We start from the raw sequence: 576,716 nt of genomic DNA, 5'->3' as shown, positions 1-576,716 counted from the left end.
AGCGTAACGCGACATCTACCTGTAGTTCGAGAAAGGTCAAAATCGAAGACGAATTTGATCTTCCACCGATCATAGGACGACTTCCTTCCGCTATTTATGGTTTATTCCTGTCAGTTTGATATTTTTTTTTCTTTAACTCTTTCCGCCGTGTGGGCACTAAGAGGGCCTCTTTTAGTAGGCCCATTATGGGTTCGGCCAGGCCCGCGACCGGGTGGTGAGGGACGGGGCCCGACATATCCGAACGGACCATTCCCCGAAAAATTCTTGGGGATTATTCGACCCGTTCGGATTCGATCCCGGGTCCCCCAGAGCGGTAGGCTGCCACCTTTACCGCTCGGCCATCCGGCCGTCTGTCAGTTTGATATAAACAATGGGTATCCGACTATATGGGATACCCAATATAATGGGAAATGTGATCCGGACAGGTGTTCGAACCTGTCCGGTACATCACATTTCAATAAAAATTTTAAACAAATACTGAAAATGACAAAAATAAACAATTTATGTATTTTAGTTCTAAAATATAAATAATACATACATAATACAAATTGATATGATACAAACAATGATAGAAAAAACTTGTTTTTTTAATTTTTTATAAACTAATTCTGTTCGGCGATTTTTTCCGCAAAGTCGTTAATTACTTCATCATAAAAGTCGCTGGTCGTCGACTCCATCAACGTATTTAAAAGCTCTTTTTCTATCGAAAGCAACGCTAGCGACAACAATTTTTCCTCCGACCGAGTGTTCCTGGACCAATGTATGAATTCGCTCCGTGGTCAAAAAACTGCACTCAACAGACCCACTGGTAGATTGTACCGTAAAAATTAATGATATTAAATCATATAATTCTTTTAGTACGTCTTTGTTCGGATCGACATTAATTATAATGTTTTATGTTTAAGAGTTTCTTGTCAATTTAGTCCGGACACGAATATAAATATTGCGATTCGCTACGTAATTTAGATAAATCAAAACATTTCCCATAAAATTTACTTAATTTAAAGAATTAAAACACGCTTGTAAAATTTGTTAATAATTTTAATATTATGAGAAACATCTAAAAGTGATAAAAATTCTAAAAATTTTGTCTGAAAAATCTGTCAATATAATTATAATTAAATATAACTTTGTTAAGAAACGTACATAAAAATAACAAATGAATTGTTTTAAGATTTAAAAAGTAAAAAATTACTTTTTAAATCTTAAAACAATTCATTTAGTCAATATTTATGTCACTCATTGGTAAAAGAACAATAATTATAGCATGTCAAACATATCATTTACTTTCAATGTGAATTCAGCAATTGCATCAATATTATTTAAGCCTTTTCATTTGACACGTATAGTTAATACGAATTATAAAAAATTGTTTCAACAATGGTTTACAAGAAGTGAGTAACGAGAATCTTCACTAAACTCAGTTGCAGTGAAAAGATGCTCACTCTTACGAAAGATGACAATAGTTGAAATTAAATCCATTGTATCATATTGTAACTTCATAATTCAATGTTTTTTGGTTTTATTCCTACAGGAAAGGTTCTTCTGAGAACTTTTTTAGCAACAAAACAATTTTATGACATTATCTGAGTGAATATATAGACCTCCTTCATCTTTTATAAATATTGCATTAAACTATCCTTTGTTAAATTTGTTTTATTTTCAAACAAAAGTTTCATGCAGGAAAAACATTTAGCAGTTTTACAATATTTCCAGCAATAAATTCTATTACTTTTTCAGAGTAGTCTGTTAGTGGTTTATATTGTGGAATATAAGAATGATCAAATTTTCAAATATTTTGCAGATTATTTATTGTATCTTTATTATTATATAAATCTTGCTTTTCTATATATATTTTTTTTTATTAGAAATGCTAAATGGGAGGATATCTGTACAGTTCAATTGACTATTAGCTTTTGGAGATGGAGGAACTCTAGCTAACACTTCCTATATGCTGATCTAAACTGCAATGTTGTAGGATTGTTGTTGTTACCACCTCTATTTCCAATTGCAGGAAAAAATAACTCAATGTGATCTTGGCTGAGTTTTTTCGTGAGAAGATAATTTAATAATGGCTTTTTACTCCAAACATATTGATTTTCTATTTGTTCTATATTTTTTAAAATCAATTATTAAAATCTTCCGTCTCCTTTAATAAGTGGACACTTTTTACAACCATTCAGTTTACTGAAATAATTCCTTTAATAATTTTCAAACATTGGTTTTTGTTTCTGTTTGTGACTGGACTCTTTGTCCACTTCCCCATTGGGTGACAAAAATTAAGCAGGTCAAACATATCATTTACTTTCAATGTGAATTCAGCAATTGCATCAATATTATTTAAGCCTTCTATGCAATTTTCTTTACAAAATATAAAAGCATTACAGATCTTTTTTTTTTAACTCTTTCCGCCCTGTGGGCACTAAGAGGGCCTCTTTTAGTAGGCCCATTATGGGTTCGGCCAGGCCCACAATGGGGCGACCGGGTGGTGAGGGACGGGGCCCGACATATCCGAACGGACCACCCCCCGAAAAATTCCTGGGGATTTTTCGACCCGTTCGGATTCGATCCCGGGTCCCCCAGAGCGGTAGGCTACCACCTTGACCGCTCGGCCATCCGGCCGCATTACAGATCTATTTAATGTTTGTGCTATATTTCCTTTCATTTTGGTTTCTAACTATAAAACTTATACTTAATATGTAATGTCAATATTTGTATATTAAAATTAATTTTACTATTTAATAAAATTATTATAATTTTTCAAAAAATCCAGAAAATTTTGCTAAAAAATTGTAATTTTATGAACTAATATAATAGAATTATGATCACTTTTACACAATATATTTTGAAACATTGTATATATAGAAAAACAACTTCATTAATTTATCTCAATTTCAAAATATCTTCAGTTATCATTAACTTAAATTTAATCAACAGATAGTCCACCAAAACTGTCTTGGCTGCCGCACTTCAATTCGCCTCAGCTGTAGTAACCCGTTTAGCACACTTATTATTCTGTCTCGATATATAGTCACATACACGGTTCTTAATATTAAATTTATTTTTTCGTAAAAAAATTCTAATCAAATAAAACATTTTATCGTTATACAATATATATATACAATTTTGCTTAGCATTCCTGTTCAGATATTATTGATCCTGATTTGCTTTTGACCGACCGAAAAAATAAAGAAAACAAAGATGTGATGATAATTTTTGAAGCGAAGCCAAAAAGTTTTACAATTTTAAGATTAAAAACTGGAGTTGTTGGACTCCTGGTGACCAAAATAAGTCAAAAAATCATGCGATCATAGAATTGCTAGCGGAATATTCAGAAGGCAAGCGTGTGTCACGGACACATCTGAACATCGATGTTTGGCTGGGTATATTCGGCGCTTTCTCCTGGGGTGACTGCGCTAAACAGCAAATGTACTCACCGAAATCTCGCTTCCATTACTCTCCACTTGGGTGACATTTAATATCTCGCTACAACGCAATGACAGTAAATAATCGCCAGCGAAAGTCCTCGAAACAATAGCATTGCTAGCGGGATATTCAGAAGGCAAGCGTGTGTCACGGACACATCTGAACATCGATGTTTGGCTGGGTATATTCGGCACTTTCTCCTGAGGTGACTGCGCTAAACAGCAAACATCCCGCTAGCAAACGCACCGAAATCTCACCTCGATTAGCTTTCGACTTTTGAATCGTATGATTTCAACAATGGAATTCGAACAATAAAATTCAACAATACTATTCATTGTTGCGTTTTATTAAAATCTGAAAAATTTCTAAAACTTTTCGAAATTTTTTTTCAAATAAAAATATTTGTCGATTAATTACATTAAATTGTGTTTAAGAGGACTATAATCATGCTCAACATAATTCGGCCGAACCCACAATTGAACCAGTCATATGGTAAGGGTACCCCTTACCGTATGACTGGTTCAATTGTGAAACCATATATCAATATATGCAGGTAAATTTATCCATGAGGATTTGACTCGTCTAGGTCTCGAATTTAGGTCTTCCGGGGTTATAACAGGGTCCGTCCGAAGAGACAGGTTGTTCTTCCACCTCGGCTATCCGGCTAATTAGACCGGCATATCGCTTAAACACTTGTGCTTTTCTTTTAAACAATTCAATCAATCGTTTAGTGTTAGCCTAATTACAAAGGCGGTAAAGGTGTCATCCTACTTCTATGGAGGCGAAAACGTCAGAATTTTTCTGTGGGTGGTCTGTCCCGGATGTGAAGTTTCTCCCTCATAATTTCGATGATTAAATTTTAATTCTTAGACTAATATTTTAATTATACTTTGGAAGACTTGAAGGTAAAAAGTTATAAGCATAAAAGCTATACTGAATGATTTTTGAGTACAATAAATAAAAAATAACAAAATTAGGAAATAGAGTGCGATGAAAAAATATTGTAGGGTCTAGTGAAAAATAAAATCTTTTTTATGTCCCAATTCGTTCTTACCAATGGTACGGCCGAATCTGCAGATATGTTGCGATAGACTAAATTTATTCTACTTTGAATCGGATGCTGTTGTGAATTCTATTCAAAGTGGAATTCGGATACTACAGAGTCAAGATGACATTTTGATTGATTAATTAACTTGAGACACTGATTTCACCAGTTGATCAGTTAGCCGCGGCGGCTTAAACAAAAAGTTAACGTCATAAAAGATTGTATAGAGATGTATCAGATTGTCAATAGTCCTATTTACGATACATTAAAAATTCTGAAAACAGTATAATATACAATTTAGCAAATGTAATATTTAAAAGAATTTGAAACTTGTAGAATGACTATTCGAATTTACTCGCATTTGACGTCATTGAATAGAACAGTTCAAATAAATACAATGTAACATGCCAGTTTTTGTATATCGTGCTGTAAATCAGACTGGATGGCCGAGTGGTTAATTAAGGTCTCAACCTCTCGCTTTGGAGGATCCGGAAACGAATCCAGACGGATTAGAAATCCTCAGTATTTTTTTGTGCATGATCAGTTTCGGATATATCGTTTTCTAACCTTCATCACCAGACCGCTCTGGTTAAGGTGGCAGCCTACCACTCTAGGAGACCCGGGATTGAATCCGGAAACTCCAGGAATTTTTCGAGGGATAATTCTGACACGGACATATTGAGCTCCGTCCCTCACCATCTGGCCGCCCCATTGTGGGCATGACCTCATCATATTGGATCTGAAAAAAGCTTTCTTATTACTTACAGGACGGAAAGAATTTTTTTAAAAAAGTCTAGTCTTTAACTTTAAAAACAAATAAAATTACAACTCTGGCAGTTACAATCACTGAGCAAATAAACTTAATAAAGCATAATTCGTTGTTATTTCAAATAAATATTTAAACAGCGATCTTTTTCAAGGAAGGCAATTCTTTAAGCTTTATAAGATTTCAAACAATGAGTTTGTGGGTCGCCTTCAAGTAATTTTCCTGCCTTATTTCGATTGCCATTTTGCCCCGCATACAGCTTAAATATTCTATGACTATTCCAAATGTACGAAATAATTAAACAAATCCGAATTAACTAAAAATCGTTCAACTGTAAGTTTTGATCAGTTGAAATCACACAGTCGCTTCTACTGTTAAAAATTAAATAAGCCGTAATAAAAATTTGCAATAAAATTTTGTCTTATTAGCATTTGTATTTATAATACAATATTATTTATTAATAATATTTCTTTTTTAATTACTTATAAAAATAATAATAATAATTAAAAATAAAAAAAGTAAGCAAAGTAGCGATTAGAGCGTCATTAAACGTCCGAATCAGTCTTCAGATTCTCTACTTCTCAGATAGGTATCAGTAGTATTGATTCGGACATCGAAAAGAGGAGTGTTACGCGGAGAAAAATACAATTCAGTAGCAATTTAGTATAGTGAAGAGCAATGTTAAAATCTAAACCATCTGTAAATATAGTATAGATTTTACTGACGCACCGATGAAAACCGACGATCGACATCGTTGGAATAGGCTTAATTGTTTTGAATGTGAATTACTTCGTTTTGCATTTTAATTTCAACTCATCACATTTTTTTTTTCTTATAAAATTATGGATGTAGTCTTGTTGTTGGATTTTTATAGTATCAGATGATAATATATTGGTGTGATAAATATTCAAGATCGATTTCTTCAGCTTATATCTTATCTTAAAAATTTTTGCTAATTATTTTTTAATAATTGTCGAACGAAACGATGTCGTCGCATTCTGTTTCTTCGACAACATTTGTCGATAAAATAGATCCATTCAAGAAAGGATCACTAAAAAGAAAGCAAAAAAAGTCTCAGGGATCGTCCCGATACAGATCAACCAATGATGTAGAGTTGCAAGCTCTCCCACTACTCAAAGGTAAATGTTGATAATTATCTACATTCATTTCTATTTACTAGTTATAAAAATTTTATACTACATATATTAGTTGAATAAATGATTATAGTTAATAAATTAAGGTAGTTACAATATTCTTTTATTGTTTTTAATATTGTAAAACCTACACTGAATTAAATACAACTGATCTTTGCCTTTTCATCCAATTTGTAGGTATATGGTTAAAATATGTTCGTTGTAACGTGAATCGGCATAAAATTTGAATAAAGTTATTCCATATAAATAGCGACGAATGATGCAAGTTTTTAAATTTTATTTCTGTATATGATAAAATTTTAAGGTTTTGATTATTCTAATAATTGATTATAGAAGGAAAAGAAATCTATTGCATAATTGTGTGAAACTAAAAATATTTTAGTCTGTTTTGTAAAATAAACATCTGAATTTTCTTAAAAATAGAAATGGTAAAATGATGACAAGATTATATGGGATGTTCTGCTTAAACATCCCTAGTAATATTCTGTAAAATCCATTTGTTCGGATATGTGAATAAAATTTGTTAGAGAATGTTGGTATATACTCCAAGTTTCGTGTGCATATGCTTGAAAGGGTCGCTGCTGATGCATGATGGCATTCTGGACCTTGACTGGGACTGCGTGATCTAGAGTGTGGAGGCCCCATTTCTTGGTCCACCTAATCACCTGACATCATCTCTGAACCTTTTCTTTGTGTGTGTGTCAAGGATTGTGTATATTATAAAAGTGCCAGATGTGAGAGCCCCCGTGTACAAGAATTATGGATGCGATTAACAACAACACTTCTAACGTGCTATGTTAGGATGCATTTTCCATTGTAATGTACAGTATTTACCACTTCTGGAGGAAATGTGGAAATGTAATGATTTAATTTAATACCGAACAGTTTTTAGATGCACTTTCTATTACCATTGTTTACAATATACTCACATTTCTTCCAAAATTAATCCACAAAATTAGGGATGGTTGAGGAGACATCCTGTATTTTCTGTTGATGTTGTTAAAAATGAAAATGAAGCATTAATATAACAGTATAATTTTTATTATTAAATATATGTACAGCTATACCTTGAGTTACGTCATTCCCGATTATACGTCGTTTGTCAGAAAAATATATGGAAAAATAAAAATCAAGTTTAAGTCAGTTTATTCGACTTTAAATCCGTTTACACAAACATTGAAGTCGTAATATCAATATATCCTCTTCATACACACCAGGGTGTATATTAGATAAATACAACACTTACTTGAGCCTGTGACTGGTGTGAAAATAAACAAAATCAAATCAACAAACGTTTTCCGAACACCTTCCATGTCCTTCCTCCAAAAAAGAATCCAGCCGTTTTAACCTGAGGAAGGACACTGAAGGTGTTCAGAAAACATTTGTTGATTTGATTTTGTTTATTTTCACACCAGTCACAGGCTCAAGTAAGTGTTGTATTTGTCATAATATCACTAGAAAAGGTTGAAAGCACATAAAATCATATTAAAATATGTACATTTACAGTAAATGTTAATATAATCATCATAAATTGTAGAGAACAAAACATGAAAACATCTGTGTTGTTGTCTTATTTAGCGGTCTTAAGTGCTCATTATTGGCGTTTCCTCCATTATTGGTGTTTAGTTACGACGTAAGTTGTAGTTTCAACTTATGTCGTAACTACACAAGTAAATTCGACTTGTGTTGTTTTTTGACTTACGTCACCTCTCCTGGAACCAATTACCGATGTAAGATGAGGTTTACCTGTATAAGGGCTTATTTTTGTGTAGACTATTATTTAAATATTAGGGCATGATGCCTTTTTTTGTAATTGTATAAACTTATGAATCCACTTGAAATCAATTATTTAAACATATTAGCAATTTTTTAAGCAAGCATCATGTTTTATAATTTAAATGGATAAAATTCAAGCTCTTAATGAGGTGTTTTGCATCTCTGAGAAATGTAGGTCCCTATACAAACAACAAAGTCAAAGGAACCATATCTGTACAGTACATGCAACCCTTTGCAAGATATTCACCTCCAAAGGTCAGTTTTTAACATGTATCAGTATACTGTCTATTCTCCATGCTCCACATTGTCAAGGTTCTCTATTGCTTGCCTTGATCGATGCTCCACATGTAGTCATGCTTTTCAGTTCTTGCCATCCCTTCATCGAAACACCCAGGTGGGGACAAGCCCCTACACCCCCTAAAACTATATAACATCAAGACTCCATGAACTGTCAAGTGGGCTACTTGAAGCCAGTATAGTTGTGGGCTAAACAGTTAAACATGATAGTCTTAGTGGAGCGACACAACTTGTAATCTTGCATGAACTGATTTTGGGGGGCTGTATCTCATGAAGGGTTGTTTGTAGAGATATGGTTTCTTTGACTTTTTTGCTCCTATGGATATGCTCTACTAAGCTCCTAACCATCTCATTCAGAGTTTGAATTGAGCCTTTAAATGAATAAAATAGTATTTAAAAAAATAAACTTACTGTTAATTAATTTTAAATATTTAAAACATCATTTTTTTAAGTTGGCATTAGTTCCTGACATTAATTTATCAAAACCACCACTAAACCAACACTGGAGTGAAGTTACTTTTCATACCTCCAAGCCTGTTACTGGTGTGAACTCCAAAAATTTATCTTTTATTTTTTCGGTTATTACATATCATTACTAGTTTATTTTGAATTATAACATGAAATCTATCTCAATTTCATATTTCAATATAATATTGATTATATTAATTAACTAGAAAATTGTCATGTTGGAAAGATCTGATTTGTGAATTTCTGCTTGCTGATCTTCATATCCGCAAGTTTCCAGAGAAGGTTTATGTACTTTTCCATATTGTAGTACCTCTGTCGCACTACCATTAAGATACTGCAAAAACTATGGAACTGCGAAACTAGAATTGAGAATATAATTGATTTTGAAATTACTAATAGAAATTCATTCATAATATCCACTTTGTTAGTAATTGTAAGGGTTTTTACATTTTAAATTATAAAGAAAATATTCTAGAAAATAATTGGCAAAATTGGCTTCTGTAATTTTACTAATATTCCACTGTTATAAATATTTCCAAATAGATAATATCATTGTTTAATTCATAAAGTAGTAAAACAAACAACTTACTGGAATATAAATACTTAAAATAACCAACACCTTAGAATTTCATAAAGTGGTCCAAAATATTTACAGAATATTATGAAAGAAGTCTAATGCAAAATTTTTGGAGTTTTGTATAGTTTCTTCTACAAACTTGTATGTTCTCATTTATTTTCATCAATTAGTACGATAAAATTGTGGAATAATGACATGAGAGAATGCCACCTTTGGAATATCCAGCTATATTTGAATATCTTATTAAAAGTAAAGCCTATGATTACCAAGAAATGCTTAATTATAGGAGTATTGATTCTTATAATTATATTTCAAGAGGTAACAATTTTAATTAATTAATAAATTGTCACAAAACACTTGTGTCCTTAAGACAAATGTAGAGCCATCATAAAACCCTATCTGCAAGTAATCATTCTGTATGGACTTGTGTCTTATGATGGCAAAGTTACTTATCTAGCTGGATGTACTGTACATGCATGGCATTAACCATTTTTTTCTTAAATTTTCATATGAAAATGAATGTAACTGGAATGGTTGAATACATGGATAATTTTGATGCATCATGTTTTTGTGTACATCACATACAGCTTCAAACCATTTATAAAGAACATTGGCCATTATGGCAGCCAACCACTGTACAATATTTATCTGAATTTGTTTTATAAGGCAAGTCACCAATAAAAAACTAAAAATTGCAGACCTACACTAACAACAAGCAGTATTTTAATGACTGCCAAGACATATGCCCTTGTGTGGCAGAATTCAAAAACACATTCTGGAAACTTGTGGGTATAGTTACCAAACTATTAGAGAGGTTGTGGCTGAAGTTTTCATTGCAAAAATGTAAACGTTGAGCACCACCATCCTGTAATGGTGTTTGGAATGTCAAGCATGATTCCATTGACGTTCCAAACACCATTCTCAAACTTCTAGGCTTACAGGATGGTGGTGCTCAGCATTCAACATTCACATTTTTGTGATGAAAACTTTGGCCGCAATCTCTCTATTAATACTATTTATAGTGAATCAAATTATCTTAATTTTTAGAAAGTGAAGTAAACAAGTGATATTAAAGATGAGTTTGTAATTAAATTCTTTGAAATATTTTGAGTATTTATCTGTGTTAATAAGTTATTAAAAGTGTTTTGTCACAATTCTAATTAATAATTTTTTCTGTAAGCAGAACATCATTAATTTTAATATTCTAGTTTAGAATGATTGTGATGTATGTTTTAAGTCAAAATAAATCGTTCACTATTTCAAAGATTCCAAATTTGTTAAGTTTAATAGAAACACCAAAAAACAATGTGATTAATATAAATAAGCACAAAAGCCAGTAATCTAGTATGAAATAAACTCTATTGGTTACTTCTTGTTTTTGTTTTTATATTAAGTTGAATTTTTGTCACTCTTCTATGCATGCAATCTTCTTCACAGAATTAATGAGTTCCAATGTATTTAAAATTTGTATCTTGAGTTCTGTTCTATCTGTAATTCTAATAAACCTGAAGATGACCTTAGAGAAGATTGAAAACATTTTTTTTAGTAATAAATGATTCATTTCATACTGGATTAGTCAATTTTATTAAGTTTTGCTTGAAAAGACATGGAGCTCATCTCCAACAGATTTGACTGCAACAATGTTGCTTTTCTTCTATTGTAGTTTGTGATTTTAAAGACTATCAGGTATTCGATTCAAGGTATAAATAAATATCACTTTTAGAATTAATATTTTATGAAGTTATTAATTATTAAAGTGAAAGTAGATAATTTGTAAATAAATTATTCCTCAGACAACATTGAAAGATCACATTGAAGACTTAGAATTTTTATTGTAATTTTGATTTTTGTTTGTATACATTTTGAATGTAGACTGTTACATCTTTTCAGTTGTCAATTAAAATGCTTTATATATACTATACAACAAATAAATACATTTTTAAAATAGAAAATAAGAATAAAAAAGTATATCTAAATTTATATATGACTATATATACTGGTATAAATCATCTTATTTTAAACAAATAACATTCTGTATTAAAGGTTTGTAACATTAAAAGATAATGAAAATAAATTAGTAGTAATAAGGGGACCAGAGATAGATAGCCCTTTCCAATTTGACAAAGTTTGATTGATATATATCATAGTACTACCCTTCTAGAAATTTATAATAAAGCTACTTGATGCAACTCACAAGCACTTATGAGAAAAATTAGTTTAAAATTTTCCATCTACCAGTATTTTATGCACTGTGTTATATGGATAATATGTTAAAAGTAGCATAGCTAAGTGGATAAGGTGTTCAACTACCATCCTATACATTGCTTGTTCAAGCTTATTTTTAAAGTTTTTTAATGTGTATTAGATTATTGTGTAAAGTATTTTTCAAATTTAATAAAGAAAATTAGTATTTTGTTAAAACATTTATTTGCCATACACTTTAAACATTTTATTAATTGTTATTCAACATTTGAAACACTAATTTCCAGGTTGATGTACAGCAAGATTACATAATAAGAAAAATCCTCTTTTCAAGCATCGAATTATTGGTATAGCTACATGAGCAAGTTAAGGGAGTTTAAAATTGTACAAACTTTTTGGGCTGCAATTTGAAAAAATTGTAGACCTATAAATTCCCACTGTCTTTCCTTCCTTAATCTCAAGAACAAAGTTAGATGAAAGACGAGACCAGATATGGAAAGCTTAGTGGCAGGAGAGGCCCATATATGAACTTCCAGTCCAAACTGGAAGTCACATTATTTCCAATTCAAACATTTTCCCCTGAAAAAAGTTAGATAGATGACTGGCACAACTCTATTGTTAGCAAGAAAGTGTGATGTACAAGGGCAAGACACTACTAATTTGTTCTTATTGTAATCAATCATCAAATGAGTTCATATCTTGCAATTACCCTCAACTTGTTCATGTTGTTACATCAACAATTCAAGACTAGACAAGAAAGGAACTTTATACTTGACATCTATTGCTGATATAATACAAGTTGTAGAAATAAAAATTGTGAATAAATGGAAAATAATTTGCACTAAAAATCAGTTTCAATGCACATTAGCAAAAAACTTGAAAAACTTAGGATTCTAACCTACAATATACAGTATAGTAGTCAAACAGTATAGTACAGTATAGTATTAAACCCACTACTATATACTAAAAGCAACACAATCATTTGGCTATGTTGCTTTTAATATACAGTGGGTGATCGGTTAACGAACATAATTCATTTACCATCTGAATTGTTTGTTAACCAATTATCAATTTACCATAGATTTTTATGGGAATTTGATTAATTCATTCTGGAAACCCCAAAAAATAAATAAATAAATTATATACTTTCTTACTATGTTTGTTTATATGTAATAATAAAAATACATATATACACAGTCTTGCATTTTTATCAGTCATGTTGTTTTTCCATTTGTGGGATGTTAAAGAATCTGCCCAATGTCAATTGCTTTTCACTCTTCAGAATTTTTCAAAAGTAATTAATAGCATTTTTGTCATAGAGATCCCAAACCTATTAACCTCAGCCTGGTTTGGATGCCATTCTAAGACCATTGTTCTGACATCCTCCCACTTCTTCAAAAGATCTTTAATAGCAGATGTCAGCATTGATCCTCTTTCATCTTCCTCTTTTTCAAAAGAAAACACATCTCACTGAGTTTCTTGGTGTTCTTCATTCAAGAGTTCTGGAGTTCTGTTGTCATTCAAGAGTCTTGGAGTTCTGTTGTCAGATCAGTTTTAGATTCCATTATGAGCTCTTCAATGTCATCTTTATTCACCTCCAATTCCAGATCTCTAGCAGTTGTCACAATTTCATCCATAATTTCAGGGACATCATCTGTGTCTCCCTGAATGCAGGCTGGACACAGCTTTTGCCAAGCAGAATTTCAACTGTCGTTGAGTAACTTATGACCATGCCCTTTGAATAAGCCATAAAGCTTAAAGAATATCAAATTTTTCTTTCCAAAACATTTTTAATGTCATTGTTGAGGAGAACTGGCATGCTTCAAAATACCGACGAAACAGTACTTGAATGTACAATTTCTTGAAACCTGCAATAACCTTTTCTTGATCCATTGGTTGAATCAACAAAGTTGTATTCTGAGGCAGAAACTGAACTATCAGCCAGGGAAAGTCTTCCAGCAAATTATCTTCAAGGTCTTTTGGGTGTCCTGGTGCATTGTCCACTAGCAACAGTGCTTTTAATGGCAATTCATTGGTCTGAAGGTAATCTTTGATGCTTGGAATACAAACTTCAAACAGCCATTCTTTGAAAAGAGCCTGCGTGACCCCTTGATTTGATCTCCACATCACTGACAGTCTTTCTTTAATTATAGAATTTTTTTTTGGATGCTCTAGAGTTTTCAGAGTGAGAGACAAGAAGTAGGATAAGCTTCATATCACCACTAACATTAGCTTCCAAAAGTAACGTCAATCGGTTTTTCGTGGGTTTATGCCCAGGAATATTTTTCTCATCTTTCATGATGTAGGTACAGTTTGGCATTTGCTTCCAAAATAAACCAGTTTCATCACAATTGAAAATTTGTTGTGGACAATATCCTTCTTTTTTTAATGAATTCTTCAAATTTGACACAGACCTTCTCAGCTTCTTTATTTGCACTAGCAGACTCACTGCGAATTACCACATGTTTAATGCCGGATCTCCTTCTAAACTTTGCAAACCATCCAGTGGTAGCCTTGAATTCTATCTCCCATGTGACAAATGTGGAGTTTTTCTTCAGTTCTTCAAAAATTTCTCTAGCTTTCTCTTGAATGATAGTCATACTAGTTACATCGTTTTTCATTTCTTTTTCTTTTATCCAAATTAAAAGCGATCTCTCCATTTTTTCATGGATGGCACATCTTTGTTTCTCAAATGTGATTTTCATTACTCCTTTGGATTCTTGAGTCTTCTTGATTATATCTTTCTTAGCTAAGATTGTGCCTACTGTAGACCTGTTCAAGCCGTACTGCCTAGCAACATCAGACATCTGCCCACTCTCTACCTTGGTGTGCTTTACATGAGAGATGTGTTATTAAAAGGCTTTTATATCAAAATTTGACTGTAATATTAGACCTAATATGTATTTTTCACTATTTTGAAATTTGAAACAAAGTGTTTTGTTATTTTCAAATTTGTGTTAATAAAATATTCTTTTAATCTTTAATCTCAAAAGACACTGTGGCCATTTGGCACTTGAAAAAGGCTATTATCTCCTGCTTGGTTTCTATGGTAAGCACGGTTCTTGACACTCCATTCTTTTTAGGTTCCATAATATTATCAATTTCTTTTTGAAATAAAAAGTTCAGAAAAGCACTCACAAAACTTCAGAGAACAGAAATCAACTAGTGCACGAAAGAATTATGTAAATGTGAGGTCAAATGAAATTTGAAATTTTGGTGTTAAAATGTGAACAAATATCCGATAGGACAGTTAAACTCTCACCTTTAATAAATAAAAACCTATGCAAAGTTTAACGAGTGCCTAACAGAATTGCGAAGATTATAAAAAACTATTTGTCAGAAAAGTGAACAAAAAGCTGTAATTACGAGAGCAGTTACTTTTTCAAGCTCCAATGGTCCATAAAACAAAGATAAGTGTAAATAACAAAATGAATTTATTACAAAAAGTTAGGTACAAACATGGTTACTTTTTGACATAATTACCATGAAGATTGAGGCATTTGTTTTATCTGTGGACGAGTTTTTTCATCCCCTTGTCATAGAATGTTGCCGCCAGTGAATTGAGAAGACCTTAACGTCATTTTGAAGATCGTCATTAGTCTCAAACATCTTCCCTGCTAGTCACATTTTCAGTTCAGGAAAGAGGTGGAAGACTTCACATATTAAAAAGTTCTAAGCTGGGTGGTAGAAGTCTGAAAGGTGGAAGTCTTCACCACCTTTAAACACCCAACGTATAGTCCCGATTTAGTGCCGAGAGACTTCCACTTCTTTCCTGAACAGAAAAAGTGGCTAGGAGGGCATAGGTTTGAGAATAATGACAATCTTCAAATCAACATTAGCCCATCTCAAATCATTGGCAGCAACATCCTATGGAAAAGCACATCCACAATATGAAAATTGCCTCAATCTTCACGGTGATTATGTCAAAAAGTAACCATGTTTGTACCTAACTTTTGGTAATAAATTTATTTTGTTATTTACACTTGTCTTTTTACTCATGGATCATCAGAGCTTGAAAACAAACAGCCTACGTACATACAATAGAGAGTTTCAAAGTTTGGGAAAATACTATTCAATAGGTATCGGGTTGAGCGTCAATGTTGATGTCTCCTGCTCTCTGAAAGGTTTCAAAATGTTACCTGAAGACAAGGAAAAATCAATCAGTATTCGTTATTTTCCATTACTTCTTTTTATGTTTGTTCTGTGAAGTGTTTGTTGTCTGAACATAAAAGTCTTTTGTGAAAGTGTTTATCTGATTTGTTCGCTATCTGAACTGTTCGTTAACCGATCACCCACTGTATTATCATATAATACATCATGTAAAGAACACAGATAATTTTATTATTATTTTTTAAATCACAGAAATAATTGAAGAAACAGAGTTTTCACTCATTGTCCATATTGTACCTCAGGAACAGTCTTATGGGAGAGTCAACCTTTCACTTTAGGTTCTTATCCAAGAGAATTTTTAACTCATTTTTTTCTTGAATGCTTGAGAGTTTCATCAAGGACAGTACTGAAAGAGTAGTATTATGATATATTGCATACCAAACCTGGCCAAACCAGAGAAGGCCAACTCTGGTAATCTTGTAAGATTTTTGTTCAGATGATTTAAAATCAACATATGCTTTAAATCATCTGAATGGCAATGACTGGAACTACATTATCCTTATTTTACTTAGCATCTCTTATTTTTCATAATATAGTAACATGTTAAATATGATTTATATTTAGATTCAAATGTAGCAACATTATAACTTAGTTATTTTAAAAACAGTTTTTGGTTTTGAGTTATCATTAAGTGTTAAATCAAATCTAATCTAGAAATATTTTTTTATTATCTTCAACATTTGTTAGATTGTTTATTTGTAAAACATATTATAACTTATCTCACTTGATCAAAGTATAGTTAAAAAATCATTTTATTATTTCAATTTATAAAGTTGGACATCATTTATGTACCAAATTGTAAATTCTCAGAAGAAAAAAAAATAAAAACAAAGTTTAAAATTTGTTACAGTGAAGCAAAGTTTCCTTAAAAAATCTTTCTATAGTAAATAAATAAAGAAATCTCTATTTTATCTAATAAATGTAGTATATAAATTTATTAGATAAAATAGAGATTTTTTTTTCTTATAAGTAGTTGATATGTGAATTGTCATTTTGAAATTAATTTGTAAAATACTTTTACTATTGTAATGTAAAAATGATGAAAACAGAATGCCTGTAACAATTTTTCTTAAATAATTCATTTTAGCCAATTGCATTATTACAATTGATATAAATAAGTCTTTTTAATAACAGTACTTAACAGAGTAAACCATACAATATAATCTAATATACACCGAAGAGCCATTACATCATGACCACCTATAGTAGATCACCCAGAGACAAAACAACGGCACTTGTGCGGCTCATACGGCACTTGTGCGGCTCATACTGCCATATATAAACAGCCAATTTGTTGGCTGTTTATATATGGCAGTATTTCTGAATGTGTTTCTGAATGTAGAGTTTTCGGCTGCGTCATGGGAAAAGCAGCAGATTTATCAGACTTTGATAAAGGACAAATCATTATGCCTGGGAACATCAGTCTGAGAAACGGCATAATTGTTGGGCTGTTCACATGCAATTGTTGTTAGTACTTATCAACGAAAGTGGTGTATGGATGGAGAAATGAGAAGTTGACGGCCAGCTGTATACTGTCTACGGCGCATTGATTCCAGAGGGGAATGGAGACTATTACCTATTGTTCGCCATGACCAAAAAGCTACAGCGGCCCAAACCACCAGCAGCTACAACAGTGGTGACCAAGACAATGTGTCTCAGCATACCCTTCTGCATATGGGCTTGCATAGCTACTGGCCCAGCCGAGTCCCAGCACTTACAGCACGTCATCAACAACAGCACCTCAAATGGGCCAGGGAGCATTGCAATTGGACCTTAGAGGAATGGAAGAAAGTCATCTGGACAGATGAACCACATTGAGAGTTGAGTGGGATATGCTGATTTCCAAAGAAGAACATAGCAGCCAGATGCACAGTTGGACAGATACAAGCTGGTGGAGGTGGTATTATGGTATGGGCGATGTTTTCCTGGGACACATTAGGACCCATCATCCCCATAAAACAATCCCCCCTGATGGCTGTGCACTATGTGAACATCATTGCAGAACAGGTTTACCCTTCATGGCAACAATGTTTCCAGTGGGTGATGGCCTGTACCAACAGGACAATGCACCATGTCATAAGGCCCAAATTGTCATGGACTGGTTCGAGGAATGTTCCAGTGAATTTTAAGTCATGTGGCCTCTGAATTCATCTGATATCAATCCAATTGAACATTTATGGTCCCACCTGGAAAACCGAATTCGTCCTGCAACATGACTACCTCACAATGTTTGGGAACTGGAGGACCAGCTGGTGAGTGCTGGGTACGAGATAACCAAGACTACCTACTAGCACCTTATCGAGTCAATGCCTCACAGTGTGTTGGTGGTTTTCTGGGCGAAAGGTGATCGTACGTTGTATTAAACAGGTGGCCATAATGTAATGGCTCTTTGGTGTATATTTACTCCATTCTAATATTTTTTATTTCAAATTATTTTATAGTTTTGTCAAATTTCAGATATCAAAATAGAGAATAAGATAAAATTGAAGATGAGAGAGAAAAATACTTGATAAATTCCATGTAAGGAATTCAGTTTGAAATTACTTAATTTTTAAGAATCTCGAAATGAAATTCAACTGTCCATAAAAAACTGTAAAATTAAAAATAATTTAACTAATGAATACAACAAAATCTACTAATATGATTCACTTAGAATTATGGTTGTCACCAGGTTAATTTTCACTGACCAGTTTAGATTTACTAATTTATTTTACATAACATAAACAAGTTTACTTTTTCCACTTGGAGTTATTATTTTTACAACCCATTTTCCATGCCACATATACTATGTTTAGACTTACAAAATTGATCCTGATCAAGTCCTTGAACCCAATAAAATCAATTTGACTACCTAACCACAAAACTTCTAACTGCAGAATTTTATGTTCAAATAAAAGCAAATATTTGATAAATAGCACAAGAGACTGATTGTGATGTCACAGAAACAGTAGATAAATGATGAGTGAAACTGTTAAGAAGTAATGAATGCCCTCGCTTAATGAATGATGCTGGATTTTCTGTTTGTATCAAGAAATTGTTCAATATTATGACTTTATAAATTGTAATAAATATTTGTAATAGTAGCCATATATTTTGTTAATGAAAACTGTAATAGAGCATTGTTTTTAGAGTATTCACTGAAATAATAACTTATTTAAAGATTATCTTCTTACTTAAAACAGTCTTCATAAAGATTAGATTTATAATTATTATTAATAATAATAATAATAACATAATTATATTATTTTGAAATTTGAATTAAATTAGTAATTTTTTAAATCATTATTATTTAAGTGAATATTTTCAGTTTCATATAGATGAATATTTATCATAAGCAAAACTAAAAATGGATACTAATTATCATTATAATTAAATAGAATTGATTATGAAATCCTTTTAAAGTTGTAATCTAGCTAATATGCAAAAACCATATATACTTTTCTAGCAGGACAAAGTTCTTTTTAATTTAAATTACAGAAAACTTTTCAGGCTTGCATTAAAAAAACCAGCATGTAAGCTGAGAATTTTAATTTCTAATTTAAATTAGAATTCTCAGCTTACATGTTGGTTTCTTCTATGTAAGCTTGATGAAGGCCCCTGAAAGTGGCTGAAAACATTTACAGTTGTGTAAATTAAAAATTTTGTACTGCTGGAAAAGTGTATGTGGTTTTTGCATATTTATTGATTTTATGATATTCAATATAAATGTAAAATTGTAAATATAGCTTTTTAATAAATAATTCTAGTAAATTTATATATACAGTGGAACCTTGCTTAACGAGCACCTCTCATAACAAGCAAAATAAATGGTAAAAATTTGACTTGTTTAACAAATGAAATTTTGCATAACGAGTGAAGAGGAGAAGGGAAGTCCTGGATTGTGCGCATGCTCCATCAGTCTGTTTTCTTATTACTTGTTCTGCTAGCATCTTACTGTCGCTTGTGATCACATATTTTTCCAAACTTATGTTCACACATATGTGAGGACACCACTTTGGGTTTTGGGTCTGACACTACTCGACTTTGGGTCAACCTTAAGTGAAAAGGTTATGATCTTTGCCTTACTCGCGATCTGTCAGGATAATGCGAGAAAGCCTTTTAATGTATGGGGGTAGTGGTTTGCTAGATGCATAGAGATCCACACAGAGACTGTATCGATAAATTTTACTGTGTTTATTTAGACAGAGACATGCTTACAGATAAGACCAATGTAAGGTAAAAGATGTACAGCAGTTACTGTAGTTTCTGCAGAGGAAAGTTCATTTCCGCCCATAATGCTGGTCTGCAGAGTGGTTTGCTGAGGTTGTCTTCTGTCCCTCGCTGGTGGTGGTTGAGAGAACCAGAAACGGGAGGTCTCACTGGACTCAAGGCAGGTGGAGTCGTCTCCGTAAGGGATGAGGAGTCTGGGAGTTTGGGTGATGGCTTGGTCAGAATTTCTCTCTGGAAAATCAGGGTCTTCTCTTCTTTTGGAGAGGGTCTGTGTCTTGATTTAGTCCGAAGTGACCACAACACAATCCCAGATTGTCCTGTCCAATCTCACACTCAATACCTCAATCTCCCCCGTGTTCTTGGGATTTCGGGCTTTTATAGTATTTTTACCCAAAATCCCAAGGTTTTGGTTGGTCCAAATGGTGGTCCCCTATAACACTATTGGTTCCTGGTCTGTTGCCAGGGATGCAGGGTCGTCGAACTCCCCTGTCTGGGCCATTCCCCTCCGGAGTTGGGTCAAGCCCTTCCCCAGATGGTGGACCCGTAAATTTTACTCTAACGTGTATTTTTCTGTCCTGGAGGAGATGCAACTGTCCAGGAGTCCCCCCACAAGAGTCTCAGCAGGTCCCACCTTGAACTCTCTGTAAGGTGATCGTCCAAAGTTACCCCAGCAGACGATCCCTCAGTTGTTCTCATGATGTACGATCAGGGATTTGTCAATTAGGTCAGAAATGTGACAATTAAATCGTCTCACACCCCATTCCTCGGCCACACCAGTCCTGTTTACGAAATAAGTCACTGATTTAATGACTCTAACTCAACCTCCAGTTCCCTGTCGGGGGGGTTGAAGTCCCGGCCTCACATATTATGTATAAATATCAGTAACCATAGTTCATTATATAATAAACACATCAAATGATATGCCAAATTCTTGGGCTATGTAAAGGCTATAATTAAATAGTAGAAATTAATTAATTTGACTAGAGGTAAGCAGTTGTGCTGCCATCTCGTAATAAATTTAATGACCAATTCCAAATTAAATTTTAGAAATGTCTAAATTAAAAATTAATTATTTATAATTATTAAATTTAATAATTATTCACTTACACACACACACACACACACACACACAGACCATCTGTTTGTGTGTGTGTAAGTGAATTCTCTATAACTCTTACTATTTTTGTCCACTCCAGTTGAAATTATTGTGTTTTGTTGCTCTTTGATAATATAAACTGCTTAATTTGCAGAAGTATTAGCAACTCTTCTTGAATTTCTTGAAATCTATCCTTTCAATTCTTCAATTTCTATTTTGTCATAAAAAGTATTCTGTTATGCTTGACAGGGAAATTTTTAGTAATACTGTAAAAAAGAAAAATGAGAATTGCACTGTAATAAAAATTTAAATATCAGTACACCAAACAATAAGTCCAACGAAAAAATTAGTTATTTTATTGAACTTACTAGTTGGTTACTAGCAAGGTTGTAGCCAATGTTTTTATCACTGAAACGTGAACGTCAGACTTTCAGTGCTGCCATCCTGTAAGCCTAGAAGTTTGACAATAGTGTTTGTAACATCGAGCATGATTTCACTGACGTTCCAAATGCCATTGTCAAACTTTTAGGAAGGATGGCTGCGCTGATCATCCGACGTTCACGTTTTAGTGATGAAAGCATCAGCTGCAGTCTACTACTGTTTTACAAGTTTTTAGACTAAGTTAATTATATTAATCCAAATAATTTGCTTTTTCTTATCTAGTAATGATCATCCATTTTTAATTTGGAATTGTTTGGAGATGGATGTAATTTTGAGTGACAAAAGCTCTCAATTTTCAGAAGAGACAAATAGATATGGAAATATCATTAGATATAAATTAAAATATTTAATAGGTGAAGAAGTTGAAAGTAAATAAACTGGAAAAACCTTCATTTAATGAAAAAATGGATATAATGGTATATTGAAAATATTTATGATTATAAGGACACTGTGGAAATGGATTTAATTATTGTATTATGTTTGTCAATGTATTGTATACAAATGCAAATATAAATGTTGATATTATCAAAATAGTAATATCAACATTGTAATATTTTGGCAATATATTTCTAGAAGATATATGTAATAACTGAAGGATTGACATCATCCATCTTTAAGGATTTGAAAGAACATCTCATAGATTTTGTGCATGCTAATGCATCTACTTATATAAGCCATTGATGCCACTGTATATCTGTCACATAATGCCTAGAATGCACACTAGGGAGCTAGCGATGATTTTCAGCTATCATTTAAATTAATAGTATAATTTATTTATTAACAGTATATATTATTATTTTTATTTGTAATAGGAATTTATTATTTATACCATGGAATGACACCACTGCTGCTAGAACGGCCACTAAGGGGCGTCCCCGGCTACTAGTCTGATATAAATAACTGCAAATTGCTTGTGAGTGGCAAAAATAAAAATTCTGAAGGGAATGAAAGTTATCCTGTTCATTATAGAATAATAATAAAAGTCTAATTAGATCTGTTCAATAATTTTATATCAGAATCTCATGCTGTCAGAACATAATAAATAATTATAAAATAGACTCCCAGTACTATATAATTATTTGCATATTTAGCTACAGAATTTCTACAGAAAGGTTATATAGTTCTCTTCAAATTTTATATCAGCCATTCAATTTCATCAAAGCATTCTTTGCTCCTTCAAATGTAGATATTAGCATGAACTTTTACATTTGCTGATTATATTCAACAAAAACATAGAGTTTTAACTTTCCAGATAGACACCAAAGATGCACATTTTGAAGGAATTTACCCTAAATTTTACAAAGTGAATGGCATAAGCTCTGAACTTCTACATCCTTTTCTAGAAAGCAAAGATAGTGAAATCCTAATTTTCCTAGAGGTTTTTCAGCTAAACAGAGAACAAATTATGAATGATATGCTGAAGAGTAAATATATGAAGGCTATTTTTTAAATAAGGTCTGTTTTTTAATAAAAAGAAAAATACTGTAAATATCATTAAAATATATTTTTTTCTGTATTCTACATACTTTTATCTACTTTTCTACATAATTTCCATTTTTGTTTAAACATTTGTCATACCGCTCAACAATTTTTGAATTCTGACGTCAAAGAAATCTGCCACCTGTGAAGAAGCCCAATCCACGACTGCAGTTTTCACTTCTTCATCGTAGTTGAACCGTTGACCACCAAGGGACTCCTTTAAGTATCGAAACAAGTGAAAATCACTCAGTGCAAGGTCCGGACTGTGTGGATGATTGTATCGAGTCAAAAACGATAAAACACTGTCCAATGTTTTTGTTTTGTGATCGTCAGAAAGCAGTCTTGGAACCCACCGAGAACACAATTTTCGATAATTCAGTTTCTCCGAAACAATGGTATACAAAACTGATCTTGAAATCTGTGGAAATTCAATTGATAACATTGAAATTGTAAATCGTCGGCCTCTCGAATTTTGTTATCCACATCATGAACCAAATCTTCAGAAATCAGAGAAGGTGGGCCAGGGCATGGCTCATCGTGCACATTAACTCACCCGTCCTTGAACATTCTTACCCATTTTCAAACTTTATTGTCACTCATAGCATTATCACCGTAAACTTCACAAATCTGACGGTGAATTTCTGCTGCTGCCAAGTTTCTTGAACTCAAGAATCAAATAACAGATCGTATCTCACAGTCGGCGGGAGACTCAATTTTCTTAAACATTTTAAACTTCTACAGCTCGGCATACGGACAGACAATATGACTGCAAATGGCGTCAAAATGCGCGCCAAGCTTGCTCGGAGCAGAAGCACATGCGTACTGCCGTGATTGCTCATTATTCTCACTCTCATTTACAAACGGACCTTATTTAAAAAATAGCCCTCGTATTTAGGAACAAAAAACAGAAAACTGAATTTGGTATAAAATGAGTATAGGCAGATAGATACCTTGTTACACTTCATCTTACAGATAGTAAAATAGTTAAAATCATTACATTTTAAGAAAAGACAAAGTTGCTGATTGTGATATACATCAGTGGTTCTCAACCTTTTTGGATTTATGGCACTCTTTTACAATCAAGTGAAGATTGCTGCATATTTTGTTAAATTTACAGGATCACCCAATAGGTTGATTGTAATCACCAGTTGAATGACAGAGTTGCTTTATTTGAAGTCAAAATATAAAAAATTTCTTTATGTAACCATTGATGGTAACTACCTGTTAGTTGAAGAAATCACTAGCTGAGATCATCAGCTAGTGATTTCTCAGACTCATATACCGTATTTTACGGACTATGAGACACTACAAACTATAAGACGCACCTGAATTTTAGAGGCAATTTTTCGAAGAAAAAAGTGCGTCTTATAGTCCGTAAAATACGGTACTAGTTTTCTGTTGACCTTTTTCCATACACAACACCATGTTTTTGTTCTAGAACAATAACACAAATAGTGAAATTTGTAGTCTTTAGCAAACTACATCTGTTATGCATATCTTAATATGGTTTACCACATAATCAGTAACACACCAAGAGGATCATTGTCCTTGGTGCAAAAGCTATGACCCATGAATAGTATAGCATGGCACTACCTACATATAATAGATCTGTCATTGCATCTCTGATACTTGGCTTTTACAGACTTCTGAAATGCAGATATTGTATAAAATTACATTTTGTTATTTTTGTTTTATATACAACATGTCCTTATATACAGTAAGTTCTTGACTTACATTTTGAGTTGTCCATATCTACAGATATGTAGTTGTGATATGAAGTATCACAATCTTCATCTCACAATCATTAACATCTGTTAACATGTTGACTGTCAAATATGAGTTAAATCATAGTGATTGTTACTGGAGATCACTTATGAATTGTCATAAAATATGGTTTTGTCTTTTTATAGAAAAATAATATAAAATATAATGGATCATCATTTGTCTTTCAAAGATCATACTAAAAACATAATCAAACCTTAAGTCAAGATAAATAAAAGATACATGAATAGTTTTTATAACAAGTGCATACTATTATAGCTTTTAATGTTTTGTTAAAACTTTTTATTTTTTCATTATTAAAAACAGTAACATATTATTATACACCTTGTTTTGAGATCATAGCGGTCAGTGATAGAGTAGGCATAATTCACATATCTGATTAATCACAATTCTAAAATGATTTTTTCAAGAATCAAATGCCATTGCCAGGCATAAAGATAGGAAGGAGGCTTGTGGGGCTAAAGCCCCCTCTAAATTTTGGTAGAATCTTTATGCCAGTTGCAAAATGTTGGCCGAAAGTAGTTAAGGTATTAAATTTCTGAAATGAGCCAGAAAGAAAATTTTATTTACTTATTTATTCATTTTAGAATTAGGAGTTCAGTGATAGAGTTGTTAAAAAGAGTGAGTAGAATTGTTGAAATAATTCACAAAATAAACTTACTTTGTTTATGAACATTTTTGCTGTTATAAGGACTTTACAAATGTGTGGTTTCTAACAGAAGTGATTGTTGGCTATTGGGCATGAAGTGTAATGTATTGCAAATCCTCCTGAGAGAAATACACCTGGTGAATTTAATCAGGGATGCACAACCTTTTCTGAAGAAGAGCCAGGTTAGGATTAAGTTTACTGACCAGGGAGGCTGGACCATTTTACAACCCTCTTTGTTGATGCAAGGAGTCTAATTACTTTAGTCACTGACAGTGTTGATAATCACAGAAAGTTTACGACTCAACAGGGTTTGAAATAATTATTAAATCCAAAACTTTTTAGTGCAATTGGCTTCCTTTTAGTCATATGACTATTCCAGCTATTAATTTTCTTGGTCCAATGTAATAATTAAAAATTTTTTCTATTGTTAATCTATGGAGAGACTTTGTTGTAAATAATTGGTTGTTATAGCTTTTGTACATTCCTTTTTCAACTCTGATTGGTATTTTCTAGTTTGAATGACATTAGGTTGACAAATAAGCATCTTTTCAGAAAAGATTGATTCAAATTTGACTATACCGATCAGTATCTACAATGTAAACAAATGCTAAAAAATCGTTATTTTCATGGTTTTTGATGCTATTTTCACTTATTTTTATGTTATTTGACGTTATTTAGACGAATAAACAAGTTTTCCGAAGCATAAAATTGAAAATTTCCTGCCAAAATAGAAACTTCCCGATAGCATCGGAAATGACATTCTAACATCATTTTATTCTATTTGATTCTTCTAAAAATCATTATACTACTATGTATTAGACTTAAAATATTTGAAATCTAAACCAGAAAGTGTGTTAGCTAGAAATAGAACTTCAACCCTCCATTTCTCACCTCAGGGAAAGTCATAAAACAGTTGGGTGCTAATAACTTTGTGAAAGGGAAGAAGTTCTATACTCAGAAACTTTGAAAGAAGGGATTTGGCCTGTACTGTCTGCGGGCTCATAAACATTGAAAGGGGGGTATATGTGGCCCCAGGCCACAGGTTGTGCATCCCTGATTTAATTTTATTCTATTTAATTCGGGAAATGTAAAAAGAGGACTATAAGAATGGAACAGTGAATATGTTTTAGAAATTCTAAATATGTTTTCTAAAAGATTATTGTGATATCTGATAACTTTATTAGAAAGAAAATTACTTATAAATGAACGATAATGTCCACGAAAAACCAAAAACGGTGCGTTATCTCATATAAATAAAATTGTCACAAACATTTTCGAACATAAAAGTTCTTCATCAGGTGGAAAACGGTTTCACCTGATGAAGAACTTTTATGTTCGAAAATGTTTGTGACAATTTTATTTATATGAGATAACGCACCGTTTTTGGTTTTTCGTGGACATTATCGTTTATTTATCGCGGTGTGTGGTTGATGTTTTACTTATAAATGAAACCCATAATAAATTCAAATATGTAAATGAAATATTTTACTATTGAAATCAATAGAACCAATGTAAAATTACATATAAGTGATAGATATTTATATGTGAAATATATAATCAGTGCTCTTCTGTAATTGAAACAGTGCCATTAAAACTTGTGAAAATAATGTGCCATTAGTGATATTTTGTTGAAACATTTTTCCACACAAAGTGGCTTCAACTAATTTTACTGCATGATTTAAACTCTTTTGGCAGTGAGCACAAATGGGTGTCTAAATTATGCATAACCATGCAATTTAGATGCTTGAGCTGGATGTATTTTTTTTCATTGCATAGATCAGGCATAGCCGATCACCAAGTAAATGTCATCAAATGGTTTAATGTCATTTTCTATATAGTGGCTTAATGGATGAATGCAGTAACTGAGAAATTATAGTAGTAGTTTGAAATTTTCCTGAAAGTTTTGATGAAAGGATGAAAACTATAAAGATGAAAAATGATAATTTATTATTCATTATTTTTTTTGTTTTTTTCGTTTTTGTTTTCTGTTGTTTTTATTTTCCATAACAGGTAAGTCACTAAGCTGATCAATTAGTTTATACAAAGGTCATTCTAAAAGTAAAGAATGTTTGTTTGATATTTTTATTTAAGCTAATGAAACAAAACTTATTTTACAACACATATGATAACTTAGTTATTTTTCTATACATTCCTCATACAAATTTAAACATTTGTCTTAGCGAATCACCAGCTTTTCTATGCCTTCTACACACTCAGTTACCGCCAAGTTCTTGAACCAGTCATTAACAGCCTCTTTCAGTTCGTTGTCACTTCCATAGTGATTCCTGACAAAAAATCCTTCAATTTCGGGAAAAGATGGTAATCACACAGAGCCAAGTCTGGGCTATAAGGAGGATGTTAAAAAACTTCCCACTTAAACTGCTGAAGAAAGTTTTTTGTCAACACAGCATCATGTGGACGTGCATTATCCTGAAGAAGCACAATGCCTCTGGACAACAATCCCAGCTGTTTGTTTTGAATGGCGCGAGCGTAGTCAGTGAAAATTTATGGACAGATAAACCTCGGTTATCTGTCTGTAAATTTTGATAGGGCAGACTTTTTTTGCATTCAAAAAGCATATTACACTACGAACCTCACACTTGGTGGAATCTTTAATTTTGTCACACATTTCAAAGTCACACTATAAACAGTAAATGATCATTGTGGCTCACTGTTAGCATCAGACTGGTGCAAAAAAATGAGAAGGTCCATGACACAGCAGGCTGGGATGGGGGAGAACTGTGCGGCTTGTCAGGTCAAAATATTCTTTTCTTTTAAAATGGCTCTTGTAATAAATTAAAAATATCCAAACTGGAACAAATATCAACACACTAATAACAATATCTGAACTCACTATTCCAGCAGTGTTTTGCTTACTTCATAAGCCAGCTTCAGGTCTGTCTTTAGTTAAAGATGAATGTGAGGCAGGTAATCATGAAATCCAATGTGTAATTGCTCTGAAGGATTGTGAAGATTGCAATTGTGCAAAATGGCTGAGAGGCCATTTCAATGGACATCATCAAATGGAGCAGACATAAGGGTCATCTTCATTGCATTGGAACAGTGAATAATTTGTTGAAAATGAGGCCAGTGGTTAAGATTTTGTAACAGAATTTGGGATGAAATGGCAGTAGTACAAACAGAGTTGTAAGGAGTTATAAATCTGCCAAAGATTTAAGAATTGTAGGAACTTGATAACAGCATGGAAATGTTTAGGGTTCATGTGGAACCACTGACTGCCATATTCACTATCCAGGATCAAGAGTTAGAATTAGAATTTACTAAATGCACTTCTCAGGTAGCAACATTTTTACTAAAAGTAAAGCAAATGGCACTTGGTTAAATTTGAACTCTAACTCTTTATCTTTGGTTTTGAACAGAACTTTGAGAGAGTTATTCTGTCCTGTCAATTAGCATTAGAGTTTATTTCCTACAGAATATTTTAGGCTTAATTCAATTCCAGTGGAAGCATCAAGTCTAAGCTAAACAGAGGTAATACTTGTGTGCTAGTCATAGCAGAGTTTGTTCATAATTGGGCCAAATACCAGCAGTGTCCATTAAGTGTCCTAAAATGTGTAGGCAATGGTCCCAAAATAGCATTTCTATGGTTAATTTAGAATATCGCTTTTGTAGACACTTCAGGATGATGGCTAAACAACAAAGATTAGTGTCATGTAGGTAACACATGTAGATATGTCATTTGAATCCTTACAACATGCTATTTTTCATTTATTCAAATATGGCTGGAACATTATACAATCCAAATGGTGTTACGTAAACTCATAAAGTCCATTTCATATCACAAAAGCAGTTTTCTCTCTGTTTCAGCCATCAATCTTATCTACCAAAAAGTAGAGAGTAATTCCATTGATGAAAAACTTGCATTATGTAGGCAGTCCAAAGCATCATCAATTTGTAATGGGTATATGTTCTTAGTAATCCAATGTAACTTTCAGTAGTCTGCAAAGAAATGTCAATTGGTGTCCTTTCATACTAGCATTACTGGGGAAGACCAGGACTTTAGAGCAGAGATGGGCAACCTTTTTCTGTGTAAGGGCCACATACAAGAAAAAAGAGAAAAAAGTATCAGTAAATCAATTATTTATTCATAGATAATTATAAATTAGCATAGGTATAGCATATTAATTTAGCTTCTGGAACTGATGTAAATGTAATATATTGGAAATATTTGTTAAATATTAGTCATTGCTAGTTTTAAATTAGTTTTGATGTGTTAGCCGGTTTCTTATTTTAATTTTTACTAAATTCACATACATAAGTTGTAGAAAATAACATTTGAATTTTTGCTGCATACTTCCTTAAGCTGGGAAATTGATATATTTATTCATATTTTATGCGACATGGGCTACAAAAAATATTAATGCGAGCCGCAGGTTGCCCATCCCTGCATTAGAGGATTGCACAATCCCTTGTTGCAGCCTCTTATTGAGCTTTTAGGAGATGATGCAACATTGACAGCCAATAGGACTTATACTTGGTAGGGAGATGCTTCCCAGTATGAATTTGGTATCTAACATTAATAGCAGTAGCCAGCTTGTGTTCATCTAGTGTGAAAGAAGTAAGGAAACAGTAAGGTCTATATTTTTTATTGTAAATTTTTGTCTTCTTTTTTCTAACAAATTTCTGTATAGCACTGTTATTTGCCATTTCACATTGCAAAAATACTACTTTGGTACATAATGCAACTGTACATAATGTACTTTGGTACCTGTGTTGTTACTGCATATAAAGCAATTACTATATATTGTTTAGTGATGAGAAAGTGATATTTTAAGAATTTTATATCCATGTACTTGTATATAGGTAGTTTACTTTTTTAGATAGTTTTATCATTAATATGACTATATCATAATACACTATATTTAATATGAAGCATAATATGTATTATACTTCATGTAATAATGTGATCTATTTGTATATGATGAGTATGTATACATGACCATCAAATTTATCAATGATATATGTGGTAAAACAACTTCTCATACAATCCCTGGGAAGGATAAATCAACACACTAAAAACCTTTTTTATATCCTAGTACAAACAGCTTTAGATAAAAACTAACATTTTCAACCAAAAACTTGGTCTTTGTCAAGCTATTGACCAGTATAAAATTCAAAACTGGAATTCGGACATGTTTAAAATTATTTAAAAATTGGAAACTAATTTTCACCGTACATGGTACTGAAGTGATAAAAATATTGTTACATCCCTACAAATAAATAATACAATGCATTTGCTGGTGTAGAAACATTAGCAATGCATGAGCCTGGAGATTTTAAAGGGGATTTTAAAATTGATGTTAATCGAAATTAAAATTAATGTTAATCGTTTTTTTCAAAATATAACTATCCCCAATAGAAAAAATGGAGAATCAGATTGGAGGTCACAGGTAATAACAAGTCAGTGGGGAAGTTGACACTTAGCTGTCAAAAATACTTTGTCATCGTCAACATTTGAGATCGTGTGATCCCCTTCCCGTGACAATACTATAAAAGTGAGCGGTACTGGAAGCTCGGGAGTTTGCACTTGGAAGTTGTTTTTGGTATTTGTGTCCATCTTGGTCTCCCGTCCCAATCCTGAGCGAGAAGACATTGAGGATGCCCAATGCTTCCATATAGGACTGTTATCGTTGCATATAGCTCTCCTTCAACATTAGAGGTAATTAAATCAATGGACAGCAAACTCTCTCAGTCTCTTCTCTCACAAAATAGGCCTAGCTGGTAGATAGTACTCTTGTAAAATATTAGACTATATAATTGCATTTAGCTGCATATAATCTGTCTATGTATCAAACTTTGTATAGCATCCTGTATCTTATAGTTAGTAATATAATAAATGCTTGTTTTATTTGTTAAACCTGTCTCTTGTCTATCCAAGTACACCCGCCGACTTGCTCACCTCCCTCACCACTCGATAAAAACCCATCCAAAGGACAAGTGGGCAAGTTTTACCAACTCAATGTGTAAGTGGCAATTAGGGTACTGACCCTGTGCCCTCATAGTCTCGCAAACGTGCTAGTGTTTTTCACGCTTTTTTCTCATAGCATCACCTCCATGCATACAAAATATTGGCGGCATCTTTTGCATTAATACAGTTGCGTCAGGCCGGCTTTGTATATTTCCAACACTTTCAGGTTGCAAAGGTGTTGAACCTGATCTGACATTTTTACCAATTTGGCCCTATGGAGGTCGGCTTGTATTTCAAGGTCTGTGGCATAGGCAGCTAGGATGGTGGTATGCCTTTGGTTGGCGATATCATACCTGCTTTTCTTAGTGAGCACGTCATGGATCTGATGTATACTAGAACTTGCTGGAATCTGTGTTCATACTGGGATATAAAAAAGGTTTTTAGTGTATTGATATATGTGGTAAATGAGAAGTTTCTTGTATCCAACACTACAATCCAATTCAAGTGCATCTACAGCATTAATCATATTAAAATATTTTGTTACTAAGGAGAAATCTCATTGTTAAAGCAGATATTTATATCGGATCCACCAAACGCGACATATCACCTATAATCCGGCACTGAAGGCCATATACTACCAAATAGCGAAGAAAAAGGATATCCGCTTAGCTTTCAGGAGATGCCCAACGATTTTCGAGTGGCTTAGGAACGGAAAAAACAGATATTTATATTTTTATTATCTGCAATATGCTAATATGATTAATACTAAACTTGTACTTGAATTGGATAAAATTTGGCTATACTGTTAGATACAAGAAACTTCTCTGTTTGTATATTTTATAATTATGTAGTTATAATTTTGAAAATTTAAAAAGTTAGATTTTGTTTGTTTGTTTGTTTGTTTTAAACAATCAGTTTTAATTTTTGATATTTATCTTACAGATGTTTCAGCATCTGAACAGGAGGAATTATTTATCCGTAAACTTCGGCAATGTTCAGTTGTATTTGATTTTATGGATCCTGTTTCAGATTTGAAAGGAAAGGAAATTAAAAGAGCAACTTTAAATGAATTAGTTGATTATATAACTGCAGGGAGAGGTGTGTTAACAGAAGCTGTTTATCCTGAAGTGATTCGGATGGTAAGAATTATTTAAGCAAGCTATACTAATCATAAATAGATCTTTATGAATTTCAAATTTCATAATAAGTTCTTCTATATTATTTGTTAAAGTTTTTAGAATTGTTTTAAGTATCTTGTGGATGAAACTTTTATGAAACAAAACCTTTATATATGATTTTAATTGATTTTATGTACTGAAATTATAACTTTGTTTTGTAGATAAAATAACAATTGAAAATATGAAATTCTTTTTTGTTTCTGATATTCACAGAATATTATGTTTTTTTAATGATGATATATCTATTTTGTTGTGTTTAGTATGTGAAAATACAGTATGTAGTGAAATAATACAAGGTGTCCCAAAAGTGTTTTTGAAAATAAAAAATCAATATTAAAATAATGTATTAGTTTAATAAAAAAAAAGAAATTTTGTAATAAAGTACAGTCCCTGGGAATTTATTTCTTAAAGATAATATCATCTAAACGTGTTCCGTTATTTCGCTGGCACACTTCTACACAAGAGGCAAAATTTCTGAGAACTGCTCAGCACATGTTCTCTGTGATCGCTGCCATTTCTTCTCGGATATATTGTTTCAATTGATCCAGAGAGGTAGGATTGTTGCTGTATACCTTTGATTTAAGGCCATTAATATGAAAATGTGTCTCATCCGAGAATAAAATGATGTTGAAAAATGTAAATTGATCAACCATTTGGTTAGCGAAGTTAAGCCTCTTAGGACTGTCAGTCGGCTTTAATTCTTGAACCAACTGTATCTTGTAGGGGTGGCAACACAAGTCTATGCATTATGTGATGTAGGGAACTTTCAGGAAGATTTAAGACATTTGCCCTTTTGCGAACAGAGAGTGGGAATCGCTCTAACTGACTGGCTTACACTCTCCACATTTTTCTTGCTTGTTGATGACTTTGGTCGCCTCATCCGAGGTTTGCCCATTGTCAAACCAGTCTCTTCAAATTTCTGTACCCATGTTTTGATGAGTTGAGTACTCTGTCTTTTATTTATGTGACACAATCGATGAAGATTACAAAATTTTTGCTGCATTATAATGGCAGAACTATTGTTTTTGTAAAACTCGTGCACGCAGCACGCACTCTCCGCTCCTGTGAAATGCTCCATAGCAACTAAATTCCCAAGGACAAGGCTAGTGATTGACATAACTCCCATGCCCCTATCGTCAGTTGCATTTGCACAGTGGGTAAAACAAATTGAAAAAGACTTTTGGGACACCCTGTATATATTGTGGTATCTGTGATAATGGAAATAAAACTCAGTACAAAAAGAAACTTTAATAGTATTTAACATTTTAGTTGGTTATTTAACATTATTAACATGTACTAAGCTTTTATGATGGAATTTTGGCAGGAAATTTAGATATTGTAGGGTTGGAGTTGGCAGTTGTGTGTATTGAATTTAAAATCATGGTCACATGTAGGGATTATAAGTTTAAAGTAAATCTGTTAGAATTGTTTTTATATTTTAATAAGATTACAGGTCAAATTGAAAAATTATAGAACAATAACATGAGAAAACTACTGCTAATTCTTATTTATTGGAACATGAACCATCTTTTAGTTAGTATTAATGTATTAGAGATGGATCACCTTCAGATTTAACACATGGTATAATTTATATAAATTCTAATTGGGCTGCAATTTTCAAAATGCAGACATATACATTCCTACTGTTGTCCATCCTATTGTTTATCGCTTTTTGTTAATCTCGAGAATGGAGTTAGATGGAAATCTTAGGGACTGGAGACTCAATTAACCATATATGAACTTCTAATCTGTTACAGTGACCCTCATTTTCATAAAAATAGACTGATAATGCAGTTAGAGGAAATGGTGCATCATACTGTCATTTTTACACTCTCATAGGATATTTCATCAATTCACTTGGGTTGTGTGGACCCAAAACAAGTTCTGTTTATTTACATAGCCAGACAAAAGGAAATGCATTTCCTTTCTCAGAATCAGTAACCTGTTCAGAAGATCTTCAACATATAGAAGCTCTAAGATCTTGTTGCAAAATTGAAGTTGCTTTATCTTATCTTGCTCCTGTTAAGTAAGCTTCTGGATAGTTTGGATTTTGTAAGGATTTTGGTCCGTCAGAAAGAACACCTTACAACTCATTTAACTCAGATCGAGTCCATTTATTTTACAAGGGATGATCAAAAAGTAAGGTTACAAAGCCTGCAATGAAAAGTGTACATTTTATTTCATACAACCAATACAGTCAACTGATAGTACATACATTAGGTTATTTTTTTGACATAATCTCCATATCGGTTTAGGCACTTGTCACTTTGTGTGATGAGTTTGAAAATTTCCTCCTGGTAAAAATCCTGTCCTTGCATGTTCAGCCAAGTTGTCGTGAAGTGTTTCACTTCCTCGTCTGAAGCGAATCATCATCCTGCTAGGTTCTCCTTCAAGAGAGGAAACAGGTGAAAGTTGCTTGGAGTGAGGTGCGGGCTGTAGGGAGGGTGGTCGATGATCCTCATCAGTGATGTTTTCTCTACTGGCTGCAAACTTCCGACACCATTCTGCGACATGCTGACGAGATATTACAGTCTCCCCGTAAACCTCTAGCAGCTGCCAGTGAATTTCAGCCACAGTTACATGTTTCGCCCATAGAAATCGAATAACTGAGTGGATTTCTTTGCAAGGCCAGTTTTCCAAATCAGTTGCCATTTGTGTTTACCTACAACTAGCACTGTAGGTGACGGGTGGCTGAAACTCTGCACTGCCAACCACATGTATTAGAATTACCACACACTTATCATTTCTCTATAACAAACAAAACTCCAGGAATATCGGCCTTGTAACTTTACTTTTTGATCAACCCTCATACAACTATTTACAGTATATACAGCAATACTTCTCGATTGCTACCAACAATGTAGTCTAAAACCTTGCTTTTTCTGTTTCATTCACTCAGTCAAGTTGCCTTTTATCCAATTTTGAGATCCAAGGCTGTCCAATCCAGGGTCAGGTCAGTAGCTTTCCTTTGGGTCCACCTCGGTTGGCATACCTGTCTCATCTTGTTCAGGATGACTCATGCTAACTCATCCCCTCCGGAAAACAGGTTCTGACAAATGGAAACCTGAATTACTTTGTCTCTAGTTAGGCTGCCTTGACAAAACTTTATTAATTTGTCTATACTCTAAAAATATTCAGGGTCATTATAGTTATTGAGGTATGAGAGCCATTATGTGCCAAGTATTATTAACAATAGAAAATATGAATTATCATAATTGAATCTTTTGTACTTTTTGTTAAAAAAACTTTCTTAGTATTAAGTTTTTAGTTGTTTATTTTTAAAAAGAATAAAGAATTTGAAAAGTGTAGAAGATGAATTATAAAGATTTAAACAATTTCATAAAATATAGATTTATAGATCCAAACTTGAATAATTATCTTTACATGACATTCTTCATTTGTAATGTCATTTTATATATATGTATAACCACTTAGTAATTTTTTAATTTTTATCTGATTTTTCTAAAATTCTTAAGTATAGTGCAGGTTGTAATTCAAACCTGGAATAATTCGTATTCTACATAATCCAAACCAGTTTTGTTCATTTTTTCACTAAACAGTTCAGTCAAAAATGAAATGAAACCATTGTTGTATTTTTTAAAAAATAGTCTAATTTATAAAATTTATATATACTACATATTTTAACATAAATATATTAAATTAATATAAATTGTTTTTAATATTTGTATTTGTATGTAGTTATTTTTGACTTCATATATAACTCTGCTAATTAAAGTTTTTCACTAATTTGTTAAACCTCATACAGTAATTAGTTCATATTAATAAGGATGCACAGTCTATCAAAATTTTATTAATTCAATTGATACTTTTACCATAAACTGTATTTCATTTGGATTTTCTCTCTCTCTATTCAATATTTATTCTTCTAGAGTATTATTATTAATAAATTATATTTAAACATTATTGTTATATTTAATAATTTAAAAAATCTTAAATTAAAAACAGAATATTAATATGTTTTTAAAATGAGAAAAAATATTGTGATTAATTAACATGTTCAAGAATGATGACACACAAAATTACATCATTGATATATATATATGTATATTCATTTGGATATTTTACTTCCAGTATACAGTATTAACAAAATCCCTTAGATCATGATTACAGTTGCATAATAATTTCAATTTAAAGAGTAGTTTTATTTAATCACTCTAAAATTAGAATATATTATATAACATTTACTTTTGCCAATAGCTGTTTTTAGTGACAACTAATTGGACTCTTGAATGTTACATATCTTGGCTTTGACCTATAAAGCATTATGTATAATTTTCAATAAAAACAAAAATAGGAAAATGTTTGTTTAGTATATTCACTGAAACACTACATTTCAAGAGATTAAAGAATTTCTCCTTTTCTATTGTTATAATAATGCATTTAATTTAAAAATTATTATTAAACAAATTTTCAATAATACAATAAAGATGAAATAAATAAAGGAAATAATTCAATTATCTATTATTTATATGTAATAATTTATTTATTTAATTTATGATTAATAATAATTTTTATAATAAATAAATAAGATATTTCATAGACTGACATAAAATGAGTAATATATGGATTATAATAATATTCGTATAATATATATTTATATATAATATAAAATAAAATATATGAATAATAATAATAATAATAATTTGTAAAGTTTATTATTTTAGTGGGAATAAAAAAAAATTAATTAGTATATGAAATTTATTTGCATAATGTAATTTTTATTACTCTATAGATTTTAATTTGAATTTATGATACAGATAATATAATATGAAATTAAGATATTTATTTTTAAGTATTTTTTATTAAGAATAAATAAGAAAATAAATAAAATAAATATATATCTTTAGGTTATTTTCCTTCTTTTAGAATCTTCCTTTTAAATATATAGAATTTTTATATATATTAATACACTGCAATGTTTTATTTAATATTTTGTTATAGCTTTTTTTTTTAATAAGAAAATTGTTTTTTATTATCTGTTAAGTCTAAAAACATGAAATATTGAAAAATTATTATTTTTGTTTATATATAAGTTTAGTCTTTTTAGGTTCTGTCAGAATTATATCATGTAAGCATTTCATCAATTGAATTTTTATAATGCATACAGTATCTGCTAAAGAAAGAGATAGAATTAGCATAGTTATTTTTCAAATTTTGCAAATTATCTTTTATACTAAACAGACAATACAGGATCTCAGTCAGTTGCTTTTTGAGAGAAATGATTGACCAGTTTCTAAAGTTAGAACATTTTTAAAAACTATGAATGTGAAAGCACTAGGATAATAAAGATATAAACTCTGGAAAAGCTGCTTTGAGTAAATAGGTTGATGGGAGTTTTTTTTTATATAAGTGTGTTCAAAAAGTTACTGTGCATTGAGAAATTTGTAGTGACGTTAAAGTTATATGTACAGTACAGCATTGTATACGAGACTTGTAAGTTGTATATCAAGCATTTCCATTTTGGCATTATTTCTTGTTCACAAATGTTCTGGTTTTAGGACTACAGTTTTTGTGAAACTTCTTTGCTGATAGCAGACCAATTCCTTCAGAGATTATGCAGTCTCTGGACTTCACATACCCTGATTGTTAGGCCTCTGGGGACATTTCCAGCATTTGCTCTAAGAAAAACTGTAATATCTGTTGTAAAACAATTTTTCACTGCACAATAACTTTTTAGCACCCTGTATATTAAGTATCATTCAAAAGTTTAATACTTTGAAATTTTATTCAAATTAAATATTATGATTTCAGATAAATCCTGTTATATCTAATAACTTCTTAAAAATTTTAGCTTTACCTTTACTTAAATGTCATGTGTATTTGTATGTTTTTGAAACTGTGTTAGTTTGTTCACTATTTCAAAAACTTTATTTATTATAATCTATATTTTTGAGTTATGAACTATAGATTACAAATGTAAATAAAGCAGTTTAATTTTTAAGTAAATTAAACAAAATCTACATTTACTTTTGAAATATTACAAATTCTGATTTTGAAAGATCTTTCATAATTACAAATATTCAATAGATGGAAATTCGGGGGCATATCCCAACCGTCAGAGCTGTTGGTGACCTCCTTCAAGCACTTCATTTGTGACATTAAACTTTAAAAATTAACTATTGATTTAATGGTTTTTTTTAAATATTCAATAGATGAATAATGAATAAAACCTGAAGTATTAAAAGCAATCATAATAATAAAGCCTGAAGTGCACAAAATATTTTAACATTAACATTTCAAACTTTTGATTACATAGACGAATACTTTGTAATTACGTAACATTTGCGATTAACAAATGTAAATAAATAAATCTTTAAAATTTTATAATTCAAGTTTTATATTTTTTAATAATAATTCTATCATTTTCTAATTTGATTGCTTATTTATAATAATAATTTAATATATAATAACATTAGTATTTTAATAATGTCAGCTGTTTAATTTCATAATTACTAAAACATAAAAGAATACAGCAAAATCTCTAATTTGGAAAAAGTTCTATTTGATTGCATTCTTTTCTAAAATACGATGCAAAAGAATAGTTATATTTCATTCTTTTGTGTTGTGTTTGAGAATTGTATAACAAAATAATAGTTTTATTGTATTCTTTTCTGTTTTAATTGGAGAAAATCTTCTGATGCTGGAATTTATGTTGTGAATATGTTTGATATTAGAAATTGAACTATTTTTCCTTCTTAAGTTTGTAATTTATTAAATTTTCACTCAGCATTTCAAATTAATTTTGGCAAACTATTACTGATGTGATTTAACAGAACTCTTTGTAATTAATTTATTTTATAAATCATTTTAATATTATTATTATAATTATTATTATTTTAAATATTTATTAAGTGAATTTTTGGAATTTCAGATATCTTGTAATCTTTTTCGTACCTTGCCACCAAGTGAAAATCCAGATTTTGATCCTGAAGAGGATGATCCCACATTAGAAGCATCTTGGCCGCATTTACAAGTAATATATAGTTTTTTGTTAATGATTTAATTTCATGCATCAGTATTATAAATGAGCAAATTTTCATTTTTATCTAGACTTACATGCTAGCTTTTTTCTAAAAAAATTATGAAGAAAGTTTGAAAATATAAATAAACATTAATTATTTGCCAAATTATAGTAGATTACTGATAAAATGTAAACATTCAATGAATGAAAGATTATGGTGCATAATATTTAATAAGCTGTATTAATTTAAGTAATTTTTAATTTATATTTTAATTTGTATAGAATTTTACAATTTTAGATGTTAAAGTACTAATATTTTTGGTACTACATAATGTTAGTTTATTAATTTAGTGAAACCATTTGGTATTATTTACTTATGAATGTATTTATATTGAATATATAATTATAGTCAAACTTCCATATTACAAACTTCTATGTAGTGAATTTCTCCATATAACAAATTTTTGCATTGTACCTGCTCTTTCAGCCAAAAATATATGTTAAGTTGTTTCTAAATAACAAAGTTAAATTTCTATATAACAAATTTTTTTAATTTGCAAGAACCGTCCATCATTAAAAGTTGATTACTCCATCTGGGCCAAGTTTGAATTTAGGTTCAATTTCAGGTATCAATCTGTAAACTGTTTGTAAAACCCTAGTGCTTAGTGTTTCTATTAAAATGTTGACTAGTTAGACTACATTTTAATTGTTTAAAGAGCCAAAATGCCTTGTGATACAATGTGAAAAATACAATTTGGTTTTCAAATAAAAAAAGTTGGACTACTTCATTTAGATGCTTCTTTTTTGGAATTAATAGGCCTTGTATTAAGGAAGTTTGAAATAAAACCAAAAAGATAAAGTTATTTTTAAAATTTCTATAAATGCATTTGTAATGAATTAATGATTACAACTTAATTGTTAAAAATTTGTTATATCATTTTTATTATATTTAAAGTTATTAAGTTATTTCAACTGTAAGTTAATATTTGCATGGAGCATACCTTGGATTATATCTAAATAATTGGGATTTTTTAAAATTAATAAAATGATGGATATTGAAGTTACACAAAATTTATTAAAACTTAAGTACAAGATGAATTTATTAATTAAAGGAAATATCCTGGTTTAAAAATGTTAGAAAAAAATTATATTTTTTTTTGGCAGAATCTAAAGTAGATATTTTTTAGTCTTAGGTTCTTTTCAAAACAGCTTTCTTTTAACAATATTGTACTCCCAAGTGTATTTCTTAGCTTACCTGGAAAATTAATATTAATAATAATACTTATATAGTAAATAATAGTTAAATCAGAGTTTTGTATGTAGTTACATCAATATTAAAATATCCAAATTTTCAGAAGTTTTAAATTAATTAAAATTGATTAATATAGTGGAATCCCATTTATCTGGCTCAAATAGGACTGGGTCGATCTGGATAACCCAAAAAATTCATTAACAACATAACACTGTTTATATACATTTTATTTTATTTTTTAATTTCTTTTTCATCATAATAACCACTTTCTTTCTTTCTTTTAGATGTCATTTTTACTGTGTTTACTTTGCAAAAGGTTGAAGGTGACTAAAACTCAATGAGACAATAGTAGCTGTAGGTGTTGATTGAATAATAACTCATGAGGTTACAAATGATAAATATATTAACACATCGACTGCCATGAGAAGCACAACATTTTTATTCAACAGGAAAGTAACAATTTTTTTATAATTGAAAATCTTAAAAGATTAGAAAACATTCAATCAGATTATTAAGTAAACTCAATGAACACTTCTATGAAGGCATAATAATGAACATCATATGACAATTCGTGGAAATCAAGTCTATTCTTGTGTGAGATAAGCAGAGGGTCAGGGGTTTATCCTCGCTGACCACTTACACTGCACGGGTTGGCAAAACCCGATCTCGTTGTCTTTCCGATGGCTAGGAGGGCGAAAAGTGAGTGGGGAGGTGCGTTGGTAAGTCGACAGGCGTCTTGGATTGACAGGAGACAGGTTAACAAATAAAACATTTATTGAATAACTAGAATAACATACAATGCGATTACAAACTATTCTACGGTACTATGAGGTTATATGCAAGTAGATAGATTCTAACTAAGATGGCTATGCGTTAAGCCTATTGTCATTGCTGGAGAGAGAGAGTTTACAAAGGTCCTAACAAAATACCTCTTGGTGTGAGATTGGACGGTATAGTCGCCGATGATATGGCTGGAGTGTGGCGGTCGCCGATGATATGGAAGAGTCGCTGAAGGTCTTCTCCGACGGGATTCCATTCCTGGGCATGGAGACGGACACAAGTATAGAAACAACTTCCTATGCGAGCGCGCTAAGTTTCCGGTGGCGCGAGCTTTTAAAGTGTTAGTGTGGGAAGCGGTCGGTTGTTGTCGACTTGCAAATTCTTGACAGCTAAGTGTCAACTTTCCCACCTAACTGTTGATAGTTACTGGAGACCTCTGCTCCGTTTCTCGGCGAGGAGTTTTTTTTCTATCAGTGATCGTTTACAAAATTCTTGAACAAAAAAAATGAAAGTTTTCTTTCATTTACACAAATTTTCCCGCTAAAATCTGCAGTCTCACACTTGCAAGCTGCAACATATATTCAAGCAAGAATGTATTTAGAAGGTCTTTGATTTTTCCACGTTTATAGCTTTTCTTTATCTCTAACTTTCATACTTCTGAGTTAGGGATTGTGTTTTGTAATCTGAATAAACTGGAAATCCAGAATAATGAGATCTGGATAAATGGGATTCCAATATATTTGTATAACAATTTTTACTTATATTAGTTATCTCCAAATTTTAAATAATTATGAACTAATAATTTCTTTTTTCTTATAGCTAGTGTATGAATATTTTCTTAGATTTCTTGAGTCTCCAGATTTTCAACCCACTATTGGGAAAAAAGTGATTGACCAGAAATTTGTTTTACAGGTTTATAACTAAATTTTATTACATTATTTTGAAAAGTATTTATGATGATAAAAGAATATTTTTTTATAACTATAATTTGTTTAAATATGATTACAGTTATTAGATTTATTTGATAGTGAAGACCCAAGAGAAAGAGATTTTTTAAAAACTGTTTTACATAGGATTTATGGCAAGTTTCTTGGTTTAAGAGCATTTATTAGAAAACAAATCAATAATATATTTCTAAGGTAAGCTATAGAAGTTATAGTTTAATGGAATTGTAAATTCTTTATTAGTATGATTCAGATATATAGAGTAAATTATTTAATTATATTTATTCTATCAATAAGAGAAGAGAAGAAGAATTTTTAATAAATAGTACTCTCGCATGCAAAAACATTATAATGAAATAATGTTTCCTGTGTGGCACTAATTGGAATATGTGTATATGAAATGTGTCCAAAAAAGTTTATAAACTTTTAAACTAGCATGTCAATGTGAAAGCACAAGAAATCTACTAGATGACATTGTGCCATACCACTGATCTTCACAATTCAACTGATACTACTTTTGCTGTTTTGTTTAGACTTTGTGCTATATAGACCAGAATGAAGTTGTGTGTGGTTCCAGATATTTTACTGCTTTTACGGTGTCTAATTTTTATGAGTTGTATTTGTGTGTCTGTGAAGGTTCGTTTAAATTAGGTGAAAACTTCATTATACAGAATTATTTGAAATGTTGATGTAAATCCATGAGCTGAACTCAAATATATGAGTGGCACAAGTATTTTAATGGGGAACAAATAAATGTTTTCAAGATGACTCATGTTCTGAATAACCCTTGACATCAATTGATGATCAAGACATCTGGAAAATTTGTGAAATTATCTGCTTAAATTGATGTTTGACACTGCAAGAAATAGCTGTGAGAGCTGGCATATTGAAAAGTGCACGTGACATGAGAATTTTGGAAACTTTGAAGTTGTATCAGGCTGCATCCAAAGGCCATAGCAGGATAATGGTGAATCAGTCCCAGTGAGATAATGAGATAAAAATTGACCCAAAAGAAGTTATCAGTGAATGATTAATTATTGCCCAATATTAGACCAAATTTTTCATGAGATTTGAAGTTATTCATGAAAATATCATTTTGTTTAATTTTTTAAAAAAGTATCACTGTTTCTTTGCATCAAATTGCAAAGTAAAAAATATGTTGTTATTGGGAAAAATGAGCTGCATGATATGTATATTAAAAAACTGTATATTAAAAAATTTTTGGTATGAAATTCAAATGAAAAACATTTTTTTAAAGTTTTCAAAAAGTGATTTCACTAGTTTAGAACAAGGCTACAATTTCAAAACATTTTTATGAATTTTTATATTACTCTACAATATACTATAAAAAAAATGCTGACATAATTTGCCAAATGTAACAAAGTCAAAAAAAATAGTCTGAAAACAATTGTTAAAAAATTACAATCAGGTGATAACATCTAGCCAATACAAGAACTATCCTCAGAAAAGGAAAAAACTATCTTAAAAAAAGGTAAAAATATTCATTTTTACCTTTTTTTAGGATAGTTTTTTCCTTTGTTTAATAGTAGTGTGAGGTTATCAGTGCAGAAAAAGCATTAACTTTATTAATTATTATATTTATATCATAATATACCAGATAATTTAAATAAAAAATATTTTCTACACTTGTGATTCACTTTTGTTAATGTTTAGGCAATTCATTTTCTTTAGCTGTATTGCATAGGTGAATCAAATTGGTAAGTTTTTTGGTATGTAGGAGTTTAATACAAAGATTTCCAAAAATAATAGAATTTCTTTCCTCGTATTAATGCATTTGAATTAAATGTCAAAAATTAATATGACAGTGTAATCATCATTTTGTTTATATTATAATGTACTGTACAAGATAATTGTTTGAAAATGTTGCCATTTAGAGCTGTTTTTATTGATGTCTGCGAGATTTTTTTTTTCTCTTTAAGGAGATTGCACTAAAAGAATACAGTAGACCCCCCCTCTATAACACGGTAGATACATTCCATATTATATGAATTCCATGTTGTACGAGTCACTTAGATTTTACAAATACATCAGCTGTTCACAGCCCGGCACTTGTGCAGTTTAAGGGGTACGGCTGTTTGAAAGGTTTTCTTCCATAAAATTAATCGATTCTAGACTAATTTGACTCTAACATTTCCAAATTGCATATAATTTTTTGGGAATAATCCATATAGGGTGAATGTACCAGTTTTTGCCAGTGTAGTACCAGTTCTGGCCAGAAAACAAATTTAACTTAAAAATATAATGAAACAATCTTTTATTGTTAACTGTGTGAACAGTTAACAATAAAAGTTTGTTTCATTGGACAGATTTGAATATGTGATGATTATATTTTTAAGTTAAATTTGTTTTCTGGCCAAAACTGGTACATCTACCCTAAACTATGCTATAAACAAAAAATTGTAGGAATACTTACCGAGTGCGCACCGTTCAAAGATGCCATTGCTTAAGCTTGTTTTCATTGCAGAGCAGCTCATCAAAAGGTGGATGCATTTCCTGATCAGCGAATTTTTTGCTGAAAGAATAACTTAAGTTTGGAGACATCCTTAATAGAAAAATAATTTTTATGGCTGTTGAATAATAAATGTTTTTTAGTAGGTCTGCTGCTCATTTAAACCCAACAGTTTGTGCAATGTCTACTATTGGTCCAGATTCAACCAATCCTGTCAAGACATGAGTCTTCCATGACAATCTGTCTCATTCTTTTACTGTGTTATACGAGCGATTGTGTTTGTATAACACACTAAAAGTTATACAAACACGATCGCAATTTTTCTGCCGTGTTATACAAATCCATCTTATATGAACCTGTGTTATAGGGGGGTTTACTGTAGTTATTTTTTTGTAGCATGTGATATAAACATATTTAAAAGTTTAGAAGTTGCACTTTTGCTTTAATTTACTCAAATAATTTAAAACAATGTTTTAAAAATCATTTTCAAAGTTGAAGTTTGCACAAAAATTAATTAAAAAATAAATTCAGTAGTACTGGTTTTATTTGAATAACAGCTACAGCTACTATTTTAAACTGCATAATTTCTCTGTGGTTACTATTTGAGGATGGTCATTATTTCTTTTGCACAAACCAGTTGATGTGTGCTATTAATTAATATAGTATTTACATATTTATTTTATATGAGTTTAATTTTTAAAACAAATTATACTTTGAGTGGCAACTGATTTCTTTATAGTGAGAGTTACTTTATATGTACAAATAAAATTATTAAAAAATACTCCTATTTTTACATATTTCATTTCCTATTAAAGTTTGTTTATAAAATAAATAAATGTACGTAACTACTAGATTTTATAGTATTTATTAATTTTACAGTACTTCTGTAAGTTTTTAGAAATTCTCAAATAGTAGATCTGAGTGCTATTTGAGGGCAGTTATTATTTGAATAAAAGCTGTATTTATATCACAATGTGTTAGATAACTAAGGAAAATTGTTTTTGTAATTTTTGTATATGATTTAACTGCAAATATTATCATTTAGGATCATTTTTATTGATTTTTCAGATTTTAATTTTTTTTTAACCATGTTGCATTTGGCAAATAAAGTTGGCAATTTTCTATAGTATAATATGGAGTGATATAAAGATCCCTAAAAATTCATGAAATAGTAGCCCTGTTTTAACCCAATGAATTTCATATCAAAAAGTTTTCTAATACACAGCATTTTGTGTGCCTTATTTTTACTTTGCAATTTGATACAAAGAAATAGTGATATTTTGAAAAATTCAAAAATTATATTTTCCAATGTAACCTCAAAATTCATGAAAGATTTGGTTTAGTATTGGGTAGTAATTAATCATTCACTGACCTTTGGACTAATTTTTGTCTCATTATCTTAATAGATCTGATTCACCATGTTTGCTGACTAAAGAGAGAAACGAATAATAGGTTGAAATTATCAAGAACTATGCTGAGCAAACAGCATTGCTAAGTTTTGAAAGAATGAAATCATTGAAGACAAGATGTGAGCTTATGGGTATGATGTTGAATCAAAAAGTTCATTCTTCACAATGGACTTTACCACCACCACCACCACAACAACAACACAGTCTCAAAACAAAAAAAAAAGACCATATCAAGTACAATCAGTAGTGAAGGTGATATTGTTTTCATGATTTTGCAGATCTTATGCATCATAAATTTTTTATCTCTTGGTCAGACTGTCAGTAAGTAGTAATATCTGATGACAAAAAAACATAAGAGGCAATGAGATAGAAAAAGGAGGACTGATTTGTGAAGGAAGAAGAAATTGATATTTTTACCACAAGAACACATCAGCACACATTTGTCATTATTGATTCATGAGTTTTTTGCAAATGAAATAACATATTCTGTAATATGTGTACTCACCTTATCTCATGTTAGCAGATTTGTTTTTGTTCCCAAAGCTGAAAACCCTACTATAATAATAACATTTTGAGTTCATTGAAGATGTCGAAATAAATTTATTGGCATAATTACACATTATTCCAGAAGAATTTCAGGAATGCTTTCAAAAGTGGAAGAACTGCTGGGTATGTTGTATAAGTGGAAGGGACTGTTTTGAAGGCATCAAGGTCTTGTGAAAGTTTATGAAACTTTGCATAAAACAGTTTGGAAACTTTTTGGATACACCTCACATATAAAAATGCTTTGACATTTAACAAACAGAAAACAATTCTACATAATTCATAATGAATGTTAAGTTTCATTCAAAAAATGAATAAATAAAAGTGCTTTTGTTTATTTACAAGTAAAGCTTTTTCAATTGATAGTGTTTAAAAGACATACAAATTTGAGCATTTATGTTTGGATGATTTAAATTACTTATGACTTAAATAAAAAAATTTTTATATATTTTCAGGTTTATATATGAAACTGAACATTTAAATGGAGTTGGAGAATTACTTGAAATTTTAGGAAGGTAACAATAATTGTATATTTCTTAAAAAGAATTAAAAAAATTAAATTAATAATGATCAGTTAACTTTTTGTTTTTATAAAATAACTCATGATTATTTTTGTAACTAAAATGACAGTTACTGAAATAGCTAAAATTTTAACATGTAAACAGAAAGCATAAATTGCACTGACTTTCTGGTCAACCCAATGTATATACACAATTTTTAATGGATTTATTTTGAATCTTTAAACAAAATCACATACATCATAGACATAGCTGTACCAACCACCCACAACATACACTGAAAGAAATTATTAAATACTCAGAATTATCTACAAAATAAAGTTCTTGTGATGAATAGATCAAGTATGTATTGTGATTATAATTTTTTCCACAGGTGTCATACCACATACATTACTACAGAAAATACTAATAGCATATACATCATAATACAGACTACACCAATACTAAACACATCAAATAGTCAGGAAACTTTTAAATACAGACATATACATCAATAATACATAAATAAAATAATATCGCTAAGCATTGGTATCAGCTGCGTATAGAACACAGTCTATCAACATATTGATAAATTTATTACTATTATTTAAAAAATAAAATAAGCTTGAACAGTTAAATAGAAAAAGTTTTGTTATTGATAATATGTGACATGAGTTCAGAGTGGATATCTTACTTTTTACAGCAAGTAAGAACTATAAGTTAGTTTTTTGCTGTAAAGAATTAACATACAGTAAAATTGAGAATTGGCTTATAAATTGTTTTCTGAGAGTCATTATATAGAGATGGAGATTTGTCAGTTTTTCAGTTTTTAAGATAAAAGTTCAAGTAAGCGTGTTCAATATTGTCAGGATTGCATAGACTGATACACAGAAAATGACGAGAACTAAGGGTGACATATATATCTTTTGGTAGTTTTAGGAAAAATTGCACCTGCTGGAGAATATGCTTGAGGTACACAAGAATATTTCACATATTTAAAAATGCCTTTGGTAAGTTTAAACAAAAGGAAAACTGTTAGATGAGTTCATAATTGTGAGTCAAAATTGGCAGATATACCTTGGATCTTCATACCTGCACCTGCTTTTAAATAGACTTTTAAACATAGATAACTTGTGGGTGATATACAGAGGTATTTTTTTTAATTTAAATTTATTGTAAGGAGTCAGAAGGAATATATATGAATTACTATTCAGGTAATTAGATTAAATTAATAATGAAAGAAATTAAATCTTTTTGAAATTCTGGAATTTGAAATGGAATTGAAACTTTCTTTAATTGAATAAGATTTCAGAACTATTATTTCTTTACAAAATTATTCACTTAATTTTATACTGTATATAAAAATTATAAATATTTCAAAATGCATTTTATAGTATCATCAATGGTTTTGCATTGCCATTAAAGTCAGAACACAAGCAGTTTCTTGTGAAAGTACTTATACCTCTACATAAACCAAAGTGTTTAGGGCTTTATCATGCACAGGTAAGAATATGCAATAATAATTAAGAACAACATTAATAATATATAATTGCAATGTATAAAAACTGAAATCATGATATTAAGATATTAAAATGTTGTTATGAATTAAAAAATAAAAATAAATTATTTTTTACAGTTGGCTTATTGTGTAGTTCAGTTTTTAGAAAAGGATGCAACTCTCACAGAACAAGTACGTTCATTACTATTTTTAAAATTTTGCTAAAACATTTTTTTCTTTATTAATAGTAATGTCAAGTAATTGTTTGATATTTTATATTTAAGAAATTATACAAAAGTTATTTGATGTAAATTCATTGGAAAAGGATATATATTAAAATTACATTATATTTATATATTAGGATAATTAGATTTCTTGGTTTTGTAGATTTTCATCTGTTTTTAGATAAACTTCTTTCACTTCTAAGGAAATTATTTTAAAGGATATAATCACAGGTGTTTCATAAAGATAAGCTATTGCATCTGATTATAGATTTGATTAAGCTTTTAGCATCAAATATTTTAAAAAAAAAATGCATACTATTACAATAGATGCCGCTTAGCACTTGTTACAGGACAGGTACTTGCCAAAATTCATTACTTGATTGTTATTCATTGTGCAGAACCTATTGAATATATGTGAATAGATCAGCAGATAAATAGGATGAAATTGCAGAAGCTGTGTGTGGGCCTCAATCATGGAAGTGTCTATATGATGATGTTTGAGCTTCTTTGTTGGAAAGTTTCTGATCAATGGGTACAAAAGTAATTCAATGAGTAACAATGGCAAAAATCATTGCATGTGAAATATATATTACATAATTTTGAGTTAAAGGTTACAAATAGCAAATCTGGTATCATTTTTCATTATAGAATTAGCAAGTAAGCCTACATCTTTTCTATTGAAGAAATTTAAATTCTATGCAATGGCTGAAAAAGTTTTGCATAAACTTTTCTTAATTACCATAGTCTTTAACTTATGTATGTAGCCAAGACAGATGATAGGGTACTGTTTAACATGAATAATTTTGACATATTTCCACAGTCAAAAACAAATGTCCTAATCTTCTATTAAAACAGAATCCACTTTTCTGTCATATTTTGTTTTATGGCAATATTTGATCCAAATATAATGGTTACATCTATATTTTGAATAAGTTTCATTGGAGTTATCTGATCATCTGGCATTGAGTATAGTCTAGTCTATGAATATTACTGTCTGATTTATGGTAAATTGAAAAAGCAAATCAAAGAATTGAGATTTTCATTGGATCCATAACGAAGCAAGACTATTGACAATTGGTTCCAGTCCAATTAAAGAATTTTTATAACAACCATGTATTATTTGGTACCATAGTGAGAAAGGTGTTTATCACTAGTGACTATTAGGAAAATCATTTCCATTCAATTCTATTTAGTTCAGCTGGCTTTCATTTAAATGATTAAAAGTAATTGTAAATTTATTAAAATAAAAAATACTTTTGTTGATTTAAGTATGTCAGCTTTTGTAAATATTATTAAAAAATTTTTCTTTACAGGTAATAAAGGGTTTATTGAAATTTTGGCCAAAAACTTGTAGTCAAAAAGAGGTAATATTTTTTAAATTTTAATTTGTATAATTTAATAATAATAAATAATTTCACACAAAAAATAAGAAATGGCAAGATTACATAAAGCTATAACTCTAACAGTGTGTTGTTTCTGTCAGCCAAACTTATACTCTGATCACTGGGATATAGCTCAACACATAAATAACATAGACACCATTAAGCAGTCATGACCCCAAAAGGCACTTCATGACAGGCATGACAGGCTACCTGAAGACTATATTGACAAAGCTGTGTCAAACTACTGGTTGGCTTGAGGTTGCCTGTTGAAGAGAAAAGGGTTTATGGTTGCCATTCATAATTAGGTCATAAACACTAAAGAAAACATATTCTGAAGGATACATCACTTGTAAATGACTTGAAGAAATGCCAAATTTTGCCAGAAGCAATACAATATATAATCTCTGGTTGCATGCCCTTAGCACAGACTATTTACATAGATGTAATCATTTAGCAAATATATAATACACAGTTACGAGCTAAGAGCTTGCGGAGAAACACTGATTATTAGACACCCAAGTACAAATACACTCCACAGACAATATAATTTGTGTGTCATTTGCTAATACTATGATAGAGCCATAATCACATAAAAAGCAATTCATCACAATAGACTTGACATATCTTTCATTGACAAATGCAGTAGGATCACTTATATAATAGCCATCTCTATTCCAAATACTCATAACATGAAAAATGCATACACTAAAAAAAATCAACACATACAGTCCATTTGCCCAAGAAATAAGGTAACTATGGAGGATGGATAGGGTGCTTATTGTGCCTATTGACTCCCCTTCCATGGTATCACACCACGTACACTACAAAAAAGTCTAGAAGTGTTAAACTTTAATAAAAACATATGCATATATAAAGTTGTAATATTGAACACACGTTACATTGTTAGGAAGTTTGTAAGTAGGAACATGAACATGTGTGTTCATATAATAAATAAATATTAAAAACAATGGGATTGGTTATTATTATAATGTTAAAAAACAATAATTCTAAAAAATTATAAAAATTTTTAAAAAAATAAATGAGTTAAAATCACTCTTCTTTATCCGATTTCAAATGAATTAAACCAAAGATGGACACCTATTTAGAAAATTACCAAAATACTTCTTACTTTATTAACCATATTATCCAAATGCATTTCACATGTTGTGCCTCCTCAGTGAATATCATGCTACACACGACCAGTACATTTATACTCTATCAAGCTATCCCAGCATTCATCGACACATACGCCGGTATTTAAATTAATAGCATTTACATAACTCGATACAATAATGCTCGACAATGCGTCTCATTACAAGATTCTCTATTTTGTACAGTATTTTAACCTTGTTTCTATCTATAATACAATGTTCTACACTGCAATGTTGATGCCATGGAGATTCAGTTCTATTTAGCCGGATTGCCGCCGGATTGCCGGATTCAGCTGCTTCTCAAGTTGTCTTCCTGTTTCACCAATATAATATTTACTTGCTGCACATGTGCACATCAATCTGCCACCTCCAAAGGATTTGTCAGATGTTTAACATTTCCTTTATTCACCAAATAAATACTTTCACTCAATCTATTTCTTTGTTCACCTACTAAGTTGACAAAATAAGTTTTAAATTTATTTTTATATTTTTCATAAAATTTCCTAATATATGGAATTTTAATATATAAATTAATAACTTTTTTTTTACATTATACGTATTAATGGTATAACAATTATACCACCTATGTATTAGTTGTTGTGGGTAATCATTAAATAAATATTTTTTAAAAAGGCTTGCAGTTTCCATTTCTATATGTTTCTGTAATGTTGTTCTACTAAAGATCTTTCTTAATTCCATTAAACAAACATTCCTCTTTATGTCTATTGGACAGTACAATTTATAATTAATCATCTTATTATTATTGCAATTTTTCTCGTACTTACGAAATAATAATGTTTCTTCCTGTCTTGTGATTGTAACGTCTAAGTAATTAATTTCATTCTTCTTCATAGGTGAATCAAATATTTTTGTTTAAAAACTATTAGGATAAATCTCAATGTCTTTAGCCGTAGTGATATTTGAATCGTACAAAATCAATATATCATCTACGTACCTAGCATAAAAAGAAATGCCCTGGGACTGGAAAATCTTTTGATCTAATGATGTCATACAAATACAGTAGAGGATTAATTATCCGACCCCCGATTAACCGACTTACAGGTTAACCGACCGCGTTCTAGTCGGCAAATTCAAATGTCCGCTAGTGATGTGGCGCTACAATATTTGGTTATGTCTTGGCTACTTTAATATTATTTTTGTTAAATTTTTGCATGTTTTAGCTGGCAGCACTGGCTCGACCATGAAAGGGAGGCTAGTATTTAAACCAGGCCTAATACACTATACTAATAATGTATTTTTTCATACTTTTCGGTTATCCGACTTTTCAGTTATCCGACCAACCCCAGTCCTCAATTAAGTCGGATAAACGATGCTCTACTGTATCTGCAATCTTCGGGCCTATTACGGACCCTATTGCTATCCCATCTTTTTGTCGGTAAAAACTGACAAAAACACTGAAAAATAATAATTATTTTTCAGTCTCTACAGAGATGATAATTAAAAATAATTATTATTAATATTATATCAGTAAAACAGGAAGACAACTTGAGAAGCGGCTGAAAGAACATGAGGCAGCAATCCAGCTAAATAGAACTGAATCTCCATGGCATCAACATTGCAGTGTAGAACATTGTATTATAGATAGAAACAAGGTTAAAATACTGTACAAAATAGAGAATCTTGTAATGAGACGCATTGTCGAGCATTATTGTATCGAGTTATGTAAATGTTATTAATTTAAATACTGGCGTATGTGTCGATGAATGCTGGGATAGCTTGATAGAGTATAAATGTACTGGTCGTGTGTAGCATGATATCCACTGAGGAGGCACAACATGTGAAATGCATTTGGATAATATGGTTAATAAAGTAAGAAGTATTTTGGTAATTTTCTAAATAGGTGTCCATCTTTGGTTTAATTCATTTGAAATCGGATAAAGAAGAGTGATTTTAACTCGTTTATTTTTTAACAATTTTTATAATTTTTTAGAATTATTGTTTTTTAACAATGTGTTCATGTCTAGAAACTTCCAATAATAAACTACCAATAACATGGAAGCTTAATGTTACACTTTTTTGGGTAGCTATGCCTTGATTTTAGTCATGCATAACACATGGCACCAGTATCAGCTGAGTAAGACATTTGCAACATAATAATAAATATTGCTATTCCAGTACTAACAATGTACAAAATACATATACTGAAAAAATTAGTAAAGACTCAGAATTTTCCCATGAAATAAAGCAATACTTCAAATTTTATTTAAAAATGGCAATGCTTTTTATTTAAAAAAGAAAATAATACTTAAAATTTACATATAAATTTTTTTTGAAAATTCTTTACAGAAAAGATTTATCATCAGAATGTATTTTTATATTATAAAATCTTTTTCCAGCAATTAATAATTTCAATACTAACAGTGTTGTTAAAGATTTCTCCTTTTTAAAATATTTATACAATGATATTCATCTTGTTAATATTCTAAAACCTTTACATTATTTTTATTAGTATTACAAATAATTAGTATCACAATTTTTCAACAAAAAATTGTGATGCTAATTATGAATTCTTTATATAATATTTTTAAATAGCTACTAATTTGCTACTATTCCAAAGGACTTAGTCAACTTTCAAATTAAAGAATTATAGTTTGACAAGTCCCTTGGGAATACAGTAGAGCGTCATTTATCCGAAAGCCGATCAACCAAAACAGCGTTCCAGCTGAGCAAATTTAAATTTCTGCTAGTGCTGTGGTGTTGCAATCTTTGGCTATGTCTTGGGCCACTCCAATATTTTTTTTTGTTGGTGTGTGTGTTTTAGCTGGCAGCATGGTACTTTTGTGAGGACTGTATGTTGGGACATGTGTCATGCTGAGTCAAAATCCATTTCCATTGGGGACATTAATTTTGGATCTGTGAATTTTATGCTTGTAACAGATCGTGCTGTAGTTGTTGTACTGTTCGCAATGGCAACTAAATGTAAATGCTGTTGTTCACAGTGTTTCCAATAAACTTAAAATAATAGATCAGTTGAAGTGTGGTGCTAGTGGATCAAGCTTAGCTCGGAACTATGGAGTTGGAATTGCCACAATATTGGACATTAAAAAGAACAGTGATGTCATTAAAAAATTTGCGATTAGATTAACTTCTAAAGTATAAATTTTTTTTGTTTTTATATTTTTCAATATATTTATTTTGTTTGTACAAACTAAAGAAATAATTTATAACGATACAATAGTCATGATTATTATTTTAAAAAATTTACATTAGACTTAACATCGACGAAAATTCAACACGAAGTGACACACAACGGAGAAAAATTTCAACATGGGATAAGTTAATATATTTTTCGTACATAATTGGTTATCCGAAAAATAAGTTATCTGAACAACCCCAGTTCCCAATTACTTCGGATAAATGACGCTCTATTGTAGTAACAAATAGTAGCTATTAAAAATATGTAATAAAACAGGACAGAAAACAATTTTTTTTTTAAATTTTAGGTAATGTTTCTTGGGGAAATAGAGGAGATTTTGGATGTAATAGAACCAAGTCAGTTTGCCAAGATTCAAGAACCCTTATTTCGACAAATTGCTAAATGTGTATCTAGCCCACATTTTCAAGTAAGTGATATCAAATTATCATCATTCTAATAATTATTTCTTCAGTTTATTAAAATAAAATTTGGCAGAGTTTATGGTTTAATTTAATCATTGTGTTATAGATTTGTTTATGGACTGATCATAATTAAAATTAAATGCTATCTTTTTATTTTGTTTATTATTACATAGGAATGAGAAATTAAGTTAATCCAATGACAATAATTAATATGATGGAATTAGTAGCTATGATAATAATTAAAATATCATATTAATTATTAAATGATTTTCATAATTACTAATCCACTTTTTATATCTACTGTAATTTCCTATTTATAACCTGCTTAAAATTGTGAAAACAAAAAAAAATATTGCAAACCTCATGTCACTTTATTCCTAATACCGCTGAAGTTTCCGTTGAAAACATATCACTTAAGCTGCAGGCAAGATAAAATGTATTTTTTCAAACATTCCATTTTTCCCTGTTTTATTTTATTTTTGTTAGTAACTCACTGTAGATGTAGTTATAAAATCAGTAAAACGGAAAAAACTATGAGACTGTATTGTTAAATTCCAATGTGCAGACTTCCCAACCAGTCCCAATATACACACAACCTCAAACCATATTCTTGAAACTTTGCTAGATAATAATTATTTTCTGTTTTTTTTTTCTGATTCCTCAAACAATTATTTTTTTTCAATATACAGAGGATTATATTGTAATAAATAAGATTTTTTTTTACATGTACAACAAGCTGATTTAAGCAAGCAATTACTTCAATGAATTTAGATGGTTAAAGTATAGATTACCATAAAAAGTAAACATGTGACAAAAGCTAATGCTACACAAAATCCATGTGTGATTGAAGTTGGATGCCAATGAAGCTTGAAATAAAAAAAAGCATTGCAAAGTGATAAACTATGCTAAAGATATAATATTGAAAGTGAAAACACTACTCATTACTGATTTAATTGTTCAGATAACTAACTTCTAAATTCTAAATTTAACATTATGATGATATCGTAAGAGAACATCATTCATTTTTGTGGGATATTGCAAGAATAAAGAAAAATGTCCTATCACTGGAAATGTGGACAAAATTGGGTGTAAAAATTACTGTCTGCACACACTTGCAAATCCCTAATTGAAGATGTCCTTGTAAGTGAGGACATATGCTAACCCTAGAAGAAACAAAATATTTAAGACAAAATCTACTTAACTGCATTAAGTATCAAAAGTATTAATAATAATTACTTTATATTTGTTTAACAAAAAATAAGCTTTTTTTTATATAGTAAATGACTGATGATTATGAGTGTTATGTCATTCAGTAGGATGCAGAAATTCTTTTTTTTTAAATCCAATTACTACTTGGAAAATGTTGTACAGTCATTTAATTATTGTCTTCTAACTTAAAACTTATTTACTGATAATTTAAATTATATAAATGTTATTGTAATTAATATTAAGCAGATTTCTACACTGTACAGTTTAAAAAAAGGAAGCAAATAAATCAATAAGTGGTACTAATGTAATTTTTAGTTTTGATTTTGTTAGCATATTAATGAAAGTACAAAATAACAATTACAAACAACTGTTGTACAAAAGAAAAGGAAACATTACAGTTATGATACTGTTTTAAAAGTATATAATTATTTTAGTTGACAAAATATACTGTACACAATGAAAAGAGCATGGTACTAGCATTATAATTATCAAGTGCATGTTTTAATTATTAACATTCATCAAAAATGAGTTTGAAAGGTTTATCTTTAATTGGACTGACTATAAATTTTATAATAATAATAATAAACACTAAAATTAACTCAGAAAAATTAATTATCGAAAGAATTTTAATGTGGATAACATCTATAGTAGGTGTCAGATATTTTTGCAACTGCATACAGTGTATAATTGGACTTCTTCAAAAAAATTAAATAAATAAATAAAAATTTTTCAATAATAATAATAAATGTATTTTATTATATTTATATTATCATATATTTTTAGGTTGCAGAGAGAGCTTTATACTTTTGGAACAACGAATACATTTTAAGTCTTATAGATGAAAATAACCAGAGTATAATGCCGATTATGTACCCAGCTTTATTTCGTATATCCAGAGAACATTGGAATCAAACTATTATTGCACTAGTCTATAATGTTTTGAAAACCTTTATGGAAATGAATTCAAAACTGTTTGATGAATTAACAAGTTCATACAAGTCAGAAAGACAAAAGTAAGTTTTTGATGAAAGATTTAATAAAATTAATAAAACATATAATTAAATTCAGTTTTATATTATCAAGTTTTTCAATAATTGTAAATCAGCTAATTATTAAAAAAATCTTTAAATAATTGTTATAAATATTTTTCTAGAAATGTTTTTTAAACTTTTTCTAATTTGTCGTTATTTGTATCAAATTTTATGGATGGTACATAAGAAACATAAAATATAATATAATGTTTTGATATAATAAGTTGCTTATTATAAACAGTAAATTAAGTTAAAATAGTAATGTGGAATAATTGTTTTATATATACAGCGGGTGATTAGTTAACGAACATAATCCATTCCAAGACTTTGTTCACTATCCCGATTATTGATTTACCATAGGTTTTTATGGGAATTTGATTAATTCATTCTGGAGATCCCAAAAAATAAAAAAAATATACTTTATTATATATAAATAAACATAGTAAGAGTAAAAATACATATATACACAGTCTTGCATTTTTATTAGTCATGTTTTTTCCATTTGTGGGAGTTAAAGAATCTGTCTAGTGTCGATTGCTTTTTCTCTCCAGGATTTTTCAGAATTAATTAATAGCATTGTAATTGTAGAGATCCATGAAGCCTATTAACCTCAACCTGGTTTGGACACCTTTCTAAGACGTTGTTCTGACATCTTCCCATGTCTTTAAAAGATGTTTAATAGCAGATATTGGCATTAATCCTCTTCAGAAGAAGAAAACATATCTTGCCAAGTTTCTTGGTGTTCTTCATTCAAGAGTTCTTGGCATTCTTCTGTTGTCAAATCAGTTTCAGGTTCCATTATGAGCTCTTCAATGTTCTTTATTTCTCAGATGTGATTTTTGTTACTCCTTTAGCTGCTTGAATCATCTTCATTACACTGTATCTTTCTTAGATAAGATTGAACTGCAGTCTACTGTAAACCTGTTCAAGCCATACTGCCCAGTAACATCAGACATCTTCTGCACACTCTATATCTTTGCTATTATACTCACCTTTCAGAAATAAAAACCCATGCAATACTTAACAAGTGCCTGCCTGGCAGTCTTGCGAATACTATAAAAGAATTGTTTCTGTCAAAAAAATAAAAGGCTGGAATTACAAAGGAGAGTTTCAAAGTTCGGAAGAATACTATCCGATCAGTATATACCAGGTTGGACGTCAACGTCTCCCGTGTTCCGAAAAGTTTCAAATTGTTGCTTCTTTATGTGTTTGTTCTGTGGGGTGTTCATTATCCAAACATGTATTCGTTGTCCGATCACCCACTGTAAATACTTAGATTTTTTCCTCAACTGATATTATGTTGTTCTAAAAGAAAAATCATTTATTTCATTCTGAAAATTTCAAGATATTCTATTCAAATTTTTGAAATGTTTGTTATTAAAGCTGTTATCTAAATTTTTCTCTTGGAAGATATTAATAAAAATAATCATAAATTATGTAATCTAATAAATAATAATTATTAATCATATGTTAAGATTTGTGCAAAAGTTTGTTAATTTTTTCCCATATTAGCTATATCTTATTCTATTAAAGCTTTAATGTAATTATTAAAGCTTTAATGTAATTACAAATTAAAGTGAATTAAATATGTTCTGTTGCATATTTTTTTACTTTACATTCAATAAGTAAGAAAAATTATTATTTTAAATGGTTAAATCATACACCTGTCCAAAACTTAAGGTCAGACATTTGTACATGAATAGATAGAACTATAGATGAATGTAGACAAATATAGCAAGAACTATATTACTCAATATATATAAAACAGATAATCAAAACCAATAAATAAGTCTTTGGTGAAAAAGATGTTTAGAGCAGTTGGAAATAGGTGGAGAGTGGATGGAAAGTGCTTACCAATATTCAAGAAGAGAGACCTGTTGGTATGGAATATGTCCACCTTGAATATGATGCAGCACTCAATGTTGTGGCAAGCTTGTCACCAAGTGATTCAGGTGTTCTTGGGGTAGATTGGTCCACTCCTCCCTTAGAGCAATTTGTGTTTCTCCTTCAATTTTGTATACATATCTATAACATGACATAATACGTAATGTAATAAATATGTTAAATATTACTCTTGCATTATAATTATAATGCTAGAGTAATATAAAATGCAAATTCACGGATAGAAAAGGAAAAATAGAAAGAAATGATGTACCAATATGAACAGATATAGATCTTACATATTGTAATATGTTAGATGTTACATTTATAAAATAGCATCAAAATACATATAATTGTTAATTTGCAGATGAATTGTGTTTAAATGCCAAACATTTAAAACTGAATACATTTTTAAATAATTGGCATTTTACTCATTGATTGCTCACTTCCAATAAAATTAATACAGTAGATCCTGATTAGTGTCAACCATTGCTTAGCATCATCAATCATAACTGAAAGCTCAGTTAATGTCAAGCATTTTATTAATCTAAAGTATAATTTACATTGTTTAGTTCATTATGTATATGGTGAACATTCTCTTTCCACCTTTCTGCTAGAATTAATATTATTGCTTTGATAAAGGTTCAACAAAATATAAACAAATTTTGCATATTTTAGCCAAAAATCTTGAAAGTTTGAATACAATCTCTTCAGGAAGTTTAAAAAGTTTTATCTGGTAACATATGCATTGCATGAAAGTATTTTATGCACACTTTATAATTCTTTTACTCTAAATTGTTTTATGTATTTGGCATTTTTCTGTTATTCTTTGAATAGAAAGTATCTGAAGCCAAATTTGCATACTTATTAAGCTTGCCTACTGGTTAATTTCAATCTTTAAACAGATTGTCTCATGGGTATTAACCCATGATGCTAATTGTAATAGTAATATAGTAGATTCTTGTTTTAATACCTTTAGCTGTTACTTTATATAGTTTCAAATAAATATTTCAGAAGTAAACTTTTAGTTTCTGAAGTAGCTGATGCTCAATAATTATAATGAAAATTAAACAACTACAAAGTAAATTTTCTATAGTTAACTTTATACAAATAAAGATTTAAGAAATTTTATCAGTATTATAGCTTATATTGAAAATTTATTTTACTTTATTATACTGATTATTATTAATAAAAATTTTCATTATTCTTAATGCAATAAAAATTCAATGTTATAATTTTTTTTAGAGAGAAAAGGAAAGAGAAAGAACGAGATGAATTATGGAGAAAATTGTCTCAGCTTGAAATTAATAATGAAATTAAAATAAATAATCAAAAAAGTCCAGATGCCATATCTCCTTCAAATCCTGGTCCAAAGAATTTAAGAAATCTGAGCCCAAAGACCAATTGAATAACAAGAATAACTATTTGGGCCAATAACTAATTAATTCGTACAGTTAAACTGTGCCACAACACAACCGGAGATTGAGTCTCTGAGTCCGATGCATACTATGGTGCTCGATGCACTGGTACAGGAGTTATTAACCAAAATAGACAACAGAGGCTATGCTTGTTGCCAACCAGAATTTGCCTGTAATCCAGTCAGCTTCCCTACAGATTTAATAGTCATCCATCCAAAATTTAGTAGGGAGATTATACTTGATTGATTGATTGCAAACTGTTTAGATAAATTTGTAGAAATGTTTAGAAATCTTTTTAGATGTGAAATAAATTATGTTAGTAGTTAATAATAACAATAATAATAATGATAATAATAATTTGTAAAACATTACAAATTAGTACTGTGTATTTTTAGATTGATTTCTGCGGGATGAAATGGGGCCTGATTTTTTTAATTTCACTGTGAACAATGATTTAATAGCATTCTATGTAAGCATTACTTAATCATAATTGATCATTTGCTCCCCATAAAATTATAAACAAATTTACAAAATGGGAAGCATATGTATTAATTTTTAACAATCCATCTTCTGGCAATTTTCTCTTCTTACTGCACAGAGCAGTGACTAGTATTGCTATGATTTATAAACTTGATAATCCTAAAAGTCTAATGTTTGTGTAATTTGTTTCTTAAGGAAAATAGTTATTGTTTAATCCTAAGGATTTGCATAATTATAACTCCAAGACTGTATTCGCTATATCCACGTCTCTTTCTCATTCAGTCTCCGAGAAGTTTTAGATTTTGCACTCAGACTTTTGTGTGAATTGCTTTGATAACAAACTTGTCCATGTACAATTTATTGTTGTGGCCATATTTGTAGTGTAAATAAAAAGAATGAATTCCTTATCTTGTATTTATAAAAAGCTGAATTTTTGATTGTAATAACAAATTATTACATATAAAGATAATTTTAAATTATAAAATATCATCTTTGTTTTTTTCACTCAATTATGCATAAACTAAGAAAAATTAATATTTAAAAATAGTTTGATTGATAATTTTGTAAATTAAAAAATAACTTAAATTGAATCTTTTGAATAAAATAAAATATTATTCTAAAATACAAATTAATGAAAATTTTGTAAAATATAATGTAATTCTCTAAAATTTAAACTAGTTTATACATTAGTTATAATTAAAAATAAAAATTTATTTCTCTAGTAATTTTAATTATTATCCTATTAAATTTAGAAAAAATGTTAACCAAATTTCAGTTTTTGTCTTCCATAACTCAGCAGATCAAAGACAACCCATAAGTAAGAAGACGCCTTTATTTTCAGACAGTGTCTTTTATTTAATAGTATTCAAATGATACATATTCATGTTAAAACCTAGTTGTCCCTCTACTTGCTTTCATCAGTCTTATCAATGAGTTCTGCTATCTTGGCTTGTGGAATGTTGGCCCACTCGGCATGCAAACAGTCTAAAAGTTCTCCACAGAGAGCTGGTTTTTAGCACGCTTCATGGTAGTGGAGAAGTGCTTATGTTAGGACTTTTGTCTGTCTGTCAGAATTCCATACACATGCACAATGACTTTAATTTCTTTACCTAAGTGTTATGTTCCATTCCATCCATTCGATTCAAACGGAAATTTCTTGCTGATCAAGTTTAGGCTTATGAGTTACGTAAGTGTTATGTTCCGTTCAATCCACCATTGCACATGTCCACACACGTGCAAAAGGGAACTGAACATTTTCATTTACAATCACTGTAAGCTACAGTAAATTGTACCGGTTAGTATATTGTATTAAATTAAATTTTATAATAGCATGCTCCACAAAAGCAAATCCTATCAGATAGGCTTGACCAGTCTTGTAAATGTGGATGCACTGCACAATTCAGCAGATTCCATACATGTTCAATGTAATTCATGTCAAGTGACTGACTAGCCCATAAAAACTTGTGGATGTTTTGTCCATCAGCCTGTAACGTCTTACCTATCTTATCAAAAGCCCGGATAATATTCTAACAGTGCAATACATAAATGAAGAGTTCAAAAGTGCCAGACTTGGACTTTGCACAGGCAATAAAATAAAGGAAAATTGTTATTAATGTCAAAACCCAAAATAACTGCTACATGTAATGCAAAAATATCTATTAGTAAAAGTAAGCAATTAGTATGTACTGTACAATCATGAAATAACATTAGAGAATAACTTGCAAATAAAGATAATTTATCAAGAAACCAAAACAAATATATACAAAACTTTCCTAACAATTGGTGACTTACAAATTAAGCTACAACTAACTTAAAACTATCTCCACAAAAACTGACAAGCATCATATGTAAAAAAATAATAATTGAAAAAAGCGCAATAAATCTTACTGATTTGTCTAACCATCACCAAGAAACTTTGTCACCACTGGAACTGGAAAGCCTGTTGTCAATCTCACTCAATTCCTAGCACCACATATTTCGATTCTTCAATTCATCTCCTCATAGTGCAGTTGGGATGACATTACAAGTATACACCCACTCGACCCTATTTACATACTCATTAATGCTTCATTCATTCCAGTAATCTGTCATGTTAATTCATGTCATCTCCCTTACAAGTAGTTTTATAATTTTTTATTGTGTTTCCGACAATTTTGGGTGGGAGATCATTCTTTTAACTTCCTGTAGGTCTCCAGGTGTTATTTCTGGGTTGATAATGTCATAAGTTGCTGCCAGCAGTCATCGTAGTAAGGTGAGTTAATTTTGAATTTTGCCTGGGTGAGGTGTGGTAGTCTATCCTTAACGAAATAAAATGCCCCAAAATAAATAGAATAACAAACCAAAAATTATCCCCAAACAAAAATAGAATGGGTCGGAATCGACTCCTTACAAGCCCACTGGAGAATATTGGAAGAAGACACTTCTCCAATATGACAATGTATAGTAGTCATTTACATGAACTTTGTGCATTTGCTGACATTTCAATTCTATTTACTTACAGGTTGTCTCTGTATACTGCATAATTGAATAAAGTATTTCAAATAAATACAGTAAAACTTCTCTAACTCAAACATCTTTAACTCAAAGAAAATGAACCACTCGGTCTCAATGAAATAGCATAGGGATTTAACATCTCCAACTTGAATTTTCTCCAAGTCAGTTTTTCATGGTCCCCGACACTGATTTATATTACTTTCAACTTTGGATTTCTATGAAATTTTCAGACAATTAGTTGCACTCTCCAATACCCATTTGCAGACAATGTTCCAGTCCAAAGCGAGAGGTCTTCTCACTTTATTTCAGCAAGACTGCAAAACTGTCCAATTCCAATTAGCTATATTGAACATTTTTCCGAAAGGCATTACACGAGCCACTTAAAACGAAAAACTATCAAAGATTCTTTATATATTGCAACAGAGGTAAAAATATGAATTACTCGGAATTAGTATTTTTTACTCTATTGTTCTCTAACTTGAATCGTCCATACCTCGAAATTTTTTCCTGCCCCTTGGAGCTTCGAGTTAGAGAAGTTTCACTGTATATTGTCCTATTTTTTAACTGAATTGGAAAATAGTTATTACAAAAAATGTTTTCCTTGAATTTTTAAGCTAATTTTTTTTTTTTTTTTTTTTCAATTATCAAATTCAGTATTTTGGAATATTTATTGTAGATTTATTTGACTTGTAGGATTAAAATCTTATTTTTATACAAATATCTGACAATACATTTTACTGTTGTGTATTTTCAAATATATTAAAAGCTTTTAAATATTGTAAAATTCATCATATTTCAAAATATATTTAATATGATCAATTTGTTTTATTGCAATTTTACTAGCCTAGCTACTTTTTCAAACTTCAAGATTTGGATAGTCTAGTAAAAATTTTGATATACTTGTAGTAAAATATTTCTGATGCTAAAAAAGCATTCTTACATCACAGTTATTGTAAAATAATTTCTATTAATCAACAGACAATGCATTAAAATGATTACAGTTAAATACTCTTGTATAAGGTAATTAATTTCCATTTCTAATCTGAAAATTTTCAGCAAAATTAATTCTTAAAATTGGTCATTTTATATTTAACATCACAACTTGACTATTTTAATCTAAACAGCTATTTTAGAAGATACAAATGTTTACTAGCATTATAATAATGCTAAGTAATTGTGATAAAGCATTATATAATAATGCATGTATTGAAAATATTTTGTTCCTATTATCAATTTTTCAAATTTCTTTAGAAAATGACATTTTTAATAATATAGGCTTTGTTACTGTTTCAAGCAAAAGAACGAATATTAGAAACTAATACAGGGTATTGGTCTTTCTGAGTTTTGCAAACATCTCTACTTTTGCTGTTATTAATTCATTTTGATCTCTACTCTTCACTTATTAGGATTTATCAGAAAAAATAAACTTTATGGTTAACAAATGTTTTTGTCTATTGTGATCCAGGATGAATTAGATCAGTAATATTAACAGGAATACAATTTAGATTTACATTAGTAGAGAAGCAAAAACTTTTAAGGTAGTGGTTGTTACAGCTAAACATATTCCATATGAGCTGTGATATGTATATCTCTTCAACATATTAACTATTACAGAGGAGGAGAATGCTAATAACAGCATTCAAAAACTATATCAATATTACTAATTTTGTGTGTGTGTTTGTGTGTATCCTCAGTAGTGTGGCTCATAATATGAGGTACTGTTGCAAGAGGGCACATGGCATGCAACACTAATAGAATTGTTTTAATTTTGTATAATGTTTCGATTGGTGCTAATTTTGACAAAAACATTAATTTAAAATTAATCAAAACCAGTGTTGACCAAAACATTACATGAAATAAAAACTGTTCTGTAGTGATGCATGTCGTGCATCCTGTTACAACAGTACAAAGTGATGGTTATATCATTTAATTGTCTGGAAGAGGAGATCGGACCGGAGGCTCGGATAGTGTAACTGGCAACGCATCCATAAGTGAGAGTTGCAGGTTCGACTCCCGTTTCGGGCCTTTCTTCCAGAATATTCTAAATTATTTAATAAAATGTTAAATTTAATAATAATAATTAAATTAATAAGAGATGGCATTTAACTCTCCCTCCAGTGACAAATTATTTAGTAATTAATTAAATTTAATCATGGAAAAGTATCCCGATGTAATCCGGTGGGTTTTTTTCTGTACAAAAAGAACTTACCATTTGATATTCAAGTAGGACTTTGCTTTTTATAATCTTTCACAAAATAGCTTAAAAACAAAAGATTTACTCAATTGAGTGAACTAAATTTTGAAGCTTTATTTCATTTGCTGTGAATATTGTTGACTATGCTAATCAGACCTTGTCGTAAAATTATTTATACAACATGACTATTAATAATAATTATTTCTTTTATATATAAATTTAATAAATAAAAGCCTTGAAATATATGGAATCAATCTGTCATTTATAAGGGAAACAGAGGAATAGATTTCATTTCCTGTTAATAAAATAAAATTTTTATAGAAACACTTTACACTTAGGTGAAAATTTTGCATCATCTTCAAGCATCGTTTTTCCTAATTTGTTAACTGATGGTGGATCCCTTGAGCAAGTAGATGCAAGAATGCAGATTGAGGTGGTTTGGCCACATAGAGCGAAGCAGTGAAGATTATGTTGGAAAGAGGGTCGGAAAACTGGTAGTGAAGTGGAGAAAGACCAAGGCTGCATTGGAAAGATAAGGTGGAGGAAGACTTGAATCAGAGGGGGCTTAAGACAGAAGACACTCTTGATAGGAAGAAATGGAAGAAACATATTAGAGAAGGAAATGCCAACCCATGTAAACATGGGAAAAGGCGAAGATGAAGAAGTTTACTGATAGTGGTCTTATCTCAATAAAATTATCATCAAATCTTTTTTTTATATTTAATTCTTTATAAATTTCCTTATTTGGAGCTAAGTTTAAACACTTCTCAGTCACTGTCTCATCTCATAAGTTTACATACAGTGAGTGCTTTTTTTTTTTTTTTGCTTTGACATATTCCATATGTTCATTGTGAAATATGCTCTACAGCTCTGTTAAGGTCCCAAACATATCATTTGGAACTTGAATTGAGCCCAATAGATGACATTATGTTACAGAAATTATTTTTCTGTTTTTGGCAAAAAAATTTAGTTTCATTTCAGAATCTGAAAACACGTATGTAAATTATTATTAATAGTTTTTCTTTCAGACAAATAGGTAAAATTATTTAATTATAAATAATTTATTTAATTATTTTAAGTAGTAATTATTAATATTAAGTAAGTAAATAAAATTATAAAATAGCTTTATTTATATTTTTTGAAAAAAAATACACACAGGAGCTAATTTTTTAATAAAAATTAATTATATATCAAATTGACACTTTTTGGATGGTCAACCAGAAAAAATTTAGACTAAGAAAGGGGTTAATGTATTTGATGTGAAATTGAGACATATTCCAAAATATTAATGTGTTGAATATGTAAGTTGAAAATACTAGTGATGCAATTGCAACATCATGATAATCAGCATAGACCTAAACTTTCACAAAATTAATGTAAATATATAATTTTAAAATAAAATACTGAAGAATATTTTAAACTTCAGTGTATGAACTAAAACTCCACTGTATGTCATTTTTCCAATTATTGTAAGCCAAAATCATGCATTTCAAATACCATGTAAATCATAGGTTAGATGTATACTAATTATTATTCATTTTTGAATTATTAAATTAATTATATTCCATGTTAGTACAAGATACTATCAAAGTTTTCATTCTCTGAGATTTTTTTTCCATTAGTTTTGATCTTATCTTGATTATGCCAAGGTGAAGAATGAATTCTGAGGATTCCCTGATGATCTTTAAGGTGACAGAAAGAAAATTATGATGAGACATAAATTTCAAAAATATGAAAATTAAATATTAATGGGTGATGATATTAAAAATTTTCAAAATATAATTCATATTTGTCACTTTTATTTGCCTAAGCTAGTGGTTCTCAATCCATGGTCTGCAGAATGCAGATGCTTCATAAAGCCACTTCAAGTGTTCCGCGAAAAAACAAATATACAATTAAAAATTGTTGCAAAAGAAAAATCAATACAATGTAAAATAATTTTTGTATGGGAATGTAATTAGCAAATGCCAATGCCATCATCTACTACACCGAGTGTGCTTGATTTCAAAAAGGTTTGCCATCTCTGCTTTAAAGCTGACGTATTGTAACTGCTCCATGGAAAAAAATGTCAAAGTTTGGTGTTCCCCGACTTCAAAAAGATTGAGAATCACTGACCTAAGCATTTGTCATTTATAGTATTACAAATTACATTGTGTCATAGCAATACATAACAGTCAAGGCCAAAACTTTTTGCATTGACATAAAATTGAATTAAAAAGGTAAATTCTCTCTGATGGTTTATTATATTGTCTAATACAATCAAACCTATTCATCTATGATATATCAAGTGTCGCTGTTGTACTCATTTTGCTACACACTATATTATGATTATTACACAGGATCCAATAGAAACAATGAATGATTTTCTCAAATAATTTTTTCTTTGATTTTTTTCATGCATGTGGTAGGATGATCTTGGAGTTATATATCTGTATAGTGCTAATTATCATAAAATTTAATTATTTATTATTATAATTAATTATTATAAAATGCTAGGATTCAAAGGAATGCACAGATGAACTATTTATCTTAACAAGGTCTGTAAACACTCAAGTATTTCAGAGAGACCTTAATTGACACTACTGTCCTTACTGTCTTGCTATTAATCACTAAATAAAACAAATTAGCAACATCAGAATATTCTTCTTGCCAAATTGCAAGAGGAATGGCCAGGATTGTGGAGAGTGATCAATGGTTCTCTATCCCTTCTGATACAATATTACATTTCTTTTTTACTCTTTCTACGCTTAAAATTATGTAAATTAACTTTCTAGACTTAATAAATTAAAATTATTATAGATTCTGGTCTGAGTCTCTATACAGGGTGTCTGCTTAAACATTTATCTGGGAACAAAAGAGATCTTTCCAGCATTATACAAGTATATGCGTGTATGCCTGTTTATTCCTGTGCTAAAATAATCAAAGGAGATTAATTTAAGGTTTTTAGCATAACATACAAATAATCTGATTATAAAGAATAAAGATAACATTGCAGAAAGTGATTAAAAAAGTGAGCTTTATTTTGATGTAGAATGTATTTGAAATAACTGCACCTCAATGACAATACAAAGATGTAGATGGTTGAATGTGATATTATGGATGGCACACAGCATTCCTGGCATTCACTGTTTTACAGGCTGTAAGATGTATCTTTTTAGTTTGCCAACATCACATGGCACTGCTGGGTATGCATCACACATTGATACTTTAATGTGATCACAGAAAAAAATCCAGAGAGATGAAGACTGGGAAACATGGTGGTCATGGAATAGGGCAATGTTGTCCTATAAAGCAGTTGCCAAACCAGTCTGTGAACCACTGAATCATATCTCTCTGGAAATGAGATGGCATATCATCACGCTAAACCAAATGTGCTATAATTATGCCAATGCCATTTGTCCAGTTTTGTGTTTATGGTGTTTAGATAACAGTTACTATTCTGGTTACTGTCAATGAGTATGGCATCAAGAAGCTGCTCACCCAAATTCTACACCAAATATTTGAGACAAAATTCACTTGGTGTCACAGATTTGGTGCATCATGGAGCATGTTCTGCACAATGGTGCACATTTTGATGGTTATACACTATTCTGGAAAAATATGTCTTGCTGTTCATAAAATGTGCTGAAGGAGTTGTGGTTTATCACTTTCTAAGTTTAATGTCATATTGTGCCATTCAAATTGTGCAGCATCCTCTGCATGTTATGCTGGTTACAAATAACAGGAGAATGTGTATATATTATAATGACATAATATCTGATGTATTTGCATCCACTACAATTCACAACCTAATCTAACTTACCGAATGCTGGAAAGAAATATCTATCTAGAGGCAAAAGAAATAAGTTGACACAGTGTAAGTCCAGACCACATGATTACATCCCTGGTATCCCCTCACTCTTGTCATCATTTCATATGCACAAAGCATTATGAGTATTAGCAAACTTCTTTGCTGATCTGCATAGACTATCATATTACAGTTGTATACAGATGTATACAGAAAATTTTGCATAAAGATTTAAAAGCTGTTCTTAGCAGACAGAGATATTGTAAATCTGGAATGCTGGAATAAATGATGAGAAGTGTGTTGTGTTGTATGTATGAGTTCATTTAAAGCAGCAGTACTCATTTAAAAGACCTCCATTTCTGAAAATTTTCTAAAAATGATTTTACCATCAAAGAGGTGTATGCCAATGAATGATTCTTTAAACTATATATATACGTGGTACGATCCAAAAGTTCGGGGACTGCAGTAATCTATGACAACAAAAGCATGTATTTGAAGTTACAGCATATGAAACTGATTCTACCAACCCACCTCTACGTGTTCAGATTAATTTCACCCATGTCATGTGATTAAACCGTGAGCACTGCTGTTTTTATCCAGAGATAGTTACCTTTGTTCTGCGACGTAATAAAAGTGGAGTTTCAAGAATAACCTCCAACATTTCGACTTCGCCATGGTAGAATCACCGTACACCTTTCTTAGCAATTTTAAAGTCTCAGTAGGTGTTTTACCTAAACGCTGACAAAATTTAATGTTAGAGGTTGTTCTTTGAAACTCCACTTTTATTATGTCGCAGAACAAAGGTAACTATCTCCGGAAAAAAACAGCAGCACTCGTGGTTTAATCACATGACATGGGTGAAATTAACCTGAACACATAGAGGTGGTTTGATAGAATCCATTTCATACGCTGTAACTTCAAAGTACATGCTTTTGTTGTCATAGATTACTGAAGTCCCCGAACTTTTGGATCGTATCACGTATTTCTGCCAGACAATTTTGAAATACTGTACAGGTAACCCCTGTATAACACGGCACTTCTATAGCATGGATTCACTCTAACATGGTTCGAGAATTGGGAACATCCCCTGTATAACATGGGATTCACTCTAACGTGGTTCAGGAATTAGGTAAAACACTCGTACAGTACAGCATGAAATGTAATAAAAACTGTTACCAGTTGATGATGCTCATGCTGAGATCATCATATATGATAAATAAATCTTCTGGTAAAATATTTACTTAAATAAGTATTTTACCCATGAAAAAATATACTATATAAAGCTGAAAAACCTGATTTTTATCACTGTATCCCAAAAATGGCCACTAGGGGTGCCCCTGGCTACTATTTAAATTAACAATATAAATTATTTTATATTTATTTTATATTTTTACATTATAATATTCAGTATATTATTATTTTTATTTGTAATTTTGTATGCCCTGATGCTTGCCTGCATCCGGTATTTCAACTTGTGAATAATAAATCCGATTTAAAGAAGGATTTAACAGCATGTTTTTTAATTTTTGGAACCTAACCCCCCTTTATGCACTAGTTCTTTGTTTCGTATAACACGGATTTGCATAACATGGTAATTTTTTGGAACCTAACTCTTGTGTTATACGGGGGGGTTACCTGTACTTTTTCTAAGTTAGAGCTAAAAGCAATATTTATAAATATGAAATAATCTTAACATCGTAATAAAGGATACAAAAAAATAATAAATAATTTAATTTTTATTTGTGTGAAGATTCAATATTACATATTTTTTCAATTGTAAATAGTAAGCTTTATGTATAAATACCATTAGTTGTCATTCATAATATATATTTCATACTTGATAATATTTTAAATTATTGCAATAATTTATTATTAAACAAGTGATAAACACTGCTTTCCAACAATATCCATTGCTAATTCATTGATAGAAAATGGCTTATGAGATATATTTTGTGATGTAGCTAAACCAAGTGGACCCTTTGTCTGTCTAATTAACAATAGTTTTTCAATTTCTTTACAATGTGCCTGCAAAATAAATAAATAAATAATAATTTTTAAGTTTAAATAGAAACTAAAGCATAAATGAATTCAAGAACAGTAATACTAAACTTGTTGTCCAGAAAAATCATCAAATCTGAATGGTGGTAATATATTACAATTCAAAAGAAAATAAGTTGTTTCTTTATATACTCGATGAAATACCTTTTTCAGTCTGTCAATATTCTTTAAAAGTTAAATAATTTAATATGAAATCATTTTTATTAAAAACCAAGTTTCATATAATTAAATATTGAAATTTTACCTTAGTCAATTTTTTTTCTGCTCTTATTTGTTCTAACATTTCTTGCTGGAAAAAAAAAATTATACACTGAAAAAGTTAATATACAAAATATTCTTTTTGAAATTAATGTTTTAAAATGTAAAGAATTTAAGAATCAGAATCTGAATGTGTTTATCTAATAAATCATTGATCACAGCTAGTTTTGGATTAATTAGCAAGCAAAACAATAATTTTTCAACGTTATTAAATAAAACCTTAATAAATGATTAATGCTTCTGTTTTAAAGGAGAAAATATTTAACAAAATCTCCTTAGAATTTTGTACTTCTCCATCTAATCTGAAATTCAATAATGGATGGAGAAAAGATGCAAGTGGTTTTGAAGTTTAATATTGGATTAGAGTTTCTATTAACTAATAGAGATGATAATTTTCTATGAGGTAAAAATGCTTAGAAATAAGTCAAATTACATAGCAGACAGAACTTTTTGTATATGCAAGAGAACAATCAATAGCATCCTATTTGTAGCTAAAAATTTTATGATCTGGTGTTGAAATTTAGTACAAAATTATTAAAAATATCCAAATCTGAGTGCTAATACTGCAATGATTGAAAATCAAGCCAGTGTCCTAATTAAAGTCTATAACTAAGAAAATCTTGATTAAGGAAGGAATTGATATTATTTTTTTAATTTTAAAACTTCCTTACTTCAAACTGGTTTATTGGAGAGCATTATCATTATAACTAACAAGAACATGCTAAGTTTGTAATTTTAGTGCAGTATTGGTATACTTTAAGCTTTCTTATTTCAATAAATTTTATTGCTTTTTTAAATTTTTTTAAATCTTTCTAATTAATACATCAATTAAAACAATATTAATAAAATAATGTCCAAAACAGCTTGTAAAGCGTATAGATATTATTGGCCAAACAAAAGATATTATTTTGATTTTAAATGTCCTATTAGATATATTAAGATTTAAAATTTTAACTGTTTTCATTGATTTCAGTCAAATAATTTTAACAAAAAGTTTAAATTACTAGGCATATTGTTTAATCAAAATATTAGGTTGTCGCAAATGAAATGGCAAATTTTTTATTTCTAACTTTGAACGTTTATTAATTTAATTTAATTTAAAACTTACATATTCAATAAAAATTGTCTTCAGCAACATTAACACACTTTTTCCAATGCAACAGAACTGCATTAATGCCAATTTCATAGAAATCATAAGAATGAGAAGCTAAAAAGTCATTAAAGGTACTTTTTATTGCATCCTCTTCCTTGAAGACTTTCCTTGCTAAAAATCTGTCCAATGTATAAAAAAAGTGATAGTCTGTTGGCAAAAAATCTGGAGATAAGGTGGATGGGAAATAATTTCATTTGAATACGTTTATTTTTGTGATACATAATTAAAGAACTGCAGACCTCCAAATGATGCTTCTTATCTCTCTCACTGAGTTCATGTGGTACCATTTGATCAAGCTTCTTTACTTTCCCTAACATATTTAGATGTCAAGAAATGGTTGGATAATGTCTAGTATGTTCAACCTTTCCTTGATTTCCTGGACAGTCAGATGTCCTGATTTGATGATGTTTTTCAATTCTGATTTTTGAAATTTGTATTCCCAGAATGAAACTATTTGAACCAATGTCTGGAGGCCTGCTCACTCACAGAATCTTCACCAAAAGTTTTATTGGTATTTCAGGTTGCTTTGGCTGAATTATGCCCCTGCTTATATTCAAAAGAATATTCTTAAACATGTGGAACTCACAATATAAATGAGATTACAATTTTAAATTCACATATATGTGTGCTCTTCCAATTACAAACACAGCACTGTTCACATGGATAAAAGTTGAACTACAAGGCCAGAAAGTTTAAATTTAAAAAAATAGGCATTTCATTTGCAATGACCCAATAATAAGTGGAATGATCATTCACATTAAAACTGTTATGTATTTTCTATTCTAATTCTAAAATACAGATGGATACATTTGAATAACTGATTATTGTATAGTATTAAATTTTTTAATAATTCAATAATATATATTGGACAAAAAATACATCCTCTTATCAGAATTATCACTTTTTAATTGGTTTATTATCTCAGATTATCAAACTATTAATTAAAATAAAATAGCTCTCATTATGTCACAGATGTATATATCAACCTGTTTTGTTTATTTTTGACCTCCATGCCAAACTGCTTTCTCTTGGGTCAAAATTCATGCAATGTAAGTTTCAAGGTCAGTAGCCATTAAATGCCAGTAGAAATTCAATGGCAACCAATTTTTTAAAAAAAATATTGCTACTTTTATATCTGGAAGACAAAATAAGCCACAGTAAATCCAAATCAGTGATATGACGAGGGGCTATTGTAGCAATTTAATGATCATTTCAATATACTTAATTGAAAGATATCAAATAGAGGAAATTAAATTTGAATAAGACTTGATTTAATAGACTGATAAGGATTTTGAAATCTAAGCTATTTAAACAAGAAATAGAAGAGATAAAACAAAAATAAATGGTATTTACCCTTAGAATATTCAATATATATGGCTGTTGAAATAATTTTGGGAATGTTGATTCTACTGGACAGTGCTGTAATTCTATAAGAGCATAAAAAGTTTGAAAGTAAATAAATACATTTTGCTTAATTGTAAAATGTTATATAATTAAAATAAAAATTTAATATTGCAGCCATTAAAGAATAGCAGTCTAAAACTTTTACATTTCATTTTAAAAGTGTTTATTATAAGTAAATTATTGGCATAAAATAATTTACCATACAGTCAACTCCCAATTTTGTAGGGGCAGATTTACTGTGGTCAGTGATGACAGGAATGCATGTGCAAGAGAGTTTTATTGCTCTTGAAAGGATATTTCTAGTTGTTAAATTTAAGTGTTCATTTTTTTATGTTAATGAAGTTTGCATAATTTTCATAGTTATATAACGTAATTAATGCATGATTAATTACTGTAATCATAGTTTTTAAATGAATAAAGTCTTTGTGATTGGTAATGAGCTATTTTTTCATATTGTACTGCATATATTACTTTGTTTGGTTCTCTTATGCCAGAGGTGGGCAAGCAAGAGTTCAGTGGGAGCCAAAATGTAGGTTTTGCAAAATGCATGAGAGCCGCAGTTCTGTACTGTCGTGGTGGATAGTATGCTAAGGCAGGGAAGGATAGGGTGTCCCCATCCGGGTCAAGAACTTGTTTTAAAAGAATAGATTTGAAATGTCAATTTAATTTATTGCACCAACTTGGAAATATATTACCAAATATTACATATATATATTTTCACAAAACTGTGGAAATAAAATTGTAAAAATAATAATAAAAAGCAGAAATTAACACTTTCAGCAAGAGCCACATTTGCCCATGTCTGTCTGTATGACATAATTGAAAACATTGTGCCTATTATTGTGCACATAGTTGTTTTCAAGTAATTTGCAGATTCACCATGAAATTCAAAATACTGTGGTCTATGAACACTCCATTACCCTATTAAATCAGAAGTTGACTGTATAACATTTTTTAAGTATTTCTAAAAGTTAAAAATTAAATAGCACTTTACATGAAATCAAAATGACTGTTTGAGGTAAAACTTGATGTGTTTTTGCTAAAACAATGCCTCAACTGATTCTGTGAGTTTACTAATTACAACTTTAAAAGCATATAAAATTTTAAAGATTTTTGAATTGTCCTCCTCTCTATTATTTAACATACATGATTTGTTTGATTGTTATTGTAGCATGTACTGTACTGTACATGCATGTTCCTTTCTTCCATTTAATAATATAATTTTGAAGAATATTGCCATGTTTTCAACTTGTTTTATCATAATAAATGACTTTTTTTCTATAATATATTAAATTTAATTACTGTACAAGAACAAACATATAATTTCAGTTCATCTATAAATCATATTTATACATAAAAACAAATAAACATTTTTTGTTAAATAAACTACAGCAATGAATACCAAATAAAAAAATTGGAGCCATCAGTCCACAGCTAATGATGAATATTGTTACTGTGCATTCAATTGTTTAAAATGTAGTTATTTCTTTGATTTATGTAATTATTATTAAGCTAAACAATAGATTTCAGAATGGAAACCTTTAAGTAACAATTTTACCTTATGTGGAAGTTGTTACATTAATAAATTAATACATATTTATTGTTATTGTTAAAAATATTTAAATTTTTAGAATTTTAAGATTAGTTCATAAATTTTGAATAAGCAATCAAGTAACTTATTTCAAAAACTGGTTATTTATTTTATATTTAATAGCTGTTATAATATATAAATAACATCGCTACACCCGATATACTATATGCTAGACTCCAACCAAATGCCGAATTCTATCAGGCTAGATATGGCTAAATACTAAATAAATTAAGCAACCAATTTGGCACTAGAGGGAAGCGTTAGGCACCATCAGTTGTTATAATAATTATTAAAAATTTCATTTCTCAGTAGGAAGATAAGATAACATATAAATAATGAATTTATTTAATTAAAACATTCAAAAAGAATCTTACTTGTATTAATATTGGTATCTGTTTGTTGCAATAAACAATCTGCCAAACAATGTCTATACAGGAATATCAAGAATATCAAACTACATGGTCCAATTAATACATTTGGAAGAAAACTGTAAAAAGTTTAAAAAAAGAAATAATAATGTTATAACAACAATTATATAAAAAGTTTCCATTAAATAAAATATTGAATGGTATGCTTCAATTGTTAGACTAAATTATAAATTTTAAAATTAATCATTTATATTTTATAACAGAGAATTCAGTAACAGATAAAATTATTTTTAGAGAGATTTAGCAGTCTAATTACTTCTTATATATAATAAAATTCAAACTACTTTCATATTATTATTATTTAGAATATAAAATCTGTTTGTTTAATTATTATTAAAATCAAAATTTAAATTGAATAAATTCAAAATTACTTATATATGATAGTATATCAAATTCTGTTAAATATATAACCTACTCTAATTGATGTTTCATGTCTTTATCAGGAGAATTCAACCGGAGAATTAACTGTGGTTGTTTACTTTTTGAGATAAATGTTTTCAGCACATTTTTTTCTATGTAAAAACTTTGTGATTAGAATTAAATTATAAAATTTAGTTTAAATGATTAAATATTTCATATTACCAATTAATGATAGTGAATTAACATCTTTATCAAATGGATTTCCTTCATGGATATGTAGCACTTTGGATCTAAATTTGAAACAACATACAAATTTTAATATACACATATATTATTATTTAATCTAAGAACATTTATTTGTTTAGTTAAATACAATTAAAGTGCATTTTCCAAAAAAATGTTTGTTCATGTATTTTGATTTAGATTGTATACTTGTTTATTACAGTCTCAGAATTTCAGTATGTAAGCAATAATACATATAGAAAACTTTTCTGTGAAATTAAATTTCTCCTGCATACTTAATTTTAATTACCTAAAAATATCAATCTAAGTAAAAACAGAAAAACTAACTAATTTGTCAATTTTTTAACATGCACATTCGGAAAACCTGTTTTATTATATAACAGACTTTCAGCTTTAATGGACACACCTTGCTCAAATTAGACCATTAAATTGAGGTTTTACTGTATTTTAAAGATTTTCCACAGTATTTACTTAGTAATATATTTTAAGAGAAAAAAAAACAAACTCTGATTAATTAATATATAAACATTTTAGTTTTTGAAATAAAAAATGAAAATATTTGTGTTAAATGATGATAAAAATTTAATATCGAACTGAATTAAACAAAAACATAATCATTTATGACATTATACTGAAACTAATAAAATAAATCTATTCCATCCTTGTAAAAGAAAATAACTATATTTTAAGTAAAAATAATAAAAAACATGGCAGACATTGTATTTTTTTTTACTATTTTTACTTAAAATGTATTATTATGATAATGGCAATAGCACCAGAGGATGTTTTTTACCATATTTGCATTTTAAGGTTGCTTTCATACTTGTGAATTTTATGGGATGTCGCTGAAGCGAATGACAGAAGAGTAACAGAAGCAAAATATTTACTTTTGTTAAACATTGTATTTTAGTTATTTTCATTGTAGAAATAAATATATGTTTAACATAATATTGATCTATGAACAGTAATGCCAGAAATATTAGAAAAAAATATTCATTTATTGATTGAGATTTGTAAGTGTAATGTATAACTTGATACATTACATCAGTTAAATATAATTAAACTGATGTAATGTATTAAGTTAAGTTATACTAAAAATAATATCAAACCACATGGTCTGATATATTTAATCTACAACAAGAAATTATAGATTAATTGTACAGTACATTATAGTGCTAAATTATTTAATAAGTAAACTGAATTAAAAATAAGATGTAACATCCTCAAAACTAATCAAAACTAAGTAAAAAAATAAGGTGGTGTTACTTAAAATTAGGGTTCTATCAAGTAGTAGGCCTGGACTTGGGTCATGGTGAGTAATTCCTGTGACTTAACAGAAGAGAAAGAATTACAACAAAAATCAAAAAATGGCACATATGTAAGCAAAAATCCACAACTATATATATTAGGTTTAACTATAATATATATAAACAACAAGAATAATTATAAACAAGAAATTAGTAATAAATATATATTTCAAATGTTCAAACAAGTCAAAATTAGTTATGTACAAGCAAAAAAAAAAAAAAAATCAATAAAAAGAAATTCTTTTTCCTAACTCAGGACATACAATTAATTAAATCTCCATCAGTATCAACTAAATTCAAAAACAAAGTATACACCTCTTACGAGTTAAGTGCTTCACCAAAAATAATGCCAGACATTCAGACCAGATAGCCATCACACTCAAGGTTACCTTCAGGAGCTACACACCTCTCCATTGAATGGGTGTGTTGCCTTTTATCTGGTTTACAAGTGTAATTCTGCACTATCCTATTTACCCATTTGAGCATTACAGAAGCAGTCACATATGCAAGTGAATGTTTTAATTTTGAATTTAGTGTATTGTTGTGGTTTTGGGAGTTTTCCCTCCTTAAAAATGTAACAAAATGTCCACAAAAACAAAATAATAATAATTAAATATAACATCCAAAACATAAAATAACAATCAGACTTCAACTCCTTACAATGTATCACTTTCTCGTAATAAATTTAATGTTTAGAATGAAATTATTATATTGATAATATAACTGTAATCAGTTTTATTGTAGCTGTAGTCCATACAAGATAAGATAAACTTTTCTGTCATTTTTGATGATCTGTTGATAACCATCTTAACTGTCAACAAGATTGACTATGTCATGTGTCATGTTATTAACATTATTATAAAGTTAATTTTGATAAATAAAATAATTTTTGTATATTTAAAACAATTGTCTAGCTTAACTGTGCAATGTTTTGCTTTATTTACACCCAATGGCATTACTTTTGCCATTTTGATAAGAGAATAGAAACTAAAAATGACACCACTACTATTTTGATTTATTTGCTTCATTTTTAAAAATTAAAATAAATAATCTGTTCTATTTTAATTAAAGTAATGTTTGTATAAATTTAAATTATTATTAAATAACTTTCAAGTTAGAAAAAAGTACTAAAATAAGTCTTTGTAAAATGTTTTCTAAATAGCAATTGAGTGAACAAAACAGAATTTCAGCATCCTATTGGATAGTTGACCATTGTAATCCATATACAATACAAGGAAGCTCACCTTTTTTTAAACACTATATAAATTACAGATATATCTGAACCCTTGACAAATGACCTTGACATTGATTACTGTTTATAGTCATATTAGCACAAATATTTCTCATGGTATGATACTTTTGTAGTGATCACATGAACTCTCTTATTATTTAGAATTGTGTTTTCATTTGCATATATACTATGTTGGATTTCAGACCAAATGAATTTATAACCAGGCTGTTGGAATGGAGGTTTACCATAAATTGAGATATATAGCTCTGTACAGGCACATCTGGAAGCAAAAATCATAATTAATCTGGGTGGCATAACTGATAATGTATTTGACTAGTTTACAGGCATTGTGGATTAAAGTTTTGTTCAGGGTTGACATTTTCATCACAAGGGGTGTGTCTCGACCAGCGAAGGTGTTGGCCCATTTATTGCAAGAGATTTTTGATACTGCTTTGTCTGATAGTGGTTTGTTCGTAGGTGAATATGCAACCTCAATCAAAATGGATCTACAAAAACAGACTATTCCTGATAGTGATATTATATTTATTTGTTATTTCAGGAATAGAATCTAATCCAGGTCCATTGTCTAGATCACCCCAATATGGTGGCCATACAGATATGTAAAAGAAGGGGCGGGGAGGCCTCACAATGTTAATCCTAAAGTACCAGAAAAAACGAATATAGCTGAAATTGTGCTCGGTCAGGAAATTCATCCAGAAGAACAAGATTATGATAGAGATGAACTAATCGACGTGAGATCTCCTAAAATACAAGATTATTTTCACACCATCCAAGGAATAGACACTTCAATAGCAGAAGAACAAAGATACTCGTTGAAATCCATTTATGGGTTAATTCAAGAAAAAATCACTCGACTAAATACCGAATTACAAAATATTAAAACAGAAGTCAATATACTGAAAGAAGAAAATAGAGCTTATCAACTGGAATCCAAAAAAAAAAAGTGGCACAGAAACTGGAAGAAATTGACTCACTAACTAAGGATAATTCTCACACTAAAGGTATGTCAAAGTTTGAAATAGATCAATTATTAAACGAAAAAATGAACAAAAACATAGTTATAATAAATTTTCCCTTTTAAAAGTACTGATTACCTAAATGAAATAGAGCAATTTGTTAGAATAGAACTAGGAATAACAAATAGTTCTATAGATAGTTTAATTAAATTAACAAATAATGAATATAAGCCCATGGTGAAAATTGTATTATCCTCAACTTATGACAGAAATTTAATACTTAAAGAATTTTGGTCTAAGATACCTAAGACTAATTTACAAGAACGGAAAAAAATAATATTCAAAACAGATCTTTGCAGAAGATCGAGACTAAGGAGAAAAAAGTTGATTCCAATAGCTCAACAAGAAAAAGCTAAAGGTATCAAAATAATAATTAGAGATGACTACTATATAAATAAAGAGACTATTTACTCATATGATCTTAATCTAGAAAATGTAATACAATGTGAAGTTTAGGGCGACAAGTACAAGGTCCAGCGAGCGGGATAGTACAAATAAATAACTAGATTTTATTCTCGTAACAAAGTAATTTATTTTCGCTCTAAACAGGTTCTTTGGATCCCAACAACTACAAGTGATTTCTATACACACACACGTTACAATGTATTCTAACAAACAAAAGATCAACGAGTGCAACAACTATACGCGGGCCAAAACTTACAAACTAATTCTTATGCTAATTATAACTAAAGAAAGAAGAGAAGATGGAAAATAGAAGAAGAAAAAAGGTAAAAATACCCAGGACTTTCCTGTTTTTTCAAAGACTTGGGTGAGATACTAGTTTGATGCTTTTCTTGGGACATCGCTCCCTGTGTTATCTGTCAGCACTCCTTTCAATTTCTTTCACTAGCTTCCTTGGTGAACTAGTGAAAGAAATTTGCATTGAGCAGCTTGGCCCTTCTTACCAGTGTCGTGTCAGGGGATGGCTTGTGTTGTAAGCAAGTGGGAGGGTTAGCAATAAGGTGTCGGCCGTACTCAAGAATGACACATATATAAACGTAAGAATAACATTTTTAATAAGCAAGGAAAAAGTTATACAAACGACTACAAAAGTGGAAGGTACGATACAGACTCAAGAATTATCCTGTATTAACGTGACATTTAATAACGTGACACCATCCGTAGTGCCATCGCATTGGTTGTTGTCTGTTCTATGCTTAGCAAAGTTAATATTACTATATGTAACTTTGAACTAGTCAAACCGAGAGAGAGTTTCCATCTACTCTAAGTAAATACCTCTTAGCCTACAGTGATCAAGTCCCAAGTGGTCCTGTGGTAGGGTAGCTGGGTAGAGGTATTTACTCAGTCTCCCACCTAGATGTTTCCTTTCAACGATCGCCCCAATGGTCGGGTGTGACTCCTTTTTATACTTGTCTCACAGGGAAACTATCAGGGGGAGTTCTGATGCAATATGGTCTAAGTTTGATCTGGGTCTGGGTGTTGTTTATGCTAACTGTCAGAAATCAAATGCTTCGACAAATTTATTGCTTCTTTCTATCCAGTATTGTTACTCATTTTACCTCATAAAATTGATAATGGCTGTCAAACAAATGAAATTAATTGCAGGTAGTGACTAAGGTCATGGTTTATTTTGCAACCTCAGAAATAATTGTTAACTTGGATGGTCATTTGATCGAGTTTTATCTGTTACAAAATTGAATGAAATAGGATGTGTGAGGGTAGGTCCGGGTTGGTCTCCTCTTTTCTGTGACCTTCTCATTACCCACTGTCGTGTAACAAAATGATGACATTTTGGTAATTAGCTAGCTGTTTGTAGTTCGGAACGAAGGTGGAAATGACTAGGCGGTGTACGACCGCAGGGGAAGCAAAGGTGTGAAAGGTCACTTCTTGATCTCCCACTGTGGGGAAAATTAGAGAAAGAAGAGAAATTTCTTCAAAGCTTTAAAATCCACAAAAGAGCTCAAAATCTCACATTTCCAATAGCAAAGGAATTTTAAAAATTGATTCAGTAGATTCTGAGATTACATCCAGCAAACAGATATTCTCACTTTATATATTAGTACAGATTAATAATAGAAAAAGCATTAATTTAGCATGATAGTCAGTTTAAATATATATTCTAAAACAAGTAATATAATAACTTACTTATGTACAGGAATTCCAGAGTCATCCAATAATCTCATAAATGACCAGCCACAACTTAACTCTTTCTTTTCAGCATTTTTCTATTAAACATAATAAAATTTAACTCAAAGTTACCATATTGTATATATATATAACATATACATATACAGGGTGTTTCAAAATTATTGTTACCAACTTACAAAACAGATTCATTAAGAAAAATTAAGATAAAATATTCAGTAAAATTTTTTGAATAAAGCTTTTATTAAGGACTTATAGCTGTTTAAAGTTCAATGACATCCCTTCTAGAATTTGATTCATCCAAAAAGATTAAAAATGTATATTTTTTATCATAATCTTTTATTTTAATTAAAATAAATACGTTTTAAGTGAATACAGTTAATTTTTACTTCCATTTGACTTTTTCTTTTTGGGCTACATGAAGAGTCTTATTTATGAAACCCTTGTAGAGTCGAAGAAAGATATGTTTGCCTGAATTATGGTTTCGGCACAAGAAATTCAACACACATTAGGCATTTTTAAGCATGTATGCTTTGCAGATACAATGTTTGCATAGATGTTGGATGTTGCCATATCAAGCAACTCTTGTAATGGATAAGGATGCAAAGCCAAACAAACGCTTAAGAAATATCACACATTTCTGTAAAAAGAACATTGCTTTCAAATACATAAAAATAAAGTACAAAATTTTAAGATGAATCTATTTATTTTTTTCTTAAAAACGTTTCAATTTAAATAAGAGTAAAACATAAATTTGTCCTCATTTGTACAAAAATCTGGAAGTGATGTCATTGAATTTTAAATGTCTATAACTCCTTAATAAAGGCTTTACTCAAAAAATGTTACTGACCATTTTTATCCTAGTTTTTCTTAAGGAATCTATCCTTTAAGTTTGTAACAAGAATTTCAAAACACCCTGTATACATTGTGTATATATATATTATTAAGCAATAATTTCAAATCAATTTCACATAATTCATAATTTATAAAAAAAGTATTTTATAATTGAATCTTTTAATATTAAATCATGTGTGCAAGTATATTTTTATGAATTTAATAGCTATATAAATTACAAAAACATTAATTAACTCTAAAACTAATAAAAACTTCATCTGAATGAATAATCCTAATTAAGTCAGTTCTAATCAAGTTGTTAACAACAAATCACAGGCAAGACATTTTTATAGAACAGAAAGGTAATTAAAATGGATATTCTTGCTAAAATGTTATAAGACATATATTGATTTAAAAAGAAAAAAGTTATAGTTATGTATTGTTATAAATCCAACCATATTTACAGCAGTTGTTAAATTGAATTTAAAAACTTTTAATTTAATTAAAATATAGTATACATACACCTTTTATATTTTATTTATGTAATATCATATTTAATGAAAATATCACTTTAAATATTGGCATATTTAAATTATTTAAATCTAGAAAAATTTAATAAATTTGAAACAGAGAAAAAGTGATAATTGCAAATGACATTGCATTAAGCTATTTCAATTTCATAATATAACATATTAGTTTTTTCAATATTAAAGTATCATAATAAAAATTTTTAGTTTTACTTCATATGCATATTGTGTTTGAAAATATCAAATTGTGTATTTTTTAAATTCAAATTTTTTCTCTATTACTCAAAAAATAAAAAAATTTTACCAATTTTAAAGTTCAAATTAAGAATTATAAATTTTATTAAATAATGTATATAAAAAATAAAATACTTACTTGATCTTTGTAAATGATACAAAGTTGAAATAACATACCTTGAAATAAAAGATATATCAATAAATATCAATTTATCATTTGAAATAAATCATAATAAATATTTTAAAATCATAAAAAAATGTTGGCTCAACTTTAATCTCTATCTATCTCATTAATAAACACAATATAAATTGTGAATAACATATATCATAGCTCCTTTCTCACTGCAAACTACAATAATTCACCTAATATTAATAAATAAATAAATAAAAATATGGGATTAAACTTGATAAACTCCAAAGCCATCCTAAATCTCCTTTTTTGTAACACTTTAAATCTATCCTATCCTAACACGGTTTAACATTTCTACACATTTCCATAATTTAATGCATATAATTCTCATCAACCCCATTTCTTCCTGATTCAGAGTTCTTGGGAATACCGTAGGCATCCCATATTAAAAATGTATATACACGCTTAACTATAAATTTTTTGACTATCTTTTCTTACCCTTAACGAAAACTCCCAAAAATATTTAAAAATTAACACAAATTGAAAGCAAAAAACAAGTTAATCAATTTAAAGTCTAAAATCGTGAGAGTGACAGTTAACAGAGATATAAATATTAATGACATTTACGAATAAATAATGATCAAAATTAAATTAAAATAGTATTTATCAGCAGTCCTTTAAAAAAGACAAAAGCAATATCTGAGTTAAAAACGAGAAAATTTTATATATTAAAACAATTTTGAATGTTTACAGCTAACTCTCTCTATGCTCAAGCCAAACTTACACTGCAAAGTGATTGCAATGCTCAAAATAGCAGAAATATTTATTATACCACTTCTGTAGCATTAGAGCTATTGGTATCTCAAGGACCAGTATATCCATTGACTCTGACCATAGGAACAACAACCAGCTGTAAAACCTGAATCAATAAAATCCATAATGACTAAGCTGATAAAATAAAGCACAAGCAACAAAGCTAAATAGGACAGAAACGAAGATATGCAGAGTCTCTCTAAAGAACAGACTGTCAAATGATAAACTTAGAAAAAGACTTGTTACTAAAGCTATAAGTGATTTACTGAGAATCAGTAGGTTAAGGTAGTTTAGACATGTGGAAAGAAAAAAAAGAAGAGAAATTAATAAGTGTTTTCTAAAGAATTTTAAAGGATAACAACTAATGGACAGGACTAGAAAAACTTGGTATAAGGAATTTACAGCTGATTGAACCTCTGGTTAAGCATGCAATCTCCAACAGATGACATTAGAAATTTAATGCTTTTTTTATGAAAAAATTCTCTTCCAAAAGTTCTTGAATATAGAAGCAGATCAAACCAAACAATTTTTTTCATTAGAATCCACCTTAATTCTTCCATTAATGTAAAGTTCGGAAATTTGATTTTCAAATTCATAATTTTGTACAATTTTTAAAGTTGTAGAAAATTAGTTAATTTAATTTTCAAAATTCTGGCTGTATGTTAATAGAAGAATCAGTGTCAAAATCACCAACATAAAAATAACAATGAATGAAAGAAAACTTCTCTTCTAAAGTTGGATATCCAATGCAGTTAAGATTTTGTTCTACTTCACTGGGAAACTTGGAATAGAATCCAGGTGATCAATTTCAGGAATTTTTCATGGATGGTCTGCCTCATCTGTCACCACTTTGTCACCCTCTAGTGAGCCTTGCTGATCTCACAATGGGTATAATTAAAGCAGGTCTTTTTAGTGCCCATAAAGCAGAGAGAGACAAAAAATGAAAAAAAATTAATCTAACAGACATGAAAGTAATTCAGATTAACTTACAATTAGGGTGGTGACTTCTCACGAAGAAAAAGGAATGAGCTAAAACAAAAAAACACAACTCATTCATTTTTCAGGACATATCTGAACAATTTTTAAAAAGTAAGTAAAATTTTATAGTTTGTAAATTTCTGAACAGTTGGCACATCAGCTAGAGATTGTCTGCATAATCAAAAAGGTTACAATCAGCCTTAAAGGTTTTCAGTCTGTCTTGAAATTGTCCGTAACAAGAAAGAGTGGGAGGAGGAGAATTCAAGTTCCTTGATTGATGTACATAATTCTAGAAAAGAATCTTAAAATGATTATTGTTGTTGTATGATGACGAGAAAGTAAATTTATAAATTCTGTTATTGAAGATACTGAACTTGCTGAAATTTTAAAATATTGATGTATACAATATTGAAAAATGCAAGATTGTAATTATGTGATCATGCAATTCAAGATTTTATTATTATAATCATACATACATACAGTCTAACATAGCAAATCTGAAAAATTTCTTTGACATGGAAATATAAAGAAGTGAAATGATTTCTGTAAACAAAAAAAATGCCAGCATAAAAAATTTAAAAGATGACAATATCAATTTTGAGATTATAAATATCAATGTATGTGTTACCGGCAAAACCTGATTTTACTCCAAACTAGTTTAGAATTATGATTCAAGTATATTAATGGTCAAGTATATTAATGGTTAAATATATTAATGGTTCAAATAAAATTAAAAGACAATCAATTAGATGAACAATATTTATTCAAACATAGTCTACTTAATTATAATAAACGGGGTTAATGTAACCCTATGTATCAAAGGTGGCGGCTCATCTCCGAGTCCAGCAATCAGAAGACAGGGAACAGTGGGGACGGTCATTCTAACCTAACCTAACCTATTCTTCTCAATGTCAGATGTGGTAACTGTATATACATAATGTGAATGTATGTCTCTTTAATCTGAATAAATCAATCCAGTAGATTTCCTCACAGCAATAGCTACTGGATTTATTTATTCGGATTACAGAGATATACATTCACACTAACCTATTCTAATAAATTACCATAATTATTAAGTAGACTATGTTTGAATAAATATTGTTCATCTAATTGATTGCCATTTAATTTTACTTGAACCATTAATATATTTAACCATTAATATACTTGAATAATAATTCTAAACTAGTTTGGCCTGACCTGCTTACGCAAACTAGTTTTGCCGGTAACATATGAAATAAATTTTGTTTAGATATAAAAACATACTAATTTCGTAAATTTAAAATTTTAAAGATTTGTTATGAATCTTATTCATTCAATTTAGATCTAAATTGAATGAATATGTTAAGTCTATGTTTAATGTTACTTTATTTACAAGCATTTGCTTTAATTTAAAATAACTATCAAACTACTTTTAAACTAATTTCTTATTAATTTATTATTATTATTACTATTACTAGTGAATACTTTCTTATTAAAGAATAATGATTATTTACCAAGGGTTGCTACAGCAGTATTAGTCCTTACAAAGATTTTGCTATCTTCTAAATAAGAACTTGTCTGTGAAATCTGTTTAAAAAAATAATTTTTATGTTTATAAGAAATAGTACTTATATAGATGCACAAATATTACATAGAAAATAACACATACACATAAACAATAGAATAACAATAATTTAACTTAATTCTTTTGTATTTTTAATAAACCATACTCCAGAATTTAATTCAGACACTTCTGTATATTTATTTTTTATAAATGTATTATTAGAAAAATAATGTAATAATTAAGTATATATAAGTGGTTTTATTAAATGAGAAACTTTATAATTATAAATGTTAACTCCAAAAAACCATAAAATCCAGTAAAAAGAAATGTTTATAAATTTAATGATCATATTTAATGGCATCTCAGGTTTTAGAATGGAACATAATAAATCAAACAGAAAGAAAACTTGAAGTAGTTTAAATGTTTGATCATACAAATTTATGTACACAATTTGCATCACATGTACACAATTTACATAGTTGTTTTATTCTTTTCTTTTGTAAAACTGATTTAAATCAATTTTATATTTACATATATAGAAACAAACAAAAATTTAAAAAGAGTATTAAAGACTTTTATATACTAATACCCATTTTCAGGTTAAATTTATTTTCACTAAATTTTAACCTATTCTAATATGATTCAAATTCTGATAAACTTCATTACTTGTGATTTCTGATATAATTCACAATTAATTTACGACTTAGAATTTGATATTTAATATTTTCTTTGCTGATTTTATAATAAAACAGTATAGTTATGATACAAATGAAGCTATTATGTCTGTATGTAAACAAGTAATTTTTAAAAAATGATGGGCACACCAAAAATTAAAATGATAACAGTGTCTGATTACAATATGCAAATTCTATGGTAGTTTAATTCCAAATCTTGAATATTTTAGTGAGATATCTTGTTGAAAAATTATAAACTTCTAAATTTTCATAAGTTTTGGAACTGGAGTCTCCTTAAAAAAAAGAAAAATTAAAGCTTGTATTTATTACATTACTGATGTTTTCATATACAGTCAAACCTGTTTTTATGCGGTCTTTTTTTGCGAGATTTTTTATTTGTGCGATTTTTTGTCATTATGTGCGGTATAGTTGGCGACTAGTCTCGTGCGATTCGTCATGTCTCACGTTGACTTATTATAGCTAAATAAACTTATTATAGCATAAATGAACTTATTATAGTAATATTATTGCATGAATATGCAAAAAATAAAATAATTTATTTTTTAAGTCAAAAAAACACCACCTGGACAAAAATATGTAAAACAGACGATAGACGAGAGGATGCAGTCAAGTGCTGACATCTGTTGTCAATAAATTCTATTTCGTATGGTTTTGAGTTATTTTCTATGTGAGACTTTTTTATGCGGTCCCTATTGACCGCATAAAAAAAATATTTTTTTAATTGTGTTGCGAAAACTATTTTTTATAGCCACTCGTAAAGTTTCGTGCAATTTTTTTTTATGCGTTTTTTTTATGCAGTCCCTATCCACCGCATAAAAACAGGTTTGACTGTAATGTATTTTGTAATGTTTCAATTTAACTTTGTGTTTCTGCTTTTGTTTCTACCTTTAATGATAAGAATTCATTTTTTGAAAATGTTTAAATAATAAAATTTTTTTCTCACTTTTAAAAGAAAACTTTATTATTTAATATAATATGGTATCAACTGTATACTTAGTAATAGTATTCTTAATCTTAAATTCTGAACAAAATGATTTTTACTGTGGAAAAAAGTCATTAAAAATCACAAGCTATTACACTGAGCCTTGACCAGCATACTATTTTTATTAGTTCTAACATTTTTGACCATTGGACAATGGACAAAAATGTCATTTAAGATCTATTACCATATATAATATATTAAAAATTAATAATAAATACACTCACTGAAGATATAAATGACCATTTCTGTGGATCTTTTGATTCCCATTTTGCTGAAACAGTGTGCACATTGCTTAATATCTAGAAATTGATAAAATTATAAAAATGATTTCTATTATTATTTATTATATATTTTTTAAAAGTAAATTTATTACCTTACTACCATCATGTAAGCACATTCTAATATGGCAACTTAAAATATTCATATCTAAAATCAAAACCAATTGTTTTAATATTATTTCTATGTAATATATTTTCATAGATAGATCATCATATAATCTAAAGTTATATAATCATACTAATTTTAAAACTGTTTGATACAAAAGCTAAAAATTACATAAAAATCCAATTACATTAACAATTATATTAATGTTTATAATGTATAATTTCAAACTAATATTGTACAATTTTTGGCAAAGTATAATCAAATAACAATTAATAAATAAATTAATCTACATAAAATTATTCATAAAATTCTATTATAATTTAATTAAAGCTGTTCATTAATTACATGTACAGTTTTTGAGCCAGTTTTGATTCCTTCTCTCCCTTAAACTGTACAGTACATGTAAATTAATGGTCAGCCTCTTATTAACTAAGATATTTTGATCACAATTAATTTATTTATAATACAATATAAATATTAAAAGAAAGAATAATAGAATATCAATAGTAAGAGAAAAAAAATATATATATATACTTTTATTTATTGAATAATACATCATTAGAAATTCATTTTAAATTTTAGTAAAAATTATATACCTGGTTTAACTGTTGGAACATACCGACATTCAATAAGAGTAATAATTTGTTGACATTTCACAAGTCTTGGTTTTAACTAAAAATAATAATAATTATAATAATAGTGTAAGATTAATTTTGCAACATATAACTATCCAATTAACTTTAAATAATAATTTGAAAGAAACAATGACACAAAACAATTTATAACACATCAATTTATACAATTTCTATCAATCAGCACAAACATTACAGGAAAAGATATCAAAAGTCAATATTGAGCACATTCTTCATTTAATATTTATATTTTAATCTCTAATTTATATAGTCAGAAATTACTGTATAAATGATTTTAATATCTTAAAACATTTTAAATAAAATTATTACAAACATTTAATAAATAGATCACTTCTTGTAACCTATGTGTTTGCACCTAGTAATAAGAAATGATTATTTGTTGTCCCATCAGTACTTATTCCCAGGATGAAAAATGGGAAAAAGATCCTTAATGTCCATTGCTGTTCTCTCAAATAAATGTGTTACATGGCCGTACACCATTGTATAAATTGATTTAATCATAATTTAAGTATCTTTCCCTTTGTTCTTTGTTCCTTCTCACTTCTAGAACCTTCTATTCTTACTCTTTTCCCTTGGGTGGTGAAGGCCGATTTGTGGAACTACAGGAAACAAAAAGAGAAAAAGGACCTGATGGCATGAGTGAGAAGGAGTGGGACATTCTTTCGACTGGACCTCGAAGTGGAAGGACATAGAAGATGGTGCTCCATGTCTTTGAAAGCAGCTAGATTGGAGAAGCAGAACTAGCTTGATAAGGATCAGTGAACTTATCGTAGTAATGATACAACAAGTTTCGAGCAGATAGAGGGATAAAAGGGAAGATGATGATGAGCCATCAGTCCGAGTGAGTTCCGTGTGGCCTTCCACCAAAAGTGTGCAAAGTTCCATACATCCTGGGTATTTCCTCCTTTCCTATAACCTATCTTACTACTTATCACTTTCCTTTTTTTGACTTCCCTCTTTTCTTAGTTTAAGTTAGTTTGTAAATATTAGTTATAGACATTATCAGTCTCCTGGTATATGTTGCAATATGTGCGTATTCTTGTCATTTGTTCATCAATAATTTTGTTACCACTGTATTACCATCCTTTGCCATTGAGTTGGAATCCAAAAGAATCTGTATCTATTCCACAAAAATAAATACTTTGTTTAACTACATACTGTGTGTGAGGTTCCAGAATGGGTCAAAACTAAAATTTAATTTCAAGTTAATTAAAAGCATTAAAAGCAAAGGTTGTTAGTTATTTAAGAGAGAGAGGAGAGAAAAAAAAACTGTAGTTGTCAAAACAAACGCGACGCAAAGATGCATGACTTAATGGATCAGATGAGAATGGAAAGGTATAACTCTGACACAAGCACTCACAAACAATTGATCTAGGTTAAAAATTCAGAAAAGGGGAAAGATTTGATGGCTAGAAAAACATCGCTTATGATTGTCAAAGTTCCAAAATGACAGAAAACAGAAACGATGGACTAAATTATGAGCGCAAGGTTTATAGTTCTATCAACAGTCTCCAATCAGAGTCGACAAAAAGATGTCGGATAGACACCTCAAATCAGACCTTTCTCATGACCCAATCAGGTCTTGGTTTTCACCTAGAGACAAAGAAGAGACCAATCAGGAAGTAAGGAATGGGACAAGGACCAATCAGAAAAACTATAAAAATTGTTAATTTGAGATCAAACAGAAAGTCATCCTTTGGATTACAATCACTTAATTTGTGTACCGTCAAAATCGTGCCATGTGTGCACCTTCTATAGGACCAAACATCACACCTCTGTCAGCCGCTCGTCAATGCCAAAGCTGAAGACTGATGAACTCTTCTCACCTGCCCTGGGGCCACACACATCCTACAAGCACAACATCCAACCAGCAATACCTCAAAATACTGAGACCTTTGTACTCGTCATATATGTAAGCATCCTTCAGTCTCAATAAATAGTTTTCTTTGTAAAACACTTGTCATCACTGTCTCCACCACCACCACCCACATGCGGACAGCCCTAGTCTTCCTGATGTGGGATTAACTGATTTCCCCCTAAAAGTCGACAAACTTACATGTGCATAGTTATTTGTTCGGTACATTCATTCTCCATTGTTGGTTAACAATTATTTCGATGCAACTTCACAGTTAATCTTGGAAATAGCAGTAGTTCTACTTGACTTTACTTACCTTTTCGTTTTTGAACTGTAAGATTCTATAACAGTGTTTCCTTCTGACATCAAGTAAGTTACACCTACTAGTCAAGTTTTTGAGCATTTTTCTGGATCAATAGTAAATGTTTATTTCTATTTTCGTTTTAATTACTTTATTTATCAATTTATCTAATAATTTTTATGGTAATCATTAAACATAAATATTTTTACTATTTGTTGTATTTCTACAAGCCAACCAATATCAGGTTGGCATTAGGGATTGCAATCCAGCAGTGTTTTTAATCCAGCTGGATCCAGCGAGAATCCAGCGCAGATGTATTTTTGGTGCAATAAAATGTTATATATCTATCTATCTATCTATCCAGCAATTTATGGTTTTTTTAAAGAAATAAAACATTTTTTAAAATACTTAAGCAACTTTTATTATTTAGACTGGTCACTATAAATCAGTGAAACTACTTACACATTTAGGTACTAAACTTAACTTTGGTTCGGTTTAACACTTCAGATAGAAATAATTAACTTTAAATGTTTAGTTAGATTATAATTATAATGCAATCTTTAAGTTAAATAATAACATAGGTAATTCTAATTAATTTATGTTAATATATTATAATAATGTAAGGGCAGATAATCAGTGGCTAAGTGGCTAAGTCTTACCAATTTTCTTATATAGGCTCTACATATCAGTCTGTAGTTATTTATAACTAATTTAATTATTCGTGTTAGTAAAATAGTGATTAAGTAATTAGAAGTAATCTAGTAGTTAGTTATTATTATCACAATCATGAATCACATATATTCATATCATATCTAAGATACTAATAATCATTAATTTATTTAACTAACTAAGTAGTCTGTTTCTCACTAATTTTCACAATAAAATTACCTTGCCTAGCCCACTAACCGCTTATTGAATAAAAGTTAAAAACTCTAACTTAATAGAATTAGAGTAGAAGTTATAAAATATTAGTCTTGACCGACCGTAAATTAGAATTATGCACCAGGACTAGGAGAGGAACTACTTATTTTATTTAGCGTGGAGACACTTTATTTAGTGAGAGCGGAAAGTCAACTGGCAATTAGATCAGGCAGAGGCAAAAGGGCGGGCGGTGTGGTGTCGAGAGGGGGTGTAGCCAGGGCCGTCTTTAGGGGAGGGCCTATGGGCCCGGGCCCCGTAGGCCTCCCTAAAGACGCACTGGCTACGGCACTGGCCTGGTTACATTATCTGAAAGTAATAAAGTTACAAAGAAAACAAATAGGTTACTTGAAATGAAGAACTATTAATAATACGATTGAAATTACTCCTCCAACACGTAGTGTGAAGTGTTGAGTACAGGGTGAAAAATTTCACTGGCTAAAAAAAACAATAAAAAATAAGGTCAACAGATTTTCTGGGATATGTTAAAAGGATATGTTAAAGGATAGCACGATATCCGTAAGCGGTCTCGCCCGTGCTAGCTACACCAGCGACCCCTAGGTCTATAATCTAGTATTGATTCTGTTTCTTCATGGGGGCTCCCAACATTCTTCTGGCCCAGGGCTCCTTACGGACCACTGGGCCAGAAGAACGGACGTCAACTCTCGCCGTCGAGCGTTAGTGCACGTAGCAAAGCAGCAACACTGACAACGTAGACTTTTGCGCCATTATTTAGAAAGTTAATTGAGTATTTGCGAATCCGCAGCGCTGGATCAGCACCTGGTGCTGGATCCAGCAGGCAGAAAAATGCGCTGGATCCAGCTGGATTGCTGGATGAGGGATCCAGCAATTGCAATCCCTAGTTGGCATGTTGTTGTTTGTTGTGTTTCTTTTTCCTGGTTTTATATTTTACTAATTCTACTTTTAATTTTATCTATATACATTTTAAATATATTATACTTCATATTTATTGTAATACAGTATATTTTTGCATTCATTTTTGTTTTGTTTCTGTGCACACCATAATCAGTTCTGAGTACATGATTATCTATATCCTGTGTGGTGAGTGATTGTTCATATTTATTGGTACATTTGATTTATAGTTGATTACTTTAGATACTTGCATAGGTTTAACATATTTTTTTATACTCTAGTCTAACTTCTTTTCTTTGTGTTGTAACATCTAAACAATTTATACTATTTTGTTTTTCTATTTCAAACTGTAAATTTTCCATAATTTGGTCTGCTTATATGATTATTAATTCTTCATTTGTTTTCTTTTTGTCAAAAATAAAGTAATTAAAAACGAAAATAGAAATAAACATTTTGATAATGATAAAAAAATGTGTGAAATTAAATTATATTCCTAAATTATTTGAAAGATTAAAGAAACTATTAAATAATAAAGTAAATTTAATACCCGAGAAAAATGATTTATTTAAAAAAATTTATATTATAGAAATAATGAAAAAACTAAAGTAATAGAAAAAAGTAGTAGATATATTCTTTTCAACGTATTTGTGAACTAGATAAAACATACATAGGTGAAACAAAAAGAAAACTTAAAATACGTTTAAATGAACATATCAGATCAATTGAAAAAAATTATGCAAATTCAGCAGTAGCCAAGTATTGTAACAGAGTAGAATGTGAAATTAATTTAAATATGATAAAAATAAAGAAAAAAGAAAGAAATGGATTTAAAAGACAACTATTTGAACATATTTATATAAAAAAACAAAGTAATAGAATTAATGATAATATAAATTATAAAAATCCATAAAGAAAAGTGGATAGATGCAAAAGAAAAACGGTTTATATTGGATCCATCAAAGAGCACAAGGCCTAATTTAAAAGTTAGATTCAAGACTTATAAACCTAATTTAGGAAGAGAAATTCACCAATCATGGAAAAGTTTCATTTATAGAGGGCATAATGGGTAGAAAAACATTTAAAACAAAAGTAACAGTGGAAAAGATAAAAGAAAGAAGAAATAAGAATATGAAAAGATGTCAAACCATCAGTGAGTAAAAAATTTTTTAACATTTTATACAAAACTTAAATTTTTAATAGTTTTAATATTTTATATGGGCATAAATTTAGCTCAAACTCTTCAAGCTTGGAATATATTATACAAAATAGCAACAAATTGAAAATTGAACCTTTGAAGAAATTCCAGGATAATTAACAGTAGAGCGTCGTTTATCTGAAAGCTGGTCAACCAAAACATCAGTTAACCGAAAGCTTTCCAGTCAGACTGTGTCATGCTGAATCGAATGTTTTTGATACTAGATTAACTTCTAAAGTATAATTTTTTGTTTTTATATTTTTCAATATATTTATTTTGTTTGTACAAAATAAGAAATAATTTTTAACAATACAATAGCCTCGATTATTATTATAAAAATTTTCGATTAGGTTAAAATCAGATGAAAATTCTACACAAAGCAACACACAATGGAGAAAAATTCAACACAAAGTGACACGCAACTGGAGAAAAATTTCAACATCAAATATGTTAATATATTTTTTCGTACATAATCGGTTATCCGAACAACCCCAATCCCCAATTGATTCAGATAAATGACGCTCTACTGCAATTGCAAATTTGATAATCAATTGCAATCTCTAATGTCTTCAATCTACTTAGGATCTTCCTCAGGATTCATTAAATTATCCTGGAATTTCTTTAAAGATTGCAATCGTTGCTATTTTGGGCATAAATTTAAAAAAGTTACGATAAGTATGTGACACACTGTTTTTTGGATGTTTTATGTCGGTATCAGTGTTGTATTAATATTGGACAGTAAAGAAAATGTAAGTAATTTTATCTTATGTGAAATATTGTCAGGTGTAATATCATTGTTTAAAAATTTTTTATACAATTGTTATAGAATATTGTAAACCTGCTAAAGAGTGGCCTACAGGCAGTGGCGTAGCGTAGTGGGGGCGGCAGGGGCGGCCTGCCCTGGGCGGCAAAATTTCACAATAAATAATAATATCTTGTAAAAATACCTAAATAAGGAAGCGGCGAAATTTTCCTCCGCCCGGGTGGCTGACACCCATGCTACGCCACTGCCTACAGGTCTGAAACACACAAAAGAGCATGCAGGTGAAAATAAATATATTCTGTTTTGACTAAGAATTCTGCTAATCAGAAACTACACCAGTACAATAAGTCCTATCTGTAAACAAGGTCCAAGTAGACAATATAGAAACAAAACAATAAAACAAGTAAAAAGAATTAATTTGTTAAATTATCTTTAATATTACAAAAATAGTTTTTTTTATTAAATTTTCAATTGCAAATATACTTACAGTTTTATTTGTATCATCCCATTCCAGATCAAGAAAAAATAATCCTGAAGAACTAAGTTTAGGATATAAAAATGCAGCTATACTATAAGCATCATCTATGAAATATAAATTCAAAACATGTGTAATTGAAAATTTGTAAATATACATTTAAAAAATTCCTAACATTACACAATTTATCATAATAATAATAAACTTTATTGCTTGAATTATAGAATTTTACAATTGGTGGTTATATATATATATGTAATAATTAATTTTAACATTAACTTGTGAGTGCTATGTTGGCCTTTCTTCATTACTAGACTTATTACACCATCACTCAACCTTGTTGAGTGACGTGTAATAAGTCTAGTAATGAAGAAAGGCCAACATAGACTCACAAGTTTATACCGAGACTAGACAAGAAGCATATAATAGTAATTAATTAACATGTTCATTATCAAGTTGAATCATTGAATATAAGTTGATAGATATCAAAAATACTCATATTAAATAAGTTTTACTTTAATACAAAATATAACTTTAAAGCTAAATTTTCTAAGAATAAAATTCTTAGAATAAAAAAAATTAGTATAAAAAATTATTTCTATTAAAATACCTTCATATTTCCTTAACAACATTGGTGAAGAATGATTTGCATTACTTATTTCTTCCTAAAAAAATAATTATTAATAAAAATTTTTATATCTCAACAAAAGCAAAATATTGTAAAAGATAAGTAATTCCTTTTTCCTGAAATTATAAATAAAACTAATTTGTTACAAGTAACAATTGTTACTCTTGAGAAGAAATTAGTTTTTTGTAAGCTCTCTGAGGGATGTCCAGAAAATAAAGAATGTTTGCATATAATATTCTGTACAGGTAAATTACTGCCATTGATTCAAGGTCAATTTGTTCTCTGTGTTAACTTAGCACATGTAAAGTTTCAATAATGGAAAGCTTCTTGTTACTGTTTTGTGAAGGGCTACAAATGTGTACAAAAATTGAAAATCCCACCAAATGCAAAGAGCGAAGTATTATTTGTTTTATAAATGCAAAGAAAGTTCATCCTACATAAAATTCATCAACAAATCATGGATATGTATGGAGATCACATTATGAACAAAGTAAGTGTGAGAAAATGGTGTTTAATGTTGAATCAAGAACGATAATGTGTGACCACACTCTACCACAGCCACTCAAGCTGTGCTCAAGCTGGGATGTTTTCAACCACCCACCATACAGTACTGACCTAGTCCCCAGTGATTTTCACCTCTTTTCCAAAAGAGTTTTTGGGTGGATTTGGAACATTTTAGAACAGATGAGAAATAAAAGAAGTTGTCACTAACCAACTGAAAGAACTAGCAGTGGAAGTTTATGACAAAGGAGTCCAAAAACTAGTGATACTATGACAAGTGCTTTAATCATAATGGTGATTATGTAGTAAAGTAACTGATCTTATACTAATTACTCAATAAAAATTTTTCCTATCATTATGTTTTCTTCCTTTTTTATAGCCAAATGTTGTTTATTTTCTGAATCCCTTTATAATCTGTCAACCATATCTATCTATATAGGAAGAAACTAGATCAGACATGGCTAAAGTACGGCCCACGAGAAGCTTTTTATGCAGCTTATATACATGTACAATCATTTAATAGTACTGTAATAATAATAATAATAAACTGAATCCAAATTCTTTAATCAAAATGCAATTTTCAATTTTTAATCCCTACTAAAGACATCATGTTGTAAGTCTTTAAAACATAAATTATGTTTAAAATATTAAATCATGCTCTTTATAAAATTTTGTATTTATTGAATGATAAATGAGAAAATTTTAAAGAAAAATATTTTAATAAATATTCATTATTAATCATATTAAATTATATTTATGTATCACTTTTAATTAATAAGAATAAATTAGTTCATAAAAATTGTATAAATATTTACCTGTAGATTATCTTTATCACATTTTAAAATATCCCTATTAAAGTATAAAAATTTCATATTTAAATATATAAACCATATTTAGATTAGCAATTAATTACACTTAAACTTTATTTTTATATCATTTTATAATATTTAATTTAGCATTTTGTTTAGTTTTGTTATAATGGATTTTATATCCTTTAATTTTAACTGTTATTCTTTTATCAGTTAATATATTTGGCAAAGTTGCTCTCTTAATTCTAAGAAGAAAAACTTTTCTGAAAAATTGAAGATGAGGATATAAAAAGGTTAAGGCCGTGACTCCACTAGCGCGTAAAAGGGCCGTAAAACCCCTCACTGTAAAAGCTTTTAATCACGTGACCATGATATTTTACGCCTGAGCAATTCGTAAAACCAACGTAAAAGCGAGTTGAGCAGTGTTCAACTCGCTTTTACGTTGGTTTTACGAATTGCTCAGGCGTAAAATATCATGGTCACGTGATTAAAAGCTTTTACGAGTGAGGGGTTTTACGGCCCTTTTACGGCTAGTGGAGTCGCGGCCTAAAAGGTGATCTATGGAACCACTCTGTCTTGATCTCTGAGAATGCTGTACTTGCAATATCACTGAAGCTGGGTACCAATTTAACATGATTTGAACACAGATTGATTATAAATTTGAAATGAGCATGTGCAAATTGAGGCACTTCCTTTTCTCTAAAGTACAGCATGACTATTGTGAAGTGAACATATAGAAGTTAGTTAAACTATTCTGCTATGATTTGAAAGAGGTTTCCAAAAATGCTAGTAATTTCTAGTTGTTTTCCATACATCAAAGGAGATAGTCTCAAGAAATGATTACATATTTAATTTTATTAAACTTAAACAGGGTGTTTAGAAAGTCACCATGCACTTTTCTAATAATATTTTTGTAATACATTCATATAATACATATTTAATCATAATCCACCAGATTTTTATCTATGGGGAGCAGCAAAATCTGCAGTGTATCGAGATTGTCCACACACACTGAATGACCCAAAAGCAGAGATAACAGCATTCATTCAGTCTTCAAGTGAGCATAGCAGTGTTTAGAAACAAAATAAGAAGGATCCAAGCCTGTAGTCTCTTTCAACATTGTATATAATTGTCATTCATATTTACCTCCCATATTCTATATTGAAACATGTCTGTTAATAAATATATAAGTGCACAGTGACTTTCCAAACACCCTGTAAAAATCAAGTTGCTTTGTTTATTGGTTGACATCCACTTCTAGCACAATAAGTAACAATAATTTTGGAGTATCCACAGTCATTTATTTAAGAGTGAGATTTACCCACCAATCTGTTATTTGGTTATATTTCTTCTTTTTCTCAAGTTCACTAGTACATTGCCTTATGACAAAATTTATCATCATAAGACAACAACTACACTGCTAAAGCTTTCCACTTTCACTCTGCTCATCAAACAGTCCTTGTTTTACTTTCTCATGAAAAAATAGAAATATTGACCAGAGAAATATCCTGTTAGGTAGGTAAATAATGTGTATTTAACTACTAAATAAATGTTAGTACTAAGTAATACATGATTTTCATGTAATACTTAGTAAGTTCTCCTTGTAAGTTAAACCAAAGCTTCAGAGCTAATTCAATTTCTCTCACAAATCATGTTCTCATTGTTTTTTCCTGCATTTATTATTTCAGTATAAATATATTTGTTATAGAAATGAAAAAAGAAGTAACACTAATAGCAATTCAAACCAAAAAAATTATTGTTATCTAAATTTTTCAGAATTTATTCATTTTGTTCTTTAATTTTTGGAAATCAATGAGGTATGTTCATTCAGTAATCTAAGCGATAACTAAGCAAAAATACATAAACTAATTATAAAAAAATGAAAAACCTTAATTATATAAAATTCATTGAGAAAACTTAACTACATATAATATTTTTAATGAACTAATAAAATTAAATAGTTATATCTTAAAAAATTTAAAATTTTATGCATACCTTGGACTATCAGCATCTAATAAAACAATAAGAAAAGATTCAGTTTTAAATTAAAAACTTATTAAATGCTAAATTAATACAAAATACCATCTATATTGAACAAGTACAGTCAATTCAGAAGTATAACATAAGAAAATATCAAAATCTAAAACGTTTTTTTAAATCCTTTATCCAAAACATAAGAACATTCAAAAATTATTATTTTTTGTGTAGTATTATTAAGTTATTTAGAATTATATATTTTTTCTACTGCACATTACATTTTTAATTTGTTACAATATAACAAGATAGCATACTTAAAAACATTTTAATACAAATACATTAAAATTTTATTAAATTAAAATGTAAATTAAAACTTACCTTCTCTTGATGATTTTGTGTGTAACTAAAAAAAAAATAATCATTTTAATAGCATATAACATAATTTACATATAATGCAAAATTCCTCATTTTAACTCCTTTCTCTCCCTTTAACAATAGTTTCAATTCACATTCCTGTCACTATACAGTAGAGTCCCGTACAACGTGGGGGATTCGTTACACATTATAGGAAATCGTGTTATCGAAACCTGCATTATCACACAATTTATGAAAGTTTAAACCTTGGCCTATAAGTTGAAAAAAGTATACCTCTGATCGACAAAATTTGAGAGTTGTTGCTTGCATTATTTGCACGTTGTATGGTACTCTACTGCATATAAAATTATCATTCTAATTAACATTCTTCTTTTGTAAATACTTCAAATCACAGTATTTGAGTTATAAGATTATTCTGCAACTGTTATAAGTAATAAAATTAATCAATATATTAAAAATATTGATAATATTTTTAATATATATTAAAAATAACACATATTACTGAAATTAAATAATATCTGAAATATTATAACCAACCCTTGGATTTATATATGAACTAGACCACCCAGGACTCATTGGATCACACACTAAAATTTATAAAAAATAGAAAATACTGTAATAGTAGTGTTTTATGGATGAGTAATGCCTCTGCATATCTTCTTGTTTTATAGATTTTCCCTTGAAATAAACCGTGTTCATCTCAGACTTAAGCCTTGGTCCACAAGACAAAGTGAGAGTCAATGCCATAACATGGCTTGAAGAGCTTTTTGAAATGTATGCAAGTGACACTATATGAACTCATAGCCTGAGCATTAGAGATAATGCTCATATTCAGCTATTAAATATTTGTTCTTATATTTTTATTATTTTTTTTATTTATGTTTTACACATATATCTTTATATTTTCATTTATTCATAACTTCAAATGTCTGGCTATCGACATTTGAAATATTTATTCCAGAATGCTTTAAAAATTTTTGTTCTATACAAATGCAACCAACATTCAATTTGTATTTTTTCCTGAAGAAAGTCAGAACAATATGAGTGCATATTGGTTAAAGAATTTAAAAGTGTACAGGTAATAAACAGACAGCCATCCTATTTTATATATATGTTAGTCAAAACCCGTTTTTAGTTAGAATGTGTTTCAACTAGTTGAAACTAGTTTATACTGGATGTCTTTGTTAAAACCCGTTTTGTCTAGTTAAAACTAGTTTTAACTCAAATTCATTTTTGACTAGCAGTAAATTCTAGTTATAACAAAGACATCCAGTATAAACTAGTTTCAACTAGTTAAAACGCATTCTAACTAAAAACTGATTTTGACTGCAACATATAGAGTGATTCGGGGTAAGATGATAAGCGGGGGAAAGATGCCTACTTTTTGATATTTTCAAACGGCTGACGTCAGATATTGTCATGTGTTTGTATGATGAATCGATTGGGCCAATATTGAATGCGGAAACCTGTAGTTGACTACCGTTACCTCATTTTCTACATCTGAGAAGAATAAAAGCAAGATAAGAACAAAGTTTTTGTTGTGAAATGTTTCTAGAATCATTTTAAAACTAAAAGTTAAAATAGAATTTATTAAAAATTGCGAAAAACAATTAATGTGTGATGTAGTTAAGGTTCTAAAGTTTCCATTGTGAGCTACCGCCGATCCTGATCGGACACGCTGGAACACGTGACTCCGCTAGGCACCTTACCCTGACAAATGGGAAAGATGCCACATTTTTCTTGGATAACATGCCTATTTTTAATAAATTTTTGTTTTTTCGTTTTATTGCAGGATATGCATAGAAATTATATAAGGATTTCTCGAAAAGGTTTTTGGACTGAAAAGAGCTTTCAGCTAGCTATAGAGCACATTAGAACGGGCAGAAACTTAACAATACTTATACTGTGCTGTTATACTTACTATGAAGTACTTTGTACTACATATGCAATAAATTAAATTTGGTTAAGATATTCAAAAATTAATTTTATGCAATTATATTTGTTGTCTTACCCTAATGGCATTTGGCATCTCACCCGGATACTTGGGGTGAGATGCCTAAAATGCCAGACAGTAAAAAAGTCGTCATTGCAAACACAATATACAATTATTTTTCATATACTCCAAAGTTTTATTTGAAAAACATGCTCACGAATATGATATTTTCGTTAGAGGCCTCCAAAACCCAAATTATCATTATAATTTCTTTCATAAGCAAAATATTAGGCATCTTTCCCCGAATCACTATACATAACTTTATTTATTTCCCCCAAACATATTTATGTAGCTAAAATTAATTTTAACTAATGTTAAAAGTTAAAACTAGTTTTATCTAAAATCAAAACATGTACAGCAGTAAATTAACTAGGCAAAACGGGTTTTAACAAAGACATCCAGTATAAACTGGTTTCAACTAGTTAAAACGCGTTCTAACTAAAACGGGTTTTGACTGTAACATATATATATATATATATATATTATATATAATAATAAATTTTAAATAATATTTTAGAACTCATATTATCTAATAGTATAATAGAACAGCTGTTAATAAGCAAATTCAGGGTATATGTTATGGAGCATCAGAATGAGAAGCAAAATAAGGTCTGTATAACAATCTTATTCCAAAAATAAAAATAACTGGCATTTTTTTAATTTGTAGTAGGCATTCTCTTTCTGAAATATATACAGTAAAACTTCTCTAACTCAAATGTCTGTAACTCGAATATTTCTTTAACTCGAAGAAAACAAATCACTCAGTAGGTCTCAATAGAATAGCATAGGGATTTAATGCCTCTAACTTGAATTTCTTAAGTCAAATTTTCTCCAAGTTGAAGTTTTTCATAGTCCCTGACACTGATTTATGTTACTTTCAACTTCCCTGACTGAAATTTTAATATTTATTCTATTCAAAATGATCCTAATTATCCACGAAATTTTCAGACAGTTAGTTGTATCTACTCTCCAACATCAATTTTCAGACAACATTCCAGTCCAATGCAAGAGGTCCTCTCACTTTATCTGAATAAGATGTACCTGCAAAACTGTTCAATTCCATTAATTACATTGAACATTTTGCTGAAAAGCATTACACAAGTTGTTTAAAACCAAAAGAAAAATATCAAAGATTCTTTATATAATGCAAGAGAGGTAAAAATACAAATCTATTCAGAATCAGCATTTTTATTCTTTTTCTCTAACTTGAATTGTCTGTAACTTGAAGTTTCTCCTATCCCTTGGAGCTTCAAGTTAGAGAAGTTTTACTGTATCATGCATTTTTTCTACATATTTACACATACTGTACATATACATTACAAAATCCCATGTTTAAAAAATTTTAGCAATGAGTTGCATAACTTTCCCAACAAAAAAACATTTAAAATTGCACATGGTGCCATCCATTACAAGATTTTATTAAAAAACTTTTTATATTATTAATGAGAAAATCTTCATTAAGTATTAAGTCTAACCTTACTTGAGCTATGACACATGACCTCCTATCTATCTCATCATCCACATCTATCTATCTATCTGATCATATATACATATGATCAACAAAATTATTTAGTAAAATTAATACACAAAAACAATCTCAATAGCAATTTTATGCTTGGTTCCAAGGAACATACAATAGACAAAAATTAACATTTAAATATATTTTTAGCAAACTGAAAATGCTAGTGATAATTTTAAATGTGACAAGATTTTATTCAACTTAATGTTTTCAGGACAGTCTGCCTGTCTTCAGGTTTTGTGGCCCATGTTTAAACCAATGTGATTTGTTCATAAAGTAAAGTAAAAAAATCCATAACAAACATGCTATTTACTAAAATAAAAAATGTACATAATTCATTAGTTAATTAAAATTATATACTTAATTGAAGCAGAATGTTAGTGAAGCATCTTCTATGTGGCTTATAATATTGCATTTCATCTAAAAATTTGATTGATTGATTGATTTTGATAAAACTTTGCCATTTTCCATTTATTGTTATGAGAATTCCAAAAATGTAATGAAAAATGGAAGTACTGTACATGACTTAATTTTCAAGATAAAAGGTTGTAGCATGAGTATGTGTGACAAAGCAATATTGCAAAAATCACATGAATTTGACAGGTGATGTCCTTATAGAATTGAGTTTGTTCTCAATATTTAATGGGCTGATTTTGATGAAACTTTGTTATTTTCCATTAGGAATCCAACATTGCATTGAGGCATCCAAAAATGTAATGAAGGTCCATTTATATGTAAAAAATATGGGTCCTTGACTTTATTTTTGATACACAGTGTAGTCAAAGTGACAATGTCTGTGCTTTCTGGCACAATTGAGTATGCCTAATGGAATTTAGGAAAGAAAAATAAAAAACAGCATTGCATACACTTAATAGAAAATAAGTGCAAAAAATGAAAAAAACACAAGAATTGAATTGCCTCTTCATGTCAAGCAGAGTCATGGAAAAGCAGGGGCAGCAGGGGTATGTGCCCAAGACGTCATGATGATGAGGTACCAAAATTTCAAAATTGTTACTTGGGCAAACTAATAAATTCATAGAAAACTGTCACACAGGAGTATGAAAAATTATATTACAAAATATAATATGCATTATATTAATAAAATATGATTTTCAATTTTTAAATTTGTAACAGACTAATGAAAGGCTTATCCAAAAGGCACCATATTCAAGTTTGCCAAATGCTCTAACCACATATATAGGTACAAGGACAACCTATTTTGTGGAGGTAAGTGCAGAGTTTGCCTGTCCACAACTGTCATGTACAAGGATCACCTCTTCTGTCCCCAATTGTAAGGATCATTTCTTTCTTTTTGGCTCTGCTCAATTCTATCATGTTACAACAAAGCAGTATTTGGTTAAATCACACAATTTATAAAGAAATTTAAAAACGATTATCAAGGAATACTGATATCAAGAGTACAAAACCGGGGTTTGGGAATGAATAAAAAACACGTGAAAAACAAAAGGTTTTTCATGCATTTTTTTATTCATGCAAAATCATGCAAAAATAGAGTGAATATTTGAAAAAATATGGTACAGTAGAGAGTCATAAATCGGCACCCTGGTAATCGGAACCGCCGGTAATCGGCACGATTTTCAGTCGGACTGTGTCGTGCTGAATCGAACGTTTTTGATACTAAATTTACTTCTAAAGTATAATTTTCATGTTTTTATATTCTTCAATATATTTATTTTGTTTGTACAAAATAAAGAAATAATTTTTAACGATACGATAGCCTCGATTATTATCATAAGAATTTTCGTTAGGCTTAAAATCGACGAAAATTCAACACGAAGCGACACGCAACGGAGAAAAATTCAACACAAAGCGACACGCAACAAAGAAAAATTTGAACATCGAACAGGTTAATATATTTTTTCGTACATAGACCATAATCGGAACAAATCCCTAATCTGAACAACCCCAGTCCCCAATTGATTCCGATTTTCGGTTCTCTACTGTACTCTAAATGATAATTACAGGTATCCCTCGTATAACACAGTAGTTACATTTCGAAAAAGTGCAGTGTTATGGGAATCTGTATTGTACCAAACAAAGGATGGACTACATTAAAACATAGGGTTACGTTCCAGAAGTTAACAAAAGTATACTATCGTTTTTTGTTACTAATAGAAATTTGTTTATTAAAGCAATCAATAATTAATTGACAATCACAATTAAAAGTACTGTATTATGTGTTAACATTAATTTTAGTTAAGTGAGGGGGTTTTCTTTCTATAAAGTATTGTCATCTGAGCTTTTCTGTTGATCTTGATGAGAAATATCAGCAATCAGTGGTGATATTCAGGGGTTCGCACAGGTTCGGCTGAACCCGTTGTTAAAATTTTCAGTTTTTCCGAATGGGTTCGCCCAAACCCGTTGGTAAAATTTTCAGTTTTCCGAACCTTGTTAAACACACACAACATTTCTCGGTGGTTTTGTTTTTTTTAAAAAATATATTAAAATATACATATTATACTCTGTAATAATACTAAACTAGAGCCTTATACCCCGTTCGCACCGAGCATTTCAATCTAGATTGTGAGCAAGGTCGGGGACTATGTCTTGGTGCGATCTCTCTCGACCATTTCAATCTCGACTGAAACAAGGTTTAATCACGATCAATTGAAGAGAGTTCTTGAAACTAGATCCAGTCATAAGAGAGATCCCACAATCTCACGCACGCAAGATAATACAAGATGGCTGTGGAACACGTGTCGGGCTATGGACAGCGAAATAAAAAGGATATTGTATTTCGAGAGATGATGACATCTGTCTATTATCAGCAGTGCCATTCGGGGTAAAAAATTTTTCTGCCTAAAAAAAGGTCTACAGCACTAATATACTATTGTTACCTGGTCTTCACCCAGGGCTCATTACATTCCAAATACGCCACTGATTATTATATATATCACAAGGAAAAGTATTGTATTTATTTCTAGCCAAAACTTCCATTTCGTTTGTCAGTGATTGTCAGGGAAAAATTTTCTGCTAGCGAACCCTTTGTTAACTATTTCGAATATCACCACTGTCAGCAATGTCATCATTTTTTTTATTTTTAGCATAAAAATTTTTTATGTATGATAAAATAAGAAGTAACGATATGTTATTAATCAAAAATTTGTTCTAGCAGTTCACATTTGTTCAATCAAGGACCAACCAATTTATTTTCCAGAATTTGTGTTTGAATACTGAATTGTTCGAGTACTGAGATACTGCTGAATTTTGTTAATCATTTTTAGAAATACAGGTAGGCCTCCTACAAGGTACCTTTACAATGCGGTACTTTTACATCGCAGTTTAAGGTATTTAGAAATGAATTATCTTTCACATAACAGAAAAATCGCAACGGATCACATAAATGCAGTGGCCAAAACTTGATGAAACAAGCTCAGATCTTGAAATAAGGCCAGTCAAACATTCTCGAACAACTATAATTAGTGACGATGAGGACTGAATTTGTGAGCATAACATTATGTTTCTTTTTAATTTTGACTTGAAATCATAATCTTTTTAGTTTTTATATGATGTTGAATTTTATTTAAGCTTTTTATGTATGTAAATTTAAAAAATGATGAAAATGTTACACCATAAAAGGCAGTTTTTCTCTTTTTAGAACTGAATCCCAGTTTTTGTATTAAGTTGGTGTCTCCTATAATGCGATTTCCCACAACGCGGTATTTTCAAGGAACGTATCTACCACGTTGTAGGAAGCCGACCTGTAATTATTTACCTAGAGTTAAAAAAAAGTTTAATAACCACTTAGCTAAACATGTTTAAATAAAGTTTACTAAATACAAAAATTAATGTATAAAACTAAGCACAGTGACAGTCTTAAGGGCTAAAGTCTGAAAGCAATGACATGCCACTTGGATGATAGGAAAGCTAGGACAAGGAAGAAACAATTGCCCTGTCAGTTTTCATAAAAGTAAACCTAGCATGAGGCACAAAACCAATTGAAAATTTCAATATTCTAAAACCCATGGGCAAATTTTAGACAGAATGCATGCTTACTTGAATTTTAAAAAATATTGAATAACGGAGTTTGCACTTAAAAGTCGTGAAATTTTGAATGAAGAATTTCTCAAATTCTCAAACCATGTTGTAGAAGTAGCCTTGTACACAGGATACCTCTATGTCAGAAAAAAAATATATATGACTAACATAAGTGACTTTTGTTTAACATAAGCTAATTTTATAAAAATGGAAAACTTATTTTTCAATCAATTCTTGTAATTTCATCCAATATTAATACATATGTTTTCTAAAAATAATATACTTCAGTACTTTTTCCAGAAATACCACTACTATGAACTGTCACAAACAAAACCTTTTTTACCAGTATTGAACTAAACAAATCTTCCAAGCATTTTCGGCCTTCACCAAGGCCTGCTTCAGGTGCTGAACTAAACTGGCTTCCTACTTGGACCGTTAGAATGATGCTGTTAGATTTTAAACGTTGTATATATCACATTTCACCCCTCTGCCTGGCTCCGTTCGAATTCCTCGAACAGGTATCTCCACACATGCGCGATAGTCTCACCTTCATTTCTTAGATGTCAACATGCATCTCGTTGGGGCAAAATAGAAATGAACATTTATTACAAACCTGGCCACATTTTACTATTTATCCCTGCAAACTTGTCTAGCCCCTTTTCGTATAAAATCGCAGCCTTCTGGGCCCTAACCAGACAAGCCTTTATTCATCACACCAACAGGCACGACACCCTACTAGAGCTTCAACGTAAAGAAAATATAGGCTGTTGAACATGGCTTCAAAAGAGATATGGTTCACAATTTGGCCCGTGCCTACACCAACCAACTTCCCCTATGCAGCGTTTCTAACACCTGGTCTACGTCTAACAGTAGCCAGCAGCCAATTACAGGTTATAGGCACACAGTCGTCCAGTTCAATCAACATTTGAACTCCTTATACAGGGAGACTGCAAACCAGAATGGCACAGAGATCACGTACAGGAGATCTGGCACAATATACAAGCTGTTATGCAATGCAAAAGATAAAATAGATCTTAGCAGAGCCCCAGGGGTTTACTCCATTCCCCTCAGGGATGATAGGTTCCAAAGGAACTTAATTTATATTGGCTCAACCATACATTCAACTCAAAAAAGGATACGTGAACATCAATCCAACGTTACAAACAACAGGCACGCCAGCACCTTGTCAGCATACGCCACTGACCCGGAAGTTTGGGCGGACTTCCAGTACACCAGATTAATTAGACAGGCTTTTCAAATCGATCATATTTGTCACCTGGAGGCCTTGGAGATTTATAAAGTCAACTTAAGAGGCAACTGTATTAACTTTAAAGATGGTGAGACTATCGTGCATGCGTGGAGATACCTGTTTGAGGAATTCAAACTGAGCCAGGCAGAGGGGTGAAATGTGATATTGTGGTGTGACGGGTTAAAGAAAACCACATTATATGAATAATATTACGGATACACGCGTATTACAAATAAGTGATAGTAATAACAATTTTATTCGTTTGTCGACGTAAATTACAAAAGCTAAGCTGATTATTATTTTCTTTTGTCCACAATGCGTGTAGTACGGATTGAACATTCAAACCCCAAAAGCGGTTGGTTCACAATCGGTTTTAATCGCGTTACAGTACTAATTAAACCTACTTAAATTAGACTATGACTAATGTTAGTTAGATTTAAAAAAAAAAGGAAGTATAGGATAGTTGTGTTATAAGAAAACCCCTCTTCTTTGTTTGGCGAGTTAAGAAGTCTATTACGATTAACAAAGGACATAAACTGACCACGTGGAACTCCTTCGGTGGGACGAAACATCCAAATAAAAAAAAAAAAAACTACTTTATCTCTTGAATACTCCAGTCCTCGAACACAACTCTGGATCTCCCTCTCTTGTTCTTTTCTTTTTCGGTGGCTTTCTCCCTCTATGCACATGTTCCTCCTCTCGTAGTCCTCCCTCAAATGCCGAAAATCCTCTTTCTCACCTTTGACACGAGGTGGGTGACCTCGCACTCGCCCAAAACTCACCACGAGAAAAATATTTTAGAAAATGAGTAAAAAATTATAAACGATAGGATTAGTGGAAACAATGCTAACCGTTAACTTATAAAATATGATAATATATACATAATTACATGGGGGCTTTACCCACCACAATATATACAACGTTTAAAATCTAACAGCATCATTCTAACGGTCCAAGTAGGAAGCCAGTTTAGTTCTGCATCTGAAGCAGGCCTTGGTAAAGGCCAAAAACATTTGGAAGATTTGTTTAGTTCAATACTGGTAAAAAAGGTTTTGTTTGTGATAGTTCATTTCTCACTCCAGTATTTCTGATTAGATGACTGTATTACTACTATATTATCAATATTATAAAATTTATAAAAATTTTTATAAATTTATTATAATATTTATTATTATATTTTAATATTATTTATAAAATTAAAAATATTTTTCAGAAATATTTAGTTTTGTAAAGTTTATTACTTTCAAAATGTTTTTTTCATAACTATACTTTTTGTAGTATACCTTAAGGTAAGTTGAAGGCACTAAACCAGTTTCTCCTTCCTCATTTTCAGCTATCCACCATCCATCTTTTCTGAAATGCAAATACAGTTTTTAATAAGTATATTTTCTTTTAAACATATATCATCATTTTAAGTATTAGTTAAAACTTCTGACTTAGATTAAACAAAATTATTGTTGTTAATTTATTTTATATTGTTATCACTTGAACCACTCAATTTTCATTAAAAATAAGTAAATTTTAAAATTATATCTTTGTCAACTATTAGTTCATTAATTCAATAATTGAAAAGCTTATTTCCAAATAGACATAAGTACTAAATTCATGATATTTGAACTGACTCTATAATATTAATCATTGCACGTTCTACTGTTTGTGTAATAAGTTCAAATGTCAAATAAGTCCATATACAATAAGAAAAATAGCCTCTAATTAACATTTTCTTTACAGACATATATTCCTTTTACTGTAGTTCCAAATGAATGTACAAAACTGTGCATTCCAATTTAGAATGTTGCTGACCTGAAGCAAATCTTGTGTAAAATCTTGTGTAACATTTGTAGAATTTACATTGTTATTTTTTGGAATAATCTAGAATTTTATTGGTGTCCTCTTAGTTATATAGTTATATACAACTAAATAAAATAAAATAAAAATTGAAAATTTTCAATTTTTATTTAATTTTATTTATGTTGCTCTTATATGATATATTTGAATTTTATAAAATAAATAATTACCTTTTTGTAATAATAGATAAAATATCTCCAACTTTTAGATTTAAATCACCTGGTTCCTGAGCAGCAAATTCTCCAACTGCCTCATAAATTGATGACTAAAATTGTTTTCAAAATAAAATAATAAAGTATATGTTTATAATAGCAAGTTAAAATCAAGAATCCATAAGAATAAATCATGCCTCCTCATCATCATCATCATCGTCGTCGTCGTCGTCGTCGTCGTCGTCATCATCTGTATATTCCTCATCACTTTCTGATCTACAAAAAACAAAAATAATTAATAAATATTTATATACCATAATAATTACAAAATATGATTAAAACTTCATTTGTTTAGTCTAATACATATATGTATATAGTGACTCAAAAAAGTCTGCATATAGCAGTTAATAATTTTTAAAATGTTCCAGAAGACCTTGATGTTATTCATTACTCCATTTTTTGTGTTTAATAAATTGCTTAATTTATTGTTTATGAATATACAAACTTTTTAAAATAATGAGCATTGTATATAAACATGTCAAACATAAAACAAATCTGCTTATAAAATGAGTGCCAAAAAAGTCTGTGTACAAGTAGATCCTTTTTCAAACTTGCATCATAAAATACCTCATAAAATACCATAAGAAGTTTCAAATTTATCGATTACTAGCCATTATGCATTATAAATTTTATAAATTAGGTCAATTATGTAAGTATTTTTTGTTCTTGTTAAAATTACAATGTCACATAAACAAAATATTGATACTTTGAAATCTGGATGTGAATTATCACTAAATATGTGTCAATTAATGGTAAAACTTCATAATGAAAGAAAGACGCTTCATGAGATAGGAAATGTTATTGCAAAAGCCCATTCCAACATTCAAAGTGTAACTGATAACTTTAAAGCAACAGGTAATCTACTCAAAATGTAGATCTGGAAGACCAAAAATATTCACACCTTGAGAAAACTGAAAAATTATAAAGAAAGTAAAAATAAATCCACATATAAATGCAACAAAAATTGCAGCAGAAATTGCTACCTCTGAAATAAATAAAAAATTTAGTACAGAAACAATATGTAATATTTTAATAAGGTTGATTATCATGGATGTACGTACTGCCAGATGGAAGCCATTGATTTGTACAGTCAACAGAAAGAAGCACTTAGAATTTGTATGTGAATATGTAGGCAAATTAGAAGAATTTTTGAAGTGCATGTTATTCAGTGACAAAAGTAAATTTAATATATTTGGCTCTGATGAAAGAGAATATGTGGCAAAAACAACACAGAATTTCAAGCAAAGAATACAAGTGCCGCTGTTAAATATGGGGGTAGTAATATGATGATGTGGAGATGTATGACAACTGGTGGAGTTGAAACATTAAAATTAATCAACAGTAGAATGAATAGATATGATTATTTAAATAAAAGCAGTCACAGAAACTGGGATTAGAGAATAACTTATATTCCAACAGAACAATGATCCCAAGCATTCTTCACTATATAGTTCAAAGACAACAGTGTACATCTCCACAATCGTAACCCCCGTAGAACATTTGCAGAATTTATTAGAACGATGAATACGCAACCATAATATTATATCTAAAGGTTGCTTTGCAAGAAAAATGTAGTATAAAAGAAAGTAAAAATAAACCCAAATGTAATTGCAACAAAAATAGCAGCAGAAATTGCTAAATCTGAAAATAAATAGTACAGAAAAAATATGCAATATTTTAAAAAGGGCTAGTTTATTCAAAATTCTATTAAGAGAAGACAATACTTCAAAATTAGTTTCATCAATGAGACAGAAGTTATTAGGCAAAAAGGATTTGCTACAGAATAATAGCATGAATTTGGTCTAAAGTTTGTATTTTATGTAGACTTTTTTGTTTTAAATTTGTGTAACTTATTGTTATTCATCATCTTATGTATAGTATTACTTTCTTCTTTAATTTATTTCTATATAATGCACACCTAGACGGTGTTCTAAAATATGTTTTGCGTCTCAAAGGACAATTGTAACACAGCCTACGTGATTGTAAGCACGCGTTTTCGAGTCACGTGTTTGAAATCGAAAACCATTTTTTTAAATAAAAGCATTTGTAATATATATACAATATTTTTAATTTGTTATTTGTAATATATTACACGAATTAATTTATTATGCATTATATTATATAAAATGATTAATATATATATATATATAAAACTAACAAATGTTCCACTTCCTTCGGTTCATCATTCACAGGTGCCGCCATGACGTAAACAGCGCTGCCTAGCCGTCACTACCATTAATTCTAAATTATGCCGCTGCAGAAAACAGCGCCAATAGCCGGAACACGTTTTGTGATATTTTCTGGTCATAATTACAAATTATGTATGTTTTTTTTTCGTAATTAGTATTGGTTAAAAATGAAAATAAGTTAAATTTTTATATAGACACCTTACTTATAAATGAATAATTTCTCCATTAAAAAAAAATCGATGATGTTAAGAACTGAATGCTCTAAATCATAAGATTATAAGGTGGAATTTTGAATAAAATAAAATATGAGGGACTTAAAAGCTGCTATTTTCTCACTCTAAAAGTCTTACAGAAAATTTTTTCTGGCTACGAACTTCTATAATTCCGAAGTTATGTCAGATCTGTAAACGAGAAATCATAATACAGTGAAACTTCCATTAACGGACACTCCCGAATACAGAAAATTCTACTTAAGGGATTTAAAATAATATGGCAAACACATCTGGCAAAAATGCTAAGATGAACTTAGAACACTGGTTCTTGGAAGCGATATTATAGCGAGATTTCTGTGATATGACTTAACAACTAAATACTGTGTGAAATAATTTTACTGGATAATAATTCCACTGCTGTTGCTATTTTCTTAAAGCAGGCTCTTAATTTAATGTACAGTACTAATAATTATTATTATTATTTGATTAATGTTTTAAGCACAGTATAGCCTTGCTCTTTTTAGTTAAAATAAAAAAGCTGCTATGAACTTTAACGTTTTAACTCATTTTGGCTGTTTTAATTATTATTTTTGAGCTGAATTTTTCAAATTACGGACCTATAAATTCCCGCTGGTGTACGTCTGTCTGTTCTTCCTTAATCCCGAAACGGAGTTAGATAGATGAAAGTCGAGACCAGATATGGAGAGCTTAGGGACACGACGCTCCGATTAACAATATACAAACTTCGACCTGGACCAAAAGTCACGTGATTTTAATTCAAAAATTTTCTCTAGAAGGGAAGTAGATAGATGATCAATATGACTCTGTTGCTATCAGGAAAAGTTTGAAGTGCAGGGACAAGGCACTACTAAACTTGAGAAATACTTTAAATTTAATTAAAAATGTGAATAAAATTTTAGCCCAGCATTGTGTCATTGTATCATAATAACTTTTGCTCGTTTATTTGTATTTTTGTATGAAAGTTTAAAATGTCTTTTAATCATTATTATCTCTATCATTATTAAACATCTTTTAATTATTATATATTCATTAAAGGCGTATTTGCGTGGAAAAAATAACATTAAACTCTACGTCTAAAGCAATTTTCCTTCATAGTCGTTACTTTATATTTGTGTGCAAAGCACACAAATATAAAGTGACGACTATGAATAAAATTTGTGTCGCGTATTTGTGACATAAAATTTTAAAGATATTTGTGTCACTGTGACACAAATAAAGATTACACTTTTCAAATACATGAAACATTAAAAGACGTCAATAAAGAACGTTAAGAGAAGTGTTGGATTAATGACATTTCGGAAGTTATTAAGAGTAAAAAATTGTTATCTGTGAAATTTGAAACCATGTTTGATATTTATCGGAAAGTGACTTAGAATTGGAATCAGAATTAAATGTGTATAATTCATTTGTATCACGGGAATGAAAGCAAATTGACGATAACGACGCTGAAAAATTACCTGTAAAAGTTTCTCCACTAATTCAACAAGTCGGATTCATTTCTATGACTTATTACAAATTGTCAGGATTATTTTTACTAATGGTTTTCTTACAAAAAAAAAAATGAATAATTAGAAATTTGCCAAAATTATGTGAAAACATATACAATATACACCAATGTTATAAACCGAAGAAGTGTCGGTTATTTAAACTGTAGTGTTTTTCCTTTCGTGTGATTTTTCAATTATAAAGGAAAGGTCAAAATACATTATCCTAATTTGTATGTATGAAGAGTTTTCTTGAAAATTGGTTTTACAAGGTCTAGTTATGAAACCTCTGTAGAATTAAAAAAGATGCTACTTTAAAAGCTACTAATAAGATGACATCGTTCAAAATACTGTAAACAGAATACAGTATCGATTATCCGACTTAATTGGGGACTGGGGTTGGTCGGATAACTGAAAAGTCGGATAACCGAAAAGTATGAAAAATACATTATTAGTATAGTGTATTAGACCTGGTTTAAATACTAGCCTCCCTTTCATGGTCGAGCCAGTGCTGCCAGCTAAAACATGCAAAAATTTAACAAAAATAATATTAAAGTAGCCAAGACATAACCAAATATTGTAGCGCCACATCACTAGCGGACATTTGAATTTGCCGACTAGAACGCGGTCGGTTAACCGATAAGTCGGTTAATCGGGGGTCGGATAATCGATGCTCTACTGTATTAACATGTTTATAAAAGAATATTGGAATGGAATGTTTGATATTCCTGTGTATTAATATTTACAACGTTCAGTTATTGTGATTCAAAATGAAATCTGTGAAATTGTTCTTAAGTGTTAGACACTTGACGAAAACTGGAAAATATGCGACTATATCTTTTCCAGGACTATTCTGAATATGTGTACAAGGTTGTTTACAAATCAGTTCAACCATTCTCACGTGACATCAACGAAAAAACAAAATCAGACAGACGCGAATTCAATTTTATATACCGTATATAAATATATATATATATATATATATACTAGCAGATGAGCCCGGCGTTGCTCAGGCAAAAAATAACAACTTATACTAGCAGATGAGCCCGGCGTTGCTCAGGCAAAAAATAACAACAGCAAAGATTATGATTATTAGATTATTTCATACTTCTAACCCTTCTATTGTATTATATTATTTGATTATACCTCGTATAACTACAAAGGTTATCTTACGTAAGAGTTTATCACATCGAATGACCAATCTAACACATAAACTGCACTGTACACGATTTAAAAAAAATTTTATATCGTGTACAGTAGAGGAATAAAAAATTTTTAAAATGTGTTAGATTGGTCATTCGGTACGATAAACTCTTACGTAAGATAACCTTTGTAGTTATATAGCCGATCTTATCCGTTTTCATCAGATGCAAGAATTAGGTTCCCCTCTGTCGTGGCTATAATTTGGCTATAGGAGGGCGGCGGGCACATCTCTGCGCTGAGAGGGCGCTTTTGTACCATTGACCCACGAGGTGTGCTTGTTACCTTTCATGTAGAGCTGGTGAATTCTTTATAGTTGACAATAAAGTTGTTATGTTGTTAAACGACTAGATTAATTGAGAATATAGATATCCTAGCATGCGACATTAACGTAACAAAGGGTTATGGGCCCAGGAAGAAAATTCCAGCGTTGATGCAACTGGATTGAACGACCAGCCACGGTAAGCCTAAATTTGCTATCTTAGAAACCGAACCTTTATAACGAATAGAATGGCCGAAATAGGACATGGTCAGTTACCGAAGTTTACGGGTAACAATTTCACAAGCTGGAAGTACCGTATAATGGCCATCCTAGAAAGTAGAGATCTGGGAAATCTGTTAATAGACGACCCACCTACGGATCCCGCCGAAGAGGCGAAATGGAAAAAAACGGACTCACAGGCCAGAGGCATTTTAACATGCGCGATGGATGACACACAAGTGGCCCTTATCTTAACGTGTAGAACGGCAAAACAAATTTGGACCCACTTAAGAGAAAGATATGAAGGGGACCTAAGGAAACAAGCGATAGAGGCCAGAAACAATGTGGCGAGATTAGTAATGAATCGTGACGAGACATGGAGAGATTATCTATTAAGAGGAGAAAAACTTCTAGAGAGTGCTAGGATAATGGGAGCTCAAATAGAAGACGACGAATTTATCACCGCACTATTGAAAGGTTTACCGCAAAAGTACAACCTAATAGCCATGCAATTCGACAACTTAAAGGACCCCAAGATCTCTGATGTGAGAAAAACCTTTGAAAGATATGAAGAAAGAAATGGGCCCGAACAGAGGGAAAACCTCGCAGCCTACAGAGCATATCACCCACCGAATTATAAAACCCCAAAAGACAATGCACAAAGAAAATCTCGAACAAGGGAAGTGCTATGCTACATCTGCCGTAAACCAAATCACAAGGCAATTGAATGTTGGTTGAACCCGATTAACAAAGCAAGGAATAGAGACAAACGAGATAACTACTTCGATCTCGATAACCGAAGATCAAATTTCAAAACTTCTAAAATAGCTTGGGAAAACTCAGCTAGAGAGGACGATAACCGACAGAGAAAGGGAAAATCAGCTAACGAGGATAACAACCCACAGAGATTAATGACTTTAAACACAAACGGTGAGCCAGATACATGCTGGATCATAGACAGTGGGGCGACCAGTCACATGACCCCAAATCGCCAATGGTTAGAGAACATGAGTGAAGACAGAAAAACAATCACCATGGCCGATAATAAAGTCATATACTCAGAAGGCATAGGAGTCGCAGAAATAAGAGACGAAAACTCTAATAGATTACTTCTTGAAGACGTACTATACACCCCAGATCTGAGCAACAATTTAATTTCTGTAAACAAACTGGCAAAGGAAGGAATCAAGATAATCTTCGACGCCGAGAATTGTAAAATACTTGACGAAAGAGGAAATGTCATCATGTTGGGCAAGAAGTGGAAAGACCTATACACTGTTAGACTCAGGACCCCCAGCCATGAATACAGTATGAAATCCCACCATAATGACTGGGAGACCTGGCATAAGCGTCTCTGCCATATCAACGGAAATTACATGAACATTTTAGCCAAGAACGAGATGGTACACAAATTCCCACTCGTACCACAATCCAACACACCTGTATGCCAAGCGGTAAAGGTGGCAGCCTACCGCTCTGGGGGACCCGGGATCGAATCCGAACGGGTCGAATAATCCCCAGGAATTTTTCGGGGGGTGGTCCGTTCGGATATGTCGGGCCCCGTCCCTCACCACCCGGTCGCCCCATTGTGGGCCTGGCCGAACCCATAATGGGCCTACTAAAAGAGGCCCTCTTGGTGCCCACAGGGCGGAAGATTACATGAAATTACAAAAAATACACAAACATACCACAATACAAAACACCTGTATGCGATACCTGCATTCGAGCGAAGTTCACCAGGAAGCCCTTTAAGCCAGTGATCACAAAACAATCAAAAAATCCTCTCGATCTCCTACATCTTGACTTAGTCGGACCCTTTAGAGATGAATCAATGGGAGGAGCAAAGTACGTACTCACCATTGTAGACGATTACTCAAGAAAACTTTTCACCAAATTCTTAAGAGCCAAATCCGAAACGACGGAAGAAATCATAGACTTCATAAAAAACGTCGAAAACGCAACTTCGAGAAAGGTCAAACAAATCAGATCTGATAACGGGGGAGAATTCCTTAACGAAAACCTAAGGACATTTTTAAAGGATAAGGGTATTAACCACCAACTGACTAATTACTACTCCCCTGCTCAAAACGGCGTGGCAGAAAAGGCCAACAGAACTCTTATCGAGGGTACCACAGCGCTACTAATAGAAGCGGAACTGCCAAAAAACTTCTGGGCTGAGGCAATGAATTGCTTCACTTATGTACGCAACCGGACACCCACCCAGAACGACATGAAGAGGACCCCCGAGGAATTGTTCTCTGGAAGAAAACCCACTGTAGGACACTTGAAAGTATTCGGCTGTAAAGCATATTATTGGATTCCCAAGATGAAGAGAAGTAAACTTGACTCAAAGGCGGAACTAGGAATCTTTGTGGGATACTCATCCTGTAGGAAAGCCTACCGAATATTCGACCCTACCACTACGACCGTAATCGAGTCACGTGATGTAAAATTTCTAGAAAACCAAAAGGGCAAAGACCTCCAAAAACAAGCGAATCCAACGCAGGACTATACCCTAGTCGATATAGAGAGACAGGGCACCGATTCAACTTCTACAGCTCAGGACATAGAGGATACAGAAGTCACAAATCCTGATAACGAAATCGAGACAGATTACGACCAAAATGAACTTATAGAGGAAACCCACTCTCCAATTGAAGGGAAAAGACCTAGACCACCTCTAAATTTTTACTATGAACCACCTCTAAGTGACTCCGATGTCGAAGAAGACATACCAGAGGACACAAACGATCCAACATATCGACCCAACAACAGAGTCCTGTTATCAGAAAGCAAAGTCATAATCCCGAACAGTTACGAGGAAGCAATGAACCTACCGAGCAAGGACAAATGGATTGAAGCCATGCAAAAAGAGATGCAATCATTAAAGGCTCACAATGTATGGGAAACTGTAACCCTACCAGAGGGAATAAAACCGTTAAAATGCAAATGGGTATACAACATCAAGCTCGACCCCTTGACCTCATGCACAAAATACAAGGCCAGACTAGTAGCCACGGGATGCTCCCAAAAGTACGGAATTGACTTCCACGAGACGTTCTCACCCGTTATGAAAGCGGATAGTCTTAGAGGACTTTTGATATACGCTGCTATGCACAACTATGACGTCAACCACCTAGACATAGAAACGGCATATCTGTACGGAAGGTTAGACGAAACAATATATATGGAACAACCCAAGGGATACGTAGAAAATACGAAAATCCAAAGGCAAGTATGCAAATTGAATCAAGCCATATATGGATTAAAGCAGAGTGGCCGAATCTGGTATCAAACACTCAACAAATATCTAATAGAGATCGGCGCAAAGAACTTTCAAACTGACAAGTGTGTGTACATCTATAAACTAGGCACTAGAAAAGTTATCCTGGGAATACATGTAGATGATATAATAACTATATCTACTGACAGGAAGATCTTACAGGAACTACTAGAAAAACTACGAAGAAAATTCAAGGTCAAAGAAAGTCCAGACACGAAGAATATTCTAGGCATGGAAATAATAAAAGGAAAAGGAGAGGTAGTAATCAAACAACAAAATTACGTAAAGTGCATACTAGAGAAATACTCAATGCAAGACTGCAAGCCAAGAAGTACCCCACTTGATCCAGACGTTAAACTGGAAAAATATAACGACTCAAAACCGTGCGATCAGAAGTTATATCAAGAAATGCTAGGCTCGTTGATGTTCCTGGCAACGCGCACGAGACCCGATATAGCGTGTGCAGTAACCCTGCTCTCAAAATATACCAAAGATCCAAGAAACATTCACCTGACTGCATTAAAGGGCGTACTCAGATATCTGAACGGAACACAATCGACGGGACTGCGCTTCACACCAGACAGACTAGATGTCAAGGGCCTCTCTGACGCCAGCTGGAGAACCCCCCCAGAAAAGAGTATAACGGGATACGTATACTCGATAGGAAAGAACATATTAAGTTGGACTTCGAAGCAGCAACCCGTTACCCCTCTTTCGACTTGCGACGCCGAACTATACGCTTTAGGAAGCTGCGCCAAAAAAGGGATTTGGATTAAATTCTTTCTGGAAGAACTGTTTGGGAAATTGGGAATAATCCAATTGCTATGTGACAACCAATCTGCGATCTCCATAGCAAAGTCAGGCTACACGAGTAACAACTCAAACCATTTAATTAGACTGGCATCATATCTAAGTCAACAGATAGAAGGAGGAACATTTCAACTTAAACATATAAAGACCGAAGAAAACGTAGCCGACGCCTTCACAAAACCGTTAAGCCGACCGAAGTTAAATCTGTTCGTCAAAGACAATTTTTTGTATATGTGAACGCCGCACCCAACCTATAGCCAAATTAGGCAGGGAATCTGTCGTGGCTATAATTTGGCTATAGGAGGGCGGCGGGCACATCTCTGCGCTGAGAGGGCGCTTTTGTACCATTGAACCACGAGGTGTGCTTGTTACCTTTCATGTAGAGCTGGTGAAACCTTTATAGTTGACAATAAAGTTGTTATGTTGTTAAACGACTAGATTAATTGAGAATATAGATATCCTAGCATGCGACATTAACGTAACAAAGGGTTATGGGCCCAGGAAGAAAATTCCAGCGTTGATGCAACTGGATTGAACGACCAGCCACGGTAAGCCTAAATTTGCTATCTTAGAAACCGAACCCTTATAACGAATAGAATGGCCGAAATAGGACATGGTCAGTTACCGAAGTTTACGGGTAACAATTTCACAAGCTGGAAGTACCGTATAATGGCCATCCTAGAAAGTAGAGATCTGGGAAATCTGTTAATAGACGACCCACCTACGGATCCCGCCGAAGAGGCGAAATGGAAAAAAACGGACTCACAGGCCAGAGGCATTTTAACATGCGCGATGGATGACACACAAGTGGCCCTTATCTTAACGTGTAGAACGGCAAAACAAATTTGGACCCACTTAAGAGAAAGATATGAAGGGGACCTAAGGAAACAAGCGATAGAGGCCAGAAACAATGTGGCGAGATTAGTAATGAATCGTGACGAGACATGGAGAGATTATCTATTAAGAGGAGAAAAACTTCTAGAGAGTGCTAGGATAATGGGAGCTCAAATAGAAGACGACGAATTTATCACCGCACTATTGAAAGGTTTACCGCAAAAGTACAACCTAATAGCCATGCAATTCGACAACTTAAAGGACCCCAAGATCTCCGATGTGAGAAAAACCTTTGAAAGATATGAAGAAAGAAATGGGCCCGAACAGAGGGAAAACCTCGCAGCCTACAGAGCATATCACCCACCGAATTACAAAACCCCAAAAGACAATGCACAAAGAAAATCTCGAACAAGGGAAATGCTATGCTACATCTGCCGTAAACCAAATCACAAGGCAATAGAATGTTGGTTGAACCCGATTAACAAAGCAAGGAATAGAGACAAACGAGATAACTACTTCGATCTCGATAACCGAAGATCAAATTTCAAAACTTCTAAAATAGCTTGGGAAAACTCAGCTAGAGAGGACGATAACCGACAGAGAAAGGGAAAATCAGCTAACGAGGATAACAACCCACAGAGATTAATGACTTTAAACACAAACGGTGAGCCAGATACATGCTGGATCATAGACAGTGGGGCGACCAGTCACATGACCCCAAATCGCCAATGGTTAGAGAACATGAGTGAAGACAGAAAAACAATCACCATGGCCGATAATAATGTCATATACTCAGAAGGCATAGGAGTCGCAGAAATAAGAGACGAAAACTCTAATAGATTACTTCTTGAAGACGTACTATACACCCCAGATCTGAGCAACAATTTAATTTCTGTAAACAAACTGGCAAAGGAAGGAATCAAGATAATCTTCGACGCCGAGAATTGTAAAATACTCGACGAAAGAGGAAATGTCATCATGTTGGGCAAGAAGTGGAAAGACCTATACACTGTTAGACTCAGGACCCCCAGCCACGAATACAGTATGAAATCCCACCATAATGACTGGGAGACCTGGCATAAGCGTCTCTGCCATATCAACGGAAATTACATGAACATTTTAGCCAAGAACGAGATGGTACACAAATTCCCACTCGTACCACAATCCAACACACCTGTATGCGATACCTGCATTCGAGCGAAGTTCACCAGGAAGCCCTTTAAGCCAGTGATCACAAAACAATCAAAAAATCCTCTCGATCTCCTACATCTTGACTTAGTCGGACCCTTTAGAGATGAATCAATGGGAGGAGCAAAGTACGTACTCACCATTGTGGACGATTACTCAAGAAAACTTTTCACCAAATTCTTAAGAGCCAAATCCGAAACGACGGAAGAAATCATAGACTTCATAAAAAACGTCGAAAACGCAACTTCGAGAAAGGTCAAACAAATCAGATCTGATAACGGGGGAGAATTCCTTAACGAAAACCTAAGGACATTTTTAAAGGATAAGGGTATTAACCACCAACTGACTAATTACTACTCCCCTGCTCAAAACGGCGTGGCAGAAAAGGCCAACAGAACTCTTATCGAGGGTACCACAGCGCTACTAATAGAAGCGGAACTGCCAAAAAACTTCTGGGCTGAGGCAATGAATTGCTTCACTTATGTACGCAACCGGACACCCACCCAGAACGACATGAAGAGGACCCCCGAGGAATTGTTCTCTGGTAGAAAACCCACTGTAGGACACTTGAAAGTATTCGGCTGTAAAGCATATTATTGGATTCCCAAGATGAAGAGAAGTAAACTTGACTCAAAGGCGGAACTAGGAATCTTTGTGGGATACTCATCCTGTAGGAAAGCCTACCGAATATTCGACCCTACCACTACGACCGTAATCGAGTCACGTGATGTAAAATTTCTAGAAAACCAAAAGGGCAAAGACCTCCAAAAACAAGCGAATCCAACGCAGGACTATACCCTAGTCGATATAGAGAGACAGGGCACCGATTCAACTTCTACAGCTCAGGACATAGAGGATACAGAAGTCACAAATCCTGATAACGAAATCGAGACAGATTACGACCAAAATGAACTTATAGAGGAAACCCACTCTCCAATTGAAGGGAAAAGACCTAGACCACCTCTAAATTTTTACTATGAACCACCTCTAAGTGACTCCGATGTCGAAGAAGACATACCAGAGGACACAAACGATCCAACATATCAACCCAACAACAGAGTCCTGTTATCAGAAAGCGAAGTCATAATCCCGAACAGTTACGAGGAAGCAATGAACCTACCGAGCAAGGACAAATGGATTGAAGCCATGCAAAAAGAGATGCAATCATTAAAGGCTCACAATGTATGGGAAACTGTAACCCTACCAGAGGGAATAAAACCGTTAAAATGCAAATGGGTATACAACATCAAGCTCGACCCCTTGACCTCATGCACAAAATACAAGGCCAGACTAGTAGCCACGGGATGCTCCCAAAAGTACGGAATTGACTTCCACGAGACGTTCTCACCCGTTATGAAAGCGGATAGTCTTAGAGGACTTTTGATATACGCTGCTATGCACAACTATGACGTCAACCACCTAGACATAGAAACGGCATATCTGTACGGAAGGTTAGACGAAACAATATATATGGAACAACCCAAGGGATACGTAGAAAATACGAAAATCCAAAGGCAAGTATGCAAATTGAATCAAGCCATATATGGATTAAAGCAGAGTGGCCGAATCTGGTATCAAACACTCAACAAATATCTAATAGAGATCGGCGCAAAGAACTTTCAAACTGACAAGTGTGTGTACATCTATAAACTAGGCACTAGAAAAGTTATCCTGGGAATACATGTAGATGATATAATAACTATATCTACTGACAGGAAGATCTTACAAGAACTACTAGAAAAACTACGAAGAAAATTCAAGGTCAAAGAAAGTCCAGACACGAAGAATATTCTAGGCATGGAAATAATAAAAGGAAAAGGAGAGGTAGTAATCAAACAACAAAATTACGTAAAGTGCATACTAGAGAAATACTCAATGCAAGACTGCAAGCCAAGAAGTACCCCACTTGATCCAGACGTTAAACTGGAAAAATATAACGACTCAAAACCGTGCGATCAGAAGTTATATCAAGAAATGCTAGGCTCGTTGATGTTCCTGGCAACGCGCACGAGACCCGATATAGCGTGTGCAGTAACCCTGCTCTCAAAATATACCAAAGATCCAAGAAACATTCACCTGACTGCATTAAAGGGCGTACTCAGATATCTAAACGGAACACAATCGACGGGACTGCGCTTCACACCAGACAGACTAGATGTCAAGGGCCTCTCTGACGCCAGCTGGAGAACCCCCCCAGAAAAGAGTATAACGGGATACGTATACTCGATAGGAAAGAACATATTAAGTTGGACTTCGAAGCAGCAACCCGTTACCCCTCTTTCGACTTGCGACGCCGAACTATACGCTTTAGGAAGCTGCGCCAAAAAAGGGATTTGGATTAAATTCTTTCTGGAAGAACTGTTTGGGAAATTGGGAATAATCCAATTGCTATGTGACAACCAATCTGCGATCTCCATAGCAAAGTCAGGCTACACGAGTAACAACTCAAACCATTTAATTAGACTGGCATCATATCTAAGTCAACAGATAGAAGGAGGAACATTTCAACTTAAACATATAAAGACCGAAGAAAACGTAGCCGACGCCTTCACAAAACCGTTAAGCCGACCGAAGTTAAATCTGTTCGTCAAAGACAATTTTTTGTATATGTGAACGCCGCACCCAATCCATGGCCAAATTAGGCAGGGAATCTGTCGTGGCTATAATTTGGCTATAGGAGGGCGGCGGGCACATCTCTGCGCTGAGAGGGCGCTTTTGTACCATTGAACCACGAGGTGTGCTTGTTACCTTTCATGTCGAGCTGGCGAAACCTTTATAGTTGACAATAAAGTTGTTATGTTGATAAACGACTAGATTAATTGAGAATATAGATATCCTAGCATGCGACATTAACGTAACACCCTCTTCCAAGGCTAATTAGAAAATTTTTAGATGGGTCAAAAAATATGTTCGATTTCCCACAAAAAACCGCATCTAAAATAGTATGACAAAAGCCGAGTTCTTCAGGGTAATCCTTAATCCTCTCCCTCTCCCCCTCGGGAAGGAATTTCGAAAATTCTTTTCTTAGTGTACAGTACATTCTCATCACATACCGTAACTGTATACCAAATTTCAACTCCTAGCCGTTTTGGCTCTGCGCTTATTATATTATTATCAACCCATCTTGATTACATTATAAGATTTATTTAACTCTCCGCCTGTAAGCAGGGTTCAGCCAGGTCCACAATGGGACTGCCGGGTGAGATACAGGGCCCGACATATCCGGACGGACCATCACTTGAAAATTTTCTGAAGCTTCTTGTCCCGTCAGGATTCGATTCCGGGTCCTACAGAGTGGGTAGGCTGGAAATTTGACCGCTCGGCCATAGATTACGAGAAGATAATAAAATCTGTACAGTACATCCAAATTTTTTTTCTAATGTTGATTCTAACGTACTATTCAGAGTTGAATGATAACCGGCCAACCAATCAAAATTCGCGAAAAATGGTTCAAAATTTTAAACTTTGAATCATCGAAAACCCTAAAAACGTTTTGCGCTCGCTGATAATTTTATGTTAAGTAATTTTCCTATTTGAATGTCACTATCTCGCCGATTAGATAGAAAGAGGGGCTTGTTGAGGGCGTGTGATTGAAGTTAATTCGACCAAAAGTAGACTTTGAATGCAATGAAACTTTTCAGGAACCACCCTCTCATCCAAAAGTGATCTTTTGGATGAGAGGGTGGTTCCTGAAAAGTTTCATTGCATTTGCCCAAACCGTTTCGAAATGTAGGTTCGTAAAGAACAAACAAACAACTTTCTTCTTTAGGTACTAAAATCCAAAAACATCCGAGTTGTTAAAAAACTGCGCCAAGTAAAAAATTATGTCAATTTAGATGATAGTCAAATTTTTTCTTAGGAATGTTTCTTTGGTAAAGGTAAGCTGGGCGTTTCGAAGTGGTAACCACGATTTTTATTATTGTTTCCTAAATTTTGTTTTGAAGTGCCAAGCTTATCTTTACCAAAGAAAAACTCCAAAAAAAAGTTTTGACTGTCATCTAAATTGTCATAATTTTTTACATCTCAGATGTTTTTGTTTGGATATCAATTTTTTTTAAGTTAATGATTGTGTTATTACATCCAAATCCGGCGCTAGAGTTTATGTCACCCGGGCAAGATATGAATTTGACTCCCTTATCTCCCTACATAAAATGAAAACATTTTTTGAAAGGCCAAACCAATTAGAATTGCCATAATTTGCTCCGTCAATCAATATTCGACTCACACCTTGTAATGTAAATAAAAATTAAAAAAACATTAAAAATAATTTTAATATATATGTTACAGTCAAAACCCAGTTACAGTTTATAGTGCAATGCAAAATATATTACACAAACTGTATATCATATTTAAAAAACAATAATGTATATCACTGTCCTTTAAATATAATCATTTCTGTAAACATTTGTCTTACTTGTGCACTTGTAATCTTAATACTTTCCATTTGACACGTATATTTAATACGAATTATAAAAAAACTGTCTCAATAATGAATTTGGTTGTAAATATCTTCTACCATTATTAGAACTTTATTATAATATTTTATATTTATTATATTTTGAAGAAGCATGCTGAAGCACACCTCTTCAAAATGAGATGAACAAATTCCACTATTATTGTTTTGTTTCCAACAATCGCGTTAGTGTAAGCCATTTCTTAAGAAGGGATTCGTCAGTAAGTGGAAATCTGACAAAGAAAAATTTTTATTTTGAAGTTCAATATCACAAAAATGGAATCTGATATCACTGATATTGACCGCTCTAAAATTCATAATTTGATATTTATAAGGCTTTTATCCAAAACATTTCTAACTATTTAAATTTTTATAAATTAGACAGCGTTTCGAAGTAAGTTCGATACTTTTCATTTACTTTTATTAAATTAATCTTTAAACATTTTATTAGACGTAGAAAAGTACAGTTTGAGCAAAATTTCATTTCACAATTAAGTAATAATTGTGAAATGAAATTCCTGACCCTTTCTTGTAACTGTCGGTACAATCGACAGCAGCACAAAACGTGGCATAATTATTTCTTACGGTATGCTTTGCTTTCTACCCTGAAGCTCGTGGCTTCCTTCTCTTCAATGAGCTTCTAAAAGTGGTGTTGTAAACACTGTTACTGGAACTCTATTGTATCTCGTGGTTAACATCGTTATAAAAAGTTTTAGTTCGCATAAATTTGAGCCTTTGTTATTCTGGATAACATCTCGAATAAAATTCATTTGTTTCGATGCAATTTTATTCGAAGCAATTTGGATGAAGAAAAAGAAAATGCAGCTTTTTTTGGCGATTTTTGCATTTTTCGATTGCTTATATTTCGACAACGCCTTCGTAGAAAAGTCTGAAATTAAGCTCAAATTAATATCTTAAAATTAGGCTTTACGCCGTTTTATAATAATTAATAATATAAAAAGTTTTTTTTAATAAAAATATCTCGTAACAGATGGTGTTAACACTATTTTATTATATTTAATATTATAACAGTTATTTTTTAAATAAAATCTCATAACAGTCGGAAAAGTTACGCAACTTGTTGCTAGATTTTTTCACATGGCGCAGTGCCAAGTGCAAAATACGTCAATATGATTAATTATTATGCCTTTGTGTCCTTTTTAACTCTATTTAAAATTTATTTTGTATACTAGTACTTTCTATATATTAACAGGACTTATTATACTGGAAAATATCTGCATCCATATTTTCCAGTATAATAAGTCCTGTTAATATATAGAAAGTACAAAATAAATTTTAAATAACGTCAATATGATTGTTTTGATAATTGTTAACGTTTAAGTGAAATAAAACGAATTTTTTATCGTTTATGTATGGCTTCTGTTATTTAAATAATGTTATTTATTTAAAATAATATACTTAACCGAAGTAAGTCTCATTCAGTTTGTAGCCTACTACAGACATTATAATGTCGCTACTTTAAATTTAGGTTACTAACGCCATACTGTTGTGGATTTAAAAAATTATTTTATTGTAAATTAAACACATCATTTGCGAAGAATTATCGAAAAACCTAAAGTTAACAATGTTAAAACTCGGAGAGATTTGGGGTTTAACCTTCTTCCCTTTACAGGAAGATTTAAAAATTAAATAAAAACCAACTTATGTTGATTTTATATGCGTTTAGTTTCTCTTTATTCTACTGCATTGTGTTACTGTGTATACCCCTATTGTAAAAATGAATAAATTTATGAAGAAAAAATATTTTTTTCTTAATTAAACTTCACTCTTAATAATCCTAGAAAGGGGGACTTTTTCGCTACTTTGCCATTGATCTTCCATATACAGTAGTTACCGCTTATTATAATCACTTTGGGACTAGTTAACACTATTATAACATTATTACTCGGTTACAGAAAGTAATTACGCCACAATTAGTGGAAATTCGAGGTTTATCGAATCAGATAATTTTAAAAATATTTAAAAATTTAATAATTCACTTAAAATTTTATGAGTTACAATAATAATTACGTGAGGATATATATTATTCATTATTGTTACTTCACGTAAAAATTTTATTACATAATCATGTATCTCGAAAGTCTATCTTTTATGATAGATACATCTAAAGGATAGATGGATAGATGTAATCCTGGAAGCAAAAATATCTTTAAAGATATTCGTGATATTCGTATTACAATTATAATTTATATAGGCCTATACAGTATGTAATTATATATATATATATATATATATATATATATAATTATATAATTGACCACTCGTTACTAAGTGTAATGAAATGTCAGCTTAGAGGTCAAATTCGATGTTTAATTCGATCCCCAACCAGAGATGATCGATCTTAGGACTCATATTCTTTAATAAAAATATTGCCAAGGGGCTATTTTGGCGCTATGAAGCGCGAACACGGTACATTTCATTTAGTTTTGTAAGTTTTACCTTAATATTTATTTTTTATTTTGTGTTCTTTTATGTTCTTTTTAGAATATTGAAAAAGATCTATCAATAATAATTTTTTTTGTAATTAAAAAAGTAGTTTCATATGTTTATGAGCTAAGATCAAGAAAACATCGTTACGTATGCCGAAAGGATCCGAATAAAACTATCAAAAACTTTGTAGAATCTGTTTTAAATAGGCTTGCTCTAAGTTATGTGAACATGTTTTTCAAATCTATAAGCAACAGGCATCTTAACAAACTAGCGATAAAGAACAGGATTTAAAAAAAAATTTAAAAACAAGGTTTTTGAAAATTTACTACATTAGGTTTAGTTTTCGAACGTATTTTTTCCGCTGTAAAAAATTAAAATATTTTCCTGAAAAGAAACACAAGAACTTTATCTATCTGCATTTTACAAAACAAAAATTTATAAAATACAAAATAATATGTAATCCATGCGATTATTGAAATATTAAATTAGATCACTTTCAAATGATCTAATTTAATATTATTTAAGTGAAAAATTAAAGTGTGAGAATGTTTTGATGAATTGAATGGATTAACGCTTAATTTATCGAAAAGTTTGCATAATTAAATAAAAAAGAGGTTATGTCCGCAATAACTTTCTTTGATATCTTGTGTTCCAAATTCATAGAGCAAAATCCTATGCATGTTTTTCTTTTAGATCGTAGAGATATTATTTTTCCTTTCTTTGTCAGAGATATCACAAATGAAAGTATTAAATATAAATTACTTTTATATATGATATATTAATGATTAGATGGAAGTTCTTTCGATAATATAGTTCACAAAGAAATTTTTTTTACGTAAATTTACATAACTTTCAGGAAATTTCTTGGATTTTAATATCATATTACTTCTCAACAAATAAAACATTATCTCATAATCCGATTATTTTATCTTAAAGTTATAAACTAAATTTAAATCGTTTTAATTAACACATTTATTGATACTTTCTACAATATTTCAAACTATTTGAATAAGAAAAATAATAAAATTATTATTATTATTATTATTAAAAATGAAGTTAAATCCGAATAAATCAAAATTTTTATTGCCAAAATGATTTAATAAAATTTAATTTAAAAGTTAAGAACAATTAGTCTAACCGAATTAAAGAATTCTTGACTTTACACATTGAGATAAAGTACATTCATATGAAAACAATTCTTTTAAAGTTTTACATTCGTCAAGATAAATTTTAATACGTTAAAAATATAGAATTTCTTACTGTTTTCATTAAAAACAAGTAGACAATTCGTAGATATATTAAGCACTTAAAATAATCTTTTATAATGAAAACAAATGCTTAAATGTATTATAGATACTAACAACTGTAATTCAATAAATTCAAAAACAAAATTCCTAACATTTTATTTTTCTAATTTACAGGTAAATGAATTTCAGTGATTCAAAATAATTTATATTTTAATGCAAAAAATCAAGTGTTTGTATTGGAAGAACAGAAATCGAAGAAGAAAATTATTAATTTTATACCAGGATAGGAGGAATAATTAACTCTCATTAATGAAATTATTAGAATATTTAATATTTAGATAGAGAGAGATTATATAACTTTTTTAGATAAATATCAATATCTAAACTCTTAATATGTTAGATTGTCATATTATGTCATTTATACATCTGTTGTTTTGTGTGTAGGCTTATATATATATATATATATATATATAATATATATATATAATATATATATATATTAAATCTACTATAAATGTTCTTTATGAATAAATAAGAATATCATACAGTGTTTATTATACAAAATAATGAGAATATTCTAAATTTCGTTTTGATGCAGAAGTGATAGATAGAAGCTTTTCTAAAAAATGTATTATCTAGTATAGGGATTCAACCTTTCTGAGGCCGCGGAACATCATTTAAGCTGCGTACTTTTTATTACGAGGAGCATTAACATCAATAGGGGTATATTTAAAAATCGATAAGCAATTTCGTGTTTGTTATTCTCGCGAAACAATGAAGCAATGAATTAATGAACTTTATTGTATTGAATACAATAGTAAACATGAGAATGTCTACGAATAAAGTAATATGATGTATTGATAGTATATTGGATAAAATTTGCAATAAAAACTTTAAAATTATGTTTGTTTGTGGAACGCTTGGGTGGAAGTTGCGAAACACCTCTGTTCCACGAACACGGGTTGAGAGCCACTGATTTAGCATAAACTTAGTGAAATGTAGGTCTTTAATTGTTAAATGTTATGATGAAATGGTTGTTTCTATATATTTATTTTTAGCATTTTCCGTAAATTTTCATAGGTACAGTACATTAACATTAAAGAAAATAAAATCGATTTATATGACAATTGATTAAGAGCTGTACTCTTTCAAAAGAATGAAGATACACATCTTTCCTTTCATAAGAGTTTAATGTACGGAAAGGTTAAGGTCAAAAATTTAAAATTCTGCATTTTTTTAGTGTAACCCATCCACACTTGATAGTAGAAATAACAAGGTTTGAACTATAACAGGAAAACGTCCTTCAAAAAGGCAATGCAAATAAATATATAATGACCTGATTTATATCGTTTACATCCGTAGGTTAACGACTTCGTAAAGAAAACGAGTGTCCCCCTTTATGGACTCTGACGTAATTAGTACTCATATTCGAGATTTATTCTTACTCTCGTCCGATCACATGGTTTACCTTGTTTCATTCCTGAAAAATGTGGAAAGTTGCGACTCCCATCGGTTCCTTTACCTTGAGAAGAAAAACATGAAATAGGTTAGGAAAATAATTTTCTTAAAATTTAGAAAGTTTACTTACTTTTTATGCTAAAAGTAAAATAAAAACTGAAGTGCAAATAATTTCAATTTGACGCTCGATACATTAAACAGTAAGTAAATTTTATAAATTTTGTAAGTTTTAAGTAACTTTATTATTCATAATGGAGAAAATATGTGATACATATCTTTAATTAGAAATTATATTAAAATAAGGTAATTTTATAAGTTCTTTCTTATCATTAATAATAGAAATTTAAAGCAAATAAGCATAATTATTGCATCCAAAAATGAAATTTTTCTATTATAAATGAATTTATATAAACTAATATTTCTAAGCTCTATGAATTTAACAAAAATATTTTCAATGATGTAAATTAAAACAGGATTAGAAATTAATCGTATCATCTCAAATTGAAAAAGTATTTCAAATTTTAGATTTTTTTTCAACGGATTTTATAGTTGTATCTACAAGGGCGTAGGCAGAATTATTTTCGAGGAGACTAAAGTCAACGGAGAAAGAAAAAAATGTCACTTGTGCATGCCCATATTGGCATCAACATTTTTCGAATATTAACTTAAATTAGTTTCAAGAATTCGTGTAACGTACTTGAATTTAAAGGTATCATGTAGAGCAAAATGTTAAACATGCTTAGCCCCTTATCTACATCCTTGAAGAATAATACGTGTATTCGATTAAAAATGTCAAATCTAATAATTTTCTACTACAACACTGTATTTATATTTAGCTTCTCTATTATAATTTTGAATGAATTATAAAAGAAAATTAAGAAAATCCAATTATAGTATTAAGAGTTTTCATTGATTATTAATATAACTTTTTAATAATCGAAATTTGGATTTAGCATTAAATCATTTTAATAGCAATAATATGTCTTTTTTAAAGTTCACTTACTAAATAATCGTTAAAAATTTCGTAACTGACCTATTTCGGTAATTTCGCTGTCCCCTTTAAAATTTAAAACAGTATTTACATTATCCATGCGCATAAATAAAACACAGGAAGATGTTTTGGGAAATCTAATTTATTTGGATAAATTACATAAATGAGAACGGCTCCTTTTTAAGATAATAAGATCTGTTAATATCTTCAATAGAAGTAACTTATTGACATAAATAAGAACGAAATTGTTGCATAATCTGTAATAACACAAAGCTTGAAAAAGGACAACTGCTTTGTTTCAAAATAACTTATTTTGAAATAAAGCAATTGTCCTTCTTTAAGCTTAACGTATTACAAATCAATAAAAATTCGTAATTCCTATTTTTCTGGACAATTTGAAGATGTATATTGATTTTCGTCGTGCTTTTTAATATGTATTTTTGCGAATTTTTAGATTAGTAACAATATTTCTATACATTATTATTTTTTAATTTTAAAATGCTCACTAAGTTGCTATTATAAATTACTGAAGTTTTAATTTGTATATTTGTGATATATTTGTTAATTAAAGATAAAAAATAAAACATTTTTATTTGAGAATATGAAATAAAGAATTACACGTGATTTTTTTCTGAAATATTTCAATTAAACTGTAAGATGATCTTACAGTTTTAATCAGAAAGTTTAAAATCGAATGACTTAAGTTTAATAGAAAAAGGTATTTTTCTTTTTCCTCTTTACGCCCCTGTGGATACTAAGATCTTTTATCAAGTCTGTTGTGAGTTCGGCCAAGCCCACTATGGGCTTGCCAATGAGTCGGCCGGTGGTGAAAGGACGGAGCCTGATATATCTGGGACGAACTTCTCTCGATCCTTAGATGTTTCGACCGCCCGGATTCGCTTCCAGGTTACCCAAAGCAGTAGGCTGACACCCTAACCATTCGATCCCTTGCTTAGGTCGACTGTAATAGCAAGAGTAGAAAGTACAAAGTAATTTCACCTTTAGAACTTGTTTTCCCATTGATAATAAGGTCACTAATCACTGAAGATCAAAGGTGTTTCTTAAAATAAAGGAGGAAAAACTTAACGCCTCAAGAAATACTTAGAAATTACATCGTAAAAATGGAGGACAAATTATAATGCGCACTTCAGATTGAGTACATTTCTAATCCATTTCTATATAGTCAGAAACATAATCTATGTAACATGATTACAATAAGTAGGTCATGGACCTAGGTCCTATAGTCTAGGACCTAGACCATGTGAATTTAAGAGGAACCATGATCGATTACTCTTAAAAACTCTGAGATCATCATTATTAAGTATACGTTATAAATTTATAAATATGATTCTTTTATGATAAATAAGGATTAAGTCAATTAATGAAACTTTCAGAGAAATTCAAAAGATTATTATACAGTAAGATTATTTATTTAGGAAATAATAAAAGAATAAAATACTGGAATGACTATTTAATAATGGTTTTAAGATAAAAAGTTTATTTATTTTAAATTTGTCACTTCGCGTAATTCTTCATTTTACTATTAAAAACGCTATAGTAATACTATTGACCTTCAATATAACGAACTACTAGGGAGACGGACGGTCCGATAATGCTGATTATATATGAATCCTAACATAGGGATAAACTAACAGATGAACCCGGCGTTGACCGGGCAAAACAGCAACAACAATGATAAGATTATTAGGTTATTTCGTACTTCTAACTCTTCTATTATATTATATTATATTGGATACAGTAGAGGAATAAAGAATGTTTAAAATGTGTTAGATTGTTCACTTTTGTGATAAACCCTTACGTAAGATAACCTTTATACTTATATAAATCAAATACTATAATATAACAAACATTAAAACGAAAACCATACAAAGAGTTTGGTTATTTCAGCCTACCATTGTCACGTTTATCGCCACACTTGGATGGTACGAAATGGCACAATTTCATTAGTCAAGTAAACAGCAATTGAAAATATGATATCTTAAAAAACTTTTCTAATGTTAGCTCTAACAAACTGTATCATTCACAGCCGAATATCAAATGGTAATCTGCCAACGAATCAAATCTCTCAAAAAGCGGACCAAATATTTAAATTCGGCACACTTGAAAACTATTTAAACCCTATTTTGTGCAGTCTGGTAACCTTGTATTATGTAATTTTCCTATTCGAATATCGCCATACTCGTATGTGATCGAAGTTGCTATCCATAACGTTTGAAAGACTTCACATGACTTGTTTGAATAAAAGTATTTGCAAAAGTTACAATACAAAAGTATTGTAAAATACGAGAATAATTGCTTTTATGTGAAAATGAAATGTTTATAAATTTATAGCAGATTGTATAAACTATGTGGGAAGTATGTTCTCGTTTATAGAAAAATTATTGGGCTGCAATTTGAAAAATTCCAACTGTTGTCCACCTACTTGTCTGTTGTATGCCTGTCCTTCCTTAATCTCGAGAAAGGGTTAGATGAAAATCGAGATTAAATATGGAAAGCTTAGGGGCAAAAGGCCCATATTATCTATACATGAACTTTCAGTTTTGACCGGAAGTCACATTACTTGAATTCAAAACTTTTCCTTGAACGGAGTTAGATAGATAATCGGTACTACTCTATTGCTAACAGGAAAAGTATGAGGTACAGAGCAAGATACCACTGAAAGAATTGAAAACATTGTGATAAAAAACTGCAGCTTAGTATTGTCATGATGTCACAATAAATAATCGCTCGTTAGAATTAGTTTGATTTATTTGGTTTCTGCAATGTGGCACGTGAGCAATCTGCCAAGGGAGATGCATCCCAGGAAGACTTTTATGGGAGGCTGGACCCTATTTACTTGTTTATTATTAACTAGCGGGTGGGCCCGGCGTTGCTCGGGCAAAATTAACGATAGTCAAGATTAAGATTATTACGTTATAGTCAACCTTACCCGTTTTCACAGAATGCAAGAATTGGGTTCCCCTGTTTCCAGACTAATTAGAGAATTTTTAGATGAGTCTAAAAACTATGTTCGATTTCCCACAAAAACGAAAAAACCTGCATCTGCGGCTTGCACGTCGCTTTCTCTTAACAATTCCATTGTTACGTAACACTTGCATTGTTGATGAAAGTGTTAAGCCTTATTCCTGTCCCTCTCCCCCGTGGGGAGGAATTTCGAAAAATCCCATCTTAGTGTGCGTTCTCGTGACGTACCCTAACTGTGTACCAAATTTCAACTTTCAACTCCTAACCGTTTGGGCTCTGCGCTGATTATTATTATTATTATTATTATTATTATCAACTCGTCTCGATATACAGTATATACAGTGGTGATATTCAGCGGGTTCGCACAGGTTCGGCCGAACCCGTTGTTAAAATTTTCAGTTTTCCGAACCTTGTTAAACACATGGAACATTTTTCAGTGGTTTTGTTTTTATTTAAAAATATACGTATTATACTCTGTAATACTACTAAAATAGAGCCTTATACCCCGTTCGCACCGACCATTTCAATCTAGATTGTGAGCAAGGTCGGGGACTATGTCTTGGTGCGATCTCTCTCGACCGAAACGAGGTTTAATCGCGATCGATTCAAGAGAGTTCTTGAAACTAGATCCAGTCATAAGAGAGATCCCACACTCTCACGCGCACGAGATAATACAAGATGGCTGTGGAACACGTGTCGGGCTATGGACAGCGAAATAAAAAGGATATTGTATTTTGAGAGATGATGACATCTGTCTATTATCAGCAGTGCCATTCGGGGTGAAAAATTTCTCTGCCTAAAAAAAAAAGGTCGACAGCAATAATATACTATTGTTACCTGGTCTTCGCCCAGGGCCCCTTACGTTCCAAATACGCCACTGATTATTAGATATATCGCAAGAAAAGGTATTGTATTTATTTCTAACCAAAACTTCCATTTTGTTTGTCAGTGATTGTCAGGGAAAAATTTTCTGCTAGCGAACCCTTTATTAACTATTTCGATTATCACCACTGAGTATATAGATATGAAGAAAATCCAGAAAACTCCACGTGGCCAGCCAGTTGACCATGCCCGAACCCACGACTAACTACCAGTGTTCGACGGTTTCATTCACTCGGCTACCGGAGGGTACTTATTAGAATTAATTAAGAAAGTACTATTCAGAAATGAAGAAATCCGAGTTGTTAGATATGGAAAATTAAATACTTATACACTTTTCACAGGGTAACACTTTTGATCCCACACAGGCAAGTGCTATATGCTATCTGTCGCAGTAATTGTATAACATGGAATAGACGCGCTATATCATTGTCGCAGTAATTAAGTTAATGTGATACATATTTTTAAAATTACAACGTTTTTTTGTAAGAATTATATTTAATTTATTATTTTCTTTAATTTTTGCCGATAGATGGCGCTATGTGTAAAGATTGCAAATGTGAATGTGGATAGAAATTAATTAACACTAAATTTAGCGAAATATGTGCATCTTGCAGCAGACGTGCAACACCAGTGTATTAGAGGATTGGGAAGTTTTTGAAATAATGAAATGACCAAGTTATTACAGCATATGTAAAATAATTGCAAAATCTTTGGCTATGGCAAGAAAAACTAGAAAACGGTGGATTAAAAATTAATGGAAATTATGATAAACACAAGAAAATAACAGGGTCATCTATGGCAGAAACGATAAGGACCTAAACAAGTACAATAGCTCGAACATGTGAGTGAAATTATCAGTACAATAGAAGAATATGAAGAAGAAAATAATTAAATTAAGATGAAAGAAATCAAGAAAAATGACAAGGGTTGTATTTGATAAAAGAATGTCAATAAAATTAAAGACAAAAATCTAGGATCAAAGACAAAAATCTAGAAGACCTGTAATAAGACTTGTACTATTAATGGAGCAAAAGTGTGGGCTCTAAAAAAAAAGAAAAGAAGAAACAAAAAGAAAGAAATAAAAATATAGGATAAATGAGGATATCATTAAGAGAAAAACTGAAATGTGTGAAAATGAAGTAAAGAAACTGAATAATTAACATCACAGAGAAATAATAGAATCAAGTCCCAGTGGGCACAAATATATAAATAATTATATGACAAAAATTATTTTGCAAGTTTATTATCATATACTTTGAATGTAAATGCATCAGATACATAAAAAAAGATAAAACGCGTAAAAACAACAAATAATTTAATATTTTATGAAAAATACTTACTGGAAAACGAAAGTATATTGTGACTAGTCATAAGTAGGTAATTCTATCTCTTATTAAAACACTAGTAAATAACATACCAGCTGTAAATGATGATGTAGACGATCTCCACCATCTCAGTCATCATGTTCATCTGACAAATTTTTTGTTCTTCTGAATGTTTTCATACTCACTTCAGGTATTGAGATCAGTAGTAATTAACAAATGATTTAACACACCCTGAGTCCAAAAATGTAAAAATCATTTTTTGGCCGATCGCCGATTTCCATCTCAACGGAACCGAGAAAGTAAAAATTATTATTTTACTAAGGGGAAAATATAGGCAAAAATATTAAATTATATAAGAAACTAGACCCCCAGGTAGTAATCCAGTGTAAAATTAATGACAGGATATTGTAGAATACCTAACTAAAAAGCTACCTCAAATTTATTAGTTTGATAAATCGTTATGATTAATAATAAATAACTTACATGTAAATATTAAACAAAAAAGAAGTATTCACTATAAGCACCCCTGAATACGCCATCATGGATGTATCCAGGGGATGCTTATAGTGTTATAGCATCCCATTGATACCAAAGCAATCAGTTTTGTTACCTTAAAATGGAAATAAATATAATAATGCATGTCGCATGACTTCAAGTAGGTATAATTAGGTAACTGAAGTAATTCTAAGATAATTAAGAAACATTCTTCGAAAAACAACAGGAGTGCCTGTTTTGAATTTTCCTTAAGCAGCATCATATTCTCAAAATTCTAAATAGGCCATTGTTCACTATATTGTACAGAAAACTTCAACTTGTACAGTACTTGCCAGTCCTTAGAAATAAATGGAAGTGTGAATAATATTTCGTAAAGTATCATTATTTAGGGTAAATAGCTAAAATTGAATTTACTTGTTCTTATCATATAATGTGAATTATAGCCCACTGTACAAGATTGAATATGTGATAACATGATGCATAGAGAAAATAGAGAATCAATAAATAAAATTTATTATTAGCTATTAGTGAAGAGATCATGGAAAATTCAAAGATTGAAATAACGAAATAAAATGAGAAGTAACATAATTTTAAAAAAAGATTGACAGATAAAGATATAAGAGAAAGAGATGGCGTCAACTCATCAAAGTAGCTGATATCTAATCTTTGAAATGAAATTGAGAAGAAAAAGTAAACTGTTACCGGTACATGTATTTGCTTTCTGTTTACACGTGTCATGGAGGTAGTTTTTAAGGGTTAAGTAAGGAGCGCACAAAACATATATCAGTCTAGTCTACTTGTAGGTCGTTAGCCAGGTCCACTTTGTCATTTTCTGTTTCGTTATTCAAGAGGTAAATGTAACACTAACTAGAGCACCTATAATAAATTATTCTCATCCTTGTCGCAGTTTTGGGCTTTTGCGACACGGAATCATCAGTTCTAAGACATAACTTAGTTCAAATCTTTTGAAGAAAATCACATTTTTTTTAAAAATTTGTAGAAGCATAGTATCTCAAAAGCCTGCATTAAGTTACTCATTAAACTAACAGTGTATCAATAACTTTTTCCATGAAAACAGTTATTCTACAAATACAGTAAGATTTAATATTTTGTTTTATTATTATTGAAGTATTAATTAAGTTTATAAAGTAATACTGATAAAATTTTTAGTTTTTATATACACACGAGTAAAATTTAAAATGTAGATTAAATATAACATACCTTGTACAACTTTATATTGTATAACAACATATACACATATGTTGTTATAGAATATGAGTTACACAAAGTATGTTATATTTAAACTATATTCTATAATAAAGTCATTTTTGGAATAGATTTTAAAGAGAGAATTGAAAATATTAATTGAAAGCGATAAATCGAAATAAATACGAGAGAGGAAACACGGAAAAGAATTATTTGTTTATAGAAAGTAATAAATAAAAAATATATTGTAACTGCATTAATTATCAATATCTAAGGACATCTAATTAAATGTTTACTTTCTATCAAGGATATTTCTGTTTTTTTTTTTTTTTTTTTTCCTTCTTCATTTATCGAAAAGATTTTAATACACTTTCAGTTAGGTTTTCGAATCAAATATTTGCTTGTCAGTTATCATTATGAAATCTGAAAAATTATCTAATATAATTATTCAAATTTATCGAGATTTATATCACTTATGATCACATATAAAACACTCCTAGATAAAAAGAAAACTTAGCGATATGGCTGCATACTCTGTTACCCTCTAATGCTGTGGATTAGTTTATCCGACCAAATACATTTCAACACAGAATTTTTGAAATTCGAATTTTTTTAACGTAAGTCCTATATAAATTTTAATTATTGTATTTCGTTTTTTAATAAAAAACAAACAATTATATAGTGGAATTGGAGAAAATGAATGTTGATCACTTACCTAACGTAATCTGAAAAAAAAGCGACTCGATATAACTTAATTATATTCTCGGTTCATCAGCTTAAAAATATGTTATATTCAAAGAACGAAAACGTAGACCGAGAAGTAGGGCGACCAGAACGCGTTATGACTTTCAAAAACAGCCACAACAAGAAATTTGGTATCATGCTGCTTATAAAGAGCCACGACGCGTTCCGACATTTTAAACAATACCGTAATGCGAAATTAGTATCAGGACTGTTTAAAAAAATGACAATATGCGTTGTTGCAAATAACATTTTTATCGGGCACGCATACATGAATTGCCATTTTAGCCTCTTTGAGGAAGATGATCGGAGCCCAATCGTCAGTTTTGATCTAACGTCATATCAGCGAACTTACACGAGATTTATCAGTAGTGCAACAAAGAAGGCCTATGTGAGTGGTTCTATGATAACAATTGCTGACAACAACTTCGTCGACGTACATGATGTGTTCACTGCCTCTTCGATCAGCCTCAAATATAACATCTAGAAGTAAACAGGGTTTTGTAAGCTACAATAAATTGTGAAAGGTACTGTATTGACAATATATATATAAAGTATACTAAAGTTATATACAATTTAAAGTATATGCTTTATATACTACTCGTATATACTTATTTTTATTTAAAAATTGTAAAATTACACTCATTTTCGTCAATAGTCATAGATTTAGAAAACCTGTAATCTTAAACGAACAATAACTGATACGTATGTGAATATGTAAACAAATCCTTCTAATTTGAACTTAACGATATTTATTAATTTAACCAGTATTGCATTATATTATTAAACTAGCAGGTAGGCCCGGCGTTGCTCGGGCAAAAGTAACGATAGCAAAGATTAAGATTATTACGTTATAGTCAACCTTACCCGTTTTCACAGAATGCAAGAATTGGGTTCTCCTGTTTCCAGACTAATTAGAGAATTTTTAGATGGATTTAAAAATATGTTCGATTTCCCGCAAAAACGAAAAAAACTGCATCTGCGTCTTGCAGGTCGCTTTCTCTTAATAATTCCGTTGTTGATGGAAGTGTTAAGCCTTAATCCTGTCCCTCTCCCCCATGGGGAGAAACTTCGAAAAATCCCTTCTTAGTGTGCGTTCTCTTGACGTACCCTAACTGTGTACCAAATTTCAACTTTCAGCTCCTAACCGTTTGGGTTCTGCGCAGATTATTATTATTATTATTATCATCATATATATAATTTATTATCATATATTATTATTGTTATTATATGTTATTATTATTATCATATATGTGGGAGGCGGGGCGCCATCGGACGGCGAGGGACGAAGGCGAGAGCGGGACGGGGCGAGACTTGGGTGTAGCCAGACGACGTTTGAGAGGAAAGGCGGGAAGAAGACGGAAGACGAGTCCAGACGGGACTTCATGTTTCTTTTCCACTAAGACGAGACGATTCAAATTTAATGTTCAATGTTTATGTCGTTAATTGTAATGTCTAGTGTCACAATTAAATGTTAGTTTAGTAAGCAATTAAGTGTCTTTACTGGACTAAACACAAGCGAAGTTACAAAAGTAGGAGACAAGACGAAAAGAAAGTCCTACATATATATAGATAACAAATCTTATTAAATAATATAATTGAGATTAAATTGATTAGCCTAATATATACAGCTATAATAAATTGAAGGGCTTATCACGTCGGGGAATGTACTGTTATATGCCCTTCAATTTATTATAGCTGTATCTATTAGGCTAATCAATTTGATCTCAATTATATTATATGTAAGAAAAGTTCAAATAAAAATTAAAGGTTTTTTTAAGCATTACGTTTTGTATATTTCTATATTTTTGATACATTATTTTTATTTATTGTTATATTTTTTAAAAAAATTAGCTTATTATTGACTTTATATTTTTGAACTTGTCGACTTCATTTATAGTAAATAAAATCGATGAAAATATAGAATTCCAATTTTACATTTACATCAATTCTATTTACTATTTATTTACTAATAATTACATCTTTATCGTAAATTATTAAAAAGTTATCTAAATATTTATTGCATATTATTTTTACTTTCTAGTCTTTTATTTTATTTTTCATACAGTTTCCTTAAGATCATTTTAACTTATATCTCTTCACACTGTGTAAGTTAAAACATATTCCTCCGCGATAGCATATTTCTCTTTGATTTTTCAAACTTATGCAGAATATTCTTATACATAAAATTTTAAAAAACTAAAATAAATATACTTTATTTACAGATTTATAATTAAGCATCATGACTACATTAAGTACATTAAAAGAAGGTACGGTAATTAAAGGAGATCATGGTTTTCCTAGTAATGAAATCCCACACTGGTTAGATAAGAAGAAATTTTATGAAGCAAGAAAAATATTTAAAAAATATTTCTTCAGGTAAATATAAAAATTAAGTAAATACATAAAAATTTCTAAACATTATTCATATATTTAAAATTATTATTATTTTTTTTACCAGTATATTTTTTGCTCATTTGACTGGATTGATATTTACCGTCCATGTGCCATCTATAATAACAACATTACTAGCGACAAAAAAATCGTCGACTGTTCTAGATATTTTTCGACGTTATTTAAGTACACTCGTTCACATTAAGATGTGGTATGAAGGTGATATATGGAATCCAGAAGATCCTGCCTACAAATCAATAATTTTTGTCAGAAAAACACATAACGAAGTGGCTAAAAAGTTAAACGCAGTTAAGAAACAAAATCAACTTTCTTTATCTCAATACGAAATGGCGCTTACTCAATATTCTTTTATTGGATTTATAATATTATACCCAAAACAAATAGGAATGTCTTGCAACGAAGAAGATCTCGAATGTCTAGTACATTTTTGGAGAGGAATAGGTTATCAATTAGGCATATATGATAAATATAATATATGTACAAACGGTTTAGGTGAATGTAGGAAAATCTGTAGAGAGATAGTGGATGAAATATTTAAACCAAATATCGTACGACAAAGGGAAGAATGTTCTACAATGAGTCAAAATATTATAAGGGCAATGACAATTTTTGTTCCTTGTCTTAGCTGGGAGGCGATGATGAAATTTTGGTTCGAAATTATTCATATTCCTATTCATTTTAAAGCAAAGAAACAGCAAATATTTGAATATTGGTTAATGAGAGTTACATTTAAATTAATTTTCTTTAATACTTTAATTCGCTTATTTTTCAATAATATTCTCAGAATGACTATAAAGCAAACAGTTGCTGGAAAGAAGCAATTGGAACAACAAATTGCTCAATCCATAGATCAAGTTTGAATTAAGTAACATTAACATATTCAAGTAGAAAATTATCATTAAAATAAATTATACAAAAATATTAGTTAATTAAAAAAATTATGTATTTATAATATATTACTCATAAAAATTACATATTAAATTATATTAAATAAATGCAAAAGTTTTATTTTCATAATCATTCCTTAAATATTAAATTACAGAAGGCAAAAATAATATTTTATTCTATAATAATCACTTTCAAATTAAGGTTTATATCATGTAGATGGAAAATGTTTACCTGGTGTGGTCCAAAAATGTCCAAGCGCCAATGTTAATCTTTAGTTAAGTGAATAAATAGTCTTTGATATCGAAAAATTCATTTTGAGATTCTCTTCATTCTCTTTATCATGAAAAATAACGTAAACATTTATATTTAAAATAAACACCATATTAAATTTTATATATTTAAATACAAAATTTTAACATAGAACACGAAAAATATTGAGTTTTGTTTGAATATTGATATTGAGAAAGTTGAGAAATGTTTGATTATTTATAGTGTACATAGATAAACCTTTTTTCTTTTAAATTATTGTGTGATTTATATGATTCATTTTTGTATTTTTATTGCAATTAAATAAATTCTCATGTGTAAATAAATTTTCGGATCAATAGAAAATTATAATATGCATATTGTACATACACATATATTTTATTCTGTTACCAAACGTATATTGTAAATTATAAATTAAAGCAATACATTTAAATTATATTTTTAAAATACTATTTTATTGAGACAAACTATGAATTATTGTAATGTTATTTATAAAATATAATTTTCTAAATAAATTTTATACTAATTGAAACTTGTAGCATTTTACTGTATTATAAATAAGTTAATTTTTTGAATTTCACAAACAATTTTAAGAAGAAATATTCATACATATTTCTAACATTTATTTTACTATACTTTTAAACCTAATTTTTTTGATGTTCTTAAAATCAATACATTTATTGGATACCAACCCAATAGTTATTTCAGAAATGAGGGAACGTTTCCATGATTTATTTAACTTTTTCTTTCTGTGAGCACTAATCGGGCTTTTTTTAGAAAGCCCGTTATGAGTTCGGTCAGGCCCACAATGGGGTGGCTGGGTGGTGAGAGACAGGACCCAACATATCCGGATGGACCACCTTCCGAAAAATTCCTGGGGTTTTTCGACTTGTTTGATTGCATTCCGGATCCTTAAGAACGTAGGCTGCCATCTTATCCGCTTTGCCATCCGGCCCCGTTTCGATGATTACGTTTATATAGAAATTTTGATATATACAGTACTTGCCAATCTTTAAAATGGGGAGTATCTGGGACATTGGTAGTAAAACGCTGACAGCATAAAAAGCGAAAAAAACAAAGCTTTATAATAGCGGTTGTCAACCTTTCTGATCTTAGGGATCACTAAACTCACAGTTTTGATGAATTTTTTTAAAACGATACAAACATCTATAAAATAATGATCATAAAAGTGAAATTCACTTGTTTAATTATGACAAATTAGTGTGAAGTTTGTTGCTGATGTTTGAAGTAAGTTTATGGGTTTTTGACTCTTTATTCCACGAAGACTGACAATCGCACTCACAATGCTATTTATTGATTTATTGACATGATTATTTATTGATAACAGTCATTTCGTGTTTGGTCTTAGATTCGAATAAAAAATCCCAAATGAGTGAGTAAAAGCAACCAAGCATTTTGCATTTCTTTCGTAATATTTCGCGTAACATTGAGTTGATCAATGTTACGCGAAGTATGAATGATCAAAGTTTGAATGATCAAAGTTTTCCACAGACCACCAAAATTTTTTCGCGGACCATCAGTGGTCCACGGACAGCCGGTTGGTGACCGCTGCTTTTTAACATCACAATTTAAAAAAAGGTCAAATATTTTACGGGACATATCTAGGTGTAAATTTATGATATATCCATCTTGATATTACTTAATGAGTGTCTTCTGTTATACGCCTTTGTGCGATGTTTTGCTTTGTTAATAATAGAGTACCTAGATATCAGAGTAGCGACATACGAGTCATCGCCGCCATGTTCTGTCAACTGACCATCACGTGGTCTATGGGTTTACATTAAGAAATGACGATTTTTCTTAGTTTAATAAAGCATTTTATTCGTGATGACAGTTGACAGAACATGGCGGCAATGACTCGTATGTCGCTACTCTAATATCTAGGTACTCTAGTTAATAATTTATTTCGTTACAGTACAACCTACTCATGACAATTGCTATCAGTCAGTTTGTCGACTTTCACTGCAATTATTAAGGACAATAATTTTTCTCGTTATTTATTTCCTATCTCTGTCTTTTTCTTACCATACTGAATATGTTTTCCTTTTCCCACACAGCATTGCAGGATCTCCCCTGCATTATAAAACAATCATCAGCCTTACTATTTTACAAAGATTACAAATCTTTGTAAAATAGTAAAGCTGATGATGGTTCTTTGAAATTTTTAGGACTTTAGAAAGATTATAAATCTTTGTAAAATTCCACAGATCGCAAAGAACAATCTAGAGTCTTTTCTTGAGAAAGTTCCTACCATACGGTTTGTATATTCTAATGCAGGAGTCACCAAAATTTTCACAGTGGGCCAGATAACTGAGAAAATGACGACCACGGGCCGCGTAACCATTTTGTTCTTTTTTTTATAACTCTTTCCGCCCTGTGGACACTAAGAGGGCCTCTTTAAGCAAGCCCATTATGGGTTTGGCCAGGCTTACAATGGAGCGACCGGGTGGTGAGGGTCAGGGCCCGACATATCCGGACGGACCACCCCCCGAAAAATTCCTGGGATTTATCGACCCAGGGGACCTATTCTGAGTAGTATCGTTAAGCTAACGAATACGATAAAAACCAGTTTCTATCGGAACCACGTGATTCGCGTTTAATCAATCGTGAAAATGCTATTCCGAGCCGTACGTTTCGTTTTCGGTGCCGATAGCCACTTGCGATAACTAAGCTTTTGTTATCGGTCACTCTGGAGCTGCCGTTAGGAACGTAACGAAAGTGAAAACAACATGGCGTCTTTTGGTGTAAGAATGATTTACTTCACGAGCAATTGGAGAGAGAGTTAATAAACTATGTTGTTGTATTGCTTAAAAATAATTACCTTAACTGTTTAAGAATATTGTATGAATAATGTAATTGCTTTCTTGTTAAAATTTAAAGTAAGTAGCTATAGCGTGAACATTATTTCTGAAATAGGTTTTATTCGCATATGTATAAATTAAAATGATAGCTTTGAATATAAATATATAAATATACGACTATCAGTTACTTTTCGCCATCTTTCTGGATGTTTTTGTGAGCCGACTCCATCGGAATTCAGACGGTCGGCTATTTCTTGCCACAATTTCTGGCGATCTTTTACGGTGAAGGAAGCATCTAACTTCTCTGACATTAATTTCGGGTTGTCTTCCATAAAATTAACGAGCATCTCGGACTGGCGACTCGTAGTTCGCTGGCTTCGTTGTCCTTTCTTCGACATTTTCAAACAAAACTATTTCACTAGCGCTGATACACGACAATGCTAAAACCACGTGCTTCGCTTAGAAAATGGCGGGTTGCAGTCACGTGACAAAAATACAATGTTAACTAAACTGTGATTGGTTAAAGCGTAATAGCTATCGATAGCATGGAACCCAGACGCATCTCGACCGACTACCCGTAGCGAAACCCACTTAACGTGGAGCACAGAATAGCGATTTGTCTAAGGTTCGTTAACTGCCTTTCGCTAAGAGGACTTATCGAATATCCCGTGTATCGCTCTCGTTGAGTTATCGGAAGAGCTCAGAATAGGGTCTCCCAGTTCGGATTCGAACCCATGTCCCTCAGAACAGTAGGCTGCCACCTTGAATGCTCGGCCATAAGACAAACGATTTTCTTCAATACAATATACTGAATACACAAAAAATAAAGAAAGCCAACATATTTATTTACCAATACACAAACACGATGGCTGCAGCAAGCTCGTAATCGCTTTTGTTAGAAACTTCATTGCAGGAAACTCACACAAAAAGTGCATTCAGAACTCACACAAAAAGTGCTCTGATATCCAAAGTCACAAAAAGTCGCCGAATTTTTCATTTCACTGATTTTCCTAAAAATTATATTACGTATAACTGTAAAAGTAGTTCGTTTCCATAATTGATTTAACCGCCAACATGACTGCACTAAAGTTGACAGACTAGAAGATGCAATTTATCGTATCTTCCATTTAAAATTATCACATTTGAGCTTAAATTCTCATACATATATAAAAATATTAATCTTAGTTCTTTCCCAATTGAAGGAATCTGAGAACGTCGTTCTGGCTCGCTTCAATCGTTCGTAATAAAATACATACAATTCTTCGGCGTATGACAATATATTTGTGTTAGACTCGTTAAATGACGTGTTTATGTGATGTATTCAAATTCTTTAAAAACGCTGACAATTGGTAACTATACTGATATTTTTACGAGTTTTCAAAATCGGTTTGATAACTTGACTCATAGAAACGGGCGGACTGGCCACGTGGAAAATGTGGAAAATTCCACACAGGCAGTATACAATTTGGTCCGTTTTTCTAAATATGTACAGTACATAATATACCGTTTTGTTCAATTTTATGTTTAAAAAATTTCATTTATTTATTTATTTTTTCGTCGAGTAAGATAAATTTCAAATTTTAGGTGTAATATAGATATATGTGTAAGCCTTTATCGTTTTACCCGGCCCTACCCGAGTCCGAAGTTAAATTAGTCCGCCGACCCGAGTCCAACACTACATTGGCCCGACTCGGCCCAAACACAAAGCATCCTAAGAGAAAAACAAGTAATATTAAAAAAAAAAAAAAAAAAAAAATTAAAGTTGAATTCCTACTTCGGTCAACAAAGAAAAATTTTATTTAGTTACTTTTTATTAAATAACTAGCAGGTAGGCCGGCGTTGCTCGGGCAAAAGTAACGGTAGCGAAGATTAAGATTATTACGTTATAGTTAACCTTACCAGTTTTCACAGAATGCAAGAATTGGGTCCCCCTGTTTCTAGACTAATTAGAGAATTGTTAGATGGGTCTAAAAATATGTTCGATTTCCCGCAAAAACGAAAAAAACTGCATCTGCGTCTTGCACGTCGCTCTCTCTTAACAATTCCATTGTTACTTGACACTTCCATTGTTGATGGAAGTGTTAAGACTTAATCCTGTCCCTGTCCCCCGTGGGGAGGAATTTCGAAAAATCCCTTTTTAGTGTGCGTCCTCGTGACGTACCATAACTGTGTACCAAATTTCAACTTTCAACTCCTTACCGTTTGGGCTCTGCACTGATTATTATTATTATTATTATTATTATTATTATTATTATTATCAACTCGTCTCGATTATATATATAGATTACAATTAATATAAATATGTATATACATAAATATCTTATATAAAAGAAATTTTTTTTTTTTTATTACTTGTTACTTTTACTTTTTCCTGTGATTTATGCATCTCCTTCGTTTCTCAAGGAAAAAAAAAACCAAAAGTAATAATGGATCCGAAGTGTTGTAGTATTAAATCTTATGGAGTAGTTATGATTTGGGTGCTGGATCCCTCAGAGCTTTTAGGAATACAATTAAACAAAAAGTTTTATAAATAAATAAAGGGTTCTTCACAAGTATATACAGTAATATACAATACAATATGTTTACTACCCGACATCGATCGAAGGTCGGAGATTGCTTGTGCTGACCACTTGTTCTAACGTCCGAAAAGTGAATGAGTAGTTCAAAGTTCGCTTTTTTCTCCTCGCGCCCTCTATCGGTCGAAATCGGCATATTGCTGACGGGCGCCACAGTTTAAATTTAATTAATTAATGAATTAATATCTGAAAAAACTGTATTAACATCAAGTGTCATCCACTACAAGTTTAAAAAATGTATTTAAACTTGAGTGGATGAATAAAAAGTATTTTATTAACGATTGAAAATTTGAACAAGATATATAAAATAGGGAGAGTGTGAACTAATAGTAGGAATTGAAAAAGAAAACGTGATTTGGAGTTAGTAGCTGAACAGTGCTACAGGTATACAACAAATGTTTAACAAAACTTTAAATGCCAGTCTGAAATATGTCTAACAACGACGATGCGAATCAGTGGGGAAATATAAATAAAGATATTAGTATTCAAGAAAGTGAAAATAACACATCTGCAACTTCAACCGACGTAGCTAATGTCGATAATGCTCAAACTGATCAAAACAAATTTGAGAAAGAGAAAAATAAAGAAATTTTGCAAGCAATGCAAGTCAGTATTCCAATTCTAGAGGGCAACGAGTCTAATACATTTTTCATAAAGCCGCATTACAGTAATATAGATGATTTCTTCCAGTAAATTAATAATTGTATAAATTTTTTAGATGTAACCATTATTAGAACTGATAACAACTTAGAATATAAAAAATATGTAAAACCTATGCAAATACCAAAGGTACTGTACTTAATTATAAATCCGGGGTTCCACAAGCTATGAAATTTAATATTTTTAAAATGTACATAGATAAAATTAAAAATAGAACGAGTCAATTACCAAATCGAGAAATAGAAATAGAACAAGTGATAAAAATGTTTTTACTTAATAGTTATCCTAAAAAAAATATTAGAAAAATGGTTAAATTGGATTAATGGTAATGTTAATAAAAATAGAAAGTTTGAAAAAAATAAAAAATGTGTAAATTTAATATATATATACCTAAAATATTTGAAAGAGTTAAAAATATATTAAAAGGAAAAATGAATCCAATACCCAAAAAAAATAATTTATTTAAAAGACATTTATTAATATAGCACAAATACAAATATTTACTGTCTATGTCTGTAACACAAGTGTCCTATGAACGGAGCTTTTCTACGTTAAAATTCATTAAGATCAAGTATCTCGCAAGAAAATCTAGAAGCCTTGTGTTAATGTCAGTGGAGAAGGCTATTTTAAATGAAATAGATTCTGATGATGTCATTAATATTATTGTTCAACAAAGCAAACTTCTAAATAAAATTTAATGTTCTAGACTTGTGCTTATTGCAATTTTTGTCAATGTTGTATTTTGAATATATTTAAATATAAATAGAAAAAAAGACATTTTTTTTATTTATGGGCTGGGTCGATAATAATTTTTTCCACTCAAAAATTTTAAGGCCAGTCCGCCCCTGCATAGAAATGATATCATCATAATAAAAGTTCCCGCTTTACAGATTTCCGTAAATTCTTTATTACACGGTAACATTCAATTTCAGCCGAGAAATTACTGAATAGATTCAAAGCATTATATATAATAGTTTAGGCCTATTCCATTACAATGTAGTAATAATTTATAATTAAATAATAGTATTAATTGTAAATAATTCGCTTTGCAAAAATATTTTATTTTAAATTTATAATGAAAAATTAAATTTCTATTTAAAAATTTGTGAAATAGAAAAAAAATTACTTATTAGATATTTTCCTTGTTTATTATTTGGCAATGTTGGAAGTAAATTAATTAAATACTAAATATAAGATTTATTTTCATAATCGTTCATTTGGGCATTAAATTTTATAAACGCGGTTTACTGTGCGGTGTGAACTCATTTTTTTCAGGAGGAGGGGAGTCAACTTATCAGACGTCTAAACGAGTGTGGGACAGCAAAAGTACATCGATTTATCCAGTGATGATGAGTTAAATGGTGTCGAGTAAATCAGAGTTTTTTTAACATTAATGCCTATGTAAGTCGGCACAGAAAACTGTCTACTTAACCAACAGTGTCAAGTTATACCTATGATGACTTATGCAGACTCGACTGTATATATATATTATTTTGTAAAATTACACATATAATACATTTGATGTACAGTACAATTAAAAAAATGCTTAATTTGTTAGCTCATTATGCAGAATCTGCATGAAACAAAATTTTGTTTTATGCATACTATCTCTAGAAACAATGACTTCATATGAATTGGTGAGATTATACAACCATTCATCAGATGTAAGGACCAGAAATGAAAATGGAAATTGTGCATACTGATGAAAAAAAATTACTGTAGAATTAAGACTCTTCCACATTTATCTAGAAATTTGAATTTAACTGTATGAGACAATAATATTTTTTTAATATTTAATTTTTATTTATGTAAATTTCGAATTAATACATTCAAAATACCAATGACAGTTTTTACACAAATTGATATTAAAATTTTGAATTTTTCATTAATAAAAGAAAATTTTAATATATAAGTTAACAATAATTTTATACAACACTAACAAATATTAGTGTTGTATTTATAAAATTAAAAGAGTGAACTACTTCAAAATTAATATAATGATTCTTCAATATTGATGAGAAGCATTTACTTATATACATAATAATATGTATTTTATATAATGTATGCATTAAGCTAAGTTTTAAATTTTAATAAAGTAATTTTAAAACACAATTTGAACATATGAACAAAATTATTTACAAATACCTCTCTGAAGTATATTAAATATACTTTTTCTCATATCTTTTTGCGATCAGATATGGTATATTTTTCATAATTTCTTGTGGGATCATAAGGTTCCCATCTAGAAGCAGGAAATATATGCTTATTGCGTTCATACCAACTTCGTAAAAGAACTTTTCCAGCATGAGACTCATCCTTCTCAACAGTGGCATCTCCCACCAAACGAATGTCATCATGAACATCAAAACTAAATAGGGGTCCACTTTTACCTCTTGCTTTTGTCACAATAAAATCATAAAATGTGTAGTGATGAGGTATAATTAGATCTTCTTTCACGTACATTAACTGATCACCAGTAACAGCTCTCAATTCATGGAATTCCTTTCTCAGGATTTCCAAACATTTCTGTTAAATAAGAAAATGTTTTGTTAATTAAAACTTTATAATTGACAACAAAAAAAACTTTCATTAGGTGGATGCACTGATCTCCATGTGTTTGATGGAGGTATCATTACTTCACACAGACATTGAGATGAGATACTGAACCACTATGCTGGTGCAATAAGGAAAAGTATTAATAAGGTTTAATAAGGAAAGTATTTTAATTGAAAAGAATACTTTTGAACTAATCAGTCCAAACTATTAAACTATCCAAATTAATTTTAGGATAATTTTCAAGCTTTTATTTTGTCAAAATTGGTTATTAATTTATTAGTAAATACTCTTTCTAATGTAAACTGTTTATACTGAACATTATGATGCCAATTATAGCAAATGTTAATCATATTTTGGAATATCATGGATTCAAATTATGTCTAATCACAAATGAAATTTGGAAGAAATTAAAACAATCCCAGGAAATTTGCAATAAAAAAATAATTTTATATCATCATCCAGAAAAACATTACAATAAAATAGAGTAGCTTCTCAAACCTGCAATTATAATTAGAAAAATTGCCAAAATACAAGGAAACAATGTGTATGTAAAACTGCAGTAAAAGAAATGCAAGTAAAAGTGAAATTGAAACATCGTTTACTTTGTTTCTGATCAGTTCAGTCACTTGTTACATGGTTATGTCACTTATGTGCTTGCAGTATTGACAAATTAGTTTCAATTTTTACATCAAAACAGAGTTATAAAAAGAAACAAAAATCCATTTTCATTTCAAAACTCTTTTTGACTTTATTTAATAGGTGAAATTTCATATCAGCTCAAATTAAAATGAAACATTCACTCATCCTCAGTAAAAGCTTTTAAAACACAATTTATTGATTTGCACATTAATAAATTATAAAAGCTTTTTTTGAAATGTCTTGATTAAATAGCAAAATAGATGGTTTTCTCATCATTTTATAAACATTACTTTCCTTTATTTTTTAATATTTTTTTGTATATATATTTCAACATTAATATTTTTTTATTTTATAATAAACTTTAAAACATCATGAAATTGTAATCACATTTTCAAAATAATAATCATTGCTAGAATTATTAACTGGATATAGGCTAATCTAGATAACCTAAATCATAGAACAAGAAAACTCAAGACAATTCACTAGACCTGAGCATCCAAAATGTCAACAAAACAACCATTGCATCAGAGTTCATAAAAAATATATATATATAAAAAACTTTATTAGGAAACACAGATGTAAGAAGTTGAAGTCCAATCATTATTTTATGTTTTGGGCATTATTTTTAGTTATCAATATTTTTCTTTTTTTGAGGACATTTTATTGTTTTAAGGATGGAAACTACCAAAACCCCAAAAACTAAATTCAAAATTTAATGAACATTCACTAATGTATGTGATTGATCCCATAACACTCAAAAATATGTAAATAGAATTATGCAGCATCACTTTTTGTATCATCATCAACTGCCAGATAAAAGATTTATAACAACATTTATAACAATAATATACTTATTAGTACTATGTACAAACTTACAATTATTCAAAATCTCAAACAGTTAACCTGATTATGGAAAAGAACTAGCAGAAGAAAAAGCCTCAATTGGCACCAATTCAATCTCACTTACAATTATCAATAGCTTACAATTCCACAGCCAGTGGGAGTAAAGCAGGTAGTCTAGCTTGCTACATAATGCTCCTAGCCAAAAGAAACAATAGGATATCTATATCATCTCTGTATGCTAGCCTTATGTCATCCACAGGAAGACAGGTATCTGTCTCAATTGTTACCAGAAGGCTTCACAAGACTGGACTCTGTGCCTGTCAACTGGCAATATATGTACCATTAACCTCCAGACACAGACAGGCCCACCTGAAGTGGTGTCAGGAGCATGTAGGCTTCAAGAACAAAGAGATCATGTTTACAGATAAGTTCTTTCATTATAACAGGCTTATATTAATCTGGAGTAAGGTTGGAACCTGTTTCAAACCACAGAACATAACAGAAAAATATACTGTTAGTGGTGGTGGAAAGACTGTCTGGGCTGAACTTTCATTAGGTGGATGCACTGATCTCCATGTGTTTGATGGAGGTATCATTACTTCACACAGACATTGAGATGAGATACTGAACCACTATGCTGGTGCAATCGAAAAAGATTTCATTTTAATGGACAATAATGCTTGTCCACATCGAACAAGACTGGTTGGCCAATACCTTTATAATAAGGGAATAGAATAAATGGATTGGCATGCATATACTCTCCAGATCTCAATCCCATAGAACATCTACTCTAGAGAGACATGTTTCATGACCCCTCCACAAACCCTCAGTGACTGCCAAACCACTCTTCTGCTTGAATGACAATCGCTGCCTTCTCACTTTTTGCAATTTCTTATTGAAGGTATGAGTCAATACTGTCAAGCTTTCATTAATGCTAAGTCATACTGATGTCAACCTTTATTGTTATTTGCATTCATCTTTATTTTTCTGTTAACGTTTACTTGTTTTTTCCCAAATATATGCAGTGTATATGTTATAGACAAAGTGATTATACAGGCATTATGAATAATGTCCAACAAAATCGAGCATTGTAATAAATTTCAATAATTTATTAAATAGACCGATCATTATGAATACTGCTACCACCTAGTCGGACAAAGTGATAATAATACATTGAGGAGTGACCATCCGACATACGCTAGTCAATCAGAACTTACATCTTAGTTGCACATGCGTATTGCATTTAGTACTGAATTTTAAATTTTTGTGACCAGTAGTTAATCTTTCTTCTTTGACAAAAGTAATGATTGTGGAGGAATCATTAAGTGATATGAATAATCACTTCAACAACTGATTAAACAAGTTAATAACAGAAAAAGGTGAGAACAATCAAATTTTTACAAAATCAGCGTCAATGATACAAAAAGTGAAAGTCAAAAATGAAAGTTACTTCTAAGTTACCAGAAGAATATCAGTTAATAGTACTTTGAAATAATTCACAAAAAATAAATATTTTTAGATGAAATAAGTGGTGTTTTAAAATCAAATTTAAAATTCGGCACTAAAAATGATATGCACCTGTAACTCAGAGTACCAATTAGCTAGCATACGTCAGCTGATCACTCCTAAACTTATTATCATCACTTTGCCCGACTTGATGATAGCAGTATTCATAATGACCGGTCAATTTGATAAATTAATCAATATTTATCAGACTGCACACCCCTTTTTGGTCATTATTCATAATGCCCGATTAATCATTTTGTCCATAACACATACATAACCCTATACATTTGTTTAAGTGGTTTTGAAAATATTGTCATTTTTGTGAGCTGTGATTAACTTTTGACTATATATATATATATTATATATTATTGTTTCTTGTGTATTCTTTTCATTTTTTATTTCTACAATATATCTAATATATAAAAGAAACAATGATATAAAAAAATTAATAAAATTATATAAGAAAACTATTGTGGTAAATGGTTTCAAAAAGCTGTCACTATAAACTTATTATTTAATAAAAATTATTTAAAATAATAACTTCACTATTATACAAATAGTTGAAAATTAATGATTAGACATTAAAACTGACCTGTAAAAATTGATAAATGCTATTTCCTTTTCTCATCTTTACACTTCTGCGATGACCAGATCCATCCCAATAACTAAATGTAATTATTATTTCCTCATTTTTCAATTTTTCTTGCTTTTGAACCCATTCCTATAATCAAAAAAAGCAAGCACTTCAATATAATGATATCTATAATATTATGTTTACAGCTTATGAACAACAATTTTATTAGGTGAAAAATCAAACTATACTAATCTTTCATTTTATTAATGTAAAAAATAGTAATATAATTTTTCTGGTTAGTTTATAATGTTATACCAAAAATAAATTTCTTACTGGTGATTGATTATATACAGCAAAGTTTATCAATCTGACTTATGGAACCAAAATAGTACTGGATTATCAAAAATACTGATTACCAGACATTCAATAAGTTCTGAGACCTGAATATTTCAGACATTGATGTGATTTGTACTGGTGCATGCTTCCAATTTGTTTATGCACACTCTTTGATCAGTCTGAAGATGATACAGTTCAAGACTACTTGTGATCACATGTAGCAAGAATGATTTTAGTTTTTTGCAGACATTTTTCAACAGCTTAATCAGCTGTGCTTCTATGATATCATGCTACATGCCATCTATCTATGTAAAAATTTTTGGTTTTTTTTCTTCATATCACAGGCCTTCAAAAAATTGCTGCAGAAAATTTCCACATTATGCATGCAATCACATAGCTTTTCCTTATTGTCACATAATCACATTCATAAGGCAATCTTTCACTATGTCATCAAAAATTATTCCATGGAGAGCTCTCACAATTCCACAAGAGATAGTCATGATATAATGGATGTTTCCCAGCCATGCATGATTTAATGACATGGTGGTCAGCAACTTTGTGACCTTGAACATTTGTCTCTGTAAGCCGCAGCTTTATTTCATGCCCAAAAAATCATTCTCTGATCCTTTTGAGAAATACCACAGCCCTCCTGTCATTTATTTCCAGCTGAATTCATCTCACATTAGCCCATGCTATCAGAAAGTTTGATGGGCTAACTATGGGAGCCTGGTCAACAAAATAATAACTCATAAACTAATCAATGTATTGAAATTTTGCATGTGCAGATAAGACACATTATAGGATTTTTCAGAATTTTAAATTCAAGGAACAGCAATTACATGCAGTATACTTATGTGTAAAAAATCAATAGAAAATCACTATGTTGTGCATGTTTGCTTGTTTAAAAAAATTGCATGTAATCACAGATTAAAACTGATTGAAAATCCTGCACAAACCTTGTGTGTTATTGCTCAAAATCAACATTCACAATGATTCATGTACTGCACCACCTACTGTGATATTATATTTTGTGAATTGTGTACTATAAATGTACAATTCACAAAAGCTACTACATATGTTCTGATCACAAGGAACCTGTTTTTTAAGAAAGAAAGAAAACACAGTGAAAACTTGATTAATTAAAATGGTTAAGAAAAACGCAAAACATGCAGGGTTGTACTGAACAAATCACAGAAGTATTATACACAGACAAAACACTCAATGTAACTGGAAATCACTATATTGTATGTTGATTGTATTACCATGAAACTTGGTCATATAAATCAGTGTTTTTCGACTTCTGATCTGCAAAACATTTCAAAAAGTCTGCAGAAAAATATTTGATCATACTGACACTGGTGGAGTTGATTAAGAGTGACATTTAAATAGTAAACTAGAGTAACTATATACTTTGTTACATATAGTAACTTTAGATAAGCATATATAAGCATAATAAATAAGCATTAATTCATAGTCACATATAACTGCTCGTTCACCTAAAATTATCCATAATTTAATCAGTCCATGATGAGAAAAAGGTTGAAAAAAAACACTGATATAAGTAATATTACATTAGAATTTCAGTAAATTAATTTATTTTTAAATACAGTAATTGCATTACAGTATGTACTGTTTATGAAACTTTAAATGTAATGTACCGTGCTTGATGCAAATGAAACACAAAAAGAAATGAGTTTCTGGGTTATCTGAAAGACCCCTGGTCCCATCAAGATCAGATAATCAACTGTCCACTGTGCATACATCAGGCACACATCATTACTGAACACAAGATGTGTATTAGCTCTAATAAAGTAATATTTGATTAACACAATACAATTTAGAAAAAAAAAATATATATATAATATACGACTTTTTCACACAGGTGAACACTTTGCTTTAGTCCTTTTTTGCTGTTACACCATCAGCAATCCCTAAAACTCACAAAGTTATAGACACAACCTTCCTTTTTAGGCTACTGCCTCCGCAAAAAAATGTAAAAATATAAAAACAGGTAGAGCATCCTCTAATGTTCAATGCAAAATTCAATGCAGTGCAATAAACTATATATATATGTTACAGTCAAAACCTGTTTTTAGTTAGAACACATTTTAACTAGTTGAAACTAGTTTATACTGGATGTCGTTGTTAAAACCCGTTTTGTCTCAAAAATGAATTTGAGTTAAAACTAGTTTTAACTCAAATTCATTTTTGACTAGCAGTAAATTCTAGTTTTAACTAGACAAAACGGGTTTTAACAAAGACATCCAGTATAAACTAGTTTCAAATAGTTAAAATGCATCCTAACTAAAAACTGGTTTTGACTGCAACATATAGAGTGATTCGAGGTAAGATGGTAAGCGAGGGAAAGATGCCTACTTTTTGATATTTTCAAACGGCAACGTCAGATATTGTTGTGTGTTTGTATGATGAATCGTTGGGCCAATATTGAGTGCGGAAACCTGTAGTTGGCTACCGTTACCTCATTTTCTACATCTGAGAAGAATAAAAGCAAGATAAGAACAAAGTTTTTGTAAAATGTTTCTAGAATCATTTTCAAACTAAAAGTTAAAATAGAATTTATTAAAAATTGCAAAAAACAATTAATGTGTGATGTAGTTAAGGTTCTAAAGTTTCCATCGTGAGCTACTGCCAATCCCGATCAGACATGCTAGAACACGTGACTCCACTAGGCATCTTACCCTGACAAATGAGAAAGATGCCACATTTTTCTTGGGTAATATTGCCTATTTTTTGTTAATTGAATTCCAATATGCCTATTTTTAATAAATTTTTGTTTTTTCGTTTTATTGCAGGATATGCATAGAAATTATATAAGGACTTTTCAAAAAGGTTTTTGGACTGAAAAAAGCTTTCAGCTAGCTATAGAGCATGTTAGAACGGGCGGAAACTTAACAATACTTATGCTGTGCTGTTATACTTACTATGAAGTACTTTGTACTACATATGCAATAAATTAAATTTGGTTAAGATATTCAAAAATTAATTTTATGCAATTATATTTGTTGTCTTACCCTAATGGCATTTGGCATCTCACCCGGATACTTAGGGTGAGGTGCCTAAAATGCCAGACAGTAAAAAAGTCGTCATTGCAAACACAATATACAATTATTTTTCATATACTCCAAAGTTTTATTTCAAAAACATGCTCAAGAATATGATATTTTCGTTAGAGGCCTCCAAAACCCAAATTATTTGTTATAATTTCCTTCATAAGCAAAATATTAGGCATCTTCCCCAAATCACTATACATAACTTTATTTATTTTCCCCAAACATATTTATGTAGCTAAAATTAATTTTAACTAATGTTAAAAGTTAACACTAGTTTTATCTAAAATCAAAACATATACAGCAGTAAATTAACTAGACAAAACCCGTTTTGTCTAGTTAAAATTAGAATTTACTGCTAGTCAATAATGAATTTGAGTTAAAACTAGTTTTAACTCAAATTCATTATTGACTAGCAGTAAATTCTAGTTTCAGTAAATTCTCAAATTCGCTGAGTTAAAACTAGACAAAACTAGTTTTAACAAAGACATCCAGTATAAACTAGTTTCAACTAGTTAAAATGCATTCTAACTAAAAACGGGTTTTGACTGTAACATATATATATATATATTTTATTGCACTGCATTGAATTTTGAGGTCCTCCAAACTATTTTTGAGAAAATTTATGAAACTGTTTTCATCTATCAGGATCAATGTCTTCTGATTCTACAAAATGGTGTCCTGACAAAGTTTGCTTTTGGACCCTTTCAAACATGTTTGTTAAGTTTAATTGCTTGTAATGCTGTACTTTCCTTACATAATGAGTCTTTAGCACTCTACAAGTCTGAAAAAATTCTGATTCACAAAAACCAAGCAAGACTTCAGATTTCTCTGTTAATTATCAACAGACAATTCCAGATTTTTGACCACTCTTCAGAGAAGAATCCAAATTACTGGGTGCTGGATTAACTAACTTCTACTATATGATTCATTAATGAAAAAATAAATACCCAAAATTACTATTGTAATTCTGTCCAATACCATAAACTACTAAGTGCAACTGTGGTATTTTGCATTGCATTGCAATGCTCTCTACATCTATGTTATGTACTAGTTTTATAAATTTTGATTAAAAAACTATAAATATAAAAAAATTAACAAATAATCAGTAGTAAGATAAAAGAAAATATTATAATTTAAAATAATGACAAGAAAATTAATACTGGTAATTTTTAAAAATAAGCAGATGGCTTAAAATTGATCAATTGTTTGGACACTGTGGCATTCTACAATGCATTGAATATTAAACTTTGATAATTCATACTCTAAATTATTTGAATTTTTCTAAGACTTCAGACTTCTCTGTTAAAACACTTGTTGCCATCTTTCAATTATTTTGGAGTTGGGGTCTAATGGACCTTGGGGTCCTCAGACACTTCCAGAAGTTCTGCGAAACATTCAGAAGACATTTAGTGTTTATTTTCCTGTAAACATACTGATAGAATCACAAATTAAATTTGTGATTCTAACTGTTTATGAATAAAAATCATTACAGTAAAACTTCTCTAACTCAAAGTTCCAAGAGGCAGGAAAAACTTCTAGTTACAGACAAATCAAGTTAGAGAACAAAAGTGAATAAAGCCAATTCTGAATAGATTTGTACTTACACCTCTCTTGCATTATATAAAGAATCTTTAATAGTTTTTTTTTTGTTTTAAATAGCCCATTCTATTAGTTACATTGAACAGTTTTGCAGGTACCTCTTGTTGAGATAAAGTGAGAGGACCTCTTGCTTTGGACTGGAACACTGTCTGAAAATTAATGTTGGAGAGTAGATACAACTAACTGTCTGATAATTTCATGGAAATCCAATAATCAGGATCACTTTGGATAGAATAAATATTAAAATTTAAGTCAGAGAAGTTAAAAGTAATATAAATACGTGTCAGGAAATCATAAAAAACTTCAACTTGGAAAAAATTTGAGTTAAGAAATTTAAGTTGGAGACATTAGATCCCTATGCCATTCCATTGAGTCCTACAGAGTGCTTTGTTTTCTTTGAGTTAAAGAAATATTCAAGTTACAGATGTTTGAGTTAGAGAAGTTTTACTATAGTAGTATAAACCAATGTCATTGAAAATTTCATATCACATGTATTTATGATAAATGCATAAAATATAAATTTTACTGATGAAACACTGAAATAAATTTAAAATCTTTTACTTGTCTTAATTCTTCTCTAAGTCTTCTTTCTTCTTCTTCACGATCCCTGTCAGGTAGAAAGCTTGTGTCAACATCTGGATTTTTGCGAATTTTCTTTTTTGGTATTGCCTCTGAAGAATCTGAATCATCTGCGCTTTTAATTTTTGATTCATTTTTTACATTTTTATCATCATCATCATCATCATCATCACCATCATCACTACCAACACCACCATCTTCTTCTTCTTCTTCATCATCATCCATTCTGAATGATAAAGCTGCAATCTATCACATATAATTACATTAAATCTTTTTTTTTAGAAAGATTTATTTTTTTACAAATATTTTAAAGACAAATAGTGAATATAATGATTATAATCACATAAATAAAAAAAATGAATAAACATTAATGTTGCAACGAATAGTATATTTGGCCTCAGGCCGCCGAATACCGAATATTTGGCCAGGAGGTGGCCGAATAGCCAAATATTCAGTCAAAACTATTCAGCATGATTAACACACATACTACATAATAAGAAGGTAGTTTTAATTTGATTTGTTACCTTTTTTTGATCTTTTAAAAAAATAACTTAGTTATATTACTTTTCCTTTCATCTTTCAGATAAACAAGCAAAAAATTGCACTTATTCAAACTTGAAATGTATGTTCAGGATTAATAAAAGTTACCAAAATGATTAATTTACTGTATTTTTGTAATTTTTAGGTATTCGGTATTTGGCTGAATAGTGATTAAATACTCAGTATTCGGCCAAATAGCAAAAAATAGGCTGAATACCGAATAGTAACCAAATATTCATTGCATAACTAATAAACATATAAACATTAAATGTCATTACAAAACATTAATTATAAAGACATTATGTAATTTAGACTAAAGGACTATTTAGACTAGGCAGTTAAGCTGCCATCTTGTATTAAATTTAATAATTAAAAATAAGTTAATTAATTTACAATATTTTGGAGAAAAGATTGATCCAGAGCAGGACTCATGCCTGCAACTTCTGCTTACTGTACAGATGTGCTGCCAATAATTACATTATCTGAATCTTCATCTGATCTTCACTTCCAGACTAATTAATTTTAAACATATAACCATAATTTATTCATTCAAAATTGTTGAATTTAATATAAGATAGAACCCTAACCTTTAGTTCAAATTATGTGATATTTTTACATTTATTAGCAATGTTATAGCCCTATAAAATACAGCAGTATCATTTGTTTATTAGATAAAGTAAAAAATTTTATTTAATTTTTGAAATTTCCTCATATTTTTTGTTGTTGCAATTTTAAAGAACATTATAATTTCCATATCACTTATGATATATAATAAGAATTGAAGGAATAGGTGAAAGAAGGTCCATTTTCAGTGATTTTTAGACTTACACAACATCTTACAGGAAAAAAAAATTACCTTATAACTTGGTGCAAGAATGACATTACTTCATTGATGTAATATGGAATGAGACACAGTAAACAGTTCCATCACTCATACACACACAGTATGTCACACGAGATATGTTTTCAATTTTCTACAATACTTTCAAAGATTTTACAGTGTAACTGCCAAAGGAAATAAATTCATGATTTCAAAATATTTACTCCTTAAAAAAATATTACCCATCCATTTGAAGTGGGTTGCTTTAAACATGCTATTGGTGTTCATTTTACCAACTTAATGCTCTACAAAACTGGCATTGTGGCTGTAATGATTTAACAAAACATTTGTAACATTAAAAATCAAGAGAAAAAATTTGTTTTTCTTCATACTGATTGAATTAAATTTAGTACAATAATCAGTTAAGTCCATTCCACATGAGCTTAAAATGAATATTTTTTCTGATACAGAGGTATTAGTTAACTATCAATTATATCTAGTAATATTTGTAACTATAATTAATAATGATTCCAGAATTTTCTATTCATATTTTTATTCCTTCTGAAAAAGCTTGAACTTGCATAGTTCTTGTAGTTATCTCTTCAATTCTTATCAAGGCATAATGCTAAAAATACTTTAAAAATATAATATTTCTGATAAAAAGCTGAAAAATTGTTATTTAAACCAAAACCAATAAGAGCATGCTAGTGGAAATGCAAATCTGAATGAAACTTTTGCAGTTTGTAGGTGAGGGCCTCCTGAGTACACAAGTAAAATATTAGGTATAAACATCAAACCATTCAATAATAATTAACAAAATAATTTGTGGTTATTGTGATAAGGATGACATTTCAACATCCTGTGTGATGAAGTGCTAAGACCTCTGCCTACTATGATACTATCCCAACTTCAAATCTCAATGTTTCTGCAAATTTTTAAAAATTTTATATTAAAATAATATTTAAATTAATTTAATCAGAATAATTATGTATTTAATCTGTTAGATAGAATTTCTTGATTAGTACACCTGACATTGATCTAGTTACTTGAAACTGACGAATTTTATTGTTTTATTGCCTTGTTACTGACAAACTGGTTATTCATATTGGTTGTGTGCTATCAAAGAGAGCAGATCAAAATTTTTGTCACTGTCAGTAAAATGGAACCAGTGCCATCAACATCTGAAGTTTCATTTCCTTATAATTCTCATGAAGTCTATTATACAGCAATTAGAAATTCAAGGATTATTTCAAATAACTTTTAAAAGATATGCTTGTTTATCGAGAAGAATAATTGTAAATCACCTTAGTGTAGCAAACAATCCATCAGCAAAAATTTGGAAATGGTAAAAATTGTGGGCAACAAAATGGCAAAATTGTTTTGTTTATGTAATTTAAATATTATTTATAAACATACTATTTTAACAAAAGTTTCAAAAAAATTCCAAAAACATTGGAATTCAAAGTTGGGACATCATAGTAGGCATCATCTTAGTCACTACTCTACTTGTTAGAATGTCATCCTTATTGTGCACTTTATAACAGACACTAAAATATTTTTTTTGTTAATTATTATTGAACAGCTGGCCATCTACACTTTATATTTTACATGTGAACTCAGGTCTCCACCTTACAAACTGAAAAATTTCATTCAGATTTGTGTTTCCTGTAATGTGCACTCTTTCTTGTAAGAATAATTATTTTAAATAAAAATTTTTTAAAATTTATTTTGTTTTTTAATTCTAAGACACATGCGTTCCATATTAGAATTGATATATTTAAAAGAAATTTATATAAAATTTGAAATGTACGCACATTTAAAATGCATACATTTTATCTTTTAACATGTAAATACTTACTTGTCTCTTTTGCCTTTCTTTTGCTTCTCTCTTCTCTTCTATTTCTCGCTGTCTTTCTAATTCTTTCTCATGTTGTTTCTGAGCAAGTTGTCTTTCTCTTTCTTTCACAACATCTTCTTGTTTAGCCTGTAAATGATTACTAAATATTTGAATTATTAATGTTTCTTTATAAATCTAATTTCAAGAACTTCTGATACTTTAACAGGGATCCTACCTTAATTTGCATTATTGTGACATCAGATATATACATATTTTCATTAATATTAATTATATTATGGTATATTTTAAATATTACTATTTTTAATATTAAAGAAAATGCAAATATCATTTTTATAAATGTAGTCTGTGAATGCATATAAATAAATGGTAGAATTCCTGCTTGATTCAAAATTTCTTAACTTAATAGTATATTTCCATACCTTCATTTCAGTCAAAGTGACTAATCCAATGGTACTAGATTTTAATTGTTGTTCAACAGCATCATAATGTGTAGCAAATTTATTTTCAATATTTGAAAGTTTCATTTCTTCTTCAATTTTTCTTTTACGATGTTCTAATTCTTCTAAAGCTTTCTCACGTTTCTTTTTTAATTGCAAGGCTCTGCCTGCTTCACTAGCTGCTCCTTTATAAAGTGCCATTTTTTTTCTAAAACTGTAAAAATGTAGCTATAATAAATTATGTAATTTATTGATATAAAAAAAAAAGCTGATTTATTTCTATTTTTAAACATATATTTGATCTTTTGCATTTTACCAGATTTCATATTTGAAAATTAAATAAATGAATCATTTTGAAAAGAATCTAAATAAATTTAACAGAGCTATGTTATGGATTAATCTAGGTTCATATTGGCATATTAATTGCTAGGAACAAACAAATGCTAACCAAAATGAAACTGAAATGAAAAGGAATGATGTTTCGACTGTACTACACGACACAGTACTTTCTGGTTAGCAGGATGCCAGTCAATAGATGCAATCAAAACTGCAAATTCGTAGGAAATTTTCTAAGTTACAACAGATTAGTTGTTTTAAGTGAAAACAGAAGCAAACTTACTATTTCTGTTAATAGAGTTTAAAAATTTATGAAAGATGATTGTGAATTTAACAAGCGTGCTATCTTTACACTAAGTTCAACAAAACGAGCATAAATTGTCACTCAAAAACCAACATAAGCATATTTATTTGCTTATGTTGGTTTTTGAGTGACAATTCATTTTATTATACTTGTAAATATTTATAAATGTGAAATACATGATTAATATTGATATTGTAATATATTTTATGGGTTTTTTTAATTTTTTTACAAATATGACAATGAGATGTCATCAATTTTACATCATTACTTTCACGCAATTATGCAAAGTGGTTTTGCGCATTGGCAAGAAGTGTGGTAATTTAGCCTATTTTCATTGTGAATACTGTTTGTGGAGCAAGTTTGTGTCTTTTCTAGTTGCTTTCTTAAAAATTATTGAAAATGGAATATACATTATGGGATATTCCTCACAATGAAGCAGGTGCTATTACTTTATTTCAAAAACAAGAAATATTACATACTGAAAGACTGTGCACAAATAAACACCAAATGTCTTTGTATTTTTGTTCATCAGAAAGTCCAAAATAGAGATGTCACATAAGAATGTGTCATGAAAAGAAGGGAATTAGAATAGACAACTGGTTTGTTGGATATCACTTTTAAATGCTAGGCATTTTATCTATTTATAGTCAATGGAATTATCATCCTGTAAATTTTGCCAAATGCAACTAGGCCTAAATCAAAATACTACTGTGAACTGGAACAGTTATATGCAAGAAATTTGTGCTCATTCCCTAATAAATCGTTCTAATTTAAAGATTGGCAATGTGAATAAAATTGTTGAAATTGACAAAACAATGTACATGCACAGGAAGCAAAACGTCAGCCACGTCCTTCTGCAACAGTGTGTTTGGTGGTTATGTAGGGAGTAGAAAGAATGTTTTCTCGTTCTGGTTCCAGACCATTCAGCAAAAACCTTAATGAAGGAAGTAAAAAGTCATGCTTGAAGGAACTACTATATATTCAGACAGTTGGAAAGCATACAGTACTAAAGAATTAGAAGAAACTGGATACTATCATTTTCAGGTCAATCATAAATTCAATTTTGTGGATCCCAAAAGGGGTGTCATACACAAAACATTGAGAGATTATGGGGAATATCTAAATGGAGAAATAAAGTACAATGTGGTACTTCTTGTCATCACTTACAGTCTTATCTTATCAAATTTATGTGAAGAAGAAAACATTAGAACATGATTGGTTGAAAAGGTTTCAGGTGTACTATAGATTACCACCTATGGAATTTCGGGACTCTGAGTATATATTTGAGCTCAGGGGACAGAGACGAGTTCAACGATACCCTACTTTTGGGCCGGAGGCAAAAAATAAGAAAGTTGTTATACTTCTTTCGGTGATCACGCAATGATCAGTAGTCGCATCGCTCTCTCCACTAAGCCTATCGTGTGTTTAACAGGCAGTCCGGCAAGTCGGCCATATATACCTTCAACAGAGGCAGATGTTGATCCACAAGCACACTGATCGTCTGCAGTTTGAGTTAAGTCTTTTTCACACACCCTCGCACTCGTCGATCTTGGGGGCTATGGCCCCTCAGTCTTGCTATCACTCGCGGTCAGCTAGTACTACAAACCGACTGCGCTATTGCGATCGGGAGTTGCGATGCTTGAACAAAAGGAAAATCAGGAACTTGCGTTCGACTGTTCGTGCTTCTGACAAACTCCCTTCGGGAGGGGAGTCGCCGATTGTTTAACGTCTTTAGTTATTGATTCACGGTAGTTCTTGAACAAAAGGAAAAAAAGGAAGTGGCATTCATGCAATTTCTTGCTTTTCAGAGTGCTTTTTTTTAAAAATTTGTTTGCAGACTTTACCGCGAGGTGGTAGCACTAGCAACTACAGTGCCATCTGCATGAAAGCATTAAAAAAGCATAACAACTTAAAAACTATGATAACTTCCTTATTTTTTGTCTCCAGTCCAAAAGTAGAGTATCGTTGAACTCGTCTCCGTCCTCTCAGTTCAGGTATATACTCAAAGTCTCGAAATTCCATAGGTGGTAATCTATAGTATCCTTAAGGTTTCATTTACAATCCCTAATTTAAAAGAATTTTCTTCAAATCTAACAGTACTTTTAAATGACTGAGGAAATTTTACTTGTCATTACTAAACAATTGATATTTCTTATAGATTAATCTATACTTCATATAATCAGTTTAGAAACATTTTTTCTGATTAATATTATATATATATATATATATATTTATATATTAATGTTAATTTAGGATTACATTACTTCAATAACTAAATTTGATTATATCTATATTTTTTATGTTACTCCCAAAATATCTTATTTTATCAACAGAATAGGAAATTTCCTAATGTGTAATTTGTTTAATTCACCTACCTGCTATAGTTAATAACTATAAATAAGAAATTTTATTTGTAAACAGAGTAATTGTACAACAGGACACTACCAGAAAATTCTTGACGACAACGACGCCACCTACTCCACTAAAATAAAAAATATGATAAACCCAATTCTAAAATTTATCATTCTATCTTTACTATAAATTGAAAATAAAATTTGTTGTAACACTATAATTATCATAAAATAAGTAATTTAAAAATACCTGATTGCATTTTTTAATTGTACCATTGTACAATTACAAGGTCTGGCCGAGCGGTCGAGATGGGAGCCTACTGCTCTGAAAGACCCGGGATCGAATCCAGACGAGTCGAATAATTCCCAGGAATTTTTCAAGGAGTGGTCAGTCCAGATATGTCGTGTCCCGTCCCTCGCCACCCGGCCTCCCCATTGTGGTTCTGGCTGAATCCTTAATGGAATTGGAAAAAAAAAAACGCTCTCTTAGTGTACACAGGGCGGAAAGAGTTTAATATTAAAAATACCGAAAAACCTTATCTCTACATATAGAAACTTATATATGTAAAACTACTTACATAAGTTCTCAGTGATTTGGCACGAGTGTACAATTATTATTATTTTTTTCTTTTAAATCAAATTCAACATATAGGTTTATAAATGTAAAGCTTAATTATTCGAATATTCGACTTGAAACAGAAGAATACATTTCTATTTACACTAAAACAAAATTCAAAATTTTTTTACTACTGTATTCAATAGCCCGTCCCTCGCCACCCGAAAAACTCCTGGAAATCTTTCGACGCGTCCGGACTAGATACCGGGTTCCGCACAGCGTAGACTGCCACCTCGACCGCTCGGTCATCCGACCGTCGAACTGTTCGGCATTTGTCCGTGAGACAAATGTCCGCATCAACCGTTCCGTGGGACCTGGTTTGGATTAGAGTACCAAGATATGAGAGTAGCGACATACCAGTCATCGTCGCCATGTTCTGTCGACTGTCATCACGTGGTCTATGGGTTTACGTCGAAAAATGGCGATTGTTTTAGTTTAATAAAACATTTTATTCGTCAAAATACAAATATTTGATTTATATTTATTTTAATTCTGTTCAAATCACGCGGATAATACGAGACTTTGCTTAAAGTTATATTTAATGCGCAGCCATGAAATACAAGTTACAAATTAAAATGAAATTTGTCTTATTTAATATACAAATATAATACATACGTATGTGTATATAATAATTTATTTAAATATGAATAGTTAAATTAATAACGTTAGTGCGCATCTCTTTGTTTATTTAGATTAAGCTGTAATTTAGAAAATTGTAAACCTAAAATTTCGTACTATCGTCCATCCGTTAGTCTGTTCTTCTATAAAACGATTATTGATGCTAATGTGTGAAATTCTGTTTAATCCGTGCAAGATGTGTAATTACCAGAGCCCCTTCGGCCGCCAATTTAAAGTCTCTTAATCTTTAAAATTGGCGTTTCCACTTCCCGGGACGAGGACCCAGGGGTTGGATTTGTGGGAAGCGAGTGTTCGGGTTGTTTCATTGTGTGGAATTACACAGAACGAGGCGCTTGGCGTATAAGTGCGTGAGTGCGAGAATTCGAGTAAAGGTTAAACGGTGTATATCTTCGTGTACAGTGATGTTATGTCCGTGCGTGTGTGTGTGTGTGTGTGTGTGTAATCGAAGAACATCTTCGGCATGTCTATAAACAAAGAAACAGTAAATTACAATACGAAAATAAGATGTGTTAAAAAATGAAACGAAAGAGTTCTTACGATCGGAGATTTCGGAAAATATTCACGTGTCCACTTGGTCCTCTTGGTGGTAAAGTTGGGGAGGGAGATTCTTCTCCCTCCCAAATGTTCCTAGAAAACACAAAGGCAGTGAGAAAACGAGAAGGTTCATTCATTTATTACCTAAAATTAATATTATTACCTTTATCAGACAGTCTTTCTTCCCGAACAGTGTTATGAGAAGAGCGACAAACCCGACCTGGCCTAGCCTAGCCTAATCTAACCTACCCTAACCGGAAGCTCAATCCTCATAACAGCTGTTTGGGAAGAAAGGTCGGCCGAATGTCGAATCCGGTGAGTAGAAGTGTCAGGTCCGGGTGGTCACAATCGGGAGTCATATCCGTTGTTGTCGGACTTGTCTCCCGAGTGTCACGTTCGGGAGACAAGTCCGTGGGTCACGACCGAGTAAGAAAAGTCACGTCCGGGAAAAGGTGTCGAGTCCGGGTGAAAAGTGTCGAATCCGGTAAGAAAGTCGCATCCGGGTGAAGAAGAGGAAATCGAAGAAGATCACCGCCTAGGCCAAGGGAACCGCAGCCGTCCGCAGCAACGAAACCACGGACAGCACGGTCCCTCAACTTCGGCGGCTCTCTCCTCCGATTCCTCCCCGTTCTGGCTTCGGCAAGGCGGTGGCGTCGCCGTCGCGGACGAACGGGCAGAACGCGACAAACCAGAAAATGTCAACTCGGACGAGCTGTCATTCTCTACATCCACCACAGCAAGGTCTGTGGCCGGATGACCCCCGAAGACCTTCGCCAAGTGCACTGGACCCAGGGTGTAGCGTCGCATCATCCCGACTCCGGGAGGATGCCACGCCACGCGCACTTGGGGAAGGCCTTCTTCACCCGTTGCCTCTCGCTCGTCGAGCCCCCGCTCCTCCAACGGCACGGAACGACAGACTCGTTCCGCGTCGTCCGAGGAACCCCCTCCCTCCGGTGCCACCGTCTGCCTCCGCCGGAACCTCCTCCAAAGCCGCACCAACGACGCCATTCTGTAAAAAAAAAAAAAAAATTGCAATTAGTCCGGTGAAAACAAAAGCTTAAATTAATGCTTAAATTCTTCCGAGAAGAACAAAATGCCTTTTCAAATCTAAAAGATTCGAATCCGAAGCGCAAACGGCCGACCATCGAACGATGTGCCGAGATGTCTTCTGGAACCGATCCTTCAAGTAATATTAAATAAATTCTTATGTCTAAAGTCAATATGGACTAAGACTTACCTGAAAAATCTTTAATCTTCTCTGTAAAAGTCTTTAAACCGCAAAAAACAGCACGCAATCGAAGAGCACAACAAAAGCACGTCCGACCACAACAAGAAACACAATCGAACTGCGAATCGTCATGCGTGACGAATTTCGAACAAACGTTAAAAGACGCGTCAACAATGTTCGAATTACGTAGAAATTCGAATTAAAATATCAATTTTATTTTTTTTTAAATTAATTTATAATTTTTTTTTAAATTTTGCTTCAATCATTTTATTGTGTTTGGAATTTGATAAATAAATTATCTTCTGCATTTACATGGTGCAGAATGGCCACCGTGGAGAGGTAAAAGACGATCATTTGAAATTTTAGTCTCGAAGCTTGACAATCTCCGAAAATTGCCCGAAATACGTTTGAATACGCTGATAAATATCTTTATCGTCCGTTTTCGGCCGAAAAAGATATTAATCGCATGAAATCAATCAAATTCTTAGGATTTCCATTTATTTCGCCCAATATTATTTCGCCTTACGGAAAGATTCATCGGTCGCCGTCGGGGTTGCGAGTTTCGCGTATTAATGCAACGTCAAACTAAATATAGTTAAAAAAAATGAATCAATACACTCATTAACGAAAAGTCACTCACCGAGAAGGAGACTTTGGAATTGATTGAAACTTCGTAATGCAAACGTGATGACAATGGTAATAAGTAATTACAACATCGTTACAAAGACACGGTTTCCTGTGAAAAGACTGTACAACTTAAAGAAAGCTTTAGTATCTTTTTTTTTACTGAATACTTTTGGGTAGACGGCCGGATGGCCGAGCGGTCAAGGTGGCAGCCTATCGCTCTGGGGACTCGGGATCGAATGAGGACGGGTCGAATAATCCCCAGGAATTTTTCGGGGGTGGTCCGTCCAGATATGTCGGGCCCCGTCTCTCACCACCCGGCTGCCCCATTGTGGGCTTAGCCGAACTCATAATGGGCTTGCAAAAAGAGGCTCTCTTAGTGCCCACAGGGGGAAAGAGTTAAAAAAAGACAGGTTTGATTATGTAATCAAACGGGATATGAACTAACACAATAATTCGTTGTTAAGAGACGAAATAAAAATAATTTCGGTCAAACTATTAGCTCAATATACATTACAACTAAAAAAAAAAACAAATGAGTTTTTCTGTTACAAGAAATTAATTTAGATAATCGCATATTTTGATCCTACAGTAATATTTGATTTACCACAATACGTATTTTCTACAAAAAAGTTTAAATTAAAATTTATTATAATTATTTTCATAAACATGTTTGAATTAATTATAAATTATGAGATAAATTATTTAATTTAAACTTTGAAATTTAAAGTTTGAATTACTAGAATATTATAAAATAAAAATTTAGTTTTTAATAAATTGTTTTAACCGCTAGATGGCCTACGCAAAATTTGGCGGCAAATTTTGTTAAAAGCACGTTTTTTAATTTGATGTTTATTGTCTGCTTTTATTTTTATGTGAATTTTTAATATTTGCAAAATGGTTGAAGTGGAAGAAATAAGTATTGTAGAGGAATTAGATCAATTCGGAGTTCAGGCAAATGATGAAGTTGTATCTAGAAGTATGTATTATAACAGTATATATTTAAATATATATAAGCACGATAATAGTTTTTAACTTACGTTACTAAGCGGTTCTAGCATAATTTTAAGGACGAACAAGGGCATGCCGAGCAAGATTAAGAAAAATACGTGTAATGTAGGAATTCTAGACTTTTACCTAACCACTTCTTTCGTGCATGTGTGCATGTTGTTTGGTCCCAACCACAATGGCTGTTTATTCCCAATGATCCCATTTCTGATGAAAATGTGCAAATGTTTGATGGCCATGCTTCTGTTTGGAATTGTTCGTGTTACAATCGTACTGCAACTCGCCTGTTTCTATTCGTTCGCTGTCCAATAAGCTAACTGCATATCTGTCATCCTAGTATTACTGTAATGATGCATCCTATTCCTACAACATTAATGGCGCAACTCTATATCTGGCAAACAATATCCTCTAGAACAGTGTTCTGCAACTGGTGTGACGTGAACTTTTACATATTCTATTAATTTCAAGTTTTATTTATATATTTTTATTACAGTTGCTGTGTTTCTTATGCTGCATTTCATTCTCTGCTGCAGCACTGAAGAAATAAGATGATGTTTATTTATTCTTTATTACAAGCCACACATTTTTATGTATTCTAAGAAATTAAATGTAAAATAAATTTGCTCACACGGGTTGATGTCTGTTTATTAATATTAACAATAATAATAATAATAGTTTAGTGGCATTACATAATTCTATTAACAGGATCACATCATATGTTTTTGAGGAGAATAACATTTTGGTGTGCCGTGTTGATCATGCTGAGTCATGGGTGTGCCGCAAGTAGAAAAAGGTTGCGGAACACTGCTCTAGAACACTCAGGTGGCATTTGTGGCTATATATTCTTAGAATTTTCAATGTTGACTCAAGATATTATTTCTTCATATTATGAAGTTTAGAATATTTACAAAAAATTTTTTTTTACATTTTTGAGTCTATCTTTTAATCCTTTACACTAATCCAGAAGTAACAGTTACTATGGTTATTTTGAAGAATAAACTTCTTTTACAAAGGTAAAATAGGTAAAAAATTCACAAAGTTAAAAGAATTCTTTGTGTTTTTAATGTAAAAGTGTCAGAACCTTTAATAAAAGGCTGATACTGGATCATTTTTAACTTTGTGAATTTTTTACCTATTTTGCCTTTGTAAAAGAAGTTTATTCTTCAAAATAACCATAGTAACTGTTACTTCTGGAGTAGTGTAAAGGATTAAAAGATAGACTCAAAAATGTAAACATTTTTTGTAAATAGTCTAAACTTCATAATATGTATATATTCTTAGGTAAAATTGGTTTGTTTTTTGTATTCCTGACCTACTTTTAAAGTTTGTCTAAGACCTTTTGAATCACCCAGTATACAAATTAAGATATATATAATAATTATATAACTATGTAATTCAATTTATTTTAATTCATTTTGATGCCATGTTTGAGAAAGGAGGCTTTATTGCCAGTATTTCTGCATATCTAGTCACATAACTGACATTTCATTTTTATTTTTTACTGCAATTGTCAGTGATTATTTTTAACATACATTCTCTTAATGTAAGCAAGCAGAAATATTAACATCAGTGCACATTGAAATAATTTGTGTTTCCCATTTTAAATAAGGTTTCAAAATGATGGTAATGCATGCGTAAAACATATACATCTTTAGTTATAAAAAAAAATATATAATTTTTGAATTATAATTATTATAATCTGTACGTTTTAATTAGAGCATTACATAAGTACTATGTTATTTATGTAATGCTCTGTAATATAGAGTTTGAAATATAAGATATATAAATATATATCTTGATCATCCTTAAAACTGCATTAGGACCTTGACAGTGCTTGGTTTTTTAATATTTTGTTGTAATTTGAAAAATGTTAATAAATTTTTATTAAATTCCATATTATTTTTCTAGTGAAAGAACTTTGCATTGTTTATCACCAGAATGCTGAAGAAATAGTTTCACAATGGATAGCATTTAGTAGTACTAAAGGATTTGAATTTGAACCATCAATAAGCTTACTTGATCAATTCGAACAAGATGTAAGTTACAAACCAAATTTATAATTATATTGTTTTTAGCTTATAATCTTAGGTAATTAAATATTCAAGAAAATGAAGAAAATGTTTTTTTTTTTTTTTTTTTCATAAAAATTGTAAATAATTTATTCATTCTTAAATGCACTTAGAATTTTTGTTTCTACTGTCAAAATTATATACAAATACATAAAAGACATTAAACACATGCAAAGATGGATGGACAGAGAGTTTCAAATTAGAAACTACTTACAGCAAAGTAAAGTTAAAAATTCAAGAAAATGAAAACGTTCTCTAAAGATTATGAATATCCTGTTAGTATTTGTTTTGTATATTGAAAAACCATTGAAGATTAAAAATAATATACATTTCTTAAAAATTTTTATATGATTTTCTATTAAGTTACTTATTTACTTTATTTAGCTTATTCAAAATTGGGAATCCACATGTTTGCTTTTTGTTTTTCTTGTTTATGAAATAATAGAGTATGTCCTATGTGGCAGCATCCAGTAACCATGAGCAGAAAGAATTTTTGTACATGCTTCTAGCTTGTGAGTGACCTGTCCAGAATGGACTCATGTTACTTACAAAATGGCAGTGAGATGACTTCATTGAATGCTTGCCATAGAAAACATGAGAAAGCATTATAAAGGTAAATTTGAAAGGCATTAAAATAATGACGTGATACTCAGCAAAGATACAAACTTGATACAAAGAATCTTCATAGAATAAGTTAAAAAAAAATTTTATTTTCAAAATGTTGCATTTACAAAATTGGAAGTTATTAAATTACTTAAAAATTTTTAATTAAAGTATATACAACATATTTACACAATTTATTTGGTATTTTGTTTTCATTCATCCACGAAGTCAGCCATTTCTTCTTTGGAAGCACATGCAGTAGAAGCAGCAATCAAAACTTGGTAGCTGCTTCCTGCACATGCATGTAGAAGCATCATCTGGTGATCGTTGCACACTAAACATGGTTACTCTGAACATGTACATTTGCACGTATTAGTTTGTTTGCTCTGTATGGTAGTTGTTCATGCCCATGGTCACTGGACACTGCCACATAAGACATACTTTTACTCATTGAAATTTTTGGAGTTATCACTTCAAATTTATGAAGAAATATTTTTTAACAGATGGTCAAGACAGGTATCAGTTCTGTTTTTATAAACAATAGAATTTACTTATTTTAATCAGAGATATCAGTTGTTTAATGTTATCAGAATTATCATGAACCAAAACAATGAGTGTAAGTACACTTATGAAATTTTGATTACTGTAATCAAGTTTTGGCTATACAATAGTTATCATTATCTTAAATAATGTAAAATAACAGCATCTAAAATTAATAGAATCATAATACAAATCCCATTAAAACGTATTTCTTAAAACTTCTTATAGGGCCATGAAAAATTAAATATTTATAAAAAATTTCTAAGTAAATATTTAATTTTTTAATCAATGTTAAAGTTATCTATAATGTTAGTTTTTTTTTTTTATCAATTAATAGGTTTAGAGTTTAGAAGTTATTTATTATCTGAAAATATTAAATTTTAATAAATTTTACAGTATTGTTGATAAGGAACACTTAAATTATATAAAATTACTAGCTGACCCGGCCATGCGCTGTTGTGGCTCAAAATGTATCTATTATAAATGTATAACACTTCCCCCGTGGGGAGAATTTCAAAAAATCCCTTCTTAGTGTACATTCTCTTGACGTACCCTATTAAAACGCAATCAAAAACGCATCTAAAATAGTATAATAAAAGCCGAGTTCTTCACAGAAAGCCTTAATCCCGTCATTTTTCCCGCTGGGGAATATTGAAAAATCCCTTTTTAGTGTATATTCTGTTGACGTAACCTATTAAAACGCAATTAAAAACGCAAAAAACCGCATGTAAATTAGTATAATAGAAGCCGAGTTCTTCACGGTAAGCCTTAATCCCGTCCATCTTCCCCCACTGGGGGGAATTTCGACATGTATATTATATAAAAACGCGTGCGTATTCGAATGCAACGTTGTGTCAAAATTTCAAAGGAATCGGTAGGAACAAACGAACGTTATATTTTATTTATATAGATAGAAGATAGAAAATGATCTGCTTCAGTCCATTCTCACAGAAAAGCATAATGCCTCACAGAAAAGCAAACTTAGGTCGTCGGAAGTTAGCGCCATCTGTTGGACATAAAAGCCTTAATCCATATATAAATATATTTTTGAAAGGGGGAAATGGTGTAGGGGTACGAAAAATAGATAGTAGCCGATTCTCAGACCTACTGAATATGCATATAAAATTTGGTGAAAATCGGTAAAGCCGTTTCGGAGGAGTAAGGTAACTAACATTGTGACACGAGAATTTTATATATAAGATAATCTACGATCATTAAGTAAAAATTTCAAAATGTATATTGAATACCTTTTGTTGAAATATTAAAAAAGAAATTAATGTCAGTGATATTGACATAAAATATATGTATTATTTTAAGAAAATATAATTTATTTTGTATAATTTTATTTATTTTAGGAATTAAATAAAATTAAAACACCATCCTCATCACAGAAAAGCAATAAAAAGGCAAGGACTCCAGTAACACCATTAAGAAAAACGTATCCTTTTTAATTATTTAGAATTACATACTAAATATAAGTAAATAAAGCCAGTCTATTATTTAATTTTAAATATTTATTGAAATTTTAATAAAATAAAATTGCAATATGATTTATAAAAGATGTAAAATATTTCATTTATTACTTACAATTTATTCCACAGATTTCAAATTGTTTTAAATTTAAACATGCTGAGATACAAAGTAGTATTGTAAGTGAAATTCCAGATTTATTATTTTTCTTGACAACAATAAAAAGTCATATGATAGTGAACATAATCTTTTTTTAAGTGTTTTTCATGAGCCATTTACACTTGTTTTTTCCTCACGACTAGGTGTATTAATGGACACAAGGCATTCTTACATCATCTTTATTTCCGAATCTTCTATACAGTGCCGTAACTAGGATTTTGGACGCCTATGGCCAAGAATAAAAATGGTGCCTTTTTAATTTTTGTTATTAAATAAAAATAAAAATGGTGGTTTATTTTTGAAATATATATTTGCAGAAATTACAGATCATAAATACTACATAAATATAAATATAAAAGTTCTTTTGTGTTATTAATTTCGAATACATATTCCGAAACCTTCTCGACACCTATGGCGGGGGCCACGTTGGCCATACTCTAGTTACGGCTCTGCTTCTATATGCTGATATGTGTTTCAGGCAAAGGCCCCTCTTCTGTCGGCATGACATCCGGGAATTTCTTTGTGTTGTGTTGATACATACCGTATTTTACGGACTATAAGACGCACCTTAATTTTTAAGCAATTTTTTTAAAAGAAATACCTATAAGACACACCTGAATTTTGGAGGCAATTTTTCGAAGAAAAAAAGTGTGTCTTATAGTCCGTAAAATACGGTATACATTTCATTTAAAGTTATGTATTTACAGTTAAAAATTGTTAAAATATCGTTGCAGTTTTTAAAATATATTTATGATTTAAATTACTATTATGATGAAGGTTTCATGGTTTGACATCTAACTTCCTCCAGCATATACCCTTGACACCACAACACAACAAAACACAAAGAAATTCCCAGATGTCATGCCGACGGATGAGGGGCCTTTGCCTGAAACGCATATCAGCATATAGAAGATTCAGAAATAAAGATGATGTAAGAATGCCTTGTGTCCATTAATACACCTAGTCATGAGGAAAAAACAAATAAAAGAAGACACGGTCTCGGAACATATAAGCCATTTACACATTAAAAAAGTTATTATACAAGTAAACCTTCCTGTAAAGCACTTTGCTATTACAGCACATGTTGATTAGATTCATGTTTATTGTTTTTGAGCTTGCACTACTCTTAAGAATTTTTTTGGATTCTTTATTTATTACTTTTTCTTTTGAATCATTTTTTCAAGGCCCATTGCTATTGAGCCCTTAAAAAAGTATAGTGAAATATGTCTTTAGGCTTTTATATGCACTGGAAAGTGAAAAAAAGTGCTGTGCTTTGCTTTATAGCAGTTATCTGGAATCTAATCTGCCATATTAGTGTGGTATGCTTGTATAAAGACATTATTTTATTGTTTGTTTTATTAATTTCATCAATTTGAAATTAGTTTTTTCTGTTTTTTAATTAAAAAATAATAATAATTCATTTTGAATTTTATTGGATGAATGTTACCATAGAATTCTGAAACTGAAATTTAAATTTAAATTACTAAATATATATTGAAATTTTGACATTTGTTTGATTAAATAGTAGATTTATTATTTTGTTAATTTAAATTAAGTAATTTCTATAATGCCAGGTTTGATCAGTAAATTATTTTACTTTATTAAAAATGCTTGTTAATTTTTTGATATAAAATTTTTTATATTTAAAAAGTATGTTTAAAAAATAAATTAGTATTTTCAGGAATACATCATAATATCAATATAATTATTCTAAAAGAAAAAATTTGTATTAAATTTCTTACTAATATTATTTTAATAATATTATAAAAATATTACTGATTGGTTAGATTTATTTGGTTTTTTTTTAATAACTGAAATTTGAAAATGATTATTCATTAATCAATAAATGAAAATAATTAAATGATTGATTCCTTATATTATCAGTAAAAATTCAGATTATGATGATTTTATTGAAAATTATGCTACTCCAGTTTTAGTAGTAAGTATTTGAAATTATTTATCTTAAAGCATTCACCTTAATGAATTAGAAATATTAAAAATACACTGTAAAAAATATAAATACTGAATGTTGTTATCATATCCACTTAGTATTAAAAATAATATTAGAAGTTTGTTTATTTGTATATATATATATTTATGCATACTGATACGATACATCAATACATGATGCAGAGAGAATATAAAACACTTAATTACATTGAACATGAAATTACAAAAACAAAAATACACAATCAAATTAAATTACATTAAAATTAACTTAAATTTAAATTTGGGAGCATCTATCATTAAACAATAAAATAATTATAATAATATTATTTAAATTATTAATAAAAATACCAAAACTTCTTACCTACAAAAAAGAGGATATTAGTATTGAGGACAAGAAAAACTGACTGATGCTCCCAAACTACACCAGTATTGAAATCATATTTAAAGTAGAGGAATCACATCCCCTAAAACAAAAAATCAACAGACTTTTTAAGAAAATAAAATACCTTAAATTGAAAACAATGTTTGGATAAAATTTTAAGAATAAAAGACCTGGAAAGAACAGTGTAACCTAAAATTTTTTTCCGTAACACTTTAAGATGCCCACAATTAGCCAAAATATGCCATGTATCCACAGTCTCTTCTTCCATACAAAAATAACACAGTTCTCTATAAAAAAGGATATTTATCTGATAATTTAAATTTTTCCTATTTTCCAGATTTTTGGGTATATAGGATGTTACAAATAAATTGAACCAGTTCTATAACCTGGGAGTGACTAAAAGGTAGAACCATCAGACTAATTATGACCATACAAGTGCATAATACATGTCCAAAAGTTGGTGAATGTAGACCTGTATGTTATTATGCCACACTGCTACTGCGGATTGTTTTTATCTTCTTAGTGTGTAGACTGAGGAATGATGCAGTTAGCCAGTAAAACATATTTTTGGTTGCATTCAGTAATAATAATGTATTTGTAATTGGCAATACTAGTGCTTCTCTAAAGTGTCTCTGGTGTCTAGCAACATATGGAAAAGTTTATTAAACTAAAATATTTTATTTGTTTTCTATTCAATAAAACTATTAATTGAAATTAAAGACCATTATGTTTCAGTTAAATCAAAGAATAGCTTTGTTTGCAAATATTTTGAAAAATTACATTACTTTTCAAAATGTATTATTGATGAAGGTTTCATATATTGCAATTCATGCTTGATTTCATGCAGCAGCCATTGGTAGAGGGAATAAGACTTTTGATCAGGTACAGGTGCAAAGGTTAGCAAAGGTATCTTGTTTTGCATTTATGAGATGTTTGTAACATGATGAACATCTTTTCAAAAAGAAAAGGGAAATGCTAATTGATATATTTACAGTTTAGTCTCAGGTGCTAAAAACAAAAACTGAAAACTGTTTTAGTACAATCTTGTTTTGTATGAATTTGATTTCATTTAATGAAATAGGAAACAAAGAGACCCAAGACTTTGCAGCGACGTACAGAATTGTCTCATGCAAGGAGGCCACCATACAGAAGTTTTATCTGCAAAAATCTTACATACCTAACTGATAGATATGCATATTTCCTAAAAACTTGCAAGTTAGGTCAATATGAGAATTACAGATGTCTAGGACATGTCCTGAATAACCTTGTTATTAGAAATGGCATTGGCAAAGTTCAGTCAGTATTTATACTAGTAAAGAAATGGCAAAAATTAGTACAAGATGAGATGTATAAAACAGGAATTACAGTTGGAAATATAAATAGAATATCAGGAGGCGTTGGAAGAAGTAGAAACTGTTGTGTGCACTGTAAATGAAGACTGCATGAATCCTGTACTGTATTGTGATGAAGATCCACAGTATTGTTACAATCTAAACAGTGAATTAGATGTTTTAGAAGTATGTACTAAAATAGCAATACATAATTCTACATTTCTAGTGCTATGCAAGGATTCAACTCCATATAATTCCAAAAATTGTCAATACCCAAGTGTTAAAGGAGACATAACTATCAAATGGCATAGTTGCTTAACTGTGTGAGAGTCTTCTAAGCAACAAAAAAGCTATTGAATGTGTCTTGGGAAAAATGAATAAACAGGATCCGAAACTTACTTTAAATGACTGAATACTTTTTCAGGAGTTAAAGAATTTTTTTACAACATTCAAATAGATGTGAAAAACTTTTTCTCATTACAGTGACCCAGAACTTGATAAAGCTGTTTTATTTATTTTTTTTTAGAAATAGTAATGTTTAAAGAAAATTCCTGAGGATAATATCAAGCTATACATGCTAAAGAAATTGTATTCACTTTATTTGTAACACCCTTTATATATAAAGCTCATTTCCAAATGGCCTAATTCCAAAATTTTGAAAAGTACAGCACATCAAGTAATGTATTACTTAATAACTTATGACTAGGTTTACTTTCTGGCAAAAAAGGCCTTAAGTGTAATGTAAAGAAGTATTTTGTATTGCAGTTTTGTACAAAATGACTAAAGTCAAGTTCCAGTTTCTTTCAAAATGGCTTAAGTCTATTTTGAACTTAAGTCCTTTTGGAAAGGAGCTTCTTTATATATAATGATATAAAATTTAATAAAATAAGCATTAAAATACCTAAAATCTACAAATTAGAAATTTAAATTATTAGAAAAATTCTAGAAAATTATTTAAGAATTGCAAAGAAAATCCTACAACTAGTAAAAAAAAATTAAAGGACTATCTGGATAGAAAATCAAAAATGCTAAAGACAGTTGTTGAATGAAAGTTGAAATTATTGATTTGGGAAATATTCAATAGTTTGTCAACTGAGTTGAAAGCATTTACAAATAGTAGTTGAATTTTTGAATATCAAATCAAGTATTGGGTTGTTCGGAAAGTTCGTAGCGATTTTTGATAGCCGACAGTTGAGACACCGATTGACGCGAAAATGATTAGAATTGTACAAACCAATGAATATTACGATAAATGACCTTGAGACGCGTCCGTTACAAAAAAACCGTTAAGATTATTCAAATAGCGTTTAATTTGGCTCATTGCAAAAATGGATGCGAACAACGTGCATTATCGACACTTGTTTCTTTTCTTTTTTCGTAAACGCAAAAATGCTGTACAAACAGCAAAAAAGATATGTGATGTTTATGGTGAGAGTGCTGTATCAGAATCAACTGTTCGAAAGTGGTTTGCAAAATTTAAAACGGGTAATTTCAGCCTTGAAGATGCTCCTCGCTCAGGAAGACCTCCTGTTATTGAAGAGGACCAAATCAAAGCATTATTGGATGAAAACCCTCATTACACAACTCGAGAGATTGCAGACATAGTGAAGTCATCAAACAGTACTGTATTTCAACATCTAAAGAAGCTCGGATACGTGAATCGTTATGACATTTGGATACCTCACGACTTAACGGAAAAAAACTTACTGGATCGCATCTCCATTTGTGATTCTCTTGAAAAACGAAATAAAAATGACCCTTTTTTGAAGCGTTTAGTGACAGGTGATGAAAAGTGGATCATTTATAACAACATCAGCCGAAAACGATCGTGGGGTAAGAAAAATGAATCACCATTAAAAACTCCAAAGGCCGGTCTTCATCCAAAGAAGGTCATGCTCACTGTCTGGTGGGATTGGAAAGGAATCCTGTACTATGAGCTGCTTCCACAGAATCAAACAATTGATTCTGATAAGTATTGTTCCCAATTGGATAAGCTGAACATGGCAATTAAAGAAAAACGTCCGGAACTGGCCAATAGAAAAGGCATTGTGTTTCACCAAGATAATGCCAGACCTCACACGTCTTTACGAACACGCCAAAAATTATTGGAACTAGGCTGGGATGTTTTACCCCACCCCCTTACTCACCCGACCTTGCCCCGTCGGACTACCATTTGTTCCGTTCTCTACAAAATTCCCTTCATGATAAAAACTTTGATAGTTTAGAAGCTTGCAAAAACCACGTGGATCAGTTTTTCGCGGAAAAAACTGGAAAGTTCTACGAAGAGGGTATCATGAAGCTGCCCCATAGATGGCAACACGTCATTAAAAACAATGGCGCATACATAGTGGAATAAAAGTATATTTTTAGTATTAAAACAATTTCTTTTATTTCTCTTAAAAATCGCTACGAACTTTCCGAACAACCCAATAGTTATTTGGACACTTATTTGGTGTATTTATATTTAAATTTAACAAAGTATTTTTGTAATGTTTAATTTAGTATGAATTGAAAATTTAAACTTTTAAAAATATATGGTTAAATGTGTTTGAATATATAATTTGTGAAATAAGAATTATTAATCTACATTCTGTTATTAAAGTTACATTATAAAATCCAAAAACAAGCACGTGAAAGATTACTGAAACCAATAGTATATGCACATAAAATGTACTATTAGAACTTTTATCTACTTTTTTGTTACTTCAGTTTTTGCTTTACTTATTTTTGTTTTAATAGTTTTGTATTAAATACTATGTACAGTACTTGTTGTTACCTTTTCAAAAATTAAAAGTAATGAAAAACCTTTATTAGAAATATGAAATTCTGATCAATAAATTTAAACTCCACATGAAAAATTTATGTTTATAAGATAAATACAGTATATAATTACTTACTTTTATGTGCATTTTATTTCAGATATTATTTGTTAAAATTTTCTTTTAATTAATAGGAAAAAATTAAAAGGAAAGCTATTACTCCTGACAGTGCAAAATCTATAACATCCCTTCAAATTTCACCATTATCTTCAAAAAAGTTAGTTTTGTTTTTTTTTTTTGGAATACTATTAAATTTATTTATGAATTCAACTTGACAATTTTATATTTTTAGTTTTACTCCACCAAGCAAGTACTGCTCACGCTCTATGTCTAGAGATGTTATAATATCATACAGGTCAGATGAAAATATTACTTGGAAAACAAATGATGATCACATTTATAATGTTAATTACTATGATACTGAGTCAGTACTAACAACAAAATATCCTTTTATGTTTGAAAAATTAAGAGACTGTGCATATTTTTTAAATGAAAGAATACAAAATTTGGCTTGTTTTTATCAGAATCGTCATAAAATAGAAGAATGGTCTTCAATGCAATCTTTAGTTCAGGTAATTTCCTTCAATAGTATATATTTATGATTTTTAAAAGTAACTGATCTGTTAGAACAACTAAAACTGATATTTTTCTCTATGGATTAGTATTCTGTTAGGATCATTCTAAAAAAACTTCAGCATATAAACTGATATTCTTATATAAGAATATCAGTTTCAGTTATTTTTAAAGTTTTAAGTTTTATATTTTGCTGATATTTTTATTTTTCTTATTTTAAAAGGAAACTTGTTACTACAGTAAGACCCCACTTAATGCATGGAATACGTTCCTAGACGACAAAGCGCTAAACGAAACAACATTAAATAAGGTCATTTTAACACAGAGTAAATAGGGAAAGGGGAATACATGACCAAAAATAAACAGATTTTACTTTAATTTTAAGTTATTTTTATATTAATTTGCATAATAATATATGTTAAATAGCATATAAACATATGCACACAGAAATGTAAAGTTCATTTTTTGTGATGAAGGACCTGGCTCTTCTGAAATTCTTTTTTTTTTTGTTTTTTGTGATAAAGTCATGTAGTTTATTTGTTTTTTTTTTTTGTTTTTTTCTTCTTTCCTTAAGCAAATGTTGGTAGCAAGAGATCACATCCAAAATGCTTCGTCTTGCTTTTGCATTTTTTTCAAAATCTGGATCATTCACTACAATTTGATCAACGATTTCAGTTATCATTACCAAACTTGTACTAAGGAAATTCATAGAGAAATTCTTTGGGTTCTTCGTTTTCAGAATCACTATTTTCCAGTTCTACATGAATTTCTTGTTCTACCAGTTCTTGAAGGTCATTGGTAAGGCTCTCACTAGAAACCTGCAGTAACTCCTCAATATACTGCTTGTCTACATCTCCTAGTCCTGCTGTATCGATTAGGTTGACAATTTGATCAACCTAATGATACAGCATTAGGCTCTTCTCGTTGAAAATTCTTGGATACCTTCAGCCATAACTTCTTCCACACTTCGTTTATGCATTTATCAGTTAATTCTTGCCAAGTGAAGTTGATATTTGATATTGCCTATGGCATCCATGATGATATATTTTTCCAAAATTGCTCCAAACAAACAGATTTAAAGAAATTACAGCGCTACGACGAATTGTCACCTTTTGCTGATTGGTTCGTGTTTGGGAATAATCGTATTACATACAAATTAATGAAATGCCGGGATAATTTGAATCAACGTAAATTATGAGTTTTTTTTTTTTTTAGACTTTGAGTAGACTGCGTTATATCAAATCAGTGTTAATCGAGGCAGCATTAAGCAGGGTCTTACTGTATTTACTAAATTAACTAAGTATTTCAATTTTTTTGATATTTATTTCATGATTTTAATGAAATTTTTTAATATATTTTTTATAGGAAGAAGTAGATATAGTAGGAAGTATTTATTGTGATGGAGAAGGCAAATTAAATTCTAGTTCTCTTCTCTTACAAGGATCTTGGGAATTAACTTCTGGTCTGCCTGTGCAGTTGGATGTATCATGTCTCTCTCAGTTTTCATTTTTTCCTGGTCAAGTAATTATATATATATATATATTTTTTTGAAGTATTGATCTGCAAAAAAATTTCATCAGTCTACAGAAAAGTATTTGATCTTAATAACACTGGCACAGTTGATTATAGGTGACATTTAAATAGTAATCTTGCTGAATGATCTTTGTTATGTACATTAACTGTAGATAAGCATATACAGTAGAATCTTTTCTTAACGGATTGCTCAGGCTACCGAAAATCATTCCTTCTTCCAAGAATCTGTTATATTGTGAACAACAGACATCCTCACACCTCAGAAAATATCTGTTATTTAACCTCTTACATAAAAGAAATACCTGTACTTGAAATTATTCAGTCTCTTGAGATCTCTGATCTATAGAAATACATATGTTACTTGATCATATATTATGCTGTATGTGTATATGACAAAGCTGGCAGAAACTGTAAGAACAAAAAGAAGCAAATTACATATGCTCATTAGCACCTGACTTCATGATTTGTTTAAAAAAACTTGTCCATCTTAGTTTGTTTGATATCGCTTTTCTGCCTATTAAATACAACCACCTCTCAATATTAGCAATGTCATATACAGCCTGTTCATTTATGCTGAAACTCATCAGGTAGGTCTTCACAACTTGGAAAGACTCGATGGCCTTGCTAAATTTCTACACTACACTTGAACCAGTGTCACTAGGTGGCTCCTCTCAATCATATCAGCCTGTCAACACTTCATACAATTCTTCAATTGTACATATCTCACATATAACAAGTGCAATATCAAACTCTATAAATTCCTAGAAACACCCAAATATTAACTAAACATTGAAAAATGTAAAGTTTACAATAGATTGGGCTAGAAAACATCTGTTATTCCTAGTTATGGATCTGCTAAGAGGAGGTAAAATTACATTGATTTGGTGGGACCTAGGGAAAAAATCCATTGTTCCTAGTGTTGCCGCCTGTCTGGTTTTTAATTCATTGTCCGGGTTAACTATTAATTTTGTCTGGGATTTCGTAGAAATTGTGAAATTATGATGAAACAAAGTACTAGCAAATATTTTTATAAATTTTAAATTTACTTTATTTTAACAGCGAAAGACTTTATTCTCACTGAGACTTAATTTACCATCTTACGCCTACATATGTCGCACCTGTCAACTTTTTTTTTTTACTTCTCAGCTCTTTTAAGCTAAGTTATTTCATTTCTTAATTTAGATTGCTCGTACACAAGTACCTAACTGGTTTAGAACTGGCATGCTGGCATGCACATTATTCTTCATATGGTAAAATAACATTGCACATGTGTCAGGGACTTCTGTTTGAACAAACTTGACCTGCCGTCTGGGTCAGCAATTTTGAAAAGGTAGCAACACTAGTTGTTCCACAATACATTAAAACAAGATTCTGCTGTATAAGCATTATAAATAAGCATAATTTGTAGTTGCATATATTAATTCTTAAGCTTTTGTGTCCTTATTATACAATTTTAAAGATTTTTACTTTTTTCTGGATATGTTTCCTCATTTTGCAGGACTTGGACATCGGTATAATAAGTCCTAATAATATGATCTATCCTAGTAGACATTTAAATAATAAAATTGTAGTTGCATATAATTACTGGTCCATGTAATATTCATAATTTTACTGATTCACAATGAAATAAAGGTTGAAAAACTATATATTTTATTACAGCCATATCCCAATAATTCAATAATCTCAAGCACTTGTCATAACATATTTATATTAAAATATATTTGGTTTAATTTTAAAGGTTTTGTTTGTGTTATTTAATAATTCAATACTTATATTATTATTTATAATTAGCACATTTTATTAATATTTATAATATTTTATTTTTTTCATTTATTTTAAAATTATTTTATTTGTATTTACTTAAATTTTCAATTTATGAACCATTTATAAATTAAAATTTTTAACTAGACATTATACATTTTTATTGTAATTGCACATAATAATAATATACCAATTTTAAAAATTTTTATTAAAAATATAAAATATTATTTTTTAAAATTGTAAATCAAACTACAGTCAAATCTCAATATAGTGAATTATTAAATGTAAAATTTTGCTTTACAAACAACTAAATCACTTGAATTTTAAATTCTCAAATTCAAATCTTATGTGTTAACTTCAGTATATATAAATCTTATTGTTATTTCAGTTTAAGACCACAATTGATTTAGCACCAATTTCAGAGTGAATGTTTTTCAAAAGTATATATAGCAAGTCTGCTTGTTGTGTACTGATGATGACTTTGCAGAAAAGCCAGAAGTTTAAATTATTCATACCAAATGTGCTAATACTAATTTATTTACATTATATTCACACAATATATACATACATTAAACTTTATTGTAACAAGCATATTTTTAATAGGTTCAGGGTTATTGTGAGCAAATTTTTATTTTGTTTTTAGTTAAGACATGTTTTCATATAAAGATTGATGGTTATAATGAGTTTACTACACGGGTAAAATTAGAAAATTTTGTATAGTGAGTGGAAAAAACCATTATCATCTGAGAGAACCATTATTAAAACTATATTAAAGCATCAAACACAAGACCGTGTTATTTATTAAACACTTGGCACTTTTCCACTTCTATTAGTTGATTCCCTTAGATGTGTTTTTAAGTAGTTTATATCGATAATTATTTTATTAATCTCACCTTGCGTCCTGTCGATGTGCGTAGTATCCATTTTGTTAAGCTGTACGTGTGAATTTTCTCTTTCTCGATGGAATTTGCCGTTTCTATGACAAAAATTTTTATAATTTAGGTATTCTTGAAACCGTGTTTTCTTATATGTTGAGCATCAAACACAAGACCGTGTTATTTATTAAACACTTGGCACTTTTCCACTTCTATTAGTTGATTCCCTTAGATGTGTTTTTAAGTAGTTTATATCGTACAGCTTAACAAAATGGATACTACGCACATCGACAGGACGCAAGGTGAGATTAATAAAATAATTATCGATATAAACTACTTAAAAACACATCTAAGGGAATCAACTAATAGAAGTGGAAAAGTGCCAAGTGTTTAATAAATAACACGGTCTTGTGTTTGATGCTCAACATATAAGAAAACACGGTTTCAAGAATACCTAAATTATAAAAATTTTTGTCATAGAAACGGCAAATTCCATCGAGAAAGAGAAAATTCACACGTACAGCTTAACAAAATGGATACTACGCACATCGACAGGACGCAAGGTGAGATTAATAAAATAATTATCGATATAAACTACTTAAAAACACATCTAAGGGAATCAACTAATAGAAGTGGAAAAGTGCCAAGTGTTTAATAAATAACACGGTCTTGTGTTTGATGCTCAACATATAAGAAAACACGGTTTCAAGAATACCTAAATTATACTATATTAAAGGTTGACTGAGTTTTACATTTATTCTTCAGTTTTTAATCTTCTTTTATGGTAAATATATCTAACAAAAGAAAGAATGTCTTAATTTGTGAAAAAAAAAAAAGGGTAAGTACTGAGTTGGATGCAAAACATAGAGATACCAGTGAATCCATTCTCTTATTTACTTGGAAAGATTCATGATAATAATCCATTTGTCACCCTTCAATAAATCCTTATAAGCTACTCTTTCTTTTACATCTTTAGACATAGCTTAATTTAAATGAATAAAAAACTCAGAAATGATTAATGCATAATAAGTTATTATTAATAAAATTGAAAAAGCCATAAAATGAAAATAAATTATGTCCAATTACAATATTAATGATTTTATTAATTCCTAAACTTTTGTTATGTTATTTATACATAAACTTTTAAATACAATTTTTTTTTTTTTTTAATTTTATGAGAGTAACTTAACTAATTTACTTGAATAAAATTTAAAAAAATAGAATTTGTATGTTTGAAATAAGTAAACAATATCATATTGTACAGTATTATTTAATTTTTCATATAGGATTGATTAAAAGTATAAATATATATATATTTATTTATTTTAATAGATTATTGCTGCCAAAGGAATTAATGTACAAGGATATAAAGAAAAAAAATGTATAGTTAAACATCTTTATGAAGTAAGCTATAAGTTTATCTAATCACTAACAAAAAATAATATAACAGTTTCATTTTTAATAGATTTATTTTTAAAATTTGTTTCTTGATTTTTTTATTAAATATTTTATATCCCTTGGTTTATTAAAATAAAAATGAATATCATTTAGAATATCTTAAATGGAGTTAAGGTATTTTAAAGATAATATGAAATATATAAAGAAATTATATTTTTAAATTATTCATTATTGACCAAATTTGATCCAAAATTCATTCAAAAAATACTATTGGTAATCTCTAAAGGATATGTTTAAAATCTAGATTTATACTCAGATCTCTATAATGATCTAATATAAAATTTCATTAGTTTTTAATTGTTAAAATAATTGGTGTATATTTTTCAAAGATTATTTTTAGATGCCTATTTTCTGTATTTAGTTATAATTAATTTTTGATTCAAAAACATCTCCATGTCTGGATCTAATTACTACAAAATTTATTAAATTATTACCGCCGGCAAGCAAACAAATGATCCTAGAGTTATTTAATTTTTTTTATAACAACTCAATATACCCAACATCCTGGAACGTAGCCAAAATCCTCATGTTTTACAAAAAAGGTAACCGAAATGAACCTGAAAATTATTGACCAATTGCACTATTATCGACTATCAGGAAATGCTTTACCTCCATTTTAGCCTTGCGATTTCAAATTTGGATAACTAATCAGAAACTGAACTCACAATAAAATAATCATTTTTAGAAATAATATCAAAATAGCTAAAATTGAGAAATCCTTTTACTTAAACGATTCACCACTGGATGTAGTCAATAACATAAAATATCTAGGGATCGTTTTTAACTGGAATGGCAGCTTTAAATTACATTTTGACTATTTAAACACCAAGGTCAACCAGCTTATTAATAATGCTATTTACTTATGCTCTAACTTGAAAATTTCTGATTTAAGGCTGCATATGAAAATATTCCACACGATTATATTACCTGTAATCTTTTATGCAAGTCCGATATGGGCACTTGATTTATTTCACGATCTAGAAAAATTTCATATTATTTTTCTACGTAAACTACTTAAGTTGGAACTGTACGTTCCAACTTAAGTATCCTCAAACACAAATCATGCTACTATTTAAACACTTGGTGTTTTTCCATCTTTATTTAGTTGATTAAAAAATGAAAAAATAATTAAATTCTAATGAAATTTATAGTTTAAGTGAACACTAAAGAGTTAACTTTTAAATGCAAGTTATAGCTTGATTCAGTAAGAAAATTTCTAAGAATGATATTAAACATATAGGGTGTCCCAAATTAAACTTGACATTTCACAGCTGGCTAAGCAAAAACTATTCATCAGAAAGTCATGAAAGTTTGGAAATGCCTTAATGAGATGATGGAAATTTTTTCTAGAGCAAAAAAAGTTAGTTTCGAAAACCACCAACCACTAGAAAGTGCTTTTCAAGCTGAAGTAGTGGTATATTGGCCTGCAAAATCCCCAGACTTGAATCTATTATCAATTTTTGGGTCTGGGGCTATCTCAAATACTTGGTCTACTGTGGTCCCATAACATCATTGTCATACTTTAAAGACAGCATAGCACACCATATGCATAACATTCCAAGGTATACACTGCATACAACTGTTAAACATGCTGTTTTATGCTGTCAAATGGTAGCAGACAATGGTAGCTATATGTTTTGAACATCTTTTGTTCACATTAGACAGATAACTTATGTAGCTGATTGTTATGTTCTGTATAAAGCTATAATACATTCTGTAGTGGTGGTTTTTAGAACTAATTTTATTTGCTCTAGAAAAAATTTGTATTATCTCATTAATGCATTTCTAAACTTTAATGACTTTCTGATGAATAGTTTTTGCTGTAGCCATATAAAAAATGTCATGTTTAATTTGGAAGACCCTGTACATTAGAATTTAAAAATTAATTCAATATTATAATACTTTATTTATAGATTTTCACTTTTTGAGTCTCATGTAATTTTTTGTTGCTGTAATCTCCTAAAAAAAGAATGTTTCAAATGTGTGTTTGCATATTGTAGGCAATGAACTAGCAGGACATTTGAATATTGTTGAAACAATCTAAATATTAGAATTATAAATTAACATTAGCATTATTGAAAATAAAATGTGTTACATATAAACAAATTTTTCAAATATCTAATACAGGGGTTCTCAATCTTTTTTATACTGCGACTCCCTTTACAGGCTGTAATTTTTTTGCGATGCCCTTCTAAAAGAAGATACTTACGTGTAGCTCTAGCAGACATTAAAATTACTTTATTATTCAAAGAAAACTCCAAAGAATATAGAATTTTAATAATTATTATTTATTAGAAAACATAACAGTACAATTAATGAGAAGGATGAGCTTGCTTTTCTGAGCATAACTTCTTAAATTGGGGCTGAAGTTTTGAAATGGCTACTCTTCTTTGTACTCTTTCTAGAGTCTTTGACACGTTTTCTATTTATTTGAATAAAGTTATCCATTTTACGATGCATAAATTAAATACAACACACTTGAAATCAAAACACTGATTTATCAATGCTTATAATTGATGAAAACAAAAGACTGAATGAAAGAACAAGAAAATGGAAGAGCGGGGTGATGAGACGCATGTGCCGCGCACTCACTCGTTACGTCGCGTGCAAGCAACCTGTGGGTATCGTCTCGCGACTCTCCTAAGATAGCGCCGCGATGCCCCAGGGCATTGCGACGCACAGTTTGGGAAGCCCTGATCTAATATGTATATATACATATTTAACATTATAACATTAGTTACTCTAATGACAATCATATATTCAAAATTTATTATTATTATTTATTATTAAAAAAAATATATATATATATATATATATATTTAAAAATAATAGAAACTTCTTAGATTGTTTTTATTTAAGATTATTAAAAAAAAACTAAATTATTTGTATGTTGGATATATAAGAATTTGGCAAACAAATTTCAATATTACTTTATTATCCATAGAATTATAGCTGTTACATTATATATTTTATTTTCCATTTCTGCTAGTATTTCACTATATGTTCTAAAGAGTAATTTGTTTCACATACTCTATACTAAGTTATATTCTTCAAACATAAGATCATTAATAAATTTTTCTTTAGAAATCATTATTCCTTTTAATTTAATATTATACATGAAGACCCACAAATTTGTCATTTATATTATTTTCACTCGGAGTGCAAACATACTCTAAAATATATGTCTGAGTAAAAGCTATTAACATTAACAGTGACCTAAATATTAATACAACCATTATGTTGATTGTATTTACCCACCAACATATAATGGTGACATCATATAGATAAAGATCTATTATGTAATTATAAATAATAATTTTAAAATTTAATAAAGAATAATCAAAAGTAAGACAAAAGAAAATCATAAAATGTTGCAAAACTTGGCATCATTAAAATAATAATGATGATGATGATACAAATAAATTGCTAAAGTTGAGGTTAAGTATCTAATTAGAAACATTTTTGACTTAATATAGGTTATCTTCAGCTAACAGAATAGCATTGTTTTGCATTTAAAAATGACAAATTTAGTAAAAAAAATGGAAATGAAAAAATCAGGATATTATGTAAAATCTTGGATTTTACATAATATTACTGTCAGTTAGTCAGTGAGACAATGTAGCATTATTATATAAAATTCTGAAAGTTGTAAAAATGATTTATTTTTTAATGATACATTAATTTAAATTAATTATTTTTTTATTAACAATAAAATAATATTAATTAAATTTTTTACATTAACTAATATTTATACTTATATTTGTAAAACAGGAAGAACCATTGCCATTTTCTTCTAGTCCTCCATCTATTTTAATAGCCAAAAGTAAGATTTTTTAAAAATAATTTAATAAATAATAGTTAAGAATTTTAGAATTATTTATTTAACAAAACATGTTTTAAAATTTCTTATTGTTTCGGTAATAAAAAATAACTTTTGTTTAAATATATGTAAATTTTTATTTTAAAAATTTATATTATTTACTATTTATCATTTGATATCACAATTTATTCTAATAAATTTTCTTAAATTTCTATGAAAGTATTTTATAGAGTTCTTGTAAAAACTATTTTTGTTTTGTGATGTTTTTTAAATTTGATGTTAATTTATATATACTAACTACAGCATGGTAAATCCAAGATATGCATTTTCAGAATTTTCAAAATTATCATGTAGGCCTACAATATATATTATCTCACTCATTTATTTGTTTTACTATAAATGTTTACAAACAACTAATTATTAATTTTGATAATCCATTATTGTAATGTAAGCAGTTCAATAGTTACACTTGTATATTCAAAAATAGTACAGAAAAAAGTTAAGTCAAAAGAATAAATGGCATATAAAAATTCAAAAAGTATGTCTGATAAGGTTTCAATTTACATAAATTTTATTTTTATTTATTATTTTCCCAGATTAATTCTAATAGTTTCATTCACTTTTTAAAACATTTCTTTTAGGTTCTGCTAAATGTTGGTCATATATTAATTTTTAAAAATAGGTCACTTTTGGCAAGTATTTTTAAAGAGTTTACTTTTGCTGCTATAAGATATATCCAGACTTTATGGTTTTCCTTGGAATTGCATGTTTTTCTGACATATTAAAAATCCTGATACATATCTTTATACATTTCCTTAGTCAATACAACTTTAAAATATTATCACAAAAAGTAATTTAGGAGTACAGTAGAGAGTCGTAAATCAGCACCCTGGTAATCGGAATCGCCGGTAATCGGCACGATTTTCAGTCGGACTGTGTTGTGCTGAATCGAACGTTTTTGATACTAAATTTACTTCTAAAGTATAATTTTCATGTTTTTATATTCTTCAATATATTTATTTTGTTTGTACAAAATAAAGAAATAATTTTTAACGATACAATAGCCTCGATTAATATTATAAAAATTTTTGTTAGGCTTAAAATCGATGAAAATTCAACACGAAGCAACACGCAACGGAGAAAAATTTGAACATCAGACAGGTTAATATATTTTTTCGTACATAGACCGTAATCGGAACAAATCCCTAATCTGAACAACCCCAGTCCCCAATTGATTCCGATTTTCGGTTCTCTACTGTATATTCATATTTGTTACTAAATAATATATGTATAAGTAATAAATAATTCAGTGAACTATTAGAATATATATACTTCATATAATTTACTGTTTTATTTTAATAGTTATAAGTAATATATAAAAATAAACAATGCATAGATGTGTAATAACAATAAGTGTTAGTGATAGAAATATAATATTTTCAAAAAAAGTACATAAAAGAAATTAAATTGTTTCATGTTGCTTATCATACTATAATGGAATTCAAATCTTAATCCTAAAGATACAATTCAATGAAGTTAATGGAAACACTTTGTTATTAATCAAATTTTGTTTTGTTTCAATGTGTAAATGCTTGAAGACAGTTCAAGTCAATGCTTCAAATCTTAATCTTAAGTTCAACTTTATTTGAAATATACATTTTTTATTAGTACTGTTGTTTTATTCTTTTTAATAATTTCATTCATTCAGTTGTCTATTTTTAGAAAAAGTACATTTTCTATGCAACGTTTTGAAATTGAATGAAAGAATTTTAAAATTGAAAAATTACTTTAAATTTGAAATGTTGTAAAAACTGTAAACATTCTTCATTATAAAAATTTATAAAAAATGTTGGTATTATAATATTTTTTAATATGATTATATAATTTACTGTTAAATTGTATGTTTTATTAAATTTTTATCTTAAAGAATATTATTATTATTGTTTTTTTCAAAGTTTTTTGGATAGTATTATTTGTACTGTTTAAAATGTAAATATTTGTGAGGATTAGACTTCTCAGTTTATTTCTCTAGACTTAAGTCAAGAAAATGTTTTATGAAATAATGAAAATATAGATAGTAAAAGATGATAAGTAATAATTAGAATACTAATAATTTCTTATAATTAATAAAAATTTATTAAAATTATTAATATAGTTGTCATTCAGTTATTATTATTTCATTACATTGCTTCAATGAACATGGATAGAAATTTAATATTTTCACAGCTGGTACTATACATGTGTGCGTGATTATGAGTTATATCTTTTGTTATATTTAATCTACGTTTTAAATTAATACATTGCAACTGAATTTATTTAATTACTTATTATATTACTTTATGATTATAAGATTATAATTTTTATATTTCAACAGTAATTCAGTAAACAGGAATTTTATAATTCAAAGTTATAACTTTGAATTGATAAACAGATTTTATTTTTTATAAACAAAATTATATTAATTTTTATAACAAATGTATAAAGTTCAATATAACTCAGTTTGTGTCCTTTTAATCACAGTTTGTATGTGATTCAGGAGAACACATCAACTTGTATTTAACTTTATGAGTATGATGAACATTTGTTTTGCATATAAAAATTGTATGAAAATTTTCAATTACTGCTTTTGTATCGATATCTAAAATTTTAAAGACAATTTATGGATACTATTTTAAAATTTTAATAACATATTTCAGGATCTTTACAAATTGTAGTTGCAGCTGGTCCATTTACTGCAACTACTAATGAAGGTGCACTCTCTTATCAACCTCTTTCTGATGTGTTGAATTATGTAAAAGAGTATAAACCACATATTTGCATATTGGTATGTTTATTATTTAATATAAATTATAATGTAAAAATGAGTTATAATACTAGAAATAAAGCAAACTCGTATTTCTAGTATTATAACATCTTTACAAGCTATTTTTAATATTTACATTGTACAAAAATTAATATTTTCAGTTTGAATGCTTATTTTAAAAGTCTTTAATATATTATCTATTATCAAAGTAAAGAAATAATAGTTTTCGTGACACAATTAAAAAATATTCTTTTTATGCGGTCAACAGGGACCGCATAAAAAAAGTCTCACATAGAAAATAACTCAAAACCGTACGAAATAGAATTTAGTGACAACAGATGTCAGCACTTGACTGCATCGTCTGGTCTATCGTCTGTTTTACATATTTTTGTCCAGGTGGTGTTTTGTTGACTTAAAAAGTAAATTATTTCATTTTTCGCATATTCATGCAATAATATTACTATAATAAGTGCATTTATGCTATAATAAGTTTATTTAGCTATAATAAGTCAACGTAAGACATGACGAATCGCACGAGACTAGTCGCCAACTATACCGCACAAATTAAAAATTCGCATTAAAAAAATCGCACAAATAAAAATCGCACATAAAAAGAGCGCATAAAAACAGGTTTGACTGTATTATAACATCTTTACAAGCTATTTTTAATATTTACATTGTACAAAAATTAATATTTTCAGTTTGAATGCTTATTTTAAAAGTCTTTAATATATTATCTATTATGAAAGTAAAGAAATATTTTTTATATTTTAACTTTGAAATGACCACTAGCTAAGATATTAGTTATTGTTTTAGATTACTGTTTGTCAAAACAACAAATTCATTTTTATAATACATTATTTGTATTTTAATTTGTATTCTTTATTTTCTTAATGAACTGTAATAAATTTAGTTTGATATTAAAAGTAATTACAAGTAAAACAGCAAAGCCATTTTTGGGATGAGACTATGTCTCGGAGAGCGTGAGCAACGCATGCACAAATCTCGCACTCATGCCTGTTTCTAGAAACAGTCTCAGCATTTCCTATTTTCTTTTGACCCAGTTTTTGGTCCTCTGACTACCTACAAGTCTGGTTTATTTTATGCACACATGATTTGGGTACCAAATACTCTGTGTCAAATTGCAACTCCTGACATGTACTTCTTCATACCTCTAAGGTGTACAGCAGTGCAATTTTAGAGATGAGACATAGTCTCGTCTAAAATTAATAATTAGCTGAAATTTTTTATATATTTATACCATGTTGAGATTAAACCATAAGTCAGCTGTGCCCATGGATGAAGATCAGATTGAAGTCTTGGTAGCATAATACAACTGCACTGCAAGCAAGAGTTGTGGGTCTCGGCCAATTATTTTTTCCAGACTATTCTAAATTAAAAATGTATTTATTTATAATTTAAAAACACAACTGTACACCAAGCTAGTTATTAAACACAAAAATATTTAATGTAACAAAATTCTCATCCATATCAATCAGACATCCTCAGGTTATATAATCTTATTAAGGAACAGAACACCAAATTGAATACAGAATTGAAATAAAACTTTAAAACTGCTAAGGGTCAGGCATGTTCCCTGCATGATGAATGTTTATATAAAAAAATAATTGAATGAACTTTACATAATTAATAAAATAAAAATATTTCCATTAATAAACTTGATAGGGCCATGAAAAATCAGACTGCCATCAACCTCATGGAATCTGATAATTTTTCAGTAGTGTAGAGGGCATTGTTTAAACTATTGTAGGATACTTTGTGTATGCTCTCAAGTTTGTTAATGGAAATATTTTTATTTTATTAATTATGTAAAATTTATTTGATCATTTTTCTATTTGTATACATTCATCATGCATGGTGCTAGCCTTTATAACTGCCAAAGTTCAGTAGTTTTAAAGTTGAATTTAATGTTTTCTTTCTTTATGTAATCTGAGGATGATATGGACAAAAACGTTTATTATATTAAATATTTTTGTGTTTTGGTGATTTGGTGTACTGATTTGGTGTACTGGTATGTTTTTAGATAATATATACCAGTTCTTTAGGTGTTTAATTTATTTATAATTATTAAATTTATTAAGAGATAGCAGCCTAACTGCCTATTGCTAGCCAAATTACTCTGCTTCAGATCATTAATTAGCATGAATACAGACCAATAAAAAATTTGACAAATTGTTTGGCAAACTTACTTTCAGATGAACATAATTTAATTTAATAAGAAAATCTTATTAAAAAAATAAGTTGAATTGTTATAAAAATGAACCGTAAGTTAAAGTATCCCTCTTGAAATAAAACTGCAGTTAGTCCCAGAAAGTAGAAAAAAATGCAGTAAGCAACTTATTTTGTTATGTTTATAGTGTTGTTATAAATTTCAAACATCAAGTATATATATAATAGAAATATGTAAGCCTATAAATAATATGTCATAAAATAATGTAATTTTAGAAAAATTATTATAATTTTAAATTATCATTTGTGTAGGGTTTTCAGATAAAAAATATAAATAAAGTTTATTTTTTTGTTTTATCATAAAATTCTTTGGATTAATTATTCTATACTGAAGTTACCACAGGACAATTTCATTTCATATTTAAAAAATACAAAATTTTATTTTGTGGAAATGGCTGTATAGAATAATTTATCTAAAAAATTTTGTAATAAAATAAAGCATGAGATAATATGTTTCTTCTTTGGATTTATTGTGTAAATTATGAAATATCAATAATTGAAATTAATGTCAAATTATTAAAAAATAATTATTATTTCATATCAGATAATTATTTTCTGCTTGTTGTAAACATGCTATATAAGAAAGAAAGCAGCTTCAGGAAACAAATAATTGAAAATTGTACTCTTGAACTGTTTTTATGAAAGATCAAATTAGCTATGTAAATGTAATAAATATATTTAACCCAATAGTTATTTCAAGTACTAAATGAACAGCCAGATTCTTTATCAGGCTATTAGACTAATTACTAAGCCTTACTCATGTCAAATTGCTTAGTAATTATTTAGTCTTATAGCCTGATAAAGAAGCTTGCCATTCATTAGGTATTTCAAATTAGCTACATTTGATAAGATGAATTACCATAGTTTTTTAAGAGAAAGGTCAACATTGATTGGTAAGAAAGTATTGACCTGTATTTGTTATAATCACAATTTATTTAGCACTTTCTCTAAAGTTAACAATAGTTGTTTTCCATTTTTTTCTTATTTTTTTCAAATTGTTCAGATTTATATTATGATTACAAAATAAATATTTAATATTTTTAATATTAAATTATTTTGTTGAATCAATAACTATAATTTAACAGCTTTTGTGATTTTTTTTTTTTTTTTGTTTATACATTCATTTTGAAATATATTTCTGTCTTATATAAGTTAAATAATATATTTATTTGAATTTTATATTCAAATGATAATCTTTAGTGTATTATTTTTTATTGACTTTATATTTTTCTAAATGTTTAAACTGATTTATTATATCTTAAGATTTTTAATAGGTTGGACCATTTGTAGATAGTAAACATGAAATAATTGAGGTATGTTTTTACTTATTGTTTTATATTTAAAATTATAATAAATAATAATAATAATAATGGTAATATACAGTATAAATATATTTACATTCAAAATGCTTCAGAAGATGACAGAAGTACAGTTTTTATGTTAAACTTATAATATAACATCTTTGAATGAATGTTTTAACTTTTATTTTTTTATTATTATTAAAAGTAGTAACATTTTATTGCTGCATATCTCTTTTGAAATTACACTGGTCAGTAGTTGAGTAAAACATAATTTATGTATTAACAGCAAAAAACTCCAATTTGAAACAATAAATCTTAAAACAATTTTTGTCTGTTTAAGACTCAAATGTTGCTGCTAACAAGTGGCAGCTCAGTAACCAAGACAAGGTCACACTTCTTTGATTTGTAAATTCTTTTCACTTTTTTCCTTGATTTTAATGTATTTAACATAAATTTCCAACTAATGACAAACATTGGCTCACTGAAACAACTTCTGATCTGAGTAGTTCATTGTTTTGAATTCTTTTACTCAATAGAATTGTTTGCATTATCCACAGAAGTTTTTCTAGTATAATTAAATGTGAACTCTTATATTGTGATTGCTTTATCCTCATTAGCCAATAATCTATTGTTAACTATTCTTTCTGAGACAGTACATTTGATGGGGTCAATTTTGCAACATTTAATTCTGAGAATGTGTGATGGAATAGAATAAAAAATATGTTCTAGATAATTGAGTATAGACTTGTAAATTCCAACCTAATAGATTGGTTGTGGAGTTGCTTATCATTTCATAGTATTTTGAATACTTTTGGATTCTGTTTGTGAGGCCTAAATTTTTTGCATCCTGCCACTTCTTTATATATCAATTTTTCTAATTTGTTCAAAAATATCCTGTTACAGTTAGTGATGGAAAAAGTCATCCAATATAAGAAGAGTGGCTTAGCACATTTGATTCTATTGACACATCTGCAGGCTGTAATCCAACTTTAATTCTTACTGATTCAGAATATTTTGAAGTCCATTGGCTGATGGTGTCCATTGGCTGATGGTGATGCTGTTGGCTGAGTGGTCCCTGAAGTCTTTGACTCTTGATCTGGGCACGATCAATGTAAATTTCATTCTTGGTATTCTTTCAACTTACAAAACACAGAGTTTTTTTTTCCATTATAATTTTCTTTCTGAAATGATATCAATCCTACTGCAAATTAGATTAAACAAATTGAATATATGTTATGAAGGTAAAATAATATTGCTTTATTTTGATATTTGTTTTCTCTGTAAAAAAGATAGTTTATTTTTTCACATAGTATTGAAATGTGAAGAAATTCAAGAACTCAGGAAAAGATATTTTGAATCCCTAATTCTACCTGATAATCACTGTTATAAAAAACCTGAATAAAAAAATTTATAATTAGCTGTATAAATTTTGTTAAAGTGATTTCCAACAGGATAAATTGACATATACTGGCAGTTTACAGCATTAATTCCTTCATTTATTCACTTATTATATTAATTTATTACTCATATTGTACTTTAAGACTTCAAAAACAGTTCATATTAATTTGAAATGTTCTATACTATGTTTTTTGATTTGATTATGTTTTTGTTTTTCTGTATGTATTTATGTATATACACAGTAGAATCTTGTTTCAATGGATTGCTTGGATCACCAAAAATATCCATTGTTCTGAAAATTTGCTATTTTGCAAATAATGGATTTCTCACACATCTAAGAAAATATCCATTATTCAAAAAAAAATTGTTTTTTAAATTGAAATTATTCAGTCTCTTGATTTTTTAAAATTTTATTTATTCTATAGAAACACGTATGTTAGAAAATTGTATATTATGCCATTTGTGTTTACGACAAAGCTGACAGAAATTGTATACACCGTAAGCATAAAAAGAGGCAAATTGCATATGCTCATTAGCACTTAACTTCACAATTTGTTAAAATCTTGTCCATCTTGGTTTGTTTTGATGCCACTTTTCTGCCTGTTGAATACAACCATCATTTGATACAGCAATATTATGTATAGCTTGTTTGTTTATGCTGAAAACTCATTAAGAAGGTCTTCATGATTTGGAAAGACTTGATGTCCTTGCTAAATTTTGGCACTACACTTGGGCCAGCATCAGAATGTTCACCAGGTGGCTTCTCCTCAATTGTATTAACCTGCTGACTCTTTTCATACAATTCTTTAATTGTACATATTCCAGATGTATCAAGTTCATCATTGAACTCTACAAATTCCGGGAAACATCCAATTATTAACTAAATGTTGAAAAAACACGAAGTTTACAATAGATGGGACTGAAAAAAATCTGTTATTCTGAGTTATGGATCTGCTAAAAACAGGTAAAATTGTATTGATTTAATGGGAGCTGGAAAAAATCCATTATTTCAAATATACATTGTTTTGTGATCCATTAAAATGAGATTCTACTGTAATTGTTAAAATGCTTTATATATCCTACATAAGGGAATTATCCTAAGTCAATAAATATGAGACCCACCAGTAGCCAAGCAGTTTCGTTCCCTGAACACTGGAAGTTCGGTCATGGGTGTGCACCTCAACAGGACAGACTGGCTACATGGAATTTTCTGAGTTTTCTCCACATCTGTAATGCCTGAATAGGGGCCAGTTACCCTTAAAAAGGCTTCCCGGAAGGCTTTCCCGTATGCAGATTGCCCAAATGTTGTGTTGCCATAACTTAATAAATAAACAATAAGTTTGATTAATTGACTTCTTTGTTTATCTTGTAAGTGGAAGGGAAAAATTTTTAATGATTCTTTTATCTATTATACTTTTTTGTGATCATTTTTTGATGCTTTGAAGGAATTGATGAGATGCTCTTCAATTGATGCACTGAATTTTAGTGTCAGCTTAAATTTGTATGACATGTACTGTACAGTACCATAGAGAATTAGTGGGATCAAGTCAAAGAAATTTTTAATCAAACTCAAATATAAGTGTGACTGGAATGTAGATCAAGAGTGAGTTTTTATCATTTTAAAACTGGAAAAAACATTAACTAATATTCAGGCCATTACAATAAAATACTTAGCTTAAAATCATCTTGACACTTTTTTATGTTTAAGAAAAAATTGAAATGAAACACTGGGGAAGCAATAGGTGAACTATTATGAAATTTTTATGAATAGTCTATAATGTGAATAAAGAGGCAAAGCTAATGGAATGAGCAAGTGAAGCAAGCAGGAGGTTGGATCGCTTATAGTGGCCAGGTGAAAAAATAGAAATGACAGCATCAGGAATTGATAAATAATCATAAAAAATTATTCAAAAGTTATGAATAACATTTATAAAAATTTTTTGCCTTGTGTTTTTTCCCTCTTATATTATTATGGCTTTTCATTTCATAAGTTCATCTGTATCTTGTTTTATTCAATGTTTTATAATCCAAACTTGCTGCATAAATATATAGTTCTATTTTGTACAAGTTTATTGAATCTTCCTCTTTATATATTATTTATTGGATTTTATTCCATTGTATAATTGAATCTCCATCATTTTTAACCTTCTTTTGCATATATTCTTCCAATATCCTTCAATTCTACATTTTAAATTCTTTTACTTTAGCTTTTTGTTCTCTGATAGCATTTTTTACAGCATTTGATTCAATAATTTTATTATTCCAAAATTTGTCTTTATTTGCATGACCATTTGTATTAAAATTAATATTTTTGATTTTTCAATAATGAATATTTGTCAGGAGAGATGCTAAACTTTGATCTTGCTGTTAGCTTTGCAGAAATTTCATTTTTAACAAGTTTAAAGTTTTGTACATAACATTCACTATATTATTAGAGTTTGTAGGGAGCTAATATTCTTTACCATATGTTTCTATTTTACAAAATTATTTATTATAATTGCATTGACAATTATAAAAGAAAAGAAGTATTCTAGAAAGAACAAAAAGTTCTTTCTAGAATACTTCTTTTGTTGAATTACATATTCATAAAGAAATGTTAAAACAGAATCTATCAACAGCAAAAAGTTTAATAATTTCTTCTAAGATATCTTTTTCCTTTTTGGCAAAATACATTAATAATGTTTGCATTTGTTTATCAATAAGAAACTTCATTATCTTTAATTACTCTACACATACAGATTCCTTTATCAATCGAGTCAGTCACTTTATTTATAGAATGTATCTTTTGTAAATGCAAATTAACTCACTTATGACCAGTCTTGGCACAGTAATTTGGGGCTACACTTTTTATATTTTTTGCATGCACTTTATTGGAGTTAATAAAATTTTGCTTAACAATAATTTTAGATTAGACGTTGAGGATTGACATCTGAAAATTAAAATTAGGCAGCAAGCATAATCCACACTATGGATAATACATGACGATTGTGTGACCGGAGGGTCGGAGTCTCTTTGACCCCTCGTCAGGATGTGACACCACCGAGTCGATCGAGACTCGGAAATCGCGACGCAGAGTTCTTCCGTCGCGTGAGCGGTCGCGAGTGAGCGGGTACGTTTGCGGTGGAGATGGAGGTAGGAGAACCGAGGAAGTGAGTCACTCAAGACACCAGCTAAATAACAAGGCTAATTTTAATAAGGGAGTATAACAAAAGTACAATAAGACGCATCGCTAATATGGATGTATTTCTAGATACGCGGAGAGAGAGAGAGTTTACAAATGCTTCACGAGTTGATAAATACCTTAGAGTCTTGGAGCCGGCGTCGGGTATCCTTGCGATGATACGATCCACAGAGAATCGCAATTTGAAGGAACAGTTCACAAGATAATCCGCACTATGGTCTTGGTATAAATCCACAAGGGTCTTGGTTCGGAAGATGGCGGGAAGAGTCCGGATTATTGTCCCGATAACTAATCGACGACTGCCGGATTCGTCATCGTTCGTTCGTTTTAATTTTTCACTCGGGTTTTTTCCATGAGGGTCGGGTGTCCAATACGTAAATTTCTTCGAAAAGTTCCTGGTGGCATACGTTCCGAGGATGGGTCATCCTCAACGAGGAAGCAAGTTCGTGGGAAAAAATTTTTTTTATGGGTTTCGAATCTGATCTTGTGATAAAAATGGTGGAGGAAAAAAAAATTCGAAGTTTTGATTGAACACCTTCGTCCTTTTGCCCGTCACAATTGGGTCTGTGACTTCAAAGTGTAAATATCATACTATAAGAGTAAATATTGTCATTCTGTATTCAAAAATATACTCAAGAATAAGAATGATTTAATATGATGATTTAGTGATTAAGATCATTATAATTTTTTATTTTTGATGCAGTAAGAATTAAAATTCTAGGATAATATTAATTAATTCCTTGGATTTTCAAAGCTTATAAAAGCTTTTGGCATTTCAAAAGATTCCAAGATCCTAGTTCTCTTGGAAAGAAATTTTAATGTTAATTAAATATTGTAGTATGTGCCAGATGTCAGGATGAGCAAGAATGATCAGTTTTCAGTTGGAATTTGTAATGTTTCATTTATAAAAATGCTTTTTGTAGGCAATATAAAATAGCTCCAGTCAGGAATATAATCATTGGTTATAGTCAAATTATAAGATCTGGTACTAAGATATAAATTGTATATTAATTTGTTTTAAATATGGCTGAAAATGTTAGAGATTAAGTGATTAATGCAATTTTTAAGATATTTTTGGAGTGTTTTACTATTCAGCATTGCATTTCTCAGCAGTTGTTATATTTATAGATTTATTTTTGACAAATATTAATCTAGTGTAAATAAACATTTAAATTAGAAATGAAATTAGAACTTTATATAAGTTATTTTATTAATTTATTTACATTTATTTTATATTTTATAAGAGAGGAAATTTTTCTATAACTTTTGAAGAAATTTTTAATCAACAAATAGAAATTATGTTAGAGTCAATCAAAGGGTAATTATTTTAATTTTTTTGTAAATATTTGTTTTATTATAATGAAATATAGTATTGATATATTAAAAAACTAAATTAATATTATTTAAATCAAGTAATAATTACATAAACTTTCTGCAGCATAATAATAGTATAATTTGAAAATGTTTAGAAAGTAATAATAAATTCTTCTCTTATTTTAAATAACTTTTTTGGAAATTTTATAGTTATTAGTATTTATCTAAATGATTGTTTAGTTAGTAAATAAATGTAATAATAATAATAATAAAAGAGTAAAAATAAATGTGGCATAAAGCAATGCTAGTTGTTTCTACTGAACATTATGTAAGACAGACCAGATAAATATATATTATCAATTTATTTATTTTTATAGAATAAATACCAAAATAGTATTGATCCCATCTTTAAGAGATATTCATCATTATGCTGTATATCCTACTCCTCCATTTAATATAAAATACAAGGTATGCAAACTTTAAAATTAATAAAAATGATATTCGAAATGCAAACATTTTATCATCTCTGTTTCAGTTGATAAGCAAAAAATCTAACTTAATTTCAATTGATAAATTTTTTCAGTCTGAACAGTTAATATGTATGCCTGATCCTTGTGTAATGAATATTGATGGAATTGTTATTGGTATTACATCTACAGATGTTTTATTTCATATAGGAAGAGAAGAAGTCACTTTGTAAGTAATGAAAATAACATTTTAATTTTGTTTTTTTATATTAAAATTTTAGATTTAAGCATTTTGAATACTAAAAATAACTAATACTAAATATAAATGTATTTTTATCTTCTTTAATGTTTTTCTTCCACAAAAATTCAAAATGTTGTAATTGGTATCATTAAAATTATCAATAATTATACTATTAATAAATCATACCACTGACACTAATAATCAGCAAAATGAACAATTTTTACTGTAATTAACATTTTCTTCCATATATAATAGACATTGTCAGGTTTACCTGATAGAAGATAAACGGAAGAACAAAAAAAATTAATATAATTTTTCTGTACTTGATTACATGTTTTTGTTACCGGACGGTCAGTCAGCACCTTCTTAGTGCCTCATCAGGACTGACACCACCATGTCCCGATTGACACAGAAGCTGAGACAGCATGTTGATTCGGTCGCATGAGCGGCCGCATGCACAGGCAATCAGATCCAGGATGGAGATGGGTTGAGAGACATCATACTGAAAGAGAATCACTCGGATACCAGTTTAACAACTAATAATGATTTAATTTCAAAGAAAACATGATAAAATTTACAATTTTGTTAGACATTAGCTTTAAGAGGCCTACAGACAAAAAGGTTGCGCGAGAGAGAGAGTTTACATGGCGATAAATACCTGTAGTTGAAGGATCTGGTTGTAGTCTTGAAGCAGTAGAGGATGGAAGCAGTAGAGGATGAAAGCAGTTCTGGACAATGTATATCTGACTAGTCAGCGAGGTAAATGTCCCTTTCCAGGGGGAGATTTGGTGTTGATGGAATCTCGAATTATTTGAGGTTTTGACGATGAAGTTATTCCAATTCAGAGGCAATTCTGAGTCGATAGTATAATTTGTTTTGGAGGCACAGAGTATTAGTTGAGAAACTGGCGACGATTATCCTTAGGGTGGCAACTTCTTGACTCCAGGAAAACTAAAACGGCGACTGACTCTTTGGCCATTAATTATGCTATTAGCATGATATCACCCAGCTAAGAGGTCAGCAGGTTACAAGAATGCATCATTTTTGCCATTGAGAAAGTGTAAGTGGAGATTCTCTCAGGTAGTAGATGACAACAATTATTGAATAAGTATGATGACATCGACAACCAGTTTTTGTTAAAAGTTGGATTCTCATTTTTTTTTTTCACTATGATTGAATGCATATGAAAAGCAGTGTCTTTGAAATCAAGCCTGTATTATCTTGACAACATGTAATCTTGTGTAGTCTTCTTGAAAAGTGCAGGATTTTCTGGGGAACAAAACCATCCTAGATGACCTAAAACAGATTCCAAGGATGTCTTTCAAGTATTCTGTGTTGATGCTATTATAAGAGCAGTTTCCGAAGGCTTTTTGCTGACATGCATCTTTTTGCACAACTCATGCAAAACAGTCTGTGTTGTTGGCCTTATTTTCCATTTGAATAATCTTATGCATATTATTTTCATAGACAATTCAGAAATATGATTTGTCTAGTCATAAAATTTGCTTACATTTCTTTGCAAACTGATTTTGCTGAGTGCTTTGTGATATTAAGGCTCAATATTTGTTTACCAAGTATGAAATGGTTTTACTTTATCCCATTCTTTTGATGTATCTTTTCATCATGAATACATGTATTGTTTTTTTTAACTCTGTCACAGTCCACTTCACCAAATCTAACAAAGTCACATTCTATTTTATATAAATATACCAACACAATATCATTCAGTCTGTAGAATTTAGAATCTGTTTCTAGCTTATATACATTGTTTTGTATGTAGATTTCCGGTACATTTAGCATGGTGTACAATAGACTGAACTGTAGGCATAAGACATTTTAATTCTTTGAAGATAACCTTGGTCCTCTTCATGCTTAAATAAAATTATTAAGATTGTCAGAAAGTGCCTTTCCTTGGACATCTTATCAAATTATGAACATTTATGTTATGTTTATCAGCTTGCAAATAACTCTGCTACAGATTCTCAGTAACCTTCCTTAAATATATACTGCCCAGTAGAGTCCTGTACAACATTAGCAAGCTGGTATGAATTATTATGCATGCTGTAGACCAATGATGGGCAACCTCCGGCCCGCGGGCCAGCTACGGTCCGCAAAAAGTTTCTATCTGGCCCGCAAGATCTTTAGAAGAATTATAAATAAATATTTTTTGATGTAATTTGTCTAGTTAAATTGAATATCAATCTCTTAAGCATTGTTCCCGAATATTTTTGTGTCTGCATTGGAATGTTTTTGATACTAGATGTCGCTATTCGTCATAATTTTTATATTAAAATGAACTTTTAAAATATAACTTTTTTTGTTTTTATATTTTTCAATATATTTATTTTGTTTGTGCAACATAAAAAAATAATTTTTAACGACACAGTAAACACGATTATTATTTATTAAAAAAAAATCGTTAGGCTTAACCTCGACGAAAAATTCAACAAGGCATTGCAGGTAAGGCCCTTACCTGTGACACCTTATTGAATCTACCCTCTCTTTGAGATCTATTTGTGCAGACTAAAAAATTACAGGTCACAAGAAGGCGTCAATTAACTACTATGGCCCGCGGAAAAAACGTAAAATTTATTCTGGCCCATATTATAAAAAAGGTTGACCACCCTTGCTGTAGACTGTGTCACCTTGAATTATTTGAGTTTTCTTAGTAATTCCTGATTATTTTCTCATAACAGCTAAGTGCTTATTCCTTCAAGCCCTGGGGAATCCTAACCATAAATGTTTAGTAACCCTTACCTTACAGGATTTGAATCTATAGCAATTTGGAATCAGGACATGAACTTCTTTGCATTTGACTTTGAATGACTTTGTGTTGTAGTTATTGTCTGTTTATTGCCATGTCTGTTTTGAGTTTGTGATGATGTAGCAAATATAAATGATTTAATTCATTTTGTAAGTCTTCTTCATATGCTGGCATAATATTCTAACCTGCCCTTCAGTGGCTGGATTGTCACAGAAGTGATTTGGCTGAGTTGTTATGTTGTTCATTTTTATGATTATGACTGAGATTATGATGGAGTAGCCATATTTGGAGCACTGCTGCATTCATTAATTGTGACCAAGAGAGACTAGCAGAATTTTCACACATGAATTGCGTAACCCTTGAACATGAACTTTGCTTAGTTGAGTGGTGATGAACCCAATATCATACTGAGAATGTGCTACACAACCATTTCAATTTTTTTCACAGAAGTGAGTGTGCTTATACACCTGAAGCCAGGTTTTTGTAAATCAGTTGTTCTTAACAGAAAGAACAGACACTGATTATAAGTCCCTCTTTGCTTCATTTTTCCTATAGACCTTACTGGCGTGGTGACTGGGAGGTTGTAGTCTTACTGACATTGTTTTATAATTTATTGAAATTTGTAATCTATGATATAAATTTTGTACAATGTATTCAGCTTTTACTTTTAGAACATAGTTCTGCATTATTATTATTTTTGTAAATGTCATGCTCAAACGATACTGGTTCCAAGTGCTAAGCCAGACTAAAGTCAAGGCATAGCTACCCAAACAATAAAAAACCTCATTCAGTGTAGAGCTTTTTTTGTTTCCAGTAATGTCTAATGATAAACCAATGTTTAAAGACAAATGTTTTCGATCTAGGCAAGATGTTCCTCAGGTCTACATAAATAGAATGCATTTTGGAATGTTAACAAATTTAAAAAAAAAACTTTTGAATACATAAAATACAAAAAATTGTGTAGTATCAATGTAACTACAGGAAAAGGGAACAATGATGATGCAAACACAAAGGAATCGCATCATTGTGATAATATACTGGATACATCAATTTTTTAATATTTTTAATGTTTATTTTTATACTTCTTCCTGTACTTTTTCTATAGTTACAATTAATACTGTGCAGTTTTTTGTATTTTATGTATTCAAAAATTTCGTCTTTCCCAAAATTCATTAACATTCCAAAACACATTCCATTTTATGTAGACCTGAGGAAGATCTTGCCTAGATTGAAAATGTTTGTCTTTAAACATTGTTTTATCATTAAACAGTACTGGAAACAAAAAATATTCTAAGTTGAATGAGGTTTTTTTTTATTAGTATTACTTTCTAGTCTCATTTGGTATGAAGTTATTTCTTCATGTACCCAAACAATGCTACATTAAGCTTGTGTGCTTTTGGTATGCATGTCGACATCTGGAAATTTCCTAACAATGTGACACGTGTTCAGTATTGCAGATTTCTGTAGTGCCATATTTATGTTTTTATTAAGATTTAATGTTCCTAGACATTTGTGTAGTGTATGTGTTATAACACCAGTACAAAAGAGGACTACAGGTACAATAAATACCTTATCCATTCTCCACATCTGTCTTATTTCTTGAGCAAGTGGAGTGTAATTGTTAATTTTTTCAGTGTGAGCACTTTTTATGTTATGAATGTTTGGAACAGAGATGAGATGTCTATTATATAAGTGATCTTACTGCATTTGTCAATGAAAGTGATGTCAGGTTTATTGTGATGAATTGTTTTATCTGTGATTATGGCTCTATATACAAATATAAACAAATCATTTAACTAAATTATAATTATTACATTTAATATGAGATGGCACTTAATGCCTTCCTTTAGTGTCAAATTTATTTGTAATTTATGATTATGGCTCTATTATAGTATATTTTGTGTGGTATTGTTATTATTATTATTATTATTACTCAAAATTTATTTTTAATATTTACAATATATGTATAAGTATATTCAAAACTTTTATTCCAATTTTTGTTCAAGTTATTTTCGAATTAATTCAGTTATGTCTTTCAATGTTTATATATATGCAGCATAAATCATTAAAATTTAATGGATTGTTCTAAGATAAATTTGAATTTAAATGTAGTTGCAGTAAAAACAAAAAATCACGTCATTTCTGTTTTGTCGTTGTAATCAGCAAAATCAATACTTTTATTACAAAAACTTAATGATTGGCATAAATGATTATTTTCTTATAATTTAATAAATCTTAAATACAATGTTTTGCATTCTGCAATGTACAGTACTTTAGTTAATTTTAAGATAGGCCATAGCATCTGAGGTAAATTGATTTTCTCAAATGTGTAAGTAAATCAAAATTCTAAAACTTATAAAATTACTTTTTGAATGTGGTATTGACAAAATTCACTGGATAATGTTATCCATGGTGGATGACATTTTCCATCACAAGTTAAATATACCAATTTACTGGATGGTGCAGTGGCGTAGCGAGGCAGATGCAAGGGGGTGTATCATGCACCGGGTGCCACTTGCAGAGGGGTGCCCAAATGGTCTCCAAGACAAACTATGTGTTTCTGGAGAGGGGAGAGGGGTTCCAATAAAGTGTCGGGCGCCAGTTATGTTCGCTACGCTACTGAGATGGTGTAGAGCAAAATTCAAAGTTTGACAAATATTTGGTAAGTTAGGATTATGTTGCTGCAACAGTGAGAATTTAAAAACTTCTATTTTGAATTTAGGATAATGAAAAAATTATTAGATTAATTTATCTAATAATTTAGATGAAGATTCAGTCTTTATGAAAAATGTTGTAAAAAAAGAAATTTTATAATTCAATAAAGCTTAAATAGTTTTAAGTAAAGATCAATTTTTTCACATTTTCTTCCATTATTTTTGATTAGTTATGGCTAGTATTTTTATATTCTATTAATTATTGTATTATGAATTAACATAATTAATATTATTATATATTTTAATTAATTAAATATATAATGAAATTTTATTTCGTTTTAATAGCCCATCGACCATGAGTGATCGACTTGGTCGTCTTTGTCGCCATATACTTAATCAACAAAGGTTTGAAGTTTTAATTACAATAATATTTGAAAATTAAATTTCAGTTTATATTTAAAATTTCAAATGATTAAAGTTGAAATAAATTATATTCTATGGACATATGTAATACATTTTTATTCAAGTTATTTAAGTATAATTACTTCATTCAGCTTATTTGGTGTAATACTTAAGATGAAAAATGTTAGTTTTGTTTATAAGCATTACAGCAGATGGAAGCAATCTTAGTGATGCAGAGGATACTGCTTAATATCTCAATTCTTAAGGTGTAAAACTTGACGCAATGAACAATGTGTTCATTGCCAATTGTAATTGATTCCTTGTGTTGCTTCTCACATGCAGTGTGATACTGTCTTTCAAGACATCGAATTTACATGTTCTTAATAAACCACACTTTTTAAATGTCCTGTCAACCAAAAATTTACATGGATTTAGATCAAAATATTTTTTTATAGAAATGTCTTCTGCATGTCCTGAAATGTCATCATGTCAAATTTAGTTACATTTAGATTTCTAAACACCTTTTTGTGTATTCAAACACAATTATCAAGTAATAAAATAAATTTAACAAATAAATAAAATTTCTTTATGATGCAAATTTTATTTGCTTTTACATAATTTTCTTTTATAATTTTTATTTTTTTAAATATAATACTATGCTGACATGCAAGGCTTGAAGAATTTGTTTGATTAAAAAGCAATCTTATATTTTATGAAGAATTTTTTTAAATTTTTTCAGTTGTTTAAGTTTCTAAAATATTAGTTGGCAAAGGCCACATTTTGTAAGGTTTATTTGAATTCTTGAGATTTTTACTATTTCCAAAATTTTTCTGTGATTCACAAAGGATTACGATATATAGATTGCATGCTATAAGTTTAACATAAATAGAAATTTCTGTTAAAATTTTGAAGATTACTTTAAACTGACTTATTTATTTATTTTAGAATTAGTGTATATTACTTGATTTAAATCTAAATTTTAAATTCTTATCATACTTCAAATAATATATTGAGTGTAAATTTTCTAAAGAATAAATAATTTTTCTTACAGTTTTTATCCACTTTATCCCTCAAATGAAGTCAATATAAGTTATGAACACTTGGAATTATACGCAAAATTAACAGTTTCGCCCCATATTTTAATTTTGCCTTCAGATCTAAGACATTTTATTAAGGTAAGTTACAAATTATATTGTTTATCAAATTAGAAATTATATAAATAAAATGCATAGTTATAAATTATTGATTTGTTTATTATGAATATTATGTCTTATAAATTGATTATTTAATTAACAATCTTTTGCTACATTACATTGATTTTGCTTATACAGTGTTTAATTATTTAGAGATTTGTCTAATGTACTCTGCTTGTTTGGTTTTGTTATGTGAGGAAAAAATTTTAAGATCCTCACAAGCAAAATCATAGATCTATAAATACTGTACTAAAACTTGATAAAAATTTAACAGTATTATTCATGTAGTGATAACACTTGTCAAAACTTACTGTTTGCTACAAGCATGGCTACCAGGTAATCATGTAAAAAAACTGTAAAATTTATGTTTAAAGTTACCTAATGTCATGTGCATAATGATACATAAAATTTTGTACATTCTTTTTCAATATGCAATTAAATGTACAGAATTTTCAATAGAATACACTTGAAAAACTTCTTAAGTGAATTCATTTTCTGTTCTAGAGAATAATTTCAGTTTACTAGTAGGAAATTTTCTTAAATGGGAACATTTTATGTGGGAAAAATTTGGAATTTTTAAAATTAAACTTTTTACATAGGGATACTTCTAATGCAGGAATTTCTTAATTGAGTTTTACTATTACTGAAAATAAATAGGCCTGGTTTCAAGAATATGATGAGTTTTAGAAATAAAATTATTTTCAAAACCTATAAACTAATTTTTTTAATGAAATTTGTATACATGTATTGACAGATATTGCTCTAGATATCATAGAATGTTTATCATAAACTTGACATTTATCTTGTGAAAAAAATTCTTCAAAATATAGTAGTGCCTTATAACTTCATGGGGCCCAGGCAAATTTGAATTAAGGGCTCCTGTTTATGGTGTTGACTTCAGACATTTTTATCCAGGGGAAATGCTTTCTTGTAAGAAATTGGTTATACACATAAAGCAATAATTAAATTATATCTTCACAAGATTTGATGAGATGTTGATTATACATGTGTAATGTGTATATATGATGTAAATATAAAACAGAAAAATAAAGTGTGATTTTGAAATTTGGAATTGGAATGATTGTGATTGAAAACTACAATTTTAAACTTTAAAATGTAAATTTAAAAATAAAAATAACATACAATTAATTATAAATTAGAAAGTTATCATTTAAGAATGTTAGTTTGCAGAGAAACTAAAAGATATGGTCCCAAACTGCTTTTACTGCAAAATTTTTTAAGTTTATATTTTATTGTATATGTAGTCAAACACTGCCAAATTTTATGAATTTATCACATGTGCAATTTTTCCATTAGACAAGGCTACAGTATTTAGTTGATTATCATCAGCAACAAGTAGCAATTAACTAAGTCTGCTAAATAAGGTTGGGTGATGTAAGTATACCCTCAATTACAGAATTTGAGTTTCAGACAGTGAGGCAAAGTAAAGATTACCTGATTTTAAAAACCAATTGTTGGAATAACTTACCTGGTTCCATAGCAACAGGTTGTGAATAGAATTTGTTGAGCTGAATTATGTTTCTTAAAAATAATTCCTTCTGTTGTAATAGCTAGGATAAAATCAAATGTTGGGGTAAAGTGTCAAAGCTGTGACAGTAATCTTTCATTTGTATACACACTTTAGTATGCTCCACTGCAAGTATGGCTGTAGCAAATGAAGTAATTATGATACATTAGAAAGCAACAGTAAAATCAGTTTTATTTATTGCAAATTAATGGTGTTTTTCAGGGTCACACAAATGGTTGAAGAAAAATTTGCCTTGTCAGTATGTCATTCTATGCAATGTACTGTACCAACAAGGCAATCATTAATACCAGATCTTTAATGTTATCCACTCTACAGACAGGATGTCGTTGTTAAATAGCCTGGAAGCATTGATGGAGTTCTGCAAGTTGGTATGAGGATTTTGGGGTGTGTGCCAAAGGAATTTTTTGTCCATCATTTTTCATCCATTTTTCTGGTTTTTCATCTATAGTATTCTTTGTTAATGTCACCCATACAATCTTCTGTCAAGTTTTCAACATCAGTGATGACCTGTTCAGGTTTGTGGAATAGTGGAGGAAAAGCATACTTGGAGCTATATTTTGTGGTCTCTATAGGTTGTTTGAGAGGTAAAATTCCATTCCAACAAATAATATTATTTTGGAGCCTGGATTGCTTGCCTGGAGACTGCTTTTGTGAGAGCCACGATATCTTATTTTCATGTTTTCTACATAGTCTTAGCAATAATGATTCTGTGAGATTTATAACTCCAGTGTTTTTTGGTATAGAGCAAAGCCAGATCTTGAGAATGGATATCATTTTCCAAATAGATTAAATCATTTAAAAGGAATACATTCTTCTCGTAAAACAAATGACTTTTCTAAAACACATCATTCTTACTGTTGATAATAATGACATGCACTGGATGGGGAGGTGGATATTAAAAACAAAAGCAGGGAATATATCTTCAGAATGTCAACATATAAAAAAGTCCAGTTTGGCCAATATTGTGCAAATTCAAACTACAATTTTCCTGTATTTCTTGGCTGGCATAGCCATTATCAGCATGTAAACAAAGAAGAAATTAGATAATAAAAATATTAAAGAAATGAAAAAACCAACTAGAACACAATCATCTCTCACACAGCTGGAAAAGCTGGAGATAAATAGGGTTTGTAAGAAAATAAGGCCATAAATTTCAAAGATAGCAACACCCTTCCAGCATGGAGATCTCTTTTTGAAGTCCAGAAATAAATACTACACAAAACATCAACATAAAATAACATCATTTGATATTGATGTTATGTGTAATATTTATTTCTGGACTTACCAACCAATCAGATGATGACTCTGTTTAAATTATGACATTTGATTCATCTGGGTTGTTTGTCATTAAATATTTTTTCATCTTTTGCTGGAGATTTTGGTTTTTTTTAGTTTTTAATTTCTTTGATAGAATTTCATCATAGTAATTTCATTTTGTTTTAATGAGCTAACATCTATAAACAAACCAGTATTTATACAAATACAATTAATACAAAAGATATAAAATAATAATAATCAATGTAGATTAAAATAAAGATTGTAGTAAAGCACTATATAGAACTTACAGATTTATCTATGATTGTGAATATATGGACCTGGACGCTTCTATCATGTAAAATTTGTAACATTTATTTAAAAGTCTTTCAAAAAATTGATAATACCAATTAAAAAAAGATTTTTAATGGAATGGATATAAAAATTTAAGTTAAAGTTCAGTTATAAAACATAAGACTAGTGAAAAACCTCACCTTTTTTTCCAATACCCACATTAAATTAGAGCCAAGACTACTTAACCTCACAACACACCAGAATGAATATAAACAATGCAACTCGCATTAACCAGTTGACTGGTGTGCATATGATTAAAACTTGCATTTTCATAGCCCCTTCTGGGCTCTTCTTCAGGCTTATTTTTTATTCAATGAAAACATTCACAAGTTTTAATCATATGCAACTGGTCACTGGTTAATGTGAGTCGTACTGTTTACAGAGCCAAGACTTTAAAATACACAGCTATTTTATTTTTTTGTTTTTATAAGCAATGCATTTCGGATTAAATATTCTTAATCTCTGTTCAGGCTTCTGATATAATAGTCATTTAACTTGTTTTACTGCTGTGTTTTTTGAAGTCTTGATCTCTGATTTAATACAGATATTGGAAGAAAAAAGACACGAGGTTGTCACTAGTCTTATGTTTTATAACTGAATTTTAACTTAAAATTTGTAATTTCACATTGTATAAGTGTCCAAATTTTCAGATTAAATGAACATCTTTTTGCTATTTACTGACCAATGATTCTCTTGACATTGCTGTCACAGGCTCTTCAGCCATCTTAAGATGAATGTTACTATGAAAATGGACGTTTTCTCCATTTTTAATGTCTGTCTAACTTTTGAAAGGGCCATAGTTATAAGCCAACAACTACTGGATTATATCAGGCTATTATATCACAATTATTTTAAATTAATTACTAAATAATTTGTCACTGGAGGGAGGTGTTAGGTATCATCTCTTATTAGATTTAATAATTATTTAGTAATTAATTTAAAATGATTGTGATATAATAGCCAGATATAAGCCAGTGGTTGTTGGTTTATTACATATATACATCAGGTTTGTAGATGTTGGTTTATGGGCCATAGTTATTTACACTTAAAACTTTTGCCTTATGCCTTTGAAATCTGGCTTCTAGAGGTCTATGGGTCCTACTTATGTAGAACTCGAACATATACTTATAGTCTACAGATATCATATAAACTTCTAAAGTTTGTATTTTGGAACTGCTCTAATTTCAACCAATTGATATATTGTAGAATTTCTTGACACAACTATTATTATAATTTTTTAGGAATGTATTTTTTGAGCAGTTCTGTGATCCTTAGTTTTATTACTCTCACATATGAAGATTTGTTAGTTGCATTTATTACTTCTAGAGTTTAAATGAATTATCTTTAAGCAATTGAAGTATCTCCTTTTCAATTTAAGGATGTATCTTAGTGTTTCATTTATACAGTTTAAGGAGACAAAAGTATCAAATATATTGAATTATTTTATATTTTTTTATATCTTTCATATTTGTTTTATATTACTGAAATTTTATTTGTGTATCTTTAATATTAAATTGTTGAATTGAGTCAACTTACTTAATAGTATAAAAATATTTAATCGAATTTAAGTAAGATTGTTTAATTAAATTTGGAAATTTAATTAATACAATCACTTAATAGACTGAACAATTTTGTGTTATTGAGGAATTCTATTCAAAAGTATTAATCAAATTATATCAAAAATTTTTTCTGATCATGAGAATTTTATAAAACTCTGAAAATATTTTAAGAATAAATTCAATTTTAATAAATTAAGTCTGTTGTATAATTTTCTAAATATGTTTTTTTTTATTTAAATTTTCCTATAAGAAGAGATGATGATTTATTTTCATTTATAGTTCAAAATGATAAATCTATGACTTCATTCATTATAAAATTTTCCCTCAGTTTATACTATCATATTAATTTTTATTATTGTTGAAGTTATTGTTATTTTCTCAAATATTCATAAGCATATGCTTTTAAATAACTCAAGTGATTGATTACTAAAAACACAGTGTCATCTTTGATTTTGAAAAGATGCAAACTTCTTAAATATGATATGACTTAGTGAGTCATTGTATAAAAAATATTATTAAAAAAATCCTTACTGAATAATGTTTATAGATATTTAATGCTTAGATCAAGAAACATTATTACATGCTAAATTTTATTGTTGTATTGTTTTATTTACTTTATGTTCTATTTATTTATTTTATTTACAATTAAGAAATCTCATGTGACAACAGATTTCCTCATTACATCAACATAAAACCTTGAACAGATAAAATACAAAAGGGGAGGGAAATACTAAAAGCAAACAACAGCAGCATCAACAATTAAAAAAAAGCATGCAGATACAAAAAAATTTTAAAATTATAAAGTATATGCTTATAAGACTTAATATTGCAAATTAATTATGATATGTTTTTCTATATAATATTTTACAATAAGAATGATTTTTTCTTTTTATTTACAAACATTGCATTTAATTTTTTAATAAGGAATTGCATCTCTTGTTGAAAAATAAGCTATAGTTCATTTTTATAAGGTACTCTGTGCAATTTTTCATTCTCTTGCTAAAATCAGGAATTTTATTGATCTGGAATATGATTACAGTATGCTCATCTATAAGTGTTGATATTATTTTTTTAATGGCTTGCAGGAATTTATGCTGTGGAATTATAAAAGAACATTGACAAATGAAAATGAAGTGAATTATTTGATTAAATCAAAATTCTTAAATATCAAATATAACTAGTTTTGAAACTTTAAATATATTAAAAACTGAAAGATGTTGATATTTTAATTGTGTTTTAATTCTTTATTAATCAAGCAAAAGAATTATATATACATACATAACCAATTATAAATTTTTAGTTTCAGCATTCAAAATTTTAAAATTTTATTTACATCTTTAAATTATAACAATTTAATTTTCTATTTATATCTGGAAATAACAGATGGAGCCACATTCTTAAATTTGGTAGTTAGAGAAATTTTATATTTCTAGAAATAGGTTTGGTAAAAATTTTATTTGTTATATCATTTAACTAATATATTTTTATTATAAAATGTAATAATTTTAAATGTACACTTAAAAACTTTACATTACATGTAATTATTTTGAATATTCATTAAATCTGCATTGAATGTTAATTATGTTGAAATTCAATTTTCACTTTTAAAGAATTACTCTAAAAGTTATGAAGCTTGTATTATTAAAAAAAAATTATTTTTCTGCAATATTAATTCTGTTTATAATTAATATGATGTAAGGTTAACATGATAGATGAATGTCAATCAATAATCAATAGTGAATGTTAGCAATTGCTATCAACTGATGAATATTAGTCATATGTGTCCATTGATTTACATTAATAGGATGGTTCATCTATTAATAGGTGTAGCTACATTAATAAAATGTATTTTATGATAAATATTTAATCAAATATGTCCTTATATTTATGGAAGTGTATGCATGTTTGACTTCCTTTAACATAATATGATTATATAAAATGAATTAAAATGTATAATTATGTAAATTAATATGTAATAACAGTTTAAAATGATGATAATTCATTTTAAAGCTTTTCAATAGCTTTTCATGTTATGCAGTAAAAATTTAAATTAATGTAAAATAATATTCAAAGTTAAATTTATATTCAACATTTATTTAATAACTTATCATTTTACATTGAAATGCATCTTTAAAAAGACATTTTGTTTTTAACTTTTATTATTTTTGAAAAGCATTTAAATAGAGTTTATGATAGGCAAAATAAAAATGTCAACTTCATTTATAAATCTAGAGGTGCAAAGAGTAGTTAAAATATGCAAAAAGAAAATGAGAAGTTTTATGCTCATGTATAAATTATAAAAAGTTCATTTGCATTTACTAGTACTTTTAAGGATGAATAATTTGGAAATAAATTTGATCTGTATGAAATTTATAAGTATCTATTTTATTTATAAATAAATTTTATATAATTTTAAATAGGATGTTAACGGATGCTGCTGCATCAATCCAGAAAGATTAACAAAAGGATTGGTAGCTGGAACTTTTGCACGTATCCAAGTGAATCCAATTGGTGAAGAAGAATATGAATCTACAAATGGATCATTAGTATCAAAAATAATTGCTGAAATAGTGAAAATTTAATTTTATACTTTTTGAAACTTTTAGAAAAAAAATAAATTAAATGACATATTTAAGTAAAATTTTTGAATTATTTTATTTATGTATAAATACATGATTTTGTTTTCAATTAAATTCTTCTTTAGAATAGAAAATGTTGACTAGCATGTTTTCAATAATTACAATTTTCTTTTTGTGATTTGTGTTTGTATTTGTATATCAAAATATAATTTTTAATAGATGTTAAATTATCTTAAAATTAAAAATAAAATTGCCTTGATATTTTATCATAACAATATTTATTAAATATGTTTAAAAACTGTTTTAGTTAAACTTTAAGCTTAAAACTAAAGCTTAAATTTAAACTAAAGCTTTAAGTTAAAGCTTTAGTTTAAATTTTTAAACTAAACTTTATTAGCAGGATATTTATGGAATATACTTAACAATCATCTTTATATTCCATTTAAGCTACAAAAATATTTTGAATATGCACAATATTTATAAATAAGTATAATTTTGAAATAATGAATTTTTACTTTAAATAAATTCTCAAATTTAAAATGTATTTCTTAGAAATTTTATTTCTATTTAATAAATATTTCTAGACTTATAACCAATGTTTAATCAATAAATAATTTAACTGTGATAAACTGAAAAAATAATGATAAATTTATATTTAAATCAAAATTTATTCAAGAATATCTGTATAAATGTTTTACAAATAACTTATATATTGTATAAAAACTATATCAAGAACTTTTATTTTTATATTATAATATTTTCTAACAAGAACATTTATCTTGATTGATGTGTACAAATAATCCATAGTTATTTGCACACATCAATCAAAATATTGATATGTTTTTGAAAGTAAAATATTAAAGGATTTATTTATTTAAATATATATCAAGAAATATGAAATATATATAATATAAATATACAAAATATTACTATTTATACTATTGGAATTTAAAATCCAATATGTATGCTTCATCAATTAAAATTTTATTTGAATTTTAATGTAATTGAAGATGTTTTCTAAAATACATAATACTTATACAAACATTTTAGAAAATGCATTTATTTGAAGTCAACAAATTAGCAGTTTTTCAAGCACACTATAACATATTCAGAGTTTGCAATACTTACTCTCGCATGTGAGTATTGTTTACTTATCTGAATTCTAGGAAACTAAATAAATCATGTGTAAATAACAGTATATAAATATTTTAATGTTAATAGTAATAGGCAGACTAGTAAACTTTGAAATATTTATAACAATATTAGTTGGTTCATGCTATTAAATATTAGTAATCAATTTATAAATAAATAAATTATAATTATTATAAGATTAATGAGTATTTTGAAAGGAATAGAAGTCTTACATAAACTAAACTTACACTATGCAAATAACCATTATTTTAGAGATAATGTTTATGTTATGTTATGTTAAAGTTTATGTTATAGTATCAATAACAAATCAAATAAAGAATTAATTAATATGATCATTTTTTTAATGATTGTTTTGTTATAAATTCATAATAGGTTCATTATATTTAAAGATTATGTCTTGAGACAATAAAAAAATATCAAAATGTATTCAAAATATATTCAAATATAATCTTGGAATGTAAAATTTTATGATTTTTAGATTTTTTAAGATAAGATATGCGTAAATAAATTTATACATTTTGAATCAAAAGGTTTGCATTACAGACAGATTATAACTACAAAAATATCAAAATTTAAAATTAAAATTAATATAAAAGCAGAATTTTTTTGTTTGTTAGAATTATTAAAAGATTAAATGCTTCTGTATTCAGATTAAACATATGGTTCTGGTATAGAAAAGTGTGAGGATATTTCAAAATTATATTTACTGCAAATGCTGGTCATTTACTTAATTAATTACAGTATTATTTTTTATTGCTTAATCGCAGTCATCAAACAGACTTTATAGTTGTTTGATGATGATTAAACATTCACAAAAAGCTGTTAATTTATCCAGTGTTTTAATTATTGGCATTTATTTTTTAAACACATTTTGAATTTAAATCCTATTGTATATGCACTATTCAGAAAAGCATAGACCTGGTGTGTCAAACTCATTTAAACAACACGCCATTAATGCAACTGGTAAGATTCACATGGGCCACATCACATTTACAAATTTTCTTAAAATTATAATTTGAAGTGAGAATGCAGGAATACTCATAGATAGGGCAATTAAAACACATTATGTACAGGGTGGGCCAAAAGTCACTTTAAAAGTAAAAAAGTTATTTCATTTTTAAATGGTAATTATTTTATAAGTTTCTTTTTAACATTATAATGTACACATCTTGGAGATTTTTTGGCCTAAACATAAAATATAACATCTTTTAAATGACCCCCATTTTCCTCTTCACAAAGGCGAGCTCTTTCTATGGTAAAGTGACTTTGGCCCACCCTGTAGTTCAGTGAATTCAATTCAACAATATATAATTGCTATAGTTTTGCTTTTATTTAAACATTTATTTTATTTTATATACATATTTATAAAACTAAAATTAATTGTTTTTATCAAAAACTTGCCAGCGCTTTCTTCCTCCTACTAGTTTTCCAATATCTGGATTCGAAGACTGAGAACAAACGATCATCATTATGGCAGATAGATGATTATCAGTTAATCTTGATCTGTAAGCTGTTTTATTTAATTTTATACATGAAAATAATTGTTCACATAAGTATGTACTTCGAAAAAAGCATAAAATTTGTGCAGCAAACTGTTTAATTTCCGGGTATTTTTCACTTAAATAGGAATATATTTCGGGAGTTTCTACTTCTCAATATTTGTCTTCTAAAACCGAATCATTCTGGAAATCAATTAATTCCAGTTGTATTGAAGTCGGTGCTTTTTTAACTTCAAAAAAGAAAGGTCCAATGAAAAAAGAAAAAACATTTACATGCTTTTCTTTGTAACATAATGTTCTGTATTTCACTTTATTCCAGATTATCTTAGCTGCAGGCCACGAAAAATCACATCAGGGGCTGCATGTGGCCCGCGGCCACCAGTTTGACACCCCTGGCCTAAACGATATAATAGGAATTAATGTTGGAAGACAGAATGTAAACAATATCAAATATGCAGACAATATGATGATGATAACCAGAAAAAAATTGAAATTAAGAAAAGCTCTGAAAAATAGAAATAGAATATCCCATAAAAATAAATATTAAGAAAACAAAGTAATGATTTATAATAAAAAAGAGAGAGACTATCACTTTGATGTAGGAGAAAGAATATCAGTGATTGATTTCTTCAACTACCAGAAGCATGGTCATCAATGAGGAGGAAACCGCCTTGCTGAGGTCAAGAGAAGAATTACACTTGTGGAGAGACTTTCTGGAAATGCAAAGAATTTCTCCCAATACAGCAGTTAAAATACAGAATTCCAAAATGTATGGACAGTCATACTATATGCACGACAGACTTGGACATGGAATAAAGAAATTCAGAGGAGAATAAATGCATTGGACAGCTGATGTTTTAGACACTGACTAAAGATTAAATGGCCGACAGAGTTATCAATAAAGAAATCTAGAGAAGAGCTAGAGAAAGAACAAAGAAATGGAGATATGCCGGACATTTGAGAGACTCATCAGGGGATTATTTGATTTTACTCCTGCTTGGATACTTCAGAACATACAAGAAAATGGATAGATCTAGAAGAATGTGGACAGAAGACCTCAAGAACTGGAGTGGCACAATCATATGACTAACAAGGAAGCCCAAGATCATAGTGGATGGAGTTCATGATTATTAACTTTTGTCTCGGAGATGGCACTTATCGATTGATTGCTCCATTTCTTGATTGATTTCTCCATTCTCACTAGCATAGATCAGATTGTCATTATGTAAAGGGCGTCAAGAGGAGATTATTTCTGGGTTCAGAGAAAACCTGGGGGCATAGTGATTCCTATTCTTATAAAATTAATGCTATTTTTACTAATAAAAAGTAAAATCTTTAAGATTGCTATTTATTAATAATTTTATTTGTTTAAAAAAATACGGAAAAAAATGGCTAAAAGGGCCAGTTTTACTTTAAGGTTCCATATAAGCTCTGGATAGTCCTGATTATATATAATTTATTTGATTAGCTTACATTAGAATTATTTAAACTTTTATTACAAATTAGCTTTTACTTTAAGATATACTTATAAATGTAAGATAATACTTTTAAGAAAAATATTGATGATCAATATTTCTGCTAAAAATACATTTGTGTATCTATTATAGCAGTAATAAAATATTTTAAGGGTAATTATTATTTTGAGAAAGTAATTTTTTAATTATTATAAATTCTGTTCTTTGACAGACAGTGTCCAGACTATTGTTGTTATATTAGACATAGTTACCAAATATTTTAATTTTCGAATGAAACTTTGGGCTCTATAGGCCTATTTAATTAATAATTAACTAATTATTTTATATTAATTATACATATGTATATATTTCTGCAGTATATAAAATTGGAACGAAATACATTAAGTTGTTAATTGGAACTTAATTATATATTACAGGAAATGGATGTAGAATATTAATTATAACGAAATTGCTTTCAAAGCTTCGGAAATAAATTACGTTTATAAAAGCTATTTCTTATAAATAAAATATTTTTATATAATTAATCTTCAATGTTATTTTTAGATTAATGGAAACATACTGTCATGAAAGTAAAAAAAAACTAACGTGTTTTAAGATAATTTTGGCAATAAATTCAAACATTAAAAGCTCCATTTTCAAGCTGTTGTTGGAGTCCGCAGCATATGAGATTCTCCTGTTTTTATGAAGAATTCAGGTTCGAATTAGATCCGGATTTTAGGAATTTTTTTGTTGATAGTGGCTTCATTTCCTATTTTTTATCCACGATACAAAATGATGAAAAGATTGGTATATAATCGTTGTGCATTAATGTCTCGTGTAACAAATCAAGTCTATTTTCAAGACGAGTCTTGTATTCATTTGTAATTTATTCCGTTTAAAAGTAAGCCATTTGGCAGCTGAAATATGAATCCAGAATCCGCTCTCATTAGTAGTAGTATATTCTTTTTAATTAAATATTTCAGTTTTTAGATTTCTTAAAATTAAACTTTAATCTTTTGATATTTTCTTGTTGAATCGAGAATGAGTTTTGAACTAATTAAATATGACGTAAATGAACGTTTAAATCCTGATAAGCACTAGAGAATGCAGATGATACAATGTTCATTAGTAATAAAAATCAAAGTAACTTTTACATATCTAAAGAAATGCGATGAAAATAATAATGAGATCGTTCGCTTCACACAACTGATGTCTTGTCTTAGAATTCTGTGGAAGGTATTGAATGGAGCAAATTGCAGAAAGTATCTAGAAACAGATCGTAAAATAATAATTAGCAAATGTGGCGGTGTTTTAATTCAAAATGCAATTAAATTAATAAAGGAGAAAGCATACGTAGTTAAATTTAGCAACTTTCAGATTTTTCGACTCTATTAAATTGAATAAAAAATGTAATTGTGAAGACAAATCACTTACAGAGTAATTGGGAAAAAGTTATAATATTTTAATATACTGTATATATACGCAAAATATTGAAAAATCATATGTAATATGTATAGTAAATTAACCTTGCTATGGTCCGTTGAGAATTCAATTCTCCATATTGAATCACCGGAGAGTGAATTTAGGCGAATTGAATTTATAATAATCCTTACACTAAAAAGGATTTTTAGTTTAAGGATATAAGTTTTATCGTTTTAAAAAAAATGCATTAAATTTTGAACGTAAATAATATATATTTAAATAAATAAATACTTGATTTGTTGGTGGAGGCATCAGCACAGTTTTATCAATTGAAGACTGGTCATTGAAACACATTTTGTGAGTTATTAATTTAAAAATTAATGAACCTTTAAGAGCCCTTGACAAGATTCAAATAGATGAAATATATTGAAAATGGTACTGATGATATCTGCGAGATTATATTGTATAGTAGAAAATATAGTAGACTATAAATGTATTTGAATATGAAAGATTAGAAGTGTGCAGATATGTTGACGTGTTCGTGTAAAATCCAATATTTTTGTCTTTTGTATATAAATATACTGTACACAGGTTTATATTATTATGCCATTTATTTCAAATTGTATCGATTTGAACAAAATATAATTTTTCTTTTAAAATTGCATATTTTTATGTTAAAAATTGGCACGCTATTTCATTCTAGAGTATCAATATTTTAAGATTTTGCATTCAACTGTATAACATTTATTCTTTGTTCTATGTTTTTTAAGTTTCATGAAGCAAAGTAATTACTGTTTTATTAAATCATTTTCTAAAATAAGTATAATTCATTGTTATATAAAATAGGAAATTTGATGTATTCTAGAGAAGTTTTTCAACCGCTGGTCCGCAGAAAAATATTAGTATTTGATCATACTAAAGCTGGCGCAGTCGATTACGGATGACATTTAAATATTAATCTAGACTTATTATACGTGCATAACTATAAATAAGCATAATTCATAGTCGCATATAATTACTTGGTATATGTAAAATTATCCGTAATTTTACTGGTCCGCGATGAGAAAAAGTTTGAAAAACTTGTTCTAAAAAGTAGAAATTAATTTGTGACTAATTAAATCAAATTATCAAAAGTCCTTCATTGGTATTCTTTAATCAAGGACATATGTGCATGGGGTGCTTATTGCGGTGCAGTTCCCTTCATACCAAAGCAATCGGTTTTCTTACTTTAAAATGAAAATAAATAACGCATTTCGCATGACTTTAATTAGGCGAGATTAGATAACTAAGATAATTTTAAGGTAATTGAGTAACATTCTCTGAAAAACGACAGGATCCCGGAATCTGCTTTGAGCAGCATTCATATTCTCAAAATCCTGGACACGTTACTGATTTTAATAAAATGTTAACAACACAAATTACAATTACTAGAATTTCATTATTATCCATTGACATAAAATTCCAGATAGGATTAATTTAAGCTTATAGACATAAAGTACAATATTTTTATGTTGTAGATTACTTATCACTTCTCGATGAGTTATTCTACATTTGATTTTGGGCAATCAGTGTAAATAGACTAAATAACTGGTCTTTTTGTATGAATAAAAAGACCAGACCTGTTATGAAATCAAATAGTATAAACAATGATGATAACTATTGCTTTATGTAGTTGTAAAGTAGAAATCATCTTGTGGAAAAACAATATAATATGAAATATTTATGAGTTGTGATATCTCTATGCATAAACACAGAGAGCATACAATACATTTTGAAAGGAATTCTATGGAAAGATTCGTAATGATTTTAACGAAGATTATATTGACAAAGGATATAGAACAGTGATTGATAATCCTGAATAGCAACAATAAAATTTCAATTTTTCGAAGATTACTTTGGAAAAAAGAATTGAAATTTCATTGTAGCTATTCAGATTAGGTAATAAATATTTTAAAATTTTTTAATAGAAACTATATATTAAAATATAACGCATTAAGGGAAGGGATGCTTGCAGGAAGTAACGTATTTCATTGTCTCCGTCATTTTATGAAAAAATAAAAACGTTTCTATATTTGAAAAGAAATAACTAATTTACACTATGATAGAGAAAAACTTGAAAATTTTTAACAAAGATGCGTGTTTTATTGTATTTTTTAAATATATTCAAGAATATGTTTTTTGCGACGTTATCAGAAAATACATTTCTTCTGTGAAATACACTCGTCAGAACAGAAAAACTTCTTTACATTTGATTTTACTTTACTTTTGTAGCTTGGATAAAACTGCGTATACATTTTATTCGTATTTTAAAGTATAAATAATCTTATCATTTGTTACATTATCGAATACACAAAAATATAATTTGAAATATTTTAAGTAAAATATAAAGAATTCACTAGTGTATTAGCAGATTACTATTTAAATATAAGTTAAAACTTTGGTTTTTTTTTTTTTTTTTGAATGATTAAATAATAATGAAATCACTTGCGCTGTATTTATGATAATTCATAATTAACTTTCGCATTAAATTAAACATTTAATTGTAATCTTTGAATTTACGAATCGAGAATAATTCGAAAGTGAATATTTAAAATATCTCTTGTGGTTCAAAAATTACAATGATATAATGTATTATGTTTGAATAATAATATTTTAACGACAAAATAATTTGGCAAAATGTTTTCTATTTATCAAACAATTTACAAAAGAGTTGAATAAGTGAATGCTCGGAATAGATTATAGAAACAAGATGTAGAAAAGACCTTTAGACATGGGCCAGTCATTGTTAACTATTGTTAGACACGTTAAAGTCACGGTTTGAATCTATGCAGAATGGACTAAACGGTTTTTAAAGAATAAATCTCTTTTTTACAATTGATTCTTAACAGCTTCAAAGAAAGTTTTTTAAAAAATATTTTTAACAAATAGGAAGCATCTCTACTACAATTTTAAAAATGTTACCTTCTGATATCATAATTACAGAACTGAAGACATCTTTACTACTAAAACCATCACCGAATAGAGATATTTTTATTATAATTGTTTTGCAATGATCGATAACAATTTGACATTGAATAAACTTATGTTCAGATATCTTCATATATTAACTAAAGGAAGAATAATTAACTATCATTAAAGTTTGAATGATTGAAAAGGTGTTAGAATAAGATTATTTATTTGAATATAAAATATATTAGATATGCCAATATATACAGAAAATATCCTAAATGAATTTGTAAGTCCTTTCAATGCTTATTTAAATTTACAGCATTCAAAATTACTTTTACAGATTTAGAATAATTTTAAAATCTAGCAACGAGTTGCGTAACTTTCCTGACGAGATTTTATTTTAAAATAATATTTGTATTACTAATCAAAATAAATAACAAAATTAAATGTGGCGCCATCTCTTAAGAGATTTTGTTATAAACGTTTCAAATTTAGATGAAATTTTCATACACGCGTGTACAACATGATTTTTATTTAATTATTTTAGGTTTTTATATTTGAATTTGTTATAAATTTAACAATAAGCTGTGAAATAGTTTAATCTACTATAAAGTCATCTTTTGTTCTTTATGAGTTTTTTTAAATTAATAAATAAATTTAATTAAATACATTCCACTGATTTTATATTATCTTTATTATTGAGATCTTAAATATTAATTTAATTTATTATTCGTGTTTAAAATGATTTAATTTATATAAAATAATGATTTCGATGTAAATCTAACCTTTGATACTTGACTGAATTATTATTTTTTGTTAAGAACATATCACGTAAAAATTAACGATTTTTCTTTACAGATTTTTCCCCTCTCTCTGGAATCCCCAACAGTTTTTAGTGCTTTAATTTTTGTTGCATATTTAAGTAAGCTTCTTTTTCATTTTAGCTCAACGATAGTTGCATATGTTGCTGATATAAAACTGATCAATAATGGTTACAGTGTAATTTGAAGCCATCTATTTGGAATCACATTCTGTAGAGTGTCGCTCTGTTTTCCTACGTGTGTTTTTTTTCCTACAGAATGTAGCTATGTAGTAGCTGTGCTTTCCATTATCCCAGAACACTCCCAAACCGACTTTCTTTATTGATGATTTTCCTATTTCATTTGTCGAATCTGGGAATAATGTTCAACTCAAGTTTCTTATTAAAAAATTATGAAGGTTCTTTTAATCCAATGTGGAATATTGTGGCGATTTTATAAGTAGATTTCGTATAAACCTGTTTTTCGTTCTCACAAACTTTCAATCATTCATACAATATTGTTTACCCCTCTTCTCTGCTTAATCAGATAGTAAAGGAAGTTGATAAGGTTTATTTATTGTTAAACAGATTTGTTAAATGACATTTTATAAACTCGTAAAAGTGCACCTTTTAAGCGTTTTATTTATATTGATAGATTATTGTTTATTTAATAGTTTTTAGTTACCTTTTACCGCCAAATGCAATGGGCCTTCTAGTCCCAGCCCGCAATACTCCAATATTATGTTTACATATTCAAAGATGTCTCTCAATGTTTTTTTTTTTTTTTTTTATTTGAGTCATGTCATCAATGAACGAACTGGAGGGATTACTACATTCCACTTTGTCTTATTTTAAACAAATGTGTAAAAAAATTCTGTATAATTATTAATTGTGTTTGTATTTTATTCTTTGTTGTTTTTCTAATATTTTTATCTTGGATTTAATGTATAATGGTTTAAGTCTAGCTTTGGTTAAAAATTAATCTTACATATTATTAATTGTTATTATAAAAAATATATAATAAGGATTAAAATAATGATTTTAGAATACAGTATTTTATTCTTAAATTGTTAAATAATTAAGTTTATATGTAGTTAAGCATAAATATATTTTCACTTAAAAACAAACATCAATTTTTATAATAATCAATATATATCGTATTTTAAAAGAATGTGAAAAAAATAAAATTAATATTAATGATTTTAACAGAAGGGAAATTCTATTTTATAAATCACTGTAATGTGCTTGTTAAATTAATTCATTAATTTTAAAGAGCCATAATGAATATTAAAAATTATAATTAATAACTTAAAAGGTAAGCTTGATGTAAACGCACAAATTATAAACAAAATGTATCATTTAGTGTAAAATAAATTAATTTAAATTTAGAAATTTTATACGGTCGTTCGTTACGAAAATAAAAATACCTGACCGTTTTTAAAACATGATATTATTTTAAAAAGTTTTCAAATATAAATTTAAAAAGAGCTATTTTTCTTAAATTTGTAACGAAAAAAATTACTTCGTTATGAATTTAAAAATAAACTTGTTTTTTTGTGATTTGAATTGACTTGTCAATTCTTTCAAACAGATTTTAAAAGGCATATTATTAAGAAAAGATAGAAAAAAAAAGGCCGCTAAACAACACAAAATTACATAGGAATACTCAAATCTGAAATAAAAATTATTTTTTAGAATTATTTATTCGGTACACCGATATAAAATATGTATTGTAGCCATGTAACAACCTATATTATATCATAGTGAAGAATAAAATATTGCCATGTTTTTTGAATGAACCATTAAAAATTTTATACCAAAAATATTCTCTGCAGATATTTTGTTATAATGTAATTAAAGTATCATATATTTTTTAAAACTAATAAAATTATTATATAGATATTATTATTATTATTAATATCTTAACTTGCAATTACACGTTGTGCAGTCGAAAATCAATATCGGAAAATTGAATAAATGAATATTTATAATAGACATTCCGTATTCTTAGATATGGATCTACAAGTCAGTCTGGTTAAGTCGATAAAATATGATATACAGTAGTAATAATGAGGAATATCTAAGATGCCTCGTGATCTTTGAATATATAATTGGCGTGAATATATTTGACTTTTGAACCTATCTACTGTAATGATCAATATATTTGTTTTAATCAGTAAGTTTCAATTACAAGAATTTAATTCCTTTAAAAGAAAACAAATCCTTTTTATTGAATTATTTAAAACTTTATTAGATTTATCGATTTCATATACAAAAAATCATCAAAACATTAAAATAATAGTTAAATATATTATGGTATGTGTCAGATAACGTTAGACTGTGGGTCAATAACGTCAGGCATACTCTAACGTAGCGTTACACGTAGAACGACATGTAAGAACGACCAAAAATCAAACAACAGACCGAGAATATATATTCACATTCTTTATACGACAGAATAGCTCATTGTATATTCGGAAAAATTGCCAATAAAATACGAAATAATACTTCTACAGCTATTTTTAATATCCCTGTCAGTACATGATCCTTTCCGCTCTAACATTTTTTCATCTTCAATGTTGGATTCAACTACTGTACATCTAAAATAGAATGTGTACATAATATAATTCAAATCAAATATAAAAAATTATTATATAATTAACTTATAAATAGATATTAAATATTATAATTTATAATGGCGTTACAGAAAAAAATAAGTAAATCGAAGAAAATAAGCAATTAAAGAATTTTCTGAAAAGATAATAAGTTTAAAAATTTAATAAAAATATATGAATTTATCCATCTAATATAATAACGTTTTATATTATCGTTAATTAATGTAAATAAAATTAATTATACAAAATATGCGATTTAAACTTTTTAGGTACGATAAGATCATTTAAGGTATAAAAGCACAGAAATTTTGAATTATATATGTACTTAATATAACAATAACAGATAAATAAGTAAATTATAATATATAGGAATATATTATAATTTACTAATATATATGTTACAGTCAAAACCCGTTTTCAATTAGAACGCGTTTTAACTAGTTGAAACTAGTTTATACTGGATGTCTGTTAAAACCCGTTTTGTCTAGTTAAAACTAGTTTTAACTCAAATTCATTTTTGACTAGCAGTAAATTCTAGTTTAGTTTAGATAGTTTCTTAGTCTAGTTTTAGGTACTACTGCTGTACAGTACCTGTTTTGATTTTAGATAAAAGTAGTTTTAACTTTTAACATTAGTTAAAACTAATTTTAGCTACATAAATATGTTTGGGGAAAATAAATAAAGTTATGTATAGTGATTCGGGGGAAGATGCCTAACATTTTGCTTATGAAGGAAATTATAGCGATATTTTGGGTTTTGGAGGCCTCTAACGAAAATATCATATTCTCGAGCATGTTTTTCAAATAAAACTTTGGAGTATATGAAAAATAACTGTATATTGTGTTTGCAATGACGACTTTTTTACTGTCTGGCATTTTAGGCATCTCACCCCAAGTATCCGGGTGAGATGCCAAATGCCATTAGGATAAGATAAAAAATATAATTACATAAAATTATTTTTCGAATATCTTAACCAAATTTAATTTATTGCATATGTAGTACAAAGTACTTCGTAGTAAGTATAACAGCACAGTATAAGTATTGTTAAGTTTCCGCCCGTTGTAACGTGCTCTTTAAGAAAGCTTTTTTCAGTCCAAAAACCATTTTGAGAAGTCTTTATATAATTTCTATGCATATCCTGCAATAAAACGAGAAAACAAAAATTTATTAAAAATAGGCATATTGGAATTCAATTAACAAAAAATAGGCATGTTACCCCATGAAAAATGTGGCATCTTTCCCAATTGTCAGGGTAAGATGCCTAGTGGAGTCGCGTGTTCTAGCATGTCCGATCGGGATCGGCGGTAGCTCACAATGGAAACTTTAGAACCTTAACTACATCACACATGAATTGTTGTTCGCAATTTTTCATAAATTCTATTTTAACTTTTAGTTTTAAAATGATTCTATAAACATTTCAGAACAAAAACTTCGTTATCATCTTGCTTTTATTCTTCTCAGATGTAGAAAATGAGGTAACGGTAGCCAACTACAGGTTTCCGCACTCAGTATTGGCCCAACGATTTCATCATACAAATACATGACAATATCTGACGTCACCGTTTGAATATATCAAAAAGTAGGCATCTTTTCCCGCTTATCATCTTACCTCGAATCACTCTATATGTTGCAGTCAAAACCAGTTTTTAGTTAGGATGCGTTTTAACTAGTTGAAACTAGTTTATACTGGACGTCTTTGTTAAAACCCGTTTTGTCTAGTTAAAACGCGTTCTAACTAAAAACGGGTTTTGACTGTAACATATATATATATATATATGTATTAGTAAATTAATAAGTTAATATATATATTATAATTTATAAATATATAAGCAGGAACATTATTAAAATACAGGGACATATATAGCCTAGTATATATAGTGATAAAAAATACTTGCAAGTCTAACTTTTTACTTTATAGTTTTGAGAGCGTTTAATTATCTTTTGGGAAAGGTCAAAAATACAAAAAATACCCGATAACAGGAATGTACGATTCTTTATATATTGAACCAATACAAGATAATAAGACTACAACAAAAAGGTATTATATGTTGAATGAAAAAAAGAACGTACTGCTAATAATCTTCAATATTTTTAGGAAATATTTCATTAAGAACTCTGCCATTCTTACAGAAGTTTCATAATTTTTTAAAAATTATTAATTAACTGTAAAATGACCTACGAGAAATAATCTTATGAATCTTTGAGACGAGAGCCTAGAAATTCCTGTTTTTATTACGTTAATAAATTTTTGTCCAGGTTATGTATGAATATTTTGCAAAACATAAATTATACCAGCATTTTATTATTTTAAATTTATAGTTGTTATTTACATACTAATTAAAACTGTAATTTGTCTTATTCTAGTTAAAATATAATTCCCAAAGTTTAGCAACGATTTATTTTATTTTTATTTAAGCTTATACCTAATTAATCTGATACAGTTCATAATTATATTTGATTATATTTAATTGTTCACTTCGAATATATTATTTGTTTCACTTGACTCAATATGAGTTTTATATTTCGTTTGAATATTTCGATGATGGATGCGTTATAAGCGCGTAAACTTTGACAAATAAAGTTCTTTTTGTGGTCTTCTTTACCTTTTTTGCAACAAAATATATGGAAAGAATTCTGAATATTCTTGAATTTGAGAATTTTAAAAAATTCCACTCATTTTTAATTCTACGAGAACATATCCATGCTCGTAAATGTTCAAAATTGCAATAATTCTGAAAAATTTTGATGTTTTTTATTCTGAGCATTCATTTTTTATTCTCAACGTTACTAGCACTAGAAACTTCAATATAGTTTTTTCCAGATCCGAATGATCAGATTTATTTTAAGGTTATGATTCTATTCTTCTTTTCCTTTTTTTTTAAGACAAAATTTGGAAATTTTATGTAGCCATTTAAAGTCTAGTTGACTTTCTCTAATCCGAGTCAGAAAAATACTTTCTTAACATATCGTATTTTACTCTATTTTATAATATTTATAAATGTTTTCTAATTTCAATTTAGTCTACGATCTTTTCTATACTGTGCGTGAATAATTGTATAATGTGGAAATGTATAGTAATGTAAAAGGAATTACGTTTTGTCTTCAATTATATAGAATATGTTTTGAACGAAAGCTCTGAATATTTAATTGAATAAAAATTTAGAATTCTAACTTTGTCAAATAAATACTTTATTATTATTATATATTTTCAGGAAAAATTGATAAGATAGGATTCTTATTAAATAGAAATTTTTCATTTTTCTAATGTAGCCTGTAATAATGTTACGTCTACAGATTTTATTTTTATTATTATTTTAGTGGCTTTAATAAAGTAGAAGGAGGATGTTATTTTGAAGAAACTTATACTTTATAACATATATTTGTTATCTTATCTATTAGATTATTCACCGTTGACAAGCATTCATTCTTGTTTACTATTAATATAAATGATATCTTATAGATTTAATATATAAATTTTAAGAATTTGCAGTAGTCACATTTACTTTCCTTGAATTAACAATTTTTATTTTGTAAAAGTAAAAGGAATTTAAAAGAAAAAAATGGAATTTTTGAAACCATTAAAAACTCCCTTTTTTTAAAAAAAAGTCGAATAAACTGTAACAAAGTCACGTTTTCTGTTTGCGGAAAAAAATTAACATTAAGTATGATTATAATACAAAGGTTAAGAACACTTTATATAGGATAAAAAGGTCTTGACTACAATACATTAAATCTTTTAAGAATAGTTTTACACGTCGTATTATTCTGAGGAAACTTTATTATTATTTTGTAAATATTAGTTTTATACGATTAAATTATGACGTGGACTAATTTTATTTATTCCATGTTAAAATATACATTTATATTCATTGTACGATTTGAAAAATTTCTAGTGTGGATGATTACTCGGATTTATGTACGGCAGGTTTACAATAGTATTCTATTTTAATCATTCATTTTGTTTAACTACACTAAGCTATACAACATTTTGATCAAAAAGAAGTACAATTAAATTTTGTAAGAGGGTAAAGAAGTTATCACCGGTTGAAATACTTCTATTAGTGCAGTGCCGGAATATGAAAGGTAGAAGGAAAAAGATCTTCTTGATCACTTCAAATAGTGCCCTGCCTATACTAAAGATCATTCGGGAGATGGGAAATTATATCTATTCAGATAAAGGAATAACTAATGACACTGTTCCATAAACAGTTAAACTGTAAACTGCTATAAAACATGAATATTTTTTTTTTAAATTTTTTTTACATTTTGTATTATTCTGTCAGTGTTTCCCAGGGGAATAAAATGCCTAGTGACCCGAGTGGTTAAGCATGTATACAGAATACTATCAGAAAAACGATGATGACTGGGATATGGCAAAGATCTTGATAACTGAAGTTGGGCTCAAGCCAAATAACATTCCGTTGATAGAATCCCGTAGAATCCCTTCGATATAACGTAGAGTAGTTTATTTTGTGAACGTCTAAGTGCTTTTTCTACATATTTTATAAGCGATATCTTTCTATTCCATTCTGATAAATATACTTATTTACTATTTTCACAAGTATTTCCACGCCTGTTCTGGACTGCTCTCAGCTTTTTTCAACATTCATGCCTTAAATAATAATACTTCAACCCTTTTTTAGTGCTTAACCTTTTTCAAATATTTTCAATCCATTTTCTTCCTTTATTCTCTAGCCATTTATTTCCCTTCAAGCTTTCAGATTTGATAATCCTGAGAACGGATCAATCCACTGCGTGCTCCTCAATATCCAATCGCATCAATGACAGTACAAAGCAGCAATTCTCAATAAGTTACGAATAAAGCTGACAATTTCTACGATTATTAAATATTCATAATAAACATTATTCTTCGCTATTTTTATATCTTATTAACAAAATTTGACTAAATATATATAATGTATACTTCTGGTGAGCGTAAAAACGTCAGAGAAATTTTTATATTGCTTTCAGTTTTGAATTTATTTTTAGTAATGTTTATTTCTTTTAATTCTAGTATATATTTTCTTATTGCAAATTTTGGAAAAGAGAAGAGAAATATATATCATTTTTAGTGTTGTATGTTAAACTTACGCTGAATAAATTAAAGAATTTCAACAATAAATATTTATAGATGAAAAAAAGCGAGCATTTTAGTAATTTATAACAATATTAGATTGAATTATTATTATTAATGTAAACATAATAATTTTTTAAGTTTAGTGTACAAAATTTTATTTTAATTTAAAATTTATAATTATTTTTTAAATTCTTTCCGCAGGATAAGAGGGCCTTTTTTCTATGCCAGTCCCATAATTAGGGCAATCAGGTCGTCTCGACATATTCGGGACAGACCGCTCCCCTGAAAAATTTCTGAATTTATTCGACCTGTTTGAATTCGATCCTTGTCCTCCATAGCAGCAGGTTGATACCCTAACCGCCTCGATCATCCGGTCTCTATCTACGTGTTTGATGCGTGAGCAAAATCCTGAATATGAATGCCTCACGTTTTCAGAGTGTTGGTCAACTAGCCGGATGATCAAGCTGTTAAGGATCCTGCTGGGATCCTGGTTCGATTCCAGGAGGTCATGAAAACTTCAAATTTTTTAGTGGTTGTCTCGGATATTTGTGCCTTGTTCTTCACTACCCAGATGCTTCATTATGGGCCTGATCGAGCCTATGATGAGCTAGAAAAAGACTCTCTTAATGCTCTTGCCAGCAGAACGAGACAAAAATAGAAGAGCTTGTTGGTCAGGAGCGAACCCGCGACCTGGTAATTTTCAATGGCTCTGTTCAATGGTTCTATCCACTCAGTCATTGGCGAGCTGATATGGAATATGATTAAATAGGAAAATTATCAAATAATAAAATTTTAATCAAAACCTATTTTAAAAAAGTAGTCATTATGGAGTTTAAATAAATGACATGAATGACTACAGAAATGTATTTTGTAAAATATCAATAGACTCAAACTTTAAAGATAACAATATAATAAGACTAGAACAAAAATCAAAGATAATACATTAATTATAAAGAAGTAGGCGGATAGCTTGCAGTAAGACATTTTTGTACCGCTATAAGAATTCAATTTGGAAACAGATCCGAACCCTCTTTTTGGTGTTTTGAATTTTTGGCAGTTTTGATAGGTGAGTCAGCAATGACTACCCTACCAGAACTATCAAAAATATGCTAGCCGATTCTATTGACAAAATTCATGCTTGCTGATTCTATTGTAAAAACTTGGTCTTATTTACAGAAAAATACTAAAAATAGTAACACGAAAATATAAAATAGAAAAATTCCATAGAGCAGAAAGATTTCAGAAAATCGAGTTAAAAAATTCTTAACTTTTCTTTTGTACAGGCTGCGTTTCAAAGTTGAACTCAAAAATCAGTGATGGGAAAATTATTTTAATAAAATTTTCCTAATCTCATCACATCAACCAATGATGAGCTCAACACACTCATCAAAACTGAAAGTTGAATGTGTTTAACTTCATGGTGGACGAATTTTATTTCGTTATCAATGCTAGTATATACTGATTAAAGACAATCATAATTATATTGTTAACACACAGTATCTGAGAAATTAAAAAATAGTGAATCATTATAAAATTCAATAGGACGGGCAAATGATGAAATAATTTAATTAATCAAATTCATAAAATAAATCGTTTATCCATTTCTTATACGTTTGAAATTTGTAAGAAAAGGTAATAATTATTGTCAAAGTTATTTACAAAAACAATTATTTCCTAATAATATGACGCGACGCACTTTGAGGGTGTTACAGCTGAAGAGTTGGTCAAAATTAAAACTCTAGCCATGATACCGATACTTGAAGTTGATAACCTATATCCCTGCGTACGTACGTGGGTAGCCCGATATTAAAGGTACAGGCCAAAATTACACTAAACTTTATAATTAAAAAAATATTTAATACATTCCATAAAAACTACATACTTTTGTTTATTTCTCGACATTATCGCCGTAAACGTTGAGAGATTTATCCCAGCGTGACACTATTTTAAACATCCCTTCATGATACTGTTGCTTGAAGTAGTCCAGAACGGTATCTTCCAATTTCTCCTGATCTGCAAAGTGTTTTCCCGCCAAAAATTTCTTTAAAAGTCCGAATAAATGAAAATCCAAGGGGATCTGGACCATTCTCCACGCGTCAAATCAAACCGAACTGTGGTTGGCACAGCGGAATTGGGAGGTCCTGCAACATCCTCCGTATACTCAAAATTTAACTCCCCCTCGGATTTTCATTTATTCGGTTATTTAAAGAAATTTTTGGCGGGGAAATGCTTTGCAGGTCAGGAGGAATTGGAAGATGCCGTTCTGGACTACTTCAAGCAACAGTATCATGAAGAGATGTTTAAAGTAGTGTCACGCTGGGATAAATCCTCTCAACGTTTACGGCGATAATGTCGAGAAATAAACAAAAGTATGTAGTTGTTGTGGAATGTATTAAATATTTTTTTAACTATAAATTTTAGTGTAATTTTGGCCTGTACCTTTAATATCGGACTCCCCTCGTATTTCAGATAGAATGGACTCGCCCGGGTCTCCGCATGCCACGTTAAAACTTGTCTCTAGAACTCGTTGCAACGATTTAAACATAGTGAATTACGTGTGACTCTTGTATGGGTTAAATTTCTTCTGAATTCCTTTGTATGTATGTATATATATATATATATTTAAAATTTAATTATTTAATTGCTACTGTTTAGTTATAAGAAATAAATACGATTCAATGATCATAGTTCTGTGTAAGCGAGAGTATCATGGCACTCTCCTAAGGACATTCCAGGTGACGATTAAATCTTTCCTTTTATAAGACCCTGTTTTATGTAGACACACGTGCTTGTGTACTGTACATTAAACTGTTCCAACTAAGCGGTCCTTTCTTTACCTCGCTACCGCACTCTGCACCAGACAGAACATTTTGTTAAATGAAACATGTTCCGTGACATTTAGTAAAGTTCTCACCTGAATTAACAATTAGTTTTTACCAGAATATTGCTTACATATTGTTCAGTCATGTTTAAAACAAAAAACTTGCGATTTTTTTACGATTTTTTCTGGAATAAATTTATTTTCGTAAAATCAGCAATAGAATTCTGTGTCCGTTAAACATACTTAGCTTATTCCATTAATTTTTTTTTTTTTTTTTTTTTTTTTTTTTTTTTTTTTTTTTGATGGCAGCTTGTGGGAGGTGACCAGATCCCATTTAATGAATAGTTTATATATAGGCCTATATGTAACACACTATTGTATGTATGTGTAAAAATCTAGATGACTGGTTCATGTACTTGCAAAAATTTGCTCAAAAGGATATGCAATGCCGGAGTCGCAGTTCGATAAACAGAAAGAAATTGAATCTTTTCACATCACGATATAAAAGAAAATGGTGCAAAGCAAATAAAAATAATATTTACTTTACCTTGATGAACAAAAGACCTTGAAAGAACAGAAATTTAAAATTACGGGAATGTTCGAACCACCATGCCTAGACTCCCTTAAACAAATTTTGGAACTTGTTTATGCTTGGCATCCAATGGCTCCTACAATTCACAATAGTTTATTAATCATTCAACAAGAACGATTAATGAACTATTGTGAATTATTGTTGAATGAGCGTTAGTTTCTATTGAACACTTGAACGAAAAAGCCTAAGAATGCTAGCAACAAAGATTTTAGAGGATATAGAAGACATCCAAGAATAAATATGTGCAAAAACTTGTTAAGTTGTTTATTAATATCTTCTGATACGTACAGTACAACTATTTTTGGCAATTACCACAAAAGAAACTGGTTACGCTCTCCAAAGAAGTTTTAGACATTAATTGTTGATGACTTTAATATTAAAGTGTAAACAACAATTCAGTTGTTAAGAGTGATCTTTGTCGATTGATGGTGAATATCATAGTGATTGATTTAATAATAGGCCTAAGTGATTTAAAAATAATGATTAACATTAAACAAAATCTTTTGAAAAGTAATTTTTTTAAATAGATATAATGTACTGTACTACAAAAGTTACTGATTTTATGATGCATTTTTTATTTTGCTTATTTTTCAAAGTAGATTTTTTGATTAAACATATTACTGACTGAAAAACTAATAATGTTATTAGTAGAGTAAATTTTGTATATGTTTCTATCTATTCGACAACGTGAGCATAAACATTGCAATATTTTTGACTAGCTTTCTGGTTACAACTATTGATATGTGCGATGATAGAAATCATGAACTTTGTAGGCCGGATAGCCGAATAGTTAAGATGGCAGCCTGTCGCTTGAGGGACTCGGGATCGAATTTGGACAAGTCGAAAAGTCCCAGAAATTTTTCGGGAATGGTCCGTCCGAATGTATTGGGTCCCATCCCTCAGTAACTGGCCGAACCCATAACAGGCTTGCTAAAAAAGATCTAGAGCCTATAGGTCGAAAGGAGTTTTATAAAAAGCTAATAGAACGGACGGTCAGCAGAGGTGGTTAATTAAGACATCAGCTATCACTCTGGGAAACCCTGGAGCAAATTCGGGAAAACTAGTTTTTACTACAAATCCAAAAATTTTTAAAGGACGGAATTGTTGGTCCTTGTCCTCACATCCTAGCCACAGAAGTGTGATTTTGGGCCTGGCGGAACCCATCATGGACAGAAAAATGAGCCTCTTACTCTCAGGGCGAAAAGAGTAAATTAAAAAAAAAAAAAAAAAAAAGCAATAGAAAGTGAGGACAATGGTGACTTCGATAGAGCAATACGGCAGACAAAACACACCACGCAAATCCGTTACAACGAAACGTAAATATATTAGGAAATATTTAGATATCCATTGATATAGACGTTCGCAGAGAGACAAATGGGCCACTTGCTCCTTCCTAGATTCGGGTAAAAAATTCCACAAATTATAATTGTAACATCACCAAAAGTTATGAATACAATAATTGAACTAAAAAGAAAAGTGACCACAAGAGCAGATGAATTTTATGTCCGTTCCACACACGTCCAGGATGAAAGGTGAGAACCTTTCTCTCCTCTATCCCCAGACCAAGCTATTCCTTCCTCTTGGTGCCTCCTGAGTTCTCCGAATTCCTGACGAGCTCAGATGTGGAGTTAATGGGGAGGGGTTCTTATAAGTAGCAGTTTTTAAACTCTATTTACAATAATCATAAAAAGTGATTGAGATATGTCACCTTATTCCTTCGTCCATGGGACTTTTTTCTGTCTTAAAAAAATTTTATTAACGATTGGGTGGTTTCGTCCCTCGGCACCTAAAAAATTAAATAATTTATTGATTGAACTTTCCCCTAGAAAATTTTCTGCTGACGTCCAATGTCCATTGATATTTAACTTTCGAAAATAATGCATTTAAAGGTCGAAATTGAGTATGAGATATATGACCAGCAAATAGCTTCGTATTCACTTTTATTTAATTGCTGATTATGAAATTTCGGCGCCAATTCATATGGCACTAATAGTACACGTTATTAAAATTTCTGTTTATTACAAAACGGACATTTTGTAATAAACATTTTACATTTTACATTTTACAAAAACGGAATCGACGTTCATACAAAAATTTATATGTATTTTTTGCTTTCTTTTAAATCAAAATTTCATCTGAATGGAATTTTAGTTTACTTCAAACCGGCCGTAATAGGGAAAGTTGAGATCTATTCGTGTTGTCACTCGAAAATATTTTAATCCAATCCAAAATTCCTCAAAAAGTCTTTTACAATTTATCAAGTTTAATGTACCTTTATTACAAAGATCAAAGACGATAACAGTGTCCAATATTTTATAATAATAATTATTATTACAATAAATAATAATAGTCCAGTTTCTATTCGCGCGTGACTAACTCGTAAGCAAATCATTTATAGGCTTGGACAAATAACAAAAATCGATATTGTTTATGAAACTCTGGAAAAAAGTCGAAGGGGAATTAGAATTTTATTTTTTTATTTAGACATTCATCATCGGAGTAATGTTTATTCAAATATGTTTTCATCTGAAGTATTTATTGGTATACTGATGTTCGATCTTTCTGAAGAACTTAAGGTTTATCTTCAAGTATAAAGTATCATACACTTATTAACGGTCATAATACAAAAACGTGGTTCACTTTGAGATGGTCTTATGGATTCAATAATAGTATGAGATTGTTTAATTATTTATAAGCAAGTATTACGGGTTTTAATCTTTCCAGAAAGTCAGTTGCGTATTTGGCATGATACACTCAATTCGTGACTAGCTTATAGTATCGACTTTACCGAATTTATTTAAAAAATTTGTGGAAAATTTTGGATTTTCTGTTTGCCAAACTTTTTTTTAAGTATGAAATCTATCCCAATAAATTTCTGATTTCAAAATGGTTCAAAATTTCAAATTTCTGATTACCAAATGGAACTCGAACTTTGAGGGTCCTTTTTAAATTTTCAATTTGAATTAGCTTTTAGTATTTTTTTAGAAATTTCATTGAGTCATTATTAAATCTGAATTGTATATTTAGTAAAAAAAAAAAAAAAAAACATATATATACGCATGCAATAAATATAACTCTGAATTACTGTTTACTGTAATTCAGAGTTATATTTATTGCATGCGTATTTGATTTGATTTATTATTTCATAGGAACAAACTTGTAAACTCATATAATTTACAATTGCCTTATGTTAATATGTTGTAATTTATATCATTAAAAAGTTCAGATATAATTTATTTATACAGTAAATATTGTTTATATAATACTAAATACTGAACGTTTATACAGTAAATAAGATAAGTCACAATATCTAATTAACGTTTTATTAGTAATTAGATTATTATTTAAATACAAAAGCAATTAGGAAATTTTTAGTCTTCCTCTTCAAATATTTTAATTAAAATCTCGTTTAAAAGCGCTTGTCTATGCAAATACTAATATTGTTTTGAGGAAGTTTTACATTTATTTATTATATTCTATATGATTTAAATATAATTAAATATTTTAATTTTAATTTTTTTTTTTACATTATAAATGAAAGAAATTTCTTTAAAGGTTGTAATAAGAATTCTGTTTATAACTTTGAACACTGTATTGTTTTCAATATACATTTAATTTATTTATAGCCCTTTTAATTACAGAAACTTTTACAGATGAAGATATATTTTTAATTTTTGAGTTATTTTCTTTGATCCTATTATTGCTTTGTTTACTCCAATCAACTTAATGCTTTATTTCTTGTTATTACTTTTTGTCGTCTTCATTATTGTTGTTTTTGTTTCCTTTCCAATATATCTAAACGTTTGTTTCCAAGTTTTAAGTGCTGCTTATTGCTTACTGTTACTGGTAGAAATTTAATTTATTACCTAATTTTACAAATTTAAATATATATATTTATTTAATGTAATAGGTAAGAAACTACATATATAGAGCTACTACTAAATTTGTAAAATAAATATAAATATATGTTTTGGTATGTCATTGGTATGTCATTTTTAGAATTATGTTTACTTTTAACCGAAAATAAATGAATGATTATTAGGATATATTATAAATTTTTAAATTACTTAAAAGTTTCTACTGTATTAATTCAATTAAATTTGTATGCGCAGATGTTTTCAAGTATAATATAAAATTACATCTAGAATTCTTTTTAAAATTGGAATATTTATGTAGGTTATATCTAGTTACATTATATTTGTGAATATAATGGCTATTGAAATGGCATCGATGGCCAAAATTGTCGTAATTGACAATTTATTCTCTTGTACTTGAACGTCGGAAGATATGAAACAAGAAAATGGAAGCCAGTAAACGAAAAAATGAGTTCTAAAAATAGCAATAGAAGGGTCTGGAAAACTTTTTACATTTGAAAATACGCGTGAATTAATGAGGATAACCATTTTGCAGAATATAAAAATGCAAATTAGTAGAAAATAAATATTCTCAAATTGGATTAAACTCTAATTAAGAAATAGAAAGTTTTTCTTGAAATTCATAAAAGAGTGATGGAAAAACAAAATAAAATTGTGGCTAAACATCACAAATTAAAAGAAAGCATTGACCGGTTGTAAGGCGAATCAATCATAAAAACTGTATTTTCCACGAAAGTGTTTCTAGTAAAAATATAAATTTGAATGACAGTTTTAAGCAAAATTTAGTTTTATTGATTAGATTCAAGTATTCGAAAACAAAAGAATAAAATCAACTCCATATAAAAACATAAACTTGTTTTCTAATGCTTTTAAAAATTGTTTTAATGTATTTACGTTTGTTTTAGTAAAAGTTTTAGTGGTTTTTTTTCTAAACATATTATACGATTTCGCTTCTTTTTATGGAATAATTTAGGAATATTTCTTTTAGCTTGGGTTTTTTTCCCCCTATAGATTTAATTTTAATCAGTTTAACAGGCCTCTTATCATATTTTCCGTGATTTCTAAAGTAATGTTTAATTCTGTTTACATAATTATAATGTATTTAAAAGAAAAAAAATTGCAACATTTTATAATTTATTTTAGACGAAATATAAAATAATTTTAATAACTTCATTCAGCTTAAAAATGTTTTAAGAAATTATCTATACTAAGTATCTCTAGATGATATTTGAAAAGAAAGCAATGAAAATGAAACAAATTTTAGAAAAAGTATATATTTATATCAATGAAAAAAAGTATTTATGAACAGGATAAATTGTTATTGAACATAATTTTCAAAATTAAGGAGAATTTTTTTATGAACATAGGAAGATCTAAAATGTTGAGAAAAATGCCCAAAAATGTATTAAAATAAAGGAAGACATGGTTAATTTATGTTTCCAATCAATCTTCATTAAAATCTTATAACATCTTAACATTTTTGTTTTTATAAATTTGGCAAAAGATAACTCACATTAAGAAGTTTTTCTCGGTCGTATTCTATTCTATCATTTCTCAATTTTATTTTACTTGACAATTATTCATTTTGTTTAGTTTGTAGTTTTATAGATCGACAATTTTTGAATTATTTATTTATTTATTTATTTTTCTTAACTTTCTTTTATCTCACTATCTAAACATTATTTTGATCAAATTTAATATAATGAAAGGTTCGTCACAACATAAATCAACACTTTACTCGTAATATGTTATAGTAACTCAAAGTTCAAATAATATTTTAGAGATTAAGTATTGATTTATGTTGAAATGATTATAATAACTCCTGGAAAAGTCTTGCTCTTCTGAGAAAATTTTAATATTCTTATATGAGCTTGTATATTCAAGAAGTCAAACTTATAAATAAGCTATAGTTAGTTACCGTATATTAATTCTGAATTGTCGATATTTCTATAATATTTTAAATTTATTTTAAATGAATATTCAAACTTTCATTAAATTATTTTATTTTTAATTTTAAAACACAGTACGGGTAATTTAGCTTATATCACTTACATTAGGGGTTCCTAAACTCTTTTGCTTGTCGATCTCTTTCCATACTGATACAAAATAAGACCCCACCAATGGCCGAGTGGATAAAACCACTTAACACGAGGTCGTGGGTTTACGTCTCGCCAACGGACTGGTCACTTACAGTTTTTCGGATTTTCTTCACGTTTTTAACATCTAAATAGAAACCAGCTTCCCGTACAAAGTCCTCCTGGGATGCATTCCTCCACTGCAGATCGCCCACATATCGCGTTGCCATATACAAACAAACAAATAGAAAATAAGATTAAATTACAAATAGCAATATATAATATTAATTTATTATTTTACTTTACTAAAATGTAAATATATATCAATTGTTATTAAACATATACATATAAAAAATTTTAATTTGTTTGTTGATTCCGAAATGACTTATACCGAATCATCTATTTCCAGATAAATCGATAGCTAGCAACCAGTTTAGAAGCATCTGATTTAAATTGTAGTAAATAAATGAAATTTTATAATAATGAACTAATTCCTTAGAACTACTGCCAAAATTTAATAAATAAATAAATAAATATATATATATATATATATATATATATAAAAGAAGACGTAACCTTTATAGAAATGTTAACTTCATTCTTGCTTTTTTATATTTGACGTTCAGTTCTATGATAAATTAAATTCTTTTTCAAAAGCTACAAGAATACAAAAAAGCATAATTGAAATTATAGATCAACATTTTGAATCCTTTTCAATTTTCTCTTAGATTAAATACTAGTTTCAATAATCTAAATCTTTATTACTCGGATATAGAAAAATGTAGGCCCTATATATTGTTTCTTTTGTATGTTTTGATCTAAATTTTAATACGCAAAAATAATAATTAAAAACATTCAATTAGTAAGAAAGAAAAGAAAAACTGTCAGGTCTTACAGACACAAGAAAAGGAAATCTTGAAACAAGAGTCTAAAAGGAAAAACAAATGCATGTTATTCTTTTCAGGTTCTCGTTTCAAAAAAAGAAAGAAACTGAATTTTTTACAAAAAAAACAACAAAAAATAAATCTAATTTTCGCTCTAAAAGTATTAAAGTAAAAAAAGAAAGAAATTAAAACAGTCAGAATATAGAAATTGTACTATGATTATGAAAATAATCAGCATTGTGTAAACTGTACAAATATTATTGAAAAATCGCAAGTGGGCTTACGATGACATTTATAGATATTTTAATGAGATTATCTCTCAATTCTATATAAGAATCTCAGGGAAGAGCTGTTTGGTAATAGAGACATAAATTCATTTTTAAAATGTTAATTATAATTTAAATGAGACAATTAGTGATCTCACTCTATCATTATAATATTTAAAATTTTTTAAAGTATATAATTGTTTTGTATAGATTATATCATTTTTAATTTTAACAATAAAAACTTTTTAAATTAGTTTTTATCTTTATTTTATACTAAATTGATAAACTAATATTAAGGCTCATTATGTATTATTATTTTTTTTTCAAATTTTTCATTTACGTAAATTTGATGGAAATATAACTGGGAGAGTTTAATAATTACATTAACTTTAAGCTAATCAAGTTATTTTTATCCACTTCTTACGAAGAAACATACTGAATCATCCTGTATCGCGTGTATTCTACATATTTTCCAATGAATCATCACACTCTCATTGGGTTTAAAGCACGTATGAGGATTGTTGTAACATTTATTCTGAAAGTAGAAACATACATTCAGCTTCAATAATGTTTATTACATCTGAAAGAACAAACACACACACACACACACACACCAAAAAAATATATATATTTTGCAAGCGTCACGAGATATATTAGAGTTAACATTCAATTTTTATTTATTCATTTTGATATGGCATAACAAATTATATTAATGTAAACCTGTTATTTAAATTTAATTTTCCATACAATTTCCAAAATTATAGAAGATCTTTCACTTTATTAATTGATTTTACCAACAAGTAAATTTGATTTTTATAACATTAAAAGAAGAAATTATTTTATTTTAAGTAAATTTTAATTTGTATTTAAACTTTTGTTTAACTTTTTTTTTTAAAGAAAAGAAATATTTAGAGGTGATAAATCAACAAATCAATTTAATGGTTAGGAATGAGCAGTTAAAATTCAAATCGGTATTATGTAATAAATCAAAATTTGTCGGTTTAAATGAGAATTGACATAATGTCGAAATTTGAATTTTTTTGTCGGAAAATTTGAATTTCAAAATCGCTTAAGCGTCGACTACATGCATATACCAATGATTTTTTTTAAATATATTTTATTTTATTTTTTATTTCTTCGATTTATCTGATAGCAATGTGATATGAAAACACGTTAAAAACTTACTTGAATATAAATCGATGTTTTCTTTTCGATTGACAAAGGATAAACACCGAAACGTTTGGAATAATGGATTTAGTTCATGTTTAATAGAAACTCGATCTATAAATTCCCTGAGATCATTTTCAAGAATTTTAGAAAACATTTTCAGAAATTCACATAAAAGAAGCAATTCCAAATTTTATAAGTAATTGAATCGACGATTTGAGAATGGGGATGAATTACAATTTAGAAATACCTCTTCAAGGTCACGTTAATGTTTTTTATTTTTATTTTTTAAATTGCTTTAAGACTTTAAAATAAACTAGAGTATTTTATTCGAAAAAAATATTTTAAAGATTTTAGCATAAAATCAATTTGATTTTATTTTAAATGTCAACTTATAATATTTGAAAATTGTGATTCGTGCCTTTCTTTAAATCATCAATTCAATTAATGGGAAAAAATAATAATAATAATAATGATTTTTCAACCATAAACTACGACAAAAATTTAAATTTTTCATTCTTCTCATTTTATTGGCTAGTTTAAATTGGATTTTTAGCTAATCAATAGCAGTTATTGGAGTAATATCGATCGTATAAGCGTGATAATATTTAATTATTTTTACATATTTTTATTATTTGTAGAATTTGCTATAAAATAATAAAAACTTTAATTTTGCAAAATTAATAATTAATTAATTCTTTATTTTAAATTAAGTTAGATGCTGTTTATATACAAAGTTGACTTTGTATTTCTTTTAAGCACATGAGAAAATATAAAATGTAAAGTGAAACCTGAATCAATGTTTTTTCATTAATATTAATTATTCATTTATTAATTATTACAAAGTTTATAAATGAATAATGAAGAATTTAAAGATTTCTGAGAAATAATTTCGATTTCAGTAGATGTATTGAATATTTTAAATTTGGAAAATGCCAACGAGTCAAGTATTTGTTCTATTTGCGTCACTCAAACCTACACTCCTTAGCAAACGCATCAAATTAATGAAATGTCTGAAGAACTTTAAATTTGAAAAGTTGATAAATAATTTATAGATGTAACGTAGATCTGAAGATTTTTTTTCGTGAAGCAGTTGATAAAAAAACTGTTCAAATCATAAAAACGTGGTTTTTCTAAGCAAGAAGAGTAATAAACACAATGTTTTTTTACTCATCCCAGTGTCAGATTCAACTTAGATTTTGATCTTAAGGTAAATTCCAGTATATACCTTTATCTTATTTATTTTTATATCTATTTAACAAATAAAGCATATAAATTGTTATTCTTGATTAAATTATCATATAATTATAACAGATTTATTAATTATTAGATTAATTTTATTATATATAATTATGTTATAAAGTATATTCGAACTTTGTTTAAAGAAAAAAACGTTTTAAACTTTGAAATTTAAAAATATATATATATATATATATTTAGAAAAAACAAAGCTACTACCCAATGCAAATGTATACAAACTTTTTTAGTCTGTTTTTTTTTATTTTTACTTTATTTGTTATATAGAAATGGAAGAATTAAAAGAAAAGAAAGCATTTATTTCATATTTGGCGGAGTCTATGCGTATGAAATGTAAATCGACATTGGAAAAGTTTTACTTTTTTTAAAAAGAGTTTCAGTTCATAAGCGAATACGGTATATAAGAATATAAATTCCTGGCATGTTTTATAGATTGGATGCATTTCATATCGAAAATATTTATGCTAATTCTTACTGGATGGTGAATTACCTTGTTGGTTTTAAGAGGCACCATTCTGTAAATATTTTCTCCCCCTCTTCCTAAAGATCATAGATCTCGCTCGAGCAATTTAAATACTTAAAAATTTTATTCACTGTTTGCATTTTAAATAAACAAATTATTTTTTTAAGTTTTGCTTTACATATCGAAAGTAATAAATATGTTTTTTTTTTCTAATGAAAAATTTCCAAAGTATATTCTACAGATTAGTATTTTATTTAAAAATGCATGCAAAAGTGGCAGGTTTGTTTTTCACTTTTAGAAAATTTCACTTCATAAATGTTATGAACAGGCTTTAGTTTTTTAATATTATTTTTATTTTTTTCAATTTTCTTTTAGAAGTAATTGGGTAAAGAAGTTAAATCGTTAAAATTAAATTTAAAAAAACCTCGAATGATTGGCATATTTTATTTAATTAAGAATTATTTATATTTTAAAAGTAATTGTGATTTTAGATACAGAATATGCTTTAAAAAATGTTATGAGGAGGTTGTTGATTTGGATAAGAAGATTTTTACGGACATTTTCATCTGTATCTGAAAGAATTCTTATGATAGAAATGATATAGGAGATACGTTATCTTCTGGTTGACATCCTCGGAAGAAAAAGAATACATATAAGATTTTTTTCGTGTCATCTTCTCTTAATGCGCCATGAATGAAGAACGATAGATTTTTTTTTTCAAAATTGGCTTATTTAAATTCTTCTCACTTAATCTGGGATAATTATTGTGTTTCGACTCCAATAATTTGTCTAAATTATCAAATTGGAATTTAGTTTTGAATATTTTAAATAAAGATATGTATGAGAATTTTTCTGCACATTTAAAGCAGAATAATGAATTGAAAATAAATAATTAGCATTACACTTTCGTGTTTATATAAATAAATAAAAAATTTCGGATTTTTTAAAGATTTATTTTATTATTAATAATATAACACATTAAATTATGATCTGGTTTTTAGACATTTATAACACTTGGAAATGATTTATTCTTTTAAATGAATGTATAATTGACTCTAGAAATGGTTATTTTCAAATAGTTAATTAGCTAATCGGTCTGACGTTACGAATTTATAAAGCTGTAATATTATAACCTTGCTTTTGATTAAAGGATTTACTGTACCTTGTATTTTTGAATACATCATAAAGAAAATGCCCAAACGTATTTTGAATACCAATTTGAATTTTATGAAACTGTAAAGTTTTTCAATGATCTTTTCTTTTCGTGTTTTATGTAAAATGTAACATAGTAAAGCTTATTCGACAAGCAGTGTCGTGTTCTATGTAATGGAACACAGAACATATCACATTCACATTCGTTATACCGTCTGCAAGATGTTAGGAAGTCGTAGTTCGTGAGGATCTATTTTAAAGATAGAAAGTTACGCCTCGTCTCTTGCTTAATACATCTCTGTTTTCTTTCTGCACATCCTAAATTATGAATTACTGAAGCATTTTGCATTTACAGAGGATCCCTTGTGCCAGATAATAGACTCAATGACATATAATAATAGAAGTTCGGTATTCTGTAGTCACGCAGCGATTCTCTGATCCTATTCGGTGATGCTAGAAATACATATTAGTTAAGATTCGAGATACTCTTGGGAATGTCGACCTCGTTCTACTATGATTCGTGACTCCATCAAAGTTTCGTCTGTAATATCATTTAACGTTATTTTATTCAGAAATCTGACAGTTTAATCGTTTGAATTATCATCAATTTAATCTCGAGAAAGTGGCATTAACGACCGACTTAAGAGTCCTATTCGTGTATTACGTATTTGTCACATACCAAAGTTTGTTTATAATTATTTTATCTTTCTTTTGCTTTGGATACAATTTTGTTATACTTGTATTCAGTTATGTAAACTTTCTTTCTAATCAAATATTCAGTCTTTCTCTCATGTCGGTTATAAAAATAATTAAGTAAATAAAGTACACTTTTATGTAAATATGTTTTATGTATATAAGTAAAAATTAATTTTCTGTTTTCCTACCGAAAAAAATAAATATATTATCGGATTTTTTGAAGTATATTAAAAAGAATTAAGTTTGAAAAAAAGCAATTTACACGAAAGAATAAAAAAGCTGTATCTTTTTAGTCTCACAATCAATGTTTTGAGTTGGAATAGCAAACAATTCGGGAAGTGGCCTGAATAATACATGAATTTGATCGGAAAACGGATGTCGAAGAAAGTCAATGAAGGGTGGTCACGTGACGGGAAGAATAGGAGGAGGAGCCGGCAGTAGTGGAAATGTTCGCCAGCTAAACGAAGTGTGAAAAAGCTGGCTTCTCGGTATATTTAATTCTTCATTTAATACTTGTGTTTCAAGTATAATCGTCTTCTCTTCTTCTTTTAAATAAATAAGTACACGTGGATGTGGTTAAAGAACAATTAACTTAATCCTACTACAAATGTTAATACTATAAACATTTGTTGATAGCAATCACTGACCTGATCTTATCCTCCACGTTTGTGTTTTCTGTTTAAGCCCTTCGCTAAAGACAGATAATTAAATAATATAATTAATTTGTGATATTTTTAAAGTATAAAAATATAAATGATGGATGTATCGATTCGTTTTACTTTTGTTACGTCTCCTGTTCAATTATTAATGAAATTGCATTTTTTAATTGAAACTTTTAAACTTAAACTAAATTTTTAAAACGAGAAATATCAATATTTTTCACTTCTCGAATGAAATATAAATAATCAATATATTTTTGTCTATTAATAATTTATGGACATTGTATGAATTTAAAAATAAATAATTCTATGATGAGAAATATTTAAAGATAGCTATGACTCTAGTGTGAGTTTGTGAGTACAAGCTTCATTATAGGATTTTTTTTTTTGTTTTGATCAGAGGTAACTTTTGTAGAGGTGTCAATAATCTTTTAACAAATCATCGTTTGTAACAATATCTTTTTTCTCCCCTTTTCTTCGGTGGAGAGCTTATCTATTTTTCTTTTTTCTAGTCATAAAACCTAGCATCGTTGGCCGATTCTTTTGTCAAATGTGAACTGAAGTCATAACTTTAGAGAAACAGGAGAAGCGCAAGATCCGATAAGTAACGATCGAGATGAAATTGAAGATAATATTTTCTGGAGTTTGATCAAAACTATCTGCACTGGTAGTTACTTGACTTATATTTTAATTGTATTTCGTTGCTCGTATGACGTTCGATTCTGACTAACATCGAACAATTAAAGGTTAATAAGTTTTTAATTGCTGTTTTGAAGCGATTATGGTTTGTGGTTATCATAAATTGCCTGTAATTTCGTTTACGCCTAATAACATCTTGCTAATTATTGTATATTTTTCCTTGTAAGAACCAGTTCTACGTAACTAAGATTAAACGTTGTAGATATGACGGAAATGTAATGCATAAACTTAGCTTCCTTTTTACAAATTTACGCTTCTCAGAGAAGATTTCGAAAAGTGTATTACGACATTTATTTGTATAGGGAAGGCGAGAATAAACTGTGTCCATTTGTAGGAGCAAATTGCCAAATATGTTGTAAAATCTAGAATGATAGGAACAATACTATAGAGAATGTTACACAAGAAATTTTTATTTTCAAAAGTTTTATTTTTATACGGGTAATAGCTATTTTGTGATGTTCCGTCGTAAACTATACACACAGTGAATCATGTTTAAAAAGTTATTCTTTTATAGTCTTACATAAAAATAGTTATGTACAGAAAGAGACGTTTAAAGCAGAAGTTGAAATCGAAAAAATTACAAATTGCTTTTCAAGCACTTCCTCTGGAATGGATCCAATTGAACATCTGCAGAAAGCTCTCATAAAATGCTAGCGAAATATTCTCAGGTATTAATTTGCATAGAAACCTAACCTGTTTATGTAGTTTTTTCTTTTCTTTTCTTTAGAAAAGTACTTAATCTGTTCTGAAATTAATCGATCTGTACACACGCCGTATGGAAATTTTAAAGGAAATGTACCCATTTAAAACACTTGCTATATAACTTTGCGAATAAATAGACACGAAGATATTTAGTCATCTTTACAAACTCAATTAAGAGTACCTTAATGGAAATTCCTGTCTTCTATCTCAGTTCATAGATTCCACCAAATTTAATTCGAAGAATTGTTTAAATTGGACCCCAAAGAATTTATATTCAATAGGATTTAAGGAATTAATAAAGGGACTAGCTACAGCTTTACTTCCAGAATTCCATTATCTTTTTGGACCATAGAGATTTTCTTTCGAAGAAGATCAGAAAGATAAAAAAAAGAGTGAAAAAACTAACATTAAGAGACTGTGACTTACGAAAACTGTGCTACATATCGATACTAGTCTTCTGACTTGTCAAATCATATTAAGGTGTTGACATGAAAGTTTAATCAAGTTGAACGTTTGATGCTAATAAAAAAGAAGACGAAAAAATAATAATTCGTTTGACCGTCTTGACTTTATAGTTAATGGGCAGGGAATGCTTTTGGTCTGACACAAATCGATGATCGGAAATGTCTGAGGTAACAATGGAAGGAATGACGTGGCTGTCATAAACTGTCCTTGTTTAAATCGATGAGAATGTGCACAATACAAATCTATATCATCAAATTTATAGGGAGAAATAATAAATTTATGGTTATCTTACTTCAATTTCCATTAATTTAATTATTAAAATTTTTATCCAGTGCTTTGTCATGTTTAAAATTCTTAAACAATAAAAGCTTATATAATCATACATACAATTGCAACCTACACGACTATACGTTAAATTAAAACGAAAATCTCACTTTAATCTTCCTAAAATTATTATTTTTTAAATATTTTACAGCCTGTGTGATATTATATATTATAAAAAATAAAATTAATATTAATATAAATTAATAAGTTTATTCGAATTTATAGCGGTACTCCTGGTTTTATTCATTTAACTAACTTGTCTTTTAAGATTAAAAATTAAATTTCTTATGTAAATATTGTTCTCAAATCTTCTTAAAGATGCAAATTAAAGTTTTAAAAATCGAGAAAAAGTACGGTAGTTGATTAAGAAACTGAATTAAACAATTTTTTTTTTCCTAAAAATTTAAACGCGTTCACGTATATACGAATTTTTATAACATTATGCAAATATTTTCCAAATAAAATGATTTTAACTGGTTAAAAATAAAAAGGGTACGACTTTAGTTTGTTTTCGTTTTAATTAGAGAAATCTCCGTCTGTTTTGAAGAGATACAAGCCTTTCTTTCTTAATTTTCGAACAACAAATAGAGTTGAGACCATAAAGTTAGATCCTTTCTAAGATTCAAGAGTTTCCATGATTGAAAAAAAAAAAAAAGTATTTTTCGCCAAAGTGGAAAAATCAACTTTATGGCTTTCTAAAACATTCTACAAAGTTTGCTTCGGGCTAAATTTCTCCAGGCTGTTAAGAACATAATAGCAATTTATATTAAACTTTCGAGTATAAGCCTATTCATTATTTTGAATGGATTTCTTTTTTGTTTGTTTGTTTTTAGATAGACGCATTTCTAACAGGAAATTTTTATTGTTTTTAGAATATATTATATTCTACAGATATGTTTAAACTTTACATTTTAAAACCGTAATTATGTTAATATTTTTCGTCTTTTCTTTTGTTTTTTAACATTAGCGCAACATGTGTTAAATAAACTGAACACGTGCAAAAATTTAAAAGAAAACTCGTTATTGAAAATTAGAAAAAGATTATTTTTATTTTATTAAGTAACACCAGCATTTTTGATTATATTAATATCTTTTTTTTAATGTAAGTTAACTTAGTTGAATGTATAAAGTAGCTTCAATTTTTTGAATGGTAATTATTAAAGTTTTAAGCTCTTAAAAATCAAAAACATAATTTAGTTAGTAGAAAAATATTTTAAAATTTATCATATTTTGAATTTAGTTAAGTTGCCAGCTTTAATGATCGATCGATAATCTAAAAAGATGTAATATGATCCAATAAGTTGAGTAAGAGTTCATTAATAGCGGCCATGTTGAATTGTTGCTGAAAATATTCGATGGAATAAATTGTGTTAGACTGAAGAAAAGTTTTGGTATTGAAAAAATAGAGTACAATGTTTTTTATTTCTTGGAGTTAGACCTGTTACTCTGAAGTAGCTAAGAGGCCACGACAATCAAAGTGGGGCATATCTGAACGAAAGTCGACTTATTGTCTTTGAGAAAACATTCCTTCTCCAAAATACATACAGATAGAAAAGACAGCAGAGCTCACGACAAAAGATCCATCGGGGACTTCGGGACACAGAAAGGGTGAGCTTTACGTATATACATCATCATCATTCTTCCGGCTGTCATCCACGTCCATTCTCTCAGCTGATATACGGCACAAAGGGAAAAGGGGGGGAACAAACTTACTGATTCCTATGGAAGCACCTGCTCTTTGAAGACGACAAAAGATAAAAATACATTGATTGCATATGGAAGTTTCTTATGGAATTTCGATATACCTCAAACAATATTTGAATTTAAAATTATTGAACGCATTTTCTCACATTGTATAGTTTTATGATGTAGCAGCTATTTTCATAAATAGTGAAGTTATAATTTGTTTCGGGCAGTAATAAAAAAGTATAGTTTTTTTTATAGTGAAAATTTTTATAAATTCTCATGTAAACATTTCACTATGTGTCGAATTAACATAATGATTAAGGAAATTTTCGTGTTTGCCATGCAAGAAAGAATGCAATTTTTTTCCTTACAAAAAGTGCATTGAACCTAATTGGATTTTTTAAATAAATTTTTTCTTTGTAAGAACTGATTACGTTTTACATAAAAGCTTATCTAAAGAAAAGGATTGTGAAAGATCTACTAATGAGAGACGGAGATATCTTCTCTTTTCTAGCATAATTACTAGCGTTTTCTTTTGCCTTTGCTTTAACGATTTGCTATTGATCACTTGTTCAGTGCTCAACAGCTAGAGAACAACTTAAAATTGATTTTAACTCACATATGTTTAATTAGACAAATATTGTTTCACTCAAAGAAAGTACCATTGCCAAAAACTTAATTTAAACGTTTCCACTTCATTTGTACAAATAATTATATCTACAAAAAAGAAAGAATAATTTAAAATCTTAATTGACTTATTCTCAGTTGATTTGAAAGCATTTCGGAGAATTAATTCCCATAATTGACAGGCATTTTGTTTAATTTGTCATCTCGATTCTCAAGAGGCTCGTTTTATAAATATATATATAAAAAAACTGCATAATTGTAAAACAGATGACGCATCATTGTTTTCATTGTAGGACAGATCTTGCATTAAAATTAGCTGAACTAATCTAGTTAACCAATTCACCAAACGTGATTTGCATGAGTTGAAACGGGCAACACACCCAGAGAATCCTGCTCAAATCCTGATCATGCATAGTGTTTATCATCCCAAAAGCAACTTGATTAATTGATTGCTGCTACCATTGAATCGAACCGAACAATCTGAAGAACGAGAATAATACATCAAGCTTATTCTTTCTATGTCTTTCAAAAGCATTTTAAACCCTGTCTTCATTAAAATAAACAGATTTATATTTTATATGATGTGGAAGATCAATCTTGATCGAAATTCGAACCGGTCACTTTGGGGCTTGTCCGGTTTAGTGTGATTGGCGGGGATTTGTCCGTAAGTCCAAGACAAATCAGAGCTTGAGGAACTTTCTTGGAAGAGGGTTTCGGCTTACTTAAGTTAATTTTGGCAAGTAATCCTGACGTATTGTTAGTAAAAAAAAACGAAATTCTCTTCTATTCGTCGATATAACAAAGTTTCTATTTGATAAAAGTACGACTGTTAGGCCTACAGTGCGGAAATATTTAGTTCTGAAATGGAAAAACATCATTCAAGTGTTGAATTTTTCTTATGTAATTTGATTTAAAACATAAGGGATAATGGAAAAAGAAAGTAATGGTAGATAGTGGATAGTGCAGTAAATTACTCCAAAAATAGATAAATTGTATTTTTTTTCCCTTTATAAGGATGAATTTTTAAGCACTTTTTAGTATTCCTGTGCCATAATTTTTAGAAAAAAAAATGATAACTTATTTGAAAGAATTTTTTGGATAAAAATTAAAATCAGTTATGTAAATATTTGCATAGAATAAATCTGTAATTAATAAAAATTTACAATTAATTAGCTAAATTAAATTCTCCGCAGATTATTATTCTTATTGTTTTTTTCGAAATTTCTTTAATAAGATACACTAAATCAGTTTCGTTTTATTACATTACTAAATCTTTCTTATTTATTTTCCTTTAATTAATTAATTTGAAATGATTTTACTTCAGAAATGGAAAACATATCAGAGAAATCTTATTAATTCAGACCTGATTTTAATGAAAAATCATCCAAGTATTATTCAGTGTGCAACTATCCATCGGAGAATTGATCAGTATCGAAGTTATTTTGTAGGTCTATCCTTTGAAAGTCTTCTCATTACTTCTGGACAAAAATAGTATATAAGTAATGGTGTCCGTGGTATCATTCATTTATCATTCGAACAAACAATTGGTTGTATGAAATGAAGAATCGAGGAAGTGTTGTCTAGTGGATCCTTTATGTCTACACAATCTTTTGCTTCTAGTAGGAACATTAATTTTGTTTCTTGAAGATAGAATAAATTATGTCTGAATTACAAAAGTACAGCTGTGATTCTTCTTAATATTGCATTATACCTATAAAAATTGTTATAGAAACTTTCTTTTGTTATGTCAGAAGTTTAACTAAGTCTTTTGAACAATGCCGTTAACAATCGTCTTATAGTTATTATTTCTCAGCAGATTTATAATATAAGATTTTGTAAAGAATATAATAAATTTTATCTTTATTTCATTATAAAAAATTTTAAATGAATTTTAAAATATTTAAATATATTTTTGGCAAAGTTAAATTTTTCTAATGTTCAAAATAAGTTATAAATATCAGCCCGTAAATGTCAAATTGGGCCATTTTATGATCGTTCTAGTTTCTGTAGGAAATGACCGAATGAGTTATTACCTTATATGGCTTTACAATCACGTAAAAGATTACAGAAAAGTAATGTTTTAATCCCGAAAATAATAACTTTGTTTGCGTGATTTAAAAATTATGTTTTGAAGAGTTAAAAATTATTTAAACTTTCTCGTAAAGTCAATTTTTGGATTATAGTTACAAAACAGCATAAACATTCTAAGAACCCTTTTGGGATTATTGTAAGTAATTTTTGAATGAATTATTACTCTATACAATTTTACAATCACGTAAAAAACATTAATAAATGTTTATATATTGAAAACAAGTAACATAGCATGCTTTAAAAATTATATTAAATATAACTAAGAATTATTTAAATTTGTAAATTCTTTTCTAATTTGTAATTAATAAATTATAAATGTTTTTTTAGTTTAAAAAAAAAACATTTTATAGTGGAAAACAATTTGAATTGTTTTGGGATCGATTAAAGTTTCCGTAGGAAATTACTGAATAAATTATCACTGCATGAAGTGGGACAATCGTGTAAAAAACGTTAAGAGATTTTTTTAATCTCAGAAATTAGTTCAATTGCGTGATCTTTAAAAATCACTACACCATCAACAATTGCTTTAAATTTTCTTCGGTGAAGTCATGCGTTAATTATGACCACAGAACAATAGTTTAAAAATGGAGTCGTATACGCCCGACAGCTCTTTTGCAATCATTCAAGCTTCTACGGGGAATGAAAAGAATGAATTATCATTAAATATATTTTTACAATCACGTAAAAAACATTAGTAGATTTTCGAATTCAGACAAACAGAGAGTCCAATTGCGTGAAATGTCCAAATTAATCGTACAAGCCTTAATTCTATTTAATGCGTTTAATTATTCACCCGCGCCCGGATCTTCGATTATGTCAAATAACGTAGCATAACTATCAATCTTTAATGATCGAAAACTTTACTTGCATTACAATTTATCCTAAACAAAATACACGCAAACATTAAATAAATGACATATTAAAGGGATGTAATTCTTCCGATAGGCATAAACCTGATGATGGGGCATTTACGATAATGATATTAGAAACTATTAATATTAGAAAAAACGGAGAAAGCAAAAAAAAAAAAATATATCTCGATAACTTAAAAATAGCCACCAATTTTTAAAATCTGTGGCGAAAGAAAGCAAAATCACCTTTTGGTCTTGGTACTAGAGGTTCATTGTACTCAGTTGGCAATACCAGGCAAAGACCCAAGCAATTCATGGATAGAAGAAAAAGAATAGGATCGATTTCGTTGGCAAATGTGTTCTGTTGTTTCAGTGATGAGAATAGAAGACGAGATATGCAGGCCGGTGAATAAAAAGGTAATTTTTCAAACAGTTTACCTTGGGATCGATTTTGATCATATTTAGCTCCTCGTTATAACGATTCATTCTTATCTGATCGACATGGATAAGACTGTCTTTCTTTGATTTTAATAACTGACGAATAATTATATGAAAACAGAAATGGCATTCTTCTAAAAGTTGATAAGGACGATTGTTTGTTATTTGGCAGCCTCGACCGTTTTCCATTTATTGCGGCGAATATTAATTTCAGAAATGATCAATCTAACAAAATCTCTCGGGATATCTCCTGTTACGTATATCCGAAATTCATTAAGTTTATCATCTTGACATCGTTATTATCAAAAACACAATTATCCATTTTGGTGTTTTTTAAAAATATTTTTAATAAAACAGAAGATTAAAAAAAAGAATTATTGGATTGAAATTTATTATTTGTTTCTCTTAATAGTCGTTTATCTATTTGGTATTCATTTAAGTGTGTCAACGATATTTTTAACTTTAGCATTTTTAATAATAAGCGTAAGTTAACCCACGTATTTTTATGGCACGATATTTCAGATTTTAATTAGAGTGTTCTTGCTAACAGATTGTAAGTCCATTATTAGAGTGGGAGCACAATGTTGGAGAAGTTGCGTGTGCAGACATCGAGGCAGGTGGATTTCGACTGATGACAAGACAGTCACCAATCAAATTGCACTTACAACGGTTGGTCTTGCTTCGACCGTCACGAAACTCTCTCCAAAATGACGCGAAACATGAAACAAGAGAACAATGAACTTACAACGAATCTCGTTATGTGTATAAAAAACAGCAGAAGCCATCGTTATTTCGTAGTAAAGCGAAATTAACTGCCCGTATAACGTTTTTCTTTATTATTTCTACGAGAGAATTCTTAAAAATCTTACTTTAATTGTAGAAGGTTCCATGGATTTCTTAATTAATACAAGGTATTCTACATCTCGGCAATTTTCATGAAAATCAAATTAGTTCGGAAGGAAATCGGGAAGAGGTTAGTAATTACTGTTGTCGGCATCAATTTATCACCGTCTTTGGTTATGTAAAGGAAGACGATGACTGTGCACCGACAAGATGTCAGTTTGTTCATTATAACGCGCTGCGGTTCACATTACAGATTTTCGAATTCATTCATATTCCATTGTATAGAGAGATTCCAGCTCCTCCCGTCCGTTATTGGTCCACTTGATCAAATGGCTTTGCTGCATTCTTTTGTAGTGGATGTCTCTTGATATTAATTCCCATTTTTTTCTCGTGTCATTAATGAAAAATATCAAATTACATCCCGTCTCTTCTGAAACATAATTTGTGCATCGTAGCAATTTTTTTCCTGTTTCTTTTTTCTATAGCAGGCAGGGAAACGTCTGTGTTCAATATTAATGCTGTAACTTTTGATAAGAGTGTAACAATACTGATCTTAAAATATCGGATAAATTAGTTTATCTACAAAACATACATAAAAAAAACTGAGCTAATAAAATAACGAAATAAAATTCTAAAGGATAGAGTTTTACCAGATTTTTTTTTTTACGTTTCAAATACGTCTTGCGGTCTTTTAAATTTAAGAAAAACGACGGCGAAGAAGGCCTAAAACTGTAATTTGCATTTTTTATTTCCTCAATTTTGGCTTGTAGCACATAAAAAGTCCAAATTCGAAGCTGTTAGCCGAACAAATTTAATTTTACTGCCTGTATAAGGTTAGAAAATTTTTATTTTTATTCGTTGCGAGATATTTAACGATACCGTTATCTAATTTTATTAAGAGTAACATAATTAATAAAACAGTGCTGGCTATGTCAATATAACGTCTCATTAACTCGAACAATGAACAATATGCAAATGAAGTTCAGTATATGAAGATCCGTCTCTGGCATTAAACCTATTTATTTTCTAAGAGACAGAGATTATTCTTAATGCTACACACTTAATCGAAAAGAAGTACTTTTAGGTACCGAAGATGGATTCTAAAACTATTAATATTTCTGTGACAGGATATTATTATAGAACGAATTTTCTCCAACATAATTATCCTGCAGGAGATGGCAATCATTTCTTTTGAACAAAAGTGAAAAGTTTTAAAATTTTCGTTTATTATTAGATGAGATGAGATGATTTTGAATTGTTTTTCGCTATACAATTCCGTTAAGTTTTTCCAAAATTAATCATTATTAATGCAATCAAATTGCAGTCTATGTTCATATATATATAGTCTGTAATTTAATTACAGACTATATATAAGAAATAATTGTCTCATAGAAAAACAAATTCAAGCATTTATATGATAATTTATCTATGAAAATGTTTAACAACGTTTTGCATATATACAGAAGCTATCTCAATTGCATTTAATAAAGGTATCCAGATGTTAGTAAGTATCGGAACTAATGGATCGAAGCCGGTCGTGTTTGCACTATTATCAACCTTTTTTTACACTTTAATAAGTATTTTTCGCCCTGGTGCTTTACAATAAGTATTATAAGGCCAAAAAAAAGTGGAAACGCCAGAAAATTTCCACTCACTTTCTTCCAAAGATTTTTATGAACTGTCAGGAATTCCTTTACTTTCCTCTAGGGTACGTTTTATGACTTGTTGTTTACAATCCGTACAGCCACTTGGGGAACCTTAGATGACAAAACGACATTTTGCCCTTATACTACGAAACATGACATTTTTAGATGCGGCAGGAAATTTATTGAACCACAGTTTTGTTTCAAATAAAACAGAAAACAAACATTCGGTATTCTCCCACCATCTCGTTATCATTTTGTTTATTTTTAACATAGTAAAATTCAAGACAATCTGCAGAATATGAATAACTTAAACAAGAGTAATAGTGCAGACATTTTTGTTGGTAATCTCCGTATAATTTGGTAAAAGAGATACTTTTATATAATCAAGATTTACGTAAAAATAGAATTATTACATCCATATAAAGAATTATTTTATTTCTAAAATTGAGTTATCAAGAGTTATTCAACATTCGATGAGAATTTTTTCCCCTAAAATAAGAGTAACAATATATATATATATATATATATAAAAGCAGTAAATAATTTTAAAGTGTTTAAAATGTTTCGCGTGATATTTTCATTTCTATGAAAAAAAGAAATCGAGAAAAATAATGGAACTGAAAAAATGCAATTTTTTTCTCTTTTTTCTTTTCTGAAAATCTTGTTTGAAGTATACACAAGTAAGTAATTCTCTTTCTGCTTCCATTTGTAGTAAAACAGATCAAATCTTTCCCATTTACAAAGATACAAAAAAACGAGAAATGGAATGTTTTAACAAATATCGCAGCATCTTCCCAAAAATTGTCATCGTCCTGAGGGAAATTGTTCTGTTTAACAGACATTCATTAACAAACAGCATTAGATTTCAAAGCGGTGTGCTTATATGTTTATTACTGGATCTCCGTTTCTGTAAAAGATAAAACAATCAATCTCCAAAAAATTTGTTACCAAACTAATTCATTCAAGTAATTGAATACACTCTAGCAGGATTTTTCCAAATGTTTATGAATACCACAAGTAACCACTTAACGTACGTCATTAACAAAATTATCCGCAAACCGAAAGAAAAAGATAGGGAAAAAAAAGCTACTCTTAAGTGGATTGAATCATAAATAAACTGAAATTATTAACCATGTAAAAATAGAAAAGACTGATTTTTTTTTTACTTAAGTATTTCCAGTTTTATAAAGAAGAGAGATGCAAAGTTACCGTTTTAGGTGCTTGAATCACTTGTCCAATTAAAGGTTTCTCAAAGGAACTTCTCCTTTTTTCATCGAACTCTCTTCTGCTGATAGGTATGACTGTATGATTACTGAAATCTAATTCAGCATACTGAGTACAGTGAACATTGTTACTCTTGGGAGGAGGAAAATGTTCCTGGCATGGGAGTGACAATTCAGCATAAGTAACTCCATCTTCCTTCTGAAAATCGATATTATTCGATGTGATACTCTGCATAGTTTGTGTACACTAAATATGAACAAGCCAACTAGAACATAAAAGTATTCCGTGCTAGAGATTTAATTTACTTAATAACCCTTGGTAATTCAGTAATGAATGCTTTTTACGCAAAATTACTATACAATAAAAATAATTAAGTAATTTTACTATCCTATAATGAGCTTCTTCCGTATCTTTTTTTAATGAGTACAAATACTTTTTACTTTGTTTTTCTAATGAGAAAAGTTACCAAAAATAAACTAAAATTAAATTTGAATAGTATTACCGCATTAAAATTATTCATTATAAAGAATTTAACTGTGTAAATACACGCATAATAATTTACGCTTGATTAACATTATACTTTCGACAAGATTCTGGAATTTGGTAAGAGATTAAGAGATTAAGAATTATTTGATGAGAAATTTGATCGGGATCTTTAAGCAATGTGTACTACTGACAATGAAAACAAATTATGGTGTTCAGTTGATTTGGCAAGCTGCTCTAAGTATCAATAAGCACGAAAGGTTCCATTTCCCTAATCCTTTTAATACTGATTCTATACCAATTGAAATGGAAACAGCGAATCCATATTAGTAATTCAGATACGGACTTGCATCTACCAAAAGTAAATACTTACTAAGATAAAACTATATTTTTAATTAAATTTTTCCTCTTTTCCTTCGAATTTTATTCCCAAAATGTAAAATTTAATAAAATTTTCTCTTATTTGTCAAAAAAAAAGATTCACAAACTATTTTAAGTATTTGTAATTCATTAAATATTTGTTTTTAAATTGAATATATGCAACATAGTTTCTATAATGATTTTTCCCAAAAGAAAAATATGTTAAGAGCGCGCGAAAAATATAATTTAACGTTTAAAAATAATTGATTAAACTTTTAAAATTTCGAATTATTTATTTAAAAAAATTTAAATAAAATTAAATTATACCATTATTATTATTATTATTATATCTTAATAGGCAAATTATAAAATTACTAGTTAATTCATAATGATATGTAGTTTATTAAGCAATTAAATCAAGTTTATTACACAACAAACTTATAAATTTAGAATTTACCTAAATTTATTAATGTGATAATGAATTTAGAATTTAAAATTAAATTTTACCTTTTTGGTTCTATAATTTTTTCTATTAACTGCTTTCAATGTTTGATCACCGGCTGTAATAATAGTGGTTTTTTTAATGTGCCCATCCATCGTATCTAAAAAGAAAATTAATTATTTCACGTGTGGTTGAGTTATACAGACAGAAATATATAAAATTCTTTTATAAAAGATGACCATTTCTTACCGAGGAAGTCGTTTTTCGGGGGTATTATATCAGGATCCTTAGTTGTTTCTTGATTGTCATCTGTGTCCTGCTTTAGTGGCGTTGTTCTCCTGACAAGACAGAAAGATCCTAATCGTAATCTTGTAATGGTTTTTTATCTAGGAGGATGCTTAACAGAATTGCTGAAACGCCATCACATCAAAGTACACTTCAGGCAATAACAAGAATAGCCGAGAAGGTACTATATTCTTTAAGGTTAAAACAGGGTTAACCACCCTAACGATTAAACCCAGACTAGGATATTGCCATTTTAAGAGCTATTTTTATGGGTTATAATGAAATTTTACTATATATAATTATTGAAAAAAATAAATATAAAAATGTACTTACTTTTCGGAATTTTTCTTTGAGCTTCCTGAAAGCAAAAGCACTTGTACATTAATTAAAACATTTATAAAGACGTGATTAATGATATAAATAAAGTTAATAGTAATTCATATTTATTAAAATACATACAAAGGAAAATATAATTAATATATATGTAACATAATGGCGAAACAGTTACGATCAGTTAGAATAACTATATCATTAGCGATACGTTGAAGCATACACTTAGATAAGAGTCCTGCAAAATTAGAGCATTAGAGGAGACTTAATGGACCTTTGTGGAACGTAATCTAAATATATTAACGCAGAGAAGTTTCAAATTGAAAATTTATAAATGAAAAGTCTCTTTCGAGTTTAATTTTAATTATTGTTCATTTGTTAATTATGTTTATCAATATTTATGTTCTGTAGATAATAAAGAGTAACAGAGACAAAATCTATTGAATATTGTTATTATATATTGTGTCTAGTTTAATAAGTCAACTCGATAGTTGTGCTATCAATCGATAAATCAAATTTTCTATTGATTGCATCTCTAGAAAATTTGTTTACGTATAGAATTTTAAAAATATTTTTCATAAATTTTATAAAACTTGTTAAATATTAAAATGTAAAATTTACAAAGAATTTTTACAACTTTTCTTATTTTTATACGTATGAAATATTTATAACTTTATTCTTTAGGGGAATTTTGAAAACTTAAAAATAATTTGAGAATGATCTATACGCTGTTCAGCAATTGATTTATCTCGGTCTCATTTATTATTTTCCAGGTTGAAAAATATTAAAATTTATATTTAATAACAGAGATTTATTCTTTGTTTACTGTAAAACGATAAATTACTCTTAGGTTATTATATTGTATATTTAAAAAATAAATCAAAAATAATAGCCATGTAAATGCTAAGTTTTCAGGCTTGTGAATCCTACTTCAAAGTATAATCGATGTTAAGAATATAAAATTTTATTAATAAAAACTGTAATTATTTCATATTTATTTAGGCCTGAGGCTTGATATTCATTCTAATCCTTATCTTTTACAAATTCGAATTCATTATTTATTATTCTCCGATATATTTTTCATTGTATTTTGTTGTTGATTCATTTAACTTAACTTTAAAATATTTAGGTATTAAATTTTAATCAATAAATTTAAAAGTATAATTAAACAAATAATGGGATAAAAAGTGATTTTTTTAAAGTTTTGGATAATATCGATAAATTTTTGAATTTTTTAGCATTTAATAAAAATTTAAAAAATATTCAGAGTAATAAATTAAATATAAAACCTCGATTTATTAGAATCCCGATTTATTAAGATGAATATTTTTCAGAAAATTTTATATTATTTTTATTGATTTAAATCGTCGTCTCATCACTTTAATGGCTAACATTAAAAATTAAATTGATTTTAATGTATATTAAAATTCATGATTAATTCATTATTTCGCCTTTCTCGCTAATGTATCCTCGGATACGTTATCAGCGTCGTATTTAATTGACTTGGAATAAATTGAAGAAGAAAAGTAATCCAATTCAGAATTATTTTGTAGCTTAAAATCTTGATATCCATATTTGCAAAATCAAACGTTATAGTAAATCAAGTTGACACCATTACCTTTATCAGAATCGTTGCTCTGGAGTTTCATGACGACGATAACAACGACAGCTATGATCACCAAGGCTCCAACAACACCAATAAGAACTCCTAGAATTGGAGTGACTCCACTCGCTTCGGAGCTAGCTGAAAGGAAGTAAAGAATGGCAGATGCTGTCATACTTTTGTCATAAAATAATTCGATCGGACAACTATTCTTTACTTAGCATCTGCTATTCTTTGCTATATCGACCAGACTTTATTTCTTGCAGATAAAAATGATTTACCCGTAAATTTAAGAAGTTACTCTCTTCTCACGTTAATTACATAAAAGATTCTTTTTATTTATTGCCAATATGTTTCGAGAATTTTAATAAAAAATTCTCCCTTCTCTACTATTATTATTCCTTTAAAAAGTTTTTACTCTTGACATATTTCTTAGATCATCAGTTTTTTGATTAACAATTTTACTTTGATGAAATGTTATTTCGACAAGAAATTATCTAGAAATTTCTTCTTTTGCTATTTTCCAAATTGCATATAGTGATGAGATGGATACTGATGCGAGTGTGGATGCACTCAAGTCTAAATCCCTCCGGCAGATTCTCCATTTATCGTATTGACTCGACTTAATGGAACAGTTTCTCTCGGTCTGATCATTATAGCGACAATTTACCGAAATGAAACAAATTGGAAACATTGTAGTTAACAAGAAAGGTAGTTTTTACTTACAAGTATTTTAATTTAAACGTAGATAAATATCGATAATACAGATTGAATAAATATCATTTTAAATGCAACTTACCTGACCTCCTCGCTGCGGGAGATAAAGTGGTAGCCGTTAGAGTTACAAAATTGCTTTGTCCTTTGGCATTCTTAGCGTAAAGCAAGAGAACGAAAGTCGTTCCTCTTGGTAGGTCCTGGACAGTGAATATTGGCACATCTGTTGCTGTCAGATTGGCTTGAAGATACTTGATTGCCGAATTGTACACATCTAAATGAAATTGCTGTTTAAGTCCACCGTCATATCCGGCTTGACATTCCACTTTCACAGAGTCAAATGTTTGATTTGTTACAACACAATCTCTTAAAGATTCCGGTGGACCTTAGAGATAAACAATTACTCAGCTTTGTGAAGATACTTTACATACATTTAATTATAAACTATTTTAACGAATCTTTCATTTTTTCAATATTATTTTAATTAATATATTAAAGTGGTGTTTTAATTATAAAATTTTTAATAATCAAACTTTGAAACTTTAATCATTAGACTTTATCTTAATTTTAATTTAAAATACTGTCGAATATACCCATTATGTTATCATAAGATGCTAGATCGGATTACATTATGGATATTTTTCAAAAAATATTTGTCAACAAATTAAAGCATAATGTGATAAAGTACGTGCTCAGAGATCAAGCACGCTATTATACATTCTGGACGGAAATTGGTCTATTGTATTTATCCTTTGAGACGTGTCAGGTCACTGCACCGCAGTCCATTGTCCACGCAATGAAACACAAACACCATTTTCAGCCGCAAGCTAACAATGTTTCGACACTAATTTTAATTAAAACCACACCTACCAGCGGGGATAATCCGGATGATGCAGGGTGTTTTTTGCGTTCCTATGCTGTTACTAGCCCAACACTGCAGCGCTCCATATCCCAACATCTTTCTCGGTGTATATCTAAGAATGCTGATCGTGCCATTGGAAGTGAAATTATTTATCTTGATATTTTCGATAGTGTTGTTGAGTGCCCAGTGGAACGTCACGTCTTCTGGATCCGCTTCTACCTCGCACGTTATGTTCATCAATTCGTCTCTAGCTATTCCGTAGAGAATTTTCTGTCCCGGTTTACATACCGGAGCAACTGTAAATTGATTTTGTGTTAAGAGAATTTTTTTAATTTCGGCCTTAAAATCTAATTTAAAACGTCTTACATTTTCAACTAAAATGCAATAATTTTATATTAAAAATCTATGAACTAATCCTGACGTAGAAGATTAAATTTCTCTAAAATATCTTTAATTTAAGAAATTCCGTAATAATAATTTATTTGTAAAAAAAAAGAGGCGAATTAGGTATTTAATGAAAGAACGTTACTTCTACATTAACGCCATTAACACCAATACAGTTTGTCACGTTTTAGCAATTTAACTTGTTATTATTCCACGTCTTACACTATTCAGATAATCGGTTTTCCCTTATCATCTTCGAGAAAACGATTATGCTTTATTGGATTTTAAACTAGATTTAACTGCTATACAAATATACTTTAACCGCGCGAAACGATTAAACAAAATGTTACCAAAGTTTCACTACTTATTATTTACAAAATTACTCCGAAAATTGATTAATTATTCAACAGAATTTATGAAAAATTAATAATTTTGTATAAACATTTACCTTTTAATATTTTATGCAAATTTAATTTGATTAAAAATTCTTTTATTATTAATTTAACATTTCTAGAATATTTTAATTGATAAAAGATAAAAATGTTGAATAAAATAAATATTGTTTTTTATCTGGTTTCCGTTTAGAGTTTATACTGAAGATAGAAATAATCGATAGTTGCTATTCCATCTAAACGCTCCAAATCAAAAGCGTACTTACACTGCACTTGTAATGAAAGCTCGTCGCTAATACCTTCTCCTTCTGAATTAGTTGCAGTGCATCTATAGCTTCCACGATTTTCTCGTCTTATTTTCTGTAACACCAAAGACTGATTGCTTACAATAATACCAGCTGTCGTGTTACTAAACAGAGGTTGTCCTTTAAACGTCCAGCCGACTTCAGTAACCCAGGGATTGGCTTTAATATTGCATTCAAAGTATACGTCGCTCCCTTCTCGTATGGTTCTTTTTTGTATCTTAGCACCGAACACTAGATGAAGAATAGGAGCATCTATACAAAGAAAAAAATGTTTAGCTTTTTAATATATCTGGAAATTTTGTAAAAACTTTTTTGTTCTCTCGACCGAATGTTGCAGGTTTCCAAATCGATATTTTTAAAAATATCATTAATATAATGGCGATGGATAAGACTAAACATTGATCTTATTCGTTTTTAATGAAAAAAAATTAGTTAAAGAATTTTTATTTCATTAATTTAATTAAAAAGTGCTGTTTGGAGTATTGATATAAAAATACTTCTACACTTAAGTAATTATTTAAATTTAAAATTAATTATTAACCGAAATTGCCTTATTGTCTGGCTTACACCGACACATACTGTATCTATAGCTGCATTAACACGCGAATGATATATGTAATATAAACTAAACAGTAACATGGCGCAATGAAAGAGTATCGCATCACAAAGTATCGATGCAATAACGTTAAAAGGAAATATATGTATATCTAGTGCAACATAAAAATACATCTTCGACATTCCTTTTAAAGAGAACTAATGTACTGGAAATTTTCAACAGAATTTCTTTTTATTACTGGTATAAATTCTCATCCTTAATACGTTTCAAATGAGTAGAATAGATTTAAATTTCATTATTTTGTATTTATCGAAGTTGTTTCCCTAATTAATTAATCAATAAATATTCTAATCAGCCACTAATTTTGTATAATGATTAATAGATAGACGTGTAAGCCGGATTAAAGACTTATTGAAAACGCTTTTAAAGTCGGACCTGTTTAACTGTTAAAGTTGTTTGTGGCAATTTTTCTAACCTACTATATTTCAAATAAGTAGTAGTTGTGTGCGGGTAATTTTTCCAAAAAAAATAATAAATATTTATTCTCCCAACAGTAAGTTATTGTTACATTTTTCGTACTTTGATAATTTTCTTTCATCGTTATATTAAAATACACCCGGAGGTAATTAATCTTGAAAAATAATACGATAAAAATAGCGAAACTTTGAAAAGTAATTATATTCGAGTATTATCAATTTTAAACGTAATACGAAAATTAAGTTTTAAAAAATATAAAATTATCTTAATTATAATTATTTGATATTTAAATCGAATTTATTGATTGAACTCTCAATAGTTTAGTTAGAATTTAACATAGACTAAATTGTAACATAGACTAAATTGTATATATATATATAGGCCTATTTTTTTTACTTGTCAGCTTTTTATTGATTAAAGAAATTAATTTAATTATACAAGTTAAAAAGAGCAACTTTTAAATACGTTAAATCTGAAGACTATTTTAAAATAAATTTTCAAAACATTTTATTTAACGACCGACTAATTACATAATTGGTTTTAATGTGCATTTAATTAATTAATTACTGTTAACCTAATATACGTTTAACCGCTGATCGAACAGTTTTAAAGCTCAGTAAGATCATTTATAACAATGAAATTTATGTATATATTAGTATATGTGCGAGAAAATATTTGATTTTTTTTCAATATTTCGAAACTCATTAAAAATTGCTGATGAAAATGAAAAGTTTGTCCTTCCGTTCTCAAAAAAGTTTTCGTATAATTTGATTACAAGATAGAAAGTTCTTATAGTGGATATTTCTATTCAATTACAAAAATGAGCTTTATAAAACACTCACTTACAGTAAATATTTAATGTCCATCTGTCTTCAATGGCGCTATTTCTTAATTTAGGATTTTCTGCACGGCAGGAAACATATTTGCCATTATCGCTAATACTCGGTTGGAAGGTGAGGGTACTTGTGGTGATGTTATTATCTCCAGAAACAGTGTTTCTTCCACTCTGCAGTTTCTTGTATTCTATCCACCAGGTCAGATGAGCAGGTGGTCTGGATCCGCTGGATTCGCATACCAGGGTCAATTTCTTTCCATAAGAGACAGGCCGGTAGGAAGTAGTAATTCGTACGTTCAAGGGCCTCACTGGGTAGAAATACAGTTCTGAAAATATTTTGATCTTGAAAGATAAACAGGTTTTATTGGATTATTTCAATAAAAACATCACCTAAAATTTATACTTTTTTGTCGATAGATATTATTTAAAAATCGAATGTCCCATTTCAATATCATATCTCTTCGTAAGAAAATTGGATTTATATATATATATATATATATATATATATTTATTTATTTATATATCAATTTTTCTATTTTTGCAGCTACGAAGAATTCAAGAAATTTTAAAATAAATTGCATTTTTTTATGATATCTATTCATATTAGCATATTAGGCTTTTATTTTGAAAAGAAAAAATCATTAAATTACGTATTGATATTTTATATATAATTTAATAAAGATTAAATAAATTTTTGCAAAATTTAATTTGTGTTAAGTAGTGCTTTTAATATCCTACATTCTTTTAGTCTTTTTAGATACATAAAAAAATTGTTATGTTCGCTTCCTTTCAAATATTTTCTCCAAAAAAAAGTATTAAAAAATATCTTCTTTTGTTATAAACATTAATGAAATCAGAATAGTCTTGCAAAAGATTATTTTTCTATTTTCTTAAAAATATCTGTAAGATTAGATACAAAATTTAGATTTAATTTGATTGAGAACATTTTTTTTTAAATAAGAATTAATAAAGAATTTTAAGCATTCGCTTAAAATATTATGACTTGTCTAAATATCTATTTATGAACTTCTAATCTTATGGAGTAGCAAACGTAACATGGAGTCCAGCATAATGATGCCAGTGTCAGATATTAGCAACGAATACATTTAATTTCAAATTTAATGATTTAGATAACACCTAAATATGTTGGAATGACTACAACAAATACTATATTCCTGTTTATCTCTTAATATTCCCATAATACCGCACAAGCAAACATCATTTCTCTAACTAATGCTATCTATTATAATTAAAAGATTTTTTTAAAATGTATTAATGTAATAACGTGTTTATGAAGTCGAAATGTTATATTAAAAGAGATTTTCGTTCCTTGTTTTAATTTTTAAATAATTATAAGTTAATTTCTTAACTCAGAAAAGAATTTTAAAAACGAGAATCAAAAGCAGCGATCGCTGCTTTTGATTCTCGTCTTTAGGATAAGGAAATGGCAAAATCCTATCTATAAAATGCATATAAAAGATACGAATTCATGAAGATCGTATATCAACTTTATATTTGACTAGTTAAACAGTTTTAAGTTACGGTTCTAAGATTTTAACGGCGTTAAAAGCGAGAACTATATCCTGACAGATTTATTAGTATGTAAGGAGGTGATTTCTAATTTTACAAGATAACGACCAAAACGAACAAATAAATGAGAAAGACCGCTAACACTTACAGTTTAAATCCATTTTTACCGAAGCAGTAGAAGCCGACGTTAAATTGGTGTTCGATGCTTGACAAGTAATGACAGCCATTAAATCGAAACGATGCAATCTTGGTAATAATAGTTCATTTCTTACAGCACCGTCAGATGTATTAAAATAGCTGTCATCTAAAAGTGAAGAACCTCTCCACCAAGTTACAGAAGGCGAAGGAATACCTGAAAAATAGCATATCACAAGAACAAACTTTCTTGCAATTTTTACTCCATCTAAATTACAAATTATAAATCAGTGACAGTTATAAGAAGATGAAAATTTGACATTCGTCTCGGCCCTTAAAATCCTAGCGAAATGCTTGATTAGTAGCGTTTATCTCAATGGTTTCTTTCAAAAATTTTCTTTTTTTTTCAACTTTTAATAGCTAATTAAATTTAATTATCTTTTATTTACCTCCTGTTGACTCGCATATCAATGTAAGAAACGTTCCTTCGTCGTATGGTCCAATAACATCTCTTAGACGTTCTCCATTCTCGTCAGAAATTATAATTTCTTTTGGAGGCACTAACAATATATCGTCACATTCAAATACATAACCATACTTAATGTATAGAAAAGTTTGACTTACCTATTACTTTTAATCGCACATTATAATTAACAGTTCTCGATCTTCTATAATCAATTCTGCACTTATAATCTCCTTCGTCTTCCACTTGAACTGGATTTATATTTAAGTTAGGTATTTTGGAAGAAGTGTCAAAATAAGCTCTTGCACCAAGATCAGAACTTGGAAAATGTCTCGCTTCTTTCAAAGGACCTCTTCTCAAATCGAAAGTATAGATGGGTACCCCGGTATCGCCCCTATACCACAGAATGAGCGATACCGAGCCTTCTTCCGAAGAGAAGGATACGTTACAAGGCAACGATATTTTCCCTCCAGCAACGGCGTAATATTGAGAATAACCTGTTAAAAGTAATTTATTGAATCTGATTCTTATATGTAAATTTCAGTAAGTCAATAATTTCTTAATTTAATATTTATTCTAACAGAATATCTTAAAAATTTAAGAGTTTTTTCTGTATATTTACGACAATTGCTCGAGGTAACAAATAGAAAAAAATTTGGTAAGAAGGAAGAAGAAGAGAAGGGGGATAAAAACTAAAAGTTCTTTGCCCCGAAGCTACAACAATCACAAGAACGATTAAAGTGGAGTTGCCCAACTTTCAACAAGCAGTTTCAACTTTTGGAATTTTTCAACTGAGTATTCACATCATTTTTTCTTCTAGAATGTTTTTTCTTTCTTAGGCTTATATCAGTAGTTTGTAACGCGCGAAAGAGTTAATTGATAATTTTAGTACCAAGAATCATGTAAGGAATGAATAAAATGCAGTTCAATCAAACGATTCGCACAATTTATCAAAGCGAATTAATGGAAAGAAAATGCAAGATGGATATTTATTTAGTCTAAAATTACTATTTATTGAACTGTAAAATTATGTCATAATATTTAAACTTGGATCGGTAAGAGCTTGTGAATATTCTATTTACTTATTTTGTTAAATATTTATTTAAAATTAAATTTATGCTTTATAAATACTTTCGAATAAACCACTGGAGAGTTTGATTTTTAAGGAATTAAAAATTTGATATATCGTTGAAAAATCCAAACAATTATTTTATAAGTTTGAATAAATATACTTAATATATTAATTAAAAGAGTTATTGTTATTACAAATATTTAAAATTTTATTTAAATATTTTACGTAATTATAAAAGAAGGAAATTTTGTTTTCTAAGTTTGCTTGTGATATATTATCATTGATGTATCTGTGAAATATAGTTTGTGGATTTTGCTTTTTCATTGTTTGTCATATATATTTGATACTTACGGCGGCGTGTTCAGATTATGTTGTCGAGATAATTTTTGATATATTATATTGGCAATTTGATAAGATCTACAAAGGTTGCTTGTATAGACCTTCATATAATAAACTATTGCCGTTTGGAAGAAATAATCTCTCCCTTGCCTTCTGTTTATTTTCTTCTATTTTTATGTACTGAATAAATAATAAACTGTCGTGAATTTTGTCTTTTATATATTTTTATATTTTTATAGCCTTTATTATTGCTCTATTTATTACAAGTTTATATCGCTTGTTGAACTCATCAGAAAAATTTCAGCTAGGAACAGTGGAAAGGAAAAATAGATCAGTAGTATTAAGCTACGCTGCACTTTGTCAATACCGTATTCTTTAATCTTAGTTTTTCTTCTATACTAAATAATATCTCTTAATAAGTCCGTAGGGATTGATTCTTATAAAAAAATACTATTAAGCTGGATTAGGGGGAAAAATAACTGTTCATCAATTGTGGATTATTCTGAATTATTCAATCATGCATATTCGAAACTTGTTTGAAGTATTGTTCGTTGGAATAAAAGTTTTTTTTTGGAAAATTTAAATCCGATTGAAAAAAAGGAAGAGGAAAGACGTTGGATTCAATTCCTCTAACAACAAACATTCTCTGAAAGAGAAATTGAATGCCTTCTGTCAATAAACTCTCCAAGGAAATCAAAATATTCCTAGCGCATAACTTGGATGATAAGATCATACGAACCGTGAGATTACGAGCGGCTTGGAGTCATCATATTCCTACAGGAATTGGCCTTCGAACACTACCAAATACACTATAAAGTCATTGCTCTCACTATAACCATAAGTGCATGAAAGAGCTGTCAATGAAACGGAATTCATTGATAGTCCATAACAGAAAAATTCACCAAAAACTTAAAAAAATGTTCAAACTTTTTATAACTGGAATGTCATGCCAATACTAAACTCTCAAGTGGTCGAATTTATACGGTTTATAAGTATTTCTAAGATATCAATAATGTAACGCATTTAAAATTTAAAGATTAAATCCCCCGCAGTTATATACGGTCAAAAAGTCATTTTTCCTAAATGTACCCATATATAAAAGTTTAAGACTCAACTAACTTATCGTAAATTTAATAGTCAATGAACTGATGAAATTTGATATAGAACTTTAGAGACATTATTAAATTGAAGTGTATAAAAAATGAAGTTAGAAATAAAACTGCAAACATGTACTTATGAATCGATAAACTTTTGGTTTTTGGATGTTAATAGACAGTTTTGAGATTATTCTGCTATTGATTTAAAGTCATATTGATCTTTCTGTAAATCATACACTGTGGGTAGCTTATCTAAATGAACTCTAAAGAGATTTACTTTCTTTTTCTTTAAACACGTTTTGGATAAATTAAAGGCGCGGTATGCAGATAAACATTAAAAAACACAACTAAAAACAGATTTAATGCCACAAATGTATTTTAATAATCGATTTATAATCTCTAACTACTTTTATTAGATCCACTTTGGAATAAGTTTTTGAAATTCAGAATGAAGTTCGACTCCTTTGGGTCACATAGAATGCTGAAAAGCTATCATAAAATGAACCACATTAAGTAGGATACTTCATTTTTATCACCATTACTAGCATTCTTAGGGCACTTCTTATATCTTTTTATGCTTAGAAAACCTGAGAATTTATTGAAGCAAAATTTATTGCTAATAAATTAATACATCGCTATGAGCTTTTTAAGAGAAAATTAATGAAAATCATCACTTATCTTATAAATTAAATTCTTATCACATTTAATTTTATAAGATAAGAAAAGATTAAATTAATTATGAGTCTATCATTAAGTAAATCATTTTATAAGCTGATTATTCATCATAATCATAATTTAAATTAATTAAAGATATCGGTGTTTCCCATTAATCTATTAATTAAGTTAATATAAATTCATTGATTTTGTTTAATATATTTTCGAAAGAATTAAAAACGTAAACACAATGTTTTTAATCTAAAATTAAGCTTCGGACTCGATTAAATTATGAAAAGAAGAAAGAAAAACTCATTTTTCTTTTATGAAATTTTCTGTACAATCCCATTTATTCAGTTAAATATTTTTGATAAAATATTAATAATTTCTAAATCAATCAAAGTTAAAAGAGAAAGCACAAAATTTAACGAACATAAATATTATAAAAAATGCATAAGATTATATAAACCTTAAATAGATATTTTAAGTATCAAACAAATACATTTTTCATATCTATAAATTTTAAATAAGTATATAAATATAAAATATATTATTTTTCTTTTCGTTTTAAATTATAAAAGACTTTTCTGTAAAGCAAATATGAAAAAAGTTTTATTATTATTTTATTTTATTGCTGAACTCAATTAAATTGATATGTCCTCAGCCCACGTCTGTAGCCATAACTACGGATTATGTTTGATTTTAGTCTCAAATAGTTTTAGATCTATATTCTATATAAAATATAGGTTTATTTCAAAAATAGACAGAAGTACTTATATTTAAGCAATACGAATTACTTAGTAAATTGGGCATTAGATACACGTTAGAAATTTCGTTGGAATTTTCAGAAGATTATCCACGACGTCATGAATTTAAGGAGTATATTATGCAAGTAAGCTTTAAATTCTTTGGGTTTCAAAAATAATCCCTTTTTTAGATATAATTTTTTTATAGAATGAATAAAAATTATTCATCCATAAACATATTTATACACGTTAATAGAATATTTCAAGGGACATTAATTTGATATTAAGTAAATTTTTATATTTATTATTTTCGATTTACTATTTAAATCGATTTTAACATTTGTATTGATTTGTTATTTATTTTATATTTATGACTTTTTCTACTTATTTATTTTCTTTTAATGCGCTGAAAGACTGTGATATTATTAAGTAACACGACTGGTAAATCGTTTTACTAAGGCATATCGCAATTTCCTTTAATTCCTTTAGGGATCGCGCGCGACCTATAGGTCAGGAAATCCAATAATTTGCAAAATTTCTAATTAATTATTACATTTTTATTAGTTTTCGAGATTATTATTTAGGAAACTATTATTTATTGCGTCGACATTTTCAGTTTTTGTCCTGTTTTTTATAGCAGTAGCTGCAAAAAAAGCATGTCTTGCATTCCTGCTGTTGTGGATGTGTTTTGTAGTGTTATTAAAGATAAAAGAGGAAAAATTAAATTTGAAATTTTATACTTTTTAAATTTAAATGGACTGACCTTTTTGAACATTTAAATAAATTTTAATGAACTCTATTATTAAATGAAATTTGATAATAAACGATTTCATTTTCGCATTCTTAGAAAATACTTGTAGAAAATTATTAAAACGAATACTGGAATGAAACTTCCGAAGAATAATTAAAAGGTCAAAGTGTTGTTAGGCGACTATTAAAAGTGAATTTAAACCCAGAAAGGCGAATGATTACAAAATGAAATTTAAGAGATTCGCGAAACTTTTAAACTGTATCAAACCAATTATAATGGACGAACTATACTAATTGCAGGCAAAACAGTGGAAAAGCATTTAAGTTACCCTCAATTAACTAAGTCTAAATTATAATAAACTTTTCTTATAAAAGAAAACTTTAATAAAAATTTATTTTAATACGCTTCGAGTGATCTATAAATAAATAATATTAATTTTACGTTCCATAACATTACTACAATAATTTTTTCCTAATCTGTAATGTATTAAACCTATTTAATGCATAAAGCTAATCACTATTTTTATTTTTTAATATATTAAATATAACTTGAATCAGATTAATTCTCTTCTTTTGATTACTATTATTTTTAATTATAATATGTTTACAATTTTAAAAGATATTTATATATATAAATTAACTCTGTAATAAATTATTTTATGATAAAGGAACATATTAATTTTTATAAAATATTTCTACATTTTAAAAGGAAGCGATGATGCTAGACATCAATAACTTTCTTTTATAATATTTATTGTAATTATTTTAAATTACTTTCACAATTAAATGTAGTTATATTTAGATATTTCTAATGTATAGATCTTGATGTAGTAGTAGAATTATTAGAAATAGCAGTGACAACAAACAACAATAATTAATTTACCCTTTGCCATTGATCTCTGACTTCTATGTATACATTCCTTTCTATAACAATTTCTTAATGTAAGTGTACTGTACCTGCATTAGACACAAATATATCTATAAATATATTGTTTTGTGTTCTTTGTCAATGTGAAATATGATCTCCTACGATAAATTGCGTGATATCTAATCTTTTTGTAATATATATAAGATATAATATTTAAGATATAAGATATTTTGTAATATATTTTAATATAGATATATATAATATAAACTTAAATAATATAATCTTAAGTATACGTATGTGTGAAAGTATACTTAAATATAGATGCAAGGGCGTAGCTACACCGACCTATAGTAAGGGTGATTCTAGCAAATTGTGGGGATGACCTTATCGGGGGGTCTGGATGTTACGGAGTATTCAAGGGAAAGCGGATCAGAAGACCGCCCAGGAAAATTTTTGAAATATAATATATAATACTATTAAACAATGTTGGTACAAAACGATATAAAAATAGGAATTTAAACGTTAAAAATTTATTATTTATATTTTTTAGATATATATATAAACAGAACGAGCAATTATTTATTGTGACGTCGTCACAATACGGGACTGCAATTTTTAATCATATTTTTAATTTTTTTAATTTAAAATATATTAAATAAAAATGCTCTCCGCTTCAAATTAGTAGTGGTTTGTCCCTGTACATCATACTTTTCCTTTAACAATAGAGTCGTGCCAGTCATTTAACGCCTTTCAAGGGAAAATGCTTGAATTGAAATAACGTTACTTCCGGTAAAAACCGGAAGTTCATATATAGTTAATCGGGACCTCCTGCCCCTAAGGTTTCCATATCTTGTCTCGTCTTTCATATATCTAACTCGAAATTCAGGAAGGACAGACAACAGATGGCAGTGGGAATTTATAGGTCTATAATTTTTTTTTCAAATTGCAGCCCAATTATGTCATTTGGAATGAAGGACTGAGATGTTTCAAAATTCTGTATTCTTTAGGGGTTGCTGAGCAATCCCTGGTTCCCTCTAACAACGGACCTATATAGATGTATATACTATATATATAACATTAATATAATTAGTCTGAAATAAAATGTACTTTTTCGGTTTTTTCAGTAACGTGGTTAGATCTATTATAATAAGTGTGCATTCTAACATTCTATAATAAACGTGTATTTATATTATATTTATCACATTATAACTTATATATATATAAGCCTGTAGTCATAAAAATAATTAAAGAACGAAAATTATACATTATACATTTACTTACAGTCTAATTTTAACCTTTTGCAATCCACTTCGAATTTTAATGTTTAGTTTATCTCTGCTACATAATCCACATGACATATATTCAATAACATTATTCAAATTAATGTTAAATAAATTATATCTATAATTACTGTATAATACTCTTCGCCAGTTAAGATTTTTAAAGTAAAAAAAGAAAAAAACTCTATTAATAAATCTACGAGGATTATACTGTTTCTCCTCAGAAAAATAAATTCTTAAATAAATTATTTGTATTTATTTGAAATACCCGCATTAAGTTTATACCGAGAGTAATTTTGAGAAGTTCGTGAGTTGGTTCAAAATAACTTATGCTATTTTTCATCAAGATGGAAGTTCCATTTAAAACTAAAATTTGTATGCTTTAACATGATTTTTACTTTTCATATACAGTATTAGAGCTAAGAATAAATAAATATTTAATAATAAAAGTTAACGTTTTATTTACAATTTTCCTGATAAATTTTATAAATCGTTCATAATTTTTTTCTATTTTCGAAATTAGATTAAAACTTAAAGCATTGTATTTATTTTAAACCCGGAGCTTTAGAAATTTAAGGAAATTAATTATTAGCCGCTGTGGACATTCTAATTTCCAAACTGAAAAATTGCATTACATTAAAGTGAAAATTTAATTACTGATCTCAATAAAATAAAACATTTGTACGACAATGTGGAGTTCCTGCATTGAAACCCGAGAGAGTGAGAATCAGTCTATCTACAATGACATTAATATCAGTAGAAGCTTTGTGAAGTGTTACAAGTTGCAATTGCAAGTGATAAAATGAAATTTGGAAAATCTCATGAAAAACACATCTCCGGTATCAATTGAAACATAAAAACAAACTGTAAAAGTCAAGTAAAAATTAAGATTTCGATGAAGAGGAATTAATTATTAATAGAAAGAAATAAGGGAATTAATTTTTATACTCTTTTCCATTACGCAGTACTTCAACTTTTATGGAAGTCAGATCAACAACTACTTTTGAATAATTCAATAAAATCTCGAAATTCACCTGGTAGACGTGTTAAAAATACTATATAAGATGGTAATTATTTAACTACTTTCGATTGCCGTAACGTCTGTGTGCTATAAATCTTGAAAGTACTTAAAATGAAGTGATACGACTTATTTAAATTTAATTATTATTTGTATTTTCTGTAATTATAGTAACAGAAAATTGTATTACGAATTCTATGCAATAAATCTTATTTTATCTGATCATTTCATTTCTGGTCAGCAATTGCTTTATCGCTCATCAGTTTCGACAAGTGATCCTGTCTTCTGCATCAACATGGATGCTATCATTCATTCCCTAAACTGTTTTCTGACAAATACCGAAATAACATAAGCTCTATCAATTTTTCTATTAGACATTTTTTGAATAACTATTATGTTGATGATAAAAAATCCTTACCAAGTAGTACGAAGATATACGCATCAATATCGACATATTCTTCGCGAAATGAAAGCAGTAACTCGAGAATATCAATGCTTGTAAGCGTTCTTTAGTTAAAAATTACACTTTAAATAACATTTCAATTAATAAAAATTCGGAATGCAAAAATACATAAAATAATACTTTAAAATTATATAAAAATTCAATAGGAATTTTCAGTGGCTCTTTTAAGACTTTCAGAAAAACCAAAAACAATGTTTAAAAGTATTTTAATTAATGAACAATTGAATTGAAATGATTAAATTCTATTCATAAAGAAATGGTTTATTTATAGAATAATGAATTTTTAGTTTTAACAAATGTTCATATTTTGATAATTAATTCAGATCTTTTCACATCATCTTCAAATCATTATTAATTCGTTTATCATGGTTTAAATTCCTAGTGGACTTAGAAAATTTGAAAGAAATTAATAAACTGACACAATGTTTGAAGCAAGTTATTATGATAGATAATAAAGAAGAAGAAAAACTAAATACAGAAGAATGACTTTTCATTTTCATATCTACTCTTCTAAACAGTGAATTATTTAATGGAAATTTGGCCTTAAGCCAAATGAATAAAAAAGATTTATATATTTTAACACTTTCAATGCTGCACTGCAGTTCTTATTCACATTGCAATTTTTAGCTGTCAGGAAAACATCGAATTTCACAAAAGTTTTGGTTCAAACGCGTATTATCATAACGAAATATGGCACTAAAAGTAGGAGTGGAGAAAATAAAATCTTTTATTTTTCTTCAAGATTAAAAAATATTTAATCTTATTATTCAAAAAATTTAATATTTATATTATTCGAATTGTATTAATTCTAAACGTAATTAGATCTTTAGGCTTAATTTCGAGATTAGAATTTATTTTTATGATTGATGATGTGTCAATTAGTGCACTTGTTCTATGATTTACGTGGGGATTTGTGGATGCAAATCACAACAGCGATATAAGTTTAATGAAGATCCCAAACATGAATTTATGCTGATGAAATTTTGAATGATTTAAGGAAACTATCTAAATATTTACAGTTACTTATTTATGGTTAAGAAAATTCTGACTTAAATATACAACAATATACTTTTTTCGCGTATAAGAAGTTTCTTTGTAAATCATTTAAGAGAGAAATTCAAACTGACAAAAAATAATGTTTTTACATCTTTTCAGCTGGTCGAGCTGACAGGAAGTTATAAAAATGTCAAAATATTCGAAGTTAAAACTAAAGAATATTACTTTCGCAAAATCGCTGTGAGACGTTACTCTGCTAAACTAAACAGGAAAGTTCTAGGAAAAATATGAAGAGAGGGGAGAAGTGGTAGGTGGAATAAAAGCAATGATAAAATATTCTATTTTTCTTATTCAAACTCGATAAATTAGCCAAGTATGAATGAATTAAAGCTTCAAGCATGACTGTATTCAATACATTATAGTAGAAGCCCCCATTAATCATCTCATTGATAATGTTTGCAGAAAGAATTTATGCTGTTAATTCGTTTTATAATCTGATTATTTTTTGGATAAATTTGGTCAATTTGAATAATTAAATCACAGTTATAGTAGATCTTATCAAGACAACGACATAATATTTCAATGAGAATAACGTTATCATCTACATAAAACAAAAATGGAACAAGTGAATTAATTCATTAGCTTAACCCGAAATTAAATGTTATTCTACTATTTCTTTCCTTCGATAATGTAAAATGACAAACTAATTTGAATTTAACATGAATTTAATTCTTTTTTTTTTTAGTTATTTTTTTCTACCGGGAGAGCAATAAACTGGACGAGTAACAATTATAAACCTTTCCATCGGATATTATAGCTTATAAATATTTACGCGTTCGTTTCTACTCTTCGCAGATGAACAAATATGAATATTTAAAAGATATTATTTTCCACTATTTCAATTACTATAATTAAATGACAAAGTTATAGGATTTTTTAAAATAAAACAGATAAAAATCCCATTTTTCCGTGGTTTATATTTATTTACGAGTATATTTTTAAAAATTTTAAATGCAATCGTTTAAATTTTATGAGAAGAAATAGTCCATCAAGTTATAATTGAACAGGAAAAACAATTTTAAGCTCCAACGAACTTATTAATAGAGTTTTATCTGCAATAATAATTATACTGGCTTCACTAAATGAAAATTTTTGAAAAGAAATAATTTGTTTAATCGTTTTTAAAAATCTATTCTTTTTTTATTTACTATTATGTATTTTTTTATTTAGAACATAAAATGTTTTAAATTTTGGATGAGGATATTGAATGGAGTTTAGCTTTGTGGGTTATAAACAGAACCACACCTAATTTAAATCCGCTTTGGCTGTATCGTCGCCCCCCTTTTTTATTATTAAAGTACTCGCTATCGCTATTCGCAATCATTTCTCGGAACGAAAGTACTTTAGAATAAAAATGCCGTAATCTGCTTACAATTACACGGAAATGGTTCATTGTGGAAAGAAGATAATTCAAGTATGCAAGCTATCGATTTAAAAATAACCGCGTTAAAACTTATTAGTAGAACCTTTCCAGTAGATATCTGTCATTAAAATATGTTGTTAAATATTTTGGGGGAAAAAAGAAAAAGATATAGCCTATCTTATAGAAAGAATTTGGGATTTTTTTTAGCTTGGAAAATTGACATGTCCGGCAGTAAAAACATAAAAGAAACGGTTTATATATTGTTGAAACAGATAATTTAATTTTTGTTAGTTTCTATTTCGTTTCGAGAAAATACTCAAATATAGGAGAAGCAATTTTGTTTCGGTTCTATTTCAAAAAAACTGATGGAAAAAACGATTGAAAACGAAATCTTTACTCGATGACAACGACTATAGTTAGAGCGATCCCATCCAAACAACTATCACCAAAATTGAAGAATATCGACACTTGCCATAAAAAGAGAAAAATTGGAAAGCGTTAAAAAGTGGTCTTTCTTTCGATCTCTTCGCAAATCCTGAGAAAGTAAGCAAAAAATTGAAAGTGTATAATAGAAGTCATGGTAATATCGAGGCGGTGAAAGGCAGTTTATTCCATTTTTCTCCACAAACAACCATTATCATTGATTGTTTATTATTAACTAATTACATTATCAATATTTTCAATCGGTTGATTTGTGACAGTCACGCTATTTTTCGTTCTCGCTTCGGTAATTATCGAAAACTTAATTCTAAATAAACGATTAGCAAAAGGATATGATAATTGTTTGGCCTGTGTTTATAGTCAACGGGATGGGAATATTTATTGAGTTTCATGAACAATCGTATGCCGAACTAACAGTTAATGAAGTTTTAGTAAGAAAAGAAAGACAACAATGAAGAAAGTAGCGAAAGAACAGCTCGATTGATTGCTTTGACCGGTATCGAATCGAACCGAATTCCTTTCTGAAGGAACATATGTGAATAAATTACATTCCCCTTTAAACAATATGTCTGCTTGAGTGATGAGCCGAACAAAACATTCTACGATTATGTTGGAAAGAAGAGCTGTCTACAAAGAAAATTAAATATTTTATTTTAAGAATATTTAAAATTAATATAAAAATATCTATTTGTAAATGCCGAACATCTTGTTTTCTCACTTTAAAAAATTTCAACTGATGATTGTTTTTTAAAGATTCTAAAATAACGCCATTTTAGAAACGAAGAAAAGTTTAAAAATAATAAAAGTTTAATTGTTTTTTTAATTTAAATCTCTAAGCTAATAAATTTAGTAAATCGTCAAGAGATAAATACTTAAAATTATTATAAAATATTCATTAAATCGAACTTTTCAACAGAATATTTTCTTAGAAGAGTTGTAATGTTTTTCTGATAAATTATTTCCCTTTTAGTAAGACTTGATTGGAAATTTATTTTTGTTATTAGATTGAAAACTGATATAAGTAATATGGAAAGACTCACCTTGCGCCGGTAAGAAATTGAAATTGGACCATAATTCAACAAATAACACAAATATATATCCGTAACACATAGTTAAATCCTTAATAGTTTTTTTCTAGTGATCCGCGTAGGGAATTCTCATTGACTCAGTTATCAATGTATTAGTGGCCAGATACCCATGTCACGACTATTGGTGTACACACCAAAGCTTTACAGGTTGGTGGCAACTCCAGGCTGCAAGTGCGTGAATCCAGCTGTGAGCGGTGAAAGATCGAAGGCTCGCTGGGCTGATCCACTAGTATCGGAGGGTGCGGCTGCTTCTTCACCAATATGTATCAATACCAACCCGTGGTTATCATCGAAATTTAAAGCTTTTAATTTATAACACTGTTACACTGCTCTTAAGAAAGGGGAGGAGATAAGAAAAGGGATAGTTTTCTCGATAACGATGAAAAACGATAACACAATTCAGTTTTCTGTTATAAAAAAATTTATCTTTCTTATCGATAATAACAGTTCGAAAAGTATATTTTTTCTAATTGAAAAATAAAACTTATAACCATAAACAAATAATTGACGACTTAAATATTTTATTATTAGTCTATTTTACATTATAAAATAGACGTTACTTTTTATTCTTATTTTATCGAGTAATTATTTATAAAGATAATACGAGTGAAAAGAAAAATTTTCTACTAAACTTTACAATAAAAATAACAGAAAACAGACTACATTTCCAAAACAAAATTAAATAAAGTATGAGTATCTCATCGTTCTTTTATTACATATTTTAAAACGAAATAAGAATCAAAGCAGAAAAGCTTTATCCTACTCTAATAATGATATAAGAAGTTACTTTCTGTTACCAAGAAACGGGAATTTCTAGGAGAATTTTTGTTTATTGGAGTATCTGATGCAGCAGAAAATTTCCTACTGGAAATGTACATGATTCTTGAAAGGTAGAAGACAATACTTATCTTTACTGTTGTTTCTTTTATTTTTATATATATAGATACATACATACATACATATATATAATAAAATAAAATTTGCAGAAACTTTTATATTTCTTGAAATTCTTTTACTAGTCTACTTATATTTAATAATTGCGTTAAAGAAACGTAAGGATAAACTGCCGGTTGCACTAACGATGAGAAAACAAGCATCTTTCGTTGAAAAGAGATAAGAAATAAGAATAACTGAAGCGGATATTCTTGCACAACTAACATCTTCTCGAAAAGTAATATAATTAAAGCGATGATAACGCTATAAATGCTTAAATTATTACAAGTTTTAGCCATATTATTTCTTTAATATGACTAAAATTTTTTTGGGATAAGTTATCATTAAAATGTGTTTCAATGTAAAAATAAAATATAAATTATTTAATGCCATACTATGAAATATAATTAATGGATATAGTTTCCTAAAATTTTAATGTTATTTAATATAAAAAATCTTAAAAAAAGCCTTACTTGATGCGTTAATATATCCAATTATTGTAGTCAAAATATACGCTGCGATAATAAAATAAAATAAGAAATGCTTTCTTTCATAAATTTTCATCAGATTTCTAATAAATAATTTCATAATTCTGTAAAAAAAAGATTATAATATTTTACACAACAACATAAAAAAAATTCGTAATAACTAAATAAATAATGCATAAATTTAATTTAAAAATTCGAAATTAAAATTCTGTAGTTGATTAAAATATAAATAAAAATTTAATTTTTATTTTAAATCTGTAAGTAAAATATGTTTTTATTTTCGTATTTTAAATAACGAAAAGAATAGTTTAAAAATTTCAAAAATATTTTAATAATAAAATTATATATATATATGAAATAAACTTATATAATATATTTAAGTTAAATGTGATTTTTCTTTTATAAATTTCATATAAACTTACAATCTAATTTAGTTATAAGTAGGATTTATGATTTTTCAAAATATCTCGAGTTATTTTATGCAGAATGCATTATAAAATTTTTATTACTTTTATTTTCTTTTTATAAATAAAGGAAATTATACCTGTATATTTCGTGGTGAAAGAAAAATTTAGTTGGGTGACGATTCTATATGTAGTGTCATTTCATTTTATATTGTATTATACATTATGCAGATATAATAAAAATAAAAGAACATTTTTATAAGAGGTTGACAAAAATCCTATAAAAATCTCTTTTATTCTTAACCAGAACTCTGACAAGAATCATGTCAAAAGAGAATAAGAACATCTTTCGGGAACATTCCACACATATTCGATCTGATTTAGTACGGCAAGTTTAGTCTACAATTCCTTAAAACGCTTTACTTTCTTCAAGAAGTATTCGCAGTTGGAAAATGTGAATAGTAACACATAGTAAATGTCAAGGAAACTATTCAAGCACTAACACGAAAGAGCCAAGAATTTTGAACTCTCTTTTTTTCCCTCCCTTTCAAAAGTCTCTCGGAACAAACATGCTTCCATTTTATGATGATATATTCTAAAAATCTACGCTTTTGTAGTCAAAATAACATTTCCTTTACAAAGATAGGAAGATTGAAATAAATATTCATCTAAGTCGAAACTCCAACACACAGTAGATGTGGGGATCGATATTTTAGCATTATCTATCAACAATTTTCTTGAATATGCAGATTGATAGACGTAAGCACTGTAAGATATTTGTTTAGGTTATAAAATGACATTACTTTCACTCTATACATCTGTTAGCTAATGACTTAGTTCTATCGCATTTACTGCCAGAAGAAAACATCTGTGAAAGTCACGAGTTGAGGTCATACGGAATGATATGGATAAATGGATGGATGACATCTGTCGTTGACGATTTACCTTTGTTTTTTTTATCTATATATAGAAAAATCTTGTCTTATTTTAAATTATTTACTTGGAATTTAATTTATTATTTAATATATTTCTGTTTCTAGTTCTATTATAATAAGTATATTATATTGAAAAAAAAAAATATATATATATAAATCTAATTGATTTTTTTCTTTTAAAGATAATCGAAGTGTTCGAAACAAACTCGGTATCATAGGAAGAAAATAAAAGTTCCAATTATATAATAGAACCGCAAGAGAAATTACTTTATCTATCATGAAGTACAAAAATCCAATCGAATGTATTATCTACATTTTCTCTGATATTTTCTAAATTTTTCGATTTTTTTTTTTTTTGGTAAATCGTTATAAGAGGTATCGATACTTTATCTCAAGATTTAAAAAAAATCCATAAACAATCTAGTTTTTGATGAAGCGATTTAAAAATTAAAACATAAAAGGATTAGATATTCTTCTTGTTAAAACTCACTGAAAAATAAGAAGTCATAAAATTCTTTAAACTTACTTTAAAAAATATAAATTGAAAAAGATTTCTTTAATATTTTTTAATAAAATATTTTTTTATTTTATTTTTTAGATAATGATGAAGCAAACTAAAAAAATATATATTCAGATAAGTTTCGAGAGTTAATTCATAAAAAGTCATTAGGCCAACATTATTTTTAAAAAATCAAATAATTTATTTATTCATTTTATTCAAATTTTATTTTATACGAGTTAATAAAGTTATTTTTCAATTAAATTTCTTTAAAAAAATTTTTTTTCTTGCTAATTTAAACTAATTTATACAATTTAGAAATTATATTTGTAAGAATAACGTCTTTAAAAATATCTCTCGATATAAACTAGATTTAAAATTTTTATCACATTTAAATAATGAAATATTTTATAAACTCTACTTTTTAAAAATTTATAAGCCTGCGTGTATAATTCAGATTTTAGGCAGATAAAGTTTAAATATAATATTAACTTTCGAATAAAATTTTAAATGCATTCAAAATTCTTATTTTAGTTTTAAAATTTATCGCATGAAACATTTTTTTAAGTTTATGATAAAAAAATTCATTATTTAATGAAATAAACATAAACAAATTCTTTAAAAAATTATAATTTAGTTATTTAAATAATTTAAAAATATTTTAATGATTCTTTCTATTTATATATCTACCTGATATATATAAATGACAATATTTATTTAAATAGATTGCTAGATTTTGATATATCATAGCCAGTTTAAAAAGAGTTGTCTTTTTTTGGTGAGTTAAGTGTTGCGTAAAAAGAATTCTCTCCCAGGAGACAACTGAATATATGAAGTCTCAGATATCTTAGGAAGTAGAGTTTTGATGTCTAGTTTTTGAGGTATCTTCTCCAGTTCCACGAGTTGGAAGTCAAGAACAGAAGTTTGATAAGATGATCTCTTGGGCTCTGTGTATCCTAGCCATCTATTTTCACGTGAAAAATCTCTTTAAGAAAAGCCATGACGGTTTGACATTAAGATTCTGTAAGGAAAGCTATCTCTACAATGATTGCTGATGTAATATCTCTTTGAAGAGGAGCAGATTCAATAGTAAGTGACCGCTGCGGTTGGTCGATGGCATAGTCTGTAGGATCGACTTTGATAACCATGTTGTCAACAGTCAACTTAGATTTAAGCAAATAGTTAATTTACTCTTCTACATAAATTTTGAAATAATGTTATACAAAGCAAATTATAATTAATTTACTGTAAAGCGATTAATATATATTAATTACTTACGATAAAATATATATATATTTTATTTTTATTTATATACTGTTTAAGCCTGAAGAACGTGACTCGATAAGACGGAGAGGAGAGTAAATTTATTTTAAGGATAAATAATTTTATAAATTGAATATAAAAAAAACTAAATTCTTTAAAAAATCCTACACTTTTTTTCTTTTGAAAAGTTTTTCTATTGTAGAAAAATATATAATCTTATGAACAAAAATGTAATCTTGGGATGATCCCAAAGGATTCAATCTTGTTGATACTTTGCTCTTGCCACCTGCTGATATAAAAAGAAGTCATAGAATCCTTTATGTCATCGTGAGAATGTGAGATATTTTTTGATCGGTCATTTTAAAGATTGTTGGATAATATTGTTATATTTATAGAAGTCAATATTGCACAATAAAGTTAATCTCGAATTTTATTGGGGGGTTCTTTTTCTAACGAGAGGAGTGAAAAACACGCTCCTTTAAACTATTTTTGAACATATCCAATGCTTAGGCAATCTAAACCTTAAATAAAATTCTTAACGCAAAAAAATATTCTAAAAGGGTATTCTGAAAATGACAAAACAATCAATTTTTATAAAAGAGAAAATTATTCATACCAAAAATCGTAATAATTCTGCACAACGTTATTGTATAAATAAAAATAAATATTTAGATATATTCTTTTTAAAATTGAATTACTTTTTTAGATCTACATATTATTATTTATATCTTCAGATAGAATTAATTAAATCAAATGTTTTTTTAAATATCAAATAAAATATCGTATTATTTGTGCAAAGGTTTTGTGTTTGTAAAAAATAAAAAACAGTAAATAAAATCGTGGGACAGTCGTTAAAAACAGTCCTAGAAACGGAACCAATTGTGTATTGTTACGCTTTGCAATAAGATCTATCTTTCTGAACGCTATTCAATAGTTTATCCATTGACAAAATAGAATAGGTATTCATATTTTCAGAAAATAAGAAACTGAAGAACTCAGAATTCTTTTGATCAATTCTCAAATAAATTATACAAAATTTTTATTCTATTTTATTCTACAAAAACATCTTTCGAAAGTAAGAAATAATCTTTGTATGAAGTAATGGATTTTTTTTCTATAAAATCATACTTAATGTGATTTTTAAAAATTATTTTATCTTTATGTGTATTAATTATAATAGATATATCATGGCAATGGTATATTTCCATCTAATTAAAATTATTCTGTTTGAATTTGAATTCATTTTATACATTTTAGAAAAGATTTTGTTTCATTTTTTACTTATTTATTAATTGCTTGTCTTCGATCTCACATTTCCAGGAAGAATTTTACGAGTTAATATAATAATCTGTAAATGAGAATCAAACAATTACTAAAATAGCTAATTTTGATATGTTAAAACGATAAAATTTTATAAATTTGAATGATCTTTTCATATAAAAATGTTTTCCTTGAAGATTTACAAAATGTTTTTTATGTTTTCACAAGAAAATAATAGGGTCTATTTAAATTCGTAATCGATCTTGAATTCTCTTTCTTCCGTAAATTTAGAAAACATCATTCAAAAATTGATATAAATGAAGATTTATTAATAGCTAATGAATTTGTGATGGAGCAGAACATTTTGAATATTCAGTAGGTGGAATATAGTCTATACATCATTTAAATTTACTTGTACAATATTTAAATCTTATTCAAATTCAAATTTTGATTTTACATTAAAGTATCCTTTATCAAACGTTTTCAAATTATTTCTTGATTCATTGAATTTACGGCGGCAACACGTTCCAAACCATTTATTTTCTCTTATTAATAGCTGGGTAAACGTCAAGAGAATAAAATGCGACTGCATGGATATGATTTACATTGACATTTTGTGCACGACGAGAAAAACAAAATGGCGTCGAGTGTTTGTATACGATAAGCGAAAGAGAATTGTCGAAGGCCGGATGCTATTTGAGAAAGAACCTTTGCTTTAGAATTTGCAACAGTGTTTCTGTCACGGCCAATACATCAATGCTCTTTTTAAAAGAGGAATTCCCTTCACAAAGAAGCACAGCCGCAGAGTGGGATCGTCTGTCATCTTCCGGACACATGTTGTCATGAAAAATCTCTCGTAAAAACAACCTATTCAGAAAAGCTAATGTTTGTTTCCTAATATCATATTAGGAAATAGCTCTATCGATTACTATCTAAAGATTGAGTTTAAAGATATCATTCAAAATTTTTAAAAAATTGAACAAATTTCCATACTTAAGTACACGAAATGATAAAAAATCCTTACTGCATAAGTCGTTATCTCAATAATTTGCTTACAGTGAAATAGGAGAATGTAAAATTTTTGCCCGCTTTGACGTAGTTTATTAATAGAATTTTAGGGAATTTATCGTTGTTAGATACGGTTATTAACTTTAGAGAAAACAATATCTTATCTGTCTGATGCCATGTCTAAAATGATGAAGAGACTGTTATAAAAATATAGATGCATCTATAAGCTTATTATGTGAGAGAATATTAAATTCTGAAATGTTTTTCCTCCTATATAATGTCAGAGTTATGCATTTCTTATATTACTATTTTATTCATTTTTCTTAGGAGCATTATCCTTTCTATGCATTTGTAAATTTTATATTTATCGTACAACCCATGTTACATTTTTTAATACATTGGGGAGATGAGTTCTATAACTTCCTTGTATAAAACATTATGATAGGCATACAGTTTACTATAGATTTAAAATAAAAAGTAAAATAAATTCTTTTATTGTATATCTTTTACCATAATCGATAGAGAAGAAATGACATTAATCTTTGATCGTCTTTAACTTCGAGACAAGACTTATTGAGAGGAAATATCTTGTTGACACAAGAACGTCATTGATTTTCAACATCTATACTATATAAATCGACATCAGTTTTATTTTTAGTGTTTTAAAACAATAAAGTCGTCGAATGGAAGAGCTAACAGTCCGGAACGATGTAAAGTCCAGATATGTGTCGTACGTTTAGAAATCGAAGACAGATAAATAAATTGAAAACAAATTGTAGAAACAATTTGGCTCATCAGGATTTAAAACCTTTTTAAAAATATTTATAAATTATTTTAATTGTAAACTTGTTTATATCATAATGCACGCCGTAAAATAACTTTTAACAAGAGATAGAGCGTATCCTCTTTCAATTGCTAACAAAAACGTGGCCATAAAAGATAATGCCCAGCACGACGTGTCAAAGTTTCTTTAAACTATGCCCTAACGTGATTTCATGATAGTGAATACAATATACTAAGGAGCACCTCAAGGGTCTTGTTTAGTTTCCAAATCAAAGCTTTTATCCTCATTAATTTTTATATTTTTCTTATTTTTTTAATATTTATAATAGGAAATTAAAAGAAAAATGATAAATTATTATAAACATAAATATGTGTGACGAGATTCAAAAAATATACAAATAATTATTGTAAATGGAAGCAATTATCATTGGAATAAAATAAACTCAAAAGAAATTGACTTATTTATGTAATTTTCACAGGGGGAAAAGCTCGTCTCGCTCCGTTTCATTAAAAATAGTAAATGAAGGCAATACATTTAACATTAAAAAAAAATTTAATTGCTTCAATCATTACGAAAGAATAAATTGAGAATCTGCTTCGTGAAATTTATTACAAAATAAATATTTGATTTAGTTATAAATGAAGTCTTATTTTGCAATTTTTTAAAAAATATTGAAATTTTTAATCACGCTTAGCCAGTTTTAAAGCAGTTTAGAGAACAACGTAATTAATTTTAAAATTATTAAGACGGTAAAGAAAAGTACAAAATATACGTTTTATAATATTTCATAGTAGGAAAAAAGATTAACCGGTTTACATAATCAATTTTGAAAATTATTAACCACTCAGTTTTAAGCATAAAATTTTATGTATAAGTTTAATTGGTTATTTTGATGTTAGAATCTCCATCTTAGAGAGAATCTCTTGTTCATTAATCACCTTAACCCCTTCATAGCGGCAATTCGTCGCGGTATTTTGACGTCAAAACCAATCAATAAGTGTTTTCTGTTATCTTGAGGTAGAATGAGAGAAAGCAACTGTGCAACTCCTTGTAATCCACTTAAATCAATCTTTATGCTGTTGCTACAATTACCCACGGGTAAAATTAACAAAAAAGAATTCATCCAATTGTTCATCCTACTAGAAATAAAAAATAATAAAAATTGGATTTTATTTTTATAGCGAACCATTGAGAAACTTCATGAATTACAAGTTAAAAATCTAATATTCTTTATTTACTGCATCTACGAATTTTAACTGAGTCAAAATTTAATATGGAAGTAGAATATTTCTTAAAGTAAAAAACATTTCTTCTTTCTATAAATATTTATTCATTTATTAACAATATTAAAAAATAAAATTTTTAACTTAGCTAAATGCATTCAAAATTTATTTATTTTTATAGCGCATTTATTAAAAAATGCATTTTATTTAAAGAAATTAAGTTTTAAAATCGATATATTACTTTTTTATAAATCAAACTAATATTTTTTTTAAAGATAAGCAACATAAAAGTTATTAAAATAAGTCCAGAATAAATTAGATTTGAAAATAATTAATGTAACCTATAGTCTCTAGGGATATTTAAGTTTTAAATATTTACTTATTTAAAATTATAAATGTAATAAAATAAATTTAATTATATAAAATAAGTCGGAAAGGGTTACCGATTATTTTTTATTATGAAGCAATTTTGTATTAAATATGCATAAATATTATTCTTTGTTTATCCTTTTAAGCCATTCAAATATTTATAATAAAAATTATTTTTACTTTAAAAAATGATTTATAAAAAGTACAAAAAATATATGAAATCATTTTTATATAATTTAAACAGAAATTTTAGTAATAAAGTTTTTTATTAATATTTTTAAGTTTCAGAATGCATTTTATGATTTTCTAAGAGACGGAAGGAAAAAATATTTACTATAATTTCGAAAGTTTTGTGATGTAATTCGATAATTTCTATCGATAAGTAGTTTTTAATACATAAAATAAAAAGAACGAATAGTTTACTCATTTTAATTTGTCAACAACGTATTTATGACTCGAAAAAAGTAGAAGGAAAGTGAACGACTTGCTTTTTTATAAACTTAAATATTCTTTACTTTTCATAATGCATCTCATAGCTCATTAGCAGTTCGTCAGAGAAAATAGGAAAAAAATGACTCTACACTTTTCTCCATTAGCTGTTATCGAAATTCTTCCCCCGACTTCTATTACCATATTATCAATTAGTGGAAGTAAGTTTGAAATGGCGATAAGCAGTTGGCTATAAAGTTTCAAAAAGTTAAACTTTTCTATGACGTCATTATTGTCCTTTTAAAGTTTAAAATTTTAAAGATATAAATTACGTTACCTACTCGAAGACTGTACAATCATCTGTAGAAAACTTTTCTCGGAGAAAGTGTTTCCTTGGTCTTCCTGATGCTAAAAATATTGAACTCGACACATACTCTTAAATAGAAATTAATTTATTGTCACACAACGTGATTGTCAGAAAAACAAAATCTTTATTTTTCTGAATAAGATCTCCTCTATTTGCAAAAACTGAAACACCAATAGAATAAGTCCTATTAATATACTAAGTCCAACATAGACAATGATATAACAAAAAAATTAAAAGAAGTGGGTAATTGGATTATAATCTTGCAAGACGATATGTTATCTGATAGAAATGATATCATCTGCATCTTAGGAGAATAATTACAATTATATTTCCCTATACAGAAGCTTTCAGTATCGTATTATCACAAATGTAATTATGAAGAACTTTGCTACATGTTTATGGAAGTTATATATATATATTTGAGAACGTTTCTCCAAGTTGGTCGAAAGATGTTTAACCATCGAAATAATAGTTCCCTCATCAGTCACCCGTGTTCTCTCGAGTGTTCCTTCTTCCTGTACCTCTTTTAATTACTTGATAAAATCTGTGACGCTAATTTACCTCAGGTTAGAACTTAGGTCGAAATTAATTAAGTGAGGCTAAAGACAAGAACAGCTTATCATTTCTGACTCGAAACAGCTAACCTTGGTTACAAACTACATTGACATAAAGGAGAAAGCAAACGAGAACAGACGATCCGTAGACTACATACTTCTTTTAAAGCTTAAAATTTCGAACAAAAATCTTATTAGAAACGTTCATAATTCATTTGTTTCATTCTCTACCAACATATATTTAATTTCAAGTTTATTAAAATTACTAAATATATCACTTTTACTTGTTAAAATTAAAAATTTCTGTCTTAAAACCGATCTTTTTAAAACTACAATTTATTAAAATTATAGTAAAATAAATAATTAAATATCTCGATAACTCAATAAAATTTCTACTATTTTCTATAATATTTTTAATGTAGAAATAAACTATAATGGAAGTTATTATTCTCAAATTCCATATACTGTACTTTCCGATAAGGAAAAAAACAAATTAGGACGGTTTCGGGGCATAATGACGACTTCTTTTATTTTTTTAAAGCACTCATGATAGATTAATGCTGTTTAAATCACCAAACAATAAAAAAAGTCAATATAACAGTTCAACTAAATTTCTTTTATTGTAACTTATCAACTGTAAAGTCAATCATAAAAGTAATTGTCGCGACAATATTGAAATTTGGTTCTTTCAAGGAATAAATAATTTTTTCTCAGAATAGAAAATGGTTTCCTAGAATGGGAAATTTGTAATAGCCCGAATGATCCATCCAATAGATTAAAATTAAAATTATTATTACTATTCATTATCTAGCAAATTTGAATTTTTATTTTCTGGATATTCAGCTAAACGTTGGAGAAAAAATAAAATTCTTTTATAGCTAATGGCTAAAACACGTTTGTAGTTCAAGTGATGAAAAAAAAAAACTTTATTTTCTTTATATATATACATATTTATATACCATTTAAATTTTTATAAAGTGAAAGAGCAAAAAATAAAATTTGTTATTTATAAAATTTGAAAATTTCTCTGTATAAAAGATTAAAATATGCGTATATATTTTTATTACTATTATTTTAGGATTACTTAAATATACTTAGTAAATGAAAAATAAATGACTTTAACTAATGTATAGTTTTTGCTATATTAAATTGTAATGATGCATGGGCATTGTTTTTAGTGATTTAAATGTATAATTTTAATAATTACTTTCAAGCAACAACATAAAATAATTTATTTAAGCTAATTTTTTATTGTTATTTGCATATTAAAATAATAAAGTGTTGTAAATTGCCTATAAAAATTTACTTTAATTAATAATAATAATATTTAGTTGAAATATAGCACGTTATTTATTTAAAAATTTATTTTTTGGTGTTATAAAATTTTCCAAAATAAGTATAAAGTCGTAATATCAATACTTTAGAATTAAAAAAAAACAATTAAAAATGATAGAATAAGAATTGATAATACCTCAGAAATTGAGAAAATTTCCATAATCCTTATCTTGGGAATTATTGGATTTCGTGGATTTTCTCAATTTCAGTAAAGTGAAACGACTCTCTCGAGAAAAGAATAATTAGCAGTTGATAGCCGAGATTTTAACTCATTTTTCTAGTGGATAATACGAATTATTCAGATAAAATCTTATAAATAGTTGGATTACTATTTAATAAATTGATTTTCTGGATAAAATTCCACGGAAATTGTTTAAAATTAATAATCTAGAAGCTGTTATTAATGTTACTATTTTTAGTAATTTCTTTTATATAAAGAGAAAAGCAACAAATAAAACATTCAAAAGAAAAATATATACAGCACTTAGCATTGCGATAATAAGATTATAATGTATTAATCCTATTAAGAAATTATATCATTAATGTTATATTATTTCACGCACTTTGCATATATTAAAGTTTAAAAGTGCTAAGCAATTATTTAATTAAGTTAGATTAAACAATTATTTATAATTAAATAATTCAATTAAATTATGTATAAAATAAATGTCTAAATAAATGTATAAATTCTTATCTGTAGAGAAATAAAAGGAATGAAAATCTTCATTTCAACGTTTATAATGTATAAGTACTCACATAGTAATTATTTATCAGTTTACTCCTTCCTTACTCTGTTGGCTTTCTCGAAAGTAATTTTTCTACAATTGCGTAATATTTTGATAGAGAATATCTAACACTACTGTTTAAATTATTATTATTATTGTTTTAAAGTTCTGCTTCAGTTCTTTATTTTCTTATTTTACAATGTATATTTAGTTTTCTTCTGCTTGTATCTCTCTAGATTCATGCTGAGTTTGTTCTATGTTTTCCTTAGGGCTGTCATCCTTTTATTTTATTTCTATTGATTTTACTTTGTTTAAACAATTGTTTAGATTTAATTCCGCTTTATACAATATAATGCATTTTCAAAATAAATTTTCTATTAATTTATTTCTAATTAATTTATAAATACCACGAGAATCATTTATTTTCTCATAAATTTCTACAAATTTATTATTATATTTAGAGTTTATCACCTATTTTTATCGTTAGTTATATGACATTCGAGCGACGTTTTGGCAATCAAATCATTTATTTTTATCAAATATATCGATAAAAATAAATGATTTGATGAAAATTGATTGCTTAGATGCATCGAAAAGATGGAGTTTTTCCCTATTTTTATTCAATAGATTTTCGTTTAGAATTGATTTTAGATTCGATTTCCTTTGAATCTTATTGTTATATGAAAAGATCCATCCGAGAAGACTGAATAAGCTCAGATTGATTGAAAAGAAACATTTATATTGGAAATTATAGGCCATTTTTAGTTACACATATTCTACTAAGTTCGCTCTCGAAAAATATATGTCAAATGGAATTATTTTCTGTCAGACAACGACAACAAACAACATACTTGCAATTGGAATCTACAATCAATAGATTGACTAGAATATAAAACATAAGCTACTGACTAGATATCAGCTTTATCACTCAATAGGCTTATACATATAAATATGAGTTCTATGGAAATAAGTGCAATAACGGTTAACGTTATATAAACTATTATATACATATATTACGTATGTATTATATATTAACGTTACATAAACTGATTTCTTTCGATTTTATCAAAAAATAATGAATTAAAATAAGAGAAAAAATCTTTATACATTAATATTTATGTGAAGATATAAATTAATTTTTTCAGTAATGATTCAAATTTATAGGTTAAGATATATTATAATATTCATAATTAATCAAATTTTAACGTAAAGTAAGAAAAGAATTTAAAAAAAAAATCTCGACTGTAAAATATAATTTGTGTAAATAACTTTAAATACATAAAGCTTCAAAATTAATAATTAAAATATTCTATCGAAAACTAATTAGAAAAGCTTTGTAATAAATTTAATTTTAGTGAATTCTCAATAAAATTCTTTGAAAGTAAGAATATAAAACAAAATTCTTTATTCTTGTAAACAAAAATAAGTCATGTAAGTTTCGCGTAAAATTAATTAGCTTTTAAACTATAGAAAAAAATATGAAAATATTAGTTTAGTTTTGTATGAAAGTTTGCTGATATTCTATTCAATGTTTATCTAGATGAGACTCGGAAAGTACAGTACATTAAATTTAAATTTGAATAATTTATCATGTTTATACAAACATTGTTTACGTATGCAATAAATATTATATATATTGTGAATAAATAATTCTTACTTTTGATACTTAACTATTTAGTCTTGTAATATATTTCAAGTCAAATAAATGAAAAAAATAAAATTCGTTAACTCGGTTAATCTATGTTTGAAGTTCTTATTTTATTATTGATTAGTATTAACCGTGAGAAATTTATCTTTCTTTCACACTCCATATTTTAGATAATATTTCTTAAATAAATTTCAGATTAAAATGTGTAATCAGAAACTATTATTATTCATCATTTTATCCGAAAGTAGAGTTTGCCAGCCACTAGTCGAGAAATACTCTCTCAAAACCAAAGATTTCGCTCATATTTATAATAATTTTACTCGAAAATATGATGAAAAAATTATATTAATATTAATTTTTGTAGATAATCATCGTTATTCTAAAACAGTAATAAAATCATTTATTTTAAATTTGAATTCTGTTTGATATACAATTTAGGACTAAAATAATAACATATATCATTAAAATCAATTAAAATAAATATAGAATAATAGTTGCTATAAAAATACCAATATATAAAATGAATGTCTATATCTATATATAAAATCTATATATAAAATGAATAGAATTTACTAAAAGACTATTATAGTTATTATAAAGGTAAAGAAATACCTAGAAAAACAGATTTTTCTGTCATAAAAATAAGTGGGTTTTTGTGGTTATTTTACAATCAAAACTAACAACCAGTAAAAGAAATTACTTTTATTTATGTCTATAACCATATAAATTTTATCAATTGGGCACCCATCTTTAACAGGAAACTTGTAAAAATATTTTTTAAAAGCAAGAATAAGTGAAAATTGTAGAATGGAAGTCAAGAGTAGAATTCATGGCGGTAATTCATCTGCCCTCATAAAAAAGACGAAATGAGGTGACAAACTATATAACAGAACCTTGAAAACCATAAAGAATCTTTCTATTCCATCACTGCTTAATCTACAAACACAACATAAAAAGTTGTTTGCCTCATAGATTTCAAACACAAACAGCAAGAAATAAATTATAGCAGCATGAGAAATATCGAATTGATCGAAAAATGTTAGATGGTTTCTATTATTGATACAGGAAAAAAGGTTTGTATCCCTTGATAGAAAATTTCAACTTGTGGGCTATAAATCCTGAATGCTTTCATTGTCGAGAAGAAAAATGTAATGATTAATAACAGAAGGATATTGAACTTTGTGTTCTTAATTATGAGTATCCAGAGCAAGCAAATAAAGTGATCTTTTATCTAACGGTTTTTTCGTAATTTTTATCGATGCTACTGGGGTCATAAAGTCTTTCTCGCATCAAAAAATTTTTCTACTGAAACACTACAAATTAACAGAATGGGATTTATGAGATATAAGGAATTTTCCCTAGTCTCATTTAGCTATCCATCTTTCACTAAAGAAAATTAAGAAAGAAAAGATAAATTATGGACACAATATCTTAACATTTTTGCTATTTACTTATTACAAAAAAAGGTATAATTTTTTCCAAAACTTTTAAATCATTTGTTCAGTTCTTAAATAACCAAAATCTTAAATTTCGTTTATTTAACTAAATTTAATAAATAAATAACAAATAAAAATAAATTTAAATTATTAATTAAGTTTTATAACATTTAAATGTGACCTCATGTTTATTCTCTTTAATTAGAATGATATTTAGACAATGTTTGTTTGTGTTTACAAAATTGTCAGATTTTTCCCATACACATATGACTTTAATATGAATTTTTAAATATTGTCTTGGATAAATATTTTACATTTGAAAACTAAACATGAATTTTAATACTTTGCAAATGAAAGACTAATGGCACCTAGACTGGAAGATAAACTTGATATTTGCTACGGAAGTTTGAGTGTGAGGTAAACGTAACCTTATCTATAGTTTATTTTTTTTTACTTAATTAAAAACTCATTTATGTACTAATTTGCTTATCGTAAATAATAACAAGCGAAAAATCCGAGTTAGCTGCGTAAATATCCATTATTAATTGTATACACGACCACCGATAGCCACAAATCATTCTGAAGTTCAAATTGAGTTATATTTGTATACAGTAGTAATTACTTTTTGTCTCTGAGTAACCAGTGAATCGTTAAAACGGATTTTAGTAGACGGTATTCTTGCAATTATATTAGGAAATTGTACAGAAATTTGAAATTCGAAATTCCACCTCCCATTAAACTTTTAATAAAAATATTTTATCTTTTTCTTTAACAAATGTCTGCTTTAAAAAAAAACAAAAATACATTTTTTAAGATGTAAAAACAACAAATTATATTTACTATAAAATTAGACAATTTCCTGTACTCATTTTTGTTCATATAAATAATATATTATTAGAATTTCATTCGGATTGTTGCTTAAACTTATGTTTACCAACTCTTTTTCCTTAAAATAAACCGGATTATTAAAGAAATAAAAAATGATTAAATTAAATATTCTTTGGATATTTATAATTACAAAATAAAAATATGTATACCAAACAATTACAGATGTTAATAAAAATTTCGAAAGTCTCTAATTAGGTAAATATATATATTTTTAATATATTCTTTATTTCTATAAATATTTGCCTCTATTTTGTCAATTTCCTTTCAGGCTATAAAAGTTAAAGCAATCTGTATTAATTAATTTATACCATAATATTGTCGTTTTTGTGTAGTATTCAGTCACAGTATCTCTCAATAACAGTAAGCTGATCAAGTTCGGAGCAAGCCATTTTCGTAAAATCGATCTCTAGACGAATCTGTTTGGAGAATAAACACATCTTTTGTTATTCGAAACTATAAGAAAAATAAATCTTTTTCAACCAACAAATAGTAGAAAAAATCTCTGTAATTTATTGAGTTTTTATTTTCTCTAATCCGAGTTAATGAAAACATCGAATGCAGAATAATAAATTATTCGGTCTTTGTCTGGTTCTATTAAATAGAAAATACATTAATACAAATACTTCAATGTATTGTCAAACAACTTTTTTACTGATTTATAAATGTTTTTCTTCTAATTTTTATAAAAATAATCAGATAAACGCGCAAGGAAAATAATTCAAGATGTATTTTGATAAATATGGGATGAAATTTCGGTCACAATCCAAATTTTAAATTCGTTTTGACTGCTTTTTTAAGTCATATAGGACCGTAAATGCAATGTTAAAATATCGTCAACTGCTCAAATTCCTTTCCATTCGCGGTAGAAGATAACAAATAGCACGAATTCGTAAAAGTCTAGGTCGATAGCGCCTGACTTCCGAAAGGCAAAATATAGAATACACTAGTAAAATGATGTCAACACTATTCTTGCTATCCACTACCTATTACTGATACATTTCATTTCGAAAAGTGAAACCATCATTGCTGAAAGAGAATCAAAGACCGGTGATATGACATAAAACGCTATCAAAGGGAAAATAAAAGAAAGCAAAAGGTTATGAAGCTATCGTCAACTGCCAGGCATCTTCACAGAGACTTAGGAATCTAATAAATCTAAAATGTTATGTCTGAATTTTAAAGAACCTATTTCAATAAAATATTTAGATAAAATTTTAAAAATATGTCTGTAAATAAATATTTCATATATAAATAAGTTACTTTGATTTTAAAATATGGCATTTATCATCGCAATTTATTGGAAATTTTATAATTTAGTAGGAATTAAAGTTGAGTTGTATGTTTTAAATATTTATAGAATGATGTTTAGAATATATTGTTTAGATATATATATTTTAGAATGAAATCTGGGATAATTAACATAAAATTTAATTTGTTTTATAGTGGATAATTTTGTCTTCTAAAATATCATAACACTAATGATATATTGTGCAATTTTATACATCGAAAATTCTTCATATGGCAACAAATTTTATTTATAAGAGCTTTAAACAGAACTTTATAGTAAAATTAAAACATAATTTTAGTTGTAAATACTTTTAAAATATATTATTTATTGAGTTGTAATATATTTTAAAATATATACCTGTGCATTATATATCAATTAATAAACTAATGAGTTACAAATATATTTTACTTTCATCCACGTAATGTGTTAATAAAGAAAAAAGAAAAATATTTTTCCATTTATTTATAATGTGAATACGTAGGATTGAAAGGATGAATGAAGGAAAATTAAAGCTTTCACTATTATTACAGAAGCATTAAATGTTAGAAATGAAAAATAAATCAATATCTTTTCAATTCGGAAAATAATCTTTTATTCAGGATTCGAACATTCGTGTAACATGCTATTTTATATAAATCAATAGGTTATCTTGTCTTGCCAATTAAACTAAAAGGTTGGCTACAAAATAATATTATTTCATTGTGTATAATAGAAAATTTTTGTAATTTTATAATGAAATGAATAATTGAGAAATAAATTAATTTTATTATTTCTAACTTTATCTGAAAATAATTCCCAGAGTAACTAAAAATAAAAATTTCATTTGTTGTCATGTATAACTTCTAACGCACTGAATAAACAGAATTATACAATTTACATCTTCAAATAAAAATCAAAAAAATCTAAACACTTTATTTACTTTTCATTAATTAACTTAAACAGCAATAAAAAAATATATATATATATATATTTTATTATTAAATACGGTGGAATTGTATTCTGTTTTGAATTTTCGCATGAAATATAACGTGACGTTCGATTTTCTTTCAAGTTATGGTATAAAAACTTTTGCTGTTATATAAACATATTCTGCAGATCTAAAACAACAAAAAAATGTTTTGTTTTTCTCTTCTATTTTTTTTTTGTTTCGTCATTGATAATTCATTAAAAAATAATATTCAAGAATAATAAATTTTTAACCAATGCATTTTTTATATTTAGAATTAAATCAATTAAAATTAAATTATATTCAGAAGTGTGTAAAAAATACAAATATTAGTTTTAAATTAGTCCTAAATTATATATATTTTATATAAAATAGTTGGACTTGTTGGATTTTAGTTGGATTTTATCAATCAGTTTTAATATTTGCGATAATACTTACAATATAGAACTATAAATTTGTTCTTATAACAAGACAATTTTTTATTATTTATTAATTTTTATATTTGTTTTTTTCATATTTAACTTAGCAACTAATGCATTATCACATTAGCTGCTGATTTAAATATCTGATCTTTTATCTTTCTCGTCTCATCTGTAACAAAAATCAATATTATTAAGTCCTTTTAGAATTCAAACTACATTAATTCTTTTATATTAAATTTCTTTCATTACAAGTGATTTCAAAGTAAACAAAATAAATTAATATAAAATGAAAACACAGAGAAATGTCCTCATTATTTTACATTCAAAATTATCTCATTTTTTAAATTTTTTTAAAGAAAATTTAATAGTTTGCGTAGTAAAAACAACCTTTATCAATATTTTAATCGAATAATTAATGCTTTAATGGAAAGTCATAAAATATTATAAAGGACTAAAACAGACATTAATAGAAAAATAACCACATGTAATACATTAACAATCTATTAATTTATCAAAGATAATATACGTTCTTATGAAGAGATTTATAATAATTTAATGCTTATACAACTTATACAGAATAAACCATTAATTTTAATTCATATTAAGCTAATTAATATTAGTGAATTTTCCAGTTTCGAATTATTTTTTTCATTCTTTATAAATAATTAAAACAAGAATGTATTAAGAATGTTAAAACTAAAAAAAGATAGAAAATAATTCTGTATGTTTAAAAGTTTTAAAAAACGTAATTTTTTTAAATGTATTTTACTAGCTGCTAAATTAAATTAAAGATTTTCATGTATAAAAATTTTAAAAAACAATTGAAAATGAAAGCGATGAAATTAGCTTACACGCTAAGGACATTTTTTACTCTTCCCTCCTTGTCGGCACTAAAAGGGCCATTGTGGGCCCGGCCGAAACCCACGATTGTGGGAACCAGGTAGTGAGGGACGTAATCCGATATATCCAGAATAGCCCACCCCAAAAATTTCTTAAGTTTTTCGACTGCCGCGTTCGATCTTGGATTCCCCAAAGCGGTAGACTAAAGCTTTAACATATAGGTTCTAGGCCCTTGGCCAGGGATGGCGAACCTTTTTGAGTCCACGTGCTTCTTTAAAAATATTTATGCATGCTAAAGTTTGGACTTCGAATAAAGAAAATAATATGAAAATGCTTTAACTGGAATAAATGTAAAGAAGCTGATCGACAAAGGATGATCAAATGACAAACCGAAAAAATTATTGAAAAAGACGGGTTATAAACCAAAATCGCATGACAGTTCACCGCCCTTGCCCTAGGCTATCCGACGGTCAGGAAGAACGCATCTCATTCTTGTTAAGGAAGTTTTAATGAAATCTTATTAAGTGACTTAAAATTTATTTTTTAAAGATTATAATGTAATAACATTATATGATTATTGTAATCTTTATAGCTGTACTTTATTTATATTTATAATTTCATATTTAAATCATTAAAAAGTTATTAAAGCGATAGTTTTAATTGCCACGAATAAAAAATAAAATATACTTCATTTGTAATAAACTCTATTGTTATTACTTTTCAGATCATTCTATTTAGTTTTAAAATATATTTCTTTTATAGATTAGTATTGGCAACCGATAAAATATTTTGCTTGACTTCTGTATTATTTTAATGAGGAACTAAATCCTTTATAGAATTATATTTTTCTAATTTAAATATATTATATCTATCCTCTGTTTATCATATTTTATTTTATTTTTATATAAATTATAAGTAGATTAGTCTACTCGAAATAAGAATGAAACTAAATAAGTATTTTTATTTAATTAAGCTGAAATTAATTAACATTTATTTAATTTATATTAAATGTTTATTTTAAGAAGTATTTAGAGTAAGAATACGATTAAGACGGGAACTTTTGACCCATGAAAATCTTCACAATACAATAAATAGATTTTCAATTTGATAATTTTCGAATCTATATTCTGACAGGAAATTCCTTCTTTCCGTATCTGATAACGATCGGCACAATAATAATAATTCAGGAAATCTAGATATTCACAGTTACTATAATTTTATCATAAACGATCAAAGTTTCACATGTTACGGGCGATCAATACAATAATTGCATGTTACGTTTAATACAGACATCTTAGAGTCTTATTGTTAGAATTGAGATTCATAGTTATTACAACATGTAGACAGTCTTTGAACTGTCAAACTATAAGTTTAAAATGATGGAATTTAGTTGCACGCTACATAATACAGACCTAAAGGATAATTTTTACCAGTCACGACATAACACAGAAAAATCTATAACGTAAATTCTTTGATTGTAAATAGGGAATGGAGTGACGAAAACGGAATAGCGTAATAAACATAATGTACAGTACAGTACACGTCAAACGTGATAATTTAATTGCCACGTCGTTTCATAAGCTAGTTTAAATATCTATCGGTCATGTTACTATTTAAACAAATTTAATAAGATAAACTCAATTAAATATTTGACACGAAAGTTTAAAAATTCACGCCGGTACTAGCCTATACAAACACCACAGATTTAATGAATTAAATAAATTCATTCAGGTATAAAAATTACGTTTTCAGAAATTAGCAGTTTTTTTTAATTCGTCTCCAACAGTTTTTAAATCTGTTTTTTGTCAATCGAATTGATTACACGAGAAAACAGTATCGTATAATTTTAATAATATAGTACAATAACTCTTCTATTATAAGAACTGTATTCTTCGAATTAATTTAATTTTTTATCTTCATGTTTTTGAAGATTAAATTAATATAACTAATTCGGTTAACTAAAGAAGAATGAAAGCGTCAACTTTTATGTAAATTCGTTTAAATTTGATATTAATTTTCTAGTATTGATTTCATAGATTCGATTAAACAATAATGTGTAAGAATCAGTCAATAGTTGAATTAAGTCGATTAAAATCTTGCCTATATTTAAAGGAATTGTCCTTCAGAATTTCAGCAAAATGAACAAACTTGATATAAAATTATTACTTGATTGCATTACCTCTAATTTTATGACTTAGAGTCAAATTTCTCAATTATGCTTGTCTAAGTACTCTTATCTGGGACAATCTATCCAAATCAATCAACTACGAGCACTTTTATGAATTATTCATGATCCATATCATCATGTTATTCCTCAGTGGATAAGTTTTCGTTTCACCAGCCGCAATTCTATCACGCAGATTTATCATCATATATATAATCATCGGTAGTTGATTGTATTTCATAAACATTTCTTTTTTATGATAAAGAGCACGCTAAATCGCTATAAAATTCATTATTAAATATTTTAAATATATTAAATTAACAATTAGCTTACAGAAAGAATATCTTTTATATTAACGTTTTTTAAACAAATTTTTATGTCTATCTTTTCAGCAATCATTCCCGCAAAACTTTTATGCAGCTTTTAATAATATTTTTAAATTATAATAACTCAGGTATAAGAAAATTTAATTAATTTTACAAGAAGCTATTTAAAAATTGTTTTTAATTGAAATTTAAACGTATATCTTGTTTTTAATAGTAGAGAAAAGAAATTTTTTCGTATTTTTTAAATCTTTTTTCCTCTTTTTTCGAATAGAAACATTCCTAAATGGAGGATTTTTTTATTTTTTATTTTTGCTAAAAGCAAATTCTTTTGAAGTAATATCGTATTTCAGAGTATTATATATTATTTTATTTGGCTTTTTTGCTACAAAAATGCACTCGGAGTTTTTGTTTGAGAGATCCAAATAGTAGTAAAATCAATCATCCATGCATTGCCCGTTAAATACGCAATATAATCCTACAGAAAGTATAGGGCTATTCAGATTATTTTTTCTCTATATTGTTTTATAATGTCGAAAAAAGGAATATTATAATGAAAACATTCAAATATATTTGAAAAATGTATCTATAAAAATCTCTATATTAGTATATTAGTATTAGTCGGCGTGATAAGTGTAACGCTAGAAATTGTGGAGAAAAAGTGACATGTTTATGGTTTGGAAATTGTTTAACGAGCAAATGGCACTCTAAATCATTTAAATTATATTAAAATTAATTAAGTAAAAGTTTTGGCTATAAAATAGTTTAAAATAAATCTACACTTTAATATTATTTTGTTCGGAATTCATAAAATGAGTTTTAAGAAATATTGCATACAATTATGGGAATTATTTTTAGAACAGATGCGAATTTCTCTTTCTTTTGATATATTGTAGAATATCCAGGTGAGAGATAATCAGGAAAATAACCATTATCTCTAAATTACTATTATTAATAGTGAAGAAAGAATCAATAAAATTGCTTCAAAATTATTAATTATTTTCATTTCTGAACAGTTACCATCTTCTTTCAAAAGATTATATGGAATTAATAAGTAAATTATCGATTTTTAATTAGGAATTATTTAAAAAATTATCAGAAAACACTTTAGTGCACGCTTATTATTATTATTGTTGCAAATTTCAACTTTGTTAAAAAAAAAAAAAAAATATATATATATTTTTAGATGTAAATTTTCAGAGATTTCTACTGGAACTAAATCATATTCGGTCATTTAGTTTGGGATAAAAATCACATTATTATAAATAAATTGAAGAAAACAGAAATGAAAAAATAATTTTTGACATTTTTTTAGTAAATTTGAAATTCCAATGTTTGACTTTATATATAGAAAAATTCAAATTTTTCAGTAAAAATTTCTCAACTTATATAAATTTTGCAGACTGAGATGGAGAGGAAAAAAAGAAGAAAGAAGAAGAAAAGGGGGTTTTATCAATCGCTCACATAGAAGCAATATCGAAATACTGATATTTCCTTTTTTGGTTCTTGTATTTGCATACTTAGTCTTTCGCTATTTTCAGACTGGCATTGCGAAAGAAAGGATCGTCTCCAGCTTATTTGAATAAAGTCATCTGTGACCTTATTGTAGAAACTTTTTCCAATGATTCACTTTTTATCAAGAAAGAATCTTATTAAAAGGAACATTTGAAATATCACATTTGTTAGATGGATACTTTCAGGATTTGTCGACCGATAAAAACTCATATAGTATATAATCGCCTTAGTTAGGAACAGCAATTTGTAATTACGGATATCAGATTTATATCTTTGTGAAGGCATCAAATGTAAGACGGAAGTTTTTATTCTGTTGAGAATGGTACTTCGTTTACTCTCTGATTTACAAAGTTTCCTTCCTCTTCCCTTTCTATTGATAAAAAATCAGAAAGATGTTTTCTTTTATCTGAGCGTTGTCATTGTTGCTGTTTTTGGTCTTGGTCTGATTCAATCAAGTTGTGATGCCGTACAGTTTCTAACAAAAAGAAAATATATATATATATATATTATCGATACTTTCAGTCATTCAATAGTGTATAAGCAGTTTCCAAAACAGTTAAGAAATTCGATTTTTATGGTTTCATTTCAATTTTTTACTTTGTCAAAGCCGAATTTGACAATAGTTTTTCGTCTTGGTATTATTTTTCTTGCAAAAATACTTGAAATTTATAAAATTTACAATATACTCTACTACTTAATTAAAGCAATTACTTAACTACATTATGACTAAAATTGTTTCTATGTTTTAGATGTCGAACTCAGATAGCTGGATAATAAAGTTGCTAATATATAAATTATTTTTATAATTTTGAATTAAGGTACTTAGCTATATTACTTTGATTGGAATAAAAGATGTAAACTTATTTCCCTTAAGAATTGCCGACTCTCCAATTTATTGTATTTGAGACAATTACAACAAGTAACGACAAAAACCTTGTTATTTCGGTTGATCTGTTGATCTCTTGTTTTACTTTCTTTTCTTAACGCTATCTTAACTTCAAACAGTTTCAGTCTGATTGCTAAGGCGGTCAGTCTTTTACTCTGGTGGCTTGTTTCGTTCCCATGTGGTGGCATGACGAAAGCTTTCGTCTCAAGTGTATGTACCAAGATCTAACGAATACCGAAGTAAAATGCAAGTGACATGCTGTTGTAACGTGTTTGTTTGATTATTCTGTGACAAAAGTAACATATCTTATAAAATATTACATTTAATACATAAGTTTCTTTTATTAACATTGTTATATTTTAAATATTTTAAATTTTTGTTGTTAAATAAACTCAATGCATGTTTTCGGCTTTTGTTATGAGAAAATCCACAGTCTATTTTATGATTATAATCTATTTTCTTTGTCATTCATTATAGTTTAAAGATAATCAAGCAACTGACTTGATTACTAATCCCTTTCCTCTTATCAAATAGTTGCATGCAGAAGCAAAATCTCATCTAAGAAACGAGGCAAGCGAAATAATCCTGATAAGGTTAGCTTGTGTTCAAAATAAGTAGAAAGCTTCATATCAGGAAAAAAAAAGATTTGTGAGATTTATGACATAAATTGTACTATTTCACAGCAATTTTCCCATTATCGCGTATACTTCTTTTATCTGTAAAAATTTACATAAAATTTGAATAATTTTTCTCCAAAAATTTCTCTCAAAATATTTCCGAGATATGTAAATTTTTACTTAAAATATTGAATTTTTTCCGTTTTATATACATTTTATCTTTAAAATTTTATTTTATTTTTATATGAATCGTATTTTTTCTGATTTTGATTGAGAAAGATAAATTTCTAAGCTATCCAACAAAGAAAAGAATAAATCGATGGATATTATAGACGCAAAGTACTGTATATTTGTAATATTTCATGCCTAATTCCTCAGAGAGAATCCGTAGTTTTGCTCTTAGTAAGCACACAAAGAAGTCCAATAGAAAAACTAACAAGCTGGTTCATCGTTTCTATTCTCAAGAGCACGGTATGTTCTTCTATCTAACAAAACAAGTTTGAAAGCCCTTCCTGAAACGTCCCCGATCAGTTCTTAGACGATTTGTTGGAAACCTCAGAGGCAGTTGATTTGACGATTGCAAAAATGATGGAAAATGCGATTTCTCAAAGACTGTCCCATGATATAACAATAATCCGAAAGAAGGGTTGCAGGTATTATGCAAAGCTTTGTTATATAATACGATTTGTTATTTTCTTTATTTTTTCTCTGTTACTGTTTTTCAAAAGTTTATTTTAACCACAGGATCTTTTATTTATATAAAAGACTACTTTAAACATTTATCAAGAACTCGGTTATAAATATCGCTTCAAATTATCTAAATATTGCTACAAATATTTATTTTTTAAGTTATAAAATAAACTAGGATAAAAAATTTAGTTATCTTTTTCTTCAATGACATTTTTTGAAATATACTCTGCTACGTACAGTACAAAATAGTTTATTTCCAGAGGATAAGATCTTTCCTGTAGGAAAAATTTATAATGATTTTATAGACTTACAAATGCCAATGCTGGTTTTATTTTCATTCCTTAAAATGTTTCTTATCTTTCTTAATCTTAAAACGACACCGTTTCCCTTGAGTGCCATCATCTTAAAAGGCAAAGAAAACAACAAACACGATTTGAGGATTTATTTGATGCTGAAAGATTTAATTCTTTCCATTAATCATTGTAGTGAAAAGGAAATTTTAGAATTCTAAAGTTTAAAGAGGTTAGTTTTAAAATAACAAATTCTCTTAAATTGGGTAAAAAGCTTTCTCGAATAAATATAATCTTTACTAATTTATTATTGAAGAATCATTTTTCATTGTAAAAAATGTATCATCGACTTTATAGGAATTCTTGAAGAAAAATTAATTCAAGATTTTATAAAAACATCAAAACAAATAGATGACAAAATAAACAAACTATATTTGTTTTTATGACGAAAAATTCATCATTTATTTTTGGATTTGTATTTGCTGTAGTGCCAGTTCTTAAATCATTCTGTTAAAAGTTCTAGAGTTTCTGGAGATAAAAAATTTATACAGATTTAAAGAATTTCGAATTCGAGAACTCTTAATTTAATAAATGCTTAAGTTTTCCACATTAATATATAAATATATATTTGTTAAAAAAATTCTTAGTTTTAGTTAATGCATGTTATCAATTAGAGAAAAAAGTTTAGTAACAAAGTTTCGGCCACTTTTAAAAGATAGGAAGATAGTTTTTGATGACAAAGACTCGCTATTTAATTTGTCGCAGGTATTACATCTTTGCTACCAGTTTTTTAGGAAGAAGGAAAGCAGAATCGTATAACATGTTATAAAATATTCATATGAAAACTACTCGTCGTCTAAAAAGGATTTTTTTTTATTGAACGACTTATTCAAATCAAAAATATATATCTAACATTTTTACTACACGAAACATATTAAAATATGAACTTTTCCAATGCATTTTAGATTCTAAAAATTGTAAAAATCAATGTAAATTACCATTAAATATTTGAAAAATAAATCAAAAATATAAATTAAAGCGTGTTCTTTCATTAAATTTATTTTTAATTTGATTTCATAACGCCATAATCAATAAAACGGATTACTTTTCGATATTTAATCAGATTAACTAAAATTGCAATTATTTTTAAAAATCTTGCTCGAGTATCCACTTCATTCCATTTATACTGATAAATATTTCAATGCCTTAACTCTGTTGCATCCTTTATTTTAATACTACTTAATTACGTAAATTTATATTTAAAAAAATATTAAAAAAGAGAGACAAAACCGATACAGCTTTAGATATAACTATAGAATAAAACTTTATAAACAGATTAAATTTTAAAAATTTAATAACGAATTTATATGCATGTATAATGTATCAAATGTTTTATTTACGATAAATTTTCTTCAGTTAAATCTTCTATCTATAAGATATTATTGCGTGTATTTTTTGATGAAAAATTGGTTAAGAGGATAGCACAACTCTTCGGGGAAAATTTCAAGCAGTTGAATGTTTTCCTTATTCATTAAAAAGAGCCAAAATGGTTTCTCTAGGAGATCATAAAATGATGAGTTAAGAATAGTTGAATGCATCTCAGTTGGCTATCCAATTCTCAAAATAAATGAAGTTTTTCACAAATAATCTCCCTGGAGATTATAAAAAAGAAGCGAAAGATTAAGGACATGCCTTTGATTTTAGAAAGATTAAAATAATGTAAAGGGGTTTTTTTACTTCTATTTTTTAAATTGACCGAAACACGCTTAGAGTTATAAAATTACTTTTTACAATCACTTATTTCGGTCTATAAAATGAATTTTTACAATAACGAAACCTAACGACATTAATGCGCGTATAAGAAAAAACTCTCAACGATTGCTCGAAAATATAATAAAACTAGAAATAGATAGGGATAAAAATAAAAATATTACGTTTTATTTTTTTCTTTCTTTTTAATCATTTCCGAACATTTAACGGATTAAGAATATGATGTCAAAGTTTATCAATATTCTTCAAGCAGAAGTTAAAGAGACTAGAGTTGCTCATTATCTTTCATAATAAATATAAAAATAAAAAGTAAATGACCAAAACAATAAGTAGAACAGTTTAAGGTGGAATCTAAATTCAAACTTTCGAAATTAATTTTTTTTCCTAGTATTTTCTTTCTTTCGTTTTTTCCTTTTTTTCAATTTGCTGTTTGAAGCAGAAAAAGAGAGTTCTAGTCGAAAGAATGATGATGAAACATAACGTGCTCAAATTACACATTAGTTCAAATCGAAGTTAGAAGAGGGAACAGGAAAAAAGTCCTCGAAGAATAAAGATTTACTCTTTATTGCTATAATATTTGCACGTAATTCGATATTGCTTAACGATAACACAATTTTAATAAAATTATTTTCAATTTAATTTGATAATTAAACTTTGTTATAATTTGCATTAAATTAAATTAACTTGCAGTTGTTAACAAGCTAAACCGGTTAAGATTGAATGAGGAAATGTCATTATAAAAATTTATTAACAATAATCTTCAGAGTGAATAAAAATCATCTTCATTGAATTGCTTATTTAATTTATCATATAAAATGATTTTCTTTTAAAATCTCATTAAACTAATTTATTTCTTAAACTAGAGATAAAGTAAATTATATTCGTTTTTTAGACTTAATACAGATTTATAAAAAAGTACGTAAAATGTATTTTTTAAAAATGAATTTTATCTATACTTCCACATTTTTGGAATAAGTTAATGGGGCAAGAACACAATGTGCTAGGAGGAAGAACGAATGTGATTGATGAGCCAATTACTGGATAGTGTTTAAAAACAAGACTTGGACTTCTCGATTACTTGGATGGTTACTGGACACCATCTTTCACTGTAAAAGATGTCACATAGTTGCCATCAGCATTGTCTCCCTATTTGGAGAAATGTGAAGTCGGTTAAAATTGCTACCCACCTATCTCGTGGTGTAGTAAAGTGAAAAATTGTGTAAAATACATCGGCTAATAAAATAATAATAAATTAAATCAAAACCTGTTTGGCATCATCAAAACCTTTTGTGATAAATGATGATAAAAATATTACCTAAGAAAAAAGTTATTTTATTAAGACGTCAAAATTTCTTTTATGTGACACGAATCAAAGGTCAATAAAAACCTGTTGAATTTTTGACGTTATTCATATGAAAAATTATATACCAAGTGAATATGTGCATAACTTATTGATATTATGCACACAGACAACGAAATGTACGGCTGAAAGTATTTTCAATAAGAAATTATTTATTTATTTATAAATGATAAAAAGTAGTAGAAATTTACGTTAAAAATTAAAAAATAAATTAGGTAAATTATTTTTTAAAATTTATTAAATTATCTTATTAAATTAAAAGTACAGTATAGTTTACAGTTGTATTAATTATTTTTAAAATTTCACAAACTTTTGAAAAAAATAATTAATATGATTTACTTATAATAATAAATTATATTATGTAGTCTTCCATAAGGTATTTTAATACTTTCTAATATTCGGGTGAGAGTATTAAGCAGTTAAAATTGTTTTTATTATTGTATTATAATTAATATTTATATTTTAATTAATTTTATAGATTTATCAATATAATCCCATTATTATATTTAATATATGATAAAATGAATAAAGAAACGAAAAACATTATACAGTAAAGACTATTAAATTAGTTTTAATTAATATGCAACGATTTTTATATGTTTTTCTTGCATTTTTTGCTTCTTTTAACAAGTAAATATTTACTCAATTTATTTTTATTAAATTCGTAGCAAACTAATAATCATAATACAATAAATCTTTTTTTAATTTTAAGGTTAAAAAACTAACTTAGCTATAATTTCAATTACATTAAAAAGAAAACAAATAAAATAAATAAATAAAAAGACGATAAAAATGAGAATTTAATTATATTTGAATTTTTCAAAAAATGTTTACTTGAGAATTAACTATATTAATTCTTATTTTTAAATTTTTTTAGAGTAGTGTATACATATAAATGTCAAGTAATAATTAATAAAATACACGAATATATGGACTTTTTATAAAAACTTTTCTAAAAAAAAACATAAGTTTATAATAAAAAAAAGTTAGCAGTGTAATTTTTAGTTGAAGTTAAAAAAAGCATTTATCAAAAAACTGAAACTGTATAATTTATTGTTCGTATTATTTTTAAAGATAGAAGTTAAAAAATACCAAAGGGCATATCCACTTCCAAAAAAGTTCTTTTTTTTAATGAAGTCAAATCGGAAATGATCCTTTCCACACAAAACTAGATCATGGAAACGTCATTATTGCAAGTCACATGCTGCAGGGAATGATTTCTAGCAAAAAAATGACTTGCAAAAACTGTCACTTTTTGAATTAGAACCATATCCATTACTTTATGCTACGTCTTAGTAATAGATGCATTACAATACCTTTTTCAAAGCTGTCTTGTTTTTTTTTTCGTATGTTTAACCGATATTTTTCTTCGCTTATTAAATTTTTAAAATTATTATGCTATAATTTACAGAATATTAAACTATATTAATATAATGTATAAGAAATCTTCATAATGTGAATTTATATTAGAATAAAACAAAAAATGCTCAGTGCAAATAAAGGTCTGTAAGCAAAGATATACTGTAGATTGTGATTTGGCACAGGAACCATCATTAATCTCTGTTATCTACACTGGACATAGTGTCCAATTTGGAAAGTAGGATGATCAAGTTACCAGTTATAGTTTAAGTGAGTGTCGTTTCTATCTAATTTAATATAGTATATCTTGTCTTTCTTGCCCGTTATAATCCTCACTATCGTGTTGCCTATTGATTAATATCTACTAATAATTTATAGTATATATATATATGAAATTGTATACCTTATTATTAAATATATTTTGAGCGAAATTATAAGAGTAGTAGTAAAGGAATTCACTGATTTAATGAAATAGCAAATGAATTGGAAACTACATAACATACAACATGAAACTTGTAACATGAATATGCACATACTTTAAATTTTCCTTAATCGGATAAATTTAATATATTGGATTGTAATATTGCGGATGTCAATTTGTACTATTATATATTAAATTAATCCAGGAAATTAGTTAATATATCGAAGAGAAATTTACGTTTTACGTATTAATATTTATACGATTTTCATATATAATTTTTCATTATAATATTAAAAATGACTTGTTTGTAATAATAAAATGCTTTAAAGAATTCAAAAAATCAATAGATTTTTAAGAGTGAAAGTTTAAAAATTATTAACATTATTTTTTTTATAGTGTTTACGAAATGGAAACTTTAAAAGATATTTAAGATAGTAACCCTCATCCCGATTTTCCAAGAGATTTATTCTTTTGCATCAAACTGTAATCTGAAACAAGCTGACACATTTTTTATAGAAAATATTAGAAGCGCTTGCATGTATTTTGTCGACAGTGAAATCAACTGAAAGCCATCAATCATCTACTTTAATTGTTTCGCCTAACATTCAATTGAATAGGAGCAGCTTTGCCTAAAGCGATCGTTATCCAATTGATCCATCAACGATGGGCGATGGTAAAGATCAGTTGCAACTAAGTGCACTTCTAAAGATAGTTAGAGGTCAACTGTGCCTCCATTAAACTCAGTTCTTGATATTGACTTAAGAAAGGCAGTAAAATTTCTATTCTAGAATTTCCGAAGAATAGCAATTTAGAATCATTAAGCTCTTTAAGAGAATAAATATTTATTCCATGAATAAACCCAGATTTTACATACTCTATCACAATTGCTAACGGTACATTAGCGAACGAGGTGTAAGCATATTCGGTTAATAAAAACAGCCTTTATCGCATTCTTATCGCAAGAGACACGATGTCTAAGGCGCAGATGTCTCTTCTACTTTACATCACACTTATCTAGAAACAGGGAAATAGCTTCGTTTATTGCGGTCGTGTTGGTAAAATAACAACCATAAAAGTCGAGAAGATAAGATTTTTTGACAGCTTGGACACTGACGTACAGACAACCTGATGAGAATGAACAACAGCGCTAAGTCAGAGACAGGTGTCCAAGCTTCATGCACTTCATCAAAATGTCTCCTGTAATTACCAGCAACTTATCTCTCCGCAGTCACGATTATCAATGCACAATTCTTTTCGGGTCACTACCAAAACGTGCTTGTTAAGCGAAAAACAACCTACACACCTGTTTAGTTTCCTTCATCCTTACCGAATGTAATATGTTAATGGCCAAATATCCCAGGTCGAAGGTCATAAACAGGTTAGAGGTCCAAGACGCGACCTTTTGCAGGAAGAGAAAAATCTGATAACATCATGAAGGAATTCGTGGTTCAAATTTAACTGAAATTCTCTATAATGTTTATTATTATCACAATTGTTATTGTTTTATTCTAATGCTATATTTCAAAACAAATCTTTTGGCACAAGTCCATTTAATGAAGAAATTGTAATAAAAGAATCTACAATAATTATTTTTATAAAAACAATAAATAATTTTACATTTGCTTCTAAATAAAAATGTCTACAAATTTTCAAAGAATTCCAATTACTTTTAAGACATTTTTAAACGACTTAATTAAAAATATTTTGCCATCACAAGTTTTTTTTTTAATTTAACGCCGTAAATTCATTTATTCAAATAAATACTCAAAAAACAAAAAAAAATTTAAAAATTAAAATTATTCGACAAGAAAAATGTGCTAGACTTTCATAATGCGTTTCTGCAACCCTAGCAAATAATGACAAGGGGAGAATTTATAGAAAGAGTTAATACATTATATACTGATGGGAAGTAGATCTGTGCAGTTTTTCTTTATAAAGAAACAAAAATTAATTGTTATCACTTTTAAGTTTGGTCCTGAGCAATTTTTTACGTAATATATCTTTTACAGTTAGTCACTTCATTTTTCTTTCATGGAAAAATAAATTGCTTTTTTAAATGATATAACGATTTGCAATTATTTTTTTTAAATAAATAAATCATGTTATTAAATATATTATATTATCTTATTTTAATAAATTTAACACATCATTTTGTATGATACTATTAGAATTTTCAAATCCTTATGCATATATTTATTTTCAAATTACAACTTTATTGTTATATTATTTTCAATTTTTTTTCCTTAAAAACTAAATTATAAAAGAGGATATTTTTCCTGGAAGTGCACTTAGTAAAATTGAAATTTTGGCCAAATGAAAAGACAAAGAAAGCGGAAATGCACTAGTCTCGTTGTTCTGTTAACAAACATAAAGCATTTTTTTTTTTTTTTTTTTTAAATTTCAGAATAATATTAAAACAATAACAATAAAAATTGTTATAAACACACGCTATTATTATTATTCTCCCAACAAATAAATTATATTTGAAATTCCTAAAAAATATATTTTTTAAGTTATAAAATTTTAAAAGTGACATGTTGGATATTTTATGTGTTTTTGTTATATAGCTGTGAGGGAAATCCATTCATAAATATAACTTTTTACTAAATTATAATTGTCAAAAATATCTTTGACATCATTACAAACTTATTTTGTCATCTTTTATGCAAATTCCATAGAGAAATCTAGAAATTTAATAAGAGAAACGAATTTTAATAAAGAAAATTAAAATACTAGGTACAGTTTTAATTAATATATTTTTAGAAACATCTTTTAATATGATAAATTTTATGCAGTTAATCAAGGAAAATACACATTGAAAATGGAATAATTACGAAATATTTCATTAAAGTTAATTTTCTGACAAATCGATCTAATGAGAACTACGGCGACTTCAATAGTAAATTGTCTGTCACTTTGTAATTTAGTTTCTTGATAGAATAGAATGAACAACACTTTCTTAGCGAGGAATGCCTTTGTCAATTCAATCTAATTTTCTAGATTATAACAACGTATAAGACTTCATCATAAGAAAAATCCAACAGAGAAATCAGAATAGCGTATAAAATAAATAATATTTTTATACCGGAAAAAATCTTGTAGAAAAACATAATAATCTATCAAAACAAACACGAATTTCTATTATTTATTCAAACCTGTGATGATGTGCACTTTCACCGCAGTGACAATCAATTTTCTTTTTTCAATTTAAACATTATATTAATCTTATATTGTTCATTAAGGCAAGTAAAGATGTTTTTTTCTTATACTTGAGAAGTTTTACTAATACATTAATTTAAGTATTTCTTACGATAAAAAATTATGTTATATTTTTGAAATTTTAAACATTTTTGACGAAATCAGAGTAGGAAACAAGATAATTGAATATAATAAGAAAATGCTATGAGATAGAATTTTGTTTATCTCTTAGCCCAGTTACAATATGGATGTTCTTTTCATCATGACTTCCCATCCTATTTTTCCTTCATGTATAATTCAGCAGCCGTCCTCTTTTTATCTCTGTCTTGTGCCTTCTAGATATTGATTCTGCTCGCAAATTTATCATCTCTCTCGTTTTTCTTACTCTTTTCATTTGATTCTTACCTTAAAGACTTCGTATCTCCAGGTCATTTTAACTCTTTGAAAAATATTCTTTAATTAAAAACAATGTACAAAATATGTGCAGAGGAGATTAAATATTCTCATATAATAAGTGCGTACGCATGCAGTTTTTTTTCTTTTAATTTTTTTTTCAACTTTTACAAATATTAAATTTTCCTACGAAAATAAATCAATAAAGCTTCTTATTTTTTTGCAAATAATTAATCAAAATTGCAAATTTTAAAATATTTTAATTAAGTTTTATAACATTTTTAATCGTGTGTATAAATTATAGAACTAAAATATTGATTTTAATTATATTAATTTAAATTTTCAATAAAATTAAGTACTAACGATAATATTAATTTCTATAAAAGGTATAAAAGGTGTCCCATCAAAAATTAAATTGGTTAACTGGTGATGTTGATAAAAAAATAAAATACAATTTCGAAATGCCACACTGCCCAGTCTTGTATATAAAAAGATTTACATTTAAATAACATAATTATACCTTATCTGTTCCTTATGGTGTGGAATTCATTAAAATAAAATAGATCATTGAATAATTTATTAGGAATTTTATTCTGAAGTTATTCTATTTAAATAAAGAAACTTAAGATAGTGCAAATAAATAGGATTAAAACAAATACTTTCAGAACTCTGAAAAGATAAAGTTATCTCTTATTATTTTCTAAATCGTCTAATAAGTAAATTCCTGATCTGTTTCTCAAATATCTTTAGTTAAATAAATATATATATATTTTTTTCTTAATTTTTAAGTCATTTTTGTTAAATTAAACATGCCTAAGGTCATATAGATAATTTGCTTATAAAGTAATTAAAAAGAATTGAATTTATCTCAACTTTATCAGAAAAACAATGTTTGCAAAATTAAGTTTAAATTTAGAAAAGGGGGAAAAAACTTTTAGAGAATAAAAGAAGGATAATCTCGAAAAAAAGGATTGAAATTTCTAGGTATTTTTTTTTATCAGCTAATCAAAACAACCAGAAAGTGATCGAAGATGCATCGATGTGAACACGAATAAACGACACATTGATTAATGAGAAATCGAATAATCGGCACATTTATTATATTAAATATATTTAAATATATTGATATTTTAGCGTATTCTATTCAAAAGTCTTTTAAATACAATTTTATTTTATTTTTTTAATGTAATTTGATAACTACAAAACGTTAATACTCAGCTAATTTAACTAAAAAGGTTAACTTTCTTATTATTTTTTAATAAAATGAATTTCTTATATCTTTAGTTAAATAAATTGTTTTCTTAATTTTTAGAAGATTTTAAGTTAGAGTTCCAGTGCCTAATAAGCTTTAACATAAGAAATTGGAAGAAGAAGAAGAAGAGAATTAAACTTTATTATGTTTTTAGTAAATTGTAAGTATTAGGAAAGTATTTTAAATTATTTTTACGAGAAAAATTCGATTTTTTTTTCTGATTTATTCACATCATTTTCAGTAAATCAGAAGATTTAAAGAATGGAGTTGATGGGTAAAATTTTACATCTTTAGAGGATGCAGAGTATTGCAATCCAAGTCACGTCAATCAGCGGTCAACTATCCTTCCCATCTAGCCTTGCTTGACTCAATCCAAGTCCGGATCTAGTTGAAAATTGGAGGTGACAATCTCCTGCACTCGGCAGAAGTTAGAGAAGTGTAAAGATCAACAAGATGAGTAAATTTAATTCTCTTCCAAGTATTTAAAATTAGAAGGGACAGCTTCATTTCACTATAAAGTAAAAACGAATTTCTGATACCAAATAACATTTGAATGATTTTGAGGTAAATATTTATCGAGTGATATAGTTTTTTTTTCATAAATTAAATTATATAAAAGAATTTAATCAGCAGGATCGTGTGATAAAATTGGATAAAAAATAATAAAATTATTAACTTTTATTCGTTATTTTTATATCTATTGAATTAAAAATGATTATAGTAAAGTTTGACCGGGTTAATTAACATAAATAAAAGGATATGCTCATATTCATTAATCATAAAAAAAATTTTGTAAATTACGTAAAGGTCATTCTTACCTGCTCACATAGATTTATTAATAATAGAAAAATATTCCAAAATAAAATTTATCATAAAAGGCAACTGTTCCTGACATTGTAATAAACCGACTGCGAAATGATCATTTGACATTGTAGACTTAGTAACGGGTGGGGAATTTCCTCCTAAAGGAGAACTAACCAATCATATACTTTATAAACTGTACTACTCCTGACCTGTTATAGTGTCGAGACCTGAGGCGGAAACATTGGTAAATACAGCACACGTCACTTTAAAAGAAATTATAGTCCCCCCAAAATAATAATATTCTAATGAAAGGGGGATTTACAAAGGTCACACGATGGCTTCACGCTTTGTTAGTAAAGATGTAATTATCTCACGATTTAGTATTCTGTTTGGTAAGATAAATAACTCAATACCGCGATTGGTAAGATATATTCGCAGAAATAGCTTTATTACAATAATTCATAAATTTTAATAGAGTTTGGAAACATTTTGAATGATATTTTTCTCAATTGATCCTACGTGTAGCCCCGTATCAGAAACGTCGAATCCGATGAAGAGAATAAAACTTCGAAAATCATCTTGGCGACGAATTCGATTTATAAAATAGACTATAAGGAAAGCGAGCAACAATTAATTAGTAAATAGTATTAAATTAATAAGTTTTACTTTTCGTATTCACGTAGAGTATGCTCTTAATTATTCCACGAAATTTCCATGCGTGTAACCATTAAAATTAATTGTGATACAGGTATAAAAGTGATTACCTGGCATAGATGTGCCAATTTAATTTGCCTCTTATAATTTGTGACATGATGAAGGGAAATTTATCATCAGTGACAAATCTGTGCAGGTGATATTTAATGCGAACCTGTACGAAAGTAGTCGCAGTTCATCATGTTCGACGAGTAAATAATTTCGTCTACACATGGCGTGATACATGGCAATTATCGTTGTTCTTTGTATCATTTGTAAAATATATTCGTAATCGTCGATTCCATTAGTACAGCAATGAGCTCTGTGATTAAGAGAATTATATTATCCAATAGAAGTTGTAATTACATCTTGTGTCAAGTCAACATCACGACTTAGTTTTAAATGGACGAAATGTCAAAAGACTCATTTTTCTCGAGAATGAGTTATAAAAAGTATTTAAATATTTTATTCTCGACAAAGATAATATGAAATATCTATGATTTATTCAAATAATTCGCTTAAAAAATGAATAAAAAATTAAAGAGCGAAACAAAAATGTCGATTTTTAAAGGAAGCAGATGATGCAGTCCGGACGGATTTGAGAAATTCCCTTTGTTTGACAAATAGCTGTTAGTAAGGTATAAATTTACAAATATAATTTCGAATAAAATTCTCGGCAAAAGCTTTCTTATTATCATATCCGTTATGACACAGACTTTTTGATCAATTTATTCAACAAATATGTATTCATCTTTGAAGAAAGAATATGTTGATTTATTACATTGATTTGACGTAGGATGCTTCTCATCAATCATGTATACACTACATTAATAGCTAAAATGTTTTTATGTTTATACAAATATATGTTTTAAAATAAATAGGGATAAAAAATTGTAATACGTAGAAATGTCATAGCGGGAGATTATACGCCGAAAATCTAATATAAATACTATTGAACTATTAAAAGAAACAAAAATTGAACGGGAAATGTTGCAGTTTGCAAAAAATAAAAATGTCTTTAAGGTTTCTATTTTTATTAAAATAATTAATTTAATTATTTTTTATTTTATCTATTATTCAGATAATTATCAAAATTAGTTCAATAATTTAAGATTTATTAAAATTAAAATCACTCAGGTTACATGAAAGAAATTTTTCAACAATGGTTCATTATTTTGCCAATAAGTTCTATAACTTCATTATTTCCTGTAGTCGTGCATAAAAAATTCACTTGAAACGTTACAAGAGTAGCATTGAATAGAAGAAAAACACGCTATGAAATTACTTTTTAGTTATTTTCATATCACAAAAGAAATTCATTCAAGCCAGATGAGAAGTCAACATCAAATGTAATTTGGTTTCCTTGTCGTCTTGATGTTCCTTTCCTTTCTTTACACTGGAAAATTGTAAAATATTCACACATCACTTAACATTAAGTAAGTAACTTCAGGTTGGAAATGACTTTAGTATAAAAGTGAGACAATTTTTATGTATAAGGTATAAACCTCCCCGCTTTCAGAACACGTAATGCAACAACAAACGTCATCCTGATAATATACCTTTATCGGTTATAAGAAAGCATGCATATTTAAATAGCTTGTGCAACTTTTCACTAAATAATAAAACTTAAAATGGCACATCGAGGAAACAAGTTAGTCCGACACAAGTAGAATGCAAACTTCTACGCCACGCATATCGGCTAATTTAAAAAAACTGAATCAACTTTTCAATATTTGTCTCTAGTAAGCCTTAGAGACTAATAAACTATATTTATCATATGAAAAATTCTTTCATGGAAGATTATATAGTGTCAAATCGTTAAAATTATGATAATTTAAACATATATATTACCTTGACAGATTATCACAGAGATTTTTGATGGAACAGATAAGTTTACTGATCCGCTCCACTCTTCAATTTATTTATAACCATAATATTATGCTGTCTTGTGCACATTTTTCCATAAGAATATTTTCGATAATTTATTATTTAAACATAAACGATAGGAAGAAAAAATTGTAAATATTATTTAAAGAGATTTCTTTCTTTACGAATTTCTCGTAAGGTATTTTAATGTAATCACAAATACTAATATTTCTTATGAAATCAATTTTAATGGCACTATAAATTTATAAGTAAAGTTTTTATTTGAAGCAATTTTTTAAAGAATTGTGCTGATATCTAACTGGAATGTTGTCTTAATAGCTCTCATTTATCAGAAATGAAGAGTGTTTCCTATTTCTAAAGCTTCTTTAGGAATATAAATAGTTTGATGTTTGCTTCTTGAAAAATTAATATTTGACTTCATATTACCAAGCAGATCATTAATTTAAAACAAAGAAAAAACACTAAAAGCTTACAAGAAAGCTTATCTGTATCTGCATTTTGTATTTTAAATGTAAAAATGAGAAATTAAAAAATTTCATTTTCTATTTTTATTAATAACAGTATTATAAATTACCTAATAATGGATAATTTATGACTTTTTTAAAAAGAATATGAGTTCAAATACGATACAAGATATTTTTAAAATTAATTTTATATTAGAAAAATATTAATATATATTATTAGTTTGATAAAACATATAATTTTCTTGTCGTAATTTATATCAGAATTAATTATTTAAATTTTGATTATTGCAGATTTTTTATTTGTCTTATATTTAAAAATAAATATTTGAATACGCTTTTCAAACACACGCACACATATATGTAAGTGTAGGAAATTAAATTTTTAAATATTTAAAAGGGATAAATATAACACACCAACATAGAATTTTAAACGATTTTATAAATAAACAAATCTAATAATGAGATTGAGATAAAAATTTTAGGTTAATAATCTATTCTATCACATATTTATCGCACGTATAATGGACTTGGAAAAAATCATTTTTAACATTAATAAAGTATTTTGTTAAGATGGTTAAGCTAATTTACGAAAAGTATGTTTATTTTCTACTATAAAAATATATTTTGTTTCCAGGTTTCGTTTCTTCCGGCGATATTATTGATTCATTATCCACAATTATCTTAATTTGAGAGTTTGTAATCGTGCTGTAACAGCATGATATTATTACAAGAGAAACGAATCGATAACAGAGAAATTTATCGAAATTTGACTACGTTAACATTGAATTTTCTTTCGAAATATAAAAAATGTATATATGTAAAAATCTCTATTTAATAATAAATAAATAAAAAAAATTGAAAAAGCATTATTTAATTTTTTTTTCCTATTCATTTTTCCTTCTTTTATCTGGAGGGTTTCTCTTCACTTTATTATCTTTTAAAACCGTTTTATTTCTGTTTAGCAAAACGATCAACGATTTTTAGTTTGCGTGACATACATTACAAAACACAATATCAGTTGGAAGACGCACTTTTGGTGTGAGACCACAACTTGCTGCTTTCCCATCTAACTGGCCGATTGGAATGCTGGGTGGAACATTGCTGGGTCAGCTATTAATCATAGTCGAAAGAATCTGTCACATTCACTGATTAAATTGTAATCCTTTGCAGCGTAACGTGGACCTACTATGTAATTTAATTTCTATTTTTCAATACGACAAATTCCGGTCGTAGTTTAGAAGAAGTTTCTTTTTATACGCCTATAACTGAGGTGTGTTTCTGACACCCTCCACCCTCTTCAAATTCATTTACTGTTTTCCACTATCGAACATATACAATCGAAGATATAATGATAGTTTCACTTCAGCATAGTTCGATATTACCACTGAGATCCTTTATTTCTACGTTCTAGCGATATGAATAGAGAATCCTGTGTTCATTTTAGATGGCATCGTGTAACATGTACTCTACTGTACTGTACAGGATGCCTTTGATATAAGGTAAACATACAATGTTAATATGCTAGTGTACGAACGAATTGTCTCTTTGTTTCTGCATTTATATATAAAACTGTTTAGCACGTTTGAGGTATTAACTATTCCTATGGTTTGAACAGATCGATTTGGGAGTAAAACGTATTTAGGTGTGGTTGATGATAGGACCATTATGAATTCTAAACATGGAACTTGTTTGCTGAACTCAGACGTGAAATCGGTATATATAGAGTCATTTATGTTGTTGCAATATATATAAATATATCCTAAGATAATCCTCACATAATATTTGATTATGAGATTATAAATTATATTGTTTTTTATTAATTAGTTTTAGTTTTTGTGATATAAAATTGTAACAAAATTATTTTAAATTTAGTTAAAAGCGAAAGAACAGATAAATGCCAGAAAACATTATCATTTATTGCAAGCAAATTTATGAGTCTAGTGGAAATTGCACTTGCTAATAATTTCTGTGTCTAGTTGTATTAATCCATGCATATGTTACTTAACGAATGAGCAATAACGATTACGTATAGCGGTTGACACGTCATTGATGCAATTGACTGAATCTTAAACTCCATTACTTATGAGAAATTCATAATCAACAGTAAATACATTACAGAATAAATGCTTTATTCCATTAAACAAGTTTCTATATCAATAAAAAAGAAATATTTTCTTCTTCTCTTATCGATAACAAGAATTATTGTTTTCTATCTCCAGACACTTTAATGATAATAATTCGTAAGGAAAGATAATTCCTAACTTCGTGAGCCAGAGATTTAGTATTATCTGAACTTAATCAAATTATAGTTGTCATAACATTTCGTGGCAGATAAGGAAAGAAACTATAGGACTAAAATTCTTTTTATATTAAAATAATGCACAGAAACACGTCGAATAATGTATTTATTTAAAAACATTACTGTTTAATTCATCGAATGAGCAATAAATTAGATAAATTACTTCATTGTGTTTTGCTTACTTGATCAATATTAATAGTTAAAAAGAAATTAAATGGCTTGATTTAACTTTAATAAAATTAAATTGTTTTTAATGATATTGGCTTGCATAGTAATTTTATGCTATTTTAATATGAAAAAAAATAAATTTTAATTAATTTAAATTAGGTTTTTAGATTTGTAACGTAAAAAATACTGGACAGTGCTAGTAATAGAACTAGAAAAACGTTTCTATCGAAAAGTCGATACGTTGTTGAAAATGTTAAATCAAATAAAAATAAAAACAGATTGCTAACCATAAGATGTTCCTTGGGAAATGAAAAAAATATATATTTTTTCAAAATATTTTGGAGAGGCATTATTTTTATTACTTCAGTGTTGTATAATTTTTTTTTTTAAATAACACACAATAGATATTTTAAAACAAACAAATATAAATTATTTATATGTGATGATAAAAATGTTCCCATTTATATCTCTGAAACTACTCTTAATGACCAACAGACATACAGGTGCCAAGCTACACAAGCCAACTGTTATTTCCTCAATAGTCGTAATGATTCCCCATGGAGGTTACTCTGACAAAGACATTGGTCATTGCTGACTAACTTGCCATGACAAATGGTTATTTTATAGCTTTGTGTAAAAAGCGATGAATTCTTCTATTCCTTGCAGCAGGATGAGAAACGTGAAGGATATCCTCTAGTCGCTTGAATGAAACTTCTTGTTCTTGTCAAAAGGAAATTACCTACTTTGGATAAACAATTTCCTAGTAAAATGATGTGAATTTATAGTCTGTAGGTTGGCTGACTGCCAGATTGTTGCTCGCAGATGGGAACTCCTTTTAGAAATGAAGTCACGTAATTATGAAAGTTTATATCGTAAAGTTATCGGATTTTAAAAGTATTTGTTAGATGTATAAAGATAATCTGCCTCTTTTAGCTTCACCTTGTACATTAAATACGGCTTTTATCGACAATTATGTGTAGATGCCTTAAAGTTTCAAGAACACACGCTCAAGTTTTATGTTTTAGCATTTACTGCAATTTTATAGAAATGGATAAGGTTAAATTCCTTTCTTTCTGTTCGTTATATTAACTGTGTTGCGAATCATAGCGATTTATGCTTATACTGTATTTGATATACAGTATTAAAGAAAAAAATTCCACTAAAATATCTTACAACAAAGAAAAAAACTTATGTAAATTTTGCAGTTTTGAAGTTAAAAGTGTTATAAAATTAATCATTATTGCAACTATAAATCCCTATTTACAAGTAACATATGAGGTGAATGTGTAAGAGAAAGTAAATCACATTGCAAACATTCGATATCTTTTGATTCATAATTCATTGAGACAAGTTGGATGGAGAGAGCCTGTTAATTACCATTCTAAGAAAGATAAATGACATCGGTCAACGAAGTCTCTTAAAACAACTGCAATCCTAGAATAAGAAATTCGATCGTATAGCTGAAATCGCAAGTGAAAGCCTGAAGTTGAAATATGTTCTGGTACAGAAGAGTCATTAAGGAGTATAGAGCGACAAGATTTTTTTCTTCACTTTCCCTATTTTGAAGGTGATGAAAAAGAAGAGATTATTAGAAAAGGAAGAAAAGGAAGCACTTTATCTTCATGTTAAAGAGAAGTAGATTTAAAGGAGACTTAAACGCATTGAAATTTTTATTGTAATTTATATTATTAAGACAGTTAGTAGATTACTTGGAACAAATTTAACTCGATAATTACGCATTTGCAATTTTAAGAAATTAAATAGGTATTTTTTGAAACGTTGAAGGAATGCAAGAAATGACATTTCAATTTCTACCGATATTTCGTGCAGGGAAATCTGTACAGTTTGATATTATTAAATTGAAAATAAAATTCTATAATAAGATCATTAAATAAAAGATACTTTCTAGAATCTTGATCAATGACTTAATCATAGAGGCAATTCTATATGTCTGTCAGATAACAATTATGAAGTTCTCCCGTTAAGAGAACCCTTGTTAATAATGTTAATGAGCTGCATCTCTTCTCGCCTTTAATTAATTATACGAAAAACCTTTTAATGGAAATAAAGCTATCTATACATTTGGGAATTATTTAATTTTAATGTATTAAATTAAAATTTATTAAGAAAAGTGATAACATCTATTCAATTCAATTAAGAAATTCGAAGAAATTTATTAAATAGAATTAAGTAACTCATTTGAAAATAGTGAAACAAAATTAGTTTAAAATTAAAACCGTAGTAAATTTTCTTCTGATATTAGTAAAGTTGAATGATATTTAATACTATAATTTAAATGGGTAACATTAAAAGTATAATTTATTAATCATTAATTATAATTAATATAACTAAATCTGTAGAAATGACGATAATTATTAGATTAAATATAAGCTTATTATGATAACCTCGATAATGTTTTCCGTTGAAATTTAGTTCTAAATCCCTATAGATTGAATTAAATATTTAATATATCAAAGACATAAATATATAATACGTATAAATATATAAGATTTTAATGCATATATTTATTAAGTTATTGTCATACATAAAGCAAACTTTGTTATAAGACGTTGATAGACACGATAAAATAATCTTATAAGAAAGCTTTACATTAAAAAACATAGTTATCTTTTATGCTAATTTTATTATATTAAATCAATACAGAGAATTAATTTTGAAATATAACTTTGTGTAAACGAGGAAGAATGGAATTTGTATAAAAAATGCTACAGCGAGAACTATCTGCGTTAACTAAATATCTGTAAAAGATCCATAAAAGTACACTATCACTATAATGAGTTTAAAGTCTATAATGAATGCTTAATAAAGAAAAATTCTGATTTTTTAAAAAGAGAACGTAGAATGGCTTGTCTCCGTTATGTTGTATGCTTTGAAATTTGTTCCGAGCTCACAGTTGACATCATTCACTTATTGATAATCAATACAAGTTGTAAACTAGAATCCATGTCAACATTCCTTGACACTCATTGGTTTGCTACTAGGGTTAAACAGAACATTCTCTTGTCCGCTCACGTTTCTATTCAAACCATTGAACACAGAATAATATTAGCGAAGTAATTTCCAACTATACATTTGTGCGCAACATTCCCTTTGTTAAACTGTCGCCTTTCGGCAGTTAAGTGAGTTGTTGTGGAATGAGAGGGGAGACATATTGTATCTCTGAAGATTGCTATATTCCCTCGTGGCTATAGACTCCTATACAATAGAAACTAGTAAAGTAAGTTTACCGAACAAACCCTATTCAGTTAAAAGTGATTTTCACCTCTATTTAGATTTTATTGAAGGAACATTGAAGAACAAATTGAGTTTGATTGTAACGATTATTATTTTTTATTTAGTTTGACCTTTTTAATATAGATTTAACGATCTAAAGTGTTATTTAAACATTCAGTTCAAATATTAGAAGAAGCGGTGTATAAACTAAGATAATTAAAAAACCTGTATTTTCTCTGTGTAAGTAACTTATTAAAACGTCAATCATTCGACTTGAAAACTTAATTTAATTGCCTAATATTCTATACATAGAAACAGTTTCGAGTTAGAGAAAAATTACAATGTTAAATTAATGCATGTTTTGGAGAGAAAAATAATGCTACTCTGTACTTTCCCTTCATTTTCACTTTGTTATGATGGAAAAATGGGCGAGGTCGAACGAATATAATCATGATCCCATCCTCATTATGTTATTATCCGACTTCCTTGGGGTATTGGAAATTTGAAAAATTCGGATATTAAAATAAGTATTTGTTACATAATATTATTATTTGTTATTTCATGTAAGCACACTTAAATAAATTATTAAATTTTTAGATATAAATAATAATAAAAAAAACCTATTACTGCGGAACGAAAATTAAGACTATTTAGCCTCATACATTATTTAAATATTAGTATTATAATTATATTTTTACATAATTTTACTTTTTATACATCGCTATACGCAGGAATATCTACCTAAAGTTGGGTATAAATTGCACAAATAGGCAGAGTACTCGTCATATGCAAATAAAATTTATTCAATCTTAAGACAGCTTTACTCTTTAATAAGTAAAAGATATACAGTTATTACAAATATAAATTAATTAAATTACGTAAATATAATTTAATTAAGATAAATGTTACAATTAATGTTACAATTACGTTTAATTAAATTAAACGTAAAATATTATTACATTTAATTACATTAATCAGGCTTTTTATAGGTGAAAAATTATTGCATTTTATTACATTGAAGTAAAGGGACCAGAAATAAATACTGAAAAATTATTTAATACATTTTAATAAATTTATAGTTAATATTGTACTGTATAATACAAAGTATATGACTACTGAATTTACATCCAATAGATCTATAAAATTATCCTTGAATATTCATCTATAATATAATAAAAAAAATATGTTTCTTTCTCATAATTATTCTAATATAACAGAAAAATTAAAAATTGTTTAATAATTACAGCAATAATAATGGAATAATACAAACTCAGATCTGTCAGTTGAAATCTTCAAAACTTGAGGCATTCATTTTTATTTTATTCAGTATACGTGATCCATATATATATATATATAATTTATATAATGCATTTATCAGATCTAATTAATGTATAGAGCAATAGTTTCGAATAACTCGAACAAAAAAAAAAACGAATTGTATGCTGTTCTTTATACAACTTTTCATACAGCAAATACAATTAAATATCATTATATTTAAGAGCTTTGAAATAATTAACATTATAGTTTTATCGAATATTATTTAAATTTAATTGTTTAATCTTTATACTGACAATCCATACAATTTGTTTTAGTGAGAAGAATTATTTTTGTAAGGTTGAATAGTCTGTCTTCCTTTCAATAAACTTTTCAGCTGTCAGAAATAAATTCATTTTTTCGCCATCAAAATACGAATTAAAATCCAGAAACTATGACGTGGATATTTGATTAAAATTTAAATAAATAAATATATATATATATAGGGCCTATATATATATATATTTATTTATAATTAATTAATTAATTGATACGTAACATTTGCTTTTTGTTGTATTTGTTTAGGAAAACTGAAAAAAATCTAGTTCAGATTTTCCTTTACTTCCTACATGTTTAAATAAATTATCAGTAACTATTAAATATTATAAAAATTCGACGAAGGATAGAATAAGAGTGTTCCTTCTCTTCCTGTAAACACATTTTCCTCTGCTACAAATCATTAAAAAATTATTATTATTTTTATTTTAGAATTTTTAATTAATTAATTAATTAATTTTAATTTTAATTTATTTTTAAATTCGAATTAATTATGGATAAAGTTACAAGAAATAAATTATTTAAGCATAATTTAAAGAAAATTTATTTCTAGTTTTTTTAAAAAATAAAGAAATAAGATTTTAAAAAAACATTAAAAATATACTTCAAGAAAAGAAGAATAATTATTGCTATCATACATTTGACAAATATCAAATTCCTGAGACAAATAATAAGATATTAATAGCTGAAATCTTAATAAATCAGAGAAAAGTTTTTTTATATATCGAGAGATTAATCGTTACAAAATTTTCATGCAATTTCATAAGAATTATCAAGAAAAATGTCTTTAAAATCATTTAAGAATTTACAATATAAAAAAATTATTTAACAAATATGATGTCTTTAAAAGAATGTAAGATTATGGATAAAATTTTTCTATATTATAAGATTATTCTTTTCTAGGAAATAAAACTTTACCTAATAGTTTGAATAATTTGATTTAGAGCAATTTGAGGAATGTAAAGGATACGATTTAAGAAAATGAATAATTGAATGTAAAATGTAAAAGAATATTTAACTTGATGTCGAATATATTTTGATATTTTAAATCCAATTAACTTTGTTTTCATAATTTAGTTTGTTTTGACGTAAATAATTACCATAGATTTGTCCGAGGAGATCAGTGTTTGACAATTCTAGCAATTAATTCAGTATCAGTCATTAATTAGCCATTAATGCATTATCAGTTCGAAAAAATGTAGTTTGGAAAAGTTAACTCGCTTCTCTCTGGATACGTTATTAAATGTTCTTACAAAGAAACAATGAACTTTTTTCAGTACAATTTAAATGGATATTTTTCTGAACAGAAATAAATAATTATAAATTAATTTGACAAGCAAATCAAATAACTGAAATTATTTATTTAGATTTCTTAATTAAGTTTTTATAAAAGTTCAGTAGCCTATATTAAAAAAAGAAGAATAAAATAAATATGGCTTCTAAATAAATAATTAAAAAACATTAAATTTATGTATAACGAGATATTTTCAGACAGTTTCTCAAAAAATGTACTAGACTATTTTAAAATCTGTGTTTTCAAGACAGAATGTAGATAAGGCGAGAGTTCTAAACAGCATTTCTTCTCACATAAATGAGATATGGAAGATCTATATTTCCGATTGTCAATATTAAAAGATAGAAAAATACTAGTGAATAAATTTAAGAAAATTGGGTTGAGATTTACCTCGGGGAAATTTTCTGCTAGATAAAAGACCTTTATATTTAAATTTAATCAACTTATAATTCTGAGTTAAGCTAATGAAAAGACATCGATAATCTCTTGAAATTGTAATTTGAAAAAAGTTAGGATAATAATTTAATGAAATTTTGTACCAGTTGTCATTGCTTTACATTGTAATAATTCAAAATTAATTAAATGAAATTAGAGATATCGGTGAGACAATAAAGTGCACGTTAATATGTTGAAAAGCATTATACTATGTTATAAATTTTCTTCGATTTTTTAATAGTTAATATCAGATAAAATTAAGATCTGGCTAGTTTGTGCATTGGTTTAAAATCGGAAATTGTGTAAAATATTTCAGAATATTTAATTAAATATTAAATATCTGTATTGGGATAGTCGATGTAACTCTATGCCAATAATTCTTTTATAGGGAAGGAGAATAGTTACTTTTTAGTCTGTTTACATTCTAAGCAAAGATTTTTTTTTTTTTGAGTTTTTAACTGTCTTGTTTAGCTGGAATTGAATCTAAAATAAACTATATATTGATTACTTCACTTTAAGTTTAATTCTTAGTAGCCTACTTCATCATTATCAAGAGCTTCCATAAATTGTTTGCATACGTTGAGTTTTCTTCTAAATAAAAATTATCATCTAGTATAGATGAAAAGAGACGATATAGATTTTTCATATAAAAGAAAAATAACTTCTTAGATTTAAAATTCAAAAATAAATTTAACTCATATTTATAAATTAACATATCTTAAGAGAACCAATCTTCTCCAGGTAACAAAAAGTTGTATGGAATTCACTTTATATATATATATATATATATTTATTTATTTATTTATTTACTTTTATATGCTCCTTGTATGTTTTTAGAATATTATAATTAAGAAATTAATAATAAAAGAAATTTATTTCAATTTTTCATACTGCAATAGAATATATTGACGTCTTATTAATATGCTTTTAAAGTAGTTAAAGTTTATATTATATTAAATACATATTAGCATATATTTAAATAAATATGTTATAATGAATAAATTTAAATTACAAAAGTGACTATCACTGTATTTACTTTAAATATTTATATATAGTTTTGTATATATCAACTTAAGTAAATTATTATAAATATTGAAGTAGAAAATTACATAAAATTAAAATTGTGTATCTAAATAAAAAAGTAAATACTGTATATAAAAGATCGAAAAAGTTATTTACTTCTTAAAAAAATATATATTTAATATAGTTTATATAAGTAATATTTATTGTCTACTATTATTGATTACATCAATAAAGATGAATTCAGCTTCACAGGAAATGAGACGAATGAAAAATATTATGTATTATTGAATCAATTGCTGAGACACCAATTTTTGAAAAGAAGTTTAATTCAGTAGGCCAATGAAATAGACTATTGTCGTTCGAAATGAAGATGGTCGTGCGAATTGATTATAGAAAGAGTCAACGTCTCAAGTTTACAACTGAATTCTGAGAAGTTAGGATAACTAAAGAAGAATTTTATTTGATTTTTGCTATGGTAATAAATGTTTCACAGTCATATAATTATTCATATATTAATAATAATATTATAAAAGGTGAGTAGATTAAAATGGTCTATTTTTTATTGTTATAGTTAGAGATTGTGAGTATTTTCTGTTTCTCTCTTGCATTATTATCATAGAGATTTTCTTTGAATTTATTATGTTTGGTTATAATTCTAAGAATTATTCGGAATAAAAGAATTTTATAGAACTGTAAAAAATTCAGGACTGAAAGGATCCTTATTAATTGAGCTATATCTCTAAAACACGTCAATGAAATTAGATCATTATATATAGACAATAGGTAAATTAATTATCATTAATTTATCTATTGTGATAGTATATTTATATGTTGTACTCAATAAATGGGTCTATTTAATGTCAATTAAATGTAGTATTGTATTAGCACAAGTAGCAATAAGTGATTATAATTATACTGTATATTTATATCGATGATTGGGTAGACGAAGCGGTATAAGCATCAACCGAGAGGGTTTTGAATCTGGATTGGCCTAGGTATAGCTCGTGGCTGAATTGATCCTTCCAATTATCATGTGTCCATTATGGGCTATTCAAAATATGTAATAGATAAGGAAAAAAAATGCCTCTAATGCCTACAGACTGAAAGAGTTAAAATTAAGGTAATAAATAATTAATTCTCCTTTTGAAGGCAAATTTTATCGTTATTTTTTCCAAGAATTTTATCCATTTCATATAAGAAATAGGTTATCATTAGTGTAATTACATTTCTGAATAAATCAATAATAATATAAAAATAATTAATAGAATAATATTTGTTAAAATTATTACTAGATTATTTTATTAAATTATTTTTATTTATGTAAACATAGCATCTTATTAAAATTTTATTTTATACCATTTAATTATTCTTCAGTGCCTTTAGTGCTTTACTATTTTCTCTCGGATTGCTTACTTTTTATAAACCGCGATTATAAAACATCAAATTGAATTTTACAACATTATAAGAAGCTTTCCGATTAAAAATTTTATGAACATACAGCTCAGATTTTATTTTGTTTCTTTCTGTTTTAATTTTTTAGGGGTCTTTCCATCCTGTGAATAGTAAAAACGACTTTTTACTAAGCTCATTATGAGTTTGTCTACATGAGATAGGATCCAAAATTTCCAGTACAGACCGCACACGAAAATCTCTGAGGTTTTCCAAATGGACTCGAACACAAGTTCGAAGATTGAAAGGCTCAGCTATCCAGTCATTGCTCAGATTTTATTATAACTATTAAGTTTGATGCAAAAAATTCCCTGAATAATGTTCTAAAGTGCGTCAAATCAATAAATTTTTGAAATATTACAATCAAATCAATCTCAAGACTACCGAATAAAATTACCGACTTGTCAAGATTTCAAATGTATAACTTAAATAACCTTTTAAAAAGTATTGTTAAAGAACAAAGTGAAAATAAGGAGTAAAAATGACTTCCTTATATTAAAAAATATCATTATAAAATCTAATTTATACAATTTATATTGGTTGCTTTTTGTCAGTAAAAACGCTCTCTTATTAAAATATTGTAAAACAATTAATGTAACAAGAATATTTAACAAGGTAACAGGAATTTAACATTATTTGAATGATTTACTAATAATTATTATAATTATAAATTCTGGCAACTATAAACAGATGAAAAATAAATAATAATTTACTTAAAATTAAATTTAAAAAATTATTTAATAGTTAAAAAGTAGTCACCATTTCTATTTTTCGTTAAAAAAATGGTTAAATTGATGATAACTGATCCAATTAGAATAAATTAATTATTAAGGAAATGAATATAATAGCTTCCTTTACAAAAGAAATCATAAATTGTAAACACGAAACTGAGATGACATTTAAATCCTGAATTATATCCAGTATTTCCATCTTACTAACTCGCTGTAATTTCATCTAATTTCGAACGTATCAGCGATTTGAAAGTTTTAATACCATACAAGAGATTAATTTAATTTTACCTCTCAACTGAATTAAAAATTAGACGTAAGTAATCAAATAATTAAATTTGGTCAGACGAGTAATAAATAAACGTTAAAAATGCAATAGATGTATGTCAAACAATTGTCTCTTTAAATTGCATCTTTGCTTCGTTCAAATATTTGTTTATGCTGATAAAGAATACTAATGATCTCCGCTCGAAATTTTATAACCTATTACGAAAAGTTATTACATTGTTGTTTTAAACTGTAAATATTCATATTTATTCTCCTTTAGAAATATTTTATTTTTTATTCCAAATGGAAAAATATTCTTCATAAAACCAGATATTAAATAAAAAATGAATTTCTCTTTTACAGATTTGTAAATTTTAAGCCTTAGGGCAAACCATAAGTTGTATTATAGTAACAAAAATTATATTTATTTCCACGTCAGAAAGAGTAAAATGAATAAAATATCTTCTAATATTAAAAGATTTTAAACTTATGACAGATTTTTCTCATATTTCTGCTTAAAGAATGGTATTATAAGCTACTAACGTGTGATATATATTTTTCTGTTTTCATTATTGTATTTTGAAATTTTGATTATTTAATGTTTCTAAATATTTTAGATGGGAATTGCTATTCTTAAAAATTCGAATTGAATTCTATAAAGTTAAAAGATGTTGTAGTTAAAGCATTGAAAATTTATATGACGTTTTGAAATCGATATTAATGATGTCAAGAAAATTTTCAGTCGGAAGTTTCTCTAATAAATTTTTAAAATTATTAAATTGAATGCAATCAGGAAATTGTCTTAATGTTGAAATTTTGTTGTTTAATAAATATTTTAAAACAGATTACTAATGGAGTTACTTGCTTTGCTGATTTAGATTATCAATCTAATTTGCCAGAGTTGATTGAATGATATCGCTTGTTTATCTTGTACCTTGTTTATCAATGAATTAATTATTTAAGTTCAGAACTCAAAAATTTGATAAAATAAACAATTGTTTTGTTTTTAATTTCTCGTTATTATTAAATTTTAAAATAAAAGTAAGGTTTTGACTTTACAACAGAAATGACATATTTTGCGAAATATATTACTATTTGAATTATCTTAACATTTAAGTTACGTGGAATACACTTAGATACGAAAATCCCTTAATTCGATAACTGCTCTTTTAAAGATAAAGGAATTATCATTGAGAAAAGATGGTTTAATTATATCTCTTGAGCTGTTTATGTTGTGATCTTGCATAAGGAAAGAAGATTAATGGAAGGAAGATAGCTGTCAGTGATCCCAAGATAGGTACTATTATCCATGTGATCTTAAGAGCACTTCTGACACTTGAGAGTCTGTTCGATGTAGGTCTATGCAGTATATCTAGAAAACACGATGCAAACCTCGTAATTCAAATCGAGTTTACCGTTCCCAATGCAGTTTTTAATTTGAATATTCGTAATAAATTTCTCCTTAACTTTTATGAAGTGATTACTAAAATGTTCTTAGAAAGACTTCATAAAAGTTAATCTTTCTACTCCTTATCTCCATAAAATTTAGAGAGCAAATAGACAGTTTGAATTTGTAACTTTCGAATTAGAAGTAATTGTAATTTAACATTTAATAAGGAAACTTGAATAGCTATAATACAGAAGAATTTCTCGAGTAATTTCAAGGAGTTAAACAATTAGATCCAAAAGGGCGTTAACTCTCGTCTTGGAACAGTAACTTGTATCGAACGATCAAGGTCTTGTAACATGTTCATTGGCGTAGGTAACAGCGCACTTATAGAGTAAACGGTGATGATGAAAACGAAAATTAATGAATAACTATGTCACTATGCAAATGATAATGGATTTATGTAAATTCGAATATTCACTGAAGCTCCTTTTTCCATATTCACTGAAGCTTTTTTTTACTGGAAAGATTAAATTCCTTTAATAGCTTTATTAAATGTTCAAACCTGTGAATTCATTTTATAAGATTATTTTGAAATAAATAAATAAACATATTTTAAAGTTGTTGATAATACATAGATATTGTTTATAAATTTATTTTAAAAAGTAAGACTGAAAGATATAGAGAACTTGCTTAATGCAATGAAAATAAGGAAAAAACCATAACAATTGAAAGTTCATGAAAACTGCATAAAGAGTATCGAACTCACTAAAAATTTTAATTTATTTTCTTAATTATTTTTAAGATTATTAAAGTGAATTAATTTTTATTTATATCAAAAAGATATATTTGAATTTTTCTTCTTTTCTAATTTAATATTTATAAAACTCATTACCTATATTATAATACTTTAATGCCACAAGCTCTTCCACTAAGACATGTTTGAAGAGCCATTTTCTTTACAGATAAATGAATAATTCTATTCATTCTTAAATTAGTATTTATTTCAAATACTTTAGTTTAATTATTTATTTGTTTGATTAGGTTATAAATAAGAATAAATTTATATCGTCTTATTTTAATTAAACAGAGTTCAATTGCATCTTAAGTAATTTGATGTAAAAAATGATTAATTATTATATATTGTATAATAATCTAATTAAATATATTTATGACACGAATATTTATAAATCATTGCTTATTTTGTACTTAGAAAAGATTAAAAGCAGATGTAAATTAATATTTTTCTTTTGAATAAATTTTCTAATTATTTATTTTTAAAAATAAAAAATTTAGAAGTTGCCAATAACTTAATTTATGTCGGTTTTTAAATATAAATTTTCTCTATTAATTTTAAAGATATTAATAAATTAATTAATTAGTATCTTAGCAATTTTTTAACGTGTTTATAAATTTAGTGGTTGAAATTTTTGAGTATTTTGTACTGCTTCGTTCTAAAGATTCGAATATTTAATCTATGTTTCAGCACTATTATAAGGTTTATTTGTTATATTTATGTAATTAAATAAAAGTATAATTAAATAGGAAACGTATAATTATTAAAAAATTGATTATTATATAAAATTCTCTTCTCCTTTTACATTTTATATCTATTTTATATAATTTTAATAGAGCTAAATATAAAGAAGCTTATGGTTTGTCAAGCTTTCTAACTATTAAAATTACTTTATAAATCGAATGTATAACTAATTAAAAATTATTTAAAATGAATTATATATCATAAATGAAAATAACAAATAAAAATTTGGAAAAAAAAACTGACCGAAACGCAAGATGGTTACAGAAGAGGAAAGTCAACAAAGATTTATTCCTTCCACAAGTTAAAATTGGTGGATAAAATAGGAAATTTAATAATAAAAAATAAATAAATAAAGACAGAGAAACTTAGAGTTAGAATTAAATATATATGATAGAATTGTGTGAAAGAACGTGTAAAAACATTATGAAATTATGAAACAAAAGCGTTATGAAATATAAAACTATAAATATATTTCAATAAGTTAAAAATAGAAGATAGAATAAGATGAAATTTGAGAATATAAAAGTAAAATAGCAGCTAAAGGAAGAAAGTATTTTATTACTAATAATATATATGTCTTTTATAGATAGAATAATTAGAAGAGCGAAAAAATTAAAAGAAAAAAGATTGGTATGATGGATGACCTTTACAGAAGACGTAATGATAAGGAAGAACAACTAAAATACAACAGATTTGAATGTATGGAAGTGAAGATAGTAAGGGATGTTAGATTTAGAGAGGAAATGGAAACATCTGCAATATCAAAGATGAAAATTCAAAGAAGAAATAAGGTAGAAAGTTGAAAAAAGAAATGATGAAAGAGGTGAATGAATTCACAAAATATTTAGGTTGGGAAATAATTTAAATTTGTAGAAAAAAATTTCAAAGGCAAATTCTATTAAAATTTATGAAAAATTCTATTGAAATATTAATCATACAATATAAAATAAAAATTCATTATGTATACGACATATTATATTTCAGTATTAATGTATACAACGGAAACATGGACTATGACAATGACAGAATAGAACAGACTTTAGACAGCCAAGTATTATGAAAAATTCCAGAAGAGACAAAACGAAGAAGAAAAAGAAAAAAGAGGATTCACGAATGAATGTGAAAGAAAAAGCACTAAAGAAAAAAACTGGGAGAAAAAAATCAGGATTAAATGGTACGAGCAATGTGAAGAGAATGCAGGGAGATAAAATCCCTAGACGGATGCTACAAGTGAGTCCGAGTGAAATGATCTAAAGGACACCCAAGGACGTCTTCTGGATGTGGAGAAAAACAAAGACACAGAAAGAGAAGAAAACAGAAAAGAAAAAAATAAGATTAAAATTATCCGGGAAGAAAAATGGCAAAAAAAGTAATCAACTAGAATAGCAACTAGTTTGACTTTTAAATCAAAATGAATATAAAAACATAAAAAATAAATAAGAAATTTTACTTTCGAAATTATAATTTTATTTATATTTTGTTTCCTTAAATTCAATAATTTTTAAAATATTTATATGAAGTTAGTCATACACACTTGCAATAATGCTTATTACTTTATCTTTACTTGCAATAATGCTTATTACTTTATTTACTTTATCTTTTTCATCTGCATTTTACAATCGTAATTGTTAATAAATGAAAATAAAATCTTGTTTATAAATTACTTTAATACAAAAAAATCACAGATTTATTCAATTTTAAATCTATTTTTCTATATTATATTTATAAATTAATGCCAATTATACTCACTGATTTGTAATCGTATAATTCTATGTTCATTTCTGTTAGATATACGTCATTTGTTTATAAGTGAAAGTTTCTCATAATATTTGTTTATTAAATATAACTTTATAAATACAACAGTAATTAATTTCTCAATTGATAGGATAATCAATATTTATTATATGTAAAGTTCCGCTGTATTAAGAAAGAATTAGAATGACTTAAATATTAATTGCTTTAAAGTATTTTATTAATAATAAGTAATTTTATTAAGCAGTTTAAAGATATTTTCAAAACGTGTATATTTGTGTGTATGTGTTTTACCTGGAACCGTATAAACCCAAGAGAGTTGCACGTAGTTTTTCTTAATGGCTTTTATGTGTAACAATAAACAAGCCTACTTTTTTTTACTTTACGATATATGGGCACTAAAAAGGCCTTTTTTTCATGCCAGTTAGGAGCTAGGCCAGGTCCACATGGGGCAGGTTGCATGATAAAAATCTGGGCTCGACATATTTGAAATATATTGCCCATGAAATATTCCTGAGAAGCTGTTATTTCGAATTCGATCCCGGATCCTTCAGAGCCTCGGCCATCTGGCCGCCATAAGTCTACTTTGGAAATGAAAACATGCAGCATATCGAATTTATTTATTTTTCTATTTTTCTACTTGTAAAACAAAGTTTTTCCACTTACAAGTTTTAAATATATTCTGATTGATTTGAATAGACGTTTTAATGTATTTAGCCAGAGTTTGATATCGTACAGATATACGAATAGTTTGATAATTTGTATAGAATAACACGCTTCGTTTAATATATTTCGATTGATTTATTTGGTTTATTTTATTTATTTAATAATAATAATAATAATAATAATAATATATGTAATGTAAAATTAATAAAAATTTTTTTAAAACATCTAGACCTTTGTGATAGTTTCCCTAACATTACAGGATGTTAGGGAAGAACCTAATTGCATTTCTGATTGTCAAAAAAGTGAAATTTTCGAGCATAAAAATAAAATTTTAATAATGATTTTAAATTTTATTGACTCGTGACTTGTTAGATTTTTCGAATCGCTGGAATTACTCCTTCAATTATTACATTTGGTTAAATTATTTTTGGTGGAAATTGAGTTACATTCTTCATGTCCAGTGCATTTCAACATGCTACATTCTCCGTGTTTATAAAACCTAATATTCTTAAGATAATTGCCGTAGGAATCATAATTCATTATTATTTAAATACGTAGTATAGAAGACGTATATGCAAATTACTACATATAGCTATTGATATCATAATTGTATTATATCACATTATACTATATTATACTAACTAGTTATTATGCATAGTAATGTATAATAGCTAGTTAGTACATGCACATTAATGTTATAATAATGTATACATATAGGCCTACACATACATATATATATATATATATTACTTCTAATAATTCTGTCACCAAATATTCACAAATAAACATATTATTATATTATATTTCAATATATGATCTCTATAAAAAGTGGTGTACAATTTACATAGATACATATTTATTCATGTATTGATTTAGTAAAACTAATATTTTCATATCAACGTTTATTTCAGATAATGTTGAATAAATGTCTTTATTTCTATAAGATATAAAATTTACTGGGAATTCAGCAGATCTCATTAAAGCATAGACGAAATGAAATAGGTTACCTGATATTATTTTCATCACTTATATTTCATTTCAGTGTTTGGTAATCAAGAAGTACAGTACTTCTAATAAAGATTATTCAATTCAAACTTAATTGCATTATTAATTAAATAAATGATTTTGAAATAATAGCAATTAAAACATGGTTGACTTTTATTTCCTATTGGTAATATAATATTATTTGTAAGTTTTGATAATGAGATAAGTTTGTAAATGATTGCTTTATATTAACAGAAGTTAAAATTAAATAAATTCTGTTTTCGCCATCTTCTATTCATCGAATTGTCAAACCGAATCTATAAATTTTAGATTATAATACAATAAAATTGTATTTGTGTGCTTTTTGATATTTGTATCATACATGTGATGGTCAATTACATTTTAATTGACTATCACATGTATCAAAAGATTGTTACATTGATTACAGCTACAGCTACAGATTACAGCTCAATTATGCTCGGAACTGTTGTAAATACATAAAGTGTCATTTAATATCAATGATGTCAACCGACTGAAAGTTATTGCATTCCTAATTATATATTAAACCCTTTGAAAAGAAGTGATTACCAATACATATTTTAATGTTATAATATTGTATAAGAGAAGTAAAAATGCTAATCGCGGATAATAAAATTAAAAATTGATGTGGTGAAGTGTACGTCTCGTCAATTATATATCACATAACTATACAGTTTGACGGATGTAAATCATAATTTTTAAATATCTTTTATGAGACTTTAACCTTTATTTTCATTATATGGAAGGTCACATTCTTAAAATGATTGCTGTGATATTTAGTCTGCACATAACATTAAATATAATTATTGTTTATTATTTCAATAAACCCGTACAAATAGTTGAATAATTTATATTTATTGATTTTAATTTACATGTATATAATTTGAGTTTATATGAGATATAAATGTTAATTCTATGTATATATATATATTTGAAATATTCTATTACGATTTTGTTAAATAGATTAAATAAGATGTTAATTTAATTATTTATGAATGATGATAAAATATATATTTTGTGATTAAAAATATTTAAAAAATTAATCTAAAAATTTGTAATTATATTAAAATATTAACTTTAATTAGTGAATTATAATAAAATAATTAAAATATTTACTGCTAATTAAATATTTAATGTCACATAAAGATATTTAATAAACGATATATCTTTTGATTATATAATAATAAAATTATATAGGGTAAATCAGAAACTGTGTTAATCTATAGGAAATTTTGGGGTAGTTAATAGTCTAGTATTCATATCATTAGTTTAATAATACAATTTAGAAAATAAATAGTTTTCTTTCTAATTTTAAATAATCATTTATTCATAAAATTTTTCTCAATTCAATATATATCTTCCAATAATCATTAATTCCATTTTTAGATAAGTAGTTAATGGTTAGTAAAACTCTTTAAACCTATTAATAATAACCCTCTATTATCTCGGATGGATATTATGGTTTCATTTAAGTCCAGCCAATTAATGGCTATTTTTCTGAAGGCATTGTTCTTTAACGATGTTACTTTTTTCTTTCTGAAAATAACATTGGTTTATGTCATATAGATTGATAATATCAAAAATTAGGCATTTTAATTATAAATCATTTGCTATATTTTTTAAAATCAAACTGTTTAAAGCGATCCATTATAACTTAATAGTAATATAGAATATAAATTGTAAGATTTTTTAAGGAAATAATAATGCAATAAATTAATTATTACTTTTAAATTATCCTTAAAAAGTTTTTAAAATTATAATAGACCATTAAACAAATACTTAAATTTATGAAAAACATTTTAAAGAACTTTTATTCCAGCTTTTTTATTACTAGAATGTAGGAAAAATTTTAAATATTTTTAAGTTTTAAGTATAAAATTATTATGTACTTTGTCACATTCGAATAACACACAAAAATATAATATAACATACGTATATATATAGACTCAATTAGAAATAACAGTAAACCCAAGGATTGTTAATAATGCGATCAATTCGCTTCAGTTTAGTTACTGATTACTCTTGAATTGCTATGATTATATTAGCTCTTGGTAACCTATATACCAATAGAATGTCAGCTTAATTTTAACTAGCTGCCAACTGATTATTTCCTAACAAAGATTCATAATCTTTCAACCATCTTTCGATTTCCTTATAAAAATTGATCGATTGGGTGCTTGGATTTCTACGAGAATAAACAACTCAATTTCTTCCTCGAACATTTTTCGGATCCTAATAAATCATTTAGCCTAAATTAAAATGAATTCAGGAACTAGATAAAAATTTTAAACGTACCCAATGCTTTTACTGATACAGAACGGTACTTTTATATTTATAATAAATAAACGAATAACTTAAATAGAGAGTTTATACGTTATGCAATGTAATTTTAAAAAGTATAAACTTATATATTGGATAATATTTTAATTAAGCCAATTTTAAACAAGGCAATAAATATTTATCCGCATTAATTTGGCACGTTGCATTATCTCACAATATACTTTTAATTCTGTGTGATGTAAATTTACTATTCTTGACGAGTGTGACAAGCATTGAAATGCTTTCTCTAAAACGATCATTTTTAATTAGCTAAATGTAAAATAATGTACTTTTCTGCACCTATTAGCAAAAATATATTTCCTATAGATAATTATGTTGATTAATGAATCTTAACACAACTTTAGTCCGTCATTGGAACTAAGAGTAATTAATATTCATGATGCATCATAACGGCTTTTCTAATTTAATAAATTTGTAAGAAAAATTAAACAATAAAGAAAATAATATTTGTTACTTAAATATATTCAACAATTTTATTAGTTCATTAATAAATTATAATAAATAGAAATTACTTCTAATTAGATTTTTATCAGAAAGTCTATTAAAAATATGAAAATTAATTATATTTAAAAAAAAATTTATAATGATTTTTTAATTACTTTTAATAACGTTTCTATATTAAAATTTGAATGAACTCATTAAAAATTTCCTCTTGAAAAATATCGATGATAAATTTAGTAAAGTTATCGATTGAAGTAAACTTAAGAAACGGCTTGGCTTAGTAAAGCTTCGGGTTAAATTTGAATGAAGAAGATTCGAATCAATTGCCCTCAGGATTCAACGAAAGATCTGAAGAGAGTAAAATCTAGTTTGTCAGCAGTTCTGAGGTTAAGAAGGTCAATTTAAGATCAATAAACTTCTACCGCACGCAAACTTTTGATCTATTAGTGGTTAAGCTATAACGAAATAAAAATTTGAAACAACCAGATAATCCCGATTACATTCTATTTAATAATAATGCAATTTAAATCAGAATTTGGCACAAGCAAATATTTTTAAAGTATAAAAAAAGCATACACATATATATATTTTCTTACAAATAATTTCTTTGATCATACTTTTAATTTTATTAACATAAAATAAAATAAAAAATTGATGGGTTATGAAAAGAAAATGTAACGAAAGAACCCAACATTAATTTTTTTTCTTTTTCTTTTTTTAAACCGCGATATTTGCCCAAAGGATACGACATGAAAGATACTTTTTCTGTAGAATGCTCTTAAATTTTATGATACAAACGCACGCACAATGTAGCCACTTTTATATGATTGTAACATTTTTCCAAGGCCAACGTAGCCTAAGGAAGAATCCATATATAATACACAGAAGGAAACAAAGAATCCACATTTTATATTGCTGCATAAAAAAGTGAATCCAGATATTTTTAAAAATTCATAAAAATTCTTTATATATGATATTGTCGCACAAGAATCCCGTACAATTAATCATATTACACAAAGAGAATCATTATAATAATTTTAAGGATGTGATCCAGTGGCGAATTATAGCTTCCAGGGCATAGAAAATAGGGAGGCCCTCTACATAATTTTACATCACAAAAGTCTAATTGCAGCTATGGAATTATTTATAAACTATGATAAACAATTTCAAAATTTATTCTATTTTTTATTTTCCCCAATTTTGGGGCGACGAGCTCGTGTCTCGATTACCCAGTGGGCAATCGGATGTGTTATAAAAATTGCTAATGACAAAATCTAAATTAGAAAATGAACTATTCTTGTGAATAAGAAGAAAATCTAGCGATTATTATTTAATTAAATGTAAAAGTAATTTCATATTTCTTTCGGAAAGAAATTAATAGTTTTATCGACTAAATGAAAGAATATTCACAATCGAGCATTAATTTTATTTTCGATATTTTTTGGAAAAAAGTGCTGTATTATATTAAAACTTCAACCGTTCGGAATAAAATTTAAATAGTTCGTAACACCAGATGTAATTTTCTCATCATGGTCGAAAGATAATTCATTGAAACACAAATTACTTGAATAATTTATAAAATATTTTCGAAAAAATTCGCATATTTTGTATTAAAATCACTTTTAATCAGTTATAATTAGTAAATATAAGTATATATAATTTATAAAATTGGTTATTCGACCGTGATTTACATTTAAAAAAAATGTATTTAAGTACGAAATTCTAATCATAAAAATTAATTTATGTTTACAGATGAAAAATATTAAATTTATTTATATTTAATACATCATAATTTAGTAAAAAAATATACAAAAATTAATATATAAACGATCAATTTTTTTTTATAAATCGAAATTTTTAAGTAAAAATTTTTAATAAAATTTTTGATGGATCGATTTATTTTTTTTTTCATAAAAAAAAAGAAAACAAAAATAAACAAATTGAAAATGACGAAAAATGTACTTTATTAAAGCAAACAGTTCAAAGAGAATGATAATAAAAACGTTGAAAAATTAATTATTTTTAGCATCATTAATTTAATTAAATTTTTTTAAAGTAGATAAATGAGTTTATATAATGGTAAATAAGTTCCATGTAAATTATTTCTAATTATCATTACCCATTGATATTTATTATACAATAGACTTTAACGTTGTATTGTAAAAGTTTAAAATAATTGTAAATTTAAACTAATTAATATAATTAAACATACATTAGTTTATTTAAACGGATTCACTTTGATAATTAAACGTTATAATGCAGCTATATAGTCTCTTGAATTATCTACATTTATATATTGTATACGCACGAAAATAGCTTTAGTAAATTATTAAATATATGTATAATTTATTTTTAAAGTAATGATAATAATAAAATCCCTATTTAAGTTAATATAATAACAGTTTTTTCCAGTATTTTTATTATTATAAATATAAAAGTTTTCTTCGATTTGAATTATTATTAAAAATATATTTAAAAAATTAATTGAATTTTAAAATATAAAACATTATAAAATACATTTTTTTTCATATGGAAAGGATTAGAAATTTAATTGTAATTAAGTAAATTTTGAGCATTAAAATTCTCAAAAGAATTATAAATTTTTTTGTATTATTTATTTACCAAATAAAAAATTATAATTGTTAATTTAGAAATTTATAATAATTGTCATCATAATTATATTCAATTAAACTTTACGTTACGTAATGATATTTAATTAAGTAATTTAATTACGTTCAATATCTTTGCTAAAAGTTGTCATCATAACATTGCTTAATTGTTATCAATTTCTCAATAGAAATGTATGGAATGATTCTATTTGTGGTAATTGCGGAGCCGTTCCCTTTACTCCTCTTTTATAACAGGTTTTATGGAAGGGTGGTCGTAAATATATCCAAAAAAAAACATTAGTTGTTGCAGATGATTACCGCATGTGTTAACAATGAAAATAATCTTTATGTTACCTTCGCTAGATGCAAGGATTTTTTAATGGGAATTAAGGGAAAAAAATGATTATTTACAGCTATCAGATTAATGATAATCAAAATTGTTATCTAGTATTTTGTAAAAATCCTTTTTAAACTTTTTTAATTATTTAAATTGTTTAAAAGTTAACGCCGACTTAAAATTGAGCCATTTCACTCCAGTAATTAAGAGATAACGATCACAAAAACAAGTTTTGTATTATTTTACTTACTTAAATAGGTTTAGCATTTAAAAAACATTGCCTTTAACTAATTTTCACTTTAAATTTGTTTAAATTAAAAAAAATATATAAATATATATATTTAAATGGAAGGATATTAAAAATTTCATCAACCTGTTTATTAAATTATTAATAAACCTTTAAATATTTGAATAATTAATCAAAAATTAAGGAATGTATTTTTTTTTTTTTTTTTTGGTGTGTGTATTCTTAAACAGAATGATTTTGTTTATTGAAAAGTTTGTATACATTTAGTTTAAAATGTGTTGTAAATTTGTTTAAATCAATAAAGGAATGAAAGTGGCAGAAAATTAAAAATTAACAAGGTGTAGTCATTTCTCTAATTTAGTAGCGCATTTGCTAATTATCTCATTGGATACTTGGCAATAGTGGTTAATGACACTTCAAGTACAAACAGATGATAGCAGTTGTGGAAGAAACCACAAGGGAAGGAGATTTTTCTATAAAAGAAGATGATCATTTGTTCGAATTGAATCTACTGACAGCTGCGCACTTTAAACGTGAGTAGAAAAACTTATGAAATTGGGCAAATATTGATCCAACTGCAACTCTCTGACGTATATTGGATTGCAAACTAAGGAAACATCAGATCTCGAATCGGTAATGGTTCATTTGTATTAAATTTTAATATGTAAAGCATTCCTTATTTACAGAATCTTTTATAAATATTTATTGAAGTTCGCATCACTCGCAGGATAATTTATGACTTTTATTTTATATTTTTCTCACAAATAAATTATCATATAAATTCAAGATTTTGTCTGAATACAAAGAAGCTACTTTAATCATTTTACAAAAGATGTTTTTCACCATCAAATTGAAACTGTTTTTATATACCAACGAATTTATTAAATAAATAAATAAATATATATATATATTTTATTAAAAAAATTATTTAAATTCACAAAAAACTTTTCAAAATTTTATACGTATAAGTTCTATTATTTATATTGTATTCTGAACTATTTCGAGTGATATATTATTAAAGTTCAATCCTTTAAAGTTTATGATTATTATTATTATTATTATTTTGCGGTTTCATTCACCTACTTTATATTGTAATATGATATTTAAACGTTTATTAATCTTAATAAACTACAGTATATTAAAATAATATTTTGATATTTACTCCTTTTGAAATTTTAGACTTTCAGTTATTTGCATAATAATTATGATATGGTTTCTAATTGAAAATTATAAAATTTTCAGATTTAAATGATTAATTTTAAAATTTATACATCCAAGGCTTGAACATTAAACAGTTCTGTCATAAAATTTATTAATTTTAATTAAAATATGTAATTAAAAAGTTTTATATTTGTAAGAAATCTTAGAGTGTGTATTAATGGCCAGGTAAATTGCTTTACTGTCGCTTTTATTTACGCATTAATCTACATTTTACAACATAAAATAGCTTATATATATAAAAGAAAATAAAGATTTTAACAGTATAATTGTATTAATATATTTTTTCCATTGTATTTTATTGTATTATTTTTAAATAGTTTCAATCAAATCTTATAAAAATTTCAAAATTTCTAACTTCATCCGTTATTTTGGCCATTGATCGTATGATATTCACGTATAAAGATCATTATAAGGGACATAAATAGAGTAATTATTATTTTAATAATTCATTTAACAAAAAAACAATATGGTAAATAATGATATAAATAATTCAAGAAGAGATTAAGAACACATTTAGAAAACATCTGCGGTTTATTGGATTGAAATAATGCCCAGATAATTTTTTAAAAGAATATTTTCTACATCAGACAAAGTTCTTTAAAAGAAAATATTCTTGATAAAATTACAGGATATTTAAGGAAGCTTAACTTACCGCTTCGTAAAGTAAAACAAGTCAGTACAGCAATAATAAATCTCTCAGCTTGTCTAACCAACAAAGCATAAAAAAGTATTTAGTTATAGTGCCAAGCTTAAAATTACAAGGCGCCTGACATAAATAGAGACATTTGATAGTGTATAAATGATGCTAACAAGATCTATGATATGAATTTAATACGATATACTTATTAACGCTAGGCACGAACTCGCTTCTCCTTTTTTCACCTTACAATGAAACTTACTAAGGATACGAATTTAGAAACGTAACTATTAAGAATATTTCTTTTATACTAAATAACAAACATAAAATGATAATCATTGATAATTCTCCATTTCTGCGTAATTTTAAATTATACTTTTTAAATATTTTATAAAATAACTATAGCATTTATATATGTTTAAAAGTTAAAAAAATGATTTTAAAATGATTTTTTAAATTATAATTAATGGCAAATAATTAAAATTATATTTCGTAAACGTGAGCGACGTTAGAAAGGTGATGCTGCCATCTGTGGAAAGGAAAAGGTAATTTTTTTAAGTTAAAAAATGTAAATTATTAAAATTAAATAAAACGTAATTAATTAATATTAAGTAATTAAATAAAATTAATTATACAATAAAACTATTATATAATAATTTTATTAATACTTTTACTTGTATTTATTATTTTTTAAATATAATTTTGAATAAGCTGTATATATATATATATATTTTAGTTAGTAATTTAGGGGATAAATGACGTGTAGTTGTAAAAAATAATGATATTTTGTTAGCGATACGCGGAATTTTACGTTAATGGATGAATTATCATATAGGATAAAGCCTTTTGGGAAATCAATGAAAATATTAACAAAACGAAAATAACTTTCATTAGAATTTTCACGAGAATTTGATTATCTATTGAAATCCCCTGAAGCTTTTATAAAGATAAAAAACATTCATTTAATATTCAAAAAAAGAGAAGAAAAAATTGTTAGAATAGAAACTTTTTCTTTGATTTTATTCTATGTAAACATAAATTTATTATCTGAGGACTGAATAATGATTAAGAGATGAACCGCATGGTTTGAAAGTTTTTGAAAGCAAAACGTCACATTTTAGTAAGAAATAATTAAATTTTCAGTTGATAAATTAAAATTTTCCAATGAGTTATTAATCATAAGAGAAAAAATTAAGTCAACTTAATAATTTTTGCTAGTAATATCAATCATATTCAGTCTTTGTGGAGACATACTTATTTATCTTGAAATATTGTGAAATTTCCTTATCATTCATAACCTTTTTGGTGTTGTGGACGTTTTATGAGAAGTATTCAAACTTCTAATATAATGACTCCATAAAAACATGCCTTAAGCATTCTTTGACAAATGGAAGAATTGTCCGAACCTTACAGCAACTAAAAATCATAATTACCGAACAAACGATCGTTTTTTAAGTTATAAACTTTTCAATTTATTCATATCATTTTGTACTAATAAAGACATTTATTACAATTGTTTTTTTAAAATAAATTTTCTCGAAAATGTATCAGATGTAACATACAAATTTTTTAAAATTTAAATTCTATAAAATTCAGAATTGAATTATTATCAAGATAATATTTAATTCTATTTTACGACTACAGATGGAGCCATGTATATTCGTATATTTTTAAACTTTTAATCATATAAATTTTTTTATTTTTTAAGCCTATCGTAATAAAAATATACATTTCTTTAATAACATAGAATTAATTTATGTAATATTTTTATTTTTTTAATATTTTAAATTCGATTTTTCTTTTTCCTGTTTAACTATTGACTTAAATCTAGATTATAAACGTTTATACACGAGATAATTAATAACTATAATAGGTTTTCTGCTTTAGGATTAATGAAAACAAGGAAAATGCACGGAATTCATGTAAGGCGTGAAGTATTTTGATATAGTGAATAAAAATCCTTCCTGCACATCAGCACTATACAGGTGAATGAATACTTCCGCTGTAGGAGATGCTTGTACTTGGCTACGGAAGTAAGTTTCTGTCAATATATATCATGGCTTACAATATGACAGGTAAGCCATGATTGACGATAAAGAAATTCCTGATGAATGGTCAGACAACGTGTTAGAACCCAACAAAGTTCAATATTATAAGCTGAACGCCTGAACTCGATTGTTAAAATGGAATAATACATCAATAGTTATTTACAAAAGAATAAAAGAAATCCAAAAGATGTATATTCTATAAATTAGATTTGAAAAAAATCACTGAAAGGAAATGGCTCTTTGAAAATTCAACTTTAAAAAATATATAAACTTATAGTGTATATACTGGAACTATATATATATATATATATATATATATATTCCTTTGTGTAGAATATTTTACTAAGAAAAGAAGAGTTGCATCTCCCGTTTAAATTTAAAACTTTCATTCCATTTTCTTATCTAAAAGATATACAAGATGATTATATAATTATCAAGTAATTATGACGATAATTGTGGATAAAATTAATGTCATTTTGAAGGAACATTTGTCTGACTGTGGTTGAATGTAAATGTTATCTTAACAATGATAATCACTTATCGTTGGCTGAGTCAAGTTACAATTTACATTTGATGATGAGACAAATCACACAAAATGACGATGTTTGGAAATGAATTGTAAATATAGACTTATATACAGAAGATTATAAACTGTGAAAGTCATTAAAAAAGTTTCACTTATTTTTTAAAAATTTATCAGCTTTTATACCTTGTAACTTTAATAAAGTTTCACAATTTTCAAATTTAAAATTATTATTTTTATTATTATTTTTTAAATAATAATTTTAAGTTTGAAAAATATTTTGTAAGTTATTAAAAAGTTTTTCGAAACAGTTTTCCGCAGAAAAATTCCTTTTATTACATTGGAAAATAGTTTTTATACCACCAGTTTAATAGATTGTGATATATAAAATGGTTTAAAATTTCCTTTAATATTTTACTTGAAGCTCTTATAAAATCAAATCTTTAAGATAAAAATTGATTTTTATATTTGGAATAATCGAATTGAGGCAATTTCATCAGCATTTGCAATGATGCATTCAGTGATTAGTTAGACTCGTCTGTTTCCCAAAGGAACTTGGATGTCTCACTTACTTTAATTAATGATCAAAATGAAAAAGATTACTGTCACATGACCAAAGTATTACTATATTAGAATCTTGAAATGATATACTTAAATGAATAGCATACCGGTTAAATGAGATTGTGTTAATATTCGTTCATCGTATGTATTAAGTACGGTTTAAGTTATGTTTTGATGATTTATGAGATTACTTTATAGTCTATTATTATGATTTAAATGAATAGTATGGAGGACATACAATATTACAGGATAAAACCACAATTTTGGTAATAGCTTCGCTAAATGCTCACCCTACTGAATATTTTATCATCACCTGTTTATTATTAATATCATTTCCATTATAAAAAATAAAGGATTCTTTTAAAGAAATTATTAAAAATCATTTATTTTTTATTCTGTTTAAACTGCATCATATGTTTTTCTAGATTCTTTCTATTTTTTTTTATTAAAGAGCGATCTAAAAAAAATCTCTTCAAAGCGAGACATTTTGAAACATTATACAATATCTTAACAACTTTTCTGGTATTTTTTCCAACAATTTTTAATTTTTTATCGTTTTTATTTCTATTCTCTTGGTGTATTTTTTAAAAATATTTATTTATTTTAATTTATTATATTTGTATTCGATTTTTTATGTTTCTCACTGCCGATATTTTTAATCTAAATTTATATTTATTTATTTTTTTCTAAATCAAGTTTTTGAGAATATTCTTCTTTAAATGTAAAAATAAAAATGAATTTTCATAAAAATTTTTGAAACTTTTTTAAATTTGATTTCTCTTTTCTTCAATTTTTAGGTCAAATTTTAGTTTAACGTTTCTCTAGTGTTGTTTTTGTTTGTTCTAATCTTTTGAGACGAAATTTAAATTAATTTATTCAAAGTGTTGTCAAGTAAAGTCTTTAAAAATACATTTTTAAGATTTATTAAATGTATTAAAATTTAAATAGATGTAAAGAATAGTAAAATCCTTCTAATAAACAAACTTTCTCTTCTATTTGAAACATTTGGTTGGTTTCATGTGGCCATTACATGGAGCATCAACCAGGGGAGACTGCAATATTAACCTTCCTTCTAAAATAACAGTTCACAGACTGAAACACTTAACATCAAAACTATAGTGCTATTTAACATTATAGAAACAACTCTATATTTTACTGGATGCTGTTGAAGTAATGTCCCTATACTGATTAACGATATGAAAGGTGATAAAACTGTGATTCAATCTCTCTTAAACTAAGACATTCGTATCTTCTGGAAACGACATTAAATCCGTTACAGCTGATAAGACTAAAAGAAAGTTTCTTGAACTATTTCCACTTCATTTTACAATATTATCACGAATTTTCTGTAAACAATAATCTTTAATCAACATAGTAATTCATGCATATCAAAATTTCAAATTTTAATTATAACTTCAGATATGCGCATAAGATACAATTATTGTCACGATCCTGTTTAATTGTAACACGTTTCTAAATATCTGTCAACAACTATTGTGATAATAGCATAATTTTAAATTATATCAAATTGTATTTAAGATGATACAAATTATTAATTTTATAATTTAAAATAATTTATGCGAAATTGAACTTGTTGCTTCGTCGTAAATAATTATTAGGATTTATTCTCTCGTCTTTCAAAGCTTTCATTTTGAAATTAAGTAACTTGAATAAAATTACAATGTTTAATGGAAATTAACTGTTATACAACTAGCAATTTATTTATTTTTTAAAAATAATATATTTATTTTTTTTATAATTTAGCAATAGCTAACTTAATTAGAACTCTGAATTAATAAGAAAAAGTCTTTTATCACGTTATAATAATTATTTTCAATAAAAATATTTATTTTTTTGTTTAAAATCTCTTTGTATATATCGATTTTTTTAACACTGAACATGATATTATGATTTATATATTGTACATGTAAGGTTCAACATTTACTCGTCTACTATATCTCCTCCTTCAAAAGAATCTTTTTCAACAATATATGGTAAAATATCCCGAGAATCATTCATCAAAAATGCATCACCAAAAACATAAATAGCTACACACACAACTTGCATTTACAATGTTTTATCATACATAGGGATGATAATATTTTAAACTGGAATTTCGTTGGCTTGTATCTTTATTAACGCTATCGATAATGGATAAATCAGGAAAGAGATAATGGAGAAAATAAAAATAAAACACTTTTTTCTTTATCTGAACAATCAACATTCTGCATTGCGATCCATTAAATTTATTTCAAGCAACTCTTCGAATCTAAAAGATATAGATTTAATTCGGAATGAAGCCAACAATCAATACTGGAAATTTTGTTTTTCATGACTTCAAATTACTCTGGAAAATCAAATTTAGTTTTAATCAATTTAACTTAAAGATAAAAGCTTTGTAAAAGACGGATAAACAGTCGAATTCCCGTTTAATATTTTTAAGATAAATAAACAAAAGTATTAGTTATTAATTTAAATATTCTATTTTTCGAATAATAAAAAAAAATGTATATATATTTTTTTATTGTTTCTTCCTATTGATCTTAGAGAAAGTTGCGTGAGAATTCCGTTATCAATGTGCAGGATACAATTGGTTGTGTCACAGAGAGTTATCGACTTTCCATCTCTAGGGAGAAGGAGGTGCTGACATCGTTTTTACTTCTTATTCGAAAAACAATTAGGACCAAAGCAATCAATGACACCCTGAAAATACAAAAAGATTTCCTATATTTTGTGAAATTCATTCTGACATTCTAGAATAATTTTAATTTTGTTACGGTATTAATTGAACAATTCTGATTAAAATCGATACGCTTAATCCATGTTATTATAATTCGAGAATATAAGGAGAAGATCAGAAAGGAGATTTCTTATTATGAAATTAAAATGATTTTTCTTCTCTCCGAGGATTTCCTTAACGTCATTACAATCGATGTTAAAATAAAATGCATTGTTCTTCGGGAAACTAATTAATTTACAATTGTGACATCATGAAAATGTTGATCACATCGCCTGGGCCTTTATAGAAAGCAAAGATTGATCAATACCTCTTAAGAGCTATAAATTAATTTTCAAATCGAATGAAAAAATTACTTTCTTAACATTTAATAATAATAAATTTTTATAAATTAATTAAAAAAAAATTGAATTATAATAATATTCTGAACTACAGATGTTAAAAACAAAATTAAATTTCGAAACTCTTCGTTGGTTTTATTATTTTCTAAGATGGAATTAACATTCGGCAGAGAAAAAATATATATATATGTATATATATATATATATATATATAAATTAAAGTATATTTTCGAGTGATGCATAGAACACTAAAGTCATGATAACATGTCGATTTGCTATGACAGGTTAGTTAGAGCTGTCATTCCAAAATGTTGGAGTTAAGCCACATCAAATACGGCCAGGCAAAGAAATCATAAAAAATCACAGCTTCAACTAACAACGTCATAATCTAAAAACGGCAAATTCTATTGGAAAAACTCTTGTCAGGAAATCACTTGGGAGAGATTCAGTTTCGACAGCTCATAGGAGAGAACCAAAAGACAGGATCCCAGATAGAGTTAAAAAAGATGTCAATTTTAAATATTATCTCCTCTAGAAAAACTTCATAAATTATTTAGATTGGAAAGAAATCTTATACAAGAAATTAAAATTTAAAAAGAATGTCTTGGTTAAAAGTTTTCATATAAAAATAACGAAATTCGATAAAGTTATATTAAGAAGCGCTTTTAAACTTTTATACCGTAACGATTATTTTATAATTTTCTATTTTATCTTATAATCTAATGCTTTAGTATAAGGATAAAACAACTGTTTTTAGTTATGTTATTATTAAAGTAATTGAGAATTAACTTGACTTGGACGCACCATTGATTTCTAAAATTCGAATCGGAGAAAATAAAAATATAATTTATTTCTCTGTACAATCTGTACTTCACTTGATTTATCAAGTGGAAAAGAACGATTTTTTAGAAATTTCATCCAGTGAATTCATAGATTTGATGATATCATTCAAGCACAAAGAACGTTCCTTCTATTTCTGGATAGGTCTTTAATTCCAAAAGAAATGTAACGAGTTCTACTTTCTTTCTTTAAAGGGTCTATAATCTACCCGAAATAAATGACAACATCGGTTATATTCATTTAATTGGTTTAAAATCAATAATCAAAATTCATCATTTACAAAAGGCAACGGCATGGAAATCCCCCGAAGATCAATATAAACTACTAAAAACAACTCATAACAAAGTTATTAAGCTTGATAATAATTTAAATATCTCGGTTTATGTTTCATCTTTTAGCATTCCTTGTAAATTTAACATGCCTCAATACTTCATAATCAAGGCAGACTTTAATGTCAATTATTTTGTTTACATTGAAAACAATATTTTAGTGTATACTCGGTCAGAAACTTGATTATCGAAATATATCTCGTAAGATTTATGTAGTCTCACGTCATGCATTTGCTAACAAGGTAACACAATATATTATGTTTATAAAAATAGACGAGATTACACGAAACAGGATATGGAAGTACATGTTAGATATTTAGTGATGACAGGAAATTTTAGGACATCAAGATTGAACAATAAACCTCGGGATATCCGGAAGCTTCTACCTCTTGTGCAAACTGGAATGATGTCAGAAGTGGCTTTTTTATTTGGTAAGATACGGAAGAGAAGTTTTATTGACTTGATACTTATGCATGGCAACCTTCAACAGGCGATCTTTATGCCAAACTTATCCACGTGATTGGATAGTGAGCGAGATTATATTTCAGTGCCAATAAAATGGCGTTATTTAGTATAAATGTGAAAGAGTATGACCAAGATTTACGAGAAGACAGAATTAATTCCGATTGTTTCGGTTTTTTTCCAAGCTTTACTGTTTAAAAATACAAAAAAATCGAATTTAGTGCGAGTTGTATAAATGTTCATTCGTGATTTATTGTTACTGACAAATAATAATAATAATAATAATAATAATAATACGTAGTCTAATTTTGCTTTCACGAGTTGCAAATTTATCAGTATTTAAAACTAACAAGTCTTCAGGCTCTTAACTTACTTATAATATATAAATAAATAAATAAAAATAGATAAAATGAAAATAAAAGATATTTTAAATTAAAGTCATGAAAAGCGTAAGGAATTAATTAGTTAAAAAATTAGTAGAAAGATTAATAAAATATAAATTTAAAAAATAATTTTAAAATTGAATGACGAAATATTTTATTACGATACCATTTTGTGGCTAGTTTTGTGTTATATTGTTTCAGAACAATGCATATTATTTTAAGAACTTATTAAAAATGCAGAATTTTATTCTTATTTTTCTATTTTTTGTCATATTTACATAATTGATTACTTTTGTTAGATTTATACAATTAATTTTGAACATCCGATCGATAAGAGCGACGAAAAAAAAATCACAATTTTCTTTAAAATTCGTCCTGAATTTTATGATGATCAGACACACAGCATTTGACATTTCTCAACTGTCTGTCAGTCAGACAATTAAATATTTAAATCACGATAAGAGAACGATAAACCTGATACCAGTTTCGTCATAACAACGAATAATAAAGTTGAATCATTATAAATAGAAATTAACGAATTCGATATTTTTAATTAAATTTATTGAATTTTTAATTAAGAAAAAAAGAAAAAACAGGTATTAATAACACATAAATAAATAATTTTGTGTATATATAATATTTATTTAGTTTATTATTTGTTCTTGTAATATAAATTATATTGCTAAACAGCAAAATTAAGGAAACGTTAGTAAATAATTTTATTATAATTTGTTAATATTTATAATATATTCGAGAAAAATTTATTATGCGGAGAAAATCTTTCAGTTTAAAACGAAATATAATACAATTTTTATTCTTTTGTTTAAATGAAGAATTGTGAATATATTTAATTATAAGTTCAAGAGAGCTTCTGTTTATAAAGTTCTAGGCAATTTAAAAGTTAATTTAAAATGTAGGGAATTCTTCAACTTTTAAGATTTTCGAGAATAAATCCGAAATGGTTTCAACCCCTAAAAATTTTGCCTTTGGCGAGTCGTGCATGCGAATGAAACTTTAAATTATTGAGTTTCAGGCATAAATTTTAAAGTGTTGCTGTTACACTAAGACAATCGAACTATCCTCTTAGGTAAAATGATATAACCTTTTATCTTTTAATTTAAAAATAATTTCTGTATATATTCTTTTTCCTTATTTTAATCTTTTAATTATTACGATTAACTTATATACACAGGGATTAAAATAATAATAACATTTTAAGAATTGATTTTAGTAGAAGATTTTTCGATTTAAATTATATAAACAAATCTTATTCTTTAAAGTAATTAATTACTTTTTCATCTCTTATAATTTTAAAGGTTTTATTTTAAATATTTATAAGAACCTCAATACATTATTGCAACCAAAACAAAAATTGGAAAAAATAAATATAATAAACTTTAGGTAAAGTAAAGTTTATTTATTCAAAAGTACAAAAATATACGTCAGGTTTTAGCTTTTAGAATAATTTTTATTCTATTGGGATCACAGGGATAGTCTGAAAAACTTTCTTTTTTATATACAGTGTATATATGTATATACATTTATATGTGAATATCTCTGTAACTGTTCGAAAATGCACAAGAAAATTTAGCTATTTCATCTGAGGTGTCTTATTATCTGCTTCTAACAGACCATGAGTTTGTCCCTTGATATTTCTACTGTTACAAAATCGACGTTAGATCATTCTATGCTACATATAACCTATCTTCTTGTTTCCAGAACAAGCTAAAGTTTAATAAATTTTACTTTTTTTTAGAGTTTCAAAAGTTTTGACATTAAATTTTACATTGATTTTTAAAAAAATTTTAAACAAAAGTTATTAACTTTTGCAAAAATATTTACTTTTTTTAAACGGCTACATGTAAATTTATTTATTTTTAAAAATATATATATTAAAAAGAATATATCTATACAATATTTCGTATAATTTTTTCAATTAAAAAAATGTATTCTATTCGTAAAAATAATAGGAAATGTTTTGCATAATTGCTGATACTATTTATAAGTTATAATCTTTTATTTTCAACAAAGTTTTTGGAATGTAAACCGGAATGAATCAGAAAAAAAGCAATTAAAACCTGAAAATGGGAGTATAGATTAGGGATTCTCATAGTTTAGTGATAACAGAAATTGTTTAGTTATTGTTTGCTTGGAAGGTAGCATCTGGGATACAAAAATCGACAAAATTCGAGTTTATTGTTCGCCTGGCAAACAAGATAAATTTTGGATTTCTGCCCACAAAACAAATCATTTTTTTAATTAAAAAATTCATTTTATGTACGGTGATAATAATTAAATGTTTGTTCCTAATGTATAGAGGATTTGTAGCATTATTTACTTTACCCTTATTTACTCGATACGGTTTGAGGAGGATTTTCTAACGCAGTAAGAACTAAAAGATATCTAGCGTTGCGAAAGTTGGATACATAAGCACCTTTATTCACCACTATTCGCGTGAGGAAGATCTGTAGTACTCTTCAGGCCATCTGGAATTCGCGGGATCATTCATTAACAATTGCACGTGAAACCTGTCCACCCATAACCTTCCATTAGCAACATTACCGTCTGCCGTGTAGCATATAATAAACATTTCTATTGGGAGCAGATTCTTTGCGATCAATAAAAGACAGACAACGTTTCCGCAATATTGCACAGGTGTCTACTCTTCCCACGAAAATGCAAATACGACTTCGACTAAAGTTATACAGAATTACTTTTAAATTGTTTTACAACAATGGATTTATTTTTTAATATTTTTTTCTGAAATAAAAAAAAATACAATATAGGTCTACCAAAGAAATTAAAAGACCAAAGTATAGATTTACACCCCCCACTAATTTTTATTGAATGTATTGCCCTCGGATACAATGTTGTTTTATTTCTTGGAAATTCCCGTCTGTAGTCATCACATAAAACTGCTGTATTTCATTTGGCCATACGACGATATCACAGCTTTTAGTGAAATCCCTTGTCGGGCATAAAACCACATCTGGAACAGGTAAATAAGTATTATTGGCGATAAAGCTATATTGGAAACGGTTGGTGCTACCTTAGGTAATAATCATTATGGTAATCATGTTCTTAATTAGCGAAACAAAAGCACATTCAGCTGAGGAAATTAAAGTAATCAGCTTAGGTGCGGTACTTACGTCATTTGCGGCAATCTGGTTACAAAAATTAATATCCGATGGAAGAAAAAACCATCATTTCAACAAATTTAACAATATTTATTTACCGATATTCAGTAGATTAATAGCTTGGTTGTAATTTTATATCGTAATCTATACTATGCAAAATTTAATTTCAGAAAGTTACAAGTTTAATTAAAGTTTCTTTACAATTTAACTGAAAGTTCTGATTTTTTTTCTTTTTATATAGATATAAAAATGATATATATCTCGCGAAAGATTTATTACTTTCATAAAACTTTTACAAGACAAAAGAATTATAGACGTGTAAATTTATATAATGCTGTAGTATTGTAGTTCAATACAATAATGTCACATTGCCAATGGTTGAATTATCATATTAGTATTTACTTGTGGTATTTTAGTTAAAATTTACTTAAATACATAATATAATATTACTATATTATATTTTTAAAATTTAATACTCTTCTATACATTATAAATTACTTATGCTGTATTAATTAATGGTTAAATTTAAAAACTGGGTGTAAAAAGTAAAGGAAAATTGCAGTTTGATTTACTGCTGTTATTATATGTAGCAAAATATTTCTGATATCAGATTATAATACTTTTTTTATTATATACAAAAATGCTTCTTGAACGAAGTAAATACGAGCTCATACATCATACTGATGTAAACTTATATTTAAAAAAAAGAAGTATCAAATAGAACACCCTTCGCTATATTTTGTAATGTTTTAACCAAGAAGGAGCTTTTTAGAAGAATGGAAGCAAAACAAAAGAATTTTGGGAAGACATTCAACTTGCAGAAGGTCCGATACATCAACTCGGTACAGCAGTCTGGTCGCATGTCGCAGTTACAAAAATGATTGATGATGCTAAACCGACAATTGAGTGTACCATTTATACGCTTGATATCGTTGCAGCAGACAAGTTGCGGCTTCCAGATGCTTAACATGGAAGGATAGCCTAAGAAACTTTCTATTGGAGTAGAATAAACCTTTAAAATTTCACATAAGCCATCAGAAAAGCAAACATTTATACATTTATGTAGATAGCAGATGGTTCAACACATTTTGAGGAAACAATATCCATCTCGCATAAGAGATCAATCATCTAGTAACGCTCGACTCGCATAATTAACCACTTCTAAGAAATTTTTAACCGTTAAGTGCTGCAGAAAAAGAAAACAAAAGTTGTTTCCTATTCTCTAAGTACACAGGATTATCTTTAATTCATTTTTGATGACAAGCTGCATTCGTTTGTAATTTGTGTTTCGAAACAAATCAGCCGTAACGCATAAATAAGAAAAGAAAAAACAGTCACGATTCATTAAATAAATTTATTTCGAAAATTATAAGAATTCGAAATTTTTGTTTAAAATTCAGTTTCGTCTTGATAAATAAAGTTATAGATTGCCAAGAGCGTTTTTCATTTGATTGACGTTTATTCTCGAATTTTTGTTTCTTTATTTTGTATTAAATTTGTGTGACAGTTTTTGATAGAAAACAAATACATTTTCCCCGCTAGATTAAATTTATATTGCTGATTTCTATTGATTTATTAAAGCGAATGAAATATTAAATGTTACAATTTCTATTACTGTACTAAAACTAGGTGCTGAGTAAGTTATGTGATTTTTAATTTCTTATTCAAAAACAGATATTCTTTTTCAATATAATAAATGGAAACTTTAAGAAAGATATTATTTACAGAAGTATTCTTTAAAATATTATATAAATTTTTACAATTAATAAGAAATGAGAAAATGGCGATAATAAAAAAATCAATGTGAAATCTGCATCAATTTGAAACAAGTGTAAAAAAACAACAAAAGAAATTTTGTTGTCTGTAAATATTTCAGTTTAATAGAATTTTTATATGTTTTTATTCAAGTGTGTCAGGACGTGAATGAATATAATAAAATTGTATTATTTTTCCTTTCGAATTTTCTATTTCGATAAAATAAGTGCATGTATCGATTGTTAGAAGGAAGGCAGGAAAATCTATTAGTGTATTCATGTCGCGATTCCTTTCTATTGTCCACACCAACTATCTCTTTGACTTCTACAGTCTCTTGAGTTCTGTTCTAATTCTGTCGCTTCCACTTAATTGTTCTTTGTAATAGTCATTTAATTTGCTTTAGGTCGCATCTTCTATGTGATCTATTCGTGCTCTTGACGCTCCAGATATCCCTTGGGTGAAATTTAGATGCCGTAACCACTTGCATCAAAAGAACTAACCCGGCAGCCAATACTTTTTATTCACAAAGGAATTCCGACCTATCTAAGAATCGGCGATTTGCAGATCTTGTCCTAGTGTGTCTTGCGAGTTTTGTATCATGTTAAAATATCTTGCTTGCAAACATCCCCGATAGCTCATCCTCCTAAGTAATTAAAGGCCAACACATTTTTTACTACCAACGATGCTACGGATGACAAATTATATTACAACTAACAACGAAATATCTGACAAAATTTTTAAAGAAAGTAATAAATGTTAGAAAAATCTTTTTTTAAAGTTATTATCCTTATAATACTTAATTAAAAAGGTTAAATAATCAATTATTTAAAAAAAAACACGAAGTTTATGAAAGCTATTAACTTTTTAATGTTCGAAATATTTACGTTTATGAAAGAAATAAAACAAATTTATTTTTTTTCCATTTTAAAAATAAGTTTTATAATATATTATTTTCTGAAAGAGAAAATGTTAAACGAAGCATAGATATGTTAATAACTCGCTAAACTCTTTTATCGTTGTAAATCTAATGTTTGATGTAGGTCTATACTCTTTCTACAATACAAAAGCAGTAAAATGTTGATGGGATCAGTAAAATTGTTTCTCTCTCTAAATAAGTCTACAGCAATTTACTAGACATTTTTTTTCTTCAAATACTTCTATCTACTAATGATACGATTATTGGGAAAATATATCCAATTTTTTTTTTTCTAGTGTCCGAGAGTTTGTAAGAAGTTTCAGATAGACCAATTGAACCAATTATTAACAACTGACTAGACGATTTTCGAAATCAAGTTAAAATCATGGGGAAAAGAATCGAAATAAGAACGAATAAACTACTTAAATATAATTTTAATTTTCCTATTCTTGTATTTCTTAAATTAAATTTGAAATAATAAATACTTTTATGATATTTTCTATTGAAACTTACATTGAAGATCTACAATAAATAGTTTATTCAGGGAACGTTTACAAAAAGAAAAAAGAAAAAAAAATCTCTCTCTGTTATCGAAACAATATACAGTATCAGAATAATTGTTACTGCAAATCCTATGACCACTTAATCCGATTACGAGAAAGATTAAAAAGAATCTTAGTTTGTTCAATGCATTTCAAATCCTTTTAAATTAAAAGTCATTTTGAAGAAGTAATATTTAAAAATGACGTTAATTATCTCCGCATCTAAATATTAAGAAGATAAAAGTGCTTATTACAATTTTTTTTATCTTTTAAATCATTTAGTTTTTTTTTGGTTTTAATATTTAAATAACAAATTGGTATTTTAAAAATGAAAATGTGCCTATTAAATCTAAATAGAAAAATTGAGTTAGTATTAAGAATATCTTGTAATGGTATAGTTAATTAAATATATAATTTTATGAAAAATTCAAAAAATTAATTACTATAATTTGGTTTATATTAATGTAAAATTATGAGCGTTAAATATTTTTATTTAAATATTTATTAATTTTTTAAAAAAGTTATATTTAATGGGCATAGACTGAAATTAAGTAACTTATATTTGTATTAACGATTTATGTATTTTTCGTGCGGTTATTTGTATACAAACCGTAGTTAATTACATAGTGTAGATTGAAATGTATAATTTCACTTCTGATTCTTTTCCATTTGTTTAAATGGATATCAATAAAATAGAGTTTTTACTAAGTTTTTATCTCTTTTTTTAGTGACATGATCTTATCTATGATTTTTTTTTTCTCCCTACATATACGGTATATAAAAGCTTTTTCTCATCTAGTTATCACTTGTGAACATCTAGCATACAACTGGGCAGAGAAAAAGCGAAATCATTGTCTCCTAACAGAAGGAGACAGCCAAGTAGAAGAAAAGACGGAAAAGTAAAAGAGGCCTAGCAAAAACTGTCTTCATCGTTCTGGTTGAAGATTGATGCAATCCTTTTGTTCACTAGCTATATGTTAAGCACCTCCTCGACTTTCAACATGTTATTTTCGTCGAATCATCTTTATTTTGAGTTTTTTGATAATAAAAAAAGTACGAAACCGTACACCTTTTTCTTCATTTCTTATAAAAGCTAGCAACTCGGAAAATTGACCGAATGATACCATTTATAGAGATACCTTGTTTAACGTCGATTATACTGCAAAAATTTCCTTTTGAAAACTCCAAAATAAACAAAATATTCTTTCCGTTTCTAACATCCATTATAGTAGAATTTAACATGGCAATCTGCCATCCTCATCGCAATCCACTTAGATTTTTTTCCTTTCGTTTACGTTGCATGTTGCAGGAGACAATTAAATTGTTGGTTCAGAACTTTTTGTAGAAAGGAAAACGTCCTCATTAGAGTACGCTAATTGTTAACTCTACATTCTAAACGAATCGCCTTTAGAATAACTTCTTTAATTCTCTTAAAAGGGTTACATAATCAGAATTTTACAAAGAAGGAAGCGTTAAGCATATATTTGTACTCAAGTTTTTATGAATTCAGCTTAATTTTTTTTTTCAAAAACAAATTACAGTGTTTTTTTTTTATTCGCTTTAACAAGATGCGTGAATTTTATATGCATAATTTGTTACACATATATAATTCACAAATTTACATTTTGAAATATAATACGAGAGTCCATTTGTCTCGAAATGTAATATGCGCGTTTTCAAACGTAAATTAGATTTATTATCAATAACATATATATTTCAACTATTAAAAAATGAAAGAACAATGTAATTTGATGAATTGCAAAAATTTTAAATTCAAATTTCCGCAGAAGAAAATATATAACTACAAAATTATTTAAAAAATTCCTTTATAAAAAAATAACACCATAACTGAATAAATAATGCTGTAATAAAAATTATTTTAAAATGACATACTATTTATCCATTAAGTAGAATAAATTTTTTCAGTTAGAAAATAATGAATTTTCAAAGAATAAAAATTCACTTGTACGGTACTTTAATTTCGCTAATTAAATTCATTTTATACATATATATATTCATGTTAAAGACATATTTTAAAAGTTTAAAATATATATAATTATAGTTTTTAAATTCTAATTTATACTTTTAAATTTACATATATATATATTTTTTTTTGTAAGGGATTTTTCTATCAAGTTAATTAGCTTTATCTGAATACAAGCCAACTTGATTCGCATTGTTTTGATCAGCATTACGATTAAAAAAAACTATGTTGTTAGTTAATTAATAAGATATATAATTCATCCATCCTTTAAGTTAATGTACCGAGATTCAATTATCTAGCTATCTAATAAAGGATTTTTTGTGTTTTTTTTTTAGAAAAAAAATTTTTTAATGCATCTTTTGCGAACTGAAAATGTTTTTAGATCATTATACTTAGGGATAAAATTTGATATTGAAAATTCGAATATTAGAATCGAGTAATATAAATTTTGCAATTTAAAAGAGTGTATATATTTTAAATAATAATATCTTTATCCTCCCACTAAAGAAAGGATAAAGGATACTTTAACCGAATATTTCTCGATCTCCAACAGATGTTGAATTTTAAACAATTTTGTTTGGAACATCTGTTGAAATAAACTTGATGGATCATTCGTGCAAACAATAACTGAGGCGGCAAAACTTAAATTTGTGGGAAACAATAACATCTTGCAATGTCAGCAAACAAAAGAATGAGATGATTCGATGTTCTGACATCTCTTCTATTCGGTACGTCATCTACTTCACAAAAATCGTAAAAATTTAACGACTCGACTTCTTTTTTTCTCGAAATATTATCATCTCTTGAGGAATGGATTGTTCGATGTTTGTTCTACTTTAATGCTAAGTCTGACTTATATTTTATTGTTAGCTATCCGAAATCAGCTAACTGAGTCAAGAAATATATAGAAAAAATATATAGATAATATAAATATTATATTAAAAGTACTCTTGAGATGTTTTTCTTTCATAGATTTACATTTTTTATTTAGAATACAGTTACCTAGTCTCAAAAGAAATTTTTAAAATAAATTACAATTTTATTTCGGTAAAAACTCTATTAAAATAACGAAAAATAAGTCAAAATTTACAGCAAAAAATACATTTTTAAATATATTAGTTGCTTATTTATTGACAAATTATTTTTCTTGTTTATTTGCATACTTTTTTCTCTTCGAAGAATTTCTTAAAGACTTGATTACTTTAATTTAAAAACATTCCGTTGACTGATTTAAAACATGAAAACTTTTTACGTTCTATTTGATTATTCACTTACCGATAAATTTTACTGCTTCTTTTATGTATAAACAAATCATTAGAAAATAAAAAATGTTTAGAAGAATTAATTAGATTAAATTATTTAAAATATTTTTGTTAATCGATTCTTTTTAAATTGAAAATTTTATTAACTTTTGCATAAAATATTACATCAGATTAAAATTTTATTTTTTTTAATATTTGATATAATATTAATATAACGAAAAAAAAACAATTAAAAAAATAATACTTAAATGTTTTATAAGCAATGAATAAAAATGATTATCTAAATAAATTATTACTTAATATAAATTTAAAATATTTAAATTTTAATTAGTAATATCTCGGTTAATTAACTAATATTAAATAATTAAAATATACTTTGTTAAGTATATTTTAATTATTAAGTTAAGTTAGTAATATTTTGATTATTAATAGTTAAACATATTTAAGATATTCGTGACTAAATCCATGAAAACTAAGAAATCGTTTTTCTACATCCGCTGAAAGTAAATTTTCAAATTAATCATTTTATATTTATTACTATTAAAAAAAAAAGTAAAACTAAATAAGAATTAATGCGTAAATACTTAACGTAAGAAGAATTTTTAGATGCGATCTTAACCTTACTTTAAAGGAAAGTTATTTATGTTGTAAACATCATCATCCACCAAAATATTTATAAGATATTTTATTTTCAATACATTTTTTATCATTTTAAAAATGGTTTATAAGTTACATGTGAAACTACAATAATTTCCTTATAAAAAAAGAAACTAATTAGTCTGTGCCTATTCAAATCGTGTCTATTTTAGCACCAATGAATGATCTATACACAGTAAAGATGATGATATACAAAGCCATAATAAACTGTTCTTTTCCGAGTGTTGTGCAAATAGATTTGTACAGTCTCCGGTGATATATTTGTACAGAGTTATTTATTGAGTTCTCATCTCGAAAATCTTTCAGAAGACGTCACTTAGTGATCACTTAAATACACAAATATTAAAACAAATATATGTTTGTTCGGCAAATGATGTCTTCTAAGAAATTCCTTTAGAGTCTCATAAACGTTTCCATTTTCCTGAAAGGAAATAAAATTATATAGATTATATTAAATGAAATTAATTCAAGTAACTTACTGATCGTTGAAAAGAACGATAAACATCAAGAAAATGAAGTATTAGGATGATTACTTCACGTATTTCTCCTTGGTAAAAATAGCTAAATTTCATAAAATTAATCTTGAAAATATGTTTGAAAAATGAATTTGGGAAGATAATCACTTCTTACATTTGAAAAGAAGAGTTTGAATAATGAAAATGACAAAAATGCAGGTCTTGTTTAAAACAAACCATTCAGATATGCTGATAACAATTCTCGTTCGGGAATTGTCTCAACAGGATGAATTATTCATTTTCATGATTAACTACTCCGAATACAAAGAGAAAAGAAAGGTTTGCAACACTTCTCTTTTTGAATGATAATAACTAATAAGATAATCAAACGAAATTAGGCCAAATGATGCCAGAAACGATAACCACTTCTATATTTGATCATTAGAAGGAGGGAAAAAAAGAAATGGAGAAGAAATCGGATAAGCTGGGAACTGAAGGCATATTTCCTGCTTGCACTTTAGCAATAATTGACTGCCAACCGAATCGGTGAGATGCGATTAATGTGTTTTTCATTGTTATTTATGGTTATATTTTTTGCCAATCAACAACACGTTTTAAATATCCAGCTCTCATTCGTTATACTAATATTAAAAACTCCCCATTGATATAAATTAATTTGAAATTCATAAAAATTAATCGCTGAAAGTTAAATGAGATAAGAGAAAGTTTCTGAAAAGATAAAATATTTATAATTTAGTTGTTAAATATTTCAATGAAAAACTAGAAATATTTTTTTGTCATTTTTTTAAAAGAAAATGAAGTTAGAATTGAGTTAGTTATCGATATTTTTCGTTTTCGCTTTAGCTTTTTTTATTTATCGATTTTACATTGAAGTAGAAGGCTGGAGTAAGTCTTTTTTTAGTTCAAACCTACCTGTATAGTAACAGGATGCCGGTTCCCTATCGAATTCAGTAGATGAACAGGACAGTGCTGTACAAATGTAGTAATGCTGATGGTTGTAGCCGGAGATGGACCTTCTTCACCTGACCATCTCTACTGAAGAGCATCGCATGGAATTCACAATGTTGTGGTAACCGTCGAGTGGACAGGAGAGATACCTGAAGGCTGTTGCGAATGTAATGAGTTTGTGCCAACTCAATTTACCAATATATTTAGTGCAATCAGCTTAAATAGTCTATTTTTTTATTTTTATATCTTAAAGGCTAAAATATATATAAAACTAGACATCTTTTATTATTTTAAACATTAGATAAACAAGAAATCAGATAGGCCTAATTATTATTTAGTGGTATTTACTATCTTTATTTAATAGAAATGATTGCTCACTGCAAGATTAATGAAATTACTTTCGAATACAATTAATTAAAGGTTAAATTAATTTACTTGTTAAAACAAACATTTAGATTCTACGCTTCAGGAACTCTGTAACTAATTGTATTAATTTAGTTAACGAAAGCTTTTATTTTGACTGTCAACTAAAAATAAAAATGCAGATTGAAAAATACTCTAGAGATATTTAAAAAACTTAAAAATAAAAATTATTCTAGGTTATTGATTTTAGAATGATTAAATTAAAGAATATTAAAAACTAGCTCTGTTGATAAACATTAATATTAATTACGGTACGTCAAATGAAGATAATGTACTTCCTACACTGGCGAGTTATTTTATATGTATTTATTAAAAGCAATTAACAATAATGAAAGGAAGGTTTTATGTTCTGTTATTCAATTAGAGAACGTTAGTGAGGGAGACTCACCATTCCTCTCATCTGGATGTCATTCGTGATGGGCCATTCCGGTGTCTGCCTGTATCTGTCCAGCTCTTGACTCTGTTCCTGATGTAACATCATTCGGGTGGGCCTTCGAATTTCAGGATAATCGGGATCTGGCATTGGACGCCTGACAGTTGGTGGACGGGGAAGTTCGACATATGCAGGATCTACACTGTACTGTCAGTAAGATAAAGGTCAAATTTAATAAAAGATAAGTTGTGCTCTTTTACGCGCATTTTCATTTTTAATGTTCTTTTGAGTAGAATGAATAGGAAATCATCTGGTTTTTTGGCGCTTTTTTGGAACCGGGAGCGTTATTTTAGAATTAAAAAAATATTCGTTTTACATAAAATGTTTCAAAAATTGAAATTTGATAAAAGTTTCGTTCAAAATTTATATAAAAAATATTTCATCTTTCTTCTTTAAAATGAAGGAAAATAACCTGTTTTTTCATTCGTTATTGGAAATAATGTACTAGAAAAATTTTAAGATACAATTTTTCCTTGGATGTTATTATGTTTAAAAATTTCTTTTGGTAAATATTAAACTAAACTCACATTTTAAATTTTACAATAATTAATAAGAGTTTACGTCTCAAACAGGGAGAAAATCATTATCACTTAAGTAACTTGACCTCAACCAATCAATAATGTTGGCATCGATTACTTGGTGAATTATTCCCAAGATACCATTAGTTTCAATATGGAGTTAACACTTACTTGTCTATACTTCATGGCTTGATTGCCTGTAATAGAATGTAAAGGATCTGTCATTGACATAACTGATGGGTACATCACTTCTGAAGTGCGGTGCAACCTCTCGGACATGTCAGCTCCTATATAGCCCACTGAGAAGTTTCAAACAAATTTTAAAGTTTAATTTTAGAATATTTTAAAAATTGCAATTTTATAGCTACTGAAAATTCAGTTTGAATAATTCATAATAGAAACCTACGTAAAATATCTGTATTCGGTGGTATTATATCTGGACCTTTTTCTGTACTTTCTGGTAAATCATCTGTATCTTTTTTCAGTGGTGTGTCACACCTAAACGAAAATTTATATTATTTTTGATAAATTATAAAGCTTAATACATATATATACACATTTGTGCTAAACTCACTTGTTAATACTTTCTTGTGGAAGGGCACCTGAAATGAATGATTAAAGTATTTAAAAAATTTCAAATTTTACGAAAGTTTTTAAACTTTATACATGTTTATTAATGGCTATCTGAGTGCAAAGAAGTAATATCTGTCTTTTTGAAGACATTACCTTTGTCAGAACGATCGGATTGCAATTTCATTACTAGTGTGACGATAATCGCAACCAGAACTAAAGCTCCGATAACACCAATAAGAACTCCTAAAATGGGACTGACTGCAGCTTCTTCTTCGTTAGCTAAATATAGAAACTCGGTTTGAAGATAAAAAACATGAAAAAAACCGTTCAAATTTTTATTGCTTTTCCTACACGATTTTGCTAACAATAACAGAATGAGATAAAACAAATTAAAAAATTAAATTTTATGTAATTTCGAGTCAAATAAATTTTATCATCATATGTTTCATAACAGATTTAATTTCAAATTTTAGTTTAATGGAGTTACCGATATATTTAATATAAATGTCAGTTTAACGCTTAGAAGTTGATAAAGATGGCATCTAGAACTAGATATGAAACTTCTTCCAATATTCTTAATTACAGAAAACTTAATATGTAAATTAATTCTAATCTAATAATAAAGTTTAGAATTGCTTTCACTTAAATTTTAGAATTGAAATGATGCAAATTGACATAAAGTTATAAACTTATTTGAATAGTATAGGAATTAAATAACAAAGATTGAGAAAATTACAGCATTTAAAAGAAGTTAAATGTGTTAATATTCATCATCAACACACTGATCTAGTACAAGTTGAAATGCGATATGAGTAAAATAATTATCGTATTTCATTAACTCACAATTTACTTAATTATCAGTAATAATAAGTTTAAGAGAGTTTGCTATTTCATATAAAGAATACTTTATACTGTAATTGAAGCCAACTCTATAGATATCATCGTAACAGAAATATTTCAGAAAGTAAATTAATTAAAATAGTTTTTAATTTGTTTTATTATAAAATCGAATAATTTAATTCTTAATAATTAATCTCATGTATAACCTATGAAATCCTTGTCTCGAAAGTGATTAGCATTATTAGAATATTAATTTAGTGTAAATCGATATGATTAAAATGCGTTAAATTCTTTAATTAAAATACGTTCTTCCATGTAAATAATTTTTAAAAATGAGATCCTACCTGTCCGTCTTTCTGCAGGTGGTAATGTATTTGCCATTAGTGCTACCGAATTGCTTCTACCCTTGTTGTTGGAGGCGTAAAGTACCAAAACATACGAAGTGCCTTCTGGAAGATTTTGAACATTAAACACGGGGAGGTCCTGAGATGTCAAGTTCACCTGAAGATGTTCGATTGCTGAGTTATATACCTCGAGATGAAACTGCTGCTGCATTCCACCATCATAGCCAGCTTCACATTCTACCGTTAAAGAATTTGTCGTTAGATTTGTCACTAGACAGCCCTTAACAGAGTCTGGAGGGCCTGAAACAAAAAATTGTTGCGATAAATTTCGATGGGAAGCCATAAGGTGGTCTTACTATCACCTAATAACTCTTGAAGTCAGCTTGTTGGTAACATTATGGATTATTTTTCTTCTTACTTTTCGACATTTTAAACTGTTATTTTATTTGGTAAATTTTTATTTAAAATAAATACATTTATGTGCAAACAAATCAAGCTAAAATTGTATTTTTAAATATCAATATCACTATATTTTATTCTTAAAATTGTAATCCTTACATCTTTTTAACAGAATAATGATGTTTAGAAAAGGATTCTTTATTTTTATAGTAAAACAAAATCCTAAAATGCTTTTACTAAACTGCCGGTATTCTTTAAGAGATATCACACTTTGTGATCAGTAAATCCCATATTTTTCTTACACATTCCATCAACTACTAAAGAAATACACTAATGGATTTTCTAGTTGCTAGAAAAGAAAGTTTATGCATTTCTTCTATGAAGTACTTATAAGGAATCTCTTTCATCCGTTGTCACCATTGCTACTTCTCTATAGAATAAGAGAAAATGAATTCAAACTATTTATTTACTTTTTTTAAAATAAATACCAAAAACCCCGGTTTCGATTGAAAGATTTTATTTTTTTTATTTTTTCCTATAAAAAACTTAAACTGTAAATAAAAATATATCTCCGAAAAAAATTTAAGAATGAAAAATAAAATAAATATATGTTACTAAAATAAATTCAATTTCTATACCGTCTCGTGAATCAAAGGCTTATCTGTTGTTTTGATGTCATTATTAAAAATATTTATATAGATTAACAAATAATATTCTGTGCAATCACTACAGTTAACTTTAATGCATATTTTTAAATTTCTCCAGAATAAATTTCGTAAAAGCTAGAATCTTTATCTGCCCACTATAACGGCAACAGCGACTATATCATCAAAGGAACATTTTTTTTTTATCAAGAAGGAAATACCTGCAGGTATGAGTCTAATGACGCAAGGCTCCTTCTGATATCCAATAATATTCTGGCCCCAACACAACAAAGCACCATATCCAGACACAGACCAGGGAGTGTAAGTAACCGTGCTGCTGGTACCGTTACTAATATGAGTTGTTATCTCTATGTTGTCAACCGAATTATTTAACGACCAACGAAATTTAACATTTTCTGGACTCGCTTCTACATCACAAGTAACTTCTGTAGCTTCATCTCGAGCAACTCCGTATACAGATTTTAAGGGATTTTTACAAATAGGAGCATCTAGGAAAAAAAATAAAATAAATTTAATTAAAGGTAGTTAGATAATTTATAACGAATGATAAAGCTTATATAAACCTTATATAAACTTACACTGTACTTCTAACGGTATTTTATTACTTGCTCCTTCTCCTTCTACATTAGTAGCCGTACATTGATAAAATCCTCTGTGATCTCTTTTAACTTTTTGAAGTACTAAGGACTGATTACTAACGATGATGCCCGCGGAAGTATTACTATATAATGGTTTCCCTTGAAAATTCCAGCCGACGTCTGTTACCCAAGGATTAGCTTTGATATTACATTCGAAATAAACATCGCTGCCTTCTTTGATAGCAGTATGTTGAATGTTAGCACCGAAATCCAATGTAATATTTGGCACATCTGTAAAAACATTGTTTATGATAAAACATTTTTCATTTTACAGCATGTTTTCGAAGTTAAACTATATTTAATGTAAATATATATATATATATATATATATATATATATATATATATATATATTGATAGATTCAACATTAAAAATAGAAGCTCGAAACATTAAAATTTAAACTTTAAATAATTAAAAAATGAAATATTTAAATTAATTTTAATTAAAAATATTATTTTTATTGCTTACACTGTTTATAAAAATTAATAAAAGAAAAGAATTAATATTAATTAGGGATAAATCTCCATTCTCTACCGTAATAATCATTTTTACTTCACTAGAGAAGTTGTTATTGCATTTCCTTTTTACCGTTTTTTTCTTTTATATATATATATATATAAAAGAGCCGTATAAGTTTCATCTGACTCTCTTATAATTATTTGAATTTTTTCTTCAGATTCCTCCGGATTTACCAGGAACCTAAATTTTTACCGTTATGCGACAGAAAACGTGTAATTTACCAAACATTCGTCTAAAGTGGAAGAAAATTACTTTGCGTGATAGCCTATAGTCTCGAAAGGAAAGAAATATAGAAAAATAGAAAAAAGTATTTGCTACCGGCACGCAATAACCGACACAAGAAAAATACTCTCAGTGATGGTATTATTTTCGTAGTTAGAAGAAAGATGTCCTCCCTTTTGAGACCAAAGAAAACTTTCTATACCCTTAGAACTTCCATTTGGACTTGAATTGAACAATCGCTTTTTAAATTATTAGATAAAAATTATGATTATAGTGACTTGAAATATGTCGTTTTTGGTCGTAAAATAATGATTTATCTTTTGTTAAACTATACGTTAAATATAGCAACACGTTCTCTTTTTAAATCCGTTTTATTCAGGAATTTATGAGAAAATAATGATATCATTAAATATATCTAAAATTTCGAAAAAAATTTCGGAAATTCGATACTCAAACATGAATAATAATAATTATAAAGGAATCGAACGATATAAGATTTAATATAGATGAGATTGACAATTAGTGTTTGGGGTTTAAAAAAACGATAATTTTTTCATTAAAGAGACTAAAAGCGAATTTTAATATTAGTGATTTACGTGTTTTTATTGCGATCATTCAAATTATTGAAAAATGAAAGTGAAACTAAATTATTATTTCCTCAACAGATTTAATTAGATTGATGCCTATGTAAATGAAAGCCGGGCTCTTAAATTATATTATACTCTTTATGTAACAAAAGTAATCGAATTTGAATCACTAATTGTACAAAAATCACTTTTAGTTTTCTGTCTGTTGTTACTCTTAAAGGGAGTCGCGATCTGTATTAATTATACATAAAACTTTGTCTCCAGTAATGACCATCACTTGAAATTTTAATTACTGCACACAGAGGGATTTATAATCTCTCTTATTAACTTACAAAAGACAGCAATATTTAATTAACTTATGTTTCTATTCAAACTGTCATCAATTCCATAAAAAGTTATAAACTTTTTAACGAGAAATAACTAACTACAACCTACAGCGATGTCAACATCTTGAGATTAGAGATCAGATTTCGATTGTTATATTTCTGTTAACAATTTTATATAGAGAGAGAATAAGTTTTTATTTTTGAAATACTGGAGTGAGATGTTAGCCTTTCATTTTTTATGCTTTCTTATTTACTTTATATTTTAATTTGCTCAAAGAACTAGATATTCTATATAAAATGAAAGATGAGACCGTTTTGAGAATCGAATTTTAGTTTTGAATATCTAATTCTGAATCACCACAGAGAGTCACTTAGACAAATAACATTACCTTCTAATGAAACAGTTCTAATAATCATTAACTAACCAGCAAAAATAAGATATGAACCTGGACAAAATATCGATCATTCAGACATCTTCATTCATATCTATCCCATAAGAAAATGAGATTTCCCTGTTCTTCTACTTTAATTGAGTCGTCACTTTTGGGGGGAACTTACAGAACACATTCATCACCCAACTGTCTTGAAGATCGTCGTGGACTAGCGAAGGATGATCCGATCTACATGTGAGTACTTTTCCGTTGTCATCTGCGGAAGGAATGATGGTGAGTAGAGAGGTAGTCACGTTTCCACCTTCTGTGATGCTCTCCACGGCATTGCGTAACTTTTTCCCATCTTTCCACCAAGTAATGGTTGCCGGAGGACGGGAACCTGTCGATTCACAAGTCAACTTGGCTTTTTTTCCGGCCGATACGTGAGATAAACTTGTGATGAGATGGACATCCAATGGCTTTACTGCATAAAAAAAAGTTACAGACTGATCAACCTTAACTGCATTAGTTTTTGAAATATCAAACTATAAACTGTACATTTTTTGTTTACTATGATTAATATTTAATACCGTGGCATGTTAAAAAATGCATATATTTTGTTGTTTTTTTATCTTATGTAAACATTTTAATATTATTAAATTGTATTTAATTTTTTATCTTATTTAATTAATACAAAATATTTATTAAAAACTAATTTATATCTAACGTTATATAAGAATCGTAAAAAAAGGATAAATTTACAGTTAATATTTTCAATTAATTTTATAATTTTAATTAATTTTTTGTCAATATAAAAATAAATTATTAAAATTTATTGTGTTTAAATGCTGCAGGCATACAAAATAGAATATAATTAAAAATTGGCAGAAGAAAGTTTATAAAATATAGTAAAATTATTAGATTAAATATTAAATTCTTATAATTAAAAAAATTTTATTTATTTAATATACGGATTAACAGTAAAAATTAGAAATTGTGGTACATTTGCTATAGCCTACAATTTCGATTTCGGCGAGTGATTATCGCTAAACACTATTTATATAAATTATATAATAATAATTAATAATCGATTAGTAAACTAAGATGTGAATTATGTTAATATTTAGCTGTAAAATTTTGATTAAAAAATAAACTAAATAATATAAAAATGCTATTAAGTTTAAAAAGGAATAAAATCTATGATTTAAATATAGAATAAAATTTATTATTATAAATTTTTATGTAACACTATTTGTTTGCTGTTGTCAACAAATATTATGAAATAGAATGTAAACTATACATAAAAGATTTGTTTACGATAAGTCACTGAAAGTGTTTAAACTATTAAGATACTTTCTGAAGAAGTACTGTACAATATTTACAAAGCTTTCATTGAAGATATTTAAAATAATTATCTTCTTGAAGACATTTTCTTATTTTATTAAAATTGAAGTTAGAATACAAGCAATAAAAAAATAACGAATTCGACTGATCTCATTCGATTTTCTCTTTATTCGTCAGTTGAATATTTCAAATTTCACCTTGGCTTGAAAAGATGGAGAAAGTCGTTTATCTAAAATAGTGAAGGCAGTTAATAGATTTCTCGTCTGAGTCGAATGTATTTTTCATTTAGTTGTTTAAGTTTTTGATTTACGGGAGGTAACGCCTTTCTTTCATCTTGTTTAGTGAACAAAGTCCATCATTCTCTATAAAGTTGGACCATGGGAATGATTAGTGAGTTGCGTTGCGCCTGTACGATTCGCAGAAGTGCTGATTAACTAGGTTGATTTCATCGATTTGACATTAGTAAGTAACCTGGACAGTCGAATCGATATACATCCCTTGTACTGTGTCATCGTATGTTCACCAATCTTGTGCCACTTGCACGTTTTAGCGAGAATATTTAATAATACTTGTCATGCTGATGACAAATATTATGTAAAATAACAGTACTCTTTCTACATGCTGTACTCATGTGGAATATTTAAAAAGTCGAAGAATAAATTAGCGGTAAGTAATTAGAAGAGTCTTATGCCACCAGAAAATAATGTTACAAAAGAGTTTTGAAACTGGATTCTTGTCAATTTAAGTTATTTTAAGGTTGATGTTGAATTATTACAAGACGAAAAGTTAGAAATTCACAGTAATTTGATGAAAATTGAAGAGTTATGCAAGTAGTCACGCAATAGTAACTAAGGAAGCTGAATATTTATTGATTTTCTTTTAAGGAACTTAATTATAGTTCCTGATTTTCTTGAATAAAATATGTTATTTGAAAAAGAATTAATGCAATTTCTTTTTATAGAATTATCAAATAATTTCCAGTTTTAATTTGATCCAATGTAGTTAGGTTTGATGTGACAAACCATCTGCAAATACAAAATTAAATAAAACAATATCTGAATATAAAATAAGAAATGCAGACAGTGCCAGATAAAACTAATCCAATATAAATTAATTTTGACCGAAATCGGATTTCGAATCAGCATTTTTACTTTTTATTATTTCAGATGATATCTGTTTATAAAATAGCAGTGTTTTCACTTTAAATTCGTTAATAAAAATAACAATTAATTAAAAAATTAAATACATTAACATGAAATTTATTTATAAACAAAATTCAATTAAGCAATTTGCATGAATAAAAATCAAATTTTCTTTATCTAAATTATAAAGTCTAATTTATTAATTAATTATTTATTATAGTTACCTTTTTTTCTTTTGCAAGAAAATTCGCTTATTTTTTCGTGAGCCATAAAATAGTTTAGCTTTATAAGAAACTTAAACAATTAATCACGATATTTATCCTAAGAGTAAATTTGAATATCCGAATTAAATCATCAAGTAGGAGAATTTGAATTGATAATGTAATTTATAACACCATATAAATTTCCACATTGGAAATTTTATTTATTTAACTGAGTATAAAGAATAAAATTCTTTAAATAACAGGGGGGATGTTTTTATTAATTAAATTAATTTTTTTGGAATTAATTTCATTCGAAGATTTCATCAAATTTAATGGAGATGGTTAAGCTTTGCTGAAATTTACTTTCCCATTGGTATACAAATGGTATTCAAATACTTCATGTGAAAGAAAAAATGAAAACATAAATGGTTTTTCAAAATGCTTTTCCTACATTTTCAGATTACAAATTGAATCACAGAGTGAGAACTTGGATCCATTAACGTTTCGATCGTTTACGTACACAAGAGTATAAAAAGTAAGCAAAAATATAATTAAATAAAATTGTAAATATACGATAAATATATATATAATTTAGATTTGATATTAAACATTATCTGGTGCTAAGTATCGAAAATCCATATTTATTAATAAAAGACTTTTTATGAAAATGCCAGAATATGCCAAATTTTTTCTTTTTTTTTTTGTTTGCTTTAAAATATTGGCATGTCAGATAAAGTGCTATAAATTAAACCAAAATTCATATTTTATTATATCAATATTTGTTTATTCAAAACAAACTTTGTACATTATGAAATAATAATGCAAACTAACTCTACATTTAATAAATTTTAAAGATATTTTATATCTTTAAAGTGTTTTGTTATTTGTTTTATAGCAATAACTTAATATATCATATGAAAATTATATACAAGAAAAAATATAAGTATAAATCCATATTTATCGCTTCGACGTTTGAATTTGTGGGCTAGTGATCATTTTTCTGCCATACTTTTAACGTAATAACTGTCAATCCGGCCATTGTTTCTTATAAATATGCTGTAAAACACTGCATTACATAAATCATCGATAGACGACGCCTGAAAAATCTTCCGCTAGTTATTAATCGCTTATGCCTTACATCTTTCATTTTTTTCCCTCAAAATACAACGACATTTTAGCTTGGTAAGATATCTAATCTGTGGGGAAACGTAAACTTTTCTTTTTAAAAAATACGTTTTTAAATTAATTTTTACGATGAGATGGTAAAAAAACTAAAAGAGATTGATCGCCATGTTTAAAATAATTGCGAATAGAAGCCCAAAAATTTTTTAATATTAAAAAAATAAACAACGATGATTCCTTATTGACCAAACACATTTGTATGTAAAGTAAAGATATACTTTAAAAATCTCTAGTTCGGCAGAAGCACAGTTGAAAAGACCAGTTGACGGGTCGAAATCAAGTTTATCATCGAGTAGGCTTGGCGTATCGATTTTGCGAAATGTCTGTGGTATTACTTTACTTAACAAAGAGCAAGTGCCATACGGTTGGTAGAGATATTAACGATTGCTGTTGCTACATCTCACGGACATCAAAAGACACGCTTCGATTACTTTTATTATTGAACTAAATATGATTCTACTCCGAATAAAGTTTAGGCAATATCGGAATTTCAAAGTGGCAGATACTTATAAAATGATGTCCTCATCGATAAAAGATTCTAATATTGTTCATTGATTAATCGACTAGAACAACATTTTGAAGGACGATAATGCCATTTTCATCTCAGAAACTCCAAAACAATGGCATCAGAAACGTTTTAAAAGCATTTTTCATCCTTTTAATATAGGAAAGTGTTGAGTTTTGTTTTTGGATGTTTCTATGGATATTGAACACTATAAATATCAACAGTGGAATATTGGTGATTCTTATTTGATCTATCGGATGATACTTTGATATGAAAGCTGCCACATTTCGAAATCTGTTCTTTAGATTTCTATCAACATATTCATATTTTTAAAGTGCAACCTTTTAGAAATTCAACAGGATTTGATTTTATTTATTGTTTTGTTTATATCGAGATATAAAAGGTGCCATTGAATAAAAGATAGAAAAGGCATTTAAAAATATATTGACATTTATCACAAAAATTTTAAAAAAATGTTTTTTATTTGCTCATATTAAAAATAACAGCATTAAAAAAATATATTTTTTGAACTAAAAATATCATCTTTAGTAACTAAATATAAAAATTTGATTAACTTTTTATTATAATTTTAAATAAAAATTTATATTCTTCAAGTTTATTTAATCGTTTCGTGTTTAAAACGATATTTATTTTATTTTTCATTTGCTAGGATTTCTGTTAAAAGAAAATAAGCTCAATTTAGAATTGAATAGTTTTACATTACTTTCAATGTTCAGATTATTTTCGAGAGTTTGAGAAATGCATTCAAAAGTTAAAACGTACCATTCAAAACTTGGTCGAGACGATTCGAGTTGTAGATTGGAATTAGTTTGCTTGCAGATTTTCTATTCTCCTTGAGAATAGAACCTAAAGCCGAAGAACGTTTCGACTCATTGAGTATCTTACTTAAATAGCAAATATATATACAAATCTTTGCTAATATATTTTGCAAGATTTATCTTGTTGTCATCAAATCATTTCAGTTGAAAAAGTAAAATTGGTTCAATTGAAAAGTAAAGATTGACTCAAGTTAGAATTCAAAAAGAAAAAAAAAACTTTGAAATATTTCCTACTTATTAATAAATGATAGCAAATTAATAGCAAATTTTAAAATATAACTTAGATAAATAGATGTATATTATCCTTTTACTGGTAAATATGCCCTTAAGAGTTTGATATTTTCGTAGGAAAATCACATTTTTAAGAACATTTTGAGAAAAATTATATAAGATAAAAATTAAGATATCATTTTGAATTGCTTAACCATATTTTAAATATCAAATGAATTAAAATCGTGAGAATATTTACTGAATTTTGAATGACATCTTTATGATCATTGCTTTACCTGATTTACGAATAAGATTACCGAACAAACGTCCGTTTAAATCAAATTTAAAAAAAATATAACTAATTTGATAAAAATAAAAATGTGTTTAATCTAATGTATATTAATTTAACTGTATTAAAATGCACTAATAGGAACAATGGAAAGTTTATTCAATTAGTATTGTTTTTAAAATATCATTGTAACATTCTAATTAAAAGACATAATGATAATATTATTATCATATTATTATATTAACTATTCTTTATAATATCTTAATATCTTTTTTCAAATGTAATGAATTATTGAAAAATTTATCAAAATGCGAGAATCAGTAATTATCTTCTTCTCCGAGATAAACAATATTCTTCTCTTTTACTATAATAAAATAACTTTGATAAGTTAACTAATCGTTTACTAGTAATTTTCTAGTTTTATGCTTATATATTGATGTTTGTATTGAATGATTAATCATGTTAAGTAGATGAATATAATTAGATTATAAATTAATAGTAATTTAATTATATTTATTTATCAGCAGGGCGTAGTTTTATTACAATACATTTATATAAATTTACTTGAAAATAATTAAGTAATCTTCAAATTATCATTCACTATCGGTCTAGATCTTTGGAAATATGTTTCTTATTCTGAACATTTCTGGTTTAAGAGAGTCGATGCCACCACAATTTCTTAAACACAAAGAGACTTATTGTATCGTTTTTGTTAGCTTTAGTAAGCAAAACTTTAGTTAAATTTATATACAAAAATATCCGATACATATCTATGCTATTCGCTTCATAGTTTTACTAGATAAAGCTTCTACTTCAAAAAACGAAAAACGAAGAATAAATAAGAAATTATTCATCTTTCTCGATTGACTACACTATGCCGTCTTCTAAAGAAATCTTATATATATATGTTTTTTCTTATTAAAAATATTTATATGTGTATATTTTAGAGAAAAACAGTATATACATAATCCCTATATTTTTAAAATTTATGAAATATTTTATGAATGTTTATTTATTTATTTAGTTGCTGTTTGAAATAATTAGAATTTTTAAAAGTACAATATTTTTATATTGTATTTTTATTTTTGCTATTTTAAATACGTAAAATTCAATTATTTAGATCTAATCATAGATTTATTATTTATTATTATTTTTATTTATATTTGAAAAATTCAGATCAGAGAATAATTAATGATTTATACTTTTTATAGAATTATCCCTATACGATTTTAGGTAATTTCACTACGTATTTACAAATATTTATATTCCGTAAAATATTTTATTCTTGAATAAATATATTATTCAGAATATTTGATATTATCATTCCTTATAATTAACTTCCTAAGGAGTTGTACTTTTCCTAACTATCATTTATTTTAACACCCTCAAATTGACATATCAAATATAAAAAAATAAAAAATACTAATTCATTGACATTTATAGAAAATTCATATTGAATTTTGGTTCTGTGTAAAAAAATAATAATGAAGCTGAAACAAAGTAAAATTTTCTTTAGAAAAATAAAAAGTGATATCATCCTGTAAATAAGAAAAGGTAAATCGACAGGAAGTGTAAAGTGTAGATTTTAGAGAAAAATTTGAATTTACAATTGAGACATAAAAGCAGAACTTCTTGATACTAGATTGCTGGCCATAGCATTACACACTACTCTAAAGTTTCAAATAAAAAAGAAGTTTCTATTCCTAGAATGAAATGTGCGCTCAATTAAATATAAAGAGTAAAACAGAATAAAAATTTAAAAATAAAACATAAAATATAAGCGTTAAAATAGCAAATTTGATAGCGAATCAAATAAAAAATGGGATAAGACAATAGATCTAATAGACTATATTGAAGATCTTTGTGCTATTGATTATATATTAAAATAAGAATTGAAAACGCAATGGTGTATAAATGTAAAAGAAATAAATGAAAAAAAAAGAATCGAAACTGTAATTTAGCAATATGTTTGGATTTACAAAAGTATGGGCAAATAAAATTCAAACGTAAAATCAATATCTATCTAGATTTGTAAAGAAAATTATGTAGCTAACTTCTAAATCAGCCTAATGCCCAGGCCATTTAAGAATACATATACATATAAATATATTGCGTCTCTTAACAAGATAAATGTGTAGAAAAAAATATTTTCGATATTTTTATTGTCGCATTATAATTCAGTAAAAAAAGGAGAGATGAATAAACACTAGAGCCATGTAAAATTGAAGTGAAATGTATCAAAGACGCGATAATTATTGAAGAGAAATGATTAAAACTTAGAACAAATAATACCACTCTAAATAGGTAGCATTCGGAAAAATAATGATTTGAAGCTGAAGTAAATTGATTGGCATGATTAGGAAAGTTTTTCTTTCTGTAGCCATTTAATTAGGATAATAAGAAACTCCTGTTTTAAGCTCTTGGTTTTTTTTTTTTTTTTTTTTTTTTTTTTTGATTAAACGTAACCTTAGAAAAGATCTTGGATAAGACAAATTTTTGAATTAGTCTAATACAGGAATAAATGTAAAATAAATTTATTAAAATAATATAATTTTGATGAGATTATCGATACATAAATATTGAAAATAGCAGAAAAATCAACCTACAATCTCTAATATTCTCTATATCTAAACGGCCTTCTCTTGTATTTTACAAATGTAAAAGATTAATCTCATACTGTATATATATAACATATTTTTAAAATTTTTATTATAATCAAATCGCAAAATAATTATTTGAAATAAATTTAGATATCAACATAACTGATTAAATCATTTGATGTTATTTCCGGAATAATTTTATATTTACAAATTTTATATCTCGTTTAGAATGGTTGTTACAATAACAACTGGAATATACAGTTTAGCGATATTTACAGCACAAAACGATATTTACATACATTCATATTTTATTAAATATGCAAATATAATTTAACATAAATTTTTTAATAAAAACTTTTAAAATACACGTACTTTGTTTAGCAAAAAAAAAAAAAAAACAACAAAATTTATGATATTGCCTTTAGCTAAATATAATTAAATAATCATAAAGAAATTAATCGATATTCTTTTATTATAAACTGAAAAATTATTAGACTAAGTTTGTTCTAGAAAAGAGAAAAGTTATATAAAAAAATATAAATATCTTTGTTAATTCATTACAATATTTTAAAATAAACAAAGAAAGCAAACTAAAGAAACAAACAAGTAAATAAATACAAAAGTTAATATTATATTCACATTAATTATTTAAAGTAAAATGCTTAAAAATTTATTCTCGAATTTTTAATATTGTTCCAAATAACCTTAAAAATATATTAAAATCGAATTGAAAATATAAAAGTTCAAACTATATACTTTTTTTTTTTTTTTGAAAATTCTGATATAAAATCATATTTTAATATACTGATATAAGATGCTGAAATTCCGATATGCAATTTCGTATGATGTTTTGATGATAAAAGAATCAGGAAATGGATAAACAAAAATGAAATATGGATATATTTTACTCTTCATTCCCATCAATTTTATCTATGTAAGCTTCTGTTGTATAAACTATTATAGTTTTCGTGAAGTCGAGAAGATAAAAGACAGAAATTTCCTGTATATTTGCCATTGTTCGAATATAAAATCCTTAATCCTATTTTGCTGTAAACTCAAAAAATATTTTCAACTTTTACTTTATGAAAATATGACAGACGAAAGAAAACTTTTTTTCTTTTACGACTTTTAACAATTTAAAAATGTTATTATATTTGAATTATTAAAATAACTAATTTTGCTTTATCGAAATATTTTTTCATTATTATTAAATTTAATAATAATATTTTTAAAAGATAAAAAATTAACTCAATGGAAAATAATATAAAAAGTGGAATAATTTACGTTATTATATCGTAAGTATAAACATTTCTTTGTATCGTGTAGAAAACTCAAAATATTCGTTTGTAATATATTATTCAAATGCAAGATTTATAATGAAGCATTTAAATTTGTATTAAAAATTCAAATAAGTGAAATATAAAATATTAAAGATCATTTAAGAATAAAAAAAAACGAACGTTTCTATTTCAATACAAAGTAATATTAAAAATTATTAGACATTATGGTAAATTCATTATTAAAATTTTTATATTGCATCGTATTATGTACGATTTAATGTGAAGAAAGAGTTATTATATTGTAGCATTGGAAAAATAAAAGTAGATAATTTTGTAGTCTGTAGTAAATATTGTTTATTAACAAATAAATATAATTTTCTAAAGTCATTCTGAGCTTAATGTTTTCATAAAATAATCATTTATCTTGCCGTTGTTCTAAGCAGAAAACATATTAGTAAATCGCCACTAGTCAAATCAACTACACTTATAATTCATCATATCTAAACAGTACATGTTTACTCATTTCAAATTTAACCAGTTATTGAAAAATATATAACTTACTTAAACCTTGAATAAAAGAAAATATTGTTTGATGTCTTATTCTATTTTATTATATTTTAAAATGACTCCTACAATAATGTATGTTTACTTTCATTTTAAAAATTTAAATTGATGCATGAGTTCAAAAATGAATTTATTTATTTACAAATTAAAATTTATAAGATAGGAAAGATATTTGAGATAAGCTTTTCATAAAATCGATTAAAATAAAATTGTAAATTTTTAAGTATAAAAATTAATAATTACTAAGGTGTGATAACACGAATAAATAAATAATGAAAATGGTGTTTTAAAAAGTAAAAAATAGGATTAATTATAAATATTTATCAATTCATTATTGTAATTTTTAACTTATTTCATAGCCTATCTAATATACAACGCTTAAGAATTCAATAATATTTACTTTAACAAAATATTTGATATTATTTAAATTATTTTCGAATTTAATATAAAATAGTTATAAATTAAAAGTATTTAAGTTCGTTACAGATACAAATAAATTAAACTAAAATATTTACTTTGTATACAATTAAACAAATTGTAATACAGTAAATTACCTTTTATAATTTTCCATGCTTAGTAGTTAAATTTGAAAAAATTCAATATTTATTGTACTTATATAGAATATAAGTTACACTATATATATATTTGACGAAGCTCTGTTTATTTAAAAAGAAAATATCTAAGTAAAATGTCATATGTTTAAATTTAAAGTACACGAGACTTGAAAATTATGTTTTAAAAGTCAGTTTTGCGAATCTGGTAGCTTATGCTACGGTTGTAATAAAGAAATATACTATTGACATAATACTATTTTCTGTCAATTATTGGTATTTCTCAAGGGAATTTAATAGATAACATATAATAACAGATTTTTTTTTTTTTTTATAAATATGTTCCTTCAGGTTTCATGTATTTGGTGCCATAATACCACCGAAGACATCTGTCAAGATGAGAGATATCTTTTATACAGAAGATTCTGTAGTCTAAAATCTATAGACTTGATAGGAAATATCGACTGATTATTCGAATAACAATTGTATCAAAAGTGACTGCTTTTGTGTAACAATATCGAATAGCAATTTAGTCAATATTTTACCAGAAACTTTTTAAATAGTAATTTATGCTAAATACTATATATTCAGATACTAAATTTATGTAAGATTATATAAAATGCGCTTATATGTTACTATAAAATTACCTCTGTGCAATATTAAATTTATCAAAAATAATATTCAAAACTTTTATTTTATTATTTAGAATGATAAGACTGTTTAAAATCTTTTAAACTATAAAATATTAAAGAAAGTTTTTAAAACTTTTTAGAGCTTTAACTTCTAAAGAATTTCATCCATTTCTAAAATATTATAGCTAACGTGGTAGTACTCTGAGTGTTATATTAAATCATCTTTCAATAGCAATATTTTAGTCAGGATCACTTATCTACCAAATTTTAAGAAGTATAAACAGCAATATTATTTTTTTATTATATCATGAATTTCTTTTTCACAAAAACACTTTTGCTTTTTTATTGATATGAATTACTTTTTACTCATATCTTACTGAGAAAATGAAAATAAAACCTTAACAAAAGCGTAAAATATAGCAAAAATTTTGAAAATTTCAATTATTTCCAAACTGAAATTATAATAAATATATAGTGTTTTGGAGTTTCGTATTATTTAATAATAAAGACTTAAATTATTCAAATCGATTTTAAATTAATTTTCATATATTACTTTATATAAATAATTAAAATTCATTTGTATATCAGCAATTGTAATCGTATATCATTAATTCAATTTGTATATATAAAATGTCAAATAAAAATATTTAAATTTACAAATAAACAAAATTAAAACAATCAGAAGTATTGTATTTTATATTTTAAATAATCTTAACAACCGAAGTTAATTAATTAATTTAATTTAATTGATTATATTACTTATAAAAATAAACTTTTCATTTGTCAAATTTGATGAATGTAAACATTGTCATTAAAGAATTTTATATTTATTATTTAATTAACATTTTTTCTTGAAAATGGAATAAACTTGTTTATTTCATTTTTAATTTCTTATTATTTAAGTATAAATTAAAAACGAAATAAACTTGTTTATTTAAATTAAAAAGAGAAAAATTACAATGACTAGATATTTAATGTAAATAAATATCTATCTGACAAAAAAGACTGCATTAATTACTAAAGTAATGCTTGGATTCATAGAAAACTTATTTTCAAGCAAACAAGACAGGCTTAATACGTTTAAATTTACAAAAGTCAAACAAATTTTTCTACGTGTATATATACTGTATATAAAAATGTATGTATACTGTATTTACAAAACTCCAATTTTTGTAAATACAAGAAATTCAAACGTTACCATTTGTATGAAAGTTATTTATAAAGTTTCAGATTAATTTATTTATAGAAGAATATTTAAGTATAAAAAAACGTGAAATATAAAATGATGAATCTTCAATAACGAGTAAATAGAAGAATTATTTTCCAAAAATTGGTTTGCTTATTTCTTTATGTTATTTTCCTGTTAAGTTAAAGAAATAATTATTTTATCATTCATCTCTAAAAATTTTAAGTCTAAATTATAATAAGTATTCTGTTCAAATTGTTTTCTTATATCTTTCTAATGTCTTTTGGAGTTTTCTCTTCAGTCTAATTGTTCTCTTAAACATTTGTCACACAAGAAAAATAAGTTATTTTATTGCAGTTCAGAGTTAATAAATTTAAACTTCTCTTCAGACGTAACTATCTTGAGATGTCCAACAAATCTTGCTATGCTTTTGGTAACGACTTTATTCCAATAAAATCAGATACCTTTTCCTAACCTATCCAGGATTTCAACCACTAGTTGAAGTTAAATGAAAATTGATCCGCCACTAGTGACTTATCACGTTTTCATCTAACGTCAACTATGATCACATACTTGATGAAATATTACTCGACATAGGTCTACATTGATTAAAATAGTTTCTTTTTTTTCTAGTAGAGCGAAGAAAATGTGCTTATTACTTTCGTCTTTCGAAAATTATTATATTTTGACTTGCTTATTGAATATCTTAAAATTCTAATATGTATTAATGAACAGACAAAATTTATTCAGAACGCGAACAAAATTAATAAAAATAAATTATATCTTAGGGATTGTATCCTAATAAAACGATAATAGCTAAACATTTTATGAATTAAGAAATAAAAATTATAATTAAAAATTAGCTTTTATTATCTAAGGAATTAAATAGTTATGTCTAAACTTGATCAATTAAAGTAAAGTTATAATTATAATAGTAATAATAACCTTATAAAACAGATCTATGCACTCAAATTTCTGTTTATGAATTTTTGAGAAATGATATTATTTAAATTGTAGTAATATTTTACGATTAAAGTGAAATTGCAGTAGCATAAACATATAAAAATTCATAATTTACAAAATTATAACTGTAAAAAGCTGAAACTAAAGCATACAGAGATGAAACAATACTTAATCATATCGGAAAAGCTAAAAATATTCTTGGATATGAAAAAATGTATGACTAATTCGAAAATTTTTTATATTAATAAAAGTCATCTCCTAATTAATGGCCTTAACGAGAAAAATTTCTGTACAGAATAGATCAGAAATAACTCGAACAATGAGCAACTAGATCTAGAATTAAGAGGGAAAAATCAATTTGTTAATGATAGATGACACTGATAAATGACAAAATATTCTGTCTTGTATCACAAAAACTCATTTTAAGCACAATAAATTGATTTGTGACAGTAATTATTAATGCGTCAATAGTAAAAATAATTCTGTTTTTCCTAATGTAGTATTTTTCTTAATAAGTTTAAATTGGTAATATTTTATGACAGAATTAAAAAGCTTATGTAACAGTAAGTATTTAATAAACTAACAATCTGAAACATTTACTTTAGATAAACGTTTAAAAAAGCTACCATAATATGGTATAATTATTAATAATAATTTAAGAGAAATAATTTTGTACTGCTCTTTAATTACCTTTTCGAACTGTCCTTTAGACCTAGTTATATTATTCTCATTATTAACTGAATAATTTAATCTTTAGTTATTCTAACAGTTAAATATTTGTTAATATGTTACCTAAATAGCAATTTCACAAACATTTCTAAATATTTACTAATTTCAATGTATGCGATGAGAAGAAGTTATCTAATTATAATATGTTTTTGCTACATATAACTTGTATGGCATTTTTTATACCGTAACCTAAACATTAATGGACTTATTTTCAAATTAAATATAACAATATAATTTTGAAATTCAATAAAACTAAACCTATTTTTTAGCAAAAGTAATTATGTTGAGTAATTATTATAACGAAATGTTTCAACAATAGCGACAATCTGTTCAATTAAATATAACAGGAATATAAGACAGATTAAAAAGTAAATGATATATTTTAATAAACATCTGTTACATGTATGGGAAAAGCAATTTATCATGTTTATTTCCGATAAGTCTAGATAAGAATGTTTTTAACAGTCATATAGACAATGATAATATTATTTTTTATTATTATATTCATTTCGATACAGATAAAAAACTGACAACAGCAATAGAAGTGGACTAACGAAATTTTAATCAATAGTTTCAGTTTGGCAAAAATATTTAAAATTTGAATCAAAGTTATTTTAATAAAAATAAATATTTTCAACGAAGAAGAGACATCTTGTTGAAAATATTAAAAAATATACAAAATTAAAGTTAAGATATTACTTTCAGGCCGATAAGAAATATATAAAATAAGACTTTTTAAATGATATATTATCAATCACAGTAAATTATTAAAATTTTATTTTATTTTATAATAGAACTTCTTATATTAATTTTTAAGTGCAAATTTAATATAAAAAATCATTTTTTTATCTTAATCTTTTTTGTTTGTAAAAGATAAGCTAAATTGTAGAGTTTTTAAAGTTATTTTGTCATCTCTGTTGCATATTCAAATTATCATATTTACATCACAATTATTCAGCATATGCATGAACATATCGGGAGTGAAATTATTTGATTCGGAAGAAAAAATGTTAAATCAAAGAGTTTTATATTCAATAAGAGGAATACTATGCGTAAAAATGTATAAAATATTTAATATTTCAAAATAATAAATAGTTTATTTTATATATTTATTACAACTTCAAAATAACTATGAAACTGGATTTGATTTTTAGCACTGTAACATTCAAGGAGAATAACTTTATTCTTTTTTTAGTAAATTTTTTTCTCACTATCCTAAAAGCTAAAATTTAAAAAGTGAGCTGGAGTTTTCATGGTTATATATCGCCATGTAACTTTAAAGATTTCTCTATATATTTGCCTAATCATGTGTGTACCTATGGGATTTATATTTTACATAAGGCGATATACTTAAGGAAGAAAATTTTAAATATAACATCGTTAAAAATATATATCTTACGTATAAATAAGCAAAGCAACATAACTTATAATTCTAGTTGCTAGACATCTTTTACATATTTTATAAGTGAAAATGTATTGTTACAATAAACAATATTCGAAGGTAAAAATAGAATTAATTTAATAATTTAAAACTAAATTTAAGTGTTTGTTTTGTTTAATAAATTCTTAATTATTATTTGTTATCACTTGATAATATACCTATGTTTTATTAAAGCAAAGTTTTAAAAGTATCTATTTCATTGGGGTTTTATAAATTAAAACTATTATTTATAATGAAATAACAAATGGCATTTCATATCTTATTCTTTGTAATAATTAATATTGACGTAGAAAACAAATAAAAACTTAAAATCAACTGTTTTTATAATATTAAATTTGCACTTAAAACTTAATATATCTATTATAAAGTAATTTACAGTAATTAAAAATGTATAAGAAAAAGCTAGCTAATGTTATATTTTTCCAGTAGGCCCAAATATACTATCTTTAATTTTTTACATTGTTTAAATAAATTTATTTAAACAATATAAAAAATTGTTTAGAGTATATAAAATACAATTTACAGAAATAAATATAAAACATACAAAGAAATAAATTCGGCAAGAGGTGCTAGTGAACAAAATCTATGCTCCAAGCGAAATATTTAACGGTAATTTGTGGCAGAATTGTTTCTGCACCAGTTGTTTTGACAATCATAAATCGAAGACAAATTCTTAAAAGAATCATGTCGTCATTTTGACTGTTGCTGCTGGGTAATCATATAATTACTGTTATAACAAATTTCTTCTGATGTCTTGCTTGATTCATAAGAAATAAAGTAAATGTTCAGAGTTATTTGTCATTTATGTAGCATATTCAAACTATGATACAGTATTTACAATTATAATCATGCAGCATATGCATAAACATATGACGAGTGAAATTATTTGATTCGGAAGAAAAAAAAAATCTTAAATTAATGAGTTTTACAGTATATTCAATAAGATAATACGTAAAAATATATAAACTATTTAATATTACAAAATAATAAATAATTTATTTCATATATTTATTAAAACTTCAAAAGAATTATGAAGCTGAATTTCATTTTTAGCACTGTAATATTGCGAGGAATAAAATTTCATTTTTTCTAAGAAAGTTTTTTCTCTGTATTCGAAAAGCTGAGATCACGAAAGCGAGGTGGATTTTTCATGATTATATAGCGCCATATAACTTACAGGATCAACCTCAATTACGTCCATTACAGAATGAACGGCTCCCATTAGTTTCCTGAACCCCATATCGATTTGAAATAGCTACGAAAAATTACAAGGATTCGAATTGGATTTGAATTCTTTAATATATTTTCATCACAATTACAAATTTAAATCTTATTTTTAGAGAAAGAATTAATTAAGTAAATATATGAAATGGATTACTGCTATAGTGTAGAAAGAACAGAAATAGTTTCATTTCTTATTATAAATAAATAACTTCAAATAAACTTCAAATTTTTAGTTTTTCATTTCTAATATCAAATAGAAAATCTGCTTAAAATATTAACACGATCTTATTATTCTAGAATTTCCATTTAAGAACAAATACTGTACAAACGCCACAACATAAACAAATAAAAAATTTAGGTCAAATAACAATGAAATTGAATATAAGTTTCATAAGAAAGTGAAAATGCAGCAGTTGTAAACATGAAACAAAAATGACGATTATAAAATAGAAATAAAAAAAGGCCAAAACATGACAAATAATGTAAGGTTCAAACGAAAAGTCAAGCATTCGTGGACACTCTGTTATAGAATGTGTTTAGATTTTTGCTATTTTATCATTCCACGACAGTGTTAAAATCAACACAGTAACAGATAATGATTCTATGCTATCAAAATACTATAATGCATAAACTATTGTTATAAAGTGTTATATATTAAATTAATAAAGTAATTAAAATAAGAAAATTTAATAAGTCAGAATCTATTTAATAAAAACAAAATTTCAAATGTTAATAAGCTTCCCGTAACCTTTTTAATTTTTGTAATGATTGAATTATATGCTATTTTAATAACATTAGAAGCATAGTTATGTCGTAAACACGCGTTACTAATTATACTCATCTAACATTTATATTAAAGTGTGAATTTTTATAAATTATTTCTGAACAATTGTCCGTTGAATTTACATATTCTTTCGTTTTGCTTTATACATATTAAGTTAATTTTGTATAATTTTAAAATATTTTATTTTAAATTTATATTTATAATTAAAAGTTAGATGCAATTGCAAGTTTCATATGAAACTCAGAAAGTTCTTTTTTCATCTTCATTTTTACATTTTGGCTTTCTGAATCAAATATGATAAATTTATTTTATAATTATATACGTAATTACATCTTACATATATTTTTTTAACGAAAATTGTCAAGTAAATAGAATTTTTTTAAATTAAATTAAATTTAATTAACTAACATATTAATTTAAAAATAAGAATTTTAATATTAAATTTCTGTGAACTTATAAGTTAACGTATAAATTACAATTTAAAAAATGTATACATTAAAACTTGAATTAAGCAGAGTATAATATTGTATTTTTTGTTTTTTTATTTCTTAAGAAATGTAAAATAAATAAATAAAAAAAAAACTGTTTCAGAAGTTCACTTTTCATATTTTTGTATATCGAAACGAATGAAGATTCACTGAAAATATAAAGTAGTATCTTCAAAATCTCAAAATAGTATCTACTTGAGTTATAGATGAAAAAATTCCATAAAATATTCCTTTTTATGGAATAAGTTTTTATAGCTATCCATTTTGTAATAATGGAATTTTATTTTGATGTAGATATGCTTATAAATAGAATATAAAGATTAATTTAAAAAGCTTCATCAGCTTATAAGGAATAAACATCATCGACGTCGATCTGTATTTATATATTCTGGAGGTTGAACCAATGATAATGAGTAAAAAAAAATTTAAGTGCATATAAAAAATGAAGTGTACCTGTTGTGTAGTGTACTCGTTTCTAATCCTAATTTTCGTAGTATGTATGGTTTTAAAAGAAAACTACGTGTATATATCTTGAAAGTGGAAAAATTTGCTGTAAAAAATACTTGGGGGATATATCCTCTCTGTTCTTTATGGATTGATGTCCGCGATAAACATATAATTATGATAATTAAATAATAATAATACCAGCTGAGCATATTAACAACAAAATTAATTTATTTTATACATTTTTTATATCAAAATTTACTAAACTTCTGATAATCATTTGCATTTGAATAAGATCTTAAATATTTATTTTAAAGAATTTTATAAAGTTGCTTTGAAAATTTCAAAATCTACTTTGAATAAATTAATTATTATTGTTTGTTTTCCGCCTAACTTTTGACAAGAAGACTTCTAGTTTTTTTTTTTTCTTTTTCTTTTCTTTTATTTTTTTAAACAAATTGTACTTTATTTTGTGATGGATTATTGAAAGAAAGAAATGAAAATAAGTCTTATTCTTATTTCTTTCTAGAAGAAAAAGAATAAATTATAATTCTAAACACTTAATATGTAAGTAAATGGAAAGCAGAATAGATTATATTGTTTGCTTGCTTATCACAAATGAAAAAAAGTATATATTTTAATTAAACAGAAGCAATTGAGAATGGAATCATTTTTCATTTTGATTCATTAGATCTTAGAAAATAAAAATCAAAGGAGAGTTGACGGATGCGAGACTCATTTAAAATGTCATTTCATTTCTGCTTTTACATTTTTATTTTTTATTTTTAGTCTGCTCTTTTTTTATCATGAGATCTTATATTTGGGAGATAAAACATATAAAAGAAAATAAATTAATAAATTACTGACGCGCAATCTTGTTAATGGACAATCGCATTATAAAACATTTCTTTAGAAGCTTGTGAAGTGTGATTTTTAAAGCTGAAACATTCCTTTAACTTTCACACACTGGAATGGAATTTTTACTGTTTTTATTTTAATGTATTTTTATTTTTAAACTATCGATAATTCATGGTATTTACTCTATTTAAGTTTTTACGGAAAATGAGTTTATTCTATAACAGATTTATTAATTAAATTAATTCTAACATTAATATTCGAAAATATTATAATTAATTATAATATATGCTACGTACTTTAAACAGGTGTAAATAAGTCTATTTATTTGATATTAAATTTCACACAACAAACGAAAGTATTGTTTATTATGAGTTTAATTTTTTTTAAGGCTGTTAAAATTTTTATATTGTTATCAAGCTACATTTATTCTGTAAAATATTAATAATAAATATCTTTAAAAAATGAACATAAATAACAGTTATTATTTTATTCTATAACTGGAAATTTATCATAAATTTTAACATTAAAAAAAAAAAATAAATTTAAACTGATTCAGTTCAATTTTTACGTCTTGAAAAATGTAATATGAAAATAAAAATATATTTATAAGGAAAAAGAAATAAAGTATAAAAATATTTTTTCAATTTATATTTCTGTTTTATATAACAAAATACGAAAGAACGTTTCTTTTTTTATTTATTTCTTAAAAAACTTTTTTCTATTTTAGATGCAATTCGTAAAAAATTATATAAATGAATTATTTCATTATCTCAGAAATATCTACGTAATTATAACTTAATAAATATAAATAATATCTAAATTATAAGCTAATAATTCGAAAATAATAAAATTAAGCCAATAATAATTTCTGCTTACGTTTGAAAATGTGGATAATTAAATATTTCAAATATCTAAATTCGTATTTTAATTAACTTATTCAAATTTCGTAATTATTATTTTTATTATTATTAAAATAAAATTAGGATATGAAATTAAATATAAGTGTAAAAAATTAATTTAATATATTTTTTGATGATTTTTCCCAAGTGAAAATTATCATATGATGAAATTATATGCTATATATAAGAATTCATTTATTTTAAGAATTTGCATAATTCGTATTTTCATATTTGATAAATTAATATTTCGTTCTTAATTTTCTTAATTAATAATATTAATTCAAAATGAAATTAAGTCAAGTCTGTTCTTTATTTTGGTTGGCAGTGTTCCACAAGGATTACTAACGACAGATGCATTCTATTACTGTGCTTACTTTTGTCAAATAACACTTACTTGCCCACTAATTAAATTAGAAATAACTTAATAAGAATAAAATAATGTAAATTTTTATAAATTAACACAAGTTTATTATTTTTATTAAAAATTGTTTTAATTTTTATATTAAAAAAATACACGAAGATTATTGGATTTTTAACAATGAATTATACAAGATATTTTCATCGCGAAGCTACATTTTCATGTAATATACAATGCATTAACAATTTAATTAAATAAAAAAACTTCATAAGAAATTCAATTTACTGAATGAATGTAAAATTCAATATTCTACTTCAGAGATCAAATTAATCCAATTTAATAAAAATATTAAATAAATTATGTAATAAATATAGAAAAACATTTTTAAAAAGTAGAAAATTCTCTACTTAGTGAATTCGTTATTAGATGTAAAAATTACGTTTTTTAAAAATATGTTAGTTATTATGTATTCTAATGAGCGTAATGTATTATAAATTAAATTGACTTTGATATTTCTTATAAAATTTTACTTTCTTTTTCTATTTACGTTTCATTTTAATCAACTTTATTACTTGGAATAAAATTGATAACAGCAATGGAAGAGCGCGCTCGCTCTTTCTCTCTCTCTTTTAATAAGATCCGAATTAAAAAATATGATAGAGTAATTTTTAAAAATTTTTAATTTGATAAAATTAAGACGTAAGAAAAAAAATCCTATGAATAGAAAACAATCTATTTTAAATTAGTGTATCGCTTCATGCATACATTTATACTTTATTTTGCAGAATAAAATGCCGAAGACAAAAGATAAAATTCATTTTTGAAAATTTTCTTTCAATTTAATATTATCGTGATTAATGTATATATGTGTTTGTGAGGCATGTTTGTATATAAATGTTCTCTTTGAAATTTACTCGTTTTTGTAATGAAGAAATGCTTTTCATCAAATTGTGAAATAATAAAAACCGAAGTTTAAATTACATGTTTTATAAAAATTTAATAGAGTATATTTAAAGCTGGAATCAATTTAAAAAGAAATTTTCGACATGGAAAAAAATTACATTCGTTTCAGTTGTAATTGAATTAGGTTAAATATAATTTTTTAAAATTTTTTTATTTATTTGTCTGACAAAAATCCTTAAATATAATATTGATTTTTCTTTTCCTTTTTTTTCACGAGTGGTTCGATTTATTGAAAATTGATCAAAAGTTTCTTTAAACTAAACTGAAAAGTAAGTTTTTGGTTTACTTAAAAACCTCTTTTAACTCATCGCAGTCGATATCGCAATACGGAATCTCTGTTATTAAATTATTAAACTCGTAATCGTTCAACTCTTCTTCACCTATCCGTATGTAATCAAAAGTTAAATCATTTCATTTTTTTAAATTAATTCCAGTACGAATAAACATATTTTTCTATTACTTAATGATTTTAATGTATTCATTTAAATATATTTAAGAATAATAACAGCAAATAAAATGGAAAAACGAAAAACTTTGGAGAAGGAAATAGCGGAAAAGTTTTTACAAATATTTGTGAAGTGCAAATATGTAAAAACAGTTTCTATAATAGAATTAAATGGATTATATTTATAATACTATTTACTTTCATAATGATGTTTTTGTACATAATATTTATATTTATTCCAAAGATAAACAAATCGTATTGAATATAATTTATAGTTGTTGAAATAGGAATTAACTCATGTTATATGATAAATTGTAATGATTAGCAATATTTTTTAAGTTCTGCGATGAAAATAATTTTTTTCAAACAAAATATTGAAAAAGAAACTATTTTCATATATATATATAATACATCTATTATAAAGTTGTGTATATGATTATACAACTTTTTCAAAATTATTCTGTACGTGTAATATGAAATTACTATTTAAGAAACTGAACTAAACTAGAAAAATGTGAAAGAATTATATTTAAAGCAAATAAACGTTTTAGTATATTTTTAACAATGATTTTTAACCAGAATTTTTACAACAATTTGAATTCTTTCTTTATTTTCTTTTCAGAATAACTTTTATAAAAACTGAAGCAATAAGTTTATTTATATTATCGCCTTTAAATATTTGATAATTTATTAAGATTATAATTACTTTCGAAGGATAGACAATTTCAATTCTACATTTTCCCCAACACAAAAAAACCATTTGATTAATACGTATATTCAAATAATTAGAGTCGTTTATTTCATTTATTTGAATTAATGATTTCAATGTCTAACATATCAGATAATTCAGAAAAATAATGTATTGTAATTTCATTGATTCACATGAAATGAATGAGTAATTTGAAACAAAATGGCATAAGAATTTATAGATACTGTACAACAGTATTGTAAAAAAGATAGATGTATGATGGAAAGAATGCAAATATTCTAAAAAGGGAACTAACAAAAGTATTTTAAAATATCGAATTCTACTAAAACAATTCTGATTCTATTCAAAACAGAGAAAATTATAATTGCAGTTTAATGATATGTAAGTTTAACGAATGGAGTTAATTCATTTTCATTGACTAATTGGTTACTTTTATTTATCGTTTATGCATAAAATGCATTCATGTGTATTTTTTAAAATGGCAAAAAAATCTATTATATAATTGTAATTATATTTTTTCTTCTTTAAAAGTAAAATAATATAAATGAGATCTTCAGTTACCATTTTGTATAATATACAATAAATTCTCCACGCAACTATTAGCAAAACGTCGAGTAAAAATTCAAAAGAAGAAAACTTCAGTGGGGAAAAAATATATTAAAAAACTTTTCTTATTATTTAAGTTTTAACTTTCTTAAAACTTCACCATTTACCTGACTTTTCAACGCCATGGTCGGAAGAAGGTTTCTGTATGAAGCGGTCGTTATTACTTTTAATTATGTGAAGTACTTTAATTGCTAATAAGTGAATAATTGGAAAAATTACTACGAAATGCATCTTTACCCCGTTCATATCGTTACGTTTGGTAATTTTAAAAATTGAAATGTGAATATTTATTTATTTTGTGTTATAAATTTGCTACTTATAAAAATGATTAATACAAAGAAATGAATATATTATATTATTCTAATTATAATTTATATCTTAATACTACACTAAATTATATATTTATATAATTTACTATATTTCTTAATAATATCTTTCATTTAATATTATATTTTAATAGTCTCAATTGTCAAAATGTCTTCTCTGAGAAGTCTTGAATAATTTTATAAAAATTTTATGACATGTTTTACTTATTGTAATGACAATAAGTGTCAGATTTATTATTATTTAAATTTTAAAATATTACTATTAAATTCTGATATATCTAATTGAATTTATTTTATCAAATTTATTTTTTTAATATTTAATTCTATTTTATTTTTTTTAAATTATTATTTTCTAAAAATAACGACTATAAAGTTATACGATTTAATAGTTTGATATAATTTCAATAAAGAGAAACGGCATCAAATAAAAATTCAAAATACATTACAAAAACTATAATATTAATTTTATTCAGATCATTTTTCTCTTCTACTGCATGAATATAATTGCAAAATTTGCAATTTCTCAAGATATTTTCTTGAGAAAATTGCTGAATTTTTAGAAATGACTATCCTTATTTTTTTTTTCAATATAAAGTACAAAACAAAAGGCAATATAAAGTTTATTTATAGCATAAATTTAAACAAAATACTTACAATTGAGATCGAGTACAACAGTTGCAGATTTGGGTGCTGTTAGATTGGTATTTGAAGCTTGACATAAAAACACAGCTAAGAGATCGGATCTTTGTAGACTTGGAAGTAGTAGTTCATTACGTACAACACCTTGAGGCATTGAAGAGTAACTGTCATCTAAAAGAACATTTCCTCTCCACCAGGATATTACTGGTGGTGGATTGCCTGCAACAGAACAGAAAAGAAGCTTAGCTATTGCTATAGAACGAACTCAGTAATTTACTTTCATTTTAATAGAAAACAACTTGAAAATCAAAATGAGATCTATTAATTAAGATGATGTTATTTTATTATCTAAAATTTAATAATTATACAAAGAAATTGTTTCTGTTCTAATTTTTTTCGTGATGAAATTATATTAAAAAAAATACAAACACAACTTGTGAAAAACTTTAATAAAAGTTTCAACTTTTAAAATTAAATATAGAAAATTTAAAAACGCACTTATAAAAAAATAAGATAGCAATTTAATTAACATTTTAAGTCATAAATATATTCATATCGTTGTTTGCAGTAAAATTATTTTAGCATCAATAAAGTAATTTTCTTACGATGTAAATAATTCCTATCTATTCAATGTTTAATTTTTTAATAAATTACTAGTTTGAGAAATGTAGCATCTCAAATGTTAACTTATTAAACAGAGCGTTTTAGATGGATAAATAATAAATTAAAAAATAAAATCTCTATAGACACCGCAATATTAAATTTGAAATAAACATTTATTTATATTTTGTACATATATTTAAGTTAAATTTAAAAAAAAAATATGTTATTCTTTATGTCTAGTTAACGTATTCAATACAAATGTAAAATGATTCGAAAAGATACACAGAAATGATTTTTCTCATAAAAATCTGTCAATACGAAAAAGTTTACAAAGTGTGTTCAATCAATTCACCTAGAAGCTTTGAAAAATCACCATTTGTCAACATGTATGCAAATTGAATGCAAAATCTCTTTTGTGTATTTGCATGTCATTTGCAATCCAATGCCCTTCTGACTAAAGAGTAGCCAATCATTCGAGATTCTGAACAAGGCTGCAAATAAGATTATGTACACTCACGTCAATTCCTATCTGCAAAAGCATTGTCGAGTATAAAAATATTCTCATCGATTAATCTGTAAAAATGAATAAAATGGCGCAATTTTCAACAATATTTTCATTTCTTTTATTTTTTTATTTTATATTACTAAACTGTATATATATATGTAAATAATCAATACATTTTCTATAAATGTATAAATGTGTATGTTATATGAGACTAACTATAGAAATAAGTTACATAGAAGTTAAATATTTCTAAAATTTTCTGTATAAATTTTGTAATATCGTAAAAAATAAAATATATATAATATATATGCTGTTGTATGTAACTTATTTATTTAATAAAATAAGTAACATTAATTGAATGAGATCCAAGATATATGATATTTGTTTTGTGCAGTCGAGATTCTCGCAATTGAATTAGTCTTGAATTAATAGTTTATTCGTAGTAAATGGAGATCTTAGAAGAAGAATAAAATAATCTTTGTGAAGAGATTTACCTTTATGAATTGGTCTTTTTATACTCTATCAATTTTAAATGTGTTTATAAGTGTTATGTTTTTGAAAGTTTTCTATAAATGATAACTTACCTCCATCGGCTTCGCACACAATAGTTAAGTAGCTTCCTTCATCTAGAGGACCGATAGTTTCCGATAATATTTGGTTGTTATCGTCCTTGATAATCACAGCTTTAGGAGGCACTGAAACGAAAAGTTTTGTACTGTTAAAAGAAAAATATTTTCTGCAAACAATATTCGTGCTATACTTGACCTATTTACATCGAACACAGCAAGGCACGGCACGAAACAAGATTTAATGTTTTGGAAGTAAACAAAAAAATAATAAATTCGAAGCTTTTATATTTTATATAAATTATTTTACATGTGAGAGATAACAAATTGTTTTTTAAATCACTTAACGTCTGTTATTTTATCGATTTTTATTTCCGAAAATAGGAAAGTTGTTGAGTACGGCAACTCAACATGCAATCTAGCGCTCACCTATGACAATAAGGCGGACACTGTGAGTAACTGTTCTAGATCGTCGAAAATCAATTCGACATCTGTATTCTCCTTCATCATCTTCGGTCACATGATCTATCTTCAGATGTGGCGTTTTTGGAGATACGTCGAAATATACTCTGGCACCGAGCTCGACACTAGGAAAATGCCTAGCTTTAGGAAGAGGAGACCTTCTGGCATCTAGAGTGTAAATGGGAACTTCAGCCTCGCCTTTATACCATAAGATCATCGAAATGGCCCGTCTTTAGATGAAACCGAGATGTTACAAGGAAGCATCACTTTGCCACCTGATACAGCATAATAGTCGTCCATACCTATAAAAGATCGTTACTTTTATTACTTTGTCACAGTATAATAAAACAACGAAATATTATTAATAAAAACATTAATTGCTGTTACTATTTTTAAAATAAAAAGCGTTTAGTGAATTTAATTGGAAAATAACTCCATGGGCTTTCCAAAAGATAGAATTTAAATCCTTTTGATTATTTGAATTTGCATGCTCTACTGCGAATTTATTCCTGTTAATGAGTGGTTTGTTTAATCACTGCTGTGCGAAATTTAATTTGAGAAGCTGAATTAGTTAACACGTAGCAATTGGATGATCATCTACTGTAGATGATTGAATTGAATATAATTATTGTTGTAACACCGAATTTTTATGTGTATCGAACATATATATCAAAATTCCATTACGCTCAAAACTGCTTACAGAATGTTAAACGGCTTCTAATAACTTTCTCATATAATATCGTCTATAAATCAAAACACTATTGAAATGTTTCGAATAAGTCACGACTTTTAAACATTCTTTATGCCTCTTTTATTTTAGAAATGCTTTAACGTTCAAAACTTTGTGATATTTTCAGCTTGTTGCATCTACCTAGGCAAAAATCTGTTATTTGATATTCAGAAAATGAAATGCTTTATCCATATATATAAAAATTTTTATAGAAATATATTTTCATTTTTCTTGAGTATTTTTTCTTTTACGATTAAGAAATTTGATATAAACTTTCTATAATTTATTTCTAAAAAAATAAATCAATTTTTTTTGTATTAATCGTAAAAGATGTAAATTTTTGCTTAACTTTTTCAAGAAAAATAATTATTTTAACACAGATCAATAAATGAAAATTAAATTATAAGTCAAGTGAATTTTTAATCAACATTATTGCATTAATTATCTTTAGATGTCTAAAAGTAAAATTAGTTTTTTCTCAGGCTACTTTTTCCCAATCTGTCTTACTCATCCTAGTTAAAAATATTAGATTTACTTCTGTCTATTAAAAAAACCACTATTTCTTCTTATTAATTAGAGTTTTTGTAATTAAAATTGAAAAAAAATTGAAAAAATTTACAGACATAAATGTGTTCTCTTCTCTTCTCTTCAATTAAAACAAAGAAGATGTAAACAGGAAAATAAGATAAAAACATAAGATGCGTTTTTCGTTTCTTTTGGTGAACATGTACTACCATAAACTATTTACCTGTAGAAAGCTAGATACGACAAACACAATGATAGCTTTTCAAATTGCTTTCAACTTAAAGTTGTTCTAACAAAGCCTATTCCTTTCAAACGTAAAGAGAGTTGAAGTTGTGTCACAAAGAAAGGGCAAACCTTTGAAAGGTAACTACTAGGAAAATGAATGATGTCAGAGTACTGGCATGTCAGCACTTGGAGAATTCTGTGGCAGGTATATTGATTGTGGAGCATGTTAGAGACATAGTGAAAGTATTCTATTCACATTAATGAAAAGAAATTTATTCTATTATTTTAGTACAGAAAACTGCTTCAACTTCATACGAGTTAGTCAGAGATTTTAGGAAGGATTTTCAATTAAATTTCCTTCAACGGCGGCTAAATCCTTGGTATAATAATGATACAAATGTTTGCTAAACAAAAGTTAGTATAAGATAAATGTGTTAAGTTCTTTTGATATTATAAGAAGGGAAATAAAAGTATTGTATATATCAGCGAACAAAACGAATGTAAAAAAAGGACGAAAGAGAAAAAATAGAATCATTTATCAAAGAAATCTCGTGCTAGATTACAAGTATCTGCTGAAAGTATTTAAAAAGAATTAGTTGAAAGTACGCTAAAGTTTGAAATTAAGTTCCAAGGGTTGTTTTATAGTATATTAATGTAAATTTATTTTTCATTTTAAATTTATCGTTTCAAATGAGTTCTAGTTTGCATCGAGCGACGAAACTTTCGAAAAAAGAAGTTTAGAAAGAGCGAAACAAGAAGAAAGTTGAAACAGTTGCTTTCTATCAACGACCCCTTCAATCACGCAAAAACAGACAATCTAAGGTTAATATTGGTCGATTGTAATCGAAACGTGCTCCTAAATTTATCCGGGCGATTGATAGATGGTATGAATGGTCCCAAGAGAGACATGGGAAAAACATGAGCAGAATAACCGCTGTTCCACGCTACTGAGCCTACAGACAAATCTAGATGGATGAGCCAAGAGAAGACATCAATAACACAAGTATAAAGGTGGATAAAGGAATAAAGAACGTTCGGCAAGGAGAGTGCAAAGATTCAGGATCAGCTTTCTCTAAGTGTCACGCGGGAATCTTAGCGTGAAGGACAAGTCATACTGCGCTCCTTAATCTAACAGTAACAATAGGTGAGAAATGTTACTTAAGCTACTAGATAAGAATAGTACAGAGAGCAGAGTAGTTCAACAGAAGATATTGTTTCTTTTCTGCAGATGAATGTAAAGCTTGAATAATGACAAGCGGTTTTATAAAACTTGATTCTTAAAAATTTTAAACAAATTTAAGTCAAATGCTATGTTTTAAAAATATAACAAAAGCATATATGAATTTCGGCTTTTACTAGAACTATATAGTATCATTTCTAGTTTCCCAGAATATTCCAATGGGAAGGAATTTGGAAGATTGAGGAATTGTTTATAAACTAGAGTAATACAAATACTTTTTCAGTTATAGTATAATGTTAAAGTAATATTCTTGAATTCACATTAGATGCCATTATTTCGCATTTCTGAGAGAAATGCTATTGAAAATATTAAGTATTGACTTTAAATCGAGTTATTCAAAAAATATAGACGTAGCTTTATATCCAAAACACAATGTAAATTCGAATCGACATTAAATGAAATATGATAGTATTTTCAGAATGGAATTACAGTAACTGACGATTGTAAAAACTGAAAAAAAAACGCAATGGAAGTTTTAAATATTTCATTTTAAATGTATTGAATTTGACGATATGGACTTTGGTAAACTTAGATTTGAAACTTTATTCACATCTTTAAAGTTTTAAAGACAACATTCTGTTTCCTTCAATCGATAAAAACACTTTGAGAAGATACTTTTCAATGAAAGTTGTTACAAATTTCGTCCCTAAACGAATCCACAGAACGGATAATCAGGAAAAGTTTTTCTGTAGAATGTAATGGATGGGTTGGACTTTCATTGGATGTAGAAATTTATGGTTCAGTGGCTGACTATGCGACTACAAAAAAGAACTACAATAATCCAATTGAATGCTTTTAAGTTGTAGAAGTCAATTTAACTTCAGAAATATTTCTTCATTAAAAACTATAATGAAATTTAGTAGAGTATTACTATCCATACTATGATATTAGGAGAAATAGATAAACTCCAAACGCCTTCAAATCCTTTTTTTTTTTTTTTTTAAATCACTAGTAATAAAATTTTTGTAGATAAGATGAATAAAATGTCTTTAGGGGGTGATCACAATTTTCCTTGCAGCATAGCATGAAATATTTGTAAAAATAAATAAATGAATGAAATAAATTAATATTGAAGAATAATTTGAAAAATATTGACCTTACATAACATAAAAGTATAAGAGTTCAATCTTTTTTAAAAATTAAAATAATTATTATCTTTTATTACCAACGGTATACAAATTTAAAAAAAAAATTCAAATTGAATCTAATCAATTTGCAATTTGAAATAATGTATTTTCAAGGGAGAAATGGGGAAACTGATTATGTTAAAAATGTAACTTTAATATTATAAGAATTGTAAATAATCCGAAAAAAATATATTAGAATTTTAATGAAATATCGTTTAATTAATAAAAGGGCTTTTTGGCTTTAATACATTTTACTTTTCTTTACTGAAGGGATTGTTTTCGAGGAAATTACATTTCCTACCAGATATTTTATTGATTTTTAAAAGTCTGTTCGTTGAACTGTTAGAAAAGGTTTCGACTAGTTTTAAATATTGTCTTCTAAATTAAATATAAATTTAAAAAATTTTCCTTCTTTACTTTCTTCTAAAATTTCCTAATATTTCTTATAGCAATAAAAGAGTACTAAAGAACAATTTGCTGCAAGATTTTTCAGGATGTTTAAATAAAACTGTAATGGTCATGTTAAGAAATTTTAAACTTCTGACTACTTTACTCCTTTCATATATAAAAATTAAAAATGCCCATTAAAAATATATTCAAAAAATTTTTTTAAATTTACATTAATATTAAATGATATCATATGTCAAATATTTCAAAATAAAAAAACCAAAAATATGCACTTTTAGTTATTTTATTTCGAGAAATACGAAAAATAAATATAAATATTAATTAAAACGATAAAGTTGTTGATTTAAATTTTAGGTTGTTTTAATAACTAAATAAAAATTTTCTCTGCTTCTAAATATTAATTAATTAAAACTTTTTAAAAGCTTTTCTGTTAAAACTTATTTGTAACGATAAAAAATATATTTAAATGTGTTTTTTTATCACTTTTTGAAGATGAATTGTTTTGAAAGTAAAATTAAAATAATGTTTTATACGTAATTAAATCTACTATCTAATTATATAATAGGGTTTTCACTTTTAATAATTTCAGTAAAAAGTTTTTTGCTCTCGAAAACTTCAAAGAAAAAAAAACTATATATTAACACGTAGGAGAGAACGGGATTGGATGAAATTTAATAAAATTTAACAAATTAAATTAATGAACTTTTGAAGAGGGAGGTCGAGACTATTATAAAGAAAGTTACTTTTACGTTGAAGACTTCAGTTTCTCTAGCACAAAATTTTAACGGCAAAATTATTATTATTATTATTCAAAGGAATTATTATATTTAATAAATTAAAGGAATTAAATTACTTTTTAAAGAATTTATTATTTTTTTTTCGAAATAAACAGTAAATTTATTACTAATTATTTCTAAATTTCCAAGTACAGATATGTAAAACATACTTATATTAAGATTTTAGAATTTATCATTATAGTGTTTAATTCTATGGTAATTAATAGGGATAAATTGAATATTTTGGAATTTTAGAGTCTTCGTTTTTCAAAAGGATTATATAAAAACACTTAACTTGTTTATTTATATCAAACTCTACACCTATTTTACTATTGAATAATTAAAAAATGTTATACTTTATACATTTTTTCAACAAGTCAAGAGAAAAACATCATAAATTTTATATAATATTCATTATTATTCAAGGGTGTTCAATTAATCTTGATTTTTTAATTAATTGTGATGTTATCACCATTCACATAACCTCAAAAGAAATTAATAAATAATTTAGAATTTTTGAAATTCGTTTTATTAATGATATTTTTAAATAAAAATTGTTAGTAAATATTGAAAAATGAACCGAAATACTATTTATTTACTATTTGTTTAATTAAAAAACGCATTTGAATAAAAGATTAATTATACATGGGATTTTTTAAATAAACATTCTGTTCGAAAGCATTTAAACTATACGATAAAAGTTTAATATTTTTATCCATGTTTGTAACATATTAAGTAATTAAAATAAATATTTTAACTTAAGTAAAGTGTTTTAAACAACACTGCCAGAGGGTGGAATTAAAACAATTTATTTACATATACTGTACTGTACATTTCGACTTTTAACTTTAAAAAACGAATGATACAAATAAAATTTTAAAAATAACAGTAAAACTATAAATGTAATAAATCAAAATAGAATAACTTAATTTGTTTTTTATTAACTTAAATAAATAGTCTAAATAAAAATAAACCAAATAGATCTTACTTTCTTCACACTACTTACAGTGGGAAGAAAGCTGGACTACTTTTACTTTCTGTTCTTTATAAAGAATAGAAAATGAAAAAGCCAAATGTTTTTCACCATAAATCACAATAAAAACACTAAAAATAAGTAAACAAATTAAATAATTTTTTAAAATATAGGTTAATTTTAATTATTACATTTTTATTACAGACATTTGAGGAATCACTACTTAATAAAATTAATTTAAATATTTTCAAGTTAAATATAATAAATAAATTAGATGACATTTTAAACGTTGCATTGAGATTTCTCTTCTGTTACTTTTCAATTTGAAATAGAAGACAAATTTTATATTTCTGTAAGTATAAATTTAATTGCTTTTTAACAATCTTGACTTTCATTCAAAAAAACTAATTGAACATTCGATTATACATTTTTCGACTTAATATACAGAAAAATTTTCTCATAAAATTAAGTTATTTCCTGATAAATTCTATTTTTTCTTTTTTAAATAATAAATTTAATTTCTAAGGAAGAAGTGCTATTTATTTTAAAAATTAATTTAGATATAATATTAATACTTTTCAATGATTAAAATCAAATTAGATAATTGAATCTAGAAAACTGAAAAGAATGTTTTTAGTAAAAGTAGATCTTTAGCTTTAAAATATATATTTTCATCAAGAAAAAAGCACCTTGGTCTCTGGTTATAAAAACAATAAAAATCAATACAACATTTCGATTAATATATTTTCCTGTAGAAAATTTATTATTTCGTGATCGTTTTAATATAATTATTCGTCTCTTATTGATTTATAATATATTCTACAGTGTATTTGAGAGTAATTATATAATATCTTAAATAAATTTGTAAAATGCAATTAGTATTTGTACATGAAACTGAAGCAGGCTTTACAGGACGTGATAAAACGATGGCGAGAAATTTAATTATGCGCATAAATTGACTAAATATAGACCCGAAGGCAATAAATTATTGGTTATTGTTTATTTTAAAAGAATAAATGCCTTGGAAATATGGCGACTTTCGCTGTATTAAAGGTATGCCTTTTCTCTTAATCTAATTTCATAATAAATCTCCTTGAAATAAATATTTGACTCTAATAGTTATCGAGTGCTAATTAAAATCTATGAATTTTTAAATCTAAATTATTCTAACTCATTTATATCATTTCATGCAATTCTTATACTGTAAGAGTATTATAATACATTCGTTAACGTTACATTAATTAATAAACCACATTTATAAGAAAAGTTTTACTTTTTAACACGTATATCTATCTATAAAATAAAATTAATTTCATTTAAAAGTTTACAAATGATACAATATTTGACTAATGAACAATGGTAGAACGAAAATTGCTTTATTAGCATATAAGTCTTTCGGTTACAAAGATTTTCTTGGTGGATTCTTTACTGGTTTTGCTTGAGATGATTTTTTTCAAAGAATTACATAACCGAAGTAGAGAATAAACTCAACACCTAAATCTATGTAAATAATGAAACAAGAATATCCATTCAATATATTCGCTCTTTTAATAAATTATAAAATTTATCAGAAATTTATAGTGACTTTTATATGATCCACAGTGATATTTTATTAAAATATTTAAATTATTCAACTTATTAAAACTTTAAAATTTTTAAAAGAATATTCTTCAATGAATTCCTCGTAGAATTTATTGCAAAATACTGTTTTTATTGACTTATTCTATTTGTGTAAAATAAAATATTCTAATAATGAAATTAAAAAACAAAAATAGGCAAGATTTTGACACTATGTGAGAATTAATTTTATTGTAACTTTTAACGGAATAAGCAAATTAATTTATGAATTTGATCTAAACATTCAGTAACTTTTAAAAATTCGATATATTTCCCTCCTGAAAAAACATTAGTGCAGTGAATTAACGCAATTCTGTTATCAATTTAATTAATTTAAAACTTTATTTTTTAAAAATTATAATTTAGTCAAACAGTTTTTATTTTTCAAGAATCTGTTTAGTTGCACACTTCTCGTTTCTTTAATTATAATATATATAAATGATTTTTAAAAAAATCACTCTACGAAGTAATTTCAGATTTATTTTAAGTGTTTTAAAATACATTTTACATTTTATAAAAATAAAAGAATAAACACAGGCAGGAATTTATTCACTTTTGAAGTTATTTACATGTTAAGATAATTGTTTATAGAAATTTATGAATTCCAACAACAATTTCTGTAACTTCCATTGATTGAATGAATACAGTTTTTAGCATATATTTTGAAGTATGCAACTTTTTATTGTAAAGATGTAAAACATGTAAATGTTAAATTCTTAAAGAAAAGTAGAATTTATTACATCATAATTTTTGTTATCTACACAAGTATTTAAATGGATAAAAATATCGACAAAATATCAAGAACTGCTTAAAGGTTTTGGGCATATAAAGTATTTTATGCGCATTTTTGACATGGAAAAAACTATAATTCATATTCGTTTTTTAACAGACATTCTTTTCTGCATTTTGTGTACCTTGTTACGATGAAAAGAAATTTTGTGGAATTTTACAATTTAAAAATACTATATTTAATTATTGTGAAATGAAAGAAATAAAATAGAAAATTCCAAGAAAGTATTTCAGGAATAAAAAATTTAGTGTGAGAATTGCCAGGTAATGAAAATCACAAGAAACGGAAAGAATGTTTTACAATCAAAATAGCGATAAAACGAAAACTTACGAGAATGATTACCATATACAAAAATAGGAAATCTTTACAGAAATATTTTTTAAAGTATTAAAGATATATTTTTTTATTTTTCTAAAATATTTCTAAAGAATAAATTTCTAATTATAATTTCAAATGAATTCATAAAAATTTATTCTAATGATTAGAGCAATTTAATTCAAATCTATGAAATCCTTTCGATTAGTCTTTAAAATTGCAAATTTTATGAAGTTGATAATCATGTTTTATTTTCTCTTCGATTCCCTTTTACTTTTTCTTTTTATTTAAGCATTTCATTTGTTAAATCAAAAATGCTGAATTAAAAAGAGAATTTGAATTTGCGTGTAATTATATCAGTTCTATTGATTTATAAATATTTTAATTTCGATTAAATTTTGTATGTCTACAGTTGGTTCTTCACAAGAACAAATAAAAAATAATTTATTATATTTATTGGAAATAAATTACAGTACTGTGTAGAAAAATAAATAAATCTACTTTGTTAGAATAATTTAATTTATTACTATTGTTTTTTATTTTAATTTTAAATATATATTCTCTTTTATAAGATAGAATTACTTTTATCTGTAGTTTTGTCCGTATATTACAATTCTATAGCTTTATATACAGTATTATAATCATTTATATTAATGTGAAGTATAATAAAATAATAATGTTTTATTGCTTTCTGATACAAAAACTTTTCTATATTATACATTTGACTTACAATATAATAGTAATCCTAATTACAACGAATTTTATTCATGTTCTTTACAATGAATGAATTTTAATATAAAATATAAATAAACCTAAAATAAAAGAATAAAAATTCCTCAATTACATAGATTATTGTTTAAAAAATTACTAAAAATAATTATTTTGTTTAAAGTATCAACGAGATATATTTAAAGTTGTATATACTCAATAAATGTATTTATCATAAATATTTAAACTGAATCTTTTTGAAAACAGTTACTTACGCTTCATATTCAATGAAACAAGTATTGTATAAAAATTCCATCTAACGTTGTAAAAATAAATATTTTCGAACCAAAAGAGAAGATGGTTTTGGCTTTTGTAATTTTCCACATTGAAGCGATCAGATGAATGTTAAAGGCAAAACATATATTTTCCGAATTTTGTCATGCCTCGTACCCTCTTCTCTTTCTTCGTAATTCAACATCTTTTCTTGTCTTCAAGGCTTCGCTTCGTCCGTTAAATTTTAAAAATTATTTTCTCAGGCTAGATCTCCTCGTATTTTGATTACGGCACGTTTTATTAATGATTATAATCAAGAGATAACATATTAACTATATATTGTGTGAAGTTTTTTTCTCCCTTTTGAATATATCATTAGTGATATTTCATAAAAATAACATGTCTTCGCTTCCTTGATAATTTGCAGCCAAAATTTTGACATGTTCAAAAATTATAAAGATTCCAACACGAATTTTATGTAGGTACTTACAAGAAAATTGAAAAAAGAAACTTCGTAAATTACACGATTTATTAAACGATATGTGCACAGAAGACGAGCCATATATGATCTTCCAAGAAGTTTATTATATTGCAATGCTATTTAAAACAAGGCTATTAATAGAAGCAAAGGTTATAAGAATATTTTTATAAGAAAATCTAAGTAACTTTTTCGAAAATGTTTTTACGAAATTTTTTTTAACGTTCTAGAAATGGTTGAATTTTAAACATGGCAGTTTTATTTTTACTACAAAGAATCAAAGATTTACTGTTTTACTTTTAAAAAAAATTATATTCTTGTGCTGTTTAAATTTTTCACAAGTATTCGTGAAATATTTAAATAAAAATGCACGATATTGTCTAAGATTTCATCAGTTCTAATCATTCTCAGTTGAAGTTTTAACACAGCCGATAAAAGAAATTGGAAATTTAAATAATTTTATAGATAAAATTTATATATTAAGCTATTAAATGATGCTTAGGGTCTATATAAATTCTCTAATTGTATAGAATAGTCAATTATTAAATATAAACTAAAGAATATTTATAAAAATTCAGTGTACAGGTTCTTGATTAACAATTTTGCATGTTTCTGTAGCCTAAGTATTTCTTATATTTATACAATATTACGAAATAGAAAGTAAGCGACAAATTTTCTGAAGTTAAATTTTTATTTTACACATCTCTTTGAAATAATAGTATAAAAGGTAACATGTTGAAAGAGCACTTTCCTATAACAAGAAAACTATATCCGATTACTGAGATGTTCCAGATAGCTGAACTTTCTACTGTGATTGAACGTTAGATTCTGTAGTTGGATAAGTATAGAAAAATCTGCGCTGTTAGCCGTGTAAAATGAAGACAAATAAAAATCAAATTTGACCAAGCTGAAAGATATCATTATTAAAAATTTTATAGAAAATTTCTCTTATTCGAGGTTGTTTGCAATCCAATAAAATTTAAATTCACTTACCAGGACATAAGAAATGAATTAAAATTCAAATCATTTTCATCCTTTTTAATAATTTATGGCTATAAAAAACTTCAATTTCTTTTTTTTTTAAAGTTAACCATCGAAAAGATTTGGATCAATCTCCGAAAGCAATGACGGATTGTGACTCATAAGTATAACTTGGTGTTATAGTATGCTAGACACATCCGGCAGAGAACATTTCCGCTGTGAGATGGAATTAGTCATAAAAAAGCTCATTCCAAGCGAACATAATACATAAGCTTGTCGCAACTACCTTTAGCAAAACATTAAACAAACATATTCGAGCAATTGGAAGACTTAAAACATAATGAACATCTACATCACATTTTTTATAGTGTTTTTTTATATCAAGTTTATGGGAAAATTGGCAAGATTACAAAAATAACTAAACCTTTTTTTAAAAATAATTTCTCTTTTCAATTACAAGCAATCAGTATTTAAAATACAATAGAAAATTATGAAAGGTTCAAAATATTCACAGATTAAAAGATGACTTCATTTTAATGCACTCCTTAATGAAATCAAATAATATTAATGCGTTTTTAATGAAGTAAAGTGTTTTTAAATTACTCAAATTTGTTTTAAATTTCGAATAGCTTCTTATTATATTTTTTATTATCCCAAAATTATAGTAGTTTAATTAGAAGTCATTAAAAATACATTACACAAAAATTACCTAACTTGACAAAACACTTTTGTATTTATAAATAAGAAAGTGCTAATTCAGTGAAGACAACTAGTATTTAAGTTTAAAGTTTTGGCACGACATAAAGCTATTCAAGGTTTAAGAGTGGCAAAGATAATCTAAACAAAACTGTTCGTCTCTTTCACCTAACATAATCTACAGTTACATGACAATGCACTCAGACCACGCACACTTTTCGCATGATATGGGTTTCCATTCAAAATGTTTTCCATTGAAGCAGCTATTGGTTTCTAACTATAATTATGCGAAATTCGATAACGAATTGAACGATCTATTTAGGAATAAAAGCTACATAACTGGACTTGTTATACGATACATTATCAACTCTATTCTGACATTTTAATGGAAAATGAGAATAAGTCATTAGATAGCAATTTCCGATAACTTAAAATAGTCACATGAATTATGTATTTAAATAAATACTAAGTACTATTGTACAGCATATAAACACACATCTTACAGGTTATATTCTGTGGAAAAATTTCTATTTCACAAAGAAAATTCGGTTATATAAACTGAATTAGAGACGGTTACTATAATTAATATTATTAAATGTAATTAAGAGCTTAATTTTAAATTTCGTCAATTTTTAAATATAATTGCTGATAGTTTTCTAATTAATTATTAATGGATACAATTTAAAATAACTATAATGTTGGATAATTAATCCGCTTATTAAAAGAAAAAATAAATTTCTATCTAATTAATTATCATTAATTAAAAATTAAATATCTTTAATCTGGATTTATGTAATTTTAGTGAAAACGTTAAAATAAATCTAGAAAGTTCTTAAAAATTCGAGTAAATTAATATATTATTTTATTTACATTAAATTCACATCATAAGAAAGCTGTTTTTATTTTATAAAATTTCATATAAAGCAAGAATTAGGCTTGAAAAATTGTAAAAATTCAATGATTTAGTATCGAATGATCAAATTTATATACCTTAAAAACTATAATGATTTTATAAATCGAATGTTAAAACATATATTTATCAAATATTGATTCTTTAATATCTTTTCTTAAATATTGTAAATTTAATTTCTATGATAAAATTATCTACTAACTTTATTAGTTAATTAAACACGCGGCAATGCTCAATTAGCGATTTTAAACATGGACATTATGAAAACAACAAAACCTAAGCTAATAATGGCGATGTGAATAAATTTCCTAATTTCTTTCGCCCTGTTTGTCATCAGATTCAGATTTTAATTGATTGGCTCTTATTAGAATGTATTAATATTAAGATATTCTAATCATAACAATTAAAAAAATATATAAGAATAATTTAATTTAGTGATATATAAGTATTTATAGCTTTAAATCAAATTTAAATACTTTTTTAATAATAAAATCAAATTTTATCTTGTATTTTAAAGGGAGTGAAATTTAATATACGACTTTTACAAATCTACGCTTTTCTATATGTTTAATCTTTTCTAATGTGTGTAAAATTTAATTATTCAAGCGAAATAAATTTATAAAATTAACTTCATTTTGCGTATTTGATTAACAAATTTAATTATTTATATCTGCTTATTTATTCTTTTTGCAAAATTAAGATTGGAAAATAGGTAATTTGTCTATTTTTATATTAAAGAAATATGCTTTTATATTTCTAAATTGCAGAAGTTTTCAGCAAATTTATATCGATTTTTAGAATAAACTATTATTTAATGATCTTGTGAAATTGAAAATGAAACGAAATTAAGTAAAGAATTCTTATAAAAATAAAACTTTAAAGGATTTTAACGGATATTGGTTGAGGGTATTGATTTATCTTAACGATGATTGGATGAAGAAACAAAAACAGGCAAAAATAAGCATTTCTCCACCTACTTTTATTCTTTCGTCCAATGTTCGTACAGACAAACGACCTCCGGCTAATCTTCTTTAAAATTCTTTAGACCTTTTGACAGCGAATGATGTATGTTCATAGAAATTTTTCTTTTATAAAATTTTATTTCTTATACCATTTTTCACGAATATAAATTAATAATTTACTAATGCAGATTTTGCTACTAATAAATTATTTCATAAACAATATTTCATTACTTGGAAAGAATATTATAGTTTTATTATATAATTTATTAAATTGTGTAAATTATTTAGGGATTAGAAAAATGTGCTATAAATTAAATAAAAGTTTTAAATTAAACGTGTGCAAAATTTTACTCTGTAAAATTAATTACCTAAAAATGTTTACAAATAATTCATTTGAGGGCTTTAAAAATAATAAAAATATAGTCAAACAGTCGTTCTTATACTTTTGAAGCAAGTGAATGGAAAAGCAATATAGAAAGAATGAGAGTAGTAACAATTGTCTAGGCGTTCAAGTACTCCTGAGAATCGTTTTCTTCGTCGACTGAGCCAAAACAACCGATCTGCAACATCAAAAGTACTTGCAAATGATTGAAAGGTACGGTTTCAACTTTGCAAGTGTTTCCAGAGTTCGACGATTGGCTGATGTGGGAATTCTGACCAATTGACGAACCATGGATGGAATGGGAATTCTACTGAAGAGACAACTATTAACTGCTGCCATGATAACTGAAAGAAATAGTGGTAAAGTTGCAACAGAGAAAAGTTTTATTATCGGATAGAAAAAAGTACTTTACAAAATATTTAATCAATATTTATTATACAAATAAAACGATTAAAATAAAAAATATATTTTCATTTATAGCATAAAAGGTTTAATAATTTGATTTCATGCAATGTTATTTTAAAAATAAAATTACAAATTCAAATTAATATATTTATAAGAGTCAATAATAGATAAAATATTTTGATATTTACTTTTATTCATCTTTATATATTTTTTTATAATTAAATACAAATTTTGTCTTACAAAACATATTTTTGTTAAATGCTGAATACTTTCTTAATGTGATTTCGATTTTTAAAAATTCATATATAAAATAGTAAAAAAATATATTATAAAATCGGTAATAAGTAGATTAATAAATTTTAGTAAATATATTTTTCAAATATTTATTACTAATTTGTCGAATTAATAATACTTGATTTGGCATTTTTAAATATTGTATTTAAAATTTCATATATTAAACTTTTATCTTAAACATTATATATTTTTAATAAGAAAACTTGATGTAATCATCTAATAATGTTTTGTATATTTTCTTATCTTTAATAAATAAACAACAAATGAAATCATTATATATTTATTATTTGAAATCTGACTTTAAATTTAGATTGCACGGAAATGAAATCACCGATAAAAATATTTTTAATGACATTATTTCTATATTTTTTCGACAAAATTATTTAAAATATTGTTTAATTTCATAAGCATATGTTCAATTTGATTTAAAAAATAACATTTTTAAGTTTTTAATACGTAAAATTTACGTTTCTTTCGATGATTTATATGTTTACGTTAATTTTCTGACGTATAAAATTTATATTTTTTAATATTTAAATATATATTGTAATCATGATTTATTAAATTCAATTAACAAATAAGTAAAATTTCGCACTGATTCTAAGTAATAATTATTCTTTTATTTTGTACTGAAATATTACTAATTGTTTATTTTTATAATAAATAATAAATGAAAAATCATTTAAAAAAATCAGAAATATTAATTTTTTTGTCACTTGAATTTAATAAAGAATATGTTTTTCTTTTATTGAACCGTTTTTAGAGAACAGTAAATCAAATTTTGAAATATGTTGTTAATTTAATCTTAATTAAGCCTTAAAATGATGCCTGTGGCACTTTGAAAATAACAAAAACAAATTTTTTATCTGCTTTTAGAAGAATTTTTCAGTAAATTTAATTAGATATAAGACTTCATATATTCAGGTACAGTACGTTAAATGTTATTTTTGTAACAGATATTTTAAAATTTAATTGTTTGTTATTAAAATAAAATAGTTTTCAATATCATAATTATTCAAACGTTAAAATATATTTAGATATTTTATACATATCATTAAGATACAGTATACAGTATATTATTAAGGGATTATCGTTAAAATTTTCTACATGGCAATTAATTCATTTTTGTTTTTGTTAATAGTGTTTACATCAACAATTTAAATTTTTATTTAAATTTTTAAAAACTAATAAAATTTTCCTTATTATCATATATTTACACAAATTGAAAAATTCTATAGTACGTAAATATTAAGTAAAATTAACTAAAATTAAAGCTGTAAATAAATAAATAAAGTTCTTATTGCTTTGACTAATCACAACTTTGATAATTGAATTATAATAAATTTGAGTTTTTATAAATTCTTTATGCGTTAAAGAAAATTTTAAAAATAAGTAAAATTCCATTGCAAGTTTTTCTGTTGTGTATATAAAAATATAAAAAAGTTTTTCTATATATTAGATATAAAAATTTAAATGATTTCAAAATTTTTCCTAAAGCAAATAAATTTAAAACTTAAAAGCTAAGGCGCATGCAGAAAGAATAAAAATACTTATGTGTATTGTGAATTCTATATATTTTGACAATTCGATAACATATTCTTGAAAATAGTCTCCTTACAGCTCGATTTGGGACTAAGAGATCTTCACTTTTTGCACAACTTAAGAAACACTGCGTGTAACACATTCTTATTCACATAGAGATCTACAGTAAGACAAGAAATTCTGAAGACGCAAAATGCCAGCTTTCTTTTACGACTATGGCATGTAATGCCTCATATCTCCTGGATGAAAATGTATTGTACCGTCAAAGATTTATGTTGAAAATGATAACATCTGTTTGCCTTGTTTTTAGGCTTTTCTTGTGACCTCGTTAATATGTAACACAAATCTATTGTCAAATTGTAAAACATTTAGAGAATTTACTAAATTTTCTTCAAATAGTAATAATTTGACTTTTATTAATTATATATCGCTAAACGAAAACTTATTTTCAAGAGAATATGTGTGAGCTGTTGTTACGAAGTGATAAGATCGATTGAATTAGTAAAGTTCTTAAAAATAATTGGATAAAATAATAGACTTAGTACATTATAATGTTTTTAAAAGATTAAATCTCTAAAATTTTATATTATCAAATTCAGTTATAGATAAAAGAAGTAATAATTTCAATTTCTCACGATGCTAGATTTCACAACTGAAGAAATTTATGATTAGAAAGAGATGAAACTACTGTTTTAACTTGAGTAAAGTTTTATTCTTTATTCTCTTTAGCATGGTACCCTGAGGACCAACCGACAGTTTCATTCTTCTCCCTGTGAACTTTTAGCGACAATCACACCTGCACACCTTCTATTTCCCATTTCCAGGACTTGAAACGTACAATAGGAATGAATGGAATTCCCTTTAGCTCGCAGCTATATCGAGCTTCCACCAAAAATTACCCCTCCATTCCTTACTGTCAATTGTAATAAGTGGATATAGATTGCTGATATTGCTCCAAAATCAGAACTTTGCAGTTGCTTTTGATTCTCCAGCTTTACTTTTCGGCCATTTCACAACGATATTTATCTTATTTTTGACAAAAGACATATAAAAAGATACATTTCAATACATTTAATATCTTCAAAGCGTATTGATTTCTTTTTTTGTATAATAATGGCGGCCAGATTGTTTGTATAATTTATCATTCAGAAAATGTATATTCTTGATAATGCATTCCAGATTAAAATTACCTTTGATGTATTTCACACCTTTACGATAATTTCTCATTTCTTCGTCACTTATAATTTACACCTGGATAAACACATTCTTTCATAATAAGCTGACAAAAGAGATATGATAATTTTTCATAGAGAACGAATGAATAAGTGCGTGTAGTCAAGAAGACTTTATTGTCGATAACTTAATCAACAAAAGTAGTCCATAGCGGAACAAGAAGAAAAATACTTGATGGGCGAGAGAAAAAGTCAGCTGTACAGAAGACACTATTCAATTAGTCAGTCTTGCTTCACCGCTCTAATTAGTTCCGAACTGAAAAGAAATACAAAAGAAGACACGGGTGAATTCTCCTGCTTTACAGAATATAGATTGTTACTCTATTCTTGCAAAGAAGAGGGAAATATTATCCGGAAGATACAGTTATCCAATCATCGAACGGAAGATGGAGAATAACTAAATTGAACAGAATAGACCTCTTCGAAGAAAACTTAAATCCCTTCACTCCTCGGCATTTATTAATAATTTTTAAATATATTTTTAATGAAATTTTCGAGATAGAACTTATATATTTTCAAAACTATAAGAAAATCTACATCGTTGTTTATAAAATTACACAAAATTCCATTTGTGTGAGGCGAAACTTGTTATTATCTTAACCGAAATAAATTTGATTCCTTATAAAATACATTAATGTTTATCATCTTTTTGTACGTTCGCTCGCATTCTGTTTAATTATTTTCCAACCACATGGAAGTAGAAATTATCGAATGCGATCTAACTGCATTCAGAAAATTAACTTTACAACAATAATTAAAATTACAATAACAACAAGCAAATGTAAATTTATAAAATGCAACTTTAAGGTGTAATAAAGTAATTCCTACTAACATTTTAATTAAAACAAAAATTTTATTATATAAAATTGTTTAGTAAATTTTAACAGAGAAAAAACTAGTTTCTCGTTAGTATAATTACATTATGCTTTAAATAATAATAATAATAATAGTTTTTTTGTAAAACTTTTCTAATTTTATATAAAATTAACACAATTATAATAATTAATTTAAACAGAATAATATTTATTTTTAAAGCTTATAAAACTTATACAATAATAAAAGTTAATAATAATAAAATAGTAAAAGTTTTTATAAATGTATTTCTTTTCTTTTGAAATAAAATGAAAAGAAAAATATTTATACATTATAAAAGAGTGCCTATTAAATTTTTATTTTGATTGTTAAAGCTATAAGTTAATTTTATTCTGTTTAATAACGGGAATAATAAATTCAAATCACAAAAACTGTACATAAAAATGTTTTCGATCGGGTAGTCGAGTAAAGCTTTTCCTGCAGTTTATTCGATTTGAGCCATTTAATAGAAAAAAAAAGAAGAAAACAGAATTATAAACATTTCATTTTCTGTATACAATAACAGATTCAAACTCAGTTTTGCCATTAAAAGGCTAAGCAATTCTTTTTTTCGTTACAAAGAACCATCAAACCTGAGGCAGAATTCTGGTCAATCACCTTCAGTGAATATTACATATTGCTAGTCGAAGTCATTAGTGTCAGAAGTAACATACGAAAGAAATATTGCCATAAGTGCATTAATAGCACAGAAAGAATTGTAAATGCTTCCAGCAATGTACCATTGCAGAACGTTTTGTTGAAAGATATGCATTTTCTGAAATAATAAGAATTACAAACTACATTTGATGATGATTTTTTTTTTTAAAATTCAGTTTAGGAAAAATAATAAAACAGTTAATGTTTAAAAGTTAATTTTTATTATTATATTTAAACATTATTACATTTTAATTAACGTTATGATATTTAAATTCTTTTTGTGTTTGTAAATTTTTGCTAATAGATCTTGAATAGACAAATTAAGATTAACATTGCTAATTACAATACATTGTTAAAAGGAAAGGAGGAAAAAATCTTTAAAAATATTATTTTTAAGCGACATTTAGATTTTTGACAGAAACCGTTCCTTGTCCTTAACAAGATTTTTGCTCCTAACGAAAATCATTATTTATATCGAACGTAGACAACTTACAACGAACAGCAATTAAGCTGTCTAAAGAAATTTTGTGGTCATTAAAACCGAGAAAATCTCCCCCCTTTCCGTTATTTTTGTGAGCCAAATCTATTAAACGTTTATAATAAATTTTGAAAAATGTATCGAAAAACAATAATTAATTTTTAGAAATATTATTATAGACGTGAGTAGCTTATATTTTAGAATTTTACATATAAATTTTCGCAAATTATATATAATACATGTGATATAATGATACTTATTAATTCTAATGAAAATTGAAATATTAATATTCATTAAAATATTTAGCAAATTAATTATAATTATTTAGATGTTGCCGTAATTAGATTTGCGCAGCGTTAATTCTTAAATCTGTGAATTTTAAAGAGAAAATTTCACGAATTACATCTGCTGTGTTAGAATTTTATTTCAAATCAACTAACTTTTAAATTTTATTGTGACATTTCCGACAGTGTTATGAAAAATTTAATATAATTTAAAAATTAATTAATATTAAATTTAAACATTTTAAGTCTTTTCGGCAATTATATGTGGCAAGTTAGGGCAGAATGTAATAACAAAAGTAGATGAAATGCACTTCCGATACCAGTTGGATAGCATTCAATATGTATGTTGCCTTCACGTCTTTAATAACGAAATATGAGGGATTTTGTCATTTTCCTATAAAAATCAATATTTTAGCTGGCTGTATTCATTTTAAATCGTACCTTAGACTATATTGAAAAATCCTTCGTTTATTGATGAATATTTAACTCTATTTTATGGCTTTCATGTTTTAAAAAGTCTATTGTTTTAGTTTAAATTTTTTTCCCCTCTTAAAATTTTCTAACAAACAATTAAAATATTATTCAAATAACAATTTGAATATTAACTTAAAATTTAAATAAAATTTTCACTATTATTTAAATTGTAAATTATAAAATGTTATGCAGAGCTTCAACCATTTATTAATTCATAAACATTTAATTAATTATTTATTTTTAATTCTGTCGTCTCATATTTTACAAAAATTTGTTGAAAATGAATATCTTGATTATGTTCCAAAATAAAAATTTACATTTTAATTTTATAAAACCTGAAAGTAATTAATTCTACAAAATCTTATCATGTGATGCGTGTCTGGTCGACGAACTCATACTTTTAGCTGTTCAGATGGTTGGAAGGGATTAATCAGATTATAATAAAAATGTCGACAGAGCTGTGATCTTTGTAATAATGACAAGTAGTAAGCTACGTTGTTTAGAAAAAATTTTTAAACTTATTTTAGAATATTGAAAACTTCTTTAATAATTATTCTAGTTTAAAAAGAATTAAAAATGAGCAAATATCTTATTGCGTTTGTTTTCTTAGTTACGGCAACGCAACACTTGGGCGATGCCTTCCGATAGGTCTTTTAAGGGTAACTAGACCCTATTTAAGCGTTAAAGTCGTGGAAAAAAAACTCGGAAAACTCTACGTGGGCCATCCTGGAGAGGCGCGAACCCACGCCCAGTATTTAGGGAACGGAACCGCTTGGCCACTGGTAAACAGCAATTTTTAATTTATTTTATTCACATTATATTATCTCTCCATTTCAGTACTGAACAGTATAGTACATCACACTTGTCCTCATACTAGTAGAGTCATGCCGGTCATCTATCTAACTCCGTCCTGGGGAAAATTTTTGAATTAAAATAACGTGACTTCCTCTCTATACCAGAAGTCTGTATATAGTTATCGGGACTTTCTGCTCCTAATCCGGTTTCGATTTCCATCTATTTAACACAGTTCTTTGGATTAAGGAAGGAGAGACACGGTTGACAATGGGAATTTATAGGTCTATGATTTTTTCAAATTGCAGTTCAGTTAAATAAAATATTATATTGTATATAGTATTATTTGTTTTTATTCAGTCCTTCCTCAGTCTACTGTATTGTATTATTCTATATTATTATACAACTAAATTATACAAATTAATAAACTAGTTATGAAAAAATAATGTTTTAATCTAAACTAACTTTTTAGAAACAGTAAGCACGGGCAGGCTAGAAGCTTTCTTTAATTTTTAATTTTTTATTTTTCATTCTTAATTATTGTATTTTTTATCATTGTATAAATGTCTAATATATCTATTGCTTTTTGAATTTTTCGATAGAACTTGCATCAGTTAATTCTATATCTTACAAGTTGTTTTATAATTTAATTTCGAGTTAACTGCAGAAGAAAATCTTTAATAACATAACATAAATAACATAACATAAATTTAAAACATAAATAATATAAACTATTATATACATTATATAGTTTGTTTTATTCTTTAGACTTGTTTACAAAAACTTTAGGGAGCGATAAAAGTAAATTAATTTGATCATTATTTGAAATATCACAAGAATAAATTTTGCAAATAATCTAACTTTACGAGATTAAGACTTCAACAGCAAAACACTATATATGAAAACGGTCTTTATTTCCCTTTTATATAAAGATTGGTAAATAGACCACGTTTTTATTATGATAATGTATACCAATAACTATACAAATGCTACCTTATGAGAAATTGATATTTTTCATTGTCGATATTGATTGTTTTTTTATTTCATGCTTTGATATTTAATCTATAGACCTATATCTATTTGCATAATTAATAAATATAAAAAACGAAATTTTTCATCCATTATCATAAAAATTTCAGCACGCTATGTATAAAATAAATTGATACATCTTGGTAGTCTCATATTTACTCTTCTAGAATTAATTAAGAAAATAATATAAAAACAAAATAAGAGTAAGTTTTTTTAAATGCTAATATCTCATTCTTGTTTATTTTAATCTAACATTAATAATTGATGGCATTGCAAAAAGAAAAAAGTTGCAATAACTTGTTCAAATGGAGTGTACTAAAACAATGTGATAAAAATAAAGAAAATAAACTTATATTAAATTTTTCTTTATATTTTTTTGGTTATTGTTCAATAAAAATTTAATAAATTCAGTGTATGTTTTTAATTTTTTGTGTTGTGTTATAAATATTTAATAAGCAGTCTTTATTTATTTAATTGTACTTATTTTTCAAAATAATCATTCATTTAAACGTTTTTTTTTCTTTTATGTTTATATTTATTTGTTTAATACATTCATCTTAGTTTAATATTAAGCACATTTTATATTTTATATTATTTTTAAGTATATATTATAATATGAGAAAATAAACTTTTATTCTGATGTTATAGAATAAATTTGCGTATTAAAATTTAAAAAAATATTTCTTAATAATTTTTTATTTATATTAACGTCTGTAAATAGTTTAGAATTAATTACAGTTATTTCACAAATGATTTAAATTAAATGCCAAAATAAAAAAATTCGTCAATAAATAGATTTGAATAATTTTAAACAAAACAAGCTGCATTTTAAGTGTTTTCATATTTTATTTATTTTAATTAGATTAAGAGTTTATTGAGTGTTGAGTGTACACTTTTCAAATAAATAAAATAATTAATATTTATTCTAGCTTGAAAATGTTCATTTCCCTTATTACTCGGAATTATATTTAAATATTAATATCTTCGTTCTAAAGTAAATGCAAAGTTTCATTTCCTCTCATTTCGAATGCGATAATAGCATTTGGAATGCAACTTAGGTATTTTGAGCTCATCAAGAGTCCATTAACAATTTTTCTATTTCTTTCAGTTCTTAAAGAGGCAAAGAACCTTCTTCCAATAGTCACATTCTCTTGAAGAAAGTAGAATTATCTTTTGACAAATCGCTACTGCCAAGCAGTGGGAAATGCAAGGCGATAGCATCTACGCTTCGACAGTCATTTTCAAAGATATTCTCAGCAAAAGATTGGCTGTATGATTTCTCTTAAAGCCGACACGACAAGATATGTATTGAGGACCTTTTCACATTGACCATCCACTCTAGAGAAGCAAAGGCCAATATAGTGAAAGTAATTCATGTGATATAATATTATATGTTCAAGTACGGCCCATTCTTGTCAACATAAACGATAATAGTAGGCACTGAATTTTGATCATCCCAGGTTTACAAATACATAAAATGAAACGGGGTTTTTACTGCTAATTTAATTCAGAATAATGTCATATTATTATAAATTATTTAAAAAATCTGGCAATTGATGTTTTTGAAGTAATGGATAAATAAGAATATACGGAAGCTAATATGATTTTAGAACCTCTCCAAGTTGGGAAAATTCTTTAAACTAGATTTATTTTATTGCAGTAAAGACAACCGGGACAAAAAGTAATGGGTAAATAAGGACACAATATAGTTTGATTTCGCTAAAAGCCTATTGGATGAAGAAACCATAATCCCTTGAATAAACTTCCAAACCTACAATAAAATATTAAAACATCAGACGAGTATTCTACTTTTGAAGTTCTTTCTGAGTTGAGTGTCATTTCTTGTAGATACAGAGGTAATTACCTTCACAATGAAACCTTCGTAACTAACCAAAAACCCGTGGGCACTGAAAGGATGGAATGAAAAGTAGTGGAAATTGGAGAGATAATTAAAGACCTCAGTGGATTTTTATGCTTCGATACATTGCACGAGCGGTCTTAAAGTTCAGCCTGCTGGTATCAAAATGTGAACTGCAGAAGGTTGTAAATTACTACTGGTAATACTATTTCCCATGACAGAACAGAAAATAGTCTTATATAAATTACCAACGATAGAAGGTTAAACCAGATGAGGTTTATAAATTGCTTTCTCTCATACAAAATACTACGAAATGACTCATTATATTTCACTTTTTGAATAAAAAGAAAGATTATGCGCTTCCTCTTTAATTACCAATTTTATGACAGAATAATAAGAAACCAGAATGATGTAGATTATCTGTCATTATTAATGGATTGGAAAATTACGTATATTATTTATTGATTATTATAAATAAATATCTCAATACATCAAAATGATTTTATGTGATCGTTTAAATTGGTATAATAAAGTTTATAAATTTTCTTCTAAGAAAATGTAAAGAATCTTAGTACCTTATAACAATATTATCTTTGCATAATGCTATTAAGAAAAGCAGAATCATAAAAATGGTTTTATTAAGCTCTAAAATAGTAAGTTAGGAAAACTTCTATAAAAACTCTGTTTAATAACACTCAGCAATGCAATTTTGATTTATTATTTGATAGTATTAATATCCTGTTTTATACTATAAAAAAATGCATTTTTGTTTCCTGTCATTACATCAAAGTTTAAAAATATATTGCTTCACTTTGTGGTTACTACACTCGGAAATTCTATTGTTTGAATTCTTGTGAAAAGAACTATGCACATTAAGAAAACGATAAAAATTTATAATTATACTTAAAGTATCGAAAATGTTATTTAAAACTTTGAATTCGCGGTATAAAATTAACCATTAAAATTATTTTTTCTTACTTTTAATATGTTTAATTAATTATTTACTTATTATTATTATTATATTATTAATTTATGTTAAGTTTTACCGGTTTTGAACAATAATATTACAGTAAAACCTGAATAAAACGGAAAAATCTTCGAAACGGAACGATTTCCTACGATAAATATACAACGGAAAAGTGTTCAACGAGATGATTTTTGGGTACGAAGAGTGTAACTTAATCTGAATAAGGCGGAAAATTACGATTCCTCGTGTAGCCTAGACAAATATGTAAAATCATCTCCAGATATCATGATTATCTCAGAGCGTGACAAATTACATTCTGAGAACGATTTTGAACCTTGTCAGAGAAACGAAGATCACGTGTCAAGGGGACATACTGACACAATGCCTTTATTACTATTAATCTTTGTTAGAATTAACCAGAGACGGATTCGAGAACTTTCAAGAATCGAGTTCTCGAGAACAAGCAACGAATGTAATTCTTGAAAACAATGAGAATAAGGCAACGCGGCGCTACTAATTTCTCTTTTACGAATTAGTTGGTAACTAACTAGTACCTAGTTGATTAACATGTCGACCATTATAGAGATTGAAGTTAACGATTAATAAAAGTATTTCTTAAGCCAGATCACAGAATAACTTAGTCTCTCTGCATTACTATAATGCGATTAGAATTTCCGACAGCAGAACGAGACACTAAAAGTTCTCGGTGCTTGAAGTGACTTGTTCGCTGTCATATTAATTCATTTAGGCCGGATTCGAGAACTGTTCGAATACTTAGCTCAAGATCTCTGGAACAACAAAAACCTTTTTAAATTGAATAGGACGCAATTCTTTCATTCGAACTCCCTCATCATTAGTTGGAATCATTTGAATTAAATCTAATAATCAAATTATTTTACGTGTGTAAAAGTATTTTAATGTAAAAAATGAACGTAACTGCGTGTCGGGTTTTCTGGTACATTAAAAAATGCCGAAACTTGTTTAACATCGTACGATTCCGGTTTGTACAGATTTTACTGTATTTACATAACAGAATTTTAAAAATTAATTAATACCAATAAAATTTTTAGTAAAATATTAGCATCGAAACATATTAGAAAAATAATTTCACATTTAGTTACAATTTTCTATAGAAGTAGTGAATTTATTCTAATAAATTACAAAATATAGATATTAAATATTTTAAAAATATTTAAAAATTTTTTTTGTTAAAGCAAAAATGTATTTGTTATAACTCTACAATATTTATTATATATATATATATAAACATGCCAGATATAAGATTTTCAAAGTAAAATTGACTTCTCTATATCGGTATTTTAAACAATGTCCGAAATATACTTCCATTTATTATTTGTCATGTTTTAAAGAAATATATAGCTTTTAAAATATTATTATATTAAAATTTATATTTAGACGATTTTCTAAATAAAAGTCGTAAACATGATTTATTTCCTTAAACCATGCAAATAAAATTCATCGAAGAAATTCCTCGAAAATAAATGTCTTTTTTTACTAAAATAATTTTCAAAAAAATTTTAGTTTTGAAAGGCTTAAAAGAAATATATTTTTTATGTTTTTTTTAGAGAGAAGTTAAAAGCGGAAAATTATTTTTTAATGATATTTATATGTTATATTAACTATATTAAAAATTGCTTGATGAGAAAAATAAATATATAGTTTAATTACTCTAATCGTATAATAAACTTTTACATATAAAATACGAAATCCAATGGAAGAAGAAATGATAGATAAGAAAACGAAATAAAAGAATTCTATTTAAAATTTATAATTTAGACGAAAGAATTAATAAACTTGCTTCACTTATTTTAAATTAATGTTTGAGCTAAACGATATGGATTTAAACGTAAATCAGCTATTTTAATTAATAAATGATATTCTTTCGTGTTTGTTAAACATTCTGTGAATTAATTATAAAAGATAATTTATTATCAACAAAGTTTAATGAGAAATGCAAAGGTAAAAAGAATAAAAGAAACGAATGTATATAAAAGAAATGATATATGAAAATAAATTCGAGATGATATTAAAAAGAAACAACATTAGATGCATATTTTTCTTAGTTTATATACTTCACTTTTATATATTTACACGTATACATGATCTGTCAAATATGTATTGTCAGAAAATGTCAAATATCTGTTTGTTTCACTTATTCGTTCTGACAAATATGACTTTTCTAGTAACAAATTTCAAAATTACACATTTGAAGGAAATTATAAACACGAATACTGTAACATTTAATTCTTTTATTATTAATATATTTAAATATTAATTTAAAAAAAACACGCTTATTTTAAAAATTTACTATTGTCATTATCTCAATAAATTTATTTTCAGATTATAAAAATTGTTCAATGTTGGCAATAAAAATTTATTTGGGGAATTTGGATGAGGTTTGTTTTATAGTATCTAACTTCGGGATATGACTTTTACTTTGTCAATAAAACTGATACGTTATATGATTCAATACGATATCATCGAAGAAATCTTTATGTCAGAAATACTTTAAGTGAAAGAAACATTACTAAAACGATACCGAAGAAAGAAACAAGTCGGGTCAATAATGTTCCACCTTGTCGAATATTTTTATATATATATTTCTATATATGATGGGAATTGTTTTCCGAAATGTTTATTTTTATTATATTATATTAAATATTACATTATACAAAAGATGATTGAACGTTTCATTAGACCAAAAAAGTTGTAATTATCATTCAAAAAAGAGAAATATTTGATTGATATTTTTTGGTTTTTAGTTCTCACAATTTAGTTTTAGTTAACATTTTCTCTTTTTCTTTTTTTGCGTAAAAGTTGATTAGTTAGCTCACAGAGTTTTAACAGATGTTTTTTTTTAGACGTTTCATCAATTTGTTTTTCTCTCCTTACAATTCTTGTCGCCTGCTAATGGCAAAATCTGAAGCTGAGGGAAATACGATGAAAAACCACATCTGCACTCAAATTTAGAAAGAAAAATTGCAACAAATGGATGAAGATTATGATTTTTTTGCTATCGGGTAAAGATTTTCTACATATGTTAACATTGATTATGAAAACTAAAAAGATGGCAATGAATAATTGCTTAATGTTAACAATATAATAACCCTTAATATATTAAAAAATATATATTATATTAAAGATTTATAAGCTAAGAAATTTTTGTTCCATATCTGATTAACACTTATATTATTAAAAAAATTTTTTCTTAAGTTATAATCTTTATTTAGCTATTTTAAAAATATTTAACTATTATATTTAAGTTGCATATATCTGTATACTCTGTGAAATTTAACAAAAGTTTTTAAATAAAAATTTTAATAATGTATATATATAACAAATATATTTAATATAAAAACTAAAAATTATATGAAATTTCATACAATTAAGTGATTATTCAAATAATTATATAATAATTTTATATGAATAATATTCATTTTATATATAATATATAAAGTTACATCATAATATAATCTAATCATATATTGAATGTATGTATATATTTAACAATTAAAATTAATTGCCGTTTTATAGGCTTAAATATAGATAGAAATTTAATACGTACTGTACAACTTAATACATTAATTAAGATTAAAAACTCTTCCTATAAAATTAATATAACTCTAAATGCTTAAAATCTCTATTCTTTTGATGATATTTTATTTTTACAGTATATTTGGTTTGTTTATTTATTAAAAACACCTTACAAAAATTATAAAATTATATTTAAAAAAATAAACGTTTAAAAAACAATAAGGTAGATTTTAGTATTTTTTTATTGGAATTAATTTATAATGTGTATAAAAATATTTGTTTGAAAAAGTTATAATAATTAAATGGGTTTTAAGTTACACTAATATTTTTAAAGAAATAAATTAATTGCAAAATTTAAAAATGAAATATTCCATTAAAGATCCAGTCAACAAGGAGCACTACTTGATTGCACCTCGGATAGAAAAAAAATTAAATTTCGAAATGAAAGATTCCATTAAAGATTTAAAAACAATAAATTGGAGAAAGCTATAAAAACAATAGTTAATTTTGAACTTTAAGTTCGCAGTGATTGTCAGCTTCTATTGTAAGAGAGCAAAGAATTTCATTTTGTTGATGGATGGTTTTAAAACGTCATTCTGAACTGATTCTTCAGTAATGTGCAATTTGTAATTTTGATAGCGCACATAGAAGACAATTTTGATATATTTTCATCACATATCATGTCTGGCTTTGATGAAATTATTATTTCGTGTAAGTTTAAATATGATGTTAAAGAATAACATTAGTTATAATTGAATGACTCCAAATTATTTTTTAAAAAAGACGTTTTAAAAGTCTTTCGCCTGCCTTCTACAAAATTTATTGTTGTTTAGATTGTTACTTTAATCTAAATGCTATTCGACGTTGACTCGATAATACTTTAGTGAAACCAGAATTGAACAACACTGCGTATTAACATAATTAAAGTTGTGAAAGAAAGGAAATTGAAGCAATTTTTATCTTTGCAAAGTTTCCATTCCAGTAAAGCCAATGACGTTAAAGTTAAGGTGACGAACCAGAAATGAGTCTGGAGACAAGAGATGATACAGGGGAAAAAAAGAAAGCCGAGAAGATATCGCCAATTGTCATGAGATATATCCCAGCCTGTCTTTAGGGGGTCTATTATGAAGCTGATTACTAAAGCAAGAATCATCGGACTAAGAAACTGAAAAAAGAACATTCTTTATTTCTATTGCATAGCTTCTGTTCAATGAGAAAAGAAAGGAAAAAAGAAAGATTCCACTTAAGTAAAGAAGTATTTTTTAATCTCGGAAAACGAATAAAAAATGAATGAATGATCTTTCTTGTAAATTCCTATTAAAAATTTGAACTTTTTTGTTATTTTCCTTAAGTGATTTTTCGCGAAACTTCTGTTTAAATTTGTTAATGTATGTTTGGAAATATTCAGAGATTTCGTGTACTACTAATTAATTTTTATTTTCTGTTGCAAGATGATTTCGCCTTGTTCATTATCTCGTTATAAACATTGAAGAGATAAATGAACGGCATTCATTTATTTATTGAACTGTTTTCTCAATAAGTAAATTCAATAATTAATGAATATATTTTCTAAATCTCATTTATCAAATTCTCATCTTCTAGCCGCTATTTAATATGTTATAATTCTTGTAAATCGTTTTAAATAAATAAATAATTAATTAATTAAAATTGTTCGTTTACTTAAGTTTTCAATTTTAACAATGAATTTTTCCGTTTAATAACGCCTACAAGACCTGAATATTATTTTCGATTTGTGATCGAAATTCTACTTAAAAATAATATAAAAATTACGAGTTTGATTAAATTTATTACGGATATTTTAAAACATTTTCTTTATCAATTAATAACATTTTAACCGAGTTATTAATTAAATTAATTTACGTCATTTCTGATATATACCGCGTATATATTTTAATTATTTATAAACTGAGTTGACACTGTTATTCCTACTTGAAACATAAATTACATAAAATTGGGATATTCTATATAAAATATTAATTTACTTCAACCCGTATTAATTTCAAAGTTCATTCTTTTAACTATTTATTACATTTTCTACCTAAAAATCTTGCACTTAACAATAAATCTGCTGAATTTTGCCAAAGCTTTATAATAGAGTATTAAAACCTACACGAACTCATAGTTGATAAAATATGTCTTTCGTTCGTGATTAAGAATTTAATCGGGAACTTTAGACAGTAAGGAATCGAAATTTCAGTCTAGCAGTCTCTAATCGATAATCTGATATAAATCTTATCATTCCTTAAAGCATTATTTTACGGTATTTACAGTGTCATTCATAATTACACTTAATCCATCCTGTTTCGAAACATATTAGAAGTTTGCTGGCCATTTAAATCTTAGAGAACTTAGAGAACTGGATTAATAATAAAAAGAAAACATCAAAATTTTAATTATATTTAAAGATAATCTTGTCATTTTTAATATCTAAAAATGGTATTTGTAATTTGTGATAACGTCAAAGAAAGAATAAACATTTATTAATGCCTTAAAATGAACTTCATACAGATATTTTTAAGGTATTAATATCAGTAATTTTGTTATCATGTATTAGTGTTGTAGTTTAATTAGTTATTGTTAGTTTTATAAAATGAACAGTAGGATTTGCTATATATAAAGACAAGTACATGGCATTCTGGAAAACTAATCAGTGCTGTTCTTGTGGGAATTGCAACATCCATTAAGAAACAAGCTAACTTAAGTTGTCTGAATTTATTTTTTTTATTTATTTATTTTTTTTTGTTTTTTCAGTACGCCATGAAATTCTTAACACGTCATCAATAATAAAAACAATTTTGTTTTGTTTCAAAAAATGCAAAAATTTTAAGCTTTCTCCGATGATAAACTCACTTTAACGATTAACTAAATGAGCTTATAGGTTTATGTTTATCGAAAAGGTGAAATTGTTATCTTATTTTAGTACAAGCTCATTTTATAAATATTCATAAATATATAATTTATGAAGAGAAACATGCGATGCCACTAGAGGAAGTGGTTAATTCAGTTTTGAGAACATATAATGGGGCATGTTAGCACAAATTACACTTACTTAATTACGTATATTAAATGCACAGCTAGAATAATGATTAATCGTCGTTATAATGCAGAGTGGGAAAACTCTTCGAACTTTCTAATTTTCTACTATTTAACGATAAATACAGAACCAAAGAAGTATAAAGTTTCTAATTGTTACCTGCCAGCCATGTATAAACAACCAACTAAAAATTAATTTTGCAGGATATTTTTAGAAAAACATCACATGAATATTTTAAGCAATCTTTAGCGAAGTAGCCAATTTAAAGATTGCAATTGGAAAAATAGGACGAGTGTTACTTTCTGCAAATACGTTTTACTTATTTATTACGAATGGAAACAAGTCAGTCAAATTGAAATCAATATTTTTTGATTATTATACCAGCTCGTGTTGTTATTTTTCAAAAATCACCGATTGCAGATTTCTCTTTTATTTAATATATATATATATATTTTTTTTTTATCTACAAAATACTGCATTTATATTTACGCTATGACAATATACAGATATCGAATTTAGAAAGTCAAATCTGAACTGTTAGGAAAGCTCAAAACTAAGATATACCATTTTCCTTCAAACCGAGATAAATATTATTCAGAAAATCTAAAGAATATTTGATTCCAATTCCTTCAGAGATTTTTCCTTATCTGGCAAATATGGTGCCTCATCCATACGTTTTTTTTATTTTTATTTTAATGCTTAGCCATGATTTGTATTTTTTTCTTTTTTGTTTGTTTGAAAAAGCAAAGTCAAATAATTTTAAAGTTAGGAGAAATATGAAAAGTTATTTCTATCATTCAGTCCTACGTAAATATAACATGAAGAGACAGATAAATAAACAAGAATACAACAGATATATTTATTCATTCAATAATATAGATAATGCAGAAGGAGATAAGAAAATAAAATTACATCTCTTAGACTAAGTTATTAGTACTTATTATTTCTCCAGAAAAAACAAATATATCTTATCAGGATTTTGCATACCCCGTAGATTTGTTATAAATCGTACAAAATTTTGTTTCACTTATCAGACAGTAAATATTAATGCGTATCGTTAAAATCTGACTTCTAAAATCATTAATGAAGCATACTTTAAAGGTTTCAAAGGTATTAAGGTGCATTTGTATCAAGTGATTTTATTTCAACACTAATTTTGTTTCATCTAATTTTTCTTGGAAGAAAACTATTTGTGCTTTTACATATTTGTATGTGGCATTCATATCTGCAAATTTATCTTCAACGAAAAATTATCACTTTAAACACTTATGCATTATTACGAATTAAAAAATTAGATATAATAAATTAATTATTAATTATTTTCATTTGTATATTTATTTAACTCAGCGTACTTTTATATCGTTGTAATTTTTACTTATTTTAAAAATAGGCATTTTGAAACGATAATTATTATTTTATTTTGTCTTCTCGAAATTTTATTTAAATTTTCTTAGCTTAATAAATTAAAAAATTTCTTTCAAAATATATTAAAATTAAATCACGTTTTTTATCTTTTTATATAAAATGAATATGTAAATTATGCATTTAAAATTAAAATGTAATAGAAGAAAAATAGTTATTAATGAAAAATTAAATAAGTTATTGTTTTATTTATTAAACATTTTTATACTCAAAAATATCCCTATTGTTTATTGTAGTTAAACGTATTAGAATTTGCTTCGAATAATGTTCTATAGAATTTTGAAAACGAATTTTATGATAAAACAAAAATGCACTTTAGAATAAAATTAAAACACTTTATAGGAAATTTAATAATTTTCTAAATAAATTAGCTTGCTACAAACTTCTCAAGCGATTACTTTCAGAAAAACGCTAATTATTTACACAATCTGAGTGTCGATAATTTAAGTCAATGCCTTCCAAACCGTTTGAGTTGTTCTTGGGCTTGCTCTGGTGTTTGTATTGCATCATGTTTTCCCATTACCTCGTTTGTTCAACTGAAGCGTGGAGAACAAAATTTCCTGGACAGCTGGTGACGATTATAACCCTAATGAGGTGGCCAAACCCATCCAAAGCAGAGAAAACATCTATGTTAAGCCTTGCTACAGATCTCGGAATTTCGCCGTAAGTACATTACTCACAATTGTTCTAATTTCGTGTTAATATCGCTTTAAATTTATATAAAATTTAATAAAACTACATACGATAAGAAGGACAATTTTTATTTTATTTTGTTAAATTGTAGATTAAAAACATTAACATAATAAAATACATAAAATAAAATTTTTTATTTTTGATGATCGTAAGTTGTATTTTCAAATATATATATTTTTTTTCAAAAATAATATTTTTATATGCCTCAAATCAATATTTAAACTTGTTAAATGACAATCCCTCTTCAAGTTTAAAAGAATTCAATCACTTCTAACTTGGATTCTTCTACCTCATCGATACCATGATCGTATTAAAGGATTCCTTTCGCGGGATCAACCACCAGTATTGGTCGTAATAGAGAACGTGGTTTGAGTATATACAAACTTTAAGTGCAATGATGAACTTTACAGTGGAACGTGTTCTTTCAACCAAATTTTCCTTTCTCTAGCTACTTGTAACTTGCTTGATATAAACATCAAAGAGACTATACTACTTTTCTGTTGTTCTAACTAAAATAACGAATATTTTAATTCTAATTAGCAATTTTCACTAACTGATTACATAGTTAGGATTACAAATTACGCAAATTATTTGAAATTTTGCTTATCTAAATTTAAAAGTCTTAGTGTTTAATCTATACAAATCTTTAAAAATCTTGAAAGTGTTAAGATATTTTCAAAATAACGGAGTTAATAATAAACGTAATTCATCATTATCATTACATATTAAAATATAATGATAATGATGAATTACATTTATTAATTACACATTTAATTTTTATTTTTAACAATTACTTATTTCATAAATTTATAAACTTCGTAATATTAAAATTAAAGATATAATTATAATTATATTTACTCTTATATACATGTTACCAGTTTTCTTTCGTTATAATATATAGGAAGTAGCAAAAAATAATAATAATAAAGATTAAAAAGAAGCATTTCTTTCGGTTGCATTTCTCAACTAGTCACATCCAACATTAAGGGTATTCACCTTTATAACAAAAAACAAAATCTCGCTAAATTTCATATTTTAATCGAGTCCAACTTTTACCAAGTAAAAGTGTCACGCATATCATTAGGAAGAATTTTTTTCTAAAACAATACATTTATCAATAAGTTTAACTTTGAGAAAATGTTGCACGGAAATTTAATACACGTGAATGCGATAAATCTTCATTGTCAACAATTAACGAGAATGTTTATCTTTCCGATGATCTATATCGCAAATAAGCAAACGTACTTTCTAATAAATCAGTCTAGAAAGTTACCTAAGTAAATCTATAAAGTTCATGTTTCGAGTATAAATAGAAATATAATTGGATATTTTTTACTTACCGATGACTGAAGCCGATAGGCAGATTAGCGATGATATTAGAATTTTCCAACTCATGTCAGTTGTGGCTTTATCCAATTTGACGTCGGAGGATGAGGAACTGAGGTTATCCTACGCGATGCACTTGTCTAAACTGACGACTGCCAAGAAGAGTAGGAGGACAGCGCATGACTAGTCCTTCATGCGGAGTTCGCTTCTGTGTGTGGAGATGCGGTCGGTTCCACTTCCTTCCGGGAAGGATGGAACTTCCATTGAAATTACATTGGTTTTTAAATTTCTATTTATTCTCAGATACACTCATTTATATGGAAATCGTCGTAGATCCTTCATTGAAACTATCGAGTAACTTCTGAATGATTTTATTGTTTTCTCATATTCATACTTACATAATATATGAGAATTAACCAACCGTTGATTCTTATAAATTATATTCAAATAGATATATATTACCATCTTATAAAGATAAACAGTATGAGTTCGAATCTCTCATAAAGCGCATATATAGAAAAGACAACAAGCGAGTCTTGAAAATCTCATTCTTCTGTTTAGTTTCAACTGTTTTAATACATAAATTGCGTATTCAGATTTAACGACTAGCCATATGCATTAAGTAAGATAATTAGATATAATAATTTATCATAATCTAGAGAGATTGGACGATCTTTGTTTATACAGGTTTGTAGTAAGAGCTAACCTTCGATCAATACTATCTGCAAGTTTCCTTATAAAGGACAATAGACAAACCCTTTAGATATTATCCCTTGACAATAAAGTCAACTCAGTGCAAAATTCTTGCAGATAATACTACCAGTCTATAATTCATACTGTCTTATAGTAGATAGTATCACTCGAAAATATTATATTTTCTAAATTTTTATTTATGTCTTGCTATATATATATATATATATACACTTAAAAAACTTTAAAGTTGAGAAAATAAATAAAACTTGAAGCTAAAGATAAATTACATATTACTCATGTATCAACGTTATTAAATTTAAACGAACTCCTTTTAAATAAAATTATTGTTGTATTCATAGCAATAAATAGCCGTATTACTCACATAATCGTTTTATTTATAAATATTGCTCATTCATTATATTTATTATTTCATTATTATTTCAATTCAACATTTTTATATAGAACTGATGATTGATGAAATTCGAAAATTACACTTATTATTTCCTATAACTTATAATTTAAGTTTATTTATTAATGAAAATATTGAATTTACATAAAAATTAAATATATTTATTTTAAGGTCTATGTTAAATATAATAATTTAATTTATCATGATTTTTAGTGATGCTTAAATTTTTGATAAGGCTGATTTCTCGTCTACTATTTAAGAAATATTGAATAATATCTATAAATTCAGTTAGCTATATTTAAAATTCATTTTATTTCATGTTGATCGCTGAATATTTTTCAACATTTTATATCAGAAAGCAGAGTATATAAACCATAAATTTTTTTATGGTTACATTGATTACTGGAAGTTTGAAATTTCAAAAAATATATATATATATCTATATACACTTTATACCAGCTAAATGTTGAATTGGACTGCCAACAAACTTTTTAGTGAAAAAACCTTTATAACTCATTCCAGACACTTTCAATTTTTTATTGAAATATATCAATATGATTTATTTTTAAAAATATATCTTATTTCATAGAACATTATATACGAAAAGCGGAAATAAGAAAAAGAAAAAGAGATTTATATATCGTTTTTATTAATTTTAATGAAATTGATACAATAAAAACTGAATAAAGTTTTATAAAACAATTTATAATAATGATTTATTCTAATAAATATTACAAGAAAACATTATTCTTATTAAAAATGTTGGTCTTGAGACATATAGCATTATGCATACCCATTAATCCAATGATAATAAAATCATAAATATTGACATAAAATTAAATTGTGACATAGTAAATTTGGCTATAATGCGATATAAAATTTAATTATGACGTAACAACGTAACATTGATTTTGGCTGTCGTAGAATAAGGAGGGATGACTCAATAACCGTATTACTGATATGGATTTCATGTTCTGGAATTAACTCTATCAGGATTATTATAGACGCCTTTGTTGACTAAACTAGGATAATACATTTGTTTTCTTTACTAGTTTATTAAATATTGATAATAAACATTATACCAATTATTAATTAAATGTAATTATATTCACCAATAGTTGAGTATTAATGTACTGTACATAAAATTAAGGATTTATTTTTTATGATTTACTGAAAATTAGTGTTCATTTCTGTTATTTTTATTCAATAATTCTTTGAAAATATTTTAGCTTAAAAATGATTATGTGTAATTTTGAAAGAATAGAAGTATACAAAAATGCCAGAAAATAATGAAAATAAATGATATTTAATTAACAAATAAGAGAAAATCTTGAAGCATTTCGGCGAAAGATTTTCTTAGAAACATTATAAAATACTTTACGAAAGTTAAATAGTTGGAATTACAGCGACTAATAATTTATAAACGAAATTATTACAATGAAGTAATTCTTTGTCATCTATTTCATCAGAAACAGCAAAGTAACAAATTATAAAAACATCACAACGTTGTTTATTATGAATCAGAACTTGTATTGCCGGTAACAGATATTCCTAATTAATTTAATGAACCATAAGCTTATGTATAATTTTTGTAATACTCTAATGAAAACTGATTAAACTTAAATTAAACATAAATGATATTCTGTTAAAAATAATAGATACATTTGGGAGCTTATAAATAAAATCAAAAATACAGAAAATTAATTATTATTCTTATTATTATTTTGTACATTTAACAACGTCGTCAGAGAATAATCATTAATAATATCTATAAAAAATGTTTATAAGATTCAAAATATAAAATTTTATTTGAATTTAATAAATTCTCATTAACTTGCAAACTCGAATTTCTTTAATTAAGTGACATATTTATATAAACAAAAAAATAAGCATGATAAGTTTTATTTTTACATCATATACAAAAAATATCAATTGAAATTTATATTATTAAATATTTTAAAGAATATTTGAATGAATTATTTTGGTGTCGACATTAACTTATATTTATAATCGATATTTACTATTCTTCTGTTCAAAAATATACGTACACAGTTATATAATTACAAAAGTATATTTGGAAACTTACATTTCTGATACAGCTGAACTCAATATAGAAAATAAAAATTAAAAGTTATTTATACGTTTTTCCATTTTCTTTTTGTTATAGCAAAATTACTATTTTCTATTTTTTCTCCGAGTCAATATATATCTCAAGTTTATTTGTCATAGTCCCAGGATCCTTCTATTGTCCCATAAGCTTCCAATTTAATCTCGTAAAAATTCTTCATATCATCACTCTCCTCTTTGATAGATGTGCCATTTTTCTTGTTTTTTTATTTCTCTCAGACCAAGAAGTATTGAAATGCATGTAAGACTCCGTAATTTTTTTTATAAAGTCGTTTATTTTTCTATATTTCATATTATTTTCTATTAACATATTTTTAATAAGAACAGACAGCAGCATTTTTTATTTATTCATATATAAAACAAATAAAACTTCAGCATACATTCCATGAATCTGAAATATAAAAACTACTTTAAAATAGTAAAAAAATATTGTAGTTCTGAAAGAATAAAAGTTATAATAAAAAATGAGATTAAATTTTTTTAAATTTAATTGATTAGATGTAACAGTTATTATCTTTAAAATGATAAATAACTCTTGAATGTTCGCGAAGGATCACTTTGACTTGCAATAACATAAGGTAATAAATTTTTAGATTTGTATCTCTTAGGAAATTGGCAATCATTAATTATATATATAAAAAAAGCATTTAAATTAACTTTAATATATAACAAATACCTCTGGGCAAAGTTATATTTGCTTAATAGTAGAAATTCTTTAAAATTTAACATTTGATATTTAATACTGAAATTAAATTATATAAAAGATTGCTTTTCACAAAAGGATATGTAGTTTATTAAATTAAATATGCTATTAAAAGTTAAATAAAATAATTTATTCGCTTATTAAGTCTTCAAAAGATTTTATTATAAGCTCATTTTAAAATTTCGCTTATTTCTAAAGTTGTCGTTGAAAAAAGCCTGAAAGTAAAAATCTTCAATTATAAATTCTATATCTTAATTTCAATTTTATTAACAATTAAAAGCAAATGCAAAGTTCACGTTTACGAAATGTAACGTATAAAGCTAAAGATGCTTTCAAGCATTTTTACAAAATAACTTTTTATTTATATTAAAAGTTAAAACTATTTTATTAAATTAAAATTATAAAATGTGGAATAAAAGTAAATAAATTTAAATTAGCAATTCCAATAAAAAAATAATAATTTGCTATAAATTCGGAGGAAAAAATTAGTGTTAATATCTTAACAATTAAGATTAACTTCTTATATGTATTTTTATGTAGACGTTTCTCTTGTACTACCTAAACAAGGTTTGTTTATACTTTAGCGATTAAATAAATAAAGTATTAATAAATTTAGCTTCAAAAATTTTTTATTAAATTTCAAAGCATCCTAGTTTCGTATACGTACAAAGAAAAATAAATTTTATTGGATATTTTATTAAATTTTTTAAAGAAAATTTTAATTATCTTTATTAAATTTTTTGTTAGATATATAGAAATTGTATACAAACAATATTAATTATAAATGTAACTTCAATACATAAACAACAACTGTTTCGTTGTGAAAAAATTATTAATAGTTTGATTTTGTAAAATTATTTAATCTATATTTTAAAAAATAATATTTTATGGTACAGAAGCAATTAATTGACTAATTAAAATCACTAAAGACGTTATTAATATGGAGCATAAATATAATAAATGTAAATTGGCTGCTATCATTAAAACTATCATGTTTAATTAAATTTAAATAATTAATAAACGAATCATGATAATCAGTTTAATTTCTGCTAGTTGGTTCCAATATTATTTTTGTTTTTTAAATTTTTACTAATATAAATAAATACGTTTAGAAAAAAACTCAAATTTGAAATTCACTGTTACATAAATTTAGTTAATAATAGAACTTCTACTTACAAATAAACATATTTATTTTCATTTACTTTATTATTTTTTATAAGAAATATTTGTTTACTCACTTCTTAGAATGAATAGCACTTAGAGTTAAATAACAAAGAAAATAACTTACAAATTTAAATAACAATACACACAACGGTGTAAGTAATTTAAGTAACATTCAAAATAACAATGTAAGAATGGAAATTTGTAAAGTTATGAAATAAAAATATAAGTAAGCGAAGTAACAATTCTTTTGATGAAGTCTTATTATTAAAAATTAAGAAAGTGTAATTTAAATTTGAAAATTCTGTTTGCTTAAGACTCTACTGTTTGATGAGAAGCAAGATTTGCGATATTGTAAACTCGATTATTTACATAAACAATAAAGAAACGTGTATTTTACACTAAACAGTCTTGAATCTGTTAAAGATAAATTCAAAAAAGATTTTCGAGTTTAATGAGAAATTTAACAGAATTTAAGTTTGTGGAATTCAATTAAAAAATAAATTGTACAGCTTGAGATTGGAATCTACACATTCTATTGTGATAATGATCGTAATTAATAATAAAAGCAAATAATTTATAATGATTACTAATTAACTTTTAATGTTTTTCTGAACAAATTATGCATATTTGTTGAATTTTTTGCTTTTAACAAAGTTAATTTTTGGAAATAAAAGCGTTGTATATAAGATTATGTAGTTAACTGAATAGTGTTGCCTGTTGAGAATACTTAAATATTTTGATACTTTCTGCGTCAATACGGTTTTATGACCCAAGAGTGAGGAAGTTTTATAATTAAAATAATTTCGATTTTATGATTAACATCTAAGTCTCTGTATAAAATCGTTTTTGTTTTTGATTTAACTCTATTCTTGTACAAACTAATGCTATAAAATACTGAAAAGCATAAGAAATGAATGATGAATAAAGTACAGAAATAGCTATGTTATATTATTATGTTCTTATAAAGTATTTTAAAGATTTAAATGTGATATTTAAGATGTTCATATTAATATTTTATTTGGTTGAAATGATATTTTGGCACAAAAAATCACAAAGGACTTGCTATACTAAATTTTATTTGAAGTGAAATAGTAATTTTACTAGTGGATGTTGGGTTGAAAAAAGATAGAGATAAGCCAATGAAATCTTAGAAAATAGTTGCTAGAAAAGGCATGTTAGAGATAGAGGAATGGCTAAATTGTAGTAGAATACACAGAAAGGCTAAAACAAATCCGATACAATTTAGATAGAACAAGACGATGATGGTGTAGTAATTTAACTGGTTAAAATTTATTTTTAATGTGTAATCATATTTAAAATAGTCTTTAAAATTACATAATTATCATGTGCATTTCTTAGCGAATTAACGGTCGTCAAGACATTCTTACAGCTTTACATTAAACTATAATGTAAATAATTTTAAGCGATTTTTATTTTTAAATTTTGAATATAAGTTTTTGAAAAAATCTAATAAGATAATATTAAGATCAAAGCGAAAAATACTTGAAAAGTTTCTATTAAATGATTAAAGCAAGACGTTTCCTTTCTGGAACAATCGTATTATCTGATATCTTTTATGCTGTTATAAATCATTACTTTAAATTAATCCTTTTTATTTTATCCTTTTTTCATAATTTTATCATTAGAGTAGTAATTAATTTATAAAAGACAAATGATAAATCATTATATATATGGCTTATTTTAATATAATATAGAATTTAATCATAATTAAAGATAAATATCTAAAAATATAAATAATTCTTATACATACAGTATATTGCTACATAACAATGATTATATACTATAGATCTTGAGGCACAAAACTATATTAGAAACACTTTCTTTGATTCAAATTTTCACAACTGAAAATTCACTTATCCATAGATTTAAAAAAGAAAAAGAGTGTAAACTTCTTGATAAGAATTTAATTTTTAAAGAAATAGCTAAAAATTTTATTTAAACAGTTCGATAAACTTCGTTGTTTTACGAATGAAGAAATGTCGAGTAACCTTGAGGCATGTACTATACTTGCTTGTTTTGAAGAAATTGAAATTGTTTTAATGAGAAAACACTGAATTGAATCGATAATAAAAATATTTTGATTAAATTCGCCAATCTTTTTATAAGAATGATAAGATATTAATATATGAATATATGCAGTTCTTTATCTGATATTCCACTCCTTCGACGAAAACATGCAAACGGTAGTTGAATAGAATATATGATCGGATTTTGTTCGAACTGTTCTTCATATACCTTACATTATTAAATCAGTACATCTTACATTAAAACTAGGAACTGATAACAAAACAATAGGTTATTTGTATATCTTTGTAACGATATAGCGTTTATTTACTATACTGTGTTTTCTTTGCTTTAAATTTTAAATGAAGGTTCATTACAATTTGGTTCAAATAGTTTGTTTTAAAGCAATTGGATTTTCTGATTGTATCTTATATTTCTACTTTATTAAAAAGTAAACTGTGTTCAGCTTCTGTTAAGAATAATCAAATCCACTTTTTAATTTTCTCTATTTATTTATTTATTATTATTATTTCTGTAATTTCTGAAGCAAATAGCATAATTATCCATTAAAGTTACTAATAGATATATTACGCCTAATTATTCTTCATCGTGAATCTTTAATGGGTTGAGTTTAGAAATAACAGCATTTTTTATACTAAAAGTGTCAAATATTTATTAACAAATATTTAATAGTATTTTTGAAAATATGAAAAATACTTGAAAGATATTTGTGATTCAAAGTAAACATGATGTGACAAAGATTTCACTCGCATAACAATTCCATTCAAAAAATTTCTTACACAATATTTGACAGTAAGTTTGAAAAAGTATTTGTTTATTATTAAAAATATAAATAATTCAAATTAGTCGGCTTAAATATATAATTACATTACAAAACTCTTCTCAAAACAACAGAAGATAATCTAGCTTATTAAAAAAACGTTAAACCTATCATTGAAATCTTTTCTAGAAACATTTAACAAATGATCTTCTTAAATGTTTAATTATATTTAATTTTTTTTTCTTTTATAAAAGACTTGAATATTTAAGCAGAAACATTCATGAATTTTAACACATTAATTTTAAAACCTAAAAATCAGAAAACAGGCGATATTTTTATCCATATAAATTTTAAACAACTATATATATATATAATTAATGTTTCCAAATTTAGTTGCAATTTTAATACAAGTAATCTAAGAGATTTGCAACATTAGTAAAGAATTAACATTATTTGAATTTTAAACTTTAAAAGATAAATTTTTCTATTTAACACTCGTATAATATATTTTAAACTAAATTAAATTGTTTAATTTAAATTTTACGACATCGAAATAATTTAGAACATTCTGGATATATTAATATTTGCATTAACAGTTTTATAAAAATCTTTTATATGTGAAAAAAAAACAGATTATTCAAACATAAAATTGCTAGCAAATTTAATCTTTTTATAAATATATGAATTTTTCATCAATGTATTTAAAGAAATATTGCTCTAACGAAATATACCGGTAATCTTTTATTTAGAAATTTTAAATTAAATTGCCATTTAAATTTACTACGAAAAACTTAATTATTAAAAATATTTACAGAAAATTTTAATGTCACGATTAATTTATTAACACATCTTATTCAATTAAAGTTTAAGCTTCAAGTTTAAATTAAAATAAAATAATTACGGAATAATAATAATTATTATTATTATTGTTAAAACTAAAAAAAGTTTTAAAATATTTCTACATAATTTACTAATATTATCTTAAAGTTTAGTTACTGGTTTAAAAAAAATTAATCTTTGTATAAATTTTGCATTTATTTATTAAAGTTATAGCTATGAAAATAATAACAACAATAATTCGTAGAAATTTCGATAGTAACACTTAATAGCTCTTCACGATGGTAATTATTTAAAAAACCAATTAATGATAATGGTCGTTAGAAAGTAGTAGCTTAATATTTAATACTAAAATACTGTATTACTATAAATTAATCTCTGAATGGCGTTATATTTAATTAGATAATGATTATAATAATCTTCGTATAAATAGTTACATTATAAAAGAAGAAATTTTAATTTTAATACAATAAAATTAATGTTAATAATAAATGCTTGTCAATTACTTTCATTAAATCAGATGGCAAATGTTTGTTGTTTGAAGAAAAAAACATGATAATACAATGCTGTTTTCTCTATTTTTATTTTTTCCTGCAAGAAAATTTTGAAAAACAAGTTGTTTACTTGGAACAAGAATTTATTTTAATTCAGAATATAAACTACAATCTATACATAGAATCGCGTTATTCGATAAAGAGATTTTCAATTTTTACCTTGTACATATTTTTATGAGCCTATAAAATAATATTTTCGCAGTTACAAGAACAAAAAGAATTTTTAACGCAATGTTTTATATAAAATCTATTTTTGAAAATCTATTTTGTTTTTGTGTAAAAACATATGTAATTTTTATATGAATTTAATAACCAACCTTACTCAATTTATTAAAGCAATGAAGGCTATTATAAAGCTACATATTTCTGTGAAATTTGCTATAAATTATTTTTAAAAAGTTTAGAAAATAAACATTATAAATTATAAGAGATTTTAAATTTATGTTTTTATTGATTTATATTTGGTTACATAAAGTTGATTAAGTTTTTAAAATATAAAAAATAAAATAATAAATTGATTTAATATTATTTTTTATCTTATTTATTCAGAATTTTTTTCTTTTGTGAAAAATTCTATATAAAATTAGAAATAATCATTATTATTTAATTTTATTAAATTATTTTATTCATTTTAAAAATTACACACATATCGCTGCTATTAGTTTGAAATGAATTTACTATATTTTATTTAAATTTTGTATAGTAGATTTAAATCAAAATATCAATCTTAGTATCTAATATAAAATTCTCATTTCCTGATTTTAAAATCAAAACGAAATTTCTCCTTTAAGTAAGAGATATGTTCAATAAATTTTTCATCAAAATTTAAGAATTAAATGCTGTAAGACATAATGTACTCCACGTGTGACAGTTATATCAAACATTAAAGGAAACCTCCTTATCTTATGTCTACCTTCTGGTATTCTCATATCCCCATTGAATATCTTTGGTTGACATTAAGCCAAGACACTTTATGTTGAGACAGCCATCCTAATTTAAAATTGTTTTGAAATAAATCTTTATAATAAAGCCATTGTCTTTCATAAAATACGTCTTTTATAAAATAAAAACTCTTGAATTGTATTCGATAAAAACAAAAGAAATTGTCCAACTATCGTCGAAAATAATTCAGTTTTTATTTCGATTTCAAAATAAAATACAAGTTTAAAGTTAGATAAATAGTAGATAAGTAGAAACAAATTAAAAAACGAGTATTAAAAAATCTCAATATTACTCTTGTAAAATAAAAAATAAATTGTTTATGTATTAAATTAATAAAATTCATCTCTAAAAAAAGTAACTTTCCTACATTAAATTACAATTTATTTTCTGTTAATTATAATTATAAGAACTTTTTGTCTTAACTCATAAGTAAATAGCCTTTTCTTATTAGTTGTTTAAATTATAAAATAAAAATTTTCAATTATAAAAATTAGGTTTGAAATTTTGCGAGCAAGTCTTTAATTATAACACGGCGTTATCAGGTTACGTTTAGTAATTTTTTAACACTTAAATTTCATATTTATACGCGATAATTCTGCTAAAGTTTTAAGATTTTTAACCTACATTTTATTTCGAATGAGTTAGAAATAAATTATATTGAGATTAAATATTGCTCTCGACTTAAAATTACAGAAGAGTTCAAGTTTCACAGGAAAATCTTTAAAATAAATGACGAAATTCATCACTGAAGTGCTGTTTGTTTGCTTTTTTTAAAATTGTTTTCTAAATATTTCTTTTTTAAATCTTTCTACTTTTTTATATGTGATTAATTTTTATATAAATTGTTTTTTAATATTCATAAAAAAAGATTTAAAAACAAATATTTCAGTTTTGTTATTTGACTGTCGTATAATCTTTTCTGCGAGAATTCCATTGATCCACGATTTTAGATATATATGTATACACTTTAAAATTTTGCTTGTAATTAACGTTTTCGTCTTATTTTATAACCTCAAAAACTCAAGAAATATGTTTCAATCAGCTTTATTCAAATACGTTGTACAGTAATTTATCACATTATAAAGAGTTTTTTTTTACTGTTTGTTCTATTAGACACATTAAACGTTGAAAGACTGAAAGAAAACATTTGTCTTTTAATGTAATTTGTTGAAGATTTTTACAAATAGATTGATAAATAGTTAATACTTTCTGTTTAGAACAAAAACAAATTCACAGCATTATTATAATTTGTAATTTTAAGCAATAAACTATAAAAGTTTATTGCTTAAAACTTTTTCAAAAATTATTATAACGACATTAGCAGAAAACAAATAACACTGTACATCGTTACATTTAGGTAATAAAAGCATCAAACATAAATGATAAAATAATGTTATGAAAGTGTTTAATTTAATAATTTCAGTTATGCAAGGTGGCCACTTAAATATCTATCAAGGAGCAAAATTATATTTCTATTGTTGTTATGTTGGGTTAAGTTAGGTAGAGTGTATCCACTACGGTTTACAAAATACACCGAATATTATCTCGCTAGGGCTTGCATTCATTGCACTGCTACGAATCTACAACCATTTCAGCAATTTAAGTTAAGCAACAGAATGTTAAATTTATAGCATAATGAACAGAAAATTTTAAGGATTTACGAGGCACACAGAATGCATAACCGTCAGAATATGCACCACTAGGCAAAGTGTATTTCACAATGCTCGAGAAATACGCGACACTAAGTGCGTTTTACCCTAATCATCTGATGTGGAATTTGGGATAAAATTTCTTGGTTCCATATTCATCGACAAACATCAATGAATATAAGACAAAAAGGTCCCAGAACGGTTTGGCAACCACCGGATAAGACGTGGTCCCGTTCCATGACAACCACGTTTCCTAGACTTGACTCTTCTGGATTTCTTACTATGTGGTCATCTAACAGCATCGGTTTATGATGCGTACCCAGCAGCGCCGAGTGATGTTGGCAAAATGGAGAGACGCATTCGACAGGCCTGTGAAACTGTGACACCAAGAATACTACGTGCCATCCATAATGCTACGCTCGACCATCTACATCTTTGTATTGCCACAGAAGACGGTCGTTTTGAACTTATCCTGTAACACAATAAAAAAAAAAACATTTTTTGTGTCAATTTCTGCAATATTGTCTTATATTCAGTCAGAGGTTATTGTTATTGTTATGGTAAATCGTCGCAAATTGAATCACTTTGGTTATTTCAGCGCTGAAACAAGCATGCACCACATTCATGCAGTTGTGTAATACTAAAAAGATGTCTTTTGCCCCCGGATAATGTTTAGATGGACACTGTATAAACGAATGCGAATCGTAAATTCAATAACGTTATGAGCAAATGTTAAAAAATGACTACAAACACAAAATCCATACAAAATTCCAATGAAAATAAATTATACTTTAGTGTTTTAATCGAATTTGTACTGAATTCATTAAATTTTAAAATATCATTTTAAATAACGATGCCCAATTAAAAAATTTTGACTGCTTTCATTATTTTTTATATTCAAGATACTATTTGTTTGCTCTACTAATTTTTGCTTATTACTGTTTCTGATTTTATACTATATACATATATACTTTTGCATTTGTTTTTTTTAATCTTTTACGTTTCAATTCATAAGAATATACATTAAAATATAAAAATAACGAGTATTTTTATGTCAATTAATTTTTAAAGAAAAAGCTTTTTGCATATATTTTTTCGGCAATCAATAGTTCTTGAAATTCACGATTTTATACTAAAAGCATTTTTAACGTTTCTTTTGAAAAATTAAAAGAAATCTCCATTTATAAAATACTCGACTCGATTCATACGAAATTTCATAAAAATGATATTTCAAGAGCCATTAATTACAAAAAATATTGCTGACATTTTTGTTTTAAAATGCAAATTAATACATTTTATGCAATGATTTAATGTTTAAACTAATATATAATAAATAAATAATCACTGAGAGATATTTAAAATTATATGTTTTATAAGTAGTTCATTATTTACTCGACAACGGCACAATATTTAATGTAAAATTACTGAAGAGAATGGAATTAATATAAACTAGAGAAAGAAAGTTGTATTAATTAATAAAGGTTGCTTGAATCGTAGTCACCCACATATTAATTTTATATTACAGTAGAGCGTCGATAAGTGGAACCAATTGGGGACTGGGATCATTCCAGTTAATGATTTGTTCCAGTTTCCGACTTTGTACGAAAAAATACATTAACCTGTCCGATGTTCAAATTTTTCTCCGTTGCGTATCGCTTCCTGTTGAATTTTTCTCCGTTGCGTGTCGCTTCGTGTTGAATTTTCGTCGATTTTAAGCCTAACGAAAATTTTATAATAATCATCGAGGCTATCGTATCGTTAAAAATTATTTCTGCATTTTGTACAAACAAAATAAATATATTAAATAATATAAAAAACATGAAAATTATACTTTAGAAGTAAATTTAGTATCAAAAACATTCGATTCAGCACGACACAGTCCGACTGAAAATCGTTCCACTTTCCGGCCATTCCACTTACCGACGTTCCACTTATCGACGTTCTACTGTAATAGCAATTATCGTCTATGTCTTAAATAGAAATAGAAATCGATGAAAAATGTTGAAAAAGCTCTATTTACAAAATAATAAATCTTTTAAATATATAAATTTATTCGTTAGAATTACAGTAATAAACTCAGATTAATAATTTAATAAGTTATATGATACAAATGGTTTAAAAATTTGAAGAAAAAGCAATCCAAATATTTTTCGAAATATCCATCAGCTTTTCGAATCATTGTTGACTAAAGCCCAGAAGCCATTATGACCACTATTGGCGAATTTATTTGTAATTCTTTATAAGAAAAACTGCAAATCCCAAAAAAGCACCATGAAAATTGTCCAAAGTAAAAGGGTTTCCTGTTTTGCTTTTAACACTAAATTTTAGTTAAATTAAATTAAATATGATAAAAACAAAAATTAAAAAATTTTATTTACAACATGGGATTACGCATCGAAAAATATATGTAAAAATTTTATATGATTGAAATCTCTTGGTTGTCACTATTCATATATTTTATTTATTTATTATAAACTTCTGTAAATATTTTTATTCGTAAAAAATTCTACAAAAATAAAATAAAATACATCGTTAGAACTGTGAAATTCTGACCTTTGCATAAAGCACTAATGCTACTAGAAGAGTTTAATTTAAAACAATGGAAATACTTCCTTTTCTGAAATTTTCATTCTTTTTAATGGAAATACTTTTTCAATGACTTTATTTTAGTCAAAAATAAATAAAATATAAAAAAATAAATATTTTCTATCCAAAATATAATTTCGAAAGTAAATTGTAGCCTATATTGAAATATTATAATATGTAAACGTATCGTATGAGTAATATTTTAAGTTACTACGAATAAAAATAATAAGAACCTGGAAAATTAGTTTTCAATAACTATTTTCATTGTTTTATTATTATATTAAATAATCATAATAAAAGTATTGCAAATTTATATTTTCAATATTTTTCTTATTATTATTTGATATTATAATGCAAATTTTTAAAGCTGTGAATGTTAAAAAAAACTACAACTTTAAAAATAATCATTGTAAGCATAAATTAATTATATTACAGGAAATTGAAAGGAATTTCGGGATTACAACAAGAAGGATCATATAAAAATATATTACAATTACAAAATTAGAACGAGATTACTACTGGAAATATCATTTAAATAAGTAAAAGTTACTAACTGAAAATTTCATTAAATTTTAGATGTAGCATTTTTAGATTGACATAAGATATTACATTAATTATAACAAAAGGAACACATTTTAAAACAGATTTAATTAAAGTAACCATATATTAAATATACACAAATTTAAACTCTTTAACTAAGTTATGTGCATCTCTCGGATAACTTACGTGATGAAAATTTGTTTATAATACATTACAGGCAAAATGAATAAGAATCGAATTATCTTAAGTTTTAAAATGAGCAGAGGTTGATTATCTCGATTTAAAAACTCGATTAATTGTTAAAGCAAGGCAACCATCTCGCTTTAACTAACTAAATTTGTACCGGTGTTCAGCACAGAAGCCGATGTAATAATTTTTATTTCATTGAAGTTTTAAAGTTTTTCATCAGTAACGAAAGGCATTGTAATGATTTCAATTACACTGAATCAATATTTTATTTATTTATTGCTTGAATTACTACTACAAATTTTTAAGTATAAACTGTACTGTCTTGTAATTTTTATTTATACGTTTTTTTGCAATCAGTTACGAGAGGTCTTATTTTATTGCTACGTAAACTATTAATAAAAATAATATTTTATATTCTAAAATCCATAATAAAATATATGTTTTCTAGACATAATAATTAATAATAAAAGAATTTTCTTATAAGCATGCCACATCACATTATCAAATATTTAGATGCTTTTCGAAATATTGATGTTTGTTGTTCAAATATTGATACTTTATATATTCCTTTAAAATTATTTTCGGTTTTTATAATAATTTGAAGTTTATAAAATATTATGAACTGAAATTTTTGAATGGATGATGTTGATAATCATTTGTATTTATTTTATTTAAAAACGGCATAGATTCTTTGAAATTTTATTAAATTAATTATTATTATCAATCCTTTAACACATAGATATTATTACAAATGCATAATAATAAATATAGGGTAACCCAGAAGTTAGTTAATCGAGATATAACTTAAAAATGATAAACTGGTTTGGAATTGCTTAAAATATACTTCGTATAACTGACCTTTGGACGACGTCGTATGTATCAAATAGTTACATGAGTAACATTTGATAAGCGCCTTGTTATGTTTTTCCTGAACGTACTTATATTTCTTCAAACTATTCTATATCAAAATGAAATCTGCTGTAGCCAGAGACGTAAATAGGGTTGATGGTGCCTACGGCAAATAAAAAAAATAAAAATATGGCACCAGTAGAAACGAATGCTCTTTAAAATTCTAGTTGAACTCCGATACATCCAAAAGCGCAAGTTTTACTGTAAAAGAAAAAAATATATCGAAATGTTGAAAAAGCGTAATTTTCCATTTTTTCACATTTTTTTTTAAATCATAAAAATAGCGCCCCCCCAAATTTGGCATTAGGACAAGTGCCCGAACTGCTCCACCCTATTTACGCTACTGGTTTTAGCAGTAGAGGTTAATAAACTTAATGTTTTCTAATATTAGATATTCACGAAAGGTGTGTCGGATTTATTTTAACTTTTTTCGTTATCTCGCTAAAAAAATACTCTATTATTTTAATAATTTTGATGAAAGATTATATCATTATAGTACTCTTTACAATGTACTGTACAGTACAATCTTTACATTGCCGTTATTACTTACATGTTCATATGTTAAAAAAAACTGTAAATTTGAAAAAAGTTTTCAACAAAGTACAACTTAGGCTATATAATTTTATTTTATATTCATTTTTGGTTATATTGATTATAACTTAGTCGAAAATGTTATATATCATTGCTTCATTGCTGCATATCATTACTCATTTAAGTATCTTTTTAAATAATACAAGTCTTTTTATTTTTTTGATAATTAGTTTTGCATTCATATTCATTTTGAAATTATTATGCCCATGGTTATAACCCCTGTAAGTTTCAAAATTTTTGGTTTATCCAGTTTCTGAGTTATAATGCAAAATAGATGCCGCGCACACACACATACCTACGCATGTACAGTACATCTTGTTTTATATGCCTTGACCGGGCAAAAGCTGTACTCGGTTGGGACTCTAGAAGTTTTATACAGTTTGAGAGTACCTTTCGGCTAACGCGTAGTGATCTTTCCACATATTCAACAAACAATCTGTTCCCTACATATAAGTAAATAGACTGGACCCTGATACGGCACATTTTTACAACCCGGAAAAGATTCGTGAAACAAGCTGTAAACAAATGCATACAGAATTTTGTAAGGATATTTTTTTTTACATTTTTAGCTCGTGGAGTGTCAAAACGTCGAGAAATGTGGAGTGTCAAAAGAAAAAATTGAGTTAAAATTTGACTGATTACAGAGTACTATACTTTGGTTATGTTATATCCTATAACAGCTGTAAAAGTAAAAAACAAAACATTAGAAAAAGCAACAAAGATTAACATATTATCAATGATGGAAAATTAAAATTGGTACTTGTGTTTTTATTGGTGTAAAATTTCAGAAAAATCAACGCTTTCTCTTAACTGAAGTGTCTCCACACACCAATGATTATAGCATTCATAATTGAAAGGCATGTTTCATTTATGTTCTGTAACAAGAACACTAGACTTGAAAGGGTGTTGCATAATGTATAAAAAATACTGTAACGGAAATAAATCTAATCACAGCAGAGTATGATATAATCAAAATTAGAATCTAAAACTCACATAATTTCTGAACAAATTATTTTTAGGATAAAACATTTTTAAAGTTTAACAATTCAAAATATCAATATAATGATCTGGTTATATATAATAATATAGTAATAGTAGCGATTATATTAATAATATAAATAAACATTTATTAAATAAAAACTAATAATACTGTAATTGATGATCGAATTAAATTAATAATGAAATATTTATTATATTATTTTAACGATTTAATAAAGTTGCAACACGTTAATTGCTTCGTTATTAAATAATTTACAGATTAAAGAGTATTTATTTACTTTTTTATTATTCTGTTTTGCATTAGTTCATATTCATTGTGAAAGTTAAAGATTTGTAAATATTTGCGTAATTCTTAATTAGTTAATTTCTTAAAAATAGTATGTTGCAGTGTTTGTGAAATTATTGTACTGTGCGTATTGATGCATGTGGAAGAATTTAATTGTAAATTAGAAGAAAAACATGATAAAAGTTGATCAAGAACACGAACGTAGACTACAAACGTAGACACTAAGGTTCGATATTTTGTTTAAGGCTACGACATCAATAAATTAATTAAAAAACAAAATGTCCACTGGTGATTTGATAGCATCATAAAAATAAATAAATTACATTAAAAAATATAATCCAGGACGCTAAAATTCATTAAGAACACGAACGTCGATCGGCGTCTTCACTTGTCTTTTTGGACAAGTGAAGATGCCTTTTGGATAGTCTATGTTCGTGTTCTTAATGAACTTTAGTGTCCTGGATTATATTGTTTTTAATGATAAAAGTTGTTTAAGCAGGGTGAATCTACGGGGCTACAGGGATTTAAACACTCTTGACAAAAAAAAAAAAAAAAAAAAAAAAAATTTGTTTGAACTTCCGAAACGGAAGTTCAAACAAATTTTTATTTTTTTTATTTATATAAATGCAGTTTTTTTAAACGTTGCGTTTTTTGCGTTGTTTTTAAAACAGTTTATGATGACAAATATGGTTTATAGAATCACCCGTCTTCCGCATGTTAATAAAATAATTACTTAGAATTATTCAAATATTTTTAATTTTTGGGTTTTTTGGACCGAAATCTTTGGGTTCTTCTGAATTCGCCACTGATTTTAAGTATTTATTTTCTATCAAATAAACTTCTGTATATAGTTTTTTTTTATCTTACGGAAAAAGTTTTTAAATTCATTTCCAAAAAATTGATAATACCTGTTGATACTTTATGAAATAAATTGAATACTGTGTCATCGTTAGAAGATATGTCAGTTACCCAAGGTTACGAAAATGATGAGGATGCACTACTATGTTATATATTAAGTTTTGGAACTGTTAATAAACTGTACAGTAAAACTTGTTCAAAACGGAAACCTGCCAAAACCGAAATAATATTTGGTAATATGCGATTCCGGTTTACACAAGCTTTACAGTATTAATTAAAAAAGATATCTCTTGCAAAAATAATGAGAGGTAGTTTAGAAAAGTGATATGTTTTAATGATTATTCGTAAATACTTATCACTATTTTATTATACAATTATTAAATATTTTCATACGAGGTGTGAATATACTGAATTTAAAGAAATTTTACTAGAATTTCGCACGATAAGGAATAAGTTTGCCAACGTAGAAAAACTGTAAATTAGTGAATTTGAATTGGATTCGTATCCAATTCATATTCGCTAATTTATTATGGTTGTATGGTTCGGTGCAGCATTCCTCATTTCTGCATCATAATAGCTAGCGAGTCCTATTGAGAGTCGAGTAATGGGCATAATTGTGGCTGAGTGTGCACATTAGCATACTCAGCCGCAATTAGCATATAGCCTAAGCGTGCTAATGTGTCGAATTCAATCGATCAATCAATTATAAATTAAAATCTAAGAAATGAACACATTATATTTGGTTTGAAATATAGAATAGTAACAGAAAAATGAACAAAAAAAAGAAAATAATAATCTTAATTAAGAACTTTATTTTAACATAAGCAATACTTTACATGAAAATTCATTTTTTATCTTTTCACGTATTGAATAATATAATTATTTCAGAATTACATAATTTAAATTGTTCGATACTTTATATGATTGGTAGGTTTAGCCTATATCATTGCAATATTATTTCATTATGTAATACAAAATTTAAACAGATGACGGCGTAACTCTGTTAGTAATAGGAAAAGTATGATGCACAGGGGCAAGACACTACTAATTTGAGGTGGAGAGCATATATTTTAAGTTAAATAAATTTAAAAAATATGGTTAAAATTGGCCGACATTGTGACGATGTCAAAATAAATAATTGCTCGTTCTTATTATATCTTCATAAATATCAATTCATTGACCTTTATGTAAAAGGTCCGTTTTAAATATTTATGAATAAATTATCAAATATATGTAAATATATATTAGAAATTTAAATAAGAAAATCAAAGAGGGTTACATCGCTGCTCATAATTCAACTTTAATTTAATTTACATATTAAATACAGCATGGTGACATTATTAGATAGTGATAACTACAATATTTCATTGTCGCGAAACATAACCTCCGAAATTGAATATAATTGTAAACATTATAGCTTCGTATGTAACATTTATGTTGCAAACAAAGCACTAATGTATAACGAAAAATTTTTCGCAAGTATTATGTAATTCATTATATGTAACCAACATTATAATTGGCTTAGCTATTATATAAAAAGAAATTACTCTAACATAATTCGGTACAGTAAGGTAATAAATATTAAAATTAATTAATATAGCCCTAATAATTTTAAAGTAAATGTGAAACTAAATTTAAATCTTAAATTTAATTTAATATAAAATTTAAATTTATCGAATGGTAACTAAAATGCAATTTTAATATGCTTATATAATTTATTATACAAACTCTATACTAATATATACTGATTAGTTAGCCTCATGTTATCATATATCTTTATTAGAATTTAATTTAATAAATTTAAAATATAATTTATTATTATAAAATTTAGTATAAAAGTTTTAAAAGAGACTGGCAATAAAATAAAATATAATATTAATAAACTTAAGTTTGTTTTTTCCTTCGAACACAGGAAGAAAAAAAAGCTTTAATCAAAGAAAACGGCTATCTGGCCTATTACTAAGAAATACCCAGTCCAATCACCATAAATGGCTACCGAAAACCATTTATACCTAATTCTTTAACCGCTACTACACAAATAAAGAATTACTAAAGGTAGATCTCTGGTGTAAACTGATTGGCTGATGTCAACCTAAAATAGACTTCAATAGATATTTTCAATATTATGAATTAAGCAATTATGGTCATAAAGCTACAGAATGTAATGCCTAATTATCTACATTTGTTACAATAATGGAATAAGCAACATTCTTAACGAAATTAAATGCTCTAATTCAATAGACACACTTCTAAACTTTATACAATTGAAGTCTATTTGTATAATACGTCAAGAAATTTATATAAAATTTAATTACAAAAACCTTTCCTTTTAATTTTAATTAATTACAAAAAAGACTCGAAATTTGTTAATTAGGACATGGACATTTTTCTCATTTAATAAATATTTAATACTATCTTTGAAAATTGTATAGGCCCTAAATAATAATATTAAGACACAAACATTTTTTCAATTATTATATTTTATAAATAAAACAGTTAATCTAAATATTTTGTATGATTTTCTAAATCTATTTACAAGTGCTAGATTAGTAATTAGAGTTTAATCAATTGGTACTGAAGCTAATATATTAAAATAACATCCGCAATTCTTATCACAGTCCAATATTTATTTAAGATCATTCTTTTCTCTATCATTTTTTTACATTAAAGCAAACATTGTAATATCTTTGTTATTTTAATTTCGTTTATGTCAATGGAAAAAATGCGTAACCTTTTATAATAATTCAATGATAGAAATTTCATCAAGTCGATAACTTATGAAAAATTGTCAAGTGCTAGGCAAACAAATCTTTACAGGACATCCATTAAATTTTACTTAATTGTATTACCTTAATTCGATATTTGAATTTCTCGATTCGCATCCTTCGAGGCTTTTAAACTGACTTACAGTAAATTAATCTATATTTAATAAAATACATTTTGATAGAACTCTTTACAAATATGATTTTTAATTAAATTCCAAGCTGAAAGTTATTAAAAAGTTACTTGCGTTTAAATAAAATATTAGTCTATTACTAAATTCAGTAATTTTCTATTCATTTTATTTTAATAAATTTCACTATTACAAAATATTAGTTCTGTTTGATAATCTATAAGGCGATTATTGTACTCATTAACATTATAATAAATGAAAAGACACAAAACTAATTACATAAACAGGACTTAATCTGCAAAACAATTTTGCGGGTTGATTTCATCAAAAATGGAGTTAGAATTACATTTACAAACGATATACGATTAACTCGGTTTCCAATAAAGAAAAGTTACAATCAAGAATAATGGGCTACCTTCTGAGTAGTGCAGTTGTACGACACACTTAAGTACAACTATTTTGATAGTTTCTGTTTAATTTCTCTGCTTGTTTAATTTCTCAACATTCTTGTTTAATGATGTCACGATACTCAGTCAAAACGTTTCCTAGAAATGTCCAACCGCTACTCTCACTTGTCGCTGGTTTCAATCAATTTTTTTCTACACTAGAATATATTGAATTATAAAATATAAATGTTCTCAATATTATAATAAGCAGCTGTAATACAAAGTAAATAAGTTTTGATCGAAATTTCCTCCGTTTCAATGTATCATGAATAATGAATTAAAATTCTATATTAATAAAATCGAATTGAAATTTAAATTCATTCTGTTACGATGATTTTAAATGATTTATGAATAAATCAAAATAATCTACAGATTTGATAAAAATGAAAAAAATATATTTTAATATGAAAATAATTTCTATTAAAATTTTTTACCAGTTAAAAGTATAAAGAAATAAGTTATATTGACTAAAATAAACTATACATTACATTTATTTATCCATTATATTTATTGTAGATATTTTTAAAAGATATTGCATGAAAATAAATACATAATTTAAATAATAATAAAAAGAATAATATTAAATACCTATTATTTTTTAGTCGTAGAGAATAAATTTCTACTGAAATAATTTGTTTTACACGTGAATTATTTTCGAAAAAGAATCAAAATTATAAATTATGTATTATAATGCTCAGTACTTATAAATAAAAGGAGTTAAATAAATATCTTATAAATGTAATAAAAATAATATTTAGCACCGGAATAATTTTAACTGAAATTCTTTATTTTAAACTTTTTTTTTATAAAAACATAAACTTAAAAGTAATACTAAACTTATTTATATTATTTTTACGTTTTCTGCTGATTTTTAACTGTTTTGGATGGAAATAAATACAAAATTAAACGGCAACAAAAGACTTCGGTTGAATTATTTTATTTGAATTGGCAAAACTTTCAATATAAAATAAAGCAATAAAAATACAGATCTAGATTATTTCAAATCCGAAAAGAATCACTTTAATGATTCATAAAAAGGATAAAGCATTATTAATTTTTATTGGGTTAAAGTAATTCGGTTTCAACAATTTGTTTTTTCAAATATCTAAGAGTAAGCTTGTTGTGTCGATGGATAAATAAGGATTATTTTAAGCTTCGTTGGAGCAAATTTAAAATAATTTAAAAAAAAAATAAAAATTGATATTACATTTCTTTGGATCTACTTTCCTTCGAAAATATTGCATTCTCGATTTATGTATCAATCAATGCGGTATTAGAACCCGGGAGAAATTCAATCCCTTACTACGTCCTAAAAAAGCTATTAATTTGAAGAATTCGACTCTTCCAACGTATTCAAGAGTAACATTTAAAAAATAAACACATACCTCAATATGTAGATTCTCGAGTTTTCAAAGTTTTCATATTCAAAGCTGTTTGACTGTCACCAGTTCCAAGCTGTTTACATAATAGATTATCAACACGAAAGCAGAAGAGAGACAACTTTCTCTCTTCAACTTTCAGACAGACTGTATAATTATTATGAATATCTTTATTAGAAAATTTTCTTTAAAAAAATAATATTCTAAAAGTTAAATATTTAATTTTTTAATGCTTATAACGAGTTTTATAATTTTCTTTAAAGTAAAAATATATACTATAAGTGGCATATAATGTTATAATTACTCTCATAAATACAGTATTAAATAATACATTTCTCATGGAAGCTAATTAAATTTATATGTATTATTTATTTCCTTTGATATGGTTAAAGTTACTTTTAAGATATTTCGACGATTAAACAAGTGTTTAATAATTAAAAATAAAAACTTTTGGCAATCCATTTAAGTTTTTTTTTAAACATTTATTATTCAATTTATATGAAAATTTAATGTTGAAACATGAAATAATTCTTTTAAAAATATTTTATTATTTAATATTAATTAAACAAATCTTGTCGAGTAAATATCAACAGATTGAAAAATAGTAAATGCGTTTTAACATTATTTACTATTAATGAACAATTTATATAATGTTAAAAAAAATTATTAGATTTTATATTTACTCGTCTTAACGTAAATAAAAATGTATTGTATATTTATGTTTATAATTAAAATAAATCAAATATAGCCTAATAGTTATTTATAGCATAAAATAATAATGGAATAGTTCTGTTTAATTTATGTCTTTATTAATGGAAATTCTTAATAAAGCATGATACACTTCATTTTATTTGACATTTTAATTAAACTATTTGGTTGTAGTACAATGCTTTACACGACACCAAACAAAGGAAAATGTCTTTCTTTATTTTTACCAATTCTGGGATTGATAAAGAAGCAATAACGAGAATTTCATTTCAAGGATTTCATATATCGATTAATAGAAAAGAAATGGAGAAAATTCAGATATTTCAAGATTAGTCGCGTAAATACTCTTACATTGGGAAAATATTCGATAACCTGTGAATAGTTTTAGAATCATCGAAAAATGATCCAACGACTGGATTCTTTGATGCGTATATTGTAACAGCTGTGAACACGTGATGAATATTTTGAAATTGTCTCACTTTTGATTGTTAAAAAGCAACTAATACGAGAATTTTTAAAATTTTTTCAACATCTTTTTCACTTGTATGAAATGTTTAAACATTTTTAAGAAATAAAATTTGATTTATAGACGATGATAGCACGACTTTTTAAACTTTGTTTGTTTTGTATTTTATTATTCTCTGGCTAAATGTAATTTTGTACCTAATGGTGTTTAGGGGTATCAGTCTTTAATACGATTTTGCATTATGGTATGTTCCAATACTGTAGAGTTATTTTCGAATAACTTAACAGTATTATAGTATTCTTTCTCGGAGATCAGTTTGATACCGAGCACCCTGTTTATAATGGAAAATCGATGTCCAACCTAAGATACAGACAAGTAGATTTGGTTAAGTGTTCGTTTGGCCTGTTTACGTATTCTTTTCCTGTCGTTTAATAGAAATCCTTTGGCATTTCACAAGTATCTGCAACAATGGAGAACGTCGAGGTTGGGTCGTTATCGCTGTCTATGCCGTAAACAACCAGAACGTAAATCACTTATCAAGTGATCATGTGACAGGAGCAAGCTTTACAGCCCCTACACTACCAAACGTTCATAACAGCTCGTTACTCCCCGTTTATCTGCAAGTTCTGTAAGATTATATTCAATTTATAAAGAACGTTTATCGAAACACTTAATGTTATGGCGCATATATTTTATGTCAACTCTCGATAAAATAAGATTTTTTTACTTCTCCTGATGAAGTGTTAGATATGAAGTAGATTTATTAATTAATCTAATTTTTTGCAACCGAATCAAAAATCACATATTTCGGCTATTTCGCTTAATATAAATAAAGCAAATAATAGAAATTTCAATCTGAACCGTTTCTTTTGTATTTTTATACAAGAAAATCAAAGAAATCTTTCTATATTTGAATGTAAATTTGTATCCCTGAAAGCAAGCTTGATTCGATAGCTTCAGCAAATACCGTATTTGTCACGAAAAAATATTTATTTCATGAATTCAAATAATTGTTTCTTGAAATTGGAAAAGAAAATTTTTGATAGAAAATATAACTTTTCAAAGTTGATAACAAAGGTATTTTATAAAAGAGAAAAAAACAGACGAGAAAAATATTGAAGATAGAAGTTCTAATATACGAGTATTTCCAATTTGAAACTGTTACTCTGTCGTATCAAATTCTGTAGACCGATATGCAAATCAGTTCGGGGTAGATGTCATTGATTTTCCTTGATATCATTATCATTGTGACCATACGCAAGCGTAAGGAAAAAACATGAAAACATTGCCAGTCAAAACGTAAAGTTAATGGACGAAAGAAATGGCAACAGATATGGCCCTTTCAACACTAATGGGCCTGACAAAAATACGTTCCTTATTTTTATATATTTCTCCTTAAAATTAGTAAAAAGAAAAAGTAAATAAGAAAGCCTTTTTTAAATAGTACACGTAAAAAGAATCTTAAATAACCAAATAATAATAATAATATCTTAATGTTAGTAAGGTCCATTAAATAAATCTACGTGGAGTTTCTTTATCAATGAAATAATATTAGTAAAAATAGTTTATAGCTTTAAAATTTAGTTTTTAATTAATAGCAAACATCAACGAAAAAGTAATATATAGGCCTATTAATTAATGTAATATTATATAAATTTTAAATATAATGAACGATTTTTTTAACTCAGAATTTCATTTTACAGTTGTTAAAGTAATAATTTATACAGAGCGAGTCAAAAATCCCTTGCAGACTTTTCATTTCAAAAGTACTGAAGATATATTAATTTTGTTAATGTAGTTACATGAGAAGTCGTGCATGGATGGGACTTTTTGTTGACCTTGAATGTCATTTTCAAGGTCATTTATGTTGTAACTTTTTAATGAATAGAAGTAATGTAAAAGTCCCAATGACAAAGTTAAAGAGCACCATTTAATTAGCCCAAAACGATTTTCTGGATTCAAATAAATATGATACATTCAGGACTGCATAATTTGCAACTTTAAATTTATGAGAAGTAAAAGAGTTTTATATATCAATATTTTAAACAATTATTAATATTTCATGATATAGTAATGAAAATATTATGACTTTTATTTATATTTATAATATTTTTGGTTAAAAGATATAACGTAAATTTAATTAATGAGTATTTATTTTACAGAAATTCTCTACAAATAAAATATTGTTACTGAAGCATTACATGGAAATTTTGAAATCGGATTAATGCCGTTATTCTAGAAGTTATTTGACTATTAATTTGGTAATTATAATAGTAATTATTGTACGTGAGAAAATTCTTCATTTGTTGAAGGTAGAATATGATAATTTGAATTCAGTCAGGTTAGAACCAGTAGCGTAACCAAGCAGGAGCTCAGAGTCCGGGGTTTCTTACCTTTGGAAATAAATAAATAAAATAAGTGCAGGGAAAAAATTGAATGTGATAAATGCATTTATATAGATCTATATATGTATATATAATATATAAGAGTTATATATAATATATTAATATAAGAGTTTACTCTTCATCCTTAGCGCTAGTGGCTGCATCCACAGTACTATAAAGGTACAGTGCTGTTTACACGTTCTAACTGGAGTCTCTAATATTGATTCTAGTTACGCTACTGGTTGAAAAATAAAAATCTCTCAAATTTTATAATATAGTTAATGTTTATGTTCTCTTATATATCAATAATTGTGTTTATAATTCATCGCAACTAAAATAAATCCTTTCTTTCAAAATTACGTCTTAAAGTTTATTTTTATTTAAATTGTTTTGTAAATTAATGATTAAATAATATATAAAAAACAATTTTTATCATTTCTCAATTCATTGTCTTCTATGCAGATTTAATAATGTAACGTTTATCCGTATTAAAAACTTTAAGGACTCGATATTTACAGAAATTTATATTTAATTTTCAGTATCATTTTGGCTTTCAATATCAAGAAAGGAAATTTTTATGTATAAAATTTTACGGTTATTCGAAATATATATATATATATATATATATATTCCTATAGTTTATTGTGAAAATAATAATGTCTAACATTCCCTTCAAATAATTTATTTTGAGGGAAAAAATGTATAAATTTGATTAGGTAATATTATTTTATGATATTAAATTAAAACGAAGGAATAAATGGATAATAATCTGTAATAAATAAAACAACTTTGATGGATGATAACACTTTTCCTTTCATGGTCTACAGATGAAAACTTTATATTGAAATGTTGTTATTACTAGATTCAGATCAACTCATTGTAGCATTGTATGCTCACATCCCATTTTCTCTGTCTTGTAGTTACTCTGGAATGTAAGTGCTCTCTTGGGTCACTAGCTTGTTATCAGAGAGAATAATGAAACTTGTTTAAGAGTGCGTAACTGATAGCTCATGGCTCTCTTACACGATACCAGATGCAAGTTTAGATATATATTTCTTTATGATAACTGTCGTATTTTTTATTGACTTTTATTCAATAACATTTTTTTAGTTTTGATAACTTAATTAAAATAAATCTGTATCACAAATTTTAAATGATAGTTTATATAATTAATTTACAAAAATCATTACTGCTTATATAATAATATTTAACGATTTAAATATTAAATTAATAACCCTGTATTTGCTTTGTAAGAAAAACTTAATTACATAATTTTAAAAACTATTTTAACTTAATAAATTGTAATTTAACGGATCATAAATACATAATTAATGTTAATGATTTTGATATAAAAATATTATCCTGAGATTTCCTAATGATTTTATTAATTACTCTTAAGCATGACAAGAGATAAAAAATAAAAAGAAACTAACTTTACAAGAATAATATTTGAATGACTGAATTCTCTGAAAGAATTCAGAAGAAAGTCTCATAAAATGGAATACATTAACTCGGTGATAATAATAAAATTAATTTTTGTTTTATTTCGGATGTAATTTATCGTGATAAAGACTAAAACGTTATTAGAATTGGAAACACTAAGCAGCGAGCTGAGATATTTAGTTTTTCCTTGGCTACATCCTCAAGGAAGGAGACAGTGCGAAACATTACGATATGGCGCCAGAAAGTCGACATATCGCGATATACTAAGAGATCGAATGTGGTCAGAGAAAGTTCTTGTTTCATTCGAGCGTTTATTAGGAGCAAACGTATAGTGCTTAATCATTAATCACCAAAGAGCAAAGTACTTTTACTTTGACAACAATTTCGACTTCGAATACGTACGAATATAATAAACACTTTATTCTCTTCGATGATAATTTTTATTTCCATATGTCATCTGGGATAAAACTTGGCACATCATTTAAATCAAGCTTAATTAAAACAATATAGTTATTAACAAATTGTTAAAATTAGTAGATAGACTTAATGGATCTGACAGATTAGATTTATTTATTTTGCAAATATTTTAATTGCGTTTATGTTAAATATTGTCAGTAGCGTAGAAAATTAAAACAAAAATTTTAAAATGTCCATTTTTTATTTGTTAAAAGCTAATACATTTTTTCTTTAAATATTTAAATTATTTTTAACCACGTGTTGAAAGTGTGTAAAGAAAGCAATTAAAGTAATTGCTTTAAACATTTACAAAAAGTTCTCTTAAAACGAAAAATTTTTTAAATATAATTTTTGAAAAGGTAAATTTAAATAATATTTTTAAATTTATTGCCTACTTTCTTTCATATATTCGATTTTAAAGGAAATAAAATGAAAATTATTTAAGAAAAATGTAGTTAAGCATTTTACTACACAAATAAATATTAATTTATAGAATCAACTATAAATGGATTTTGAAATTATATAAAAATAATACTTTTAAAAAGGATAAACTTAATCTTTTAACTTTTATAAATATAATTTATTAAGCGTTTGAAAAAACAATGCAATCTAGAGACTTAACTTTCGATACAAATGTTTATTACAGCCGAAAAAACTATTAAATTCCAGTTCAGGATAAAATTAAATCAATTGAATTGGAATTAAAACTGAAAATTGTCCTGTAATGTCTCTAAAATTTTTTTTATTATTAATAAAAGTATTTTTTAATACGAAAATAGAAACTAAGCCTTAGGTTATGTACTGTACAAACGTTACTTCTAATGTAAAAATTGAAAAAAATAAAATGTTTGCTATATTTATCTGTTAAAAGTCAAACCGAATAGATTACATAAGTACAACACAACATTTCCCAAATGAAAATCGAATGAAAGAAATGTGCAATTTGAAAAACTCTTAACAAAAACAAGAAGATAAATGAAATAATTATTGAATTAAAATTCAGGTTTAATTTACTAACAGACACGAATTAGTCTTACTTGTTAGTGGAAAGTAGAAGAAAAGTGAAAACGGAGTTGCTATTGTTGACACCAAATTCTCAGCTGTCTTCTTTCATTTCACTCGAGATCTAATAGGATTTGATATAGGATTTAATAGGCTATTGTTGAAATCTCTAAGGATTTGTTTTATCTTAATGTGTCGGAGGAATGTTTTGATCCACGGCAACTTAATGACAAAGTTTTCTAGAGAACAATCAAAATTAGAGATAATTATATGTTTTTATTAATTCATAACGTTTGACTAAATATTTGCAATAAAATCTTTACTTACTACTACTAAGCAAATTAAAACTGAACTGCGTGGAGTACATAAAGATAAATTCTAAAGGCATTCCTTGCTAATGGTCAAAACTTAAACAATCAAAATTTATACTTGTTGGTTTAGTAGTTAAATAAAGTTGATTAAATGACAATATAATGATTTCGTAATAAATAGCACTTTGAGTAATTTTACGAGCAAGGCTATTACAGATCGCAGTAGTCACTAAACATATATGTACTGTATTATGCTAACTTAAATGAGTATTATCCTCCGTGGAATCACTTGATATACAAGAGAAGTAAACAAAAATATCAACGTTTCACTCTGTTTATAAATTGAATAATCAAATTATAATGTTAAAACTTTTTCTTAATAGACCACGCATTCTAAATTAGAATTACAAATAGAAGAATAAGAACATTAATGATAATTCTAGAATTTAAGCCATTAACTATTAAAATTATAAAAATGTAGACTAATTTCAGTGTTTTGTTAAGTTTAAGCATATATATTCGATAATAAAAATTTTTCTAGCTTTGATTTTTATCTAATAGAAGACGATAGTCTTTTCTAACATTTAAAGATTAGTAAGAATTATTAAATTAAAACAGGAATTTTTATATAATTTGTTTACAAAAAAGAACCACATTTAAATGTCTCTAATGCGATTACTTATTTCAATTATTACAATTAATTCTTAAAAATTTCTTATTGCCAGATTTATTTAATTTGTTTTGATTTATTCATTAGTTTTCTTGACATATTTTCTGTTTAAAATCTCATTTATGATCTGCTTAATATAATAAATTTAATTATTTATTTTATTAAAATCGTTAATAATAATTTAAACCGATTTATTATTATAATATATATAACTTTATCAATTAGTTAGTTAATTAAAATTGAAATTTAAATAAAGTTTTTGATATATTTTTAAGTTATCTCATTGAGTTTAATTATTGTGTAAGTAAAGCATTAAGACCATTTAACCATGTTTAGTCATTCTCATTAACTATCTTTCAACGGCTTTAAAAGGTTAAATAAGTTTATATGATAATTCTTTTTATATCATCGTTTCAACTTTTATGTTAATTATGTAATTCTTAAAGTTAATGAAGCGAAATTTATTTTATCTATCTCCTGTAGTGTTTATTCTATATGATGCCAGTTTTCTATCTGGAAAGCAGCCAATATTTCTTTGGTCGTTTCTCCACCCGAATAACTACTCCTTGCCTTTTCTAAAAGAATGACAACGTACACCATTAAACATAGTGGGTAAACATCTGCAATGGAAAATTAATTCTTATTCTTAAATATGTTTTCGAGAGTAAACTGATATACGTAAAGAAAGCCTTGTTCTCTATGAATGCGATTACATTCAATCACAAAATTTCTTTTATATATGTTTAATGTTTATTATAATCTAAAAATTAAATTTACCACAAAGTTACAATATATTCATTTATGTTTAAAATAATATTTAAAAAATGTTATTAAATCGAAATTAATTATCTTATCAATCAGAATAGCATCCTCTCCCCCTCTCTACATATTTTCAAATGATTTTCAACATCTTTTATTAAGATCCTGGTGTGTTTCTATTATATATGTTTGATGTTTTTCTATATTATTCGTTATTTCTGCAAATTATATTGAAAAAAGTATTTTTGTAAAAATTAACTTTTTCAAAAATTTATTTTATAATTTCAAAGATTTCCTCTGCTTGAAATGAATTAAAATTAATTAAATTTTTAAAAAATTAATTTTTGTTAACTTTATTTGTTAAAATAATTACAAATTAAATTTTGAATTTTAATAAAATTAACAAGTTTTTTATCCTCATGAAATAATTTTCAAATAATTATATTTATTACTTTGAATAATATTTTTTTAAATTTTCAATTAAAAGCATAAAATTATCATATTTATAATAAATAATTCTAAAAATAATTTTGTATTTTTAATATTAATTATAAAATTAAAATTCTATAAATTTTGTGAATATAAATATCTAATTTATTATTTTTGTGTATTTCTTTTGAAGATAGATCATTTCAGTAAACACTAATGCACTAAAATAAAAATAAAAAAACGATAATGTGTTTTTCCTAATCGCATAATCTCAATGGTATATTTAAAATAACAGATATTTTCCTTATGAAATATGTATTTTTTCATAAACTTTTTCTAAGTCTTATTGTAGAAAAAATAACTGCATGTAGCACCGCACAGCATATACGAGTACTGTGATGTACTGTACATTACGTTTTAAAGAGCGAAATAAATTAATTTATAAATATTATTTATTTTATTTGAAGCATATTTCCTTTATTTTTACTAGTAATATTATAACTTTAATATTAGACATGTTTCGTTAATTAAGTCTTATATATTAACATTCGTTACGTAATTAATAGGTAATTTGTAATTGCTTATGTAACACATATCGTAATTTACTGTCAATATTCTGTATTTAATGTCAACAGATAATCGTTTTGTATAATAATATTAAAAATTGTCATTATATTCCTTATTTTTGTAGCTTTAAATTAATATAAATATTCAATTCAATTTTTAATTGAATTTAATTAATTAAATACATTTAATATATTTTCAATTGATAAAATTATATTAAATTTAGGAAAGTAAAATGAAACTAAAATTTATAGATAATTTTAATTAATAAATTATGATTATTTTTGTAAAACAGTATTTTTAATTGCAGTAAAAAAACATATATATATATATATATAGATGTAAAATTATAAGTAAATGAAACAGTTATTTTGTGTTTGTTAAGATTTTGTGTTTCAATTCAAATGAATTGAAATGATTTGAACAATGAAATAGATAAATAGCTGTTATAAACAATTTATAGTTTTTGCACATGAATGAATTACTAGGCATGGACATATGGAGACACTTTGCTTAAGGGAAACAGAGGAGGTATATTTACCTAAAATTTTACACAAATAGAAACACGACTGCAAATTTTTAATTTACCATCACTAATTTACTTTAACTGATCATCACTGATTATTAATTAATCTTTTTGCTTTCTCTGTTTGACTTTTTTTTTACCATTTACCAATTTTCACCATTGTTTTTTCTCGAATTTGGGATTGCAGTTGCCTCCTGCTTCCTCGATTCGTTTGTTCATGTGTACTGTACAGTACAGTACATCTTACAGAAAACAAGACAAATGCCATGGGGAAAGTATTACACTTCCAATCGAGGTAATTCATCTGATCTTAATTAAGCTTGCGTATTGTAAATAAACATTTTATTATTTAACTAACTTGTTAATAATTTTTGAAATAAATGTATTAAATTATTTTTAAAAATATTTTGAATTTAAGGTAACCAGAAAATTTAATTTTAATTTAACAATAAAGTATATTTCGATTAAATCGCTTAAACGATTAGTGTAAATATTTGTTTTTTAACATTACTGACGTTAACTTGTAAAATTTTATAATTAAAATATATTTTACAGTTTTATAATTTTTTTTAATTCATTAAATTGAAATATTAATGAACAAAAACTAAATTGTTGATAACTTTGAGGGCAGAATATCCGAGATGGTTAAGTAATCGTCTTATAGCCTTGGAGAGGGGGGTCCAGGATCGAATCCGGACGAGCAACCCTAGGAATTTTTCAAGGGAGTAGTCTATCCTGAATATTTCGAATATATATCTTGAATATCCTTCTCTCACCACTCGGTTCTCCAAAGTGTGTTAGGCCAAGCCACAACGGCACGATGGGTATGTTAGATTAAAAGGAACCCTCTTATGGCTGTATTTACAACCAAGGATGACGACTTAGAGTTAACCAATAAGCGTTCATATGACTGATAATTGGTTAACTTAAAACTGTAATTCTGGATTCTTGATTGTGAATATTGCCATTAGTGCACACAGGGCGGAAAGAGTTAAATTAAACATGTTATTACAGTCGTTCGATTTTATTTAACAGATATAAATTATTATTTTGGATTTTTATTTTTATATAAAATAATAATAAAGTTCGCACTAAATACTTAGAACAGAACTGAATATCAAAGATGATCAAATTTTGTTCTATTAATAAATAAGAGAAAGACTTAACTTACTTTCACTTTTATAAAATAGTAAAAGAAAAAATAAATAAACATAAATTTATTTATTATTTTTTCTATTTCTAAAATTCAAACAAAAATTAAATGCAAAAAGTGTAGTCTTGCATTTAAAATCAATAATTTATATTCAATATTAATAAAATAAATGTGGAATACAGGATTAAAAAGATGAGCAATATAAAACAAATATATATAATATGATTTTATTAATTATACTTATCTGTATAGAAAATATGATATATTTTAACGTACAGAGACAAGAAAGAAATTCCTACACAATTAAAATCAATTACAGAAGAAAGAGTAAGATATGTTCAATTTATACAAAATCAACACATCTGAAATATAATTGATGTATTTGTGTATAGGCTACAAATAGTACGTTTCTATGTGAAATTTTGCACAAACTTTAATATTCTATCACACATACTCTCTCTCTCTCTCTAATGAGATGCGTATAGAATACATATAATTATATACGTTTGTAATATAAGAAGTTTATGGAAAGATATTTCAAATATGTGGTTAAAGGAATATTACACTATAAATGATACAAATATCTGTTGTTAAATATTTAATGTCATAGTAACAAATATGATAATTGGATTTAAATCAAATGTTCAAGCATAGCTTTTTTATAATAATTTATTCAAAAAAACAAAAGTTTTTATGACAAATTTTTCTTGATAAGCTTTTAATAAAAATTTTATAATTTAAAATTATACAAGAAATAAAGAGAAAGAAGCCATATAACAGAACCACAATTTTAAAAATTTATATTTTGGAGTAGAATAAAGATCAAGTGTAATTTAATGAATTGAAGTAGGTTACAAACATATTTTTTAATAAAAGAAAATTACTACTCAATTCGATTTTAATTCACAATCAAAAAATTGTAGAATCGTATTTAATTACTTTATAAAAAATAAAGCAATGAAATTTTTCGATATTGCAAAGAAAATTAATGTTTAAGTATTGAAAATAGTAATTTAATATGTTAATATAAATCAATCTGAAGGAATTTAAATGTTATGAATTAGAAAAAAAACCTACAAAAATAAATCATCTACTTGCTTAGCAAAGACACAAAAATATACGTTTGTATAATTTTTAATTTTTTCTAAATTAAATTATACATTTTTAATAATAAATATTGAATTATATATAGAAACTTTCATATTAATATCTTTATACATCATGTCATAATGTGTTGACCTTTCTGTATCCTTTGATCCAATTCACATTCTTATTCTTAAATTAAAAAAAATAAACGTATTATATATTTAATATATTTTTTTTTCAATTGTAATCACACAATTCTGTAATATGTTATGCTTACAAATACAATTAGAAATTTTCAAACAACACAAATTATAAACTTCAAAATGATGATTGTTATTTTTCCTGCAGTGTATTAGTATCTTAAATGATCGAAAAAACATTTCGTTAATTATCCTTTTACGTTTAGACGTTAGCTGTAAAGTGAGACTTTAAATGCAATATATTTAAGGATAAAAATTTGCTTTAATAGTAGCGAATCTAGAAGAACGCAAAGTAGATAAATCAAAACTTTTAAATGTTTTGAATAATTAATAAAGGTGTTTTATTAACGGGTACACAACAACTGCATTGTGGATGGTTCAGTAAACCATATTTATCATTATAAATGTTATTAAAAACAACGTTTTGAAGTTCGAGCAAATAAATTTTAATTCGTTTCCTTTGTTTTTAATATATTTATTTTTTATCGATGGACTAAAGCTCCTGTAGACCACTTGGATTTGCTCTTGATAATACTTATTAATTTCATTCTGAATGAAATTACGAACGAATAAAACAACAGAAATTTATTTTTTAACTTTTAATGTTTTGTATTTTAGACATTTAAAAGAAATTCAATTGTGAAGACTTCAAAAACGTTTTATGAAGTTTTATCGCATAAAGCATCGTTCTTCATTTGGATTCAGATTGGATTACTTACTACAAATCACTTCTTGATTATGCACCGATCGTTCCTTTTTTATTCGATCAACAAGCGTTATCTACGTTATTTTATTTCTTATCATTGGCATTCTGAAATTTTAGAATCATAACAGGTTAATTTATAGAGTGCAAAAAATCAGATTTAACTTAATAGTATGCTAATGCAATTTTAATTGAACAAACCTACAGTGAAATTTTATAGTAACTTATACTTAATTATCTTCAATTCTTTACGAAATTATATATTTAATGATATATGTAGATAAATGTATAAAGTACTTAGATATTATCACTTACATAAAAGATTATAAAAATTTAGATCAATTCCTCTATAAAAAGTTGTCAGTTTTCATTGATGTGATGGTATAAATGAACATTGAATCACATTTATAAAAAATATAATTAAATGTATTTTAAATATCTTGAAGAAGTTATCCTGTTTAAATACTCATTTACAGGTTGAACAGATTAAAATTTTCCCTCTTATTTTGAACTGTTTCTGAGTAAATTTTAATAGTTTTCAACATGTAAACGTACGTTGTTTTATTTAATACTTTATTATAATTTTATTATAATTTTAGTCTGTCATTTAAAGCTTTATGATTTTATCACCAAGCCTTTTATATTTTCATTACTTTATTACATCTTAACAATCTCACTTTATTTAACTGAAAAAAAGTTAATCAAAAATAACTTCTAAACTAAAACTTATATTGCCTTAAACTGCAAATTGACGAAGATCATTTATATTGTGCATTTGGACTGGATTGATGGTACAAGGTAACGCGATACTTGAACAATCTGTCTAGGAGGAAATGCTTCTCGGGTGGATTTTCTATGGGAGACTGGCCCCTATTTAAGTGTTAGACAAGTAAAGAAAACTCGGAAACTCCAAGCGGTCAGTTCGTGCCAACTACTAGTGTTCAGTAGTTTTACTCGTCTGTCATGAAAGTGGATTATAAATACTAGCATGTCTGCGGATTTTTATTCACAGATAAGATATTTTATTAAATTTCTCAATAAATAGAAGGAAAATTATTAAAAAGAATTTTAGCGATCAATATTACATATGCATTTACTAATTCAGAAACGCTTGTCAATTTAGAATCTAAATTTAGAACAGACATTTTCTACCAATTTGATTCATCATTATAATCATTGGTTTTTTTCATATAAAAGAACATAATCATAAACAATTCTAAAAGTAATATATAATATTATGCAGAAAGCAAAATACTAAAAGTTTATATAAATTTCTGTTATTTAGAAATTAATGAAATAACATTAATTTAAAAAAAACTAATTAAACGTTTAAATCTACTTAATAAAATAATTGTTTAATTAAAAATTAAATATAGAATATAGGGAATAAAATTCTCTTAATTTGACCTTAATATTTAATCGATATTATTCTTTCCCTTAATTAGCTTTTAATTCTATATTTTTGCCTAGTACTTATCAAATATTAAACCATTTATGAAATATTAAAAGTTCTATTTAAATGGTATCTAATATTAAAATCATTAAATACTGTGAATTTAATTTTTATAAAAAAAAATATCGGTTATAAAGAAATAAGTATTTTTTAAAATTACTTTTATATATATAACATGTTTAATATTAAAAATATTAGTGGTTTTATACAGTAATTTTTATGATAATTATATATATAACCAACGTAATATTCTTTTTACAATGTCATTTCAAGTTAAAATCTTCAAACTTAGTTATAAAATCTTTATTAACAAATCAGCAAATAATTGAAATAATTTCAAAATTTTAAAGGATTTTAATATTCATATATTTAATATTAAATGAATTTTTTTTCGTATTTTAAACTCATTTATATTCGGTCATTTATTTATTCAAAACACCATAAAATATCAAAAATTACAACTAAATTTTATTTATTATTAATAAATACTTTTAAAGAAATTAAATCAACTTCACTAAATTTTCATTTTAAAATTATTTTTTGAACTGAGACTTTAATTTATTATTCGAGTTTTATGCAAAGATTAAAATATTTTAAATATACAGTAGACCCTCTATTTAACGGACCTCAGTTTAACAGTCTAAAATTTCGGTCGTAATGAAAGCATTTATATAATCTATTGTTATTCAATGTTAATGAGTATAAATTACTCAATATATTGTACATTATAACAGTATTTTATTCAAACTTAAGCATTATAATAACGTTTTAATACACTCTGTAAGTTGTACGCTCGTTATTAATATACGTTTTTAAAGCATTCGATTTAACGAGCTTTCTGCAATAGTGGATGACTCCGTTCAATTAGTTCGTTAAATCGAGGGCCTACTGTATTTTTCTTTAAAATAATTGTTTTCTAATTTCTTTCTCGAAATTATACATTAATTTGTTTATTAATTCGTCGCGTCAAAATAATGATTTTTACAAGAATATCTGTAATTTATTTATTGTTACATGAAACATTTATTAATAAGTAAATTTTCCATCAAATAAGTCAATTCTATAATTATTTGGGAGATAAAAATTAGGACAGAAATATTGATTTTTCTTATATCTTTATTTACTTTTTTCATCTCTAGTCTATTAGAAGATTTCTTTTAAACATTCCGATGTAATTTAAGCTTTATCCAAGAACAACACGACTTTGGTTTAGTTATCTCTATACGCCTTGGAGAACTATTAGAGCTAAATAGAAGAAATTTGGTGTACAGTACATTCCACCATATAAATAAAAGAAAATTTAATTATTTAGTTTCCCGGGATTGTAAAAAAATGCAGTTTTTTGTTATTTATCTGAACTTTTTATACAAAAACTATTTGAACTAAAAGAAAGTATTTACAGTATTGGTTACGTATTTGAAGATAAACATTAATAATTCCATCCGTATTGATAAAGGAATGAAAAGATTAAATTTTTTACAACCGCATTTTTTTCTGAAGCTAAATTATTAAAATTGAAACGATTAAGTTTCTATAATAATGATTAAATCGAAGAAAATTCTAAACAAAACTAATTGTACTTCATGATCATCTGATGAAATATAGCTTTTAAATTATTAAAGAAAATATTGTTTAATACAAAGACGACCTTGTTTAAATTTATGATAAAATATTTTATTATTTATGTAATAAAAACTTAATTTTTTTGAATGTAAAAAATTTAAAAATATTGTTTTAATACTACATAATCCATTATACTAATACGATATAATAGCTACATTTAGATACAGTCCAATAAAATAATAATAATGAAATTTCTGTTTAAGGTATCCTTATTTTATTATATTAATATATTAATTTAAAGAGGAAAGCTGTTTGAATAGATAATCATAAAGCATATTTTATTTCATAAGTTTTATTTGAGTTTTACTTCGAACATATCTTATTACTATAACTCATAGGAGATATGCCGTTTCCTAGAAATGGGCCGGATATATTAATTCTTAGCCGGAAATTAAAGAGAAAAGCATATATGATTGTTTCTGAGATTGAGATAGCAATCAATAGACCTTCTATTTAGAAATGATTACATATAGCATATAGATCTTAATCCGTTATTAATAAGTTATAATGGAATTTATCGATTATTTGATGTAACTCGTGCTAAACCCATTCGAAACTTTAATCTTTTTAATCTTTTAAGTGGAAAAAATATAACAAAAATGAAGAGAAAATGTATTAAAACACATTTTTTCATAAAAGTAAATTGGCAAGGTTGTGATATTTTATGCTTAAAATATTTAAATATGCGTGTAAATATATTTATTTATGTATTACATTATCTATATTTTTTTAAATATAAAATTTATATTTATAGAAAAAAGCTTAGTAAATATTTATTAATGCTTATGAAATTTGGCTCTTCATGCGTTGAATTTAAATACTTTTTGTATGTATTTATTAAATAATTTAAAACATAATAAATTATCCTATAAAAAATGTTTAGGATTTTCAGATTTCTATGCTTAGCCCTAGGCCATACATAATATATAAAGCAACATACTAGATGTATTTTCAAACAATATTTCTTGTCATTTAAAATATTAAAGTGTATAAGATCTATTTTTTCACATCAAAATTCAAATAAGATTTCGTTGTTGTTATTTATTATCATTGAATTTATTTAGTCATTGCATTCTCTTAATAATCGAAAATGAAATAAAATTACGGTTATTTTAAAATGATCAATTGTTAAAGAATAAAATATTACGTTAGAAAATTTAAATAAAGAATCTTTGTTTATGAATTTTTTAACGTTGGAGTAAGGAAGATAAAAGGACCAAATGTCTATTTTTCATTATAAAAATAGTAATTACATGATTAATGTAAGATCTAGTAATATTTCAGACAATTTTAGTGCTTCAACAGACTTGTTGACAGTGTGTAGTGAGTGCTATATTGTGATTTATGGCGAGTGTCTCCAGATGCTTAAAAAGGCACGATCCGTCATCATATTCATATTTACTTAGAGCTACAAATCATAACGATTTACACCAAATTACGCATTGGAATGATAGACTAGTTGAATATCTTAGGGCATAATCGCTCTTTTCCTCATAAACTCCTCTTGGTGAATAACAGCAGTGGCGCATTTATAATCCTATCTATTGATGTTATCATTAGGGATAATACCTCTTGCGGAAATTATGTTTAAAATCTGTTTGAAGTTATAAATATTAAATTATTCTAAATAAATTATTAGATATAAAGTATTGAGGCTTAAATTCAACAAACTTTTAAAACATATAAGATACATAAAGTTGATAGTTTTGTTTTGAAGGAAAATTTCTAATGTGTTTACTGAATTGGTGATGCTGTTGAAACAGGAAACGACAGGTTTCCCTGCTAATGGAAGTACAGAAATAGAAATTCTGATCACACAAGTTTCTACTTATCAATCTGAGATTTTTTCAAAACTATTCACAAAGCATTTGTGAATAGCGAAAGAAGCAACCAAGAAATTCGTCCAAAATGGCTTTAAGGTATTAAATATTAAACAATTAATTTTTTGTTCGAGCCACCTTTATTAACTTTGTATTAATATCGATTATCGGGGATGATATTGGAATTTCAAAGAAAAAACTGTATAGAAGGTCTTTTATATTAACTATCGAATTAAATTCCGATAAATTCTAGAAAGAAGGAAGTTTTTCTTTCGTTTTTTTTTCTAGTTTATTTTTATGTCATGCTAGCTGAAATTTTATACTTAAAAAACGCTATATTTTAAAATTTAATATAGAATAATCATCTTAATTTTATTATCTTTTTTCCCTGACGTTTAATTTTGATTTAATATAAAACTGTATAATCATTAATAAAATCTGATTTTAAAAAATATTCCATAATTTTGTTTTTAAAATATTAATAAATTTTCTAAATATTGAATATGTATAGATAAACAATAACAAATGGAAGAATCACAGCTAATAATTGATTTAATGGAACAAGCAGCACGTTTGAGTGAGTTATGCATTCTGTGTCCTAATGTAAAATTATCGTTGATAATGCTTATTGACAATAATATAATGCATAATAATTAGAACAATAATAACTACATTTAATTCATTTGAAGTTCGGAAATGATTGAAACTATTTGCATTGCTGATTTCCTAAATTTCAATTCCATCATTCGTATATAAAATGTAACAATTCAACACAGTTCAATATTCACTAAATTTTAAGAAGTGAAATTTAATTATAAATTCAAAATTTATGTTAAATTTCTGTTCATTTACATGTTTTTTCAACATTAATGTAATTAATATAATCACTTATTTTTTGTCTATGAATCACATCTTCGCTACAAACACGAGAAAATTCAAGACATCTTATTGAAATTCCTTATTATAGTACATATAATTTGCATCAAATATTAATTAATTAAATATATATCATATATATTATCACTAATTAATAATTGATATATATATGAAATAATTAATTTGATTGAAGATTATTCATTAGAGCAAAGAATGTTAACAAATAGTCTCCCTGAATTTAATGCTTAATAGAGATAATAGCTTTCACAATCGAGACAGCGAATATAAAGTGTTACTGGAGATACATTTGTATATTTATAGCATTACATATAGTAAATGCAATTCTGGTCTTTAATTAGCTGTATAACGTAATCAAACAAGTAGATTAATTATTGTACTTTGGATTATCTGGATTAATAATGTTATTTACATTCTAAAACTATTTAAATGCAAAATATTTCGTGGTACAAAAGACTTTCTAAAAGGCATCAACACATCTGCTATCTTTCCTTAATATATAAATAAAATTTTTTTGATAACCGGCATTGTATGAGGATTAAATATCTTAAAAGATTATTTTTGGTAAATTAAATAGAAATTTTATTTGACAAAATGTATATTAGCGATTTAATAAAAGAAAATGTGAATGCCTTGCATAATTAAATTTAGAAGCGAAGAGTAAATGTAAACTATTCGTTTGTTTTTAAAATAAATTAGCGATTATTGAACTTTTGTGGTACATTACCTCTATCGACTTAATGATCTTTATTAATAAGGAATGTACATTTTGTGCACGTAATGTTCAAATTAGAATTTTAAGTGTGAACTTGGAGTAAGCTAAGTGAATTACTAACTATAACGATTTACAGTCTAATTGGAAATATAGAGAAGTACATCTAAAAGGATTATCAATAGTCCAATGGATACTTGTGCTAAATTACGATTATCTTACCTTCAACATTCATTTATTTTCCTTCATCAGCAATAAATACCATTAAGTTCAAAATGCTCTACTAATTATAATTATGATTTAATCAAATTTATAATATTAAAGTGGCAAAACAGCAAAGATTTTAATAATTTTCTCTTAAATTACAAAAAAAATCTTTCGCATATTAGCCAAAGTATATAAAAGATCGTTATTCTTTTAAGTCTAAATAAAATTTAACTATAAAATTTAAGCCGATTAAAATGAAATAAATGTAAATATATGTAGTTTGATGCTATTGGGTTATTTTATTATGGATTTTTATAGAATTACAGGAAAAGTATAACATATTTTAAGATGATATTTGGTTTTATATCTATAGAAATTTTCGGGATCCAATAACCTTCAAGATGGAATATAACGAGTGAAGTCTGCCGATAACGTTTGTATATAAACGGTGCAGTCATATATTATTTGACATTTGGTTTTGATGGCTTTGTGAAACTATTTGGAATAAAACAGACGTCAGTAAACAAAAAAGCAAAAAAGAAACGAATTTTAGAATGGTTGGTTTATAAGATTTATTTCGGTCTATCTTTAAGTGATTGGTAAACTCATCTTTTTCTCACATCTGCAGGAGAAGGTTCCTGCAATATAGACTATACTATCTCCTGTAAAGTATACAGTAATTGCTTTAAGCTACGAAAGCATAAATTTACTATATATAGTTTAATTTTAAAGAATTAAACGTTATTCAATAATTATTCAGAATTGTAAACTTAAACCTATCTCTGTATAGTATTTTTCTCTGTTTATCTATCAAGTTTAAATCTCATCACGGTTGGATTGTGTTATTTACAAAGAAAAACGTAAGAATTCGTGAGTTTTATCGATAAAAAAAAAAAGAGAGATTTTTCCAATTGGATAAATTATCAAATAACTATAATTATAACTTTAAATATATATTCGATAAATTATAATTAACAAAAAATTAATCTATATTAAAAAAAACTTACTGTCAATATCTTCAAATCTCTCATGACAACTTAGAATTTCCTTCTTTTTGTTTCATCGATTGCTTTAATCCTATAAGTCTGTCAGCTGTTTTTAATATGCTTAGAATTTTAATTGTAGCCTCTTAACGAGTTATCCTGCTGAGTGATTTATTATATATTCCAGCGGATGATGACAGCAAACATTACCGTACTTTTACTACACCTGGTCATCACATCAGGAATATTTAATCACTTATCTTCTACAAGCTTTTTTGTAATTGGTTCAATCAAAAAATATATAATTACAAGTTAACACATTTTAGACAAAAGCCAGAAACTTCGTATAACGTCGAAGATAAAAATGATATTCATTCTTTGAAAGATGGTGGACTTTTTGTGAAGATTACATCGAAAAGATTTACTGTACAGTACATCCAGATTATAATGCCTGTAAGATTTTAGTATGTTTATGCTAACAACAATAAGAATTTAAAATATTACTAAGAAAATATTTCCAGTTTTAAAATAAAGACATATCGGTTGAAGTGCAGGACGTTAATTTTAATAATGACGCTGTTTGCAGTGCGGTTTTGGCAAAATACCAAACAGTAAAGCGAATAGATATCGATAATGTAATTTTCTCTGCAAGTTTCGACAAGTGCGTTCTGTACAGAATGGTTATTTATTAAACAAGATCGCTTGATGAAGTGCAGGACGGTAACCATTGCATAAGTTTCATCGGAAGTAATTGCACGGAATCAAATCACACCGAAAAGATTATCATTTAAGTGCATAAAATCCTTATAAAAATGGTTGAAAATACATCGGAACAATATCTTAATCGATCGATAATGCGAAAAATATAATTTAATAAAGTGGTTTTTAAATAAAATAGAATGAAAAACAGTTCTTGTGGTTGTGATTCTTTTACAACTTATAGATGAAAAGCATAATATTGATATATATGAACGACATCTGCTCGACATGAAAAACACAATAAACTTATGAGAAGGATTTACTGAATAGAAATTCTAAAGATTGTTGCTACGAAAAAATCGATTATAATATCTATTGTGCGATACTGGATAAGAAATGGTAGAAGGCGGTGAACATGCAAGAGGACATTTCAGATCATTATAGTTGAATGGTAACAGTAGAGATAGGTAGAGTCAAATAATGTAAAAATACGTCTCTGAATAGATAAATGCATCTGTTACAATAATAATCTAGTTAGAAATATTGATTTTGCGCCATAATAGTATTTTCGGTAGAAACTACATTGATAACTTTATTGAATAAACAATGAATAATGAATAAACACAATAATTTGACAAACATTTTCTAATAGGTCTAAAATTCTATCAAATAACGTCTCGAGTATATAAATGTAATAATTGGGTGTTTCAAACTTTCAGATTAAATATGTCAAACCCTCGGGTTGAACTCGTAATTCACCAAATATACTATCAGTTCTATTATGTCTCTTTAATTTTATCATTAAATTTTATTCGTCATTGCACGAAACAACAATTAACATTCAAATTTTATCAATTTATTACCAATAGTAAATTTTGAACTTATCTCTTTAATATCAAAGATTGATTTATCATTGCATAAAGCAATAATTAATTACAAAAGTTAAGAGATTTATTATTAATAGTGAATTTAGATATATTAGAGCAATATTTTTCCAAAAATCATAAAATAAATTTCGAAAACAAAAGATAATGCTCATAAATTTTTGTAACAATACGATATGTTTAGTAGAGTTAGAATATTCAGGTCAGCTTTGTCGCAGAATAATATATCTAAGAACATGAGCAGTTTTTCAAAAAGGAAGGATCAGTTTCAAATATTTTATTTTAAAATCATCTATTAGAATTAATTATTTGTCATAAATTTTTGTAGATAGGAAAGAAAATTCTTTTTTTTTTTATTATTTTTGAAAAATTGTTATCGCTGCATACGATTGAAAGTCTTTTACTTGAAGTTCCTAGATTTTATTTTCAACCATTGACTCCAATAAAAGTTGATCCTAAGTTGGTATGATATATTGTCCGCCATCAAATATCCAAAAATAAATGCTTTCATTCAAGGTTGTACAAACTTTCTCCAGCCTCAAAAGTATATAAAAGTAAGCTTTAGATTGATAGATAGAGCGATCTTCACTTTGTTAAATGAGGTATAAGAAGAATTGAATTTTATTCTTTAAAACATTTTTAAAAGTAATCACTCTATAAAGGCAAGATAATAACTAAATATAAAATATATAAATAAATACACTTTCTTAAATATAATTATTTTTCACTCATAAAAAAGAAATATTGTATTTCTTTCAAAAATGTTGACATAAATATCACAATGCTTTCGGAAAGAATTACATAAATAATTATAATAAAATATTCTGACTTTTAAAATAAAATTTTGATTTTTAAAAGAAAACTGTTTAAGAAAAATAATGCTAATCTCCTTCTGAAATATTTTTGAAATTGCTATGGAAAACTTTCACCTCAAAAAATAAAAAGATGTTGAATCTTGATACTACTAAGAATAGATAATACAGGATGATTATCGAGTTGAGAAATTCAGATATGTTTTTGTGATATAAAATTTACATAGGAGACGGTGTTTCTGTAACAATAATAGTCTTATTCTATTTAAATCGATTTATCTGGAAAAAACCCAAACAATTCTCTCTTTTTCACATGTATATGGAATGTAAAATATTCGTAAAGGACATTTTAAATTCAATTAAATGAATAAATTATCATTAGTTTTTATATATTTATAATTAATAATAATTTTTAATATTTGGTCGGTCGAGCTCTCAGCTACTGAGTAAGAAAATAAAAGCGATTTATCCTGCAGTTAAAGTAATGCTAGATCAAAACTATTTCTGTCGAATATAATTGATAGCTGGCTTTTTAATCAATAAAGATAAATTTTATAGTGTTGCAAGACATAGGGTGACTAACGACACCAAGTTTTGGACCATATCTTCCTCCAAATGTATCGTAGAATACAGGGCACGCTACATTAGGAGAAGCAGTGGAGCGCCTCCATTTTTATTATTCTTCTACACAGTAAACTTTCTTGTAAATCGCCTTTGTTTCTGTTTATAGCAACATTTACTTTATATGGTGCAAGCTTTATATTTAAAACTAAACTCGTCTCCCTAATTTATAGTTGAATATTCTTGACGCCTATAATAAGGAAATTGAGGTAACAATAATAGACGTTAAACAAAACATAGTGTATGATTTATTTATCATTGTCACAGTTCGGTAACAAATGTTTCCAGTTGACAGGATCAAAAGAGAACTCCCAAAATCTCGTTATCTTGACAAGACAAAATTCTAGAACGGATGATTTTAAGCCAATCATAAACAGACTTTCAATAGATACGTCACAGTATCTGTCATTTACTTATATATATTATTTGTAACAATAAAACCTGTAGGGAATTCATCTCAGTATAAAATGACATCTAGAAAATTTTTTTCAACTTTTCCAGCAATTTTTTTTAGCGTATTAAATCTCATTTTACAAACAAACATCGAGTAGGTGAAATATCAGTTACATAGTAACTTCGATATCTCTATATTCTGATAAACAAAATTATATTTTAAATTTGTTCGGTCTTTTTAAACTTGTAAAAAATTTTTTTAAAAATTCTTGAATGATAATTAATTATTTTACAGTTTGTTAAAAGTAATTGTGTATGTGTTTGTATAGAAATTCGTTTAAATATTTTATTTGATGTATTCTTTGATATAAGACAAAACTAATATTAAGTCAAACTATTTCTTTTATATATCCATTCCCATCATCTTAAAGTGAATATTATCTGCAATAATAATAAATATGATGCGCTGACGAGACTAAACACGTAATATTTTCTCTCAGCAGGATTTATTTTGATGAGTATTGAACATTTAAAGCATTCCATTATTGCTTTTACAGTTGGAGCTGTCTGTTCACTACATATTATCGCCCTCGATATTTACGGTGAAAAACCATCAAAATCAGAGAGCCAAAATGACGTTAGCTATATCTTAACCGTGATGGCACTAATGGCATCAGGTATTGAAGTGTCAGCTAAGAAATGGATCTTAAATTTAATGAAAGATTAAGAATGTGATCATAAAGGAAAATCTTTTAAATTTAATTGGATGGAGAAATCAACTATCCCAGAAAAAAGAACTTCAATGGTATCTTAAATACGCTAAAATGTGGTGAAGGAAAGATGTATATGTTATCTTAATGTGTTTTAAAATTAAAAAAAAAAAGTAAAAGTAAAAATAAGAAGGATTAGAATGGTCTCCTAAGTGCATATCGTTACCATCGCCATTATTTTCTATAAATGTGCCTTCTAGCTAATTGACATAAAATTCTATACGTAAAAAATATTTGACTTTTTTGTGAATTGTGCCTTACAATAACGTTTTAGATTCTTTTTGAAAATATTTTCCCTTCCGTTCTCATCAAAGCAAGTGGACATCGCTACTAACAGAACGAAGTGTCAGCTACGAAGTAATGATAAAAGGGTCAATGCCATTTGTTCAGTGTAAACAATGTTTCCTGCGAAAAATTGCTTCTTTTCCTGATAAGAGAACGGCTTACTTTTCTCAGTCTGTAATTTCCTATAGCTTTACTGTAAGCTGTTGACTTGACATCTATTTGGGTGCGTATCTGACAACTATAAAGTAAAAAGAAGTCGACTTTCAGTTTCCTTCTAGCTATTTGATAAATCTAAGAATAAGCATTTCACCCTGCAGACAAAAATGATAAGATTGCTTTAAGTTTAAAGATAACATACTTAGTTTATCTGCTTTAAACTGATGCTTCAATCTTTATTAGAGAAGACACTATAGGCTATAACTTAAAAGAAGATGTCTCTCGTATGAAGAAAACGGCAAGCATGGGAGACAATTTTATTATCTTTAAAATAATCTTAAAAAATTAAAAATAAACGTCAAAATTAGAAAAATTAGAAAATTATATTAAGATAATCTTTTATTTAGTAAATGCAGTATTTGTTTATTATTTCTTTTTAAATTGTCGAGAAGTTCTTCGTTTTCTGGATTCGCAACGTTCAATCATTCGAAATGCCCTTTAGGCAAGACCCCTACGTCAAACTTTGTCTTGTTAAAATTCTAAACCGAGTTTTTTGGCGAATCAGTTTTTCCCTTTCTCCTTTTCTTGTTTATATTCGAATTTCATTTTTCTTCTCTTGGATTTCAACGTTTAGATCAAAAACATAGGAAAGAAATATATACCATTAAAACTTATTTAATAGTAAGCCTATATATATACATATAAACTTTTAAAATTAATATCACTTTAGAAATATATATGCGGTTTATATATGTCTAAAATAATATTAACATTAATACTTTTATCTCTTTCCAACATTAAAATGAAATTAAAATTAATACCCATAAGCAAATGTAAAATTGACACAATTATAATTTAATATTAAGCATTAATTTATTAAATTATGATTTAAATTAATTATATTAAAGCATTAACGAATTCGTGTAATTTTGGTTAAGAATTTAAAAGAAAATAAAAAAGAAATTTACTTAAATAACCATCAGATAAATTAGATTTTTAAAATATTGTTTAATTAAAATCTTTAAGTAGTTAAGCGCAGCAGTGTAAATTACGAAATGCCAAAGTATCATAAAAGAGCATTTAGTTTTATTTTGAGTCTTGGAGATTCTCAAGCGGGTTGACCTAATTCTATGTTAGATTTCAGCTGTCGGCACAGAGCTCCGTCTAATAGTGACAGGCATCTTCTAATCTCTGGTGAATGCGTTGCTACCAACTCCCTAACCGAAAAGCGTGGTCTGTATCCGATGACTAGTAGAGAACCTCCGTGTCTGTGGAATGAACAGTGACGTCCTAATCTCACCTCATGTGTGAAGTCTAGTAATCACCTTTGTGCCCTCCAGTTGTGCTAAGAGACCTTCTAGCTGTTAATCTCTTCCCAATTATTTAAGGAGCAGTATACGAAACACAATCACTCAAATGAAGGAAAACACTTCTCAAAAATTTACTTTAACAATTAATTCTATTTATAAGAAAGGAAAACAAAAATATACTTATTAGTAATGAGGAAATCGAAGTTGTTTAATAGGTTATTGTATAATCAAATCCAGATATCTTTTCTTTTTTCTTGAAATGAATATCGCTTAAATTCCTGATTGTGTTTTCTCTCGAGGGTGATTAATAACTCTGTAATTGAATTAGCCTTAATGTCAAAAGTGCAATGAGTTGTTCAGGGGGACTAATACCTTAATTGTTTTATTTTTTATTGTTAGAACAATTATGTCTCTTACAATTAAGAATAATCGTGCAAAAGAACAATCTTTGTTCGGAAATTCTGAAAGAAACTAACGATTTTAAGTGTTACGATAAAAAATAAAACTAAGCAGTATTTATTTTAATAAGTCAGTAATTACTAATTTTATAAATAATTAATTTTATTAGTAACGAATATCAAATTATAAAAGTGCAAAAGTAGAAAATTACCTATCATATAGTTGTTTTATTATTAAAAATTAAAATGTATTAACTTACATACTTTAAGACATATATTGTATGATTCACTATTTAAATTATTTATGAAAATGGAAAAAAAAGAAATATGTAAAATTACTTTTTATATGAAATCTTACAATGCATAATAAATCTTTAACAAATTTTCTGGTATTGTTAGATATAATAAATAAATAAAAACTAGTAGAATTGAAATTCAATTCAATTACTGCTTATCAAATAATAAAATATTTGACAGTTTCTTTGATTGGAAACAGAATAAATTTATGACTTTCTTTCATCATTCTGAACTTTGGAAAATCAGGCAATGTCCATATAAGCATACTTAATGTTTACAAGGAAGATTTACAAGGCATCTGGCGGGATCTTAATGAAATTTTCAGTGAATAACCTATTATTAAAGTTATGTAATCAGGTAAATAATTAGTTACAATCTTTCAGCGAGCGATTTCTTTATCGTTTATCCAATAACCATTACATTCATTCTCTAATAAAAAGCGAACATTAAAAGCAAAGATTGAATTGTTAAAGGCTGTTAAGGTTTACTATTGCCTAATTAAATTGTATGTTTATACTTGTTTAGTAATATATACGATCAGCCAATCATGAGCCATCAGCATATTGATGATTGTCGGATATCCAATAATTTACGTTGATCGTTTGTTATAATGATAATGCTATTACAATTAATTGTAAGTCGTAAAAAGAAATCTATGTTATAATAAATTTTCGAAAAAGCATAACTTTAATAGTAAATAATTTATTAAGGGTTTTGTTAACGATTCTCGCTTTAGCTTATCAGCATTTTTTCTTTCTTTCTTTCTTCCTTTTTCCACATTTCATCAGCGAGTGTTTGAATAAAAATATCGTATAATAAATTGATTGAACAAAAATACGTCAGAACTAGTTGATATTCTGTAGGCAGACGTTCTCGAAATGTTTACAAACTCTGGCGAAAGTTAGATTTTTACTGATATAATATATTTATCTGTTAAATAATTGATGTGATTTCACTTTAAACTTTTTAAAACACGTATAGCATTCGATTTTATCAAAGGTTCTTCAGAAAACAAGACATTCTTAATAAAATTTCGTTAAACACTTATAAAAATTTTGTTGCCATTTACCTAAATTAGTTTATTTATATCTTGTTTATTTAATTATTGATGAAGATTGTTACAGCTTTGCTTTACATCAAAAGAAAGAGAAAATATCTTGGAGAATTAGTTGAATTTGTCTAAATTAACTAATTATCAGAATTTTCTATCAAATCTCGATTAAACCACAGATAACATCTATTATCGTGCAGTTACTAATGACGTGTTATTTATCTGAAAGGTGAATAAATGATATTTGTAAAAGTAATCTGTAATAGAATAAAGAAAAAATCTTCATCTGAAGATTTGACCGTGGAATTTTTCTTCACTTGATTTGCACTATTCACTTAGATGATAACATTTCGTTTGTTCGATATCCAATTTTCTAGAAACAGATAACGGTTTTCGACATTGCAAAAAATCGATTTATCTTTGTACAAAAATCTCCGAATAGAATAGGAGTCTTAAAAATATTTAGTCGAATGATCTAAAGATAAGACATCAAAATTATCAATATTTATAAATAAATAGTTAAAATGTATATTTCTATTTAACTTAATAAAATTTCTCAATTTTTAACGTGTTTGTTATTAAAACCAATAAATAATCAATGTATTAAACTAATAATTTTAATATTATAATAATTATCCATTATTATTTTCAAACAAAGAGCGACGAAAACAATTATTTTCTTTACATTTTCATATTAGTCAGCTTGTGAGTGCTATTCAAAACTTTAGAATTAAAGCAGATTATTTAATGTAATGATAATACTTTATACCATTATTTATTATTGTTCACAAGATATTTCGGAAGAGATAATCTTTTAAATAATTATTAACGCCTTTATAATGACATATCTCGTGTAAGATACCTTCATTAATCAGTTTGTTTTTCTTATCTCAGTGTTTGCTTGGTGAAGATTCAGTTGTTACTGAAGAGAATGCTACAATATGTTTAAATGGGAAAATAAATGCTCCACACTAGAGTATAGAAATGATAAAAATTTTATTTGCCGCTCATAAAATATATATATATTTATTATTATAACTTTAACGCTGATGAAATTTGGATATAAAAAGAAGGATAATGGGGATCCAATAACAAACTTAAGTCATAAATGGATCCAATTGAGATGTTATCTGGAAAGGTTCATCAAAAATTACCGATCCATTATTAGCTAGCGATGTGTTATAAGTTTTATGACTTACCCCAAAATAGCAAATTTGTTAGCAAATTATTAAAATAAAATCCTCAGTAATGACATTATTATTTATTTTATACGCGAAGTTAAATTTGGTAATATTTTTTACCTCTTTTTTCTATTGAAAACGTAAAGAAAAAATATCCAGAAAGGTTTTTAAAGATAAAAATGTTATGCAAAATTAAAATATTTATCTACAGGCTTATAATTAATTTAAGAAATTTCTTAAATTATGTTAGCACACGAAATGCGCTATAGAAAAGTACAGTACAGTACATTCTTCATAAAAATTATCTAAAATTGTCGTTTAAAAAATATTTGTTAGATAAAAGTTTTAAGTTAAACAAAACGTTTATATATATTTTTTACTTTCTTTGTTTATTTGACTGTTTATCTATGGATTATAGAGTTAGAATGAAAAGTAGAAAAATTAAATTTCTAGATTATTTTTGTATACTTTTATTGAGCTAAGTATAAAAATACTAAAAAGAAAAAAAAAAACAGATACTTGTTGAAAGAAAAAGAACTGAAAAACATTCGCTTCATTTTAAACGATCGAGAAATATTTCAGTAATAAGAAAACATATCATTTTTAACTCATTTTTATGTTGTTATGAAGTTTGTAATATAAAAAAAAATAGAGATATAACTTTTTATGATTTTAATAAGTTAAAATTTCCAATTGTATTTTTTCTTTATTATAATTTTTTTTAACTTGGGTAACATTAAAAAAATTATTTTATTTACATCAATACATTTTTAAATTAATAAAACTTAAGTTTAATTAAAAACGATTCAAATTGATTTTAATGCAAGATATGTAAAATATATTTAGAAAATAGCGTGCATATGTGAATTCTGAATTTTTATTTTTTGAACATTTCTGAATAGAATGAATACATATAAAGTAAGCGAAATTGGGAATAAAGGAAAATCAAAAAATTCTTTTTCAAAGTTCCTATACAATTCTTTGATATACTGAAGTGAAGAAATGATGGTTTAATTAACAAAGCGAAAGTTTTAAAAGACAAGAAAAAATAAAAAATAAAAATATTAATTCACGTCAACCTCTTTCGGTTTAAAATTAATATATAAGCGATTAGATATTTATTTCTGTTGTAGATTCGCGACTTTCTATAATTTAATGCAGAAAAAATTATCTTTACTTTTCATAATACTCTTTCGTAATTAACTACGATTCCAATTTTCTATAGCTCCTGGGATTAAAAGAAAAAAAAAATCTTGTAATACGGAATTACCATTTATATTTGCAATCAGAAATTTTAATATATTTCTCTCTTTAAAAAACAATGATCTGAACAAAATCTTAATTATTATTCAAATAAAGTATTAAAATAAATTTTATTAATAATAATGTCGGAGTATTTTATATAACGTTACTTTAATTTTTTATACTATTTTATTCGTCGAGAATTATTATTAATATTATTATTATTAACTCTTTATGTTTTCAGTTCCTAGTTTTTTAGTTTTAAATTGAAAATAAAATATTATTTAGCTAAATATTTAAAAAATAATCTAACGAAATTAATTAATGAATACAATATTGCTTAATATACCTGCATTAATTAAATAAAAAATAAACTTAAATATATGTATGAGTTTTGTTATTTACAGTTTTTATTTATAGTTTACGATAATTAACATTTTTATAAAAGCTTCGCTTACAATGTAGGCCTATACAGGCAAGAACGGATTTATTTATTTGAGGCTCCAAAGCACTCACAGTTGTGGAGGCTCGTGTAGTCACTTATGCCCGTGCAAATTCTACGATAGCATTTCTACTGTATATTTATACTGTATTTATAAATATAGCCTGCTGTATTTTGTTACTGAATCATCCTTACTTCTTTTCTTTCGTTTCTTTCTTTATTTGCATTTCTGTTACTTTCTTTTTGTGGAGGCCTCTGGGCACGTGCCTCGGATGCCCACCCATAAATCCTCTCCTATATATAATTATGCGCAGGTCAATGACGAACTGCTTTTACGATAGAAGTCCCATAAAGTCATAATGAAGCTGAAAAACTCATATCGTTTGTATCTTTTTTATATTGGATATATAAATACTTATCACCGTGTTATAATCGTGTTACATATAGCCCATATAAATAGTAGAATACTGGTATACCATGTAAGGTTTATCTAAGTAGGCTACACTTTATGATTCTTGCTTAACGACATATCTCTCTGAAGGTATCTCTCCAAGTGGCACATACAGGTACTATATTTTTATTATTTTAAATTTACATTAATAAAAATCAATATTTATCTTTTTAATTAAAAAATAGGATTAAATAATTGTAAGATATTTTAAGAACTAAAATATATTTTGTTTTCATACTTAATAATAATTTTCTATTTTAAATACAAGTCAACCTGGATGTAAAAAATAATGTTTCCTGGGGACTAGCTGAACCAATAGTACCTGTAAATCATTTATATGATGCTTTGTACCCGTAAAGGTGTTCTTCGTCTTAGTAATATAACTTACAATTTTGATAAAAAATTTATTTTTGGCTCAAGAGTCACTTTGCCATTTATTGAAATTTCTCTCTGATCACCAATTAGCAAGCTAATAAGGGATGACGTTTCCCCGTGGTGTTATATAGCCCTTCATTTCTCCGATGAGTGCATCTACTTCAATAATTAACAGACCTTTCCTTTTCCATCTAATATTCTTGTTATATAATTCACGTTCATTTCGTGTCTTTCATGCAAATAGACTCTGTGCTTAATAAATTACTTAGATCTATTTCCTCTGCGAGATAAAATTGTTGCCAAAAATAATATTTATCAAGGGAAAATATGAAATTATTCTATTTACGAATATCAGAAAGAGCGAGGAACTTCCATTAATACTTAATAGTTAAATAATTATGAAAGGCAACATGAGATTTCTACACTATTTACCGCATATTAGAGGAAAAAATAATTTTATTAATAGTTATTTTATAATTATCACCTCATATACTTAGAATAAGTTATAAAAAGATAAAAGTATGAGAATCGATACTGTTTTCTTTTTTATAACAGCGAATAATAATAGCACTTCATTATAATAATTATATTCAATTAGTCATAACAAATTGCTGGATGCATAAAATCGAAAACAGATAAAGGGACAATTGTGAATATCCAGTTCTTATCGAAACGTTACATAAATTGAAAAAGACGATTCTATTATCACATTGCCCACGAATTTGCTATCCAATCGGGCATTATCAAAAGTCACATACTGTAAATGTTTGTTGACAGACTTCAATCGATATTATAGCAAGTCAGAATCTCATTTTCTCTAATATTGCTTTAGTTCCGGAGTCATTTGGCTTATCTAAAAAGTAATCTTACCAAGTCGACATTACTGTTTTCTCTTATTAATCGCGTAATTTCGACTAAAGAAAATATCTCACAAGCTTGCATAACTAATCCAGAGTAAGAATATTCTAATTATAGAGAAGAAATATTTCTAGTTTAACGAAAAAAAAAAAAACTTCTATCGTTAGTTCTGCCTTATTCATCTTTTAAATTTAATAAACAATATATTTTAATATAGGCGTGAGTAAATTGAAAATTAAAATTTTTTCATAAAGGCATCGAAAATTTACTTAGAATATTGATATTAATATATATTCTAAGTTTAAAAAAATAAATTAAACACAGTTCTGAAATAATTTATGACGGAAAAAGTCATACATTTCAATCAATATTGAAATAAAGCCAAGTTTCATTTTTAAGAGTAAACATTAAGATAAATTTAACGAAATTAATACTAAAAGTAAATCACGAAATTAATTAAATTTTAATAATTAAATTTTTATTAATTACATGATGTATATAAAATAAATAACGTCGTTAATTAGTAGATTTTTTTGAAATATTTATTTAATAATAAAATGATTATTTTTATTTAATTTATTACTTTAGAAAACATGAACTTTCTTGAAATCATTTTCTTCAGAAAAGAAATTTTATTACAGTTAAAGGGATTAAGCGTTCTAACAGTTTAAAAACGGACAGAATCACTTCTCTAACCAAGGCGATGTCATAATGAGAATCAATAAAATGAATGGCTCACCTCCTGCAGTTCTAAAGATATGCTTGATGCAATAATAACAAAGGAAGCATGTCTTACTATTCATGAGAATGGTGTAATAACAAACTTAGTAGAAAGAGCTTTTCATTAATGCCAAACATTTTTCTAATGAAAATTCTTTAATTGATGTCAACGTTTATATTAATATTAATCGAATTTTATCTAAAATTATTCACGAAAAATCGATATCAAACTTCAAACTTTTCATTAGTTTAAATATTTTTACGTTAATTGGCATTTTATTAATGTTTTCTTATTTTCTGCAAATGAAATGAATATAATATAACTTATTGTATTATTCTTATTACATTATTAAAAAATTATATTGTTATAACTTATAATGTTTAAATTGTAATTTAAGTGCCGTATGTTATAATGACATTATTTGTCAACAATATCAAGATTTTGTAGTGAGAAACTATATGTTTTCTATCCCAGTAGAGAATACTAATATAAGGAAAACGTTGAATGCCTACCAACATGGTCTATTCCATTAAGAAAATTAGAATTTGAGGCTGACCCAGTCACTCCCTTAAACCGCTGGCAAACGTGTCCTAGGGAGGATTCTAAATAATGATACTCTGTAGACGTGACAACAGACTAAAATTGTAATCACCTCAACCGAGTTTACTATGTCTGCTCAATTAACATGAGTTACTACAATTTTACTCTGTTTCTCTGTAAACGATTATCCCTTATATCACATGGATTGATCCTGCATGGTTAAAATTACCCGTTGTGCATAACAATAGCGATGTTGAAAAGAAGCTGTACTGATACGAGTCAGAATTCGGAACACGTTGAAAGACTACTTCACCTTAGGACCTAAAATACTTAAAAGCATGTTGTTGATGTTTCCGCATGAATTTTTTCCCTTTGGGGAAATTATTTTTACTTTAAATTATGAAGTTTCCGATGAGAGCGCGATGTTTTGTTCAAAAGTGCACTTAAATGTAAAGCAAACGTCATTAAAGTATGCATATAAAAAGAATTACGAGCTCATCAATAGATTAATATTTGAATTGAATAAGTTTCGCTGGATAATTCAATTTATTTAATGGAGAGTATAGGATAAATTTCTATATATGCTTTCGTTTATAATGGTTTTATTTTGAGAAAATATTGAAAGAGATGAAGGAAAGTCCAGTGCGTACTAAACACACAAACTTTTAATTCAATTTCTGACATCTGTTTATTATTAAGCGAGAAGATTAGGTATACTGAATGCAATTCAGTATTTTAACAAAAAATTATTATTATTATTATTATTATTATTTATATTTTTAATAATTGATAATAATTTTCAGTGGAAATTCTTCTTTACTACTTAAAATATGCGATATAAAATTGAGTATTATCTATGAAATTCTAGTTGTTATAACTTTCATGTATTCTATATTCTGCGTTTTTATTTATTAAAAAGAAATTACTTAAAATGCGCAGCATTTAAATTTAAATAAGTATTGAGTTTAATTATATTCATCGAAAACATTTTTGCAATATTGATATACAGTATAAATACAATAATAATTATTGAGCAAATTATCAAAGTTAATAATAATTAATACGTATTTTATGAACGGTATTCATTTAATTCGCTAATAAATAACTAACATGTTGTTATACAAATGCATAAAAAGTGAATACAGTATATATCGTATAATTTTATGATTGGTTTCATGAGATATCAAAAACATATCAGATGTTAATAATTAAGATGTAATTTATTGCTTAAATAATTACTGTAGTTAATAAGTAATATGACATCATCAGATACGTAGTAAATAAAACCGTTTTGAAACGATTCACTCAAATATTTCCAATGGCAATTTGCTATCATAAAAGTTTCCATTAGTCTCAATGGCTGAAGAGTTAAGATGTCATTGCTTGAAGGCAAGCAACTTTGTGTTCTATCGAACCAAACTATACAATTTGGCAAGTCACTTCAGGCAAAACTTACTTGTTATTCTAAATGAAAGAGAAATTGATTCAACTTTTATTCTTTTTCTAATCTGTACAAGAATTATTTTACATTTAAATATTAATTACATGACTCTTAACAAGTTACAGAAATTCTCATCAACTTCAGATCTTTCAATCAAACTTATTTGAAGTAATATAACTTATTTTAAATGTGTTAAATAACTGCTTCTTCATTTATCATTCTAAATTTATTTGAATAAATGTGAATTATATATACAAAATTCTCTTGCACCTTTTCATTCTAAAAGTGCTGAAGATATATTAATTTTCTTAATGTAGTTACATAGGAAGTCATGTATGGACAATCAGATGGTACCTTTTAGTTGTCCTTAAAAATTACTTTCAAGATCACTCATGTTGTAACTTTTTAATGAGCCTGGGTTAATCTGAATTACTTGCCAAAAATTATCCGGCTGTCAGTTGTTTATAAAAATGGAGTTTATAGGAAGTGAATGCATAGATATTATTTTTGTTTTGCTTCTGCTGAATGAAAATTCAGCAGAAGCAAAACAGCTGCTGCTAGATTGTATCAAGAAACATGCCCAAACCGCCGCTATCCTTCAAGACAGGGATATTCTCTAGTAAATAGAAAATTTATTGAAACTGATTTCGCAGAAGTATGATAGATATCAAGTCATCAACATACTTCAGCAAATGATCACACAAGTAGTATAGACGTTATCGTTGCATATATGTTAAATCTCCATACCAGTGCACGTGCTGGTGCAGAAAAACTGAATCTCAACCAAAGCACTACTGTCAGAATTCTTCATAAGAACTATTTTCATTCCTATCGATCTGTTATCAGGGATTTTGGAACACGACTTTCAACGTTTAGATTTCTGCAACTGGTTGCTATATATGGTAAATGAAACTCAAGCGTTTTTGTTGTGTTGTATGGACTGATGAATCTCAATTTACTCGTGATGTGCTTGTTAATATGCACAGTACACATTGTTGGAATGATTGAAATCAACACTGGTTAAGAGAAACACGTTATCAAGAGCACGGGTGATTTAGTATGGTGGTGTGGCCTTTATGGAATCAAAATTATAGATCCAATGTTTTATGATTTTATGATGGTTCGTTAATCGGTGCGCGTTTTCTGGAACTTGTTCTGAATGTCACAGTTAGTGTATATTGAATGAATTGGTTCTGACTAACTGTCACAGTCTACAATTTTAGTTAAATGGGGTACCACTACATCATTATAGAAATGTTCAAGTGCGGTTGAACTCCTGCTTTCCAAACAGTGGATTGGCAAAGGTAGATTTCCACAACTGTGCAACGGCCAACATCATCAGATCTGACACCACTTGACTTCTTTCTATAAAGATACTGTATTTGAATTCTAAAATATAAGAAATATACAACTAAAAAGGATAATTTAAAAGGACGAATTCGTTTAGCTTGTCAAGAAATCCAAGCAAACACACTACGCGAGTTTCAAGTCTTTGTATAAGCTTGCTTACTATTGTATTGCCGCTGAGGGTAAACACTGAACATGTATTAACAGAAATAATGTTTTCCCTGACAATAGTTGACTTCACTTGTTTACTTGTTTAATCAAATCCTGACACTTCTTAATCAGCATTGTGTAAACAGATGTCTAAGGAATTAATCCTTAAAAAAGGAACTTTAAATTCATGAAGAGTAAAAGTGATTTCGTTTTTAGTGACCTTGAAAATCGTTTAAAAAAACACGGGTCGCTTAAAACGAAATCATTTTTACTCCTCATGAATTTAAAGTTGCAAATTATGCAGCCCTAAAGGTATTTTTCGAATACAGAAAATAGTTTTAGTCTAATTAAATGATGCTCTTTAACTTTATCATTGGAACTTTTACATTAACTCTACTAATTAAAAAGTTACAACGTAAGTGAACTTGAAAATAATTTTCAAGGTCCACAAAATGGTTCTATCCGATTCTCCATGCATGACTTCATTATATAACTACATTAACAAAATTAATATATCTTCAATACTTTTAGAATGAAAAGAGTGCAAGGACCTTTGACTCACCCTGTATAAAGATATTTTAAAAATAAAATTATATCTAATGGATTAATTTAATTTTCAAAATTTTGTATTTTAAGACATTCTTTTGGATTAAATAAAACGATAACTGTTTAAATTTTAAATTATATTCCTTCCTCTTTTATAATTATGCCTTTCTCTTAAAGGTATATTTCACTGAGTGATATAATTATTATTATTTTGAATAATTTTGAAATTTTTAAAAATAAAAACCATATAAAATCTCTTTTTATTAAAGAGATTTTTCAATTACGATATTAAAATTCTTATTTTGTTTGCCTACATATTTATTACTTTAATAAATTATTTTTAATGTTAATTTTAAGACATGTCATTAATAACTTGTTGAAATACTTTTTTAGTTTTTAAAATTAATATTTTAATATTCAAGATAAATGTATACGCAATTACAATGTTCACTCTCCTAATTTTGTTATATACGTGAATATAGTGCTTATTACTATAATAATATATTATCCTCTTAGAGTTCATATATGATAATAATTATCTGAGAATTGCTCAATGATGCTAAAGGGATTCACTATACTCATTAACCGTAACCTTATACAAATAATATTAATGGCTATGATTGCTGTTGAATGATTTAAATAATTAATAATAAATCAAACTATTAATGATAGTTAATTTGTTGTTTGTAATTCTGTAAATTACACACTAACAAATTAAATAAAACTAATTTAAAGGTTTTTGCATAATATAATTAGAATTGTTTGCATTTATGGTAGTTATTTTATATTATTTCTAGTACTTATATAATATTGTCTTGAAAAGAATTTTCAAAAGTACAAGTGGATTCTGTTCCTAGTATTTGCATAAAAGTTTTAGTTGTGTCTAATCTACAGTACATTTCCAAATCTTTTACTATCGTTCGTCTTTTTTAAATTGTAAATTTAAATTTTCTTTTTCATAATTTACAACCAACAGGCTATTTTATCACTAGTTCTGTCCTTGAATTCAACAGCCAGAGGTAAAGAATTGAAGAAAAAAGCTAAAAAAATCTACTTTCTTCCGATTGGATATACAGCCAGAGGCAAAGCAAACCTCAAATTTCCGTTGCAGTCATGCGAAATTATGAGAATTCGTTCGTGCGTAAATTCAAAGGTGCAACAATTTTTTATATTTTAAAACTGTTTCTTGACTACCTCCAAAGAATATTAACAGCGAAGCAAATCGCTTTTGGAAAGAATTGACTATAAGATTAACCACACAATCGATAATGCATATGGGATCGATATAATTTTTGCCTGTTATCATAAGATGATTTTTTCTGATAATGGGTGGTTATTTTTCTTTGTACATTAGAACGCATCTTCGTGGAAGATGAAAGGAGAAAGGTGACATTGCATGTTATCAAAGTCATTTGATCCTTAGAGAAATGGTCTTACAATACATCACTGTCAATCTATTCCCTCGAGTTGCAACTCTTTATAACCAGCAATGCCTTTTATTATAACAGTTTATATAAGGCCTGTATGATTTAAAGCGAAACTTTTAAAAATATCATTCTGGTTTTCTCATATAAATTTTGATTTTTTATTTATATTCCAATCGCTTCTTTTAGTAATTTAGCTTGTCTTACAGCGTGTAATCATTATTTTAAAAGTGTATTACCGTCATTTTTTCGAATGATTGGTAAAGTAACTTTTAAGTGTCAACTTCGTGGAAATTCGACTCTAGATCGAGAGTGTCACGTTGCAATAAAAACAAGTAAAATTTTTTAAACCGAATATCAGAAAGTTCAAAAGTTTATCTAAACTGAAATATATAATATAAGTAATAAATCGATAAAGATGGCCAAGATTGTATATTGGGACGAAAGTATCACTTTCCCGTTTACTAGAAGTATATTGATTGGCACCGGATGTTTGATCGGAAGAAGTAACTGCAGCCACAAATTTTCCTTTTACATCTCTCGATTACAGGCCTTCTGATCCTTTCCGTATAAGATGTGCTTTTCGGATTGAACTAACACCGATAAGGTGTGAAAAATAGTTATATAATATAAACCAACGGAAAATTTCATTCAGAAAAGTAAATAGTAGAACACGACTTTTGTATATTCCTTTTGTCCACAATACATAAGATGACTGCGTTTACAGCAATATGTTTGTGCCCATAAAGAAACGTTATTGAAATACAAAAAGACTTGTTTTGGAGTGGGCGCGGTAGTTGGCAGTGTTAAAGCCCTCAAAAATAGAAAAAGGAATAAGATATTGGTATGAACATGACCAAAGTCTAGTCGGTTTTGGAATATAAATCATTGTTAGAGTCTTCCTATTTGGTTTCCTTTATTGTAAAATGTATTTTCTTCTTTAAAAGTCTGGTATTGTATTTGTCCAATGAAAAAAGATTTTTTCACTATGAAACCGAAGAAAATACTTTGTTTTTCTTTAGGTAAAGAAAAAAATAAATCTGGTAATGTATATAAAATATGTGTAAAATATACATTTCGTTTACTTACCGTGCAATTGAAATTTTTATTGTACTGTGAAAAAAATTCGAAAATATTATAAAAAGTAAAGGAAAATTATATGATTTACAATTTATAAAAAAACAACCAAGCTAATATTTTCTGTTAAATATAATTTGGCAGATGTGATAATCTGGATCGTAACGTATGATCGCATCTTCGAGTTCACTGGATGATTGTCTCAAAGATTAACGACATACAAGTTACTTTATATCATAGTTGAAGTAAAATATTGAAGTCAAAATGACTGATCGATTTGAAGTTTTCGACTTAACCTGACGTGTAAACGAAGGCCCGTGGCAAAATTGCCCCTGTTGGGAAAATTAATGGATTTTGTCTGTTTTTTTTTCTTTTTTCTTTCTTTTCCGGACGCTTTTTATTCTTAGCTTGTTCTAAGAAATCGCTTTGACGCTGCATCGCAAAGAATCCTGATAGTAACATCAAAACACGTATGGGTGGTTTGTTGATAATAAGTAGCCTTTGTTGGACCGAAAGGGAATTTAAAAGATTTCTGAGTCATAGATTCTAGGCCATAAATTTCGGTTATACGTGCTTTTATGAAGTGATATACGTTTATAGGCTATTTCATATTTCGATAAAATTGTTCTCTGGACGAAATTAAAACATTATTTGGAAACTATCTATTCAGTGAAGATCACAATTCTTGTCAGCTTTAACTGGATATATGGTGTGTTTAATTTATAGTTTTTCTTAAAAGGTGAGAGCATTTTTAATCGAAATTAAAATATGTTAATATAAAAAGTGAAATAATATTTAAAAAACGTAGTTAACAGAACCCACTGAATATTTTTTTTTAAAACAAAATCGCAAAATATTATATTTAAATAACATTTATTTAATGAGAAGATTTTATAAACTTTAAAGTTAAATATAAAAATCTTTGTAATTAAAATAGGGGGAACATATATTTACAGCCTAGGCCTTTAGGCCTGTTTAATTTTGATAAAAATAATTAAATAAAACAATAATTATTTTAATTTATAATGATTGTTAAGATTAAATAAATTATATTCGTTATAAAAATATGAAAGATATGATTTTTTGAAATTTTAATTGAAATAAATCCCGAGACAGCTTTCGAATGAAAAATGGAAAGAGATATTCAAAGTTACAGTTCAGATTGCATTACATTGAAAGTTAAATAAAGTATTATCTGTTCAGAGTTTTTACGGAACGTTGCACAATTAATTACACCTTGTCTAAAAATCATTACAGAATCGAAATAAAAAAAGGACTCGATTTACAAGAAAAGTCTTGCATAGTTTATCAAAATGTATTAAATTAACAAAAATTCTGAATATACTGCAAAGTCTTAACAGCTCGTTAAGCAAAAATTTGTGCTGAGCAATTTAACAGAATGAATGGGACACTGGAGGGGAAAAAACATAAAGAAGCTAGTTGGGGATTACAAATGGATGTCCAATAACGACTGCTACATAATAGTATATTTAAAAGCTAATGGCATTTAAATTGATTAGTTTGCATCTTCAATTTTGCAGTTTTCCATTGAGAGAAATATGTTATTAACGAAACTCAAGACTTTTGAAGGAAACATATTGAAATATTTTTATTAAATCTTGAATTATAAAAAATAAATATTTAAAACGTATTAAAATTAATTCTATCGTTTATTGAATAAACTGAGAAGATAAAAATATATTTATTCTATAATATAAAATCAATTCCTATTTTTAAATTAATTTAATTGCTATATTATTCAAGCTTCAGGTAAATAAATTTAAAATTAAATTAATAAGTAAAAAGAAAAGTAAATAGAAAGTTAAGAAATAAGCTAATATATACTGAAAAAGTATATTTTTAATAAAAATAATATTATAAAAGAATTCAGACTTTTATTTTTGATTAATGATTTAGCCATGAAGATTTTAAAAACGTCAAGTCAAAAACTAATGTTATAAATCAATATACTAGATTTCTTCAGTTAATTTCAACAAAATTACAAATTAGAAACTTTAAAAAATTTGATATTTCTGCATGTATATTTTACAAAAGATAAATGAAATTGCAATCAACTAAGAATTCTAACATCAAAGGCATAGAAAGATCGATTACAAGATGCGTTTAGTTCTTATTAAAGACGTACAGTATGATAAAAGGAGAAAATTATCAATAAATTTAGTTAATTACTGTTAAAATTGGATTATGAAAAGTTTATTTAAATAATTTAATTTCGTTAAAATATATTAATTAATATTTTATATTTATAATGTTATGTGTAAGCTTCTCTCATAATAGTTTTTAAATATTTTTCGTCAAAGGAAACTCTGCAATTGGTTCTTCATATAATTAATCTTTATCAGAAGAATAAAAATTTAATTGAAGTGAGCCATCCTCATTTCGGCTTTCAACATTTATTTCTTCTTTTGTAGTCGGAAGTGAAAACTTGACATTTAGCCAAGAACAATAAATACTCGAAGCTTAGAAGGCTGTACCTGAAGACAAAGAGGGAGTTAGAAGAGTCTCATTGTCTAGTTAAAGAAGAGGATTGGACAAATCCTGCATAGCAAGCCTGTCTCAGCCGTCGGGTCGACAAAAATGCTATTTCCTGTAAGTTCTATGCTCAGTGTACCGAAGGCCCGGTTGTCAGTATTGTGTTTCCAAAAGAAATTGGATCGTTGGTGTCCACTACACTCTTTGTTTGTTATCCACAAGAGCTCCAGGCAATCAAATTTCCGCGCTTCTGATTCCATCGTTGGTGCAACGATCCTTAACGTTGTTGTTAGGAAACTCACTGAGGTGGAGAATGATAACAAGCCTCAATAACATATAGACACACCTTGTGGCAATTGCATTTCTCCTCTTTCTACATACACCGTATACATTGTATATTTAGATAATAATCTTTCGATGATTTATCATTTGTCTTCCGCGTGTTAAGAGTAATTCTAATTTACTTTAAGGAAATCAGTAAAATTGTATTCTTATCTGTGATATCAAGAGAAATTTTTCAAATATTGATTTAGTGTTTTCATTAAAAATATTGCTTGTAAATTTCATCTGAGTTTTGATATACAGTATATTTTTCATTTTATTTTCAATAAAATATTATAATCTTAGTTTTTTGCTTGCTTTTTATACATTTATTGACATTTTAAATAAGCAGTTAATGTTTAATTATAATGATGTATTGCTCACTAAGATCATGGAATAACATGAGAAGATAATTATAATGATGTATTTTTTATTTTTTTCTTACGCGATTAACTATATTTTTTTTATCTTAAAATTTTATGAGTTGAAAAAAACATAACGACGCATAAGTAATAATTATTATAAACCCTTAAGTTTAATAGTTCTTTTGGAAGATACATTCTTTAGATAAATTAATCCAGAAATTAATGAACTATCAAGAATGGATATGTGAAAAAATTAATAACTTATCTGAAAAATTCATATTTTTATAAATCGATATTTAAACATGAAAAATACCATTTATATTCTTTATAAGACAACCATTAATTTACTAGAGTTAATGTCCTTATCCGTACGTATCTGTACAAACAACAAACTATACGAAATTCCGATGCATTATTTCTATTACTTAAAAGCATATAAATGAAAGAAAACCGCGAATTATTTTTAGTCCAAGTGAATTTTTAAGGAGAAAGAGAATGAATTCAGAAATGAGAGTATATAACTTGAATTATGAACTTGCAAGTTCTCGTTTCTACAAGACTTAACTGACTCCTATTTTAAATTATCCATTGCACAAATTGCATTTATTGCTTCACGAGTGAGAATTAATTAGCGGAAACGATTTCCACATTTCATCTAATAGTTCCTTACTCGAAAAATGAGTAGGAAAATGGTTAAATTTAACCGTGCAAAGATTTTCAATGCCCTCAAGAAATCATTGGATTGAAAACGCGGTTTGATTGGAAGTGACAACGCCAAACATCCTCCTCTTCCGGTTGACTCCTTCCAGACGTGACTTCGTTAAGAAAAGCCCAAGTTTTGTAAACCAGGAAAAAAAATACACTGTCTTAATTATTTCTGCAACTTTTGCCCGTGTGTGTTAAGCATTGCTTGTGACGTTGCCACACCGTGAAGTTTCTTAAATCTATTTAGTTTGAAAAATCTCTTTTTTCTACTTAACTGCTAACAAACGAAACTCTTTATAGCGTGATTCTGGTTAAAACGCGTTTCACTTTACTTTTTTGATATATTACTTACTTTCCGCATGTATGGAAGAAAATTTGTTCTGATAATGAAATCCTGCTCTCATATAAGATGAAGCTAGTCGAATTTATTTATCCTTTTTAACAATTTTGATTTATTACTTGCTTAAAATAGTTTACTGTACTTTGAATTTTATATCACACAATCAATTAACTTAATAAATTATTTTTATGACTATTAAATATCTTATCTCTAAACATTGAAGGTTCATCTATTTAATGTAAGAGGTTTTCAACTCAGTAAACTATGAATAGCAAGAATTAACAATGTAGCCTGTTTTTCATTTTAAACGCTTTCATCTCTGTGGGCACTAACGGAACTTTCTTACCATGCCCATTATGGTTTGGCCAGACCCACAATGGGTGGCGAGTGATCAGAAATTGGGCCCAACATATCCTGGGTAGACCACCCCTTAAAAAATTTGGGGTTGATCAACCGGCTTCTATTCTGGATCTCCAGAACCATCTTAACCGCTTAGTCCGTCTGGTCATCATCATCAACATATTACTACAAAGTAAAAATGTTTAAGTGAATAAATACCGATTAAAAGAATAATTTTAATTAAATATAAATGTATAAATACCGGTATGTTATTGCTATTTCCGAAAAAAAAGAGAATGAAGTCTGAAAGATAAATTATTTTGCCAGAAATAATCTATTAAATAGTTTATAAATTTAAAAATTCAATTAAAGTAGCCGTCAATTAATTCTTGATAAGGGTTTAAATTAGCTCTTTAATTTTGAAACATTGGAAGTTGAATAGACTTTCCTTTTCTGAACTTAAGAAAAAAAAGACAGAGAGAGTGTGTGTCTGTGTCTGTTAAAAATAAAATTTCGAGAATTTTTATAAAATAGGGATGTTAAAACATATGAAATATTTATTTTATGAAAATTTAAGTTTGAATAGTAATTAAGCATAATAGAAGTAGCTTATACTAAAAGCAATCGATATTAACTCAACACCGTTATTAATTACTGTTATTTTTATTGGTATAAGCAATATGTGATAAGTGACAATTCATCACTTGAGAGAATTTTACAAGGTGAAATTTGTACTTCAAACTACCAGTAAAGTACACTCGATGGTGATTGGCTTAAAAATATTTTCAGAGAGACAGACTCTCTCTCTCGGTTTAAATCTACACAGTTTAATTAATGAAATTAAAGTCTCTCAGGAAAGGGGTTAAGTATCTAAAGACAAAACAAACTCGTAAGAAAATTTTCTTACAGGCTTATGGAACATTTATTTTCTAATCATGATAGATAGCTTTAAAAGAAATGAAAAATTTCTTGATAAAAAGTTAATTAACTTCATAATATTTTTACACTATTCATTCCAGTACAATGATTATAAATTTTTATTTCGGTTTAGAAATTTATATTCTTTTTTCCTGTAAAATTTCTTACTTTTCTGTACGAAATGGATCTCAATTACTTTAGATATAAAGCTAATAGTTATAGATTTTTTAAATTAATCGCAAGTATAAATGTATTTTTTTATTTGCTTGAATATATTTTTTAATTGAAGCTAAAACAAATAGAGGTTACTTTCAATTTTGTTTAAATTTTTACTAAATAAACTGAAATTAGAAGCTACTGAGAAAATGTGTAATAAGAAGCTGTTCAAAAATTATGTGCTGATTGAAGTATGGATAATTTAGTCAAAAGATTATTGACGACGTACAAGACATAATAAATTTCATGTAAAAATTTTTTTTTCTAAAGAACAAAAAGTTTCATGATTAATAATGCCATAGAAAATAAGACATGAGATATTTTTAAGTAATAATAAAATTTTCAAAGAAAAAAAGCGTGATTTATTTAAATTATTCTCACATAAAATTTTTTAAAAGAACTAAGAATTTTAATAATCAAAATGTTTGTGACAAATAATATTTATTTTACTTTAAATATATTAATAAATATTCATTTTTATACTTAAGTTCTCGTGTTGTAGTTTATTTAATTTGATAACAAGAAGTTGTGAATTTTTAATTTATTTGTGGCCGTAATATTAATAAAGAAAAGAAATAAATAAATAATATTTGAATGGGGATAAAATAATAATTGGTAAATTAACATATATTTAATATTTATAATTTAAAATTAAATTAATTCTTAAAGAAAAAGAATTCAATGCTCAAAATAATTATTCTATTCACAAAAGTTCCGTTAAATTTGTAAATTTTTAATGTTTTTTTTTTTACTTAAATATATGGACGTTTTTTACTGTTTAAATTTTCTATTATTTTCGATGTTTTTAGTTAAAAAGTTAAGAGATAAATCCTTTTATTTTCGACGTACGTATTTAAAATTATAGTTATGTTTATTTTTTTGTCTATTTTTTATGTCCGATCAAAAAAAATTGCAACATGTTTTGAAGAAATCAATAAAATCACTTATTTCTCCTTCTGGTCAAACTGTTATCGAATGAGACCTTAAGGTGTGGTGTAGAATCAGTTCGATAAGAAAATCGGTGAGTAAAATTTTTCCACTTTGATCTAAAAAAATTTTTTTACAGAATAAAACCAATAAAAACGACTTTAAGAATACATTCTCTTCTTTATAAAAAATCAATGGCAATGTTTTTTTGAAAACATAGTATAATATTTATATTCAATACCGTATCGGAATAAAAGACACGCATCTTAAAACATATTTACTTAAAATTATCATTTATAAAAATATAATTTTAATATCATAAACAAATTAAAAATATATAATATATTTCTAGATTATGATATTTACATTTGTTTACACTAAGTAAAAATAATGTATTGCGTTAGTAGTTCACAAACAATGTAATGGAAGATGTATAGAAGATAAGCAAAACCATTGTTTTCGATACAAGTAGACTAAGCCCACTTCTTTCTTACTTTAATGGTCTGTTGGATCTTTTTTTTTTCACGGTTAATGTGCCGGAAATGGTACACACCTTCGGGCATCTGCACAACTGGATCGAAAATTTTCCTTAGAAGTCACGTTTGGCCAACGAGCCGAGACGAACTAGATCATAGAAGTCAGATGAAAACTTTAGCTTTGTTTTTCATTTACTTCCAACTTCTCTCCTTACACCGCCTGATTATTGTAGAAAAAAAGTGATCGCATCGTGCCTTGATGAAACTCATGCATTAAACACTTTTCACTTAAAAAAATTATATTCTATATTAAACATTAAATTTAGAAATTAAAGGTCACTGTATTTACATTTAATAATAAAATATTTATCTAATATCTCGTCTTTTGCTCATAAATTATAAATTTCCAAGATAATTATATTAATTCCCTTATAGGGCATGTCATCGATTATCTTGTCTCTTTGCTTATAAAAGATAATACATATAGAATGGAAATTGTAGTAGTGGGTAATTTGATATGTCTAACTTCATCAATGATCACATCATATAGTAAAGATTTATGTCTGTTCGTTGTAAATTTTATATTTCACTGTTCGTTTGCATAATTTGGTTAAAGGATTTAGTTAAATTAATGCATTATAACAAAAACTATATAATTATTTCGAAAAATAAATGTTTTAAATCGTTAAAACTATTGAGTTTTTTCTTTGCTTTTAAGAATTTTAAAAGGATCTACTCTAGCTTTATTTTTTTTTATTCTTTATATAGAAGATATTTGGCGATGCTCAAATCTTTTTTAAAAAAAATATATAAAAATATATTATACATATAACTTGCCTTTTTTATAACAAGATTCTCGAATAAAAATTATTTATTTCGTTATAAATTTTTTATATATTGTGATTTTAATAAAATATAAACATTTTATGATAAAATTGCCATAACATCATCATATAATCTTATAACATTTTAAATTAAGAAAGCCTACAATTAATTAATTTTTTTTGTTATAAACTATTAACGATTGCATTGATTTTCAGTATTATTATATTATAACTGATTTAAGATTTTATCTTTTTTAAAACATCTAAACTTTTGTTTGGTGTCATTGATAAAGTGAAGAGGCACGCTGGAAGCGTTTAAACAGATGAAAAAAGAAAACCAGACGTTGGAAGAAGGTAAAAGAAAATGAATGATCATATAAAAAATACGGTTGACTTCTTCACAAATATCTGTTGAAGAATCATTGATTAAAACAAATACAGAGAATACAAAAATATAATATTAAAAACAATTTTATTAAGAATGAATAAATGTACTGTACATGTCATAAGTATTGCATAAGAAAAGATTGAAAGTAATTTTCCTTATTATTCGCTATAAATTATTATTATTATAATAAACAAAATCATTAATAATATTCTATTCTGTAATTTAAATCATAAAATATGTAAAAGAAACTTTATAAATTTTTTTTAGTTTATTTATATTTTGTAAGAAAGAAACAAGAAAAAAATACTCTTAAACTGTAATGATGATCAAGGCTTTTTCTAAAAATAAATGACAACATAGCGGGTTAAAGCGATAGAATTACTATTCAGATAGATATATTTGTAACTATTCTATACGATTAATGTGAAAAATAGGACACAAGGGAGACGAATGTCTTTAATATTTAGTATGTAACATTCTGTGCTAACACCCACTGTTCTGTCGATGTAAAGGGCAGCATGAATCAGTCCCATTTTCTGACTACTCCGCAGGAGTCTGAGATGATGCAACACTTTGCCAATCTAGCTGAATATAATTAATTGGAAAGTTTTCCGTCGTGTTCTACGAATGTTTCGAAAATAAAATTAACGTTTGTATAACCAAAGATTTAAACAGTATAAACAATATGAGGATAGTCATACAACCATTGCAATGATACATGTATGAATATTTTTTAAAATATTAAATAAAAAATGAAGAATAATTTAAACAATTGAAAATTTTAAAATTATAAAACAGTAAATAAAAAGAAAACATAAATATTCGTTTATTTAAAAATTTAAAATAAAATATTTTATTTTATATAAAATTTTCATATTTGTTAAATTCAAATTAATAGCATATGGCATTCAACACATAAAATGTATGTCCAATATAGAAAAACATTAAGACCCAGAATTAATTCTGTTTCATTCCAAATATAAAAAAAGGACAATTCAAATTTATGTCCAATTAATAATCTAGTTATGAAGTTGTTAAACTCAATTTATCTAATTATAAAACTATTTTCAATAATATATAAGAAGAATACATTTCTGTGGGTTAATTGATGAAATTATAATTATATGTTAGCTTTTTATTCAGAATTAAATCAAACTTAGACAGACAAAATATTAGATAATCTTTATAGTCACGTTCTTCTACAATAACAATACAGAACTATAATAGTCACGTGCTTCTATTTCAAGTTAATACTGAATACAAAATAAATTTTGAAAAATATGCTTAATAATATTGTTTATTATTTAATAAATCTCTGTAAATTCATTTGAAAAAAATCCAATTCACTGAAAGATTATTCAATCGGATCGATTCAAAGAACACCGGATAAGTCTGAAATAAGACATTACATATCTCAAAAATTTATAAGGAAATATAATAGCCAATTTATAAAATTTTCGTACTTTGGCAATTGTTAAAAGACTTTTTGAGTGGAGAATGCATAAAACTGATATAACTCAATAATAGTTGTTATAATCTGGTATTAGTTGATGTCTTCTTACCACTACTTGAAAAATTCATTTTCAGTAGGTAGCCTGCATTTGTAGTTCAGTTTTATAGTATTTTTTTATTTCGAGACCTCCTGTTTTATTGCATTCTTGTCTTGCTTATTGGATAAAAATTTTAGAGTTAAGGAAGATATCTAGAGATTTAGTTTTTTTTTAGAAAAAAAAATCATCTAAGCTGAAGATTTCAGTATAGGGAATTGTATCGTAAACTGCAAAGCAAAACTACAATTCCGAGTGCAAAGGCGTATGAACCTATTTTCCACAGTCAAATGTATAAAACTAAAAAAGATATATATATATATTCTATTTTTCTTTGAAGTTGATTTTTCGATGAAAAATTTTAAAAACTTTTTCAAGCTCTCAATCTTATTCTGGAAGCCAAGGAGGAGGTTTATTAATAGATCAAATCACTCTAGCAGTATAATTTTTTAAGAGTTAATTAAGTTATATTAGCTATTTTGCGGAAGTTAATTAATTCTTCGTTTTTTGAAAGTTCTCATTAAAAATATTGCTTTATTTTGTATAATAGCCTTTTACCTAATTAAAGATATCTGTTATTAAAACTTATTATCTTGCGTTAGAAAGTTTATTGTATAATTTACATTTTTAATAATATTTTAGAATTTTAATGTTCTTTATAATAATAATAACAACACTGTAGATGGAATTAGTAATCAAAGACAAGTTGCGGTTTTTACGAAGATCAGAATTATGCTCGAACTACGCCAAAACTTAGCTTTACATCCGGAGGTGATGGTATAAACGAAGAAGCATCATAAAACACGAATCTAGAAACAAGAACAAGGCAACCGGCCTGTTTTAAAATGTCGTTTCCACGCCAAAAATTGCTTATGAAGTGAAATTATCATTTTTATGAGCCATGAACAAATTTTCATTTCATCATAAAAGATGTAAGATGTTGAGTAAGAGATATTCACTCAACAAGAGTACAAATTCGGAGTAATCCGATTTTTATATTATTTTATAAATAATTTTCGTATAAGCAATAACTTTGTCGGACCACAGAGAAACGTTACGTTCGTTTAGGATCATAGAAAGCCTTCGAAATATATAAAACTTATGATATAAATAATTTTTTATTTTATATAATATAAAATGGTAATTTAACGAGTTGTTAAAAACATAAATTTATTTTTAGAAATTTGATTTAAGTAATAAAAATATTGAAGGCGAACATAAGCATAATGGTTATATATTCACTTCCTAATAAATGTTCGTGATAATATACTTTTAAATAAAACATTTTCTTATCTAGAATAAACGGTGCATGAAGATTTAAATGGATATATCTCTGGTTCAGATATATTTTATCTAATTTGTATGTCAGTGTGTAATGCAAAAAGTAAAACTTATTTTATTGTACAAAAACAGAAATACTCGCTTCACTTCCCTAATAAATCTTTAACAGTTTTCAAATGTATCTCGGTTATCATTTATATAAAAAAACATTCTTTCGATACTCACAGATGTTTCAGATGTATTAAGAATGGAATAAGCCGCAAAGTAAACTCTAAAATAGTATAAAGAAGAAAATAACTGATGGCGAATTCTTAACATGCAGTCAAGAGTTATCATTTTATTCATTAATAAATATAATTACAAACAATAATATTTTTGTTTAAAAAATAAATGTTTATTAAAAATATACAGCATTATGTAAATAATTCTGTTCATAAATTTTGAATAAATAATTTTTATTAATCGTTTGAATAATTTAACCTTTAGCTCATCTAATATAAAATTCATAATAAATCATAATTCTTTTTTCCGAGAAAATACATTTTCCCTGGATAAAAATAAACATTGAAAATATATCATAAATATTTATTTTCTATTATTGAAAATATTTTTCTCTCGATTTCTCTGTTGGTGATTATCGTATCCACTTTTATTCGATTGACGAATAATGCTAAACGTCTTTTTGTTCAACAATACAGCGAAGGCAGTTTATTTGCCAAAGTAACGGACATACCACATCCATGACGAATTGAGGTTGTAAAAGAAAGTATTTACTTGCAGCAGAACCACAAAACAAACAAAACATTCTAGTGGAATTCTAGAAACTCGCCAGTAACAGTTGTACGTTGTAAACTGTCTGGTAAAACCACTAGAAGAGACTAAACCAATTCTATTTTATGTTGTAGTTGAGATGTCTTGTCTTTTCTAAATGGTTGAAATTGCATAGTATTTCGTAGTTACTTCATCCGGGAGCTTCCATTCTGACAATTAAACCGTAATGGCAGCATCAGCAATCACTAGAACTTTCCCCTGTCATGCCACTCTAGCTGATCCCACTGACCATTTTTGATCAAACTTGATTGGTATTCGTGTCTGACTAATAAGTAAAGATTAGAATTCCTTTTCTTCGAAAATTCGCCAAAAAGAAAATCAATCATTAATTTGATAAAAGAAAAAAGTGTTGACTAGCTAAAAAGTGAAAAGAAAAAAAATTGTTCAGACCGTAATTTGTAAGTAGATGAATTTTGTCAAAGAAATTTTTTATTTAAAGTAATTAACGATATTTGTTATTTACTCAGTGGTTCATTAAACAGAAAACATCCAAGGGGATGGTTTGTTTTTCTAAATTTCATTTTTAGATGGAAAACAGCCAATGAAATTAAATTTGTTTCTTTTATTTTTATTTTTAAAACAGAATTATAGTGATTGCATTATGTAAACTTTACCATTTACCACAATCATTTATATATGAATGTTTTATTTAATTACATTTATAGGAATTGTCTTCCGCGGTACCTGAATATGATTGATAGATACGTTACATTAACATAAAATTTCATGTTGTAAGAGATAAAAATATTAATCACATTTTTATTTTTTATTTTTTATATTTTTTATTTTTACTGGAATAAAAAGATAAGAAGTAAATACCATTTTCGAAATAAACATTAACAAATCTAAACATTTAATCTAATGGCAATACAGGAAATAGTGAATCTACTTCATTAATCATAAGAAAATTTACAAAATGTACAAGCTTATATTTCTGCTTGTGGGAATCACACAGCCGTTAACCAACTTATTTCATAAGTTAACCGATCAAACGAAGCGTTTCTTATAAACCATACCCAAGTATAATTTGATGCAAGTAAACGTAACCGTATTTTAATAATTTTTTTTCTTGCTTCTCATAAAAATTTTACAGGAATATTTGAGTTTTATAAAAAGCAATTCTGGCGAAAACATTTTTTTAAAATTTAATAAATATTTATTTTTATCAATTAACACTTCCGCCTGTTTACAGAATATTGTTGCAAGAAGTAATACATCTGTAGGCCCTACGTGATTTTTAAAAATCTATTTGATATATAAAAGCCATAAGTTAAAAGAAAACGACTAAAAAAATAAAAATCCTTTGAACTATTTGAATCGATTGGTGCATAAAAGTCTTTAAACAGATAAACAACTTTTACATTCTTTATAATGAAATTTTTATGAAACAATTAAGATCAGTAAATTGGTAGAGGATTAAAATATACAATGACATTGTTTCATTCGGTTATAAAAAGAATTTTAATTAAAAATCGTTATTTTTTATTAACAAAATTTGTACATTAATAGTAATTTTATTCGACAAATGAATTAATCTGATAACGTAATATAGCACCAAGCAATTTTTTAAATAAATATTTAATTTGTGATAATTGAATTTAAAATAATTCGTAAAATTTTTAATTAATTCTAGTTAAAATAAGAATTAAATTTTAAAAAATCGCATTTTTAATCTGTAGACGGCATGAATACATTACATGTATCATTTGATCATTAAAGATTCGTAAATGTATATATAGATCTCAAATATCTACTTGATTCGTATTATATTTTTATATATCATATATTTGAAATATCAAATTAATTCGATAAAAATATTACTTGTAAAACATTCAAAATGATTTTTTGGGTGGTAAGAACAGGCAGACAACTATCAGATTAGAATCAGATTATCAAATAATGTCTCTCAAATATCATTTTCGTGATTGTATGAAGTAGTTTGCGTTAGGATACATATGCTAAGGGCAAAATTTTAAAATAAATTGATTTAAACTGTTTTATTCAGTATTATTGGAACATATATTCAATAATTTCTAGTAGAAAATTGAATTTTGTATGAATCTGTAGCTTTTTAATTTCAAATATAAATAAATATTTTTATTCGTTTATGAAAAATAAAAAAAATCAACTCTACGAGTTTCATATTTATTGTTTACAAATATAACAATTTGAGCTGAAGGATAAAAATTTTTATAAAATCTCTTCAGTAAATACAATGAAAAAATGAAATACAATGAAAAACGTATTTTATTTATTTAAAAGCAAGTTTTAAGCCAATCAATTTATACTTTTAAAAGTTGAAGGATGAGAATCTAGATTTTTACCAAATATATTAATGAAGTTTTAAAATATCAAAAATTACTAAGATGAAGCTATCAATATTTTATATTTAATACATAAGAACGTTCAAGATTTAGAAAATTATATAATAATTTCATAGTTTTTATTTACTATGGTAAATATTTTAATTTTTAATAAGTTTAATTTAATTTGCTGAATTCTTTATGTATTTAATTTATTTATTCCAATTTATTATTTACATCTGTTTATTTTTCTATATGCAAATAATGATGGATCACTATTTATGTATATTAAATTCAATAATTACATAGCTAGATGAGCTATTCTATGCTTATCCAATTAATTTTTAAACAAATCATTTTTCACCACTCCCACAGCCATTATCATTATCATCAGATCTTCTCAATCCACTGGTGGATAAAGACTTTCCTCATTTGTCTCCATTTCTCGTAGAATTCTGTTATTCTTGTTCAGCATGGCATTTGATTCCGTCGTTTCTTCCACTTTCCTTTCCTCTTTCACGCAACTTTCTTCCGATTCTTCTTTCAGTTATCAATTTTATTAATCTATATCTATTATTTCTTCTTCAAGAAACTTGTATAAACATTTACATTTGGATTTCCATCGTTATATCTATTATTCCGATACGTTCAAAACTTATTCCTTTCCTTTCTATCAAAAAATAAACTTAAACAATTCCATTATTTCCGTATATAACTTTATATGATGGTTTAATCAATCACTTTTCCAAACATTTTTGATTCCTATATGTTTGTGAGTTATGGTTTTTAAATTTAATTTTTTATTTTAATTTTAAATTTATTTTTTATAAATTTCTTGAATTTTTTTTCAATGTTTTTTGACAATTTAATTTTAAAAATTGAGCAGATAATTATTTAAAATTGCTTACATAATATAGAACTTTACAAAGTTATAGTTAAAATTTATTTTATTTTTATATTTTATACTGCATAAAATCAATATATTTTTAATAACTTAGAATTATTTATTTTCTTTCTTTTTATTTTTATTGTAATTTCTTTCTAAAAGAGCTTAAATTTTTATTCAATAAAGAAATAGTGTCGGATTACTTAATAAAGATAAAAATTTCATGAATTTTTTTCTAATTTCATTAAAATTTAATTTAATTTTCTGGAAGATTTTTATTTCAGTGAAAGTATTGTACATATGTAATAAAAATAGAATTTTAATTTATTAATACATTTTATTTATTTTTTAGGAAACAAATTAAGCACAAGCAAATTAAATGAAAATTTTCATTTATTAAAAATTAATTATTTTTATTTTTAGTATTAAATACTTTAAAAATAAATTTGAAAAGTTTTTATATTATATAATTTTATAACTATTTTAAATTTATGATAAGGTAAAAATAAAATTGTTGTTTGGTTAGAACATATTAGTCTTAATTATTATTTATGTTGTACATCATTAATAAGGAATTTTAAAGTACACATAATAATTTACAATTAGTATTATAATTGTTTACTTTTGCGTAAATTCATTTATAACGCGTTACAATTTACTAGATGATAAAATTTAAACTACAAATGTAATGTTAAATTGTCAATAAAGTTTTCTAAAAAATTTCTTAAATAAATAAATATAAAAGTAATATTTTATGTTTGATATTATGAAGTAAATGCCTCTATAAAATATCAACTAATATTTCCAATTTGAAAATTGTAGTTTATATATATCTAATAGGCAGATTTAACAGATGAACAGAATCTAATGTGAAAAATTACAACGTAAATATTATGTTTAATTTAAAAATTTGAAATAATATAACAACAATGAACATATCCTTTATAATAGTCTAATAATTTTTTTGTTTATATTTTCTAGCGAATGAGTTAAGAAGTTCGAATTTATAAAAAATAATTTCAATTTAACTCAATGTTTTATCGTAAATTTTTATAGTTATTATTATTATATGCAATTTATTTACTTAGTCGCAAGAAAATACATACATTTTAAAATTTTCAGTTGAATTCCAAATAATAATCCTTTTAGATTGTAGAAGTTTAAGGCTTAAAAGGATTGTAGCTATAAAATCCTTTTATAAAATCCTTTTAGACCTATCTATTAACAATCAATGTATTTTCAATACTGAAGAACTATTGATAATATCTTTATTCAGGTTATAATAAATTTCTTTCTCGTATTAAATTTAAGAGCATGAGGTGCAAATATGTTTTTTATGTTGGTTAGAAACAAAAATACTGTAACACATTTATAAAAATTATAATAAACACAAATAGTTTCATATTATAAATATATATCTCGTTCAATTTCAGAGAATAATACATATAAATTGCTCTGAGACAGAGAGATATTCTCAAGCAAAGAATTTATCATAACAACCCAGTCATCATGCTGGACGAAAAAATACATAAAACAACATATTCCATGGACATTGCTATTCCTTATACAACTATTTACACACTTCACAATGAAAACTTGCCAGATTGAGACTTATGCATATATGTATAAAAGAATGAACAGACAAAATGATAAAGGTTCAATCGTTCTTTACTTCAATATTATATTTAGAATGCTATATCAAATTACGACCCATGAATATAGTTAAACTGCCTTTAATGGAATAAGAACGATAAATATTCTGATTATTTTACGTAATATTCTTTAATCACTTACTATGTATGCATTTTATAATCTTCTAGCTTTTATTTTTATTCTTTTAAATTAAAAAATAATTTCAGGTTATTTTTTTAAATAAGTTGTTACTACTTTTAAAGTAATTAATCAAATTCTGCAATTAATATAACATATATGAATATAAATATTTAATTTTAAAATTTATATTTTAGCAATCTTTTTATAATAGTAATATTAATGCAAAAATGATTATAACATCCAAATTATGTTTCCTTTTCTAATTTCTATATTCGAAAAAATAAAATAAATTACACTAACGGTTGCATTATTATAACTTGTATTATTAATAATATAATGTGTTTTATAAATCACGAGATATATAAAACACATTAATATATAAAATAAGTAAAAGTAGAATGAAAATTTCCCTGTGCATGACAAAAAATGTATCCGTACTTTTTCGCATGACGTAGAAAAAAGTTCGAATACACTTTTTTTGTCATTTTAACAATGTTGTGATAAGCTTTTTGTTTTGATTTGAACGAAAATATTTTATTTAAAAAAATACAAAAAAATGATATATAATTAACATGAAAAGAACTTATTTCATACCTAATTGCAGAGAAAAGATTCAGTACATTGCAAGTAAGATAGCGAACAGATGACATTAGAACTTAAGCTGTAATTTCTAAGCAGTTCAACATTTATTAGAGAATATATTATATATATATATGTACTAATCTTCTGAATTTCAAATTTTGCCGTTGTTACATATAATATATTACAATTCTGCAATTAATGTTATACTTGAATCATTAGATATTAAAGATAAATGAATACAAAATAATTGGGAACATTAACAGATAATACAGAATACATGATTCAGTTAAAATGGCTAATTTCAAAATTTCGTAATGGCACATTTTAGATTTTCAAGATATAGTCTAGCACGTATACAATCAAATTGCAAATTAAATGTTTTATAATGAGAATTTTTAGAAAAATCTGCAGAATGTTGAATTTATTTTGTAATTCTGAATATATATATATATAATAGAATGTAATAAACTTAATATAGAACATATCTGTGATCTATAATAAAATTTTAAATTTACTCATTCAAATATTATTACTTTTATTATTAAATTAATTTTTTGTTTAAATATTTTATGTTTATTATTATAAAAAGAATTTCATTGTTCTAGATGAGGGATTCTTAACATTTTTTGTTCCTTGGAACTTTTTCCAGTCAGTGAAAGCCACAATCCTCTTCTCGGAATAATGTTTTTAAGTGCATAAAATAAAATTATAATTTTTAAATAAATTATTTTTTCGTTTACTGAATCGACCTACAATTCAGGTCTGTTTATAACGTACAAAGGAATATAACATAATAATAAAAATTATAACATTAAACATCACTCCTCCACAATACCGGATCTATTAAAGAAGAATATAAGACATAAAAATTGAAAAATGTAAAACACAGTTTCCACATTAATCTTGACGTTTAATATTTGACAACTTGAATAATAACTGCCGAAACTGTCGCTTAGAACTAAATAATTCCAATTTCAACCCCAAGCGATTTGTGCTGCCAGCTTATGAACAGAGATATTTTGAGCAATACAAAGGAATTTTAAATCTAAAATTGTTCCTAGTAGATACAGGTATTTGCAGATATAATTGTTCTAACAAAGCAGGAGCTTCAATTTCAGATTGTAACAGGAGACCTCGAAGACTGTATATATTAAATATTATAAAGTGTCATTAAAGGTGGAAAATGCATTTTAATCTCCTCTTGATTTAACATAAATTTCTTTCTATACTACGAATACGGTTATTAACTGTTTCTACTCTAAGTTCAACTGTCATCAGTTATATTCCAGATCACTGCCGCAAATAAAATCTGCGAGCAAACAATACAAACTTTTTAGTACATTTATTTCCGGACAGGGTCTCAAAAATCTAAAAACCATTCCTGTTAGTTCTAATAGCAATTGTATCTTTTCCACGTGCGTTATAGAGGAAAATCTATTATCATATTACTTATCTCTTATATTTTCAACTCTGGATACCTCATATCCCTGTATAGAGTAAACTGCAAAATATTTGGGAATATAACTTGACAACATCATAACATTACATTTCTGATAATTCACACTCAAGAACTTTCAGCCAATCAATTACAAGAGCCCTTCTACATCCTGTAACGATGTAACCTCCTTATATAATAAATAAAAATATAAATACGACTTTTTCACAAGGTAAACACCTTGTTTTAGTCCTTCTTACAGAGATAAATGTATCTCTATTTACATTCTATTAAAAATTAAAAAAATAAAAAAAAAACATATAATACAGTAATATATGTGATTTTTTCTTAACACAATAACAATTTCCCTCAATAATACAAAATTAATATAATAAGTTAATTTTTACCTTTCCAAACGCACGAACCTCTGAAAATTTTCTACGGACGATTCTAGATAGAATTTCTTGATGGAATGAATATAAAATATTTAAAAATTATGGATTATTAATGTATTGGTCTTTTTTATATCAGCATCTTCAGCAGATTTCAATAACATTTATCAACAATAATTGATTAACGTTATAGAATCTATATTTTTAATTATTATTTTATTTTTTCAATTAAAGTAATTGTAAAACATATAATTTTAATGCAAAAGTTAATTTTAAGATCTTTTGTTACTGATTTAATACTCTTGCTGATTTTTTCATTTTATTTAATTATTTTACAACGTAATATAAATATAGGAACAAAAGACAAAGAACTAAATAATTTATTTCATGTACTACATAATAATGAAATAAAGAACTTTATTGTTTTTGAAGTTCAATTCAAATTATCACAAAACCAAATTACATATGAGCTGTGGTTTTTCAAATGTTATTACGTCAGAGTTTATATTAAACATTTTTGTAAAAATAGTTAACAGTATTTAATCAAGCAAAGTAAACTTATAATTTGTAATTCAAGAATTTATATGGACTTAATTTTAATAATAATAAAACAAATGGAATAATAATAAAATAAATGAATTATTTAAAATCATTTTAAAAATTTAAATAAATGTATATAGTTTTATGTTTATTCAGTGTCTAAAATAAAATTTATTAATATATTTTTGCAATTGATAATAAATATAATGTGAAATATCTAAATTTTGAACTAGTGATCGATATAATTGATCATATGAATATCACCATTTTGATTTATTATTTGATAGATGTCAATATTTGAAAAAAAAAATTATATCTGTTAACAGTGTACTATCCTTCAGTGTCATGAAAAGTATTTTATCAAATAAAGTGTTACATTATATTGCTTTTACATGGACGATATGAAGCCTTATGCACAATATTCAACATTATCGGGTACGAAATTGTTCCTAATGAAATATTTCATACAGTTTAAATTACTTCTTATCTTTCATTCATTTATAATGAAGATCTTTAAAAATTTTGAATTATCTAACTAGAAAAAGAGACTCAGCAGTGGCCGAGTGGATAAAACCATCGAATATTGGTATTGATCGAGGGTTCATGCCTGTCCAACGCGCTGGCCATGTAGAATTTTCAAGGTTTTTTTCGCGTGTCTAACAGTCAAGTAGGGGCCGGCTTTCTATAAAAAAAAAGTCCTCCCAAGAGACATTCTTCTTGACAGAGCGCCCATGTGTTGCTTTGTCTTATACCATGAAACCAAACTAGAAAAATATGTTGTTCATTTCATATTTATTTTTTTATTTTAATTTATAAAAGAAAAGCATTTCTGTTGTTTTTCTTTTCGAATGCTTGAAAATTCATTAAATCTATTTAATTTTTAAGTATATGATTTAGATAATAGCATATTTAATGAAAACTTTTGCAATTGCATGCTGCTAATACTTTTTCAAATTACTCAATTTGATAAAATTCTATGCAATTACAATGTAGTACGTAGAATAGAAATATACTTATGAATATGACTTATATGGAAAACTATTACACATTTAAATATTCAGTCTTAAATAGCATTTACTAAAGTTAAACAATAAAATGTAGTTAATTGTAAATAACAGTAGCAATTTTCCGAAATAAAAATTATAAATAGATACTAAAAGATTAATTAATTAATTAATTTAATTAATTGTCTCTTATGATACATCATTTGACTTCTGACATGTTCTATTTAGACTTACAAATGAAAAACCATATAATTTCTACAATAATACATAAATATATATAAAAAATGTTTCGATATTATTATTAAAATATGCAGAACATTAAATAATATCGTAGAAATAATTATGAAGACTTATTTCATTAATTATATATACAAGACATAAATTTTAACAATATTAGAGAAGAAACGGTTAACGCAATTCAGAAACAACTATTAAGTCAGAGTGATGTTAAATATGTTTTGATATAATGACACATATTATTGAATTATTTATAGAGAATAAAATAACCATATTTATCTGATATAATTAGTGTAAATGTATCAGATTAAACGAGAAGTAAAAAAATATTTTGTCTTAGTTATTGTCAGCTACATCATTATCAGAAAAATTGTTATTTTCGCTGATTATCATTATTAGAAAAATTATTATTTACGCTAATCATTATTCAAAAATTACAATTTTTGAATTATGATTAAATTGATTTATATTAAGTTGAATAGAATCTAACATAAAAAATCAATTTAAGATTTCTGTAAATTAATGAAAACAAATAATTACATTGTTTATGAAGACAATAATATCGAGAAATAAAAAAATCAAATTCAATTACATCCAAATGTAATAATTTCCGTAAAGGAATACTAAATAAGTCGAAATTTGTACACAAAGTAAACCAATGTCCAGAATTCATAATTGTGATAAATAAATAAAAAAGATTACAATGTGCTGAAATGTGCTGAAAAATGCCTTCTTAATCTTATATGTACGGTGTAGTACACCCTCAATTTACGACAAAAAATTTCTATCGAGTAGGAAAAATTTTAAATTTTTTTATTAGGGAATAGAGCGGATAAAAAAGTTTAAAAGATATAAAAGGTTGTATTAAAGAGTCGATGAGTACAAATCACTCAATATACACCATAATACATTTTAAGTTAGTTATTAATATATGTTTTAAAACACATTTGATTTAACGGAATTCGGCAAGAGTGGATACTCCTTTCTCCGAATAAGTCCGTCAAATCGAGAGTTAATCTACGTAATTTTATATTTAGAAAATATTGTGGCTTTTCAATATTTTTATAGAAATATAATGAAAGACGATAGCATACTTATAAATGTTTTAAAATTTATCTAAACTTATACACGGTCTAAACTTGTACACGTATATATATATTAATCAGTAGTGTTATTCAGAAGAGATAATTTCTTGCTCTCCAAAGCATTATCATTTATATTTGCAATAAAAGTAAATAACAAATAAAATTAAAGTGTACCCAAGTAATCAATCAAATATTAATATTTATTTAATAAAATAAAAATAATATTATTCAAGATCCTTTATAAACCTACGAGTTTTCAGATGAGAATAAAACAATGCTAGCTAAATAAAATAGAAAGACTATCGGTCATTGTTCATAAATGTAATCTTTTTTATTAAAGAAAAATCTTTAATTTTCTTTTGTAAAAAGAATTAAATCGACTATTTACAATGCACAATCTAAACAAAGTCTATAATTAAATCAGGTAAATCGAAAATGATTCGTCAGAAAGAAATTTTTTACGTTATCACATAAATATTATTAAATTCTCGCAAAATATTTTTATCGAATAAAGATATTTTCAAAAATATCTTTATTCGATCTTATTTGATAAGGATTGAAGTTATATATTATCCGTAATAACAACATTTTATCGTTAAAATTGATATAAAATATTAATATAATAAGAGATATGCGAATATTGTTGATTCTATTTCTTCTTGTTATAAATTATTTAGACATAAAAAGTATCTGATAAGAAATATTTATTATTATATATTTTCTAATCATAGAAGTTCTTTTTTGAAATTGTAATAATAGTAATTTGGAAAATGTTGAACCGAATGGATTTTTTAAGTGAAGTTTCTATTATACTATCCATTTAAAAAAAAAAATTTCAATGAAATACTTTTTTCACTTATTGTTTAATAGATATAGAAAATAAATAAGCCAATATGAGAATATAAATTATTTTCTAACCAGTTATGTTGATTTTTAAACACAATATAGTTTGAATGTATAAAAATTTTTATTTATAATATAAAGATTAAAGATTAATTCGATTTAATCTTCATATTATTTTCAGCAATTGAATGCTTGTCATGCAGTGGAAAAGTAGCAAGTGTAGTGTGGAGTTGTTTGTAACATAGTACAACCTGCTTCATACTACATTAACATAGCATAAACTTATAGGCGGACAAAGAAATTTAGCATATGATGAAATCGCTGATAAAGATGATATAGCTTGTTTGATTTCCAACGAAAAGTTTAGAGATAATTGTACGGATGACGTTGGGAGGAGCGCAGTATAGACAACTTGCATGTGACGTATTAGAATCCCGGATGTACAGTACAGTACATGTTGTGCACGTGCATTTTGTCCGGCGCCATATTTGTAACGTTTCCGTTCTGTGTTAACCTCACCCGATACAAGACAGGGTAACCAAACTTTAAATGGGGGAAAGCGTAAACTTCGCCCATTTAAAGTGTGTTTGTGTCACCACATTCTATCTTTGACCATAAACACGATCGTCTAAGAACGAATTCGAGTCATCTTCGTACGGATCAACTGCATTATACATTAAAATTTTACTTCTGTACCGATCACGTTTTGAGTAGTAAGAGTTATTAAATAACCTAGTAAAAAATCCAGCAATAGGTTGCGAAACTTTTTCGGCTGTTATGAGGTCTTAATTAAAATTAAATTTTATATTATTAAACATAAATGTGTGTGTGTGACATCATTATTTATGAGATATTGTTATAAAAACTTTTTATATTTTTAATTGTTATAAAATAGCAAAAAGCGTTATTTTGAGAGTAAAGATGAATTTTATAAAAATTGTAAATGTTAACAGCTATTAAAATCTTCATTAAGATCGACTCTACTCGAGATATGATCCACCATTCTCTTGACCTTTACGAAAATTTAATAGAATCGAATCCTCTAATATACAAATCTCCTTGCAAAATTTCAGAAATTTTTGACAATAGTCATGGTAATAATTCAGATTAAGTTGGGTGAACAAAATCATGCCCCCCGCACACACAGCCATTGATGCAGACAAAACCTTAATTTTTTGGGGGAGGTATTTCTCGACGTTCCGTGGTTCCACAAGTTCAAAAATGTAAAAATGTTCTCTCTGATACGTTTAACAGAGACGGAAAAGTAAAATGCCTGTTTTGCCATCTAAACCTGTTAAACATTCAGAAGCAAGCCAAACTATATACAAACATGGCGCAGGAGGCGCAACGATGACGTTCATGAAAGTTCTCTATATTTGTTGCAAGCAAGGTCTATATAAATAGGTCTGGACACGATTCCGTGAACCTTTGCGACACAGCCATTTTTGGGCTTATCGATAAAGTATACCCTACACGAGGTGCGTGTAGGCTATATTTACGAGTTGAAAAAGTGAAAGAATGGGTTATTGTGTGGCAACAAATTGTAAAAATGAATCTTTAGATATTTAGATTTCCTGCAGATAAGCAAAGAAAAGCAAGATGGATGCAGAACTGCAGAGGGAATAAATGACAACGAACTGAACATTCTAAACTGGGTACAATTGCAAATGTAAATTATATTGTTGGGATCTTAACAGAGCCGTATAACATGCCCATAGGAGGAAAAAATTCAAAGAAACAATACCTCTACATATGACCATTCGTTAGATATGGCACTCCGAAATCAGACGCATGCGATCGGGAATGGCGACGCGTACCGCGCTCGCTCTACTAAGACTATTGCGTTTAACTATTTAGCCCATGAGACTATGTCTGAGTAGCCCACTCGACTGTTCGTGGAATACTTGATGACATGGTTACAGCACCTCAGCACCCACGTGAAGGTAATCCCATGCGGGCGCTGAGGTGCGAGCGCTAGCGAACACAGAAGCGCATGACTACATGCGGAACATCGGTCAAGGCAAGCGATAGCGAACCTTGACCGACGCCGAGCATGGAGAATAGGCAGTAGTACTGATTCAAGGAAAATACTGTTTTTGGTCAGCAGAAGTTAATGCATTTATTTGTTACAGGCACTGATCGCCATGCCTGTAACTTAACTTGCTTGCAAGCATGACATCCTTAAACAAGATGGCGATCGGAACTGCTGTCGTTGTGTTCCCCATTTGGACGTGAATGTCTGGCAAAGGGTCGCATATCAGACTTTTTCTTTATCTTTTACTGATAAAAATCGTTAGCTTGTCTGATCACCGTGCTAAACTGTTTGTTAAGCACAGAAATAGGCTTAGCGTAGCACGCAGCGTGACTCTGCTCTGTATAGCTCCTGGAAGTAGGATGTAGGCTTATTTCGGGGTCTATATATCGCAAAGTGCCACAAATAGAGGTATAGTTCTTTTGATTTTTCTTTGATATTATTGCACCACTTTAGGAAATGACTACATAGGTGATAAAACTAATGCAGCTACTGTACTAATTTGATTAGTTTCAATCAAGATAGAAATGATAAGGATGCGCTTTATTTTAAATAATTTTGGTCAAGTTACATAAAATTATGATTGCATAATTATCCGAAATTATTATTAAACTGAAATCTCATTGGTTTTATGTAATTTTAGTTTAATGTCATATAAAACTAACTGCTCGTACAGGTTTGTTCAAAACCTGCACTATTCAAAAAGCCCCAAAATGGCGGCTCCATAAGTAAGGTAACAAAGTGAATCCATGAGGATTCCACTCTTGGACACTTAATGGTTAGTTAAATCTGTAATTTTTATGAGTAGTTAAACTATTGCTTTTGCTGGAAATCACTGATCCAAAGTATTCTCAATTTGGAATTAAACATTCTTTCAATTATCTAATGTAACAACTTGTTTCATCTATGGAGCAGGTTGAAAGATCCAAGTTTAACTGAAGTTTATAGAAATTTATAAAACAGTCCCGGAATTAATACTTTTCTAGAAGCGTAAAACATGTACTGTACAAGCATATTGGTAACTAGAAATTCGTAAAGAATCTAATATTAATTTCATTATATTAAATAGTTTAAAAAATATTACAACCAACCACCGGGGCCGGTTCCCCTAATATAAAAATAAGTAGCAATATCAATACATGCAAGGGTACAAGAGCCAGGACACAAACGTTTCGTATTAGGATTCTGCTTGCTTGTTCTAACAGACCACAAACACAGCCTGTTCTAGTAACCAAAATCATTTATCAAGAAACCAGCTAAGAAACACAAACATTTTATTATAAACAACGTATAATTTATCCCGGATAATCTCTAAGAATATAACACAAACTGTATTAGGATAAAGTAATTCTTACAGACAAGACAATTTACTAGCGAGACCAAATAACAGACAAACTGACAAAGACAGTTAAATTACAAGCATTGTTGACATTGCTGTTCTGAACACAGGCAATTTGTAGTCGTCGGATCACAGAATATACAGATATTTAGCTTGTAAATTTAGCCATTGAATAAATACATAATTGAGAAAGAGCTAAGTATTTACTTTATTCGTAGAAATTTTTTCCAATGTTACCGTCTATAGATTGTGAAGGTTCTATTCACTCATCACTTATATTCGATACGTGATACGTGAATAAGATCACCACAATTGAATTTTGCAGTGCTTCTATACGCAATTGAATATTATAGAAGCATCGCTGAATTCAATATTCATCAACAAAATATCAATTTAAGCATTTTTATATGATACAAAAAATTTTAAGAATTGTTAACAAACAAAATTTTATTGCTAAAATGTTTGCTTTCTTTTCTATTCATTAATTTGTTTCTTTTAAAATAATTGTTCTAAATTTTAAAGAAATTCATTTTGAATAATTAAAATTTCAAAATTTGACATTAAATTCAATAAATAATTATCAATTCATTTTTTCGGAAGGAAAAATATTATTTCATTTATTTTATTCAAAAATTTAAATAATAAAACTATAATTCCTGAGTAGTATCACATTGAACGTGATTATTTGAAAGTTATATTTTTCTCTTTCCAAGAAGTCAAAAATCATTAAGGCAAATGATGTTTGAGAATAATTAGCTATTTCGATAACATTACAATGTGGAGTAATTGTAAATCTCTTTTTACTTTCATTAGTCCTTTTTTTTAAATGCTCTTGTCCTTGACTTCAAATAAAAAACGATTTCGTAAATATATAATTTCCTATAATGCTACAATATTCTATGATTTCAAAGAAAATTAAATGAACTTAAAGTTCTGAATCACGAAAGATATATAGCCTATATTTATTGTAATTACTCCAATAAAAGAAACTTAATTGCGATAATTCTGATAGTACACAATAAATCCTATAAGATGGAAGACTAATTCTCTTAGATAGGGATTGACTTAATTGTCATAAGTCTGGAAAAGAAGATAAATCTTGCTTCCTTTTACTGTTATTTTTTTATCGAATAAAATAAGAAAATAGCTAATAAATCAATATAAGTAATATCTTAAGTTTAGAAATTAATAATCAAAAATATTTCAAACTTTCATTTTGTTAACAGCATTTGTTTTTATAACATCTAGAATTTCTGAATTAGTTATATTGAATAAAAAAAATATTTTTCAAAGATTAATTTTCATATTTAGATAAATAACATGATAAATTCTGAAAGCCTATATGTGTTATTGATGAAATCCATTAAACAGAAATCTAAAAATAAACTTGAATTTTTTTTGAATAAATAAATAATATATTAGAGTTGAAGGTAATATAATTGCAAATAGTAAGATCAAAGAATGAAAATATATAAATTTAGACTGATAGATTTCGATTCAGAATATTAGTCAAATTTTAGTTTAAAAAATAAAACGTATTTTAATACAAAAGATAAAATTTACGATAAATTCTGGAAAGATACAACGTATTTTAGTAATTAGTAAGGGATGAAAAGGGTTCTTGTTCTCGATAGAACTTCAGTTGACAGATCATTAACACTTCTGATGTAATTCAATTCAGCTGAATTATGCATTGAATGAATTATATGTTTAATCGAGCGATTAATGATTTAGCAACAAATGAATTTTCTCTTTGCCTTCGATTCCCAGCACTATTTATAAATCTAAATCTATTTTCATTAAAAAATTCTAAATAAAAAAAAATCGAAGAAAATAGAAAAATGAAAAGAATCTTAATTAAACAAACACCATTTTTTATACAAGATTTATAATTATATTTTCACAAGATATGAAGTATTATTATTGAAAATGTAATATATAATTCCAAACAATTTTACAATTCTATTAAGTAGCATAAGTTAATATAGCAGTTGAAATATGATTCACGTAATTCAATTCAGTTTTCCATTACGAATCGTTTAACTCAGAATTACATGTAAATTTATAGTAATTGCAATACATATTCCTAATATCTACATACTGTAGATATATAGACATTTATATTCATAAAATATAATGTATAATGCGTAGGGATAACTTTAAGTACATTTTAAAAAAATTTTAGTTAATATTGTATTAAAAATATATTTTATTGTTAAATTTTAGTAATTTTATAGCAAGTTATTTATTAGTATAAAAATATTTTGAATTCAAGAAAAATAAAATTTAAAGTTTTTATTTTTTCAGTGTAAACTTGATAAAGAATTTTACAATACAGATTTTTCTCCGATTTCTCGTTTTAAAAGCTTCGTGAATCATTTTAAATCGATTTTGTTTAACAATATCAATTTAATTAATTTAAATAAATCCAACATATTAATTATTAATAATTAATCATAAATTAATGTATTATAATTCAAACATTCTAAATTTAACGTATAGCTTTAGAAAATACAATATTTATATTGTTGATAGAATAAAATAAAATTAAAGTAAAGAAATTTAACTTTAATATATTTATCAAAATTCATACCAAATTATGTTATTTATTAAATTAATTTAATTTTAAAAAACCTAAAATAACAGTAAAATATAAGTAATAAATTTATAGATTTTGGATATTGTTTTGTACAGTACAGTACAGATAATAGTTTTATTACTTTTACAAAATTTAATATTTTTATTTGCTCTTCTTATTCAAAAATATTAAAATAATATTTTTCTGTTTTCTAGACAAAAGTATTTGTCAAGGGAAATAAATTAAAACTTGCAAATTGATAGACATATTTTTATATGAAATTTTCCTATTTTTTAAGAAATGAAAACAGATCATAAATAATTTTCAAAAAGCTTATCTTACTTATTGAAATTCTTAAATTCCAATAAAAGTTATTCACATTTTTAAGTAGAAGTGATTAATTTTTGGAAAAGAAAATTAACGCGACATAAAATTTGATATTCAATTTATAAAGGCAGCATATTTCTCATTATAAAGGCGCATTAAATCATCTAAATGTTGTTGGTTTAGTCATCGATTGTTCGAGGCGTGACATGCGGTCTTGAGTCAATGAAGCTATTTTGTTGTATTTGATGATCCTTAAATAACACAGTATACCCTAAAGAAAGTGATTAAGGTGTATGAGACATCGAGAAAAATGACGTAGATGACAATTTCTCCATTTCCGATTTGTGCCAAAAATCCAGTTGAATTTGTCAAGAAAATGAAATACCGACCATGCAGTAAATGAGGCAAGAAATGACTATAAAAAATTTGCTCGTACCAGAAATTATTTGCTTGATACACGTGTTGAAAATGATTCTTTATGAAGATAAAAACGATAAATTAATTTTGTCAATGTATTTAATTAATTCCTATCATTTTCGTGTTTAGTGCCATTTTTCATAGAATTTTATTTAAAACATTAAAGACAAATTGGGCTCACAAAGAAATATTTAAAGAATGATAATAGAGGAATCAAGCGATATTTAAAAACAAATATATTGACGTAAAGCGAATTTACAATAATTTCGTTTTATTATCCAATTGCGTTCGAAAAGATAAAGTAGTATTAGTAAGAGACAAATAAATCCCCAGAGCACAGTTACTTTACAAGCAACTATTTCTAGTTTTATTTAAGATAGGAGAATAGTAAAGGAACGTTAAATTCTGTGCCTAGACCGACATTTCATTCCATTGAACTAATCAAACTAAACCCTTTTCCATACACATTCGGATTAAGTATTACATTTAACATACTTGTGTTAATTTAAGTTGGTTTCTATCAACAACAACACAAAGAGAAGACGCTACATACGTAATTGTCACAAGATAGACATGTAGAGATTACTCTGGTCTTGTTTCAGATCAATCGATGTCTCGGACAAAAGTGCACTAACGTAAGGTGATATAGCTAAGCAACACTGACTTGACAGGGTAATGTGACTCTACTTAGACGAACCTAATGACAAAGTGGAAAATAACACTTCCAATTTCTCTTCGAAGAGAAGTAATAATGCAAATTTTAAGTGCCTACCGACTTAACCAAGCCATTTTCTAATTTGAAATTTCATTACAAGAAGCTTCTTTTGTTATCTTAGAATATGCAATGTTCAAATATATTAAGTAATTTATAACTCTTTATAAATCATGTAATATCTGAATGATAGATAATTTAATAAGAGAAAATTGTTAAAATTGTATTCGATAAATTTATTCTCCTGTGCATACATATTTAATTTTGTGTAGGCTTTAATTAGAGAACTGTATCAAATTTAGAATGTAATTAAAACACTATTTTATTTAAATGTTTTAAAATTATTTCCACAAATGGTTAACATAAAAAATTTAATACTCAAAGCTCAGAGATCAACTGAGAGCATTTTATTTTGGTGTTATCTAGGTCAATAGTAAGTTTTTCTTTAACTTTAAAATATCTTTTAGCTGTTATTTTTGAGAAAATACCCACATACGTGATAAATGATGTTTATAGGTAAGAAAGTAAAAATGTATCATTTTTCTCTGTCAAATGCCTTCTCTCTTATTACATACATACATTTAACAATTAAATATAAATTTACTTAATATGGACTAAATTTATTACAGAATCAAATAATATGCATTAATTAAAATTAGAGTAAATTTCGTTTTATGAATTCTTATTATGTTCAACGAAAATCATATCTTAAATCTGCATTATCGTTAGTGATGTTCTCGTTCTTATTATTTAAAAAATAATTTCTGTCTATTAACTTATTACTAACTTTAAAATATAATCATTAAATAATTTACAGTATAATTATAGTAATTTGTTTACGTATAGTTTACCAATATCCTTTTATAACGTAATGCTAATTATTTAAAGTAAACAGTTCTAGTATTCAAGAATATTTTTCAAGAGAACTTTATGATAAATTATTATCTAAGTAAACGGTTAACAATTCAAGATTTTCCCTTTCAACATCAATTTTGAGATTAATTTCCATGGCGTTGTGTACAAGAAAATTATCATCAAAGACATAATAAGATGTTATCTATCAGACAGAATGATGGTTTTTCGTACATAGGCATATCAAAAGCAAATATGTCTATTAAAACAAGAAGATTGAAAAGATTAATAGTGAAAGGAATTTAATAAATATAATTAAGAAATTTCCTGTTTTTTTTGCAAATTTTTTCTTCAGATTTGTATTATTATAATTTTTAAGTTTTTGCTAGTCTATAGAAAAGTACATGTACAGTACATGACTCGGAATTTAAAAAATGTTTACAAATTAATTTAGCATATAGAATTTTAACCGATACTTTTAAATTGATTTATTTATTAATAGAAGTAACATAAAAGAGTAAAGTACGGTACACAGATTAAATTACATTTATAAAAATTGTGACAAGATAGAATTTTGTAAAGAAGACTGATATTCACGGTAGACTGTAATTGTTTTAAGCATTATTTTTGCATAGATACTTGGCCCTAGATATTGATCCAATACTGTGAGTGGCAATACAATAGATGTTTCTTGCAGAACATGTTCGTCAATCTGTCAAATCGTTCATTGCTGTCTCGGAATGAGTTCTTTCTCTCAAACCAAACGGGTTGCAAGAAAATAACGTCGTATGTCTTTGAGGGTCGTATGATTAAGTAGGGACTACGAAGATAAGACGCTCGAAGCTAAATCGAATGTTGTCTCCATTCAAACATGACGGGAAGTCAGCCAAGCGCTGCTAATATTGTAGTTTACTAGTAAAAGTCATATTTTTCCTCTACTTTTACAGGCAAAAATGATGGCTAGACGTGCATAACTGTTCTTCGTGATTGGTCGCCAAACATCGCTGAAAAATCGTCTATTTAGATTTTTTAAAAATCTATTAATATTGTTTGAATATGTGACACTGACACGCGTTTTTGTTTTATACTGGAAATTAAATTATATTTGACTAACTGTAATTAGACAATAAATAATACAAATATGTTTTTATTTTAATAATGTTGCTTCGAGTTTTGTATCCCGTTTATAAAGGCGAAAGTCAAAGAAAATAAATAAACTATTGATTGATCATATTTAATATTATTTATTAGTTAACAAAAAATTAACTGTAATGAAAAATGAAATTTCTATTAAATCAAAACATATATTTCAGTATCTAAAGCTATTTATTTTTATTTTGTTATTTGAAATGTTTGCCTCAAGATAAACATTTTATTTGTCTATTTATTTATTTGTCTCATTAACTTATTTGTGTGTTTATATATTGTGTTTAATTTTAACAGAATAATGTAAATCATTAACATAACACAAACTATTGGAATATTTATCAGTATATTTGTAAACTAATATTTGATATTTACTTTAAATTGTTATAAGTGTAATTACTAAAAGTTTCTCAAGACAAAATTCAATACTATAAAGTTTTGCCTTAGGAAATATTGTAGAAAATTACATATTTCATATATGACTAATTAACTTTTTATATTTAGTAAATAATTTTCTTAAAAATGAATTTTAAAAATTTTTCAATTTTATATTACAAATATTTTAATACGATATTATAATTAGTAAGCCTCATTATTTCGTTATTTATGATTTCAAATAATCATCACACTTCAAAATTGAAAGAAATACAGAATAGAATATGTATTCATTTATGTATTCATATGTATTCATATGTATTATGTATTCATTTATGTATTCATATGTATTCATATGTATTATGTATTCATATGTATTCAATAGTTAATTTTTGAAGCAATCGTATTCTTGAAAAGCAACAGATGAAATAACGAAATTCATAGTTAAGATTTTATATCACGTAACAAAGCGATTACCGACGAAAAGTCACGAAACTATTTTGGGATGAATAATGACTACCTTGTCTTTTCCAGCCAACTATTTCACTTGGGACTAGTTTCATATAAGAGGAAGGAGATGACGCAGAAAACAATGCAATCTTGATATTACGGTTGGACAAGATCTGGAAGAAAGTATTGCTCCACTGCTTTCTTGATGACGGAAGTACATCTGAATGCTGACCTTTGATAGAGCTGAGTCACGATATAATTTGCCTTGTTTTCAGAATAGAAAATTATAACTACGTGAAAAATGTTTACATAAACAGTTTTTGACATTTAAGCCATAATTATAATTTTAAACTATTCTTTAAACTTACGTCAATCTATTTAATAAATAGCTCTCATTTATACTAAAATGCAGATACGATTTTTTGTGTTTTGGTGCGGAAGAAAACAACGACTTGCATAGATGCATAATGATATAAAATTCTATTTTAAAAAGTCTGTACAAAATATTTCATCTTTGTTAAGAAATGCACTTATAAAAATTTACTAATGCATTTTTAAAAAATGGCTTATTTTCCATTTTTTAAAATAGGATCAAAAATACATTTATTTTTGAACTTGTATTATTTAAATAAATGTTGTAATTATTATAAACATGACATTAGTCTCATTATTGGAAACAAATGAAACTTTATTAGTACAAACATAATGATGATACTGAAAGGTAATTACAATAGAGACAATTTTCTGTGCATTAACGGTACAATTTTTTTCAAAAGAATGCAAAAATTTTAAATGTACTTTTGTTAATAGTACTTTGTAGGACCTCCTTTTTTCTGGATACATGTAAGTGATATATGTAGGTTTTCTAATACATGTAGGTGATATGCTATTCTTCAATACATTTTCCCAGAGATTTTGCAACTTCCGCTTCAGATTCCTTACATCCATTGATGGCTGAAATTAGTGTTCCATCTGGTCATACAAATGCTCGACGGACGCCAAACCTGAAGACCGGGCAGGCCAAGAAAATGTGGCAACGTGACGATGACATTCTGAGAAATAGTAGTTATATGCAGCCCGGCGTTATTTTCATAAAAAATGGTCGACTGCAGCCCTGCCGTAAAAGAAAACGTAAGGGCGCAGGATTCCCCGAAAGTCAATGTCCCTCGCACCACTACTATAAGTGACTGATTGTCATAAGAGATGACTTCCCAAACCAACGTGCCAGCAGTGAGGGCAGTGTACCACTAAATGGTAAAAGTGAGATTGAAGTTGTCTTCCACACATTAAGATGGTGGTTTTCCCTTTCAAGCGGAATCAAGATTTATCGCTAAAGATGATACGCTGACAATCCATATCAGTTTATGGTTTTCTGTTGCGGCACCACTGCAAAGAAACAGACGATGTTGAAATGGTAATGTCAGGACACAGCTTGACGCAATACACTCAAATTTGTCGCTGCTAGTCCCTTGCCAAAGACATGGGAAAACAAAGTTTTGTAGCGATCGTAATTGCCCACTGTCTCTGAACAGTGAGCAATTACGCCATTGCAAATGTTTATACTTGTCTCATGACTAAATAATCATCTCTCCTAGAATCTGGAACGTCCAGAGCCGTCGTGTCTGTTTGCTTTGACTTATCTACTACCCGCAATGCTTCCTCACAGTTACATCAGAAGGGTAGAAATAGCGTGCAATTCGGAAAAGGCTCTTGCTTCCTTCAGCCTGATAATTTACCCTTTCTCAAACTCTGTCAGCAATATGAAATGTTTTTGACTGTACCAACAGCATACTTGGCTTCCGAAGACCTGCAAACAAAAACATTGTACATTGAAAATTCTGAACACAGTGAGATTTGCGAGCCTTTTTATATGATATTAGAGTAACGATTTTAAGACGCTCTGGTGGAATTACCTAACGTGCAATCAGATTACAAATATAATAATTTACATACTTATCTGAGACATAGCTTTATGCCAAGTTTTGCAGTATTGGACAATTCTATCTAGAAGCGAAACTTTTTTGTCAATGGGTATATAAAATGTTAGAAAACAACCCATATATCATACTATATAATATTAATAATATTTAGAAAAACATGGTTTCTATTGAGCAAAGAAAATAAAATAAATAAGATTTTGTAAAAATTTCGAAGAATGCTTATTAGAGGTGCTAATTTATAGACGTGCTGTTGATAAAGATTTAATAAATAGTTTGTTAGGTCTTTTCACGATTGAGAAAAGACTTCATAACTATCTGATAGATTTGACACAATGTTATTTAATGAATTATTTCTCTCGACTCTCTCAATATTTCTTGATTTAGTATATTTTATTCACGAGTGTGAAAAAATGGAATTTTATATTACAGTAATATTTACCAATTGTACATAAATTGTTTTTGGTGACTAATTAATAATTCGATTAAAATTTAAAGTTATATAACTTCAATATTTATATATCATTAAATTAAAGCATTTCACGTTTCTATTAATTTTTACATTATTTCATCGGGGATCGTTTTTATTTATTATTCACGTCACAAAAATTAAAAGAAAACTTATAAATTAGAAGTTTAATTCTTGAAAAATAAAATTATTTTAGTTATAAAATAAACGTCTTTATTATTTTAATATGGCTTTAGAATAAAGGCAGCAAGAAAAGATTTCAAATAAAGAAACTGAAAAAAAAATAAATAAATATGATATGAGTTGTTAGAATTTCATTAATGCTTTTTTAAATACAAAATGAAGAAGAAAAAACTAAAGTTTAAAGATTCTATTACATATGCATGTTTATATTCTATTAAGTCAAATAAGTAAGTCAGTGATATAAGCAAAGTTCTAAGAAGAAAATACTCCTTATTATCTATTTAATCAATACAAACACTATGTTATGATTAATTTCCTTTAAGTAAAATAAATTTAAATTATAGTGTAAAAATACTTTTTAAAAAACTCTTTTAGACCTGTGGGCACTAAGAGAACCACTTTTTAATATGCCCATTAAGGATTCACTAGGTTTACAATGAGGAGGTCAGCGAGGAACGTGGCCCCATTCGGACAAACCATCTCCGTAAAAGGCCTGGGGTATTTTAACTCCATCTGAATTTGATCCCGAGTCCTCCAGGACCTAGGCTGCCATCTTAACTGCTCGGACATATCTGCTCGGCGTTTAAAAATATTAGAGCATCTATTTATTGCTTTTTTATTGGGCTGCAATTTGGAAAAAATTGTAGACATATCAATTCTCACTGTCGTCCGTCTAGCTGTCTTTCCTGAATGTCGAGAATGGTGTTAGATACACAAAAGTTAAGAAGGATATAGAAAGATAGAAGGAAGGAGGTCCCGATTAACTGTAAACAAACATCTGATAAAAGCCGGAAATCACGTTATTTCAATCTGAAAGTTTCCTCTGAAAGGTATTAGATACGACTTTATTGTTAAAGGAAGAGTATGACGTGCAAAGGCAAGCCGCTACTAGTTTGAGGTGGAAAGCCTATATTTGAAATTAAGCAAATTAAAAATATAATAAAAAATTGCAGCAATTATTTATTGTGACGATGTCCAATAAATAATTGCTCGTATATTTCTGTGTTTATTTTTATATTTATATAAATACTGTACATATACACTTTATATAATTTTAATATAAATAAAATATTGATTATTAGGATAAAAGTTACTATTTTTAAACTGTATTTTTAAAATAAATTTAACTATTTATAAGCTTTTCATGAAAAAATAATATAGAATATATAAACGTTAAATCGTATTTAAGTTTTCTTTAAAAGTTTACAAACGAACTAAAAGCAGTGTGATAAATAATATGTATATTATTTCCTAATGTATATCTTCATTATATACTGTATTTATAATGAGAATATAATATACAACTAATGAATTATTTACTTGAAACTGTTCTTATAAAAATAAATCCGAGTGTTTATATAAATATAAAAATGATATTAAAATCTGCTGCTGCTAATAATTTTTGTAAATAAAAATAGTATTTCAGTAAAAAGGAAATTTAATCAAATTTCATAGATTTTTCTTTATTTTCCATTTAGTTTAGGTTTAAGTTAATTTAATCTGAATTAAATATAAATAAATTAAGCGCTGCTTTTCAACTTCTTTTACAATAATAGCAAAAATATTTCCCTACTAATAACACAACAGTAATTTTAAACGTGATAATGATACATGTTTATTATATATTTTTTAATTTTAAAAAGCATTTTTTTATCTTTAGAATTCATTCATGTGGTAAAATTTTGGCATAACTCTAATCGAAATACCTTTTCAATCTTACGATGCCTTTGAAATATTTATATTTAAATGCACTCCTTGTAATGAGAAATTATCTGTTATGAGTTTAAATTTAAAGAAATAGTTCTATTTTACATTTAGTCAATTTTTGAAGTGTAAAATCTGATCTGTTAACAGATTTTTTATTATCATCAACTCCAAAGAATTTATTTTTCTATTGAATTTGTTTAGTCATGAAAATAAAATTAAGTGATGGGGGATATGAAAAATCTAAAAATTAAAATAGATAATTTATTACAGATGATGAAATAAAATAAATTAATAATACGAGTAATTATTTATCGTGACATCGATACAATGCCGGGCTGCAATTTTTAATCATATTTTTAATTTATTTAATTTAAAATATATACTCTCCATCTCAAATTAGTACTGGCTTATCCCTGTACATCATATTTTTCCTTTAACAATAGAATCGTGCTAGTCATCTATCTAACAGCTTTCAGGCAAAAATTTTTGAATTGAAATAACGTGACTTCGGTTTGCATGAGACCTTCATATATCGGGGCCATATATCCATAGGGTTTCCAAATCTGATCTCGGATTACACCTATCTAACTCCGTTCTCGAGATTAAGGAAAGAAAGACAGACAGACAACAGTGGGAATTTATAGGTCTACAATTTTTTCAAATTGAAGCCCAATAAATTGACACTTTGACTAACCTTTCATCAATTTTGGATTGGTGTTAAAATAAAATTTGACACAAAACAGGATAATACAACATAAAGTTTTTGAAGTATAAGTAAGCTTATTATTAATATTTTGAAAATATATTTGAAGTATTAAGTAAGTTGTTTGTTTCTATTGTATTTATCGATATATGTTGCTATTATTGACGTGCAGTAAATGAAATATGATCTACACGTGAATCTAATTGTGTTTAATAATTAGTAGTATAGTTAACATGCGTGTAAACTATATCAATAATTCCTTAACAAGCCAGGTTAAATAAGATTGTTGTTATTAAGACGAATTTTAAAGATTTTATAGAATAAAAATCCATTTCTGTCAAAAAATTTTGCATTCTTAAAAAATTATTTATCAGTTTTCACTCCATAAAATTCCTTGCATATAAAAATTTTTGCCCCATAAAAAACGACTGTTGCCTACAATCTAAATTGAAATGTGAAATGTCGTTGTATAGGAGAGTTATGATCCGGATAATTCAATATATTACAACATTTGGCAGTCGCAATTTTGAATCATTTACACAAAATTAATTCTTTAATAATAAAAATAAAAGCATTAATAAATAAAAAATAACCTTGCAAAGTATATTAGAATAGAAATGAGATTACAAAAAACCCTGAAAGAATTGTTCCAATTTTGAGATTTCAATCATTGGGAGTGTTTTTCGTAAAGAAAAGGCTTAAAAATTATGATAATATTAATGTAAATACATCTATAATTTATGAAAAAATAGACTTAATATATGATTAACAGATTATTATAATAATATAACATGACATCAGTAATGTTCAAAATAACCACTCAGTCGGTTTGACGAAACACAAAATTTATATTTACAGTAAAATGTACAAAATAATACAAATTACAGTCACAATTAAATATGCACAAACACTAATCCAACGACAACCGACTATTCCCGTACACGTTCGTCGAAAGAAACTCCTTACGACCAAACAGACTTGTAATTAACAAAAACCTCCGAGTCAGGAACAAGTTCGTACTCAACCACTGGGGTTTACTTTCCCCAGATTTCCGTAGCGTCCCACGAGAGAGTTAGTTAGCACTTCGATAACGACGATCTCGATCCGATCTTCCCGATACGAACTCAGCCGATCCCGATACGAACTTACGATACGAGCTCCCGTTCCCGCCGAAACTACGGCTTAAATAGTCCCAACGTTCGAATCGTCCGCCAATCAAATTTGAAAGTTTCCACAACGGCCGACAACGGTCACTTCCCGCCGGCCAATCGTCCGTCTGTCGTCGATTTGAAACACAACGGATCTTTCCAACGGACGTTTCTAACGGCCGATCCCAACGGCTTTTCCGTTATGAAAGTTCGCTATAATAAAACAGGGCGGAAATCGCTCGCCTAGCGATTTCAAACCCTACAACATCTGTAACCTAAAGATTCTAAACGTCAATGTCAAAGATTCTTAAGTTACAGAATCAGCTCTTTAAATATAATAATTTTTAAAAGATAATATATTAGAAAATGAAAAGACGATTAAAAACTTGTACATAAATCGATTTTTCCATAAAATATTTTTTATTTTCTAATGTAATTTATTAAATTAATTTTTGACGCAACTGTTATAGGCAGCGCATAACATAGAACTGAAGATAAAATAAATTAAATAAACTTTTAATTTCACCGAGTTTTTTAGTCATTTATTTCTTATTTCAGCAACATGCTTCTCTTTCATGTATTTAATAAAATTAATATAGAAGTCTCCGAATAAAATAGATTTTTACGATTGGATTTTTGGAGGAAAAAAATCCAACTGCACCAGATATTAAAAATTTTTCTAAAGAAATAAGAATCTGTGGTTCATTCATATTAGATCATACTGTATATATATTCTCATATTCTTTCTTATGCTGAATATAGTTTATAAAGAGATTCGATGTATAATATATTCTGAGACTTTTCATTTCAATAGAATTGTGAGATCTTTTCTGAAAATTTAAAAAAAAAAATTTGATTATTTTTTATTACTTTCAACTATCAATAAAAATATTTGGAATTACATTTCTGATCTTATTTTAAAATATTTAACAATGTAATCTAATGTAGAATTAACATTAAATTGTAAAATTTATGAGCTTCCAATTATGAGATTTAGTACTTTTATATTGCATTATTTAATACAAATTGTAAAGGTCCTTATCAAAATTTATCATCTAAAATAACTTTCATTTTAATAAACTTATTTAAATAAAAATAAATCATTTTAAAAATTAGTGAAAAATTATTTACGAAGATAACAAATATTTAATTTTCGTAATTTACATGATAATTAGAATTTTTATTGAACATTTTCGCAATTAAAAGTAGAAAATTAATTAATTAATGGTCCGAAAATATTTATGTATGTATTTAAACATCCAAATGTATAAATTCCATTTTGGGATTTAAATTATTGTTATATAAATAATACGATAAGTAACAATTTTATCAGTTTAAAACTATTATAAAATTACAATTTAATAATTAATTAAATTCATATAATTTTCAGAAGGTAAGAAATTTCTTCATTTGATGAAATTAATATTAAAATAATTGCAGGAAATTATTTAAAAGACATTTATAAAAAATGAATACAAAAAAATATTCTAAACATATTTATACATTTTATTTTTCTGCTTCTTTCGAATTGTTTGTTCTGCATTTTTTATTATAAAGATATTCTTATTTACAAAACAAGATTTATGAAATATTTAATAAATTACATATAAAATATATATTTAAAATTACTTTCTGAACAACTAATTTCGGATAAAGATTGAAACGTCTTAAACTTTGTTGAAATGAAATGAGTTATCTCCGCTTCAAATACATTTCTCGTTTAATAAATGATGCAACGCAAGCGACATCTTGTTGTAATTTAAATTTCAAAGTTTAAAAATACGAAATATATAACTGAGAATGGAATTATTATGAATTCTTAATAAATACAAAAATTCGTACATAATTTATCCATCAGAGCGCATTTCTTTCCAATAAAAAAAATACGATGCAAAAAAATTGAAGCTGTTTACGAGAACAACAAAAAATAATAAATAGAAATGCCAATTCAATCAAACCTTCTTCATTCAAGATATAAATAATATGCAAAGTTTGAAAATCAATATCCAGGAATGCTAAAAACCTAACATTGAAGTTTACAGTGAAGTAGGATGAACAAGTTTGCTGAGATCTGAAAGGGAAAGATGTTCAGAATAATGTCAACAATATTGATTTTTATCCATTTTTCGATAAATGCGATATTAATGACAGGAAATATTGATCGGCCTCTATAATTTTAACTTTTTAATATTTATTTATTTATAGGAAAAAATATATATCAATAGAATTTTTATAAGATTGCCGTTATATGTCACCAGTGTAATACCATTGATTCTTTTGTTTCTCTCCATTGTGTTATGATATTTTGATGTAGTATTTTATATTTTCTAGAATATAATTGACAACCGAATGGATATAAGTCATATAGGAAAGTGCATACTGATATAATAAACTTCATTTATTATTAATAGTTGCAATAGTTTCTCGGTTACTTATAAATTTTGAATGTTTATTCCATATTTATTAAATGTTTTAAATCGAAATTTATGATTGATGGGAATATCTTTAATGATAATGTTAATACTATAATATTGTAAATAAAAGATGATGGAAAAGTTAAAATTTTATTACAATCGGGATAAAAGGTATTAAAATTTAAAAATATCATTTTTCCGCCAACTAAATTTTAAATATTTGAAATAAATTTTCATTTATGTAAATTTAATAACGAATGATAGTAAGTAATTCGTGGTTATTATAACCACGAATTACTTACTATCATTCTATTTACTGTCGATAAAAGATAGCAGTAATACAACAATGTTATGTTTAGTAGTGGTAACACATAAGGTATTTTTGCATTATTACTACTAGTATTATAATATTATAATCACAGCGTTCATCGTGACATACAGAACATACAATATGTATATCTTCTTCCTTCAGACGTTTTTATTGTCGCAACGAACATATTCCAAAAGAGATGCCAGATGGCATCCAAGTCTTTTCTTAACGCACCAATGAGTAAGAACGATCCCTTGGCATAAATGTATTGTCCACATTTGCAAAACAACGACAAAAACTATATATATTCCTGCTTCAAAAATACATTTTTAAAAAGTTTTTTTTATGCTTTCATATCAAAATATAGAACTGATACCTTTTTATTTTCCGCTTTGTTCCGCTTGCTGCGAAACTGAAAGTTTAAACTTGAAGCTCTATTAATGGAAAATACGCACAATAATAGAGTAGCAATTCATATTTACCTCGTTAATATCTGTTAATTGATTATAAGTATACTTTAATGTCGAATTCATGTTTAATATCTTATTACTTCTTTTGAAAAAGAATGACTAATATTGTACATCGATCCGACATTAACGATTGATCACTTAATACAGCCATATTTCATTTATTCTTATTGATATTTTTGATGTTGTAGAACACTGTCAAAGCACATTTACAATCATAAATATTTCAAAAGAACAGAATTTCTATTTTAATTTTAGATTTTGTAGAAATTATAAATGAAATGCATTTTAGAATAAATTAAAGTTACAATAATTTATTTAAAAATGCATTAAAATGTAATATAAAATATAATTTATGTAGATAAAGAAAATTAATTACAAATGATAATAATTAAAGCTGCAATATATTATAAATAAAGCGTATATTATGTTTTATTTCAGCTATATTATATGAAAAGTTTTCATCGAATTGATGTATTAAAATTTTACTTTTCTTCTTTTAAAATATCAATACACTAAAAGATTATTTGGAAGTTTATCAATTTTAAATATATTTTTGACTAGAATATGAGTAAAATGTATTGATTATTTATTCAAATGAAAAGGATTACAAAAATTCTGAAAACAATTTAGTTCTCAAATAACTATTTATGACTACTAAACATGCAAAATTATATCAATAAAAATATAATTTTAAATTTTTGAAGTTATTAATAACTTTAAATATATCTTAAAACGTTCTTTTATGACCCGTATAACATTTTAATCTTTTATATTTACTAATTAGATCTATAAATAATGATAATTACTCGAGACTCCAGTAATTGAAAATGTTATTGAGATAATATGTTACATTAATATAGGCCATATAAAAGAATATTTTTGCATTCTTTTTATTGAATATATAAACTAACAATATTAATTCTCTTAATACTAATATATATCCTGTAAGAGTAATCAAAATTAGATAGTTTAGTAATGTTATCAGATTATTATGAATGTGATCAACTCAGTCAACGTAGGTATTTAATATGATATACAGAAAATGGACATGCTGGTCGCTAGTTAAATTAGTGAGTTAACTCGGGATTCCTGTCTTATTTTTATTTAGTTATAATCGGCTGGAGATTGAAGATAGCCATTGTGTATTTTTCTACTGAATTAAAGAAGTTAATTTCTATGCTAAACAAAATCATGTGATTGATGAAGTATGTTATCTTTACCATTGACGTTAACAGAGTATTGCTTTTTACTTTATATGAAACAATTAAAGAATTATTGTAATATACAATCGATCTAAACAATTAAGTAACTAATGCTTTAATTTTACATTAAATAATTTCGATATTTAAAATTTGCATATAAAAAGGAAGCACGGATATAGACTGAATAGAAATTCGATTTCTTGTATTTTTTTTTCTTTTTTTCTAAATATTCACTTATTAGCAATAAGGACACTTCTCATTACTAAGAGTAATGGAAGAAGAATTGAGAAAAATCTAGCCATTATCGATCATTGCATTTAAAATAATTAAGCAAGTTTTTTCTGCGTTAATTTAATATAATTTTAAAGTCGATCTAATTTTTAAATAATGGTAAATTTTTAATGCCGCATAAACAATTTACGTTATCGCCAAACTTATTTATAGTTTACTTATATTTTTATTATATATTATATTTAAATACTTTATTATTTTTTTATATGCAAATGTACAGTATTATGCAGATTTTTGTTGTTTCTAGAAAGTTAATAATTACCAATAATTTATATGATAAAAAACACATTTTTCTTTAATTAAAATTTTACATTAGTTTTTATTATTTAATTTATTCTTATGACAAAATCTCTCTTGTAATATGCAAAAATTTCTCTGGTAATTCCCTCATCATATGCAGAATCTTATCTCAACAGAAGGATAAAGATCACATTTACACCACTTTTTAATATAAAAAGTTCTGATGTTAAACATTTCATGTATCAGAAGAATTCTGTATTATAGAAAAGATTTATGCGAAAATACTCGAGTAGATAAGAAGAATAATTTTAAAAAGTTCTTGCTTATCTTTACTACAAATTAATCTATTAAAATAATTACTATAATTTACTATATAATTTTAAATAATTACTATTAATATTTAACAAATTTTAACTATTCAAATTTTCCCTTCTAGTATCATTCTTTTCTTTGTCTGTTTGCTTCATTTTAATTACCTAAATATCACTATAAATAATAATTAAAGCATTAATTATTGCATAATTAGGTACAATTTATTAAAAAAAGCAATTGTATAATTGCTTAAATAACTTAAAAGTGTCATTGTAAAAATGAAGTTTTTGACCTTAAGTATCCCATTTAGATCGTGTACTAATCCTTTTATGAATTGGCCTTATATTTCCACTTTCTAACTTATTTATCTTGAGTATCCTTACTGTCTTCCAAGGAGATTAGCTTCAATTTAACAATGACTTTACTTGAAACATGCCGGGCGATTACAGGTGATAGGAAGTTCATCTATTTAATTGAACCATTCAACTTTAATTTGTTCTCATTTTCAGTTAAGAACTTATAATTTGACAGACACAATTTAATGAATTTTTATTTATAATTATGTATTGAAATTAATAATTATTATAAAGAAACTATACTTTCTTTAAAAGTGGGCAAGCGAGAGTTGTATTGAGTGTGGTTTTGTGAATAAAAAAGTAATACATAAGTTTTATATATTAAATAAATATATATATTTATCTCTTTAAATTAGGAAATGTTTTATGAATATAATTTTAGAAAGAGCAACATTAAGTCAGTTATTTAAACTATTATTTTGTAAATAGCTTTTATCCTAATCACAAAAAATTGATTTTTTTCCCTGAAAATTATGCAAACAGAATTATTATCCCAAAAATAAATAATGAATTGATATCTGAAGATTAAGTTTCAATAGACGTATTATATAACAATATCCATCGAATCTAATGCTAATGATCTTTAAGCTGAAATTTGCGTTCGTTTGTAAATCACATGGGAAATACTCACTCATCTAATTATCTTAGAAGTTAAATGCTAGATTTAGTTGTATGTATGTATATATATGTGTGTGTGTATTAAATTCTGGAATAATTTTGTGCTAACAACATTAAGTCTTCTCTAAATGCTCATAAATGATTTATTTTTAATAATATTATCTTTATTCTAAATATTAAATTTGGAGTGTAAAGATTTCTTACATTTTCCATTTCGCTTGATGATTTCACTCACAAAATAAAAAAAAACTGTAAAAACAGATAAATCTTTTGCTGATAATAGTAATAATAATAATAATAATAACAACAACAACAACAACAATATTTGTAGGACTAATCAAAATATTAACATAAAATGCGAGTATATTTACAAAATGCTGTGTATTTTTTACTAGTTCAACGATAAAGATCATGCACATTCTTTGAGAGTGAAAGCTGCGAACGATAAAACACAAATTCCAATATGTTCTTATTTATCAGGATTATAAGAAGGGGGAAAATAAGAATAAAAAAATAAAAAAAATACTTTTTCTTGTAATCGGCTTCTCTGCATCGTGTAATCGACTTTTTCCTTGTTTTCCGATGTTCCATTTATTATCTTGATGTTCGTGAAGTCCTCTGTAATAAGCTAGTCGTTTCTTACATGCATCCACTAACTTTGGACCATTATCGTTTAGCCTTGTTTTCAATGCTACAAAAAGCTAGAGTTTAGATCTTGTAATTATTAGGTGCTGTTTCATCTAGAACTGCTGTCGAACTCATTACAACTGAAAGATCAGATTAAAAGAAAGCTTGTTTTCCACACCAGGAAATAACGATAGAGAAGGTGTTCGGATATATTGCACTCATTTCTTGATATTTAGTTCACTTTTTTCCCCCGTTTCAAACGGAAATAGCCTAGTTTATAAAGATTACTTTTCTTTGTAAGAAGATAAATGGTTCGATATTATCTTTTTTTATGATAACTAAGTCTTTTTCTGTACAACTTTTAAATAAATATAATGCTGGAAGAATTTCTCAAGCGTAAACACATCTAACAGGCATCAAACATAATAAAATTTTTTAATGTATAGAAAGAATAAAACGGTTAAATATTCAACGTTTGATAAATAACTCTATCGAAAAAATAAATATTTTTTAAGCATATATTTGTATGATTTTTTTCTTGAAGTTGCTATATTAATATTTTAAATTTGATGTAATATCGTGAAATTTGCAAGAGAATTAATCATTATTTTCCACACACAAAAAATACATTTATAATCTTTAATTAATAGCGAATTAATTTTTAATGCAATTGTATCTTATACAAGCGAGCAATCTATAAAAATTTGGTTTGAATGCTGCAAAATTGTATTATTTAATGAAAATTACTATGAATAGAAGTATAATTATTGGGCTGCAATTTGAAAATATTGTAGACCTATAAATTCCTACTGTAAGTCTGACTGTCTGATCTTTCTTAATCTTGAGAATGGTGTTAAATTGATTAAATATGAGACTACGGAAAGCCTTGGGGCAGGAGGCCTCGATTAACTATATACGAACGTCCGGTCCAGAACGGAATTCACGTGATTTCAATTTAAAAATTTTTCCCTGAAAGATGTTAAATAGATGATGGCACGACTCTATTGTTAAAGGAAAAGTATGATTTACAGGGGCAAGCCACTACTAATCTGAGGTGGAGAGCATATATTTTAAATTAAATAAATTAAAAATATGATTAAAAATTGCAGCCCGGCTTTGTAATTTTTATTCTTTTTGATTTTCTAATTGTTTATTTTTTGATTTATTTAATATAATTTAAAATTATTTTCTATAAATATCTTATATTCTATATTCTTCAAACATTTACAATACAACTATATTTTGGCTGCCGGGTTAACTTAGCTCATGTTCTTTTATAAGAGGTATATCTTTGAAATAACAATACTTTTGATGTTTCCATACACAAACATTGCCAAAATATATTTTAAAAGGGGATAAAATGTTTCTCGGGGGGTAAAATATAGAGTTAATTAGAAAGAAAAAATAAAGCAAAATAGCTCGAAAAATTCTGCTAAACAGGTTCTTTTAATGAAAAATAATAAAATGTGGGATTTTATGAACAGATTAAAAACATCGACAGTCTTTATATTGAATTATTCTATAAATTTTATAAATCCACTTCAAAAATTTGATCGAATTCAATATCTTCCATAACCTTGTTTATGAAATTTTTATGCCTACAATTTCGTTCGTGGCTCCATCTGTTGCCCAGGCACAAAACCTTATAAATATATAACGAATTTACTATATTAATGGGGGAAATAATACACATAGGCGTATATGTAATATTTTATGTATAGAAAAAGTTACTGTAAGAAATCATGCAAGATTTAAGTTATATGGCATTCAACTTATTGCGCTATAAGCCTGTACTGTATACTGTGGCTGTTGACTGTTACTTTAATCAATATAAATTGCTTAGACTCTTTTTTGTAAACTTATATAATTTAAACATACATTTTTTAGTTAGAAAACTTAAATTAATTTGCATTTAATTATATTATAGTATATGTAAAAACTTCTCAGAACTTTAAATACAGTAAAGCCTCGTTCATAAAGTGGGTGGCTTGTAAATTGAGGAAAAATTGTGTACTGAGAGTTAATAATATTTTAAATTTAATAAAGAATTATGATTGTTTTATAATTATTTTACATAAATAAAATAAGAAAAAGACTATAAATGAAAAATATATTTGAAAACAGTGGTATAATGAAGAAGCCTTAATGATGTGGGATTCATTTAGATCGACCGGCTCTGAGGTTTTCTGGCTAACTACAGTAACAATGTCTGCTGGGTTTTTTCATTCTCTCCTCAACGTGTTATAATATAGTTTGAGAGCATTTGTTACAGCTCTTTGGATAGAAGAACTACGTTCTCACTTAGAATCATTATCTCGGGAGATTGTATCTGTGTATCAGTTTGTATCTGTGTTAAAGTTTCTTCAAGTATCTTTGTGGTGAGAGTCTGAATAGTACTATTTCCTGAACTTCTTTGTCCTCTTCGCTGTTTCCTTCAGCAAGTTATGCTGTCAGCTCTTTTAAATCTTTCTCTCAAAGTGGCTCTTTACGACTTTCTAGCAACTCGTTGACATCATCAGCTATATCTAAAACAGACCCAAACCTAGAGACGTCAGAAATTGCATCAGGCCACAACTTCTAGTAGATACCATTCATATATGACTATGATACTTCTTGGCCAGACTGCTGAAATGTTTACTATACTCTTAATAATATTAAAAGACTTCCAAAAATAGTTACTACTTTTTTCCTTTCAAATAAAGCCAATTTTGTTAAAAAATCGCAATACTACTCTGCCGATATATTGCGTTATACTTTTGTTTTTGTTTTTATCGAAGTTTTGACACTCTAGAAGCCGAAAACTGTAAAAAAATTCCTTTCAAAATTCTGTGTGTGTTTCGGAGTCTAGTTTGCGTTATATCTCAGGACCAGATGAACCAAAACTTTTAAAACTTGGCAGGTTTATTTCTATATATTTGGCATTAATACTATTAAATTTCCGTAGTTAAAGGTTAAGAGGAGACAGAGGAAGGTCATGTGATTATATCTCGAGTTAAGTCAGACTTTTTGAAAATTTTACACGTTATTTTTATTTATAATTTCTCACTTCTACCCTCAAAAATAAGCCTATTTTTTATAAAAATTAATAACATTAAAATTATTTTAAAATTTGATGCTGATTTTAAAATGTTCGTAAAAAGAGGAAACGTAAAACGAGGTGTTATTAAAATGTTTCTAATTCTGTTGAGAAATGACATATCATAAGTCAAATAACCTAGCAGAAATCATATTAAGGAGCCTTCCATTAATTACGTGCATAATTTAAGAGGGTGGGAGTTGCAAAAATACATAATTGTACACAATGGAGGAAGGAAGGAAGTCAAGGCATTGACTACGTGAACATTTTAGTTGTATTAACGGCATACTCTGTATAAATTTATATTTATAAGCCTACTTACTAGTCACACGAATAAACATTCAGTTAGAAAATATTTGCAGAACTTTGTCATTTCTTCAATGTCAAGTGGCTGCTTGACCTATTATACGCGTAATTCAGGAGAAAGAAGTCTTCTAAAAGTACAGTACATTACTGTGAACAACAGAGATGGAGAGGATCAAAAGTGGCTTAAAACTATACATGTAATTAATGAATGGCCTCTGTAATCAAATTTACGATTTAAAAAGATATGATAAAGTATTTAAAATTTATTCATCTTTTTATTAGTAAATTTATTTTTTGTCTTTTTGCTAGCGAACAATATTCTGCAACATATATTTATGATATACTGTATCGTTAATGTTATTCAGGAAAATCCAGATTAAAATTCTTATTAAATTATGAGAAAATGTAGAAGAATGCTTTAATTTTTTGGTCTCTATCAAACTTTTCCCAAATATTAAATAGATAAATTTATTTTCATTGCAATATTTAATTTGTTAGAAAATTACACATACAAATTTCATTTTTAAATTATTAAAACCAGCTCACAATGTTTTAGAATTTATTCTTTAAATTGTAATATTATATTACACAATTTAATAATTAAAGACGGAGATATTTAATATCAAGTTCCAATAAATTCCATTAATGTAAGTTCAGTTGTTATTGTGTTATTAGCTCTCCAAAGTGAATCTGTTGTTCTCCTTTGTTATTATCCCAATAGACAAAGAATCACCATTAAATTAGTCGGAAGTAGAAATTTTTGGTAAAAAAATATTTGCCATATTCCCCATCTGTCCCGTAACATTATTTTCTCTTCTCTAAATTGAAACTCGCACTTAAGAGTCATGTTTTTGGAACATTCCAGCGCTCTTACTCCTATAACATGGAATTAAATAATATTTCTGGAAACTCTTCGTGGATGAAAGAAATGTCTATTATTGCGTCAACAAGAATATACCTTTACAACTAATGCATTTCGAACATTAACAATAAAACTTATTTCTTACATGTTTCGATTTTTTTTCCTTTTTTTGAAATTTTAGTTCTAAAACTTTTTATACATATCCAAGACTAGATTTTCTCGTAAGCTAAGTAGGCTGCTTAGGGTCTGGCTTAAGGCTCATTACTTGCTGGAAGGATATGATTGTTATTTTATAGCTGAACATCTTAGGGCCATAATAAGGATAAGTCCAGATATATCATTTGCAATACGTATCATATGCTTAAGTTTAAACATTAAAATATTAGAAGTAACTTATCAGTAAATTTAAACATTGATAAACTTATTTTATAACTTTAATAATTTATAAATAAAAGCCAATATTGAAATTTATATAGAGATAAAACACTAATGATGCTTGGATATAAACATTAACATTTATTATTTCTTTTTTAAGCTACTGTAAATAAGTATTTTTAAACTAAATTTTAATTAGTAATAGTATTTAATGTCTACTTATTTGAAAAGTTATATAATATTCAATATGTGTTTTCATGAAAATAAATACTTTTAAAAATTCCAAAAAAATAATTAAAAAATGGTTTATGGTTCAATTAATTTTTATCATTTTAAATAACACGAAAATATAAATTTCAAGATATTTTTTTAAAGTTTAATTCAGTTCGTATTAGTTTTATCCATAATAGCATTTTATTAAAATTTAAGCAATGTTATTTCCTCTTCTTGTCCGGCAACAAAAATACAGCAGTAAATTTCTAGTTTTATAATTAGAACTATAACGCTTTAGAATATATGTTTGAAAGTATCTAATCTCTAAAGAAAGAAATGAGTGAAATTAAAAGCCATATAAAGCATTAAACTATCTTAGCAGATGATTTTTTTATGTGTAAGTCTATCTTTGTTAGTAGAAAATTCTATTAACCGTGTAAAATCTTAGATGATGATTTAAATTCTGTGACACGAAGAATTATTACTCGATACACTCCAATGAATTTCGTTAGCTTATACGAATTGTTACGACTTTTAATTCAAAAAATATAAAAATATTTTATGTTAGAAGTAATCAGGAAAAAAATGAAATGATGTAGTAGAAAAAAAATGTATTATTTCTGTTTATAACTAAGCAATAAAAGTATATTTGATAAAAAAATAAATTATTTATTTTATATAAATTCTAAGTTAACGAGTTTACGTAAAATTTCTGTATTTTAATATTTAAAAATAACAATTTATTTATAAACAAATATTTTTATTCTAACTTTGTTATGAATATTAAATTTTTAATAATCAGATAAAGTTATGACATGTACAAACAAAATTTATATTTTGATGTCTGTATCTAAATATAGAAAAATGCATTTTGTAATGTACACATGTCAAATCCACTTGTCAAGCGTGTTTCCAATCAAAATTATATATATTTGTACGATGTAGAGTGTATAGTGATCACTCTGCCATCTTTTGGGAGAAATGTATACTATTTCATACAAAATAACCTCCACTTTTTAATGTGTCCGTGTTCTCATCAGTATATATGCAAATGTGTATATATATTTATATACGTACTGTACTGTAGAGTACAATACATATAATATATTATGAAATTTAATTGTTATTGTTAGAAGTTTTTATCTTTTTTGGAGATGTTCAAACTTTTTATTTATTTTAAAATGTCCTTTTTGATGCATAAAAATACATTTGTAAATTGTTTAATGATCGTGAGCCATGTGTAAGTTTTATAGTAGATTTGCTCCATTAGGGGATCCTTCTTTCATATGATTACCACCAAAAAATTTGAAAGGTTAGATCTTCATCGTTATTAGTTGAAAAATATCGAAGCCAATGACCCATTCATTCGATGAAATATCACCAATTCGAATATTTTCTCATTCCATTTTCGAATCATTTTATTAGGATAACTATTTAACTTGTTGAAAATTTTTTCTATAAATGATGATTGCTCCAGAAATATTCCTATAATCTACATATTCTTTGAAGTTTATTTAAAAAGAAAATTAAAAAAAATTGAAATGATATTCTGGTAATTTTATTATTATTTTTTTTCTTCTAAAATCTCAGTTACGTGATATAAAAAATTCATTTTTTTCCGAAATTTAAAGAGGATCCATTATTTTCTTTTAAATTCAAAGTAAACTATAAATGTAAAGATCTTAGAAACGTAAAAGATTGTCTGATTTAAAAGTAAATAATTAAATAACTTCGTATGTTTTATATTTTTAGTTACATTAATATATCGTATATTGAAATTCATAAATATTATAAGCTGCATTTTCCTCTTTGCAATATTGAACAGATTTAAAATATTTTTCGAAAAATTTTTAAGAGTTAAGAATTTTCCATAATATATATATTATTAAATTAATAATACAAAAAGTAAAATAAATGTCGAAATTTAATGTTTTCTTAAAGTCAATGTTTAAACACAAGTAACCATTATCAAAAATATTTTTTAAATAAATTTTAATATATATTATAATAATGTACAAAAATTCAATAACACATATATATATATAATAAAATAAATTTAAATATATATTATGAATTTTTCCAAAATTTTGCTGGAGTTTTTCTAATTTATAGAATATAATAAAAGTCAAACAAATATTAAAGTATTAGGCCCAATATTAAAAAATAGTCTTCTCAAAGTTACAATAACTCATGTTAAACACGAAAATACATCTAATTCTGAGTTAATTGGTGATAGAGTTTCTGTCAGTGTAAATAAATACTCCCAGTTTTCTTTCTGTTAAATATAATTTAATATCAAACAATAACGTGTGAAGTATCTCATCAAGGTATCAGAAATCGTTCAACCCTTTCACGTAAGCTTTTTTTGTAAAATATTTTATAATTTCTACTCCAAAATAATTAATTTATAACCCTGTTTTCATTCGTAGAAGAATCATTGCTAAATGAGGAGTTATATAAATACGAGTATTTCCCCTCTGATGCACTCAGATAAACTTCAGGTTTTCCTAATAATAATACTGATTTTTGCTAAATAATTTTGATTATAGATTATAGATTCGTAATACTGTATTTCTATATATTATGTATAACATCATTTTAAGAAGCAAATAAATAAACTGAAAACAATAGAATCGATAATTAAACATATTCCATTGATCAATAACTGTTTCTTAATGCTTTATTAAAGATGTATAAGAGCATATATATTTATTTTTTTGGTTTTTAATTCTTCAATATTCAGTCGAGGACTCGTAAAGGCTTCTTATTTTTCTTATTGTATAGGAAGTTTTGATATTTAAACATTCTTGATGTCGTTAATATTAATTTTTATAAGTTATACACGTTTATAACAGTTATTTTTATAATAGATTATATAAGTGTTGATTTTTATAACCTGTTTTAACTGATTGTAAGTAGATTAAAAATTCTTCCATTAAAACTTAATATGGAATTATTTATTATTAAAAAATAAAAGATTTAAATTAAATTTTTAAGAGTAAATAACTGACTGTAAAGATGAAAATTATGTAAATATAATCTATTATGAGAAAACTCATTCAATAAAATTTTAAATGACATTTGTTCTCTAATTTTATTATGGAGTAAGGTGCATTTTAATTAGACATTTCTGAGTTAATTGATGATAGAATTTCTGTCAGTGTAAATAAATTACTCTCAATTTTCTTTCTGTAAAATATAATTTAGTGTCAAGCAACAAAAGAGATGTTTGTAAAATAATGGAAAGTCTGAAGTAAATAGAAAATAAAGAATATTTTAATAATTAATATTTATATTTTAGCATTATAAGCCGAAAATTTTATTTAAATATTTAAAATATAACCTAAATATAAATAAATATCAACATATTTTTAAATATATTTAAAAACTTTTTCGTTACTGTTGCAAGAAAATATAACTAGAAGGAAGCAAGAAAACAACGAGAATTTAAGAAGAAAAATATAAGAAATCCGCAATAAAGATAAGAAAATAAAAATAGGAAAGAACTTGTTGATAATGTATTATGATGAGTGATGATGGTACTGGATGATGTGAATGTGTAAAAAGTAATTTGGACGAAAAATATAAAACTTTCGAGGAAAATCGGTTTTAAAAAGGATGATACAATAATTTAGTGAATAATGATAAAGAAGAGGAAAAAATATCATTTTTATTTAAATTATAAAAATTTAGGAATGAGAATATTCAGGCATAAAAGAGAAATATCTAATAAAATATTATTAACATGTTGACTCAAAAAAAACGTGATTAGAATTTATAGATGACGTTTAAGGAAAGGAAGTTTCATATAGAATCTCTCGTCTCTCTACCTTTCTTCTCTCATAAAAACGAAGCGATAAAATAGTAAACTCTGAAGAACAGTTGTTTATATATATTACGATTCAGTAAACCTTAACGATGCGAAAGAAATATCTGAGGTTTGGAAAAATATATCAAGAAAAAATTAGAGAAAAGAAGATAGTCTAATAAAGTTAACAGAAACTAAAAATCGGAAGTGATAATAGTGAAAAATGTTTGTAATATTAGGAATGTGTGCTAACTGTGTACAAACAGACATGAAAATGATTATATTATAATTATAGAATATTTATTAAAAAAATTTTTAATGCAAGTGGAACATTTATTTCAAACCTTACTAAGTTATTTAGAATTCAAAGCAGATTTATATTTTATATCGCTGAGCTTGAGACATAAAGTCCAAAAAACATCACGAATAAAACTGTTTATAAACTTGACAGAGATTACTTTTGATAATATAAAAATTAAATCAGAAAATATCTTATAACTGCATTTAATATAAAAATTACAATGTTCAGGCACATATCCTGTTAACAAAATTTGCAGATACGTTGAATTTTTACTAATAATTCTCAAATTTCTTGCAGTAAACATTCATATTTGGCGTCAATGTAATTCGTATACAATTCAATCATCAAGATTATAGAAATTTACAAAGGATTTTATTATACGATGCATTTATTGATACGTACTGTATATTACATGACAATATAATTCGTAATTACTTACTAAAAGTTATCAGTGATATCGGTAACACACGCGAATCTCATTGCATTTCTTCTCAATCTCTTTAGAATCTGTTGAAAGTATTTTAAGAGAACTCGAGGGACATGAAATGATTTTCTGTTCTCTCAGAATCTTCTTGAAATTGATTTTTTAGAAAATTTTATAACTAAATAAACTGACTGTAAGAACTGCATGATTTTTAATAAAGTTAATAAATTTATATATGAGCAATTGTTTATCGTGACATGCTAGACTGCACTTTTCAATCATATTTTTAATTTGTTTAATTTAAAATATATGCTCTCCACCTCAAATTAGCGATGTCTTGCCCCTGTACATCATACTTTTCCTTTAACAATAGAGTCGTGCCGGTCATTTATCTAACACCTTTCGGGAGAAATATTTGAATTGGAATAACGTCACTAGGGTTTTTCATTTCCCGGTCTTTTGCTTGTCCCGGGATTTCGGAAAATCTCGGGTTTGAATTAATTATTTTTAAGATATACAAAATATCTTGAAATCAAATGATATAATTATTTTTCATTTTTTAAAGTAATTTAATACGTTCTGCAACCTCCAGAATCATATTAATAATGCAATGTTGTGTAAGATATATATTAAAAATTACTTTTGAATTACGTAGAAATTTTCACAAATAGAAAAAATTTATTAAAGTTTACTGAAAACAGCATACAACAACAAATGTTTTGAATTGAGTTGAAAATTTTAAAAAAAATGAACTGAGATCAAACTTCTAACTTAAAAGATAATTTTCGTTTTTTAAATAAAACATAATACAAAATATTACTGTAGATTTTTATAATAAGATTTTAAAAAGCAAAGATGTTCAATATCCCGATCACTCAATCTGATTCTTATTTTAGTAATGAAAAGTCCTGCTACCGATTCAATTTATGTGGGTGGAATCGGGTTTAATGCATTTAAGAGAAGACAGATGTTATGTATTTTTTCACCTGCAGCCTGGAAGATTTCTAGTTCATTTTCGAGATTGTAGTACTTCTTTTGCTCTCTAGTATTCTTGATTTGTCTACCTCGGCTGCTTTAATAGAAACATCAAGCTTATAGCACAATAATTCGGCAGTTCGTTTGTCTTTAATAACCAGGTTTATTAATAAAAACTTCATACTTGCAGACTTCGTTTGTATCCTTGCCCAATTTGCACAACCTGGCATAATGCAGTTATTGGAGTTATATTGCGCCTAAGGTTTCCATATCTGGTCTCATCTTTCATCTATCTAACTTCGTTCTCCAGATTAAAGAAAGGCAGACGGACGGACGGACGACAGTGGGAATTTATAGGTCTACAATTTTTTCAATTTCACAGTTAAGAAAAAACGCAGTTCCAAATATAAATCTAGTTTAGTGGCTTTCCTTTGAAATTGATTTATATTTAACATTGATGGTTAAACTTTGCTCTTAATATTAATCTGTCTATTTTAGTAAGAAATAGTTTTAATTACTTGATATTTTAATAAATTTAATTAGTTGGCATGAGAATTTTACAGATGAGTTCAAGTTAAACGTAGCTGTTTCTGAGTTTGATTATCCTGTGTATAATTTGTTTTACTGAATATTCATATCAATTAATTAATAAAATTATTAAAATTAAATATGAATAACAATTTCCCGCTTAACTTTGACTAGTACATCACGTTTTCCCCCCTATTTTAGGTATTTTCAGATTAGTTATAAATGTATTGTAAATAAAAAAGGAAGTAAAGAAGTAAAGTAGTGTACATTGCCAAGAATTGAAATTTCAGTAATAATATAAACTTTATTGTAATTTACCTGTTACGTGAAATGATAATCGGTCCATCCCGAATGTATTGGACCACCACCCAGTCGCCTTTATTGTGGGCTGGCCGAACCAGGATGGATGTGGTTTAAAAAATGTCCACAATGCGGAAATAGACAAAATACAAAAACGATTGAAGATCTCATCGAATCCGTTCTGAGCATGTTAAAATGATTTATTTGTGTCCATACAGATAAAACAATTTTCAAAAGATTCATTTCATGCAATATTTTTCCGATATCAGATCACCAGTGTAAAAAATCATTCTAAAATATTTACTATTTTGTCTCTTCATACCGTTGTATTTTCTACGTTGAAATTTCGTTGTCTCTTTTATAATAAAAATGTCATCTTTATCAGTAGCGAATGACAAAAAACCAAGTGAACTGTATAATATCCTGAGTTGTAACATTCTAAACTTCTATCTGTGAAACTGAAGCTTTAACAAATCATATTTAAACACATTCATTGCTGGGTAATGTTCTTTTATTCAAGTAAGCCTCATAAACCTTACTGAGCATTACCGTATACTGTTTTCTGTTGATCTCATCATTATATTTCTTCTCGTAATTTCATCGACGTTAAATTATATTATGAAATAACATATATCTTAATGTTTGATTTGAGTCTCAATTTTACCTTTTGAGATATCTCCTAAGAGCACACATGCTTATTTTTTTATTTCTTGAACTATACATAATCACTCGTAATGCTGATTGATAAATTTTACGCTAACTTAACAGACGCATATCTCTTATTATTTTGCATATAAATATGTTTATTTAAATGTATAGTACAGTAATAGTATCTGAAACTTTGCAGTTCTCTTTGGAAACAATTATCATATTTTAATATATACTTATGCTTGATGAAACTTAAGCTTTATTGTTCTTGATGTTTTGTTATAAGAGATACACACAGCATCGTTATTAATAATACCAGACATTTATATTCAACTTTTCACAATAAACAGATTCCTTAATAGCAGAGTGGTGATTGAAAACCTGCATATGACCTAAAATAAAATATTTTTATTATTTTATATGATTTTCCGAGAGCCAACGTTATATTTTTACTTTCCCGGCTGTTATGACAGAGATGATCCGGCAAAAATGACCCCCCCCCCGGGAATTTTTACATTTTTGAACTTAGGACAACTTGAAATGTCGAGAAATTTAAAAAAATTTGGGGGTAATTTCTGTATGTATGGATGTTAGTGTGTGTGTAGCATGCTTTTGGATTAATGTTACCTATGGTTCCAAAATGGCGGCTCGTCTCTGATTCCACTAAATAGAAGAAAGGAAACAGTGGGAACGCACGTTCTAACCTAACCTAACCTATTCTAATAATTTTGTTGGTAATAATTATGGTAATTTATTAGAATAGGTTAGGTTAGAACGTGCGTCCCCACTGTTTCCTGTCTTCTATTTGGTGGAATCAGAGACGAGCCGCCATTTTGGAACCATAGGTAACATTAACCTGCTTTTGCTCACCCTGTTTGACACTTAATAACTCCTGTGCTTTTGTTGAAAATTTCTGAAATTTTGCAGGGAGGTCTGTTTATTAGGAGGATTGATGTTATTAAATTTTGTTTCGTGGTTAAAGGTCGACGGGAAGGGAAATAATAGGGGTCATGTGTATCTCCAGTATGGTCGGACTTAATGACGATTTTACTCGTTATTAGCATTTACAATTTGTATAAAACTCATCCCTACCCTCAAAATTAAGCTTTTTGCCATTTTATAATAGTTAAAAATATAAATTAAAAAAAAAATGATAACAGGTTGCTCCACCAACATTATAAATGTTGCTGGGACAGTTGAACAACCCGTTGTTGGTTTATTTATATAACCGTTAGGTAAACTTTAGCCTTAATTTTGCGTAAAGTGTATGGAGAAAGTACAATACAGTTTACAATTGGATTGACGAAATCAGTCGAGTCATAATGCAAGGAGAAATCGCATTATGTTGTAACAAACATATCTGTATTGTACTAATTCTGTATATTACGTATAGGCTTATACTATATATGCTGCATGCTTTTATATTATATACAAATACATTGTTCTTTATAATTATTGCTTTTTTAAGACTTTAATGCTTTATGTAAGAATGAAAAACATAAATGAATCATCTTTTAATTTAAAAAATCACGTGACTTTTGCTCTGGGCTGGACGTTCGTACCTAGTTAATCGGGGTCTCAGGCCTCTAAGTACTGTATTCCATATTTGGTTTGAATTTTAGTGGTGTCTTGCCTCTGTACTGCATACTTCTCCCGATAACAATCGAGTCATGCTGGTTATCTATCTTACGCCGTCCTTGAGAAAATTTTGAATTTAAATCACATAACTTTCGGTCTAGATAGGAAATTCACATACAGTTAATCGGGACCTTCTGTTCTTAACCATACCATATCTGCTCTCGATTTTCATCTAACTCCGTTCTCGAAATTAACGAAGAACAGTTAAGCAGACAACAGTGGAAATGTATAGGTGTGCAATTTGAAAATTTCAGCTAATAACAAAACAATAACGGGATTATATAATACTTTTCATTAACTTATTTTATAGATTATTATTTAATTTGTCCCAATAAATTCTGTTCTAGAAAAGAAATATGAAAGCCCCATTTTGTAATTTAAATCTATATTCATCACAATCCAAATCGCTAACTCAAAATAAAAACTAGTAACAAACATTTAAATGATGACCATCACAAAAGAAGAGTTAAAGGCTACATTTTAATAGCTTTTAATTCTTCTTTTGGTATTTTTAATTATAGTTGATATAAATTAATTTTTATATCTGAAAAAATATTAAGCACCTCTCTAGTAGTATGTCAGAAATATAAGTTGTTAGAGAACTTTTGAGAATAGGCGGAGAAAATTAATACCTAAGCCTAAAAACATATTTAAAAAATAAAATAAAACAGATCTGGCTGGAGTCAAGAATTTTTTAAATTAAAGAATATATGATTTCGACAAGCTCCAGCTCTAGCTCCAAAGTCATGTTCACTCATGTCTGTTATTTTCCCTATTGAAATATTTTATTAATATGGAAGATTAATTTTTAATGTAACAGAAGGATTTTGTTTTGAATCTTTTATTGTAAACAGTGTTGGAGTGAAATGATCAATGATATCTTCGATGACTTATTTTCTAAATCCTCTTCTTAATGTTGTATTCAAGGATTTATAAAACATTCATAGTAAGAAAGCAAAGTAAATTTTGCTAATATTCTACGAAAGACTTCAAATATAAAATGACGTATTCTCCCTTTGTACTGTGTGAATTAAGATTGCACTAATTTCCATTTAGGTTGTTTAATGTCATATACAGTACAATTTATATTAACTTGGGTTGTAAATAACAAATGTGACATCGTCACAACGCTGGGCTGCAATTTTTATTTATATATTTAATTTATTTCATTTAAAGTATGCTCTCGATTTTAGTAATGTCTTCTCCCTGTACCTCATACTTTTCCTAAAAACAATATAGTCACACCGGTCTTCTACTTAACTCCGTTCTGGACAAAACTTTCGAACCAAAAGCAAATCCGATGATTTTCAATTATACTGCGGTATAAAAATTAAACAATAATAAAAGCTTAAAAGGAGTGATTTGTTTGAAATATGAAATTTCTCTATTAAAAATATATATAAATTTAAGTTTAAAAATTGCTTAGATACCAGTTTAAAATTAGAATCGTGTATCTATTATATTTTATTTAAAAATAAGTTTTATATTATTAATTATTATAAAAAGACAAATGGGTTAATTCTGAGTGCAAATATGAGTCTTTAAAAAATTGTAAATGTGAAAACCGAGTAAAATTTTCAATAAATCTGACATATGCCACGTGACCATGTCATATTCCCACCCCTTGACCTTTAACTATCAGAATTTAATAGTATCAATGCTTCATATATAGAAATAAGTTTCAATATGAAAGTTCCCTCCCCCTAAAGATTCAAAATTTAATGTTTATTCAGTTCTAAGATATAATCTAAAATAGACGCCAAAATACACATACACACAGAATTTCTTATGGAATTTTTTTCATTTACATTTTTGTGCTCCAGGAGTTTCAAAACGTCGAAAATTGCAAAAACTACCAGGGAAGTCAAACTTTCATCGCTCACCGTACTTTCCCTATGTTACATTCTATAAGAGCCAGAAAAAATACCATAAAAGTATCTCATCTGCTTCAAAAAAATAATATAGGACACTTTAATTTAAAGTAAAAAAGTATGTGTAATATGTTTAGAAAGTTTTATAACCTTCAAGTTAAATATTTTATAAACTAATTTAAAGTAAATATCAATTTGTTCGGCAATATTTATTTAGGAATTCTGCTGCAGTAAAAATATGAAAACCGCGAGTTTCCAATTTATATATCCTGTTTCTAATATATCTTTAGGCAAGTCTACGTAATGAATTTATTCTTATATATCTCTATTTCTGTGCTATTAGTTAAAATGTAAACAATAATTCTCATATCTCACAAACAATATATTTCATACATAAGTGTGGTATCTCAGCATACATGAGACTCCTATACGTTTCGGGCATATAATTTCCCAATGAGCTAATGGTAGTGGCAAACGCAAAAAAAAAAAAAAAATTCAGAAGAATAAAAAGGTAGCACAGGCTATAAAAATGAGACATTATACATTATGCAAGAAGCTTCCAACTTCATGATTCAACGTCGGATTAACGCTCCAAAGAAGTGACGCTTATTGCACTTGAGGCATAGCTTGGCTTTAAAAACAAGGAACGTGATTTTGATCAATATATGACGAACAAATAAAAATAGTTGCATGGGAAAGTGGACTAATATCGTTCATTAATTTCTTTTATATTTGCAGAAGCTAGAAATCCTGAATTTTCTGTTGTTTGTCGATGGTGGCTTCTTGGAATAGAAAAGGGCAATCCAGATGAGAAATGGGGCACATGCCTCAATGTATGGGTACCCCTGCTAACAGGTCGTTCCGTGTAAAAGTATTTGAAGGGTAGAAAGACTTATTATAGACTGTATTACAATATTTTAAATTTTGTCTATAATGAATAATTTGATAAATTTTTGTTTTTTATGTTCATTAATATAAAATAATTGTTCAAATTTAGGCTAATATTCACATACGAGTTTGATGTAGGATTGGTAAAGATGATCATTTTTATAATAATTTTTCGGAAATTTCATTTTTTCCATTTAGTTTCGTTCGATTCCGGAAGATGGCAGCATTATGACATTTTTTAAACTAATTTGTAAGAAATAAGATTTTTTTAAAATAAAAATATTAGTAAAATTTTATTTATTGTTAAAAATTAGTTTAATTGATTTTAATTTCTTATTTATTCAAATTAGTGTGCCAATATGCTAAAGATAATATTATGAATTTATGTGATATTGATAAACACTAATCAAATGCACTTTATTGATCAAAACAATAAAATTATTTACAAAAGAATTTATGTAAATATTCTTTATCAAATATTATTTTCAATATTAAAATGGTATTAAATTCTTTATTCTGGTAATTCGATCTTTTGTAGTGTGTTGATTTTGTTTTTAATTATAGCCTGCCATTAATTGCTTTAAAAGATTTTAATGATGTATATAAAATAGCTTTCATATATATAAAAATTTTTATATGAATTTAGAGTTTATGCAGCACTTAATAAAACGAAGCTAATAATTATTTATTATTATTAAAAGTAAAGTTTTACTTAATTATTTTTATATCCTTTCTTTTTAGAATATGAATTCATAAATGCTTTCTGTAATGCTGGACTTAGACTTGTTGTGATTCTAAGATGTAACATATAATAGCCCTTTTCCTCCATGTAATAATGATGCTTGTAAAAATGTCATGCCTTAGGGCCTCACGTTATGAGTCTATAGCTTAAGCTGCAGCATACTTAATTATTTTCAAATCCGGCCCTAATATTTTGAATGAAACTTAATATGTATTTTGTAAATTTTGAATTATAAATATTCTATATAAAAATAATACACTTGTTTAAAATAATAATTGTTTTTGTAACTATAATTTTAAAGAATTGAAAATATTATAGAAGTTTTATTATTTAAAGAAAAGAAATTAGCTTTAAGATTGATGATGTTTTATAAAATTTCCTAAACATTTTATAGGTTAAATAACATATTTATAATCAAACTATTCATGTTAATTAGTCGTTTACATTAGGAAAGAGTAATGGAATTTGCTATCTGAATGAACAAACTGTATCACTGATTAATACATATTTATTAATCAGTGATGAACAATACAATATGGTGATTTAAGTTAAGTTAAATATAAGATTTAAAATTAAAAATTCTTCATAAAACATTCATTCTTATTCTTCTATATAGTTTATACTGTATTTATGCATACTGTCCATCCAGTTATTTAGTTTTATTTAAATCTTACAACAGTTACATTTATTTAAATCACGCTTTCGTATAATATGAAACATTGTAAATATATGTGTTATATATATTATTATAAGTATTATAAACATTGTATATCTTTCAGTTTAAAATCCTTACAAATTCAAATATACATATTGAATTATTTAGTAAACATTTATTAACTATAACCATTAAATATATTAATAACAAATTTAAACTGTATTAAACTGTATTTAAACTGTATTAAACTGGAGTGTTCTAACAATTCTATAAAAGTTTTCAATTGATTATCGAATTAAAAAATTAAAAATAAAAAAACACAATTTTTAAAAAATATTTGCTGTTATATACTGTAAAAACATATATTTTTTACAACTTTTGTACTTATTATTTAATAAAATATATATTTTTTTCTGTTTGCTAAATAAAATTCTTTAATAATGTTCATAGAATACTTCAATTTAATACAATTTGAATACTTGCAGTTTAATAAATCTACAGCAAGTAATTCAAATACATTTAATTAGTATTTGCAATAATCCTAGTTTATGAGAAATTTTTATTAATCTATTTTCTATATTAAAATAACAATAAAATATATTAAATTTTTTAAATTATATAGAAATACTTATTTTTAAAATCGTTTTTAGAAAGTTATAATATACAACTATACAATTTTTTAAATAATTTTTTCTTTTATATTTTTTCAATAGCTGAAATAAAAACACGTAAACAAGTGATATAAAATTCTATTTTAAAATAATTTTATATGAGCATATTAATAAAATAAAACCAAAGCAAGATTTTAAAACCATAAATCTCATATTTATAAAAACAATTTAATAAATTGTTTATAAATTATAAATAAGATACTGTTTTATAAAAGAAAAATAATAATTAAAATGTAAAATATATTGATTATCCGGAAAAATTAATTTAAATTTAAAATTTCAATTTTTTTTTAATTTTTTATTTTGTTTCTTTATAATAGATACTTCATTAACTAGAATAATCTTTGGTTAACTAATTTTCCACGAAATTAATTTATTTACTTTGAATAATTTAGCGAATTGATGAATTAGTACAGGTAATTAATCAGTTCTCTTCACTAATTTAACTGATAATTTATAAACATAGTTTTGATAATTGTTTCTATGAATATATTTACACATATATGTGCTTAGGCATGCTTTAAATTTAGACATAAAAAATGGTTTTTAATTGGAAACTAAATACCTCTTAATTAATTAAATTGCTTTCTCTAGGTTTATAGTTGAAATGCTGTAGGTCCTTTTTGTAATTCAGCTAATTTAGCAAATGTAATTGCTCTATCAAAGAAAAGGGTCGTATTTTATATGAAATGCTTTTCCTAAAGACACATACTCATTTTATAACCCGAGAGTTAATAGTTTGCAGATCGTTAGTGTAAACAATAGAATATATATATATCCGGTATGTTTTTCACAAAAGAAACATTAAGACAAGAAAATTACAATTCATGTTTGTTTTCGCTTAAAGTATAAATTACTTGCAGAAAATATCATGGTAATAAATATTATATGTAAACTTCCTAATGTGTTTCATCGAAATTTATATTTTTGAATGATAACTCTCGATTTACCGGTTGTAATAACTTAGCTGAAGCTTCTAATAACAGATGGCGGATTAAACAAAGAGACATTGTAATCACGAATATTTATAATATAAAATTAGCTATAATACTGACTCAACTTAATTAACTTCTAATGGCTCTGTGTAAAGTTAAACTTCATTACTTTCATCAATTAACGTAAATTCTGTTCTAAGCACCATCATTTTAGGAATTGGATTATATAAATATTGCATTAGGATATGAAGTGTATGTTTTAAGTTTTATATTGTTTCAAAACTTAATTTAAAAATTAAATATTAACTTTCTTCAGATAATTTCTTCATTTCTAATATATACGTATACTGTATACGTGACTATATATATGTATGAATATACTGAATTACCTAGGATATACATAAGAATATGTAATTACATTTTTGAATTATTATTTTCTTTGTTTTTACATAATTCAATTTTAAAAATTATTGTAGAATTTATGCACCCACTGATCCAGTGATAACATGATTTACTCTCCCACCAATCCTTCTAATTAAATTTGCACTAAAAAGATATCATCTTATACGCGTTAATTCCTTTATAGTTTCAGAAAATCGTTACAAAATGAAGAAAAAAAGCAAGATATTCCGTAACGACGAGTATCAAATCCATGAGAATAAATAATTTTTATTTTAATTACCATCTTTTAGACAAAGACACGTTCGTTGCAGTCCAATCTGAAGAAAACTTGCTTGGTGATCGATTATCACGAGGTCGTAAAAGCAGTTAACTAGGTGAATGACCTTTGACAAAAGATACAAAAGAAAGGTGCTCTTTTATTCTCTTTAAAATATTTTATCTCTTTAAAGAAAAACATTCTTTCTCTTTTAGAATTCTAGTTTCTATTACTGCAATTGTAGTTATGAGAATTAGTAATGTTTTCTAAATACTGTATTTAAATCATTCTCATAATCATCATCGTTATTTAAATTTTAATTCTTTATCATTCTTTAACCTTCTTGTTAGGGTATAGAGTTGAATAAACTATAAATAAATTAATTTTCGTACATATCTTTCGAATTATAGTTAATATTTAAAGGCTTTTGATTACAGTTCGAAAGTTAAAACACAGGTCAATAAACGGAGAATAGAATTTCGTAATTTGCTTTAAATGTATGCATAAGTTATATGTTTAAATGGAGATAACTTGTAACTGAATTCAACTGAATCTGATAATGTATTATAAAGGATTTTCACACGATTATCTTCAGTTTTGCCATTAATTTTGACACGTATATTCAACTACATCTATGCATAATCGCTGATTGAATGACAACTTTGAAAAACTTTATGAATTTATTATAATAAATAAAATAGCGTGTACAAAGAAAAAAGAAACGTGTAAAGGATAAAAATATGATTTATTTTTTGGTTGGATGTTCCACTTTTATGTTGCTGACTTTAGCAAGACTGTAGCATACATTTTTAGATTGTGTGAAGGCTCAATGAGTGATGGAAACCGAATGGAAATTCATTTGTGTTCTACCCACCCCATTTTAAAGCCCCTGTTTAAAGTAACAGCATGTGAAGCCGTCGAGAAAAATATATATGTTTGTCTTAAGAATCAATATAATATAAGATAATCAATTATTGTCATGAATGAGTAAGTACTAGTTAAAAATAAGCGAATCCCTGTTGCAATTTGATTTATGTAGCGAGTTTCCAATATTTTTAACACACAAAAATAAGAATTACTTCCACACAAAGGTTATTTCGTGTCTTATTTAGTTCTTCGCTAAAGAATATGTTAATAGTATTCAAAAATTCCAATTTTGTGCCGAAAATATGAAATTTCTTAACCACGTTACAAGTCAAAAATACTTAATCTTACTATCGCGTGAATAAAGTTGCATGAACAACTTTGCTTATATATTTTTAAATCTAGAATATAATATTTTTCTACATATGTATATAAAACTTTATTTCAGCAAAGTAACTATATATTTCATATAAAATTATCTACTTAATAGAGTTAAACATTTATCTGTTTCAACGCTGTAAACACGCAAAATTACATGTTTAAAGTCTCGTAATTAATATTACTCAATGAAGTAGATATAATTTTAAAATTTAGTACCTTAATTAAATTTAAAGACGATAATTTCGAATTAGATATAATAATTTTCCAAAAGAAAATCTTAATTTAC

The 576,716-nt window shown here is 27.2% G+C and overlaps 7 protein-coding genes and 1 long non-coding RNA gene across 12 annotated transcripts; 3 read left to right on the top strand and 5 right to left on the bottom strand.

Moving 5' to 3' along the window:
* The first annotated feature begins 5,790 nt into the window (after positions 1-5,790).
* On the top strand, positions 5,791-61,781 carry LOC136978683 (serine/threonine-protein phosphatase 2A 56 kDa regulatory subunit epsilon isoform-like). Its single transcript, XM_067274434.1, has 12 exons — positions 5,791-6,376; positions 32,409-32,605; positions 39,537-39,638; positions 42,478-42,570; positions 42,667-42,797; positions 47,480-47,539; positions 48,916-49,024; positions 49,158-49,211; positions 50,557-50,607; positions 55,241-55,360; positions 57,348-57,577; positions 60,722-61,781. Exons 1-12 carry the CDS (start codon positions 6,223-6,225, stop codon positions 60,882-60,884), a joined length of 1,464 nt encoding a protein of 487 aa, XP_067130535.1. The 5' UTR covers positions 5,791-6,222; the 3' UTR covers positions 60,885-61,781.
* A 9,834-nt stretch (positions 61,782-71,615) lies between these two features.
* On the bottom strand, positions 71,616-114,503 carry LOC136978634 (nephrocystin-1-like). Its single transcript, XM_067274374.1, has 22 exons — positions 114,446-114,503; positions 112,425-112,503; positions 112,246-112,340; positions 111,511-111,580; positions 101,471-101,495; positions 101,111-101,126; positions 99,122-99,155; positions 97,788-97,842; positions 97,190-97,284; positions 90,741-90,816; positions 90,134-90,186; positions 89,985-90,059; positions 88,034-88,106; positions 84,759-84,796; positions 83,025-83,104; positions 77,323-77,390; positions 77,156-77,252; positions 76,687-76,799; positions 74,671-74,744; positions 72,151-72,195; positions 71,958-72,071; positions 71,616-71,873 (listed from the first exon to the last, which is right to left on the bottom strand). Exons 1-22 carry the CDS (start codon positions 114,487-114,489, stop codon positions 71,721-71,723), a joined length of 1,572 nt encoding a protein of 523 aa, XP_067130475.1. The 5' UTR covers positions 114,490-114,503; the 3' UTR covers positions 71,616-71,720.
* A 29,962-nt stretch (positions 114,504-144,465) lies between these two features.
* LOC136978600 (uncharacterized) lies at positions 144,466-145,498 on the top strand. Its single transcript, XM_067274339.1, has 2 exons — positions 144,466-144,602; positions 144,685-145,498. The coding sequence occupies exons 1-2, from the start codon at positions 144,466-144,468 to the stop codon at positions 145,496-145,498; spliced, it is 951 nt and encodes a 316-aa protein (XP_067130440.1).
* Positions 145,499-153,798: 8,300 nt separating this feature from the next.
* On the bottom strand, positions 153,799-489,275 carry LOC136978699 (protein FAM50 homolog). Of its 2 annotated transcripts, XM_067274466.1 has the most exons (7): positions 489,266-489,275; positions 170,221-170,274; positions 167,192-167,423; positions 166,773-166,898; positions 163,537-163,800; positions 157,988-158,116; positions 153,800-154,377 (listed from the first exon to the last, which is right to left on the bottom strand). In XM_067274466.1, the coding sequence occupies exons 3-7, from the start codon at positions 167,408-167,410 to the stop codon at positions 154,027-154,029; spliced, it is 1,089 nt and encodes a 362-aa protein (XP_067130567.1). In that variant the 5' UTR covers positions 167,411-167,423; positions 170,221-170,274; positions 489,266-489,275; the 3' UTR covers positions 153,800-154,026. The 2 variants fall into 2 exon arrangements, with proteins under 2 accessions (XP_067130568.1, XP_067130567.1); XM_067274467.1 differs by lacking the exon at positions 489,266-489,275 and having other exon boundaries at positions 153,799-154,377; positions 170,225-170,251.
* Positions 171,741-173,365, bottom strand: LOC136978633 (uncharacterized). Its single transcript, XR_010881253.1, has 4 exons — positions 173,227-173,365; positions 172,153-172,998; positions 171,993-172,082; positions 171,741-171,919 (listed from the first exon to the last, which is right to left on the bottom strand). It is a non-coding gene; the product is annotated as an uncharacterized lncRNA (long non-coding RNA).
* Positions 174,651-257,973, top strand: PolA2 (DNA polymerase alpha subunit B). Of its 2 annotated transcripts, none has more exons than XM_067274464.1 (17): positions 174,651-174,820; positions 176,758-176,885; positions 179,417-179,499; positions 181,575-181,629; positions 186,307-186,389; positions 186,465-186,744; positions 188,111-188,266; positions 192,247-192,318; positions 196,144-196,195; positions 198,889-199,016; positions 202,520-202,558; positions 208,370-208,443; positions 208,817-208,907; positions 209,023-209,135; positions 214,911-214,970; positions 216,019-216,142; positions 256,842-257,973. In XM_067274464.1, the coding sequence occupies exons 1-17, from the start codon at positions 174,739-174,741 to the stop codon at positions 256,845-256,847; spliced, it is 1,626 nt and encodes a 541-aa protein (XP_067130565.1). In that variant the 5' UTR covers positions 174,651-174,738; the 3' UTR covers positions 256,848-257,973. The 2 variants fall into 2 exon arrangements, with proteins under 2 accessions (XP_067130565.1, XP_067130564.1); XM_067274463.1 differs by lacking the exon at positions 256,842-257,973 and adding an exon at positions 223,297-223,458.
* On the bottom strand, positions 266,925-357,188 carry LOC136978681 (protein turtle-like). 3 transcript variants are annotated; one of them, XM_067274432.1, is made up of 15 exons: positions 357,149-357,188; positions 291,723-291,841; positions 278,243-278,578; positions 278,068-278,178; positions 277,632-277,835; positions 275,965-276,261; positions 274,047-274,337; positions 273,013-273,300; positions 272,228-272,527; positions 271,444-271,569; positions 269,829-269,853; positions 269,460-269,548; positions 269,276-269,370; positions 267,911-268,123; positions 266,925-267,608 (listed from the first exon to the last, which is right to left on the bottom strand). In XM_067274432.1, exons 2-15 carry the CDS (start codon positions 291,835-291,837, stop codon positions 267,567-267,569), a joined length of 2,532 nt encoding a protein of 843 aa, XP_067130533.1. In that variant the 5' UTR covers positions 291,838-291,841; positions 357,149-357,188; the 3' UTR covers positions 266,925-267,566. The 3 variants fall into 3 exon arrangements, with proteins under 3 accessions (XP_067130533.1, XP_067130532.1, XP_067130534.1); XM_067274431.1 differs by lacking the exon at positions 357,149-357,188 and adding an exon at positions 327,417-327,501; XM_067274433.1 differs by lacking the exons at positions 291,723-291,841; positions 357,149-357,188 and adding an exon at positions 290,269-290,486.
* LOC136978695 (nephrin-like) lies at positions 376,980-410,731 on the bottom strand. The gene is given in 14 exon segments (XM_067274459.1): positions 376,980-377,190; positions 377,846-378,037; positions 378,580-378,707; positions 378,815-378,906; positions 378,983-379,010; positions 379,135-379,260; positions 380,166-380,465; positions 381,430-381,717; positions 381,808-382,098; positions 384,080-384,376; positions 408,311-408,514; positions 409,988-410,098; positions 410,399-410,660; positions 410,663-410,731. Coding segments are annotated over 14 exon segments (2,436 nt in total). The 3' UTR covers positions 376,980-377,142.
* Positions 489,276-576,716: the final 87,441 nt, after the last annotated feature.

This window comes from Centruroides vittatus, unplaced genomic scaffold, assembly GCF_030686945.1.
Source record: "Centruroides vittatus isolate TY-2023 unplaced genomic scaffold, ASM3068694v2 contig_549, whole genome shotgun sequence".
Lineage (NCBI taxonomy): Eukaryota > Metazoa > Arthropoda > Arachnida > Scorpiones > Buthidae > Centruroides > Centruroides vittatus.
This window is presented reverse-complemented; position numbering and strand designations above follow the sequence as displayed.

Coding starts and splice junctions, on each gene's coding strand:
- LOC136978683 (XM_067274434.1), top strand. CDS start 6,223: ATGTCGTCGCATTCTGTTTCTTCGACAACATTTGTCGATAAAATAGAT. Junction 55,361..57,347: donor TATCTAGCCCACATTTTCAA/GTAAGTGATATC, acceptor ATATATTTTTAG/GTTGCAGAGAGAGCTTTATA. Junction 57,578..60,721: donor TACAAGTCAGAAAGACAAAA/GTAAGTTTTTGA, acceptor AATTTTTTTTAG/AGAGAAAAGGAAAGAGAAAG.
- LOC136978634 (XM_067274374.1), bottom strand. CDS start 114,489: ATGGCGGCACCTGTGAATGATGAACCGAAGGAAGTGGAACATTT. Junction 90,817..97,189: donor GGGATGATACAAATAAAACT/GTAAGTATATTT, acceptor TATTATTTTTAG/TTAAAACCAAGACTTGTGAA. Junction 90,060..90,133: donor GCTTACATGATGGTAGTAAG/GTAATAAATTTA, acceptor ATCAATTTCTAG/ATATTAAGCAATGTGCACAC.
- LOC136978600 (XM_067274339.1), top strand. CDS start 144,466: ATGACTACATTAAGTACATTAAAAGAAGGTACGGTAATTAAAGGAGAT. Junction 144,603..144,684: donor TTTAAAAAATATTTCTTCAG/GTAAATATAAAA, acceptor TTTTTTTACCAG/TATATTTTTTGCTCATTTGA.
- LOC136978699 (XM_067274466.1), bottom strand. CDS start 167,410: ATGGCACTTTATAAAGGAGCAGCTAGTGAAGCAGGCAGAGCCTTGCAA. Junction 163,801..166,772: donor AAGAAAGGCAAAAGAGACAA/GTAAGTATTTAC, acceptor TATATGTGATAG/ATTGCAGCTTTATCATTCAG. Junction 154,378..157,987: donor GCATTTATCAATTTTTACAG/GTCAGTTTTAAT, acceptor CTTATTTAACAG/AAATGTTTGGAAATCCTGAG.
- PolA2 (XM_067274463.1), top strand. CDS start 174,739: ATGGTTGAAGTGGAAGAAATAAGTATTGTAGAGGAATTAGATCAATTC. Junction 192,319..196,143: donor TAGTTAAACATCTTTATGAA/GTAAGCTATAAG, acceptor TTTGTAAAACAG/GAAGAACCATTGCCATTTTC. Junction 209,136..214,910: donor GGAAGAGAAGAAGTCACTTT/GTAAGTAATGAA, acceptor TCGTTTTAATAG/CCCATCGACCATGAGTGATC.
- LOC136978681 (XM_067274432.1), bottom strand. CDS start 291,837: ATGAAATTATTTATTAGAAATCTGATGAAAATTTATGAAAGAAAGCAT. Junction 276,262..277,631: donor GGTAAAAATGGATTTAAACT/GTAAGTGTTAGC, acceptor ATTTCTACCCAG/TGAGGCCCTTGAACGTACGA. Junction 269,371..269,459: donor CCCGAAAAACGACTTCCTCG/GTAAGAAATGGT, acceptor TTTTCTTTTTAG/ATACGATGGATGGGCACATT.